Source organism: Dama dama, chromosome 22 (genome assembly GCF_033118175.1).
Source record: "Dama dama isolate Ldn47 chromosome 22, ASM3311817v1, whole genome shotgun sequence".
Taxonomy (NCBI): domain Eukaryota; kingdom Metazoa; phylum Chordata; class Mammalia; order Artiodactyla; family Cervidae; genus Dama; species Dama dama.
Genome location: NC_083702.1, coordinates 41,120,087 through 41,696,802, shown reverse-complemented (window position 1 = coordinate 41,696,802; position 576,716 = coordinate 41,120,087). Strand labels below are relative to the sequence as shown.

The 576,716-nt window shown below is 38.6% G+C and overlaps 3 protein-coding genes, 1 non-coding gene and 1 pseudogene across 18 annotated transcripts in view; 2 read left to right on the top strand and 3 right to left on the bottom strand.

Annotated features, from left to right (window-relative positions):
• The window catches only part of FGD4 (FYVE, RhoGEF and PH domain containing 4), a 226,209-nt gene extending 9,649 nt beyond the window's left edge, over window positions 1-216,560 (bottom strand). The window contains exons 1-15 of one of the 7 annotated variants that reach the window (XM_061125259.1): window positions 216,426-216,560; window positions 65,904-66,056; window positions 58,471-58,651; window positions 51,814-52,321; window positions 35,033-35,122; window positions 32,345-32,490; window positions 31,755-31,911; window positions 23,345-23,483; window positions 20,696-20,754; window positions 20,224-20,370; window positions 9,569-9,741; window positions 5,995-6,025; window positions 5,580-5,672; window positions 5,142-5,267; window positions 1,184-1,324 (exon numbers count right to left, since the gene is read on the bottom strand). In XM_061125259.1, coding sequence (XP_060981242.1) covers window positions 1,184-1,324; window positions 5,142-5,267; window positions 5,580-5,672; window positions 5,995-6,025; window positions 9,569-9,741; window positions 20,224-20,370; window positions 20,696-20,754; window positions 23,345-23,483; window positions 31,755-31,911; window positions 32,345-32,490; window positions 35,033-35,122; window positions 51,814-52,321; window positions 58,471-58,559 — 1,899 coding nt within the window. In that variant the 5' untranslated portion in view covers window positions 58,560-58,651; window positions 65,904-66,056; window positions 216,426-216,560. Of the gene's footprint in view, window positions 1-1,183; window positions 1,325-5,141; window positions 5,268-5,579; window positions 5,673-5,994; window positions 6,026-9,568; window positions 9,742-20,223; window positions 20,371-20,695; window positions 20,755-23,344; window positions 23,484-31,754; window positions 31,912-32,344; window positions 32,491-35,032; window positions 35,123-51,813; window positions 52,322-58,470; window positions 58,652-65,903; window positions 66,057-70,870; window positions 71,129-95,588; window positions 95,766-120,212; window positions 120,230-133,517; window positions 133,688-146,615; window positions 146,668-215,716; window positions 216,325-216,425 lie in introns of those variants that run through there. The other 6 variants (XM_061125254.1, XM_061125258.1, XM_061125257.1 and 3 more) reach the window with 6 other exon arrangements.
• On the top strand, window positions 66,624-66,929 carry LOC133043322 (large ribosomal subunit protein eL33-like). Its single transcript, XM_061124144.1, has one exon. The coding sequence runs from the start codon at window positions 66,639-66,641 to the stop codon at window positions 66,912-66,914; it is 276 nt and encodes a 91-aa protein (XP_060980127.1). The 5' UTR covers window positions 66,624-66,638; the 3' UTR covers window positions 66,915-66,929.
• Window positions 216,561-244,130: 27,570 nt separating the features above from the next.
• Window positions 244,131-246,377, top strand: LOC133043321 (nucleolin-like; annotated as a pseudogene).
• Window positions 246,378-248,664: 2,287 nt separating this feature from the next.
• On the bottom strand, window positions 248,665-500,013 carry BICD1 (BICD cargo adaptor 1). Of its 9 annotated transcripts, none has more exons than XM_061125244.1 (10): window positions 499,415-499,985; window positions 387,820-388,032; window positions 325,287-325,439; window positions 308,049-308,474; window positions 297,556-298,647; window positions 293,638-293,789; window positions 290,315-290,632; window positions 289,163-289,356; window positions 258,213-258,288; window positions 248,665-254,645 (listed from the first exon to the last, which is right to left on the bottom strand). In XM_061125244.1, exons 1-10 carry the CDS (start codon window positions 499,625-499,627, stop codon window positions 254,558-254,560), a joined length of 2,925 nt encoding a protein of 974 aa, XP_060981227.1. In that variant the 5' UTR covers window positions 499,628-499,985; the 3' UTR covers window positions 248,665-254,557. The 9 variants fall into 9 exon arrangements, with proteins under 9 accessions (XP_060981227.1, XP_060981230.1, XP_060981231.1 ...); XM_061125253.1 differs by lacking the exons at window positions 248,665-254,645; window positions 258,213-258,288 and adding exons at window positions 270,832-271,107; window positions 275,492-275,499; XM_061125247.1 differs by lacking the exon at window positions 289,163-289,356 and having other exon boundaries at window positions 258,213-258,298; window positions 290,425-290,632; window positions 499,415-499,790.
• On the bottom strand, window positions 389,231-389,337 carry LOC133044123 (U6 spliceosomal RNA). The gene has a single exon (XR_009689866.1). It is a non-coding gene; the product is annotated as a U6 spliceosomal RNA (small nuclear RNA).
• Window positions 500,014-576,716: the final 76,703 nt, after the last annotated feature.

Below are 576,716 nucleotides of genomic sequence, written 5' to 3'. Positions count from 1 at the left end.
TATTGCAAAATTTTTATACTAAATTATGACTTTTGTTTCTAGGAGCTACTGAAGCATGTCTTTGCACCATCCCCTGCCAGAGAAAGTCCACTCTGGTTTGCCATACAAGCAACATCCATCCTAGAAGAATACAGTTATAGCTTGTGGGACCATACTTTAACCTCAAGTGGACTTTAAAGTTTATGATCCTTCTTCAGTTAACAGAAATGATTTTTGTATGTTTATACAGCATAGATGTTTAATAAATACTAAGTGATTCTTAGAATCAATGAATTGTAGAAATTCTAGATTAACCAAGTATTTCTATAACTTTAGATACATAAGAATTTTGATCACAGATTTCCAGGCTATCTTGAACTTTCTCTCACCAAGAGCCTTATTATGTAATTTATTACTTATGTTGTTAATATATTTGGGTATAAAACTCATTTCAGATAATTAGCTGCATTATAGTTCCTAGGTTTGGGAGGTCTGAATTTATGTAAAACAGTAAATAAAACTCAGTTGTAAGACATTTCATATTTCAGTGTAGTTCTCAGATTACTGTCACTGGCCATTAAACAATGCTTTTAACGCAATAAGCTGAAAGAGTTTTTCAGGTAATAAGACTTTAATCTAAATTTTTATATCATACAATAGTTTTCAAAGTCAATAAGATGAAATTGAGAGAGACAGTTTCCTCTTAAAAATAGATATATTGTAATAAATTGAGCATTAAAAGAGATACAATTAATACTCTAATATTTGACTACACCTTCACAGAGTCAATACACAATCAGCCCTCTATATCTGTGGATACAGACCCTAAGGATATAAAGGGCTGGCTGTACCACACCACTGAATGGATATAAGAGATTTGAGCATCCATGGATTTTGGTATCTGTGGAGGGGCCTGGAACCAATCCCCCAGATACCAAGGAAGGACTAGATTTACTCTCAAATGCATTTTGGTTAATCAAGCACTGCCCCTCTTCTTTCTATACAACTGAGCACGATCCCAAGAGTCAGCAACAGAACAAAAGTATAAATCTTGCTCGTCATGGTCCAAATTGTTATACTAAGAGAAATAAAAAAATATATTATTTGTATTTTTCAGAGTTAAAAGGAAATTCTATTTCTAGTATAAAAAATAAAAGAAAAAAAGAAAAAATCTGAAAGATATCCAATATTTAATATTTCATACCTCTAAAATTCCTTTCCTTTTCTTTTCTTCACTGTCTGTGAATCCACTTATTATTTGATAACAGTCTTTACAGACTTTGCTCAATTTACCACCATCATACTCAAGTTGAGCTTTATAATCAGAACACTTCCAACAAACCACCTTAAATTAAGAAAAAATAAGAGTGAATAACCATATTTATAAAATAAGATTTAAGCAGTAATGTTATGGGTAATAAAAAATGAGAAAAAGCTAAATGCAAATTTTTACTAGACTAATAATATTCCCATGAACACTTGGAATATTTGTCATCTTATTATAATGTTATTTGTGATGGGCTCTGCTTGCTCATCCTTCTCTTTCTGGCCCCTAAAGGTAGGTGATCTTCAAAGGCTTGGTACAGATTTTCATACTTCATGTGCATTCATGTATACTCAGTCATGTCTGACTCTTTGTGCCCTATGGACTACAGCCCACCAGGCTCCTCTTGCCATGGGATTTTCCAGGCAAGAATACTGGAGTGGGTTGCCATTTCCTCCTCCAGAGGATCTTCCTGGGGAGCATACTTCTGGATATTTAATCAATATCCTCCCCAAAGGAATTTATAGTCTTCCTTGCCCTCAGCTTTCTCCCTATTACACTTGCCCACCCCCCCAACATGTTCCCCTCTTAACAGTACTCTCTATTGCTCTAAATAACAGTCTTCTAACCAGACATGGCAAGTCAGAAACCTAGGAGTCATCCTGACCCCTCTCTTCACCTCACCCCATAGATTCACCTTATTATAAAGCCCTGCTGATTTTACCTCCCAGACAATTTTTCAATCTGTCATATCTTCCTTGCAATCACCTGAGTCCAAGCTATCAGTGTCCTGGTTTGGACCATTATAGCCTCATGGCTGGTCCTTGTAGCATATTTACTGGAGTGCAGGTGCTGCTCTAAGAGCCCCTTCAAGCTATTTTCCAAATGGAATGAGATACTTCCTTTAAAATGCTAATCTGTTTCTCTTCTATTTAAATTCCTTTAACATCTTCCCTTTACTCTTGGATAATGAGCAAATTTTTAACCATGGCCTATAAAGTCTTGCGTGATCTATCCCTTTTATTCTGTCTTCAGTGACACTGACTTCTTATAGTTCCTACAGTGCTATGCTTCCTTCCCTCTCTCATCTATGCTTCAGTGAGTTAATTCTTGCTCATTCTTCAGATATTTTACTCAAAGTTCACTTCCTCAAGGAAGACTCCTCCAGCTTCCAGAATATAGCCCATCTCACCACTGTGTTACTAAAGTTTCATGCACTTTTTTCATTTACTGATCACAATTTTTAATCATATACCTGTGTGATTATTTGATTAATGTCTGTCAACCTCACTAGGCTCTAAGCTCTATGAGGAATCATCCTTGTATATTTTGCTCCCTATTTATATAATAAATATTTATAGAATGCCAATGACATTTATAGAATACCAAGGACATTTATAGAATGAATGACTACAATGCAAATGCAAGCTACTTCTTAGTGAAAAGAAAACCTTGTGGTTTAAAAAATTATCTCCTTGATTTCTTAAAAAACTGGAATTAGAACTACCATATGACCCAGCAATCCCACTCTGGGCATACACACTGAGGAAACCAGATCTGAAAGAGACACGTGCACCCCAATGTTCATCACAGCACTGTTTATAACAGCCAGGACATGGAAGCAACCTAGATGCCCATCAGCAGACGAATGGATAAGGAAGCTGTGGTACATATACACCATGGAATATTACTCAGCCATTAAAAAGAATTCATTTGAATCAGTTCTAATGAGATGGATGAAACTGGAGCCCATTATACAGAGTGAAGTAAGCCAGAAAGATAAAGATCAATACAGTATACTAACACATATATATGGAATTTAGAAAGATGGTAACGATAACCCAATATGCAAAAGAGAAAAAGAGACACAGATGTACAGAACAGAATTTTGGACTCTGTGGGAGAAGGCGAGGGTGGGATGTTTCAAGAGAATGGCATCGAAACATGTATATTATCTAGGGTGAAACAGATCACCAGCCCAGGCTGGATGCATGAGACAAGTGCTCGGGCCTGGTGCACTGGGAAGACCCAGAGGAATCGGTTGGAGAGGGAGGTGGGAGGGCGGATCGGGGTGGGGAATACATGTAAATCCATGGCTGATTCATATCAATGTATGACAATAACCACTACAATATTGTAAAGTAATTAGCCTCTGACTAATAAAAATAAATGAAAAAAATTAAAAAATTAAAAATTATCTCCTTGCTTCTAGAAGCAATTTTCCATTTATAGTAGAAAAACTATATTTGAGAAATATAAATATTAGCAAAACCTTTGTGGTAGATTCACAGCATATAAAATTCATGATAAAAATTATCCATTGTTTTCTCATGATTACAATGAAATTACTCTAGGATTTAAAATTAGACATGTCTGTATCTGCAAATTCATATCAACTAATATTTATTCTTCAAATTAGGCCACAGAATATTAAAATGTATTTTTGTTTATTTAAAATAGTATGTCAATATCTGATATCATTTCAAGTAAACTCAGTGATAGATTAAAGAGTCTTACCCTGAGGGGGTGTGGGGGGAGATATTTGCTATCAATTTGGTTTTGCTTATAAAACTTTCATTTGAGTCAAATCTTGGGAAAAAAGGAAGAATAAATCTGCAGAGTAATTGAGAATAATCTATAAGTACTATCAATAAAAACTGTTGCACAAAAGCATACTAATAATACATTCAATCATGACACTACAATGCCTACCCTTCTGTCTTTGTGTTGCTTTTTTAGAAGAAAGTACTAATCTTCAACTTGGCTTACAAGGCCCTCCAAAACCTGCTACTTCTCTCCAGCTTCAGTTCATGCTTTGTCTCTTCTCACTCTTTCCATATGAAACAATTCAATTGTTGTAAACCTGTCAGCTGCCTTTTCTGATTTGCGCTGCTGAATCTTGTTAGAGAAATATCACTGTATTAAATGGACTAGTGTGTCCTTTTAAATTTATAACCATATACCTCTAAAAGGTAGCCAGAAGGCCATCACTATTTCTTTGGTAGGCTCTTTTCCTTGCCCAGAGACAACTCTCTTTTTCAAATCGCCTGCCCTCATCTTCCTTCCCCTTTTACTTTTTGATGATGACTCTTCCTCATATTTCAATGAAAATGTAGATATTATCAGACCTAAATCCCCTCATTTCCCACCAGAAAATCAAAAACACATCCACAAAAAATAAATAGCATTAAAAAAAAAAACAAAAAACAACACCACATCTACATTAGCACTCACCTTTCCCTTCATCCTCTGTTATAATGGAGAGAAGTTCCCTTCTCCCTATCAAAAGCCTGAACTTCTACTTAAGCTATAGATTTCATCTCTTATTTTCTCAAAGCTCTTGACTCCTTTGGTTCTTATTTATCTATTTCTTAGATCGCTCATTATGCTTCAGCTGCGTGACCTTTTGATAGTCTCAAGAATAGATCAAGTTTTTTCCTACCAAAGGGCTTTTGATATACAACTCTTACTGCCTGAATGTACTTCCTGCCTTTCTTTTTTATGGTTAGCTCACGTTTTAGGCATCAGCTTAAATATCAACCCCTCAGATATGTCTTCATTTTTCTAAGTAAAATTGCTTCCAAATCTTGTTTCATTACTATTATTCTCCATTTTAACTTCTTGATTTCTTATTGCATTTATAGTCAGTTGAAATTCTTGTCTGTTTACTTGACTGATCTATTTTCCCCATTAAAATGTAAGCTCTGTGAAACTGGCTATCACTTTGCTTACCAGTTTTCCTCCTGGACCCAACACAATCTTTTGCATAAAGTTATCACCAAAATAAGTTTACCAACTAAGTGATTTACTGAATTATTTCTTTTTATTTTCCAAGATAATGATTTTATAACCCTTAAATACTGATTAGCAACCTCAATGACGAAGAAATCTCACGTACATGTCCACATGCTCGACAATGATGCCTTCTTCTTGTCAGGGCATTAAAAGACTCCTTGCATTTCATACACATTGTAACTTCATTATCTCGGATCCATTTTGGAGCTCTTTTCCCTAGCTCAGCAGTCTAAAAAGGAAAGAGATTCAATTTTAATGGCAAAAACTGTCATTTCCATCCATCCATTCATTTATTTTAAGAAACATTTTAATAACATTGTTCATACCATGTCCTGAAACTCAGGATGCAAAAGAAAACAAAGGTTCAAAGAAGTTTAAGCAGCATGAAAAGGCACTCTATTTTAGTCAAATAAGAAATGAGATTCTGTTCAAACAGCCAGTTTTGGTGTCGGAAAGGGGAAAAAAGTGGATAACAAAATGACTAGACAGATCTTCTGCAACTGCAGAAAGAAAAGAACTCAAAAGAATTAATTCAACTTACAGAAACCTCTGAGTGAATCTCATTATCCTTGGCAATTGCATTTCTGAAAGTTTCATGCCTCTGATGGAAAGCATCAATAGTCTCTTGAAGTGCCTAAAATACATATGAAAGTGTCACATGCAAATTAATTAAATAAATAAATACTTTATTAAACAAATACCTAAGATATAAATCACCTTAAAAATTAAATGACCTTATTCTGATGACTACAATATGTGCATAATACAACAATATATGCACATCTGGGTATGCATACAGTTGTTGTTTACTTGCTAAGCCATGTCTGATTCTTTCTATGACCTGATGGACTATAGACTGCCAGGCTCCTCTGTCTGTGGGATTCTCAGGCAAGAATACTGCAGCAGACATACAGAGGTTACCACAAAACAAAAATGAAAACAGAAATCAGGTTTACCTTGATCCATTCTTCTTTGTCTTGCTCAGAACTAAAACATGAACAACAAAAAATTAAAGTGAAAAAAAGAGAATATTAATGAGTTATACCTGGTGCATAAAACTATGTTTTTATGTTATTCCAACTTTATGAAAAATTTGGGGATGTCCAAGAAGGAGTTATAATAAAAATAAAACAGAATCTCTGGCAACTGAACAAATGAACTTATAAACATAGTTTTAAACTATCCATTTATTTCGGTATATACAATTTTTGACAGAGAGAGTTAAGCTGGGCTTCTACTGGTTTAACAACCATCAACTAGCTGTATATATTAGGTATCTGTAGACCTAGCATTATACTAGATATAGGCTTAGTCTTCCAATTCACTTTTATGAAAACACATGAGGCTTTGAAAGGCTACTAGTCACAATCCATCTTAGGAAAGATTGTAATTATCCTTGAGAACATAAATTGTCTTTGTAAGGGGGAGCTATTTAACATTTCCTTTGATAAGCAATTTAATTTTATGTTGCTAGGAGGCTTCAGGCAACACCATGCTTAATTCATTATAGATAAAGTACAACAAAAATTTAAATGCCTATGGGAAGGAGATTTCACAGATTAATGAACCCCAGTGTTTAATAATTTTCTGGTGGGAAAATAATTTCCCATTTAGTAGACTTTATCTCCAAATCGAGGGATTGTGAAGAATGGGCTCTATTTGTGTGTATTTGCTAGGCTAGGGCTAAGTTTGAGTCCCAGTCTCAGTCCGAATGTCACATGCCTCAGTCCCACAGGTATCACATATGTGAGAGTCTGGCAGGAGGCTTGCTCCTATAACACCATCCATCTTTCTCACAAATTTATTACTGAGTATCTATCATGATATGCCAGGAATGCTGCTGGAATCTGTGCCTGTCAAATGTTAAAGACTCTGCTTATTTTTCACATGGGGATCCTTGAACCAAGAACCTTGGTTGGTGCAGGGGCTTCAATCTTAACCCTCAAAAAAGATTTCCCCTAATGCTATGCCCACTCCCACAAAATCAGCTCTGTTGCTCTGGAAGCATAGTTATCTGCTAGCTGCTTTTAACTTTTTAAATGCAAAGTAACTTGACAAGTCTTCAATGTTTTTTGTTTTACTTTCTCAATCATGACAGATTTTTTTTACTCCTTTGTTTATTCATTACTCTATTTTTATAACCATTTGGCAATAGAAAACCACTGATAAAAACTATATAAAATAATTTTGATTCAAAAGCTTATATTCTTTTGAATGTGGAAGGGGAAGCAGAGTGTAAGAGGTCAGTCTTGAGGCTGACTTATTTAGTTAGAAAAGCAGTACATTTTTCCCCGTATTTGCTTCAGAAGTGAATTCTCTTTAAATACCATCAAATATATACCCAAACTGAGGTTCCATTTAATCCCTCTGACTTTCTGAGAATTTCAATGTGCGTCTATACTCTTGAGAGAGTCATTATGGACCAGAAGATAAATAATCACATTTCATTCAGACCTTCAAGTCACCATATAATGATAAATACAACTAATGCAATGAGATTAGGCTGCTGCTGCTAAGTCGCTTCAGTTGTGTCCGACTCTGAAACCCCAGAGATGGCAGCCCACCAGGCTCTGCCATCCCTGGGATTCTCCAGGCAAGAACACTGGAGTGGGTTGTCATTTCCTTCTTCAACGCGTGAAAGTGCAAAGTGAAAGTGAAGTCGATCAGTCGTGTCCGACTCTTTGTGACCCCACGGACTGCAGCCTACCAGGCTCCTCCATCCATGGGATTTTCTAGGCAAGAGTACTGGAGTGGGTTGCCATTGCCTTCTCTGAATGAGATTATGGAAATAAGAAATTTAAGGAAAAATAAATGTGTTTTCAATACTAATTGTAATGTATCCTGTAGTACATGATGCAACTCTGCAAAATAATAAACTGCCTCTACTTAAGAAAAAATTTCATGGATCAGCCCCATCCTGAAGGGAAAAATAGCCCAACCTGCTAATGGAGGGGCTGGAGTTCCTCACTACTCAGGAAAGCCAAGAAACCCTGACAATCTCTTGTCTGCTGTTCAGACACATCTCTTAGGTTTGCAGATTTGAAACTGTGCTCATATTCAGAGCCAGCAACACCTTCATTCATCAGTAATGAAGACTTCTATGATGATCTGAAATATTGATGAGTCTTCCCTCTCACCAGGGTCACTCAGTAAGTCGACCACTGAATAAGGATTTCAGTCAAGAGCTTCCACGCACAGTAACATACATTGTTCTCTTAGGTTTGACAGCGGGGTCCAAATCTCACCATGATAAAGTAGGAAAACTGTAACATTTAAGGCCAAGTACTTCACCACTCTAACTCATGCTTGAAATTCCACCTTCTAATCCTCAGAGAACCCTCCTGGAAGCTCCCTAAGCAAAACAGGTTCATTAAATATTTTCTGTGGAAAATCAAAGAACTGGCAAGGTATTTCTTCAAACTTTCCTAGTCTGCCACACATTCCATATCGGTATTCACCATTCCCTTGCTCCCTGGGCACAAATTCATACTAAAATAATTTATTCTCTTTTGAAAATATGAAGTTTAAGCTCGTACAGAATTGTGTGTGCTAAGTCGCTTCAGCTGTATCTGACTCTTTGCAACCCTATCGACTGTAGCCTGGCAGGCGCCTTACTAATAAGCACAAATATCCTGGATGAGCTCACGTGGGCAGCCAGAACCACATAGAAAGGAACACAAGGGCTCTCTGATTCTCCACAGGCTCTAAGGTATCAGAACTATTAGACCTGGGATTAGTAGTTAATCTTCTGATCTGTACAGAACTTCTGGCAAATCTCAATTTTCACCATGCTTGGTCTTTATAGGATAAAAGGATGATAGTTTCTGACAGCATTCTGTTTTCTAGAGTTTCACACATGAGGTGGCTGTGATCTCCTACAGGTGGTTCTCAGGTTTTTTTTTCTTTCCAAACATGGTTATGCTAGAGGGATGGATGCTAGACCTCTAGCTCTTTTCTCCTACTCAATAAAGCATATAAGAAGAGCCACCCCTTCCAGAAGTCCTGGTTGCTAGAGGCTACTAGAGCCCCAGATGACCCCCTTCATGTATCCTCAATTGTGGCAGGAGAGTTATCTTTTCCAAAATGCCTCCTCCAGTCATTCCCTAGACCAAAGTGTCATTAAGTCCTACATACGCAGAGTCTCTGAAGGACAGATTGCTACAGTTTCAATGTTTATCATGAAATAATAAACATCAGTTAACATTTGTGAACCAAAAGAAAAGATGGAAGGGAAAATGGTTAGGAGAGAAATTTTTCCTCCAAGACTTGAAACTTCAGCTTGAATGCAACAACTTCATTCTCTGCACCTTGTAAATCTAAACAGCCAAATTAATTTATTGAATGTTTACTGTCTGAAAAACCACTATTCTAGGCACCAGGAATCAAAAAGGAAGACAATTTCTGACTTTCAAGAGCTTATATCTTTCCATTTATGTTCAACTAAGCTTGGGAAAAGGCCTCAGAATTGTTGTATCCTATGATTTAACCTGATGCTTTTGGAAAGTTGTGAGAGAGGAATGGTTCTCTTACCTGGCTTGCAGTTCCAGTGTTCTCTCTTTCCCAGATACCTGGAAAGTGTGTGGATATTCTTCATTGTGAGTCTCTACAATTTTCATTCCATCGATGCCTACCCTGGTCCGAACAGTGAACTTAGAGCCCACCAAGCTGAATTTTGGCACACAGTATAACAACATGTTGTTGAACTGCAAGAAAGAGGAATACACGTTAAAAAAACAGGAAAGCAAGGCAGAGGAAAGTGACCAACATTGAAAGTAGCCCAAGACAAAAATTCCAGGGAATATCATGCTTTCTCTGTGAAAAAATTATTTCTGTACTATACAGCTTTTATGCCTATATCAAATGATTATATTATAAAAAAATTTGTAGCATGTATTTTCCTTTGTTGGTTCATAAATATTTTGCTAATATTTAAGTAAAGAAATCATTTTATACTAGTAAGAAAATCAGTTAAAGAAATTAGGTTCGGGCGAAGGTGGGATGTTTTGAGAGAACAGCATGTATATTATCTATAGTGAAACAGATCACCAGCCCAGGTGGGATGCATGAGACAAGTGCTCGGGCCTGGTGCACTGGGAAGACCCAGGGGAATCGGGTGGAGAGGGAGGTGGGAGGGGGGATCGGGATGGGGAATACATGTAACTCCATGGCTGATTCATGTCAATGTATGACAAAACCCACTGCAATGTTGTGAAGTAATTAGCCGCCAACTAATAAAAATAAATGAAAAAAAATAAATAAATAAAATAAAAAAAAAAAAAAAGAAAGAAAGAAATTAGGTTCAGTAACAATTTATTAAGGATATACCAGAAACTGAAGTTCTCAACCATATAAGTTGAAGCCCTTAGACAATAAAATTTCTAATTGTTGTATCTCAGGCAACAAGTCTACAATAGCTGTTAAAGGAAAAGAGCAATATTTAGCAATTATTTTTACCAATGTGCTTAATGTTAAGTTTATTGTACAGAGTGAAGTAAGCCAGAAAGAGAAAGATAAATATTATTATTCTAACACATATATACGGAATCTAGAAAAATGATACTGAAGAATTTATTTACAGGGCAGCAATGGAGAAACAGACATAGAGAATAGACTTACGGACATGGGGAGAGGGAAGAGGGTGAGATGTACAGAAAGAGTAACATGGAAACTTACATTGCCATATGTAAAACAGACAGCCAACAGGAATTTGCTGTGTGGCTCAGAAAACTCAAAAAGGGGCTCTGTATCAACCTAGAGGGGTGGGATGGGGAGGGAGATGGGAGGGAGGTTCAGAAGGGAGGGGATATGTGTATACCTATGGCTGATTCATGTTGAGGTTTGGCAGAAAACAACAAAAGTCTGTAAAGCAATTATCCCTCAATTAAAACAGAAAAGTCATCTATTTTAGTAAAAAGTCTTTATTTAAAATGAAGAATTTATTTTGAAACTGAATCAAATTACTACCTCATTTCTAGTCAACAATGAACAGCCCCTGCTAATCACTACCAAGCAATGATTTGGGGAGGGCATTTAATTAACTTTTAAATATATTAAATCATGTAAAAGGATGAAAGTCTAAGTATCTTGATTAACTTGTAGGCAGATTACTAAAGAAGGTCCATAATTTTCTTCCTACTTCATATTTATTCTTTCTAACATTGTTTCTAGGATTAAATATATTTTTTATAAGACAAAAGCAATTGAGAACTTAACCTCTTATGTAACCTCTCATTCCTCAGGATCATTATCTGTAAAAATCACAGGTTGCTGAGAGGATTAAATGAGTAATAATGTCCTGTTCTGCCAGGTCTTCTGTTTAGCTCCAAACATCAAAGAAATGTTGATGGATATTTAAAACATTTCAACATGTTTATGTGACAATGTCCACTGTACTCATTCTGAAAGCAAATTTTTTTTACCAGTTGTTCCTCATACATTATTTTTAACTTCCTATGACCAGTGTCATAAATTTCATTTCCATACTGGATAATGCAGAAATAAAAGGTCACTGAATACATTTTTATCAGATATACCTAAGTACAACACTTCAAATTCACATTTCTAGAAGGGAATATAATCCATCATTATCATTAATTGCCCACTATATTCTAAGTATGGCAATCACAGCCTCCTTGTAGTACACAGAATCTGGAGACCTGAAACTACTCTTTTTTTTTTTTTCTGAAACTACTCTTAAAGGTTATCATCATCAATGCAGCTTGATTAAGTCAACACCTTGCTTGCTAACTGTTCGTGTTAGTATTTCTTTCTCTCTCCTATCAAGGCCTTCTCAGAAGGGGGTTTCGCTACATCTGAACAGTGCAGCGGGGCTACAAAGCAGCCACCAAGATGGAGAGGACTCACACTTTCAAGACAGCAACAACAATCAAATTTTTCTGTAAACTGAGTGACAAATGTAATGTTATGGAATGAAATTTCTGAGTTATGAGATACACATACTCAAATTTGCTGTATAAAGTTCGACAAAGTCTTATCATCTTATAGAAACACAAGCCCATGAATGTGGAAGTTCTGAGCATTTGGCTTTTGGCAGTTATGCTCACAAAAGATGACAGACTGTCTTACAATGATGTGCTTCTCTTTCCCTTTCATGCTTTCAGGATTACATTTTCCCTATTCTTCCTAAGTGGGACTTCACATTCTAAATTGTCAATACTATATATTAACCTTATATAAACTCAGGTTACAACATACCTAATAAATACCCTTCTTCTTCTACGTAGAGGTGCAGGTGATATTGCTTATAAAGAAGTCTATGTCATATACACAGAGGAATTAAATAGCTAGTCCTGTTCCCTCTGAAATCTTGCTCCTATGGCAAAAGCCACCATCACCTTCTCTGGGTTTTTGCTAGGACTAAAAGAGGAAGTTATAACAACTGTAGGACCAAGCAGACTGACTTTCCCTTTCAGTGAAAGAGATTCTTTTTATTCCATGCCCATAGCTCAGAAGTAGTTACTGACAAAGCACTCTCTGGCTGGCAAGCTCTAGAAGAGCTGCTGCTGCTGCTGCTAAGTCGCTTCAGTCGTGTCCAACTCTGTGTGACCCCATAGACGGCAGCCCGCCAGGCTCCCCAGTCCCTGGGATTCTCTGGGCAAGAATACTGGAGTGGGTTGCCATTTCCTTCTCCAATCTAGAAGAGCTAGACTGTGCCAAAACCTAGAAGAAAATCCCAACTTTATTAAAAGAGTAGGGCGGTTTCACCTACTTAATCTCCAGTGTTCCTTGATTCTTTCAATTCTCTTAAAATATATTATCTGACTGAAACAATTCAATTTTATGTCCCACTCATGACACTTCACTAAAGTTTGCTTTAGAAGGTAAAATATACTGTTGGAGAAAATTTCCAGTGCCTGGTCTATATTCAAAGTTTTAAGTTAGTCAAGAGAAAAAAATATATATGTACATATATACATATATGTATGTATGTGTGTGTGTATATATATATATATATATAATACATTTTATATATATATATATATAATAACTCGGTCAAAAGCTACAAGGAAATAAGGACTAGAACTCCAAAGAGCCAAGAATAAGTAAAATCTCTTATTCTATGGGAGAATTTAGTGGTTTTTTTTTTAACTTTCAGATGTCAGATGTGATTGTATACTTACTCAACAGAGTGCCGTTTTCATTAACATGAAAAACATAATGTGGAGGCAACAAAACAATGCAAACACATGATGATCATTTGAAAGCCGAAATCAAATTTTAAATATAAATTTGGCTTTTCAGATTTATGAATATAACATCTTCAGAGTAAGAAATAGAAAACTAGCCCTCATTTTACGTCTAGAGAGAAAGGAAAGTAAAAAAGTACTTCTGAAGTTTCTGCATATAAGAGAAGTAAGATACTCCATGGGAATAAATGTGTGCTGCAGAGAAGAGAGGTTCTATGATAAGTGCAGTACTAGAGGGGGAGGACTGAAAGAATGAACATCATAGGAAATGCTTCTAAGATGGTCTTTAAAAGATGGATAAGGCTTTCCTAAAATTTCTACTGTAGGACTTCATTCTCCTGGAAGGAGAATGATATGTTTAATAACTTATAATAACTGGAACAAGATAGGTACTTCCAGGTACTTTCCTCAAAGTCACTACTGCTGTATCCCCTCAAGGCCCTTTGCAACCTGTTCTCCGAATAGCTTCTCACACTGGCTCTGTATTAAGGTATTCAATCCAAAACTATTTCTCAATAATTCTCAAATGTGAAAATTAAACGAAGACCACTGGGAGATACAGAGCTTAAAGTTTAACTACAGAAACTGTAATACTAATGTTGAAGAGGGGGAAGGAAATTTACCTAAGCACCTAAAGGTAGAGTAAAGGCAAACAGAAGACACTGACTACCAGGCATTATGCCCAGAATAGATATTAAGCATGTCTTTTTAATCTGGATTTCTGATGCTCTGACATTTCAGGGCCCTGCTGACATTGGAGGACTGCCCCCTTTAAGTCAGTCAGTTCAGCAGCTCAGTCGTGTCCGACTCTTTGCGACCCCATGAACCGCAGCACCCCAGGCCTCCCTGTCCATCACCAACTCCTGGAGTCCACCCAAACCCACGTCCATTGTGTCGGTGATGCCATCCAACCATCTCATCCTCTGTCGTCCCCTTCTCCTCCTGCCCTCAATCTTTCCCAGCATCAGGGTCTTTTCAAATGAGTCAGCTCTTTACATCAGGTGGTCAAAATATTGGAGTTTCAGCTTCAGCATCAGTCCTTCCAATGAACACCCAGGACTGACTGCCTTTAGGATGGACTGGTTGGATCTCTTGCAGTCCAAGGGACTCTCAAGAGTCTTCTCCAACACCACAGTTCAAAAGCATCAATTCTTCTGCGCTCAGCTTTCTTCACAGTCCAACTCTCACATCTATACATGACCACTGGAAAAACCATAGCCTTGACTAGATGGACCTTTGTTCGCAAAGTAATGTCTCTGCTTCTTAATATGCTGTCTAGGTTGGTCATAACTTTCCCTCCAAGGAGTAAGTGTCTTTTAATTTAATGGCTGCAATCACCATGTGCAGTGATTTTGGAGCCCCCCAAAATAAAGTCAGCCACTGTTTTCACTGTTTCCCCATCTATTTGCCATGAAGTGATGCCCCCTCTCAGGACTACTCAGTTCTGAGACAGTGAGGGACTCACGTGCAAGTATAACTCTAACAGGCGCAGAGCCCACACCCCAGCCACCTTCCCCACTGAGTTTTCATACTCTGGGCCCGTGTTCCCCTTCTCTAAGAACCCTAAGGCTAGGTACCAGGCGATGGTCCCTGTGCCTCACAGCCTAATGAAATTTAAACCAGTAAATTCTAAGCATGTTTTCCCTGTCTTGCCTATTCCTTCTTGCAGAAACCAAACTAAAAGTTCTTGCCCACATGTTCTGCTTGTTCCCTCTGCCTTCTGGCCAACGCTGGTGCTTTTTCACGAAGCCCTTGGTGTGGCATTCCCCCGCCTTTTGGGATCTGTGATTATAACTATCTTTTCAATGGCAATCGTCTCCTGATGTGTTGGCTTCACCATATCTGAGTAACAAAACCTGTATTTCTAAGTAAATAGCTCTCTGAACCCTAATAAAACATTACAAGTCCCTGATTTACATTTAGGTCTCTATAAAACCTCTGAAAGGTGAAGTTCTTCTTTTGAGCCCAAATGAAGATTTTTTTATAGGTAATTTGGAAACTATCTATAAAAATTAGGTTATGAGATATAATTCAAAAAACCCTTTTAAAATGTATAATTCATGGATTTTATATAGTTGTTAATTGTGCAACCATCATTACTAATTTCAGAACACTTCATAACTCTAAACAGAAATCCTGTGCCTATTTCCTCTCCCCACCAGCCCAAGGCTACCACTACTCACTTCCTATAAGTAGTAAGTAATATTCTAGACATTTTATTTAAATGAAATAATATCATACAGTGTGGCCTTTTTGTAAGTGGCTTTGTTCACTTACACGATGTTTCAAAGTTTATCCACGTAGCATACATTAGTATTTTACTCCTTTTTACTGCCATATAATATTCCAGTGAATAGGTATACCAAATTGTTTATCTATTCATCAATTGATGAACATTTAGGTTGTTTCCACTTTGGGGCTATAATAAATAATTTTGCTACAAACATTCACGTACAAATTTTGTGTGGACATGTTTTCAATTTTCTTGAGTTTTATAAACTTGAACTAGAAATGTTTGATCACCTGGTGACCAAATGTTCTTTTTTAAAAATGAGAGATATCATGAACACCCTCTGCATGACAGTTAGTTCCTATAAATTTGTCTTTCAAGGGAAGCTTCAATCAGACAACAGAATCCTCTAGTCCCCAACAACTCATACTAAGGCTGGTGATATGACTGCCATGCAGCAGAAAAGTCAGACATGAATAACAAACATCCTGAGAATGTGTCATGTGACAGTCACAGGGCAGCCTCTTTATCAATGTCACTCTGTTTCTTTGCCTATAATAACAATCATAGAAATAGCTAAAATTTACTGAGCTATTATTCAATTATTCAAGGTTAGCTTATTATTAACATTGTTAGCTGTTATGATTATTATTGATCATTAGATATAGAAAGGGACTGGAAATAAGAGAGACTAAAAATAAAGACCTGGATGCCCCAAGAAGAGCTCTTATTTTCAGTAAGTCCTAGTTCAGTTCAAAACAGTTGCTCAGTTGTGTCTGACTCACTGCAAACCCATGGACTACTGCATGCCAGACCTTCCTATCCATCACCAACTACCAGAGCTTGCTGAAACTCATGTACATCAAGTCAGTGATGCCATCCAACCATCTCATCTTCTGTCGTCCCCTTCTCCTTTTGCCTTCAATCTTTCCCAGCATCAGGGTTTTTCCAATGAGTCAGTTCTTCCAATGAGATGGCCAAAGAATTGGAGCTTCAGCTTTAGCATCGTCCTTCCAATGATATTCAGGAATGATTTCCTGTAGAAGTGACTGGTTTGATCACCTTGAAGTCCAAGGGACTCTCAAGAGTCTTCTCCAACACCACATTTCAAAAGCATCAATTCTTCAACGTTCAGCTTTCTTTATGGTCCAACTCTCACATCCATACATGACTACTGGAAAAACCATAGCTTTGACTAGATGGATCTTTGCTGACAAAGTAATGTCTCAGTTTTTTAATACGCTGTCTAGGTTGGTCACAGCTTTTCTTCCAAAGGGCAAGCGCCTTTTCATTTCATGGCTGTAGTCACCATCTGCAGAGATTTTGGAGCCCAGAAAAATGAAGTCTGTCACTGTTTCCTCACTTTCTTGCCATGAAGTAATGGGACTGGATGCCATGATCTTCATTTTTTGAATGCTGAGTTTTAAGCCAGCTTTTTCACTTTCTTCTTTCACTTTCATCAAGAGCTTTTTTAGTTCCTCTTTGCTTTCTGCCATAAACATGGTGTCATCTGCATATCTGAGATGACAGATATTTCTCCTAGCAATCTCAATTCCAGCTTGTGTTGCATCCAGCCCAGCATTTTGCATGATGCACTATCCATGTAAGTTAAATAAGCAGGGTGGCAATATACAGCCTTCATGTACTCCTTTCCAAACTTGGAACCAGTTTGCTTTCCACGCCAGGTTCTAACTGTTGCTTCTTGACCTATACACAGATTTCTCAGGAGGGAGGTAAGGTGGTCTGGTATTCCCATCTCTTGAAGAGTTTTCCAAAGTTCATTGTGATCCACAGAGTCAAAGGCTTTAGCTTAGTCAATGAAGCAGAAGTAGATGTTTTTCTGGGATTTTCTTGCTTTTTCTATGATCCAACAGATGTTGGCAATTTGATCTCAGGTTCCTCTGCCTTTTCTAAATCCAGCTTGAACATCTACAAGTTCTTGGTTCATGTACTGTTGAAGCCTAGCTTGGAGAATTTTGAGCATTACATTGCTAGCATGTGAGATAAGTGCAACTGTGCGATAGTTTGAATATTCTTTGACATTTCCTTTCTTTGGGATTGGAATGAAAACTTTCCTTTTCTAGTCCTGTGCCACTGCTGAGTTTTCCAAATTCGGTGGCATATGGAGGACAGCACTTTCACAGCATCATCTTTTAGGATATGAAATAGCTCAGCTGGAATTCCATCACCTCCACTAGCTTTGTTCATAGTGATGCTTTCTAAGGCCCACTTGACCTCACACTCCAAGATGTCTGGCTCTAGGTGAGTGATCACACAATCATGGTTATCTGGGTCACTAAGAACCTTTTCCTATAGTTCTGTGTATTCTTATCACCCCTTCTTAATATCTTATATTTCTGTTAGGCCCATACCATTTCTGTCTTTTATTGTGCCCATCTCTGCATGAAGATGCTTCCCTAATAGTTCAGTTGGTAAAGAATCCACCTGCAATGCAGGAGACTCCAGTTCAATTCCTAGGTGGGGAAGACCCGCTGGAGAAGGGATAGGCTACCCACTCTATTATTCTGGCCTGGAGAATTCCATGGACTGTATAGTCCACAGGGTTGCAAAGAGTCGGACACAACAGAGCGATTTTCACTTTCACTTTGCGTGAAATGTTCCCCTGTTAACTCTAATATTCTTGAGTCAAATATTCTAAGTCAGAGTTGTATCACTCATCTCCACTAGCTCTATTTGCAGTGATGCTTTTTAAGGCTCAGTGGACTTCCCAGTCCAGGATGTCTGACTCTAGGTGAGTGATCACACCATCGTGGTTATCTGGGTCATGAAGATCTTTTTTTGTATAGTTCTCCTGTGTATTCTTGACATCTCTTCTTAATATCTTCTGCTTCTGTTAGATCCATACCATTTCTGTCCTTGATTGTGCCCATCATTGCATGAAATGGTCCCTTAGTATCTCTAATTTACTTGAAGAGATCTCTAGTCTTTCCCATTCTATTGTTTTCCTTTATTTCTTTGCATTGATCACTGAGGAAGGCTTTCTTATCTCTTCTGGCTTTTCTTTGAAATTCTGCATTCAAATGGGTGTATCTTTCCTTTTCTCCTTTGCCTTTACCTTCTCTTCTTTTCTCAGCTATTTGTAAGGCCTCCTCAAACATTTTGCTTTTTTGCAAAACCAGTGATGGTTTTAATCACTGCCTCCTACACAGTGTTGTGAACCTCTGTCCATCATTCTTCAGGCACTCTGTCTATCACATCTAATTCCTTGAAACTATTTGTCACTTCCACTGTATAATCATAAGGAATTTGATTTAGTTCATACCTAAATGGTCGAGTGGCTTTCCCTACTTTCTTCAGTTTCAGTCTGAATTTTGCAATAAAGAGTTCATGATCTCAGCCACAGACAGCTCCTGGTCCTGTGTTTGCTGACTGTATAGAGTTTCTCCATATTCGGCTGCAAAGAATATAATCAATCTGATTTCGGTGTTGGCCATCTGGTGATGTCCATGTGTAGAGTCTTCTCTTGTGTTGTTGGAAGAGGGTGTTTTGTATGACCAGTGTGTTCTCTTGACCAAACTGTTAGCCTTTGCCCTACTGCATTTTGTACTCCAAGGCCAAACTTGCCTGTTACTCCGGATATCTAACTACCTGCTTTTGCATTCCAGTCCCCTATAATGAAAAGGACTTCTTTTTTTGATACTAGTTCTAGAAGGTATTGAAGGTCTTCACAGAACTGTTCAACTTCAACTTCTTTGGCATTAGTGGTTGAGGCATAGACTTGGATTACTGTGATACTGAATGGTTTGCCTTGGAAATGAACAGAAATCATCCTGTCATTTTTGAGACTGCATCCAAGTACTGTATTTCAGACTCTTTGGCTGACTATGAGGGCTACTCCATTTCTTCCCCCCAGTGACAGATATAATGGTCACCTGAACTAAATTCACCCATCTGGTCCATTTTAATTCTCTGATTCCTAAAATGTCTTGCCTTGTCCTGTTTGACCACTTCCAATTTACCTTGATTCATGGACCTAACATTCCAGGTTCCTATGCAATATTGACCTTTATAGCATCGAACTTTATTTCCATCACCAGTCACATCCACAGCTGGGTGTTGTTTTTGCTTTGACTCCATCTCTTCATTCTTTCTGTAGTTATTTCTCCACTGTTCTCCAGTAGCATATTGGGCACTTACTGACCTGGGGAGTTCATCTTTCAGTGTCCTATCTTTTTGCCTTTTCATACTGTTCATGAGGTTCTTTAGGTAGGAATACTGAATGGTTTGCCATTCCCTTCTCCAGGTAGTTCTAGACTAACTGTCATTTCCAGGAAGTTAAGAGAGGGGCAGAGAGTGACTACAGTGAAAAAGAACTATGTGGCAAACTCATGCACTTTTACACAGACATTTGATGCACAAGTTTTGCAAATTTGTCTATATATTTCTTTAAACAAGAATAATTAAAATAGTGATCCCCATGTATACACTGATGCCTATGATCTTCAAGGAAAGGTTAAATTTATCTTTACTATGTGTTACTGAAATAAATTACTCATGATAAGGACACAGAAAAATTACAGAAAAATACTTGAAAAACAGATTTATGTCCTTCAAAGAATAAGTTTTAGTTACTATGGACCTTCCCTGATGTGGAATTCAGACAGTATTGACTAAATCAGATAAGAAATAATTGCTTGGGTGAGCAAGCAAGCACCCTACTTTTCCAAGATACATAAAACAGTGTTATGAGGTATTCTTATGTGACTTCCTCATACTACAAAACTCACTAGGAAAAGGTAGCGCTCTTGTGCTGATGTGTTCCGAGCAGCTAGTTTGAGGATCTGTCCGTCTTTTATTAATTCATTTGAAGGATTTACAATGTCTTCTTCTTCTCCCAACATTTCATAAATCTCTAACAGTTTCTTTAGGTTTTCCTAGGAAATTAAAACAAACACAGAAAGATCAAATATAAGGAGGTTTCACCTTAATGCCTTTAATCAATGACTGCAGCTAAAATATACACAATTCAGAAAGGATTGGAACTAAGCATAAACTTAAGTATAAAGATCAGTTAAGAGCAAATTAAAACCTGGGAGAAGAGGGAAGAGCATAATCACAGATAGTCCTAAACATTTTATAAACAATATTTTTTGTTCACTTGTCTCAATTCATTTTGGTCCAAAACTGTAGATAATATTAGACTACATTATTAACAATTATCTAACTACAATATTCCCATTTCCTCTGAAAACTACTTACCATTTTTCTTATTGCACTATTAGAATGGCTTGCTGCTGTAGATATAATTTCAAGTGATTCTAAACAGGAAAAAAGAAAAGTAAATATATTCTGTCCTTACTATATTACTAGATAGCTGAGTAATATATAGTTTAATAAAGAATCTGAGAGCAAAGACACACAGTAAAAGCAAGGGCAATTTCCATTTACAATCTGGATACTTCCAAAGTTCATTTTTAAGCAGATGATTTGGAATTTGAAAGGTACTTATTCATAAAAAGTCATATATAGTGACTAGGGAGAAGGTAAAGGCAACCCACTCCAGTATTCTTGCCTGGAAAATCCCATGGACAGAGGGGCCTGGTAGGCTGCAGTCCATGGGGTTGCTAAAAGTCAGACACCACGGACAGACTTCACTTTCACTTTTCCCTTTCATGCACTGGAGAAGGAAATGGCAACCCACTCCAGTGTTCTTGCCTGGGGAATCCCAGGGACAGGGGAGCCTGGTGGGCTGCCGTCTATGGGGTCGCACAGAGTCAGACACGACTGAAGCGACTTAGCAGCAGCAGCAGCTTAGTGACTAGACTCACAGGTACATTTAATTCATTAGGAATCTTCAAAATAGTAAACATCGTGACAATAGCTTGTTACAAGGCACTTTGTCAGGGGTGTTCACATATATTATGTCAATTCATTTTTATGCAACCCTGAATGGAAAATACATTAGCTTAATTTGGCAGGTGAAAGAAGTAGAGAGTGATGTTACTTGGGTAGGGTCACAAATTATGATACTGAAGGGCTACATTTGAACCTAAGTCTTCTGACTCAAAAGTTCTACATTTCAGCAGTAGTAAGTATTTAACTAGTTTTACAAGTAAATTAACCAAGAAACATAATCAGTTTTCTCTGGGAAAACACATTCACAGTTCTAATCTAGGTGAGAGAGAATTTTCTGATGCCAATGTCGATGGAAGGTTTTGTTGCTAAGGCAGGTGGTAGTGAGAGATGGGAATGGGGAAGGTAGGATCTTTGAATTGGTCAAGGTAGGAGCTTCAGGACTACTGGTGAAGAGAGGCTGAAGGTGGAAGCTGAGGCTTCCTGCTGGGTTAACCTGAGGGAATGTTCTCAATCCTCCATCATGTCCTGCTCTTCTTTCTTTTCTATCTTATGAATACGGGTTGGGTTAATTCTGGTATCACAACAACCTCATCATTCTGAACCAACTTTTCTGTCTTCTTTGTTCTACTGCTGAAAAAAATGCACTTTTGCTGCTTTCCCCTCTACTTTTGGTTTCTAAAAGTATTTTTGTGTTTCCTTAGAATGTTAGTATAAGCAGTAATGGGAAATCAAAGAGTAATAAAATACCCTATTATGTTGCTGACTTTCTCATTTTGGAAAGGGGGGAGGTGGAATGGGGACCACCAGCCCCTACCCTTCTCACCACAAAGTTTTTTTTCCTATTTTAAAATTTTATTTATTTAATTATTTTTTGGCTGCCCTGGGTCTTTGTTTTTGTGTGTAGGCTTTCTCTAGTGCAGTAATCAGGGGCTACTCTTTGTTGTGATGTATGGGTTTCTCACTTCTGTGGAGTCTCTTGTTGTGGAACATGAGCTCTATGGTGCACAGGCTTTAAGTAGTTGTGGCTCACAGGCTCCACAGTTGTGGCGCATAGCCTTAGTTGCTCTGCAGCATGTGGAATCCTCCCAGAAGAGAGATCAAAACTGTATCCCCTGCATTGGCAGTGAATTCTTAACTACTGGACCATCAGATAATTCCGACTTTTTCACTTTTGACATAAGTACCTCAGCAGAAGTCAAAGTCTTTGAATACAGATGAAAAGGAATTTTTATTTATATTTTAGAGAACTATCCTGATTTGGGCAACTCAGTACATTCCATATAGGATCCAAGGTAGAGGGAGACAAGTTGAGATGGGCTGGGGCTACTGCCCAAGAGACTAGTCTGAGAAGTAGCAATAGTAATCCAACTTCCAATCCTACCACTAGTTCTGCTGGTTTTAGTAGCAGTTGTAGTACATGTTGATTACCAACCCAAGTTAAACTTTCATTCTATACAGTTAATTGATTTTTTCAAAAGTACACAAGAAAACAAATATCTTATTGAAACACTTAGGTCCTAAAAAGTCTTTCATTATGACCTAATTAAAAAAAAAAAGATAATGAGTAGAACAGGAATTAAGTTTTCTTAGGGAAAATGCTAACTGACACTAAACAGCATTATTTTCTCTTCTATCTTAGTAAAAGGTGGAGAGAAATCACTTTGCTTAGGCTATTTTTAAATAGTAAATGTCATCTTAGTTTTCTTGGTATATATCTACCCCCCTAATTAACCAGCAGCACTAGTAATTCCGAATGGTTTTATTCTTCCTGTGAGAAGGTAATTGTGTATTGCTATTCCAGATGTCTCTAAGACTACAGTTTTATATTTCAGAGTTAATCACTAATGTGAAACCAGCATGAGAAATGTGATTTGCATTGCTCTAAGCCTATGATTTGGGCTAAAAAGTGCTTGCCTAATTGAGGTGTTGATAACAATTTCCAGAGAGGTTATTTTCTGGCACCAATATTTTACTAAAGTGGCTTCTACTTCACTTTGAAATCACAAGGGTACTTGGCCACTAAATTATCCCATAATGGAAGGGGGGATTTACTTTTAGCATCATTCCAGTCCGGAGAATCAGGGGGCAATTTCCTTAGGTAGTCCTTAAGGAGCATCTCATACCGGGGAATGCGCTGAACAGGTTCTAGCATGTGATGCTGCAAAGTCAAGCTCCCACAGATCTTCTGTTTCTGTAATGAGAAAGGTTTTTAAAGAAAGATTTAAAAATTAGGTTAGCCAGTCTAAAAACTCAAGGTAATACAGAACTTTCACTAAGGGCAGCATTTCTCTACAAAGTGTGGCCTGCCCAACACCTGCCTTAGATACATTCTTGGGATGCTATTAAAAATGGAAATCCTAAACCCCACTCCAAACTATGAAACCACAGTTTTGAGGCCACAGCCTGAGCATATGTATTTAAGAACATCCCCAATTTTTTCCATTAAAGTCTGAGGACCACCAATCTACTCAGAAAAAAAAAAAAAAATCAAGCAGAATTTTAAGCAAGAAAATTCCAGATTGACAGCATCTACTTTCACTGGTCATTACAAGAAACCCTTGTTTCACTTGTCAGGTCACACTATCAAATCATAACTCCAGAGATTTTCAAAAGAAGCATCTATTTAAAGAGGTTCACTAAGTAACTATATTAAATGGCTATGGATTCAGCAGAAACTATCCCATAATAAGGCTACTATAAATGTCATTTCCTTTGAACTGAAAAGACTCCACATGGAGAAGGGTGACAAGATAATAAAATTTTAATTTTTCATTATGTCATGGCATTCTTTTCCATTAGAAACCAAACTCTGAATAGATTTCCTTTGCTCTGGCAAAATTGAGTCTATAGAACATGCTTTCAGTAAGCAATTAATGTGGAAGGGGAGAAAAAAGATTACTTGAAAAATAAGATGTGTTCCTCTTCCTATTAAACAAAGCAGAAACCCCTTAATATATTTACTGATGACCATGACCAGGGCACTGCAGGGTAAAAACTGTGTCAATATTAAGATAAGACATGATATTTGCATTCAAAGCAAACAAGAAACTAAAATGTAATCTGGTGTAATAATGTCAAGCTGGGTTTAGATTTACTTTATCTAATGCAGGTTTTCAGGCAGGGGAATGATATCATTAGATATGACATCTATTAAGATTAATCTACTGCAAGGTGGCTTTGGGAACATGTAGGGAAACTAGTTTGAAAGTTATTGTAAACCAGGAAAAAAGTAAAAACAGCCTGAAATTAGCATGGAAGCTGAGAGTGAATGGCTCTCCTTAATAACCTGTAAGATACAATTATTATAAGTTTAGTTATCCCATTTGACTTTCTCCAGCAAGCCTAGGGGACACACACACACATACGCGTACACACATATATCTTCAGGAAAATATTACTGATCCCCAAATTTTATGTAAGGAAACTGGTCCAGAAAAGTTAGGGGAGTTTTCTAAGGTCAAGTGACTATAAGTGGCAGATTAGAATCCTAACTAGCTTAGCTGATTCTCAGTCTACCACTCCTTTCACAACTCCATCCTTTCCTTATAATGAGGAGAAGACAGATATTGTTGATTCAGAGTTTTAATACTTGATGAAACAATAATAATAATCATTATCACCATCACCATATTGAGCACTTACTTACATGCAACAAGCTCCATGTTAAGTCCCTTGAATATATTGTTTAATGAACACATACAGAGAATGAGGAAAAATAATAAATCAAAGATAAAGTCCCGTGATCAAATTCTGGTGAAGAAAAGAATATTGGTGCTGTGTAATAAATTAAATCACATAATCACAAAGGTCACGAAGTATAAATGTTATGTGGAAAAAATGTTTGAAAGCTAAAGACGGGAATTGAACATGTTGACTTTGTATTGATGACAAGATGCTCATACAGAATTGTGAAGCCAGCACTCAGAATTTTTTAACTAGAGTATAGGCATGAAGGACTAAATTAGAAATCATGACCTTTTAAGCAGATAGTGACTTATATGCAGAGTACATTATGCAAAATGCTGGGCTGGATGAAGCACAAATTGGAATCAAGATTTCCGGGAGAAACATCAATCACCTCAGATATGCAGATGACATCACCTTTATGGCAGAAAACAAGGAGGAACTAAAGAGACTCTCGATTAAAGTGAAAGAAGACAGTGAAAAGGCTGGCTTAAAATTCAAAACTCAAAAAATTAAGATCATGGCATCTGGTCCCATCACTTCATGGCAAATAGATGAGGAAACAGCGGAAACAGTGACAGACTTAATCTTCTTTGGGCTCCAAAATCTCTGCAGATGGTGACTGCAGCCTTGAAATTAAAAGACGTTTGCTCCTTAGAAGAAAAGCTATGACCAACCTACACAGCATATTAAAAAGCTGAGACATTACTTTGCTGACAAAGGTCCATCCATCTACTCAAACCTACGGTTTTTCCAGTAGTCATGTATGGATGTGAGAGTTGGACCATAAGGAAAGCTGAGCACGAAAGAATTGATGCTTTTGACCTGTGGTGTTGGAGAAGAGTCTTGAGAGTCCCTTGGACTGCAAGAAGATCCAACCAGTCAATCCTAAAGGAACTCAACCCGGAATATTCATTGGAAGGACTGATGCTGAAGCTGAACCTCCAATACTTTGGCCACCTGATGGGAAGAACTGACTAAATGGAAAAGACCCTGATGCTGGGGAAAATTAAAGGCAGGAGGAAAAGGGGATGACAGAGGATGAGATGGTTGGATGGCATCACTTGGACATGAATTTGAGCAAGCTCCGGGAGTTGGTGATGGACAGGGAAGCCTGGCATGCTGCAGTCCATGGTGTTGCAAAGAGTCAGACACAACTGAGAGACTGAACTGAACTGACCCTATAAGCATCTGTATGACATTATGGTTAAAGGCTTGAGAAGCTATGACGTCACTGAGAGAGTGGAAAGAAAGATTATGCAGGGCAAAAAACCTCATATTCTGCCCACATTTCAATATTAGCAAAAGGAGCTAGTGAAAGGATCAAAGAAAGACCCAGTGTTCAGAGAGATAGGTGACTGCTTAATCATGAGAGAAAAGAGACATTAAAGAAAAGGGCAGGACTTTTGGCTATGACTGAGTATAAGAATGCTGGCAAAATCACCCCTTTAAAAAGCAACTTTAAAGCTGGATAAAACTTAACAACAATAATCATTTCGGTACTTTGGAAATTGACCAAAAGCATGTAACGATCTGAAAATTTTATTTTGTTTTTTAAACTGCTGAACTTTGGGTAAGAACAGTAAAAATCTGTGGTCTTCTGGCCTGCGTGTGTTAGTCGCTCAGTCATGTCCAACTGGTTGCAACCTCATGGACTGTAGACCTTCAGGCTCTTTCATCCATGAAATTTTTCCAGGCAAGAATACTAGAGTGGGTTGCCATTTCTTTCTCCAGGAGATCTTACCAACCCAGGAATCAAAACAGGGTCTCCCACACTGCAGGCAGACACTTCTGTCTGAGCCACCAGGGAAGCTCTGACCTGAGGCTTCTGGCCTGAGGCTGCACCTATTCTATCAGCTCAGTCAGTGAAGATTTTCCCAGGGTGGGACAGGCTGTGAGGACCGGCAGTTTCTCTGCTGAAACTGAAGAGGGCTCATTTGATTTAGAGTGATAAACACAGCACACACCCAGCAATACTGTCAGTGAACAGGATGAAAAGGCAAAAAGATAGGACACTGAAAGATGAACTCCCCAGGTCGGTAGGTGCCCAAAACGCAACTGGAGATCAGTGGAGAAATAACTCCAGAAAGAATTAAGAGATGGAGCCAAAGCAAAAACAAGACCCAGCTGTGGATGTGACTGGTGAAAGACGCAAAGGCTGATGCTATAAAGAGCAATACTGCATAGGAACCTGGAATATTAGGTCCATGAATCAAGGTAAATTGGAAGTGGTCAAGCAGGAGATGACAAGAGTGAACATCAACATCTTAGGAATCAGCAAGATGGCAAGAGTGAACATCGACACTTTAGGAATCAGCAAACTAAAATGGACTGGAATGGGTGAATTTAACTCAGATGACCATTACATCTACTACTGTGGGCAAGAATCCCTTAGAAGAAATGGAGTAGCCCTCATAATCAACAAGAGAGTCTGAAATGCAGTACTTGGATGCAATCTCAAAAATGACAGAATGATCTCTGTTCGTTTCCAAGGCAAACCATTCAATATCACAGTAATACAAGTCTATGCCCCGACCACTAACGCTGAAGAAGCTGAAGTTGAACAGTTCTATGAAGACCTATACGACCTTCTAGAACTAACACCCAAAAAAGATGTCCTTTTCATTATAGGGGACTGGAATGCAAAAGTAGGGAATTGAGAGATACCTGGAGTAACAGGCAAATTTGGTCTTGGAGTACAGAATGAAGCAGGGCAAAGACTCATAGAGTTCTGCCAAGAGAACGCACTAGCCATAGCAAACACCCTCTTCCAACAACACAAGAGATGATTCTACACATGGACATCACCAAATGGCCAACACCAAAATCAAACTGATTATATTCCTTTCAGCCAAAGATGGAGAAGCTCTATACAGTCAGCAAAAACAAGACTGGGAGCTGACTGTGGCTCAGATCATGAACTCCTTATTGCCAAATTCAAACTTAAATTGAAGAAAGTAGAGAAAACCACTAGACCATTCAGGGATAACCTAAATCAAATCCCTTACAATTATACAGTGGAAGTGAGAAATAGATTCAAGGGATTAGATCTGATAGACAGTGCCTGGAGAACTATGGACGGAGTTTCGGGACATTGTACAGGAGACAGGAATCGAGACCATCCCCAAGAAGAAGAAATGCAAAAAAGCAAAATGTTGTCTGAGGAGGCCTTACAATTGGCTATGAAAAGAAGAGAAGGGAAAAGCAAAGGAGAAAAGGAAAGATATACCCATTTGAATGCAGAGTTCCAAAGAATAGCAAGGAGAGATAAGAAAGCCTTCCTCAGTGATCAATGCAAAGAAACAGAGGAAAACAATAGAATGGGAAAGACTAGCGATCTCTTCAAGAAAACTAGAGATATCAAAGGAACATTTCATACAAAGATGGGCACAATAAAGGAGAGAAATGGTACAGACCTAAGACAAGCAGAAAATATTAAGAAGAGGTGGCAAGAATACACAGAAGAACTGTACAAAAAGATCTTCATGACCCAGATAATCATGATGGTATGTTCACTCACCTACAGCCAGGCAACCTGGAATGCGAAGTCAAATGGGCCTTAGGAAGCATCACTACGAACAAAGCTAGCGGAGGTGATGGAATTCCAGTTGAGCTATTTCAAATCCTAAAAGATGCTGCTCTGAAAGTGCTGCACTCAATATGCCAGTAAATTTGGAAAACTCAGCAGTGGCCACAGGACTGGAAAAGGTCAGTTTTCATTCCAATCCCAAAGAAAGGAAATGTCAAAGAATGCTCAAACTACCACATAATTGCACTCATCTCACACGCTAGCCAAGTAATGCTCAAAATTCTCCAAGCCAGGCTTCAACAGTACATGAACAATGAACTTCCAGATGTTCAAACTGGATTTAGAAAAGGCAGAGGAACCAGAGATCAGATTGCCAACATCCGCTGGATCATCAAAAAAGCAAGAGAGTTCCAGAAAAACATCTATTTTTGCTTTATTTCCTATGTCAAAGCCTTTGACTGTGTGGATCACAATAAAATGTGGAAAATTCTGAAAGAGATGGGAATATCAGACCACCTGACCTGCCTCTTGAGAAATCTGTATGCAGGTCAGGAAACAACAGTTAGAACTGGACATGGAACAACAGATTGGTCCCAAGTTTGGAAAGGAGTATGTCAAGGCTGTATATTGTCACCAGCTTATTTATCTTATATGCAGAGAACATCATGAGAAATGTTAGGCTGGAAGAAGCACAAGCTAGAATCAAGATTGCCAGGAGAAAAATCAGTCACCTCAGATATGCAGATGACACTACCCTTATGGCCGAAAGTGAAGAAGACCTAAAGAGCCTCTTGATGAAATTGAAACAGGACAGTGAAAAAGTTGGCTTAAAACTCAACATTCAGAAAACTAAGATCATGGCATCTGGTCCCATCGCTTCAGGGCAAATAGATGGTTAAACAGTGACAGACTTTATTTATTTGGGCCGCTCCAAAATCACTGCAGATGATGACTACAGCCATGGAATTAAAAGCTGCTTATTCCTTGGGAGAAAAGCTATGACCAACCTAGACAGCATATTAAAAAGCAGAGACATTACTTTGCCAACAAAGTCTGTCTAGTCAACACTATGGTTTTTCCAGTAGTCATGTATGGATTGTAAGAGTTGGACTATAAAGAAAGCTGAGTGCTGAAGAATTGATGCTTTTGAACTGTGGTGTTGGAGAAGACTCTTTAGAGTCCCTTGGACTGCAAGGAGATCCAACCAGTCCATCTTAAAGGAGATCAGTCCTGAATTTTCATTGGAAGGACTTATGCTGAAGCTGAAACTGCAATACTCTGGCTACCTGATGGGAAGAACTGACTCACTGGAAAAGACCATGATGCTGGGAAAGATTGAGGGCAGGAGGAGAAGGCGACGACAGAGGATAAGATGGTTGGATGCATCACCAACTCAATGGACATGAGTTTGGGTAAACTCTGGGAGTTGGTGATGGACAGGGAAGCCAGGTGTGCTGTAGTCCACGCAGTTGCAAAGAGGCAGACATGACTGAACTGAACTGAACTAATTCTGATATTTCATTGTCAGTGTAAAGAAGTGGAACAGATTTTTGCATGTTAATCTTGTATCTTGCTGTGTTGCTGAATTTGTTTATCAGTCCTAGTAGTTTCTGTGTGTAGTCTTTAGAGTTTTCTATATATAGTATCATGTCATATGCTTACAATGACAACTTTACTTCTTCTTCCAATTTGGATAACTTTTCTTTTTCTTCTCTGATTGCTGTGGCTAAGGCTTCCATTATTATGTTGAAGAGAAGTGCTGAGAGTGGGCATCACTGTCTTGTTCCAGATTTTAGCAGGAAGGTTTTCAAGCTTTTCCCTGTTAAGTATTATGCTGGTTGAGGTCTGTCATAACTTTTATGTTGAGATATGTTCCCTCAAAGGGCTTCCCTGATAGCTCAGTTGGTAAAGAATCTGCCTACAATGCAGGAGACACTGGTTTGATTCCTGGACTGGGAAGATTTGCTGGAGAAGGGATAGGCTACCCACTCTAGTATTCCTGGCCTTCCCTTATGGCTCAGCTGGTAAAGAATTCACCTGCAATGAGGGAGACCTGGGTTCGATCCCTGGGTTAGCAAGATCTCCCGGAGAAGGGAAAGGCTACGCATTCCAGTATATTGGCCTGGAGAATCCCATGGACTATATAGCTCATGGGGTCGCAAAGAGTCGGACATCCCTGGGCAACTTTCACTTTCACTTCATGTTCCCTCAATACCCATTTTGGTAAGAATTTGTATCATCAATGGATGTTGCATTTTATCAAATGCTTTTTCTGCATCTATTGAGATTATCATGTGGTTTCTGTTTTTCCTTTTCTTAATATTGTATATCACATTGATTTGTATATAGATACTTTTAATATTCTAACTTCTTTAAGATGTAAAATTATACAAAACAGTAATCATATCACTGTATTAATGGGTTTTAAACACAGGTAAAATATATCCATGTAAGACAAAAGAAGGCAGTCAAGAATACACACCCAAATAATCTTAGGTGATCTAAGAAATCCTTTTCAATATTTAAACTTGAGCAAAGAAGTTATCAACAGTCTTGACTAAAGAATCAAATAGAAAATACTATGGTATTATTAAAATGTATTATTCAGGTTTGATGAAATTTTAAGCCACATATATGAGATGACCAATTCCCCCCACCCCCAAGGAACAAAACAGAATATAGTTGATCCTCGAATATGGGTTTGTACTGTGCAGGTCCACTTATACACACATTGTTGTTTTTGTCCCCCCCAGTAAATATGTACTACAGTACTACATAATCCATGGTTGGTTGAATCCATGGATGCATAACAATGGATATGAAGGGCTGGCCATAAAACTATACTGGGATTTTCAAACAGTGGGGGATCAGTGATCCTAACCCCTGTGTTGTCCAAGGGTTAGCTGTAATTATGTTTCCAAAATGTCATGGTTCATAGCATTCTTTATATTCATTCCAACATCTCAACCTCTGAAAGCAAGACTCACACAGAGCTGGATGGAAACTTACTTTGTAAATTTATGTGGACCCTGATAAAATCAGAGTCTCCTTGCCTTAAAAATAAATGGAGAATTTACTGTTCAGTATATAGCATGAGCCCAATAAATATTTTAACTTTGCAGAGATAATTTTTGCATAATTTAGAATAGAATTTGGCTAGGAGTCTCAATCTAAAATTTAGATCTAGAAAACCTTAGAATTTGTACAGAAAAATTAATTTATAACCTTGAACAAAAGAGTTCTATTTACCTGAATTTCTTCAACTACTGATTTGAACTGGGGAATACGCTCTGTCATGTTTTTAACCAATTCCATCGCATTATCAAATCCCTTCACATATTCTCCATACATCTTAAGGAATGGTGCCAATTTCTGAAGGATGTCACCAATTCTAGGGGTAGTTTCCCTGTATAAAACATAAAAGCAAGTTATTAAGATTTCTTATAGAATGAGTGAATTAAGAGGACTCCAAATGAAGTAATCACTTTTTTTTTCATTTCTCTTTATTAGTTGGAGGCTAATTGAAGTAATCACTTTTTATACACACATCCTGTGCTTTTATCAGATCCACGTTGCTGTGAAACTGACAGAATGCAACAAGCACTTTTTAAAAAAGAGTTAGGAATGACACAGTAAAGAGAGATGTTATGGAATTCTTGATGTTCCAGATAATCCCTAATACCTTGTTTCCACTAATCAAACTATAGCTTGGAAAGAAGAGCTAAAATGTTTTCAACTAAAGCCAAAAAATGTACTACAAGGTCTTTCAGCGATCTTTAAGATAAAAATTTTGCATAAATGTTGCCTTAGATATATTATTTGTTATCTACTCCTCTTACCATTCTTGCATTCTTTTCTCCAGCTCTGGCAATAGGAATTTACTATGGAAGGCATTTATTGATGAAATATTAGAAAAGATTTTATTCACCAGCTCTCCTGAAAATGAACCTCGATTTGCTTCTTCCAATAGTTTGCAATAAAATACCTGAATAAGAGAATAAAGCAAATATTACTTCAAATTTATTGGTTAACCATCTAGCATTGTGCTAAGGCACACAGTGGGCTCTTAATAACTTTTTGTTGAATAAATGTAAAAGTTCATGATTCAAGAAATCAATCACTTTTGAAATGTAGAAATGAGCATATGCTTTGATAGAGAAAGACCAGAAATTAGAATTAGGAAACTAATTCTAACCTAGGCTGTGCCTCTATCTACTAATCTCTTCTGTTCCAGAGAAATTTCCAATCGAGGTTAATGGTGAAACAGGAAGAAAGGGGCCGGGAACAACTTCAGAAAGAATGACATAGCCCAAGAACACAACATAAACCAATTAGAATCAAACAGGTCCAAGATGACAGACAAGCCAACTTCAACTAGGCTTTGATCTTCAATCAGCAAGCTAAATGACACCCTCAGAGGCACCACGACAGTCCCAAGGCACTCTCAAAAGACCAAAAAGTGGGTGGTGGCCCAATTCCTAGAAATTTCCACCCCTTCCCCAAAATAGTTGGAATAATCTTTCCACTCATTAGCCTATGAAGTTACCCAGCTCATAAAAACTGATTATGCCGCATTTTGGGGCCACAACACTTGCCTTCTGTGATGGCCCACACTCTGTCTGTGGAGTGTGTTTCTCTCTGAATAAATCCACTTTTTATCTATCACTTTGTCTCTCACTGAATTCTTTCTGTGATGAGACATCGAGAACCTGAGCTTCATTACTGTAGGTTTTAGGTGAATGTCAAGTCCCAGCCATGTGTGTTAGAGTCCTAAGCAGAGTTTTGGCCAGGCTTGAGTCCTGGAACATGGGTTGAAGTTCAAATCTGAGAAAAATGGTTTCAATAGGATTTACCCTTCCTATCCATAGGCAGAGTTAAGAGATGTGGAAAATGATATATATGCACAATAATTGTATTTTCCACTCCTCTTTATATTTTGAATGACTTTTATGTATTACATGTTGCCCTTTATTATAATTTATTGGCATAAATCTCATCTTCCCTATTTAAACTGTACACTCTTTGGGGACAGAGAACACTGTGAATTAGTTCTCATAGCATGACAGGCACTTAATAAAAAGGCAGTCAACATATGAACAAAAGAGTATTTTGGTTCTCAGATGTTTTCCTGCTTTACAAAGTAATAATGTATGGTAACTTAAAACTCAGAAATGAGCATAAAAAAATCTTTTCTTATACATAATAACAGGTATTTTAAAGACAGTAAAAATAGTTTTGCAGTCTTAGCTCTACTCCAGTAGGGCTACTATACCTCTTAATTGCCATTCTGTTAAATGTAGGCAGAAGGAAGTCTGTTCTTTCATAATGTCCAGATGGTTGTTTATTTTCTAAATTCACCTCTATTGCATTTTCTTGGGAGGCAAAAAGAATACAAAATTATGTCCTTAGAGACTCCAATAGGATATTTTACCAATTAAGACTCTAAATTCTAAAAGGTCAGCCAATGTCACTAACAAGATACTATGGCTGGAAAAAAGAAAGAAAAAAAAGTGCAACCTGATAAGAGGAAAAAGCACATTTCCACTAGAAGAATATCTAAAAGTTTCAGGTTTGTAATCTCCATTAGAAGGGACATTATTTCAAAGGTAGAAATCAACATAAATTGATTGATTTATGGTGAAATTCCTTGGAAAGTGAGTATTTGAGTCACAAACTCATTACTTTGGAGAACACAAGTCTTAATCAGGCCCCTTCAGGCTCACCCTAACAGGCAACATAGCTTAGTCCAGGGACTCCTGATGAGGAGGCATGCCCAGGATGACCTGTTTCCACAAAGTTCCATTTTCCAATTGCTACAGTGGGACAAGCCTTCTTGAAAGTAACACTCAAACATAATACTCATTTTCTCTTCTAATAAGAGGAGTCTATATCTGCAATCTACCAATTATCTTGATCTTTTATCAATGTAACAGGATTAAGGGGCCATTGTGTTGAACAGTTATTCTTAATGATGCATTTTAAAACTTTTTTTGCGAATGTATACTTGAGATGATTCACGAGCCTCTACCATGATAAAAGTACAAAATGTTATTCACATATTCAACAACTGTTAACACCAGGCACTGTTTTTAACTTTTCATGCAAGGCTGAACAAGTGAAATCTCAAATTTCCATCTGGTCCTATGACTGTAGGCAATTCCAATCACTCTCAATGGCTGAACAGCAAGTGAGACAAGAATCAGTGATGTATTCATGCCAGTACCAGAATCTCCTATTTAGTAACATGGTCTTCAGGATCACAATAAAGGGTCAAGAAACAGAGTAGGGTTTAGGGTTGAAAGACACAGATAAAGACCCATAAGAGAGTCTTTCAATCTGTTTTCTATGAATTATGAAACCTTTATACCTAATTAATTCACTGACAAAGTTGAAAATGTTAGCAGTTTCCTTGAGGAAACAGCCAGAAATAGGCAAGTCCTTCTTGCAGTTTCTAAAACACTTTAATTACTAAGTTAAAGTGATGTATAATGACAAAAATAAAGTAATTCTGAAAGAGAAAATATTACCTGATCTAAGAGATCAAGTCGGCTGACATAAGCTCTTTCCGTAAGCAAAAGTTCATTGGCTATTTTGTGAAGTTTTTGCTCATCAGTCTCCTAAAAACAGACGAGAAATTCACATATTAGTAAAGAAAGCTTGGATGGTATTTCTAAAGTAATAAACATTATCAAATGGTTTCATCAAAAGTTTTCTTAAGCTTCTCACATACCCAATTTCCTTAAGTCATCGAGGAACATCTAACCAGAAATGAACAAAACTAGACATCAGCAATCTGCTAGATTTAACCTATGACAACTTCTTTAGGTTATAACTTCTCTGATCTCTGTATCAATTAACAGTATCATCCATCTTTTCCCTGAAACATCTTTTATTTTTTTTATTTCCCAGGTACTACACTTTCCTCATTTCCCCTCTACCTCTTTCAGGCTACTCTTTGCACATGCTTGAATCACTTTATTAGCTCTATGCACAGAACTTTTTAGCTTAAAATTTCTTTTTAATTATAGAAAATTTCAATCTTATATAGAACTAGAGAAAACAGTAAAGCAAATTCCCATGTGTCCATCACCAAGATCCAACATCAACTCATTGTTAATGGTCTTTCATCTATGCTGCTACCCATCTCCCCTCTACCTACGTTATTTTTAATTAAATCCATACTTTATTATTTCCTCAGTTTACATCTATTTAACTCTTAAATATCTTTGTATAACCTTACTAGTGCCATGAGGATAGGAACATTTTCCCCTTGTTAACTGATCCATCTCTTGTGTCTACTACAGTGTTTCAATAAACTGGCATTCAATAAAATATCACTGAATGAATGATGAACAGCAGTCACACATGCCTAAATATTGCTGGACATTTATTATTGCTTTGACATGTTGTAAATCTAAGACCTCATTACCTTTTCTGTAAAATCTCCATCCTACCACCATCCTTGGACCTTACCAACCCAGCAGTGGTTCTATCCCTTTCTAGTCAGCTGACTTAAATTACTTCAAGCTTAGTTCCCTATCACAAAATCCAGTCAGCCACCAACTCCTATTCATAATATTCTGTCTTTAGCATCATCTTTTAAGTTCTCATCACTAGTACCCTGTTTGCTCATACCGTATCTCAAGCCCAGGCCAATCAACAGTTGTCTAATTATTTGATTCCATTATTTTGGTGGCTCTAACCCACCTTGAGGGCTTCCCTGGTGGCTCAGAGGTTAAAGCATCTGTCTGCAATGCAGGAGACCTGGGTTCAATCCCCCTGGGTCGGGAAGATCCCCTGGAGAAGGAAATGGCAATCCACTCCAGTATTCTTGCCTGGTGAATCCCATGGACGGAGAAGCCTGGTAGGCTACAGTCGACGGGGTCGCAAAGAGTCAGACACGACTGAGCGACTTCACTTTCACTTAACCCACCTTGAATACTATTGTATAAGGAATCCTTCTAAAACTCTGCTCTGCTCACCTAATTCTAATTCTAATAGGAAAGGGAAAAAAAGTCTCCAACAGTCCTCTTCTCACTAACAGGATAAAATCTAGGCTCTATGTACCATTCAGAGTTGTTTCTACCTACTTACTTTTCTGAAATACTCTTTTCATTCTCGGAGAGTATGAATATAATGAGTTTAGTAAAAACTTTAGTACCAAAGCAGACCAAAGTATACTTTAAGCCAGTGTCTAATGTGTATAAAGGCTACATTTTGAACTCTGTATAAAATGCTATGAAGTTGTGTAAATATTTCATGGTATTAAACATATACGACATCTACTTTATGCTTTATATGCAATGTATATTCTAATGTGAAAAGTTACCATGTTGCTTCTTACATTACCACTGAATTGAGATATTTTTATGTGAGTCTTTAGGATAAAGTGACATAATGCTGTTTAAATAATTTGTGGTCTCAGAAACACTGAAATAGGAACTACATAGCAATCAAATTCCACAATTTGTCAAGATTTTGGTTTAACTTAATAAATTCAGAGTAAAGTACTAGCATTGTTGCTTGCCTGCCCGGCATCCCTCCCTTCCCCTTATCTCTTAATGGTATCCAGATTTGGTTGGTGTGTCTATCCCAGTACTGTAATCTTTCCGTTGCGGAAACTGACCTTATCCACAGATGAAAAGGGAGCCCTGAATGGTGTCGCTATCAACGGTATACAGCAATTGGTTTAGGAGCCAATGTGACATGAGACAATATGCAATGGCAGCTTTGGAAAAGAAGGCTCCCTACCCTTAACGAAGAAACAAAGAAAAAGAGATCTGTTTGCTGCTCCATGTAGATGAGGGCATGTGCAGGCCTAAGTGCTAAAAGGCAGTCATCTCATAACCACAGAAATGAAGCCAATAAACCTCCTTATTATTTAAGGAGGCTGAGAAAAACATCTACTTCTGCCTTATTCACTACGCCAAAACCTTTGACTGTGTGGATCACAACAAACTGTGGAAAATTCTTAAAAAGATGGGAATATCAGACCACCTGACCTGCCTCCTGAGAAATCTGTATGCAGGTCAAGAAAAGCAACAGTTAGAACTGGACATGGAACAACGGACTGGTTTCAAACTGGGAAAGGAGTATGTCAAATCTGTATACTGTCACCCTGCTTATTTAAGTTATATGCAGAGTACATCATGAGAAATGCCAGGGTGGATGAAGCACAAGCTGGAATCACAATTGCCAGGGAAATACCAATAACTTCAGATATGCAGATGATACCACCCTTATGGCAGAAAGAGAAGAGGAACTAAAGAGTCTCTTGATGAAAGTGAAACAGGAGAGTGAAAAAGCTGGCTTAGAACTCAACATTCATTGCTTCTTGGCCTTTTGGCTAAGATCAAGTGTAGAACTCAACATTATAAAAACTAAGATCATGGCATCCGGTCCCATCAATTCATGGCAAAGAGATGGGGAAACAATGGAAACAGTGACAGACTTTATTTTCTTGGACTCCAAAATCACTGAAAATTGTGACTGCAACCATTAAATTAAAGACACTTGCTCCTTGGAAGAAAAGCTATGACAAAATAAAAATCAGACATTACTTTGCCAACAAAGGTCCACCTAGTCAAAGCTATGGTTTTTCCAGTAGTCGTGCAGGATGTGACTGCTGCACTATAAAGAAAGCTGAAGAATTGATGCTTTTGAACTGTGGTGTTGGAGAAGACTTTTGAGATTCCCTTGGACTGCAAGGAGATCCAACCAGTTCATCCTAAGGGAGATCAGTCCTGAATATTCATTGGAAGGACTGATGCTGAAACTGAAGCTCTAATACTTTGGCCACCTGATGAGAAGAACTGACTCACTGGAAAAGACCCTGATGCTGGGAAAGATTGAAGGCATGAGGAGAAGGGGACGACAGAGGATGAGATGGTTAGATGGCATCACTGACTCAATGGACATGAATTTGAGCAAGCTCTGGGAGTTGGTGATGGACAGGGAAGCCTGGCATGCTGCAGTCCATGAGGTCACAAAGAGTTGGACACAACTGAGTGACTGAACCGACTGACTGATGAGTAGTCCTGCTGTTACCGGTAGCATCCTGATCAATATAAAAAACTTAAAATACTAAAAAACATATGCAGTATATTCCATGAAACAAACTTTCAAGGAACTTTTAGATGATCATTATTTATAGAGAAGAAAATAAAATACCTAATGAACTAAAAATGTTACTTACAAAGCTATAAGTATAATAAGTAAATACATAAGAAAAGATGCTCAACATCACTCATTATTAGAGAAATGCAAATCAAAACCGCAATGAGGTATCATTACACGCCAGTCAGGTTGGCTGCTATCCAAAAGTCTACAAGCAATAAATGCTGGAGAGGGTGTGGAGAAAAGGGAACCCTCTTACACTGTTGGTGGGAATGCAAACTAGTACAGCCGCTATGGAAAACAGTGTGGAGATTTCTTAAAAAACTGGAAATAGAACTGCCATATGACCCAGCAATCCCACTTCTGGGCATACACACTGAGGAAACCAGATCTGAAAGAGACACGTGCACCCCAATGTTCATCGCAGCACTGTTTATAATAGCCAGGACATGGAAGCAACCTAGATGCCCATCAGCAGATGAATGGATAAGGAAGCTGTGGTACATATTCACCATGGAATATTACTCAGCCATTAAAAAGAATTCATTTGAACCAGTCCTAATGAGATGGATGAAGCTGGAGCCCATTATACAGAGTGAAGTAAGCCAGAAAGATAAAGAACATTACAGCATACTAACACATATATATGGAATTTAGAAAGGTGATAACGATAACCCTATATGCAAAACAGAAAAAGAGACACAGAAATACAGAACAGACTTTTGAACTTTGTGGGAGAATGTGAGGGTGGGATATTTCAAAAGAACAGCATGTATACTATCTATGGTGAAGCAGATCACCGGCCCAGGTGGGATGCATGAAACAGGTGCTCCGGCCTGGTGCACTGGGAGGACCCGGGGGAGTCGGGTGGAGGGGGAGGTGGGAGGGGGGATCGGGATTGGGAATACATGTAAATCCATGGCTGATTCATATCAATGTATGACAAAACCCACTGGAAAAAAAAAAAGAAATCTACTGATTCAGAATAAGTTATATCTTGTTTCACATACAGGAAATACTGACCTGCATGAACACTACAGCTATTTGTTTCAGGTTTTAAGCCAGATTTACTGGGATAAAATTACAAATAAGTGAATAGTTCTAGGAGTTTTGACAAAGGCTTACAATCATGTTACTACCACCACAATCAAGACAGGTAACATTTCTATCGAAACTCTTCTTAGGTATCTGTAGTCAATCACATTCCTCTTCTACCACTAACTCCTAGTAATGCTGATCTGGTTTGTTCCAGAAAGACATGTAAATGGAATCACAAAGTATGTATGTGTCTTTTGCGTCTTGCTTCTTTCACTTATCAAAAAGCATTTGAGATACATCCAAGTTGTTATTAGTATTAGCACTCCATCCTTTTCCAGCCCTTCATTTTATTCTTATAGTGGTGATATCTCTTTGACCCACCATGTTCTTTTCTATCTTCTAATGCTAGGATTTCTAACAGAAATCTTTAAAGAAAACAACCCAGCAGAATTTGTGCTATGATAAAATAATACATTTTATGAGTCAGAGAATTCACTAAACAACAGATTATACTGTCTACTACTGCTATGCGATGAGGTCACCCCTGAGGAAGAAGAGGAAGTGGAATAGGAAGCTTATAAGAAAAAGTCTTTTGTTGACTGCAAATTATACTTTAGCTGATTGTGGCAAATTGTGGGCATTCTGGTCATATTTTGCAAAATCCAAGGGAATGCCAGCAGTTATTTATAAAAACTATACTCCTTCCACACAGATGGTCTTCTATCATTAGGTCCCTGACCTTGCCAAAGCCAACACAAAGATAAGCAAAAGTAAACTTGCTAACAAATGGTTTAATCACTCATATATAAGGTTTGTGAAAAGTTACAAGGGACTTTATGGTGAAAGTGAGGACATCACAGAGTTATGAAGAATTTTTTAGGTTAATCACAACAATAATGTTGATAATATCACCATAATAAGAATAGCTAACAATTATTCACTTATTGATTGTTATGTGTGGGATCCCCTGGTAGATGGTCAAGAATCTGCCTGCAATGTGGGAGACCCAGGTTTGATCCCTGGGTTGGGAAGATCCCCTGGAATAGGAAATGGAGCAGACTGTTACAAGCATTTTACACAGACTGACTGGTCCTTACAACAAGTCTATAAAATGGGCACCAATATTATCCCTATGTTATATGTAGTATACATATACAACAAAATTCCAGAGCGTAAAAAAAAAAACAAGACTCAAAAGAGGCCAGGAAACTCGCCCAAGGTTACACAGGTCTAAATCAGATTTTATTTATATAGCAGAGTATGTGATTTTGAGTAACTATTAGTAAATGGTTGGCTTTCACTCTAATCTTCTTTGCAACAAAAACTGAGACTATTACTTGCCTACAAGTGAACAGACTAATAAAATACTAACTATCCATTTAAAAATGGGAATGAGCATTTTAATTTATATACTAGTTATTTTTCCAACATAAATTTTACTTAAAGCAGACTTCTAAGCATTTTAGTAATAATTATCAGGTATAATAATTTCAGTCACATTTGATGTAATAATATGATGGCTTCCAAATTTTAAAAAATTGGTTTAGTTCCTGAAACTTGCTTACATTTCAGAAACATATATATTTCAGTACATTTAGGGAGAAGTATATGATCTCTCTGTATCCACAGGACTCTATTACTCTATCAGACTTACGCTTAAATAATAAACCAAGGAGTTTTAGAACTGTTGGTACATTGGGGCTGTAGCCTGATATTTTTTTAAATAGCCCTTTACTAAGAAGTCATTTGTTTTTGTAATTCTTGGGAAAACAATAATGGTTACACAATACTGACTGGATGAGTAATCTCATTTGGTTCTTTTGGAACTGAATACACAGGCCTGACTTTACAAAATAAGTATAAATATGCTATTTGAAAAGTATCTTACATTTGATATACCTCTATAAAGGGATTATTTTTTAATTCCATTTTTACTTATAAATATATACTGTATTAAAAGCTGATTTTCAGAGTATTTCCTCGAACAAAAATACACCAGAGTATAATTAAACTATCAGAACTGAAAAAGTAAGATACACTTCCCTTATAATAAAAGACTATACAATTTATTTTGCCCTACTTCTCTCTGCTTAATACATTCCTAGGCTATTATTGTGTACCTTTAAACCTCCAATAATCTTTTCACAGAGACCTGCTCCTTTTCACTAGGGTCAGGGTCAGCCCAGTTATTAGTCAATGTACCCGCTGGCACATTGCAGTGTCAATTCTATCTCCTTTGCAGATGTCACCAACTCCTGCAGCTCTTTTCAGACCTTTTGGCATGACTCTTCCATATGGCAGGAACTGGGACAAAGAGCAGCTCACAGAGTTCATTCACTGGATAGGCTGAAAATGCTTGTGTGGAGCCAGCAATTCACTCTTCTGAATATTAGTGCCATACTCCCTGTCACTTGCTTCAAAACTACCAAGAAAGGGAGTAGATATTTTGAAAAGAATTTTGGAAATGCCAATGAGCAACTGTTTCCTGAAAGATTCCTTAAGGGTAGAATCTTAACTTATTTAAAAATGAATCAGATATTGACATTATGCTTTATAATTCTTCAATAAATGTTCTCATGTCACTTTATTTTAAGCAGCTTTTTTCCTAAAAACACTGAATCAAAGCTACTAAAAGTTCTTATAGCCTTCTTCATATATATATTTATAACATACTAAATATGTTATATATAAAACTATATATATATAAAATAAATTATCAGGTTTTATAGAATGGATGTTTCTTGCTCGTGGGGAATTTCTATCCAAATCTGTCATCAGTTAACTATACTCTTCAGTTTAGCAATAAGGAGTTTATGATCTGAGCTAGTAACTGACTGAAGTGAAGTGGAAGTCGCTCAGTTGTGTCCTGCTCTTTGCGAACCCAGTTCTCCTGCATTGCAGGAAGATTCTTTACCAGCTGAGCCACAAGGGAAGCCTTGTAAGTGACTGAGTTAAATTCAATTCAGGTTTGTGAAAACAAAGTTCTTATTCTGCTGCCACCTTATAAATAAGAGAACTTCCCCTGGATCTAGGGAAGAAGAAAATGAGAAGGTATGGGAATAAAACACAGATTTTGTATTTTAATAAGATCATATAATAATGCCATAAGTAAGGTCACATGGTCTCAGGGTCAGGAAGAAATGTATTACTACGTACACATTATAAGAAAAAGAGAACAACCACTATAACATGTAGGCATTATACCTTTCCCTGCCTCATAATATAGTCTCACAAGCATAAATAGTCTGTTACTTTAACATGATCCTTCAGGAAGTTTTGGGAGCAAAAGCCAAGCCTAATTGAGACCAGCACCAATACTTTCCCAGTCTACATCCTCAACACTGTTTATCAAATTCGAAAGTAAGAGCTTTAAACCTGAAGGTTTAAATTACGTCTTTTTGATAGAGGTTGCAGAGGAGAGAGGAACAGAGCCTGAACCGAGGAGGACAATTTGGTTACCTGCACAAGATCAGACAGAAAATGACAACGAGAGGGAAACTTTGCTCTTATACACAATTTCATATACATTATTAGACTAAGGTGTCCTTTGGGTTTAGCAGAAATTTAAGACCAAACATCAAGAAAATATAATATATACTCAGAATCAATAACTGAATTAACCTATCCCAAGCCAAGGCAGAATATCACAGTAACTAGGTCACATGATATTTCTGATGACAGTACAGCCTTGTACAGATTAGTGTTTTACATGGTAATAATCTATGATGTTCAGGCAGGACAAACAAACAAAACATAAAAAACCTAAGTTAATGGGCAAGAGGCATGCAAACTTATCTGTGTATCCTGTAAGGAGTACCTCAGTTTAAAGAAGAACTAAGAGTGAGGTGCTGGGATCTTCAGCAGGCACAATATGCTGAATGTCTATCAAGGGACATCTCAGATCATGAGTCTATTCATTTAGATTTACAAATAAGGAAACGGGATTTTTATTTTTTGTTTTATTTAACAAACATACAGCTCACATTGTGTCAAGGCACTGTTCTCTATACTTTACAACTATTAAAAGATCTACACCTTGTAAAAATGTTAAGAAGTAGGTAATATTACCTCCATTTTATAGATCAGGCAACCTGAGGTACACAGAGGTTTAAGGTGACCTGCTCAAGGTCACATAGCTGGTAAGTAGCTGAGCTGGAATTCAACCTGAGAAAGTCTGGTTCTTGAGCCTGTCTTCCTGTTGCTCTGTTTTGCTTTTGTTTTTTTAAGCCACATACAACAACCGCTGTTTTTCCAAGTTCTGATCTTTCTATTTCTTACAACCACACTAAACTGAATCTTTGTGCACACTGTGGCCTCCAAGCACCTGACTTTCCCAAATCTCCTGGTTCACATTAACATTCTGTTAAACCCAATCCCTGATTCTGTTGTCCCGCTGCTCTTCGCTCTGCTGCAAGGCCAATCCCACTTCAAGTTAGCTTTCTCTTTCTTGAGTTCCAGGCCACTCAGCAAGCTGGAGAGACTGCTGACTGGTCCCACCATCTTGGACCTGAGTCCTCAGAGTCTTGGTCACAAGGCACCACAAAAGCTGATCTCTCCACTGTCTTCAAACTCAAAGTCCCATTCTTTGAAGATATTCCACTGGCCTTTACGGCAGGGGGTACCAACCGCCGGTCTACAGACTGCTACTGGTCCATGGCCTGTTAGGAACCAGGCTGCACAGCAGGAGATGAGCGCCAGGTGAAATCTAAACCACCTAACCCTACCCCCGCCCATGGAAAAATTGTCTTCCATGAAATCGGTCCCTGGTACCAAAAAGGTTGGGGTTCAAACTGACACACCCAGCACCAAGCCTCTACGGGCTGTGTCTCAGAACCTCACTCACTTACTCGGTGAGCTCCAGACTGCCTGACTTATCCATTTCTGCTAACAACAGGTAATTCATCCTCTCAGCCATGCTCCAAACCTTGGCTTTATCTTTGAGCTCTCCTTTGCCTCACGGTACCTTAAATAATGGTCATTTATCTTGATCAGCTCAACTGTTAGTTTGAATTTACTGCAGTGCCTTGCACATGGGTTATGTGCAATATAGATTCACTGTATTTAATCTGAATACCCAGATTTACTGAGCTACTTAGCTATAATGTCCCAGTAAAGGCCTAGGTCTCCAGGTTAACTCCTAATTCCACATTTTAAATGACGACAGTCCTTGCAAGTTCACCAGTTCCAGCCCCTCATCCTCTGCCCTTTGAAGCCCAGTGATTCTCATAATAGAATCCTTCTTTCTCTTCTTGGAAAAATCACTATGTCCCCCTTTTGATTATGCTGGTACTCTTCAGGGCTCAGTGCCTGGCCTTCTTCTGGTTCCTACACATTCTATTTTGGCAATATTAATCACTTGCTTGCAAACATCCTCTTACATTACTACCCTCTTTCCTGAGCTCCAGATCTTTATTTCACTTGCCTAATATCTTCCAATAGATGTCTTGTAGGTGCCACAAGTTGAGTAGTACAAAAGAAGTCTAATTAACAGTTCTACTCCCTCCCCTCATTCCAAACACAATCACTTTCCTTCTTGTCTGTCATCTCAACCAGGTTAGGAAACCAGGACCTGTAGAATTTAGTACTAACATGCCCTAAGGTTACACAGCTGGGAAGTAATGGGGCTGGGATCTGAACTCATCTCTTTTAATTCTAAAGCTTTAGAATCCTAAAGCTTTAATTCTACAGCTTTCATCCCTAACCAATAATCCATAATGTCTCCAGAATATTCCATTTTTGTTTTAGATATCTTTACCTGGACTTTGCAATGTGTTGTGTTAGTTGCTCAGTGGTGTCCAACTCTTTGGGACCCAGGGACTGTAGCCCAGCATGTTCCTCTATCCACGGGACTCACCATGCAAGAATACTGGAGTAGGCTGCCATTTCCTTCTCCAGGACATTGCAAAAGTCCTTTAAATTCATTATGTCTATAAAGCCAATTAATTTTCTTGCCCCCAAATATGTTGTTCTTTCTATTCCTTTATAGTTCAGTAAATGGTACACCATCTCATCTGCCACTTCATTGGATGAAGCTACAGGGAATGAACATGACTCATTCCCTATATCCAGTCATGCAGTTCTCAAAAATCTCTCTTCCTTGTCCCTGACCCTCTGCTTCATCCAGGACCTTTTCCTTTCACACCTGGAATACAACAGTTGCTTACTAACTATGTAGCCTGCTCCATCTGTTTTTCCTTTCATCTGAGTCATTTTTCTAAAATTCACAGATGTACAATCATGTCACTTCCACGCTTTAATTAAATGCCTCTTAGACCAGCTAGTATTAGGTTTATGGAAAGCTTGAAATAACATGGGAAAATACCTATCCTACAAAACAGGATGCAGGATGACCATATATTATGCTATTGGAATTTTTTTTTTCAAATCAGCTGAGAAAAATACACTAGATATCAAAACACCTCAATAAATGCAAATAAGTTAGATATCAAAACACATTTCTCTAGGTGGTAGAACTATGAGTGATTTTGTATTCCTCTCTCTTCTTTTTTTTCCTTTAGCCATGGACTTTATTGTTTGAATATTAACAACTATTATTCTATACGCACATTTTAATTTCTTACAAAACTCTACATTCCACATTGCTAGATCTCTTCATTCTCCATTTTATGCCACATTTTCATGAAAAGGTATTTCCCTGAATCATAATCTGCCTGATTGTGGGTTTGTTGTTATGGTTGTTGTGGTGTAGTCGCTAAGTTGTAACCCCATGGATCATAGATCCCCAGGCCCTTTTGTCCATGGGGTTCTCTAGGCAAGAATACTGGAGTGGGTTGCCATTTCCTTCTCCAGGGGATTTTGTATTCTCAATGCTTTACTGCATTTTCTTGATTTTCTATGAGGATTATTAATTTTTATTCAGACGTTAAAAAAATCTTCAAAAAAAAAAAAATCTCCAGTGCTTTCAAGGGGAAAAAATACAACGTAGGCACACAAACCCACTGCAATTTATCCTTAGCTTATATTTTCTTGTTAAGTCTATCCTTCTACCCCAACACTCGTTTCACTAGCCCTTCTGGCCTCTATTAGGAGGCCAGAAAAATCCCTAGACACGGCAACTACCCTCCTGTTTCTACTCTCAGCCCAGTGCTCAGCCTAGATGCACTCCTCTTCCCTACCCCCCTGTTCCCTTCTGTTTTGGACCACCAGCACCTCCCACTGCTCCTTCAAGTCCAATCATGCTCGCAGCCTTCCCATCACCAGCTATCCTCCAGGCATGGCTGTTTTCTCATAGTGTTTCCTAAGCCCTTATTGTACCACATCGTGGTGATTTACTCATGTCTCTCTCCCCTCAGCAGACTGAGACTTTGTGGAAGGGGCCTGCCTTATTCACTTCTGTCTCCAGGACCTAGAAAAGTAAGTCCTGATACTGAATATTTAAAGTGAACAGTAGTAGACATATGTTTTTTTCCAGGTATAGGCTCTCTGAAGTTCACTTTTTCTCATTTCTTTCTTAGAACTTTCCAACATACTGTTTAGTCACCACAATGTAAACAAGTTTCTGAGATTCCCATCAGTTCTAAATGAATAATGAAAATCTATCCACAAGACTTTTATGAACTGTCCACATCGTTAGTGGGGAAACTTGTCCATTATCCTATGTGCCATTTTTAAATGCCTACGACTTTAGTTGGAACCTTCATTATAATACTAGCAACAATGAAATATTGATTAGTAAAGCTGGATAATTTGTTTGTGCTGCCTTTCACTTTCTTGGAATTAAAAGCTGATTGGGCAAGAGAAGAAATATAGGAATAATGTTCTACTTGTCTTCAAATCTAACAAGACCACAAAAGCTGTCTCTTCATATTTCAAGATGTGAACCAAAAGAAATTTAAAGTTTTATTGGGGAATGGGGATAAATTGGGAGACTGGGGTTGACATATATACACTACTATATATAAAATAGATAACTAATATAAACCTACAGTATGGCATAGGGAACTCTACTCAATACTTTGTAATGACCTAAATATGGGAACAGAACCTAAAGAAGAATAGATATATAGATATGTATAATTGATTCACTTTGGGGTACAGCAGAAACCAACACGACACTGTAAATCAATTATACTCTAATAAAAATTAATTTAAAATAAAAATAAAGCTTGATTATAAAAGAACTTGTTGTCCATAAGAAATGGATAACCTATGTAAGCATTATGTTTTAACTCTCAGAAAACTCTGATAACTCATATTACACTCTATAAATTAATCAACAATTTTAAGAATTACAATTAAACTTAGAAGAAACTGAAGGAAAAATAGGAAAAGGGAATTAACTTGGATTACACCACTGGTTTTCTGTTTGCAATTTACTTCTGAATATGATTCTCTATCATATTTCCTCCCCCAGGAGATAATTATCTTAATTTTTTAGTATGTTCAAAAGTTATAAATCCTCAAGGTTTATTAAAAAAGTAGTAAAATGGCAATTAAAAAACAGGAAATAAGCAGGAAATAAATATGTAAGTTTAAAAAAAATTCGTAAATCTCCACATTCTGGATACCATCTTCATCTACTCATCCACTTCATTACATGATTTCTTTCATCTTTGGTGGAAGAAGAGACTAATATTAGATCTATTATTTATATGAACGTTAATCTTAAAAAGTACACATCTTTACACTTATATTTGGCTTGCTGTATGAAATACTGTCACCCTGCTTATTTCACTTACATGCAGAGTACATCACGCAAAATGCTGGGCTTCAGGAAGTATAAGTTGGAATCAAGATTGCTGGGAGAAACATCAATCACGTCAGATATGCAGATGACACCACCCTTATGGCAGAAAGTGAAGAACTAAAGATCCTCTTGATGAAAGTGAAAGAGGAGAGTGAAAAAAGCTGGCTTCAAACTCAGTATTCAAAAAAGAAAGATCATGGCATCTGGTCCCATCAATTCATGGCAAACAGATGGGGAAACAATGGAAACAGTGACAGACTTTATTTTCTTGGGCTCCAAAATCACTGCAGGTGGTGACTGCAGCCATAAAATTAAAAGACGCTTGCTCCTTGGAAGAAACACTATGACTAACCTAGACAGCATTTTGAAAAGCAGAGACATTACTTTACCAACAAAGGTCCATCTAATCAAAGGTATGGTTTTTCCATAGCTTTGTTATGTATGGATGTGAGAGCTAGACTGTAAAGAAAGGTGAGCACAGAAGAATTGACGCTTTTGAACTGTGGTGCTGGAGAAGACTCTTGAGAGTCCTTTGGACAACAAGGAGATCCACCCAGGCCATCCTAAAAGAAATCAGTCCTGAATACTCATTGGAAGAACTGATGCTGAAGCTGAAACTCCAATACTTTGGCCATCTGATGTGAAGAACTGACTCACTGGAAAAGACCCTGATGCTGGGAAAGGTTGAAGGCAGGAGAAGGAGACGACAGAGGATGAGATGATTGGATGGCATCACTGACTCGATGGACATGAGTTTGAGCAAGCTCCGGGAGTTGGTGATAGACAGGGAAGCCTGGTGTGCTGCAGTCCATGGGGTTGTAGAGTCAGATATGACTGAAACAACTTATTAGCATTAGGAACGAACACAACCTTGTAAAGCAACTATGTGCTTAGTTGCTCAGTCATGTCTGACTCTTTATGACCCCCATGGGCTGTAGCCTGACAGTCTCCTCTGTCCATGGGGATTCTCCAGGCAAGAATACTGGAGTGGCTTGCCATGCCCTTCTCCAGGAAAGCAACAATACTTCAATAAAAAAAAAAAAAACATTTCCTGGTTCCAATTGTTTGGTCCACAATATACTACTAACCAAAAAATTTTTTAATTTATTTTTAAAATTGTAGTAAAATATGAGAGCCCCTTGGACTGCAAGGAGATCCAACCAGTCCATCCTAAAGGCGATCAGTCCTGGGTGTTCAATGGAAGGACTGATGCTGAAGCTGAAACTCCAATACTTTGGCCACCTGGTGTGAAGAGCTGACTCATTGGAAAAGACCTTGATGCTGGGAGGGACTGGGGGCAGGAGGAGAAGGGGACGACAGAAGATGAGATGGCTGGATGGCATCACCGACTTGATGGACATGAGTTTGAGTAAACTCCGGGAGTTGGTGATGGACAGGGAGGCCTGGCGTGCTGCGATTCATGGGGTCGCAAAGAGTCGGACATGACTGAGCAACTGAACTGAACTGAACTGAACACTTAACATAAAATGTATCCTCCTAACACTGCTAACATTTATCTTTGCATTTTGGAACAAGGAAAGGCAATGTAACAAGCATTAGAGCAACAAAGGAGAGCACATCATCACCATGTAGAAATTAAATCCTAATAGTCCTTTTTAGATGGGGGACTCATGTAGTGTTTGAATCAATAGCTCTGAAGAGAAAATTTAATTTTTCTTCCTTCATATAGCATGTGCCAACTATTGCTTAAATGCCCATTAGGAGAAAGACCAGATGTACATGTTTCACTAATGTAATAGGAAGCCCAATTAAGTCTCTCCCAAACCATGCAAGACACATCTATGAAAATGTATACATAATAACACACGACAGGGGGAAAAAAGTAGTACCCAGCAACCACAGACATCATCACCAATTAAAATATTTCCTTTAATAAAAACAGTTCTTGCTGTTTTACTGATACTTGCTGGTGGCATCATCCCAACTGTAAAATGACAGATAGGAGTCTTGAGTTCTTTGGTTCTAAAATTCTCTTCTGTTCAAAGTAATTTAAGCACAGAGACACTAAAATCTACTACTATACTGAGACGTAAAGAGATTCACTTTGTATGGTCCTGTTTATTTAATGTTTCAGATACTGTTGCCAAGGATGACTCACTTTCTCCCACCCACTTCCTTATTTAAACTTTCTTTGCTTCAGAGTCAGCATTTAAAATTAAACCTCTGGCACTTTGCCCATATGGGATATTTTTCAGGGTCACTGTAAATTGAACTATAAGACAGATTTCACTTTAAAGTTCTGAACATATCAATCAATCATTTTTACTCTAATATTTTAGTATCAGTCTTTTTGAATTTTTGCCTATGGTAGTGCCACTTAAGACACAGTGTCATAAAAAAAAATTCTAAACAGATTTAGGACTTGGATTTGTTATTTACAAATTTTCCTATAATTGTCCAATTTTCAATTCTCAACTCTCCTACCTGGATTATTATTTATAATCAAAGAGAGAGACTAAACAATGGAAACCTTTTTTCCTTGTCTTCAGAATTATAAACAACTCACCACTCCAGGGAACTCTATAATAATGCTTATATTGCATCTCTGATCCAAGAAATTCCAAATGGAATTGGAATTTCAAATTCTAAGTTTTCAATGTGTAAAAGCCATATTTATTGATCTTCCCAAAGCACTAAATTGGCACAAATAAAGAATATAAATGCAGCAGTCTTGTTACTGAAGTGGTATAAAAGTTTCTGCTGTAGTACAGGTAGGTTATGAATATTATTTCATCAGCAAATCAGCCCTTTATTAGCTTAGAAATGCCATTCAGGTGGCTTATCAAACTGCTGCTCTGTTCAGAAAGGAAATGAACTTCTAGTTTGCCACAGTCTCACCTCTCCTTAGCCCATCACTCATGGCTGCTGCATTCCCTGACATGTACTGCAATTAGGCATTTATGCTTGGGACTTCTTGAGTCAGGACACAATATTAGCCTGAGTGTCAAAGCACAAGGTGTCTGGGCTTTTACTGTGAGTCTGGAACATCATTTAAGCTTCCTGGGACTATTTTTTCTTCTATAAATGAACTACTGAACTAAGATGATTTTCAGGATTAAATAATTTCCTGTTACTCAGACCATAAATATTAGGGATGCAGCCCTATGTTTATTATTAGGGATGCCCATATGTTGATGGGGAGCAATTTTTGATGTAAATATAAACACTATGTTTGTGATTTTCCTATATCAAAGTCTTTACACTGTTCTGAATCTTGAAATCATAATAGAGAGATCAACAGAAATTATATAGAAGAAAAAGTGAAGTGTCTCCTCACAGAGTAGGGAAAACATGCATCAGCAGCTAGAACTCGAAAACTGCTGAACTGGTGGTGAGGGTGATCAGACTTCTTCAACACATAAGTGCTATAAAATAGAGTTCCAAGCGTAGTGGAATAGTTAGTGCTTCCTCCTACTTATGCTTTACCTTCATCTCATGGTGCTGGTCCAGCTGTTCCAGTTCTAGGGGGCTTTCTTCACTTTCCCTCTCTTGTACCTTGGCTTCTGTATCTGTCCTTTCTTCTTCCAGGAGGAGCACAGGGCTGGCATGTAAAGTCCTGCAGCTACTGTCAGAAGGATCTTCATGACAGTTATTTGTTGTGGGTGATGCCGGGCCTGTGGCTGTTTCTTGTTTTTCTCCATTCATTAAGTTTGTATCAGGCAAGGGTTCAGAAGTTTGAATAGGAGTATCTGGGCTAAGAGTGGCCGCTCTGTCCTCCTCACATTCCGCCTGGTTTTGTGCTGCTACCATACCATTTGCCACACAAGTCTGTTCACCCTGAGATTGATCTGTACCATTTCCCTGCTTCTGTGGTGAGTGCTGGGAGAGGAGTTTCTGCTGAGGTGTGGCTGTCAATCCATGCCTTCCTGGGGTTCTAGGAGCATTTAGGTTCACAGCAGAATCTTTTTTCAAATCGCTGTAATTTGATAAAGCACTAAAAGATAAAACACAAAGGAAGTATGAAAATGCTGGCATGGACAAGTTCTAGAATAAAAACAAATTTATTCCATTTGTTTAGGGATATTTAGTGAAGATATCCATCCCCCTTGGTTTTAGAAACTTAGATAAAAACTGGTAGAGTAGCTCTCAGTTGTTCAGTATGTTATCTACACTCAAACATTTAAATAAAGACGATAAGTCTGAGCTTTACCTATAGGTTTGGAAACATTTCCTTGGGTTGTTTATTAACATAGTTAATTAGTAAAGGCTTAGATGTGAGGAATATATTTAATAAGGCCACCTTATCCCAAGATTTTTACTTTCTTAACATTTTATAGACAAGTATAGTCAGCTCTCAATTTATGAACAGGTTAGAAACCAAAGATTATCTGTCTCTGGAAAGCAGACACATTTCTCAAAAACCTTACTGCATGTGTTGCCACAGCATCCTAACTGGTCTTTCTGCTTCCACAGAGATCCCCTCCAGCCCCAGGTAGGCCACAGAGCTCAAACTCTGGGTGAGGGCTTCCCCGAACACTTGAAGGTAAATCTCGCATCTTACTCATGACCTACAAGATTCTCTATACTCTAGCCCCTACTAGCTCTGGCCTCATTAAATTCTGTTCTCGCCTCACTCACTGTGTTCTTGTCATATTAGTCACTTTGCTGTTCCCATACCCAATAAGCAAACGTGCATATCTAAGCTGGAATTCTCTCTGCCCAGGACAGTCTTCCCCAAGTCAGTAGTGTGGCTTACTTCTTCCCATCATTCATGTTTCTGCTCAGATGTCACCTCAAAGAGGCTTAAGTTTAACTGCCAGTATACAGAAATGCTTCTGTGGAAATACTAATATAGTACTTTTTTTTTAAAGGTTATTAAAGTACTCTTTAATACATATCTGACAACATATCTTTGTGAGGGTGGATTTTTCTTCCTATACGTCAATGAAAACAAATATTCCAATAGACTGAATACAGAAGCAGATATGAGAATCTACCTGTCTTCCCTTAAGCCATGCATTGAAGAGATTTACAATAAACAATATGACAATGCCAATAATCATTTTTGTTTTGGAAAATGTAATTATTTCATTAAGATCGCTATTTTAAGTCAGGGGCAAATTGCTACAACACTGTTAACACTAACCTCCAAATACAAATTGGATACACAATAAGCAATCTCTAACACTTGCTCTATACCATGTCTTCCTTCAAAAGTTACACTCAGGATTTTTGATATGTTGCTTGATTCTGGACAAGATGCCTAGGTTTGTCTGAATTTGGTAGTTTCCAGCTGCTTTTTCAAATCGGTAAGAATATGTCATTGGTCATTATCATCAAGTGGAAAGAGACCTCTCTCCAATGTGGCTATGTTAGGCAGAATAATGGCCCACTTAACATGTCCATGTCCTAATCCAAGAACCTGTGAACTTGACATGGCAAAGGGGATTTGGAAAAGTAATTCAGGTTACAGATCTTGAAATGGGGAGATTATTCAGGGTTATTTGGGTGGCCCCAATCAAACCACGTGCGTTCCTAAGAGCTGAGGATTTTCCTTGCTATGGCTAGAGAGATACAATGACAGAATAAAGGTTTTAGAGATATGGTTTAAAGAAAGACCTGACTTGCCATGGTTGGCACTGAAGATGGAGGGAAGAGACCATGCTGTAAAAGGCAGGTTCTAGAAGCTAGAAAAGGCAAGAAAGTGGATTCTTCCCTAGAACCTGCAGAAACAACTAGAGTCCTGCTAACACCTTGATTTTAGTCCAGTGAGACACTTGTGTCAGACTTCTGACAAACAGAAGAAAAAGATAATAAATTTGTCTTGTTCTAAGCTTATTTAATGTATGGTAATGTGTTACAGGAGCAACAGAAAACTAATACAGTGGTAATGCCATTTCTCATCCACAATTGGTTAAGAGAGATTTAGCATAAAGTTAATAGAAAGTTTCAGCTTCAAGTACTTTTGCCTGCATAAGACATTAAACCTAATTTTATATTGGTAATTTGTTCTTTCTGCTGCTGCTGCTGCTGCTGCTAAGTCACTTCAGTCGTGTCCGACCCTGTGCGATCCCATAGACAGCAGCCCACCAGGCTCCCCCGTCCCTGGGATTCTCCAGGCAAGAACACTGGAGTGGGCTGCCATTTCCTTCTCCAATGCATGAAAGTGAAAAGTGAAAGTGAAGTCGCTTTGTCGTGTCCGACTCTTAGCGACCCCATGGACTGCAGCCTACCAGGCTCCTCCATCCATGGGAGTTTCCAGGCAAGAGTACTGGAGTGGGGTGCCATTGCCTTCTCCTAATATAGTACTTTAATCTAGGATTCCAGGAAGGAAAAATATAAAACTCTGGACTTCAGTCTTGAAGAGATTCTTATGACCTAATGAGAAAAAATTAAAACAGACCAAAACTCTGTGACGGGACAAAATGTACCCATCTTGTTCTCTGCTTTAGCACAGCACTTGGTATGTGACAGTGCTCAATAAAAAGTGGAGGAACAATAGAATAACTAATTGTGATGATGATCGTAACAGCAATTCAATAATACCAACTAACATTTATTAAGTGCCAGAAACTACATTAAGCCCTTTACATAGATTATCTTGTTCTATATCATAAATAATTCCAAAGAAGGGACCCCACAATACAGGCTTAAGAAACCTAGATAACATGGCCAATGTAATGTGGCTAATAAATGGTAAGAAAGCAGTCAGAGAAGACAAAAAACACAGTGAAGTTTATTATCACAAGAAGGGAAGGAAAAATTTGGTAGGGGAAAATGTCTTATAAAAGTCAGAGGTTGTCCACAGACTTAGAAAACAAACCTATGGTTGCTGGGGGGAAGGAATAGTTAGGGACTTTGGGAAGGTCATGTACACACTGCTATATTTAAAATGGATAACCAACAAAGATGTATAGTACAGCACATGAAACTCTGCTCAATGTTATGTACCAGCCTAGATGGGAGTAGGGTTTGGGGGAGAGTGGATACATGTATATATATGGCTGAGGTACTTTGCTGTTCATGTGAAACTATCACAACATTGCTCATCGGCTATACCACAACATGAAATATTTTTGGTGTTTAAAAAAAAAAAAATTGGAGGTTGCTAGTGTAAGTAATGTGACACCCTCCACCACTGATGTCTGCCTTCTAGGAGTGTATTCCTTAGGCCTAACTGAAAATGCTGGTTTAAAACTAAACATTCAAAAACCTGATATCACGTGATCCGGTCCCATCACTTCATGGCAAATAGATGGGGAAACAATGGAAACTGAGAGACTTTATTTTCTTGGGCTCCAAAATCACTGCAAATGGTGACTGCAGCCATGAAATCAAAAGATGCTTGCTCCTTGGAAGAAAAGCTATGACAAACCTAGACAGCGTGTTAAAAAGCAGAGACATTACTTTGTCAACAAAGGTCTCTATAGTCGAAGCTATGATTTTTCCAATAGTCATGTACAGATATGAGAGTTGGACCATAAAAAAGGCTGAGTGCAAAACGATTGATGCTTTTGAACTGTGGTGTTGGAGAAGACTCTTGAGAGTCCCTTGGACTGCAAGGAGATCAAACCAGCCAACCCTAAAGGAAATCAGTCCTGAATATTTGTTGGAAGGACTGATGCTGAAGCTACAATACTTTGGTCACCTGATGCGAAGAGCCGACTCATTAGAATAGGCCCTGACACTGGGAAGGATTGAAGGCAGGAGGAGAAGGGGACGACAGAGGACGAGATGGTGGGATGGCATCACCAACTCAATGGACATGAGTTTGAACAAGCTCTGGGAGCTGGTGACAGACAGGGAAGCCTGGCGTGCTGCAGTCCATGGGGTCACAAAGAGTCAGAGACACAACTGATCAACAACAAATTTCTCCAAAAGCCCTTCAAGATATGAATCAAACTGTCCTTTACCTGGACACATTAGTGTCCAGCTACACAGTGGAAAGATCCTCAGAAGATCCTCTGAACCAAACTCTGGACTTAACTTAGGATTTTTGGAAAGGACTGTTGTGAACAAGAAGCAAGAACCTCCTGTAATAAGTGACATCCAGTGGGTATGCATGGGAGAATCAGGTAGGATAAGGTGGGGAGGGAAGCCACACTACAAGTACATGAACCTCACTCAACAAGAAATAAAAACTTCCCGTTCAAGTCCTATAGACACAACGCAACAGAAATCCATTCAGATACTTTCCAGGGCCTGTTCCTATGGGTAATACTTCATTAAAAACATATAATTTTTTTTGTACTGGCAGTGGATTTCTGCCACAAGTACATCCCTTTACCAGATTGGCCCAAATGCTCACATTACAGCCTACCTGCTCTTAGAACAATTTTGCTTAAAATGTCATACATTATAGCACATCTTTCCTTAGAGCCAACCTACAAGCTTTTCATCAAAAAAAAAAGGCTTTGAATCTATTAACTGTAAAAGAAAACTGACTTGGAAGAATATATTGAAAAAATAACTGATATGGAAAAACTGTACTTTTTGTGTATGGAGAGAAATAACACTGGGTTACCAAAATAGTGAGGAGTATTGACCCATTTGGGGCTTCCCAAAGTTATACCCAAATCTGAGGATACAGGCTCTGGCATGTAATATGAATTGGGGTCAGGGCCCATCCCCTCTCCTTTTATTATTAAATCACTGGACATGGACCTGGGAATCCGCAAACATGAGGCACATCACTTTGTGCTATAGAATCAACTTGCCACAGAAAACAATCTTTTCTAGTAAAGATTACTATAATTTAAGATAGCAAAGGTATTACAAATCCTACTTCAGAGAGTGAAATGTTGAAATTTAAATATTATGACAAGTTTCCATAATTGATCAAGAGTGAAAAAATGAAGACAGGCTTCTGAACTACTTTTCTCCAGAATTTGTTATTAAATATAGTCTCACAAATGAGGGACATTACAGTTTTGCATTTGGTCACAATTTCTAGAAGATGTTGAAAGTATTTCCAAGCTATGATTCACTGCATAAATAAAAATATGTCCTGCAAATAAAAAATGAAATCTAATGGATAACCGTTCCCAAATATTACACTAGAATAAATGGAAATATTTGGCTTCATGAATGAAAGTGAAGTTAAATATATTGTTTAATTATATATAGAGTTTTGGTGACATACAATAAAATCCTTCTGATAAATTTTAAAAAAATTCTATTTAAGTCAGTGATGGGAATTCTAAGAAAAAAACAACTGAGGATCATATAAGTAGAAAAGTAACTTATGTGAGTTTGTTTTTATCTTTTCAATATATACATTTCAGCTACTTTTTTTAAACAGAGCTAAAGAATAAAAAATTATATCTAATAAATAGAAACAGAGATTTAACATAAATTTTGCTACTGCCAGTATGTCTTCACAAACCTAGAACAGTATAGGTGTATGGGGCGAGGGAAAACAGACTGAATGGATACAGATCTATACGAAATAAAATGGAAAGAAAAGATGGAACAGGCCCACAGAAGTTCATTCAAGCATATGAAATGAGAGACAGATATAACTTCCTGCCCTTCCAACCCAGGTAGCCAGTGACCAACGGAATGACCGCCCACAAGAAGCAACAATGCATGGAGTGACGCACACAGACAGAGGAAGCAAGGTGTGCGCAGTGCTGAGTGATGAGAAGGCTGGGGCAGAGGGCCCTGCACGCAAAAAAACATGATAAGTGACAATTCACATAGAGAAGACTGTTGTTCAGTCGTTAAGTTGCGTTCGACTCTTTGCTAACACATGGATCACAGCATGCCAGGCTCCTCTGTCCCCTTCATGGATCACAGCTTTGTTATGGCTAAGGGGCTTGTGTGACTCAATGAAGCCATGAGCCATGCCATACAGGGCGACCCAAGACAGACAGGTCATAGTGAAGAATTCTGACAATTTACATTGGAGAAGGAAATGGCAAACCACTTCAGTATTATTGTCTGGAAAACCCCATGGACAGTATGAAAAGACAAAAAGGGCAAGATCAGCATTTTAAAAATCCACTCTTTCTAAAGGCCTACCACACCTAATGGAACAAAAAACTATTTTTTATTTTTAAATCTATATCTCTAGCATACATTTTTTTCAAAAATCAGCTTTAGTCTCCCCTCAGCCTTCTCCCATTTTAAGTTAGCTCTTACCTGCCTCCTTCAAAGCGACTGATGAGATCTGATACCTTACTGGGCTTTTCCTTTGAGACACAAGCAGAGGCAGGTTTAACTTCCTCCATCCTTGGTTTTGCACTAGATAAAGCTTTATGCCTAGGAGTTTGGTGAATATTGGTTGAAGGTAAATTCTGCAGGTGTAGTGGCTTTGGAGGCACTGTAGAAAAAGAATTCATAGAATTCAGTATTTCACTGATATTTGTTCCTAAGCAAAAATTCCTAGTGTTCTTGCTGAAAAAATCTTTACCATTACCAAATTTTTGTTAAGAGATCCGTCAAATTTGGGCTGAACCTTAACCAAGAGACCTTTATCTATCTTGGACACTTGTTCTGTGTCCTGTAGAAGTCCAATATCCAAGATTCAAGAGGTTCTTTTAATTTTAAGTGATTTTAAAATATGGCTTTAGTAAACATCTATGGATCTACATATGACTAAGGCATTCCAAACTCTACTAGAGATGACATAGAAATTTTTTATCTAAACAGAGAAAGGAAAGTACTAAATTTGAAACTAATTCCTAGAGATACATCGCTTGCTATAAAAGAGATTTTCTAATAATGAGTGATAAAAGATATACTAAAATCCAGAGGTAGTAGGTGAGACATAAAGCCAACAAAAAAGCCAACAAATGACATTAATATAATGTTGCATTACTTAAGCATCTTCTCAGTTAACAAACGCACTGTATCTCATTTGATCTTAGATAAATTTTTTTCTTTACAGACCTCTGAGATAGATCATTATTTGCCTCCTATGTCTATGAAGACTTACAGAGCTTAAGCGATTACTGGCCTGGGGTAACAAGGCTGATCAGATTTTATAACTGGTACCCAGACTCTAGCTTTTTCCATTATTAGCACTGCTTCTCATCATAAATCTGCAAAAGGTGGTTACAGAACTAGACTGCTACATTAATAGTTGTCTAGCATTAATATACCACATATAATCTGCTTACTAATAAGTCTTCCACTCAATTAACAGAATATGAACAGATCATTTCCAAAATACTAAAATCTACAGGTTTTCTCTAATAGGTCAAAAATTCTGTATCTGAGAAAACATAATATGCCATAAATGCTTAATTATTACAAGAATTACTTCAATTTTGAAAACCAGTACAGTATCCTTTTTCTCTTCAATTAACATTTTGGGTAAAATAATATACAATTATACATGTTTCAATAAATCAAACAGAATCATCTCCATTTTTTTTTTTTTTAATCCTTTTCCAAACTTCCTGAAAACGGGTGGAGAATCATGTCTTCTTCTAACTATATGACCCTTTTCCTGGAGCTGGTTACCCTGGTTTTCAGTAATCTTATCTCTTTTATAAACTCAGCAAGCTGACAGTTGTCTGATGCTTACTGGCCTAGATTTCATCATTTCTGTTTCAGTAATCAATTCTTACAGAGAGGAGGGAAAACATATATATAACACAATGTGCTATAGGTATAACAATCTACCTCTTTCTCCATCAACACAAACTAGAAAAAAATTCCAATGAAAAAAATGACATGCTTCTTTTTATGAAAATGATACCATTTTCTAAGATATAATAATATTTGGGGGTGGAAAGAATAGTATAGTAACCATTGAGAAGGAAGGGGCTTAAACAAGTGTGATATTTGTTATTTAAAGGAAAGTTTTTCTGTGTAGAACAAATATATACCAAAATAGTAAACCAGGACAATATTCCACCTCCCCACCAAACAGTTTTAACATTAGTAATAATTTCAGTATTCCTAAATAGAATATGCAAAGGAGGAAGTGAATGTGTTCTTTATCATTCTGTGTCTAAAGAATTATAAAATAACTCTTTCATCTATGGTTTACTCGGTGAACATACCTTCTTTGATACTTGCTGTTCAGTTGCTAACTCGTGTCTGACTCTTTGTTATCCCATGAACGGCAGTATGCCAGGCTTCCCTGTCTTTCACTATCTCCCAGAGCAAGCTCAAACTCATGTCCATTGAGTCGGTGATGACATCCAATCATCTCAACCTCTGCCGCCTACTACTTCTCTTGTCCTCAATCTTTCCCAGCATCAGGGTGTCTTCCAATGAATGAGTCAGCTCTTCACATCAGGTGGCCAAAATATTAGAGCTTCAGCATCAGTCTTTTCAATGAATATTCAAGGTTGAATTACTTTAGGGTTGACTGGTTTGATCTCCTTTCTCTCCAAGGGACTCTCAAGAGTCTTCTCCAGCACCACAATTCGAATGCATCAATTTTTCAGGGCTCAGCCTTCTTCATGGTCCAATTCTCATATTCATAAGTGACTACTAGAAAAACCATAGCTTTGACTGTAGAGCGATGTCTCTGCTTTTCAACACACTGTCTAGGTTTGTCATAGCTTTTCTTCCGAGGAGCAAGCATCTTTTATTTTTGTGGCTGCAGTCACCATCTGCAGTGATTTTGGAGCCCAAGAAAAGAAAATCTGTCACTGTTTCCATTTTCCCCCCATCTATTTGTCATGAAGTGATGGAATCAGATGCAATGATCTTCATTTTTTGAATGTTTAGTTTTAAGCCAGCTTTTCACTTTCCTCTTTCAACTTCATCAAGAGGCTGGTTAGTTCATCTTTACTTTCTGCCATCAGAGTGGTATCATCTTCATATCTGAGGTTATTGATATTTCTCTGGGAATCATGATCCCAGCTTGTAAGTCTTCCGGCCCGGCTTTTTGGATGATGTACCCTGCATTTAAGTTAAATAAGCAGGGTAACAATACATAGCCTTGTCCTATTGTATATTTCCTGATTTTGAACCAGTCCATTTTTCCATGTCTGGTTCTAACTATTCCTTCTTGTCCTATATACAGGTTTCTCAGGAGACAGCTAAGGTAGTCTGATATTCCTACCTCTTAAGGATTTTCCACAGTTCATTATGATCTACACAGTCAAAAGCTTTAAGCAGTCAATAACATAGTAGTAGATATTTTTTGGAATTCCTTTGCTTTTTCTATGAACCAACAGACATTGGCAATTTGATCTCCGGTTCCTCTGCCTTTTCTAAATCTAGCTTGTAAATCTGGATGTTGTTGGTTCATGTACTATTGAAGCCTAGCTTGAAGGATTTTGAGCATTATTTTGCTAGCATGTGAAATGAGCTCAATTGTATGCAAGTTTTATATAACTAACAACTCACATAACAGGTTAAGCAATGTTTGGAGAGATCAGTAGTCTAGTCAAGGACATGGCAATGACATGTTAACTTTGAGGTCTCTCACTGATGATAAGCAAAATGGGCTCCACTAGAGTTAATTGTACAGATACTAAATAGAACAAAAAAATTTTAATTATTAAAAATTTCTAAATATGCAAAATAATTAGAGAATGAAAAAGTATTTGCCACTCTCAACTGAAAGAAAAATATGCAACAGAAAAGTTGTGAGTTAAGTTTTATTCAGGGACCTTACTGAGGACTATAGCAAGGAGACAGCCTCTCAGATAGATCTGAAGAACTGCTCCAAAGAGTTAAGGAAGGGGCCAAGATAAATATGAGCATTTTTTTGCTGGGAAAAACATGTAGTCAAGCACAAAAAGATTACTACTAATCGCAAAGAGTTGGACACAACTGAGTGACTGAACTGAACTGAACTGAATCACAAAGAATGAAAGATATCTTAAGCTAATGACTTTAATGCTTTTCTTTGTAGGGAAGATTCAAGGATCTGGAGTCACTGAAATTTTTCCTTAGATAGGTATCTTACTATCTAGGGGATGGCATATCCAAAGCAAAGAATGCTCCCTGTTTTTCTCTATCACAAATTTTCCTCCGGGAACACATTTAGTGGGATATTAGCTTGATCCCTGTAGAACTGGAATGGAAGGTAACATTTTTTTTTTCCTTTACACCAGTTTAAATTTGCAGATTACCAGTAGGTTTCTATTACTCTTATTTTACTTACTATGAAAAACAGCTGGCTATATATTAATGCATTATAAATTTGTAACATATGTTAAGAATGAAGCATTATACATAGAATGCTTTATTTTAGAAGCAGATGAAATGAATCACTCAATTGAGTAAATCAAATTATTTACTTAAATTATTGAAACAATAATGTGACTTTAAAAGATGAAAAATTTTTAAACATTAAGGTTTAATGTTTGAGAAGGGACAGTATGTGGGCTTTATCAAAATAATTAACTATGGAGAATGCTGTGGATCAAAGTTCCTAAGGGAAAAAGTATGACTATCTTTAATTGCTACGGAAATTCTTTTGAGTTATGTCTAGTATAGCAGAAAATAGGCCAATATTAGAAGTGGTGAACTTTTAATTGGGGTAATTGGGGTTGCTCAGTAATTTGATTTACTAGTAGAACTGGTATGAAGAGAATAAACCATTGTTTCCCAAGGCCTTAGGGTATTTTCTGAGGCAAAACAACCTCTAACTATATTACAATATAATCACTACTAATAAAAGCTGTAAATATTCTCTCCTTTTAAAAACCACCATAATAAATTGCAGCCATGGTATTATCAGCACTTCACATGACAAACAAATACGATTTAATTGGTGTGTGTGTGCACTCAGATGCGCCCAACTCATTGCTACCCTATAGACTGTAGCCTGCCAGGCTCCTCTGTCCATGGGATTTTCAGGCAAGAATACTGGAGTGGGTTGCCATTTCCTCCTCCAGGGGATTTCCAACCCAGGGATCGAATCTGTATCTCCTGCATCGGCAGGCAGATTCTTTACCACTGAGCCACCTGGGAAGTCCAAGATTTAATTATGAGCTATTTTTAGGATCTAGATCACAGTTTCTCACACTAATGCTATTTCAGGTCAGATCATTCTTTGTTAGTGGGGGGGTGGAAAAGGCTGACCTGTGCATTGTAGAATGTTGAGCAGCATCCCTAGCCTCTACGTACTAGATGCTAGTAGCAAATCCCAAATGTGGCAAGCAAAACAAAACGTCTCCAGATAATACCAGTGAGCGCTAGGGTGGGTGCCACAGGCCTGCAGAATTATCTCCAGTTGAGAATTACTGATCTAGAATAAGAGTCTTCAACTGAAGTAAAATTATATAATGGCTCTTGAAGCCTTAGCAGCAGCATCATGCATAATTTATAAAGAATTTGCCAGGAAGTGGGCATAAGGGTATCAGTGTGATAATCCCTAGCCTGAGCGGGAAGTCCCCACTGGTATCACCTTCATTTCTCAACCAACGTCAGTCACCCAAATGTTCTTAAGGATTTGGAGAAACTAAAAGTGGCTTCTCTCTGCTAAAGGGTGGGAAATACTATCAATCAGTCAAGTCAATAAGTAGTGATCTATTTGGCAGCTGATCTGACAATATCAAGATATAGCCTCATTTCAGGACACTGGTCTCCATATACGGGCTTCCTAGGTGGCCCAGTGGTAAAAACTCTGCCACCAGTGCAGGTGACTCGGGAGACGCTGGGTCAGTCTCTGGGTAGGGAAGACCCCCTGAAGGAGGAAATGGTAAACGACTCCGGTATTCTTGCCTGGAAAATCCCATGGACAGAGAAGCCTGGTGGTTGCAGTCCATCGAGTCATAAAGAGTTGGTTCGGACATGACTGAGTGACATAGCACAACAGTCTCTACATGGAACACATTCTAAGTTTTAAACAGAGAACAGCAGAAACAAAGTAACATGGTGATAGAGCAAGATTCACTCAGTGAGGATTACTGAAGGCCTGTGACACTGTGTGTGAGATACAGGGAATACAGTAGTATACAAAGCAGAAAAAAAAAACAAACATGGACAAGCTAAAAAGTAGACCAGTCTCTAATGAATGAGAAAAACCAAAGAAGAGATGATTAAATATGAGATTTAAGGGGTGATAGAGGAGCTAAAAGTTTAGCTGGGGCAGGGAGGGGGTCAGGAAAGGGCCAAACAACGAGACTATTTTGGAAAAAAGTATACTCTATGTTGTTTATTTTATATCTGGAAATACTCCGTTGTTATGCAAAAAAAAAACACATATATATATATATAAATTCATATTCAAGATAGAAAGTAATCACATATATTTAACTAGCAACACACAGACTTCAACAGAACTACAAGCAGCAAGTTGGTGCTTTCTCCCTAAAGAGCAGGGTTATTTTGGCACACAGCAGCTCAGAAAGAACACGGCTATAATTTATCTCAATGAACTAAAAACAATGAAGTGATGCAATACATCTTTCCAAAACATTCTTAATCAATAATGAAATTCTTGCTTTTCATCTGGGCAATTACATAAAATTGAATTGCATTTATTTCTTATATTTTTTACTTTGAGGTCACCTTACAACTAATGAGCAAGGTGGAATTTTGTATTGTGCAAACAAAATGGCTTTAATCATGATCAGAAAAATTTCTATTTTCATATTCAAAATGTTATAGAGGAATATGGTCAAGATTGAGATTATAAACTCATCAATGAGTTACTCACTTGAATTTCCAATTATCTGACCTTGTTTGACAGCCATCATACCATCTCATACCATCACCAATATAACTAGTAGTAAGAACAATAAGAAAAATAGCCTGTGATTGGGAAGACTCCATTCTAACCTCCCTTTAAAGATCTCTTTCAGAAAAATTTAAAACATAAGAACAAGAAAAGAGACCAAAGAAAATACAAATAATCCAAACAGAAATTGATTTTTTCAAAGTATAGTGATTCTGAAAATGCCTAGTGTTGTTTCCTGATTGAATGTTCAGCATTTGATATAAATGAAAATATGTTTGAAACAAACTACACGTTAAGCCAGTGTAGCATAGTTTTGTGTTATACTTCAAAAGACCTTGCTCTCAATCATCAAATCAAAATTATAATTTTGGGCTTTTTAAAGTTAATTACCATTTACTAAAAATTTACTTATAAAATAAATGGTTACTGAGCAAAGCATTTAGAGATTTTCATGACTAAAAATTTTCCCCTTCGCTCAATTCCTGGATGAAGGGACTCAATTTTTGTGGATGACTTTACCAAGAAGCCTGAAAAGCCCCACTTCCTTCATATTATAAAATCACATTCTAGCTAAGTATATTAAAGCACTGTTTTAGAATGATCTGTTTCACAGACCCTCTCACATTTATAAAGTCATGACAACTTTGACAGTACTTCTAAGTACATATTAATTTGTTACATATTTATTATGCAAATAGTAAGTTAGACTCTGTAGTATGTCAAGCATAGTACATGAAGAGGTCACATTTCCATTAAGGGGACATATAAACAATTTATGAAAAAGCCATAATAGGGAAATATAGACGGTATTTTCAGAGTAGAAACTCTGCCTGACTTTTCTCCTGAAAAAACAAATGCACCCAATTCCTCAATTTATAGCTTAAAACTCTTTCTGAGTGATCATCATTCCTTTGTGTCACTTTCTTCAATGAACAAAGCACCTAACTTGATAAAAAAAAAAACCCCAACAGCATACCTTGTGGCTTTGGACTTGCAGCTAAGTATTTTGCTGGCGTTTTCCCATTTATTCCCTGAGCCTCTTCATCAGATGCATTCTGATCAATCAGTGCGGTTGTGCTGCTTTTCAAGCAGAGTGGAACTACGGTGATCTTTGGACAGATACTGCTGCCTGGGAGAGTTCAAGAAGAAAAGACAGGTAAATAATGATGTGGAGCATAACTACGTCTTGTGATTTAATTTCTTCTGACCCCATAAAATAAAAACAGTCACAGTTACAAGACTATGCACTAAGCACTGAAATACTTTCCCCATGTGTGCTGGCCCTGACAGTTTTCCTGAGAAAGATCTCTTTCCATGTGCTTGAGAAACCTTATAACATATGCTGACAAGAGATTGCTGACTTCTACTACTACTACAACACACACACACACACACACACACACACACACTCTCTCTCTCTCTCTCTCTCACACTCACTCTTTCTCTCTCTCATCCCTTTCCTTGCAGGGGCACAGACAGAACAGAACATAGCTGCTATGATGCAGGCGAAGGAGGGGACCAAAGGGCCCAGCAAGAATCTGCTAAGAGTTCCTTTCCAAGATCCCTTCAGTTGCCAGTCATCAAGTGGCTCAAAAGAACAAAGCAGGAAACCACGAACATGACAGTTGACCTGAAGACTCTAGAAGAATGGTTTGAGCTCTTTCAGCCATCTTGGACCCTGTGGAGGCCTGCTGGGAACAGGACTTCCAAAATGACAAATATGTCTGGAAGGCTGTGGTCCAAGGCCATTCTTGCTGGCTATAAACGGGGTCTACGGAACCAAAGGGAACACACTGCTCTCCTGAAAATTGAAGGTATATATGCTCGAGATGAAACTGAATTCTATCTAGGCAAGAGATGTGCTTATGTGTACAAAGCAAAGAACAACACAGTAACTCCTGGTGGAAAACCTAACAAAACCAGAGTAATCTGGGGAAAGATAACTCGAGCTCATGGAAACAGCGGCATGGCTCGTGCCAAATTCTGAAGCAACCTTCCTAAGGCCATTGGACACAGAATCCGTGTGATGCTGTACCCTTTGAGGATTTAAACTTCTTGAAAATAAATAAAAGTGTGGATTTGTCCTGTTGTGCTTTTGTTTAAAAAAAGAAAAAAGAATGGCTTGATTACAAATGAAGAAATACATACACACACACCACGTCCCTCGTCTAACATACTCAGGATTCAAATCAATGTTACCAATACCTATGTTTTCAAAAAATGATGAGATTATGTAGGTAACACTCATATTTAGTTACAACTCAAAATCTTTAACACACTGCAATGCTTTAAATACTGGAATACATCATGAGACACAGAGAACAGATCAATTCTCAGTTCAATTTCTGATAAAGTTAAATACTGAATTTCAGAGACTTTTAAAGAAATCATATGCCAGTGTTTTTATACACATATTAAGTTTTCCCTCCTTCCAGCTGGCACAGTGGTATTAACAACAGACTGAACCTGTTTAGGAGAAAATAAAAATATGTATGCCATTTAAGAAACTATAATCTAAGAAAGTGTAATTTCATAGACTCCAAATATCTAAAATGAGATCTATTAAAGATAAAAGGCCTTAATTATTACTCAAAACAAGAAAAACTAATAAAACCTAACAACTTTCTACTGAGTAAAAAAATTCCCTTTTACTTCAACTGATTATTGAGTAATACTGACTAAAACCTATAATACTGCTTTATTTTCTGGGTACATCTTAAAATGTATCTAGGTAAAACAAGTTTTATAAGATTTAATAGTTACAAGTATTGTCTGAGAAGTTAATAGACAGCAAATGCTAAAACACATTAAACGAGTTTCATCAGGCACCCTTCTGCTAAAATGGACTGCCATCTAAATAAAGCATTGTTTAGCCAAACATAACAAAGGCCATGAATGCAAGGTTTAAGGAACATTATGTAACAGCATATTGGTAAAATTATAAACAAAGAAATAAAAGCTAAGTTTTCAAATATATGACCTTATCTACCTTCTTAGAAAAACCAATTTAGTAGTCAAAGTATATCTGGAAAAACCCACAGTGTACCATCCAGCCACTTAGTCTTTTAGGGGCATTAGAATTTTTGTTCCACAAATATCCCAAGAATGGCTTAGTATCTGAAAGACTACCTGCTGGGGTCTAGTGAAGGATGGCCTTGGGGCAGAAACAGTGAAAATCCACAACCCAACTACAAATCAGAGGCAGAAACTGTAACCTAACAGTAAAATGAGACACTGTGAAAGCAAGAATACAACTTTAGAGATGATTTGTGGCAACAAAACAATAAAAGGGGGCCAGCTGGAGGGGGTAAATGAGAAAATAAATTAAATTGAATCTTGAAAAAATAGACCACCACTGCTACATATTGAAAGATGAAGCTACTTTAATAACTAACCTATTTAGAAACAAAACATGTCTTGAATAAATAATTTTTAACTGAAAACTAGGCACTTAATTTCTGGATAGCAAACTTGTTATGATCTGATGGGTTTACAAGATCCCATTTATTCATCTCAGATGAATGCAGTAAGAGATCAACTACACACCTATTTTCTTTTAAATCCATTCAAGTCATGATTACAAATCTTTTGCCAGTGATAGTAAATCTATAGCCAGAAACTTCATTATAGATCATTATTTAAAGCCCATCTCAGACTTCAACCATTATCACAAGGTATGAAAATATAGTGAAAGATGCAGAAAACACATACTTAAAAGGTTGTTTTTTTTTTTTAAACAAAGACAAATATGCAACAGAGACCATGCAAAGTTCAAAATCTTTACTATTATTTATTATCTGGTCCTTTACAGGAAAAGTTTGTTGACCATGGTCTAGGTCAAACACATCATGGTAAAGGAAGTGTGACTAAAATTAAGCAGCACCATTTCATTAAACACTTCATCTTCTAACATTTGGATATTAGCAGCATGAGGAATATTTCTTTTTGCTTGTTTATGACTGACTCAGCCTACTCACATTTGGAGACAGTCCTTATTTGGGTACCAGTTGCATAACAGGGACTTGAAACCAAAATTGTAACCAGATGATGGTCTACCCATTCAAGAACTTTTATTATTAACAATAGAGACTTTCAGATTCCAATTAACAAAGAACCAGGAGAGGTGATTAAACAGGTGTCTTGGGCACAGATACAACATTATGTTAGCATGGGGAGTGGGGTCCTAACCATTTTTGCATTCCTCTGTCTCATGCTTACTGGGTCATATCTCCTGTAAGAAATGTCTAGACATATGTAACTGCAAGGTATCATCAGATACACAGTTAATCCAGCCTCATCTGTGACTGCATAAACCTCCCTGTTCTAACTGGAAAGGTTCCCACTGTGGCTTAATTTTCATTTATTGTCTTCTGCATGATACTTGTGAGTGGCAGATAATCTCTCTGACTGGTTAGGGTGACTTTGTCTCCTATTTGCAAAACTTTGTGCTGGGTTGTTATATTTTATCAACTTACTGTTGAATGGATCTTCCACAAATTAAGGTTGGATTTACTTCAAAGCAAAGTCCACTCACTTCCTGATTCTTCAGGCATAATCTCTTGTCATTGGATCCATGACATCAGATCACTATGGCTTTATTATAGCCTTGTCTATACTGCCTCACACAACCAAAACATCTCTTCCAACTGGGCCAATTCTCTAGCCTAGAAGATCTTCATGGACTGACCACCTCTCAGGACAAGAGGATCTCTTAACTTACAAGCACAGAGTAGTTTTCTAAGGAAGACAATCTTCCTAGGATTATATTGCCCAGAAGGGAAGAGATACTTAAAAAAGAAAAACAAAAACAAACAAAAAAAAAAACAGAAATAAAAAACCCTTTATTCTGAAATAGCCTTAGATTTACAGAAGAGTTGCACTCAGGCTCTTAGGTTAGCATCTTATATAACTATGGGATGTTAAACAACTAAGAATTTAATATTGGTACAATACTAAACCACAGATTTCATTCAGACTTCACCATTTTTCCACTAACAGTTTTTTTCTGTCACAGCATCCAAACCAAGATATCATGTTACATTTAGTTCTCCAATCTGTGAGAGTTACTCAGTCTTTGCTTGTTTTTCATTTCCTTGGCACTTTTGAAGAGTGCTGGTAGGTATTTTGTAGAGTGGCCCTCAAATTCTTTTCTCATGATTAGGTGGGGTTTACAGGTTTGGGGAGAGAACATTCTAGAGGTGATTTACCCATCTCACTATATCACTGCATGATATTAACATGATTAGCACATGTGGTGCTAAATTTGGTCACTGAGTAAGGCAGTTCAAGGTAGGAGATAGATGGGCTCCAGGTTGGACATTTACAATCAGTCAGCCTCTCTTTGCCTTTCCTGAGATAAGAGATAGGTGGGCTGCAGTTGAGGTATTACAACCAGCCCCCCTTTTGCTCTAGGAAATGGAAGTAACAACAGAAACCAGGTAAATAGCTAGTCTTATCTCTTGTTAACACCTTAAGGCAATAATCATTGCAAGGACAAAGAGAGGCAAAGATTCTTCTGAGTAAAAGTTAAGATAGACACTATACATGTTCAGAAAGGCTCCTTGAAGTCAAAAGTCAAAGGATGATTCCAGGCTATAATGAGTCTTGCTCCTCCCAGAAGCCTTCACTTCAAGATCCATCTTGACTGTGTGCGCATCCCAGGGCAGGGTCCCAGGTAGGTCAGGTGTGGAAATAGAAATCAGATAACTGGTTTGAAGGAAGACTAAGGTCAGTTAGTCTTAAGACAGACCCAGAAGAACTGCCTTTATATAAATGACTTAACACCACTCTTTATAATGTTCCTCCCTGCTAGAGGGGAGGATGCCCACATCCTTTTTCTCCAGTAGGAAATTTCTGCCTTGCTTCTATCTCAACTAAACAAATATTTCTCTATGTGCTCTCCCACTTGTTGTTCTGCTATGTCTTTAATAATAAACTTTGTACCTGGTATTTACAGTTTCTGCCTCTGTGATAAACGCATTTTTCACTGGAGGTAAAGATCCAGGAAAAATTATCTTCCAGCCCTTGCTGATTTGGTGGCTAGGACTCCAAGTTTTCATCCAGGGTACCCAGGTTCAGTTCCTGGGCAGGAAATTAAGATTTGACTTCATGCCACCGAATGCTGCTGCCTTGCTGAGATCAGTATCTGCCAAGTTTATCCACAGGAAAATGTTCTAATTATTACAAGACATTTTTCAACAGTCTTCTCCTATCATCCCTTCAAGACTCTCCATTTGTCTCACACATTCTGGATATGGGTCATATCTCCCATGTACTGTTTAAAATGCCTAAACTAAGACATCAATTGCACTTAAAAAAAAAAACAAACAGTAATTAAGGTTATAAAACTCATGGCTTACAACTCATTTGCCAAGGGTTAACAAATCTATAGCAAGTAAATTTATTTCAGAAAACTACTTTAGTTTCCCAAACTTGAAGAACTCAATAACAAAATCCATACCCACACCCACCCTGCCTTGCCAAGTAATTATTAAATCACAAAAGAGAAGAATTTTCTTCCTGTTGGAGAAGAAAATATATGGACAGTTTCAAGATATTTCCTTAGATCTAGAAAATCAAAACCTAGGAATCCAATCTATAGAAAAAAATTTTTGTGTGTAAAAGCATATATACATGGATAATCAATGCAACATTATGCAACATACACAGCTGTAAAGAACAAAATTAAAACTGGGAAAATCTTCAAGGTGTTATTAAATAAAAGAAAAAAAACTAGAAAAGTATGTATAATATAATCCAATTTTAAAAAAAGATACATACAAATATGTATAAATGTACTGAAAGGAATGGAAGGTAATATGACAAAGGGGTGGGGTGAGAGAACAAACGAGAACTTGTATGTTTTGCTATCCATAGAGCAATATCATTAAAATCATTTATGACAAAAATATACTTCTATAAAAAAGAAAATCTATGAAAGTTGCCAAGTAAATGTACTACAAATTATTTTGAAAAGAATACCCTTTATATGTTATAGCTCAGTTGGAGAAGAATCCTCCTGCAGTGCAGGAGACTCCAGTTCGATTCCTGGTTCGGGAAGAACCACTGGAAAAGGGATAGGCTACCCACTTCAGTATTCTTGGGCCTTCCTTGCGGCTCAGCTGGTAAAGAATCCGCTTGCAATGTCTGAGACCTGGGTTCGATCCCTGGGTTGGGAAGATCCCCTGGAGAAGGGAAAGGCTACCCACTCTAGCATTCTGGCCTGGAGAGTTCCATGGACTTTTTTTTAGTCCATGGGGTCACAAAGAGTCTGACATGACTGAGTGACTTTCACTTCACTACACTCATGGGTGCACATATATGTTCATAGCAGCATTATTAATAATAGCTAAGCTGTGGAGGCAAACCAAGTATCTGTTGACAGATGAATGGATAAATAAAAAATGTGGAATATATATACAATCGAATATTATTCAGCCTGAAAATGAAGGAAATTTTGATACATGCTACAGAATGGGTGGCCTTGAAGCCATTATGCTAAGTGAAACATGTCAGCTGAAAAACACAAATACCTTATGATTCCATTTATATGAGTTACAAAGAGTAGACAAAACTGGGGACAGCAATTAGAGTAGTGTTGCCAGGGACTAGAGGGATGGAAGAACAAAGTTACTATTTTACAAAATTTACAAAATATTTACAAAATATTACTCAGCCATTAAAAAGAATTCATTTGAATCAGTTCTAATGAGATGGATGAAACTGGAGCCCATTATACAGAGTGTGAAGTAAGCCAGAAAGATAAAGACCAATACAGTAGACTAATGCATATATATGGAATTTAGAAAGATGGTAACGATAACCCTATATGCAAAACAGAAAAAGAGACACAGATGTACAGAACAAACTTTTGGACCCTGTGGGAGAAGGTGAGGGTGGGATGTTTAGAGAGAACAGCATCGAAACATGCATATTATCAAGGGTGAAACAGATCACCAGCCCAGGTTGGATGCATGAGACAAGTGCTCCGGGCTAGTGCACTGGGAAGACCCAGAGGGATCGGGCAGAGAGGGTGGGTGTGGGGATCGGGATGCGGAATACATGTAAATCCATGGCTGATTCATATCAATGTATGGCAAAAACCACTATTGTATTGTAAAGTAATTAGCCTCCAACTAATAAAAATAAATGGAAAAAAAAAGAAAAAAAAGTTAAGTTTTATAAAATCAAAAAGAGTTCTGTGGATGGATGGTTGTCACAGCACTACAACAATGGAATGTAGGCCTGTTAGCCTACAGTCCAGGGGGGTCACAGAAGAGTTGGATATGACTTAGTAAATTACAACAATGCCAATGAACTATACACTTAAAATAGGTAAGATATTAAATTTTTAATTATGCATTTAAATAAAAAACCAAAAGAGCATATTTCTTGCTTAATGAAGAAAAAATAAAGAAATATTAATACATTCAACTGCCTACTTAGCATCTCCACTAGTATGTCTAAGAACTAATTAACACTTGACACATCCAAATCTGACTCTGTTATCTCCCAACTCTCATTCAAAATAAACTGCCTTTACCATCTTCTCCATCTCAGTAAATGGCAACCTCATCTGTGCTTAGGGCTAAAAGCTTGGAAATATTCTAAAGTCCTCTTGTTTCCTCTCGCGCTCTATATCCCTAGTGAAAGTCGCTCAGTCGTGGCTGACTCTTTGTGACCCCATGAACTATATAGTCCATGGAGTTCTCCAGGCCAGAACACTGGAGTGGGTAGCCTTTTCCTTCTCCAGGGAATCTTCCTAACCCAGGGATCGGACCCAGGTCTCCCGCATTGCAGGCGGATTCTTTACCAGCTTAGCCACAAGGGAAGCCCAACAATACTGGAGAGGGTAGCCTATCCCTTCTCCAGTGGATCTTCCCGACCCAGGAACCAAACCAGGGTCTCTTGCATTGGCAGGCGGATTCCTTAGCAACTGGGCTATCAGGGAAGCCCAAAAGGGGATGTAACCACCAGGAAATTCTGTTGACTCTACCATCTACCGTTACCACCTGTGCAGCTACTATTCTGGCCTAAATCACCACAGTCTTTGAGTGGATTACAAGACCCTCCATCTGGTCTCCCTGCACCCACCCTGTTCTCAGTGTGTGTGTCCTTAGTCGCTCAGTCGTGTCTAACTCTTTGTGACTCCATGGACTATAGCTGGCCTGGCTCCTCTGTCCACTGCATTTTTCAGGCAAGAATACTGGAGTGGGTTGCCATTTCCTCCACCAGGGGATCTTCCCAACCTAGGGATTGAACCTGCGTCTCCTGTAGCTCTTGTATTGCAGGCAGATTCTGTACCTCTGAGCCATTGGGAAAAGTACTGTACTCAGTACATGCTTTCAAAAATGCCAGACAGTCCCTTTTAAAGCCCAACGCAGATCACGTCATTCCTGTGCTTAAAATTCTTCAACAGCTCCACATTTCACTCACAGTTTAACAACTGAACTGTTGATTGCAGCTGACAGGCTTTACATGATCTAGTCTTTAGTCCCCTTAAAAATGACCTCATTGCCTAACACTGCCCCCTTGCTCACTACACTATAGTCATACTGGTGCCCTGCTGTTCCTCCAACAGGAAAAGCATGCTTTACAGGCATTGGTCTAGCTGTTTTCTGCTGCAATGCTCTTCTCCCAGATGACTGCTTTCTCTTCATATCTTGGCTCAAATTACATCTTGTCAACATGGGCTACCCTGACCACTCTTATCTAGTATACCTGCTACTCAAAGTTATAGCAGTTATACTTAACTGTTATAATATATAGTTATCAGTTTAGTTCAGTTGCTGAGTTGTGTACAACTCTTTGCAACCCCATGGACTGCAGCACGACAGGCTTCCCTGTCTATCACCAACTCCCGGAGCTTGCTCAAACTCATGTCCATTGAGTCGGTGATACCATCCAACCATCTCATATTCTGTCATCCCCTTCTCCTCCTGCATTCAATCTTTCCCAGCATCAGGGTTTTTTTTTTCCAAGGAGTCAGTTCTTTGCATAAGGTGGCCAAAGTATTGGAGTTTCAGCTTCAGCATCAGTCCTTCCAAAGAATATTCAGGACTGATTCCTTTAAAATGGACTGGTTAGATCTCCATGCAGGCCAAGGGACTCTCAAGAGTTTTCTCCAACACCACAGTTCAAAAGCATCAATTCTTTGGTGCTCAGTTTTCTTTATACTCCAACTCTCACATCTGTACATGACCACTGGAAAACCCATAGCTTTGACTAGAAGGACTTTGTTGGCAAAGTAATGTTTCTGCTTTTTAATATGCTGTCTAGGTTGGTCATAGCTTTTCTTCCAAGGAGCAAGCATCTTTTAATTTCATGGCTGCAGTCACCATCTGCAGTGATTTTGGAGCCCAAAAAATAGTTTGTCACTGTTTCCATTATTTCCCCACCTATTTGCCGTGAAGTGATGGGACCAGATGCCATGATCTTAGTTTTGTGAATGTTGAGTTTTAAGCCAGCTTTTTCACTCTCCTCTTTCACTTTCACCAAGAGGCTCTTAAGTTCTTCACTTTCTGCATAAGGGTGGTATTATCTGCATATCTGAGGTGATTGATATTTCTCCGGGCAATCTTGATTCCAGTTTGTGCTTCATCCAGGCCAGCATTTTGCATGATATTCTCTGCATATAAGTTTAATAAGCAGGGTGACAATATAGAGTCTTGATGTACTCCTTTCCCTATTTGGAACCAGTCTGTTGTTCCATGTCTAGTTCTAACTGTTGCTTCTTGACCTGCATACAGATTTCTCAGGAGGGTATTCCCATCTCTTGAAGAATTTTCTGGGGTTTGTTGTGATCTACGTAGTCAAAGCCTTTGGTGTAGTCAATAACGCAGAAGTAGATGTTTTTATGAAATTCTCTTGCTTTTTCTATGATCTAAAGTATGTTGACAATTTGATCTCTGGTTCCTCTGCCCTTTCTAAATCTAACTTGAACATCTGGAAGGTCTCTGTTCATGTACTGTAGAAGCCTCATTTGGAGAATTTTGAGCATTACTTTGCTAGCATGTCAGATGAATGAAATTGTATAGTAGTAGTTTGACCATTCTTTGGCACTTCGTTTCTTTGGGACTGGAATGAATACTGACCTTTTCCAGTCCTGTGGTCTCTGCTGAGTTTTCCAATTTTGCTGGCATATTGAGTGCAGCACTTTCACAGCATCATCTCATTGTTTTACTCTTTCTCTTTGCTATGATCACTGAGGAAGGCTTTCTTATCTCTCTGTGCTATTTTTTGGAAATCTGCGTTCAAATAGGTATATCTTTCCTTTTCTCCTTTGCCTTTTGCTTCTCTTCTTTTCTCAGCTATTTGTAAGGCCTCCTCAGACAACCATTTTGCCTTGTTGCATTTCTTTTCCTTAGGGATGGTCTTGATCACTGCCTCCTGTACAGTGTCATGAACCTCCATCCATAGCTCTTCAGGCACTCTGTCTACCAGATCTAATCCCTTGAATCTGTTTGTCACTTCCACTGTATAATTGTAAGGGATTTGATTTAGGTCATACCTGAATGGTCTAGTGGTTTTGCTTACTTTCTTCAATTTAAGTCTGAATTTGGCAATAGGCAGTTTCTGATCTGAGCCACAGTCAGCTCCTGGTCTTGTTTTTGCTTACTATATAGAGCTTCTCCATCTTTGGCTGCAAAGAATATAATCAATCTGATTTCAGTATTGATGACCATGTGCAGAGTGTTCTCTTGTGTTGTTAGAGGGTGTTTGCTATAACTAGTGCGACCTCTTGAGAAAACTCTGTTAGACTTTGCTCTGCTTCATTTTGTGCTCCAAGGCCAAATTTGCCAGTTACACCAGGTATCTCTTGACTTCCTACTTTTGCATTCCAGTCCCCTATAATGAAAAAGACATCTTTTTTGGTGTTAGTTCTAGAACGTCTTGTAGGTCTTCATAGAACTGCTCAACTTTAGCTTCTTCGGCATTAGTGGTTGGGGCATAGACTTGAATTACTGTGATAATGAATGGTTTGCCATTCAATATATAGTTAGAGTTAACTATAATAAATATATTATGTAATATATTTTATATAATATATTATTATATAATAATAAGTATATTATATATATAGTGAGCTGCTATATATAATATATATAGTTAACTGCTATAAGATATAGTTAACTGTTATAACTGCTTTACACATTTTACCCCCTCCCATAGTACTCATCACCTTCTAACAAACTGCATTATTTATTTTGTTGTCTCTCTCCCCTGGTTAGAATGTAAGCCCTGGGAACATCTCATGAACATCACCTGCCAAATTAAGTAGATGCTCAGTAACTAATTGTTGAAGGAATAAATTCTAGACACTTTAGGCAAGTTTCTCTTCATCTGCTTTCATTTTCATTTTCTATTTCATGAAAAGTGTTTTCTAAATTTCAACAATAAGGAAAGAGAGCTGCTTGAGAATTCAATCTACACAAAATTTCAAACATTTCCCTTCTGAGGTGAAATTTAAACATTCCAAGTTATTTATATACAAATTCTAAATATCTAGGGGGAAAAAAGGAGAAGGCAATGGCACCCCACTCCAGTACTCTTGCCGGGAAAATCCTGTGGATGGAGGAGCCTGGTAGGCTGCAGTCCATGGGGTCGCTAAGAGTCAGACATGACGAAGCAACTTATTTCACTTTTCACTTTGACTCATTGGAGAAGGAAATGGCAGCCCACTCCAGTGTTCTTGCCTGGAGAATGCCAGGGACGGGGGAGCCTGGTGGGCTGATGTCTATGGGGTTGCACAGAGTCGGACAATGACTGAAGTGACATAGCAGCAGTAGCAGGGGGAAAAAAAAACTTTAGCCAATTCATCTTCCTCAACCCAGGAGATTTCTAAACATCTGGAATTGTGGAACTATCTAGATGTTTGATTAAAAAAAAAAAATGTAGCAGCAAAAAGTCCCAGCAATGTACTGAAATATTTTCTGTAGTTTTATTTACATTTATTAGACCAACTAAAATGCACTACAGCTACCAGTGCTTCTGACTCAGCATCTGATACTACCTAAAATTATAGAACAGTACAGAGTTAAACTGTTAGGAAAAGTAGATTGCTTCAGATCTTTGAAGTTCAAAAGTAATATGAACTTAAAATAAGCCTTGAAGGTAGGTAACTGTAGATATTTCTTATTTTTAAAGGTTCCACTGTGTGGGGAAATTAACAAGATGGCACCAGTCAAGCTCTCTCACCCCATGCTCTCAAGCCCCTCTCACCCCATGTTCTGTAAACAATGACGTTACACGGTTATGTATGGCTGAGATCACTTATAGAACTGTGCATGCGTGTCATGAGGTACTCGCTTGGTTACAGGCTACGTTTTGCAGTACACCTGTAAGAACATCACCCTCGAAGCCCTGGCTGCTACTGCATCAGTCTACACTGGAGTGACATCATGGTTACGTCATATGAGGTTATGTTATGGCTACTTATGTTGTGGCTGCTGCTACAGATGCTGCATCAGCCAGAAGAGAGGCTGTGTTATGGCTGCCATGCCAGCCGGGAGAGAATATTCATGTCTGTAGTTCCTATGGCCCCTCAAGTCTCCTTCCAGCCTCTTACCTCGAGCCTTGCCTACCCTGGATTCAGCAAATAGTGTGGACAGTGTGAACAGCAAGACATCTGGTGTAACAAATAGGATCACCAACACACACTGCTTTATGCTACAAATAAAACATATATAAAGTAACTGTTACTACTGTATCTAAGGCAAATCCAACAACATGTGTAATGAGATAAAATAAATGCAGCCTCTGAAAACACAAAAATAATTTGTTTTCAAAACTAGTAACAGTTTATTTTCCTGAAACATGTTTCATAATTTTATTAAAATTTTTGCTACTCAAAAGTAATGGAAAGGTTAATAAAATTTCTAAAGACTGCTATAGAGACTAATCCTTCCAAAGTTAATATTTTATTAGATGAACTGAAACACAACTCACTAAGACTGAGCTCCAGTTCTGATGGAAGTTTTGAGCTTATAGATGAGGCCCACAATCATAGTACCTGTTATGTATATGTACATATGCTGTGGCTACTGTTCAGTCACTCAGTCACATCCAACTCTGCAATTCCATGGACTGTAGCCTGCCAGGTTTCTCTGGCCACGGCACTTCCCAGGCAAGAATACTGGAGTGGCTTGCCATTTCCTTTTCCAGGGGATCTTCCCGAACCAGGGATCCAACTCGCATCTCCTGCATTGCCAAGTGAATTCCTTACTACTGAGCCACCTGGAAAGCCCAATACAGCAGACTGCATATAATACTATAATTCAATCATGAGTTCTAGGGGTCTGAATCCCTGATCCCCACTTTCAGAGTGATCAATTTGTTAGGTTCCATGAATCCCCACACAGAAAGTGCTGAAAATCACATTCCACCATGCCTTCTGGGTTGGTGCTGGGACTGCTTGATCAGTGTGTTCTGTTGTGCCTTGGTATAGTGTGATTTTGGGTAGAGACCAAACTTCCTCTGCATCATCCTGAGTGGGGAAGGGAGCTGGAGGCAGTTCTTCCACCCCCAACCATACACTGATGGAGGTTCTCCTTTTGGCCATAGTTAACAAAGAATGTTGGTCAAGATTACAGAAAAACTCTTGCTATTTAAAGCACAAAAAAATTACTCTGTGTCTACAGCCATGACCAAAGCGGAAGGTGAGAGTAAAGACAAACCACAATCAATAACATGTTGTTCTTTTTGCCTACTTGCAAAGGGCAGTTCTAGTTGACACCATCTGAGCTGGAGGAGGTTCATAGCCTGCTGTGCTTTATCAGATAAACTGCTGCCAATTTATTTGTTGTTCAGTGGCTAGGTTATGTTTTACTCTTTGGGACCCCATGGACTGCAGCATGCCAGGCTGCACTGTCCTTCACTATCTCCCAGAGTTTGCTCAAATTCATGTTCATTGATTCCATGATGTTATCCAATTTATAACACCACCCATTTTTTGGTTCCTTCTTCCTTATAACCAAGTGGAAGAAAATGAGCCCTAGATTTATCAAAACATCCTGTATTACTACTGTACTGACAATGAGAAATATCCCCTGAGAAGCTGTCCAACCTCATCAAATAAGTGCTGAGTTTTGAAGTCATCACACTTTTGCCAGAGTCTAAGGTTTATAACAGTTTTAAGTTTTGAAACTGATGAACAAACCATGAAAGACCTCTAAGTATATTAATGTGCAGATGGGCCTGCTAACTGGTGTTAGATTTCCCCATAGGATCATCTGTATAAGCTCAGATCTGCACACATGTGCACCCAGGCAGCTTTCCTTGATCCCCAGAAGCATAACACATGGCTGTTTCTGGGCCAGTTGTACTAGTTCTACAGCTAGTTTACTAAACACCCCCTTGGGCTTTCTAGGTGCCTCTAATGGTAAAGAACCTACCTGCCAACTCAGGAGACATGAGATGGGTGTTCAATCCCTGGATCAGGAAGATCCTTTGAAGGAGGGCATGATAACCCACTCTAGTATTCATGGCTGGAGAATCCCATGGACAGAGGAGCCTAGAAGACTAGAGTCCATTGGGTTGCAAAGAGTCAGACACAACTGAAGCAACTTAGCACACATGCAAACACACCTTTCCAGCAATTTAAACATTCTTCAGGGTACCTCTGTCATACAACTCTCATTTGCCTAGGTTCAGATCCTGGCTTTACCATTTAATAGTTGGGTGACTGAGTTACTTAAATTTCCTGATCTGTAAATGAGAATTCATAGGATTTACAGCAGTATCCCTCTTATAAGGTTGCTGTGAAAATTATGATTTAATTCTAGTGAAAGTACTAGAGCAGTAGCTAGCACATGATAATTGCTATATAACTATTTGTTATTAGTCTTATAACCCATATAATACTCAGTGCTGTGTAACTGTCAGGGTGGTGGATCAGGGGACCAGATCTTTACTCTCTTCTCGCTCTAATCTCTTAAGGCCCTTCCCTTTTGCCTCCTCCTATGCCTGCCATTCTCCTTATATTTACCCTTACCAAGGCCTGAATTTTGATTTACCAGCACGTGCTCATGCTTGCTTACTGGCAGCTGCCATTTGCTTCAGTGTCTCTGCTACTTTCAGGGATTCCCTATAGGCCATTTTGGATTCTGACCAGTTAATGACCCTTTTGTAAATTAATACAATAATGAATTATTTACAAATAAGTGGCCTGGCACATTAAACATGATAACAGTATTAGTAAGGACAATGTGATATCTGACTTTTTTTTTGGCTGCCCCATGAGGCTTGTGAATTCTTAGTTTCCTGACCAGGGATTGAACCTCGGCAGTCAAAGTGCAGAGTCTTAACCACTGGACTGCAGGGAATTCCTTGAGCCTGACATTTGATGCAGAGTAGAACTTGCTGTGAAGGAAGGAAAGTGAAGTCACTCAGTCATGTCCAACTCTTTGTGACCCCTGGACTGTAGCCTACCAAGCTCCTCCATCCAAGGAATTTTCCAAGCAAGAGTACTGGAGTGGGTTGCCATTTCCTTCTCCAGAGGATCTTCCCAACCCAAGGATCGAACCCAGGTCTCCTGCATAGCAGGCAGATGCTTTACCGTCTGAGCCACCAGGGAAGCCTGAATTTGCTGTAGATCGTTTTAATCCCAATTTAATGATTATTCTTCACCTTTTACCATGATTATAAATACATATCCTGGATTCCATAACTTTTTTCATTTTTCCTCCATTTTACATTATTCACATTCACTAGTTTTTAACAATCATTTTCTGAAAAGCACCTTTAACTGCCCATAATCCCTTAAATTCAGTATTTAATAGCTCTCATCTTTATGCCTTCAAAGTACAAACTACTTTTATAAGCTCTGAGAATATCCAATGGTCAACTGCAAAATAAGTAACAAAACCTTCTACTTTATTCTTTTTTCCTTTGGTTCCTAAGTGATAACTCCCTAATTAAAAGTGTCAGGTACTCTGCTAATTACTGGGGACAGGAGGACAAGTAAGACATAATATTACCCTTGGCTAATTCTGAAAGAGATATGTGCAGTCCCATAGGTGTCAGTCCCCTTGCCCCCATTCCTTTGCTAACTGCCATCAGGAGGCAACTGGATCATTTACCCTATCAGCAATGGCAGAGGATGAAAAGGAGAGAATTAGTAAGGGACTGACTTAAGAAGGGAGGGACAGAGAGGAGGAAAGGATAACATTTACTTAGGCTCCTGACTAACTGTCAGGGAAACAGTGTCTTTCTTAAGAGTGCAAGAAGACTAGAGTTCTGCGTGCAATATTATAGGAGTCTGTGAGACTGTGCAGGAAGAACAGTCTGCCCTGTTCACTCATTAGGTTTGGTCAATCTTAACACTCTACCTGCCTCATTTTCCAATCTCCTTGTTAAACTTTTCAGATATATCCTCTCTGAAATTTTCTTTAAAATATCATTTCAATGCTTGTTAAGGTAAGGGGGAAAAGTCTATTTGCCCCATGGAAGGTCAGTTAAAAGAGACTCTGACCCGTTTTTTTTTTTTTTTTGGTCCTAGTAATTATGGGTCAATCCCTTGTCTTTCTTCAGAAGGGCTGATTTCCTTAATTTTATCAATAACAATAACAAATATCAGTCAAGGGATTAGGCTGGAGGGAGAGAAAAATGCACTTGAGAGCAGGGCCAAGTTTCTGGGTGCTTGTGGGTTCCTTCAGGACTCCACAGGGCTCACAGAAGTCCATTCAAGAGCCCAGGTGAAAAGTAACAGCAGTCTTCACAGGAGGTGTCACATGTCCTAGGACAACTTTCATCAAAGTGTGTCCTGGGAACAAGATCTCTCAATTCCCCCCTCTACCACTCCACCATAACCAACCAACTAATCATGATTCTACGAGAAATATCTGTGACTTGCCAAATTTGACAGTTTTATCTTGCAGACTCATGATACCAATAGGCATAGTGAGGCATCAAGAGCCCTACAGTAAAAAACAAAAACAAAAACCTGTTTAACTTTGAACCCAGTATATGTCCAGGAAACATTTTTACCATTTATTGCAAGTTAAAATCCCATGGTGCTTAGAACACATTTTGGGACAAGTTTCCCCAGGAACTCCTCCCATTCTAACAACTATTGCTCAGGCTACTTCCCATACTTTCCTAACTCCACTGCTTCTGACTTCCTGATAATCCTTTTGGCTGCCCACATGACCATAACTCTCAAATTATGAACTGAAACTCCAGCCTGGCCTTGGCTTTTAGACATGACCCTACTGTCCCCAGCTTCAATGCTGCACAATCCCACAATGTGCTGACCACAAAAGCAGCACTAGGGGCAGATCCAGGATGCTTGAGTCCTGCACATGGAGTCTAAAACTGGAGAAGCCGTCAGCTTTAAACAAAATGAGATTAAATGACACTGTGTAATTCTGCCAGTCTGCTTCTACTTCCTTGCCATTCTCTCCATCTCTCTTCCTCTCACCTGCGAAATCCCACAGCCTAGCAGACAAATGCATACAGTTTAGTAGACACTTAGTTCAATCCCTGGGTTGGGAAGATCCCCTGAAGAAGGAAATGGCAAGCCACTCCAGTAGTTTTGCCTGGGAAATCCCATGGACAGAGGAGCCTGGAGGGCTACAGTTCCATGGATTGGCAAAAGAGTTGGATACAACTTAGCAACTAAACAACAACAAGGCATTTTAGTGTCCATGACAAAGATGAGTCAACTGAGGTGGTGTTAAGTGACTAGGTTGGTGAGAGATGTCATATCTACCTATAGTTTGTAAGTACCTTCTGGGCAGGGAGTCTAGCTGATAATCCTTTGGTTTTCACTCAGCAAGTAACAAAGTGATTACATCTGTTATAGTATAGCTATTTGCCATGACTCTGTGTCTCTATTTTAGCGACTACTGTGCAGCCAGGAGCTTCCAAATACCCAAGACATTAAAAAAAAAAAAAATACTAGTATGCAAGAGTGAGAATCTTATTTGGAGTCACTAAACGGAGACAGACTCCCAGATTTCCCTTTTCCCAGCTTTGAACCACCTCCTTACTTGTTCTTCAGTCTTTCGATTTCTGTTATCTTTGCTCTAGGATAAGTCTCTTTAGGAGACTCTTGGATAGTCCCTCTGGAAACCAACAGAGTCCCTTAGGCTCACTCCATGCCAGTCTAGCCTTCCTTAGCTTTCGGCTACACAGCTGTCGCTTCTGCTAAACCTGACCCAGGCCTCTTCAACGAGGCACTTCCACATATGTCATACCATGTGAAAAGTAACAGCAGTCTTCGCCTTCAGCATCCATAAAACGTATGTAGGACAGATATCTGCATATTATGGTTGAAGAAAGTAAGGTTGGTAAATAGTGGTAAATCCAAGAGTCACACCAGGGTTTTTGATTCCAAGGTCAGTCCACTACAACTGATGGCCCTGTTGTCAGGCTTGTTTGCATTTTGCACTGGAAATAAGTTCATGATCTGGAGCTGTATTTCCAGTATTTCTGGGGCTATGAGGACTCATTAGTGTTCCCTCTGCTTAGCAAAAGATTCCATTAACCACATAGAAGCACTACAGTGATCTTAAATCCAAATGAAGTGAAATATTGATCTGAGAAACTAAACATACCCTTTAAATTGTTAATGACCCCCTATTTGTCACAAGACCAAGTTTAAGAAATATTTTGAGTTTTTAAACAAAGTCTTGGTATCTACTATAAGAAATTAAGATCATAATAAATGACCTCAGGGAATCAGGTCTCTATTCCATTCAAAAATTCTACTAAATCCAGCAATCACAACCTGCTACAGACTTCAAAGGACTAAAGTGTATTTCTTCTTCATAACTGGAATACAGGCCAACATTTTTCCCTACCTGAAGACTGATTATAACTGTGGGTTGGAAGTAAAAGATAAAAAGTTAAGAGTTAATACAGTTTTACTGGAATACAGTCACACTCCTTCTTGTGTATACCGTCTATGATGCTTTTTGCTAGGTTGACAGTTAAGTATCTATAACAGAAACCATATGGCCTGCAAAGCCTAAAATATTTATGATCTGGCCCTTTACAGAAAAGGTTTGCAGACCTTGACCTAAATAATCAAGGCAACAAACCACAAATTAGTATTATAAATGTTTTGATATTATATGATATTATAACACTATTATTGATATTATAACACTACTCTTATGATACTATAACACTATTATTATTATAGCACTATGTTATAATACATTCGTACTATAATTTTCAGAATTAATCTTGGTTCCGTCCCCAGCTAGCAATGGGATCCCAGGCAAGGAAAAACCACTAGGTTTCAGGGAACTCACTGGTAGCACAATTGATCTAGCACATTTGGGGTTACAGATGACCCTGGGATATATTTGGTAAATTAACAATGTTACAAGGTATAATCTTTGGTTTGTTATTGGTTTAAATCCCACATGCCCAGCATCCTTGTAATTCAGTTGCAGGTGCCTTCCCATTTTTCACAAAAACTATCTTCCCCAGGAATCTACTGCATGTGAATTAATAAGCCAACAGGTCATGCTTTTTGGTCAGTGCTGCTCAACCATGAATCACCATGGAGCTTTAGAAAAGAAAACTATAATACCTTGGCTGAATCCCAAGCCAATGAAATCACGAACTCTAGGGGTTGGGACCCAGGAATAAGTATGTTTTAAAGATTCCGAGGTGATTCCTATGTATAGCCAAGTTTGAGAACCACCATTCCTGTTGTCCTGGTAACAGGCTTGGATCAAATTAGTATATTCAGTGGAAGTTGTATGAAATAAATTTCATAATTTTAAGCTGTTGAGCTGAAGTTCCACCAAAGTTATATCACAAAATGTGGATTCCATGAAGACTGCGAAATTTTAATAGAACTGGTTTAGGCTTGCAGCGTCAACTGACTCTTGTGTAAGTCATAGCCAATGCTTCTGTGTTGAGCGTGAGGCCCTCTTCAACATCTGGTTGATAAAGATTATCTGATTTTCGAACCCAGTACTGAAGAAAAAAAAAAAAGACACTTGCTGCATTTACATGAAAAGCTACCTTGAGAATCCAGAAGAAGATTATTTCTGGCTGATGGAAAGTATGGCAAACTTTGCTATGGAAGAAGAGACTTCTAAAAATAATAAAATTAAAAATTTTTTTGACTTCATAAACTCTGAAGAAATAAAAACAGATGTAAGAAATGAACCTGAAGGGCAAAAGATGGCTTTTCTCCTAAGAGCTATAGCCAACTCATTTATTCAAAATGTCTGGTTTATAAGTTAACCAGAATCTTGGCTTTTCCTCTTCCTTTTTACCTACTGCCAAACTATTTTCCATTTATTCACAATAAATTTATCTGCAGGTCCAGAGAGAAGACAAAAATCAAACTGGCCAAAATGTTTCATAAGGTTTGACAAGGATGTTGCTAAAACCAAACAGAATTGTTTTTCACCATGTCAATTACAGCAACCAAGACTGGACTACTATTTCTCTACACAAAGGGAAAAAAATACATCCTTTTCATAAGCAAATCCTTCCTGACCTAGTTTGATTTTCATTCACTTTGTATCTGCTTTTCTGGTTTATTCTTCTGAACTTGATTTCTCTAAACCTGGTTTCCAGCACCCAAAACATTCTAGCCTAATGCTCTCTGAAAACTAAGCTCAGAAATTTTTACTGCTCTAGTGCTTATTGCTCAGGCACAGATCACAGGTAGATGCAGACTTTGATTATTAATAGTTTTTCTAAAAAATCCGACAAGATAGGTGGTTTTCCAAAAAGGGCATAGTGACAATCTGTGATCTATCTCAACTTTTTTTTTATCTTGATACCTTTTTAAGACAAATATTAACATAAATATCATTTGACTAGAATGTTAATGCTTCACAGCTTATGTAGATATTTGCTTTCCTTACTCCTGGCTGTGTAATCAGACCAGCAGGCCTCATATTTTTCCCCTGGCTACATTTCCAGACCAGGAGCACAACAGTATTGTGTGTTTAGCTTCTAACACTGTGGGGGATTGTTCCAAGTCATGCAAAACTTAAAGAGCAAATACTGATATGGCTTATCTTTTATTTCTTATATGTATTTTTTGGTTGATAGAGGAAGGAAGTAGGGAAGAAACATACTCCAATTTATCAAATATAACCATTTCCCTAATTCTGAATTTTAAAACTGCACTAGAAAAGTCATATTTAGTTATGTCTAACACGATTGCTCCTACAAAGAAAAAGTTTATTCACTCAATGATGAAACCAATCTTATTATGCTCTTGTTTAAAATTCTATAATAGTACTGAAAGATCTGTAGGAAAAACTCCATTGTTTCCAAAAAGGACCCTTTATCATCAGACATAAGCCTGTAAAAGGCTTCATAACTGCCTACTCACAGTCATGCACCCCTAATGTTCTAACCACATTCTGATCTTCTCCATTCCTATAACACACTATACTTCTTTTCAAGTCTGTATGATTTTGCATATTGGTTCCCTTAGCTCAACAGTCTATCTTTAAACACATTAATCTAGTTTCAATGTCACCATTTTTGAGGAAATTTCCTTGAGTCAGAAAAACAGTCAGTTGCCCCTCCTTTTCTATTCTCCACACACACTTTTTTTACCTGTACTATGACACCTGTCATGCACAATCACTGCTTTTACTGGTTTTCTACCCTTTCAAGTAGTTTAACAACAACTGTTGAAGAGGAAGCATTTCTAGATTGCTACATTTTATTCTATCTCCTTTCTTTTCCTATCATTTTCCTAACAGGAGAATTTCAAAGAGCTAAATGTCTTAAACAGAGGACAGGAAAAAAAGAAAAACAAAAAAGGGAAGGGAGCACACCCTTGGAACTTAACAAAATACCTTAAATAGTTTCTCTTCATCTTGCCACAATTTTCTTCATGCAAACTATTCTCTGAATTTCTTAGTCTCAAGAAAAGAGAGATGGAGTGCTTTCCATTTTTAAAGGAGTACTCAGGCTGCTGGGCAGAGAACAGAGTTCAAGAGGTTAATAATCCAAGGAAAAGTTGAGCAAGACTTGAACCAGAGGAGTAGCAATGAAGGCATTAACACATGGTCAGTTTGATATCTTTCAAAGCAGGACTGATTGACAGATTGGATTGACAGACTGGGGAGAGGAAAAAAAGATTCAAGAAGACTAGTTTTAGGCCTGAGCATAGGAAGTAATGGTTACTACATAATGACATGGAGATGACCAGGCTACAAAGGTTTAGGGGTTTTTTTATGAGAAGAAAGAGAGTCTTTCCCCAGGCTAAGTTTTAATAACCACCATGCAGAATGACCAACTTCGATGACTAACATTATTTTTCTTCTCAGAGGCACTTTTCTGTGGCCTGCTTCAAGATATGACTTAAAAACTACAGATCTTGGGTCAATTAGCAGAGGAAAAACCCTTAGAAGGGTCTGATCTGAATAGGGTTTAACAGGGACTGCGGGAAGGAATAAATTAGAGAATGTATTTAAATCAGAGTGAAGACCTTCAAAAATATATTTCAGGCCAATAAAAATTAGCTTTGTGGGGCTTCCCTGGTGGTCCAGTGGCGAAGACTCTCTGCTCCCCATGCAGGGGGTCCAGGTTCAATCCCTGATCAGGGAACTAGATCCTGCATGTCACAAGTAAGACCCAGCACAGAAAACCAAAAATAAATGTTTTTTTTTTTAAAAATTAGCTTCCTGGACTTCCCTGCTGGCTCAGTGGTAAAGTGTCCACCTGCCAATGCGGAAGACACGGGTGCCACCCCTGATCCAGGAAGAACCCACATGCCACGGAGCAACTAAGTCCATGCACCGCAACTACTGAGTCTGTGTTCTTAGAGCCCAGGAGCCACAACTACCGAGCCTGTATGCTGCAACCGAAGCCTGCACACCCGAGAGCCATTGCTCCACAAGAGAAGCCACCACAGTGAGAAACCTGCACACGGCAACTAAAGAGTAGCCCCTGCTCTCCACAACCAGAGAAAAGCCCATGGAGCAACAAAGACCCAGAAGAGTCAAAGTAAAATTAAAAAAAAAAAAAAATTTTTTTTAATTAGCTTTGATTTTATATATATATCAAATAGCACAGAGTAAAAAAAGACTAACAGAGTGATAAGCACCTAGGAAAAATACTTTTTATTTTATGAGTGAGTGGTATTCCAGTGTCTAAGGAAAACTGTTCAGGTTTAAATCTTGCCTTTCTTAATTTTAAACAAATTTTTATATTTATTATGTTACAATTATACATCTTTGAATCCATGTAAACACACAATACTGTCATTCCATGAGTCCCCACTTTATGTTAAGTGATCTTTATATTAAGCAGAAATAGGACATGATATTGGAAACTTCACCATCTGCACCTTCTTCAGCCAGCTTTCCTCCTCACAGTCTAAAACGTGGCCATACCAAACTACTTATGGGTCACATAACATGAGAGACCTTGTGGTTTCTCATTCCGGCAATTTTGCACATTTTGCCTTTCCCTTCTCCGGGGGATCTTCCAACTCAGGGATTGAACCCACGTCTCCTGCATTGGAGGCGGATTCTTTACCAGCTGAGCCACAAGGGAAGCCCTCCTGCCTAGAATCCTCTAAATATGCCTTCCCCCATATTTCCCCATTTCATGAAGTTGACTTCTTAATTCCCTAAATCTCAGCATTACTGATACATCCCTAAATCACAAAACTGCATTCTCGTGTGCTCCCACAGCCCATTATGCACACAGTCCTATTTTCCCATCTTGTATTTTTTTGTGTGTATGTTTGGTGGTCCATTTGCTCCAAGAGAGCACAGATCATCACTTGTTTGCTTCCTTATGTATCCCCACTGCTTACCAATGAGCCCAGCACATTGAATACCTATTAATATGAAAGTACTTTGGGGATTTTTGTATTGACTACGCCAAAGCCTTTGACTGTGTGGATCACAAAAAACTATGGAAAATTCTTAAAGAGATGGGAATACCAGACCACCTTATCTGCCTCCTGAGAAATCTGTATGCAGGTCAAGAAGCAACAGTTAGAACTGGACATGGAACAACAGACTGGTTCCAAACTGGGAAAGGAGTACATCAAGGCTGTATATTGTCACCCTGCTTATTTAACTTATATGCAGAGTACATCATGTGAAATGCCAGGCTGGATGAAACAAAAGCTGGAATCAAGACTGCCAGGAGAAACATCAATAACCTCAGATATGCAGATGACACCACCCTTATGCAGAAAGCAAAGAGGAACTAAAGAGCCTAGTGATGAAAGTGAAAGAGAGTGAAAAAGCTGGCTTCAAATTCAACATTAAAAAAACGAAGATCATGGCATCTGGTCCCATCACTTGATGGAAAACAGTTGGGGAAACAATGGAAACAGTGACTGACTTTATTTTCTTGGGCTCCAAAATCTCTGCAGATAGTGACTGCAGCCATGAAATTAGAAGGCACTTGACTTGCTCCTTGGAAGAAACACTATGACCAACCTAGACAGCATATTAAAAAGCAGAGACATTACTTTGCCGACAAAGGGCCATCTAGTCAAAGCTATGGTTTTTCCAGTAGTCATTTGTGGATGTGAAAGTTTGACTATAAAGAAAGTTGAGTGCTGAAGAACTGATGCTTTTAAACTGTGGTATTGGAGAAGATTCTTGAGAGTCCTTTGGATTGCAAGGAGATCAAATCAGTCAATTCTAAAGGAAATCAGTTCTCAATATTCATTGGAAGGAATGATGCTGAAGCTGAAACTCCAATACTTTGGCCACCTGATGCGAAGAACTGACTCACTGGAAAAGACCCTGATGCTGGGAAAGATTGAGGGCAGGAGGAGAAGAGGACGACAGAGGATGAGATGGTTGGATGGTATCACTGACTTGATGGATATGAGTTTGAGCAAGCTTCAGGAGATGGTGATGGACAGGCACGCCTGTCGTGCTGCAGGCCCGTGGGGTCACAAAGAGTCAGACACGACTGAGTGATTGAACCGAACTGAATTTTGGGGATGGTAGGACAATAGATGATTTTGTCTCTCAACTTTCCAAACTTTCTGCACACTTGTTATACAATCTTCATAATAAAAAGACTTTAAATCCCTTTCTTAAAAATGACCCCACCAATTGAAATTACCACCAATTTCAGATCACAGTGACTTGAACCTGGTTGAATTTGATAATTGGAATAACTAATACAGTCCTTTAATTCAGTGCTTGAACTAACATAGTCTTTTCTGAAACAGCTAAAAGCAAAACAAATGAAAATCTCCCTCAAGAAGAGGTAGATACTCAGACAAACTGAGAAACAGAGTGAAAGTACAGTCAGCTGTTCGTATCCTAGAACACAGAACCTCTGGATCCTGGGTGCTGATTATACTATGCCATTTGATATAAGGGACTTGTGTATCCCTGGATTTTGGTATTTGCAGGAAGTCCCTTGCAGATACCTAGGGACTACTGTACCTCACTAAATCTATGCCAGCCTATCTGTAGACTGGATTTTAGGGAGTTCTAAGTGGGGTAGAGAATTTATTTTTAATCCTAACCTTTTCTGAGCTGGTTATATTAATATTACTCCAGGAAATGTTGGAATTATAACATAATTATATATTCTGTACATTAATATTCTGCATATAATTATATATATTCTATATATATAGTAACATAATTACATATAGAAATGTAATTATAATTTCATATTCTGGGATTATAATACCCAGAATATGAGAAATATCTGCTACAACTAAATACATCAGAAAATTGTATATTTGATTGTTAAAAATGTTTTACATTAGTTAAGTCCATTTGCTCTATTAGCAGTAAGCATCAAACTCAAAACATTCTCCCTCTCCCCCGAAACTCTCCTCACAAGTATATGTTGAATAAAAGATGAATATAGGTTCCATGTGGCTTGCCTGGTGGCTCAGATGATAAAGAATCCATCTGCAATGCAGGAGATCCAGATTTGATCCCTGGGTTGGCAGGATCCCTCAGAGAAGGGCATGACCGCCCACTCTAGCATTCCTGCCTGGAGAATTCCAAGAACAGAAGAGCCCAGCAAGGCAACATCCATGAGGTCACAAACAGTCAGACACTGAGCAACCAACACTTTTACTTTCATACATTCCATAAGAAAATTGAAGGTATTTTTCTGATGCCTGTCTTAAACTCAAATGTGTCCAAGTTCCTAGCTCTTGAAGAGCCCAACACTCCTCTTTAACACATAAGTTCTCATTCTGCATAAAAGCAAAAAGTTCACTTTCTCCCTACGTTTTGCAGTCTTCCTGGGGAAACTTCCTCAAACCCTCCCTAGTTGTTGCTTGTTGCTTCAAACTCCTGACCCAGTAGCATAAGGGCTAAGAGGATGGGCTGTAGCATGAAATTCTGATTTGCCTCCTGGTTCCATCACATGTTAGCCATAACTAACATTTCTCAACCTGCCTAAGCATCACTTTCCTTGTTTATAAAACAGATTTAATCACAATGCCAGTCTCATATAGTGCTGCTATGGGGATTAAAGAAATGGGAAGTACACTGCTAGACATATGACAAGCAACACCTACACAGAATGTCTATTATGCTTTGTTAATTGCTTCTTAACATTGTAAACTACTTCTCAAAAGGTCTCTTGCTGTCCCCATATTAATTTTCTAAAAAGCATGGATACAGCCACCTCCTCTAATTCTCCCAGTTTCTGCTGAAGACTAGGAAATAACAAAGAGAAATTACAATTAAAAAACGAGCAAACAAAAAAGGATGAGGAGGACATAAGATAAAATATTAGCTGGCTTCTTTTCGCTTACTGATTAAGCCATCTTGCTCCTTAGCCCTGGCAGGCTGCCAAGCTTGTAGAACTCATCTTAGTAGCATATTTGGGGAAACAGAGGGAGGAGCAAGGAAAGCTCATGCTTTCCCAGTACTTACTGCCCCAAACTGCTGCTTTTTGTGAATTAAAATTTGTTAACAGAGAGGAAGTAGTTTGAAAGTGAGAGACAGACCATTAAATGGTAGAAATATCAGTTACTGAGACATAGAGAGAAGACAACAAATTGTGTTATTTAGTAAGTGCTTTTTCTCCCTAATGTTAGATCTTGGCTATGTTTCTGAGCCAACTCCCTTCCCACTCCCCTCAAACCGTTTCCCTACTACCGCCACCTCAGAATTGTAGCTTTACACTTACAAAACAAAAAAGCCTGTCACAACATTAAGCGGTTCTGTTCAAACTGTTTGGGTCCCCACATAGAGCTGCCACTGCCAGAAGTCCCAGTTCTATATCCCCCAACCTACACACCAAATCTGACCCTTATTAAGAGTCTCAGACTTTGACTCCAATCTCCATTTCTTTAAAAATTTATTTAATTGGAGGATAACTGCTTTACAATATTGTGTTTGTTTCTGCCATATATTAACATGAATATAATAGCCATAGGTATATGTATGTTCCCTCCCTCTTGAACTTCCCTCCCACCTTCTACCCCATCCAACCCTTCTGGATTGTCACAGAGCACCAGCTCTGAGCTCCCTGTATATTACAGCAAACTTCCATTGGCTATCTAATTTTACATATGGTAATGTATATGTTCCAATGCTACTCTCTCAATTCATCCCACCCTGTCCCCAACTCTTTCTCTATGTCTGCATCTCCACTGCTGCCCTTCAGATGAGTTCATCAGTACCATCTTTCTAGATTTCATACATATGCATTAATATATGATATTTGTCTTTTTCTTTTAACAGACTTCACTCTGTATAATAGGCTCTTAGGTTTATCCGCCTCATTACAACTTTCTGACTTCACTCTGTATAATACACTCTAAGGTCATCTACCTCATTAGTTCCTTTTAATGGCTGACTAATATTCCAAACCTCTTTATCTATTCATCTGTCCGTTTACATCTAGGTTGCTTCCATGTCCTGGCTATTATAAATAGTGCTGGAATGAACACTGGGGTACAAGTTTAAATCTTAATCTTGAATTACAATTTAATTTACATATAGTTTGAATGAAAACCACGTTATCATCCCTGCAAAGACTGACAAATACTCCCCATTGAGTCACTCTTCACGTTCCATTTTTCTCTTCAGTTTTCACGTGAGTTTGTCTATAAGCAAAAGTTTTTAAAAAGGAAAGTAAAATATGGGACATTTTTTTTACAGTTGTACTGCTTACTGTTAACTTGATTAAAGTTATTTGATTAAAAAAAAAATAAAAAAATAAAAAGGAAAGTTTCTTCAAGTCATTAAAAAAAGATAAAACTTTTAGAAATAATATGTACACTAAATGCACATATTCAAATTTTTTCTTGAACAACTTAATAGCAATAAAATAACCAGTGGTGTTGGCAGGAAGTGCTACATTACTGTCCTTTCAGTTTACAAACCATAAAAGGAACTTCTAAAACCCACACTATAGTGGCCCCTCACTATAAGGAGTTGTCCATTAGAGCAGAAAATTCGAGTAGCACTTCTCTCCAATGATCCTTAGCTATTTGAAGGTGTAATGAGAAGAAACAGATGTTGCATCAGAGAAAGAGAGAATTCACTAACCGAGAAAGGAAATACTTCCCCTTTGCTGCTTTTTAAACAAATTTCATGTTTAGAGTGTAATGGTAAACCATGTGGGGATCACAAAAACTTTAAACTTTATGCAAGAAGAGTAGAACGCCTGCAACGGAACTGAGGCTTCTTCCTGGATAATGGAGGGAGCCAAGGCAGACGTGAAGTGGGTTACTCAATCTCTAGCAACTACTAGAACCCAGGAAAAGAGCCAGCCAAGACTGTGCAGCTGCAGGAGGGAGCCTCAGCTTCCTGGCTGCAGAACTGTGACCAGCCCCACCCTTGGACTTCCATACTCAGGGCAACTCCCACCCCTCTCCCCCGCCACCCCCCAAAGCCTAAAGAAGGAAAGAGTGACACTGCGAGGAAAAGAATCCTGATAAACTATGAAGACTACCTGTTTTAAGGTTCAGTTCATTTTATTTAACAGTGTAGACAGCAGTGTAGACATTCCTCAGGAAGGTTAACAGATGCACGCAGAGAGTGGGAAAATAGCATCACAGAATTAAACCCATCTCAGTTTTAAAAAATATTTTTAGCAGAAATTTCCTGTCACATGATTACATTTCTACCATAGAGAGTTTCATTCCTCTTTGAAAGAATCAATTTTTCATTAATACACTCCAGAATATTGGAAGAGAAAAACGATGGCTTAATACCACTAACAACAACAACAATGCATCCATGCCTGTCTCTATTTGCTATCTCATATTGAAAAGCAGGTAATATTCACTCTTCTGAACTTTGCTAAAACAAGAAGACTGGGATGGTGGATGATTTGTTTGCTTGAACAGAACAGTATTCTGTGCAGTAGTACTTGAAAATGTTTAGTAGCAAATATTTCTTAGCTTTGTTCACACCAGAAATGAAAGAAAAAAAGAGAAAACTGGTTTTCTTTCTCTGCATTCTCCCGTCAGTGACTAAATTTTCAGATTTCTAATGTTAGTAAGAATGAGTCAGAGAAACAGAACTATTAAACTTGTATTTTGCTAACCCAGAAACAGCCTCCTGGAAGAAGCAGAAACCATAAATAGAGTACATATTTGAATGTTAAAGTTGAAAAATAATGTGAACCTTATTCTTAACTTAAACCAAACTGCAACTTTCATGCCCTTTAAGCATGCTATTGTAAAATGACCCACATAAATTGGGGGGAGAAAAAAAAAGAGAGAAAAGATACACTAGAAAATGAAACTACTTACCGTCATCAGTGGACATCATTTCATATATACTGAAAATTAGTCTACTCTGGTTTGATAAGAAAATATTTGGCTTTACTCTTTTAAAGTTCATGTGATAAAATCTCACTCCTGGCTCTAAAGCCTCTCGCAGCCACAGGTCAGCTGGGAGCTCTGATGATGCACTCTTAACTTCAGGACCTTCTCAGACCTCACTGCTCACAGACAACCTCATGCATAATATGCCACTCCTCCCCAGAGGAGGGTTGCTATAGTGTTTTTCAAGAGACCAAGTATATGAGGATGGAGAGATGTCTGTTTATTACAGTAAACAACAATGAAAGCTCATGGAAGCATCAAATGTACTAGAAATACACTTGGGAATAGGACAGTTTATAAACTGACTAATTCCTTAACTATTAGTAATGCTCTAAAAAAGCCAACATGAAAACAGTTTGTTTCCACTTGAACTGGGTCCATACTCTGGACCAAAGAGGTTTACAGATTCAGGATTCACAGGCTTAAGATGTTAAAATGTCATTTTGAAAGATCTCAAATGCTATTTTGCCACTGAAGACTTTCTATTTTAGCACAGTTCACGACCTTGATGCAGGGTGAGTAACTACTACTCATAAATTTCCTAAGGAAACCAAGTTTTATGTGATTTCAGAGCACTGTTTACTTATTTTTATATATCTTTATAAGTTTTTATCATTTATCAGTACTTTCAAAATTTCTCATAGCCCTGAAAAATCAGAAAGTGTCAATTAAAATATGTATAAAATCACAATGAAGTAACAGGCTATAGACCTCACTCTCACAGTTGAAAGCAGCGTTTCCAAACCCCTCCTTAGTGTGTCCAGATGCGGTGGTTCTCACACACCAGATCATCTGGATGGAATTTTAAAACACACACTGTCTGATTCTATCTCAGGAGTTGAATTCAACCCCATAATCTGCACTTCTAACAAGCTCCCAGGTGATGCTGACACTGTTGGTCTGGGACTACGCTACAGGAATCACATTGGAGAACCACTGGGGCAGAGACTTGATACTCAATGGCAGCCTAAAGCTCTGACTCAATTGCACCTGCTTAGGAAATGCTTAACATCAGGGCAGGTAGGAAACACTCAAGGTGTGGTATGAGGGAACTATGTATTACACACTCAGATAAGGCTCATCAGGAAGTAGACTTATCAACTTAGTTTTTAACAAAAGAAATCTGCATGTTAGGCATGAATAGACAATTACAACATGGAGAAAAGGAGTCAAAAGAGAAAAACCTGAATTGCCTTTTAGGTCCTTCACAAACTTCACCTGTCTGTTTAAAATTCAGTGTGTCAGGAAAACTTTATTTTTTGACTCCAAAGACCACTTAGCCTTGGCAAATTTCAGTAATGCAAAAAGCAGAATGTTTCCCTGTCATAAAATGCACCAATTTTGTGCTTGCTGAATTTTGATAGCCACATTTAAATTATAATCTTAGGTTTGGTTTTCAAACAAACACCTTTTCGGTTTTTATAGCTAACATTTACTTTGTGCCTGGTGCTCTGGTAAGCACCAGCATTTCATTAAATCCTCACTGTGAGGTAATAATAATTTGTCAATATTTTACAAAAGAGAATGCTCTTCTGCAAAAGGGATAAATAATATAGGTAAGGTATGGAGTAAAAATTACCATTCTGCAGAAGAGAAACCTAGGTTTAACAGGTTAAAAATCTTGGCCAGTAACACTAGTAAAATAATAACCTCTAAGAAATGCAATTCTCTTTTGCACAATAAAGATATAATAAAATTCATGTTTGAATCTATACCGTAAAAACCACAATATGATTTGCAGCTAGGAAGTGATAATTACAGTTTTAAACAAAATATCATTGACTCTTATTGTTCACAATGGATAATCTGAAATTATATTCGGCATCTACCACAAACTAGCGACTAAATTTAAGCTACTCACTAGTAGCCATGGCAGTTTCTTATAAAGTTAAACCAGCACTTCCATATGACCCAGCAATGACACTCCTAGGTACTTACCCAAGTGAAACGAATACTTACATTCACAGAAACTTGCAAATGAAAATTTTTAATTTATTTATTTTAATTGGAGGATAATTACTTTACAATATTGTGATGGTTTTTCCCCATATATCAATGTGAATAGGAAACACGTATGTACATGAATGTTTACAGAGGCTTTATTCATAACCACCAAAAGCTGGAAAATACACAATTGACCTTCAATCAGTGAAGAGATAAGCAAACTGTGGTAAATCTGTCTTTATAACACTCAATAAATGAACTTGCATGTGTGTTAGAAGGAAGCCAACTTAAAACACTAGAGGACTTCCCCGCTGGCACTGTGAATAAGAATCCCTTGCCAATACAGAAGACATGGGTTCAATCCCTGGTCCACAAGATTTCACAAGCCACAGAGCAACTAAACCCGTGGGTCACAACTACTGAGCCCGTAGTCTAGAACCCAAGAGCCACAACTACCAAGCCCATGTGCTGCAACTACTGAAGCCCAGGTGCCTTGAGTCTATGTTCCACAACAAGAGAAGCCTCCACAATGAGAAGCCCACACACCACAACTTAGAGTAGGCCCTGCTCACCCACAACTAGAGAAAGACCATAGGCAGCAACAGAGACCCAGTGAAGCCAAAAATAATAAATAAATGCCACACATTTAAGATTCCATATGACATTCTGGAAAAGGCAAGCACAGTTCAGTTCGGTCACTCAGTCGTGTCCGACTCTTTGCGACCCCATGGACTGCAGCATGCTAGGCCTCCCTGTCCATCACCAACTCCTGGACATTACCCAAACTCATGTCCATTGAGTCGGTGATGCCATCCAACCATCTTGTCCTCTGCCATCCCCTTCTCCTCCCGCCCTCAATCTTTCCCAGCATCAGGGTCTTTTCCAATGAGTCAGTTCTTCCCATCAGGTGGCCAAAGTACTGAAGCACACAGAGACAAAAACTAGATCCAAGGTTGCAGGAGGGTGGAGGAACTGATTGAGTACAAAAGGGTACAACAGAATCGTCAAAGGTGATGGGAATGTTTCATATCTACACTGCTGTGCTGGTTAAATGACTGTATGCATTGTCAAAACTTAGAACTGTACCCTGAAGAGGGTAATTTTACTGTATATAAATTATCCAATAATTTAAAAAAATAAAGATTTTTGGTATTATCTATTGCCTTTCTTGTCATCAATAGTAGAGATAGTTACTGGTTCATTGTATTTGCTTCCTGTGATTTTTTAAAAAAATATTGAAAAATTGAAAAGTGACCTAATTAGCTCCGCACACAATGTCCATTTGTGAACATGAAGTTTATAACAATATATTTAAAAGGATCTTTCAAATTACTGCTTGTTAGTTAATTAGTAAGATTATTTGTCATTGACATCAGTCTTGAAAAATATCTGAAGTCCATGCTAACCAACTCAGTTATTCACTTTAGTTATGTATTAAAGACTCTGAAGCAACAAAGACTTAGTGGGCTGTCACCCTGCTATCAGGCTTCTCCTCCTTGTAGAGTGGTTATTTCTTCACAGATTCTGTTGAGTAAGGAAGTCAGAAAGTCCTCCCAGTCACAAGGTATTTCATAACCACTTGCTTTATCACTATATTAAACTTAGTTTACCTTTTATTAAAGCCTGCTAGTATTTTCAAGAGCTTACCATTTCTAATGTAAATGACCTAAAACAAAAATTTTACCATGTAACCTGTGCTTCCTGAATTGAAATTTACTAATTTATAATGTCTAAAAGAAATTCTAGACATGGACGGTGGTAAAACACTGTGAATGTACTGATGCTAGAGAACTGTACACTTAAAAATGGTTAAAATGGTAAACTGTATGTTGTGTATATTTTATGTACACACATATGCTGTTCCTCAGTCTACTTTTTCATGTTCTCTACTGCCTGTACTGCTTCTCTGAATTCTTTCCTTTCTTCAGTGTCTACCTTGGACAACCTATTCACTCAAGGGCTCCAACTCCTCCACTAAAACATCTAATTCCAGTACCAACCTTTCTTAAACATTCTCCTTCACTGGAGAAGGGAAGCTTAAACTTTATCTTGAGGGATGAAGATTTCATTATGCAGCAAAGAGAGGGAAAGGATCTTATTTCAGGTTCTAAAGCGAGGAAACACGTAGCAGATTCACAAATTTCACTGTGGCTTGCAGAAGTATTTCTCACTTGTCAGCTGATATCCTCAATGGCTGCTTACTGCATTGAGAATGAAATCCTAACTCCTTATAAGGCCTCAAGGCACTGGCCCTTGCTTACCTTTCTAGTCTCATCTCTTGCCACTCTGTTTTCAAAGTATGCTCCCAAACCATGTTCCATCAATCATGGGTTTTGAGAAGGAAGTTAAGAAAAATGTTTTCTCTTCATAAATTTCCACAGAAACCTACTTTTTTTTCCCCAACTTTGAAATAGCCATGCAGTTTCCAGAAAAGGCTCCTCTGAGGCTTTAAGAAAATAAAACTTGGGCTTTGCCCTGACCAGGTCAGATAAAGGGTAAATAAAATACAGCCAGTTACTTGCTACTAATGTGGGATAAAGAGAGAGAGCTTTCATTTCTCTTTTTTTTTTAATTTATTTTTTAATTGAAGGATAATTGCTTTACAGAATTTCGTTGTTTTCTGTCAAACCTCAACATGAATCAGCCATAGGTATACATATATCCCCTCCCTTTTGACCCTCCCTCTCATCTCCCTTCCCATCCCACCCCTCTAGGTTGATACAGTTTCCTGAGCCATACAGCATACTCTCTTTTTGACCAAGATTTAAGTACTGTCTTCCTTTCCCGAAGACTCTAATGCATTACTTACTGGGGTAACAGCTGTTGCTTAGGCCTTTGGTGTTGGCCCAAATATTCCTAAAGGACAAACTCAGTGTAAAGAAAAAATAAATATAACCCTAAATATAACCAGTATCTTATCTTCCACTCCACTTATTATTCCTTCCCTTTTACCCCACGATAATATGGCACGATTAAAACATGCAGTTTAATTTCTGATGCAATCTCAGAAGTGTACAGTAAGTCCTCTACATACAACGAGTTCCATTCCGGGAGCACATTGTTAAGTCCAAGATTTGTTCATTAAGTCCAACAAAATTAGCTCAGGTACCCAAATAACACAATTGGCTACATACTACTGTACTGTACTAGGTTTATAGTAGTTTTCACACAAATAATATATTAGAAAACAAATACATAAAAATAAAGAAAACATAAAACATTTTTAATCTTACCATACAGTACCTTGAAAAGTACAGTAGTACCAGCTACATCACCATTGCTTTTATGCTTGCTTCCAGACATCCTGGGCCTCAAATAAAGACACTTCACTACTGTTCTCTATATAAGCACTGTAAAGTCCACAGAAGCACGACCACTTGCCGAGGGTTCATGCAGGAGATGATGTGCGCCAGACACATGAACTAACAAGGCATTAAACAGGCCAGCGCATGTCTGCATCTTTGAAAGTTTGCAACTTGAAAGTTTGTATGTAAGGGACCTTCTGTATTACAGGAATAAAGAAAACTCCAAAGAAAGAAAGAAAAATTTACATTTAGATTTCAATAAGCTTTTCAATAACTTTTCTAAGTTATTGTCTTGGTGGCAGAAAAGAAGACCAAGGAGAAAAAGGCAACTTATCATTTTAATTAAAAAAAATTTTTAAGGTCCATTTCCATCATATGGGCCTTAACTGATGAATTGGTACTTGATAAACTACAAATGTACTTGTTGAAATTTTTAAATTATTATTCTAGCAATCTATATATTGTGAACTTTACAAATAATGCTCAAACAGATTTTAAGTATTATACTAAGAACTAAAAAATATCCATATAGTCTTTTAGGCACAATAGTCTGAACATTAATGACTAGTAGAACTCAAGATAAATTACTTTATAATGGTCAACAAGTCACTATTAAGGGAGTATGGAGTATTTTTATCTTTGACATAAGGTAACAGGGACAAATGTATTCAGCATCCATGCAGATAATGAAAATGGGTAAGCATACAGGTTTAAAACAGTATGAATTAGTTGTATGGCAAATTAGAGAATAATTTTTTAAATTTAAATTTTAAAATTCAAAAAACCATTGTGTGAGTCAAAGAAAACTTGGAGCCATCGATTTGAGGTCCCTTTTAAAATTGTTTAACCCATTTATTAATAATTACAAAGAAATACTGAGTCCTTACATGGGATTCAATACAGTTCATTGCTAAGAACTCAGGAATCTTTTTTAGAAAGTGCTGATCATCACTTTTCTGGAATCTCATTTTTCTTTAGCCACACTACCCTTTTCAATTCCTCTGACCTTAAGGTTTTCACATATGACTAATCTCACTATCTTCTGGATTTCCTTTGAGCATTTATAACTTCTCAGCATTTGTCATCCCTACTACTGCCAAAGCTTCTGGAAAGCAAGGACCATAAGTGTCTCATTCACTATTATGGGTCCCATGGATGTTGCATCAAACATAATAAAACTTCACTAAATGGTCTCTTCTAAGAAGTCAAAGAGAGAGCAGACAAACAAAATGGTGACTGACAAGTTTGGCCAGGGCCCTGTTACTGTTACTGGTACACAGAGGAGGCTTAGGGGAGACCTTCCAGAACAGTGGTCTCCAAACTTTTTGATGGCACATCCTCTCAGTATAAAATGTGGGCACTGCACTCTCAAATATGTATGTATGCACAGACACATGTAGGAATGTATATAAGTTAAATACAAGTATTACAGTGCAAAAATGAATACTATAAAACAAAAACAACTTAAAATAGGATGAGGTAAAGATAAAATGGCTTCCCAGGTGGCTCAATGGTAAAGAATCCACCTGCCAATGCAGGAGATGTGAGTTCAATCCCTGGGCCAGGAAGATCCCCTGGAGAAGTAAAAGGCACCCCACCCCGCTCTTCTTGCCCAGAAAGATCCCATGGACAGAGGAGCATGGTGGGCTACAATCCATGAGGTCGAAAAAGAGTCAGAAACGACTTAGCAACCAAACAACAACAAAGATAGAATACCGTTTTAAAAAAACAATGTGATTCAATCTGCTTTGTTTTTTAGAAATATCTTGGTTAAATATTTCATGATACAAACATTTGAAAGAGTGGAACTAAGTCAACTTACTTCTGTACATGGTTTTAATGATTGCCACAGCTGAGATTTGCTGTTCTACAGGGAAGAAGTATATCTCTGGCTACACTTACAAAATCATGATATATATTTCTCAATCTTATCTACCAATTATGGAAAGGATTTCCTTGAAATTCTTCTAGTAAACGTCCATCTTCCTAGATGTCTTGAAAGCTGTTGCATTTTTTCTTTAATTTGGTCTAATATCTTAAAACTACTTACAAAAAATTTAAAGATTTTTAAAAAGACCTGAATTTACTACATACTACTATATATGATATAGATATTAAGAACCTACTGTATAGCATAAGGAACTCTACTCAATACTCTGGAATGGCCTATATGGGAAAAGGATACACAAAAAAAAAGGAAAAAAAGAGAGAGTAGATAGATGTATATGAGTCACTGATTCACTTTGCTGTATACCTGAAACAAAGACAACATTGTAAATCAAGTATGCTCCAAAAAAACTGAAAACCATACTTAAGTTTGGGTGTAAGAGGGTGTTGTATTTTCTTAACACTTAAAAGGAAAAGATATATGTCATTTTTGGTGGTAAAATGACAGTAATGGAAACATTTCCAATCATCTGAAAAACTTTCTGTCCATAGAGCACTTTTTCTCTGCTGACTGCAGTTACTTTCTCACTGATTCAAAAATCACCTTTACCTGAAAAAGACACGTATTTATTTCTTCAAATATACCTACTAGATAAGAACCTGCAAAATACACGCTGTGTCTACTTTTCTCCTTTTAAAAATAACTTTATTTCTAGCGGGCTGCGTCTTTGCTGCTCTGCAGGCTTCCCTCTAGCTGAGACAAGCGGGAGCTGCTCCAGTTGTGCTGTGCGGGCTTCTCATTGAAAAGGCTTCTCTTGTTGCAGAGCACGGGCTCTAGGAATGCAGGCTTCAGTAGTTGCGGTACATGGGCTCAGTAGCTGCATCTTCACAGCTCTAGAACACTTCAAGAGTTGTGGCATATGGGCTTAGCTGCTCCCTTGCATGTGGGATCTTCCTGGATCAGGGATCGAACCCGTTTCTCCTGCATTGGCAAGGGGATTCCTTATCACTAAGCCACAAGGGAAGTCCCCTTGGCTACCGCTCTTTACATGAAGGGCTAGTAAATAGGGAACATTTGTGTTTTTTGTTAAAAGAAAAAGACACACTGTCTTTGGTTTGAAAACTCATTTAAGTACTATGCCATGCATAAAACTTAACATTGAAAAAAACTAAGTTCATGGCATCTGATACCATCACTTAATGGCAAATAGATGGGAAAACAATGGAAACAGTGAAAGACTTTATTTTATTGGGCTCCAAAATCACTGCAGATGGTGACTGCAGTCATGAAATTAAAAGATGTTTGCTCCTTGGAAGAAAAGTTAAGACTAACCCAGACAGCATGTTAAAAAGTGAGACATTACTTTGCTGACAAAGGTCCATATAGTCAAAGCTATCGTTTTGCCAGTAGTCATGTACAGATATGAGAGTTGGACCATAAAAAAGGCTGAGTGCTAAAGAATTGATGCTTCTGAACTGTGGTGTTGGGAAGGACTTTTGAGAGTCCCTTGGACTGCAAGGAGATCCAGCCAGTCAATCCTAAAGGAAATCAACCCTGAATATTCATCGGAAGGACTGATGCTAAAGCTGAAGCTCCAATACTTTGGCCACTTTATGTGAAGAGTCGACTCATTAGAAAAGACCCAGATGCTGGAAAAGACTGAAGGCAGGAGGAGAAGGGGATGAAAGAGGACGAGATAGTTGGATGGCATCACCAACTCAGTGAACATGAGTTTAAGCAAGCTGCAGGAGATGGTAAAGGACAGGGAAGCCTGGCATGCTGCGGTCCATAGGGTCACAAAGAAATCAGACACGACTGAGTGACTGAACAACAACATACAACTTACAAATCTCTGGGTGGTACAAAAGATGTTTGTACCTAACATGTCAGGGCAGAAAGCAGGCAAGTAAACTTGCCACTGCCTACCTCCCACTTCTCCCTCAGAATTCCTCACCTGTACCTGAAATACTAGGTGTATTCAACACATAAACTGAATGAAAGTGCATGAGTAAGTCTAGCATCACTGACTTAATGGACATGAATCTGAGCAAACTCCAGGAGACAGTGAAGGACAGAGGAGCTTGGTGTGCTATAGTTCATGGGGTCACAAAGAGTCAGACACAACTTGGTGAGCAACCAATAAAAAGTGCTTTTTTGTCCAACCCCTTAGGCAAAATGTTCCAAGTTCTAGGATCTGCTTCCTACACTACAATGATTCATTTTTTGTACCCTCAGGGCACAAAATGGTTTCATAGATAATTGCTTTTGAGAAGAAAATTTCTAGAAGACAGGAAGTTTTTCACAGGGATGTTAAATACATTTCATCTAATAACTCTTCAATCTTCAGGTTATTCCTGAAATTAAGTCATAATGTTGACATAAATGTACTGTATCAATGTTAAAATAACGACTTCCCTGGTGGGCCAGTGGTTAAGAATTTACCTGCAAATAATAGGTTGGATGCCTGCTCCAGGAAGATCCTACATGCCACGGAGCAACTAAGCTGCACCGCAACTGCTGAGCTCACATTCTATAAACTGAGAGCTGCAACTCCTGAAGCCCATATGCTCCAGAGCTCTGCAATATGAGAAGCCATCGCAATGAGATGCTCGCTCACCACAAAGAAGAGTAGGCCCTGCTTGCTACAACTAGAGAACCCGCACACAGCAACGAAGACCCAGTACAGCCAAAAATAAATTTTAAAAAAGAGAGCAAAAGAGCTTTCAGAGGTCAAACAGCTGTATTAAGAAAAAAAAAAGGAAATACACTAATTTGGAAAATAAAAATCTCCAGAACAATTTTAACCTGAATTTTTCCAAAATTTTAATCACATTCTCTACATCAGTCTAAATATGAAGACTACCCCACTTATAGTTTGATTCTAAGGATAACAATTATGATAATGAAAAATTAAGAAAATTCCATGATTCCATTTTCATCTAAAGGTAACTGTGGATAATATTGGTAAAGAGATATTTGAAACAGAATGTCATCATAATAATAGATAAAAATTTAAATAATACAATTTTTTTACCCTGAGTTAAATGCTTTTAAATTATAAGACCCATCCTAAAGAAATTGTTATCTCAAGTACTGGAGCGGCAAACGGCCGAGAGGAGATATCCCACGTCCAAGGTCAGGAGCAGAGGCCATGAGGAGATACCCCATGTCCAAGGTAAGGAGCAGTGGCTGCCCTATTCTGGAGAAGCTGTGAAGAGATACCCCACGTGCAAGGTAAGAGAAACCCCAGTAAGACCGTAGGCACTCAGAGAGGGCATCAGAGGGCAGACACACCGAAACCACGATCACAGAAAACTAGCCAATCTGATCACAAGGACCACAGCCTTATCTAACTCAATGAAACGAAGCCATGCTGTGTAGAGCCACCCAAGATGGCTAGGTCTTGGTGGAGAGTTCTGACAAAATGTGGTCCACTAGAAAAGGGAATGGCAAGCCACTTCAGTATTCTTGCCTTGAGAACCCCATGAGCAGTATGAAAAGGCAAAAGGACAGGACACTGAAAGATGAACTCCCCAGGTTAGTAGGTGTCCAATACGCTACTGGAGATCAGTGGAGAAATAACTCCAGAAAGGATGAAAGGACAGAGGCAAAGCAAAAACAACACCCAGTTGTGGATATGACTGGTGATAGAAGCAAGGTCTGATGTTGCAAAGAGCAATATTGCATAGGAACCTGGAAGCTAGGTCCATGAATCAAGGTAAATTGGAAGTGGTCAAACAGGAGATGGCAAGAGTGAACGTTGACATTTTAGAAATCAGTGAACTAAAATGGACTGGAATGGGTGAATTTAACTAATATATCCATTGTATCTACTACTGTGGGCAAGAATCCCTTAGAAGAAATGGGGTAGCCATCATAGTCAACCAAAGAGTCCAAAATGCAGTACTTGGATGCAACCTCAAAAACCAGAGAATGGTCTCTGTTCATTTCCAAGTCAAACCATTCAATATCACGGTAATCCAAGTCTATGTCTTGAACAGAAATGCTGAATAAGCTGAAGTTGAACGGTTCTATGAAGACCTACAAGACCTCTTAGAACTAACACCCAAAAAAGATGTCATTTTCATTATACGGAACTGGAATGCAAAAGTAGGAAGTCAGGAAATACCTGGAATTAACAGGCAAATTTGGCTTTGGAATACAGAATGAAGCAAGACAAAGGCTAATAGAGTTTTGCCAAGAAAACGCACTGGTCATAGCAAACATCATCTTCCAACAACACAAGAGAAGACTCTACACATGGACAGCACCAGATGGCCATCACCGAAATCATATTGATTATATTCTTTTCAGTCAAAGATGGAGAAGCTCTATACAGTCAGCAAAAACAAGACAAGGAGCTGACTGTGGCTCAGATCATGAATTCCTTATTGCCAAATTGAGACCGAAATTGAAGAAAGTGGGGAAAACCATTAGACCATTCAGGTATGACCTAAATCAAATCCCGTATGATTATACAGTGGAAGTAAGATAGAGTGCATGATGAACTATGGATGGAGGTTCGTGACATTGTTCACGAGGTTCGTGACAACCCTGAAGAAAAAAAGATGGAAAAAAGCAAAATGGCTATCTGAGGAGGCCTTATAAATAGCTGTGAAAAGAAGAGAAGCAAAAGGCAAAGAAGAAAAGGCAAGATATACCCATGTGAACGCAGAGTTCCAAAGAATAGCAAGGAGAGATAAGAAACCCTTCCTCAATGACCCGTGCAAAGAAATAGAGGAACACAGTAGAATGGGAAAGACTACAGATCTCTTCAAGAAAATTAGAGATACCAAGGGAACATTTCATGCAAAGATGGGCTCAATAAAGGACAGAAATGGTATGGACCTAACAGAAGCAGAAGATATTAAGAAGAGGTGGCATGAATACACAGAAGAATTGTACAAAGATCTTCACAACCCAGATAATCACGATGGTGTGATCACTCACCTAGAGCCAGACATCCTAGAATGTGAATTCAAGTGGGCCCTAAGAAGCATCACTACAAACAAAGCTAGTGGAGGTGATGGAATTCCAGTTGAGCTATTTCAAATCCTAAAAGATGATGCTGTGAAAGTGCTGTACTCAATATGCCAGAAAATTTAGAAAATTCAGCAGTGGCCACAGGACTGGAAAAGGTCAGTTTTCATTCCAATCCCAAAGAAAGGCAATGCCAAAGAATGCTCAAACTATTGCACAATTGCACTCATCTCACACGCTAGCCAAGTAATACTCAAAATTCTCCAAGCCAGGCTTCAGCAATATGTAAACTGTGAACTTTCAGATGTTTGAGCAGGTTTTACAAAAGGCAGAGGAACTAGAGATCAAATTGAGAACATCCGCTGGATCATCGAAAAAGTAAGAGAGTTTCAGAAAAACATCTATTTCTGCTTTATTGACTATGCCAAAGCCTTTGACTGTGTGGATCACAATAAACTGTGGAAAATTCTTCAAGAGATGGGAATACCAGGTGGTCACCTGACCTGCCTCTTGAGAAACCTGTATGCAGGTCAGGAAGCAACAGTTAGAACTGGACATGGAACAGACTGGTTCCAAATAGGAAAAGGAGTACGTCAAGGCTGTATATTGCAACTTATATGTGGAGTACATCATGAGAAATGTTGGGCTGGATGAAGCACAAGCTGGAATCAAGATTGCTGGGAGAAATATCAATAACCTCAGATATCTAGATGACACCACCCTTATAACAGAAAGTGAAGAAATACTAAAGAGCCTCTTGAGGAAAGTGAAAGAGGAGAGTGAAAAAGTTGGTTTAGAGCTCAACATTCAGAGAACTAAGATTATGGCATCTGGTCCCATCACTTCATGGCAAATAGATGGGGAAACAGTGGAAACAGTGGCAGACTTTATTTTTTTAGGCTCCAAAATCACTGCAGATGGTGATTGCAGCCATGAAATTTTTTTTTCTTTTTTTTCCATTTATTTTTATTAGTTGGAGGCTAATTACTTTACAGTATTGTAGTGGTTTTTGTCATACATTGACATGAATCAGCCATGGATTTACATGTATTCCCCATCCCGATCCCCCCTCCCAGCTCCCTCTCTACCCGATCCCTCTGGGTCTTCCCAGTGCACCAGGCTCGAGCACTTGTCTCATGCATCCAACCTGGGCTGGTGATCTGTTTCACCCTTGATAGTATACTTGTTTCAGTGCTGTTCTCTCTGAACATCCCACCCTCGCCTTCTCCCACAGAGTCCAAAAGTCTGTTCTGTACATCTGTGTCTCTTTTTCTATTTTGCATATAGGGTTATCGTTACCATCTTTTTAAATTCCTGAAATAGGCGTTAGTATACTATATTGGTCTTTATCTTTCTGGCTTACTTCACTCTGTATAATGGGCACCAGTTTCATCCATCTCATTAGAACTGATTCAAATGAAATCTTTTTTAATGGCCGAGTAATATTCCATAGTGTATATGTACCACAGCTTCCTTATTCATTTGTCTGCTGATGGGCATCTAGATTGCTTCCATGTCCTGGCTATTATAAACAGTGCTGCGATGAACACTGGGGTACATGTGTCTCTTTCAGATCTGGTTTCCTCGGTGTGTATGCCCAGGAGTGGGAGCCATGAAATTAAAAGACGCTTACTCCTTGGAGGGAAAGTTATGACCAACCTAGACAGCACATTCAAAAGCAGAGACATTACTTTGCCAACAAAGGTCCATCTAGTCAAGGCTGTGGTTTTTCTAGTAGTCACGTATGGATGTGAGAGGTGGACTGGAAAGAAAGCCCAGCACCAAAAAAAAAAAAAAAAGAAAGAAAGAAAAAAAAGAAAGCCGAGCACCGAAGAATTGATGCTTTTGAACTGTGGTGTTTAATAAGACTCTGGAGGGTCCCTAGGACAGCAAGGAGATCCAACCAGTCCACCTTAAAGAAGATCAGTCCTGGGTGTTCATTGGAAGGACTGATGTTGAAGCTGAAACTCCAATACTTTGGCCACCTGATGCGAAGAGCTGACTCATTGGAAAAGACCCTGATGCTAGGAATGATTGAGGGCACAGGAAAAGGGGACGACAGAGGATGAGATGGTTGGATGGCATCACCAAATCAATGGACATGAGTTTGGGTAAACTCTGGGAGTTGGTGATGGACCGGCAGGCCTGGCGTGTTGCAGTCCATGGGGTCACAAAGAGTCGGACACGACTGAGTGACTGAACTGAACTGAAAGCGAAACAGGCATTGAGAAGGCAAAATAGTAATGCATATCAAATACCAGAAAACTTCACATTATCTACCTTTCCCATTTGGGGTGAGTATCCTAAACAAAGTATACACATAAAAATGACTGTATAATGTTATTTGGAAAAGGAGGAAATTAGAAAAAACCTAATAGCTTTATAATTATTTTTATAAATATAGTCCTTCCCCCAAGATAAGGTCAACTCAGAGTACTTTGGGGCCACACAATATGTGTTTATTTGAATGAATTAATAAAAAAGCTTTATTAAGCATTTAAGTAATTTTTGGGCTACTCACTAAAAAATACTGACTTGAACTTGTCCAATATAAATCAGGGTAATTTCCAGGCCCCTCATAGTATTATATAATAAAGGTCCCAATACTTTGTCACAGATCTGTATTCATTAGATAAATTATCATCTCAAATTAAAGTGATAAGTTTCCTATTATTTTTTTCATTTAAATAATGGATTAAAGTTTTGGTATACCTAAAACTTTCTACTAGAATTGTCTAACAACTCTCCTGGAATTTCAAATGAAATTTTTTTTCTATTAAGATAAACATTATTATATTTTAAATGTAAGAGTTCATACTAAAATATCACTTTATAATTTACATAATTTGTAGTTATGTATCAATGTAAGCAAGCATATATGCTTACAATAGATTACCTTTATTAACCAGGATGGCATCTAAAAAATCTTGCAATATTATGTGCAAGGTAATGGTAAAAATCCTTCAAGCTAGGCTTCAACAGTATGTGAACTGAGAATTTCCAGATGTACAAGCTGGATTTATAAAAGGCAGAGGAACCAGAGATCAAATTGCCAATGTCCACTGGATCATAGAAAAAGCAAGAAAATTCCAGAAAAATCATCTACTGCTTCACTGACTACAGTAAAGCCTTTGACTGTGTGGATCACAATGAACTATGGAAAATGCTTAAAGGGATGGGAATACCAAACCACCGTACCTGCCTCCTGAGAAACCTGCATGCAGGTCAAGAAGCAACAGTCAGAACCAGACATAGAACAATGGACTGGTTCCAAACCAGGAAAGGAGTACGTCAAGGCTGTATATTGTCACCCTGTTTACTTAACTTATGCAGACTGCATGAGTGCTCAGTCGCTTTAGTCTTGTCCAACTCTTTGTGACCCTATGGGCTGTAGCCTTTCAAGCACCTCTGTCCATGGGAGTCTCCAGGCAAGGATACTGGAGGGGGTTGCCATGCCCTCATCAAGGGGATCTTTCCCACCCAGGAATCGAACCTGCATCTCTTCATTGCAGGCAGATTCTTTATGGCTGAGCCACTGAGGAAGCCCTATATGCACAGTACCCAATGTGAAATGTCAGGCTGGATGACAAACTGGAATTAAGATTGCTGGGAGAAATATCATCAACCTTGGATATGCAGATACCATTCTAATGGCAGAAAGTGAAGAGGAATTAAAGAGTCATTTCCTCTTCCAGGGAATCTTCCCAAACCAGTGATCAAACGCACATCTCCTGTGTCTCCTGCATTGCAGGTGGATTCTTCACCCACTGGGTCACCTGGGATGTATCTATACAAAACTTTTTTTCTTCAGGTATTAGGCATTTGTATTTCTTCCTTTATTAAATATCTGTTCATGTTCCTAGATAACTATTTAAGATCTTCTTAAACACAGGAGTCATTTATTCTCTCCCTTTATCTCTTTGGAATCTTGTTTCTATATCACTGCTATCATAACATCTGTTATATTTTTCTGTCTAGGTTAATGCAATGGCTTTCTAATTGAAACTGAGCATAATAGCTAAGATTGTAGGAGTGAAGTAGAACATATCAAGGTTTTAATCCCAGTTCATCATTTAATTATTAGTGAACTTGAAAATAGTATGTATCTAACAGGAATATTTATCCTTATTCAATAAGGATAAATTCCAGTTATTTCAAATGTGTAATAAAGGTTAAATGAGATGATAAATGTATTCTGCATGGTCAGACACATAGAAAACACAAGAAATTGGTACTGCAGTTACAGCAGTTGTATCGTAAGTGCATTTAAACTGGCTTGAACTGAACTATATACGTTTTGCAAATATAAAACACCTCTATCGGAAAGCACACAAACACAGGCGCAATAGTTAAAGGCAACAATGCTCATGGTCTCTGTTGCGGGAGTCAGACTGAGAGATCATGAGCCTGCTGCTCCTCTTACTGCATACAGCATGACCCCTAAGTACAAAAGGAATTATTTCATCTGGTGCCCAAGCAAAACAGCAGCAATCTATTCCAACCCTAGGGGGAAAAAAAAACACATGCTGGACTGGACTTAACAAGAGAGTTGATCTCCAAAGTTATGCCCTCCTAAAGGAATTCTCAAGGACTTTTTGGACTCTATGTGAGTTTTACTTAATGTGCTGACTTTAAAATCTAAATATGAAGAATAAATATGACAATTATGTTGTGGTGGTAATGACAGCATAAGAAAAATCCTGCCTAGTATGGATGAAGATGAAGATGAGAAAAGGAAGAACTCAGCCTGCCTTGGAAGTAGTTCACTCCAATGTTTTCATCATTTTAACTATCAGTTATCTTTTTAGATGACAAAACTGAAGATTTATTCCTCAGATGTTTAAAACTATTCAAAGGTTCCTCATTCTTTATAGGATACAGTAAAAACTTCTATGCAAACCAAGGTTTCCATTCTCAAATCCTGTCCTACCTTACTTAGCTCAAATTCTACACTCAGCTACCAGCACACCTCCCTGCATTTGCTGCCGCAGACTAGGATTCCAAGCCCATGCTACCTGTACAGTCGACCACCTGTTCCTCTGTCTCCCACACCGGTCCTGCACTGTGTCACCAATCATATTGAATGCAACTGACTGGTTAACAGATTGTTAGTCGAGTACCAGGTGAGCACAGACCTGTGAGAACATGTCTATTCATGTTCTTTATGCAGAATCTAGCAAGGGCAGGTGGATGTGCAAAAAGTCTTCTTTTGGAAGTGATGAATACATTTATGGCATAGATTGCAGTGATGGTTTCACACGTGTACACGTGCACAGGTGCTAAGTCACTTCAGTTGTGTTTGACTCTTTGCGACCCAATGGCTGCAGCCTGCCAGGCTCCTCTGTCCATGGGACTCTCCAGGCAAGGGTACTGGAGTGGGTTGTCTTTCCCTTCTCCAGGAGATCTTCCCAACCCAGGGGTCGAACCAATGTCTCTTACATCGCCTGCACTCAGGTGGGTTCTTTGTCTCTAGTGCCACCTGGGAAGCCCCTTATAAGTGTATGCTTATCTTCAAAGCTCTTGAAGTTACACACATTAAGTATGTACAGCTTTTTGTATGTCAATCATGCCTCAATAAAGTGGGTTTTTTAAAGCATTTGTTAAAATAAATGAATGTGAGGGATGAGAGAGGGAGTGGAAGAGATCAAAGAAAAATTATCCTATAGAGAGAAGGCTAATAGTACTCCCAGGTTCTCACTGCCAACCATAGAAAATTATTTTAATATTCATGGGATTATTACTGAAGCCCCTCAGAGAATTGAATGGTTTTTTAATATTAACTCTTTTAATATCCACAATAACTCCAGAAGTTCTAAAAAATGGGGAGACTGGTTTAAGTAACTTGCCTAGAGACCTCCAGAGTAGACAGTATGTGAGATGGGGCTAATCTAGGTCTGCTTGTGCTCTTAGCCCTGAAGTAGACACTACTTCCCATGCTATCCCATTAAATTCTGACTTTGGAAAAGAGCATATAGTCAACATTAAGTCCTGAAAGAAAAGACAAGTGGTATGGTTTTGCAGCACCAGGTGAACAAGGAATGGTCCTTATGACAGGCTTTCCTCAATTTCCACGGGAATAAAGTGGGGATAACAACACATTCCTAGCTTTCCTGGATCAACCTGGTGGCTTATCATTTGTGACTCGGCTTATATGAGATCTCCCCTAATTTCTTGATAACTCAACATAAAATTTGTTGCCCTAAAATCCCCTAACACATTACATCTTGTCTTCACATACTCGTCACTATTCAAAATTACACTGTTCATTTATTTTTTTAACTGTGTATTATCTGTCTCCCTATTACATAAGTTCACCAACGAACCTGACCATGCCCTGTCCTCCACACCTGCAACATTGCCCAGCACAGAGTAAAGGTTCAATAAATATGTGATAAATGAATGATAACAGTAACACAGCCAAAGAAGCAATATCTCAGTGGACAGTAGGGGTGTCCTGAACAAAGTGAAGCAGGTGGGTGGGGTAAGCACAACAGAGCAAAAGGAGGCCAGATAAGCAAACAGGTTTTATGTCTCCACCAATGTCCACAGAAGAAAGTGCATTAACTCGGAACAGAAATATATTAACCAGGTGACAACTGTGCCTTAGAATGGAATGGTATTTGTCCTTCAGGCTGTCCTTCCTCAGTGCTCCACCCCCACCCACTCTGGGCTCCAAAATCACCAAGCAACATCCTGATCATGATTTTATGACTATAAACACAGATACAAGGGCAAGAATCTGCAAACTAAGAAATACAAACATCTAGTTGACCTGGCAGTTACTTTTTTTTTTTTAACGTTTAGGCATTTATGAAAATATATATTTCTTATGACCTTGATTATTAAGGGAATTATCTTTCAAAGTTACCCCTCTTTGGGCACATTGAAAATTGTATCTGTGAGACTTTAGGGTGATACCCCAATGTTCTGTTCCTCATGAAGGTAACAATGTAGGAAGTAAGTTGGCTTTGCCCGTATCTTTGTACTCAATACACGATAGTCAACATTAGCTATTTTTGCAACTCAAGTTCTGTGACCCTGGACAGGCTGCTTAATTCTTACGGGCCTCAGATTCTTCTGACTGATCCAGTCTTTAAATTATGTGAAAATAAACATCTAGCAATGTACAACAGGGATCTAAAAATTCTAAAAGATTTCATCTGCTTGCCTTATGGAAATACATCTTGCCTCGTAATTCATGAATCTGGGGTCAGGGCCAGGAAATTGGCAAAAATTTAAAAACAACACAGGAATTAAGCAGACAGGGAAGAAGGAAAGAACTACTTACAGGGGAAGTCGGTAACTCAACACCTTTATTACAAAAGAATAATGCAGCCCCCGCAGATTAGGGTTATCTGTAAAACCATGGAAGTTTCTTCAGATAAGGTGTCCCTAGATACTCCCGCACAACTCCATCAAGTCATCACTGGGCTTTAAGTGGCGACAACTGTACAAGAAAGGCATGAGTACATTACACAGAGCTGTTCCAAGGATCTGCTTCTGCCTACAGAGACCCATGCACTGCCAATGTAGAGAAAGTTCGCCTTTTTATTTTACAGAAGCATAGAAGCAGTTATAAAAACAGAAGAAATATCTCAGAAGAAACTGATGATAATCAAATATATGGCACACTCACAGGAAGAAAAATCCTGCCAAACACAACCACCTTTGAGCCATAGCTTTTGGGTGAGTTTACATCTCACCCAAAATGTGCACATTTTATGGGCATCACACCCTGTAGCTCTATATCTAACACAGCAATGCAAAACTGTACTGAGCACAATGTTAACAACTCATTCTAAGCACTTCTTGAAACCATGGCAATATGGAATTGTGGGAGAGGGCAAAAGAAGGCAATTTTCAGTACATCTATTTTAAAAAGTCACATTTTTATGCAAATGGCTTCAATATAACCAGGAACATGACAACAAAGCAGCACCAGCGATGACAGCATAAGGAGGTTCTTCTTCCCTTCAAATCCCTAGGGCTCCATTGTCTGTCCAAGGGCCAAATGGACCATCATGGCCAAGACCAGTTAACAGCAAAAATGGATTATACATCAGTATCTCAAAAGCAAAAGACAGAGTCAATTTAGAAGTGAGACTGAATGTGGTAATAAGAAAAATGTAAGAATTTAACTGATGTTTATGAGCTCTTTGGTCTACTTGTTGAAATAGTTGTAAGGCAGCCTCCCAGCATAAAGTGTCAAAGCAGAAAGACTTGACTGTTTGTACTGCACTAGTGGTGGACTGAGATGCTGTCTACTCAGGTTGCTATGGATCTGAATCACTCCAGGTACTTTATTCAGTTTCCAATGTTTTATCTATATAATAATACCTTTATAAGAAATAACTCTGAATAAGGGTTGTTTTACATATTTACAGGACATTTATATTTCATATTTATACATTTATAATACATATTTACATTTATATTTACAGGATAAAGGACAGAAATGGTATGGACCTAACAGAAGCAGAAGATATTAAGAAGAGGTGGCAAGAATACACAGAAGAACTGTACAAAAAAGATCTTCACGACCCAGATAATCACGATGGTATGATCACTCACCTAGAGACAGACATCCTAGAATGTGAAGTCAAGTGGGCCTTAGAAAGCATCACTACCAACAAACATAGTGGAGGTGATGGAATTCCAGTTGAATGATTTGAAATCCTGAAAGATGATGCTGTGAAAGAACTGCACTCAATATGCCAGCAAATTTGGAAAACTCAGCAGTGGCCACAGGACTGGAAAAGGTCAGTTTTCATTCCAATCCCTAAGAAAGGCAATGCCAAAGAATGCTCAAACTACTGCACAACTGCACTCATCTCACATGCTAGTAAAGTAATGCTCAAAATTCTCCAAGTCAGGCTTCAGCAATACGTGAACCATGAACTTCCAGATGTTCAAACTGGTTTCAGAAAAGGCAGAGGAACCAGAGATCAAATTGCCAACATCTACTGGATCATCGAAAAAGCAAGAGAGTTCCAGAAAAACATCTATTTCTGCTTTATTGACTATGCCAAAGCCTTTGACTGTGTGGATCACAATAAAACTGTGGAAAATTCTGAAAGAGATGGGCATACCAGACCACCTGCCTCTTGAGAAACCTGTATGCAGGTCAGGAAGCAGCAGTTGGAACTGGACATGGAACAACAGACTGGTTCCAAATAGGAAAAGGAGTACACCAAGGCTGTATATTGTCACCCTGCTTATTTAACTTATATGCAGAGTACATAATGAGAAATGTTGGGCTGGATGAAGCACAAGCTGGAATCAAGATTGCTGGGAGAAATATCAATAACCTCAGAAATGGAGATGACACCACCCTTATGGGAGAAAGTGAAAAGGAACTAAAAAGCCTCTTGATAAAAGTGAAAGAGGAGAGTGAAAAAGTTGGCTTACAGCTCAACATTCAGAAAACTAAGATCATGGCATCTGGTCCCATCACTTCATGGCAGATAGATGGGGAAACAGTGGAAACAATGTCAGACTATTTTTGGGGGCTCCCAAATCACTGCAGATGGTGATTGCAGCCATGAAATTAAGACGCTTACTCCTTGGAAGGAAAGTTATGACCAACTGAGACAGCATATTAAAAAGCAGACATTACTTTCCCAACAATGATCCATCTAGTCAAGGCTATGGTTTTTCCAGTGGTCATGTATGGATGTGAGAGTTGGACTGTGAAGAAAAATGAGCACTGAAAAATTGAGGCTTTTGAATTGTGGTGTTGGAGAAGACTCGTGAGGGTCCCTCGGACTGCAAGAAGATCCAATCAGTCCATTCTAAAGTAGATCAGTCCTGGGTATTCATTGGAAGGACTGATGTTGAAGCTGAAACTCCAATACTTTGGCCACCTGACGCAGAGCTGACTCATTGGAAAAGACCCTGATGCTGGGAAGGATTGGGGGCAGAAGGAGAAGGGGACGACAGAGGATGAGATGGCTGGATGGCATCACTGACTCAATGGACATGAGTTTGGGTAAACTCCGGGAGTTGGTGACGGAAAGGGAGGCCTGGCATGCTGCAATTCATGGGGTCGCAAAGAGTCGGACACAACTGAGCGACTGAACTGAACTGAACTGAACTGAATGTTAAATTTTCCATTTAGTAAAATCTTAAGTTGTATTGAAGGAGACTGAAACGCCTCATGCCATTGAGAAGTTGGAAGAAAGGTCAGAAAGCACTGAATCTAGCACCTCCCTCCACCTTCAGAGACAAGGAGAGTGAGAACCAGGAAGCAATGTTTCACAGCTGACCTGAATTTTTCAACTTGTTTCCACAAGACTGTGGACATGATGGTAGGTGTCACCACTGACAATGTTTGTGAATGGAAGTGAACATCTCACCACGAGCAATACCAGATCCAAATGCCACATTCCCTTAAGGGAACTACACATCATGGGACTGTGCACTCCTGTCCCCCCAGGCACCCTACTAGGAATCACAAGTGTCAGGGACTATCCCACTGCCCACTCCTCTTCACCAATTTTAGAAAGTATAACCCTGGGCTTCTTGTCAGTGGCTGATGGACCAAAGTTTTTCAACAGTTTTTGAATACCTTGTGGCTTTATTGTTTATTACTCAGAAAAATTTAGCCAAGAAACATATTAATAAACATGTTTACAAGTGAAAACAAATAAATGCCTGCCAATACCTATAAATGCTGGGATACATTCTGCATAAATACCCACTTAAAAAAAAACACAATCTTACAACTTTAACTCAGTAACAATCATAATAGTAAGGAAATTCAAGAATACTTAGGGAACTTGAAAGGTGTACTGATTTGTCCAATTCACTTCAACTGCTTGAACAATCACATCCCAGGCATGCAGAATACTCTAGTACTTCATACCCATTCACTCACAGGCCTTTTCAGGTTTCTAAGATACAAGGTAATTAAGGTAACACAAACAGCCTAAATGCACATGCTTTTAAATTATCTCATTTCCTCTCAAAACTTATATTGCTTATGAACAACTATTTTCATGAGTGAAAATTTCATCCAAATAATACAACAGTCACTTAGAATTTTTTACAGACGCTGCTAAGGAAATTTTCAGGCAGATACATGTCTATTGTTAGTGAAAAAGATGCTTTTTAGAGGTAGTATGTACCTGATCTGATTTTGCATATTAAAAAACTCGAGAATAATAATAATAATACAATGTAAATAGCCCAGTAAGCACAAAAGAAGGTAAGAATTTTAACTACAATAAGTCAACAACAATAAATACCAAGAACACATAATTAGCAGTCAGGCTTGAAAACCTGAAGTAAGAACATGAGTCCTTGACCAGTACAAGGTTATCTAATTTTATTCTACAATCAGAAAAAGAATATCAAAGTAAGGCCTGTTAACAATGACCTGTTCTAGCTCTGGGCAGCCACTGACCCACTGACATGAACGTCCAAGATGACAGCAGAACAGCACAATTACAGGAACTAAAGCTGCATTAGCAAATCCTCTCTTTGCAACCCCTTCCCATATCAAATAAAAATGGCAGACCCAGCTAGACGCACATATCCCTGGCACTATGGTTTAAATGACAGGAAAACTTACACAAAAGAAGTATCCAGAGTATAGACAGCACTCTTTTTGTTTTTCACTTTTATGTTTTAGGGCACAGTTTTGGGGAAGGGTATATACAATGCAGCCTTACAAAGGATATAGAAGTCCCTTGTTTGAGCTACCAACCTCTTAGCCACACAGAAAAATGTCAGTCATCCATTTGTTAGCACCAAAATCTCCTTCTACTGCTTACAATATGCACCACACATTTTAAGGGGCTGTTCAAACAGAAAAACAAAGGAAGCCCTTGAAATAGAAGCGGATCTTCCAAGCTTTGCCCTTTCTTTTATCACTATGCCTATATGCCTGCTGGTAAAGCACTGTCACATTGTTTCCACATGCTCAAGCCCTTGAAACTTGTGCAAAAGCATTGCAAAATTAACTGCATAAACATCACATTACAAAACATGAGCTAGTAATGTTAAGCCAGTCACGTGGGCCAGAATAATGATGAATAAAATCATAACCTACAAATGTCCCTGACCTGAGACATTTTCGTATTTGAAGAAGACATTGAACACGTTGTGGCCATGGGTGTATTTCAAGAAGAGTATCGGTACAATTCGCTCTGAGAAAACATTTAAAATTACTGTCTTTTTGCCACTTTCAGAAGTCATAATACAATTTTGACTAAATTTTTAAAGATTAAAAAATAATTATTTCATTGTTTTCAACATCAACATGTAACTGTACAGGTATAACTGAGCTGCTTAAAATCAATACAACAGAAGTGTGTAATGCTGGAGGCTCCTTCCAGAAGAGCTTACAGCTCCCTTTCCTGGAACCACATGGAGATAGTGCCCCACACCAAACGTAGTACAAACGGGATACATAGTACTAGAACTACTTACCTTATAAAAGCAGAATTTATTCCTCTTGGTTAGTAGTCACAAATGGTTAAGAAGTAAAACTCCCTTCATCTGTTCTTCTAGTGAGCCAAATCTAGCTCCCGTTAACCCAGTCCATTGCAGATAATTCCACACTGCACACGCTCCCAGTTCCCACCCCAGCAAGGATAATCACATTCCGACGGGGAGTGAACAGATGGTGGATTCCATGGTAACCAGCCCTCCTAAGGCGATTGGTAGAATTGTGTGACTACTGCTTATTGGGTAACAATCGCTGTCTTTGTGCTCCAGCCTTGCAAATCCTAACGGAAGGAACATATAGCCACTCACATGTGCAGGGGCTTGCCTAGCAGGTGTTTGGCTATTTAAACAAGGCAATGCAGGCCAATTAAAAGCTGTCCTGCAAATCTACCCTTGGAGGTACAAAGCGCTAACACGCCAGACAGTGTCCACTGCTCATTCACAGAAAAAGGTCACATGAGGCTTAACTTGACAAACAGAAAATAAAACTTGAAAGTAAACTTGAAAATTCAAGATAACGCATTCCAGAAATCTAAGCTGTATCAGCAAGTCCTTTCTGTTGATTTACAATCCACATTAGAAGTGAAATTGGTTTTGTATTTAGACTTTTTAAAATAAAATTTTCAAATTTGTAAAACTTAGCTTGAAAATAAGTTTTCAAAATCAACTGTCCTATAAATATACACATATTAATTTTTTAAACTTATATGAATTCATTTTTACTGTTTTTGTTTTCTGGGGGGAGAGGGAGAGGCTACTGAACTTAACATTCTCATTAGGACCTTATCCAGTTGTATGACTGAAATCTCTTGGTTATGTACTCTCTATGGGCTTTAATTTGTTTCTGCATCCATGAAAGTTCAATGCCAATTCAGCAGGAAAAGAGCTTCCCCTGAATTCATGGTATTCAAGGAATCAGAGAATATGTCCTTGGAAGAGCAAAATGACTGAAAACCAAATATATATCACATTAAGACCAACTACTGGAGATAATGTATAAATGTAAAACAGACAAATTCTGGGCACTCAAAATAAATCCAACAGAAATAAATTTTTCAAAGGCAAGGAAAAGAAATAATTAGAATAGGCCTAAAACAAAAACTAAACAACAACTGTAAGCTGTGACTAGACTTTTACATCTTAATTACCTCCTTACTTTACAGTTAGCCACTATCTTAAATTCAGGACTTCTTTTCTTGGAATGAACAGAAGTGAGACACAAATGTTGAAGGGAAAAAGACAAAATTATTATTTGCAGATTGTATTGCTGGGGGAAAAATAAAAGAGATTATTTATATCACCCGAAATTTAATGATGTGGCTAAATATATTAAAGTAATTCCTTTATAAGGCAGAAACATCAGAACATCAATAAACTGAAATTTACTAACAATATCAACAAATAGTGTATTGGGTTGGCCAACAAGTTTATTCTGGTTTTTCTGTGACATCTTACAATACTTTGGAATAATACTATCAAGAACTGTGTATCAACTATTTGGGGGACAAAGAATGAACTATCAGAAGAAATATTAATAAAAGAAAACTAAATGGAGAAAAATAATGCATTGCTGAATACAAAGATCCATTTTAAAGATGCCAATTCTTTTCAAATTACCAGTCTTTTAGTAAATTTATATATAAATATATATGTAATACATATACATATTCTTCTAATAAAATGTCCAGCATACTTTACAAAATAAATTTAACAAAGTGACCCTAAAGTTTATTTGGATTTTTAGAAAATGAAAACACCAATGAAATTCTATGACAGGAGTAGGAATGGGTAAAATAACTGTACCAAGTTTTTAAAATACAATAAATATATAGCTATCTCCCAAATTTATAATTCCAGGATAAACCTCTTTTTCCAAGAATTGCAGACTTCTACATCTAACTATCTGTTGAACATCTCTGCCTGAATGTTTAATAAAAATCTCGAACATAACATCCCAAAACTTAACTCCTGATTTCTCCCCCAAATCGGCTCCTCCTGCATCCTTTCTTGTTTCTAGAAACAGCAACTCCACTCTTCCAGTCACTAAAGCTGAATGCCTGAGAACCCATCTTTGACTTTTCTCTTTCTTTGACATCTTCACATCCAACCTGACAGCTCATGATGTGGACTATTTCTTCCAATATGGCCACTTCTTACCACCTCCACTACTTCCACCTCGTCGAAGCCATACCATCTCTCACCTAGATTCCTTAATAATTTCCTAATTAAACTCTCTACTTCCACTTTGACTTGTACAGGCTATAAAACCTAAGCAGATAATGCAAATTCTCTTCTCAAAACTGACTTTCCCTTGCACTGAGGATAAATGTTGCATTCTGTATAAAGATTTAAAAGCCCTTAATAACCTGCACCTCACGCCATCACCATCACTTGATTCCTCTCCCACAACCCTCTCTTGTCTTCCATGAGGCTCTCTAAACAGAATCTCACATTCTTTCCTCTTCTCAGCACTTTTTCAGTAACTTGGACAGTGACAATGTTTACCACAGGCCAGAGTTCTCTTCACGTATCTCCACTTACAAACCGAGAGCCCCTCAAAGCTAGGGACTTTTCCACTCTGAGTTCTGTGCTCCTGCCGCCAAGCAGAGGTCCTTATACATAGTATTTATTGAATCTGCTGAATGAATAACAGCTTGCTGAAAAATTTTTTATTCTACAGCAAATTTAGAGGAAATAAGAATCTAATAATAGATGAATGGTTACACAAATTGGAATATATTCACCTAGATAGAATATCATGCAGTTATTAAAAATATGGTCACAAGGACTATGGGGCATAAGGGAAATGTCAACTGGTATACTAATAATGATATTCTATTTGCTGAGTCCCTAGTCTGTGCTAGGAACTATAATTAGCATTTATAAATATTTTATTTGAATCTCACAGGGATTATGAAGTAGGTATTACTATCATCATTTTTTAGTTATGGAAACTGAGACTCAGAAACTAAGCTCTTTGCTCTATATCTCATTGCTGAGACTAGAACCTCAAGTGAGACCAAAGCTTGGGTTTGATCATTATACCACACTACCTCCTGGAAGTACAGGGGAGAAAAATACATAACTGAGTATTTGCCATGAACAATGGCAATAAAAAATGAAAGATTCTTAGAAACCAAAGCCTAAGCCTACCTATCTCAAAATTATAAGAGCAGTTGTGAAGAAGAGATTTTACTGATGTTTTCCTTTCTCTATTTTCCAAAAATCTTAATGTCATAAATGATAATTTTCTAAAAGTAATATTTATTCTTCCTACACATATTTTTCAAAGTCTACCCCACTATACTCTTGGGTGGATTTACTATTAAGACAATAGGAAAAAAAAACTGAAAATGAATCTGGCTCACCACTTCTAGGAAACTGATTCTGAGGGAATCACTCAGAAAGAAAGAAAGAAAGAAAAAAAAAAAAGAGAGAGAGATCTAAGAAAAGCAAGTAAGCAGTAGTGTCCTTTTCAGCTCCAAGTTCACCTCTGGCTGTCCTGACATTGTCTCCACAATAGCACCTTAAGCCACACTGCTCAGAGTCTAATAATAGGGTCCCCATACTTAAGCTGTAGGGCACGTGACAGAGAGTCAATAATCCCCATAAAGGTTCTCAAGATATAAAGTTGTTGGGAGCAGAGAAGCCTGATATCTTCTTCAAATACTGGGCAGTTGGCAATGTTGCCTACAAGCTGTTACAGTAGTTACTGTGTCAGCTAAGCAGTGATCAAATAACCCTGGGAGTACTATTCTATCTCCCTTCACTACTGAATCTGCACACAGACACATATTTTTGTAAGGAAGTTTTCAAGTCCTTAGCTTTTGTAAAGCTCAATAATAGAACCGCTGTTTAGAAATTAAGAAACCTGGACGCTAGTTCCTGCTTAGCCACTGGTATGACATAGCAAGCCACTGCCCTCTCTGGCCCTGGGTATTCCAATTGCAGAATGAGAGAGCTGAGTTAGATCATCTTCAAAGAGACCATTCTAAAATAATGAGAATGAATGTTGGAAGGAGGGTTCCTCCTCATTCTTACTAATTTCAGCGGAAAAGGAGAAAAAAGCACTAAAAGGGCAAGAACAAATGCTTATTTTCCAGAATGAAATGGCATAGTAAAAGTTTCTGGGTTCAACCCTTGGGTGTGGTAAGACTGAAAGTTCTGAGCAGCGGGTATGACCAAAGCACCAGGTGAGATGGCAACTGTACCCGTACAAAGATGCCCCTTGTAGGTACCCTGCCACCAGTTCTGCTCTCGCCACACTTCCTTCTCCTTGCTGAAACTGCTTTTTGACAAGTAGCTTATATTATATGGTGACTGGATATTGTTAGGGTTTTGTCTGTGAATATTAAACAGACTCAAATGATTCCCAGTGTGTTCACAAGTTAGTTTCATTGTGTTACAAACTCAAATTATTGTCTAAAAATATAGAATTTTGTATTTTTGCTTAACATTCTATGTAAAATTTTATTTGACTGTTTTTTTCTTTTGCAACAAGTTCTTTAAAGATTTAGAGCAAAAATACACATTTGTAAGGTACAAAGCACCTCACAAGCAAAAAAAAAGAACACTGAAATAAAAGGAACTTCTCTGTCCAGTTTGTAAGGTCTAATAACAATGATGGAGTAAGGAATTCTCTGGTGGTTCAATGGTTAGGACTCAACACTTTCACTGCTATAGTCCAGGTTCATTCCCTGGTGGGGAACTAATGTCTATAAGCTGCACTGCATGGCCAAAACCAAAACAAAACAGGACTCCCCTGGTGGTCCAGTAGCTAAGAATCCACCTACCAATGCTGGGGACATGGGTTCAATCCCTGCTCCAGGAAGATTCCATGTGCCTTGGGGGGACTAAGCCTGTGTGCCACAACTACTGAGCCCATGCACCCTAGAGCCTGTGCTCTGCAATAAGAAGCCACTGCAAAGAGAAGCCCAGGCACTGCAGCTAGAGAGTAGTCCCCATTCGCCACAAGAGAAAGTCTGCACGCAGCAACGAAGACCCAGCACAGTCAGAAACAAATAAACACAAACTTTTTTAAAGCAAGATTGTCTTTAAAAACAACAACAAAGGAAAAACAATGATGGAGAAATAATCTAGCCTGATTTGATGAAAGCATTTTAATTGCCCATCATTCCTCTGATATGGTTAGCATAGCAGCAGTACTGTACTTTCTAGGACCTGTCCAGCTACCATACTGCAAAGAACAAAGTGTTGAGGGTAAGTCTACATTAGGGACTTTCAGAGTGCCAGCCCTTTTTTCATCAAACTCCAACCATCAGGACTCTAATCCAATTCTACCAATGCCCCAGGGATATTTTTTATTAAAATTAAAAGGATATTATATCTCAGCCAAATGAGAATAATGGGATCCAATTCTTCACATCATTAGATTACTGCTATATTCTTTAGGGTAAAATTCCCTGTCTTTTCATATATTTAATATTGATTCTAAAACAGAGGTGGGAGGAAAGTATACAAATATCTGGGTCCTAGTTTGCTACCTTCCACATTCATCCTTACCCACATTCTTTCAGTAAGTGATGCATCTAAACTGGAATCTAGGAGTTTTAATTATTTTATCTTTCTTTGTCTAAGAAACTTTCTGAAATATATGCAATGGAAGACTCTCTATGCTGAGTATATATATATAAAATATGTTTAGTCACTGAATCATGTCCAACCCTTTTGCAACCTTATGGATCGTAGCCCACCAGGCTCCTCCATCCATGGGATTTTCCAGATGTGAATACCGGAATGGTTTGCCATTTCCTTCTCCGGGAACATAATATATATGCTAAATATTAATATTAATTATATTAGGGACTATATTTTTTCAAATATGTGTGACAAGTGGGAAAAGGATTAAGAACAAGGAATATTCTATAAACAAGACTTATTGAGCATCTACAATTTACAAAAGTTCTAACCTAAACTCTGAACACACAAAAAAAAGGAGACACTGATTTCCTTCTCTTGATGAGTTTTTAATATGTTCAAAAAACAAAGACTTTCACCTCTCGGGAGATGAAGGTTAGAAAGGCACTTACAACTGGGATAGATGTCTAGCACTTGTTGTTCAGTCACTCCATTGACTGTCACTCTTTCCACTGTTTCCCCATCTGTTTGCCATAAAGTGATGGAATTGGATGCCATGATCTTCGTTTTTTGAATGTTGAGTTTTTAGTCAGCTTTTTCACTCTCCTCCTTAACTTTCATCAGGAGGCTCTTTAGTTCCTCTTTGCTTTCTGCCATAAGGGTGGTATCACCTACATATCTGAGGTTACTGATATTTCTCCCGGCAATCTTGATTCCAGCTTGTGCTTCATCCAGCCTTGCATTTTGCATGATGTACTCTGCATATAAGTTAAATAAACAGGGTGACAATATACAGCCTTGACATACTCCTTTGCAAATTTTGAACCAGTCCGTTGTTCCATGTCTGGTTCTAACTATTGCTTCTACACCTGCATACAGATTTTTCAGGAGGCAGGTAAGGTGGTCTGGTATTCCCATCTCTTTAAGAGTTTTCTACAGCTTGTTGTGATCCACACAGTCAAAGATTTTAGCATAGTCAATGAAGCAAAAGTAGATGTTTTTCTGGAATTCTCTTGCTTTTTCTATGATCCAACAGATGTTGACAATTTGATCTGTGGTTCCTCTGCCTTTTCTAAATCCAGCTTGACCATGTGGGAGTTCTTGGTTCACGTGCTGCTGAAGCCTAGCTTGGAGAATCTTGAGCATCACCTTGCTAGCATATGAAATGAGCACAATTGTGCAGTAGTTTGAGCATTCTTTGGCACTGCCCTTCTTTGGGATTGGAATGAAAACTGACCTTTTCAGTCCTGTGGCCACGGCTGAGTTTTCCAAATTTGCTGGCATATTGAGTGTAGCACTTTAACACTAGGACTAGGTTAAGTGAAAAAAATATATCACACAATCATCATTCTGTAAAAACGATCAAAATATCAACATTAGAAATGTTCTTTTTCATACTTTAGGGGCTGAGATCAGGCTACAATGAAAACTGTATCAATCCCAGTTTTGTGTGCATAAAAATCCAAGGCTGAACAGTTAATCCTCGAAACTTAAAAAATATCCTGAAGGACCAAAGCATACAACTATTGCTCTAGATCAAATTTATGCAAAAACTGTTTAGTATTCTACAGGGTTTCGTTTGAGGAATGAAAGCAAATTCTGTGAAAACTGAATGATCAACTGAACCCTTATTGTTGAAGCCTAGGGATTTACAGACTTCCCTCTGAGATATTACAGTTTTGGTTCCAGACCATAGCAATAAAGCAAGTCATACGAATTTTTTGATATCCCAATGCATATAAAAGTTATGGTTCCACTATAGTATAGTCTATTGCAATAACAATGTACATACTTGAATTTAAAAATACTTTATTGTTAAAAACTGCTGCCCATCAGCTGATGATGCAGGGTTACCACAAACCTTCAGTCTGTTAAAAAAAAAAAAATAAATAAGGCAGTATCTGCAAAGTGCAATAAAGTAAAGCACAAGAAAACAAGGTATGATTGTATTTACAGCCTCTAATCTGAGCTCATAAAATCAATTCTTTCTAACCTAGCTACTTTTTTTTACCCTAAATCCAAACCGCAGAAAGAGAAAAGTAGCCTACTTTTGTGGGCAAGGACTAAAGTGTATCCAATTGTGAACATCTGCAGGCTGTGTGGGTGGCAGAGGTATTGTATGTGGGATGAGTGGTGTGTGTGTGTGATATAGGAGTGTGCACAGATGGGTAAGAAAGGTGTGTGGGCAGGGGGGAAGTAAAGGGGTATTTGGGAAAGCTTCTTAATCTGATTTATAAATTATACCTAAAAACTTGGATTTGTTTCTGGGGTAACCAGAGGATAACCACTTGAATAAGGGGCAAATCAAGGTTAGTTAATGCTGTAAACACAGATTCCCAATCTGAGCAAGGCAGGGTGTACTTACAAATATTCTTGCCCTACAAGTTATCAGTGGAATGACTTCTCAGCTACAACCTCTGAGCTTTGAGGCTTTCATCTAAGAAACAGCCATAATATTTGGTACCCCCCTCTCAAGAAGATCAATGAGATCACAAAGGTGAACCCTCTTGGAATACACAGAAAATTATATAATTGTAAGAAGTTTTAAACATGTTTAAAAGGGCAGGGAGGGAGGGAGACACAACTGTCTGCTCTGAGCCAAGAATAGCAAAGGATGACTTCCTGTCATGAGAAGAAAAAAAAAAAAAACCAAACACTGAAGTCTCTTCCAAAAAACGAAAACCCTCAAAACCCAAAATAAAACAAAAAGCTCTTGGTTCCATCCATATTCTTCTCAAGCTGTCTAATCTCATCCTTTTTCTTATTTACACTTCTCAAAAATTGGGAAGCCCAGGTCACTGCCTCCATTTCCTCACCTCCCCTTTAGCCCACCTGTCTGACTAACACAGACCTGATCCTGCTTCCACAAAGGCCAGTGGGCCACTACAATCAGCAGCCCACCCCTCCTACCCCATACTTCTCTGGGAGCATCTGACAGTGGTGACCACATTTTCAATTTTTACATTCTTTCCTCCTGGACACCTTCACAACTAACTCTCCTGTTTCTTTAGGACTCTCTCCAGTAAACGCCTTTCTTCTTTGCTTTAATCAGCAACTCTTCTCCCTCCTCTATCACATCCAATCAATCAGGGCTGTCCAATAAATACTTACTGAATAAACATTCATAAAACACATCACCAGTAAATATGTTTAGATATTATACAGCAATTAGTTGGCAAAACATGAAGTTGCTAGTTCAAACACGGAACCCCAGGGAATGAATAGAAGGCTTTTGATCTTTATAAAAAGAAAACAAGCCAAATAATACCTTACTGAGCATACAGTTGGAAGAGAGTAAAAGTAAAGGCCTTGTTACCTTCCCTCATAAGCTGAAAGTTGTATAGGAATTTAAATACTTTCATGCCAAGTTCTTCAAGTCCCTTGCACTTGCAGTTCCCTCTGCTTCGTATGTTTTATCCAGATTTTCCTCGTGCTTCCACAACACACTTCATGCATATCTGCACTTTGATGCCACCTTCTCAGGTGGGCCTTTCTTTCCTCACAATCCCATTTTTGTCGCTTTCTATTAGTCCTAGCACCTTGGTCTTTGGTATTTAATAGCACTTATCACTGTGCAACATTATATTAAACATTTCTTTTTCACTCTTTTTATTTTTGGCTCTTAACCTATTTTTTAATGGACAAAAGTCTCAATTGGGAACTTCACGAAAGGTCACCAATAAGCATATAAAAATTATTAATCAGAGACATGCAAATTAAAATCACAAAATAATACCACTAGATACCTGCCACATGGCTAAAATTGTTTTAGATAAAGTACTGGCTAGGAAGGGGAACTAGAATATTCACACACTAAAACCACTATGAAAAACCTTTAGGCAACATCTCCTAAAGCTGAACATACGCACTTGCAACAATTCCACTAAATGATGTACAATGATGTGCATAGAAACTTTCATCATAGTAGTTGATGTCCATTAACAGCAAAATGGAAATAAAATATTATTCACAATAAAAAAAAACCTATTGCTACAATATGCAATGGATAGGTCACAAGCTTTGGAAGCATAATTTTGGATTTGAATTCCAGGTAATACTATAATGCTGCTGTAACACTGAATATGTTGATAAGGGTTATAACCTTACTGAGTCTGCTTTCTCCACTGGAAAATTAAGGTCATATCACCATTCTTACAAGCTTATTCTGAGGATTAGAAATAATGTGCATACAATACAAAGTACTGTGTCTAATAGGTATTCAATAAACAGTAAGTCTAGGATTCAGGAGATACAATTATACCACTCAGGATCAATTACCAATCCTTCTTATACATAAACTTTCTCCCAGTAAAATAAAGATGATGTTTCCCCTGACCTGCCAAACAAATCTGTAGCACTGCTGTTACCAACTCAGTCATCATGAAAACTATACAAGGATCAGATTATAGCATTTTATTATTCAGCTACTTTATGGACCAATTGCAGCTGTTGGCCCTAATGCCACAGGATCAAATGAGTTGGGAAGATGAAAACAAATGGGTAGGAGAAGTGCCAAGAAGTATATAAACAGCTGGACAGGAGTCCAGTTGGTTCAGTAACAAAGCTGATTTTGAGGATGCTGTGAACGCTGTATGCACACTCTGAAGAAGCATATGCAGGTTGGGATGGCTAAAAAAAAAAAAAAATGCAGGCAAAAAAAAAAAAAAACCCCTTGAACTACTGTGGCTTTCCGCCTAGTTCTGAGTCTCCTTTGGTCTTCTAGATAAATCTATTCATACTTTCCATTAGAGAATAAAAACTACAAGTCTGAAAATAAATCCTATTTTGACTTCTTTTTAATATAAAATATATGTATCTATACTTGCCTGGTGGCTCAGAGGGTAAAGCATCTTCACATATATATGTATCTATATATATAAAACCTGGTATTTAATAGCAAAAAAATCCTAAATTTTAAAGTTACAATAAAAATTAGGAGAAATGACTATTTCTAAGTGTAATAGATGTTCACTAAAATTTTACTCATTTATGAAGAAAAGTCGGGTATTTTATGCATGTTAAGTAGCCTTCAGTCATGTCCGACTCTGTGAGATCCTACGGACTGCAGCCTGCCAGGCTCCTCTGTCCATGGGATTCTCGGGGTAAGAATACTGGAGTGGATTGCTATGCCCTCCTCCAGGGGATCTTTCTGACCCAGGGATTGAACCCACATCTCTTACTCTCCTGCACTGCCAGGCAGGTTCTTTACCACTAGTGTCACCTGGGAAGCCCTGTGTTAACTTATATTACCATCTAAACTAGCGAGATGGATGCAGAAGCAGTATAAAGAAAAAATAAACCCCCTATAATCTTGAAATCAAATATTCCAATCCAAAACAATTACTTGAAGAAAAACACTTCAAACTTTCATATTTTGATTGTATATTCATATTACTCTTGCTATTTGTATTCTATTAAAATTTACCATCACGCCTATAAAGTTTTAAGTAGAAGACACATTAAAGAACATTATGTTACTCTGTTACTTTAAGTTACTCTAAATTCAGTTCTATTCATTCCACAAGGTAGGTCAGTACTCCATGCTGGTGCAAGTCTGTGACATAGGGGCCTCTACACAATGGGAATGAAAAACAACAAGCTTTTTCTTTCTCTGTGGCTGAATTATTGGGAGAAGCTCAGGCCAGGCCATTTCTAAGCTAGTGAAACAAGGAAAAACCAAAGGCTTTGGCTGAAGTCTTGTAAATCCGTGTTTTTCCTGGCACTAGTATTTTCATAGCCCAAGTGTTCTATGCATAGATTTAGTTTTCCATTCACATGAAGCTTGTGGCATAAAAGAACCTGCTTTGGTTAAGGAAGTTCTCTTTCAGTGTTCACCAATGATCATCTATTTGCAAATATTCTATAAATCCCAGTCCACGAAGAAAGCAATGTCATCCACATTTGAAAAATAGCTAGCACACAGGCTGCCTGACGCACAGAAGTAAAAGTTTTTTAAATGTGTGATTCATAAGTTTAAACAAACATGGACTCCAACACATTTGCTTAAAATCCTAATTCAATGCTTGTCCTTAAGTTCTAAGTGGTCTAAGGACCACTGGTGGTCCAGTGGTTAAGAATCTGTCTGCCAATGCAGAGCACTCAGGTTTGAACCCTCATCTGGGAAGATCCCACATGCAGCAGGGCAACTAAGCCCAAGCACCACAACTACTGAAGCCCATGTACCTAGAGCCTGTGCTCTGCAACAATTGAAACCACCGTAACAAGAAGCCTGTTTAACACAACTAAGGAGTAGACTCCACTCACCACAACTAGAGAAAGTCCATGACATGCACAGCAACAAAGATCTAGCACAGCCAAAAATAATACATTAAAAAACCAAATAAATTAATTAAAAAACAACTCTAAGGTACAGCTATTATTAATGTCTTAAATCAGGAATACAAATACAATGGGAGGGGACTTCCTCAGTGGTCCAACGATAAAGAATTCACCTTCCAATGCAAGGCACACAGCTTTGATCCCAATGGGGAAACTAAGATCCCACATGCCCGGGGAAAACTATGCCCACGAACCGCTACTAGAGAAGCCTGAACACCACAACGAAGACCCAAGACAGAGATAAATAAATAAATAAAATTAAGAAAAAACAAATACAATGGGATTTTTCCCCCAAGTCATCTTGCAAAGATAGTCTTTAAAAAATGGTAATGTTCTCTGATTTATAGTCCAAAATCTCTAAAGATGTTAAATATCCAACAATAGAGTACATGCTAACTAAAGTACTACTTTTTAACAGAATATCATACAGCTGTTGAATTTTTACTAAGAAGTTTTGTAATGTGAAATATTTAATGTTACTTGGAAAGGGGAAAGAATGATTTTTAAAAATCCATGTAAATTATGACCTCAGTTTTACCAAACAACAGATACAAAAGGGAAGAACACATCAAAATGTTATCAGTAGTCACACCCAAATGTTTATTTTCCTTCTCCTTATTACAAATAAAAAATATGTTTTAAAATTTTTTTTTCTGAATAAAACAGTCACTTAACGTGGTTTTTCAGTTAAACAGAAAAGACCCTGAGAACATTAAAGCCACAATGCTAGGAGGATCTAGGCAAGTCAACTAGACTTTGGAGACCAATAAATCATAAGTAATTTAAAGAAATCCTTAACCTTGATGCATTACCAATGCACCTTGCTGATGTTTTAGAAGTAGAGAGAATTTTATCCTCAAATAATTGATGACTGAGAGCATATTAAATGCATAAATAAATTCTAAGAAACCTGCTGAAGGGTAGCTTTTACATATTAGAAATGGAAGGAGTAGAAATAGAAAATAGAAATAGGAGGAATGAGGCTACAATAAAGACTCAGCTAAGACAGGGCAACACTGATCGCACTTAGCACAGTTCACTTTCACTGCTCTCAGAGAACACTGCTGTGCTGCAAATCCACAGGAAGAAGTGTCATTACCTCAAGTAACTGTTCTTGGGCCATGAAAATAAGAAAAACTGTACCTCTGGGTTAAAATCACAGCATGAAGCCATTCTAAACAAGAGGCAGGATAATTTTTCAATAATGATACAAATTACTTATAATTTGGTAGTAAAGAAAGAGATAAATACCAATTACTTTATCTACTCATATACTTTGCATACTCAAAAAGTTCAAATGTTTTTAAACTAAAATATTTTAAAAATAGAAACTGTAAAAACAATACTCACAGCCCCCCATAAAGAATTCCCTTCAAATAACATCCAGCAGTGCCTTTTTTTCTTCTGATTAATCATTCTTAATTCCTGCTTGTGGAGGGACTATCGGGATCTACAGTTTGTGGGTAAAATCTATAGGTATTCTGCATTTAGACACCAGTCACGCACACATCTTCTGCTCGACAGGGTAACAAACTAACTAAGGGGAAGTGCAGAGCTATGTTTCATAACTCCTTCCACCACCGATGCAGCCTCAAAGAACTACGCAAGTAATGAATTTCAAAATTCCACAAGGTATTTCAAAATGTAGTGAGAGAACTCTAGAACGCTGTGGCAAAATGGGAAGGATGGGGCCAACTACATGTGATTTAATTGCAGTTATAGTCTTTAAATTTACAAACTATCCTTGAGAACTAGGTCTTAAAGAATTTCAGAATTTTTTTTCATGGTCATAAGAAAAAAAGGATCATAAGAAATGCTGAATAGCAAAACCATGTCCATCTCCCCCAGAACAAGTCTTTTATCTCTTCCTAGGTTACTAGCAATCCCAAATTACTTCATTGAAAAAAAAAAATTAGAATTTTAAACAAGAGGCACCAATGAGCAAATTTCCCATCCTTGTCATGCTTCTAAGATAAAACTACTAATCAAAGTTAATGTTTTAGGTAATGTATAACACAGACTTCTCAAAACATCTAACATTTATCATCACATGTATTTAACACTTACATAGTGACATTAATTTCCCTTTCATGTGATATTTAGATGGTATAGTCAGAATCAAACTACAATAATCTAGACTCAGAACAATTTTATAACATCACTTCTTCAAATTATTGTGTTTCTGAAAGAATTGAAAATCATGTACTACCTTAAAGTACTTGACAGTATTTGAGGAAATTTTGATAGGTAGAATAAAACAAAACATGGAGAAAACTACTTGGAGAAACACACACTAAAATTACAAACCCTTAGAAATTTAGAAATCCTACCTTTGTATGGATAAGAAAACTGAGATCAAAAGTGTTAAGGCCAGATATAGACATATTGATAGTAAAGAGACAAGATATATACATTTCAGACATTCTGAAAGGCTTTTTTCAGTTCAATTTCCATGGCATTTTATTTCTAAATTAGGTCTTTCTTAAACATGCTTTCGCGGGGTGGTAGTTTTGAGAGTTAATAACTGGCCTGCAACAATCCCTTACTGTCAATGAATGTTGTTATTGCAAGCTTTCATTGCAAGCTCTGAAAGCTTATTTCTATGAAATGAAAGGTATAATAATGAGACATGGCACATTCATATGGTGTGAAGAAATATCCAATGGCTAACACTTTCCAAATTTCACCAACCTGTGCCAGCACCCCCACCCAGGTCAGTTGAGGGCTGAGAGTGTCCTCTGCAGAGTCAGGGCAGATTTTGCACAGGAAGTGTTGGTGTATGTGCTCAGGCATAAGTGATGAAGTCAAATAAGGATGTCAGCATTTTTGGTTCCTTCTCTCTAGCTCAGAAGAGCACAGCAGGAAACTTCAAACTGACCACATGCCAGTGAACTACTGGCTGAAACTGGACCTGTTCTGCCCTGCTACAGTGTACCAGGGCTGGAAGTATCCAAATAAGTATGCTGGCTCTGATTCTTGATGTCTTCTTTTTCAACATTTTAGCAGTTTGGCAGGCAAAGAAAAAGAAAATTCATATGGAATATTTTCTGATTATTTGACATTGTACATTGTAGATTTTTAATATCTTTATAATTAGCTAAACTTTTTCATTGTTTATTCAGATATTATGTGAATATAGCTCTAGAAATCTGTTACAGGGATTGTACTGAAATAAAATTTCATACATATGTGCTTTCATTCCCCTTAGTTTTCTGTTTATACTTTGGTCTGCCAGTTTTTATAAAAACAGATTTATACCTCTTGACTTTAAATCAAATGATTTTAATTAATTCATTCATATAATAAATTGAGAACAGCTTTAAGAATCATAGTATCAACCAATTTGTTATAAAGCTAAAATTAGTAACCCCCTCAAAAGAGGAAAAAACCATTATTATGTGGCTAAAAATAAGTCTTCATAAAAAAAAAGGGCAAAGCTATTTATCTGCTCTTAACACCACAATCATTCCATTCCATGTCTTGGTAAAATTAATATTATCATTAGTAATTACACCTGTGTATTATTTTGCATCCTTCTCATAACAACCCTAACAAAAAGGCATTAATTAACCCCACTGTATAGGTGATGAAATTATATGGCAGAGCTGAAATTCAAACCTTGGACTTTTTAACTTCAAAACCTGAATTTGATTCCTGGGTCAGAAAGATCCCCTGGAAAAGGGATTGGCAACCCACTCCATTTATTCTCGCCTGGAAAATCCCATGGACAGAGGAGCCTGGTGGGCTACAGTCCATGGGGTCACACAGAGTTGGATACAACTGAAGCAACTTAGCATTCAAGAGGCTCTTTAGTTCCTCTTCGCTTTCTGCCATTAGAGTGGTATCATCTGCATATCTGAGGTTGTTGATATTTCTCCCAGTAATCCTGATGTCAGTTCATGATTCACCCAGCATGGCATGCACCCCAATGTTCATTGCAGCACTCTTTGCAACAGCTAAGACATGGAAGCAACCTAAATGTCCATCAACAGAGGAATGGATAAAGAAGATGTGGCACACATATACAATGGAATATTACTCATCCATTTAAAAGAATGAAATAATATCACTTGCAGCAACACTGATGGACCTAGAGACTGTCATGAGTGAAATAAGTTGACAGAGAAGCAAAAATATCGTATGATATCCCTTATAAGTGCAATCTAAAAAGAAATGATACAAATGAACTTATCTACAAAACAGAAATAGACTCACAAACTTAGAGAATGAACTTATGGTTCCTAGGGAGAAGGATGAGAGGAAGAGTTATTAGAGTTTTGGATCGGCATGAGACGATGCTGTATTTTAAGCAAAAAACCAATAAGGATTATCTGTATAGCATATATTTTAATAAACATGCCATATTTTAAATAAATAACCAACAAGAACTTTTCGTATAGTGTAGGGAACCCTGCTCAAAGTTATGTGGCAGCCTGGATGGGAGGAAAGTTTAGGGGAGAATGGTACATGTATATGTATGGCGATGTCCCTTTGCTGTCCACCTGAAACTATCACAACGTTGTTAATTGGCTAAACTCTAATACAAAATAAAAAGTTGAAAAAAAAAATCTGATCTCTAAAGTGCACATTGCCTGCCATTTTCCCAAAGTTTCCCCCAAATTTCTAACTTCAGAAAGAATAAGAAAAACTTTTACCCCTATGTCCCTCAAACTCAAAGCTTAAAAATGTTCATGTCTGGTAAAGTAAACTTCCTCTTTTTACTTCATGTAACTCTTCCCATTACTAAACTCCTCAAAACTTTCTATATAATCTACTTATAAAGTGAAGCATTTTATACCTAGTTTAAAACATGAGAATCATTCTAGAATAACTTATCCTATAGTCCACCAGAGCAACAGTCAGTTTTCATTTTGCTCATTAGTTATGAGAAAGAGAAGAGTCACTTCCTCAAGGTCACTTTGAGCCAGAAATAGAATTCTGGTTTAAGGTCTGGTCACTAAATCACGCTTCCTCTGCAACAGTGAGCCACCATTGGTAAACTGGTCACCAAGTGACAGAAAATAACAAAAGATATGGGATACTTAAAATACTTTTTCTGTTGATGCTTATTTCTCCTACCTGTGCAGCCCTTCTATTTTGGCCATTGCCAATATATTCTATATTGTAGTATGAAAAGAAACCACAACTGCCTTGGCAGATAAAGGAAAACAATCTATTCCTATTTCAAACATGAAGCAAATGTTTCATTTCCCTTTCTTATTAAAGTACGGGATATAACCTCAAAAACTGATAGCTTTTAAAAGTGTCATATTAAATCTACTTTTTTCTTTTTAAATTTTACTGGTACATACTATTTTTTTTTACTTATAAACTTAAGATAGTTTACTAAGAAATGTGTAGATGTTCACATGTATGGCAACTGGCATCACTGTTTTGTCTAAAGCAGTAGTACCAACTGAACTTTCTGTTATTGATGGAAATGTTTTATATTTGTGTTATAGTATAAAGTAGCTATATGAGATTTGAAACATGACTTGTATGATCAAGTAATGTGTGATCAAGGAACTAAAATCTTATTTTAACTAATTTTAGTTTTAAAAGCAATCTGCGGCTAGTGGACACACAGTTCTAAAGCTTGGGTGTATGTGTGTGCATTTTTTTTAACAAAATATATAAAGCTTATAACTTTTATTTTGAAGTAATTATTGACTCAGGAAGTTACAAAAATAGTACAAAGAGACCTAATTTCCCCTAATCATTATGTCATACAATATACCTATAGTACAATATCAAAACCAGGAAACTGACATTTGTACAATGTGTATGTTCAGTTCTATGCCATTTTATCACTTGTATAGACTTGTGTAACCTCTACTACAATGAAGATACTGAACAATTTCCATCATTATGAAGAGCTCCCTCATGCCACCCCTTTATAGGGTGAACATAAGGAGAACACCCTTCTCCCTACCTTCTCTAACCCCTGGTAGCCACTAATCTATTCTACATAACATGCTGTCGTTTACAGAATGCACTGTTAAGTGGAATCGCACAGTATGTGACTTTTTGAGACTGGCTTTTTTTCACTTAGCATAATACCCTTGAGCTCCATTCAACTTCTTATATGCATCAAGAGAATGTTCCTTTTTACTTCTTTGTTGAATTCCATAGTGTGGATATTCCATAGTTAACTTAGCCATTCATGTTAATGAACATGAGGATATTCACAGTTTGGACTATTACAATAAATAAAACTATGAACATTTTGCACAGGTTTCAGTGTAGATCTAAGTCCTCATTTCTCTGCAATAAATGTTCCAAAGTGCAGATGCTAGATTATATGATGAGTGTCCACATGTGCTTATTTTCACTTGTCATCTGTGGATTTTTTTTTTAATGTTGTTTGCCCATTTTCTAATTAGATTGTTTGGGTTGTTTTACTGTTGAGTTTTGAGAGTTCTTTACGTATTTTAGAGAGGATCCTGTGTCAAATATAGGGCTTCAAAATAGTTTTCCAGTCTACAGCTTCTCTCATCACCCTTTTAACAGACAAAAGTTTTAAATTTTGATGAAATTTCATCAATCCTTTGTTTTACTAGTCATGCTTTTGGGTCACGTGACTAATAACTTAAAAAAAAATTCTTTATTGAAGTACAGTTGATTTATAATGTGTTAGTTTCAGGTATACAGCAAAGTAATCAGTTATATATATATATATATATATCCACCCTTTTCTAGACTGTTTTCCCATACAGGCCATTACAGAGTATTGAGTAGAGTTCCCTGTGCTATACAATAGGTTCTTACAAGTTATCAATCTTATATACAGTAGTGTATATATGTCGATCCCAATCTCCCAATTTATCCCTCCCCGTCCATCCCTTGATAACTGTAAGCTTGTTTTCTACATCTGGGACTCTAATACTGTTTTGTAAATAAGTTCATTTATACCTTTTTTAAGAATCCACATATAAGCACGATCATATATGTTTGTCTTTCTGTGTCTTACTTCACTCAGTATGACAATCTCTAGTATCATTCATGTTGCTTCAAATAGCATTATCTTGATTTTTTTTTATGGCTGAGTAATATTCCATTGCATATATGTACCAAATCTTCTTTATCCATTTCTTTGTTGATGAACATTTAGGCTGTCCTAAATGTCCTGGCTATTGTAAACAGTGCTGCAATAAACATTGGGGTGCATTTATCTTTTTGAATTATGGTTTTCTCTGGGTATATACTGCTAATAACTTTTTACCAAACCCAGGTCCTGAAGATTTTCTCCTATGTTGTCTTTTAAAATTTTTACAGTTTTTTATGTTTTACATTTAAATTGATTATCTATTTTGAATTAATTTAGAGTCATATTATAAGGTTTAGTTTTTTTGTTTGTTTTTGTCTATACCTATCCAACTACTCAAGCATCATTTGCTGAAAAGACAAACTATATTACTTTTGAAACTTTGTCAAAAATCAGCTGGCTGTACCTGTATGGGGCTATTTCTAAGTTCTCTATTCTGTTCCATTAATCTATTTGTCCCTCTGGCAACCACAGAGTTGATTACTATAGCCACATAATGTTTTAAAATTAGATCAAGTAATTTTCTCAACATTACTCTTCTTTATCTAAACTGTTTTGGGTATTCTGGTCACTTTGTCTTCCCGTGTAAATTTCAGAATAACCTTATTCATACCTACACAAATTCTCTGAGAGTCTTGGGAAGAATTGTTAAACCTGTATATTAATTTAGGAGATCATCATCTTTACGATACTGAGAGTCTTCCAGACCATGAACACAGTATATGTCTCTCCATTTATATAGACCATTGATTTCATCATCAGCAATTTATAGATTTCCTGGGTATCTTTTAAAAGCAAGTCAAATGTTGAACTAGAAACAGTTTGTAAATGCTACCAAAATAAAAAGTGGTAGTCCAAGTAAATTTTAGGAGTCAAAATAATCTTGGCTAACAGAGTTAAAAATCAAACAAATATAACAAATAAATCCACTGCGGGAATAAGTATATTGGGCTGAAAGACTGGCTTTATATAATTTACAAAGAAATGAAAGGGCACAACATGGTATTTTGCAATTAAAACAATAAAAAGAGTAGACTAGAGGCATAAAACAGATATAAAATATCCTCCAATAACATGCAGCACTGTCTTCCCTTTTTTGGATTATTATATTTATTCTATGAATCATCATACCTGTGTATTATGTATGCAAAAACTGTATAAGATGAAGGCTCTAAATTATATAATTTCAAAGTCTCTTCCAAGTCCTACATTAAATTATTTTATTTTTTTGAAGAGTTCGTAGTTGAAAAGGCTTTATGAATTTTGCTATATAGGTATCTCTGGAGTGCAGGTCAAGTGGAAAAAATAATTCTATTGAATATAAGTGTATGTAACCATTTGGAAAATTTACTAAAGCTATGGGGGAAAGAGATACAAGAAATCTGAAGGCGATTAAAATTATCTAGCCCAGAAATGAGTATTCTGTGAAAATACCTGGAAGGTAATCAGGAACTTATGTACCTATCCAAAGGAAATAGAGAACAATTTTTAAATACATACAAAAATACATTAACAATTGAGTTAAAAAATAGTGAGACTACCGTAGGTGTATAAACCCTGAAATAAATAAGGTCTTATTTAATGATGAATAAACTATAGTTGTGAAGGTGGAAGAGTACAAAAATAACTCAGCGACCTTCCTACCTACCTCCCATCAACATTCTACCAGTGTCTAACCCAAGCCTTTGGAAATCGACATCCAGCTTTCAAAGTTGACTGAGAAGGAAGAATTTGAAGACTTGAGACTAAGGAACAAATGACCATGAGCACTTCCTATTCACCTGTAAGTCCCTAGAATGTTTTATTGGTTCACAGACACACTAACTGCTTGGTGAATTGATAGGTACTAAGGTACTAGGATAACACAAAACAAATGGTAAATTACTTTGTAGAGAAACAGAAGATGATACTTCCTAAAATCGAAGAACATAGGTAACATTTTCTAAACTGCTGGTAATGGTATCATCCCAAAGAAGTTTGACACTGCATGAAGAGTATCAAGAAGAAGCTAGAAGGATTCCTCATACAGAACCATAAATACATGTATAATAATCATCTCATCCACAATACACATTCACTCCTAAATATGTCATTCTACCAGACTTTGTAGGGTATGAGGAGAATAAAGAAGAAAAACATCAACAGATGAACCAGGAAGAGAGAGGAAAAAAAGGAAGCAAATTGCTAGTCACACTTGATAACTACTGGGGAAGAGTAAAACTAAAAGCAAGTTAGGGAAACCAGTGCTGCCTCAAACATTTTTATATACAATTAAAGAAAACATGCTCAAATTATTTCAGTATTTAACAACTTCTCAGTGTTATCAAGATAACATATAACCTAACTCAAAAGTATGAAATCAAAGCTAAGAATAGGAATTAAAGCTCAAAGATTTAATTTACCAGTTAGAATCTATGAGGGAAAAAGTTGGCTTAAAACTCAACACTCAGAAAACTAAGATCATGGCATCCGGTCCCATCACTTCATGGCAAATAGATGAGGAAACAATGAAAACAGTGACAGGCTTTATTTTCTTGGACTCCAAAATCACTGAAGATGGTGACTGCAGCCATGAAATGAAAAGACACTTGCTCCTTGGAAGAAAAGCTATGACCAACTTAGACAGCATATTAAAAAACAGAAACATTACTTTGCCTACAAAGGTCCATCTAGTCAAAGCTATAGTTTTTCCAGTAGTCATGTATGGATGTGAGAGATGGACCATAAAGAAGGCTGAGTGCTGAAGAATTGATGCTTTTGAATTGTGGCGTTGGAGAAGACTCTTGAGAGTCCCTTGGACTGCAAGGAGATCAAACCAGTTAATCCTAAAGGAAATCAGTTTGAATATTCTTTGGAAGGACTAATGCTGAAGCTGAAGCTTCAATACTTCAGTCACCTGATGCGAAGAACTGACTCATTGGAAAAGACCCTGATGCTGGGAAAGATTGAGGGCAGGAGGAGAAGGGGGCAACAGAGTATGAGATGATTGGATAGTATCACTGACATGTATTTGAGCAAACTCCAGGAGATAGTGAAGGACAGGGAAGCCTGGCACGCTTCAGTCCATGGTGCTGCAAAGGTCAAACACAACTGAGCAACTAAACAACAACAAAAGCGTATGAATTTTAAAGCTATAATTAAACTCTTTAAAATCACTATTATAATAGAACATTAATTTAGATTTTTTTTATAGCCCAAAATTGGATTGTATGCATGTGCTCAGTCATTCAGCTGTGTCTGACTCTTTGCAACCCCGTGGACTGTAGCCTGCCAGGCTCCTCTGTCCATGGAATTTTCCAGGCAAGAATACTGGAGTGGGTTGCCATTTCCTATTCCAGGGTTGTCATTTCCTACTCTTTCCGACCTAAGGAGTGAATGCCTGTCTCTTGCGTCTCCTGCATTGGCAGGCAGATTCTTTACCACTGTGCCACCTAGGGGAAAATTTACTAATGTAAGTCTTTAACAACTTCAGTAAGTGATTTTACTAGTCTGCATTAGCTAACCTAAAGGATGATTTGGGTGAGTAAGCAAAGCTAGTGCAGCTTCTGCTACCATCATCTGTTTTGTCTTCTCTTGCCAATATGGAAAGAGCTGCACACAAAAGTTCCAAACGAAAGAACCTTGGGATCCTTTCACTCTATTACTTACCCTCTGCTTTACCACAATTACTTTAACAAAGCATCCAGAGTCCACCTTTCACTGTACACAATCTTAAACAGCACCTACTCCCTATTTTAAGAAGAGGAATCTTTGGAATGAGACTATTTCTCTCCATCTGGTAACATATAGGACAACCTTTACTAAAAATAAACAGACCAGTGTTAAAACCAAATAAGATACATAAGTGCATTCAGACATCCTTGTCACATACAAATCCTTGTCGCATACCAGGAGTGCTTGCAAATATTATCCTGTTGATGAGAAATTTAAAAATTAATTTTACCCCCAAGATGACTTTTGTCCACCGAATTATAACATTTAAAATTGACAGATATCAAAATGCTTTTTATATATAAAAGTTTTCTTTTAACCTTCTTCCAGAGCTTACAATCTTACTTCAAAGAACAAACAATTACTTTTTACTATCTCATAACTCGAGCCAAGAGTGCCTTTTCAGTACTATTAAAAAAAAAAAAAACCAACAGTAGAGTCATGATAGCTAAAATTCTGTCACTACTCCCACCAACAATCCACCAATAGGTGGAGTCTATTTTGCCACCTCCTTGCTTCTGGGTTGGGCCTATGACTGTCCAAAGGAAAAAGGCAGAAATGATATTGTACTAATTCTGGACTAAATCTTAAGAGGCCTGGCAACTTCTCCTTCCTTCCTTTTAGAGTCCAGCTGCCATGCTATGAGCAGGTCCATACAGCAACAGGAATGAGAAAGGCCCACAGAGAAAAGAAGAAAGGCCCAGATAACGGGACCTACTTGCCACTTGAAAGTGAGCTATCCTGAAAGTAACTCCTAAAAGCTCTAATCAAGCTGCCTCTGCTGACAGCATACGATCTTGAGATAAGGTAAGCTGTCCTTATGAAAACCCTGCCAAATCCCAAACTTGTGAGTAGAAAAGCCATTACTGTCTTAAGCCACTAAATTTGGAGGTTGATCTGTTATATATCAATAGATAGATAACTGAAAGAAAATTTGGTGCCAGAAGTGGGGTTCTACTGCAACAAAAACCTAAAATGTGTACCAGCTTTGGATCCAAGTGATGGGCAGAAGCTGGAAGAGTTTTGAGGAGACTGCTAATAAAGATTTGAAAAAGTGAAGAAATGTTACTGATGCCTAAAGAAAAGGGACCCAAGTTATGTACTGTGAAAACAATCAGCAAATCAATGCAAGCAGTGATGTGGAAGGTGGAAATGGTACCTAATGAACTCATGATCTGCCTAAGTAAAATTCAAGGAAGAATGTTGAAAGTATCAACTGGCTCATTTTAACTGCTTCTGTAGTGAGAAGAACTAAAAAAGGAACTGTCTGGTTCCTTTTCAAACAGAATTTAGAGGAAATATAAAGGCGTCGCATTTGGCGGGTTCAAAAACAAAACCATTGCTCATTTCAGCATCTTAGCAAAAACTAAGCTCAAAGTAAGAAATGGTTCAGGGCAAAGATCAAATCCTGCACTGCCAGTACAATGTGGCCTTGAGGATGTGACTGTATGATCCTTTGTTGATCCCTCATAAAGATTTTAGGTTCCTCATAGACTTTTTCCTTTAAACCAGTGATTCTAATATTCCATGTACACACTTCTAGGTACTCATGTCCTTGTAGAGACTCTTCCCACATTGACTCTGGACAGAGCCTATTACTGCTTTAGACCACTTAGAATAGGGCAGAAATCATGCAGTGCCAATTGTGGGCCCAGATCTTTTTTGGTTCGGCAACACCTATTTCTTCCATTTTGGAACCCAGACACCACAGGTGACCTAAGCAGCCATGGGTCCCAGCTGAGCTCCTACCCAAACCTCAGAGGACTATAGCCATTCCAGCATCCAGCTGACAGGACATGAAAACAAAATTGCCTGGTCAACCCACTGAATCACAAGATAACAAACTGCTGCTTTAAGTTACTGAGTTTTGGAGTGGTTTATTACACTTCAATAATAACCAAAACACGGGTTTCTTTCAGTGGTATATTAAATGTCACTTCTCTCTAATCATAAAAGGCTAGATAATTATGAAGAAATGCAGTGAAAACTTTTTGTTCTAAAAATTTAATGTCCAACATGGACAGACCTAGAGGTTTTCATGCTAAGTGAAACAAGCCAAAGACAAATATCATATGATATCTCATATGTAGAATCTAACAACAACAACAACAAAAAGATACAAATGAACTTATATACAAAACAGAAATATACACACCGACGTGGAAAACAAACTTATGGTTAGCAAAGGGGAAAGAAGGGGAGGATAAATTAGGAACTTGGGATTAACGTATACCACTACTATATATAAAATAGATAACCAACAAGGACCTACCACATAGCACAGGAAACTATACTCAATATTTTGCAATAACCTATGAGGGAAACAAATCTGAAAAAGAATATTATTGTGTTGGCCAAAAAGTTCATTTGGGTTTTTCCAATAAGATGTTACGAAAACCCTGAAAGAACTTTTGGCCAACCCAATATACATATAATGTGTAACACAACATTTTAAATAAACAATACTTCAATTAAAAAAAGTATATATTATACCTAGGGTCAATTTAACAGTTATTTAAACAAATAAAACATACCTTCTAAGTCTAAGGAAAATTTTTTTAGAGTCTATTTACAGACAGATCTTAGAGTCTGTCACTAATAAGGACAAAAACTTTAGCGTTTCCATTCAGTAGAAAACAATAAGCACCTATACATTAGGGAGGACTAGAGAGGGAAGGAGATCTTAGCAAGGCATACAAGGGGTACACACAAAACTGAGGAAAGGCCCTGCTTATCAGGTAAATTCCAATAGGAATTTGGAAATCAGCAGGGGAAAATACACAGACACCAAACAATCTGTGGTAACAGCCAAGGAATTCTCAAGGCACAGTCACAAGAGTGAAGGTGGCAGGTCTTCCAAAGCCTGTTGTGATAGCAGACAGCAAGATTTTTACCATCAGTATCTCCAATGAGAAACTACAAGCTCTGCTTTCTCCTGTGCTGATGCCACGGCTGCCCTCTGCTTAGCTCCTTTGGACTTAAAGGGCCCTCAAACATCTGAGCCATCACCCTGATTCCAGTCCATCCTGTGGATGACTGTGATGGCATACAGGGAGGCTGGAGACTTTCTGCATCTTGAGAATAGGAACAATAAAGGTAAATTCTTCAAAAGATGGTAGTATTATTATTTTAAGTTTCATAGAACAGTGCTTAGAAGACTTCTAGTCACATAGTAAACTCTCAACATCCAACACTATCAACAAATTACATTTGGTAAATTTGTTCAATTATGAGTGCACCTACCCTAAAAACAATAACTTTGAAGGAAAAAAAAAAATTAAAAGAATATCAACTCAGAAGCCTATTAATAGGGAACTCATTTAACAAATTGTAGTACAGCTATAAAGCTATAAATACTATGCTGCCTTAAATGAGATAATAAAAAATAAAGGAAGAGGATTTTAAAAGATTTGATGTGGAAAAATTCTAATATAAGTGAAAAATCAAGTTGAAAAAAACATATAACTTCACTTTAAAAATAAGTATATATTGTTATATATGCATAGAAAAGAATTTCTTAGAGTCACCAGACTAAACAGCACAATTTGGGTTGGGATTTCACTTTCAGTCACTGCTATAACATCTGAGATTTTTAAAATTTATTTTAACACCAAGCACAAATGACTCTCACAATCAGAAAAACATTAAAATAAAGACACACAGATTCTTCTGAAAACAAAGCATGCTTTTACCTGAATTAGTTCACGAGTTTTCAGTGCTTATTCTTCTTTGCACACAAGCAGCTCAGGTCTGTTTTTAGAACAGTGTCAGGAGCTGCTTGCTATATGAGCTGTTTCCTGTATCAGGCAGCTATTTTTAATTAATGAATATTTTGTTGTAAGAGTTCATGGGAAGATAACAACACTACCATTGCTGCAAGCAAGTGAAACTAAAGAAAGGCTTATTCTGCAAACTAAAATGAAATTTAAGTCATAAAAAAGTACTCCAGGTTAAAAAGTATTAAGGTACACAGCAGTTAATGTTAAGCACTTTATTCCCACTGTGATATTGAGATAAACTGGATCATTTAAAAATTCCTGAAGGAGTAGACAGCATATCAAAAAGCAGGAACATTACTTTGCCAACAAACGTCCATCTAGTCAAAGCTATGGCTTTTCCAGTAGTCATGTACAGATGTGACAGCTGGACCATAAAGAGAGCTAAGCGCCGAAGAACTGATGCTTCAGAACTGTTGTGTTGGAGAAGACTCTTGAGAGTCCCTAGGAATGCAAAGAGATCCAACCAGTCAATCCTAAAGGAAATCAACCCTGAATATTCATTGGAAGGACTGATGCTAGAGCTGAAGCTCCAATACTTTGGCCACCTGATGCAAAGAATTGACTCAAAGGAAAAGACCCTGATGCTGGGAAAGACTGAAGGCAGGAGAAGGGGACAACAGAGGATTAGATGTTGGATGGCATCACCAACTCGACTGACATGAGTTTGAGCAAGCTCCAGGAGTTGGTGATGGACAGGGAAGACTGATGTGTTGTAGTCCATGGCGTCGCAAAGAGTCAGACACGACTGAGAGACTGAACTGAACTGAACTGAAAGAGTAGATATAATTCTATTTATTTAACTTCTCCTAAAAAATGATAAGAGCTGGTTAGAGCTTCCCTGGTAGCTCAGTTGGGAAAGAATCCGCCTGCAATGCAGGAAACCCCAGTTCGATTCCTGGATCAGGAAGATCCCTTGGAGAAGGGATAGGTTACCCACGGGGATTCAAATGTGAGCTGTGGAAAAATCAGACATTAAGAGAAAAGAGAATGAACACAGAAATAGAATAAGATTTCTTCAAAACAAAATATTTATTAAGCAACTATGTACAAAATGCTGTCCCAAACTGACTAGAGAATTAAAACTGTGGTTACTCTGTCAGAATGAACAGCAACATAATCACTGCATCCACTTTATTTTCTTCCAAGATTTATGAGATAAAATGGCTCAAAAGGTAGCTGCTATGTAAAGAAATTATATTTTTCATTTGTCCAATCCCATGCTCGAACAGCATCACAAGGAGTCCTCTGGAGGGTCAGTAGCAGTTGAGAGTAGGTGGGAATGCAACGGCTGATTAACAGAGCTAGAATTCCCAGGTCCCTCCCTAGATGCTCTCCCACAGAATGAAGATGGGATTTTCCTGTAGACCTAAGAGAAGGTTCTAAGAAGGTCTCACTGCACTGGGGATGATTATGTGCAGTCCAGTCACAAAAAGAAAGGTTTATTGTTCTCTTGCCAACCTATAACCCTCACAACAGGTGGCAATCCACCCAATTATGCTAACCTCTACCTACACCCTCTACACTCACCACTTCCCTAAATTCCTTGCATTTGTAAACTGCTTCACAATTTTTAAGTGTTCTCTTATCCATTAATTTGATTCAAACAGGTTATAAGATATCTACCTAATGTGTTTAGTTAAAACTGAATTTGAAAGGAGTTCTAAGGATGGAACAGGGCTCTCAGCATCCTCTAAGGAGGCCTTGCTTTAGCACATCCCATGGCAGGGGTGAGGGAGTTAATTCTATGCATCAACATGGAGGGTGTTTTGGAAAAGATAAACATTTAAATCAGTGAACTCCATGTAAGCAGACTGCCTTCCATAACGACGGTGGGCCTCATCCATTCAGTTGACAGTCTGCATAGAGTGAAAAGACTGGCCTCCCTGAGCAAAAAAGAATTCTTCAGCAGCCTGTCTATGGATTTCATCTGAACCACTGACTTTCCTGGGTCTCTGCCTGCTGACCTTTGGACTGAAGCTGCACCACCAGCTCTTCTGGGTCTCAAGTCTGCCGGGTCTCAAGTGTGCCAACCCATGCTGTGGACTTGGCCTTGCCAGCCTTCATAAACACGTGAGCCAATTTCTTACAATATATATATATATATATATATATATGTACACATACAATCTATTGGTTCTGTTTCTCTGGAGATTCCTAACTAATACAGGGAGTCCCACAGTTTAATAACTACACAGGAAGAATCACTCAGTGAGGGACAAGTGGCCTCTCCTAACTGGGGGATGCCTGACCTCTCTCCCTACCATGGTGCTCTCCAGCAAACAAAACTGTTTGAGGATGCATGAATATGCCTGGAATAGATACACACCTTGTTACTGCTTACTTTTTAGATACCTAGGAAGAGAAATGAGTCCTGAAAATGGTCCACACTCTGCTCAAAGTTTAAAATCACAATATAAAAATCACAAAATTAGCTAGATAAGCCTCAACAATGCCTGCTGAGGTCACTGTGGAAAGGAGAGTAGAAGAAAAAAAGTAAAGCTGACAGTATTGGAAGCACAATGACCTTTGATTCAGGGCATCACACACATTATTCTCTATTACAGATAACTGAATTATTCATGTCCGCCTCATAATATCTCAGTTGTAATAATATCATATCTCAAATACCTCCCTTGATATGGAAATTTTCTGCCCAGTTCTTTTAAAATCTTCATCAACATTTAGCATGGGTCATCTGCTTAACTAGACAAAGGCACCACCTTGTGGTTATGCTTCATCCTAAACTCCCCATCCTCCAGAGGCTGTCTAATCTGGACATCCCCCCCATCCCACGTGCAGCAGCACCACAAAGGAGCCCTTTACCTCACTCCTCTCATCTACAACAGAGCTACTTGTACTTCTTGAGTGACACTTCTGGCCCCTCCCACTCACCTTCCCATTAAGGTAGTGCCTACACTGACAATTTTAATATTTGTACTCACTTTTCCTTCATCAAATGAATGGTTTGAAGTATTTTTGCACATAAACTTTTACAAAATATACTCTCTTCCACTTTCTATTGTCTTTACCCCCTTGTCTTTGCCTCCGCTATACAATTTATCCTTCACCATGGCCAATACATCTCTCCAGCTTTAAAAGCCTACACAAAATAGAGTTGTAGATAGAATAGATATTATCACACAATTTAGAGATGAGAAAAGGGGCAAAAAGAGATGAAATAGCTTTTGCAAGTTCAAATTTTAAATTAATGGTAATCAGGACCCATTTTCTATGACCTGTTAGTTGAATGTCTATTAAATAGAATGGTAATATAACAGTTATTATATAGCTCCTAAGATGGCAGAGAAGGACATGCACTCATCTTCTCCTGCAAGAACATCAAAACAGCAACTAGCCGCTGATTAACTATCAACAGGAAAATAGTGGATCCCACCAAAAAAAGATATCCCACGTCCAACAGCAAAGGAGAAGTCCCAACAAGATGGTAGGAGAGGAAAAATCGAATTTAGAATCAAACCTCATACTCACTAGAGACGTGCAAATAAAACTTTGTGCACAACAGGTCCTACAAAAAGGTGCAGTGAGCCCCACAAGACACTGAGCCAAACTTGCCTCTGAGTGTGTGAGTATCTCCTGCAGCAGCGCGGGTCAGCAGGGGCCTACTACAGGGCAAGGGGCACTGAAGACAACAGTCCTGGAACGCAGGCATACTGCCGTGAGTCCTTTTGAAGGACATCGCCATTACCACCATTACCGAGGCCAGACTACAAGGAGGGCATACATGTCCAACCATCACCAGAAAATCGGATTAAGAATTTACTGAGCTTGGTATTTTCTAGGCCCCCTACAGTATTATATATCAACAGTCCCAATATTATGTCATAAATCTATATTCATTAGATAAATCATCACCTCTTGGAAGTCAAGAGATACCTGTAGTAACAGGCAAATTTGTCCTTGGAGTACAAAATGAAGCAGGGCACAGGCTAACAGAGGTTTGCCAAGAGAATGCCCTGGTCATAGCACACACCCTCTTCCAACAACACAAGAGATGACTTTACACATGGACATTATCCGATGGCCAATACCTAAATTGGACTGATTATATTCTTTGTAGTCAGAGATGGAGAGAAGTTTTCAGTTCAGTTCAGTTCAGTCACTCAGTTGTGTCCAACTCTTTGCGACCCCATGAACATCAATACACCAGGATTCCCTGGCCATCACCAACTGCCAAAGCTTACTCAAACTCATATCCCTAGAATCAATGATGCCATCCAACCATCTGGTCCTCTATCACATCCTTCTCCTCCTGACTTCAATCTTTCCCAGTATCAGGGTCTTTTCCAATGAGTCAGTTTTTTCCATCAGGTGGCCAAAGTATTGGAGTTTCAGGTTCAGCATCAGTCCTTCCAATGAATAATCAGGACTGATTTCCTTTAGGAATGATTGGTTGGATCTCCTTCCTGTCCAAGTTCTCTCAAAAGAATTCTCCAACACCACTATTCAAAACCATCAATTCTTTGGTGCTCAGCTTTCTTTACAGTCCAACTCTCATATCCATACAGGACTACTGGAAAAATCGTAGCTTTGACTAGATGGTCCTTTGTCAGCAAAGCAATCTCTCTGCTTTTTAATACGCTGTCTAGGTGGTCATAGCTTTTCTTCCAAGGAGCAAGCATCTTTTAATTTCATGGCTGCAATTACCATCTGCAGTGATTTTGGAGCTGCCCAAAATAGTCGGTCACAGTTTCCATTGTTTCCCCATCTATTTGCCATGAAGTGATGGGACCAGATGCCATAATCTTAGTTTTCTGAATGTCGAGTTTTAAGACAACTTTTTCACTCTCCTCTTTCACTTTCAAGAGCTGTTTAGTTCTTCTTTGCTTTCTTCCCTAAGGGTGGTATCATCTGCACATCTGATGTTATTGATATTTCTCGCGGCAATCTTGATTTCAGCTTGTGCTTCATCTACCCGGCATTTCGCATGACCGTACTCTGCATATAAGTTAAGCAGGGTGACAATACAAGCCGCGACATACTCCTTTCCTGATGTGGAACCAGTCTGTTGTTCCATGTTCGGTTCTAATTGTTGCTTCTTGACCTGCATACAAATTTCTCAGGAGGTAGGTAAAGTGGTCTGGTATTCCCATCTCTTGAAGAATTTTCCAGTTTGTTGTGATCCACACAGTCAAAGGCTTTAGCGTACTCAATAAAGCAGAAGTAGAAGTTTTCCTGGAACTCTCTTGCTTTTTCGATGATCCAACGGATGTAGGTAATTTGATCTCTGGTTCCTCTGCCTTTTCTAAATCCAGCTTGAACATCTGGAAGTTCACGGTTCAGGTACTGTTGAAGCCTGGCTTGAAGAATTTTGAGCATTATTTGGCTAGCATGTGAGATCAGTGCAATTGTGCGGTAGTTTCAGCATTTTTTGGTATTGCCTTTCTTTGGGATTGGAATGAAAACTGACCTTTTCCAGCCCTGTGTCCACTTCTGAGTTTTCCAAATTTGCTGGCATATTGACTGCAGCACTTTCACAGCATCATATTTTACGATCTGAAATAGCTCAACTGGAATTCCATCACCTCCACTTACTTTGTTCCTATTGATGCTTCCTAAGGCCCACTTGACTTCATACTCTAGGATGTCTGGCTCCACATGAGTGATCACACCATCGTAGTTATCTGGGTTATGAAGATCTTTTTTGAATAGTTCTGTGTATTCATGTGGTCTCTTATTATCTTCTGTTTCTGTTAGGTCCATACCATTTCTGTCCTTTACTGTGCCCATCATTGCATGAAATGTTCCCTTGGTATCTCTAATTTTCTTGAAGAGATCTCTGGTCTTTCCCATTCTGTGTTTTCCTCTATTTCTTTGCACTGATCACTGAAGAAGGCTTTCTTATCTCTACTTGCTATTCTTTGGAACTCTGCATTCAAATGGGTATATCTTTCCTTTTCTCCTTTACCTTTCGCGTCTTTTCTTTTCTCAGCTATCTGTAAGGCCTCCTCAGACAACCATTTTGCCTTTTTGCATTGGCAGCTCGGAATCTCAACCACTGAACCACCAGGGAAGTCCCCATTTTGCCTTTTTGCATTTCTTTTTCTCGGGGATGGTCTTGATCACCACCTCCTGTACAGTGTTACCAACCTACATCCGTAGTTCTCCAGGCACTCTGTCTATCAGATCTAATCCCTTGAATCTATTTGTCACTTCCACTGTATAATCGCAATGGATTTGATTTTGGTCATATCTGCATGGTCGGGTTTTCCCTACTTTCTTCAATTTAAGTCTGAATTTGGCAATAAGGATTTCATGATCTGAGCGATAGTCAGCTCCTGGTCTTGTGTTTGCTGACTGTATAGAGCTTCTCCATCTTTGGCTGCAAAGGATATAATCAATCTGATTTTGGTGTTGACCATCTGCTGATGTCCATGTGTACAGACCTCTCTTATGTTGCTGAAGAGGGTGTTTGCTATGACCAGTGTGTTCTCTTGGCAAAACTGTTATCCTTTACTCTGCTTCATTCTGTACTCCAAGGCTAAATTTGCCTGTTATTCCAGGTATCTCTTGACTCCCTACTTTTGCATTCTAGTCCCCTATAATGAAAATGACATCTTTTTGGGGTGTTAGTTCTAGAAGGTCTTGTAGGTCTTCATAGAACCATTCAACTTCAGCTTCTTCAGCATTACTGGTTGGGGTCTAGACTTGGATTACTGTGATACTGAATGGTTTGCCTTGGAAATGAACAGAAATCATTCTATCATTTTTGAGACTGCATCCAAGTACTGCATTTTGGACTCTTTTGTTGACTATGATGGCTACTCCATTTCTTCTAAGGGATTCTTGCCCACAGTAGTTGATGTAATGCTGAGTTAAATTCACCCATTCCAGTCCATATAAGTTCACTGATTCCTAAGATGTCGATGTTCACTCTTGCCCTCTCCTGTTTGATCATTTCCAATTTGCCTTGATTCATGGACCTAACATTCCAGGTTTTTATGCAATATTGCTCTTTACAGCATCAGACTTTATTTCCCTCACCAGTCACATCCATAACTGGGTGTTGTTTTTGCTTTTGGTCCCTCTCTTCATTCTTTCTGGAGTTATTTCTCCACTGATCTCCATTGGCATATTGGGCACCTACCGACTTGGGGAGTTCATCTTTCAGTGTCCTTTTTGTCTTTTCATACTGTTCATGTGGTTCTGAAGGCAAGAATACTGAAGTGGTTTGCCATTCCCTTCTCCAGTGGACCCTGTTTTGTTAGAACTATCCACCATGACCTGTCCATCTTGGGTAGCGCTACATGGCATAGTTCATAGTTTCATTGTGTTAGACAAGTCTGTGGTCCATAGAAAAACTCTATACATCAGCATAAACAAGACCAGGAGCTGACTGTGGCTCAGATTATGAATTTTTTATGGCAAAATTCAGACTTAAATTGAAGAAAATAGGGAAAACCACTCGACCATGCAGGTATGACCTAAATCAAATCCATTACAATTATATAGTGGAAGTGACAAACAAATTCAAGGGATTAGATCTGATAGACAGAGTGCCTGAAGAACTATGGATGGAGGTTGGTAACACTGTACAGGAGGTGGTGATCAAGACCATCCCCAAGAAAAAGAAATGCAAAAAGGCAAAATGGTTGTATGAGGAGGCCTTACAGATAGCTGAGAAAAGAAAAAAGCCGTGAAAGGTAAAGGAGAAAAGGAAAGATATGCCCATCGGAAAGCAGAGTTCCAAAGAATAGCAAGGAGAGATAAGAAAGCCTTCCTCATTGATCAATGCAAAGAAATAGAGGAAAACAATAGAATGGGAAAGACTAGAGATCTCTTCAAGAAAATTAGAGATATCAAGGGAACATTTCATGCAATGATGGGCACAATCAAGGACAGAAACGGTATGGATCTAACAGATCCAGAAGATATTAAAAAGAGATGGCAAGAATACACAGGAGAACTATACAAAAAAGATCTTCATGACCCAGATAACCATGATGGTGTGATCACTCACCTAGAGTCAGATATCCTGGACTGGGAAGTCCATTGAGCCTTAAAAAGCATCACTACAAATAGAGCTAGTGGAGGTGAGTGAAGGAACTCTGGCTTAGCTATTTCAAATCCTAAAAGATGACACTGTCAAAGCGCTGCATTCAATATGCCAGCAAATTTGGAAAACTCAGCATTGGCCACAGGACTGGAAAAGGTCAGTTTTCATTCCAATCACAAAGAAAGCCAATGCCAAAGAATGTTCAAACTACCGCACAATTGTACTCATTTCACACATTTGCAAGGTAATGCTCAAGATCTCCAAGCTAGGATTCAACAGTACATGAAGCAGAACTTCTAAATGTTCAAGCAGAATTTAGAAAAGGCAGAGAAACCACAGATCAAATTGCCAACATCTGTTGTATTACAGAAAAAGCAAGAGAATTCTAGAACATCTACCTCTACGTTACTGACTATGCTAAAGCGTTTGACTGTGTGGATCACTACCAACTATGGAAATTTCTTAAAGAGATGGGAATACCAAACCTCCTTACCTGCCTCCTAAGAAATCTGTATGCACATCAAGAAGCAACAGTTAGAACTGGACATGGAACAATGGGCTGGTTCAAAAGTGGGAAAGGAGTACATCAAGGCTGTATACTGTCACCGTGCTTATTTAACTTTTATGCAGAATACATCATGTGAAAAGCCAGGCTGGATGAAGCACAAGCTGGAATCAAGACTGCAGGGAGAAATACCAATAACCTCATATATGCAGATGATACCACCCTTATGGCAAAAAGCAAAGAGGAACTGAAGAGTCTCTTGATGAAGATGAAAGAAGAGAGTGAAAAAGCTGGCTTAAAACTCAACATTCAAAAAATTAAGATCAGGGCATCCTGCCCCATAACTTCATGGCAAATAGATGAGGAAACAATGAACACAGTGACAGACTTTATTTTCTTGGGCTCCAATATCTCTGCACATAGTGACTACAGCCATGAAATTTAAAAACACTTGCTCCTTAGAAGAAAAGCAATAACCAACCTAGACAGCATATTAAAAAGCAGAAACATTACTTTGCCTACAAAGGTCCATCTAGTCAAAGCTATGGTTTTTCCAGTAGTCGTGTATGGATGTGAGAATTGGACTGTAAAGAAGCCTGAGCACTGAAGAATTGATGCTTTTGAACTGTGGTGTTGGAGAAGACTCTTGAGAGTCCCTTGGACTGCAAGGAGTTCCAACCAATCCATCCTAAAGGAAATCAGTCCTGAATATTCTTTGGGAAGGAATGATGCTGAAGTTGACACTCCAATACTTTGGCCACCTGATGTAAGGAGCTGACTCATTAGAAAAGACCCTGATGCTGGGAAAGATTGAAAGCAGCAGGAGAAAGTTACTACAGTGGATGAGATCGTTGGATGGCACCACCAAGTCAATGGAGGTGAGTTTAAAGAAGCTCTGGGAGATGATGAAGGACTAGAAAAGACTGACATGCAACAGTCCTTTAGTGCTGCAGTCAAAGAGTCGGGCAGGACTAAGCAAGTGAATGGTAACAATAAGAGTTATAAAAGGCACAGGCTCTCAAGTCAGATTATACTTGCTCTGTGTGCTGTGTGCTTAGTTGCTCAGTCGTGTCCAACACTTTGGAACCCCATCGATTGTAGCCCACCAGGCTCCTCTGTCCATCAGGATTCTGCAGGCAAGAATACTGGAGTGGGTTGCCATGCGCTCCTCCAGGGGATCTTCCCAACCAAGGGATTGAAACTAGGTCTCCCGCATTGCAGGCAGATTCTTTACCATCTCAGCCACCTGCTTGATCAATTACAAATCAATATTAAGCTAAACTATTAGTGGTTTGGTTTCTTTACCTATAAAATTTGAAACAATGGTATTACCCTCACATGGGTTTTAAAATTTCATGAGATAAAATGGTTAATAAAACACTTTGAACACTGCATAGCACACTGGGTACTCTCAATACACTTTACCCACCTTATTACTATTTATGAGCTTTCCAATGGGTATAAAATATTAATGCCCTCCTCACCTTGTCCGTTATTTTTTCTGTAAGTTTTTATTATCATATTTTTTAACTGAAGGGTAATTGCTTTACAGAATTTTGTTGTTTTCTGTCAAACCTCAACATGAATCAGCCATAAGCATACATATATATCCTCCCTCTTGAACTTCCCACCTCCCTCCCCATCCCAGTGTCCTTTTTCTTTAATCTTTTGTAGAATCATGAATTTCAGCTGGATGAGACCAAACATATAAAAACCAAGGTTAATTCATTGTTTATTGACATAACATGTTTCACTGGGTCAAAATTTAAGTGCTATAAAAGAAACGGGGCAGAAAAGAAAATCATATTAAAGAATATTTCTACCTGTTACTGGCTATATGAAATAGCTGGTAAGTGCAGAACTTTACTTAACCTTTCCCTCCCTCATGGATTACTCTGTTGCCTCACGTGATTACGCTGTTGAAAATGACAAAATAGTCTTAACAAGGCTATACTCTAAACCCAAGCAAAAGATACATTGTGAATTATGAGGTCTTCTTCCTCTACCATTTTCAACCTTGGGCCTTTACTCAAAACACTCAGTTACTCTGTCCAAATAGATGAATGCATCTGCAAAGAAGTCAGCTGGTTGTCAGAAGATCCGAGCTCTTATTTAAACTCTCACACCCGCTTTTCACATTTTAGTGTTGCCAACAATATTTCCACCACATGCCCCCTCTACTTCAGAGGTTTTCAGAAAAAAACAGGAAAGATGACAAACCAAAAAACATGGGTATTTACCATAGGCTTCCAGCTTTGTTTACAAAGAGGAAAAAAATGTATTTGTGGGGACTGCATCAACATTCCTCCAAATTAAAGGCATCTTAAATATCTGAAGTACAAAGTTGAGAAGAATGGTTATTTACCGTTAAACAATGATAGCTGAATGATACTTTCTTATGCTTTATACTCTTTTTAAGACTTCCCCCCCACACACACACACAATGTGGATCATTTTTAAAGTTTTCTTTGTATTTGTTACAATATTGCTTCTGCTTTATGTTTTGGTTTTGGGGCTGCAAGGCATGTAAGATCTTATTAGCTCTTCAACCAAAGATTGAACCCACACCCACTGCATTGGATGTCAAAGTCTTAACCACTGGACCACCAAGGAAGCCCCTCTTGTGCTATATTCTTTGAACTAATTTGTCTCCCAAAGAATTAGTATTTTAAGTAGTATTTAATCCACAAGAAAAGTACTCTCAGTATCAACATTTTAAATTATGAAGGGTTTTGGGATCAAGATTTTTAGTAATAAGACAGGCCTGGGTTGAAGCTCTCCTCTCTCCCGTGGCTATGTGATTTGAACAAGCTAGCTAAGCTCTTGAATCCTCGGATTTTATTTTCTTGCTTGTTTTTCACTGGTGATGATGGCTTTGAATAAACATGATAATTTCATCTCTTCTCTCACAGGGTTAAGGGGATCAAATGAGATCACACACCACAAGTTATAAACAAGAAAACACCAGTCAACACTACTGGCCTATTCTATCTATTGCTGAGGCAGCAATCTGCTCCATTCAACAGTTCACACCTTACAGCACAATAAACTATGTTCAATATCCTGGGATAAACCATAATGGCAAAGAATATTAACAAAATCTATAGATAACTGGGTCACTTTGCGATACAGCAGAAATTAACACAATATTATAAATCAACTATATTTCAAAGAAAACAAAAACAAAACAGTTGACACCTGAATTTCCAAAGCTACCTCAAGTGGGTCTGTTAGATGATGTGAGTTAACATAAGCCCACTGATCCAAGAGCTGCAAGAAATGAGGTTACAACTGACCCACAAAAGAAATATAGGGTGAGTAAAAGTTTTAGCAAAAACGTTAGCTGTGTCTCATGGTACCTACACTGCATTTTCTTTCTGTTCTCACTGCCTTTAATCAGAGGTAGGGAACAGTTAACTGTGAGGTGAGCTGATAGAAAAATGTCAATACTCCTCAGGTACTACTGGAAGCACTTACATGTTCTAAGAGGTATAACCTTCTCATCTTATTTTGAATTTGACCCTGGATTTGCCAACCTGGAAGGACTTTAGTTAAGATGGAAGAAAAAAAAGAAGCCCAAAATGAATGTTTTCTTATCTTTCTCTACAGCCTAAGATTTTTCAAACTATGCTCGCATCTTATTAGTGGACCTGATAGAAAATAGTAGAGTATATAAACACACAGAAAGGATTAACTTTTATTTCAGACACAAACACAGATGTATAAGCACACACAGAGTACTGGGTTATGGTTAAAAAGTTTGAAAGCCGCTATTCAGAAGCATAGTGATGGACTGTTCTCCTTCTGAAAATAAGTGGGAAAGTATTATGTATTCAATTTCCACAGTAACACTACTTTGAAAAATCAAAGTTCACTGCTGTCACAAAGAAAAGGAAGACAATTTCTTCTAGAGAAGAAAGTTTTCTTTCCCATTTCAGTATGTTGGTGCCAACCAATCATTAATATGCCCAGATAACTAACATATTTTCAAAACAAAGAAACAAATATGAGGGGCAGCTTCAGAGGGAAAAACATTTTATTTTATTAATTTCAGGTTATATGCCAGGCACACATATAGGCTTCCTCTTTTAATTTTCACAATTTTGTAACTCTCACAATGTGGTAACTGCTAGGACTTTATAGTTCTGCATTTTAAGTGACCGTCTAATGAAGGTTGTTTCCTTACTGTCACGGGACTGGCAAGTTAGTCATTACCACTTGTGACCAGCCTGCTTTGCGCTGCATAGGGCCCTATACTCAGGACTATGGAAAGCTAGAAAGTAGAATCCAAAACATCTTCTATTCTCTATTTTTCCTCATAAATAGGCTTCACTTAAAGTAATAGCTTAATTGGCACAAAACTGTAATTCAAAGAGCAAGACCAACCAGTGACTTGCTGTGAAATCTTGGGAAAACCAACTTCTGTGGACATCTATTTGTGTATCTACAAAACAGGAATAACAATAACAATGCCTTAGCAGCGTGGCGGTCGAGCTCTGCAAAGTTTCTAAAAGCTAAGCTTTTATGGTTCACGCTTTTAAGACCATACATGCTAAATACCAGCTTCCATCACCAGAAACTTCACTACCAGGGGCAGAATTAAAATCAGTAGTAGAGAGATAAACTCCATGTCTCAAGTTCTTTCCAACTGTGGCACCCCAACTGACCACGCCATATCTCCCACCAGTGAAGTATGGCTGCGCAGGCTCCCTAACCTTACACATCTGCCTAGAATTTTTGCTTCTGTCTTGCCACCTAGTGGCAGCAGGATTCACATGACTATAGCAAATGCAGACTCCTGGTGTTCAAGAGAAAGAAACTGAAAGTCGATCAGTCGTGTCTGACTCTTTGCAACCCCGTGGACTATACGGCCCATGGAAATCTCCAGGCCAGAGTACTGGAGTGGGTAGCCTTTCCCTTCTCCAGGGCATCTTCCCAACCCAGGGACTGAACCCAAGTCTCTCACATTGCAGGCAGATTCTTTACCAGCTGAGCCACAAGGGAAGCCCAGAGAAAAACAGGTAAGGGCCGTTTCCTGAGCCAACAAACTTTTTCCTCAGTCACCAGGCAGGAGACGCAAACCTGGGAGCTCTCTCTGCTCTCCTCACTGGAATCTGGCCTTCAGATGCCTCCATCTTCCAAAACTTGTCTTCTTTAAGAGAAACTTCATGAGATGAAGTTTTATCAAGAGAAACTTCAAAAGATGAAGTTTTATGAAGAAAAACATCAACCTGAGAAGCCATCAAGCATTTGCAAGCATTTTTTTTTTAATGGTAAAATATATAGATGGGATCCTAAAGAGACTAAAAGACCCATAAAAATAGAAAATGAACTCTTAGAATTTATCCATCTATTAGACTCAAGGCCACAGCTCTGGGGTGTGATGGGGCATTCACAACTTAGCATATAAGAACGGCACCCCAACAACCATTTACATAGGCTCAAGGGCCTTGATGAGACTTGCTACTACTTAATAAATACATCTCTGCATTTACTGTGCAAAACTTGTCAGAACTTCCCCTTACAGCTTTATTTGTATCCAGGGCCTCCTTGCCTTATGCAAAGCTAAGCTCTAGAAATGCTTACTTATTAAAAAAAAAAAAAAGGAAAAAAAATCTTCAAACTTTTAACAGAACCCTTTGAATCAGTTCTAGCTTTCTATAGGTCTCAGTTGACTCCCAGTTACCTTCAAAAGAGAAAAGCATGGTTAGCTTTCTCATGTAAGGCATTTCATTTCCTCAAGTTGTTCCTTCTCCCAAAGAAAGGAAACACAGCAACTATCCCCTTTGCTTCTTTTTAATTAATTGCTTCACTGATAGCTACAAAAGTTTAGAAAAAGAGAGAAGGGAATCTACTCTTAATAAGAATCTACTCAACTATATTTCAACTAAATAAGCCAACTACATTTAGAAAAGAAGAAGAATTGAATATGTGACAGACCCCAAATTAAGCCTTTTGTATATACAGGTTATACTTTTCAAGAAAAAGCAGTGCAACAGTTCAAAAATCAAAGATCAATTCCCTCTGTGTCAGTTACTAGAGGTTTACAACCTTGAAATGTTTGTTATTTATATTCTCTGGAGACTATTTCCGCCTGTGTAAAACGGGGATTACTACATTCTATTTTTACTAAACTTTAAAGCACTGTGCCAGTGAAGTGCTGACTGCATTCTCTCCCTTACTATTCCCAGCTTCTGCTTTCTTAAAGCAATGGGGAAGAGGGTGGGGGTTGTAGAGTCCCATGCATCTTAGCACTTATAAACTGCCTCCAGTCTTTGTTTATTTTTAGAAATATTTGGAATTAAGTTTCATTTAAAATAAAGGTACAGAGCAGCTTCCTCAAACATCAAAAAGAAGGCAAATTTTAGTGCATGGAAGGAGTTCAATAGTATATCCCTGGGGCTCAAATGGTAAAGAATTTGCCTGCCATGCAGGAGACCTGGGTTCAATCCCTGGGTTGGAAAGATCCCCTGGAGAAGGAAATGGCAACCCACTCCAGTATTCTTGCCTGGAAAATTCCATGGACAGAGGAATCTGGCAGGCTACAGTCCATGAGACTGCAGAGAGTCAGACACGATTGAGCAACTAACTTCAACTTTTTTCAGAAGTTCAATGGCATTCATTTTAAAAAGCAAGCAAACCCTGGAAAGAATGTATAAGCAAATAGCGAAAATTAATGACCTTGAATCAGAAAAAGGGAGCGAGTCAAATACAGGAGAAAACAATATAATAACAGCAATTAATTACTGAGCACTTAAAAGTTTTGCATGCACACTGTATTTGACACTCACCAGAAAAGGCCAACTAAGGACCAAGGTGTGACGACTTTTAAGGCTGCCACATTGGAAAGAGAGAAGTAAATTCTATACCAATTTTCCTATGACATATGTAGTGCTTATTTTTATTAACCACCTACCACTAATATAATGCAGAAACCAAGTCAAATCCATAACTAAAAAAATTTAAAAAGAAAAAAGAAAAAGTCACAGCCCAAAGGAAAGGACAATAGTCACAGGGCAAAGGGCAAAAACCAAACAAAAGAAGCAGTTACTTCCATATTAAAAATACCCAACATTCCTGAAATTACCCCACAAAGGTTTCTCCTCCCTTTAGAGCATCTTTCAGTGACCTGTGCAAATAGTTGGATTCAGATTCCACTCTGCTAGTTATATAAATTTACAGCAGATAAATTACCTCACCAAAAAAAAAAAAAAATCAGAAGAACAAGATGGCAGAGGAGTAAGTGGACAAAGAGTACATCTCTCTCCACAGATACATCAGGAATACATCTTCAGACACAGAAGTACATGCAGAAGACCAGTTGAGAGCAGACAGGAGTACCTGACCAGTAGAAAAGAATACATAGAATATAGAACCATGCAAAACTCGGTAGGACAAAGGAACTAGGGGGAAAAACAGGAGTGTTAGTAGGACTGGACCTGCCCTCAGCCAGTGGGGAAACTGAAGCAGGGTCTGATCCCCACATCAGGGCAATTGTCTAAGTCAGAGGAGAAACATTTAAGGCTGAGAGTGAAACAGGTGATCTGTGGCGGCCTAAATGGAATGAGAATCAGACAGTCATTGCTGCAGCCATACATATCCCAGACAGGGACCTAGGTCCCCTGGAAGGTGCAGCAGCTGGGAGTTGGAGTTTAGGGATTGTGGAGCAATCCCAGGGTGAGGGCTGCTGTGGACTGCAGATATACAGACGGAGGGAAACTGAGGGAGGAGACTGTGGTGGAAAGTTCGGCAGCCATGCATAGTGGGTGGAGCCATCACCATAGCTTCTCTCTCCCCACATGCCAGCATCGGCAACTGAACAATAGAGAGGCTGGCCCAACAAACATCTGACGCACTGAACTACAGAGGAGGACCCTGCCCAGGGTGCTCCTTTAAGTGACTGATGTGCCAAACTAAAGAGTATGACCATACCCAGGCGAGCCCCTCTATGTACGTGACACGTCAAACAACAGAGAAGGACCCCAGGCAAGGGAGCCCTCTAAGTGCCTGAATGGGCTGAACTGCAGAGAAAGACTGGCCAAAGAGGCCTTCTGATTGCCAGCTACAAGAGGCTCGAAAAAAAGACTCTGATAGGGCCATAACTCCTGCGGTGGAGACAGTCCATGTCCCTGCATACTTGGCACTGCCAGGGTTCCTGCAAGTCAAGCAGCTGTGCCACCTTCAGTTCAACTCTCACTGGGGCAGAGATGCCACAGGCAAAAAAGTTTTACGTCTATGTGCATATCCGACTCTTTGCAACCCTGTAGACTGTGGCCTGCCAGGCCTCTCTGTCGGGGAGGGGATTCTCCAGGCAAGAATACTGGAGCATATTGGCCAATGTAGGTTGCCATACCCTTCTAGAGCACTATAGCTCCTGCTGCCATAGCCGTCAACTCCCCTGAGTACCTGGTGCTGCCAGAACCCCTGCGACCCAAGCAGCTGCACCACCTCCACACCTGGCCCTCACAGGGGCACACCCAAGTCCTCCAGGGATGCCTCAGGAGGAAACCCCAGTGGACGACCCACATGCAGAGGTGGGAATAAAACTACAATTGAAACCCAGGGGCAGTGTGGCTAAGGAAGAAGACCCAAAGCCATCACACTAGCTGTACAAGTTGCAGATTAAATCCACACAATCAACTAGGCAGACTCTGTGTCTACGGAATATATAAAGGTCATTGAGAGCACTCAGAAAAGAAAATGCACAGAAGAGTTCTGATAGCTGTGGACACTGGAGGCAAGAACACACAGGAGTAGGGCCAGGTTAGAATCTGAGCCGCCCCCACAGCAGGTCCAGAGATCAGCACAGTGTTGGGGGGCCTCCTAGGGAGGTGAGGTGGACTGTGATTCCCAGTGAGAGAAAGGACTCTGACAGCAGTGACTCAGGAAAAATATTTATTATTCTTAAGTTTTGACTTGTTCTATAGATTCTTTTGGATTTTCTTGCTATTTTTCTCCCCTCTGTTGTAGTTGTTGATTTTACTGGCAGTATGAAATCTAATTAGCCTTTTGAGCTTTTCTTCTTCTCAGTCACATTTTTTATTGTTGTTATAGACCTCTGCCTCTATGTCAGGCTTTTGCAGTTCTCTGGAGTTTTCCTTTTCTTTTTTTCTTTAATTTTAATTTTTTAAACCTATTATTATTTCTACATTTGTTTGTTTGCTTTTTCTACTGTTCTTTTCCCCTTGCAGTTAATCTTTAATGTATACACATCTTCTTTATCTACCTTTATTTAATGCTGCATATCTATTCTTTGTTTTCTTTCTTTCCTTTCCTCTCAACATATATGTTACTTTTATTTTCATTGCTTTATTCCTCAATTGGTACCTTGCTTTAGTTTTGTTTTCCACTTTGTGCTTCAGTTACTTTTGTTCTGATAGATCTAATTTTTGGTTTCCTTTGTTCACCGGGTCAGTCTATTGTACTTTATTTTTATTGGAATGTTTTGATTTTGCTTATGGATGTATATATATGTGTGTATATTCAGTCACATTTTTATTGTTGTTATAAACCTCTATATGTGGTCTTTTGCAGTTCTGTGGGGAGTTTATCTTGTTTCCTTTTTTCTTTCTTCTTTCATTTTTTTCTCTACTTCATAATTTTAATTTTTTAAAAACCTATTATATTTTTCTACATTTATTCTTTTGTTTGCCTGTACTACTGTTCTTTTCCCCTTGCAGTTAATCTTTAATGTATATAAATCTTCATCTATCTCTCTTTAACTCTGCATATCTATACTTTCTTTCCTTTCCTCTCAACATATTTGTTAGATTTGTTTTCATTGCTTTATTTCCCACTTGACACCTTGATTTAGTTTTGTTTTCCAGTTTGTGCTTTAGTTAGTTTTGCTCTTAACTGGTAAATATAATATTTGATTTCCTTTGTTTACTGGGTCAATCTACTGTACTTTATTTTTGTTGGACTATTTTTGACTGTGCTCATGGATGTATATGTATATGTGTATATCCATTATTTAAATTATTAGTTGTATGATTTTGTAACTGCCATTTGTCGGAGGTTCATCTTTGGTTTCTCGTTTTTGGATATTTGTTTTAATCTCACTTAATGCCATAACAAACCACTTTTGGAATCTTTGTTCCTGACCAGACATCAAGCCCTGAGCCTTGAAGTGAGAGCACTGACTCTCTTAGACTATCAGAGAACTAACTGTAGGGAGCATTAAACAGTGAGAACTCACACAAAGGAAACCACCCGAATACAAGACCTGGCATCATCCAACCGCCAGTAGCACCCTGTGCAGGACACCTCATTTAAACAACAAACAACAAAAATACAAATCCAATCATCAGCAGACAGGATTACCACTTCATTCAGCCTTGCCCATCAGAGGAAAATCAAACAAACAAAACCTCAGCACAAATCTCACCCTACAGGAAGCTTACACAAAGCACTGGACCAACCTTAGGAGGGCAGAAACCACAAGGAAGAAAGAATTCAACTTTGAAGCCTGGAAAAAGGAGACCTCAAACACATTAAGTTAAAAAAAATAATAATGAAAGGGCAGAGAAATACTGCAGTAATGAAGGAACAAACTAGAAACACATAAGTCTGAATAAATGAAAAGGAAACAGGCAAACTACCAGAAAAAGAATTCAGAAAAGTGATAGTAAAGATGATCAAAAACCTTGAAAACAAAATGGAGAAAATGCAAGAATCAATTAACAAAGACCTAGAAGAATTAAAGAATAAATATACAAACAACACAATTACTGAAATTAAAAATACTCTAGAAGGAATCAATAGCAGAATATCTGAAGCAGAATGAATCAGTGAACTGGAAGATAAAATGGTAGAAATAACTTCTGAAGAGCAGAATAAAGTAAAAAGAATGAAAAGAACTGAGGATAACCTCAGAGACCTCTGGGACAATATCAAATGCACCAACATTTGAATTAAAGGGATCCCAGAAGAAGAAGAGAAAAAAAAAAAGGTATGAGAAAAAATTTTAAGAGATTATAGTTGAAAATTTCCCCAACATAGAAAAAGAAAGAAGTCAATCAAGTCCAAGAGGCACAAAGAGTCCCATAAAAGCAGCAAGGGACAAGCCACAAGTAACATACAATGGAAACCGCATACGCTTAACAGCTGATCATTCAGCAGAAACTCCGCAGGCCAGAAAGGGAATGGAAGGATATATTTAAAGTACTGAAAGGTAAAAATCTACAACCAAGATTACTGTACCCAGCAAGGATCTCATTCAAACTTGATGGAGAAATCAAAAGCTTTTCAGACAAGCAAAAGTTAAAGAGAATTCAGTACCACCAAACCAGCTTTACAACAAATGTTAAAGGGATTTATATAGTCAAGAAATAGAAGAGAAGAAAGATCTACAAAATCAACTGAAAAAAATTAAGAAAATGGGAACAGGTACATATATATCAATAATTACTTTAAAAGTTAATGGATTAACTGCTCCAACCAAAAGACACAGACTGGCTGAATGGATACAAAAACAAGACCAATATATATGCTGTCTGTAAGAAACCCACTTCAGACCTAAAGACACATATAGACTGAAAGTGAGAGCATGGAAAATATATTCCATGCAAATGGGAAGCAAAAGAAAGCTGGAGTAGCAACCCTCCTATCAGACAAAATAGACCTTAAAATAAAGAAGATTACAAGGGATAAGGAAGGACACAACATAATGATCAAGGGATCAATCCAAGAGGAAGACAAAACAATTGTAAATATCTCTGCACCCAACATAGAAGCACCTCAATACGTAAGACAACCACTAACAGACATAAAAGAAGAAATTGACAGTAACACAATCATAGTAGGAGACCTTAACACCCCACTCACACCAATGAACAGATCATCAAAACAGAAAATTAAGAAGGAAAAACAAGTCTTAACAGATACATTAGATGAGATGGATCTCATTGATATCTTCAGGACATTCCACCCAAATGCAGAAGAATCACCTACTTCTCAAGAACACATGGACAGTCTCTAGGACAGACCACATTTTGGGTCACAAATCAAACCTCAGTAAATTTAAGAAAACTGAAATCATATCATCATCTTCCCCAACCACAATGCTATGAGACTAGATATCAATTACAAGAAAAAAACTGTAAAAACCACAAACACTTGGAGATTAAACAACATGTTTCTAAATAACCAACAGGTGACTGAAGAAAGCAAAGGGAAATTTAAAAATTTCTAGAAACAAATGACAATGAAAACACGACAACTCAAAACCTATGGGATGCAGAAAAAGCAGCTCTAAGAGGTACATTTATAGCAATACAATCCTACCTCAAGAAATAAGAAAAACATGGACTAGACAACCTAACTTTACACCTAAAACAACTGGAAAAAGAACAAAAAAAATTAGTAGAAGGAAATAAATCATAAAGATCCCAGCAGAAATAAATCAAATGAAAGAAACAATAGTAAAGATTAATAAAACTAAAAGCTGGTTCTAAACAAAATTGACAAACTTTTTCCAGACTCATCAAGAAAAAAAGGGAGAAGAATCAAAACAACAAAATTAGAAATGAAAAAGGAGAAGCTACAACAGACAATACAGAAATACAAAGGATTATAAGACTATTATGAACAACTAAATGGCAATAAAATGGATAACCTGGAAGAAATGGACCGATTCCTAGAAAAGTTCAATCTTCCAAGACTGAACCATGAAGGAACAGAAATTATGAACAACCCAATTACAAGCAGTGATATTGAACCTGTGATCAAAAATCTCCCAAAAAACAAAATCCCAGCACCAGATGACTTCACAGGAGAATTCTATTAAACATTTAGAGAAGAGTTAATGCCTATCATTCTAAAACTCTTTCAAAAAATTGGAGATGAAGGAACACTTCCAAATTCATTCTACAAGGCCACCATCACCCTGATACCAAAACCAGACAAAGACAACATAAAACATGAAAACCACAGGCCAATATCACTGATGAACATAGATGCAAAAATCCGCAACAAAATTTTAGCAAACGGAATTCAGCAACACATCAAAAAGCTCATACACCACGATCAAGCTGCGTTTATTCCTGGAATGCAAGGAGTCTTCAATATATGCAAATCAATCAATGTGATATATAATATTAACAAATTGAAATATAAAAACCATATGATAATCTCAATAGCTGCAGAAAAAGCCTTTGACAAAATTCAGCACTCAATTTAATTCAGTTCACTTCAGTTTGGTCGCTCAGTCATCTCCAACTCTTTGCGACCCCATGAACCGCAGCACGCCAGGCCTCCCTGTCCATCACCAACTCCTGGAGTCCACCCAAACCCATGTCCATCAAGTCAGTGATGTCATCCAACCATCTCATCCTCTGTTGTCCCCTTCTCCTCCTGCCCTCAATCTTTCCCAGCATCAGGGTCTTTTCAAATGAGTCAGCTCTTCACATCAGGTGGCCAAAGTATTGGAGTTTCAGCTTCAACATCAGTCCTTCCAATGAACACCCAGGACTGATCTCCTTTAGGATGGACCCAGGAATAAAACCACCATATGACCCAGCTATCCCACTCCTGGGCATATATACCCTGAGGAAACCAGGGTTGAAAAAGACACATGTATCCCATTGTTCATTGCAGCATTATTTACAATAGCTATAATACGGAAGCAACCAAGATATCCATCAACAGATGAATGGATAAAGCAGTTGTAGTACATATACACAATGGAATATTACTCAGACATAAAAAGGAATGCATTTGAGTCAGTCCTGATGAGGTGGATGAACCTAGAATCTATTATACGGAGCGAAGTGAGTCAGAAAGAGAAAGATAAATATCGTATTCTAACGCACATATGTGGAATCTAGAAAAATGGTACTGAAGAATTTATTTACAGGGCAGCAATGGAGAAACAGACATAGAGAATAGACTTATGGACATGGGGAGAGGGAAGGAGAGGTTGAGATGTATGGAAAGAGTAACATCAAAACCTTCATTACCACATGTAAAATAAGATAGCCAATGGGAATTTGCTGTATGGCTCAGGAAACTCAAACAGGAGCTCTGTATCAACCTAGAGGGGTGGGATGGGGAGGGAAATGGGAGGGAGGTTCAAAAGCGAGGGGATATATGTATACCTATAACTGATTCATGTCAGAAAACAACAGAATTCTGTAATGCAATTATCTTTCAATAAAAAAAAAAAATTTAAAGGAAAAAAAAAAAATCAAAAGAGGGCTTCCTTGGTAGTATAGTGGTTGAGAATCTGCCTGCCAAAGCAGGCGACACAGGTTTGATCCCTGATCTGAGAAGATCCCATATACCACAGAGCAGCTAAGCCCGCGTGCTGTAGAGCCTCTGCTCTGCAAGAAAGGGAAGTCACTGTGATGAGAAGCCCTAGAAATCACAACTACAGAGAAGACCCTGATCACCACAACTAGAGAAAGGCTATGCACAGCAATGAAGACCCAGTGCAGTTAAATATAAATAAATAAATATTTTTTAAAAATCAAAAGAATCAGAGAAACATAAACAGATGGAAATATTACTATTGTGAAGGAAGTCTTTGTGTGTATGGAACTGTTTTGTATCTCCTAGGGTTTTCTAGGTTTTTTTGTTTTTGTTTTTTTGTTTGTTGTGTTTAGTTGGTTGGTTGGTTGGTTCGGTTTTTTTGGCTGCACCATGGATTGTGGGATCATAGTTTCCCCACCAAACTCAGGTCCACAGCAATGAAAGCCCAAGTCTTAACCGCTGGGCCATCCGGGGAATCTCTGGAATTATGATTAAACTCATCAAGTAAAAAGCCTCTTAAACATTGTGGCATTTTTCTTCATTGTGTTAGCTTCTATGATTGAAGAAATTTTTTGCAAGCTTTTGTTACAATCCTGAAAATACATGAATCATAAGTGACCATGAAAATCTTTATCTGAAAAGGGCAAAAAAAAAAAAAAGTCAGTAAATGTGTATTTATACCATTTAATTGTATTTAATTGCCTAAAACAGTTTTTCCCACATGATCCTGATTCAAAATATGATAATTTCTCAAGGGTAAAATATTTTTTCCTAAATGAATATTCTATTGTCAAACATAAACTTTGAAGAATCAATATCAACTTTGAACATGATAAATATGATATGGATCCCCAGAGACAGAAATTAATAATACACATCATATATGGATTACGTCTTACCTAATAGCTAGGGTAATAGGATAGGTAGGGTTACTATACATATAACTTCATTGAGAATTCACGAGTAATCCACTGGATAAAATTACTTACTTATATTCTTTAATCTCAGCTAACTGAATTTTCAAATGCCCAGTTATTCAAAAGAAACAATAGGTAGAAAGAATGTGGGTCTTAAAGAGACCTAGGCTGAAATACTGAACACCATAATTGTGTCCTTAGGCAAGGTATTGAACTTCTTTGAGCCTCAGTTTTGCCATCTATAAAATGGCAGTATCTACTTCATAGGATTACCATTATCATTATATCACATACAATATGCAAAAGAAACCACATAATCTATAATATGTAGTAGAATTTTAATAGATCCTTCCATGACCTCTTTCCCTTAAGTTTTTCAGCATCTTTCTCTCAACCAGTCATCTCAAATTTTTTTTATCATACAACCAATTAAAACTTTTGACTCCGCACCTGAGGAATGTATATTTATGTTATATTACAAAATATACAAAAATAGAAATTTTAATAAGATGCTAAAGATGACACAAAAAGCAGTTTTAAATACTGGCCTCACAGTATTAGTTAATACTATCTCAAGACATGATAAAACTTAACATACTTAACAAGAGTAGGACTTTCCTACTTGTCCAGTGGTAAAGATCCCCTGTCAATGCAGGGGACATGGGTTCAATCCCTGGTTCAGGAAGATTTCACATGCTGCAGGGCAACTAAACCCAAGCACTTCAACTACTAAGACCCCGCTCTGCAGCAAAAGAAAGCCCATGAACAGCAACGAAGATCCAGTTCAGCCAAAAATAAATAATAAATTTAAAAATGTTTAAAAAGCGAGAGCAGATGTAAATTCAGACTTCAAATAATGTTCATGGTAATTTTGCTTGTTTGCTTGCTTTTTGTTCACCTTCTTGTCCTAAATGGTTAGACAGTCTGATTGTTTTTAACATCATAATATGACTCAGAGTTACTAGAAGAATAAACTGTACTGTTTACGTAATGTTCATGTGTCTTGTATTCTTAGGCTTATCTTCAAATTGTGGTTTCTTTAAGACAGTATTTGAATTTGATATCACGTATCATTTTATGAGAGTTTAGTTAAAGCTAAACAATATACCCTGTAAGTTCACTAAACCAAATACTTAAAGATTATACTGTTTAGCAAAAAGCAAAAGGAAAGGGCAAAATGGCCTGCCATCTCTCTGAGTCATAGAATTTCCATTTTCCTTTTAGGAAGCCTTCTCTACCACATGGGATATGCCATGTGACAGTGTGACATTCAGATCAGGAAGTAACCATAAACACATAAAACGATTTTTCAACATATATAATAGAAGTTAGTAAGGCTTATTTTTTAAACAATAAGCAGAAGTTCTAATATTTTCTCCCAATACCTGGATTGCCTTACAAACCCCCAGTGTATACACAGCTTATACCCACTTGACCTTCAAATCTTAAAACAGCCTCATGACCAATGTCAGCCTCTCCCCTCCTTCAGTCTATCTTCTACACTGCTTACAACTGTTTCTTTTTAAATTATAAAGCATATTGTTACCCACTCCCTCTCAGGAACCTCAATGGCACTACAACTCCTTACAGAGAAAATCCAAACTCTTTAGCATGGCATAAAAAGCCTGTAGCATAAAAAGTCTAGCTCCAAACTCATGTACATCCAGCTTCATCTCTTAGCAATGCTCACACTATGCCTTATTCTGGAGCCCCACCCAAACGTCAGATGTTTCCCATACATGGTCTCATATACCTCCCTTCACTCAGCAAGCAATCATTGCCTACCTGCCATATATGAAGCACTGGGGATGATAAGACCAGTCGCTGCCCTTGAAGGCACCAGTCTCCCAGCATGACAATCAAGTAAATAAAATTACAGCATAAAGTGAAAAGTACTCTGATGGAGATATACAAAGTATGTATTGTGAAAGTCTGGGGTCAGAAACACTTCCCTTCGTGTTGCCAGAGCTACACAGATCTTTACTCAAAATCTGCCAACCCCCACCTTTAGCAGGAGTTAACCTAAATCTTTAAAGCAAAGGAGCCAGAGATTTCTTTCTTAAAAGGAAGCTACAAACAATAACAACAAAAAAAAGCAAAAATGGCTAGAACCAAGAATGTGAGTAATCTGACTTCCAACAGACTCTGAGTCTCATTATTTGATTTTACTACCAACAGCCATGACAGTCCATTACAGACCAAGAAAGGTAACGGGTTAGCACTGTACTCCCTCAAAAAGCCCTGACCCTTTCCTGTTAGACTAAAGCATAACGCCTTCCAATCATTAACCTCACTCCACTTCCCTTGTTCTTTACTCTTTAAAATTAAATCCCTCTTCCCTTATTCCTTGTATGATAACTTCTTAATAACCCTTCAAAATGTCAATTTTTACTTCATAAACTGCCCTGGAAAGATGTAGTCTCTTCTTCCCAGAAGCTCCTGTAGCACTTTGTCATGCTGTTATAATACTCACTGCTATTTCATACTGACAACTTTAAAACAAAAGGATCTTCAAGTGTTGGAAAGACTTGGGGAAAAATCTGTAAAATAATAACTTAATGACAATTTAAAAAATAAAATAAGATTAACTATTCAAGAAATATAATTGCTCTTTGGGGGGATTTCCACTTCCAATCTTCAATGGAAGTATAACATACACAGACAAAGGTGCTCATATGCTCAATGGATTTTCACACACTGAACACACTCCAGAAACTTTGCACCCATCCTTAGGTCTTTATGAATCTCAGCAACTATCTGATCATCCATATTTAGACATTATGAGATTGATAATCTAGATTTTAAACATTGAAGCTTCTTTAAAAAATGAGAATGCTTTCTTTTAAATATTAAATTGAAAATTCAAAGGACAGAAAAATTATAGAAGGAAAATATTTTGTAAATAAACATGACAGTTTTAGTCAGTTACATAATTAATACTTTGATTTCTCATACTGATCTAAGATATTTCTAAATAAATATCTTTTTTCTTAATGCATATGTTTCCTTTTACAAAACTTTATAAGTGTCTTTAAGTGCCTTAAAAATATTTTCTGTGATCCTTATAATAGAAGTATTCAAATATTCTAAAATAACCACAATATATCAACCAAAATGATACTCTCTTTCAAATATCCATCTGCAGGCCAAATTCTTCCTGATGTCTAAATTCTTGAAATTTTGTAATTCTAATGAGTCAATGACTCAAGAGATTTCTGAAAGTACCATCACTCTTGTTTATAATTTCTAACCAACTTCATGAAGTATCAGCAATTTCAGTATATGACCCGACTTCGTCTTCAACCAGCAGAGAAACTTAAGCAAACTTAAACAAATCCCTTAAATAGTATAAACCTGTTTCATCTGTAAAAATGAAAATTACATAAGTGAACAATAAGCAAGTCCTTCTCAAACAAAAAAGCTGACTTCAAATTCTGCTATACTACCTGTGAACTATTGCTATTAAATCTAGAACAATGAATATAAAGTTAGAAGCCGTATAATAGAGCCCTTGAGCTCACCAGGACCTAGAGACCCCACAGAGATTGAGCCAGAACTGTGTTTAGGGACGGGTCGAAAGCGGCCTGTCGCAGGGGCAGGGGCTCTAGATGCAGTAGACCTGGGTGTGGCATAAGTCCTCTTTGAAGAAGTCGCCATTAACCCCAACGTAGAGCCACCAGAACTTACAGAGCACTGGGGAAACAGACTCTTGGGGGCACAAACAAAAGCTTGTGTGCAACGGGACCCAGGAGAAAGGAGCAGTGACCCCACAAGAGACTGACCCAGCTTCCAGGGAGTGTCCAGGAGTCTCTGGCGGAGGTGTGGGTCGGTGGTGGCCTGCTGCAGGGTCGAGATAATTGGGTGCAGCAGTGTGGGCATGGAACCCAGCATGGGACATTTCGAAGGAGGTCACTGTTATTTTCATTACCTCCACCATACTGTGGCCTCAGATCAAACAACAGTGAGGGAACAAAATCCCACCCAACAACAGAAATTGGATTAAAGCTTTACTGAGCATGGCCCCAAACATCAGGACAAGACCCAGCTTCACCCTTAGTCAGTCTCTCCCATCAGGAAGCTTCCATAAGTCTCTTATCCTTATCCATCAGAGGACAGGCAGAATGCAAATCACAATCACTGACTGTGATTGTGACCAAACTGATCACATAGACCACAGCCTTGTCTAACTCAGTGAAACTATGACCCAAGCAGTGAGCGGCCACCCAAGATGGACTCACGTGGAGACTTCTGACAAAATGTGCTCCATTGGAAAAGGCAATGGCAGATCACTTCAGGATTCTTGCCTTGAGAACCCCATGAACAGTATGAAAAGGCAAAAAGATATGACATTGAAAGATGAACTGCCCAGGTAGGAAGGTGTCAAATATGCCACTGGAGATCAGTGAAGAAATAACTCTAGAAAGAAAGAAGAGAGGGAGCGAAAGCAAAAACAACATCCAGTTGTGGATCTACCTGGTGATGGAAGTAAAGTCCCATGCTGTAAAGAGCAATACTGCAGAGGCCCTGGATTGTTAGGTCCGTGAATTAAGGCAAATTGGAAGTGGTCAAACAGGAGATGGCAAGAGTGAAGATGGACACTTTAGGAATCAATTAACTAAAATGGACTGGAACGGGTGAATTTAACTCAGATGCTCTATATCTACTACTGTGGGCAAGAATCCCTTAGAAGAAATGGAGTAACCATCATAGTCAACAAGAAAGTCCAAAATGCAGTACTTGGGTGCAATCTCAAAAATGACAAAATGATCTCTGTACATTTCCAAGGCAAACCTTTCAATATCACATTAATCCAAGTCTATGCCCTGACCAATAATGCCGAAAAACCTGAAGTTGAAAAGTTCAATGAAGACCTAAAAGACCTTCTAGAACTAACACCCTAAAGGGATGTCCTTTTCATCAGAGGGGACTGGAATGCACTCTTGGAAGTCAAGAGATACCTGGAGTAACAGACAAATTTGGCCTTGGAGTACAGAATAAAGGACGGCAAAGGCCAGCAGAGTTTTGCCAAGAGAACACACTGGTCATAGCAAACACCCTCTTCCAACAACACAAGAGAAGACTCTACACATGGACATCATCAGATGGTCAATACCAAAATCAGATTAATTATATTCTTTACAGCCAAAGATGGAGAAGCTCTATACAGTCAGCAAAAACAAGACTAGGAGTTGACTGTGGCTCAGATCATGAACTCCTTATTGCCAAATTCAGACTTTACTTGAAGAAACTGGGGAAAACCACTAGACCATTCAGGTATGACCTAAATCAAATCCCTTACAGTTATACAGTGGAAGTGACAAACAGATTCAAGGGATTAGATCTGATAGAGTTCATGAAGAACCATGGACAGAGGTTCGTGACATTGTACAGGAGATGGTGATCAAGACCATTCCCAGGACAAAGAAACGCAACAAGGCAAAATGGTTGTCTGAGAAGGCCTTACAAATAGCTGAGAAAAGAGAAGTGAAAGGCAAAGGAGAAAAGGAAAGATATACCCATGTGAATGCAGAGTTCGAAAGAATAGCAAGGAGAGATAAGAAAGCCTTCCTCAGAGCTCAAAGCAAAGAAATAGAGGAAAACAGTAGAATGGGAAAGACTAGAGATCTCAAAAAAATAGAGATACCTAGGGAACATTTCATGCAAAGATGGGCACAACAGACAGAAATGGTATCGACCTAACAGAAGCAGAAGATATTAAGAAGAGATGGCAAGAATACACAAAACAACCATACAAAAAAGATCTTCATGACCCAGATAACCAGGATGGTGTGATCACTCACCTAGAGCCAGATATTCTGGAATGTGAAGTCAAGTGGGCCTTGGGAAGCATTACTACGAACAAAGCTAGTGCAGGTGATGGAATTCCAGTTGAGTTATATCAAATCTTAAAAGATGATGCTATGAAAGTGCTGCACTCAATATGTCAGCAAATTTGGAAAACTCAGCAGTGGCCACAGGACTGGAAAAGGTCAGTTTTCATTCCAATCCCAGAGAAAGACAATGCCAAAGAATGTTCAAACTACCGCACAATTGGACTCATCTCCCACGCTAGCAAAGCAATGGTCAAAACTTCTCCAGGTCAGGCTTCAACAGTACATGAACCATGAACTTCCAGATGTTCAAACTGGATTTAGAAAAGGCAGAGGAACCAGAGATCAAATTGTCAACATACACTGGATTATCAAAAAAGCAAGAGAGTTCCAGAAATACATCTACTTCTGCTTTATTGACTATGTCAAAGCCTCTGACAGTGTGGATCACAACAAACCTGAAAAATTCTTATGGTGATGAGACTACCAGACCGCCTTACTTGCCTACTGAGAAATCTGTATGCAGGTCAAGAAGGAACAGTTAGAACTGGACAGGGAATAACAGACTAGTTCCAAATCATGAAAGGAGTACATCAAGGCTGTATACTGTCACCCTGCTTATTTAACTTATATGCAGAGTACATCATGCAAAATGCCAAACTAGTTGAAGCACAAGCTGGAATCAAGATTGCCAGGAGAAATATCAATAACCTCAGATATGCAGATAACACCACCCTTATGGTAGAGAGCGAAGAAGAACTAAAAAGCCTCTTGATGGAAGACAATAGTAAAAAAGTTGGCTTAAAACTCAGCATTCAGAAAACTAAGATCATGATTCCAGTTCCATCACTTCATGACAAATAGATGAGGAAACAGTGGGAAAAGTGGCGGGCTTTTATTTTTTGGGCTCCAAAATCGCTGCAGATGGTGACTGCTGCCATGAAATTTTAGACACTTGCTTCTTGGAAGAAAAGCTTTGACCAACCTAGAAAGTATATTAAAAAGCAGAGACATTGCTTTGCCAACAAAGTTCTGTCTAGTCAAAGCTATGGTTTTTCCAATAATCATGTATGGATGTGAGAGTTGGACAATAAAGAAAGCTGAGCACCAAAGATTTGATGCTTTTGAACAGTGCTGATGGAGAAGACTCTTGAGAGTCCTTTGGACAGGAAGGAGACCAAATCAGTCAATCCTAAAGGCAATCAGCTTGAATATTCATTGGAAAGACTGATCTGAAGCTGAAGCTCCAATATTTTGGCCACCTAACTCAAAGAACAGACTCACTGGAAAAGACTCTGATGTTGGGAAAGATTGAAGGCAGGAGGAGAAGGGGACCACAGAGGATGATATGATTGAAAGGCATCACCGACTCAATGGACACAAGTTTGAGTAAGCTCCGGGAGTTGGTGACGGACAGGGAAGCCTGGAGTGCTGCAATCCACGGAGCCACAAAGCTCGGACAGGACTGAGCAACTGAACTGAACTGAAAAGAGCCGTAACCCTACTGTTGATTTTTTGGGTCACCTTAATTGAGTCATAAAATTTCTCTGGGCCTCACTGACAAGTCAGAACACTGGACCATACCTCTAGTTGTATTAACTACTGGCTGATGGGAGTACTTGAAATTCATGATGATCTTTTCAGAACATGTTCCTGTGGGATAAAGTATTGATTTACCACAAAAAAACAAGCTGCCTGAATTTTTCTATTAATTTACATTAATTGTACTAGCACAAATTTCACTTTGAATTCAGTTAGTGTTACCAAGCAAACAAATGATAAAATTTTTTTTAATTAAGCAAAAAAATTTAAATGAAGAAATTCAATTAATTACCTAATAGAAAGGAAAGCAATCTTGTCATTATAAAAGTTAATTATTAATCACTTATTTAATTGCAATAGCAGAATTCCTCACTCCAGAACCTAGAAACAGAGCTAGAGTATGGAAGAATAAGACACTCTCCAAGATTCCTTTCAGCCCTAGGATTCTTGTTTCCACGGAAATTTGTATTCTATCTGTAAATGCTACAAGCTGCTCTGGGCACAAAAAATATATATAATGTTTTTAATAGAGCCTAATAAGTTGACTACTTTTAATGAAATAGCCCATCACACTCATACATAAACAGATACCCACAAAACTCAACCCTTCAGTTTTAGGTCCACAGAAGACATCTTGAAGCTCCCTGAATGCTGTAACAGTGCATATTATTTCACATTAATTTGACAGATGAAACAAAACCATCTTTTTTTGCAAAAGAATCTAGCAATTAGAAGTTAGAAATTTCCTTTAACAATCTGTACACACTTATGGTGTATTGTGATGTATGCTTGTGGCACTGATTAGACAAATTCCAAAATGAGGACAGTTTTAAGTGGTAAGAAAAGTAATCTAGTTATTGCATTTCCCTATCTTAAAAGGATCATGACACCTTTAGGTGTTATTATTTTGGCTGTAGAGTCATGAATTAAGTTAATGGACAAAAATAACCCTAGGTGCACTTCAGCTATAATATAAATATTTCATAATAATTCTCCTCCATGTAACTCTGATTTCTAGTTAAAACGAAACTTACAGTTACCAAAGGGCAATAGTAGGATAAGAGAGACAAATTAAAAGCATGATATTGACAGATACAAATTCAGTTCCATTCAGTCGCTCAGTCCAATTCTTTGTGACCCCATGGACTGCAACATGCCAGGCTTTCCTGTCTGTCACCAACTCTCGGAGCTTGCTCAAATTCATGTCCATTGAGTCAGTGATGCCATCCAACCATCTCATCCTCTGTGGTCCTTTTATCCTCTTGCCTTCAATCTTTCCCAGCATTAGAGTTTCCAGCATCTTTTTCAATGACTCAGACTTTGCATCAGGTTGCCAAAGTATTGTACAGTCCTTTATTGTATTGTATTGGAAGTCCAGAGTATAGTCCTTCCTATGAAATATTCAGGACTGATTACCTTTAGGAATTGACTGGTTTGATCACCTTGCAGTCCAAGGGACTCTCCAGAGTCTTCTCCAACACCACAGTTCAAAAGCGTCAATTCTTCAGCACTCAGCCTTCTTTATTATGGTCCAACTCTCACACCCATACATGATTACTGGAAAAACCATAGCCTTGACTATATGGACCTTTGTTGGCAAAAGAATGTCTCTGCTTTTTAACACGCTATGTTGGTAATAGCATTTCTTCTAAGGAGCAAGTGTCTTTTCATTTCATGGCTGCGGTCACCATCAGTAGTGAATTTGGAGCCCAAGAAAATAAAAGTCCGTCACTGTTTTCATCGTATCCCCATCTATTTGCCACGAAGTGATGAGACTGGATGCCATGAGATCATCACGGAATAGCTATTCTGGGGAGTTTGATCACTGCGCCATCAAGAGGGAGTAGAGTTAAGGCTCTGCTGTTGATCAGGAACATCTTGTTTTGTTTCCATGGGGAGAGACGCAGGGGCAAGCAGTGAAGTGGAGCAAAGAGCACGTCTTGCCCCAAGAATGTCTGTCCGACATGCTTACTAGGACAATCGAGAGGGCACAGTTTGCAGCACCCTTGAGTCGTGGGGCAGGTTCTGGTCTCTGCTCCACCAGCTTGCAACACCTGCCTTTGCTAAACCCTGCTTGAACATCTAGAAGTTCTTGGTTCATGTATTGTTGAAGCCTAACTTGGAGAATTTTGAGCACTACTTTGCTAGTGCGTGAGATGAGTGCAACAGTGTGGTAGTTTAAACATTCTTTGGCATTGCCTTTCTTTGGGATTGGAATGAAAAGTGACCTTTCCCAGTCAAGCCGCCACTGCTGAGTTTTCCAAATGTGCTGGCCTATTGAGTGCAGTGCTTTCACAGCATCATCTTTTAGGATTTGAAATAGCTCAGCTGGAGTTCCATCACCTCCACTAGCTTTATTCATAGGGACACTTCTAAGGCCCACTTGACTTCATACTCCAGGAGGTCTGGCTCTAGATGTGTGATCACACCACAGTGATTATCTGGGTCATTAAGACCTTTTTTGTATAGTTGTTCTGTGTATTCTTGCCATCTCTTCTTAATATCTTCTGCTTCTGTTAGATCCATACCGTTTCTGTCCTTTGTTGTGCCCATCTTTGCATGAAATGTTCCCTAGGTATTTCTAATTTTCTTGAAGAGATCTCTAGTCTTTCCCACTCTACTGTTTCCTCTATTTCTTCGCATTGATCACTTAGGAAGGCTTTCTTATCTCTCCTTGCTATTCTTTGGAACTCTGGATTCGGATGGATATATCTTTCCTTTTCTCCTTTGCCTTTTACTTCTCTTCTTTTCTCAGCTATTTGTAAGGCCTCCTCAGACAACCATTTTGCCTTGTTGCGTTTCTTCTTCTTGGGGATGGTTTTGATCACCATCTCCTGTACAATGTTACGAACCTCCGTCTATAATTCTTCAGACACTCTATTAGATCTAATCCCTTGACCACTATTTGTCACTTCCACTGTATAACTGTAAGGGATTTGATTTAGGTCATACCTGAATGGTCTAGTGGTTTTCCCTACTTTCTTCAATTTAAGTCTGATTTTGGCAATAAGGAGTTCATGATCTGAGCCACAATCAGCTCCTGGTCTTATTTTTGCTGATTATATATAGTTTCTCCATCTTCGCTGAAAAGAATATAATCAATCTGATTTCGGTATTGGTCATTGACATCATTAATGTCCATGTGTAGAGTCGTCTCTTGTATTGTTTATATAAGCAACAAGGATTTACTGTATAGTTATTTTCACTATCTTGCAATAACCTATAATGGAACATAATCTGAAAAAATAATTAAATCACTGTATTGCACCCTTGAAATTACATTACTAATCAACTACACTTTGATTTTAAAAAATCTAAAAAAAAAAAAAAAAATCAACAATATTGGAATGGAATACTTATTAAAATGACACTATTCGAATTTCCCTGGTGGTCCAGTGGCTAAGTCTCCACATTCCCAATGCAGGGGGCCTGAGTTCAATCCCTGGTCTTGGAACTAGATGGAAGATCCTGAGTGCTGCAATTAAGACCAGGCGCAGTTGCCTGGAGAATCCCCATGGACAGAGGAGTCTGGCAGGCTACAATCCATGGGGTCACAAAGAGCCGGACATGACTGAGCAACTAAGCACAGCACAGCAGTCAAAATAAATAATTCAAAAAGCATAAAATGACACTGCTTTTCTTGATAAAAATTATGGTTTACCTGAAAGTTACTTTCTAAAGACAACAGAGAGTACATGGAAAGTAGAGAACAGAAGCCCTGTTTTGCTTTTTAAAATCTAAAGGTTTCCAAATTAATTCCTTCATCGAGTACATGCCTGCTTATTACATAATTCATAACCTAAACCAGTATAGTTCATGTTCTCCCATTTCCATTTTTTTCCCAAATATTACCCAGGCAACACAGAAACAATGAACATTTATTTATTTATTTATTTATTTTAAGGCAAAAGTAGCCCAGTTCATTAGGTGACGGAAGAGCTTTGTGTCTTAAACACAAAAGGGAGGCAAAAATCTCAGATCATTCAAACAAGAAAATGTCAGATTACTTGTTCACAGAAACTTCCATCTTAAACGACCCCATCCCTCTTTGGGAAAAGTAGTGAACTTCTTTAGAACATACAGCACTCTATTTTTCTTAACATTTATCAATTTTTTTAGTATAAGTTTTTATTACCTTGGTTAATTCTTTCTGGATTAAGCACATTTGAACATAAAAGAGCATACTGAACTTTACAGGTTTTGGTTGAAACAGATCCAAGTTTAAGTTAATGATAATAACAATATCAATCTCATTAATACGGTTATAAATAAATCCTACCAATGAGTTCCTTTGCCTTCTGAATACCTTTGAGTTTTGAGCAGAACAAATTCTCCTAAAAGTGGTAATTCCAGGAGAACCAAGGAACATTATCCTTTTACTACAATACTCTCAGCCAAGTCACTAAATAGCCTTTATTCAGGTGCCATGAAAACAGGAAAAGCAAGGAAAATAGACGAAAGGATTACTGTTCTTACATTGTCCTCATACAACACATTCACATTCTCTTTTCTCCTGAAGCCAGCAAGTCACATGTCATGAGTACATTTTGATCCCATGCAAAAGTATCTAACTACAATGAGGAAACTGATAAAATGTATCTCCTGAATTTCAACCAATGTTAGACAGCTCTTAATAACAGCTGTAAGAGAACTATATTTGCTAATGTAGGAGAGCTATGATATTTGCTATTTTAAATATAATTAATCAAACGGTATTAAAATCAACACTTAACATAGTACTTTGATGACAGTGATCTGCAAATGGAAAAGTACCTATCCATTAAATTATTAATTCCTTTATTTTCTCAATCACTAGGCTACTGTTCTGGCAGTCACAGTAACTCCTTTTCAGGTAATCACAAAGAGAATGACAAAATCACCAAATCTCTTTCTCCAGGACTCTATCAGCCGTCATCTTATTCATTCCCAGTGTAACTTTACAATTCAGAGGGCAAAAAAATGTCATGCAGGAAAATTCTTAAAATGGCATAGACCGTTGCCTTATTCAGGATCCAGAAACTTTACACTAGATCATGATGCCTCCTAGAGGTCAAGGTACATAAAAACACTTCTACATTCATCATACTGTAACAAACATCACATATCTTAAAATTCAAATCTTGATAATGACCAAATGGAACATAACCTAGCTATTTTATTTTTTAAGTGATTCTTCTTCTAATCTCTGTATCTCCTTGCATTTAAAAACCTGAAACAGTTAGGGAAAAAATCTACTGCAAGTGATCCAACCCTAAAGAAGGCAATGACATATTCTGTCAATCAAAAAATCAAATACTGGGACTTCCCTAGTGGTTCAGTGGCTAAGACTGCACTCTCAATGCAGAGGCCTGAGTTCTATCCCCAGTCCAGGAATTAGATACCACATGCCGCAACTAAAGATTAAAGATGAGGCAATGAAAAGATTCACCTGCCACAACTAAGACCCGGTATCACCAAATAAATATTCTTTAAATCAATAATAATAAGTACAAACATTAAAAATGTATACTATATGCAGTTTCAATCATAGGCTATATGTTAAATATAATTATCTTCATAGTTCATCTTTAAATATGTAAGGGACTACAATGCTATATTCTTAAAAATGGCAATTTTAGGCATAAAGTCATATGCCTAAAAAAGTTCTCAGCAAACTTTTCTCTGTATGTATCAATATGATGCCCTATTAAACAAATGCATAAAGCTATTTCTATGAAATTCTTGTTCAAAATATTATTGTAGTAGAGTCTGTAGAACTATGAATAAAACTTAATTCAAGGAAGTCAAGCACAATGTAAACTTCCTCACTTCTTTTTGGCTGCATGCAGCTTCATTGTGTTTGTGTAATAAAAGACTTTGTGGAAGTTTCAAGGCATTCACCCAGGACAATTCTGTAGCAGAAATAACCCTGGGGATAAATATGCTCTCCAGCACAAAGAACCATTCTAAGTAGGTCAAAGCACGGGCAAAGAGTATTTACATCACCAGAACCTTCATGAAAGACTTTAATACTCTGTTACTTCACCAAGAAAGGAAGAAAACTACAAAGAATCACAAGATACATTGTTAAAAACAAGAACGTGGAGGGATTTTTTTTTAAGGCAACTATTAAAAGAATTTTTTGAGATTTTAAATTGGAGTCTAGTCAATTTAAGAAATTTATCAGCAAAATATCTGGTCAAAAGCATGATTATAACCTTGTAGAATTAAATAATTTTTTTTTAAAAACTGCTAGGTTAGAGATACAGACCAATAACAATCAAAACTTGTATAAAACAATCATTTGGTATGAATTCAGAGGCTGGAATCTATCACATTGCACTACTTTTAAAACATCAGTGATTTTAAAAGGATTAAAAGGGCTTACAAAAGACTAATGATTAATGAAAGGACAAAATCAAAGATATTATCTATTTAATAATAAAACAGGGTATTTTGTAGAGAAAACTAGAAAAGCAAATTATGCATATATGAAACTCTTAATTTTTCCTGTACTCTCATACCAACATTGAGGCACCTGCCACTGTTTCCCTGTTTCTTCAACAATTTCTGGCTTCCTGGGCACTCTAGATAGTAAGAGGAACCAACTTTAAAAACATTTTTTTCCTCCAAGACTTAACAGAAATGCAAGGCCTTAAAGCTCTCTGAGAAAACATGCTGAATATCTCAACAATGATGGACCCAACATTTCTCATGATGTACTCCGCATATAAGCTGCAATATACAGCCTTGATGTACTCCTTTTCCTGTTTGGAACCAGTCTGTTGTTCCATGTCCAGTTCCAACTATTGCTTCCTGACCTGCATATAGGTTTCTCAAGAGGCAGGTCAGGTGGTCTGGTATTCCCATCTCTTTCAGAATTTTCCACAGTTTATTGTGATCCACAGAATCAAAGGCTTTGGCACAGCCAAAAAAGCAGAAATAGATATTTTTCTGGAACTCTCTTGCTTCTTCGATGATCCAGCGGATGTTGGCAATTTGATCTCTGGTTCCTCTGCCTTTTCTAAAACCAGCTTGAACATCTGGAAGTTCATGGTTCACGTATTGGTGAAGCCTGGCTTGGAGAATTTTGAGCATTACTTTACTAGCGTGTGAGATGAGTGCAATCATGGGCGCAGGAAAGACTAAAACAGAGAACTGGAACACATCCAAAAGCCAGCCTCACCTCTGTATCTCATTTCATGGACTAGTCTTTCTCCGCTCACAACCATCTGTTATTCAGTCCCCATGGTTTACCACACAGAGGTCCAAGTTTCACATATTAATATGATTTTCTCAGTCCAAGTTTCCTATTCCTAGTGTCGACTAAAAAAGATGCACATGAAAGTTGTGAGTGAAGTTTTGTTTGGGGCAACATGAGGACTGCAGCCCAAGAGACAGCACCTCAGATAGCTGAGAAACTGCTCTAAAGAGGTAGTGAGGAAAGGTCAATATATAAGATTTTGATGAAGGGGAAGTTCAATGCAATCAAGTGCTCATTTTACAAAAGGATTTTTGCTAGTCACAAGGAGCTGATGTCACCATGAAGGGATTTAGTGCTTTTCGAGATATGAGGTGATGCAAGGATTGGGATCACAAAATCAGTTCCTGAAAAATACCTATCTAAAGACCTGTTCTACCAGTTTCCCTGCAGCACAGAGTGCCTCACTCTCCACCCTGAACTCCCTTCAGGCATGCTGAAGGTCAACAGCTGCAGCAGCCCAGGGTTCAATCTCCACAGAGGCAGGTGGCAAATGCTCTTGGCAAGCACCAAGTACTTGTAGTTGACACTAGAAAGACATTCTGACTGACCAAGCTAACGTCTGCCTATTTATGGTCAAATCATCTTTGCCCAATCAAGCAGTGTACCTGAAAGTCCATCTATTTGATGATGACTTCCTCTGGCTTTTATATGTCTGAATATGTTTATTTTTTTAATTTTTAAAAAATATTCATTTGTTACTGGACTGCACCAGGCCTTAGCTCTGCACATAGAACCTTCACTCTTCACTGTGGCACGCAGGATTTTTTAGTTGCAGCCACATGGGGTCTTTTGGTTGTAGCATGCAAACTCTCAGTTGTGACATGTAGGATCTAGTTCCTGGACCAGGGATTGAACAAGGGCCCCCTGCATTGGAAGCATGGAGTCTTAGCCACTGGACCACCAGGGAAGTCCTAGAAAATGTTCAAAATGTCCTTATTTCACTTTTATTTTTGAAAGATATTTTCAATGGGTACAGAAAAATAAGTTAAAAAAACTCTTTCTTTGAGTACTTTAAAGGTGCTGCTCCTTCGTTTTCTTGCTTACATTACTTCAGAGGAGAAATCTGCCACCAAGATCCTTATGTATATTACTCTACATGTAATAAATCTTTTAACTCTGACTTCTACTTATTGTAAAAACCCTCAACAAAGTGGACATCAAGGGAATATACTGCAACATAATAAAAGCTATATATGTCAGGCACTTGGCTAACATCACACTCAGCCATGAAAAGCTGAAAGCATTACCTCTAAGATCAGGAACAAGACAAGGATGCCCATTCTCACCATGTTCATTTAACATAGTATTAGAAGTACTAGCCATACTGACAAGAAAAAAAATAAATAAAAGGAATCCAAATTGGAAAGGAAAAAGTGAAACTGTAACTGTTTGTTGATTACATGATGTTATACCTACAAAATCCTAAAGACATCATCAAAAAAATACTAGGATACATTAATAAAATTGGTTAAGTTACAGGACACAAAATTAATATACAGAAATCCATCAAATTTCTATACACTAACAACAAACTATCAGAAAGAGAAATTAAGAAAACAATCCCACTTACAATCACATGAAAAAGAATAAAATACCTAGAAATGAATCTAAGGAAGTAAAAGACCTGTACACTGATGAAAGAAAACGGAAGACAACACAAACAGATGGAAAGATACACTCTCTTCTTAGATTGGGAAAATTATTGTTGAAATGACCATAGTGCCCAAAGCGATCTACAGATCTATGCAATCTTTATCAAAATATCATTTTTAGAAAATACTCTTATCAAAATAGCATTTTTCACAGAACCCACAATGGCAGAAACCAAAGAGGAACTAAAGAGCCTCCTGATGAGGTGAAAGAGGAGAGTGAAAAAGCTGGCTTAAGATTACGGCATCTGGGGGCTTCCCTGGTGGTCCAGTGGTTGGAAGTCCACCTTCCAATGAAAGGGACACCAGTTCAACCCCTGGCCTGGAAAGAGCCCATATGCCCCAGAGCAGCTGAGCCCATGCACCACAACTACTGAGCCCACACGCCCTAGAGCCCGCACTCTGTAACGGGAAGTCCATGCACCGCAGCCTCTGCTCAGCTCGCCTAGAGAAAGTCTGCACAGTGATGAAGACCCAGAGCACCCCATAAATAAATAAATATTTAAAAAAAAAAAAGGTCATGGCATCTGGTCCCATCACTTCATGACAAACAGATGGGGAAAAATGGAAACAGTGACCGACTTTATTTTCTTGGGCTCCAAAATCACTGTGGATGGTGACTGCAGCCACAAAATTAAAAGACACTTGTCCTTAAAAGACACTTGCACTATGACAAACCTAGATAGTGTATTAAAAATCAGAGACATCACTTTGCTGACAAAGGTCCATATAGTCAAAGTTATGGTTTTTCCACTAGTCATGTATGGATATGAGAATTGGACCATAAAAAAGGCTGAGTGCTGAAGAATTCATGCTTTCAAAATGTGGTGCTGGAGAAGACTTCTTGCAAGACCCTTGGACAGCAAGGAGATCAAGCCAGTCAACCCTAAAGGAAATCAACCCTCAATATTCACTGTAAGGAATGATGCTGAAGCTGAAGCTCCAATATTGTGGTCACCTGGTGTGAAGAGCCAACTCATTGGAAAAGAGCCCAACTCTTTCCCTGATGCTGGGGAAGACTGAAGGCAGAAGAAGGGATGACAGAGGATGAGATGGTTGGATGACATCATTGACATGGACATGACACCATCAGTGTCAACATGGACACTGACATCATCAATGGACATGAGTCTGAGCAAACTCCAGGAGATGAGAAGAACAGGATGGACAGGGAAGTCTGGTGTGCTGCAGTCCATGGGGTTGCAAAAAGTCACACATAACTTAGTGACTGAACAACACAAAGAAAAAATACTTATAAAATTTGTATGGAAACACAAAAGATATCAAATAACCAAAACAATCTTAAGAAAGAGAAACAAAGCTAGAGGTATCGTGCTCCCTGATTTCAAACTATACTACAAAGCTACAGTCATCAAAACAGTATGGTAGTGGCACAAGAATAGACATAGAGGTCAATGGAACAGAATAGTAAGCCCAGAAATAAACCCACAGTTATATGGTCAGTCGATCTATGATAAAGGAGGCCAGAATATACAATGGGAAAATTTTAGTATCTTCAATAAATGGTTTTCAAATTGGACAGCGACATGCAAAAGAATCAAACCAGACTACTCTCTCACACAATGCACAAAAATAAATTCAAAATGAATTAAAGACTTCCATGTAAGACCTGAAATCATAAAATTTCTAGAAGAAATCAGAGGCAGTTCACTCTTTAACATCAGTCTTAACAGTATTTTTTTGGATATCTCTCCTCAGGTAATGGAAACAAAAGCAAAGTATGACTGTATCAAATTAAAAAGTTTTTGCATAGAGAAGAAAACTATCGACAAAATGAAAAAGCTGTATATGGAATGGGAAAGGATATTTGCAAATGATATAGCCAACAGTATTATGAGTATTTAAAAGAAAGGCAATGCCACAGAATGCTCAAACTACCACACAGTTGCACTCACCTCACACGCTAGTCAAGTGATGCTTAAAATTCTCCAAGCCAGGCTTAACCAATACGTGAACCATGAACTTGCAGATGTTCAAGGTGTTTTTAGAAAAGTCAGAGGAACCAGAGATCAAAGTGCCAACATCCGCTGGATCATTGAAAAAGCACAAAAGAGTTCCAGAAAAACATCTATTTCTGCTTTATTGACTATGCCAAAGCCTTTGACTGTGTGGATACCAAGAAACTGGAAAATTCTGAAAGAGATGGGCATACCAGACCACCTGACCTACCTCTTGAGAAACCTATATGCAGGTCAGGAAGCAACAGTTGGAACTGGACATGGAACAACAGACTGGTTCCAAATAAGAAAAGGAGTATACCAAGGCTGTATATTTAACTTATATGCAGGGTACATTATGAGAAAAGCTGGGCTGGAGGAAGCACGAGCTGGAATCAAGATTGCCAGGAGAAACATCAATAACCTCAGATATGCAGATGACACCACCTTTATGGCAAAAATTCAAGGAGAACTAAAGAGCCTCTTGATGAAAGTGAAAAAGCAAAGTGAAAAAGTTGGCTTAAAGCTCAACATTCAGAAAACTAAGATCATGGCATCTGGTCCCATCACTTCATGGCAGATAGATGGGCAAACAGTGGAAACAGTGGCTGACTTTATTTTTCTGGGCTTCAAAATCACTGCAGATGGTGATTGCAGCCATGAAATTAAAAGACGCTTACTCCTTGGAAGGAAAGTTATGACCAACCTAGACAGCATGTTAAAAAGCAGAAACATTACTTTGTCAACAAAGGTCCGTCTAGTCAAAGCTATGGTTTTTCCAGTAGTCATGTATGGATGTGAGACATTACTTTGCCAACAAAGGTCCATCTAGTCAAAGCTATGGTTTTTCCAGTAGTCATGTATGGATGTGAAGAAAGCGGAGTGTCGAAGAATTGACGCTTTTGAACTGTAGTGTTGGAGAAGACTCTTGAGAGTTCCTTGTACAGCAAGGAGACCCAACCAGTCCATCCTAAAGGAGATCAGTCCTGGGTGTTCATTGGAAGGACTGATGTTGAAGCTGAAGCTCCAATACTTTGGCCACCTGATGTGAAGAGCTGCCTCACTGGAAAAGATCCTGATGCTGGGAAAGATTGAGGGCAGGAGGAGAAGAGGACGACAGAGGATGAGATGGTTGGATGGCATCATTGACTCAATGAACATGGGTTTGGGAGGACTCTGGGAGTTGGTGATGGACAGGGAGGCCTGGCGTGCTTCGGTTCATGGGATCGCAAAGAGTCGGACACAACTGAGCGACTGAACTAAACTGAAAAGATTTAGTATACTTTTAGGAAAAAAAATATAACATTAAAATATATTAATTTATAATCCTGCTTTAAAAATATTCTGTCTTAGGAGATGTCTTATGGTTTCAGGTTTTCCCCAGTTTTTCCCTGCCTCCCTCTTGCACGTCCTCTCCTATAATTCAGCCTACAGGAAGTGATCAGTCTGCTCCTATGTTCCCCATGACCTACTGTTCTCTTCCTTTCAATATTTTTCCCTTCCCCTTGCTGAATACACATTAATATTTCAAGACCAAGCTCAAAACACCCCCTTTCCCCTATGAGCCCATCTGACTCTGTTCCATGTGCTCAGACAGAAATGATGCCTCTCTTATATTCCCACTATACCTTCTACATAAATTCATCACAGTACTTCTAATACCATATAGCACTGTGATCTGCTTCTATTCACTGCTCTAGTAATATCATGGCAGGAGCCCAAGTTCATCATGCTTAAACCTGGTAGGAGCCCAATAAGTGAATTCTAACTGAATGAATTGACCAAAGTGAATGAGCAAGTGAGGGAAAAGTAGAAGGTATCGATCTGAGAAACCTGAAGATTTGAGGACAGATCAGGCAAGCAGGCAGGCATTCACTTCTCATTTCTGCCAAACAGATTTTGTCTCATATCTGTGTTCTTCCCCTCTTCTAACACCATGGGGGCGGGGGGCAGCACAGAGGTCCTCTTCTACACCGATTTTAACCAATGTAGAAGGGAAATTCCCTCCCTCTGTGGTGTTAGAAGAATTAAAAAAAAAAAAAATGCTGTCCCTTCCCCCATGCCTTTTATGTGTGAAGATTCCATGGTGAACATATTAAGAGTGTCATGGGGGAAGAGACAGAATTTCTGTTTGTATTACAGGGTATTACAAACCCTGCCCTATTAAGTATTCAGCCAGACTACACTTTATTTAACAGGTGAAACAAACAATGCAAGTCACTCAAGGTAAGTGATTTACCCTGTAACTGAGTAAGTTAATGGATGACCCAAGACTAGAATGTTAACCTTTCACTGTACACTCAACTCTTAGTTGTGTCCGATCAGCTCATACTTCAAATGGCAGTCTCATTTAATACAGCACAACTGTGTTCATATAATGGTGTCACTTTAAATCAGCAATCTAATGCTTAAAGGGAAGGACAATAAACTTTAACTCTGAAAAGGTGAAAGAATAACTTTAATAGCCTTTATTTGAGTCATCCAACCACACCCCAGAAACTACTCCTTGAGAAATATAAAGGTAATTCTAAAACATGAAAGTATGGTGAAGGAAAAACAAAATTTAAGAGACCAAAGACATAAATTCTCCCAGTACTGAGCCAAAATTTTCTTTACTTACAGATGTGTGAAGGTTTTATTTTCAGTCCATTGACTCGTCAGATGAAAAATGGGTGATTACTTAAAGAACAGAAGACCAAGCAGCAGCTCCCCAATAGAAAAGTACATGATGCACTTGAGGAGGTTTTCTGTTTGTTGTTTTCATTTTTTGTTTGTTTGGAGGAGTTTGTTGTGGGTTTTGTTTACTTTTTTGTGGGAAGTGGCTTACCCAGATTTTGAGAAGGGCTTTACTTGGAATATCTCAGCCTGTGGCTGGTGGCTAAATTAACTGCACTCACAATAACTAGCCTGTGATTTCCTATTCCCAGGTGGTGCCAGTGGTAAAGAAACCACCTGCCAATGCAGGAGACACAGGTTTGATCCCTGGGTGGGAAAGATCCCCCGGAGAAGCACATGGCAACCCACTCCAGTATTCTTGCCTGGAGAATCCCCATGGACAGAGGAGCCTGGAGGGTTACAGTCCATGGGGTCACAAAGTCAGACACAACTGAAGGGACTTAGCACACACGCATGCACACTTTCCCAATCTAGGCAAGGCAAACACTCCTGATTGACCCAAGGCCAAATCAGGGCCTGGACTGGTGCCCCCTCCTCCTCTCTGGACTGTTCCTTATGGCTCCTGCTGTCGATTCTTGGCACCTCTATGTGCTTTAGGAGTGATCACATAGGTACTGATCGTGTACTATTGATGCTCTCTCCAATGAGGGCAGAATCACATCCCACTCTGCCTAGGCCAGGTACTGCACATGAACAAAACCAAGCAACATTTTTAAAATTAGCTGCAATCACTGAGAAATTTTACATAGCCTTTAGGCTTCTCTACAAAAACTGGAAGTTCGACAAGCAGGAAGTCCTTACATGAGCTGTTTTGAATCTGTGCTTAACAGATAAATTTTAGACTCCTAGAAATAATATGTATCTTATTCACAACTTAGAGTTTACCTAACTCCCAGTCTCAAATTATGCCTCATTCTCCAAATGATTATTTATATAAAATGTGTAAGTTTGGTTCCAAAATAACCAATGCATAAAGACCTACTGACAGAATGCAATAAATATGCTTCCTGACTGCCATTTTCAGCACTAACAGAAACAACAGATTTTATTCAGTATCCTAGCATGAGATGTTTCCTTCAGTTCTTACCCATATAAAAAGCCATTGTACTATAGGCAACCCCCAATCTGCAATCTAATCATTCCTAAGCAATGGTCAAAGGGTAAGAATTACATAAGTCAAAGTCAAATTTCCTAAATAATTATTTTATATCACAGAAACAGCAAGAAAAAAGAAAATTTCAACATAGGCTTTTACAAATACTAAGTATATAAAAAGTTATCTTTAAAGAGTCATATTATGAATATTGTATATCTTTTTAAAGGATTTTTTTTCTTGTAACAACTAGACAAGACTGTTTCACTAAAAACTTCATTAGCAACACCTTCTTTTTCTAACAAATCTTATTATACCAAGTACAGGCTTTCCTATCTCTTAAAAGAAATTTGAATCTTTACACTTCATTCACCTCACAATCTTTCATGGTCAATTATGAACACACCCAAAGTCTTCAACTGGTAAATGTTAGAGGAAGGTACATATTTGCATGGGAACTTATTCATCAATGACCCTTGCTCTTCTATGCCACTCTGCTAAAAGCTTCTGTGCAAGATACCATGAGTAAGTCAACTGTATCTATTTATATTATCAATCACCATTTCAATGTTACACAATTTGGTTACAAACTGAGGCAGAGTATCTTCATAAAGGCTGCCAAACCTTTCTGAATTCTGAAGAAATATCACCCATTCTTTGTTTGATCTTTGCCTCAGTTCTTAACTTGCCACAATTAAGCATTGAGGAAGAGAAGAAATTCCTCTGTCAAAAATCACTGCCTAATTCAGAGTTCTATGGGATAGTATCGAATCAATTCAAAGTTTCTCCATCTCAGAAGTCAGTCTATCCCTTTCAAATGAGTAAACTGTACGGCATCTGAACTCTACCTCAAAAAAACTTTTTTAAAAGCCAGCCTGACAACTTTTTTTTTTATCACAATGTATTACCTTAGTTTGGTTTTAGGCCCTTTCAAATACTATTGCTTCTTCAAAATTGTCATCACAGTCAAACGCAAAAAAAAAAAAAATGAAGTTGAAAGCTTTATCATTCATTTTCACCTGGCCTTTTGATCAGTATCAGTACCATGCTCTTCTAGAATGAAAGATTTTCTTGACATGTGTCTCTCACAAACTCTTTTCTTAGAAAGAAAAGCAAAAACTTTTAAGGAATATGACAATACACAACAAGAACTTTAAGGATAAAACTTTTTTTAGGAACAGCTGGGGACAGGAATTGAGATAAGAGACAGAAGGACCCCAGGCTGGGCAGCTGGGCAGATACCCCAAAACAGCAGGAGCAAAAGAAGAGCTGAGCCCTGCCCAGATAAATGATAGAGACCATGTATTTCTCATTCTTGAGCTTAAGGAGACCTTTTCAACTATACATGTGCAAAAAGACTCCTCAGAAGTCAAAAGGGAGGGGGGTGTCACCTCATAGTAAGCAATCTCAACCTACCCATAGGCTTCTTTGCTAGAATCCACTTTGGCTAAGAGAAGCGCACAGACACATGGGAGTGTACTGCTATATACTAAATATAGACTCAGAAGCAGGCAAAGCAAGATGACTGGCCAAAGGAAACCCAAAAGAAATGCCCCATATAAGTAATTCAAACTACCATGAAAGCATGACTCTCTGAGCCCACCCATGTGTATATCCACATGTACTTTTTTTTTCCCTAAATGAACACTTTACTGGTTTCACTACTTACTGTGCCTTTGAGGAAATTCATTTCTGCAAAATCAAAGGGCCAGGGCCGTGTCACTGGCCACTGGTCTAGTGGCTAGGATTCAGCACTCTCACTGCCATGGCCTGACTTCAGTCTCTGGCCGGTAACTACAACCCTGCTTCAAGCCACTACAAACCAAGGCCATTTGAGATTAGAATGAGCCTGAGTCACTATGATCAAATCCCAGAGCTGATAGTTCAGTGAACTTTCAGTAACTAGGAGGGTCACAGGAGTTGATGTATCATAATAAAACCAGAGGGCTACTAGGCTACTGCTTCATAAAATGTGATCACCTGAAGTAATTCGCTAAGAAAAGAACAATGTAGAGGTTTTTATTTAAGCAGACGGTAGTGGGCAAGAACACTGTCTGAGATATATCCAGATGATTTATAGATTTATCTTACCATAAATTAACACTTACTGTGCATGTAATCTGCTTTACAGCATTAAAAAATATCTATCCAAAAAATGAAAAAAAAGAAATCTACCTAAATATCCACCTATATTAACAACCTACCAACCCAAACGCGGAAGACACATGTACACACATGAGGAGAAAAGGAACGAGTGTTATTCTGCTAGAAGACACAGGCTCTCACAGGGCCAGAGAGTGCTATATTTCTCCTCTTCTCAGTGGTCTGACCTATCAGTAAGCAAAGGATGTCACAGACAACAGCTACTGCCAATAGTGAGCTGGTGAGCCCTGAGTGAAGGGAAGAATATCTGCCACCTAGCAGGCATCAGACTGCAATCACTCCCCACAGGGAAAACACAGGCTACCAGCCCCAGATAACTGACATTCATATCAAAGGAATGATTTCACTGAGTCCAGACTCTGGCATCTTCCCACTCACAGAAAAGTGCCAAATTTCGGAAACTTTCAATTTCTAGTTTTCTTTAATTAACAGTAATCTCATCTTCCTACTACCTTCCCTTTGTTGCAAAAGTCCCATATATCACAGCTCCTCCCTTCGCCTGCTCAGAGCAGTTGCTCAAGGTTACTTGAGATGCTGCCTCCTAGGCTTGTCATCCTAAAAATTCCCACTGAATACACCATAACTCTTAACTTCCAGGTTGTGAATATTTTTTAAGTCGACATGTCTGAAGAACTTTAGTTTCTCCTTATTTAATTAGAATAAAAGATAAGATTCTACTATTTGTGTCTCTAAAGCTTCCAAACTAGAAATGTAATTTCTAGCAGCATATTACAGAGAAGGCAGTGGCACCCCACTCCAGTACTCTTGCCTGGAAAATCCCATGGACGGAGGAGCCTGGTAGGCTGCAGTCCATGGGGTCACTAAGAGTCGGACACGACTGAGAGATTTTACTTTCACTTTTCACTTTCATGCATTGGAGAAGGAAATGGAAACCCAATCCAGTATTCTTGCCTGGAGAATCCCAGGGATGGGGGAGCCTGGTGGGCTGCTGTCTATGGGGTTGCACAGAGTCGGACACGACTGAACCAACTTAGCAGCAGCAGCAGCAGCAGCATATTAACTGAATAATGCTGTGGTTACTACTGCAGGCTTCAGAACTGGACCGGGCTGGACGTGTCCTGGTTCTACCATTTAGCAGCCTTTGGGCAAGTCAGTCACGGTTCTAAGGCCTTGGCCTCCTCATCTGTGAAATAAGTGTAACAGCACATGCCTCAGCAAGTTGGTGAGAAGATTAACTGAAGCTGTGTATATCAAGTTCTTTGCTTAGCACCTGGCATGTACAAGACTCAAATATGAATATGAATAAAATGTCTACTCTATAGAAATATCTCTTCAAATCCCCTCTGACTGCCCAAGCACTCCTCACATTCTGCCACTATTCCTGGGCCTATTTAAAACTCCCTCACAGCATCCCCATAGCCTCAGCCTTCTTAGTGCTTCTGCCTATCCCTGGTTCGTGCTACTGCAAAACCAATATGAAAATGCTAAAACTCTTGCAGGAATGAGAAGAGAAGAAAATGAAAAAGCAAGGCCAACAGCACCCCCTCTGGCCAGGAAGATAAAGGCTGGCAACGTTCATCTCCCTCGATTATCTGGTGTTCCCTCCCATGGTGTTCAGCGCACCCAGAGATTTAATTCAAGAGAACCAGCTAATTTAGGGCACCAGGTACAAATCAGGTAAGTTGCAAGTGCTCTTCCCTTCAACCAGCACTTGGCATTCTACTAGAATCATATGGCCTGCCAAAAACTCTAGAAGCTTCTACAATGTGAAGCTATTAGTAAAACAATGTATTAGTAAAACAACTCACAAAACACTTCCTTGTGAGTCACAGAAATCTTTTACAGAACTTTAAAGAGGCAATATGGACAATGTGGAAAAAGTAGAAAACACAGGCAGTTCTCTTCTCTACTCAACAACAAAAAAGTGAGACCAGAAGGTATCCAAAATAACCAACCAGAAATGATGGTAACTGGATGCTCTGCATCAGTTCAGTTCAGTTCAGTCACGCAGTCCTGTCTGACCCTCTGTGACTGCATGGACTGCAGCATGCCAGGCCACCCTGTCCATCATCAACTCCCAGAGTTTACTCAAACTCACATCCATTCAGTCATGAAGCCATTCAACCATCTCATCTTCTGTTGTCCCCTTCTCCTTCCACCTTCAATCTTTCCCAGCATCAGGGTCTTTTCCAGTGAGTTAGTTCTTCCCATCAGGTGGCCAAAGTAATGGAGTTCAGCTTCAGCATCTGTCCTGAATATTCTTTGGAAGGACTGATTCATTGGAAGGACTTCCAAATAATATTCAGGACTGATTTCCTTCAGGATGGACTGGTTGGATCTCCTTGCAGTCCAAAGGACTCTCAAGAGTCTTCTCCAACACCACAGTTCAAAAATCATCAATTCTTCAGCGCTCAGCATTCTTTATAGTCCAACTCTCACATCTATACATGACTACTGGAAAAACCATAGCTTTGACTAGACGGACCTTTGTTGGCAAAGCAATGTCTCTGCTTTTTAATACACTGTCTAGGCTGGTCATAACTTTCCTTCCAAGGAGTAAGCGTCTTTTAATTTCATGGCTGCAGTCATCATCTGCAGTGATTTTGGAGCCCCTTTACAAAATAAAGTCTGTCACTGTTTCCCCTGTTTCCCCATGTATTTGCCATGAAGTGATGGGACCAGATGCCATGATCTTAGTTTTCTGAATGTTGAGTTTTAAGCCAGCTTTTTCACTCTCCTCTTTCACTTTCATTAAGAGGTTCTTTTTCTTCTTTGCTTTCTGCCGCAAGGGTGGTATCATCTGTTTATCTGAGGTTATTGATAATTCTCCCAGTAATCTTGATTCCAGCTTGTGCTTCATCTAGCCCAGTGTTTCTCATGATGTTCTGCATATAAGTTAAATAAGCAGGGTGACAATATACAGCCTGACGTCCTCCTTTCCCTATTTGGAACCAGTCTATTGTTCCATGTCCAGTTCTAACTGTTGCTTCCTGACCTGCATACAGGTTTCTCAAGACGCAGGTCAGGTGATCTGGTATTCCCATCTCTTGAAGAATTTTCCACAGCTTGTTGTGATCCACACAGTCAAAGGCTTTGGCATAGTCAATAAAGCAGAAATAGATATTTTTCTAGAACTCTCTTGCTTTTTCGATGATTCAACGGATGTTGGCAATTTGATCTCTGGTTCCTCTGTGTTTTCTAAATCCAGCTTGAACATACGGAAGTTCACGGTTCATGTACTGTTGAAGCCTACTTTGGAGACTGCTCTGCATAGCTAAAATAACTAACAATGCATTTGGTTCATACTTAAAGTTCCCACCTAACTTAAATGCCTTTACACTAAACCAGTGGTTCTCAAACTGGGGCAATTTTGGCTCTCAAGGGATGTTTGGCTATGTCTAACTACTGGTTGGAGAAGGAAATGGCCACCCACTCCAGTGTTTTTGCCTGGAGAATCCCAGGGACGAGGGAGCCTGGTGGGCTGCCGTCTATGGGGTCGCACAGAGTCAGACATGACTGAAGCAACTTAGTAGCAGCAGCAGCAGCAGAGCTACTAGTGTCTAGTTAATAGAGGGTAGGATGCTGCTAAACATCCCACAACACACAGGACAGACCCCACAACAAAGAATTATCGAGCCCAGAACATTAATAGTGCTGACTTGAGAAATCCAGCACTAACCAAATACCTTATTGATGGCCATCTTAAACATCATCATCATTATCAATAAAGAAAATTCTGTTAACTACATTCATTCGCTAAATAAAATTTTAAGACCCTTTAATTAAACAGTTTCTTTAGATCTCACAAAGACCTAAGAAGTACAGCCAATGGAAACCAAAGAAGAAAAGAGATGCCTGGCTGTGATATTAATATAATGGTCGGAACACTATTTCTAATTATTTTACATTATATCTGTATATGAACTACACTATATGCATATATGTATACTATACTGGTATATGAAACTATAGCTGAAAAATATTTCAGTTGAAATTTCTAGGAAATTAAATACTAACTCGTTTTCTACAATGCTGAATACTGTTCAACATTTTTTATGAAAAGGATATATTTAATGACTATCCATTACTGAAATTACGGGTGGTATTGAAAGCTATTTCTACTCTTAATACCAGAATGTAAGACAATTTCCACTGTCATATCTAAAACCACATTCCTGTAGCCACTTCCCATCACATCAACTGTCATCCCTTTTCTCTTTTGTGGCATTTTATTTGCCATGCATAAACAGTGAAAAAATTAAAACCAAGTTCATTAAAGAATTTGCTGAGTGAAAGCTAACATGAATAAAGCACAGAGCTTTCCACATTATTTTAACAGCTGATACTCTCCCAACTTTTTCAAGTTGGGCTGATGTCCTAGAGATTAATAATGTTATGTCAGGAATGACCTATGAAAGCACAGTTTTAAAAGATACTCTATTTCCAAACCATTTCTATGAAGCAAGTAAGAATTTAATGTTTTCTAAGATGTGAAGAAATGGTTCAAGAACACATTCCTACCTGCCATAACAGAGAGCAGTAAAATTGTGAAAAATAATCTTCACAGTAACAAAAGGTATATACCTGCTATATATATATATACACACACACATATATATATATATGGTATCTAGGATAACAGAGTGAAATAATGTGTGATAGCAGGATTGTGCACCTAGAAAAGATATTTCACTTTAGCTGAAAATGAAAAGGCACTGGTCAGATAGAAAATATCCAAAAGGGTAATGGGGAATTCATAAGACATGTTAATGTAATTTCTCTTTGAAAGATGTTAGAAGCAAATAGAGGCATCTGCTGGGCTTCCCTGGTGGCTCAGTGGTAAAGAATCTACGTGCCAATGCAGGAGACATGGGTTCAATCCCTGGTACTTCTTAACCCAATCAACAGCTTATTCCCTGGAGAAGGAAATCACAACCCACTCCAATATTCTTATCTGGGAAATCCGTGGACAGAGGAGCCTGGAAGACTACAGACCATGTGGACACAAAAGACTCATACAAAACATAGCAACTTAACAACAACAACAACAACAAAGGCATATGTGAATATGAAACCTGTTGACTCTACGCCACATTGCCTCCACAGGTGAAAAGTGATCAATGCAAAAACAATGCCCAGTTGTAGCTGTGACTGGTGATGGAAGTAAAGTCCAATGCTGTAAAGAACAATATTGCATAGGAACCTGGAATGCTAGGGCCATGAATCAAGGTAAATTGGAACTGGTCAAACAGGAGATGACAAGAGTGAATATCGACATTTTAGCAATCAGTGAACTAAAATGGACCAGAATGGGCAAATATAATTCAGATGACCATTTTATCTACTACTGTGGACAAGAATCCCTTAAAAGAAATGGAGTAGTCCTTATAGTCAACCAAAGAGTATGAAATGCAGTACTTGACTGCAATAGCAAAAACGACAGAGTGATCTCTATTCGTTTCCAACACAAACCATTCAACATCACAGCAATCCAAGTCTATGTATGCCCTAACCACTAATGCCGAAGAACCTAAAGTTGAACAGTTCTATGATGACCTACAAGACTTTCTAGAACTAACACCAAAAAAGATGTCCTTTTCATCAGAAGGGACTGGAATGTAAAAGTAGGAAGTCAAGAGATACTTGGACTAACAGGCAAGTTTGACCTTGGCGTACAAAATGAAACAGAGCAGAGGCTAATAGAATTTTTCCAAAAAAACACACTGGTCATAGCAAACATCCTCTTCCAACAACACAAGAGACAACTCTACACATGGACATCACCAGATGGTCAATATGGAAACCAAACTGATTATATTTTTGCAGCCAAAGATGGAGAAGCACTATACAGTGAGCAAAAACAAGACCGGGAGCTGATTGTGGCTCAGATCATGAATTCCTTATTGCAAAATTCAGACTTAAATTGAACAAAGTAGGGAAAACCAGGAGACAATTCAAGTATGACCTAAATCAAATCCCTTACGATTATACAGTGGAAAGGACAAATAGATTCAAGGGATTAGATCTGATGATAGAGTGCCTGAAGAACTATGGACAGATGTTCCTACACTGTACAGGAGGCAGTGATCAAAACCATCCCTAAGAAAAAGAAATGCAAAAAGGCAAAATGGTTGTCTGAGAAGGCCTTACAAATAGCCAAGAAAAGAAAAGAAAAGTGAAAGGCAAGGAGAAAAGGAAAGATATACCCATCTGAGGGTAGAGTTCCAAAGAATAGCAAGGAGAGATAAGAAAGCCTTCCTCAGAGCTCAATGCAAAGAAATAAAGAAAAACAATAGAATGGAAAAGACTAGAGATCTCTTCAAGAAAATCAGAGATACCAACGGAACATTTCATGCAAAATGGGCACAATAAAGGACAGAAACAGTATGGATATAAGAAGCAAAAGATATTAAGAAGAGGTGGCAAGAATACACAGAACAACTATACAAAAAAGATAAATGACCTAGATAACCACGATGGTGTGATCATGCACCTAGAGCCAGACATCCTGGAATGCGAAGTCAAGTGTGCCTTGGGAAGCATCACTACAAACAAAGCTAGTGGAGGTGATGGAAATCCAGTTGAGCTATATGAAATCCTAAAAGATGATGCTATGAAAGTGCTGCACTCAATATGCCAGCAAATTTGGAAAACTCAGCAGTGGCCACAGAACTGGAACAGGTCAGTTTTCATTCCAATCCCAAAGAAAGGGATTGGAATGCTAAAGAATGTTCAAACTACCACACTACTACACTCATCTCACATGCTAGCAAAGTAATGCTCAAAATTCTCCAAGCTAGGCTTTAACAGTATGTGAACTGAGAACCTCCAGATGTTCAAGCTGGATTCAGAAAAGGCAGAGAAACCAGAGATCAAATTGCCAATATCCACTAGCTCATAAAAAAAGCAAGAGAATTCCAGAAGAACATCTACTTCTGCTTCACTGACTACACCAAAGTCTTTGACTGTGTGGATCACAACAAACTGAAAAATTCTTAAAGAAATTGGAATACCAGACTGCTTTATCTGCCTTCTGAAAATCTGTATGCAGGTCAATAAGTAACAGAACCAGACATGGAACAATGGACTGGTTCCAAATTGGGAAAGAGCACATCAAAGCTGTATATTGTCACACTGCATAGTTAACTTATATCCAGAGTATATCATGTGAAATGCCGGACTGGATGAACAGAAGCTGGAATCAAGATTGCTGGGAAAAATATCAAAAACCTCAGATATGCAGATGACACCACCCTTATGACAGAATGTGAAGAGGAAATAAGAGCCTCTTTTTGAAAGTGATGGTGGAGAGTGAAAAAGCTGGCTTAAAACTCAACATTGAAAAAACGAAGATCATGGCATCTGGTCCCATCACTTCCTGGCAAATAGATGGGGAAACAATGGAAACAGTGACAGACTTTATTTTGGGGGGCTCCAAAATCACTGCAGATGGTGACTGCAGCCATGAAACTAAAAGATGCTTGCTCCTTGGAAGAAAGGCTATGACCAACCTAGACAGCATATTAAAAAGCAGAGACATTACTTTTCCAACAAATGTCCATCTAGTCAAAGCTTGGTTTTTCCAGTAGTCATGTATGGATGTGAGAACTGGACCATAAAGAAAGCTGAGCACCAAAGAATTGATGCTTTTGTACTGTGGTATTGGAGTAGACTCTTGAAATTCCCTTGGACAGCAAGGAGATCAAACCAATCAATCGTAAAGGAACTCAGTCCTGAATATTCATGGGAAGGACTGATGCTGAAACTGAAGCTCCAATATTGTGGCCACCTGATGTTAAAAACTGACTCACTGGAAAAGACCCTGATGCTGGGAAAGACTATGGACAGAAGGAGAAGGGTACAACATAGGATGAGATGGTTGGATGGCATCACCGACTCGATAGGCATGAGTTTGAGTAAACTCTGGGAGTTGATGATGGACAGGGAAGCCTGGCATGCTGCATGCAGTCCATGGGCTCACAGAGTCAGACAAAACTGAGCAACTGAACTGAACTGATTCTACTCATTTAAATACCATGGCTATTTGACCCAGAGGGATGGGATGGGGAGGGAGGTGGGAGGGGGGTTCAGGATGGGGAACACATGTAAATCCATGGCTGATTCACGTCAATGTATGGCAAAAACCACTACAATATTGTAAAGTAATTAGCCTCCAACTAATAAAAATAAATGAAAAAAATTAAAAATAAATAAATAAATACATACATACATACCATGGGTATCTGTCTAGAAATTTTGCTACATTAGTTTTATCAGACATCTTCAAAAGGACTGGGCCAATTCCAATACACACCCCACACACATACATACAAAATACATACACATAATTGATTGCTACCATTTACTGCATAGTGACTATGGAAAAGTACCAAACTTCATAAGCATCACTTCATTTAATCTTTCACAGCCACATGAAATAAATATTCTTTCATTATCCCAATTTTATAAAGGAATGGCCTGAGGGAGGTTACACAACCCACTGAAAGCTGTAAGAGGCAGAGGCAGTATTTAACCTAAGGCCCAGTCTGATTCTCTGGTGGCTCACTGGTATAGAACTGCCTCTCAATTCAGAAACTGGGTTTGATCCCTGGGTCAGGAAGATACCCTAGAGAAGGAAATGGCAACCCACTCCAGTATTCTTGCCCAGGAAATTCCATACAGAGGAGCCTGGCAGGTTAAAGTCCATGGGGTCACAAAAGGCTGAGACATGACTTAAAGACTAAATGCCATATGCCAGTCTGATTACTGAACCAGATGTTTCAACCATTTTACACCAGTTTCAAGAAAGTCAGAACAGAAATTTCCATCAGTCACCATAATATTTGATTTTTTTAATCTTGTCCATATTCCATGATTTATACATGTGTGCATGAAATTCAGTCAAAACACCATATCTTGCGTCATCATATTGTGCATATTTTTGCATTAGAATAAAGTTGAACTTTGTTCACAAGTTTATAATTTTAAATGTTAACATCTATTGATACAAATGTTTAAAGTAGTTTCCATCTTCCTGGCATAAAGAATTGAGAAGGTAATTAAGTTAATTATACCCATGAAAAAAACCAGAGTGGGCTCAGAAGGAAAAATAAACTACTTTACAGGAAGGAAGTGACCTTCCTAAAGAAGACAGTATGATTAAAGCTTTCTTTTTGAAAAGGTCAGACTATTTCAAAGGAGCTAAGAAATTTACTTAGCCTACAAATTTAAAATTATTTTCATGTGCATGAGTTTCTCCATAGAGAGAGGGAATGAAACTATTTAAATATTCCAGTTGTAAAGAGTTATTTATATTCAAACTGTTACTGTTCACCTGAGCCGAATTTTTTAGTTATAGGACAACCAACTTTTCTGCGGCTAAGGAACATCTAATGCAAACTAATAGCACAAAATATATTACTGTGGTTTAAGGTTCTCTTCATCTTACAAGTATAGACAGAAAGTCAGAGAACATAGCATTAACTGAAAGAGATGAAAAGGAACAGAATGTGTGCAGAACATTACAAAACCAAGGGAAAAGGCTTAGCTTGTTATATAGTTGAGGTTAAATTACAATAAGAAAGTCAATTCCTTTGCTTTGCCAAAGAATTTTTTCATTGCACCCCACCCTCAACCCATGATAGAGATTTCCAAAGATGTAACCTGTCTCAAAGAAACAATTAATAGTACTGTAACTTCAACAGCTATAATTAGAAAATACTTTGTTACATAAAACAGATAGTTCTGAAAGTTATATAGTTAGGCACTTTTAAATTGAATCATCTCTCAAAATTATCAAGGAAACTTACTTAAAGGAATGCTATGTTGGAAAAATAAAGAAACTGAGTTAAAAAATCGAGATAAGATAGTGATAAATCTTGTATTAACTAGATATTTACATACTGGCCATAAAATATGCACTTTGAATTTTTTTTAATTCAGTAACTCTACTTTTTAAATTCAATAACTCTACTTTTAGAGAAACCTCCATACTCTTTTCCATTAGTGGCTATACCAATTTACACTCCCACCAACAGTGTAGGAGGGTTCCTTTTCTCCACACCCTTTCCAGCATAAAACATGTACTTTGAAATGTAGCACTCAACATGGATTTCATTCACTTACTCAGTTAGAATTTCACAAACACCTAACATGAAACAGACTTCTACTGAGTGTTGGGTAAACAGCAGGGAACAAGACAAGTATGGCTACTGCTCTCATCATGCTAATGCAGTTTCATCTTCATGTCAAAATAATTCAACAAATTACAAGACATGATGAAAAGTTTCTCTGTATACACAGCTCAACTTGACGAATTGAAGGCCTCATGCCAACTCCTGTCTCTCCCTTACTCTTAACTCAGTTTAATCCCATGCCTGACTCCACCTGTTCCCATTAAAGCATCAGTCCATGCTGTCTCCGGAGAAGGCAATGGCAACCCACTCCAGTACTCTTGCCTGGAAAATCCCATGGATGGAGGAGCCTGGGGGGCTGCAGTCCATGGGGTTGCGAAGAGTCAGACACAACTGAGCAACTGAACTGAACTGAAAGGAGTAGAGGAGTGGGCCTTCCACTTTTAAATATAGTGACCAGGGAATGGCCTCAATGAGAAGGTGTATTTAAGTAAAAATGTGAAGTAGATGAATTCAATACATTTTAAACACTGAAAGTAAGATTTCAACTGACTGAAATTTCCTGTTAGTGAAGACTTTCAGGTCTACGATAAAAAGTTGTTTTATTTAACATAAGAACAAAGGGAAAATATTAAAAGAAAAAATTAATAAAGGAAAATTATTCTTTTTTAACCTATTTTGAGAGTGGCAGTTTCTGAATAAAGGAAAATAAGCAGACATAAACTACTAAACTATTCTCAATGTCCAAATGTATATTTTCTGAATGAAACACTATAGCATTTGAAGGAACTAACTGTAAGGAACTAGCTTTGAGACACAAACTAAGGAGTGAGAATAAAAATCCCTTTTCCAGATGAAAAAATATAAACTGTACTGACCCAGGAATTTATGCCAGAAATGAACAATTAACAAAGACATGCGGGAATGACTGTTCTGAAATATGGCATTTAGTGCATCAGTTATAGATGGAAGTTTATAGAAATGAACCACCATCAAGACCATGAGGAAGAGAAGCACTGGCCCCATCCCTGCCAGGTGGCTCATCAGAGCCTTCAGACATTGTTTGATGACAGCTGCCACTGAAGGTGGCGGTTATGTGAATATCTTTTAATTTTCTATTTCTTTTTTCTACCTCCCCAATGCCCACAATGTGGTTAAGGCAAATCCCCCAGGTTAACAAAAATATACAAGTCAGTCATTCAGTTCCAAAACTCAGCAATGGGCATTAATTCTCCATGAAAATGAGCTTATACTGGGCACCACGCTGACTTCAGAAGAATGACTGCCATCATTGGCAGTTTCCTCCCTGCTTCCTCCTGAATCCTTCTCTTCCCTTCTTTTCACAGTTTTCATAACCAGTGGCCTGAGTTTACTGCTTTCTGTAAAAGGACAATAAGGGCCTCTAATTAGCACCCTAGTCAGTTCCCTAGTTCTTCTATGGGAGACAGCCTCTCTCAGTATAACTACTCACATCCAAGTTTTTATTATACCAAGATATTTAAAGAGTGAAAAGAGCTATGTGTAATTTTCTTAATTAAAAAAACTAAAGTGGTTTGCCAACACATACCAACAGGATCATGGTACTGATATATTAATACTACATACATACACCTGTATATGTATATTGTATTGATATGTTAAGATATACACTCTATATTATTCTATACATTCTATTATACAGCCACTCATTATAGCCTTTTTAAATGGGGTAAAAGAGGAGAAATGCAGTTTTGCCTCTTTTTTGCAGAACACCTCAAATTTAACAGAATTCTTGAAAATTAACACTATTTACATAATTTCAAAATTCAGTATGTAACCATCACCTTGCTAATGAGATGTAAGGAAAAGCAGCAGAGGCCTGAATTAGGTAAGTATTCCCAAGAGGTCTGGTTGTACAGCAAAGACCAGAAGCTATGGTTTGTTTCCATCTTCAGAATTGTTTCTCCTTTTCCTTGATACGCCTTTTTTTCCTCTTCCTCATTCACTATAGTTGACCAGAGTCGCCCTTTTTAAGACTCCGGATAAACTGGATAAAAATATCAGAAACAGTGTCTTTCCCATTACTAAAGATCAATAATTAGTATTCTCATATTTAGAGATATTAAAAATCTGGCAATAAGAAATTTATGGAGGTAGGAAAATACAGTGGTTAAGAGCTGGAGTTTAAATCTTGGCTCCCTAATAGTGAGAAATAACAAGCAAAGACAAAAAAGGCTGCTCAAGGAGAGGACACCGGGAACTGGAAATGACAGATGTAATGAAACTATTGACAACGTAACAAAGCATTCTGAGGCCTTGTAGTGGAGGAGCAACCCAGGGCCTACAAACTCCAGTACAAACTCTTGCGCCAAGACATATCACAGTATCAGAAAGGATGCCAGGAATAACCAGAACTGTTACACTAAAAGGGACATCTAGTCCATGAAACCTCAAAGAGAACAAAGTATACTATTCCCATGCCTTTCCTAATGATACACTCCTGCACAAAATCAGTACATATTCTTGATAAAAGAGTACATGAATGGTGTAGATACAGAAGGACAGCTAAGATCACTGACAGAATATTTTAGTGTGTAAGCTGGGATTACTAGTCAGAAAAGGTTACATCTGACATTCTGTCTATGCTACAGGCACCAAGGCATCCTGTCTCTCTTTGAATATTTTCATAGGGAATTCACAACCATCAAAGGAAATCAATTTCGTATTCTGTCAGCATTGTCAGAAAATTCATATGTTGAAGCAAGATATGACGTGCTGCTTTGGGGTTCTTCTGTTGACCCAATATTTACTGAGCCCTTGAGTGGACTTTGAGGAGCAATGGTAATGAATGACTCAATTCAGGGACTGGTGGGGCAGGCACAGGAAATACAAGGAGAAATTTAGTCAAGAAGTTGAGGTGGCTGGCAGGAATGAATTCAGAAGGATTTTTTTTCTAGGAGGGCAGAAGAAAAATACCCAGGAAAAGGGGAAATCTGGGTCTTAATCTGATGGGCTCTTTGCCACCCCATGGTGTGTACCCTGCCAGGTTCCTCCGTCCATGGGATTTTCCAGGCAAGAATACTGGAGTGGGTTCCATTTCCTTCTCCAGATCTTCCCAACCCAGGGATCCAACCCAGGTCTCCCTCCTTGCAGGCAGACTCTTTACTGTCTGAGCCACCAGGGAAGCCCTGGGGCCAAGTTCAATAAATCTTTAATCCAGTCTTCTGTTGATGGGTGGGACTGTGTTCCCTCTCTGCAGTTTGGCCTCAGTATGACAGAGGTAATGGCAACCTCCTTCAGAAGGACTTATGCCGGGGCTGTTGTATTCAGTGCCCTTGAACCCACGGCAGGCCAATGTCGACCCATGCCTACACTGGAGACTCCTGGACACTCACAGGCAAGTCTGGCTTAGTCTCTTGTGGGGTTACTGCTCCTTTCTTCTGGGTCCTGATGCACACAAGGTTTTGTTTCTGATCTCCAAGAGTCTGTTTCCCCAGTCCTGTGGAAGTTCTGTAATCAAATCCCACTGGCCCTCAAAGTCAAATTCTCCAGAGGTTCTCAGTCCCTTTGCCAGATCACCAGATTGGGAAATCTCTTGTGGGCCCTAGAAGTTTCGCAACAGTGCAAGAACTTCTTTGGTATAACTGTTTGCCAGTTTGTGGGTAGTCTGCTCAGTGGCTCTATGCTGGGGCTCACACGCCGTGCCTCCCAGGTCTGTTGTAGTGAGAGCCCCATCCCTGTCACAGGCCACTGCTGACCTGTACCTCAGCAGGAGACACTCAAACACTCAAAGGCAGGTCTGGCTCAGTCTCTTGTGGGGCCCCCGGGTCCTAGTGTGCACAAGGTTTTGTTTGAGCCCTCACAGCATCTCTGGCGGGCATGGGGTTTGGTTCCAAACGTGATTTCGGCCCTCCTACTGTCTTGTTGGGGCTTCCCCTTTGTCCTTGGATGTGGGGTATCTTTTTTTTTGGTGGGATCCAACATTCTCCTGTCAATGGTTATTCAATGGTTAGCTGCAATTTTGGAGTTGCCATAGGAGAAGAGGAGTGCACGTCCTTCTACCCTGCCACTTGGAAAACTCAGCAGTGGCCACAGGACTGGAAAAGGTCAGTTTTCATTCCAATCCCAAAGAAAGGCAATGCCAAAGAATGTTCAAACTACCACACAACTGCACTCATCTCACACGCTAGCAAAATAATGCTCAAAATTCTCCAAGATAGGCTTCAACAGTATGTGAACCAAGAAACTCTAGATGTTCAACCTGGATTTAGAAAAGCTTTAAAAAAAGCAGATATCAAATTGCCAATATCCACTGGATCACAGAAAAAGCAAGAGAGCTACAGAAAAACATTTACTTCTGCTTCATTGACTACGCTAAAGCCTTTGACTGTGTGAATCACAACAAGCTGTGGAAAATTCTTCAAGAGATGGGAATACCAGATCACCTTACCTGCCTCCTGAGAAATCTGTATGCAGGTCAAGAAGCAACAGTTAGAACTGGACATGGAACAATGGACTGGTTCCAAATACTGAAAGAACATCAAGGCTGTATATTGTCACCCTGCTTGTTTAACTTATATGCAGAGTACATCATGCGAAATGCTGGCTGGATGAAGCACAAGCTGGAATCAAGATTGCCAGGAGAAATATCAATAACCTCAGATATGCATATGACACCACCTTTATGGCAGAAAGCGAAGAGGAATTAAAGAACTTTTTGATGAAAGTGAAAGAGGAGAGTGAAAAGGCTGGTTTAAAACTCAACGTTTAAAAAACGAAGATCATGGCATTCAGCATCATGTCACTTCATGACAAATAGAAGGGAAAAAGTAGAAACAGTGAGAGACTTTATTTTTGGGGGCTCCAAAATCACTGCAGATGGTGATTGCAGCTATGAAATTAAGATGCTTGCTCCCTAGAAGAAAAGTCATGACAAACCTAGATACCATATTAAAAAACAGAGACATCACTTCACTGACAAAGGTCCATACAGTCAAAGCTATGGTTTTTCCAGTAGTCATGTACGGATGTGAGAGATGGACAATAAAGAAGGCTGAGCACCAAAGAATTGATGCTTTCAAACTGTGGTGCTGGAGAAGACTCTTGAGAGTCCCTTGGACAGCAAGGAGATCAAACCAGTCAATCCTAAAGGAATTCAACGTTGAACATTCACTGGAAGGACTGATGCTGAAGCTGAAGCACCAATACTTTGGCCACCTAATACGAAGAGCTGACTCACTGGAAAAGACCTTGATGCTGGAAAGATTGAGGGTAAGAAGAGAAGAGGTGGCAGAGGATGAGATGGTTGGATAGCATCATGGACTTAATGGACAAGAGTTTGAGCAAACTTCGGGAGACAGTGAAGGAAAGGGAAGCCTGGCGTGTTGCACTTCATCGGGTCGCAAAGAGGTGGACCGGACTTAGCAACCGAATAAGAACAAAGGGGAGCAGAGGGCTAAGCAGGAAGTGGATAAAAAGGGTGGGAAGATATGTGCCTAGAAGAGCTTACATTTTGGGCAAGCAGCATTTCTGCAAGCAGAAAGGTAACTATGGATTAAAACTCTCTCAACATTCCCAGGTTCACAAGTTAATGTGGCTACTCACTGAAAGACGACTGACTACTCTTTAAACTGCTCTTGGCCTTCCAAGAAATAAGAAAACTATTCCTGGTTTCTGCTCCTCTGAAGGACTTTTCTTATTTCAAAGTCAATCTTAAGCAGCTTTTAAGAATAACTGATAAGATCACCATTACCACTTTATTATAAATCTTTACATAGTTTGCTTAGATCACTGTTTCAAATATAATATGCATTCATTAAACAAACAACATTAACCCTAACGTATGTGAAACAGTACTTGCACTGCACTTTGCCTCCAAAGCCCTAAGAAATCTTAAGAACTAGTATTATAAGCATGTGAGTACTGGAATCAGAGAGACCTGGTTCAAATTCTCTCTCAGAAGGTTAGACTGGTTGTAGAGCACTGAAACTTGATTTTCCCTTTCCCTTAAAATGATAATACCATCTATCTTGCAGTGCTGTCATAAGAATAAGTAAAACACAAACAGTCCTGGTTCACAACCAGCATTCAATAAAAACAAGTACTCTTACAGTTTTGTTTAGTCCCTAAGTCATGTTCAACTCTTTTGCGATGCCATGGACTGTAGCCTGCCAGGCTCTTCTGTCCATGGGATTTTTCTAGGCAAGAATACTGGAGTGGGTTGCCATTTCCTTCTTCAGGGGACCTGTCTGACCCAGGGATGGAACCTGTGTCTCCTGCATTGACGGCAGATTCTTTACTGCTGAGCCACCAGAGAAGCCTACAATTACTCTTACTGCTATAACCTGAATCTTCATCCCTCCTTCTCCAACAAAGGTAAAAGTCAGTCCTCAAAAAGTGCACAGGATATTGGAGTATGTGTTGAAAAAACACCCCTGGGTTGGGAAGATGCCCTGGAGAAGGAAACAGGTTACCCACTCCAGTATTCTGGCCTGGAGAACTCCATGGACTCTATAGTCCATGGGGTTGCAAACAGTCGGACACAACTGAGCCACTTTCACTTTCAGGAAAAATCTGCCTTCCATCCTAACAAAGGTGAGAACTGGGAAAAGGAAATATACTTATAGGAAGTCTGCACATCAAATTGTATGGAAAGCCCTTGACCACAAAGGACCCAGATGTTGAATAAATTACAACAGATATATTTTTAAATGCATTGCTGAAATCATAAGAAAACAAAGGAGATTCCTAAGGACAACAGTAAAAAAGAAGAAAAAAAACAATAAACCTAAACCTAGGTGGTAGAAACTAGAGCCCAGGAACTTCCGCTCTGGTAGGATAGGACATGGGTCTTGAGCTTGTAAAACTCAAAAGGGACTGAACCTGGAACCCACAACGAAGAAGTTACTGTAACAACCTTGGAAAAAGAATGGCCTAGGGCTTCCCTGATAGCTCAGCTGGTAAAGAATCCGCCTGCAATGCAGGAGACCCCGGTTCGATTCTGGAGTTGGGAAGATCCCTTGGAGAAGAGATAGGCTACCCACTCCAGTATTCTTGGGCTTCCCTGGTGGCTCAGCTGGTAAAGAATCCGCCCACAATGCAGGAGACCTGGCGTTGATCCCTGGGTTGGGAAGATTCCCTGGAGAAGGGAACAGGCTACACACTCCATTATTCTGGCCACGATAGTCCATGTGGTTGCAAAGAGTCAGACAAGACTGAGCCACTTTCACTTTCAGGAAAAATCTGCCTTCCATGCAAGAGAAGTCTGTAAACCTACACCAAACCTAAGTGGAAAAATTAATGACAACAATGCTGATCTTCCCTCAGCAAACCTGAGCTAAATTTACACATTCTTCAAGTCTGAGAAATGCTTGGCTAATCAAAGTGGCCACGGTTGGACGCAGAAGCAAATATATTTTCTACAGAAAATCATCTTCAATAAAGATTCTTCAAGATTCTCATAAAACTAAGGAATAACTGAGGAGATAAGCTACCTTCAATGATATTCAATAGATAAACTCTCCCTCAACCCCAAGGGCTTTGGATATTCAGACTATGGGAAAGAAAAAAGGGAAAACAGAAAAAAAGCTGGACCAAAAACAAAAAAAAACATGCACACACATAAAATAAGAAAATTTTCATTCTACTGTGTGCATAAAATATACCTTTAAATATATGTTTTTAACATAATGGAATTACATGCTTTATGTGAAGTGTGGTAAGAGCACTGCCTTTAATGCCAGGCACACATGCATTTGAAACTAGCTAAACAAGTACTAGTTTAAGATTCCAAGCAAGATTACTAAAACTTTCTGGGTTTTAATTTCTTTAGCTGGAAAATGAGCATAATACTCCCTATCTACTAAAATTGTTGTGAAATAAATTCACACACATACATACTTATATGTGTATCACAAACCACAGTTCTTAGTACAGAAAATGCACTCAATAAATAGCATGAACATCACAGGAGAAGGATTTTCATTCATCTGAAGTAGTTACAGTGTCTCTTATGTGCCAGTCCCAGCGCCAGACTTTGGGAAACAGATGGATAATGACTCCTTTTTATGTGCTGTATTGCTTGTTTTGTGTCAGACATTCATCAGTATAAGCTTACTTTATCCTTCCCACAATCTTATAAAGTTCTGTTATCTCCACTGTCCAGATGAAGAAACTGAGAAATTAAGAAACTTGATTCAGTTCATACAACTGGCAGTGTAAGGACTTGAAATCAGGCGCTATATGACCCCAAAGCCTATATCTTAATTTAATTACCTCACCTGGATGAGGACATTCCCATTCAGATATAAATGGAAGATGCAGTCGGTAGACTGTCTTCTGTCTTTTTCTTTTTTAGGAAAAAGCAGAGAACTCTAAAAATAATGGCTTTCACAATCATAGAATATAACACAAGATCATTAAACTGAATTCTCTACATTCTTGACCTTTCAGTTTTTGTTCCTTCTTCAACAGAGAAAGTAACATTTCAATTATGAGTAACATCTACTACATATGCAATGGGTCTAAATGTTGTAGTTTTCATTTATAAATACTTTTCTAGGTACTACAGAGTAAATTGGCATTTCTTGGAAATTTAAACATGGTTCACTTTTTGATGAGGGGAGGATCTTACTTATATAATGATAACAGATAAAACTTAATAGGGAGGAAGATAAGACTCAAAAAAGGAAGCAATTTCTAAAATGTTTTCATCTCACCAAGCCGAATAGTTTCAGACTACTTTGCAAAACATTAGATCACTCTCCAACAGATACTACAGATTACACTATGGTAAAGACAAACAATTATTCCATATGGTAATTAATTTTCAACCTTGAAAATAACAGCAACAAAAACTTTTGAGTTCTTTAAACAACACTGAGACAACCTAACAGACCTACAAAAGTTATTGCAGGTTCTCCACCTCAATTTTTTTAAAAAAGTGTTCTGGATTTTCTTCTTAGGAAAAAAGAGAATAGAAAAGAAGAAAGGACTCTTCTAAAGGCACAGCTGCCTTGTAGAAATGGTTTACAGACTGCTCACTCCTACTTCTAGGAGAGAAATTCAACTTCTGTTCACCGACTCAGTTTGAAACTAAGCATGTGATTTTAAGTAACAGTAATTTTAAGTACTAAAAAGCAGAGGCATTACTTTGCCAACAAACGTCTGTCTAGTCAAGGCTATAGTTTTTCCAGTGGTCATGTATGGTCATGTTTTTCCAGTGGTCAGAGAGTTGGACTGTGAAGAAAGCTGAGCACCGAAAAATTGATGCTTTTGAACTGTGGTGTTGGAGAACTCTTTAGAGTCCCTTAGACTGCAGGGAGATCCAACCAGTCCATCCTAAAGGAGATCAGTCCTCGGTGTTCATTGGAAGGATTGATGCTGAAGCTAAAACTCCAGTACTTTGGCCACCTCATGCGAAAAGTTGACTCATTGGAAAAGACCCTGATGCCGGGAGGAATTGGGCACAGGAGGATAAGGGGACGACAGAAGATGAGATGGCTGGATGGCATTACCGACTCGATGGACATGAATTTGAGTAAACTCGGAGTTGGTGATGGACAGGGAGGCCTGGCGTGCTGCCTGATTCATGGGGTCGCAAGGAGTCGGACATGACTGAGCGACTGAACTGAACTGATTTTTAAGTAATAATGATGTAAAGAAACTGGATCCCTTTACCCTCAAACTGAAAACTGCTGATGATTAAGAAATCAAGTAACTCAAACAATTTAAAAATTGATAAATAGTAACTCCAAAACACAGTAATGAATTTTCACTGAAAATGGAAGAAAATCCTCTTCTATTCATTTTAGAGTGACTCACACCTAAATCTGGAAGAGATTTTAGAGATTATTTCACCAGTCTTCACTTTGAAGATAAGGAAATTCACAGCTAAAGCACTGTGATTCAATTACCAATCCCCTGGAGAAGGGAAAGGCTACCCACTCCAGTATCGTGGCCTGGAGAATTCCAGGGACAGCATATGTATAGTCCATGGGGTCGCAGAGTTGGACACGACTGAGCGATTTTCACTTATATATTTTCTCACATCATTATTTCTTCCCTTATCTAATGTAGCTATAAATTTGTAAGTCATCATCCATCATGTTTTTCTGCCCTGTGAATACTACAGCTTCAGGACAAGGACAGAGAAACATTTTCAAGTTCCAATACTTCACATTTAAACCATCATAACAGCTTTGCTTAATAAGAATAAAGTGAGTGTAAGTGAATAAAAGAATTGTTATTTCCACTACTCAAATAAGGTTTCTGCCTCATAACTGGTCTACATACAAGCCATCTTTGGTTTTTCACAGTAGGAGCGCAAAACGGGGGGCAGGGATTTTAAAGAAAAGTTCCGCAATTCAAGAGAAAAATCCCTGGCGTGTCCTACATAGCTTCAACCTGCCTATGGCGAACAGAATGCCTTTAAAGAAAGGAGAAAAATTGTGGGCTGGAATAGGTCAGTCTGAGGATTTCTTCCAAGACTAAGAGTCAATGAGAATTCAGAATTCAAATACCACATTACTGATCATCTTAATTTAACAACACAAAAACACAAGAAAATTCAATTTCTTGATAGTAAGAATATGTTTCCTTCTGAGACACCTGCAGTTTTTCAGACTCAAGCGTCTTTTTCAAAAGGGAAAACTAAAGCACTCAGCATTGCTGGTCCAAAGTCACTCAAACCCGTCTGCCGGACCAGGGTGGATCTAGCCTGCCGCATTCATTGTATTAATCCTTCACAACGTCTGCCCGAAGCAATTTAGCGAAAAAACTTAAACCTCAGTATGTAGAAAACAGGTCTTATTAATTCCTAACCAAATGGTTTTGTTTGTTTTTTAAAGTTATCCTTTACTTCCGGAATTCCCTGGTGAGTGACCTCCAGGACAGGTAGTTCGGCGCCAGGCGCGCCCCCACCTAGGCCCTTTGGGGGAAGGGACACAATTAGCTAAGTGGCTGGGCGGACCGGCGCGGGCCCCCGGGAAGGTCTCGGCGCCGGCTCCCAAGGCTGCTGCGGACCCGACGCACCTGCCGAGCAAAGGCGGTCCCTCACCTGCGACAACGCCCCCGCCCACCCTTACCTCCCGAGACGCTTACCTGGGGCGTCTGCCGAGGCCTGGCCCCTGGACGTGGCCGACTCGGCCCAAGCCAGGTGCGACGACGGCCGACTCCAGGGTCGGGGGGTCCCGAGCGGCAGGTAGGAGGGGTTGGACTTCCGCCGAATCGCCACCCGCCTGAAGTTATAGTTGCCCTCGCCGCTCATCTGACCGCTTTCGTTCGCGGCTCGGCGCCCGCTCCCGCCCTCATCCGGCCGCGAGCGCGCGCTCGGCGGGCACCTGAGGGGCGACCTGACCCAGGGGGGCGTCGCTTGCATGACACGCTCGGTGCGACTCGACAGGGACAACTTCTGCGTCGAGTCGTCTGCAAGTGTCTCCGCGTCCCTTCCTCCCAGGACGCGCAAGGCCGCGCCGAGAGTTTGGCTCCGACTCCCTGTGCGGCAGCCGCCACGCCCGAGTCTCTGCGGCTAGCGCTCTCACCTGACGCCGCCGCTAGAGCGGCGGGTTCTGGCTACCGCCACCCCCTCCTCTCTGGACCAATCACCGGCAGATCCCCCAGAGCGCCGAGAGCTCGGCCTGTGGGCGCCACTGCTGCTGCCGCCTCCTCGCCTCTCCCGGGCAGCAGCCCAGGACGCGCGGTGCCGCCGGGAGCGTCCCGGGCAGCTCCGCCCCTCCCTCTCCCCCTCCCCCCTCCCTCTTCCTTCTCCCCTCCCCCGCCACCGGCCGACTGGAGCCCACGGGGCGCTCACCTGCAGACGCAGACCTGGAGGGCTCCGAAGGTCAGCCGCACTCACCGGTGGGGCACACGCACTGGGCTCCGGAGGAAAGAACAGATAGTAACAGCTACTCTGAACTCTGTACAGGGCCTGCCATCCTCGCAGACGCGTAACACAAGGGTCACACGTGTGTCTCAAGACGCTACTGAGCCCTTGATATGATCTTACTTATGTTGTAGAGCTACCCAGTGAGGTAAGTATTTCAGATAAGGAACCCGAGATGCGGAACTTATGCTGGGTCACTTGGTACTGCAGAGCTAGAATGGTTACCTGAGGCTCTGCCGCAAAGTCTGGCCTTATCTCACTCAACCAAAAAATCTTGCCGGGAGCATCGAGACAGAGAAAGGTGAAAAGGTGCGTGAATGTAAAAGAAAAGGTAGCGCTGACGATCCACAGGTTTCCTGAAGAGCATCAGCCCCTCCATCACCACAAACACTTTTGGGGCTTCGTTAGTAATGCTCTTCAGAATCCTTTAATTTGTCAAGTCATTTTTTAGAAGCTTCAGCTAAATAGTAAATTGAAAACTTTTTTCATTCGTTTGCTTGCCTGCAGTTTAGAATTCATTAATAATGAAGAGGCTGAGTTACAAAACCACAGAGATAGAGGGTGAAAGAGCAGCGTTCCAAGTATCCCAGCTGAAGCAGAAAGAATTCCCCAGACATCACTCCACCTTGGAAGTCACCCCACATTTTTTTCAGATGGGCCTTCACCCAGGTAACATCTCTTCCATCTCCCCGATGTATGTCCAATAACCCAGTCCTCCTCAAGAAGCCTTTCAGGAAGCAGTTCAACTGTCTTAGTCTCCTTGGCCATTACTCCAATAAATGTACCTTTTAGAAGAAACTACATGCATAGTTTTTAATGCATCCATTCAGACCTTGTTAAAAGGAGCTTTTGCTCCCTTTGGATTTATTATCCCTGTATCACTGTATTGTAACTAACTGTTGTTACTCCTCTGTAATTGTGTTATCTACTACACTATATGATATCAGAAATGATTTAAACAAATGCTTTCAAATATAAATAATGAAAGAGTTTTTACCTCCATATGCATAAGTTAACTGTAACTTAAATGCAGGTTTTTTTAACATAATTTATTTGGTTCAATAAAAAGGCAATGTGGAATGGGAGCAAAAAAAAAGAAGGTGGTGTTGCAATCAATAATACCATACTAGCAACCTACTTCAGAGCGACCTATTTTTAAGTGAGCAGATGATGGCAATCTTCTCTTTTAGAGAACTGGCTACTGATGAAAAGTACCCCCCAACTGCCTCCCTGCTACTATTCAGTATCGGTGCTTGCTCTTTCTGTGGAGAACTGCAGTAAACATACCGATATGGGGCAAAAAGATCTTATCAGAGGTATGTAAGGCAGCAGTTTAATGCTTCCTCATTTGGATATTTTGACTTGTTTATATTATACATATTTCTATTTCTTGGCTCACGTTGTTCACATTACTTAAGATAATATTAGTTCACAACAGTGGATGTCATATTTTCAGGCATTCATACATCATCTGACATTTCCTCTAGATGTTATGATGCTTATTATTTTCTGATAGAAACCATTTCTAAAGGACTTTGCATTTGATGACTACATTTTTGCAACATTAAAGAAATAGGTCAACATAACTTTACTTGATCTCAAGTTATTATAGGCTAGAATAGAACAAAATTTTTGAAAATAATTATAAATGATGATATAGTCCCAATGTACTATTTTATTTGCTTATATAGCCAACAGAAAGTTCGATAGCAATTCATTACCACATATTGAATGAGAACTGTGCTGGGTCCTGAAATACAGAGATGCATGCAATACATAGCAGCTTATACGCCATGTCTCCGTGACTGAGACACTGCTGAATGCTGACTAAATCATGTATCTTTTTCCTTAGGCACACTAAGAGACTGATTTGAATCTTCTCTTACAGTTAGGTGGAGCCACCTAACTAAATTCTTCAAAAAATTTTGTGGGCCCAGCAATCCCACTTCTGGGCATACACACTGAGGAAACCAGATCTGAAAGAGACACGTGCACCCCAATGTTCATCGCAGCACTGTTTATAATAGCCAGGACATGGAAGCAACCTAGATGCCCATCAGCAGATGAATGGATAAGGAAGCTGTGGTACATATACACCATGGAATATTACTCAGCCATTAAAAAGAATTCATTTGAACCAGTTCTAATGAGATGGATGAAGCTGGAGCCCATTATACAGAGTGAAGTAAGCCAGAAAGATAAAGAACATTACAGCATACTGACACATGTATATGGAATTTAGAAAGGTGATAACGATAACCCTATATGCAGAACAGAAAAAGAGACACAGAAACACAGAACAGACTTTTGAACTTTGTGGGAGAATGTGAGGGTGGGATATTTGAAAAGAACAGCATGTATACTATCTATGGTGAAACAGATCACCAGCCCAGGTGGGATGCACGAGACAAGTGCTCGGGCCTGGTGCACTGGGAAGACCCAGAGGAATCGGGTGGAGAGGGAGGTGGGAGGGGGGATTGGGATTGGGAATACATGTAAATCCATGGCTGATTCATATCAATGTATGACAAAACCCACTGGGAAAAAAAAATAATAATAATAAAAATTAAAAAAGAAAAAAAAAAAAATTTTGTGGGCAAAAGTAATGTGTGTCACCTTCAGGCCTGACTTTAGCACACTGGATATCTTCTCCAACTGCCCCCTAGAATGCAAAGGGGCCAGTGGGAGAACCTGAGCCCTCAACCATGATGGAGCCACTGTTTGGAGAGGAGCTGGCAGCCCAGAATCACCCCTTTGCTGCGAATTAACACAAAATCAGACTAGCAGAATGCATAAGAAGACTATGAACTAATTCATGTTCCTTAAATATTATCTTTATATGTTCTAGTGTAGCAAAAATTATGTATATATTATGTCTCTTAATTCTAATTTAATTTTAACATAACCAGTCTCAGATTGGTCTGCTGCTGCTGCTGCTAAGTCGCTTCAGTCATGGTCTAGTCCCTAATAAATAAGATAAAACCAAAAAGGAACACTCGAGAAAAAATATGAATCAATAAGCAATTTCAGCTGTTGGCAGAACATCACTTCCAAAACTAGAATTTAAGAGAAATCAACACTTTATAGCAGATTCACTCATTTTAATCTCACTAGAGAAAGAAAAATATTTCTCTTGCTTTAATAATAAATTGTGTTATTTCCTCAGTAAATAAAATTTATTAGTTATTTGATGCTGTCACTGAGTAGGAATTTATGTAAATATCATTAAAGGTCACTATAATAAAGGTCACTAAAAGGCATGAATTATACTGACTTTATGTAGTAGTATTAGGGGCTGAAAAATTGTTGACTTAAAGAAAAACCCACGGTATGAAACACTGGGAAAGACTGAAGGCAGAAGGAGAAGAGGGTGTCAGAGGATGAGATGGCTGGATGGAATCATCAATGCAATAGACATGAACTTGGGCAAACTTTGGGAGATGGTGAGGGACAGGGAGGCCTGGCATGCTGCAGTACATGGGGTTGCAAAGAGTCGGGCACGACCGGGCAACTGAACAACAGCAATGAATTTTAAAAGTTTCAAGTTTTATTCAGAGTCTTACTGAAGACTATAGCCCAGGAGACAGTCTGTCAATAACTGAGTAAACTTCTCTGAAGAGGTCAGGAAGGAGCCAGTTTATATTTATGAATTTTTTGCCTAGGATATACATGTAGTCGTGTGTGTGTGTGTGTGTGTGTGTGTGTGTGTGTGTGTGTGTGTGACTTGCACAGTCGTGTCTGATTCTTTGCGACCCCATGGACTGTAGCCCACCAGGCTCTTCTCTCCATGGAATTCTCTACGTAAAAATACTGGAGAGGATTGCCATTCTCTTCTCCCAGGGGATCTTCCTGATCCAACCCTGTCCCCTGCATTGCAGGCAGATTCTTTACAGTCTGAGCCACAGGGAAGCCCATAGTCATGCATACATCTTGGTAAAAGATTACAGTAGTCACCAAGAAGAGCTATCTTAAGGTAATGATTTTAGGGCTTTTCTGTGTATGGAAAGATGCAAGAATCCGGTAATTTAAATTCTTTCTGAGATATACATCTAACTATTTAAAGGCCTGTTATCCTCTGCACAGAGTGCTCATCCTGTTTTTTCATCCTGATTTCATCTCAGGGAATAGGGTTGGTAGCCAACTGCAGTGAGTTGTGACTTAACCCTTTTATATCTGGTTGATGAATGATGCTCCTTGTTTTTTGTTTTTGTTGTTCACAATACAGAAGATAATTTCAAGAAGACCTAATTGAAGATGATATATTTATTTTAATAGAAACTTAGTAAACAATATGATATTTTGAGTTGGTGCAAGTTGAGATTTCAATTGTTTGTGTATATGCATAATTTATAATATATTAATTTAATCTCTGGGCTTCCCTTGTGGCTCAGCTGATAAAGAATCCGCCTGCAATGTGAGAGACCTAGGTTCGATCCCTGGGTTGGGAAAATCTCCAGGAGAAAGAAAAGGCTACCCACTCCAGTATTCTGGCCTGGAGAATTCCTTGAACTGTATAGTCCATGGGGTCGCAAAGAGTCGGACACAACTGAGCGACTTTCACTTCACAATTTAATCTCTATGTCTGTATCTTGACCAGGTATTGCATATATTAATAGCCTTTGTAAGAAAATGCATGTGTGCTAAGTCACTTCAGTTGTGTCTAGCTCTTTGTGACCCTATGAACTGTGGCCTGCCAGGCTCCTCCCTCCATGGGATTCTCCAGGCAAGACTACTAGAGTGGATTGCCATGCCTCCCTCCAGAGGATCCTCCCAAGCCAGGGATTGAACCCACATCTCCTGCATTGCAGGTAGGTTCTTTACCACTAGTGATATCTGGGAAGCCCTAAAATAAAGTATATACATATATATGTATATACACTTCTTAGAACATTTGCACAAATCTGTGGTGTCAACTGAAACTGTCAAGGTACATGTTTGGCTTGTACTTATATTGATAACTGTTGTTCCTTAAAGGGAAGTGATCAGTCAATATCTTTTTTAAAATTGTTTAGAAACTGGAAAGAAAGCAGTTACTTTCTAAAGAACATGGTTCATGGCATCATGGAGCCTGTAGTTCCATGAGATTAGAGGAGGGTCACCCAATTTGAAACCTCAAGTTTCAAGTTCCTAGAGTATGTCAAAATTAAAGGAGACCTCAAAGTGAAAAGTTGGCCTGGTGGAGGAGATAAATAGTTACCCTAGTGTAAGGAGCAGGACACAGAAGGGAGAGAAAGGCAGAAGAGGAAGGGGATGGGAGAGAGACAAAGTTGCACTTACAGGGCATGGGAAGAGAGAGGTGAAGCTGGAGAAAAAGTAAAATCAGATCAAGAACTTTGTATGTCATGGTAAAGAGTTAGAACTTTAAAGGAAATAATGCCATTTGCAGCAACATGGATGGAACTAGAGATTATCAGACTAAGTGAAATCAGAAAGAGTAAGACAAATGCCATATGATATCACTTGTGTATGGGAATCTAAAATATGACGCAAATGAGCCTATCTACAAAGCAGAAACAGTCTCACAGCATAAACTACTTGTGATTGCCAAAGGGCAGGGGGTAGAAAGGGTGGACTGGGAGTTTGGGGTTAGCAGAAGCAAACTGTTAACATATAGAATGGATGGACATCCTGCATGGGAAAACCATCTAAGGGTTGGAATCTGTAATATCTGCTCATGTTTACCGATCCTGGACTTCATCACTGACTCCCTCAGGCTTCTCTCAAGTCGGAGATTCTGTCAGCAACCAAGGCCTTCTGTTCAATGATGGGTTTTACTTACAATTCCAGGGCTTTTGTCTATGAAATCTGCAGTGTTCAATACGTTGCTCCATTAAAAGCTCTGCCTACTGTAATTTTATTTCAACAATCATTTATTAAAAGCTCTGCCTATTATAATTTCAATAATCATAACATTGGTTTTAAATGTTAATAAAACAGTATACCTATTAAAAAAAAAAAAAAAAAAGAATGGATGGACAGCAAGGTCCCACTGTATAGCACGGGGAGCTATATTCAGTGTCGGGATAAGCCATAATGAAAAAGAATATGAAAAATGTAACTGAGTCACTTTGCTGTATAGCAGAAATTAACACAACCTTGTAAATCAACTATACTTCAATTTTAAAAAGAAGACTTTATTCTGATGCAGGAGGTTTTTAAGTTTTAAGCCAGAAGTGATGTTATCAGATTTGCATTTTAGCAATCACTGTAGCTGTCCACATCCCTTATTTTTATCCCATTAGATAAAAAAATACTGATCAAGGGACTTCCTTGGTGGTCCAGTGGCTAAGACTCTGCATTCCCAGTGCAGGGGACTCGGGTTCAATCCCTGGTCAGTGAACTAGATAGATACCACATGCCACAACTAAAGATCCTGTGCGTTACAACTAAAACCTGATGCAGCCAAATAAATAAACATTTTTGAAAATGTTGGTCAATACCAACATATTTAATTTCAAAAGATATACCACCTCCAAGACTGACTGACTGAATGAATGAATGAAATATTTGGGAAATTTACATATATCTGGCACATATAGGAAGTTTTAAAAAAAACTTTCTTTATCCCTGTGACAGATCCTCATGTCTTTCTGCTACCTACATTATGGGTATTTTGTTTTTTAATTTAGTTTTTGTTGTAGTGGTTTGTTTGTGATTTGTTAAACTTCTCTTATATAAATGTTGCTTAACTATCTTATTGGTTGCCAGGACAATTACAGCATGGATTAATGGAATGCAATTCTATACTATTACACTCTTCTGACCAGGAAATACAACTCAAAGATACTGAATACTCAAGCTTTCCATGTGTTATTAACTATTTTGCTTGCTTAATTAGCAGTAAGTATTGATGTACATGCTTTCCATAGACCAGTTTAGTTCTGTGAAACAGTAGCCTATGAAGTAGGCAGGAACAGAATGTAAAGATTAGTTTATTAATTCCAGGGGCTACATCCCCTAAAATGCTTGGGTTTTTGTTTGTTTTTGGGTAGGAAATATGGAGATACATCTCTGACAAGTATTTGCTAATATCATGTTTGCACCCATTACTAATGTTATTAATACCACATTTTTACCTGTTGCTCTATTTCTGTATCTTTCTAAATATATTCTAAGATCTTTGTTTTAATTCCAAATTATAGAGAAATCTCTTTGGAGACATTTTAAATGCATTTAAACCCAGCATGCAGATCTACAATGCATAAACTCACTGATTATGAGGTATTTAAAGAAGTCAAACTCTTAGAAAATAGGATGGTAGTTGCTGTGGGTTGGAAGAGGGAGGAAAGGGGAGCAGTTGTTCAGTGGGTGTAGAGCTTTGGTTTTGCAAGAGGGAAAAGCTTGAGAGTTTGTTGTCCAATAATGTGCAGATAGTTAACACTACTGTATTATACACTTAAGATGGTAAATTTCATGCTATGTATTTTTACCATTATTACCAAAAAAAAAAAAAAAAAAAACCCTCAATGACCAAGTTTACAACATATAGACAACGATATATTTTATCAAGAGCTATTCGGTTTTTAGCAATTATATGATGCTGTTGCAGGAAGGGGGACCCCCTTCAAGAGCCCGAAACTGGGCTCTTGTCTCACACTCAGAAATGAATTGTCCAAGGAGACACATGTGCTGACAAAAAAAAAAAAGAGATTTTTTTGGGAAAGGGCACCCGGGTGGAGAGCAGGAGGGTAAGGGAACCCAGGAGAACTGCTCTGTCACATGGCTTGCAGTCTTGGGTTTTATGGTGATGGGATTAGTCTCCGAGTTGTCCTTAGCCAATCATTCTGACTCAGAGTCCTTCCCAGTGGTGCATGCCTTGTTCAGCCAAGATGGATGCCAGAGAGAAGGATTCTGGCAGGTGGTCGGACAGATGGTGTCTCCTTTTGACCTTTCCTGAACTCCTTTTGACCTTTCCTGAACTCTTCCTCTTCTGGTGGAGGCTTATTAGTTCCCTGTTCCTTACGAGGACCTGCTGTCATAAAACAACTCATGCAAATAGTTACTATGGTGCCTGGCCAGGGTGGGTGGTTTCAATCAGCGTGCTTCCCCTTGGGAGACTTGGGAGACTCCCCCTTGGGAGACTTCATACATAAGATACTTCTTGGGAATTGGGGCTAAGGTCTGTTTCTTCTGTAACTTCTTCCTGCTGTGCGTGGGCGTAGGCCTGCCTAGCAGAGCAGAAGTCTCTCTCTACCTGATCTAAGTCAAACTATTTTTTTTGCCTGAAACCAGCATTCACCCTTGTAATAACAGCAATTTAGTTTGAAACTGTTGGCTCCTCTCAGAGATGAAATAGAAAGGGGCCAAATAGGAGACCTAACAGGATGGTCATCACTGGTCCCCAGACACAGGAGGCAACATTTGGGGTAAGGGCTGCAGGGTTTGTGACTTTTTTTTTTTTTTTTTGATTGGTTGGTGGTGAAGCAACAGAGCTGTGCTCCAGGAATCTTGTCTTTAGTCTGAAGTTACCATCTTCCGCCTGGGTGGGGGCTCCAGTTCTGTGAAAGTGAAAGTGAAGTTGCTCAGTCATGTCCGACTGTTTGTGGCCCCATGAACTGGGGCCTACCAGGATCCTCTGTCCATGGGATTTTCCAGGCAAGAGTATTGGAGTGGGTTGCCATTTCCTTCTCCAGGGGATCTTCCCAACCCTGGGATCAAACGCATTGTAGGCAGATGCTTTACTATCTGAGCCACCAACTCAAAGGCATTGTTATGCATATTTCTTTGAGTAGGAACCAGGACCCTGTCTCAAGGCTGTACCACATTTGATTGTTTCTCCTTTGTTTCTGTATCCCCTCCCTTCCCTGATTAGCAATTGTTCAAATCCACCCTTTGGAACTCAGGGAAGGTCAAGGAAGCTGAATGAAGCCTGTATCATAAAGATAAAATGGAGAACACACAGCAGATCTGTACCCCAGAGCCCCACAGAGTCCTACTCAGTTTTAATTTAGGGAACAGGGCAACTATGACTGTAATAACTTCCTGTCAAAATGGGGCATAGGACTGCCTCAGCTTGGAGAATAGACACTGAATTGGAAGTATTCCTGAGTTCCAAGTCCTAGATCTGAGCCTTGTATGATTAAAATCTCAATCCTTTGGTCTGCCATTTTGTTGTAACAGACATAATTAGTAGCTGGAGGAGGGATAACTGGAATTTTAATAGACAAAATAAATCTCATTTCTTTTCAGAAGAATAGGCCTGAAACCCAGTCTGGACCTGGCACTTCAGGGAGACTTGTAGCCAGGTAGCCAGTTGCCTAGTTTTATAAAAAGTAAGGTTGCAGTTACTAGCTTCCAGCAGACATTGTTTTGAGAATGGTGGCATCTAAGCCTGACATGACTCAGAAAACTCAAGTGTTTAGCAATACAACATCTAATCTGAAATTACACCCATAGTATCACCTAGTTATTTCCCAGGATGTCTGAACCATAGCTACTCTATTTTGACTTTTAATTGTAAAATTTTTCTTAATAGCCAAAGCGATGTCACCATTAATGATGCCAGTGTTTTTCTAGGTATGAGAAGATGCAAGAATTGGAACTCAGAAAATCTTCTCCTGAAAAGATCTAACTATCTGAAGGCCTGTTCTGCCAGTTTCTCCCAGAGCACAGAGTGTCTCATTCCTGATTTTCACCCTGAACTCCTTTCAGGGCCATTGAAAGTCAGCAGTTGCAGTGGCCATGATTTAATCTCTATAGATGTAGATGGCAAGTGTCAGTCTTCAGTTGGCAGAGCCCCTTTTTGCTCATAAACTTGACCATGATTTTGAGGGGGGCATTTCATGACCATTTTATCCCATGGTGCTGAGAATGTCCATTCTCAGGTTTGGCAAAGATTTTGTTGATAGGCCACTCAATGTGCTGTTACTGGACTAGGCCATAAAACAGTATCCAAAATTTTCTGGACCACCTGTCTTACTAGCCTCTTGGTCCAGGAAAATACTCCCTCTTGTTGCTTCTTCCCATATCTACAGTTACACTCTTACCATCCTTGATCTCTATTAGAGGCCTCAGGCACACATTTGGCAGTGTTAGAAACAACAATTTTGTAAAACAGGTGAAATACAAATAATATAGCCAGCAGTATTAGTAAAGTTGCAAATAAGATTTAATTTAAGAGCTTCCATTAGATGTAGCCCAGTATATCTCAGGTCATCTGACTTAGCCTACTCTGGAGAATCTTTATCTTCCAGGGAAATTATATATTGGCACCACCGTCTATACATAGCCCAGTTTTCTAGTGTTACTAGACTGATTATCCTTAGTATGATTTGTTTCCAACACAGAGGAGACTTTAAACCTAAATTACCATAGCCTGGTGTTATCTATATAAATCCATCCCATAATTGTGGGAGATTTTTTTCTCCTTTGCTGAAACTTTTCTTGTTGCTTTGATTGAGCTTGAGTAATAGCAAAAGGCTCAAATTTACGGCCAGAGTCAGAGCAGGCTTTATTAATTGGCCCAGTGAGGGGATCCCACCTAGTAATATCACAGTGACCTGAATATGACTATAATATTTTTTTAAGTAAATTTTCTCAGAGCCAACCAGTTAAAGTCTTGTAGTAGAGAAATTTACCAAGGTAACCCAGAACTAGACACAGGTAATTGGCCACAAACCCAACAATTGGATTGCTTTCTAAAACTAGCATAGGATCAGGCCTGTGATAGAAAAGCATTTGATTTATATGCAAAGGTCTAAGAAGTCAAGAAAACATTATAAATGATCATGCGAATCAGGTCCAGCATCTTGGGCAAGCTGTCTATGTCTGATGTCGTCGTCTTCTCATCCTGGTGTAGCATAGTTTCACCTGTTTGAGCATCATTTTAAGGTGAGATCAGGTCAATTGTCTTCTCTATAGACCAATCCAGTGTAGGGGCCTTTGGAAGTGGGAATTAATCTAAGAGTTAATTTCCCTTCAGTTTCATTGTGCATGAGCTAGTTAAGAGTACCTGATAAAAATGTCCTTCCATCCAGGTTAGAGACAGTCCCTTAAATTATGTCTTTTTCCAGTCCTGGTTGCAGGTCATGAGGCATCTGATCTTCATCCAAAGATAGATTACTGAGATAAGCTTCAGAAACAAACTCAGGGTGTTCCTTAAGAATTCAATTAAATTTTACATTAATATCACATAACAGCAAAGAACCATCCAAGAAATAAGTCATTACCCCCATTGGTAGACCTCCATGAACAAAATGGGATTTAACATTTATTGAAACATCTTTTTCTCCCTAAAATTACCCTCATTTTTATCAAATATAAGGTATTTGATATATTTGGTATGTTTATCAAATATACCAAATTAAGGCTAGCTTGTTTGCAAAATAGGTCTGTTCTCACTAATTTTGGTCTGATGACTTATATAACCATAATTGATCATAGATTTTTTATTTTGCTGAAACATTTATAGAATCTCAGACTGAACTTTTAAAATAAAACAGAGCTGGGAAACTCACACCAAAGGCTTATCACAGATTTTGCCTAAAAAATCTAGGTGAATTCTTCCCTTTTTAAGGTCTTAAAAATTCCTTGAGATTTTTGTATCTGTTAGTGAGGTAACCTTCCTAACTCATTTGATAAACTTATTGGAAACCTAAGAGTTTCAAATTTCTGGAGGTGTCAGAGAGAAAATATAATTGTTTTGTTTATAATGTATAATTTTACCAAATTATTTTCATAATTAGTTTGAGAGGAAGGTTTTCCTTACTCCCGGAAAACACAAGATTCAAACCTGTAATTTTTCAAATAGAAACCATAAAAGTTATAAGCATATTCACTGGTTCATTCAGTCCCTTGTTAACTTTTGTGAAGTCATCAGGTTTTTCATTAGAATACCAGGACATATCAAAATGTTAAGAACTCCATATAATTTTTAGGATATCTGTGTTAGTAATTTTATCATACATTATAACATGAGTGGATTTATTACTCATTTGATAATCTTTTTCATGTAATTTAACCAACCAAATAAACACTTTAATATCTCTCTTTGGGATGTTTCAGGGGTCCTCTGAAGCACCCCAAAGTTAGCTAGAGGTCAAAGGAATTTCAAAAGAATTTGATTTAGGAAGTTTTATTGAAAAGATCAATTAAAAGCATTTAGAACATTTGGTCATTTAGTCAATGTTGGGTGTATCATTTAGCTTGTTGATATGTCACAATGGGTGTAAATACAAAGGCTCAAGGTCTAGTGAAAGTCAGCTCCGCCATCTTGGACCTAGTTGGCTCTAACCAGTTTTCTTATGGCTGTGTCATTCTTAACAAAATCCATTTATCTAACTAATTGTAATCCAATTTTAGAAAATCCTATCATGCATAACTTTTTAAAAGTATTTTTTCATACCTTTTTTTTTTTTTAACTGAAAACACACTTCTTACTTTCCTTTAGCAACCAAGAACTATTATATTAGCATTTTATAGATTGGTGAGCATAAATACCAGTGATAATTTCTAAAACCCTTGCTTTCTTAGAACATTTTAGGATGGCACCAAACATTATTCATTTATAGTCCCAAATCTCTTTAGTTTCTCTGTAAAAGGAAGTTAGTGTTTAGTAGTAAATGTTTCAAAATCTTATTTTATTTGGAAATGACCTATTCAATAGACTTCCAACACTTAACACAACCCTTAGAAATTCAAGTTGTGCTAATCTGGAGAGACTGTTTTAGACAGATACTCCTAAAGAATAATTATTCTTAATAGAGTTTATATAAAAGCTCATATCTCATTTACATTTTTTTAAAAGTTTCTTCACTCGAGGTAATTTCCTTGTTGACAAACTTGTAACAGATATAATATTTAACTTATATTAAACCTAGGTACAATGAAAATATTCTACTTAAAGTTAATTACTCTAAGACATGTCTATATTAGATAGGTCAACAAACAAACATTAATATCAGGTGTTTAATACTGAATATTTCCCAGTTCACCTGAACTTGGAATTTATTGTTTAATTTAGAATTATTTGATTTATAAGTGCTTATCTTTCTTTAAGCCAGTTAAGTAGAGCTCATTTACAAATTAACCTCAAAAATATTACCCAGAGACAAAGACATACCAAGACATATTTAGACAGACAGAGTGCAAGATCTAGCTTCATTTTCTAAGTTTAGTCATGAATTAGATATTACAATATAAAATTTACTAGTTTATAAAAAAAAGTTGAAATAAATAAAAATTTTAAAGGCTTTTTCCCCTTTCCCCTCAGTCTCAGGAGTTAGAGATGGTCTAGATAAGTGTTCCTGAGAGCCCTGGTCTCAAGGCACAGGGAAAGAAGATCAAGTTCTAACAAAATGGTGGCAGGCCTAAATCAAATGGTGGCCAAAGCAAAATGGCCATCAAAAATCACAACACAGAACACAGAGTTAAAACACACACATATAAACCTGGCAGTCCTCATCAGACACTCCCTTAAATACTTCAAAGACTTCAAAGGGAGGAAACGAAGCCAGGTTGAAAGAAGAAGGGGGAGGAAGTAGGAGAGGGGGGCAAAATGGGTGGCCTTACAGACGTCTCCTGCCGCCTGCAGACACCCAGGCATTATGGGACTTTACCCTGGGCCTCCAGAGAAGGGAGGACTGGAACTCAGCCCTACCAGAAATAATTCGAGGTGATCAGTCTCCAATACTCAGCTCAGGCTGAGGCCCTTCGACCAGATTCCTGCATCCAGGACTGGGGGACTAGAAAAGCGGGGAAGGATAGGAAGGGCTAAGGAGAGGAAAGAGTGAGGGAAGGGGAGAGAGGTCAATAAAGTCTCTTGTTCCTTAACAGTCGGGACACTCTGGTCAGTTGTCCGCGTCAGGAGGAGACCAGGGACAAAAGTGTCCCAGTTGCAGCTGCTGGGTCTGGTCCATTGGCAGGCAAGCTGGCCCCTGAGTACCCTCAGGATGTCAGTCTCAGTGAAGAAGAGTCCCACCTTTTGTTGCAGGAAGGGGGACCCCTTCCAGGGCCTGAAACTGGGCTCTGGTCTAACACTCAGAAATGAATTGTCTGAGGAGACATGTGTGCTGACAAAGCAAGAGATTTTATTGGGAAAGGGCACCCGGGTGGAGAGCAGGAGGGTGAGGGAACCCAGGAGAACAGCTCTGTCACATGGTTTGCAGTCTTGGGTTTTATGGTGATGGGATTAGTCTCCGAGTTGTCCTTAGCCAATCATTCTGACTCAGAGTCCTTCCCGGGTGGTGCATGCCTTATTCAGCCAACATGGATGCCAGAGAGAAGGATTCTGGGAGGTGGTCGGACAGATGGTGTCTCCTTTTGACCTTTCCTGAACTCTTCTGGTTGGTGGAGGCTTATTAGTTCCCTGTTCCTTACGAGGACCTGCTGTCATAAAACAACTCATGCAAATAGTTACTATGGTGCCTGGCCAGGGTGGGCGGTTTCAATAAGCATGCTTCCCCTAACAATGCCATTGATTTAAAGATGAAACACAATTTCAGAGATGTGAGAAAGTAAAAAAAGAAAAAGTGTGTCTTAAGATGTATGAAATGTGGTATACATATATTTGTGTATAAATATTAATACCACTTTGTACTTTTATGAATTAAAATAAAGTTCTGGTAGAATTTGTCTAAATGTTCCTATATTGCCTGATTTAAATAAATTTCCTTAATTGAATGCTTGTTTATTTTTATTTACTTATTGCCAGAAGAGGTGAAACAGTCTAGGATTTAAAAGAGCAAATTTAATGGTGGAGTATATAAGGAAGTCAAAGCAAAAGCAACACCCAGTTCTGAATGTGACTGGTGATGGAAGTAAAGTCCGATGCTGTAAGAACAATATTGCATAGGAACCTGGAATGTTAGGTCCATGAATCAAGGTAAATTGGAAGTGGTCAAACAGGAGATGGCAAAAATGAACATCGACATTTTAGGAATCAGTGAACTAAAATGGACTGAAATGGGTGAATTTAACTCAGATGACCATTGTGTCTACTACTCCATTTCTTCTACTATCCCTTAGAATAAGTAAGGGATACTCCTTACTATCCTTCTAAGGGATAGCAGAAGAAATGGAGTAGCCCTCATGGTCAACAAAAGAGTCTGAAATGCAGTGAGTGAGTCAAAGTCGCTCAGTTGTGTCGGACTCTTTGTGACCCCATGGACTATACAATCCATAGAATTCTCTAGGCTAGATACAAGAGTGGGTAGCCTTTCCCTTCTCCAGGGGATTGTCCCAACCCAGGGATCAAACCCAGGTCTCCCGTATTGAAGGCAGATTCTTTACCAACTAAGCCACAAGGGAAGCCCAAAATGCAGTACTTGGATGCAGTCTCAAAAATGACAGAATTATCTCCATTTGTTTCCAAGGCAAACCATTCAATATCACAGTAATCCAAGTCTATGCCCCAATCAGTAATGCTGAATAAGCTGAAGTTGAGTGGTTCTATGAGGACCTACAAAAAGATGTCATTTTCATTATAAGGGACTGGAATGCAGAAGTAGGAAGTCAAGAGATACCTGGAGTAACAGACAAGTTTGGCCTTGGAGTACAAAATAAAGCAGGGCAAAGGCTAACATAGTTTTGCCAAGAAAACACACTGGTCATAGCAAATACCCTCTTCCAACAACGCAAGAGAAGACTCTACACATGGACATCAGCAGATGGTCAATACTGAAATCAGATTGATTATATTCTTTGCAGCCAAAGATGGAGAAGTTCTATACAGGCAGCAAAAACAAGACCAGGAGCTGACTGTGGCTCAGATCATGAACTCCTTATTGCCAAATTCAGACTTAAATTGAAGAAAGTAGGGAAAACCACTAGACCATTCAGGTGTGACCTAAATCAAATACCTTATGATTGATTATACAGTGGAAGTGACAAATAGATCCAAGGGATTCAATCTGATAGACAGAGTGCCTGAAGAGCTATGGACTGAGGTTTGTGACACTCTACAGGAGGCAGTGATCAAGACCATCCCCAAGCAAAAGAAATACAAAAAGGCAAAATGACTGTCTGAGGAGGCCTTACAAATAGCTGTGAAAAGAGAAGTGAAAGGCAAAGGAGAAAAGGAAAGATATACCCATTTGAATGCAGAGTTCCAAAGAATAGCAAGGAGAGATAAGAAAGCCTTCCTCAGTGATCAGTGCAAAGAGATACAGGAAAACAATAGAATGGAAGTTGGTGATGGACAGGGAAGCCTGGCATCCTGCAGTCCATGGGGTTGCAAAGAGTCAGACACGACTGAGTGACTGAACTGAGTTGATAGGATGAGAAAGACTAGAGATCTCCTCTAGAAAATTAGAGATACCAAGGGAACATTTCATGCAAGGATGGGCACAATAAAGGACAGAAATGGTACGGACCTAAGTGAAGTAGAAGATATTAAGAAGAGGTGGCAACAATACACAGAACAACTATACAAAAAAGATCTTCATACCCATACAACCACGATGTTGTGCTCACTCACCTAGAGCCAGATATCCTGGAGTGAGAAATCAATTGAGCCTTAGGAATCATCACTACAAACAAAGCTAGTGGAGGTGATGGAATTCCAGTTGAGCTATTTCAAATCCTAAAAGATGATGCTGTGAAAGTGCTGCACTCAATATGCCAGCAAATTTGGAATACAGCAGTGGCCACAGGGCTGGAAAAGGTCAGTTTTCATTCCAATTCCAAAGAAACAAAATGCCAAAAATGTTCAAACTACCACACAATTTCACTCATCTCTCACGCTAGCAAAGTAATACTCAAAATTCTCCAAGCCAGGCTTCAATGGTATGTGAACTGTGAAATTTCAGATGTTCGAGCTAGATTTAGAAAAGGCAGAGGAATCAGAGATCAATTTGCCAATATTGTTGGATCATCGAAAAAGCAAACGTCCAGAAAACCATCTGCTTTATTGACTACGCCAAAGTCTCTGACTGTGTAGATCACAACAAACTGTGGAAATTTCTTCAAGAGATGGGAATACCAGACCACCCTACCTGACTCCTGAGAAATCTGTATGCAGGTCAAGAAGCAACAATTAAAACTGGACGTGGAACAACAGACTGGTTCCAAATCAGGAAAGGAGTATGTCAAGGCTGTATATTGTCACCCTGCTTTTTTTTTTTTTTTTTAATAGTTGGAGGCTAATTACTTTACAATATTGTAGTGGATTTTGCCATACATTGGCATGAATCAGCCATGGATTTACATGTGTTCCCCATCCTTAACCCCCCTCCCACCTCCCTCCCCAGCACATCCTTCTGGGTCATCCCAGCACCCTGCTTATTTAACTTATGTGCAGAGTACATCAGTGAAATGCCGGGCTGAAGGAAGCACAAGCTGGAATCAAGATTTCTTGGAGAAATATCAATAACCTCAGATATGTAGATGACACCACCCTTATGGCAAAAAGCGAAGAAGAACTAAAAAGCCTCTTGATGAAAATTAAAGAGGAGAGTGAAAAAGTTGTCTTAAGGCTCAACATTCAGAAAACTAAGATCATGGCATCCAGTCCCATCACTTCATGGCAAATAGACGGGGAAACGATGGAAACAGTGACAGACTTTATTTTTTTGAGCTCCAAAATCACTGCAGATGGTGACTGCAGCCATGAAATTAAAAGACGTTTGCTCCTTGGAAGAAAAACTGTGACCAACCTAGACAGTATATTAAAAATCAGAGACATTACTTTGCTGACAAAGGTCCGTCTAGTCAAAGCTATGGTTTTTCCAGTAGTCATGTACGGATGCAAGAGTTGGACTATAAAGAAATCTAAGTGTCAAAGAATTGATGCTTTTGAACTGTGGTGTTGGAGAAGACTCTTGAGACTCCCTTGGACTGCAAGGAGATCCAACCAGTCAGTCCTACAGGAGATCAATCCCGAGTAGTCATTGGAAAGACTGATGTTGAAACTGAAACTCCAATACTTTGGCCACCTGATGTGAAGAACTGACTCATTGAAAAAGACCCTGATGCTGGGAAAAATTGTGGGCAGGAGGAGAAGGGGACGACAGAGGATGAGATGGTTGGATGGCATCACCGACTCAATGGACATGAATTTTTGCAAGCTCCATCTGTTGGTGATGGACAGGGAAGCATGGCAAGCTGCAGTCCATGGGATTGCGAAGAGTTGGACACAACTGAGCAACTGAACTGAACTCAACTGATATAAAGAAGTTAGAAAATTTATTACAGTGTCATAAAAGCCGTATGTCTCATTTGATAATGTGTGTTCTTTTTTTCTATTTCGTTTTACACACCTTAAATACATCACTTCAAAAATTAATTACAAATTAAAAGAATCGGCAAATACTCTTTGTTGTTTACTCAACTGCCATTCCCACTTTTCCTTGTTAACCAAACCCAGTTTCATTCAAATGTTGATATCAATATGGTCTGACTTGTTGTGCTTCTTCATATAAAACTGGATGGGGTCAGGCAATTTTCTTTGCCAAGTGTTGAGTTAGGAGGAGCATATGATATGGTTCTGAGTCTAGAGTGGAAATAGGCTGTGGATTTCTGGAAGGGATTTTCTTCCTCAATAAGAGAACTTATTAAAAGGGACCCACTCCATATCTACCTTCTCCCTACTCCTCTTGATTTTAGATGTGGTTTTGTAGAGCTACAGAGTGAGTCCTGAACTGCTGTAGCCATGTGGTGACCCAGAGGGAAGATGATACCAATCTGTTGAGGGTGGCAGATCAGGATGATGGAAAGAATCCTGGGCATTGCTAAGTTTAATATGCTACTGAATCACCCCTGGAACTTCCTACCTCTTGAATCCTTAATAAGTGACAGGATAAACTGTCTTAGTTGTTAAGCCACTATCAGTCAGGTTTTTTGGTTACTTGTAGCCAAAAGCATATATACAAAATTCAGCTTTTGAACTTTCAAAGATGCAAGTGTGCATTTGCATGTCCAGTCGCAATTATTTGTCTGGTGTACATTGTCACGTGCATGCGTTCTCTACAAGTAGTTGTGCTTTTGTGTACTTTACTGCATAGTACAGTATGGAATACAGTAGTACTTTATTTCAAGTCCAGAATGTCTGGAAGAAAGTGTAAAAGCAGTGGTGATGTAGTTGGTATTGATAAGCACCAAGCAATAACAATGGAGACAAAAGTGAAAATAATTGAAGGGAGCAAGGTGAAAAGATGGTAGAGGCTGCTCATTCTTACAACATGAATCATTCAACCATCGGCACAATTCTAAAGAACAAGGACAAAAGCATGGAACGTGTGAAGTCAACAGTGCCAATGATGTCAACAATAATAATGTCAAAGAAGCATGGAACAATGATGGAGGAAATGGAGTAACTTCTCAGAGTATGGATGTAGGATCAGCATCGGTGTCAAGTCCCACTCAGTTTATTCTTGATTCAAGAGAAAGCTAAAAACCTTTATGAAGACTTGAAGAAACACAGCAAAGAATCAGAAGGCACAAATTTTAATGCTAGCCATGACTAGTTTCATAATCCCTGAGTCAGAAGATCCCCTGGAGGAGGATCCCATAGGCAGAGGAGCCTGGTGGGCTACAGTCCATAGGGTCGAAAAGAGTCGGACACGTCTGAAACTATTTAGCATGAGGGCATGCATGACTGGTTTATAGGTTCGAGGCTAGAGCCAACCTTCACAACATAAAAGTAAGTGGTGAGGCAGCAAGTGCAGATATGGGAGGTGCCCGGGAATTTCAAGAAACTCTTTAGGAAATTATTAATGAAGACATGTACCATAGAAGACCTGATGGAATTGGAGGCCCAGAGAAAGGATAAAGAGAGACAACAGGAAGAAGAATTAACTGAAGAACCTAAGAGATTCATGAGAAAATGGTAAGGGGATTTTCTTTATTTGAGTAGGCACTGTTAGTTATTGAGGCACAAGACTGGAATGTAGAGTGGTACACAAAGGCTGTGGCAGTTGTTCAAATGCAGTTCCACGCTACCACATCATCTGTGATGAGAAACAAAAAGAACTACTACCCAGACATCACTGGATCATTTTTATAAGAGGGCAGACAGAACTGAATCCAGCAAGGAACCAGAGCCTGTGCCATCAACATTAGGCATGAGAGAAACTGCAACCTGCCCTCCATTTCCTATTGCTGATGAAAAATTCTTCAGCTCTACCTTCTCCCACCCCCTCTTCCTCCTCCAGTCAGTAACTCTTCTTGCCTGTTCACTTGATGCCAGCCCTTGTATGCCAGCTGCTGTACTCTACTACTGTACTTTTCAAGGTACTATACTGTAAGATTTTATATGTTAATTTTTTGTGTTTATTTTTTATGTATTATTTGTGTGAAAAGTATTATAAACCTAGTACAGTACAGTACTACATAACCGATTGTATCAGTTGAGTACCTAGGATAAATTTGTTGTTAACTAAGCCCAGTTAAACAAACTGGACTTAGGAACGTGTTCTGGGAAAGGAACACATTCATATGTAAAGGACTTTCTGTACTGATACAGGAAAAATAGTTTATCCAAATTTTAAGAAAAGCACTTGAAGGACTTCCCAGTGGTCTTGTGGTTAAGACTTCACACTTTCAGTGTGGGGGATCATGAGTTTGGTCCCTGTCTGGGAACTAAGAGCCCGCATGCCTCACAGTGCATCCAAAAAAGAAAGAAAGAAAAGCGCTTGAAGTTATAACATTGCAAAGCCTTACACTTAATGATTTTATTATTTTTTACTTGAAAAGGTTTTATTTTAGGGTTTATACATATCCCTTCGTTGTTTTTGAGTAAGATTTTCTAGATAAGAGGTCAGCAAACTGACCTGTAGACCAAACCTAGCCTACAGTTTTTCCTATGGCCCTAACAATGGTTTTTTTGCCTTGTTTTCCTTTTGTTTTGACCCCACTGCCCAGCATGCAGGATCTTAGTTCCCCCACCAGGAATTGAACCTAAACCCCATATTGTGGAAGCACAAAGTCTTAACTACTGGACCGCCAGGGAAATTCTCTAACAATTGTTTTTATTTTTTAAATAGAGAAAAATCAGAGGAAGAATATTCCATAATATATATGAATTATGTAAAATACTAATTTCTTAAATAAAGCTTCATTGAAACCCAATCAAGAGTTTATACCCGCTTTTACACCACAGCAATGGCATTGTATAGTTTGGACAGAGACCAGATAAACAGCAAAGTTGAAAATATTTACTACCTGGTCCTTTATAGAGGAAGTTTGTTGACTTTTGATGTAGATGGACATAAGAAACTTACATAAAAGTTTCATTTGATTTTGAAAAATGATCAAACTATTATCAAAAACTATAATCTCTGCCTTTGTACATCCCATAACGATGTCAACAGAAAGTGACAAACATGTAAGACTGTGATGCCAATCTACAATTATAAATTTACATCTTTCTCCAATGTCACCATTGCTTTATTACAAGGCTGACACCTCTGTAAGCATTTGCAGTAGCCCACATAGCTCTGAATCGTTAGAATACAAAATAACCGTATTCAAGACATCCTAAAATTTCCCATGAAAACAAGATACAGTATAAATTTGAAATCATTGATATTATTTATGCAGTACTTCCAAAAGAGGGCTAAAGTAAACACAAATAGATATATGATAAACATTTTAATGAGAATAGTAGCAATCTGAAAAAATTTTTTAAAAAGGAATAAACATTTTCATGTGAATGATTTTCAATTTGTCATGTGAAAACAGACTCCTAGTTTTTGAGTCTCCAAAGCACAAAGCAAAACCTTTATTCATGGAATGTATCACCTGCCACCATATATTATTCTTATGTATGTGTGCGTGCTAAGTCTCTTGAGTTGTGTCCAACTCTCTGCGACCCTATGAACTGTAGCCCACCAGGCTCCTCCGTCTAGGGATTCTCCAGGCAAGAATACTGGAGTGGGTGGCCATGCTCTCCTCCAGGTGATCTTCCCCACCCAGGGATCAAGCCTGCGTCTCTTATGTTTCCTGCATTGGTAGGTGGCGGGTTCTTTACCACCTAGGATACCTTCGTCTGATTTTGCTTTCTAGATTGTAAGCTCCTTTATGGCAGTTCATCTAATTCATATCCTCTGTAGCATCTTGTACAGTGACTTCCACATAGGAAAATAGTGAAATTTACTGAAGAAAAATGCATGAAAGGAAAAAATTCATGACCATTAACAGTATTCCTCCTAAAGAAATGGTCTGTAAGTAGTCAGAAATTTAGATGACAATTTCTGTAGAAAGATTTTAATGGTGTAATTATTTGAAGTAGTAGAAGTCTAGAAGTAACTTAAATATCCAGTAATAGGAGATACTTCTGTTTTAAAAAGAATATAAAAAGCCATTTATATCTGTATTTTATAAAATATTTTAAAATAATATAAATATAAAAAGATTAATAGATGCTGTTTCTTAAAAAAAGAAAGAAAAGCATGGCTTATCCATCCCATAGAATATTATGCCAGTCTTAAAAATAATGTAGTTGTGGACTTCCCTGGCAGTTCAGTGGTTAAGACTATGTGCTTCTACTGTAGGGGCATAGGTTTAATCCCTGGTCAGAGAATTATCCCACATGCATCACAGTATGGCCAAAATAAATAAAAATTTAAAAAATAATAATGTAGTTGAAAACTTTTGATAAACTAGGGGGAAGATCACCATAAAAATGTTACGAGAAAATTTCAGGATTCAGAATTATGTATTCAGTATGATTTCACGGAAAGGCACCAAAATGTTAACAGCAGTTTCCACTGAGAAAAGATTATGGGTGAACTTAATTGGTGTCTCTCTACTTTTCCACATTTTCCATATTTGCTATAATAAGCATGCTTTTATTACTGGGAAAATAGAAATAAACATTTGGGAAATAAATGAATAGGGTTGGCAGAAACTCATCAATGACCATTCTGAAGGAAAATAACCTGATTTAAGTGAAATGAGTATTTTTATCCTGAACACAGCAGGTTTTCCCAAACTTCCTGGCTGTGAAAGAGAGATGAAACTCCCATCCAGACAAAGAGAAGCTCTACCAGGGACAAATATGAATGAACAACCCTGGGCTATGGATAAATGACCTTCAACTTAAAAAGTTGACACTGCCTCCACAGCCTCAGCCTCACTGGTATGATCATCACTTACCCAGACAATTATCACCCTGTGTCTTTGCTAATTATAGAATATTTAAGCACACAATCAGTTCTTGAATAATTCGTTCTGTATCTTAGAATGTTCAGATGGAAGGTTTTTCCATCTGAAAATAGATGCAGTCATGGACTTTCTGTGCTTATTTTCAAACTTTATCAGATGTATTCTGGTACATATTATAAGGATATTCTGATTCTGTCATATGTCCTAAATAATAGGACTGCTCTAGAAGCATCAGTATTGTTCAGTGTAAGGTTTCAAATGATAGAAGAAAGCAGTTATTTCAGCACATATTCTGGTTTTTCATGTTTGGTAGTTGTTATAATTTTGCTCATTCTTTTTTTTTTTTTTGAAGAGGTAAGATAATTTATTTATTTATTTATTTTGTTTTCTTCTATTTTATTTATTTATTTATTTTTTCAGTGGGTTTTGTCATACATTGATATGAATCAGCCATAGATTTGCACGTATTCCCCATCCTGATCCCTCCTCCCACCTCCCTCTCCACCCGATTCCTCTGGGTCTTCCCAGTGCACGAGGCCCGAGCACTTGTCTCATGCATCCCACCTGGGCTGGTCTTTGAGAGTCTATCTACTGATGCCTGTAGTATGCAGTCAATAAATGTTTATCTACTAACTGCCATCAATTTTTAGTAGTAACTAAATTGTTTATAAGAGAAAACTGCAGTTTTACTGTTCCTAAAAAGTTATTATCGAGAGAATATAGAAGAATCTATATCACTGGAACTCATTTAGTTATAATTTCAAAAATAGAAGAAACATTAAGTTATGCCATTTTCCTGACCTGATCTCACCTTCAAAGTTCTAATGAAGTTCATTGAACAAGAAAATATTGTTTTAAGTTGTCAACAAACACCTTTAAATATAAGGTGTATACCTTTTAAAATATATAGAAATTATGTAGGAATGTGCACAATATATGCAAATATGGAATTTGGAGCATTCAACATCCAATAAGAATGTTTCTAAGGAATATTTCAGAAAAATCTTGCTTTTGCCGTCAATCATTAGATGTGGAAGTCAAATGATATTACAAATAATGGTAGACTGCGATCGTCCAGTCCAAAGAATAACTATTTTCCAGATAAAGCACACTTTAAAAAAAGCATTTATTTTTGGCTGTCCTGGATCTTTGTTGCTGAACACAGACTTTCTCCAGTTGTGGCAAGCGGAAGCTACTCTCCTGTTGCATGGCACAGGCTCTAGGGCTTGTGGGCTTCAGTAGCTGCGGCACTCCGGCTCAGCAGTTGTAGCTCGCAGGCTCTAGAGTGTGGGCTCTGGAGTTGTGGCACGCCAGCCTGGTTGCCCTGCAGCATCTGGGACCTTCTTGGACCAGGGACTGAAGTGGTGTCTGCTACATTGGCAGGCAGATTCTTAACCACTAGACCACCAGGGACTTTGAGGCACACTTTAAAAAGACAACCTTTCACTGGTTTGATGTAAGTAATTAAAATCACATTATCATAATTATACCTGTATACAGGTCTGCTTTCCTTTTGCATCTGCTGGCAAGAAGTGACATTAAAGAATGTTTCACATGAGGTAATGAACACTTTTAATAAGTAATTATTTTCATCAGTTGGATTTTATTTTCATCTTTGATATTTGTTAAGTATGCATACTTATCTAGGCATGTAATTTGATAAGGCCCTTTCCATATTACATAAATATATTTAGTAATGTGGCCTTTATTTTCTAATAAAATAACCCAGAATTAGGACAACTATTCATGACAGAAGGCTGAGTTTTAAAGACGTATTACTTTCTGTCAATTCTACTAAAATAGCCATGCTTGAATTCTGGATCTATCCAAATCTAAGTAAAATGGTAACACTCAGCAAAAGGCAAATGCAACTCTAAGTAAGACAATATTATCTCTCTTATCTTTGTACTAGGAAGAAAGTTTGAGAGAATATATTTTACAAGATGCCCTTGATTTTACAGAAAATTTGGATGAAAGTGTCATGCAAGGAGAGAGTTGGGATTAAGGACTAGAAGAAAGAATAGCTACAACTTTATGAGTTATTTTAAAGCCTATGTAATTTAATAATTTTTAAAACTGAAGCAATCAGGGTATAAACAGGATGATTTTTATCTTATTTACTCTTCTTTTTAATAAGGTCCAACCTGACCACACCATTTAATATTCTAATCTATTTGACTTTTTTTCCCACTCCAAACCAGCACAATCTCTTTTCCCTGTTCTACTTTATTTTTCCATACCTGTCTCACTAACACACTTTGGTATTTCCATACTTACTAATATTATGTTTGCTGGGATTTGTTTATCTCCCTCATCAATGCCACATGAATGATACAAACTTCAAAAAGGCATGAACCTTCTTTGTTTTTTTCTCTGCTGTATCTGAAGCTCCTGGAGCAGTATCTGATATGATAGGCTCTCAACAGATATTTGCTGAATTAACGTATGTATAAGTGAATGAATGGATTTCATCCATATGGGACTCCAGTAGCCTAGGCACTGTTCTGTTGGAAATAATATTATTATTTCCAATAAAACCAAAGGCTAGATACTGTTTGGAAGATGTCATGTGTGTTGTCTGACTTAATCTTTGCAATAACCTTACCAGGTAGACAGTTTTATACTCTTTAAAAATGAGACAGTAGAGCCTTGTAGATGTGAAGTAACTCTGTAAAGTCTCAGATTTGGTAAATGCATGGCAGAGTGAAAATTTGCACAAAAACTCATGCATTAAAAATATTTCTAAGGGGATCAAGGCCAGGGCCCAAGGATGAGAGCAGGGACCACTCCAGTTCAGGGAGGTCAGAGGTCAAGATCCCAGGGTGAGAGTAGGGACCACCCCCTTTCCCTCAGTTTGCCCCCATATCCCACCTCACCCCCAAGCCCTCATGCGGCCAGCAGGGGTCCCTAGAGCCCCAGCAGGGTCTGAGAAGGCAGGTGCCTGGCAACCGTGGGCTGAACCAGGGTGGGGAGGGACACTATGCAATTCCTGGCGCGCCAGCCAGGATCGAAGCCATGCCCTGGGCCAGGGCTGGGGTGGTGGTCAGGTGGGCCTGGGCCCAGCCCCGTGCTTGGCACCACCTGACCTGCAGGAGAAGCAGAGTCCCAGAGTTCCCTGGGCCGTGTCCAGGCGCAATCAGGGTGGGCCCCAGCCCCACAGCCCTCCCGCCGAGCCAGCGTTCTCCCTGTCTGCTCAGCCCTGAGCTCTGTCTGCCTGGGGATGACTAAGGCCGCTTCCTGGGTGCCTGGCCTTGCTGCCCGGCAGCCTTCTGGCAGCGAGCGGCCCTGCCCATGGTCCCTCGCTTTCCATGGGGCTGTGGGGTTGGGGGGGCAGTTTCACAGCTGGAGAAGCACTAGACCCCTGGCCCCCTTTGTACTCCTCCTGTTACTCTGAGTGGGGGGGTTCACACCTGGAGAAGCACTAGACCCCCCCCCCCCCCCCCCGCCCCCTTTGTACTCCTCTTACTCTGAGCTGTGAGTATTTTTAACCTTGTACATACGGCAGCTCTTCTGATGCAGAGACTATTTTATCAACGTCAGCGCCATCCCCGTAGGATGACCCCATGGGTGTTTCCAGACTCAGGCTCCGACGGACCAAATAAAGATGTTTTGTTTTGTAAAAAAAAAAAAGAAAAAAAAAAAATTTCTACTGACAGAGCCTGCTTTAGAACAACTATTTCTCTAGAATTCATGTTAATTTTAATTTCTGACTTCATTGTGACAAGTTTGAGCTATTTTCTTTATTTTTTCATTTTTGGGTAGATGCTATATTTCCATGGTTGAAATAGGAACACAAAATAAAAAGGTATTCACTTACTGAGGAATCTGGCTCCCCACTGGTTCCCCTCCACTAACCCTTTGCTCTTTCACAGATAACCATTTCTATAGGTTTCCACTGTTACTTTATCAGAAACAGGAAAAATTATTATATATTGTTATTTTCTCCTTTTCTTACATATAGGATAGCTTACTATAACAAAAGCCCATATTTCCAGTGTCATTAGATTTCATGAGGTAAATAATTTTTCCCCTTTGATTATTTAGAAGAAAAGTTGATATAAATCCCTTATTAATCTTGGGCTAATAGATCTTATAAATGAGGTGAATCTTACTGTGACATTTGACTGACATTATTAATAATTTATAACTTCAAAGGAAGTCAAATTACGAAGGCATCAGGATTCTTAGTTTTATTTTAACATACACTAATTAAAATGTCTACTGCTGACATTTTGAAAATTTCAATTATTTTTATAGTCTCCGTACAACTTGGTACACATGTGAGAGTTCAGAAGCTTTGAATTGAGAAGCATGACTACGTTGGGATATAGGAGTATTGCAAGATTCAGTGTTATAACTCTTTGAAGTAATAGCATTAAAATTTTTCTCCAGAACAAAAAACATATTAGTTTTTCTTCCAAGCCCACAAATTGGAAAATCCATTCTGTTAAAAATAAAGCCCAGAGTCTCGAGCGCTAGCTGGCAGCCAAGCGTGCGCGCTCAGGGATTAGCGGCCGCCATCGACGGTGCTTAGGTTCCTCTGGGCTCGTCTGCGCCGCTCGCTCGCCACACACTCCGCCGTCATAAGCCGCCATCATGGTAAAGCTCGCAAAGGCCGGTAAAAATCAAGGTGACTCGAAGAAAATGGCTCCTCCCCCAAAGGAGGTAGAAGAAGATAGTGAAGATGAGGAAATGTCAGAAGAGGAAGACGATGAGAGCGGTTGAGAAGAGGTTGTTATCCCTCAGAAAAAAGGCAAGAAGGCTACCACGACTCCAGCAAAGAAGATGATGGTTTCCCCAACAAAAAAGGTTGCAATTGCCACACCGGCAAAGAAAGCAGTTGTCACCCCTGGCAAAAAGGCAGCAGCTATGCCAGCCAAGAAGACAGTTACACCTGCCAAAGCTGTGGTAACACCTGGCAAAAGGGGAGCCACCCCAGGCAAAGCATTGGTAGCAACCTCTGGTAAGAAGGGAGCAGCTGCCTCAGGCAAGGGAGCAAAGAACGGCAAGAATGCCAAGAAGGAAGACAGTGATGAAGAAGAGGAAGATGACAGTGCAGAGGAAGACGACGAAGATGAAGAGGAGGATGAACCAGCAGTGAGGAAGGCAGCTGCTGCTTTTGGTGGTGCTCCTGCCACAGATGATGAGGATGACGAGGATGAGGATGATGATGAGGAGGAGGAGGAGGAGGAGGAAGAGGAGGACGAAGATGACTCTGAAGAAGAACCTATGGAGATTGTACCAGCCAAAGGAAAGAAAGCTCCAGTAAAAGCTGTTCCTGTGAAGGCCAAGAGCTCTGCTGAAGATGAAGATGAAGAGGATGATGATGATGAAGAGGAGGAGGAAGAGGATGACGATGATGAAGAGGAGGACGACGATGAGGAGGAAGAAGAGGATGAGGAGAAGGAAGAAGAGGAGGAAGAGGAAGAAGAGCCTGTCAAAGAAGCACCTGGAAAACGAAAGAAGGAAATGGCCAAACAAAAAGCAGCTCCTGAAGCCAAGAAACAAAAAGTGGAAGGCACAGAACCAACTACATCTTTCAATCTCTTTGTTGGAAACCTGAACTTCAATAAATCTGCTCCTGAATTGAAAACGGGTATCAGTGATCTTTTTGCTAAAAATGATCTTGCTGTTGTCGATGACAGAACTGGTGTGTCTGGGAAGTTTGGCTATGTGGATTTTGAATCTGCCGAAGACCTGGAAAAAGCCTTGGAACGCACTGGTTTAAAAGTTTAATGAAATTAAACTAGAAAAACCAAAGGGAAAAGACAGTAAGAAAGATCGAGATGCAAGAACACTTTTGGCTAAAAATCTGCCTTACAAAGTTACTCAGGATGAATTAAAAGAAGTGTTTAAAGATGCTGTGGAGATCAGATTAGTCAGCAAGGATGGAAAGAGTAAAGGGATTGCTTATATTGAATTTAAGACAGAAGCTGATGCAGAAAAAACCTTGAAAGAAAAGCAGGGAACAGAGATAGATGGGCGATCCATTTTTCTGTACTACACCAGAGAGAAAGGTCAAAGTCAAGACCATAGAGGGGGAAAGAATAGCACTTGGAGTGGTGAATCAAAAACCGTGGTTTTAAGCAACCTCTCCTATAGTGCAACGGAAGAAACTCTTCAGGAAGTTTTTGAGAAGGCAACTCATATCAAGGTGCCCCAGAACCAAAATGGCAAATCTAAAGGGTATGCATTTATAGAATTTGCTTCATTTGAAGATGCTAAAGAAGCTTTAAATTCATGTAATAAAAGGGAATTTGAGGGCAGAGCCATCAGACTGGAGTTGCAAGGACCCAGGGGATCACCTAATGCAAGAAGCCAGCCATCCAAAACTCTGTTTAACAGTCAAAGGTCTCTCTGAGGATACCACAGAAGAGACTCTGTGGCTCTATTCGAGCAAGGATAGTCACTGACTGGGAGACTGGATCCTCCAAAGGGTTTGGTTTTGTAGACTTCAATAGTGAGGAAGATGCCAAAGCTGCCAAGGAGGCCATGGAAATGGTGAAATCGATGGAAACAAAGTCACTTTAGACTGGGCCAAACCTAAGGGTGAAGGTGGCTTTGGTGGTCGAGGAGGAGGCAGAGGTGGCTTTGGAGGCCGAGGTGGTGGCAGAGGTGGCCGAGGTGGATTTGGTGGCAGAGGCCAGGGAGGCTTTGGAGGGCGAGGAGGCTTCTGAGGAGGCAGAGGAGGAGGAGGAGACCACAAGCCGCAAGGAAAGAAGACGAAGTTTGAATAGTTTCTTCTATCCCTGTCTCTCCCTCTTCCATTTGAAAGAAAGGACTCTGGGGTTTTTACTCTGTTACCTGATCAATGACAGAGCCTTCTGAGGACATTCCAAGACAGAATACAGCCCTGTACAGAATACAGTCTACTTGGAAATCTGTATAGATAACATTTCAAGGGAGATAACCCTGTTGGTGTTGACTGGATATTCGTATAAACTTTTTAAAGAGATGAGTGATAGAGCTAACCCTTATCTGTAAGTTTTGAATTTATATTGTTTCTTCCCATGTAAAAAACCATTTTTTTTCCTACGGAGTTTTTTTTTTTTTTTTGCGTTGGGGGGTGTAAAGGAAAGCAGAATGTTTTATCATGATTTTTGCTTCAGCAATTTTGGGACAAATTAAAAGTCCTAGAACTCTAAATAAATAAATAAATAAAGCCCAGGTCATTTTCTGGGTAGCTGCATTGTGTTGAGTTTCTAAATCATTATTTCAGCATATTTTGAGGACAGGCTGGCTTCTTGGGCATGTGGACTTCTACAGTCGCACAGGGCCCTGTGCCTAGAACTCCCTGTTAATGTAGTGTCTGCTGTTACTGCCTTGAAAATCTTAATAATTTTTGAACAGAGAGATCTGCGTGTTAATTTTACAGTGGGTCTCACAAATTATGTAGACAGTTATAACATTTCTTTACTACTTAACAGGATGTCACTATATTTAGTTACGATTTGTTTATATTGTTTTTTACATTTGAATTATATTATAAATTATGTTTACCTTTGACATTGACAATATTTTTTCCCAGTGAAGTTTATCTTCATTGAGAGTTATGGTGTGGATGAATTATTCTGAGTTTCTTCTTAAGGTATTTAAACGATAGTTGATTCATAAAATGTTTAAGAAGGGACTCAGATTGTTTCATTATTCACCTTAAGTTTCTTTCAAATACAACCTTAGAGATATAGTTTTTAGATTGACAGGAGAAAATGATAGGAATAACAATTCACTTAATTTAAAGACCATTTCCCCCCATTAGTTGGCATTTAGTGCCTGTTCATTTTATAGTAGGTGACAGTTTCTATAAACTCATTTCCACATGTGTTATCAGAAAAGTAGATGGCAAGGAGTCAAGGACTTCCATTGAGTTCTTACAGTGTGACAGTCAATGTGTAACCCAAAACTAAGAAAATCCCTCCTAGGAGATGTCATCAATTCTGGCCCCTTTCTTATCCTCAGTGGGGTTGCAGAACCATCCACACTGCCCTCAGTCCAAGTTGCCTACAAAATGTAGGATGAGAAGAGACCTTGATACTCCTGGAGAGTGATCCAGTTGTTTTTGCTTTTGAATGTAGCAGACTATCAGCTTTATTGTATATGAGAAAATCAAGGATCAAATATACTTATAATCTCAAAGAAAAACAATAGCTTTCAGAAGACACAAAAAAGATTTTTAGGGAACTTTATACTATTCTTTCTAGCGTTATATTTATTCAACTGGTAAGCAGGTTACTTCAGCTGGGACTGTTGCAGTGTCCATGGTGGGTTAATTTGATTCATTATAACAAGGCTTGCATTAGAGGCTTCAACTCATTAGAACCTCACATAAGTCAATATTCTGGTTCTCCTCTGCCTCTAGAAATAAAACCAAGTCAAAGCAGATGACTCCCAAAGCAGCCGATTTGCCACAACACATATCTGGAGGAAGAGTTAGTCACTCATTTGTGTCCGACTCTTTGCGACCCCATGGTCTATGTAGCCTGCCAGGCTCCTCTGTCCTTGGAATTCTCCAGGCAAGAATGCTGGAGTGGGTAGCCATTTCCTTCTCCAGGGGATCTTTTCAACCCAGGGATCGAACCCAGGTCTCCTGCATTGCAGGCAGATTCTTTACTGTCTGAGTCACCAGGGAAGCCCCAAATATCTGGAGAAGGAGTTAGTAAATTAACCTTCCTTAAAGTTTTGGGATTTGCTGTTTCTTCATATGGAAGAGAACAAAGCATTGTCTCCCAAAATAAAGTATACAAATTTCATTCTTCTTTCATTAAAATGATATTTCCTTTTAGGAATAGGCATTTCCTTAATGTTGGTATGTTTCTAATCTAATTCAGCTAAGCGTGTCCTCCTGTCAAAATAACTTTAGAAAAGATTACAAGTAGGAGTGATGATATTAAGAAAAAGAGAAAATGGACAAAGTTGATACATATTTCTTAATAAGAATGTGTAGAAATGTCAAAGCAAAACATTCAGTTTTTAGTTTGAGTAAGTGCTCACTTTGAGTAAATATATAAATCATAGAAATTCATAATTTTTTTCTTTTTTTCTAAGTACAAATCAATATAAAATACAGAAAAACTGCTCAGACTGATAAAAATGTAGCATAGATGAAATGAATGAAAGATAACCAGTTTATTTACTAGAAAGAGTTATACATTAAACCATATTCAGTTGGCAACATAAACCAAGATAAAAGAATTGATATATTGATGTATTGGCCTCAGTTATTTTCTTAGCACTGTAGTGCCTTTTCCAACTATCGAGTGCATGATCAAATACAAATACAAGCACATATTGTATGGATTCTCCCATGAGACATTCACTTAGGATTGTCAACAACAAAAAAGTTTAAAAGGACAAGCAAAAATGAATTCATAAAATAATTTTTTGGATTTAAAATAAACACATTTGTCTTCAAGAACAAATTTCCTTTGAAATTCAAATTTTAAAAAATAATTAGCAACTAAAGACTTTCTTAGGTCAGATTTTTAGTCATGTTTTCATATGGTATCATTATTCGGTGGAAACACTTTACATCATTTAACACTGAAAGGAATAATAACAAAATTGCAATTAAATGCAGGATCATTACAACAATAATCATACAGTATACAAATCAGGGTCGGCCACACATTACACAAGTGTTAATACTGGAAAGAAATACAATGCCAGAATTATGTATGGTTCATCACATATGCATGTTCGTGCAAATAAAAACACTGTGTAGAGTACCAAGATGTCATAAAATATTTTCAAAGAATTGTTTAATCAACTCTAACAGTCAAACCATTGAGATAAAAACTGTGACAATAATATTAAAATCATTTACTTCCTCTAAGATTTGGTGCACAACCATATCTCTGAGGTCAAACAACAAAACAATTCATTCTGTGTCTCCATTATCATCAAATAATGATTTGTCAACAAAATGATGACATTTCTCTTTATAGTTCTCTGATCTTTGTTTTAAAATGACTTTTTAAAGAGAAAAACAGTCACACTAGAAAGCATCAGATTTATTTCTCAGTGTTTTCATTAGAGAACCATAACAATAATTCTGACAGAAAAAAAAGTTTAAAATGTGTTCTCAACCGAAGTTCTATAGCAATTAAACTTCGATCACGGAAATAATCTGGCTTGGCAGTTTATCCAGGCTTCAGTTTAAATAGGGCAAATTTTAAATAACTCCAGAGGAAAGGGATAAAAATACACTGAGGAATAGAGCCATGCATTTCAATATGGGAAGGAGACCAGATACAGGTAATGATCTCCTTACATACCTAATGAGAGGTCACAAGAGAAATAAGACTTTCTATAGTGTTTGTATTATGAATATGGGAAAGCTTACATGATGTGAAATATCTCATGCAACATTTTACACAGCAGACTCTTATGCACTCACACCCTTACACTAAAGGCAGTTAATTGCTGCTCTTCTTTGTAAGCAGAATATTATTTCTGGAAAATTCTTGATTGGGGAATATATCTTAATACTGAATTTTTTTAGTTATTCTTTGAGTAAGAAGGACAAAAGAGATGTTTAGATGACATCTTTCAGATGTAAACATGAAAGAATCAGGATACATATACCACATACTGTGGTAGTTAACTTGGCATTTAAATAAAGATGAATTAAATTACAGATACAACTCATGTGGGGGCATTATTACAGACAATGGAAAAGATCACTCGGGAGTTAGATTGGTCTTGTATGTCCACAGAAATTGATTTTAAAGTAAAAACTTGTCAATCAGTATCAGCATTGATCATGCTTTCTATCACATCTCCAATTTAATAGCTTTTTGAAGAATTATATTCTCTTTACTGAAAACATGTTGTAAATTTTTTGCAATCTTAAATATAAGGACTACTTAAAATCACTCTGGTTTATAAATAAACAAAAAACATGGAGGGCAAATTTTTAAAATTTATCCTAAGAGTTCCTTTTGAGTCTAGTTCTTCTTTATATCTATGATATTAATGCAGTGGCCTCCATGGGTTGAACCAGCACAGTTCCTTGGTGAAAATCCATCAGTTTCCCATGGTGTGTCTTTCTGAGATACAGATTATGTTTTTTGGCTGGTTGATTATAATTTGTCATTCTTAACCCAGTATAAAATATATTTCATTTCTTCCTTTTCATATTTTGTAATTTCCAATTGAGAATTATAAGGACTTTATTTAAAGCAGAATATCAGAAAATGTCCACATTTGTAGTTGATTTATTTGAGTGATGTTTCATGCTTGTTTGAAACAGAAAGACTATCAATACAGGAAAATTTTCCAAAGCATGGAAAAAGCAAATACTTTAAATTGAAGATTCTTTTAAGAAAAGATAAAATTTGAGAGGCATTTGTTCCCCTGAGGGATTGCATACCTATTTCTGAAATATTCCTGAGGACATTTGTCTTTTTAGACTCTGACAATTGAGGCTTTTTTATAGTAAAGTTACTACATTCTTTAAAGATATTATGAAATATAGCTGGAAGGAAAAATAATACCAACAACCCTGTTTTGTTTTTCACCAAATGTTTTGGAAAAATTAAGATTGCTATCCTATTTTCAAGGGACAAAATAGTTCATGTCTAACCAGTATAACTTTAATGTATTTTTTAAGTTTTAAATAAAAGAAGCAAAAAATTGTGGAATCGCAGAATTATCACACATTATCACATCTTGCCACACAACTTAATCCTTACTAGAAAATCAATAATATTTAATTCTCAACCAATAATATTTAATCCTTAAAAAACAAATCTTCCTTATGATTATCAATTTCACTGATCAATTTCCCACTGTTAAAAATCTCTTTCCCGGAGTGAATATAAATGCTTCACAGTGATGATTGTTTTTCTTATTCTAGACTTCGTTAATGGTAGCCATAGTGGGTACCTATCCTTTATTAACTTTTCTTTTCTTGAAGATCACTACTGTACCTCTTCTTCTTTAAGCTAATGTATAATCTCTATAAATAGGTCTTTTCTTAATTATTTAATAACTTTCCATTTTCTCCAAGTCCTCCAAATTCTTCTTATTGAAACAGAATGGATATGAAAAAAGGATCTGATGAATCATGAGTTGATTGGAAAGATCAATTCTAGGGTCCTGTATACCCCTGTGCACCCAGACCAAAGGCAATCTATTGCTCCTTTTTATTTTATTTTTTTCACCTAAGAAAAATTCTCAATAGGAAAGCATTTCTGAATTCTATTCTTTCCAGTATGGTAATTGTGCTTACTTTTTAAAGTCTTGCTAGCTATTTTTAATCTTTGCCCACTGTATTTGTAATAATTAGCCAGTATTTTCATTATAGTTCTATAGTTGATTTTTCTTCCCCAAGTCCATCTTCAACTAGCCTTACTGAGGTTCATTCTTTTTTATTTTCACTAGTTCTTCGGTTTTCCAATTTCCTTTTAAATCCTGATGTTTACAGGTACTGATTTTTATCAATGCTACACATATTTGGCCATTTTAAATGCCTATAAACAAATATAGATATGGCTCAGTTTAAACTATACTAAGTGATGCCACAATTTAAATACATGGAATTCTCTTTTACTGCTTAAGGACTATTATCTATTTTTGTGCTGAAAATGAGAAATTTATTTCCAAATTTCTATATCTTTTTGGCAAAATTTGCTAAAATTAATATTTTTATAGAATTGCTATTTCAAAACAAGCATTTCCCACTCTATTAATATAATGAACTGAAACAAAACTAGTACATAATAGACTTAATGATAAACTTTTATTGGAAGAAATAAATGTTTTGTCTATGGCCCAGCTTTTCAGCTGGTCACAATACAGAGTGGGGAAGCACGAATGTCCTATAGTTACACACAGACGATACTTACTGCTGAATTCCCTGTACCACCAATGAAACTGAGGAGGCAAAATAGGAAAATGTTCTGAGGTACTTTTTAAAAAGGCATATTTTCCCTCAGGCACAGTTTTTATTAAAAATCAACTTAGCAGCTATGCCACTCTTCAGGTCCCAACACATGATACTTGAAAAAGCAGGGGTAGGGGTGGGGGAGCTTCCTTTAATTGAAACTCTAATAACATCCATGCTGTCTCACTAAGACTAGTACCAGGCAGATACAACACCAACAAAATAAAGAAAATGTTTAGGAACAGCAAGGCAGTGCAGGTGGAAAGAGCAGAAGGTTAGATTGCCATGATCAGGGCTTTATGAAGATTTGTTTCTTTATCCATATTTCAACCTGAATCTCTATTTGGATAAAGATTTTCAGCTACTGCAAGTTGCATAATAAATGACACCATTGAAAATAGCACACATGTAAGGAACTCAAAATCTCCTGGTTGCTTTGGTAACAGTGACCACTACTTAAAAGGTGTATGACTGATAGAGCCCCTGCTCTGTGCTTTAAGACTTGCCGACTGGCTGCCACCTTTGATGGGTCACCCTACTCCGCTACTTCACTCAGTCAGCTGAGTGACTCCTACTGGGTCGTCACTGGAGCCCTGCATTGTTAACTACCTTTTGTTAACAGTGAGGATTGCTTTTGTTTTAAAGAGAAGTTACAGATATCATTACAGGAAAAGGTCAAACCGTTATGGATTTAAACAAGTTAAGGCTACCTGACTAGACAAGGAATCAGGGCTAGGAGCAGGTGTGTGGGCAGCACTTGATATAAGGAGCCCAAGAGTAATAGACCTTTCAGCTCAATTAGCTGTTTTCCTTGTTTGTCAGATTATGTGCAAAATAAATTTTGCTGTGAAAATCCACTGCCTTAAATTAAGTCATAAAAGTTACCCAGCAGAATCTGTAAATTAACTAGGAACATGAATTATCTCAATATAATATGATTGTAGGCACCTGAGTATTTGTCAAAAGTAGACAATGAGCTAAGGTTTATTACCTCTTGTTTTTTTTTTGGCAAGGAAGATTCATTATGAGAAAAACGAACAACAACAAAACATACAGTTTTAATCAAAATTTGAACACTTTCTGGGTATGGTAATTACCCAAAGGCTAACTTATATCTGTATATGTATATATTTCCCATTTATACTTGGTATCTTATAGCAGGAAAGACTCCTAATAGGACCCTGAATTTGGGAGAAGTAAAAAAAATTCTGGTCATTAAATAAACACACCATTTTTGCCCATCATGTTATTTAGCCTTCTTTAACATTATTACATACACTCATACACACACAAAGGAGCAGCACCAGTGCGTCTACTTATCTGCAATTAAAAAAAATTAAAGATGCCGTCAAAAGTTGAATGAGTCAATGAACCATAACAGTCTCTTTTTCAGATTTACTTAATAACGTCCAATGAAGAATTCTAGTTAAAAAAGAAAACAAAAACAACCCAGCGGTCAATGAGCTACTGATTAGAAAGTAAGTGCATAAACAATATCAGTGTAGCAGCAAAATACAGTTATTGTTAACATTCCGATGCACCTCGTTTATCATTTTGTGCAAGAAAAACGACCAGTCCGGCCAATTCCAGATTTCAAACTAAATGAAAACTCATACTTAATTGAGCATATTATGCATATCTTAAAAATAAATGAAGTTCACCTCTCACAGAAATGATTTTTACAGACATATATATGTGGCAAGTAAAGTACAAAATAAATATCAATGACCAAAAAATTAGATTTAACTTCTATAGCTGAAATTGAAGTATAAGGAAAGATGATTTTACAATACATGTATTTTACATTGTCTTAGGTCTCTCTTATGCTATCGAGGTAAAGCCAGCCATCTGAGATACATATTTCCTGTTTCGCTTTATTTTGATTTGATTTAACTTAACTGTAGCCATTTGATTACAGAAGTTTGTGATTTAGAGAAACCATAAAGTATTTTGCTACACCAGAGTCTGTGCTTTGTGTTATTCTTCCCAGCTTCCTCTTATCTTCCGAAATGATGGCCATTAATGCAATCAAACATCTAACCAACGAGAAGAAACCAGCTGCTGGATCTTGGGCAGTATCCTGTGTATGGCTACAAAACGTTCACCACAAGTGTTTGTCCGCAGGAGATGAAGACTAGGGGTAAGGAGGCTTGGAGAGACAGTGGAGAGGGGCGCACTGCGAGCTGGAATGTGGCTGCTCATCAGGCAGAGCTACGTCAGGACTGCAAATGAGAAACAAGCATGTCAGCAAGAGGCAAATTAGCAAGGGGCTCTGCACAGTGGTAAGGGTTCGACAGACATTCTTTTCACAGGAATTTTGCATCGAAAATGGCCTAAATCTAAAGCATGCCAAGACAACTGTAGATTAAAAAAAAAATGTCCCCCAGAAGAAAAATGAAACGTGTTAGGGAAACAACATATGAACTCCTTCCCGGCAGTCACTGTTTTCAATTTCTGCACACAGTCATTCCCCTAGGTCTCTGGGTTAGTTGCAAGATTAGTTCTTTTCAAAATTTAATGATTATGTAGCAATTACCTGTGAGTGATTCTGATACAATAGGTCTGAGGTGAGACCTGAGAATCTGCATTTCTAACAAGGTCCTGGGGACATGGACCTACTGAACCAAGGCTTCTGCGGATTCCACAGTTCTCTGGTAGATCCAGATTCAGTAGAACTAATTTGCCTGTGGAAATCTAATTTGCTCTAATGGTTCCCTCTATCTGTTTTAGCTTGGTAGTGTAAAGATGACAGAAGAGTAACTATATGATACATGTGGTTGTTCCCACATGACCACTTCTGAGAGCCTCCAGTTTAAATGAACACAGAAATGCTCAGGCTCATCAATGGCTTGATGAATAATATTGCAGAATAAGGATGCAAAATCATTGAATTTTCTAAGGTAATATTACAAATACATTTGGGTTCAGACCTTTTAAAATGTGACTATAAGGGGGAAAATCACATTATGGGGAATTTTTTCAATTGGAAAAGATTGGCATTTTTCTAAAACTCTGCTTTTTTCCTTTATACTTTGGAATTCAGTACCACAGAATAATTTCTGCCAGGAGTGTTATTTGAGAGAGCTATTCAAGGTTTATTATTGTTATTTATTAATTTAATCATAATTTTAAAAAGCAAATATAATCATTCAAGTCATTAAAAATGAGCATTAAACAGTTTTTTTTTTCATTAAACAGTTTTTATCTTTGCTTTTTCATGTATACCTCTTGAGTTTTAATACAAAATCATAATTATGTACAATACTACTCTACTTGGGGTCTCTCTTCCCAAGATCTTTGAACTGTTTTAAATGTAGTTTAGATGGAGATATGCTCTTCTGCACTAGTTAGGACAACCAGTGATAAAAATGATTTTTCTTATCTATTTTTAAATGTGGTAAGTAAACATGGGAGAGTTGGAGGTTCAACACAAGGACTAAGAAAATACTACATGGCAGGATTTTTCCTCCATCCTCAGATGACCTGGAAATAAGAGAGGCAGACTTTCCCATGGACCTGAGTTTCTTTCTGTTAAGTTTGCATGATTTAAAACAAGTTTCTTTTTAGGGAAGGAAACATATGATTCAGCATAAGTTATGGCAAGTAGCATAAGGTGGTCACATCATACAAGAGGGATAAGTGTTTGAAGACCCATGGAGTTCAATAATCTTCTGTATAAAGGAAGGCGAGCATTTCCGTTTGACCCGGTGAAGTGTATAGCGACAGCTTACACACAGGTTACAGTTCACTTAGCCCAACACATTATGTCGTTCATGATAATTAAAATTCTTTTTCATTATTTCTGATTTCTTAAAGTGACAGGTTACAAATATTTCATATTATACTATTACTATTTTTAATTTGCACAAAATATAATTGTACTGTGTATTTTATGTGACAGAGGCATATCTTTGGCTTACAGATTAAGGAATCATTTCTTGAATATAAATACTGTATTTGATAAATTCTAATCAAATAATTTAATCATAATAATCATAATCAGTTAATCATAATAAGTTCTAATCATTTAGTCAAACTGGTTCTCAAAAAAAAAAAAAAGCAAGGTGAAATAAAATTAAACTTAGAAAGATTCCTCATTAGGCCTTCCATTTCTTATCTAACTGAAACACTTAAAACAGTAGCTTTCTCCACTCTTTGCCCAAGCAAATTAGAGAGGTTATGAGAGATTGCAGATTTCTGTTTGAGGAATGGTTAGGTACTAAGAGTGGTTAGTAGTAATTAAAGATATTGAGAACACACTGTAGGCCAGGCCTGTGCCTCCCTGAATCCTCCCAATATTCATTCTCTTTCTCACTTTACAAATAAAGAAATGGAATCTTAGCCAGCAAAAGCAACTTCCAAGATTACACAGCTAGCAGGTATTAGAAGTGGGAACCAAACCCAGATAATGTGACTCCAGAATTCGTTCACTCACTGAACTTCTGTCGTGTGCCTGGCACTACCCCAGCCTTGGGTGGGGTGAAGGTGCTTTTCAGAGAACGACTAAGTTAAGAGCCCATGTTCTTCTGCATTACAAACAGAGAATCCCACTGAGATGGATTTGAACATTTATAATTATATTCAGTTACTTAGTAATTGAAATTGCTCTACAGTTGGTTGCTGTTATTACATAGCATTTGTATGTTAGTGAAGAACTTTCCTGAAGTAAAAACCTTGTTGCTAGAAGTGGTGGGAACAGCAGGCTGAGACAACTGTCAGAAGACACTGGCTTGGGGCCTATTTAATCACATACTTTCTCCTGCTAACTTGATGTTCCACTTAAATAGCTGGCTGCCCAGCTGCCTCAGAGACCAAGTCACAGTGGGGCTTTGGCGGCTGCTGCTTGCAGAAAGCATCTGCAGCTCTCAGCTCTAACCCGTGACCAACATGCAGCCTGTTACTGATGTCTACTCCTCAGACACATGGAAGTACGTCTCGGCCTGCCCTTACTCAAAAGAAGCCTTGCCCTGGGAGAAGAGCAACAGTCATATAAAAATAAGGAGAGAACAACAAGCAGGCTATAAAAGCCACAGCCAGATTATAAAAACTAGACATCATCAGAGGCCAAATAACTGGAGATGAAGGATTTCAAGAAAATGTTTAGGTCCTGATGGGGTGCTCTGATGCTTGCGTCGAAGTTTGCCCATGAAATTTACCATAAAAGTAAATTCATGATGTATTTTCAATGCTTTCATTGGAATAGAAATTGTTTAGCTAACTCTCCAGGTTACCATCCAGGGAATCTGTAGACCTGCCTTAAAATTGTTTAGTGAATCTTACATAAAGGCACTATCACTGAAAATATTCTTTTTTGCGTGCCAATTACAAGGTTCTCTCCATCTTTCGATTTCAGTTTCACTGAGGGTACCGAGTGGACAAAAAAAGGAAACACTTCCATAAAGTTGTCTTGGAACAGACATTAGATAAGCTTTATACTTTCCTAATTGTTTGCCTGAGTAATATATTCTAAAGCAAAAGACAATTCCAGGTTTTATGTTTTGAAAGGTAATGAAAACCTGGACTAATCCAAGGATTTACTCACAAAAGGGAGCTGAAGGCAGCCTGTAGTCTACCTGCTAGTGGCCAGTAAAATAAATTCTATCTCTCTTGTATTTTCAGTGGGCACATGTGAACTTCAGGAATCCAATGTGTGTTTGTATAGCCCATGTTTGAAATAAAATGTGGCAAGTATAATTATATATAAGAAGTCATCATGTGGGAAAGGAGAGCTTGGGGTCTGTGGAACTGACATGTGGCTGGGTGGGAAGAGGAAGGACGTCTGAATTTACCTGACAGTTGGGCAGTCTTGCCTCCTGGCTAGTTGTGAGCACTGTGGCGGTACGGAGGCAGCAGGCTGCTGACAATCTATAAGAAACTGATAAATTAGACATGTATACAAAGAGATGACAGAGCAACGTGTTAGTAACAGTAACTTAGGCAGTTGCCTGAGAGATTTAGTGAGGAATGTGTAGTCACACAGAAACATCTGAATTAACCTTTTTTTCCCTGAATGATGCCAATAGAGAAGACAAGGCTTTTTCCTTAATTAAACACAGTATTTAAAAATTAGTGAAACAAAATTAGTAGTGAAATTTCTCAAGTACATTAGGACATACATAGCCATTCATATTTGATGCTTGGTTGCATCCAAAAATAAAAGATGTATTAACATAATGAAAGATCCTCAAGTTTTAAACTTGAACGTGGTGGTAGTTACTTGCTCAGCACTTAGATTTGCTATTCCAAAATGTTTTATATTCAGATAGCTGACTTTATATTTGGACACACAGGTATATTGTTAATCCCACAGGTATATTGAGAAAAGCATGCAATACACACTTTTCCATGATTAATAGAAGGATATCTGAGAAGAACATTATCTTCACAGTTTTCTGAAAATAGATTTTATTTATCAAAAGTAAGAATTGTTAGAAGTCTTAGAATGTTTATTTTATTATAGTAAATTATTAGTAACTTGGATTGATGGAGAAAGCTAACCTGAATGAGAAGTCTTTTATTTTTGTCTTCTGAAAATCACATAACTCACATTAGGTTGACAAATCTCTAGCTGTTAAAAGTTCATTCTTTAGTTGATCAGTTATGTTACTCATCTACTCCAAGAAAGACTGTTCTGAGATAATCAAAGAGCAGTCTGTTTGCTGATGTACTACAATCACCTGCTAAGCTAGTTAGAAATGCATACATTGTATTTCTGCAAAAAGATTTTGCAGAAAAAGTTCAAATTAGAACAAAAAAATTCAATTATTTCTAATTGCAGAATTTCTTCTTACTAATTGCTTAGACTATGTATCTTTCCCTATATGTTTATATAGGTAATAGTTAAGCCAAATTAATTCAAATTCCAGATTTAAAGTCTTGAATTAATGAACTTATACTGAAATTTACATTCAAAGGCTTGAATCCAAGCACTACTTGTTCCAAAGTCAATATATTCTCTGTTACAACAAAACTTGCTTGTATAACTCCAAAATATAAAAATTCATGATGCTTTTATAGAAGACATTGCAAATACACTAAAGTTGTCTGTGATGGAAAGTAGAATATAAGATAGGCTTGATTTAAATTCACTCAAGAGAACATCACTGAGGAGAGAGAACCTTTTCATAAGGTGGTCTTGGTTCCAGAGCCACTTATTAATTATTGTTCTTTAATAGGGACAATATCTGATTAGCTGAGTAGCTGTTGTTCAGATTATCATACTCAGTAAAAGTCTTTCAAATATAACAAATATTTCCATTTTCTTAGCTTTGGCAAATTCTTTTCATTTTTTCTTTAAGTCTTTGTTTCTCCATTTTGCAGCTTGATTAGCTCAATGATTCCCTTTTGTAGAAACTCAGGAGTCTTAAAGGATGAATTCCTTTATGCGCTTTTCATTTTTTTCAATAGCCATGATAAAGGATAACTTTAGACAAAGTTGTACAAATTTAGACAACTATTTTGAGCTCGCCAGCAGACCTAAGTTAAACAGATGTATGCTGCCCTCTTATGTTTCATTTGAGTAAATGCAATAAATACAAATACGAACACTTGGGAGTCTAGCTTGCTTTTCCTATTGCCAGCTTCTCATCTGCGAAATGGCAAGCCTCAGAATTAGAGTTTTTAAATGGTTTAAATTCTTTTCTATCTCTTATTTCTGTAAGATTTTTCTTTTTTTGGTTAATACAGTCACAGATTTTTGTTCATTGAAATATACTTTGTGATGAAATTCAGAAAACAGGCAAGCAGGACCACAATGCACCCTCTTAATGAGCTGTTTGATATGTGGTGGATATTTCTTACATTTGTAGTAAATATAGTTTTCCCCTCTTTAGAAATTATAATGCCTCCAGTTAATTATTTTTATTATTTTGCATTTATTATTTACAAGAACTTAGCTAAGTGTTATACTTAAAGAATTAAAAACAAATTCCATAGATAAGGTAGTAAAAGATTTTAAAAAGAAATCTGAAAAGTAATTTCTTTGACTCAATTGTCTTCTGAATTCCTCTTCTGTGGTCAACAGTCCTCCACTGGTGAACTTGTCTAACCCAGTTGAACAGCAATGTGTATTTAGCATGTACTTTGAAAATGAAAGGGGAGGTTGGGAGGTTGAGAAAAAAACCTTCCAGCTATGAGATGCTGTGGGCTTTACATGACCTCATGTATTCTTTGTAGGTTCTACTCTGGTAGACTTATTCACGAAGGAACTAGGCCTCATCTCATTGCTTTTGAGGGCATAGAAGATTAGAATTATGTGACTTGAGGAGGCGTCTCAGAACATCGGAAGTCACTACTGTCATCTGGGGCCACCAGAATTTGTTTCACCCATTCAGCGATTTAGTTACTAAAATCCCATTGTGTGTCTGAAACTGTTAGGTGGTAGAGATAAAAGGAAAACAGAAAATATGGTCCCTGGTCAATTGAGAAAGACAAGCATATTCAACAAACAAAATAAAGTGTCATGACGATGATGATGATGATGATGAGATGTGGTGGTGGTGGTAACACCTAGTAGTACTCATTCATTGCTTACCATGTACCAGGCACTGTGTAGGCATTTAATATGTGTGCTCTCCTTTAACCGTGTTTTATTAACCCCAATTTGTGGATTACAAAAGGGGGAGAAATAGGTTAAATAACTTGCCAAAGTTCACTAAGAGGTGGAGCTGGAATTTGAATCCAGGATTGTATGATCCAAGGGCTGAGTTATATTTTGAGACATTTCATTGCACTGTTTCCCATGATAGGGAAAAGTTGGGCTCTCAGAGCAGAAACAATTCACTAATCTAAGTGGTCAGGAAATGCTTCTTGGAGGTTGTGATATCTAGGTTGTATACCTAGAAAAGAAATTAGTTAAAGAATTTAGTAACTATAAGCTGTTTATGGCCTCTACTAATAGTAATACATTTTACAAAATTAAAGTGTTTACTTGAAATGCTCAGAATTTGATAACACTGAACATTTATATTATAAGGCTATAGGCCTGAGAAATGTCACAAAACTGAAGAGATTGTTAGTGCCTCAAGGGCAGAGATGACTAGGGGATATTATTGTTTAACACGTCTATATGTCCTGATATACATATGAACTTATTTGACATTCCTCCATAAACAAAGCCTTCAGTAGAAAGGAAGATAGAAAAGGGGAGAAGGAAGGAAGGAAATTATTTCATGAATCAACATGATGTTACTTTTCCTAGGAACTGTATATAAATTTTACATCTTAGCAACACTCTGCAGTTGTTATTTTCATTATTCCTATCATAAGGAAAGTAAGTATTTTTGATCTATGAGACTATATTGAAATCTCTTATCTACTGAGACTATTTTTTCTTTACGTTTTTCATGATCTCTCCCACCAAAAACAAATACAGAACTTAGCATCATGGTAGGTTCTCCACAAACATTCATTGATTTAGTTAATACATGACCACCTGCTAGGAAGCGGCTGAGCAAAGATACAGACTTTTCTGATGTTAAGGCTTGTTTTCTACTCACTACTCTGGTGGTCTCTCTGATTGATGCCAGCTACCTCTATACTCACTACTCTGGTTGTCTCTCTGATTGATGCCAGCTACCTCTAGAAATATCTGTAGATATCTCTGGCATCACCGATTCAATGGACATGAACTTGGGCAAACTCTGGGAGAGGGTGAGGGAAAGGGAAGCCTGGCATGCTGCAGTCCATGGGGCCGAGAAGAGTCGGACACGACTTGGCAACTGAACAACACCAACCTCTAGAAAATATCAGACCCATATTGCCAAAGAAACATAAGAACTTCATTAGACAGTTGACAGTAATTTGAAGGCAACTAGTGACCTCAAGAACACAAAGAAAGATAAAAGGTACAAGAATGAGGATAATATCCAGTTTCTATAAAGAGGTGGCTGAAAGTGACGAATTTCATTGGCAGGAAGGAAAGTCTTGTCATATGGTTTTCCTTCAGGTATCTACCATTTTTAAACTTTTCCATGCAGTTTAGAACACCAACCAATTTTCTAAAAGTCAATACCTTTGGGAGTCCATGAGCCCACTGGTGACGGAGAGCCTCTTGAGGAAGGAAGCTAGGAACACCTCTATGTTTTTGGCCCCATGTGTGTCTCAGATGGCAGTGAGAGGAGTTGGCAAGGACAGTGTGCAGCTTCAGGGGTGGCTTCCTACAGCCAGGCGACACCTGGATATTCTGATGGAGGCAGAGCAGCAGCTCCTTGTGACTAACAGTTTCCTACAGAATGGCCTGTGCTCCAGTGCCTGGTTTTCCTGACTTGAGAATTAATGCATCCTTACTATTTCATGAGGTATTTTCTATACCACATCTCCTTCCCTCATGACCATACACTGTGTCAGATGCTTCATACTTTCCCCTGGAAATGATTTCTACCTCCTGAGTTTTCCTCAGGCTAAATAATCCAAGTTCTTTCTCATAGGACATAATCTCAACTTCCTATACCCGCCTCTTTGCTCTCTGACCATGCTCCAGTTTGTGTACCATCTTCTAAAATTGAGGTGCTCAGAGAAGAAACCATGCATAATGAGATGTAACAGCTTGACTGGGGTGGCAGCATCCTGCCTTACCTGAGACATCTTGATTCTATTAAAAAAAAACAAAAAAAACCCAGAAGCCTGCATGGCATTTTTTGGGCAGCAACATCAGACTGCCAACTTCACATGAGCTTACTTTGTTTGAAGATGGTGCTGTCAAATCATATCTCCTCCATCCTGTACTTACAGTGTCAGAAATTCCAATGCAATATTTTATATACTTTTAACTTTATGTTAATCTCTAATAAGTTTCACCTCTTCCTACCTGGTCTATCTCTTAGGTCCTATTCTGTCATCTACCATATCAATTTCCTCTTCCTTTTATTTTTTCTCTCAAGTTAGAAAATGTGACAGTCATGAGCTTGATTCTTCTCAACTCTAAACAGGTGAAGGGTTGAAATAAATATTTTTTAATTCAAGGAAACTCACAGAAAAGATATACACAAGCACAAATTCTAAATGAAAATCCATACTCCAATTTCAGCTGACTTTCTTTTTTAGCAAAGATCAAAGTAGAGTGAAGTTAAAGTGATCAAAGCAGTCTTGGTGAAAACAAAATTGATGATAGAATGTGAAATCTGAGTTGGTAGAAAATACAAATTTGTATGCACTGTGTACCAACGTAGAGACATAAAACTTGCATATCGTATGTTTTTAGTCTCCTAACTCAGGAACTCTGAATATTTGTGGATAATAGCACAAAGGTGTTCTTCACAATTAATTACTGATATGCACACACTCAGCTCTTAAATGAGGGTTTTATACAGTAATCCATGGGACTGGATAATAGGTACATCACAATTTCCTTCCGTTGCCCAACGATGCTTCTGCAGCAATTGTTTTTTAATGGCCTCTTTGCCTTCCTCTTTATTCTTTCTCTTCTGTGCTCTTCAACTTTCCTCCATATCAGCATAAGATGTAGGTCCACTAGAGAGATCTTAATGTTTAGATTCCCTGCTCCACAAACCAGTAGGTGAGGGACATTGAAGAAGTGAATTCAGTCCTAGCCTCAGCTTTTCTTTTAAGTGAGGACATTGAATATCAATCTTGCAGATCAGGTGAGAGGATGTTTGTGAAAGCATGAAGCCCAGGGCCCATGGATGAGAACTGGTCATCAAATAACATACGAGGAGCCAAAGGGAGAAGTCAAGATGACCTTGAGATTTTCAGTTTCAAGAAACAAAGTCACTGTCATCAAAACAGAAATGAAAAGGCCAAAATAGACCATATGATAAAATCATTTCAGCAAGTCTTTGCTCCTTTTATTACATTCATCTAAAATGCTCTTTTCTTCTCTTGGACTGTTCAGAACTAACCAGTTTCAGTTTTTACTCCTGACCACCCCAGAAGGAAGTGTCTGCTTCCTCTAAACTCTGTTAGCACTTATCTCATCGCCTTCAGCTTTTGAACACTGTTTTCCTTGCAGTGTATCTAAATTCTTCAGTCACGCTATGCAGTTGACAGAGAAGACCCTGCCTTATAATTCTTTGTTTTCCCACAGTCCTTTACTTTGAGAATTTGTATGTGATGCAGAATACCTGCTAATATACTGACTTTGCCTTCCCTTAAGGATCACTAGATTTGTTTATTAGTTACATTATCAATGTCATTGTGTGATGGGTCGACTTGAGAAAGAAAGAGTACAATTTAGACATTCCTGTCATCATAACAACATCCTCCTAACAAAAGGAATAGGAAGGAGAAAATACTCTCCGATAAAGATTTTAATGCTAGTTGAGTGATATCAGGTGATTAATGATTCTTTAATAAATTTTAAGACTTTGATGTATAAATCTTGAAAATAATTATAATTGCTATTATTTAAAATAGGTCAAATAACATCAATACCAAATTATTCCTCACTAAATCTATAAAATGAGTAATAGTGTGTTAGTGAATAAACAGAAAAGTAAATGGAAAGAAGCATCAAAATACATTCTTCTTGTAGTAATAACTTGAACACTTAAGTAGTCCTATGGATGCCTATACACATAAACTGAAAAAACAGACATATACAGTAGAGAATTTAAGAAAAATTTAAGATAGAAACATAATATAAAGAAAAATAATGAGAGCATGAGATAGAAACATTTACATGAATATAAACAGTAGATAGGAAAAGTTGAAATATTTTTAAAAATCTAACGATGAACTTAATGGTACATCAGCACTAGTAAAAATGGATAGCTGTGAACAGCTTTCAACATTTCATAATCAAACACATAGAGTTGGCTATCTCATCCCTTTTTGCCAAACATATCACATGAATTTCTCTGGAAGTACCCACAAATAAAATTTACATAATTTCCGGCTACTCAGGAGTGTAGTCTACAATTTATGTCACCAGTCACTTCAGCCTTAACTTTACATCAGTGTTTAACACAGCAAATCCCCTTATTTGTTTATACCCTTATTATAGTCAGAGACAATCATTATTCATTAAAAATTTCCAGGGAAAAAAGCAGAATTGTTGAAACACGTAAAAATATTTCAGTATGGACAATGAAAAAATATGATCTTTAAAAACATATGGCTCTTTAAAACATCTGGCTCTGCCTTCATATAGATGACAACTGTGCATAGGTTATCATGCTTAGGGGACAAGCATTAAAATTGTCTTCAACAATACAGAATCGGAGCATGACTTGCTAAAGAGAGGGAATATTTATAGACTTTTCAGTGATTATACAAAAACTTTCACACAGCTTTCCATTTGCTGTCCTGAGGAATATCACATGACTAGCTGATAAAACAAAGCAATATTAATAAATCTATATTTATTTCAAACCTTGAAAAAGAGAAATATAAAAATGCCCTGCAGAATTGTCAACTTTCTGCTTCTGAACAACTTACAAGTAGACCATGAGCATGTGTGTAATTAACAGCCTATGTAGGAAGACATGAAAGATAAAGGGAAAGAGGGTAATTAAATACAGTGGCACCAAGAGGTAAAAGTACATTTTGCTTCCAGATTCTTACATCAATTAAGTACCTTTTAGAAAATAACTTTTTGTTCAGAAATGACCTTCTCAAGAACAGTGTCAGCTGGTACAAAGTTAACTCAGGATGGTGTGATGGTCTGTTCTCATTAAACAATATCAATAATAGCATGTATCAGATGAAGACCATCTATTCCTTTGAAATGTCAGAATTCATCATCAAAAAGAAATAAGAGAGAAATGAGTTAAACTACAAACAAGAGCCCACTAAAAAATCAAGTGAAAATATATCCCAAACAAGAAAAATATATGAGACACCACTCAGTGAAATGTGTTTGATTTTCTTATTTTATAGTCATTCTTATTATATAGTCATTTCAAAAAAATAGGGGCTCTGTATCAACCTAGAGGGGTGGGATGGGGCGGGAGATGGGAGGGAGGTTCAAAAGGGAGGGGGTATATGTATACCTATGGCTGATTCATGTTGAGGTTTGACAGAAAACAGCAAGATTCTGTAAAGCAATTATCCTTCAATAAAAAATAAATTAATAAAAAAAATAACACACACACTAAAAAAAAAAAATCACCACTAGAAAATATTCTGAGAGGTTCAGGGTATCCTATTCTGTAAAGCAATGGATCAGAAAATTATAGACTTTCACCAATATTAGTTGTTCCTTGGCTTTTTAAAGTAAAGAACTACTTATAACATGTAATCTTCCATATTTGAGGAGGGGGACAACTCAGAAAACCCAAAACTAAACCAAAGTTCCTCACAAGAAAATTAAACTATATGTATAACTTGGTTAAAGGAAAAGCAGTATGTTTAAATATTAAATATTTTTAAAATCCAAGTTTACAGAAGGTGCTTATTCAGCTTTCAAAGAAAAGATTAAAGATCTACAATAACAAGCTTTCTAATGTAAAAGTACTTGATTTATAGAAAGGTGAAGCAAAGCTCTTTTTTTAAAAAAATTTTTATTAGTTGGAGGCTAATTACTTTACAATATTGTAGTGGTTTTGTCATACATTGACATGAATCAGCCATGGATTTACATGTATTCCCCATCCCGATCCCCCCCTCCCACCTCCCTCTCTACCCGATTCCTCTGGGTCTTCCCAGTGCACCAGGCCCGAGCACTTGTCTCATGCATCCAACCACTTGTCTCATGCATCCAACCTGGGCTAGTGATCTGTTTCACCCTAGATAATATACATGTTTCGATGCTGTTCTCTCGAAACATCCCACCCTCGCCTTCTCCCACAGAATCCAAAAGTCTGTTCTGTACATCTGTGTCTCTTTTTCTGTTTTGCATATAGGGTTACCGTTACCATCTTTCTAAATTCCATATATATGTGTTAGTATACTGTATTGGTCTTTATCTTTCTGGCTTACTTCACTCTGTATATTGGGCTCCAGTTTCATCCATCTCATTAGAACTGATTCAAATGAATGCAAAGCTCTTTCAGAAGTAAATCTATTAAAGAAAATAAGGTTCACTCAGGTTTATAGCCAACTTACCTCTTTTTGCTTTTGATGTCAAGTAGTGCATAAAAAGAGAAAAAAGTTTATGTTTAACTGATTCTCCGATCATAATGGCTTATTCCATAAACACCTAATCAGAATAAATGACTATACTATACTTTTTGTTTGTTTGTTTGTTTTACAAAATCCTACCAATAGTGGTGGAGCTGGGACTTCCTGGAAAGTCAGAATAGGTATTTAAGATGAATTAAACAACATCCACATTGGGTATCTCTTTCTACTGTAAATTTCTAATTTCAGTTCTTATGACCCAGACTGATCATAGGCTGATTTTTCATTGTTAATAAGAGAAAATCTCAAGTGGAATGAAGGACTGGGAGGTGAAACTCAGTTTAGAGCAAAAATGGACTAGATGAACAGCATCAGAGCAGCAAAAAAGTCCTTAACATGAGGGAAGTATATCTCCTTAAACTAAAAAAGGTACCAATTATATATCCACCAAAAGCAGGTTTAATTAAAACAACTGTCCTGCTCTAAACCATTATCCTGCAAAGTAAATGTATATCATTTCATATAAAATTTTAAATCATATAAATGCAAATATTTGAAGTTATCAAAGTTTCTTTTAAATAATTATTTTAAGAGTAATGATCTAACCTAGCCCACCTTTCAAGAACATTCACTGACAATGGAGGTTACATGAGAGGCTCAGCTCAGGAAGCAGTCCCCCTAAGGGACACTTGATTTGTGAATTGGACACAGTGAAGTGACATAAAAATAATGTATACACCAAAAAAAAAGAAAGAAAAGAGGACATCTACAGTGTCCACTCTAGTAAAGAGCATAGCCAAAACAAATTCGGCTCTTACATGTACAGTTTACAAACACTTTCAATTTCTGATATGGAGAGTATACCAATGACTTCCTTTTTGGCTGAGAGGTGACTATGAAATTAATGGTTATATGATATCTTTATAACTTTACATTTACTTTTTTAGTAAACAATAGAAAGCAATAAAGTCAACCATTTGGAGTTGTGTTCTTTTTTTTTTTTTTTTTTTGTCCTCTTATACCTTTTCTGCACAATACACTGGGAAACAGCCAAGAAAACCAAACAAGCATCAGCAGATGGCTAAAGAGAAGGATGTGTGGAAGAAGGAACATACAGCTATGCAAGAGCAAAACAAGAGGGTGGCAGGGTGTTTCACTGTTGTGCAACGAATACAGTGCACTGTGAATCTTTCTGGTTGATTAGCTCTATGAGTTCAATGCCTAAGTCCCTTTAAGTAGTCTAAATTTAGTAAGTGTAAGGAACTATACTACATAATCTAAAACAAGGGAATAGGAAGTAGCAAGTGTAGGCTTTTTGTGAGCATCAGGACTACTTATCGTTTGCACCATGCTCTCAGCCAGAATTAAGCTGCTCCTTCAGACCCTGCCCAACTTGCTCATAGTGGCTCTCAGGGAGCCACTGGGACCAGGTTTAGTGTGTACAAAGGCCACTCCCCGAACTGTTAATGTGCCTCAGAAAGGTCTGATCGGCTGCCATGTTGATGGGTACGCATTTCTTAGTTAAATCAGTGGCCCCTGTAGCCAGTGTAACAATATAGATATACTTTTAGAAACTGAATCTCACATGTTTTGGGAAAGAAAGCAAAATGTCAGCACACTTCAAGAATTCAGCATTAATTCTGAATTTTGTGCCTTGTAGAGTCAGATTATAACACTTGGACACTTTAAATTGTACCAAAAAAGTTTGCATTGTTTATTAGATAATGGGAATTTTACTTTTTCTTGATGAAAACTATACTATACTGTGCTGAGATATTTTAATATATTAAAAACATGGATGGTACACAATAAGTCCCAGTCCCAGTCATGGAGAGAAGAATTTGTATTCATTGAATCAGAGAGGCTCAGAGTTGAGAGAGCTCCTTCACTATTCCTTCACTGTAGCTGTTCACGTATCCTCATAAATGTAAAGGAGAGCCTGCAGTTGTTAATTTAAAGATTAGCTTTCCTGGGTATCCACTGTGTCTTTTTAAATTATGTTTTCCTTAGTATTCCTTGTAGGTAAAAGACGTCCCTTTGAAAACTGCAGTTTGAATATAACATCCCAGGGAATGCTCATAATCAGGGCATTTTTATAATAGAGTAGTTACATGTAGTTATAGTGAGGACATGTAATCATGTAGTTACAGTGAGGACAAATAGTAGAATTCAATAGTCTGATGCCAGCAAGTTGGATTAAATAGTGTGAGGAGCATAGCATAGCTGATGGCCATTTTCCTGGGAATACAATGAGGGAGAGGCCCTACTGGCCATCACAATGGAGTATTATACATTTTCTTTGCACGTGGAGGGCTTTGTGATCTGAAGGCAGGGCCGTGCCAATGGCAGATGGTTATACACCTGACTCCCTGGTGCAAAGGATACCAAAGAAACCAAGGGTTAAGTGCTGTAGGTAAGTAATTGATTGTAGTCTGGTAGAATAAAAGCTGTTCTCTGACTTACAGGTGGGGAGCATGCATAGTAGAAGGTGGTGAGATAATGTGCAGTTTTAATATTCAGTATCTGGACAAGTGTGTCCTTTGGTGGCAGAGGTTGGTCACTTCTGTGAGTCTGCTTGCAGACCTAGGTGCTTATCTCTTTGGAGTTTTCTACCTGCCCGTAGATACTTTGTAGTGAGCCAGAAGTATCATCTGGGGCAAGGAGATCCAACCAGTCCATCCTAACGGAGATCAGTCCTGGGTGTTCACTGGAAGGACTGATGCTGAAGCTGAAACTCCAATACTTTGGCCACCTCATGTGAAGAGTTGACTCATTGGAAAAGACCCTGATGCTGGGAGGGATTGGGGGCAGGAGAAGGGGACGACAGAGTATGAGATGGCTGGATGGCATCACCGACTCGATGGGCATGAGTTTGAGTAAACTCTGGGAGTTGGTGATGGACTGGGAGGCCTGGCGTGCTGCGATTCATGGGGTCACAAATAGTCAGACATGACTGAGCGACTGAACTGAACTGAAGGAGGGGTAATCACCTACAATGTCCTGGGCCTTCCATGTGTCTCAGCCCACCTGTGCCTCCCATTATTCCTCCAGACTCAGCCCCCTTCTGGAGGCTTCTCTCTTCCCACCACATGGGTGAATTCTGGTGGACACAAGCATGATGTGATCACTTTTGCCCTAAATATGTAATAATTAGAAATGTCAAATAAGTGTATGTCTTTTCACTTAATAGATATATTAGAGAAAGAGTGTAGCTATTTTCCCTTGAGGATTTTAATTAAAATTTTTAAATTTCCATGGGTTTATTAAAATATTAATAAAACTTAGAAGACTTTAAAGCATAGTTATACTAAAAGATTTATATGACAGTTATATTAAAAGAGTCAAAATGGATTGAAAGTATGATCTAATTTAATAGGTACATTCCTATTACCGTGTTGGTTTTCATGTTGATCCTCAGTAATTAAGTAATTCCATCATTTTATCATAGCTTATTTTGCTTACAATGCTTAGGTTTTGGATATGAAATCCTTTAAGAAAACTCAAGTTCTGGATAGTGTACCTGACAGAGAAGGTAGTAGAAGGCAAAAACCAAAAATAAAACAAAGATGCTGATAGAACTGTGGTCATCAAATTCCTCATTGCATTATTTATTGAGTGGCTCCAATTTGTACCATGGAATGGTTTACTTAGTATTGTCTTTATCTTCTCTTTTATCCTGGAAATAGGAAAACACATGGAATACACCTTGGAAAAGTCTGATGTGTTTTCAGTCTAAATATGAAGTAATTAAACGCTGCCATTTAAAATTGGCAGGGAATATTTTCCAGGCACTCCTTGCTTTGAATAAATAACATAGACTTTTTACAAGCTTGATTACATACACACACACACACACACACACACAAATTAAGCTGTTTTTACTATTTCAAGAATATTTAAAAGTAGGGTTTCCTAGGATATCTAAACAATAGGAATTAAATTCTTAATGACAAGGACACCTAATAAACAAAGGAGATGTACAGAAAGTGTACACAAACATTTAATATGTATCTATTTGAAAGAATATTAGTACCAGAGACAAATAAAGCAGAATCAATTAGTAACAACAAACATTTGGCCCAATATTTCATTTTAAAAGAAAACCGAAATGTGTTACCTTAAATCTTATTTTAAAATTAGATGCTAGTGATTAGATTTCAGTGTAGAAATTACATCTAGTTGGAGCCATTGGTAAGTAAGAAGGTCTATAACTTCATTGTCTAATACAGTAGCTACAAGCCAAATCTGGCTATTGGGCACTTGAAATATGGCTAGTTCAGATTGAGATGTGCTGTCGGTGCAAAATACACACTGAATTTCAAAGACTGAGTAAGAAGAACAGATGCAAAATCTCATTAATTGCTTCTACTTATTCCATGTTACAATCACGGTATTATGGACATATTGTGTTAAATAAAATATATCATTAAAATTAAGTTTATCTGTTTCTTTTTACTTTTTCTCATATGGCTACCACATTATTAAAACTGAATAGCTTTGGTCTAGAAGGTGAAACATTCTTGTAGCTGTCATTTTATTGTTTGGCAAGATATATTTCAATTCTACACATAAAGACATTTCAAGCTTTCTTAAAGGGTTCAAGTATATCTTCCTTCTCCTCCAGATGTCTAGTTAAAAATAAAAAAAAGATGAATAGTGATATGAAAGGAGAAAAAAGCCAAGATAGTTAAGTGAAAAACAATAGCATTCATAATGATGTTTGTGGTTGTGCCAATGTTATTGTAATGCATATATAAAATACATATGTGATTATATATGCATATATTTACATATATTTGCTTGTATATGTACAGAATGTTTCTGAAAGGATACCCAAGTTTGGCTGGGCACAGTTGTGGCAGAACTACTTTCTATTTGTATACCCTTTTGAAATTATACCTTTTCAATTTTGAATAACTATTATCTATTGAAAAATATACTTGAAAAATATAAAACATATAAAATGGAATAAGAGAAAGTAATAAGTAAGGAAAGCCTATATATTTATATACAGCCTTTTGGTGTGTATTACATGGGTTCATACATTTTTGCTCTGTAAAGTGAATATTTTCAGGGGAATTCCTTGACAGTCCAGTGGTTAGGACACTGTGTTTCCACTGCAGGGGGCATGGGTTCAATCCCTGGTCAGGGAACTAAGATCCCACATGCTGTGGGGCATGGCCAAGAAAAGTAAGTATTTTCTTATAACTGCCTTGATTTTTAGGCATAATATATTAAAACAACCAAATCAAGAACCTTTAAATGATACATATGCTGTCTCAATTAAACAGTAAGAGAAATGAATAACTCATTTGAAAATTTTCCTAATGCAACTGTTATATAGATCTTTATTACATCACCTACTTTAAACCACATCTGAAATGTGTTATATTTTTGTACATGAAGAATTACACGTAGAGATGATAAACCACAATAAAGCTGTATATTTTGAGATATTATAGAAAATTTGTATTAATTACCAATTATCCAACAAATTGAAGGGCCTACTATGTGCCAGGTATAGTGGAAGATTCTGGGGATTAAAAGAGACAAGGTTTCTGCCCAAAAACTTACAGACTTATAGAGGAATTCATTTTTAATACAAACTTTGTGCTATCTGTAGTGAGGCATAGAGGGCTAAGTGGCTAATTTGACCCAGTGGAGGCAAGGGATCAGAAAACTTATAAATTTTGTGCATTTATGCACACAATTTCAAAACTGGTATAAAAGATACATCTAGCTTAAACTCTTTGCAAGAAAAAGTAGAGAAGTGAAAAAAAAATCCTAAAATTCCAAAATATACTTATATGAAACTAATTATCTGGATGAAAATCAAAACATTCAGCTAAACTGGAGGATATTTGAGATTTACCTAAACAAAGCAAATACAGAGCTATTTGAGAAAGATGAAATAATTTCTTATATTTTTCAGTTTTCCATTAGGTATCTGTCATTATGGGCTTCCCTGGTGGCTCAGTGGTAAAGAATCTGCCTGCCAATGCAGGAGACATAGATTTGATCCCTGGGTCAGGAAGATTCCCTGGAGAAGGAAATGGCAACCCACTCCAGTACTCTTGCCTGGGAGAGTCCCATGGACAGAGGAGTCTGGCAGGCTACAGGCCATGGGGCTGCAAAAGAGTTGAACACAATTTAGCAACTAAAAACAACAACATCTGTCATCATATAGATGGACAGAATATAAAGATGAGATATGTTTCTCCAATGACATTCTTTGCACATTCCAACCCAAGATCATTCTATACTGAAAGATTTCTTGCAAAAATGGAATTGCTACTTGAAGAAATAGTGAAAGAATTGAAATTTGATGGTGTGCACATTTCCACTGTGCAATGAATCAGAGTTAACCCAGAAGAGGAGAGAAAATACTCTTGTAGCATACATGATTCCTTGGTGAAGGAGGCAAGTGAAAAAGCTGGCTTAAAACTCAATATTAAAAAACTATGATCATGGCATCTGGTCCCATCACTTCATGGAAAATAGAACAGGGAAAAGTGAGAGCAGTGACAGATTTTCTCTTCTTGGGCTCCAAAACCACTGCAGATGGTGACCACAGCCATGAAATTAGAAGATGCTTGCTTCTTAGAAGGAAGGCTGTGAAAAACCTAGATAGTGTATTAAAAAGCAAAGACAGCACTAGTCAGGTATGGATGTGACAGTTGGACCATAAAGAAGGCAGAGTGCCGAAGAATTGATGCTTTTGAATTGTGGTTCTGGAGAAGACTCTTGAGAGTCCCTTGGACAGCCAGGAGATCAAACTAGTCAATTGTAAGGGAAATCAATCCTGAATACTCATTGGAAGTAGTAATACTGAGGCTCCACTACTTGGGAGCTTCATCCACCACCTGATGCAAACAGCTGACTCATTGGAAAAGACACTAAAGCTGGGAAAGATTGAAGGCAAAAGGAGAAGAAGGCGGCAGAGGATGAGATGGTTGGATAGCATCATTCAATGTCCATTCAATGGACATGAACTTGGGTGAATTCTGGGAGATGGTGAGGGACAGGGAGTCCTGGCATGCTGCAGTCCATGGGGTCGCAGAGTTGGACACGAGCTAGGGACTGAACACCACCACCAAGCATACAAGATTCACTAAAATTTGGAAATCTGAACAAGTTTTTGATTGCATATTACATTGGAGCAAGATACAAAAATGTGTTTTTAAACATATGGTTGATAATTTTGTGAATTAGCATTTTTAAATTAATTTTTCTTTCAGCAGATTCCAAACTAAGGACAACATGCTCTAGCATGAGAAAATGCCCAAGCTTTCCTCTAGAGGGAAAACTCTACAGAAGCTGTGTTAAAAGCAAATACAACCCTAAAAGGTTACAGGTTTCAACAGAATGCTGTTCACTCCCACTATTTCAAGAAATGAATCCTGTGGACAAAGAAAGTATATGCGGAAGTGGAACACACAGAAGTGGAGAAACCTCTATAGGGAATAAACACACATTAGGCAAAAAACCAGTGAGGCTGTTAGTTCAGGAAGTCAGTTCAATAAGCATTAGCCAAGATCCTTCCACAGACAAACCACGAGAGGATGAAGGAGCAGTTAGAGTAGGTTGCATGGACACAGGACACTCTGGCTTTAGCAGGGTTGAACCTCTGATTTCAGACACTTGCAAACATTCATATTCCTCACAGCTTCCATTCTGAGTCTCTGCCACCTCTCATCTCACATTTCATTAGACTCTGTAGTTGCTTCTTTATCTCAGGTATTGCTGTAAGCAGTCAGGGCAGGAGGGTTGAAGAGAAAGAGAACCAAGACAGCTTTCTTGACTGAAGAGAAACCATTTTTGCCCTAAGCCATTTTGTGATCTGAGCCAGGGCTTGAAGAGTCTCAGTAATTAACATCTTAAGGGAACTAAAGAATGCAGAAACATTGCCTGTTATCAAGCAAGAGAAGTAAGGACACTCCCAGTTCTGTATCAGTGGTAAAGATCAGCCTGGGGCACTCAACCACCAGATCAACTGGAACCTAAGGAATGACGTGAACTGAAGGAATGAAGATGTTGACCTTTTTCTGACCCTCCTGACTTCAACCAGCTAAAGCTTGGACTCAATCAAACCCCTTCATGAGTATACTTATACTTAAAACTTTCTCAATTTTACTGTTTGGGGAAACACTGCTTTGGGCAAGATCCCTAGTATTCTTACTTGCTGCAAGTAATAAATCTTTCCTTCCCCCAATCTTTGATTTGGTTGTAAAACAGGAGGGAAGGGGACAGGGTACAACCTTTAAAAGAAATATAGCCATAGGACATGACAAAAACTGGTTAGAACCAACAAGGTCCAAGGTGGCAGAAGATTCGACTTCCAGTGGACCTTGAGCCACATTTTATGCTCATTGTAACACATTAGCCCTCTGATGGATACGAATAAGAGACTTACAGAAGATTCCTGATGGGAGAGACTGACTGTGGGAGAAACTGGGTCTTGTTCTGATGGGCTCATGCTCAGTAAATCTTTAATCCAATTTTCTGGTGATGGGCAGGGCTGTGTTCCCTCTCAGTTGTTTGGCCTCAGGCCAAACTATGGAAGGGATCATGAAGGTAATGGCAACTCCTTCAAAAGGATTTGTATATGCACTGTTGTATTCAGTGCCCCTGATCCTACAGCAGGCCACTATTGACCCACACCTCTGCTGGAGACTCCTGGACACTCACAGCCTTGTCTAACTCAATGAAACTATGAGCCATGCCATGGAGGGCCACCCAAAATGAACGGGTCATGGTGGGGAGTTACGACAAAACGTGGTGCACTGGAGAAGGAAAAGGTAAACCACTTCAGTATTTGCGCCGTGAGAACCCCATGTGAAAGGTCGGGGCATGCCCCGGGAAAGTGCTGCAAGGCAAATTCCGGAGGCTGGCTGAACTTCCAGGGGCTGGCCCCCTGCAGCCTTGTCCAATTAGGTACCAACATAAAGCCCTCGGACACTGACCACCGCTGTAGCCCGCGCTTTCTTCCTTATATGAAAAGACCTGGCCTGGATGCCTGCCCGGACTATAAAACCCCTCCCCACCCCTCATACTTTGCAGACTCCCTTTGTCTCCTCACTCACCAGCCCCCGGGAGTTCTGCCCGAGAGCGACGCTTAATAAAAGGCCTTTACCACCGGTCCTTAGAGGCGGCTTTTTTCCTCCCGCGGCGTTTTTCCTAACATCTGGCGCCCCAACGTGAGGCCCGAGGTAAGGGCCCCCGGCACTCGCCGTTGAGGCCCCCTCGAGCTCCACCGCCGCGGAAGCCTCGGACCCAGGCGGCTGACCAACCCCCCGGACGGCAGGATACGGAGTAAGTCCCTTCGGCTTTGGGGCCTGCCCTCCCTGGCGATCACCTCCTAGGGCTCCGTAACCAGTGCGCACTTACTGGGCCCTCCCGGTCACCAGCTGGTGGGGAGACGTCCCCAGCGGCTGAGTAGACCTCCGGCTTCGGCCTCCGGCTTCGGCCTTTCCGGGTCCCTGCGGTCGTGAGGAAGACGTTCCCCGCGACTACACGGACCTCCGGCTCCCCTTGACTCGTCCGAAGACGTTCGGACAGCGGGGGTTGCCTCCACGCCCCGTGGTCGCCATGGGATCGACAGCCTCCAAACCCGATCCCCAATACTCCACAACCTTAGAGTGCCTGCTGGCTAACCTGCAGACTCTAGGGCTAAAGAGAGATATCCGCCCCCAGCAGCTCACTTTTCTGTGCTCACAGGCCTGGCCTCAGTATTCCCTAGATAATGGGTCACAATGGCCAGCCACAGGGACACTAGACTTTGACGTCCTCCGTGATTTGGATAATTACTGCCGGAGAACGGGAAAATGGTCTGAGGTCCCCTATGCTCAGGCCTTTTGGGCGTTGCGCTCTCGCCCCTCCCCCTCCTCTCCGGCCCCTCCTAACCTCTCCCCCTCTCACCCTACTCCGGCCTCTTTTGTTCCTGTTCCCGCCCCTGAGGCTTCACCGCCGGCCCCAGATCCTCCGGCCATTAACCCTATCTTGTATCCTCCCCTTCCCCCCGTCACTCCCTTCTCGTCTCCGGTTAGCTCCCACACTCGCTCCCACAGCAACCCTCCAGGGGCCTCCCCTCCCCCTCCCCCAGCCCCGCTAATCCCTCTGCGACAAGTGGCCGGAGCCGAGGGCCTGGCCCAGGTCCACGTCCCCTTCTCTCTCCAGGACTTAGCACAGATTGAGGCCAAGCTGGGATCCTTTTCCTCCAACCCCACTCAGTACATTAAGCAGTTTACTGGTCTGACCCGCGCCTATGCCTTAACATGGCAGGACATATATGTCATCCTGGGATCTACCACCACCCCTGAAGAGAGGCAGGCCATCTGGACGGCAGCCAGGGCTCAGGCCGACCAGCGGCACTGTGCCAACCCCTCCCCCGAGCGCCCCCCGGGAGCTCAGGCAGTTCCTGACACCGACCCTGATTGGAACTACCAGGAAGGGGGTGGCGGTCAGCTGCGGGTACGCTATATGATAGAGTGTCTCCTCGATGGGATGGAAACGTCCTCTCATAAGGTTGTAAACCTCCTCAGACTAGATGAGGTGACTCAGGGGCCCGATGAAAACCCAGCCATGTTTCTTAATCGGCTGACTGAGGCCCTTGTTCAATACACCAGACTGTCCCCTGAGTCCCCCATTGGGGCAGCTACCTTGGCCAATCATTTTATCTCCCAATCCGCACCTGACATCCGAAAAAAGCTGGCCAAGGCCGAGGACAGCCCTCAGACCCCTATTCGAGACCTGGTAAAAATGGCCTTTAAAGTTTATAACGCCCGTGAAGAAACTGCTGAGGCCAGCCGAAAGGCAAGGCTCAAGCAAGAGGCCGAATTTCAGGCAAGCCTCCTAAACCAACAAACCCAGGCCTTAATAGCGGCCCTGCGGCTGGCGGCGGGCTCGGGGTCCCAAGACCCCCCTCCGGGGGCCTGCTTCAAATGCGGCCAAGAAGGACACTGGGCCAAGATGTGCCCCAATCCGTGGCCTCCTTCCAAGCCGTGCCCGTTGTGCAGACAGCGAGGACACTGGGCTAGTGACTGTCCCCAGGCCTCTCGGGCCCCGACCTCTAGGGGCTGGAGACCAGAGCGCCCCAGGGAGACCTCCTGCCCTCCTCCGGCCTTCGAGCTGCTGAGCTTCGACGATAGCTGACGCCGCCCAGACTCGGGAACCCCGATAACCCAAGCCAAGCCCAGGGTAACGCTCCAGGTAACGGGTAAAGTCTGGTTAATGCGGGGGCTACCTATTCGGTCCTTCCCTCTTTCAGGGACACTTTACGTCCTTCCCAGGTTTCGGTTATGGGCATTGACGGCCAAACCTCATGTCCACTCCAAACCCAACCAACACCCTGTCAATTATATTCCTGCCTATTTACCCACTCCTTTCTGGTCATCCCCTCCTGCCCTACTCCTCTCTTAAAAAAAAAAAAAAAAAAAAAAAATATATATATATATATATATATATACTCTCACAGATCTCCCAGCAGGTGGCTACGGCCCTGGACATCGACTGGCATCTCCACATCCCCTATTGGCCCCAACCGCCAGGCCTGGAACAAAGGCGCAGACAGCTCCAAGAAAGCCCCCTCTGGACCGGACTCAATGGTTTACTCCCATACCTCTTGCCCTTTCTAGGCCCTATACTCCTGCTGGTTCTGGGCCTCACCACAGGCCCCTGCCTTGTCCAACTTATTCTTCGCTGGGTCCAAGAAATAGCGCAGGCTGCTACCGGACGGGCCATGCTCCTAACAGCTTACACTCGACTCAATCAAAAAGACACAGACCCACCTCACAATCCTGCATAAGCTGACCTTTCGTCCCGGCTGGCCCCTACCCCTCGTCGCCCCCGTTCAGCAGGAAATAGCCAGAGAGAACCGGCGCCCCTTGTCCTATAACAAAAAGGCCGGGATGAAAGGTCGGGGCATGCCCCGGGAAAGTGCTGCAAGGCAAATTCCGGAGGCTGGCTGAACTTCCAGGGGCTGGCCCCCTGCAGCCTTGTCCAATTAGGTACCAACATAAAGCCCTCGGATACTGACCACCGCTGTAGCCCGCGCTTTCTTCCTTATATGAAAAGACCTGGCCTGGATGCCTGCCCGGACTATAAAACCCCTCCCCACCCCTCATACTTTGCAGACTCCCTTTGTCTCCTCACTCACCAGCCCCCCGGGAGTTCTGCCCGAGAGCGACGCTTAATAAAAGGCCTTTACCACCGGTCCTTAGAGGCGGCTTTTTTTCCTCCCGCGGCGTTTTTCCTAACACCATGAACAGTATGAAAAGGCAGAAAGATATGACACTGAAAGATGATCTCCCCAGGTCAGTAGGTGCCCAATATGCTACTAGAGAAGAGTGGAGAAATAACTCCAGAAAGAATGAAGGTATGGAACCAAAGCAAAAACAACACCCAGGTGTGGATGTGACTGGTGATGGAAGTAAAGTCCAATGCTGTAAAGAGCAATATTGTATAAGAAACTGGAATGTTAGGGCCATGAATCAAGGTAAGTTGGAAGTCGTCAAACAGGAGATGGCAAAAGTGAACATTGACATGTTAGGAATCAGTGAACTAAACTGGACCAGAATGGGTGAATTTAATTCAGATGACCATTATATCTACTACCATGGGCAAGAATCCCTTAGAAGAAATGGAGTAGCCTTCATAGTCAACAAGAGTCTGAAATGCAGTACTTGGGTGCAAGCTCAAAAACAACAGAGTGATCTCTGTTTGTTTCCAAGGCAAACCATTCAATAACACAGTAATCCAAGTCTATGCCCCAACCACTAATCCTGAAGAAGCTGAAGTTGCACAGTTCTATGAAGACCTACAAGACCTTCTAGAACTAACACCCAAAAAAGATGTCCTTTTCATCAGAGGGGACTGGAATCCAAAAGTAGGAAGTCAAGAGATAACTTGGAGTAACAGGCAGGTTTGGCCTCGGAGTACAAAATGAAGTAAGGGCAAAGGCTAATAGAGTTTGCCAAGAGACCACACTGGTCATAGCAAACACCCTCTTCCAACAGCACAAGAGAAGACTCTACACATGGATATCAGCAGATGGTCAATACTGAAATCAGATTGATTATATTCTTTGCAGCCAAAGATGGAGAAGTTCTATACAGTCAGCAAAAACAAGACTGGGAGCTGACTGTGGCTCAGATCATGAACTCCTTATTGCCAAATTCAGACTTAAATTGAAGAAAGTAGGGAAAACCACTAGACCATACAGGTATGACCTATATCAAATCCCTTACGACTGATTATACAGTGGAAGTGACAAACAGATCCAAGGGATTCGATCTGATAGACAGAGTGCCTGAAGAACTATGGACAGAGGTTTGTGACACTGTACAGGAGGCAGTGATCAAGACCATTCCCAAGGAAAAGAAATGCAAAAAGGCAAAATGGTTGTCTGAGAAGGCATTACAAATAGCTGAGAAAAGAAAAGATGTGAAAGGCAAAGGGGAAAAGGAAAGATATACCTGTTTGAAAGCAGAGTTCCAAAGAATAGCAAGGAGAGATAAGAAAGCCTTCTTCAGTGATCAATGCAAAGAAATAGAGGAAAACACTAGAATGGGAAAGACTAGAGATCTCTTCAAGAAAATTAGAGATATCAAGGGAACATTTCATGCAAAGAATGGTACAATAAAGGACAGAAATCATATGGACCTAACAGAAGCAGAAAATATTAAGAAGAGGTGGCAAGAATACTCAGAAGAACTATACAAAAAGATCATCATGATCCAGATAACCATGATGGTGTGATCACTCACCTAGAACCAGACATCCTGGAAGGTGAAGTCAAGGGGGCCTTAGGAATCACCACTATGAACAAAGCTAGTGGAGGTGACAGAATTCCAGCTGAGCTATTTCAAATCCTAAAAGATGATGCTGTGAAAGTGCTGCCAGGAAATTTGGAAAACTCAGCCGTGGCCATAGGACTGCAAAATGTCCGTTTTTATTCCAATCGCAAAGAAAGGCTATGCCAAAGAATGTTCAAACTATTGCACAATTGCACTCATTTCACATGTTAGCAAAGTAATGCTCAAAATTCTCCAAGCTAGGCTTCAATAGTATGTGAACTGAGAACTTCCAGATGTACAAGCCGGATTTAGAAAAGGCAGAGGAACCATAGATCAAACTGCCAACATCTGCTGGATCATTGAAAAAGCAAGAGAGTTCCAGAAAAACATCTATTTCTGCTTTATTGACTATGCCAAAGCTTTTCACTGTGTGGATCACTACAAAATGTGGAAGAGATGGGAATACTCTCACTTCAAGAGATGGGAATACTAGATCACCTTACCTGCCTCCTGAGAAATCTGTATGCAGGTCAAGAAGTAACAGTTAGAACTGGACATGGAACAATGGACTGGTTCCAAATTGGGAGAGGAGTACATCAAGACGACATTTTGTCACCCTGCTTATTTAACTTAGGCAGAGTACATCATGTGAAATGCCGAGCTGGATGAAGCACAAGCTGGAATCAAGATTGCAGGGAGGAATATCAATAACCTCAGATATGAAGATGACACCAACCTTATGGCAGAAAGCGAAGAGGAACTAAAAACTCTCTTGATGAAAGTGAAAGTAGAGAGTGAAGAAGCTGGCTTAAATCTCAAAATTCAAAAAATGAAGATCATTTCATCCAGTCCCCTCACTTCATGGCAAGTAGATGGGAGACAATGGAAACAGTGACAGACTTTATTTTGTTGGGCTCCAGAATCACTGCTATGGTGACTGCAGCCATGAAATTAAAAGTTGCTTGCTCCTTGGAAGTAAAGCTATGACCAATCTAGACAGCATACTGAAAAGCAGAGACATTACTTTGCTGACAAAGGTCCGTCTAGTCAAAGCTATGGTTTTTCCAGTAGTCATGTATGGATGTGAGAGTGGGACCATGACGAAAGCTGAGCATGGAAGAATTGATGCTTTTGACTATGGTGTTGGAGAAGACTCTTGAGAGTCCCTTGGATTGCAAGGATATCAAACCAGGCACTCATAAAGGAAATCAGTCCTGAATATTCATTGGAAGGACTGATGCTGAAGCTGAAGCTCCAATAATTTGTCTACCTGATGTGAAGAACTAACTCACTGGAAAAGACCCTGATGCTGGGAAAGACTGAAGGCAGGAGAAGGGGACAACAGAGGATTAAATGGTTGGATGACATCACTGACTCAATGGACATGAGTCTGAGCAAGCTCCAGGAGCTGGTGATGGACAGGGACGCCTGGGGTCTGCAGTCCATGGGGTCACAAAGAGTCAGACAGGACTGAGCAAGTACTGAGCAAGTACTGAACTGAACTGAGTACACTAGCATATGCTAAATGACACACCCACCAGCGCCATCACAGTTCTGAGGCTGATCATCAAAGGCAAAACAGTAGACAGTGACCCAACTCCTAGAAAAACCTGCCCCTTCCCCAAAATAGTTGGAATAATCCTTCCAGTCATTAGCCTATGAAATTACCCAGCCCATAAAAACACTAACCACGCCATACTCAGGGGCTGCTCTCGCCTTCTGAGATGGCCCACACTCTGTGGAGTGTATTTCTCTCTAAATAAATCTATTTCTTACCTATCACTTTGTCTCTCCCTGAATTCTTTCTGTGATGGGACATCAAGAAACTGAGTTTCATTAAGTCCTGAGATTAGGTGTGATATCAGTTAAAAGACTGTGGGTTCAAATCCCAATCTGAGTTACATGGTTTCAGTTGTGTCTTTTGGCTTGACACCCATCAAGAGGAGAACCCAGTGTTTGGGTAATATTCAGTCAGTCAGTCAATCAGTTCAATCACTTAGTCGTGTCCAACTCTTTGCAACTCCATGGACTTCAATATGCCAGGCTTCCCTGACCATCACCAACTCCTGGGGCCTACTCAAACTCATGTCTATCACATCAGTGATGCCATCCAACCATGTCATCCTCTGTTGTCCCCTTCTCCTCCTGCCTTCAATCTTTCCTAGCATTGGTTAACATTACCTACATCTAATCCATTCTCCACCTCACTGCCAGGTGGGACTAAATACACTATTTAGACTTATAAACTAAAAATCCTCCTCTTCTGAAAACTTATCTGTGCCCTTGGAATAAAGTCTATTCTCACTAACCTGGCCCTCTATTTTCAAGTCCCTGTCTGCCTTTCTAGAGTCATTCCCATCACTCCCAAGTCCTGATCCAGTTTCTAGCCCCTAATTCATCAGCCTTTGTGCAAGCTGATCTCCTACAAGGCTTTTCTCTTTACCCATACCTGCACCTTTGCCTTCTACCTATTAAGGTCTACAGTTACCTCTCATGACAAGTACTTGCATTTCTTTGGGCAGGATTTCCTCGTCACCCCAATCCTTCTATTTACCAGAAACATTTACTAATATCATTACTTATTTGCCTATCTACCTCCCCTTAAAAGGGGAGAACAGAGGTGATGTTTTACTTGAATATCATTGGGTTGGGAAGACCCCCTGGAGAAGGAAATTGCAACCCAGTATTCTTGCCTGGAGAATCCCATGGAGTGAGGAGCTGGACAGGATACTGTCCATGGGGTTGCAAAGAGTAGACATGACTGAGTAACTAACACTTTCACATTATAAGTAAGTCAGTCAGTGAAAATCACTCAGTCATGTCCAACTCTTTGCAATCCCATGGATTATAACAAAAGCAAAAAAAAGTGCCTGACACATACTAGGTGCACAATATACTTTGCTAAAATTTGACAAACAAGTGAATGAGAAAATGAGTCAATGAAAGAAATGTGATTTGGGTACATATTTAAGAACATAGGCTTTGTAATACAACAAACACATATACATATTTACTATTTGAATGTAGGGAAATGTAAAGGCAATTTTCACTAATGAACATGTTTAGTAACATGTTTGTTACTAAAGGAGTGAGTACATACTACGGTTAATATATTTCTATGAGCTTCTTTAAAAATTGGTAAGATTTGAAATACCATAGAAAAATTTCAGATTTCAAAACCATTCTTTCACAATAGTTCAGTAATGGTTTCAGAGCAAGAGAGAGGATGAAGGAAAAGAGTGAAGCAGGGAGGAATGGAGGAACTGAAATCACACAGGGAAGCAGAACATTCAAGAGAAAAAGCTTCTACAGGGAAAACACAGGTTCATGAAGAGCAGACTGCTCAGGCTATTACTTCAAGAAGAAAGTTCAAGCTTGCTTTTTCAAGTTTCAGATTTCTTATTTATCCTGTTGCGATACTGTGATTTATAAGGAATGTATATTTGGTCTTCGTCCAGGATTCCTGGCTCTTAGCTCCCCAAACGTTGGAATTTCTTAAGTGCTAAGAATGACAAAAGTGTCTCTTGCTGTGTTAATGAGATGACTTTAGGACCCCACCTAAGGGTGGAGGCTGGTTGCCAGGGGAACCAACCACAGAGAGTTGGAACTTTCAGTTTCAACCCCTGAAGGTTGAATCAATCATTAAATGGCCAATGATTTAATCAAACTCATGCTTCTCTAATGAAGCCGCTATAGAAATCTTAAAGGACAGGGTTCACAGAGTTTCTGGGTTGGTGAACACGTGGAGATTACAGTGTCATGCTAGAAGAGTAGGCAAACTCTGGCACATTTCCCTGTTTCTTGACCTACAAATTTCTCTGTCTGGCTGTTCCTGAGTTACTTTTTAAAAAAAATAATAAACCAGTGATTGAGGAAGTAGCAGATTAATTGAACCTGAAGAGGGGTCTTGGGAACCTTTGGTTTATAGTCAGTCGTTCAGAAGTAAGGAAACAACCTGGACTTTGGACTGGTATCTGGAGTCTAAAGAGGGGTCATGGGAACTCCAATCTATAGCGGTGGGTCAGAGACACAGGTAATAGCCCAGGCTTTTGATTGGCTTAAGAAGTGGGGATGCGGGTGTGGGGCAATCTTGTCAGATTGAGTCCTCAGTGTGTGGAATCTGATGCCATCTCCAGGCAGATGGTATCAGAGTTGAGTTGGATCCTATGGCAACCAGCTGGTATCAAAGAACTGCTTGGTGTGCTGAAGGACTGCCTTCTCCCCCTCCTCACGCTGCAGTTGGGTCCGGGAACCTAATTCACTTGTGCAAATGATGCAGTTAGGTCTTTACCACAGAAATAACACCTCTGGCCTATGATCTGAATAGATTCCTTTCATATACTCTGGTAGATTGATTTTAATTATTGATTAAATTATAAGTTTCTATTAATTATGTAAACCTAGGTAGTTAAGGCACTGAGATGAAATATTGGTTACAAAATAACCACTAATATTATGAAGATATACTATCTGCTTTTTGATTGCAAACTTGTTGATATCAGAAGGGAACCCTTTGATTCAAGTTCTTCAAAGCTACATGAGGGGAGGATGCTGAAATTTGTATGCTGGATAAGGATAAGTCAGGAGAAAAAAAGTAAGTCACAGCCAGAAACTCTGGAATTTCTAGAGCTGAGGTAGCAGAGACTGAGCCATAGCCAGAATTTTCCTCCACAAAGTTTTACTAATATTAGAAATCAATCAGAACAATGTACTAATAAATTAGCACAAAACAGTCTACTAATTTTGAAAATTAATGCCCTATTCTAGAACTGATTTTCCAAAAATTGAGAAATTGTGCCTTGAAGAAGATGGGGTTTTATGCTAACCATCTCACAGAAGTGAAATCTATTTCTAAATATTCCTTATATATGGTAAATAATATTCTATGTTCTGTTTTAAAATTTTATATTAGATTTATATATCTTGCAATTCCTCAACCAAAGAATTGAAAACAAATTAAACTAACATCATTTACATTGACTTAATTTCTTCAATGATCCCAATAGAAACAATCTGTATATTGACTTAATAGAATAATTAAAATCACCTAAAAAATAAACTAAAAACTATATTGTAGAAAACATTAAAAATACATTTTAGAAAACAATGCCTATAAAAAAATTCTGATAAATTAACAGAAAATCATTGTTTTAAAATGATGTATATAAAAAAAAAGATGTATATAAATTGTTACCAGCAAGTAAATCTATAATAATCAATAACTTATATTAAACCCAAGAATAAAAAGTACTCATAAAACCTATTACTTAAAAAAAACAAAAAACAAAAAACCTATTACTTGCCATGGGTTTAAGATATTCTTGCATAGAACATATGATTGGATATAAATGGCATACTTTCCCTCCCTCAGCTTAATGAAACATTTTATATAGTGAAAGCATTGTAAATAATGTTTAATATGCCTTATCCAATATAGTTTAGTCTAGGAAAAATATATATTGTCAATAATGCAAATATTTTTAGAAGCTACAGTTTGGTGTAGATGGCTAATCAGTTTCTATTCATTTAAACAGAACCTTTTAGAAAATGTTGTTGGGTTGATCTAAGAATTTATTAAGGACTAATCTGGTTGGTTCCATGATATAATATTGAAAATTCTTCAGGCTATAATAACAGATTTACTTCCTTCATACTTTTATTATTTTAACTTCAAATAAATGGTTAAAATATAAGGTTTATCAATATGCTAAGTTGTAATTAAAATGCTTTTCTGGCCTACTGATGATTCTGAATTCCACATTATTTATATCTCATCTTGCATATAGCAATCATTTCTAAGCTCTATGGCATTTTCTCATTATTCAAAACTAAAGAATTTCAGGCCACATAATAGTATTCTCATTCATGTATTCTGACTAGCAGTAGCAGAAAGATTCAGAATGTGTGAAAATGGGGAAAATGTAAGACTTTCAGTACATTGATATGCCCTTTTGGACATCACATCAGAACATCAAAATAGAGCAAAAAACATAAAGATGTTCATATTTTTAACCCAGTGATCTCACTCTTGAGAAAAGAATGGAATAGATGAGAAGTTGAATGCATGATATTTCTAACAGCATCTTATAATAAATAATGGAAAACCATCTCAGTGGTTAACAAGAGAGGAAGTGGTGATTAATGCAATGATAATATCTGAAGTAAAATTTATGATACAACCTTTAAAAATAAAAATAAGACTAGATAGTAACAGAAAAATTTAAGATATCTGTTAGTGGTTTCTGCAATGTAATGACTATGATGTAAAAAGATATTAATGTAAACAAGGATCAAATAGTCATATACAAAATGAAAATAGCTGTTATTAATATTTATTATTAATTTTAATATTATTGATATGTCACTTTTAAAATTAAAATACAATAGATTTACTTATTAATCACAGAATTTCTTTTCTAAGTTCTAGAAGATAATGCTACTAGGTCCAGTTGGAACACAATAAGATCTTTGGGTTTTATTTAACTTAGGTGTTCTGATGAATCAGGACCACTTTGGTGACTCACAGATACTTCAAGGTAGCTTCCAAAGGGGTCTAAAACAAGAGCAAAAGAGTCATGAAAGGAGGAACCTCCAGGAAAATCTGACTTTTTATTTTAGGTGAACATTTGGCTGTTAATCTCCTCCAACTCCTTATCACACTACCTATGTGTCCTCAAACATTCTTAGAATGTCTAACTTGTACTATAAATTTTCACACCATATCTTTTAATCCCAACCAGTAGGCTGATTCATGAATCAGATAAGGGAAGTACAGTATTAGAGATCCAAAGGCTGAGGTTTCCAAAAAGGAATTAAGGTAAAATTGAAGTAACTAAAAAAAAATTTTTTTTTTTGTGGCAAAGGTGACAAACTCAAAGGTTACATTAGGAGCCAAATGACAACAGAAACAAGTACAGCAGGCTGGGTATATGTAATTGGCAGTGAGGGGACCAGTGGTAAACTGCAGTTTGCCCTGTTTAAAACCAGCAGCCATTACATAGCTCCAGCAGGTTGCTGACATGCATGAATGCAGACTTGAGGCTGCCAGGATCATTCAAGGGAGGCCAGAAATACAGCTGTCCCAGTGAACTCTCTTGAATTTCTAACTGTTGACAACTAACTGGAATTAGTTTTTAATTTTTCATTCCTTATGATAGCCTAATAACAGCTGCCTTTGGGCTTATTTTGTTTCACAGAATTCAAGTGCACCACCTCTGACCTATAGTTAACATGTAGGGATTTCCCAAAAGAATGATGTTTATCTGCCAGAAGTCATATTTTCAAATGAGGTCCTCCAGAGAAAAAACAAAAAATACTAGAAAAATGCAAAACAGTGAAGCTAAAGTAAGTTGTGAGCATGCTGATAAGCACGAATAAATAAGGGCTTACAAACTATAAGAACATTATATTAAGACCTAAATGTTCCTGAGGGGCAAAACCTAAGAGGATTTTACTTTTATATTTTCTATAATTGAGAAGACATTCTGAGTCACTGCAAAAGGAGATCAGCCCAAAGAGCTTTTTATAGAGATGGTTCCCTTGACTGAAATTATGTTAAAAATGATCAGAAGAAAATGACAAAATTTGACCAAGACAGAGTTGCTAGGAGCTACCAAACTGCAAATAGGACTGTGTGTCTTGCCCTGTGCCTGTCACTAGTTTCCCTTCACCTATCCCATTCCTTCCAACTCTCAGTTTTCATCCTTGGCTGCTAAAAAGGGAAGTCCCTGGAGACGCCTAAGAAATGACAGTCTGGCTGAGTAAAGGAGGAAACAGGAAGCATAGTATAAAGGGTGTAACAGTAGAAATTTATCATCATCAAAGTTAGACTCTGTGGATGGGTGGGTGTGAGTAGCTGGAAGGAAGGGGAGAGTTGGTCTATTCAACTCATCATTTGCATCACATGCACCCAAGGAAAAAATGTTTACCTGGTGGAGCCACGGTTAACCTTTTTTCCTTGCTGAGCCGGTGCCCTTGGATGAATTCACTCATGGAAGGGGGGCCCTTCAGAAGAAATGACTCTGTGGAGGTGGGATCAGGGGGAACTCTTAATAAATTCTGTAGGTAGGAAGCCCCTGAAGTCCTGGGACGGCTCTGATCACAAAGGGAAGGTGAAAATTGTCTTGCAGGAGATCCAAGAAAATACATATAGGAAACAAAAAAGTTTTACTTTAATTACCTTTCAAAGCCTCACCAGTGACAACATTATTTATATTGGCATTTAATTTTTTAACAAGTAAATCAAGACTTTCACTAAATGTTTAGTTTCCATACCAGGATACAACCCTATTTGGAAATTGTACTGGATACTGGAAAAGAGATTTATTATAGTTAGTCAGTTTGAACCACAAACAGAAAATATTTATATTGTTTGATTCTTAATTGAAAGCTCCTAAAATAAAATCTCACTATTAACTGAAATTATACAGGGTAAGTAATTCAACATCCAGGACTCTGGAGAAAGGTAATAAAATCAAGCCATTAATAACCTTATGAATGATTTTTAAAAACAATATTCACATACTAAAAGAAAAAGCACAAAAACCTTCTTTTAAGAAAAACACTATATATATTCCATTCTATCTGACTGAAATAGAGACATCTCCTTTCAGTCAGTCATCAGTTTTCGGCATATGAACAAAAGTTCCCCTAAGAGAACACATTCATATTCTTGCCTCATTAGAGAGAAGCTGGTAAATAGCAGCATTACCATTCAAATTATCACCCATGTAAAACATAGCTTCATTCTTAATATCCACTTTTCATCTACCAATTTTTAGGTTGGAGGTAAGGGAGAGGCATATTTATGCATACAAGGAACAGCAAAAATGTTAACAGACACTTGAAAAGTATATTATGGTTAACCAAGAGATGGGGTGTGGGGGACAGAAACAAATAAACACAATGATCAAAAGGTTTTAATTTGGAAAAACCAACATTGGCAAGGCCCATTTATATACCCACTCCCAGTTTTTCTCTTCCTTCCCTTCCTCCATCCTCCACAATAAGAGCACATTAATTTTTGCAGTTAACTAAAATCTGGCCACTGCACCATACTATGAAGATCGCTGCATGCATACCTTTTCCTCTGAGTGCCACTGCTGACCCGAATGTTGGGTGTCTGTGGGCCCTGACTATGCAGGAGGTAAGTGTCTATGGTGGGCACGGTGACTGATGCCTCCCCACTTACTTTAGGGCTGCCGATCTTGCTCTTTCCAAGTTTGCCTTTGCTGCGACGGGACTGCTCATGGTCAAACTCTAAGTCCTCCAGCCGCTGGGTCAGGGCGAGTTTTTGCTGGATAGCCATTCGTAACAAAGTGTTCAGAGTCTTCTTTTCATCCTCTGCGGCTGCTAACTGTCTCTGCATCTCATCCAACTGGGTGACATATTCATCACATCTAGAACCACAACAGAAAAGTGGTCAGGAGAAAATCTTTGTGCAATTACATTTGGAGCTTCAGTTGAAAGTAATGAATTTTTACTAGGATTTGGAAGTAGTGGAAGTAATTCCATTACAATGGAAGTAATGGAATAGAAGTAATCTATTACAGTAGAAAGTTGGAAAAAGAGCAGGTTCAATAACTGATAGTTCATCTATACAGTGAAGTACATATGGGGGCCTTCTTTTTGTTTTCTTTTGGCCTTGCTGTGAAGCATGCAGGATCTTAGGTCCCTGACCAGGGAACCAGGGATTGAACCCACACCACCTGCAGTGGAAGCACAGAGTGTTAACCATTGGGATACCAGGGAAGGCCTAGGGACATTCTTAATAGGCAGTATCTTGAACTCCAGAGACAGAATTATTGTGAGGGCTGCTCCATGATGCAGAAAAACCAACAGTAAAGTCTCAGGTAATGTACACAGCATCGTAGATGTGTTATAATAATTTTATAGTCTATGCCTTTAGCATACAAAAGAATAATAATATTTGTAAAGAAAACATGTATTTTATTTATATTTTTGAGTTCAGATTATAGTTGCTACTGATTTCAACATGGCAGATTTGCCTGAACTAAAAACCTGAGTATTTTCAATGATTTCCCAACCAAATGCTAAAGCAGTAGGTGTCAAAGGAGATCAAGATTTGCAGAGGGTTTGATACAGATATAGTTGACTTTGTTCAGGTTTGATACTGCTGTACCAGGAGGATAAGCTCAGTGGTCTTTTTTCCACCAAAAGTGACACCTGAGCACATGTACATTTGGAACGAAGAATTATTCACACAATTATTCAGAGCTTTTTCTGAGTTTATTTACTCATTAAGAATTCTCTTCTCAAATCAGAAGATAGTTAATGACTTTCCAGAGTTACTAAATGTTTTGTATAAACTTTGAAATAAGCATAAGACTTATGGCATTAAAAAAAAATAGACTTTGTAGTGAAAGAACTTGAGCTCCAGGTGGGTCTCATTATTTTTTAACACTGAATGTCAAGAAGCACAGTAGGACTATTATAAGAAAAATCAGGGCTTAGTAAAATAACGTGTGGATTTCGGGACCCTGGATTTATTTTACTTGGTTAGATAACAATATTTAAAAAAATACAACGGAGTAGGCAGTTAATAACCTGAAAAAACAAATTTCTGTTACAATACATTATTTTGGGGTAATAATTCTTATATAAGACAGATCGAGACATTAAATGTCCCTTTAAAATTTTTTTGATTTCCTTTTCAAAGAGGGAGGCATTATGCATGAAACCCATTCTCCTGTCCCTACCTCCCCGTAGAGGCCAGAGGTATGCTAACTCTTCTGTGCTCAGACCAAGAAGTCAGTTCCCTTCAGTTCTCCTATACCCTGTGGTCTCTTAGGCACTTAGCCTCCTCATTGCCATTTCCAAGAGTCAATCAAAAAGTATGAACTTGAGCCTTTTCTCTCCTGACACAAAAAGGCAGCTGGACAGATTCCTAGGGCCCAGGATTTATTTTTACATTTATATTAGCTACATGCAAATAATTTATCGAATCTGCAAATAAAGCATAACCGTAGTTATGCTTTGTGAGTTTTATACCATTTGCATCATATCAAATATAGAATTATTTTTGTTTTGGCACTGAATTGTGACAGCAAAAAGGAAATTGCAGCACTATATTGAACATCTCAAGATTTTGAAACCACCGAATCAATACTTTTTTTTTTTTTTGAATCAGTACTTTTTGAACAATCATTTCAAGTCTAAAAATAAAATACAGTGGTGCTTCATGACAAAACTGGTGGGGGGAGGCAGTAACTAACATTTGTCTAAATAATTAGTTGGGTAGTGTGAAAAAATTTGGTAATATATATAATAACATCATAGAAATCATAATTTAATTCACAGTATATTAAGTCTAGGCTTCCCTGGTGGCTCAGTGGTAAAGAACCTGTCTGCTAATGCAGAGACATGGGTTCAGTCCCTCAGATGGGAAGATTCCCTGGAGAAGGAAATGGCAACCCACTCCAGTATTCTTGCCTGGGAAATCCCACAGACAGAGAAGTCTGACAGGCTACAGTCCATGGGGTCACAAAAGACTTGGACACAACTTAGCAACTAAACAAGAACAACATATTAAGTCTAAGTAATTAGCTGATATGATGAATATTAATCTTCATTATGAAGATATCTTTTCATACAAATACTTGCTAATGATAAACTTTTATATACACAAAAATAAATGTCAATGGTGATAATATAATATTTAGCTATTTCAGGAAGTGGGTTTTTCCCCCTTATTGGAGGTTTTGTTTTCTTTGGTCTAATTCTTTTGGGTATAAAAGGCGCTAGAAAAAATATCTATTGTATTAATGTAAAAACATTTGTATAGGGAATTCCCTGGAGAGCCAGTGGTTAAGACTCTGTGCTTCCACTAACGGGGGCCCGGGTGTGACCCTGGGTTGGGGAACTAAGATCTTGCAAGCTGTGTGGCGTGGCCAAACAATAATAAAATAAAATAAAAACACTTTCATGTAAAAGAATTGCTTGATCCAGGGTGTCCAGTAGAGGGCTTTGGAAAATAGCTCAAAAGGTTTTATTTTAGATTTGTCAGAGAGGAATCTCATCTATTTTCTTTACACTTTACCCTTTTAGATGACACATTAAATAACACTCATGATGCAGGAAGATGAACGTACACATTTTAAAGTTTTATCCTCACAAAGGAAAGTGAAGTTGCTCAGTTGTGTCCAACTCTTTGTGACCCCATGGACTGTAGTATACAAGGCTCCTTCATCCATGGGATTTTCCAGGCAAGAGTACTGAAGCAGGTTGCCATTTCCTTCCCCAGAGGATCTTCCCGACCCAGGGATCGAACCCAGGTCTCCCTGGGTTTGCAGGCGGACGCTTTACCATTTGAGCCACGAGGGAAGCCAGGTACCACACCTTATCCCCATGTACTGCACCTAACCTTGCAAGAGAAAACTGTTACCTTGTTGCAAACATTGCTCTCAGGGATGAGAAGGTTGCTGCATCTTCTTTCAAAGCCTTCAGTTCATTTCTAAGTTTTGTCATAGTTTCAGTCACCATTGCTTTTTCATTTTCGTATTTGTTCTTGAGATTAGCTAATGCCACCTCAGCTGTCTAAAGCAGAAAAATGACAGAGCTTACAATTTTCACATCAGGAAAATCTACAATACACATTTCTTCATGCTGGGTCTATTTCTTTCATAAATAAAAAATAAAATTGTCTAGGTTGAATTTCATATAAACATATATGTATACTTTGGATATAGGGCAATTTTTTATGTCAAAACATAAATATCAGTCTATAATATGGATAAATTGCCCTAGAAGCCAGCTGTGAACCAGAGTCATTATCAGTGACTAAGGGAAAGATATATAATAGTTTAATAAATATTTAATTCAGATTGTTGAGAATATGGGATTTTCAGATATGAAGGAATAAAAATGAAACTCTATATAAGAAGGATTTTATCAAGAAGTTAGGGAAGAAGCACAGCTTCCAAATGAAATACAATAGAACTCAAATATTCTTGTGTCATCTGTGTGCAGTGGATCTGAAACAGAATAAAAGGCACAGGTCATTGCGACTTATAACATGAGTATGACAAACTATAAATCTGTATTATATATTTAAGGAAAAGAATTAACAAAGAATCAATTCTTTCCTACGTGTTAGTATATAACTTCTTTAATAAATTACAGTTAAATTCTTTTCCACAATCTTCATAAAAGCAGATATATATGTATATATATATATATGCATGTGCAAGCTCAGTTTCCCTGTCATGTCCAACTCTTTGTGATCTCATGAGCTGTAGCCCTCCAGGCTCCTCTGTCCACGGAATTCTCTAGGCAAGAGTGGGTTGCCACTTCCTACTCCAGCTATATATATATATATATGTAAAATTGGATGTGCTACCCAAGCAAGCACCACAATATTGAATGAATTTAAACATTTGTTTGAATTTGGGCATGTTTAAAGTTCTTGGAATTAAGAGGGTTTCTAAGTGAGAACTAGCCTGACACAGAGTAGGAAATAAAAACAAACAAACAAAAAATGCTGGCTAAATCAATGCATGAAATCAATGTACATTTAGGGACTGCCTGTTTGAAGCATAGCCTCCATGGTATTCATATTGAAGCAAACTAGAAACACACCATTTTTACAAACTGCTAACTACAGCTTTTCAGAGTGTGTAAAATATTCAATGCTAATGAAAAAAGCCCATTACTAATGAAAAAACCCACTAGTAACAGGATTTCCCAGAAAGACTACCATGGTTTTTTGGCATTTCTTTTCATGCTTCAAGTGGACAGCTTCAACTTTCTTATACAAACTGCCAATCCATCTATAGAGATAAATGGATTCTTTTTAAAATTAAAACAATGTTGGGATAGCAATGTAGTTTGTTAATGTTTTTATTCCAAAGTCACAACTTAATTGTTTTTAAAATTTTTATTGTTAACATAACAATAATTTTGATTGAATTTAACTTTAGATTAAAAGAAGTTACTCATAAAATACTTCAGTATGTTCTGTAGTGCTATAACTCAGTGGAATCTTTAGAAATATTATAGATTCAGAAAGTTATCCATAATGCAGAAATCAACCTGGGGAAAATGGGAGCTGTTTAAATTTTTTTTAAATTTAGACACAAAATCATTAAGAACAGATAGTGAAGTTGTGAAAATGTAGATGTAATGAGTTTGTAAGCATGTGGAACTACATGGTCAGTTAACTGAGAAGAGAAGAAAGTGATGGTAGAGCAAGATCTGAAATAGAAGTACAAAGTCATTTATTATTTGTGAAAAATGCCCCCAAAGGACTCAGCATTGTTTATAGATTTTTGTCCACAAGACTGCACAAAGCTTTTTCGGAATTAAGGAAGTCTAAGACCCATTAGCAGACTTGCTGACATCTGCATTTACCACATTCTCCTGAAGTTTATTTTTTAAATTAAAAAAAATCTTGTTTCTAGCCACAGAGATCTAGATCTAGGATTCATTAGTTACTTTCTCTGCAGTGTTCCTATAAATTGGATTACAGTACATCTAATATCAAACTGTAATTATCCGTTCTACTCTGACATCCCCATAAGTCTGTGAATCCTTTTCTGGAAGGCAGGGACCATGTATTGGCCTTCTTTGAATCTTTGGCATCCATCATAGCATAGTAGTATACAGAAGATCCTTTCTAAACATTTACTTATTTCATCAGAAGACACTGTGCTTACAAAAAACCCTAAGATATATGAAAAGAGTTATAAAGAATGCAGAACACCTATTTTAATAAAAACAGGATTCTCTTTTTTCCTCTTTGACAGAATTCTTAGCTTAGCCTTAACGATAAACATTCTATAATGTCTATATATAGTGGATGTCCTCTGTAGATACCTGAGCCATTCATGGCACACAGCATCACAGCAATAGCCCTAACATCATTAAAATGTAAACTAAACGCATGGCTAGAAATGTGTTTACATTTAATTTACTGAGACCATATGGGATCTGACACTAATGTAATGCAGACAGTACCACAAACCACTGTGAAAATTAAAATTCACCCAGAAATGCTTTGTCCTGCTCTTAATTCCTACAGCACTGTTTACACCACTCTAAAGTGCTTGATAATTGGTCCTATCTTGTAAACAGTTACAGGCATATATTGAAATTCTACTAGATTACTAGTCACTTATTTTTTCATCCCTATGTACTAACTGCCATGAAATATGCAATTAGTGAATGCTTATTGACAAAATTCTCTTAGTTGATCGACCATGCTTACCTATACATCTATGTCAGTTAAAACATTTCAACACTTGTATTATAGAACTCTGAGTTATACCAGCAGGTTTATAGTAACTGAAGACAAAGAGGGTAGAAAGCTGCACTGTAGATACCCATTTAAATGTAAAAGGAAAAGGACGTCTGAATCTGAAATTAACTTTCACTTTCCAACACTAGTATTGCTTACATTTGCAAGAAGGTATTGGATGCTTTGTTGCTTCTCTTTATTGATATTCTTTATTCACCATCCTTTTCAAAGGTGTCTGTCAAGTCTCACTTTCCAGAGAAACTAGACAGAGGTTAAAAATATCTTCCCACCTGTATTTCACAGCACTGTCACTCAGGTAAAGTTTGAGGGTAAAACACAAATACAGACATCAAAGAGATCTAGGAGTTGGTAGAATCATGTGCTAACATTCCTACTTATGCCCTAAGGACAAGATCTATGGTTAGGAAATTTTTTCTACTGTTTAAGCCGTGACTCAGGTGAATTAACATCCTAAGTGGACCTAAATTTCAGATAAGTGGTCACCGACAGAGTTAGTGCATAATTTATTTTCTCTCTTTCTCTGCCTCTCTCTCTGCTCCAACTGCCTACCAGGGTGCCTTGCCAGCCTATTCTGCATCCCTCCATCTCCCTTTTCTACATTCAGTGATTGCTGAGCTCCAGGTAAGTACCACCTGGACTGCCTTTCTACATATGCAATTGGATTTTCTCTGTTGCTGTTTTAAATTCCTCAGTTCTACCTTAGTAAGGCATAGCTACTCTCCTGTCTCATCCATTCACACACTTCAAGGAAACTGTTATGTTCAGATCTGGCTCTGGTCACAGTTCATTTTATTTCTCTGCGGACCAGGAATCTGAACTCTCATCCTGATGGTAGTAGTAGTAGTGTTAGTCACTTAGTCATGTCCGACTCTTTGTGACCCCATGGACTGTAGCCCTCCAGGCCCTTCTGTCCATGGAATTCTCCAGGCAAGAATACTGGAGTGGGTTGCCATTTCCTTCTCCCATCCTGATGGTAGTGGACACTAAAAACATTTAGGCATAAACTAAAGTGTTGGCTAGCGTAGCTCATCAGTAGAATGAGATCACCTGTTTGTTTGCTTTCAGCACCGCCCTCAATGTGGCGATCTGCTCCCGTTTGGTGCTCAGTAGGGACTTGAGCTTGAGGATTTCTTCCATTAGGCCTTCCTTGTCTTTATCGATCATGGGGGCCAGCTCCCGTGCTGCAGCTCTTTGACGAGACAGTTGCAAGGACCGGTCCACAGCTTTCTGCAGATGTTTGATTTGGTCCCGGATTATGGCATTAAGGTTGTAGATATTCATTGGCTCTTTGCGAATGTCACTTGTATCTAATACTGGAGATGATGGTGGGGCAGTAATAACAGGAGAGATGGTGGGGGTCTTAGTAGGACTTGTTTCTTTGCTGGCCTCTGTGTTTTCTTTTGAAACTGGTTCAGCTGAGGTCCTTGTTTCTACCGGGGATGACACACCCCGCCTGACCAACCGTGGAGACAAAAGTCCCCTGGGATCATCGGGGCCTTTCAGGCTGCCGCTACGGGTGACTCTACTTTGCCTGTAGTAGTCCAGCATAACCCTGTTAGGGGTTTCATTATTACACAGACATACATGATGGTAAAGCTGAGCAAGCTCCTCACTAAATGTCACCAATTCATCCTGGGCTGTATTAAGGGTGTTGTGATTTTCATTGGCTATGCTGGTCATCTTTTGCAACTCGTTCTCCATGTGCGCCATCTTCTCTCCACTCTCCTTGGTGGTCTTCTCAAGGCTTGTAACCTGCTCGTCATACATTTGGATCTTACTCTCATACTTGGCCTTCTCTTCAGTATAGTTTTCTATAGATTTATTATATTTCTCCTTTAAGGCCTTAATTTCAGCTTTCAAATCGATCACCTCAGTTACTGCCACCCTGTATTTGCATTCAAGGATCTCTAAGCCATTGATGTCCACCTCATAGTCATGGGCCTCCTCCCCGGCGTCCCGGCCCTTTTCCCCATCTAGCTCCTGGAGCTCCTTGCTGGTCTGTAGGCCCCTCATGGCGTTAACGTGCTCCGTGAGCCGGTGCACCCGTTCGTGCTGCTCCGTCAGTGCTCCCTTGGTGTGCTCCAGCTGTGTCTGTGACTCCTGGAGATTGGCCAGAAGAATGGCCTTTTCCCGTTCTACCTGCAAGGGTAAAAGAAAGTCTTTGAATGACTTCAAGGCAATGCCAGTGACAAACTTGACCCATTCACATTTGGACATATATACATTTTGAAAAATGCAGAAGAGATAATATTCCCATTACTACAAATTGAATTGGCGTGTGTTTTCTTATTTCAGTTCTGGTAGGTCAATCAATCAAAAGGTACATCATTCCAAAAGAATTATGCTCTGTATATTTACCTATCCAAATTCTTATGCCTTACACACAAGTAAATCTGGATAAGCTTCAGTTTAATAATCTATAAAATGAGCATAACAACCCTTGTCTCCTAGGGACATGTGGGTGATTCAGTAAGACAGTGAGCTTAAAGATCAAGGTATTATAATGCTGGGCTTCCCTGATGACTCAGTGGTAAAGAATCCACCTGCCAATGCAGGAGATACAGATTCTATTCCTGGGTCAGGAAGATCCCCTGGAGAAGGAAATGGCAATCCATTCCAGTATTCTTGTCTGGGAAATCCCATGGACAGATGAGCCTGGTGGGCCACAGTCCATGGTGTCACAAAGAATTGGACACCACTTGGTGACTAAAAAACCACAACAATAACATTAGATCTTGTTAACATTTGGGTAATTGTAGTCCAGTTCCCATACCTAAATGGTGCTACATGACAACACATTTAGTCTACAAATTTGTATTTGTATATGCAAAAATAACTCATCTCAGAGTTAGGATATATTTGAATACAAATCCTCTTAGCTGGGTTTCATTAGATACAACAGATTGTATTTGTATATAGCTGAAGATGAACTGATTTTGTCAGGCTACTAAGCAATAATTTCAAGTGAAAATCCATATGGTATTTGATGAAAAGTCAAGACATTTGAATTTTTCATGATAAAAGAGACAGAAAATCTCCTAACTAGTCTATGTTGGTATTGTACACAATCTCAATGAAATGGATTGTTTCAGGAGGGTTTTTTTTTCTTTCTTTCTCTTGAAAACTTAGTGAATTTTTCCTGAACGGTCTAAGTCATTATCTGATTAGTATACAAGAATGCAATATGAAAAGCTGATTTCAGAAAGCTCTTTAATAAGAAAAGCTTTTGGATAAACTAACAACTGGACCAAAACAAAATGTACTGAACATGTCTCAGGTTTGTTTTAGAGGCAGAAGTATTATGATGATTGAGATAATGCCTTTAGGAGAGTTTCCAACCCGGGACTTTGCTAATTTTCATTTAATGTAAATATTTTCTAAGTCTCAAGTATAAATCTATCAGTTTCTTCATAATAGCACCTCCAGAAAACATCTAACAGAACACTGTCTCTGTCATATATATATGCTCCACATACAGTACTAATTTCCACACTCAGTATATTTCTGGTGGAATCTTTTGAATAGGGAATGATATACAAATTTTATATACACATACACACACATATATATGTGTGTGTGTATATTTTTTCTGGACAATTAATGTTGCTCTGCCCTCCTCCAAAAAAAAGATAACTAAATTGTGGATAATTTTGTATAACTCTGGCATTACATTTTCACTCAGCTATTGAGGCTTGAAGTACTATTGAGGCTTGATGTACTAAATTGTATTTGAACTTCAGAGAGCAGAGTTTAAACTATTTAAAATACATTGTGTTTCGAATTATTAAATGCAAAGCACTTTAAAGTTTAAAATTAATATTCATTTTAACTGTATATTTTAATCTCCATTTGTGAAGAACTTATTCAAGAGAGACTTGCTGAGTTAATTATAGTCTTCTATGATTATATATAAATAAAATATAATCTACAGTGACTAAGAACATTTGCTTTATTTCTCTTTCTACAATCTCTATTGTAGAGAGATTCTATCTGAAACTGAAGATTTTATTTTGTGTAGTAGGGCTAATTGTTTTTCCAGAAAACCTGAATGAGTAATTTGTTGGCCACACGGCATGCAGGACCTTAGTTCCCTGACCAGGGACTGAACCTGTGTACCCTGCAGTGGAAGCACAGAGCCCTAACCACTGGACCACCAGGGAAGTACCATCCCATAGAAATTATTTTTAATTTCACTGAGTGTTTACTTTTAAATAAACACATTAACATGTATCAAGTACTGATAAATTCTTTTGTGAAGGAACAAAAGAACAGATAGCCGAATTTGCTCATTAATATTAGGACTTTCACAGGAAAAGAAATAAAAGCTGTTCTATGAGTTATTAATTTCCATAAAGTCTTTATCCTGGCCATCTGACTCTCAATTTGACACCTGAATGACTGGTGTGATTTTTGTAATGGGATACACAGTAAGGGCTTCCCAGGTGGTGTCAGTGGTAAAGAACCTGCCTGTCAATGCAGAAGACATAAGAGACTTGGGTTCGATCCCTGGATTGGGACGATCCCCTGGAGGAGGTCATAGCAACGCATTCCAGTATTCTTGCCTGGAGAATCCCATTCCTGAGAAGCCTGGCGGGCTACGGTCCATAGGGTTACAAAGAGTTGGACATGACTGAAGTGACTTAGCAGATAAATAGTATGAGTATGCAAAACAGAACTCAGAAATAAATAATTTATTCTTCTATGCATGAAGTGAAGCAACCCTGGCAAATCTGTGCCCTAAGAAACAAGAACATGAGAGCTATGAAAAAAGATCAGCCTAGAACCAAGAAACATGAGGACAGGGAATCTAGTAGTTGGGAAAGAAGGCAATATCTTTTGGACAGTGTGATAAGACGGAATCTCTTCCTATCTCTTTCTGTCTCTCTCTCTCACACACACATGTATGCAAGTTAGAAAGCTGGACAAAGACTCAAAAAAAAAAGGGCTAGGGGGAGGGACTGTTTCAAGTCATTCTAAGAGCCAATATTACTCTGATACCGAAACCAGACAAAGAAAAGAAAACCTCAGGCCAGTGTCTCTTATGAATACAGACACAAAAATCTTGAACAAAATACTTGCAAACTGAAGCCACCAACATATAAAAAAGGGCTAAAAAACATGACCAAGTGGGGTTCTTTTTGGTGTAATGAAATGACTGTGGTGATGACTGCACAACTGTGTGATTTACTAAAAAACATTGAATTATACTCTTTAAATGGATGGATTGTGTGAATAATCACCATAAAGCAGTTTTTTAAAAAAACTATATAGACTCATCCCTTGTTATTCGATCATGGATGCTTTTATTATGCTTACTGGTGGATGGTTTAAAAAAAAGTAAGACTTCTGAGAAATATGTTTGCCTAAAGCTTATTAAAGGTAATCTTTAACTGTAAAGTTTATAATAGTTTGACAACTGAAGCTGTCAACTTTGTCCTAGGAAACTGTATTTGTCACATTATGTTTTAAAAACCAGGAACTGCCCAATCTTGTCTTAATTAATTTCATCTCATAAATATTATGTGAGTCTTTGTTAAACACAGATATTTCATTGGTTTGACTCTCTTTCTGTGTAGCAACTCCACTTCTAAGGCTTTTGACTTTGAGCAAATGACATAACATATTTGTGCCTCAGTTTCCCTGTCTGTAAAATGGGGATAACACCACATTACCTCTTAGTTGTTATAAACACCCACCAATAAAGCAAACATACATAAATTGCTTTGAACTCTTTGGAGACATACATAAAATTTCCATCACTATAGGAAAAATTAAAATTGCCTTTAACAAACTGTATCTGAACACAATATGAATCATCATTTCTTTCACATCCATAAGGAAACAACAAATCTTATTAATTTCAGTTTTACAGAAATATTACTGTTTTCTCATATCACATGTGAAATTACATAGCTAGAATGATATTGAAGAAAACAATCCAGAGAGTTTCTCCTGTTTAGTCTGACTCTGTATGATATGAAGTTGAGTTGAGTTCAGTTCAGTTGCTCAGTCGTGTCCGACTCTTTGCGACCCCATGGACTGCAGCACGCCAGGCTGCATGAACAGAAGTTCACAGTGAACAGAGGTTATTTATCAAAGGTAGAAATTTCAGCACAAGCATAGAGACTCCTTTAATAGATTATATTATTTAGTGTTCCCAGGCAGGATCTACTTATTTTCATTCTAATAAAATGAGTTAAGCAACTTGTCACTGGGAATTATTATTATACTCTATTTGAAATAATTGAGTTTTGATGGTGATCCAGCTCTGGGAGTCACTATTTAAATCGTAGTCAGTATGGGTTTTTGTATTTATTATTACCGTTTCCCAGCAGATGGCAGTATGATACCTTGAAAAAAAAAAAAAAAGGTCCACTTCCTCAAGACAATACTGCCATCTCCATCTGCTGGGAAACGGTAATTATAAATATAAAGGGGATCTCCCCCCCCCCCCCCGCCACCCCCCGCCATTTCCAAGCAAGGTATCATAGAGACTAATGGTGGGGGCTAGTTTATTACCTTCCCCTTTGTAAACGCACCTCAGAGAAGTGAAGCAGTTCACCCAACATTTCTGATAGCCATGGCTGAAACATAGGTTTGTTTTATTTTTCTTTTCAGAAAGAAGTTAAGTAAATACTCTTAGATGGGAAAACAATATATATGCACAGATGGAATCTTATAAGTTAAGAAAAAGATGATAGGCTTTGACTCAGGCCTGCTGTTTTCAAAAGGTTTCTTTAACCCTAAGAAAATCTTAAAAGCTGCATATTCCCTGGTAGAGCGTGTTACATCCCTGTCTCTGCCCTTCTACAAATGAAATTAAATTTGTTTTTCACTTGTGAATCTGTCTTCACTTTAATTATTAGACCAGCCAAAGAACCTAGAAGGGTAGAGGGGAAAATTTTTTCCATCCCTACACTTTCTATAGTCAGAATATTTAATTTCAAAACACATCTGGCCCCAAGTGTTTCAGATGGCCACAGTGAAAGTGCATTTTATTGCCTCCTCTGTAGGTCCAAAACAGTGATACTGACACAGTATGTGTTATAAGGGGCTGAGAAATGGAATATTTCCTGCCATATCAGGAAACAAAAGATGTCACAGCCATCAGCAATTGCACCCACAACTGCAGATGAACTGGTGAGCCCTGAAGGAACTCAGGAAGGAAAGAATACCTGCTATCTAGCAGCCATCAGACTGCAGCCACTTCCAACAGTGAACCCTGAGAAAAGTCAGGATGTGAAAACAGAGGATACTGGCCCCAGACAGCTGAGGTGCATATCAAAGGAATGATTTCAGTGAGCCCAGACTCTTGCATCTTTCCTTACGTGGAAAAGTGCTAAATTCCTTGAGATATCTGGTTTTCCTTTAATCAACAATAATCTTTTGACATTCAGACCATTTGCCCTTTGTTCCAAAACTTCTGTATAACCTGGCTCCTCCCCTTGCCTCCTCAGAGCAGTTCTTTCAGGGTTACCTTTAATGATGCCTCCCAGGCTTGAAGTCCTAAAAATTGCCACTGTATAAAACATAACTCAACTTTTGAGGGGCTCACTTGGTAAAGAATCCACCTGTAATGAGGGAGACCTGGGTTTGATTCTTGGATTGGGAAGATCCCCTGGAGAAGGGAAAGGATACCCACTCCAGTATTCTGGCCTGGAGAATTTCATGGACTGTATAGTCCCTAGGGTCGCAGAGTCAGACATGACTGAGCGAATTTTACTTCCCGTCACTTCTCAACTTGTACATTATGAATATTTTTAAAGTCAACAGCATCTATGTGGTGTTTCTTATAATTACCATTTTATTTTCATGCACATCAGAGCCAACTGTAATAACTTCTAGGCAATGTCTACTGTAATGTTTATATAATTTACAGGAATTAAATACAAAGAGACACACAGCTAAGGAAAATCTCAGATTATAAAGAAATTATGCACGAGAGGATACGTTCCGCTATACTTGTGTTCAACAGTTCAAATGAGATAGGTTCTTACAAAAAATGTTGATTACAAGAAAAATAGGTGTTCACTTTACTTACAACAAAATTAGAAGTTACTGTTCCTAGTGTGAGACTGGAAGCTTCAAATTCATTCCTGTGTTAAGCCTGGTTTTTGTAACTAAATTAGAAGCATACTTTGGGAATAAAAGGCCTCTACAGCTTAACAAATTGTCACATCAATTAAGTGCTCATGAAAGTGCTCATGAAAGATTCAAAGGTACAAAGTTTTCTCATATATTAAAGAATAGTTTACCCAGTTAAGTTTTTCTCACTCTAAATTTTTGCTGAAAGAATATCATTTTGCAGACTGTCTCATACTTTGAGTTTTAACTGTCACCTTTCTGTATTCCTACCAGCGACCACATTACTCCCATGTGAGATTACAATCCTTGAGCTAATCACCCAATAATAACAGTTAATAATATTAATAATAGTTAAATAAATGGAGTGCCTAACAAATTAAAGACACTGTGGAGTTGAAACAGTGATAATAGTTCATAATTATTGAGCATTTATCATGTGTTTGGCCTTGTACTAAGCACTCTATGTATGTTAATTTGTAAGTTCATGACACTTTGAGGAAAGTAAAACGTGTCCCAATTTTATGGGAGAAAATGCTGTTCTTCTAAGAATGACTCTCAACTAGAGGATGACCCTTGGGACATCTGAAATGTGTGGGACTTTTTGGTCAGCACATCTATGAGGGGAGGTAACTAGCATTTAATGGGTTGGGAGCAGAGATGCTAAACCTCCTGTAAATCATCAGCCAGGCTCAGACAATGAGGAACTACCCCATCACAAATTCTGCAAGTTGGTTCCCATTGAGAACCACTCTCTTGCTGAGAACTTGTTTTCCATCATTCTTTTTATTAAACTACTCTTCTCTTTTGGACTTTTGTATTCCCCAGCTCAGATGATATCTAGTATTATATAAAACTGAGAACAGCTCTGAGCTTTCAACCAAATAGGTGATCTGGTTGAAAACTGTCAAGCTCTTTTATACACAAAACCCCTACTTCCTCATAAATTTTACACACTGTCACCAAAATAAAAAGAAGCAAAAGCTTCCACTCAGTAACTTTTCATCCTAAAGCAACAAACATGATAGTTTCAGAAAAATTTTACACTAATTCTATTCAGTTTGAAGGCGTACATTCTTATAAATACATATCACATAAAAAATTTTTTTACAAGGAAATGTTTTCTATTCACTTGCATATATTAGTGTAAACTAATAGAAAAATATTAACTACACAGAACTGGACTTTGCAGCCAACTAAATCTATAAGAAATTAATTTTCTTCCAGTGTCCATATTTTCTTATCTTGATTGAAATTGAACACTGAGAAAACAAATTCTCACTAATTATCTTTCAGCAGCTAAAAGCACTGGGCAGGTAAAGTTAAAAGTAAAAGGATATGTTAACTCCTGATATAGTATTAAAAATAAGTCTATTATATTAATTTCATTGGTTCTCTAGTCTCATTTATTTCTGCTAACTACATTTTCAGTAATCATTTCTGTAGATGCAGAAAATTATAAGCCCTGTTTGCTATAAAAATAAGTGATTGCCAGAGTCTTCAGGCCGCTAAATATCAGCTTTATGTGAAGAACCTTGGCAGGAAAACAGACTGAAGAATAACCTGATCATCCAAAAAGCAAGAGAGTTCCACAAAAACATCTATTTCTGCTTTATTGACTATGCCAAAGCCTTTGACTGTGTAGATCACAATAAACTGTGGAAAATTCTGAAAGAGATGGGAATACCAGACCACCTGACTTGCCTCTTGAGAAACCTGTATGCAGGTCAGGAAGCAACAGTTAGAACTGGACATGGAACAATAGACTGGTTCCAAATAGGAAAAGGAGTACGTCAAGGCTGTATATTTTCACCCTGCTTATTTAACTTACATGCAGAGTACAGCATGAGAAACGCTGGGCTGAATGAAGCACAAGCTGGAATCAAGATTGCCAGGAGAAATATCAATAACCTCAGATATGCAGATGATACTACACTTATGGCAGAAAGTGAAGAAGAACTAAAGAGCCTCTTGATGAAAGTAGAAGAGGAAAGTGAAAAAGTCGGCTTAAAGCTCAACATTCAGAAAACTAAGATCATGGCATCTGGTCCCATCACTTCATGGCAAATAGATGGGGAAACAGTGGCAGACTTTATTTTTTTGGGCTCCAAAATCACTGCAGATGGTGACTGCAGCCATGAAATTAAAAGATGCTTACTCCTTGGAAGGAAAGTTATGACCAACCTAGACAGCATATTAAAAAGCAGAGACATTACTTTGCCAACAAAGGTCCATCTAGTCAAGGCTATGGTTTTTCCAGTAGTCATGTATGGATGTGAGAGTTGGACTATAAAGAATGCTGAGTGCCAAAGAATTGATGCTTTTGAACTGTGGTGTTAGAGAAGACTCTTGAGAGTCTCTTGGACTGCAAGGAGATCCAACCAGTCCATCCTAAAAGAAATCAATTCCGAATATTCACTGGAAAGACTGATGCTGAAGCTAGCACTCCAATACTTTGGCCACCTGATGTGAAGAGCTGAGTCATTTGAAAAGACCCTGATGCTGGGAAATATCGAAGGCGGGAGGAGAAGGGGACGACAGAGGATGAGATGGTGGGATCGCATCACCGACTCAATGGACATGAGTTTGAGTAAACTCCGGGAGTTGGTGATGGACAGGGATGCCTGGCGTGCTGCGGTCTATGGGGTCACAAAGAGTCAGACATGACTGAGTGACTGAACTGAACTGAACTGAATCACCTGACAAGCTTGTTGAATTAGATTCCTGGCTCAATAGACCTGTGAAGAGCCCAACAATTGTCTCCTCAGAAGCCCTCACGTGATGGTGGCTGTTGGTGATGCTGTTCCTCAGACAGCATTTCCATTATCACAGGATTAAGGTATGGTCGGGAGGCAAGACTCTACACTATTAACAGAAAGCCATTTCATAGTGACATAAGCTTAAAGACTGGGACTGTCCCCAAGTCGTTTGATTTGAAGATGTTACAATTTTAAGGCTTAGCTCATATACAAGTAAGAATGCTTTGGTTTCAGATTTATACCTCTTCCGTATTTTTAATCATACAATATCCTAGCTAGTTTGTATAAAGAAAATCCTTCTTGCCTTTTAGAGCTTAAAATACTGTTGTGAAGTATAACCATTAATCTTGAATATATACATAGAGTTGCTTGTGATGGGAAACTTCATTTCCTACCATTTCTCCTGTATAAAGCTTTTGAATTTTTGTGTGTGAGAAATGCATCAAGATGCCATCATTCTCCCTTCACACTCAATTGCCATCTAATTTATCTAAGAGATAAATTTCATAAAACAATGTAAATGAGAGATTCTCTTAACACCACTTTTGTATCTTTCTAAAATATTGTACTTTCAAAGTGGCTAATTAAAGAATATTTTAAAAAGTAATCTGGAAGTGAAACATGACAATAAGAAATCCAACACCATGCTACACATAACTTACAGAAAAGTCACTAAACAAGCCTAAACAAAGTTCTTACCTGCATAAGTTGCTGCTTCAATTTCTGTATTTCTGAAATGTTCAGCTCACTGAACAAGTCAGAAACAGGGTGGAGAGACTCTCCTTTCCTTAAAGTGGGAGTCCGATAGTCTCCATTCAGTTTCACAAGGGGCCCGTGGATATGTCCGTTCATTTTGTCATCATTGTTGGGTTCACTCCCATCCTCAGCAAACTTGAGCCCATCCACTGAGATGCTGATATGGTTATCATTGAGGGTGATATATTGGGAGAGCTCCTTCCGCAGGCTGTTCTTTTGCTCCCTTTCATTTTTTAAGGTCTCAAGGGCTTCTTCCAGTTGGTGCTCAGCAATCTCTTTCAACCGGATGGCATCTTCCAGTTGGCTGTTCAGCAGCACCGTCTCCTCCTCAAATCGCTTAATCTCATGCTTTAAGCCTTCATATTCAACCTGAATCAGATAGGATAAAGAAGATTCATAAAACTAAAATTTGGGTCTTACAAAACTGCCATTAAACACTCTAGTGGACCTAACATTTAAAAAATTAAAAGTCTACAAAATAAATCTAAAAAGCATATGATATATACACATATAAGGTAACACAGAATGGTTTCTTTAGATTTCCATATATATAAATTCAGTTGCTAGCAGAAATGAAAAAGGTACTTCTCTTAGAATTTCTTTTATAGGTTCCAATGATCAAAAGGGGACACTATTTGCCTAATAAATCAATAACATGTTTTGTAGTAGTATATCAGAATACTCACAATCCAAGAAAAGACTTTTATCATCACTATTACTTTGTTTTAAATTATTAATAATAAGGACATTTTTATACTCAGGGCTAAGTTAAAAGATCACAGTATGAATATAATCTCGATAAAATATGTATGAGAGTAAGATGAGAAAGCAAGAAGTACTTCACATGTTTAAGGAAAGAATCTGGAATAACAGTGCCAATTACTCCAAAACAAAAGTGGAAGTGGATCAAGATAGTAGAGCAGGAGGACATGGATCTCACCTCCTCCCCAAAACACATCAAAAATACATCTGCATGTGGAACAATTCTCACAGAAAACCAACTGGAGACTGGCAGAAGATCTCTCACACAAGCAAAGCTGCAAGAAAGATCCCCCCATAACTAGGTGATTGTGTACCAGCCCTGGCAGCTCTGCTTCAGGATGCCAGCTGGACAGACTTGGCGTCAGGCTTCAGACTGTGTTCAAGTCTGCTGTACATGTCTTGTTTTAGGACCAGACTTGCAGGGTCACGCTTCCTAGGGCATGGTTTTCTCATTGTGATACAGGAAAATAAGGGGATAAGTCAAACCGAGGTAGGATGTCTGAAATCTGTGTTCCATTATGTCTGCTGATATTCCAATGTCAATGGAGCCGACGAATTTACTCTGCTACTTTTAAGGCACTGCAAGCTTATGGCAGTGGGAGAGAGTAAAGAATTGAGAACAATCTAAATCTACCACACACTTTTATAATCACATGATGAGACTTTTTAAAAAAACTTTTTATTGTGGGTAATGTAAAAATACTCAAGTAGTGAGAAGAGTTCAATGACTCCCAGGAAACCCACCACTCAGTTTCAACAATCATCAACTCCTGGCTATTTCTTTCATCTACATTTCCATTCACTCTCCTAGTTGGATTTATTAACTCCAAGATATCAAATACTTAAGGATCTATCTCTAAAAGATGACTTTTTTAAAAAAAGCATAGCCATAATTCCTTAAATAATTTCTTAAGAACAAGATATAATCTTAGTTATCAAAAATGATGTCAACAATAAGTTTGGGGGACGGAGGTTCAGGATGGGAAACACATGTACACCCGTGGCTGATTCATGGCAATGTATGGCAAGACCACTACAATATTGTAAAGTAATTAGCCTCCAATTAAAATGAATAAATTTATTTAAAAAAAACATGAAATGCTTAAAAAAATATTAGATGTAGAACTTCCTACAAAAAAAAGTTTGTATTGATATAGGAAATAAATAAAACTCAGTGAAAAAGGATAATATATTATTACAACCATGCAATACATGAGATCAAATGGAAATTTAAGAAAATGTTTTCTTTTTTTTTTTTAATGGTCATTTCAGGGAAGGGCAGAGAAAGAGAAACGTGAGAAGAATGATAGGGAGTGGCTGAAATAAATTTTTTATTTAAAAATTAAAAAAAAAATTTAAGGTGTGGCAGAGATAGATAGGTATCAAGAAAGCCAAGAGAAGAAAGAAAGCCAAAAGAAGAGAATGGGAAGTAGTGTCAAATGCAGCTGAAAGGTCGTGATGGATGGATCAAGTGTCTCCTGAATTTGACAAAATATTCTCTGGTCACGTTAGGGAGAGCAGTTTCAGTGAAATAGTGGGATGAAAATCAAATAGAACTGGGTAGTGAGTAGGAAGAAAGTGAAGACATTTTCCTGAAGTTTAGTTGAGAAGAGCAGGTGAACAAGTATGGTATATGAGGTGTTTGATTCAGGAAATTAAGGGAGAACTAACTGTATTTTGAAGATGAGAGATGTTCCTATGTGTGCTTAAATGTTGATAGAAAGAAGGCTGTAGATAGGGAGAGGCTGAAAATACAAAAGACAGGATAACTGAGTGAAGTATTCGTTATGCCCGATGTCCGAATCCCCAAGTGGGAAGAGAGACGGCTTCCAAGACAATGCAACTCGCAAAAAAGGGAAGTTTATTGCTGACTCGAGTCAGGGCTTACTGCCGCAACCAACGCAGTGGTGCAGGGTCAGAAAGCCGGAAATTTAAGAAAATGTTAACAGTTGATCTTTAATGGTGGGAATAAAGGTGATTTCTAAGAAAAAAAATACATATATATTGTTATCAATATAATATTCTTTAGAATTACAACCAAATAAGAGCCTGTTCAAACACCTCCTTGGTTTTGAAGGTCCACAAATGAAAGAGATATCCCACTCTGAACACAACTGCCTTCTTTGGGGCCTTTTCCATGGCTCTTGCCACAGGCCATCTTTTAATAAGTGTTTTTATCTCCACAACTACTAAGAGGAAATATTTTTTATGCACCTAGGTGTCCCTCAGAGTGCTTTAATATCCCTTCTTGCATCTCAATAAAATTCTGCCCTTGATAAATATTTGCTGAATAAACTATTGTGAATGAAAAAATAAAATAGAAAAAATATGACAATGTCAGTTATGATTTTAGATAGTAATACAAACTGTGTTTACCTTTAAATATATTTTAATATTTATACTACTTTAAACTTTTGTAAAGGATTTTAAAAACTTAAGGACAAGGCTTCCCTGGTGGTCTAGTGGTTGAGAATCTGCTTGCCAATGCAGGGGTCACAGGTTTGATCCCTGGTCTGTGAAGATTCCTGCAGGTCCCAGAGCATCTAAGCTCATGTGTCACAACTACTGAGCCCATGTGCTGCCATTACTGAAGCCACATGCCTAGAGCCAGTGCTCTGCAACAAGAGAAACCGTGGCAATGAGAAGCTTGGGAACTGCAACAAAGAGTAGTACCCCTTCGTCAGAACCAGAGAAAACCTGTGCACAGCAACGATGACCCAGCAGAAACAAAATAAATAAATAAATCTTAAAACAAATAAACAAACAAAAAACCACTAAAGGATAGAGATCATAGATAATGGTCATTTTCATATATTTGTATTTCTTCCCACGCCCCTACCCCTTCTTCACATAATCTCAATTCAGTGGCTTGTCTTGCAAACTTTAGGATAAGAGTCTTGACACAGATTTAATTAGGGTGTAGATTTGGCTGATGTAAGAGAGAACTAAATAAGAGTGACTTATTTGAGATAGAAATTTGTTTCTCTCATGTGTAATAGTATGGAGGTAAACAGTCAAGATTCAACATTCAAAAAACTAAGATCATGGCATCTGGTTCTATTACTTCATGGCAAATAAAAGGGGAAAAAATAGAAACAGTGACAGATTTTATTTTCTTGGGCTCCAAAATCACTGAGGACAGTGACCGAAGCCGTGAAATTAAAAAGACGCTGCTCCTTTGAAGAAAAGCTATGACAAACTTGGACAGTGTATTAAAAACAGAGACATTATATTGCTGACAGAGGTCCAACAAAAGTATAGTCAAAGCTATGGTTTCTCCAGTAGTCATGTACGGATGTGAGAGCTGGATTATAAAGAAGGCTGAGCACAGAAGAACTGATGTTTTTGAACTGTGGTGCTAGAGAAGACTCCTGAGAGTCCCTTGGACTGCAAAGAGATCAAACCAGTCAATCTTAAAGAAATCAACCTTGAATATTCATTGGAAGGACTGATGCTGAAGCTCCAATACTTTGGCCACCTGATGTGAAGAGCCGACTCACTGGAAAAGACTCTGATGCTAGGAAACATTGAGGCCAAGAGGAGAATGGGGCAACAGAGGATGAGATGGTTGGATGGCATCACCAACTCAATGAATATGAGTTTGAGGAAACTCTGGGAGATAGTGATGGACAGGGAAGCCTGGTGCACTACAGTCCATAGAGGTGCAAAGAGTCAGACACGACTTAGTGAGTGAACAGCATTGAACAGTCAAGGGTCAGTATAAAATCTTTGTTTAATGAGGTCATCCAAGAATCAGACTCCTCCCATCTTATTGCACTGCCTCCTACACTAGTCTACAAGATCTAAGGTTGCTTGACTTCTTGATCATGTTCCAAGCAGTGGGACAAAATAAGGGTACACCCTCCTGTCTCTTTAAAGACCTGTCTCAGAGTCTTGGCCATATCATTTCTCTTCACATCCCATTGGCTAGTACCAGTTGCAAAGAAGGTGAAGAATGTAGTCTTCACTCTCAGTAGGCTTGTGCCCAGTTAAAAATTGGGTAATATATTGGAAGAAGGAAACAATGGATATTGATGGATAGTCAGCACTCACCACCATTCACTTAGACAGTGGTGTCCCGTGGAAATTCACAGGTCCGTGATAGAATCATTTAAAAGAGTCAAATCATAAAATTTTCTTAGTATAACAGAGTCTGTTTCCTTGTATCATGGTTTCTTCCAGGCCTTATGTACTGTAAAGTCATCTTCCTCCTGACCTTTACCTTTTCTATCCCTGGACAAATTAGGACACTGGCTTGCCAGACTTTCCCAGTATTTCCAGCAATCTTTTGACTGGCCTCAGATTATGTGATAGCTTACATTTGCAGATATTAATTTAGTTGGCAATGCAGAAATTTTATCCTGTAATCCTTGGTAGACTGATGTCTTAGACCAGGCATTTTCAAATATTACTGTGTCCTCTGGACTAAATCTAGCTCACAGCCTATTTTTGTAAGCAAAGTTTTATTGGAATATAGTCACACTATTTTGTTTTTATATTGTCTATGGCTGCTTTTCACACCAGAACAGCAGAGTAGGGTAGTTGCAAGAAAGAATATATGGCTTGCAAAAACTAACATGTTTGCTACCTAATCCTTCTTAGAAAAATTTTGCTGACTCCTGGTCTACAGGAAGAAGGAAGAAAGACATTAATTAATGAAGTAAGACATTAATTTAGTTTGTAATGTAGATTTTTTTATTCTGTAATTTTTACATAATTGATAGCAGAATTTCCTTATGACTTGATCTCTTTCTATCTGGTCAGCTTCACTCACACTCACTCACATGTGGCTTGTCCTTCTATTTACCCAGCTGTTTCATGTTTCTCTGCCAGGCAAAGACAGTCTTTTGGAAAACTCTTATTCATTCTTCAAGACCCAAATCAAGACTCTGACACTAACTGAAGTCTTTGTTGACCCACTCAGGCAAACAAATCACTCTATTCTTGTACCGTTACAGCAAGGCTGCATCATAGGATTAGAATCACAGCAAAGTGGAAGCACCAGAAATAGAATGGGAAGGCACTTAAAAATTGGTAATTGACATTTTGAAGACAGCATCAAAGTAGTCACCATTATAAAAATCAATATTTTGCTGCATTTGCTTACAACAACTTCATAGTTTAGTAATTCTATTTTTAACTACTTGAGGGTTGGAGACAGCATTTAACACTGCAATCTTTTCAGAGTTTCAGAACTCTAAAGATCTTTTGTTTTCTTTTTGGGTTTTATTTGGGAACTGTGAAGATCTTAATTTCAACCTGTATGGCTAAACCTAACAGATAGCTTTACTCTTCAATTACATGAGACCCTAAGTAGATCAGTCCTGGGTGTTCTTTGGAAGGACTGATGTTGAAGCTGAAACTCCAATACTTTGGCCACCTCATGTGAAGAGTTGTCTCATTGGAAAAGACCCTGATGCTGGGAGGGGCTGGGGGCAGGAGGAGAAGGGGACGACAGGGGATGAGATGGCTGGATGGCATCACCGACTCGATGGACATGAGTTTGAGTAAACTCTGGGAGTTGGTGATGGACAGGGAGGCCTGGCGTGCTGCGATTCATGGGGTAGCAAAGAGTCGGACACGACTGAGCGACTGAACTGAACTGAACTGAACTAAGCTCTTTGAGCCAGTAACAGTGTTTTTTGTTCTCAAAAAAGTACATGACCTCTGTTCGACAAACCCACAGCAAACATTCTCAGTGGTGAAAAACTGAAAGCATTTCCTCTAAGATCAGGAATAAGACAAGGGTGCCCATCCTTGCAACTATTATACAACATAGCTTTGGAAGTCCTAGCCATGGCAATCAGAGAAGAAAAAGAAATGAAAAGAATCTAGATTGGAAAAGAAGACGTAAAACTCTGTTTGTAGATAACATGATACCATATGTAAGAAAACCTTAAAGATATCACTAGAAAATCATTCAGTTCAGTTCACTTTAGTTGCTCAGTCATGTCTGACTCTTTGTGACCCCATGGACTACAGCACGCCAGGCCTCCCTGTCCATCACCAACTCCCGGAATTTACTCAAATTCATGTCCATTGAGTCGGCGATGCCATTCAACCATCTCATCCTCTGTCGTCCCCTTCTCCTCCTGCCTTCAATCTTTCCCAGCATCAGGGTCTTTTCCAATGAGTCAGTTCTTTGCATGAGGTGGCCAAAGTATTGGAGTGTTAGCTTCAGCATCAGTCTTTTCAATGCATATTCAGGACTGATTTTCTTTAGGATGGACTGGTTGGATCTCTTTGTTGTCCAAGGGACTCTCAAGAGTCTTCTCCAGCACTACAGTTCAAAAGCATCAATTCTTCAGAGCTCAGCTTTCTTTATTGTCCAACTCTCATATCCATACACTACTACTGGAAAAACCATAGCTTTGACTAGATGGACCTTTGCTGGCAGAGTAATGTCTCTGTTTTTTAACATGCTGTCTAAGTTGGTCATAACTTTCCTTCCAAGTAGCAAGCATCTGTTAATTTCATGGCTGCAGTCACCATCTGTAGTGATTTTGGAGCCCCCCAAAATAAAGTCTGTCACTGTTTCCATTGTTTCCCCATCTGTTTGCCATGAATTGATGTGATCAGATGCCATGATCTTAGAGCTAATCAATGAATTTAGGAAAGCTGCAGGATACAAAATTAATACAGAAATTCTTTGAATTACTATGCACTAACAATGAAAAATCAGAAAGAGAAATGAAAGAAACTACACCATTCACCATTTCAACAAAAGAAGAAAATAAAATACCTAGGAATAAATCTACCTAATGAGCAAAAGACCTACATGCAGAAAACTATAAGACTATGATGAAAGAAATAAAGATGGCACAGATAGATATATCATGCTCTTGGATTGGAAGAATCAATATTGTGAAAATAACTATACTACCCAAAGCCTTCTACAGATTCAGTGCAATCCCTATCAAATTACTAATAGCATTCTTAGCAGAACTAGAATAAAAAAATTTACAGTTTGTTTGGAAACACACAAGACCCTGAATAGCCAAAGCAATCTTGAGAAAGAAAAATGCAGCTGGAGGAATCTACCTTCCTGACTTTAGTCTATACTATAAAGCTACCATCATCAAGACAGTATGGCACTAGCACAAAAACAAAATATAGATCAATGGAACAAGATTAAGAGCCCATAGATAAGCTGACACACTTATGGGCAGCTTATCATTGACAACAGAGGCAAGAATATACAATGGAGAAAAGACAGCCCCTCTTTAATAAGTGGTGCTGGAAAAACTGGACAGCAAAGTGTAAAAGAATGAAATTAGAACACTTTCTAACACTATGCACAAAAATAAACTCAAAATGAATTAAAGACCTAAATGTAAGGCCAGAAACTAAAAACTCTTAGAGAAAAAAGGCAAAACACTCTTTGACATAAATCACAGCAAGATCCTGTTTGACTCATCTCCAGATTAATGAAAATAAAAACAAAAATAAACAAATGGGGCCTAATTAAATGTAAAATCTTTTGCATAGCAAAGGAAACTATAAACAAGATGAAAAGACAACTCTCAGAATGGGAGAATATAATTGCAAAGGAAGCAACTGACAAAGGATTAATCTCCAAAATATATAAGCAATTCACGAAGTTCAACATCAGAAAAACAACCAACCCAAACAAACAAACAAACAAAAAGGGGCCAAAGTCCAAAAGCGAGGGTGGGAGCAGTCAGCACCAGGACCCCGCACTTGCTGGGTACCCTCCAAGATTCATGGTGAGGAGGATATTCTCCCTGTAAACCTCTCTTCTGAACTCGGATGCCCTGGGGGAGAAGTTTGTGCTTTTCAGTTCAGATGGTGGAGCAGAGGGAAGTGTGTTCATCTTCTCCCATGAGAACACCAAAATTGCAACTAGCTGCTGAACAACCATCAACAGGAGGATGTTGACACCCACCAAGGAGATACTCTACATTCAAGGACAAAGGAAAAGCTGCAATGAGACGGTAGAAGGGGTGCAATCATGTTAAAATCAAAACCCATACCTGCCAGAGACTCTTATAGGGTACAAACAAAACCTTGTGCACACCAGGATCCAAGGAAAAGGAACAGTGATCCCCACAAGAGACTAAGTCAGACCTGTTTGTGAATGTCTGAGGGTCTCCCGTGGAGGCGTGGGTCAGCAGTGGCCTGCTGCAGGAACAGAGGCACTGGTAGCAGCAGTCCTAGTAGGCATGGCATGTGGCCTAAGTCTTCTTGGAGGAGGTTGCCATTAGCCCTACCATAGAGCTTGCAGCCCTAACATAAAGCTTCTGGCTGGGCAACCCACAAACTGGAGAATAATTATATCAAAGAAGTTTCTTGCACTGTTGCAAAGATTCTAGGCCTCACATCAGACTTCCCAACCTGGGGATCTGGCAAAAGGACTGGTAATCCCCAGGGAATCTGACTTTGAAGGTCAGAGGGATTTGATTACAGAATTTCCACAGGACTATGGAAATGGAGATTCTTGGAGGGCACAAACAAAACCTTGTGTGCACCAGGACCCAAGGGAAAGGAGCAGTGATCCCACAAGGGACTGAGTCAGACCTGTCTGTGAGTGTTTGGGGGTCTTCTGTGGAGGTATAGGTCAACAGTGGCCTGCCGTGGGGTCAGGGGCAGTGGCAGCAGCAGTCCAGGGAGACACATCTTGGCATATCTTGGAGGAGGTCACCATTAGCCCTACCATAGAGTCTGCAGACTCCAGGACTGGGCTGCCTCGGGATAAACAACTAACAAGGAGGGAGCACAGTCCCACTCATCAACAGAAAATTGGATTAAAGATTTGCTGAGCATGGCCCGGCCCACCACAGCAAGACCCCAGTTTTCCCTATGGAACACAGCCAGTCCCTCCCATCAGGAAGCTTGCACAAGCCTCTTATCCTCATCCATCAGAGGGCAGACAGAAGAAGCAAGAACTACAGTCTCATGACCTACAGAAAGAAAACCACCATCACAGAAAACTAACCAAAATGATCACATGGATCACAGCCTTGTGTAACTCAATGAAGCTATGAGCCATGTAGTATAGAGCAGCCCAAGGGGGACAGGTCTGGTGGAGAGTCTGAGATGGGTCATGGTCTGACAAAATGTGGTCCACTGAAGAAGGGAATGGCAAACCACTTCAGTATTCTTGCCTTAAGAACCCCATGAACAGTATGAAAGGCAAAAAGATATGACACTGAAAGATAAACCCCCCTCAAGTCGGTAGGTGTCCAATATGCTACTAGGGAAGAGCAGAGAAATAACTCCAGAAAGAATGAAGAGGCTGAGCCAAAGTGGAAACAACACTGAGTTGTGGATGTGTCTGGTGGTGAAAGTAAAGCCAGTGCTGTAAGAACATAACTGCACAGGAACCTGGAATGTTAGGTCCATGAATCAAGGTAAACTGGATGTGGTCAAACAGGAGATGGCAAGAGTGAACATCGACATTATATGAATAAATCAGTGAACTAAAATGGAATGGAATGGATGAATTTAATTCAGATAACCATTATATCTACTACTGTGGGCAAGAATCCCTTAGAAGAAATGGAGTAGCCCTCACAGTCAACAAAAGAGTCTGAAATGCAGTAACTGGGTGTAGTCTCAACAATGACAGAATGATCTCGACTTACTTCCAAGGCAAACCATTCAACATCACAGTAATCCAAGCCTATGCCCCCACCACTAATGCCAAAGAAGCTGAAGTTAAAAGAGTCTACAAAGACCTACAAGACCTAGAACTAACACACACACAAACAAAAACAAAAATGTCCTTTTCATCAGGGAATTGGAATGCAAAAGTAGGAAGCCAAGAGATACCTGGACTAACAGGCAAGTTTGGTCTTGGAGTAAAAAATGTAGCAGGGCAAAGGCTAACAGATCTTTGCCAGGAGAACACACTGGTCACAGCAAACACCCTCTTCCAGCAACACAAGAGACAACTCTACACATGGACATCACCAGATGGTCAATATTGAAATCAGATGGATTATATACTTTGTAACTGAAGATGGAAAAGCTCTATACAGCTAGCAAAAACAAGACCTGGAGCTGACTATGGCTCAGTTCATTTGATCTCCTCATTGCAAACTACAGACTTAAATTGAAGAAAGTAGGGAAAACCACTAGGCCATTCAAGCATGACCTAAATCAAATCCCGTATGATTATACAGTGGAAGTGAGAAATAGACTCAAGGAATTAGATCTGATAGAGAGAGTGCCTGAAGAACTATGGACTGAGGTTAGTAACATTGTACAGGAGGCAGTCATCAAAACCATCCCCAAGAAAAAGAAATGCAACAAGGCAAGATGGTTGTCTGAGAAGGCCTTACAAATAGCTGAGAAAAGAAGAGAAATGAAAAGTAAGGGAGAAAGGGAAGGATATACCCAACTAAATGCAGAGTTCCAGAGAATAGCAAGGAGAGATAAGAAAGTCTCCTTAAATGAACAATGCAAAGAACTAGAGGAAAACAATAGAATGGGAAAGACTAGCAATCACTTAAAGAAAATTAGAGATTCAAGGGAACATTTCATTCAAAGATAGGCATAATAAAGGACAGAAACAGTAAGGACCTAACAGAAAGCAGATGAAATTAAGAAGAGGTGGCAAGAATACACAGAAGAATTGTACAAAAATGGTCTTAATGAACTGGATAACCATGATGGTGTGGTCACTCACCTAGGAGACGTCCTGGAGTGTGAAGTCAAGTGGGCATTAGGAAGCATTACTACAAATAAAGCTAGTGGAGGTGATGGAATTCCATGATCTATTTCAAATCCTAAAGGATAATGCTGTTAAAGGGCTGCACTCAATATGCCAGCACATTTGGAAAACTCAGCAATGGCCACAGTATTGGAAAAGGTCAGTTTTCATTCTAATCCCAAAGAAAGGCAATGCCAAACAATATTCAAACTAGATACAATTGTGCTTATTTCACATGCTAGCAAGGTAATGCTCAATATTCTTCTGGCAAGGCTTCAAAAGTATGTGAACCAAGAACTTCCAGATGTACAAGTTGGATTTAGAAAAGGTAGCAGAACCGGAGATCAAATTGCCAACATCCATTGGATGATATAAAAAGCAAGAGAATTAAAAAAAAAACACACTAATTCTGCTTCATTGACTAAGCCTTTGACTGTGTGGATCACCGCAAACTGTGGAAAATTCTTAAAGGGACAGGAATACCAGACCACCTTACCTGTCTCATGAGAAACCCATATGCAGGTCAAGAGGCAACAGCTAGAGCTGGACAGGGAACAGCGTACTGGTTCCAAATTGGGAAAGCAGTATGACAAGGCTGTATATTGTCACCCTGCTTATTTAACATTTATGCAGATTACATCATGTGAAATGCCAGCTGGATGAATCACAAGCTGGATACAAGATTGCCAGAAGCATTAACAACCTCAGATATGCAGATGATGCTACTTCAATTGCAGAAAGTGAAGAGGAATTACAGAGCCTCTTGATGAGGGTAAAAGGGAGAGTGAAAAAGCTGGCTTAATCTCTATATTAAAAAAACGAAGATCATGGCATCTGGTTCCATCACTTCATGGCAAATAGAAGTGGAAAAAGTGGAAGCAGTGGCAGATTTTATTTTCTTAGACTCCAAAATCACTGAGGATGGTGACTGTAGCCAAGAAATTTAAAGACGTTTGTTCTTCGGAATAAAACTTATGACAAACCCAGACAGCGTATTAAAAAGCGAAGACATCACTTTGCTGACACAGATCCATATAGTCAAAGCTATGGTGTTCCTAGTAGTCATGTATGGATGTGAGAGTTGGACCATAAAGAGAAGGCTGAAGTATTGATGATTTTGAATTGTGGTACTGGAGAAGACTCTTGATAGTCTGTTGCACTGCAAGGAGCTCAAACCAGTAAAGGAAATCAACCCTAACTATTCATAGAAAGGACTGATGCTAAAGCTGAAGTTCCAATACTCTGGCCACCTGATGGGAAGAGGAGACTCATTTGAAAAGACCCTGATGGTGGGAGAGATTGAAGGCAAAAGGAGAAGAGGGTGACAGAGGATGAGATAGTTAAATAGTATCACTGACTCTATGGACATGAATTAGAGCAAACTCTGGGGGATGGTGACGAACAGGAAGCCTCTTATGCTGCAGTTCATAGGGTTGCAAAGAGTTGGACACAACTTAGTGACTGAACAACAACAACCATATGGAATCTAGAAAAATGGTACTGATGAAACTATTTGCAGGGCAGGAATAGAGACACAGATGTAGAAAATGGACTTGTGGACACAGTGGGGGAAGAAGAGGGTGGGAGGGATTGAGAGCATAACACTGAACTATATATATTGCCATGTGTAAAAGAGATAGCCAGTGGGAAGTTGCTATATAACACAGGGAGCTCAGCCTTGCTCTGTGATGACCTAAGGGAGTGGGATGGGGGTAGAGCGAGAGGGAGGCTCAGGATGGAGGGGATGTATGTATACTTGTGGCTGACTCACATTGTTGTATGGCTGAATCCAACACAACATTGTAAAGCAATTATCCTCTAATTAAAGATAAATGAAAATAAATTTAAAAATATGGCTTCATAGAAAGCTACATCTGAAATATTGGTTAAATGAAATCAAACTGAATTGATTCCAGGGTCTCTTATGACATAATTACTTGATATAGAAATATATCCCTAGAGGAAATATTCTTCATAATGAAAATATAATTGAATTGTTAATTGAAAACCATAGTTTTCAGTGCTCAGACAATAAATATTGAGTGCCTTAGTTCAGTATGTGAGACATGAGGGACATGGAATTTATCATTTCTCTCTCCTACCATCACATCTCTAAAAATTGAATATGATTCCCTGTCCTATGTTAGTCCTTCCTCTATGTTAACCAATACTGGAACTAGGCATAAAAAACTAGCTACTTGAGCGAAAAACAAGCTCCTGGAAGATAACACTCAACTAAAACAGCTTCCTCAAGACTCCAATCAAGACCCTCACTTTGTTGTACCTCCCTACTCAAAGCTGTTATGTCATAAACTCTGTCTATCCCAACCACTTTCCCACCATGCAAGAGCCACCAGTTCAGATCCTCAAATCACATGAACATCCTTCCCCTGGACACCCCATTTTGAGATTCTGCTAAATCTCTATTGAGGTGATATCTTACTGCAAGAGGTCTAATTATCAGCTTTTTTTTTATCAATGAATTTTTCTGATGGTTTGTTGGGGAAATGACAATTGATACCTTCATATGACTTCTGCTTATTGCACTTTCAGATATTTGGGTTTGAGAAGTATAAAGGTATAAAGCATATTTAATATAAGGTAAGGTCTGGTTTTATTTTAGACAAAGTGAAGTGTAAGTTGCTCAGTTGTGTCCAACTCTTTGCGACCCCATGGACTGTCCAAGGAATTCTCCAGGCAACAATACTGGACTGGGTAGCCTTTCTCTTCTCCAGGGGATCTTCCCAACCTAGGGATTGAACCTAGGTATCCTGCATTGCAGATGGATTCTTTACCAGCTGAGCCACAAGGGAAGCCCAAGAATACTGGAGTGGGTAACCTATCCCTTTTCCAGCGGATCTTTCTGATCCAGGAATCGAACCAGGTCTCCTGCATTGCAGGCGGATTCTTTACCAACTGAGCTACTTGGGACGTAGACCCAAATGTGAGGAATGTGGCTAAAGTTTTCAGAGTCAACTCTTTGGTGTTCCTATACCTCATAATTAGGATCACAAATAAAAACTGACATGGTTAATAGTAACAATGTTAAATTTTAGTTTCCTCTCTAAGCTGACTTGTGGATGTAAGATAAAGAAAAAAAATTTACTTATTCTTTCAACAATTATTTAATGCCTATTATGGACCAGGCCCTGTTTTAGGTGTTATGTTGTAATGAAGAGAGATAGAAACAGATTATAAAATATAGAAGCTACATAGGGAGTAAGAAGTGCTATTTAAACAATTATTTAGAAAATAATCTATTGATTGTTTAGTTTTTAGAACTAAACACTTTACAATCCTAGCAGCTTTGCTATTTAGGGAAACCTCAAACCAGCCTGGAGGAGTATATTTTGTATAGGGAGTTTCAGTACAAAGCAACATTCAGACCAATTCTGAAAGTGAAAGCCAACCATTGTTATGTATTTGAATGCTAAATTCTGTAAATAAAGGCCAAAAGGAAGAAAAAACCAAAATCAGTGTTTCGTTAATTAGGAGAAACATGTGGCACTCCAGTGCACCCACTTGTTAAATAAGCCAGAATGACCCTTTGTATGGAAAGTGATTTTAAATCAACTAATTAGACACTTAATTGGGAAAATTACAATATTACATCTAGAAAATAAAATTTAAAAGATGTATATATTTTCCTGGTTTTTTCCCTAACTTCTGAGTTAAGCATTTGATTTCCATGTTTCAATTACTCATGGGAGGGCATGAGTTAACAGTAAACAGTAATCAGCCAGACTCGTAGCACAAATTCCCATAGAAATGGCATCTGGGCTAATGAATTCCCACAGGATACCTTGGCAGTCTTTCAAGAATACCTAATACTGGCCTAAATTAACCTCCTGATGACATCAGTCTACCTCGCGCAGTGATGGGGTACCCTACAGTGCCGATGGGTGTTATCATACTCCCGCCTGTGCAGAGAGCTGTGAGGGCTTTGGGGATCAGGAGAAATGACCACTTTATTTGCACTTCAAGTCCTCTACATTCTTCATCAATAACAAAAAAACAAAACAACAAAAAAATACCCTTCTTATTTTTTTTTTTTCCTTCTTATTTTAAGACACTTCTGAGAAACATATTTTTTTTAAAAATTTTCTAATTTTCTCCACTGTGAGCTCACTGACCTCAGCCAAATCAAGACCTGGGATCTCACATACTGCCAGCCTTAGCACACACAATGATTCATGGCTTAAAGGGAAAGGAATGAGGTAAAAACACATGGAATATATAGGTAACTCTTTTTTTTTTAATGGTCTAGAACCACCCCCTGCACTCCTTAGTAGACATCTTGCTCCCCAACACTGAGGGGAAGTGGCAATGATCAGAAATCAGATTTCAATTGTGTCAATACACGGAATTTTTTTTCCTTTTGGATTTTACCATTCCCCTCTTCATCTTTATATCTATCAAAACCACACCACTGTGCTTCAGTATCCATGGGGTATTGGTTCCAGGAGCCCCACAGACACCAAACTCTGTGGATGCTCAAATCCCTTAGATAAAGCAGTCATAGTATACACATATGACCTATGCACATTGGCACATCTTTAAATCAATTCTAGATTATTTAAAAATACCTAATACAATATAAATGCTATGTACCTGTCAGTGTGAGGCAAATTCAAGTTTTGTTTTTTGGAATTTTCTGGAATTTTCTTTTTTTTTTTTAAAGAAAATTTTCAATCTGTGGTTGGTTGAAACTGCAAACATAGAACCCATGGATCAGTTCTAGAAGGAGATACTAACTTGGGAAGGGACAGAAGTGGAAGCATACATCTGGACTGACCCCCAAATTGACAGAGGACGAGAATCCTAACTTTTGGATTCTGAATTCAGCCTAGCACAGTGCCTGGTGCAGTTTGTTGACCTGATCTGAGAGCTTATGACAACATTTAGACCAGAATAGGGTTGTGGTGGAAAAACCACCTTTGAAAACGCCTTGAAATCCAGCTTACCTTTGCTTAACTACCTATAAATTTTACTCATAAATAAATTCTACTAAAAGTACAGATTCAACAAAGCTATTACTAATAGCTATAACAAACCACAAAGCAAACTGATCAGGAAAATTAAACGATTAAGTTTTCTAAGCCTCATTACTCACAAAATTATTCAAATGTACACATGCAATCTTTTTTGTTAGGTTACAGCAGAACAAAGAAATTAGGCATCTTCTTTATCTTATAATGTTGTTCTTACTGATTTACATTTCATAATACCCTTCCTTGCATAATTTGAAAACAATTTACAAGAGAGAGAGTCAAAGGGATGGACAGAGAGATTGCAGGGAAACTTGAAGCTTGTATTACAAGATTAATAAGTCGTCAAGGTTAGATTTTAATAAGTCTTTTAATAAGTCATCAGGTTAGATTAATTACAACACATTTAGCTTACTCCAGAAATAAATTAACATATAACTAAAGAATAAAGTAAGTTTTTCCCATCCAATAAAGTTTTTTTGGTAATTATAGTACTTCTAGGTTTGCCTTTTAAATTTTAGCTGAAATAGGAGGGTTGGGAAATTTCAGCACATAATTAATGTTGGGAGATTGAGGCAAATTTCAACAGTTAATTTTCTGATAAAGTCTCCTATATTCCTATATGATTTCCTTTATAGATCAGAATTTTAGTATAGATTTAAGAAGGTTTAAGATTTAAGATTAAGAAGGAAGAATATTTAAGATTTCAGAAGGTATCAATCCATTTGGAGTGCAACCAAAAATCTTAAACCTCACCTGGTTCTGTTTTAATGTGGACACCAGTTTCTGCAGCGTGATGTTTTCCTCCTCTAGTTCAGTGTAGTCCTGAAGGAGACGGGCCTCTCGGAATTTATATTCTCGGATTTCATCCTTCATCCGTATTCTTTGTAGCTCCCCCATCTCATTGTTCTGAAACAAGAGAATAAACAGTAAATACAAAAGTTTCTTACTATAGATTTTAATAAGTATAGATAAAGTCTTGGTGGTTTGGTTCAGTCACCAAGTCGTGTCCGACTCTTGTGACCCCATGGACTGCAGCCTGCGAGGCTCCTCTGTCCATGGGATTCTCCAGGCAAGAATACCGGAGTGGAAAGTCTTGGTAGTTAATAACAATAAAAATATCTCATGGAGTGTAAATTGGTACCGGTACCATCTTTTTTTGAGTAACAATTTAAAATCTGTCAAACTTTACAAGCACATACATATAACCCAGCAATTCTAAAATCATTCTTAAGCATACTTTCTTAGAAGTAAACAAAAAGAAAAATACAGTCCTGCATATTTACACAAAGAATAGGAAAAGTCTAAATGTTTGCTAATAATAGGAAACAATGAAATGATCGTGCATCCTTTAGTGGAACAATATAAAATTACTTAAAATGATGAGAAAAAAGGAATGAGTAGTAGTTTTATGCACTAAAATGGAAATATAGCCACAATATATTTAGAAAATTATAGATTAGTATGCTTCCCAAGGGGCTTCCCTCATAGCTCAGTTGGTAAATTATCTGCCTGCAATGCAGTTGACCCGGCTTCAATTCCTGGGTTAGGGAGATCCCCTGGAGAAGGGAATGGCAACCCACTCCAGTATTCTTGCCTAGAGAATCCCATGGACAGAGGAGCCTGACAGGGATTGCAAGAGTCGGACACAACTTAGTGACTAAACCACCAACTGGCACAGTGGTAAAGAATCCACCTGTCAATGCAGGGATATGGTTTGATCCTTGGGTCGGGAAGATCCCCAGGAATGGGAAATGGCAACCCACTCCAGTATTCTTGAAAGGAGCCTGGCAGTCTACAGTCCACTGGGTTGCAAAGAGTCAGACACGACTGAGCATGCACACATGTGTGTATGCGCACACACAAAACATACACACACACACACATGCATAAAGCACCAATTTTCCAAACTCTGATGGGGGAGTCCTTCTACAAGTTTCAAAATCTTCCAACTAAAGCCACATGGCCCAATTCTACCTTGCTCCAGCTACCCTGGCTTCAGCCACAGAAACTTCTTTCTGCTTCCACAAGATGTTGAACTGTGCAGCTCATTCCTACCTTCAGACTTTTGCATTCCTCCTCCCAGACTCCCTGCCTCCAGATCAAGGGTTCTTAGCCTCACTGGTGCCATGAGCTTCCTTGACAACGTGGTGAAGCTAATCGACCACTTCTCAGAATATTTTAAAGGGCACTGAAAGAGTTCAGAGCCTCCAACGCCAAAATATGGCACTTTGGTATATTGATTATTTTAAGCTGAAGGCATTTGACAGACAGCAGATTCAGGAAGGGCTCTCTGTCCTCCCCCTTTCTACATAAAAGCTGGACATGAAATTTCCCTTGGAAAGGTGCCCTCTTTGTACTGGAAGAGAACATTCTTATCACCAGAGACTGGGAGTCAGTGCCAAAATGGACCTGTGCAAACAGACCTACTAAAATGATCTTCCATTAGTTCCCTCATTTAGTTCCTAGTCACTGTCCCATGATATACTATACCCAGTCCAACCTCCTTTGTCTTCTCATATCCCCATAATTTATCATTCTTTGTGCAAAAAGGGTATATAAGTTTTTGGGCCTAATGATTTCTGGTCTTCATTTTCCTTTTGAAGACTCCCATGTACTTGTAAAAAAAATTGAATAAATTTATATGCTTTTTTTCTTGTTAATTGGTTTTATGTCAGTTTAATTCTTCATCCTAGTCATAGAACCTAAGAGAGTAGAAGGAAACTTTCTTCCCTTACAGCATAAAAGACAAGATTATAAAGGATACTGATTATGTTAAAATTAACTTAATATAATATTTTATAAAATTATGATACAGTAATCAGGTAGATTATTTATGGTAAAAAGAAAGTGTTAGTTGCTCAGTCATGTCTGACTCTTTGCAATCCTATGGACTGTAGCCCACCAAGCTACAGTTAAGAATTAGGCCATGTGGCTTTAGTTGGAAGATTTTGAAACTTGTAGAAGGACTCCCCCATCAGAGTTTGGAAAATTGGTGCTTTATGCATGTGTGTGTGTGTATGTTTTGTGTGTGCGCATACACACATGTGTGCATGCTCAGTCGTGTCTGACTCTTTGCAACCCAGTGGACTGTAGACTGCCAGGCTCCTTTCAAGAATACTGGAGTGGGTTGCCATTTCCCATTCCTGGGGATCTTCCCGACCCAAGGATCAAACCATATCCCTGCATTGACAGGTGGATTCTTTACCACTGTGCCAGTTGGTGGTTTAGTCACTAAGTTGTGTCCGACTCTTGCAATCCCTGTCAGGCTCCTCTGTCCATGGAATTCTCCAGACAAGAATATGAAGTGGGTAGCCATTCCCTTCTCCAGGGGATCTTCCTGACCCAGGGGATGGAACCTGGGTCTCCTGCATTACAGTCAGATTCATTACCATCTGAGCCACCAGGGAAGCCCCAGATTATTTATGGTAGTGGCCCTCAATTAATCATACATTCCTGTGGTCACACGTAGTAGAGTTTCCTTTCAAGTCAACCCTGAACTGGCCTACAGAATGCAGTGGAAGCCTTAGCTTTAAGAGGGCTTGAAGCTATTGTGCTTCCTCTCTTGGAACTCCACCACCACGTGAAGAAGCCCAGGCTAGCCTGCTGGAGCATGTGGCCCAGCAAACAGCCAGCACGAGCTGCCAGGCATGGGAGTGAGACACTTTGAGTTCTTCGGCTCAGATGGCTGCCAGATGATGGCTGCCACATGAGTGACCCCAGGCTAGTTGGTAAGAACTGCCCAGCTGAGTACAGCTTGAATATCTGATCTACAGAATCATGGGGTATTATTTAGAGCCCTTAAGTTTGGGGTGATTTGCTACACAGTAACACATAACTGACACACTAATACATGTGACTCTTTACTAATGGAATGTATAATCAGATCTCGTGGTAGATTAAGAAATGCTATATTTTCAAAGCAATGATGATATTTAAAGATCTTACAACATGACGTGATATGAAAATACACAAAGTAACGGTGTTGCTAATGCTACTGAAGTTTGTTGCCTGTATTCAAACAGACAAAAATGTTAAATTTTAGTCTGAGTTTAGAGAAAAAGGAGATGCAATAATTTTTTCCTCCAAGTTTAAAGGTCTCCTGCATTTGATCCAGATTCCCAGGATCCAAGTTAGGAAACTTTTTCTGCTTCTATTTGTCATTGAGGTCTCAGTTCAAATGTTATTTCCTCAGAGAGGCCTTCCCTGAACAACTCGCCCACCCCTGCCCTTCAGTCTCCCATATTCCTATATGATTTTCTTTATAGATCAGAATTGTAGTATAGAGTAGATACTGAGAAAATAACTGTTGAAAGAATAGCACTAAACATTTCTTGAAATTAGTAATTTACATACCTTTTATATTTTTAACATCTGAATATAATAAATCTTTTCTGTAGTGTTGCTCATGTGTCCCTAATACCTGACATATTTTAGGTCTTTATAACCATGAAATGAATAAACAGGTATACAAATAGCTGAAAACAAGATCTAAAAAATATTATTGTAGGGATTATGGTTTTTTTCTGGGTTCTTAGAGCAGGGAACAAAGCAAGAAAACACATGTTCAAATAAACATACCTAAATGTTTGAAATGCCTTGACTTGTTACAATTCTTCAATATACTGTCCAGCTGTTTGGAGGCAGAAACATTACTTTATTCCCTCCTCCTTGGAAAATACTTTAAGCATATATGTTCAATAAGTATAGAATGAAAAACAGAGTTTGGCAGTAAAGCCAAATTACAATATTTTATTAAATTCTTTTATTTTGTAGAAGTAGGAAGTCTTATCTTTAAAGGTCTACCATTAACTGAATGATTTATAGTTATTTAGTTTTCCTCATTTATATGCATGAACATATGAGGAAGCTAACAAACTGGATGCCAATCATTTACATAAAATTATAAACAAAAATGTTATAAGAGCTTCTGTAAAATGTGACTGTATACAATGTAAATATAATGCCCAGGAAATCTAGCTCATATACACTCAGAATTAACCATAAAAGCTTATATAGTAAGACAGTAAATGTAAGGACACATTTAAGACCATGGCAAAGCTAATGAGGGTCACCAACAAATAACTCGTAAAACAGGTAATGAACACTTCTGATGTTAATTAAGGAAAAGGAAGAGCTTGGTGTGGAGACTCATTAAGTTGAAAGATTTTCTAACAATAAAACAGACATAAGACCCAGAGGAAGAAAACTGATCTCATTTATTTTGCTAGAAACTCATGTTTTTTTGGCTTGCCAAAGGTTAAATTTTCAGGCAATGCTTCCAACAGCAAATTCAAAAATTTGCTATGTTTGTTTTTTGCATACTCATCATCCACTCATCACTGACAATTTTTTTTTCTTTCTGGGATAAGAGGATGCTGAGCTCTACTAAAGACCCTTATCAAGAATAATTAGAGTGAGGAAAATAAAGCATGAGAGAAAGCAGAGAAAATGGCATAACCAGGAAATACTCTAGGCTTTCACCTCCAAAGACCTGAGTCCCAGCCTCTTCTCAGAGGACAGGGGAGTCCCAGAAATGTTTGGGGTAGACGATTCTCATAGTTTGCATTGCACTTGAGTGTAGCAGCATTCTGAGGGTTTTATTTTAATTAACATTAAGAGGATTTCTTTTTATGGGGATAATAAATTCCCTCTACTATTGGCCAGAGATATGAAAATATAAGCACTTATTACTACACGAAGGCTAAAGTATAAAAAATAATAGTGCCTTCCAGGTCTATAGCTCTTAGCTTTTCATAACTTAATTATATTCATTGTCATATTAGATCTTAATAATAGCTTGTGTGAGTTGGGTGACAAGTTCTTGCCCATAGCTTACTCATCTGTAAAGTGGGGATACTAATACTTAACATTATATGGTAGCTATGAGAATTTAATGATATTATATGGAGAAATGAGCAGAGATGCCAGGCACACAGAAAATTTCCCTAACAGTGGAATATGTGCTTCTACAGAAAGACATTCACATCTAAAGGCTGAAAGCAATTATTATTATTTCTAATTACTCCTGGATGAGTCAGCGGTAGCTTTATAATGGACATAATATTTGACTAGAACCTTGAAGGACAAGTAGAGTTGACTAAATGGGTAAAGAGGTGGATGAACCTTCCAGTTGGAAGTAAACTTTTGGCCAAAAGGAGAGTACTATTTGTGTTGAGGACAACACTAAAATAGCCAATAGCCAGACTGAGCATTTCTTTAGGGTACCAGTGAAGCTAGAGTACTGACAGAGAGAAAGAAGAGAGAAATTCAGGAAAATCTAAAAAAGCTAATTATTTTCAGCTTATGTCTACATTTGGTGTTATTTCATAAAATAAAAAGTTAAATTACCATCTAGTGTGGTTAACCTATGAGGTAGTAGGAGGAACCAAAATATTTTCATTACTTGGAATCTTTCAAGTTCTTTCCTAGGCTGTGGTTTAGGAAATAGGGCAGTTTGGTGTGGTTGGTGCAAAGTAACGAGATAGATTTTGCAGGAAAATCTATATTAAACAAAGGAATTTGGAGAATCATCAAAGTCTTTTAAACAAAGCAGTCACGTAGACATGAGACCCATGTTTTGAAAAGTCACTCTTGAGAGGTGGGAGGGTGGACAGGAGAATAAGCTAAGTCATCCCCTAAAAGTCAGCATGAGGAAGAGGATAAGGAATATTGAGGAACATCTCAGCATGAACAGGACCTAGTCACTGACTGATGTAATAATAAATGACAGAGGGAGAAGAGTAGAGTAAAAAAAACAATGGCCTAATAAGGATAACAGAACTGTAAGGAAGGAAGAAATTTTACAACAAAGTGAACATCAGAGTTAAAGACGTGTCTTCTTAATAATTACATGTACTATTAATTTGGGTAGTCAAACCAGGAATTTCTGGATCTGTGAGTGGAGTGAGGGTAGACAACTAGAGAGGGGAAAGAATGGGATATGCATTGCTGACTTTCTTACTTCTCTCCCATAGAGTTGCTGCTGGGAGTTCTGGCACTTCAAGACCTTAATATTTATTTTCCTTCTTTTGGCCAAAAACTAACTCTTCTCTTGCTGGTGAGAGGAGTGGATGACAGTTCTTCTTGCCTGACCTCTCATGTCCTCAGTGTCCTCAGCTCAGGTGATTTGTTCTCTGTCCCACATAACAAATAACTTACTTCCTATTTTTCTAAATCATCTCCAGTTGTCCCTAGAGGAAAGACATTCTTCCATCAAAGTTTGTTATGCTTAGATCTCCAATGTTCTCATTATCTGCAACCTTGTGTCTTTACTTCCTTCTTTACCCAGGTTTGATTACACTGTCATCACATACTGTCTTGCAAACATATTTTACTCCCTTGCATTTCTCTCTCTTGATCACAGAACTCAACTTTCTGCCTTGTTATGCCCGAAGGAGAACAGAACTGGACAAAATACAAATCCATGCCATGTGGTTTCAATTACAGCTCATGAAGAGGTAGTGGGATGTGGTGGTGAAGAGCCCTGACTCTGAACCAAACTTCCCTGGGTTCAAACCCCTGCTTCAACACAGTAACTTTGGTCAAGGTTACTAATTCTCTGTGCCTGTTTCTTTTCCTGTCAAGGGAACAACCTCCATCTGTTAGGTGGATCAGAATGGTGCCTAAAGTATCCAATAGCTGCCCAGTCACACTCACATAACCCTGTTTTAATGGTCTGAAAAGTGTTTATCACTATTTATTTGTTTTCTGTGTATTGGTTATTTTTCCTTCACTAGATGTCAGAAGGACCAGATGTCCTTCACTAGTTTTCAATAATTGGTCCCCATGTACCCCAGAACCCAGGGAAGCACATCACTTATGGTAATCATATCCTACAGCTCAGACTCATCACTTCCAGCCTGGGGTGGATTGGTGGTAATTGTGAGTAAAGTTGGGAAGTCTTTGAATGGATGAACTTAGCTGGGTATAGCCCAAAAAGTACAGGTATATTTGTACATTTCATATATGTGAGTTTATAGATTGGAAAAAAAGTGCACATCTACAAAGCAAGCCACAGGTAAAATTATCCAGTGTTTAAAAACCCTTTTAATGATATCCAATCCATGTGTATTCATACTTTATTCCATCTCTGTAGAAATTTGTAACAAGAAAAGGGTTTGATAAACATCTATAGATGTAGATGTATAGGACTGACACAACTTATTATGTAATCTCTCTTAAGAATGGGTATAATCAATGAGGGACAGTGACACTGTGATGTCTTTGTGAGATCAGCCAATAACAAGCTGATAGACAAAGAGATCTTTTTCCAAAATCACAACAAAGAAAGACCAGTTGCTCTATCAGGCAGTTATGTGGGCTTCACAATCTTTAGGAGAGCTATCAATGAAGAAAACGAGAAACCAGAGCACCATACAGACAGCATCTCCAAGTGCAATCCAGACTAAACAAGTGGGAAACAGCTAGGAAAAACAAACAAGGTGAGTTTGAAATATGGCTTGAAACAAACAAGTTCAGTGAAGAAAAAAAGCATGTAAAGAGTTTTGCCATGGCTGGGAAAGAGAAATAAAGGAGGAGAGGATTACCACTTTAGGACAGCATTGCCCATTAGTGAGCTCCACATGAGGCCAGTTCTGCGCAGGGTTACTGGAATATTAAAGTTACACACATCTTTTTTCTGCTAGACTTCTCAGAGCCCTTAATATGCTAGCATGCACTGAGACTTTATAAGAGTAAGATGGGGTATGTAGCATTTGCTAGATTTTTTTGACCACAAGATCTTTGCCTTTTTTTTTTTTTTTTTTTAGATCTTTGCCTTTTAAAAGGAGCATTTTGATCAATCCAACAGACCAAATCATTGAAAAATGTTACACTAAGACAGTAGAAAATGATAGTACCTATACAGTTGAGTCGGGTAAACCACCAAGCTCTTTACAGCACAACTCCAGATTCCTTCCAATTGCCAAGCATTGAATGGATCATCAGATTTAAATAATGGAATAAGATTAAAAGGAGAGGAGTGAATAGGTATGAAAAGAGGTGAGGCAAGATGATCAGGTATACAAGAGTAATATAGCTATAAAAAAGCAGGAGTCTGTAATCCTCACTTTGAAAGTACCTGCAAATCTGGTTCTGAGGAAAGTGGCATCATGAAGAGTTATCTATCCTAGATTGAATTTGAAGCAATATCAGCATCTTCCCCATGGGATATCAGCCTCCATTAGAAGTCAAGGACCAGCCATCTCAGAAGCAGTTCACATTTCAATGCCTCATTTCAAACATTCTTCCTAAGCAAAATCTTGATAGCAACATAAAATCCACCTTTTTAGTGTAAACATTTGAGATGGCACAAAATAAATAAGAGATGACTGATTTTATTTTACCCTAATTTACCATTTTCCCCTTCTTTTACTTGTATAAAAGGACATTAAAATAATAAAGATATTATTCTAATAGCTTAATAAACATTTACATTGCATCTTAATTGGGTGGAAGATATGTTTTACAGGAGAAATTTTTGTGTAAAAAATTTTTTGGTATCAACTTTATTAAGATGTAATTCACATACCTAAAATGCACTCATTCAAAGCATACAATTCAACAGTTTTAATAAAGCTGCAGAGTTGTGACCATAACCACACTCAATTTCAGAACATATTCATCACTGCAAAAAACAAATTCTAGGGACTTCCCTGGCAGTTCCAGTGCTGAGGACTCTGCGCTTTCACTGCTGAGGGCACGGGTTCAATCCTCAGTCAAGGAACTCAGATCACAAAAAGCTGTACAGTGAGGTAAAAAAGAAAAAAAACTTCCATGTATTTTAGCTATCGCCACTCCCATCCCCTTTAGCCCAAGGCAACCACTAATCTGTTTTCTATTTGTTTATAGTCTTTTGAGAGACTATAAAAATTTTAACTGCTGATAAAATATCTTAGATTTTGCAAAGCTGATATGAAACAGAGCAGTCCTTACCCCTCCCTCCCCATGTCCTTTGCTTGCCTTTTGTCTGTAGAAAACTTTTAGTCATAGAATAAGTTTAATCAGAGAAATGAAAAATACAGAAACAAAGGAAAAGGAGACCAAATAATAATGTAGTCACTAAGCATAGTCAAAGATCTTTAGTTCTTTCTCAAGGGTTATAGATAATATTCTGAGCCATATCCTGTGAGCTGCCTTATAAATACTAAAACACCAGGGGGAAGAAGTTAACCATATAATAACCAGACTATACCCACAACATAAGCTGCCACAATTCCGAGAACTGACCTCAGCGAAAGGGAAACAAATGGACCTGAAACTGAAGATTAACTGTACCTAAAACAACCAAGATCATGCTGGTCAAGCCACAGATGATCAATTTGAAGATGATTGTCAGAACTGACTGTACTGTTTCTGCATCTGTCCCCTCCTTCTGTCCATAAAAGCTCTTGCCCCAGTGGCTGCCACTGGGGGAAAATCAGCCTTTGCACTGATGTCCTCCCTCTTCCTTACCCCACCTGTAGGCATCTGAAATAAAGCAAACTTTCCTTTCCACCAACTTGGACTGTTTATTGGCTTTTGAGAGGTAAGCAGCCAGACCCTCCACATTCTTTCAGTAACAGAGTTTTCCTGCAGCATGAATACTTCACATGTTATCAGCAAATTGTGCTGGCAGTGTCCAGTACATATCAGATCCAGTACCGAGATACTATGTTTCACAAAGTAGTGTGCTCATTTAAAGTTCACTCAAGGAACTGTAAGTTACTTTTTAATCAGTGAAAGTGTGGCTTTGAGAGTTGGGTATTGTAACCAGGACATACTGATTTATTTTGGAATGAGCTTTTGCAGATATTAAGATACTGGAATATTTTCTTCTTTCCATAATCAAACTTGAAGTCAGGAAACCATGATCATTTCCCAAAATAGTCTAGTTACCTCTTACTTACTTCTTTGGTTTTTCTTTTTAAAATTTCTCTTTTTTTAAAATTTAATGATGCAAAACGTCATAATGAATGACGGTATGACAGTTTTCTTTTCTGATAGTATCTCCTTATAATTATGAAAATCCATTCTGCCCTGATTACACAATTACTGTAATAATTTATTAAATGGAAAAAGGAAATTTAGGAAAAGGGAAATTTACACTAAATAGATTTGAAATTTAGATTGTGCAATAAACATCAAGGCTCAACTGACATATATTCCAGAGATAGTTCGATCTCTAGCACCTCACATATTTCACCTCAGCTTCACAGACTTTCTTGTGACCTTGCTATAAAGAATAGCATCAACAGTTTCAAAATCATTGATTATAATAATTAATTTTAGTTTCCATTTCCAAGGGAACACCCTATATAAAGATTTTTAATGAGAAGAAAGACCATGAAAAGGAAAGAAGTGAACACAAGTGGAAGTAATGGTATGTATTTAAAACAATTTTTAAAAATAGCAGTGAACACTGAAATAAAGAAAAAATTAGAGGAATGAAAAAGAAGAAGGGATTGAAAAATGACAAAATGTGAGATAAGTATCAGGGGGATAAAACCCTGAACAGAAAGGGAGGTATTGATAAAATTTATAACTTGATTGAAAGATACAAGTTAACCCCTCAGGGTGCTGAAGGTTATTAGAGACACTATTTTTATTTATTCCTTAGGTATGTGCATATAGTAGAGGCTGATTGATTCATCCAGATAGTTCTGAAACTTTTACAGGGTATCTGACTGGTCTGATTTACTTGCTTATTTTTGTTAATATGTGTGTGTGAGCATGTGCACACACATGTGCTTGGTTATTCTGTCGTGTTCGACAATTTGCGACTCTATGGACTGTAGGCCACCAGGCTCCTCTGTTCATGGGATTCTCCAGCAAGAATACTGGAGTGGGTTGCCAATTCCCTCTCCAGGGGATCTTCCCAACACAGGGATCAAAACTGGGTCTCTTGCATTGCAGGCAATTCTTTACTGTCTGAGCCATTATAAAGCATTTTTATCACCCAGGAAACAAATAACCCAAACATTGGTAATAAAGAAGAAAGTTTAAACTAACAGTGAATATAGTTACTCAAATGAAGTTTTCAACATATAGAATAGTATGAAAAATAACACCTTCAGAAAAACAACTATTTTACAAAGAAGTGGGTGGTAGAGTAAAAATAGCTCTGGACCTGGATTTGAATGCTAGCTTACACCAAAAAATTTCCAGGACTTTCAATTTTCTTACCTCTAAAATAATAAAAATAGCTTTCTACTCCACTCCAGAGTAGTCAGAAATAATGAGAAAATATTTCTAAAAGCACTTTGTAAATTGTAATAAGCCATCTTACATCCTTATTAAGAGGTAGTTTTTTTAAAAGGTCAGTTAAACGCTTTTATAGAACAGTGGTGGAAATTCTTCAGAATGTTCTTTATCAATAACCATTTGAAGATTCTTCAAAAAAAACCCCATCAACATGTAGATATGCTTCTAGCTCATCATATGGATAATTTAAAGTGAGGAGATACTGATTTTGGACCCAGAAATTATAAAAATATATGCAATGAATAAAAATCTCATTCTCAACTTTTTCCATCCCTCCAACCCGCTGTTTTTAGTATCTTATGTATATTTGCAGAGTTTCTTTACATTTTGCTTATTTCAAACTGTACCTACAAGGCCAACTTGTTCCCAAATGAGAATGAACATGGTTAATATAATTATATAATGTACTAATCATGATGTGATTATTTATATATATGTATATGTAGTACATATATACATATATATCACATACACATCTAGTGATATACATACATATCACTAGAATCTGTATCTCATATAGCATTCTTCAGTTACAAGCTAGAATTTATTTATTTAATAAGTACTTACATAATGTTTACAATGTGCCAATACCATTTTAAGCACTTCAGAAATATAAAACTCTTTTAACTTTTAGTCTCTATAACAACTCTATGAAGTAGAGCCCATTATAATCCCATTTTACAGCTAGGCTAATGGAGGCATGGATATGTTTTAATGATTTCCTCCAAGTTCAAGAATAAGTGCAGAGTCAGGAGTTCAATCTAGCTCTAGAACGTGTGCTCTGAACCATTAAACTCTGCTTTCTTCTTCTTTTTAAAAATGATGTTTTTTTATTTGGCTGCGCTGGGGTCTTAGTTGCATGCAGTAACTTTATTTGCGACATGAGAACTCCTAGTTGTGGCATGTGGAATCAAGTTCTCTGACCAGGGACTGAACCTGGGGCCCCTGCACTGAGGGCACGAAGTCCCAGTTACTGGACCACCAGGGAAGTTCCAAGCCTAAAAATGGCTTATTAAGTGAATTGTTGCTTGAATGGCTTATGATGGCTATTATGAACCAGATTATTGTAAACCCTCTAGGTTTTAGTTTCCTTCTCTCTATGAAATAAGGAATGAATAGAAATACAAATGCCTCAGTAAATTTGCTCCATTTTATAATAAGTTAGTGGATACTATTTCTGAAAAATAAATTATTTTATTATTTTCAATACATAACTTCTTGCAAAGAACTGATTCTGGAGATAATGATGTAATAGTAGCGAGAGGTGCCCAAGTTTTGAACATTCATTATCTATGAAGTTTCAGAGTAAAATCTCTGACTGCTAAAGCAAAGCCATAACTTTGACCCCAACTGTTACAGTGTCTCCAGAATCTTTCCCTTCTGAAGGTTTTCAATATTCTGGGCATGTGAGTACTATAGGCTAACTAACACTACAGGAATTCAGTTGTATATGTGCTTATTAAAATGTAAGTTCCAAACCCTGAAGTATCTTAAGATGCCTGGCATTCTGCTTTTCAACATTTATATTAAAAGTCTAAAGATTTCGAGATATATATTTTTAAGGTAATTATTAAAGGTGATCAATTTGCTACCATTACAATCTACATTAACCTTTCAAAAAGATGTCCCCTTACCAATATCTTCCTGGTACTGGCTTTTCCTTTTGTTTTGAAATAAGTGGACACTGAACTTTAGAAAAACCTAGAGAAAGGAGTTTTGCTATGGCAGGAGTGATAACTTGAGAGACAGGTGAAGACCTAGGTAGTGAAATTTAAAACTGATAAGGACAGGGTGAGAGGGAAGCAATACCGGCAAAGAAAATGGACTATTGTGTAATGTTGGGGTTAACCAGTAGTTAAAGGTCACTCTTTGCTCATCTTCAGAAACCCTAGACATCTGTGACTGACCCTGGCCCCTATTAATGACTTACCAGTGACTTATAATGTGCTGCTTAAACCTGAAACTCCCTTGACACACACTATACTAGTTTGTCTCCATTACTTATGGAAAATTTATAGGCTGATGATTGGTACTTGGCTCCATAGGTTATATTGTCTAATTTTAGCTATCTATGAGCAGCTGGGTTTAAGACTCTTCTGTAAAATTATATGAAAACAGGTATCTTGTGTGTATCTTAGTGGTTCACAACCTGAACACAAAACACATCCAGTGGTATTAAGAAAGGGCCCTGGAGCTGTGTCCGGAATTCTCAGACCTCTGTCTGCCTGTTTCCTCTCTCCTGCTGTACCAGTTCTTGAGTTGATCAAAGCTGAAGGAGAGTGGAATAAGTCATCCTAGTATATGCCACCTTGGAACGTGGATTATTTTGAGCTGAAAACAATTGGAATCCAGCAGACTTAGGAAGAGCTTTTAATCTCCCTCTTACCTGTTTAAAAGAATTTAGAAAGAGGGTTTAAACCAGGAAGACAGCTATTATAAGATATAACTTTTTGTATCAGAATGACTTGTCTGCATGGTGCAGCAAACATTTGTTCATCAAACATTTGCTCTTCTAATCTTCTGTGAATTGTCTTCCTCCCCTTTGAAGTTCCAGACACCTAATTCTTCCTTCCAAGCTCAGGATGGTACATAAGCTTTGATTATCTGGCTTCTGGGGAGTCTTATATTTTATGGGGACACCTTATGGTTTTTTTTCCCTTGGGGATGGTCTTGATCACTGTCTCCTGTACAATGTCATGAACCTCTGTCCATAGCTCTTCAGGCACCCTGTCTATCAGACCTAATCCCTTGAATCTATTTGTCACTACCACTGTACAATCATGGGGGATTTGATTTAGGTCATACCTGAATGGTCTCGTGGTTTTCCCTACTTTTCTTAAATTTAAGTCTGAATTTGGCCATAAGGAGTTCATGATCTGAGGCCACAGTCAGCTCCCAGTCTTGCTTTTGCTGACTGTATACAGCTTCTCCATCTTTGGCTGCAAAGAATATAATCAATCTGATTTCAGTATTGACCATCTGGTGATGTCCATGTGTAGAGTCTTCTCTTGTGCTGTTGGAAGAATGTGTTTGCTATGACCAGTGTGTTCTCTTGGCAAAACTCTGTTAGCCTTTGCTCTGCTTCATTTTGTACTCCAAGGCCAAACTTGCCTGTTACTCCAAGTATCTCTTGACTTCCTACTTTTGGATTCCAGTCCCCTCTGATGAAAAGGACATCTTTTTTGGATGTTAGTTCTAGAACGTCTTGTATGTCTTCATAGACATTAGTAGTTGGGGCATAGACTTGGATTACTATGATATTGAATGGTTTGCCTTGGAAATGCACAGAGATCATTCTGTCGTGTTTGAGATTGCATCCAAGTACTGCATTTCAGACTCTTTGTTGACTATCAGGGCTACTCCATTTTTTTCTAAGGGATTCTTGCCCACAGGAGTAGATATAATGGTTATCTGAATTAAATTCACCCATTATAGTCCATTTTAGTTCACTGATTCCTAAATCGTCACCATTCACCCTTACCATCTCCTGTTTGACCACTTCCAATTTACCTTGATTCCTGGACCTAACGTCCCAGGTACCTATGCAAAATTGTCCTTCACAGCATCGGACTTTACTTCCATCACCAGTCATATCCATAACTAGGCATTGTTTTCCCTTTGGCTCCATCTCTTCATTCTTTCTGGAGTTATTTCTCCTCTCTTCTCCAGTAGCTTATTGGGCACCTACTGACCTGGGGAGTTCATCTTTCAGTGTCATGTCTTTTTGCCTTTTTATACTGTTTATGGGGTTCTCAAGGCAAGAATTACATGCCAGCAAATTTGGAAAAATCAGCAGTGGCCACAGGACTGGAAATGTTAATTTTTCATTCCAATTCCAAAGAAAGACAATGCCAAAGAATGTTCAAACTACTGCAAAATTGCACTCATCTCACATGCTAGCAAAGTAATGCTCAAAATTCTCCAAGCCAGGCTTCAACAGTTCATGAACCAAGAATTCCATATGTTGAAACTTGATTTAGAAAAGGCAAAGGAACCAGAGATCAAATTGCCAACATTCGTTGGATCATCGAAAAAGCAAGAGAGTTCCAGAAAAACATCTACTTCTGATTTGTTGACTATGCCAAAGTCTTTGACTGTGTGGGTCACAAAAAACTATGGAAAATTCTTAGAGATGGGAATACCAGACTACATTACCTGTCTCCTGAGAAATTTATATGCAGGTCAAGAAGCAACAGTTAGAACTGGATATGGAACAATGGATTGGTTCCAAATTGGGAAAGGAGTATGTCAAGGCCGCATATTGTCACCCTACTTATTTAACTTATATGCAGAGTATATCATGAGAAATGCCAGGCTGAATGAAGCACAAGATGGAATCAAGATTGCAGGGAGAAATACCAATAACCTCAGATATGCAGATGACACCACCCTTATGGCAGAAAGTGAAGAGGAACTAAAAAGCCTCTTGATGAAAGTGAAAGAGGAGATTGAAAAGGTTGGCTTAAAGCTTAACATTCAGAAAACTAAGATTATGGCATCTGGTCCCATCACCTCATGGGCAATAGATGGGGAGACAGTGGAAACAGTGTCATACTTAATTTTTTTGGGCTCCAAAATCACTGCAGATGGTGACTGCAGCCATGAAATTAAAAGATGCTTACTCCTTGGAAGGAAAGTTATGACCAACCTAGATAGCATATTAGAAAGCAGAGACATTACTTTGCCAACAAAGGCTATGGTTTTTCCAGTGGTCATGTATGGATGTGAGAGTTGGACTGTGAAGAAAACTGAGCACTGAAAAATTGATGCTTTTGAACTATGGTATTGGAGAAGACTCTTGAGAGTCCCTTGGACTGCAAGGAGATCCAACCAGTCCATCCTAAAGGAGATCAGTCCTGGGTGTTCATTGGAAGGACTGATGCTGAAGCTGAAACTCCAATACTTTTGCCACCACATGTGAAGAGTTGACTCACTGGAAAATACCCTGGTGCTGGGAGGGATTGGGGGCAGGAGGAGAAGGGGATGACAGAGGATGAGATGGCTGGAAGGCATCACCAACTCGATGGGCATGAGTTTGAGTAAACTCCAGGAGTTTGTGATGGACAGGGAGGCCTGGTGTGCTGCGATTCATGGGGTCGCAAAGAGTCAGACATGACTGAGCGACTGAACTGAAATGACTGAAATGCCCACCACACCAAACAAAAGAGGAAGAGGTAGGGAATCTACCTGATAAGGAAACCAAATAATGATAGTGAAAATGATCCAAAATCTTGAAAACAAATTGGAGTTACAGACAAATAGCCTGGGGACAAGGATCGAGAAGATGCAAGAAAGTTTTAACAAGGACCTAGAAGAAATAAAAAAGAGTCAATATATAATGAATAATGCAATAAATGAAATAAAAAACACTCTGGAGAGAACCATCAGTAGAATAATGGAGGCAGAAGATAGGATAAGTGAGGTAGAAGATAGAATGGTAGAAATAAATGAAACAGAGAGCAAAAAAGAAAAAAGAATTATAAGAAATGAGGACAACCTTAGAGACCTCTGGGACAATTTTAAACAGCCAACATTCAAATCATAGGAGGCCCAGAAGAAGAAGACAAAAAGAAAAGGCCATGAGAAAATACTTGAGGAGATAATAGTTGAAAACTTCCCTAAAATGGGGAAGGAAATAATCACCCAAGTCCAAGAAACCCAGAGAGTCTCAAACAGGATAAATCCTAGGCAAAACACCCCCAAGACACATATTAATCCAATTAACAAAGATCAAACACAAAGAACAAATATTAAAAGCAGCAAGGGAAAAACAACAAATAACACACAAGGGGATTCCCATAAGGATAACAGTTGATCTTTTAATAGAAACTCTTCAGGCCAGAAGGGAATGGCAGGACATACTTCAAGTAATGAAAGAAAATAACCTGCAGCTCAGATTACTGTACTCAGCAAGGATCTCATTCAGAATGACGGAGAAATCAAAAGCTTTACAGACAAGCAAAAGCTAAGAGAATTCAGCACCACCAAACCATCTCTCCAACAAATGCTAAAGAATCTTCTCTAGATAGGAAACACAGAAAGGGTGTGTAAACACGAACCTAAAATAATAAAGTAAATGGCAACGGGATCATACTTATCAGTAATTACCTTAAATATAAATGGGTTGAATGCCCCAACCAAAAGACAAAGACTGGCTGAATGGATACAAAAACAAGACCCCTATATATGTCATCTACAAGAGACCCACCTTGAAACAAGGGACGCATACAGACTGAAAGTGAAGGGCTGGAAAAAGATATTACATGGAAATAGAGACCAAAGAAAGCAGGAGTAGCAATACTCATATCAGATAAAATAGACTTTAAAACAAAGGCTGTGAAAAGAGACAAAGATGGATACTACATAATGATCAAAGGATCAATCCAACAAGATGATATAACAATCATAAATATATATGTACCCAACATAGGAGCACCACAATATGTAAGACAAATGCTGACAAGTATGAAAGGGGAAATTAACAATAACACAATAATAGTAAGAGACTTTAATACCCCACTCACAACTATGGATAGATAACTAAACAGAAAATTAACAGGGAAACACAAACTTTAAATGATACAATAACCTAAAGAAACAAAAGACCTATATATAGAAAACACTGATGAAAGAAATCAAAGAGGACACAAATAGATGGAGAAATATACCGTGTTCATGGATTGGAAGAATCAATATTGTGAAAATGAATATACCACCAAAAGCAATCTATAGATTCAATGCAATCCCTATCAAGCTACCAACAGTATTCTTCACAGAACTAGAACAAATAATTTCACAATTTGTATGGAAACACAAAAAACCTCCAATAGCCAAAGCAATCTTGAGAAAGAAGAATGGAACTGGAGGAATCAACCTGCCTGACTTCAGACTCTACTACAAAGCCACAGTCATCAAGACAGTATGGTACTGGCACAAAGACAGAAATATAGATCAATGGAACAAAATAGAAAGTCCAGAGATAAATCCACACACCTATGGACACCTTATCTTTGACAAAGGAGGCAAGAATATACAATGGAGAAAAGACAATCTCTTTAACAAGTGGTGCTGGGAAAACTGGTCAACCACTTGTAAAAGAATGAAACTAGAACACTTTCTAACACCATACACAAAAATAAACTCAAAATGGACTAAAGATCTAAATGTAAGACCAGAAACTATAAAACTCCTAGAGAAGAACATAGGCAAAACACTCTCCGAGATAAATCACAGCAAGATCCTCTATGACCCACCTCCCAGAATATTGGAAATAAAAGCAAAACTAAACAAATGGGACCTAATGAAACTTAAAAGCTTTTGTGCAACATAGGAAACTATAAGCAAGGTGAAAAGACAGCCTTCAGAATGGGAGAAAATAATAGCAAACGAAGCAACAAAGAATTAATCTCAAAAATATACAAGCAGCTCCTGCAGCTCAATTCCAGAATAATAAATGACCCAATCAAAAAGTGGGCCAAAGAATTAAACAGACATTTCTCTAAAGAAGACATACAGATGACTAACAAACACATGAAAAGATGCTCAACATCACTCATTATTAGAGAAATGCAAATCAAAACCACAATGAGGTACCATTACATGCCAGTCAGGATGGCTGCTATCGAAAAGTCTACAAGCAGTGAATGCTGGAGAGGGTGTGGAGAAAAGGGAACTCTCTTACACTGTTGGTGGGAATGCAAACTAGTTCAGCCACTATGGAGAACAGTGTGGAGATTCCTTAAAAAACTGGAAATAGAACTGCCATATGACCCAGCAATCCCACTGCTGGGCATATACACTGAGGAGACCAGAATTGAAAGAGACACATGTACCCCAATGTTCATCGCAGCACTGTTTACAATAGCCAGGACATGGAAGCAACCTAGATGTCCATCAGCAGATGAATGGATAAGAAAGCTGTGGTACATATACACAACGGAATATTACTCAGCCATTAAAAAGAATACATTTGAGTCAGTTCTAATGAGGTGGATGAAACTGGAGCCCATTATACAGAGTGAAGTAAGCTAGAAAGAAAAGCACCAATACAGTGTACTAATGCATATATATGGAATTTAGAAAGATGGTACCAATAACCCTGTATGCAAGACAGCAAAAGAGACACAGATGTATTGAACAGTCTTTTGGACTCTGTGGGAGAGGACGAGGGCAGGGTGATATGGGAGAATGGCATTGAAACATGTAAATTATCATATGTGAAACAAATCGCCAGTCCAGGTTCAATGCATGACAGGGTGTTCATGGCTGGTGCACTGGGATGACCCAGAGGGATGGGATGGGGAGGGTTGTGGGAGGGGGTTCAGGATGGGGAACACATGAACACCCATGGAGGACTCAAGTCAATGTATGGCAAAACCAATACAATATTGTAAAGTAAAATAAATTAAAAAAAAAAAAAAGAAAGTAATATGCCCCCCCCCCCCAAAAAAAAAGAATATTCCATAGTTTGTTTGGATCCACACAGTCAAAGGCTTTGGTGTAGTTAATAAAGCAGAAGTAGATGTTTTTCTGGGATTCTGTTGCTTTTTCTATGGTTCAATGGATGTTGGTAATTTGATCTCTGGTTCCTCTGCCTTTTCTAAATCCAGTTTGTACATCTGGAAGTTCTCGGTTCATGTACTGTTGAAGCCTAGCTTGGAGGATTTTGAGCATTACTTTGCTAGCCTCTGAGATGAGTGCAATTGTGTGGAAGTTTGAACATTCTTTGGCATTGCCTTTGGGATTGGAATGAAAACTGACCATTTCCAGTCCTGTGGCCACTGCTGAGTTTCATTTGCTGGTGTATTGAATGCAGCACTTTCACAGCAACATCTTCTAGGATTTGAAATAGCTCAACTGGAATCCATCTACCTGCACTAGCTTTGTTTGTAGTGATGCTTCCTAAAGCCCACTTGAATTCAGACTCCAGGATGTCTGGCTCTAGGTGAGTGATCACACCATCGTGGTTATCTGGGTCATGAAGATATTTTTTATATTAGGAAATGATAGCTCTAGGCTTTGACCCAAGTACTCTGCACCCTAATTCTTCTGTGTATTTTTGCCATCTTTTCTTAATATCTTCTGCTTCAGTTAGGTCCATACTGTTTCTGTCCTTTATTGTGCTCATCTTTGCATGAAATGTTCCCTTGATTTCTCTAATTTTCTTGAATAGATCTGTAGTCTTTCCCATTCTTTTGTTTTCCTCTATTTCTTTGCATTGATCAGTGAGGAAGGCTTTCTTATCTCTCCTTGCTATTCTTTGGAACTCTGCATTCAGAAGGGTATGTTTTTCCTTTTCTCCTTTGCCTTTAGCTTCTCTTCTTTTCTCAGATATTCGTTTTTTAAAAAGTTGTTTTAATCACTTACAAATTACTTATCAGACATAGGATAGAAATTTCTTGGGCATAAAAGAAAGACAGCAAAAGAATGCTATGATTCAAACATATACAACTAATATGTAATATTAATCGTTGGTAATTAAATACGGTACAAATAGATAAATAAAAAGAACTTGTAGTATATATTTTACTACAATATACACCAGTAGTAAATCTCTTTGGGATTAGGGAAGGAGATTAAGGAAACTGAAGTAGGTCATAGAAGTAGGAAATGATAGCTCTAGGCTTTGACCCAAGTACTCTGCACCCTAATTCTGAGCTGTTTTCATTAAGACACGTTGACTTTGCTTCCTAGGTTCAAAAGCCAAAGAAAACAGACTGAAACAAAAAGAATAAAATATGCAAAGGGAAACTAAGAATTCTCTCCAAATGAAAATGAATTTCTCATTTTCCAGGCCTCCAAACTCAGGAGAAGGCTGGGAGCACTATGAAATAGAGAACAAAGGGGCCATAGCATTAAGTCCTGAGTGCTATCTAGTTTGGCTCAAAGTTTCAAAGGACATTAACTCAGGGACAAAATAGTGTTTGGGGGATGAAAACATGTTTTCCTTCCTTGGAAATTCAAAGTTCTGTACAGAGGCTCAAAAGATGGCTCCCATCCCCCAGCCCTGGGAAAGAATTTTAGAAAGATGAGTGGGCGTCTCCTTTTGGCACCTGATGGTCAGGGGCTGCCTGCTGAGCTGTGTGCATGAGGGCTTCTGGCTGGTGAGTGACTGGTGTCTACATTGTTCTTGAAGACATGACTGGACACACTTCACACATACGGTCCCTCTCAGTTTGCAGAGAAGAGAAGATTTTACACTGAACAAAATCTAATAAGAACGCCTTTCATAGACACACAAAAACCAGTGATGTAGTTTTCCCTGCCCTGAATTTCAATTAGCATCCTAAGCAGCAAATCTGAAAATGACTGAGAAATGCCTGCATTTAGTCTGTGGGTCCAAGCCAAAGACATAAAATATATATTAAGAATCATGATTAGCCAAATGAATTCTCAGACTGTACATGAGAAGAATATTGCCTAAGAGTATTCTGTTGGAGTTTCATATTTTTTTAATCTTACCTAAAAACTCCCGATAATGACCTTCTTTGTTTTACCTATTTAACATTTTACTGAGTTACATAGTGGGATAAAATATGTTTCCACTCACCATTTGTTTAATTAAAGCATGTGTGAGATATCTTTGATTCTTTGGTGGCACCTCAGTTATTTAATTCTACTCATTAATTTTGTATACTTTCAGTAAAGCTCACATCCTCCAGAAACATTTTACTGATAGACTTTTAAAATAAAAAGTTTTCATTAAGTCAGAGTTGCTTTTTGTAAAGAATCAGCCGTAACACAAATATGTTGTCAGTTATATTCACATTTTGAAGATATATTGTATTATTTTATTACTATCCATATATTTATTCATCATTATTTTAACATCTTTCATTACTGAATTGAGGATATAAGTCTAAATGACAATATCTTGAAGCAATCACAATGGTAAATTAATATACTCCTGGGGCCCAAGATATGATTGGTTTAAAACAAGTCAGTTTTAAGGGAACATAAAATTAAATAGCATTTAAAAAAATCAAAGCAAATAATTTTAGCATGTATTCCTAATGAGTTACCAACCAGTGCCTCAGCCATCAGATTTATGGTGACACTCAGAAGTCACTTTTAAAGTGTTATAAACCCAGAGAATTTAATATTTATCCATAAAACTGCATCATAAATACTAAAATGATGCACTATTTACCTATCTCTGCTGATAAGTTTTCTGTGTAATTTTTTTCTTTTGGATAAGATCAAATTAGAAAGCTGTAAGGACTAGTAAAAATGATTTTTTGCATATAGAGAATATCCTATTAAATTACTCAACTTATATTTAGCTCCTATAATTAAGTCTGAAGAGAAATATGCTCTACATTTCAGTCTAAGAAGATAGTTTGCAGTCAAAAAACCAACAACTCCTACTATAAAAATCTGGGAGGACAGTATTCATATTTAAATTCCTTTTAAAAAAATCATGGCAACATTTACTTGAAGTCCAAAATATTATGTATTCATGTGTTTATTTTCAATATTATGTTTAAAAAAAATCTGCCTTTCTAATATAATATTCCATATTAATAAATACACTACTATTTAAATCTAGTGACATATTTAAAATTCTAGGAGAAAAGAAGTAAATAATGACTACTTGAAATCATATTATTTGGTAAGACCTTAGTTGCCTGACCAGGGACTGAATCTGGGCCACAGCAGTGAAAGTGCCAAATTCTAACCACCAGACCACCAGGGAACTCCCAGTGATCTGTGTTTTAATAAGCAATTGTGAGGCATCTTAAGTTTGACAACCACTAGTCCAGATAAAAAAGATCAACTCACAACAGCTGAAGTTCATTCAGAAAACAAATGCTCATAGCAGGTTGGTCTATCATCTACTCAATGACATAAACAGGATAGACAAACAAACAATGGAGCAAAACAGAGAGCCTAGAAACAGACTACATTTATATTGAAACTTAATATACAACAGAAATGTCACTGCAGATCAGTGGGGGAATGATAGGCTACAAGAAAATTCAGAGGAACATATTTATGACTTGCAGCACAGAATTTCTTCAATAAGAAACAAAGATGGCTTACTTGTAGAAGAAAAGACTGATATACTTAACTGTAATAAAATTTAATATTTCTGTTCTTCTGAGTATAACTTACAATAAAGTTAATGATAAGACAAGAGTCTAACTAGGAATATATTTCCCATACATATTGGCAAAGACTTGTATTTAGTATTTATTCATTCAACAACTACTCATAGAATGCTTATTATGTACAAAACACTAGTACAAGTGCTAGGGATGAGATAGTCTGGGACCTGGGACCCTTTGCTGCAGTGCTGCAATGCTCCTACCTGGACACACCTCTCCTCTAGCACAAAATACAAAGAAACTATATGGGACTAAAAATAACTGCATGCATGTGCAGTTAGATCAAATTTTGGACAAAAGATACGAAGAGACCAAAAAACCCAACTGTCACTTCTGAAGAGCCTGGAACAAAAGCAGAGGGTTGAGAGCAAAAGCGGGAGACTGCACATGTCCCCTGAACATGACACCACCTAAGGGGTAAGCAAATTACCTAAGCCACCCTCTAACCTGACCCCTGGACACACACACCTACCCAGGAGCAGGCAAACAAGAGAACCTATTATTTGTTCTTACTCCTTCCTGCTATAGCAGGGGGCCCAATAAAGCCTTGCTTGAATTTCCTGTCTGACTTTTGATCAATTTCTATTGATTAAGGAGGCCAAGAACCCTGGTTGGTAACAGGGATACAGTAAACAACAAAAAACTATGGCAATCTGTGCTCTTAAACTTATATGCCTTGCTTACAACAGACATAAGTAAGTTATGTAGTTTATCTACTTAAATTATATGTATATATTACACACACACACACACACACACACACACACACACATGTATACAGGGACCCAGAAGAAAGTTTAGATTGGGGAGGTCTGGACAAGAGGTGTATGGATGGATGGATATGTGGTAGTGCTCACACAGTATGGAGACCTTTGTACTGCATATTAACACTTAGAGAACATCTACCCTGGAAGAGACTATAAACAACCCAGCAGACAGAATGCCTTATACAGTTGACATCTGCCAGTCTCTGTCACCAGCAACTCTCATGCTGACAAATGGAACCATGAAGGTACTGGGATACAGGGATGTTCTATCTGTAGATAACAGACTTCAAGCCTCAGGGCCAGAGTTCTCCAGCCAGGGCTTAATTCCCCTGAAATGACTGAGGTACTATTCATTAACTTCTTGTTCATTCTATCCCAGCTATCATTATGTTGGATTTTGGACCATAGGTGGCTCCCAAATTTCTTAATTGATGGGGATCAATCGCTGTTCTGGCAGCTCACATAAAGGAGCTTTTTAAGAGTCAGATCAAAATTAACAAGAAAATGAATATTCAGAATGTGGCCTGATTGCTATCACAATAGATAATAATTATGCTGAAAAGAAAATCATCTTTTATAAAATTGAAAATTTTAATAAAATTTGAAATCTTGGGAAAACATAATTTCAGAAGTGTTCTCAGACAAGAAAATCCTTCAGTAGATATAATGCACTTCTTTGATGAAATGACTCCCCCAACAATCTATTAAAATAGATGGCTTATGTATGACACGGCTATAGGGCTATGACCTTGAAGGGGAAATGACTGACTGCACAGAAATAACATAAATAGAAATGGCCTCTGTGCTCAGCTGAGGAAATCTGTATCTATCATTGTTCAAAGTTGAAACCAATTTGTGAAAAGCAATAGAGGATCCTAATAGAATATGACTATATGAAAATGAATGCACAAGTAAATGGGAGAGAGATAACATTCCTACCACTGTGCCTAACAAGTTATGAGATGTGTGCTTTGGTACAGGCAACAATATACAATCTTTATTTATACATTAGAGTTCTCTTCTCCACTCTTATTTCTTTAAACCAGAAGTAAAGATGGAAGGGTGTATCCCTGAAGCAAACTGCTGATGTAGCCTGAAAACTTGCCTAGCAGAACCTCTTCAAAACTAAGGAAGGGCCCTGTAGTTCTTCATCAACAAAAGAACCAATGAAACAAAGGTAGAAGTCTTAGCTTATAGTTACTCTTTTTTTTCTCTTTTAACCAAGACACCTGCTTGGTTAAAAGCAACAAAGACTTCACTCTCATTGTGAACAATTAGAAAACTAAACAAAACACATGAAACAGCTGTTTTCAGACACTGAACAAGAGGCCTGTAAGACTGACCTCCGGAAGAAGGGAAACAGAGGAGATGAGTGCTATAAACATCCTGGAGGCAATTCATGGACTGCAGATGTAGGGAGGGGGACCCTAGAGAACCTAGAGGCCCCGCTGAGGTGAGGAGTTCAGAGCTCAGGAAGCTGAGGTGGAAGGAAGCTACAGGGTATAATTCCGGAAAGGACTGACAAAGAGCAAGACCTCCAGAAATCTGTGTGTTTCCTGTGTTCTTCCTGGGTTGGAAGCAAAACATGATGCACAATTCTAGAATTACAAGGAAACATAGGAGAAGTTGCCAGCATCCAGGGGCTAAAATATGGTGAACAATTTCACATTGGTAGTAATTTTTTCTTTTCTTTTCTTAATTATATTTGTAGTTCTTTGACAATCATTTAACCATTTAATTTCTTAATACATTTTTATTGCGACATGTCAACAAATGTTTATTGATTCTGTATGATTTGGGGGCAAGAAAGTATTATAAACAGGTAACCATTCACTCATTCTTTCCTTCTATTAGTTCAACAAATACTTATTAAACAAATATACTATGCAAAAAATTGTGTAGGTTCTGAGATTATAAAAAACACTGGGCATTTCTCTATCTCCAAGAGCTTATAATTTAGTTGGGAAATGTGTTTAGCGCCAATAGTAGTTAACATTTATTGGATCCTGGTATGCAAGTACTAGTCTTAATTTTAAGTACTTTATATGTAATACAGAGTAGGAAATGGCAACCCACTCCAATACTCTTGCCTGAAAAATTCCATGGACAGAGAAGCCTGGCAGGCTACAGTCCAGGGGGTCGCAAAGAGTTGGACACAGCTGAGCATGCACTATATATGTAATAATTTACTAACTCCTCACAACATTATGTGGTAGGCGTTATTATTATTATTCCAATTTGATAAACAAATAAATTGAGGCACAGAGAGTTTACATAATTTGCTTAATGACTTACATTATGGAGGTGGCAGGGCCAGGATTTTTAGATTTCAGAACAGATGCTATTAAACACTACTGTATGATGTTTAAAAATGAACTGTTCAAAGAGAGTTCATTGGTACTGGAGGTATCTATCATATGCAAATCAGTCTGTGAGGTAGTGAACTTATATTTGTATAGCATAATCCCGAGTTTTAGGAAATCTATAGTCCACATGTGACTACCATTAAAACAATTATTATGAGTTAATATCTGGAAAATAACCATAATATATCATATGACTCCTGTAGGAAAAGATGTATTATGAGTCTCAAACAATTTGTTTATGTCTTAACTTTCAGTTCAGTTCAGTTCAGTCACTCAGTTGTGTCCAACTCTTTACGACCCCATGAACCGCAGCATACCAGGCCTCCCCGTCCATCACCAACTCCTGCAGTTCACCCAAACGCATGTCCATTGAGTCGGTGATGCCATCCAACCATTTTATCTTCTGTTGTCCCCTTCTTCTCCTGCCCTCAATCTTTCCCAGCATGAGGGTCTTTTCAAATGAGTCAGCTCTTTGTATCAGGTGGCCAAAATACTGGAGTTTCAGCTTCAACATCAGTCCTTCCAATGAACACCCAGGACTGTTAACTTTAGGAGCACTTTATTGTCAGATGAGAACTGTCTCTATAATTGTGTTAAAAATAATTATTTAGCAAATGTTAAAAATATTTAGCAAAGTCTTTTAATTATTAATGATTGAAAATATTTACATATTCTTTTCTAGAATAATATTTTTCATTATTTTAAAATATTCACTAACTGTGAAATAAATGTTTCTTTGGTGCTGTTTGGTGTTTCACTGTCCAAGTTTCCCAGGCCTGCCATAACTAACTGCAGTAAGTTTGCTAGCTTAAACAATAGAATTTATTGTCTCACAGTTCTAGATCCAGAAGTCTGAAATTGAGGGGTGGGGAGGGCCGCACTCCTTCTGCAGGTACTAGAGGAGAATCCTTCCTTGAGTTTTCCATCATCTTGTGGCCCCTGGCATTCTTTGTCTCGGTCAGCAGAACTGTGATTTCTGCCTCTGTCTTCACATGGCTTCTTCCCTGGGTCTCTGTCTTCTTATCTGTCTCTTATAAGACACTTGTCATTGGATATAAGGCACACTTTAATGCAGGATGATCTCATGTCAAGATCTTTATAGTAACTGCATTTGCAAAGACACTTATTACAAATAAAGTCATGGTCTGAGGTACTAGAGGTTAACATGTATTGAGCTATATGACATGTATTTAGGAGCCATAATTCTGTCAACTATATCCACCGTAGCTATTATTTTTTGCTGTTTTGCTAACTGAGGATAGTAAGAAGATAAAGAGGGTATGGCCAGGACACCAGGGAGGGACTTGCTAGTAACAAGAATAGAGGCGAGGGAGATGAATGAGTAGAAAAAACAGATACAAATAGAAGACACAAGTAACAGTGCAGCAAGGAGTTCATGACTCTCCTCTCCTCAGGCTTGGATATAGACACAAGAGATCAAGGATAGCGTGGGCAGAAAAGGAGACAAGTTTAAGAGAAAGACAAAAAAAAAATGTCAAGGCAATGGGAAAGCTCTGGGGACAGTGTTCAAAGATTTTTGGTAATGAGCTGCATTCATGCTTCTATAAAAGGACATTTTTAGGTAAAGCACATACATAGAGAAGGAGAAATAATCTTGCTGTCTAAATCCATGACATAGTCTGTATAATAGTCTGTATATTACTGGTTCTCGCCTCTATCAGCTACTGCAATATCTCTAAATATGAACTCATCTCATCCCTATAATTACTTCTGGGAGTCTCCTCTAGCTGTCCTCCTGGAATCAGAAACATGTTAGCCATTTCCTTCCTCTCCTGTTCTGGCCCTGTCCAGCAATGTCCACTGTGGGGCTTCCACTGCCTCCAGCTGGCAGGAAGGGGCATTACTACTGCTTTGAACGATCCTGGTAAGCCCCTCTTGCCATGTTCCACCAGGCCTTGCTGCCGGATTATGTTGGGTAAACCTGCCACCAACACTGCTTAGGTGGTTGAATTGCTTCCAGAGACCAACACCATGGAGAAGGTGGAATCCCCTCGGTATCACAAGTGCATGGCTCCTCAAAATGCAAAGCTTCACCAAACCCTATGAAAACATGAAGATACTTCTTTCCCCCTAGTACAACCCTTTTCACTTGGTTTTTATAGCAATACTGCTTGTGTCATAGTGGCCAAGAGACGTTTACTTGGAGTCTCGTCATCCCCATATCCTCTACCTACAGCATCACACATAAACCCATCACTTACACATACAGACAGACAGCAGTTAGAATCAACAAACATCTGAGCAGGAGGACACATCTGAGTCACAAACCCTTAACTAGAATTGCCCTCTGACAATGGATGAATTTCTGGGTCAAGGGAAGAAAACAGCAAACAATAAGGCAATAAAACACAGAAATAAATGATTACTATCTACACTACTTGCATCTTTATCTTTGTACAAAGTTTGGATGAGTTCCCTAGTACAGGGAACACAGGCGAACAATAAATATTTGTTAAGTGAATCCATGATACAGAGGAATCGATCTGTGGAAAACATGTACTTGGGTCTCCCGAGGTAATAAAGTCATCATTCACAGTGCTTAGCCTTTGAGAACACTCCTTCCTGCACCCACAGTAAGACTGACTTGTTCTGCTCAGTTGCTCAGTCGTGTCCAACTCTGTGTGACCCTATGGCCTGTAGCCCACCAGGCTCCTCTGTCCATGGGATTCTCCAGGCAAGACTACTGGAGTGGGCAATCATTTCCTCCTCCAGGGAATCTTCCAGACCCAGGGATCAAACTGGCGTCTGTCTCCTGCATTGTCAGGCGGGTTCTTTACCACTAACGCCACCTGGGAAGCCCAAGACTCACTTACATTTCATCCTGTGTTCCCTATCCCAGCCAGGAAGTTGTGATATTTTGAATTGGAGATTTTTTGCCTAAAAAGCTATTTTGATTGAAATAGAAAGTCAAATAAGGGAAGGGTAATTATAGCAACTTGCAAGTATTCAAGCAGTATAAATTTTATTTAAGACCTTTGGGCTAAGCCAGTAAATGCACAGGCTTAAATCACTGAGGGAAAGCAGCTGCTGCTCACCCACACAACAAGCTGTCCTGGGAATCTGGAACTGTTTACACAGAAATTCAATCTAGAAAAGTAAGCAGTGGCATTCAGAGGAACAGCAGACAAGTAATATGATCGAGAGCAGTGTTTTCAACTTGTGGCCTGTGACCTAGCAATGGTTGCTGAAATCAATTTAGAGGTTGATTTCACATTTTAAAGAAAGGAAAGAATAAGGTAAAGTAGGATAGGATAGAAGAGATGATATCAGTATGCATTGTAGAAAACAGTAAGCATTATTTCATGGATTTGCTTTGGAAATATGTAAGTATATGCACGTGTATACCTGTACATGAACGTGTACCCCTGCATATGTATGCATGTGAGGAGTAATGCAAAATGCATTGTTTACTGTGGGTTATGTAAGAAATGTTTGCAAGGCACCAGTGCAGTGTACATCCCATCTAGAATGGTGATGCCACTCAGATCCAAATGGTTCTTCCTGTAACTTAGATTTCCAAGAAAAGCCAGAAATCTGCATCTATGTGAAATGCCATGATTTTTAAATGATGACAACTAATCAACAAAACAGAGGTGCAGCACAAGTATGTGTGTTGAAGACAGCCCACCCACAGACAGACAGTTTGAGTGTTCCATCCTAGACTATCTGTTATAAACTTCTTCTGCAGAAAGAGATGCTATGAGTCACTCTCTTGTTTACAAACATTTAATGACCTTTCCTCTGAGCCTCTTCTTTGTGGAAGATCACACAATGCTCTCACTGATGTTAATAACGGACACACGATTTGCTTGGGCAGTGGAATGTGAGGAAGTGAAGTACTTGCAGAATCTCTAAGAGGAAGCTTTAGGAGCTTGTGTGTGATCCACTGCATTGCCACCTCTTTTTTTACTCTGTCTAGAGACCAGCAATGACACAACTAGGAGCTGTCCCTTCCCAAGCTGCCATAATGGTTGGCATGTGGAGCAGAGCCACCAACCACCAGAAAAAGACATGTGGCAAGAGCAAGAATTAAATCTTGCTGTTTCAAGCCCCTGAGATTCTCAAGCTTTATGTCAATGTAGGATGCTGCTGCTGCTAAGTTGCATCAGTCATGTCCGACTCTGTGCAACCCCACAGACAGCAGCCCACCAGGCTCCTCCGTCCCTGGGATTCTCCAGGCAAGAATAGTGGAGTGGGTTGCCATTTCCTTCTCCACATTGTAGGATAATTCAGCCTTAATTCACTGATACAATGATTTATATAGATATTTCATAATCAACTTTATTAAATAGTGCTTCTAAAGATCTTTTATTAATAATATCTTACTTTAAAAATAATAGCATACCAAATGACCAACAGACATACTAAAAGAACTGCGGTTTTATTAGTCATCAGGAAATTGCACATTAAATCATGGTACACTACCACTGTACACTCACCATGACTAAAGTGAAAAAGAAAGAAAATACCCAGCACTGGAGAAGATATGATATAACCAAGCTCTCACTTCCTAGGCGTGTACAACCACTCTGGAAAATTGTTTGGCAATCTCTACTAAAGCTGAACAGGCATACCCTGCTGGATTATTACTACCAGGCACATAACTGACAGAAATGTACATATACATGTTCCGAAATACACAAACAAGATGTTCATGGCAGCCTTATTCCTAATCGCATGCTTGTGTTCTCAGTCGTGTCTGACTCTTTGTGACACCATGGACTCTAGCCCGCCAGGTGCCTCTGTTCATGGGATTCTCCAGGCAAGAATACTGGAACAGGTTGCCATTTCCTATTCCAGGGGAATCTTCCTGACCCAGGGATCTAACTCACATCTTTTGAGTCTCCTGTGTTGCCAGGCAGGTTCTTTCCCAGATGAACCACCACCGAAGCCATCTCTAATTGCCAAATATCTCAACTCAAATGTCAATTGACAATGGAAAAATAAATTGATATATTCATACAATGAGATATATGCATACATACATACATATATGTATAATTGATACACAATGTATGTCATATACAAAGTTGCTGTGAACTTTGTTGTGTACCTCTCCTGACTCAAAAGTGCAGTTTTCTAGGGTATAGACCTAGGATTGGAATTGCTAGATCTTAGGATCTATACAGCTTTAGTTTTACTAGATAAGACCCACCAGTTTTTCAAGGTTGTTGTACTAAATTGCATACCCACCCTTAATGTTCCTGTGGGTCCCAACTCACTTACATTTGGTGTTATCCATACCTTTTTTATTCCCTGGTGCAGATTTGAAGAGATAGAGAGGCTCAGCCAAATGCTACACAAATGTGTATGATCATTGGATCCACACTAATACAAGTAATATATTTCATATTCCAGAATAAATAAAATAACTTTATATAATTGCATACATTTCTACTTCTCTAACACAACACCTGATCTTTTCTCCATAGCTTAGACATTTCCAGAAAATTTGCATTTCTAATTTTAGTGATGCTTATATATAAAGCCAGAAAAGGTTTATATCATTAAAAAGAAATTATTGAATGCATATTTGTGCTTGGGGGTGAACTGCACAAAATAATTAGGTACTTGAATTTTGTTAATATCCAAGAAATCAAATTAACATTGAATGAATTTGTTAGTTCCTTTTTTTTTTTTTTTAACATTTTTATTGGCGTATAGCTGATTTAATATGCTGTGTTAGTGTATGCGGTACACAAAGTGAATCAGCTATACATATACATATATCCAGTCTTTTTTAAGATTCTTTTCCCATACAGGTCATTACAGAGTATTAAGAGGTCCCTTGCTACACATTAGGTCCTTATTAGTTCTCTATTTCATATATAGTAGTGTGTATATGTCAATCCTAATCTAATTTATCCTTCCTCCCTTTCCCCAACGATAACTGTAAGTTTGTTTTTTACATATGTGGCTTTTTTTCTCTTTTGGAAACAAGTTTATTTATACCTTTCTTTAAGAATCTACATATAAGTGATATCATGTGATATTTGTCTTTCTCTGACTTGCTTCACTGAGTAAGACAGTCTCTAGATGCATTCATTTTGCTGCAATGACATTATTTTGTTCTTTTTTAAGAAAGCCAATGTTTCACTTAAGTCGCTCAGTCATATCCAACTCTTTGCAACCCCATGGATAGTCCATGGAATTCTCCAGACCAGAATGGTGGGTAGACTTTCCCTTCTTCAGGGGATCTTCCCAATCCAGAGATAGAACCCAGGTCTCCCACATTGCAAGAGGATTCTTTACCAGTTGAGCCACCAGGGAAGCCTAAGAATACTGGAGTGGGTAACCTATCCCTTCTCCAGTGGATCTTCCTGACCCAGGGATCGAACCAGGATCTCCTGCATTGCAGGTGGCTTCTTTACCAGCTGAGCTACCAGGAAAGCTCTCTTTTTCATGAAAGCCAATGTTTCTTATCTGATGCAATCTCATAATTTCCTTTTGACAGATAAGAAACAGATGATAAGAGAAGTGACAGAGACAGTTGGTGGCCCGGTCAGAATTCAAAGTCATGTCTGTCTGATTACAAAATACCTTTATCTTCATGAATCATGACTGCCTCTTCATAATTTTCTTTCTGAGCTATTATTTTCCCAGTCTTTCAAAACAAAGATTCGTTGTAGTTTTTATTTTTGTTCATCATTTGGCAAAAGAGAATCCTGTTGAGCTTAAAATTTGAAGCCCGAGGAAACTGAATAAATCCCTGCTCTATTACTTTCTTGTGAATGGCCTTTGGCAAGTGAGTGAATCTCCTTAAACTGCAGCTTACTGATGTGATGCAACATGAGGATAACAACCATATGTACATCAGAGGATTAAATCAGAGAAATAATCATAAAACTTTGGCATAGTACTTCATACATAGTAGGTGTTCAACATATGCTAGCTATTATTAATAACACTACACACATGCCAACATTTACTAAGGGTAATGCTATAAAGATAGGGAAGCCTGGCGTGCTGCAGTCTATGGGGTCACAAAAAATCAGACACGACTTTGCAACTGAACAACAATAACAACACTATAAGAAGCCTGGCTTTTTACTACTGATCTTTGTCTTCTTTTATATCCAGCAAAGTATCTGGCACAGAGCAGCAAGCCTGGGAAACTGTGATTGGGTGTCAGGGATGTGCTATGCAGGATGACATTTAGCTGAAGTTAGAAACAGACAGCTTTATTAACATCTCCATTTTAGCCCAGGGAGATAAATTTCAGACTTCTGAACTACAGATCTATATGATAAAGAATGTATTTTTTAATCCATAAAGTTTATGGTAATTTGTCACAACAAACTAATAGAAGTGGTTACTTCTGTAGAGTGGGCCTGGAGGTTGGGCAGTGTGAAGAAAGATTTCATGTTTATGTCATTCCACTTTAAGTATTTGACATGTATATATAACTTTAAAAATATATAACAACAATGAAGGGTTGAGTTAACTGGCACTTTGAGAACTGTATTTCCCTTTGTAGTGGCAATAACTTTAAAGAAAATTTTCTACTATAGCCAGAAATAATGAGGTAAACATAAGAAAAAATTTAAAGAGGGGAAATTTTGTACAGATGCTAATAAACTCAAAAGGATTAGAAACTGAGTTTGCAATTTCACCCTTACAAATTATACAAGGTGACCTAAATATACTTAGAGTATGTCTGTGTGTAATAAAGATTAAAATAACACAATTTTAAAAAGTAGGCAGAATACCTAGTGAAAGGCAAAAACAAAAGATAAAACTCGAGTTTCCTTTCTCATTCCTGAGTATTCAATAAGTTTGCATCATTGCCCTATAGTTTCACTACCTCTTAAAATTAACTAAGTGATAAATATGCACTGCTAGGTGCACAATGTTTTCTAGATAGTCATCTTGTGGGGTGTGTGTGTGTGTGTGTGTGTGTACATGTATGTGCTCTCAGTCATGTCTGACTCTTTGCAAACTCATGGATTCCTCATGAGTCCATGGACTCCTCCTTCTCCCATCAGGCTCCTCTGTCCATGGAATTTCCCAGGCAAGAATACTGCAGTGGGTTGCCGCTTCCTACTCCAAAGGATCTTCCTAACCCAGGGATCAAACTCATGTCTCCTGCACTGGTAAGTGGATTCTTTACCACTGAGCCACCTGGGAAGCCAGACAGTCATCTTATTATATCACAATGCAATAATAAAAAAATTTAACCCATGCCACTGATATTGTTCTTTTTAATATATATTGCATTTTATCTTCATAATACCCTACTAAGGTAGGCATTATTATCATTCCTATTTCTTTGAGGCACAAAGAAGTTACCTGCCCCAAATCCACATAGCTAATAAGTGAGGACACCCAGATTTGAATAGTAAGAGGAATATTGTAGAGTGTACAGTATTACCTGCATGTAATACAGTCAGGAAAGTCTGACTCAATGTGTACTTTGTGATTAATATAGTGTAGGAAAAGCTTTAGTTTTAGTGGTACTTAAAGCCTCACAGATCTAAGGCTGTGGAATTAACATAATGATATGCTTTTTAGTATTTTTCATTAAAATAGTTTAGCATCTCTTTCATACAGGTTCTCCCAACAATCCTTCTTGTGTCTCCTATTTCAAGGGGTGGATCAGTAACTAAAATGGACTGGTACACCAACATTTATTATTAAATCCTGTTTTTGTCTTTTTCAAGTCTCTATTGTAAGACCCATGCTTCAATATTCCTGGAACCCAACCTAGGGCTGCAACAGAATCACTTGCAAATGACTGGTATTATCAACTCATATAGGAAGATAATTGTGCATAAAAATAAACAGAATAAAATAATGGAAAAATTTCAATTCAATGCTGCCAATTAAACAAATAAAATTTAAAATATGAGAAAGCAAACAAACTCATACTCAGGTCCCTGTACCCCTTAGTGATCCCTAAGAAAAGAGTCCCAAACACATAGCATTTTAACTTAGACTCCATTTGAATATTGTCAGGGACAACTTTATTCCCTCCCTCTCCAGCCATAATGATCTGTATCATCTTCTTCTGTGAAAATCAAACCAAAAAGTCTCTTCTCTCTTGTTTTAACTCTAGATGAGAGAGGACGAGAGAAAAGGAAAGACATGCTCACAGACAAATCAATAAACAACTTTAAAGTAGATTTATATATTGTTAACCACAATACAGGATCAATTACACCATTTCAAAGAATACGCACAAGAATATATTTTGTTTTAAAGAGACTCTTGTACACCTCAGGCTTCCTGTCAGACCCACTTTTTCATCCCAGATCACCAGGAAGTTTGCTTGTTCGAATCTTTTTTTTATTGGCCAGCTGTTACCATACTTTTTGGGCTTCCCTCGTGGCTCAACTGGTAAAGAATCTGCCTGCAATGCAAGAGACCTGGGTTCAATCCATCAGCTGGGAAGATCCCCTGGAAAAGGGAATGGCAACCCACTCCAGTATTCTTGCCTGGAGAACTCCATGGACAGAGGAGCCTGGCGGGCTACAGTCCATGGGGTCACAAAGAGTCAGACATGACTGAGTGACCCTACCTATGTGGGGTTCTTTTTACTAGAAAATAGTACTGAGTAACATACTGGCTCCTCAGCTTCCCAGTTCTCCCTTTCCCCTACCCACACCATCTTCACCCTATCCTGACTTCGAGTTCTTGAAATCTGTACAAGAATCTTTTGTTTTCATTTTAAGATTTGCATTTTCATGCATATCAAGAAAGCAGATTTCAACTGCTCAAGGACTTCACTTTTGCAATGACCCCTCCTACCTCTCTTCTCCAATTTATCCTTCTTTAAGGTTTTTCGGTTAACAAACAGATATCTCCCATTAAAATAAACCACCATCATAGAAAGAAATAGTAACCAAGAAAGCAAAAACAATAACATCCCCATCCCTCTGCTGCCTTTCATGGCAAAATCCTCAACTAAATTTGCTTACACCTGATATCGCCATTTCTTTGCATTCTCTCTATGGCCCACTCTAATTAGGCCTTGACTCCCTCTACTCCAGGGAAATCTCTTGCCAAGGTCATTGGCCACCTCCACCTTCCCAATCTAATGATTAATTCTTAGTTTCATCTTACTTGCACAGTTCTTTATTTTCTCCTTTTGGAAGCACATTTATCTCTAGGATTTAGTCTCCTTTAACGACTCCTTGTTTTCTTCACTGACTTCCGTATACTGGAGTGTCTGAGGTTTGATCATCGGATGTCTTCTCTTGTCACTTCACAGGTGATCACATCTGGGCCCATGGCTTGGATTGTCTGCTCCACTTAGATATCTAATAGGCATCTCAAAACCTAACATGATCAAAACAGGACTCCTGATGTCACCACACCCCAACATACCAACCCAGTCCCTCCATGAAGATTTCTCATTTTATAATGTGACATTATATTTCCTGTCCATCTCACTCACACAAATTTCATGAGAACAAGGATGTTGTCTTGTTTCTTGCTGTGTCTTCAGGGCCTAGACCAGTATCTGGCAACTAAAAGGTGTTCAATAAATATTTGATGAATGCAGTATAGTGGGAGTAAGAAAGTAAAAACAATAAGTACTTGAAAAATTGGAAGTATCAGTTCAATTCAATTGTGTCCAACTTTTTGTAGCCCCATGGACTGCAGCATGCCAGGCTTCCCTGTCCTGCATCAAGTCCCGGAGCTTGCTCAAACTCATGTCCATTTATTTAGTCAGTGATGCCATCCAACTATTTCAACCTCTGTCGTCCCCTTCTCTTCCTGCCTTCAATCTTTCCCAGCATCAGGGTCTTTTCCAATGAGTCAGTTCTTCACATCAGGTGACCAAAGTATTGGAACTTCAGCTTCAGCATTAGTTCTTCCAATGAATATTCAGGACTGATTTCCTTAAGACTGACTGGTTTAATCTCCTTCCAGTCCAAGGACTCTCAAAAGTCTTCTCCAACACCACAGTTCAAAATTATCAATTCTTTGGCACTCAGCTTTCTTTATGGCCCAACTCTCGCATCCATACATGACAACTGGAAAAATCATAGCTTTGACTAGACGACCTTTGTCAGCAAAGTAATGGCTCTGCTTTTTAATATGCTATTTAATATTTATTTAATATACAAATATCAAATAAATATAAAAATGTTTTCCTAGTAGTTCTTCCTAATCAGTAGAAAAGTGCATTTTAAAAAAGGGTTTGGTAGAAATCTGCCATATAAGTATAGTGGTATTTCTGAAGGTAGAGATAATAAATTTTCCTCTTTAGAGACTAATCTCTCCCATCCTTCTCCTAGTTATCTTGAGAAGGAGAAGAAATAACTGAACTGAAAGGCCATTCAAGTGTCCCTAGACTCAAAGGTATTATTTGCTGTATTTACCAGTGGGCAGTTGCTTTTCAATCTAAATGTTCTTTCTACACTAAAATGGAAAAGTCAAGTTAGGCAGCAGTTCATAAATTTTTCATTTAGTAGAGAAAGAAATGGAAGCAATTTTGGTTGCTCCTTGGATATCTGGATATCTTGATTTTAAGACTAAAGTGATTAACAGGTCCATTTCCAGCTCTGGAATTTGGAGTTAGACTATCTCAGAAAATTTAACCAAAATCAGGGCTTTGTAATATTCTTTAAATAATCCTTAAACTTAGCAGGACCAGGTTAAAGTTAAGCACGTTTTTCTCTACTGTAGTTCATGTTTCTTGATTTAAAAATGCCAAGGGACAATTTTTCTCTCCAAATCTCAATTTTGCTTCAATATTCAATCTTTAAAATGCCAAGTTGTGATTTCATCGTTTTTTCTTAAGCTACTGTTTATTGGGAACTTAACTACTACTCCAAACATTTTGCTCTATCTTATTTAATCCTCAAAGTAACCCTATTTAGCAATATTATGCTCATCTAACAAATTAAGAAATTGAGACAGCAAGAAGTAAATAACTTGCTCAGGGCCATGATTAAAACCCATGTCTGACCAAGATCCCATACTTTAACCATTATAGCATACAGCCTCTTTTGCTTTCTTTGCACCTGCTGATGGTTTGGATACTATCACTTTTATTTTATTATTATTATTACTGTTTATAACTTCTGCTTTAAACGTTTTGAGGCCATTACAGTAAAATATGTGTACATAGCAAGTCAGTTAAAATAGGAAATTTGGGGAGAAAAAAAGCAGCAGCAAATATCCTTGAGAAGAATGACCAGTCTATGGCCATCCCCATGAATGCACCCAATCTCGTCTGTCTCAGAAGCTAAGCAGTCAGGCCAGGTTAGCACTTGGATGGGAGAAGCATGACTATAAACACTGACATGATGGAGCTATTGGGACTGAGAACTGAAACCCCTGTGTCAATATGGCTTAGTTGTTTGTTCCAGGGAAACTCCTCAGGGCAGATAAGACCATGGAAAATCCATTGATCTTAGACAAAAGACTGCTCACCTTACCAAATAGTGATATCTTGACCAGATCTCAAATACTCATTTTAATTGCACTTTCAACTGAGTGAGTTCTCTGTTTCCCAGCCAACAAGCAAAAATGCAAATACAGAAGAGTCATAACAATTCTAGTTATCTGGTTTAACAAAATACTATTGGTTTATCGAGAGAAATATATTTCTTCACCATTATTTTTTGACCCTATTGTAAAGATAAAGAAATAAAGTTTAGAAAGATTATGAGATTTAGATAAGATTCCACTAAAAGTGGTGGGGTCTCATTCTGACCTCAACTCTTATCTGACTTCTGAGTCTCTATTTTTAAACATTACATCATACTGCTGATAAGTGTTTACAGCTTTCTAATACTTTATATCAAGAGGAGGCTAAAATTTAAGACAAAAATGTGGGAATTGGCAGGTTGCATGTCACTTGGGCTATGACCTTTGAATATCTGTCAGCTGAATTTCTGATGGGAATAGAATAACAATTAGGCCACTGACGATAACTCTCTCTGATGACAGCCTCTGTTGACTATTTTATGTTGCAGACTGAAGGGGGATAAAAGCAGGTGGCAAAGCTGACATTCCATTAAAAATGATGATTAAAGCTTGTTATGATGATTTGACTAGATGTAAGAGTCATCTTATTTGCATAAGGGGGAAGGGTGAAGAGAGTCACAAGGTGAAATGGTCCTTAAGACTTCTATCAGAATGAGTATCCATTAGCAGAAAAAGAGATGAGATTGGAAAGTTCTATGAGTAGATATTACTAGCTTTCTATTTCAAATATGAAAGAATCTTAGCATTGATTTGTGCAACTTCTGGTTGTGAATATGATTTTGTGTCCATATTTCATTTTAGAGAATATATATGAAATCAATAATTTTAATTTTGCAACAGTTGATTAAGGATAATTCTTCTTACCTGGAGACAATTGAACAAATGATTTTTAAAGTCACTCCTAGAAAAAAAAATTAAATCAGCACAGGAAAAACAAAAAGCAGGGGAGCCTAACCTTGTCTTACAAATCAAGCATACAGGTATACTGATAATCTAAAAACTGAACCTGACCACTTAACATGAAATAAAAATAAAAGGGCCACCAAAATAACTGAAATATTAAAAAGAAAGGGAGAGAGAAATAGTACCAGTAATCTTTAACATATTGTTACATGGCAGTCATTACAAAGTGAACCTCTGGCATAAGAGTAGGTACAAAAAATAACAGAATATGATAGAAATAAGACAAAATAGGCCAGAAATAGGATAGATAGGTAGACAGGATATAAGAACACAATACAGTGAAGATAGAGTACTGTAGGAGTTCTTTTAGAAAATAAAAGTGTCTTTTGAAACAGGAATCAATTTTAATTAAAGGGAAATCATGAAGAAACTCATTCAGGCCAAAAAGAATGCTTTATTTATTCAGAAACCTGATAAGAAACCCTTAGGCTAGTGAATATTTAGGTCACAGGAAGCCAATCAAGCCATCCTACTACTGATGAATCAGGCTGGGGAAAATAAGATGAAATTTGATTACTGATTATACTCTTGTATTTTCTGAGATTGAAACTTATCAGAAATGGAAACCCTTAACCTCAGACCTTAGCACATTCTTTGGTACTACCCTTCCTGGGGATTGGGATGAGGACCTTTTCCAGTCTTGTGGTCACTGCTGAGTCTTCCAGATTTGCTGACATAATGAATGAAAAACCTTGATGGCATCATCCTTTAGGGATTTGAACAGTTCTGCTGGAATTTCATCACATCCACTAGCTTTATTAACAACAGTGCTTCTTAAGGTCCACTTGACTTTGCATTCCAGAATGTCTGGCTCTGTGACTAACCACACCATCACAGTAATCTGAATCATTAAGAACTTTTTAATACAGTTCTTCTAAACCTGGTCCAAGCTGGGTTTAGAAAAGTTAGAGAAACTAGAGATCAAATTGCCAACATTCAGTGGATTATAGAGAAAGCAAGGGAATTTCAGAAAAACATCTGTCTCTCTTTCACTTACTATACTAAAGCCTTTGACTGTGTGGATCATGACAAACTGTGGAAAGCTCTTAGAGAGATGGGAATACCAGAACATCTTACTTGTCTCCTGAGAAACCTGTATGCGGGTCAAGAAGCAATAGTAGAACCCTGTATGGAACAACTGATTGGTTTAAGATTGAAAGAGGAGTGACAGGACTGTCTGCTGTCACACTGTTTGTTTAACCTATATGCTGAGCACATCATGAGAAATGCCGGGCTGGATGAGTTACAAGCTGGAATCAAGGTAGGAAGGAGAAACATCAACAACCTCAGATATGCGGATGATACGACTCTAATGGCAGAAAGCAAAGAGGAACTAAAGAGCCTCTTGATGAGGGTGAAGGAGAAGAGTGAAAGAGCCAGCTTAAGACTAAATATTAAAAAAACTGAAGATCATGCAATCTAGTCGTAAGGCATGTAGAAGGGGAAAAGGTGGACATAGTGACAGATTTCCTCTTCTTGGGCTCCAAAATCACTGTGAATGGTGACTGCAGCCATGAAATCAGAAGACATTTGCTTCTTGGCAGAAAAGCTATGACAAACCTAGACAGTGTGTTGAAAAGCAGAGACATTATTCTGCTGGCAAAGATCCATATAGTCAAGGCTATGGTCTTCCCAGTGGTCACATACAGTTGTGAGAACTGAGCCATTAAGAAGGCAGAATGCCAAAGAATTGATACATTAGAACTGTGGTGCTAGAGAAGACTCCTGAAAGTCCCTTGGAGAACAAGGAGATCAAACAAGTCAATAATAAGGGAGATCAATCCTGAATATTCACTGGAAGGACTGATGCTAAAGCTGAAGTGCCAGTATTTTGGTCATCCGATGCGAATATATGACTCATTAGAAAAGTCCCAATGATGCTGGGAAAGACTGAGGGCAGGAGAAGAGGGGGGTCAGAGAATGAGATGGCTGGATGGCATCACTGATGCAATGAACATGAAGTTGGGCAAACTCCGGGAAATGGTGAGGGACAGGGAGGCCTGGCATGCTGTAGTCCATGGGGTCACAAAGAGTCAGAAATGACTGGGCAACTGAATAACAACAATCACCCCAGGACTTATGCTACTTCCAAAAGTTTATAAATCATGTCTTAAAGATCTATGTCAAATCACAAAAGTTGTATATATAGGAAATAGTAATAATATATCAAATATGCTTATTTTTCATTTCAAATTGAAAATAACTTTAATAATAATTCATTCTTCTCATTTATCTTGCTCTGTAAAATAAAAATATTCTATTTTTTTCAGACTATAGTCTATTCCAATTCTCTCACTGTTTATGATAAGTTTAAATACAAAGTATAGATAAGAATTTAACACTTTTATTAGAAGAGAAGCCTCAAGGTGTAAATGATGTTGGGCCATTTAGCCAATTAGGGGAACATTTTTATTTTTATTATTTATCTATTTATATTTTTTTGCCTTGCTGCAGCATGTGAGATCTTAGTTCCTTGACCAGGGATAAAACCCATGTTCCCTGCATTGGAAACCTGGAGTCTTAACCACTATACAGCTAGGAAAGTTCCCAGTTCAGTTCAGTTCAGTCGCTCAGTTGTGTCTGACTCTTTGCGACCCCATGAATCTCAGCATGCCCGGCCTCCCTGTTCATCACAAACTCCCGGAGTTTACTCAAACTCATGTCCATCGAGTCGGTGATGCCATCCAGCCATCTCATCCTCTGTCATCCCCTTCTCTTCCTGCCCTCAATCCCTCCCAGCATCAGGGTCTTTTCCAGTGAGTCAACTCTTCACATGACGTGGCCAAAGTATTGGAGTTTCAGCTTCAGCATCAGTCCTTCCAATGAACACCCAGGACTGATCTCCTTTAGGATGGACTGGTTGGATCTCCTTGCAGTCCAAGGGACTCTCAAGAGTCTTCTCCAACCCCACAGTTCAAGGAAAGTCCTAGGGGAACATTTTAAATTTAAACTCTGACACTGTTCCAAACATTAAACTGAATCTCACATAGACTAAAACATTAAAAGTAAAAATTAAACCATAAAAACTGATATAAGTGAACTGATATAAGTGAACATTACAGTTTTATAGTTTTGAGAAGATTGAAGGGGAGAAGAAGGAAGAATAGCATCCTATTCTTTTTTTTTAATTGAAGGATAATTGCTTTACAGAATTTTGTTGTTTTCTGTCAAACCTCAACATGAATCAGCCACAGGTATACATATATCCTCTCCCTTTTGAACCTCCCTTCCATCTCCCTGCCCATCTCAACCCTCTAGGTTGATACAGAGCCCCTGTTTGAGTTTCTTGAGCCATACAGCAAATTCCCATTGGCTGATACTTTACATATGGTAATGTAAGTTTCCATGTTACTCTTTCCATACATCTCACCCTCTCCTCCCCTCTACCCATGCCCATAAGTCTATTCTCTATGTCTGTTTCTCTGCTGGTGTCTGTAAATAAATTCTTCAGTACCATTCTTCTATATTCTGCATATGTGCATTCAAATATGATATTTATCTTTCTCTTTCTGACTCACTTCACTTCACATAATAGGTTCTAGGTTCATCCACCTCATCAGAACTGACTCAAATGTATTCATTTTAATGGCTGAATAATATTCCATTGTGTGTGTGTACCTCAACTTCTTTATCCATTCATCTATTGATGGACATCTAGGTTGCTTCCATGTTCTAGCTATTGTCAATAGTACTGCAATGAACAGTGGGATACATGTGTCATTTTCAATTTTGGTTTCCTCAGGGTATATGCCTGGGAGTGGGATTGGGTCATATGGTGGTTTTATTCCTAGTTTTTTAAGGAATCTCCATACTGACTTCCATAGTGGTTGTATCAGTTCACATTCCCACCTACAGTGCAAGAGTGTTCCCTTTTCTCCACACCCTCTCCAGCATTTATTGTTTGTAGACTTTTTGATGATGGCCACTCTGACCAATGTGAGGTGATATCTCATTGTGGTTTTGATTTGCATTTCTCTAATAATGAGTGATGTTGAGCATCTTTTCATGTGTTTGTTAACCATCTGTACGTCTTCTTTGGAGCAATGTCTGTTTACATCTTTTTCCCACTTTTTGATTGGGTTGTTTATTTTTCTAGCATTGAGTTATATGAGCTGCTTATATATTTTGGAAATTAATCCCCTGTCAGTTGTTTCATTTGCTATTATTTTTTCCCATTCCAAGGATTGTCTTTTCACCTTGCTTATAATTTCCTTTGCTGTGCAAAAGCTTTTAAGTTTAATCAGGTCCAACTTGTTTACTTTTGCTTTTATTTCCATTACTCTAGGAAGTGGGTCATGGAGGATCTTGCTTTGATTTATGTCATTGAGTGTTCTGCCTATGTTTTGCTCTAAGAATTTTATAGTTTCTGGTCTTACATTTAGGTCTTTAATCCATTTAGAGTTTATCTTTCTGTATGGTATTAGGAAGTGTTTTAATTTAATTCTTTTACATGTAGCTCTCCAGTTTTCCCAGCACCATTGACTGAAGAGTCTGTATTTGCCCCATTGTATATTCTTGCCTCCTTTGTCAAAAATAAGGTACCCATAGGTGCATGGGTTTATTTCTGGGCTTATAATCTTGTTTCATTGGTCTATATTTCTGTTTTTGTGTCAGTACCATACTGTCTTGATGGCTGTAGCTTTATAGTATAACCTGAAGTCAGGAAGGTTGACTCCTCCAGCTCCATTCTTCTTTCTCAAGACTGTTTTGGATACTTGGGGTCTTTTGTGTTTCCATATGAATTGTGAAATGCTTTGTTCTAGTTCGGTGAAAAATGCCGTTGGTAATTTGGTAGTGATCACATTGAATCTGTAGATTGCATTTGGCAGTATAGTCATTTTCACAATATTGATTTTTCCTACCCAGGAACATGGAATATCTCTCCATCTGTTTATGTCATCTTTGATTTCGTTCATCAGTGTTTTATAATTTTCTGTGTACAGTTCTTTTGTATCCTTAGGTAAGTTTATTCCTAGATATTTCTTTTTGTTGCAATGGAAGCATCCTATTCTTAAAACCACTGAAAGGAATCCCAAAGGAAACAAGCAGTAGATGTAAAAACAGAGCAAAATTTCAATGTGTCAAAAGTAAAATAAAGTCCAAAGGTAAATAAACTGGGGTTAATACTCATAGCAAATGATTAAGAAAAACAATAATTTCTTGAAGCACACATAAATAATAGAAAAGTTAAAACCTAATAAATGTGCAAAAAATTGTTACAGAAATTACCCCTTAATTAATGTATTTATTCATGTATTATTCCAAAAAATTAATGAAAGTGGCAAATTTCTTATTCACTCATTTGTTCTTTTTTTTTTTTTTTTTTTAATGGGTGTCCAGTATATACCAAGTTCTGTACTAGGATATAGTGATGAACAAGATAGACCATGTCCCTACCATCAATGACCTTACAAATTAATACTGAAATGCCACTATTCAGCTATCAAATAAGCACCTGAAAGAATTATGAAGCTTAATGCTTCCTAGGGCTTAATGCTTCCTGGTGTAATGGGAGTTCTCTTCTATTACTAATGAAAGCAGAAATTATTTTAATCCTCTAGAAAAGCAATATAACTACATGTGTAACCTTAAAAAAAACCTTTTACCATTTGATCCAGTAATTCTACTTCTAGAATGCTATTCTGAAGAAATAATCCTAAAAACATTTCCAAAATATATGCAAACAGCAGTGAAATAATGCAAAACCCAACTCTGACTCACTGCCTGCTGAGTGTCAAGTGCATCACATGTAAGGATTCACAACAGCCCTGTGGCAGTAGGTGTTACTTTTATTCCCATTTACAAGATAGCAATATTGAGATCCAGAAAGTATAATCATTTGTGTAAGTTTATTCAGCTAATATGTGCATGTTGCTGCTGCTGCTTAGTCATCTCATCTGTGTCCAACTCTGTGCGACCCTATGGACTGCAGCCCGCCAGGCTCCTCTGTCCACGGACTTCTCTAGGCAAGAATACTGGAGTGTGTTGCCATGCCCTCCTCCAGGGGATCTTCCCTGCCCAGGGATTAAACGTCGGTCTCCTGCCTTATAGGCAGATTCTTTACCACTGAGCCACCAGGGAAGTCCTAATATGTGCATAACACAGTGTTAAACCTTGGCAAATGTGAAGCTAAATACACCTGAAAAATCTGCACTTAACTCTAAAACAAAATGCAAAGCTTTTAACTTCAATGAATCACAGCCTTGTCATAGTGAAGGTATTTGCATAACTCAATGAAGCTATGAGTCAAACCGTGCAGGGCCACCAAAGACAGATGGGTCACAGTGGAGAGTTCTGACAAAACATGGTCCACTGGAGAAGGGAATGGCAAACCACTCCAGTATTCTTGCCATGAGAACCCCAAGAACAGTATGAAAAGGCAAAAAGATATGACACTGGAAGATGAGCACTGCAGGTCACAAAGTGTCCAAAATGCTGCTGGGGAAGAGTGGAAGGGAATTATTAATAACTCCAGAAAGAACAAAGTGAGTGGGCCAAAGTGGAAATGACACTCAGTTGTGGATGTGTCTGGTGGTGAAACTAAAGTCCGATGCAGTAAATACAATATTGCATAGAAACCTGGAATGATAGGTGCATGAATCAAGGTAAATTGGACATGGTCAATGAGGAGATGTCAAGAGTGAACATTGACATCTTAGGAATTAGTGAACTAAAATGGATGGAAATGGGTGAATTTCATTCAGATGACTGTATTTCATTCATAATTCATCTGAATTTCATTCAAATGACCACTGTGGGCAAGAATTCCTTAGAAGAAATGGACTAACCCTCAGGTTCAACAAAGAATCTGAAATGCAGTACTTTGAGTGCAATCTCAAAAATGACAGAATGATCTTGTTTTTGCTTCCAAGGTAACCATTCTTTATCACAATAATCCAAGTCTATACCCCAAACACTAATGCCAAAGAAGCTGAAGTTGATCGGGTCTATGAAGACTTACAAGACCTTATAGACCTAACATCAAAAAAAGATGTCCTTTTCATCAGAGGGGACTGGAGTGCAAAAGTAGGAGGTCAAGAGATACCTGGAGTAACAGGCAATGTTGGCCTTGGAGTACAAAATGAAGCAGGGTAAAGGCTAACAGCGTTTTGCCAAGAGAACACATTAGTGATAGCAAATACCTTTTACCAACAGCACAAGAGACAACTCTACACAGGGACATCACCAAATGGTCAATACCAAAATCAGATTTATTACATTCTTTGCAGCCAAAGATGGAGAAGCTCTATACAGTCAGTAAAAACAAAACCTGGAGCTGACTGTGGCTCAGATCACGTGTTTCTCATTGCAAAATTCAGACAAATTGAAAGAAGTAGGGAAAACCACTAGGCCATTCAGGTATGACCTAAATCAAATTCCTTAGGATTATACAGTGGAAGTGATGAATAGATTCAAGGGATTAGATCTGGAAGACTGAGTACCTGAAGAATTATGGACAGAGATTTGTAAATTGTACAAGAGGCAGTGACCAAAACCAATCCCAAGAAAAAGAAATGTAAGAAAGGAAAATTGGTTGTCTGAGGAGGCTTTATAAACAGCTGAGGAAAGAAGAGAAATGAAAGGTAAAGGAGAAAGGGAAGGATATACCCAACTGAATACACAGTTCCAGACAATAACAAGGAGAGATAAGAAATCCTCCTTAAATGAACAATGCAAAGAAACAGAAGAAAACAATAGAAGGGGAAGGCTAGAAATCTCTTCAAGAAAATTGGAGATATTAAGAGAACATTTCATGCAAGGATGGACATGACAAAGGACAGAAATGGTAAGGATCTAACAGAAGCAGAAGAGATGGCAAGAATACTTTGAAGAACTATACAAAAAAGGTCTTAATGACCTGGATATCCACAATGGTATGTTCACTCGCCTAGAGCCAGATATCCTGGAGTGTGAAGTCAAGGGGGCATCAGGAAGCATTATTATGAACAAAGCTAGTGGAGGTGATGGGATTCCAGCTGAGCTATTTCAAATCCTAAAAGATGATGCTGTGAAAGCATTGTATTCAATATGAACAAATTTGGACAACTCAGCAGTGGCCACAGGACTGGAAAAGGTCAGTGTTTATTCCAATCCCAGAGAAGGGCAATGCCAAAGAATGTTCAGACTATGGTACAATTGTGCTCATTTTACATGCTAGTAAGGTTATGCTTCAAGGTAGGCTTAAGCACTATGTAAACTGAGAACTTTCAGATGTACAAGCTGGGTTAAAAAAGGCAGAGGAGCCAGAGATCAAATTGGCAGTATTTGTTGGATCATAAAGAAAGCAAGGGAATTCCAGAAAAACACCTACTTCTGCACCACTGACTATACTAAAGCCTTTGACTGTTTGGATCACAACAAACTGTGGAAAATTCTTAAACTGATGGGAATACTAGAGCACTTTACCTGTCTCCTGAAAAACCTATATGCAGGTCAAGTAGGAAAGTTAAAAGTGGACATGAACAACTGGTTCAAAATTGAGAAAGGAGTAAGACAAAGGCTTGCTTATTTAACTTCTATGTAGAGTACATCACGTGAAATGCCAGGCTGGATGAATCACAACCAGGAATCAAGATTGCCAGAAGAAATATCAACAACCTGAGATGGGCAGATGATACCACTCTAACAGCAGAAAGTGAAGAGGAATTAAAGAGCCTCTTGATCAAGGTAAAAGAGGAGAGTGAAAAGCTGGTTTAAAACTCAATATTCAAAAAACTAAGATCATGCATCCAGTCCCATAAGTTCATGGCAAACTGAAGGGGAAAAAGTAGAAGCAGTGACAGACTTTCTGCAGCCATGAAATTAAAAGACGCTTGTTCCTTGGAAGAAAAACTATGACTAACCTAGACAGGGTTTTAAAAGCAAGGACATTACTTTGCCAACAAAGGTCCAGACAGTCAAAGCTATGGTTTTCCAGAAGCCATGTATGGGTGTGAGATTTGGACTATAAAGAGGCTGAGTGCTGCAAAATTGATGTTTTCAAACTATGATGCTGGAGAAGACTCTTGAGAGTCCCTTGGAAAGCAAGGAGATCAAACCCGTCAGTCCTAAAGGAAATCAACCCTGAATATTCATTGGAAGGACTGATGCTGAAGCTCCAATACTTTGGCCACCTGATGAAAAGAGCCAACTAACTGGAATAGACCCTGATGCTGGAAAAGACTGAAGGCAAAAGAAGAAGGTGGAGGCAGAGGATGAGATGGTTAGACAGCATCACTGACTCAACTGACATGAATTTGAGCAAATTCCAAGAGAGAGTGAAGGACAGAGGAGACTTGTGTGCTGTAGTCCACGGGGTCATGAAGAGTGGGACATGAGTTAGTGACTAGACAACAACAACAAGGAATTTTACTGAATACAACTATTTTTGTGTATCTGCTCCATCCAACATGAAATATTATATTATTAGGCTTCAGTAGATTCTCTGGCAATCTTGTTTTTTTAAATATTTATTTATTTATTTGGGTCACACTGGGTCTTAGTTGTGGCATGTGACTTGTGGGATCTTTAGTTGTGGCTTGTGGGAGCTAGTTTACTAACCAGGGATTGAACCCGGCTCTCCTGCATTAAGAGCATGGAGTCTGTATCAGGGAAACTCTATCTCCAAAAGCAGCTGGAGCTGAGCACTAAGAAATCAGTTGACTTCAAAAGTATTCTTGTTGAATTCAACCTTATTTTTATATTAAATCTATTATTCAATCTCCATGATAACCTCTACGCATTTCAAATGAGAGCAAAAAACACATGGATTCTTAAAAGAGAAGTGATCAATTAGCACCATCTAAGATCACCATTACAATAAACAAAGAAGACCTTGTCATAGAGTCTTTAATTAATAATACTTAGGCTGGAGAGCCAAGTGGTATCCACTGGATGTTTCCCAGAGGGCTCTAATCAGGCTGTGTGCTTAGAGGATGTCAGATAGGTGTTTTCTGTTTTACTTCGGGCAGCTTTCTTCAAAGAAGCAGCCCAGGGGAAGAGACATGCCTTCCAGTACTAGAATTAATTATGTATTCACTTTATTCCTCAACATTCTTATAGAGGTTGATTTGCAGAGTGGTGCTCAATAGAATGGTTGTTCTTGAAGGAGAAATTTTGCAGCAAATTAAAATACAGCACAGAATTTTCATTTCTCTTTGCCAGAGAGTCTGAAAAATTGTGGTTACACATGATGATCTACACATACACATTGAAAACATTTGCCAACTCAGTAGAATTTCTCTCAATCTGAAGCTTAATGGTGGATTTGCCCATTATAATTAGAATTAAGTAGTAACACTGTCTGACCTTGGAGTGTCATTGCCCTTCTCTGCTGACTGACTCCAGCAGAAACAGTGATGCAAAGTAAATGGATGGGTTAGTACATCATAATAAGATGGGCATCACCAACTCTTTGGCTTCTGAATCTTACTAATGTTAATCATATATTCTGTTCCAATGGCAAATGCCCCAAGAAGATTATGATATAGTAAAAAATTGATCACCAGCAAAAGTTACAGGGCTTCCCTGGTGGCTCAGTGGTAAAAAATCCACCTGCCAATGCAGGAGACACAGGTCTGGTCCCTGATCTGAGAAGATCCCATATGCTGTGGCTCAACTAAGACCATGTGCCACAATGACTGAGCCTGAGCACCCTGGAGCCTGCGCTCTGCAACAAGAGAAACCACATGAGGAGCCCATGTACTGTAACTAGAGAGTAAGCCCTTGCTCTTCACATCTAGAGAAAAGCCCACACAGCAAAGACCCAACACAGCCAAAATAAATAAAATTAAAAAAAATATATTTTAAAAGCTACATATTTATTACCTTTTTTCTTCTTTCTTTCTTTTCTTTTTTTAATGGTGTAGAATATGTATTTCCAGTAGGGATTGGTATTACCTCTGTGGTAACCTGAATAAAGGCCTCCAAAAATATCTAGGTCTTAATTCCTAGAGTCTGTGGATGTGGTAGCCTATGTGGTAAGAGACATTGCAGATGTGATTAAGTTAAGATTTTTGAGTGAGAGAAATTATCCTGGATTCTGGGTAAATCAGTGTGGTTCAGACGGTAAAGAATTTGCCTGCAGTGTAGGAGGCCCTGGTTTGATCCCAGCATTGGGGAGATCCCTGGAGAAGGGAATGGAAACCCACTCCAGTATTCTTGCCTGGAGAATTCCATGGACAGAAGAGCCTGGTGGGCTACAGTCCATGGAGTCACAAAGAGTTGGACACAACTGAGGGAGTTAACACTTACACTTATCAGAGGGAAGCAGAGGAAGATCTGACACAGAAGAGGAAGGTGATATGACACTGAAATAAGATGCTATAATGCTGGCTTTGAAATGTGGAGAAAGGGGCCATGAGTCAATAAATGCAAGGGGGTGCAGTCCTAGAAGCTGGACGAGGAGAAAGACATTCTTCTAGCACCACCAGAGGAAGTACAGCCCTGCCAACAACTTAGCCCAGTAAACTGCAGACTTCTGTCCTGCAGAAGTGTAACACAATAAGTCTGTATTTTCATTAAGCCACCAAATATCAAGTATTTTGTTACAGCATCTCTCAAGAATTAATACAGCTCCCAAAGGGGTAAAAATTAATTTGGGGGGAAGCAAAAAAAAGTCATATATTACAACAGCTTCTGATCCTCTCAATCTCAACACTACCCTACAAAATCCTATTCCTCAGTATTTTGTTTAGAGGCAATTAGGGAAAAAAATATCTGAACTGCTCTTTTTTTGTTTCTGTGCTGGGTTTTCTCTGCTGCACACAGGCTTTCTCTAGTTACAGAGAGTGGGGGCTACTCTCTAGTTTCAGTTTGCAAGCTTCTTATTCTTGTGGCTTCTCTTGTTGTGGCTCAAGGACTCTAGAGCTCAGGCTCAATAGTTGTGGAACTTGGTCTTGCCCCTTGACATGTGGGATCTTCCCAGACCAGGGATCGAACAGGTATCCCCTGCACTGCAGGGTAGACTGTTAACCAAAGAAGAGTCTATCACCAAGGAAGCCCCCAAACTGCTCTTTAAGGAGTTGAGAATGAAAAATAGGTTGGGAAACAATAGTTCATTGGCAAGCACTGTCGATGACAGTTTGATTCAAATATTGACGCAAGACTTTTATTACTCTCAAGGCCCATTTCATCACCATTAGCAGTTAGATAATGCTATTAGACAAAAAAAGCACTGCTACCTTGACGCCATTAAACAAAATAGATATTACCATCTTGACAGGTTCTTCTGTACTTTCATCCTAACAACAGAATTTACCATCCAGAAAAGGCTTGCTGACCACTTCTTTGTGCAAGTAGCCAAATCTCTACCTCATTTTTAGACAGGCATTCTCTCCTATACTCCACAACAAGACAGGAATAATTTGGCCCATAAATAGTGTCAATCTATTAATGTGTGTGTTTGAAATTGTGTGCCAAAGTCCATTACAAAGTACATTTTAATATTCCAGATTTAAAAAATGTAACACAGGAAGGTTTATGACTATTGTGACAGTCTTGGAAGAGATTGTTTAATCATAATTCTACCTTTGGAATAACTGTTTTAGTGAAACCAAAACTCTATCAGAAACCTATTTATAATGTACTTTTGGCATTACTGAACAAATGATGATGAAAAAGCTATATAAGTAGTTAACCAGTGGATAGCCTTTCTTATGGGATGCATTCTGCTTTCACATAAATTGAAAGTTAAAAATCTGGGTATATTAATGTATCTAGTATGATTCAGTCTACAGAATTTTAAAAAATATCTTTGTTGATTAAGCATTAAAAAGTATAAGTCAAGATACATATTAACATTCATTATATCACTAAGCTCCCTCATTAATTTGCTCTTTCTGCCTCACTCAAGTAAAAGTTTCCTTTAACCTTCAAGAAATTAAGTTCTGAGTAGATTCAGGTATTGTTGACTGTTAGATTAAGCTAAAAATTCCCTTAGGAGCATTAAATGCCTGAATAGAATCTTAATCAGGCTAGATCTGCCAACCAGGGTCTTCTTTGGAAAGAGGTCAAGATGTAAGAAAAAAAGACTAAAATTGTCCTCTAAGCATTCTAGCAGACATGCTGATTGTGCATTACTATACCTTCTGCCCAGTCCACACAGGGAGCAAAATCTGAGCCTGGGGTGGAAGAAAAATTTTGAAACAGAATCAAGCTATTTATAGTCCAAGAATCAGTGTGTACAAAATGAATTGTGCACAGATCTTTATTCTTATGTTCCAAGAGGTAGAAGTCTGGTGTTCGACCATAATTCACAAGACAGGAAAGAGAAGGGAGGGAGGGTAGGTAGGAGGAGGAAAGAAGGAAGGAAAGGAAAGGAAAGATATCTATATATATGTTATATATATAATTCATATATATAACATACATACATACATACATACATATATATATATATATATATATATATGATATATACATCAAGTATATACCATACCAGTTCTACATTTTAAAAAAGTAGACTGGCTTTTGCTGCTTATTTTTTTAAAATGCTGAATGATAACTGATAAAACCCGATTACCTTAGAAACTATAAAGAAACTACACATGAATATTTTTTAACTCCATGGCTGATTCATGTCAATGTATGACAAAACCCACTGCAATGTTGTGAAGTAATTAGCCTCCAACTAATAAAAATAAATGAAAAAAAAAAAAACAAGAGATTTTATTTTTTAACCTATGCCAGCTCCAGAGTTGCCATTTCTGCATCCTGCCCCAAGGGTTTTCCAGGTGGCTCAGTGGTAAAGAAACCACATGCCAAGCAGGAGATGTGGGTTTGATCCCTGAGTTGGGAAGACCCACCATTAGGGAAGGAAATGGCAATGCACACCAGTATTCTTGCCTGAAAATCCCATGGACAGGGGAGCCTGGTGGGCTACAGTCCATGGGGTCGCAAAGAGTTGGAAGTGACTTGGCGACTAAACAACAACATCCTGCCCCAAGCAAAGCTTCCTTGCCATTTCTAACATTAGCTTGACCGCTTGAAGTTTCCCATTTAATTTTATATTTGGCACTAGTTTAATGACTGGCTGTTACACAGGAAGTTGATCCAATTGTCATTATCAGGCCAGAAGTTGATGCCTCTTCTTATTGTCTAATGCAGAAAGAAATGATTCACAAATGAAAATGGTAGTATTTTGAACCTGTGTCCTAATGCTGTCCAACATCTGGATGCTGGATGCAACATTTACACATGCCTTCAATTTTGAATTTTTCCCTAGAATGTTTGGGATTATGGAGATGCTGGTCCTTATTATCTCCCCAAAATAACGACAAAAAAGACTAAAATTATTTTTGACTAAAGATCAACTGACGTTGTTTTGAGAGCTATTTAAAAGTTGTTCTGTTATTTCTCATAGACAAATACAACAACTTAACTTTCCAAATCATAGGAAAAAGGTATCTTCAGCTGTTAAAAAGAGAAATTATCTGCCGATGACCAGAATCTACTTGCTGCCTACAAGGACAACCCAGTAGGAATGTGGCAAGTGACCATCAGTACCTGCTGGAAACAAACATGGCAGAGCTTTCAAAATTAAAACAAACAAACAAACAAACAAACAAAAAACTGGTTTTCTGACTTTAAAAATAAAGAGCAATTAAATGTATATGCTCCTTACAACAGCATGCATTTTAATCAGTATTCACTGACTCCATGAGCATATGCGATTACAGCAGACATGATGATTTTAGTGATGTGAATAGCACCCTCCTCAATTAATGGAAACCTGATTCTCCCTTGGGGACATTGTTTCCCCTGCAACTCTCTCAAGCATGGACCTGGAGGTGAGATGCCTCTTATGGCTGTTTCATTCATTCTCCTTCTTCTTCACCCCTAAAACTACCTGCTTTAAATCTCATGTCATCATGAGATTTTTTTTAAGTTAGTAAATGTACCTTTTTTTTTAAATGTACATTTTAAAAAACCAAATTAACACCAGCTTCCTCAAGGAACAGGGTAACAGCAGTAGGAGAGGCTCAGACACTGCATACTATCCACTGCTCAGCACCGTTCTTGTCCCTTATCAAACACCAACTCATTCCCCCTCGTTTTTCTAAGACTTTAGCTCCTGGTTCACTGCCAATGTTTCCTGAACTCCTGGTCTTAATTCCTAGTATTCTCAATATGCATAAAGATGATCTCAATTCCTGGAATTCCTCCTCTTGGGGGATCCTCTCCTGTCAACCACGCATTTCCGAGATCATACCTCAGTGACTCATGCTTTTCTAAGTGATTATGTCACCACTTCTCTATCCTCAAATACCCCACACCCCATCTTCCCTCTCAGCTGCTGACCTTGCTTCCTTCAGTGAGAAAATTGAAGCAACCGGAAAAGAACCTGCAAAGACTCTCTTCAATCAAACCTGCCAGGATACCAGCGATGCATCCACAAACTCCTCTTTTCCTGGCTATCTACTGTAGAAAAATGAAAACTTATGTTCACATTAAAATATAAGTGTACATGAATGTACATAGCAGCTCTATTTGTAATTGCCAAAATCTGAAAAATGTTCAATAGGTGAACTGATTAGAAAGTAAAACAAAACTGTGGTATATGCATATGGTAGTATTTGACAATAAAAAGGAAGGAACACAACGGACAGGCAACAACTAGATGAATCTCAGAGGCGTTATGCTGAGGGAAAGAACCCACTCTCAAAGGTTATGTACCATACAGTTCCATTTACATGACATGCCTGAAAAGACACAACTACAGTGATAGGAATCAGAAGACTATCAGAGATTGAAGAGGGGAGGGTATGACTACAAAGGAGTAGAAGAGGAGATGGGAGATTTTGAGGGTGAGAAAACTTCTGCATCCTAAGTGTGGTTACATAAATCTATATTTGTTAAAATTCACAGAACTACCCACACATACATTTTAAAAATTCTGTGAACCTGTAATTTTAAATTAATCCTATAAAAAAACTCATTAATGTAAATTATTATTCCCAAAGGCACAATGAAATCACAATAATTCAAAAGCGAATTGTTTGAATATTGCTGAACTTTGCTTTCAAATTCTCGATGATGGTAATATGATGGTAATAGGGATGTTGTGTTTATTGCAGCTCAGCAAGTGTGGGAAAGAAGCAAGGACTCTTAACCATGCCTGGTTTAGGACAACAGTCTGACTACTTGGTGGACAAATTGTTAGCCTCTTTGTCTCACCCATAAAGGGGGGAATAGAAACAGTACATGCCTCATAAGTTTAAGAGAATTAGGTGAGATAATTGAAGGAATGTAAAATGCTGAGTATCATGCTTGGTACATGATAAGCTCTCATAAATGTTAGGTATCATATTATTTAAACCAATTAAAAAGAGTGATCATTCTTTTTAAATTAAATTTAAAAAATCACTTTTTGACACTTTGCAACATTCCAGGGAGGTGTGAGGTCCATTCCCAACAAGTACAAAGAGCAGGACAGAAACTGGAACATTTCAGGGAAATAACTTTTCAGCTATAGCCAAGCTATGCCTTTACAGAATGGAAAATCATCATTCACTGGAAGTCTCAATCATATGCAGCTGTGTGTAAATCCAGCTCTCACTGACCAATCATTTAACCAGATCTCAGAGACTATAAGAAAAGCTTTGTTATTATTGGATGCCTTAATTTAAATAGTTCAACTTCTCCCAACCAGTAAGCACATTCAATGTCGTACTGAGAAATAATGCAGTGACTCTTTTGAGAACCAGCCAGGTACAACAGGCTATTTACACTGATAGTATTTAAAAACACCTAGAAGTAATTAGCCTCCAACTAATAAAAATAAACGGAAAAAAACAAAACACCTAGAAGACTCTCTTGCAACCTATGGGCTTTTAAACATGTGATGTTTCTTATTTTGGTGTCAGGATGTCAGCCATTACTTCTTGCTGTCAGAAGGTGCTGGGGCCTTCTGACAGAAGACCCCAATACATCTTTCTACATTTATTGTTTCTGTCTTGCTGTGTGTAAATAAGTCTGATTACCAAACTTTGAAACAGTAAATAACACTAACATAGTCCTCTACTTCTTGTGAAGCACTTTCATGAAAAATATTTTATCCTCATAAACATCATGAGACATAGGAGAGGTGTTATTATTATGTTTATGTGGAAAAATGAGAAGTTTAACCACACATCTGATCAACTGTTTAGATGTTTCTTGCTTAGTCACAGCAGGTACCACCGATCTGTGTTGTTTTTTTTTTCCGATCCGTGGTTTTAATGAGACTAAGATGAGGGTAATTTACTGTACAATTGTAAACTGTACAAAATGTTATATTTTTTTTGTCCATGTGAGCTGCTCTAACAATAACACAATAGGCTAGGTGGCTTAAACAGACATTTATTTCTCATAGCTCTGGAGACTAGGACGTCTAAAATTGAGGCACCAGCAGATTCAATGTCAGGTGAAGGCCCACTTCTGGTTCAGAGACGGCCATCTTCTTGCTGTGTCTTCACATGGTAGAAGGGGTAAGGGAGCTTCTCTGCTGTGTTTATACAGTCTCATTCATGAGGGCTCCACTCTCATGACCTAATCATCCCCAAAGGCCCTACCTCCAAACACCATCATATCGGGGATTAGGTTTCAACATATTAATGCTGGGGGGGGGGGGTGGGCGGGGCAGGACACAAACATTCCATCTATATTACATGTTGTCTAAAACACAGCTCACTATCTCCGGAGATACTAAGGTATTGAAAGAAAGAGTTTCTGAACACACTGAGTTGCCTTAGCATTGAAAACAACCACTCATTGTTGAATTTTTGTTCACTGATGCTTTCAGGTACCCAAGCATCTGACTCATAGCAAGCACTGAAGAGACCTCTGTTGAATAAATTCATGTATGATTTCAAAATAGAAAATTTAAAAAGATGAAAACCCTAAGATAAGGAACTCAAACCCTACATCCAGCAGTTCACATTTTCAAAAATTTCCAGTCGGGTAAAGATAGTCAATAGTATGTGGTTAAAGAGCGAACACACATTTTTAAGAGACACTGGAGGTCAGTCTAAGAAGGTAATAACCAGGATGCTGAGGCATCCTGAAACCATGTCACATGAGGAAGTGCTAGTGTATCTAGATACGTTTAGTTTGAAAAAGAGAAAATAAGACTGCTCTTTCCAAATATTTTAAGTTATTGGGCATGGGCTAAAATTTTCAAGTGGAATAGAATACTTAAAAAAAAAAAAAGTATTCTCTGTAGATCCACTGGCTAGGAATATGACCAGTTAGTGAAAATTACAGAGAATCAATTTTTCACTGAACAAAAAAGGGCAGTTTAACAATTGGAGCTGTCAAGCAGCAGGATGGGCAGCCTTGGGAGGTAGCTGGAAGATAGGAATGAACAGTAATTTAACATCTCGTATGTGTACGGCATTGGACATAGGACCTGTATAATGTATAGGACCTTACATTAATATTACCATCTCTAGGTCAGAAGTGAGGAAAGTGATGCTTACAGAACAAAAGTGACTTGTCCAATATCACACAGTTGCTAAGTGGCACATCTGGAATTCAAACCAGAAGTAGTTAACTCCTAACATAAGTTATTTCTGTTCAGTTCAACTCAACAAACATTCTTTTTCAAATGTCTGCTTTTGACCAGGAACTATACTGAGTCCTGGGAAATACCAAGATAAATGACAGACAAAAGACAGTCTCTTCCTTGAAAAGATTCAGAGTTTACCGTCTCCACAGTGCTAGAAGTGTCTGAATAAAGGCTATATGACCATTCCAGGTTATTGGAGAAAGAATTATTGATCTGGCAGTAGTCTTTATCAAATAATCACTTAAGGTGCCTGCATGTCCAAATTCATAGATGTGGCTATAATAGATTTCTGAAAATTGAGCTGGTATATTATAAAATCTGGTTGTGTATTCCACTGAGGGGAAAATGGAGCTTCAGACATTATGAAAATCATATGAATTAAGCAACTTTTAAAATATAAAATGACCATATCCTAATGTTACCAATAGGTTAACATTTTGTTACTGGACCTGAAGGATTAACACTTAATTTGATTGACTCCCATTTGGTCCTTTGATTGGGTGACATTTTTCCTTTATACTCTCTGTCCTTAAAAATCTTATTTAAAGCAGTTTACTCTTTAAAAACACATACAATAACGCTATTTAAAATGTCTAAAAATGAGAATTATATGAAAAATCTCTTAGATTTTACAGTCACACATAGTGCTGGAGCTTTTCAATAACTAAAGCAATAATAAAAATATATTGTAATTCCTACCATCTGATTCATATCTCAACAGAAAGAATTTTCAAGGCAATAAATTCAGAGAGGTATTTACCTAATGTTTCTTTAACCTAAGAATATGGACCTACATAATAAATGATATCTTCAATAATATTTTTATGGAGGATTCAGAAAGTTATTAATGATAACAGTTTATGTTTATTACATATTCACTATATAATAAAATAATCTTTAACAAATTCTAGCTGAGACTAGAATATTGATTTTCTAACACCTAATTCAGAAATGCTTCCATTTTTTTCACTATACTATCCTATACATACCATATATAGAAAAGAATTTGACCGTGGAACTACAGATACACACACACACGTGCATGCATGCACGCATGCAAATGTGAGTGTAAAATGCCCATAACACACACAGCACACATATAAACACAGGTACCTTTACCAGTATTGATGATTCTACTGAAATTAGAGATTAGTCCTTTTAGTAAATAAAAATAACTCCATTAATGAACTTATCAAAGTCACACAGCACCTGTCAAGCTGATGATTTACTATGTTTTGCACTGGTTATCTTTGTCTACTTTTCATGGTCCTATCACGTCTCTCTTTCAGTCACTATGTACCCTCCATACCCAGAATACAAAAAGACAAATAAAACTGAGACTACAATAAAAACAAATCTGGGATTTCAGTTTAACACCAGTCATCAAAAGTCTATATCAATATACCAAGAAACTGAATTTATTCCTTTTCTCCTTTTCCAAATGTACTCAACCCTGCATGCTAATAATAATTTTATTAGTGACATTAAAACCTAAGGTCTGTAGGAAAAACAGCAGGGCTCTGGGGTGTAGCAATACCACTCACTAGCTTTCAGCCCATCAGAAAGAATATTAACAGATACACTGTTGGTACACTTAGAAAACCAGGAAACTGACCACCTATTTTTTTCTTTTAGTTATCGACAAACCCAAATAGCTATAGTGCCTTGAGCTGTTTTAGATTGAAACAATACATAAATTTGGATGTAATAAGTTATTCTCTTACTGCAAATCAACTATCGAAACTGCATAGAAATCAAAGGATTATAACCAAGAAATTATTCAGCAATTCCCCAAATTGTGAGCCTTATGATACTCTAATACCCAGCCAAAAAAAAGTCTAAATTAATGTTTCTTTTTTTTTTAATTAATGTTTCTTAAAGTGTGGTCTCTATGTGCTGTAAATTAGTTAGAAATGCAAATTCTTGAATTCCACCTAGAATCAGAATTTTAGGGGGTGGAGCACAAGACTAGGTTTTGATGAGTTGTTTAGGTTATTCTGGTGCTCACTAAAATTTGAGAAATGATCTGAATGAAGGGTTTCTCAACATTTTGTTTCCTTTATGGCCTCAGTTCATTTCTACTTTGCATGCTCATTCATAACCAACTCCTGTTGCTTATCATAAGCCTACTCCTTGGAAACTGCAATCAAGCACGGTATAAGTGAGGATCCTCTGTCAATCCCCATTGTCTTGCATCAACAGAAAAACATCTATGGACACCCTTTCCTCAACCTTTGCTATTCTTGCCTCAGCTGCAACTGCCACGCACAAGATAGGGTGTGCAGCTTTCAGAAGATCCATCCAATTGGCAACCAAAACTGTCCAACTCACTGGTTTCAGTCCTTCCATACAAACCACCTGCACATGGGTACCCAAGGCACAGGTTGCCCATATCACAGTCCCTCTGCCAACCTACTATGTGAGCCTACTGTTCATGGTGGTGAGGGTGCCTGTGGATGTTTTGGGCTTTGCTTAATCCAGGAAAGTAGCCTATGGCACCTTGAGTCCACTTGGAGGAGGAGGTCTGGTACTCCAAAGGACAATCAAGTGATGATGAAAACCCAGCACATACAGATGTGACAAATGAAGAACTGGAGATGGGCTTTGTTTTTTAACAATCATTTAGGAAAATGAGGCAGAGTGTCCTGAAAACTCTCATGTTCTTCTCGGTACCCAACACTAAATTCCCCTTGGTTGGCTCCTTTCTTTGTCTCCAGAGTCATACTGCTATATTCGGGGCATGCCCAAAGGCAACAAACTAGGTAAAGCAGATACTTTATTGTCAGTATTCACTGACTTCATTGTAATATGGTCACAGGCTAATGTAAATTATTGATTAAATTTAAGTAAATTTTGGACAACTTATCTCTCATAATAATGAAACTTTACTTGTAATACGCCACTAATTTCAAGAGAAGGGTATCAGTGGGTTGCTTTGGTTGCATTTCACAATATCAAACAATTTTTTCATCCAATGTCTTTCTATTATTATGCTCAGTTAATGAGCCTACTTGGTAGTGTACCCGGAATTTGTTCATTAACCTCCACTGCAGTGGTGTAGGAATTAGAGGATACTTGCACGTCTTCTACAGCTTTCTTAATCAAAAAATGGAATGAACGATTTAATATGAAGTTTTCAAAGCTACTCCTAAAAGGGTAGTGGATGAATCTGCTTCTGGCTATTTCTGTCCCCAGGATCACCTCCTCCCCGCAGGGCAGAATGACTCTGCCACTCTGAAACCATCTGGCATGTGATGCTGCTAAGTACAAATCTGAAGGGAAAGAGTGAATTCAGGGGAGGCCCTGGGAATGAAGAAGGCTCCTAATCTGATTCATACCAGCTATAATTTGCTGCTTGTCTAAGACCAGCAAAACAGTTTATGGTTCTCTAACGCCAGACTCTCAGACTCCCTCAAAACACTCCTCCGCCAGTCTCTCTCCCTCAGCAAGGAGAGTCCTGTGCTAACACCACCGTCATTTTGAATTAGTTCTGACACTGAGCATAGAGCCAACCATTCCTCTCCACATTGTACTGAAACAGGTAAAGGGAAGGAAATGTTAAGGTCACTATATTTTTTAAACACCTCTGCAGAAATAGCAAGACCAGGTCCCAAGTACTCAATAAATAAAGGCTTTAATTCTCAACAAATGATAAGAGAGAGAAAAGCTCACCTCAGAACAAGCTTTCATTTCACTAAAAAAGCAGAAAAAATTTGCTGGCACTGACATTATGTGCTTCTTGTTTAATATAGCTCCTCTGATTAGTGAAAAAGTTTTACTCCTCTTTCCTAGCAAGAATTTTATCTTCTCTCTCCCACAGCTCTCTCCCAGGGAATATGTTTGCTATTTGTTTACCTCCTTCAGATCCTGCACGACGGCTGTGAGCCTCTCATTTTCTGCCTGGACATTAGTGACCACAGCCCGGCTCTGTTTCAGTTCGTTCTGCATGTCCAAGATCTTCCCCAGATAGTAAGCTTCCTTCGATGCTGACTCCTGCAGAAGCGTCTCCTCCCGAGTCTCCCCATCCTCAGCAACCTTACGGTGGATGGAGAAGGACTGCCCAAACGCCTGCAGAGGATTTGAAAAGAGAAAGAGCACAAAATGAAACGCACCGCTGCACTACTCAACAGAATTGGGAACATGATTCATTTTGCTTTGTGTACAAGAAAAGCTCTTCAGCAAGACTTTCAGAAGCAAAAACTACACAGTTCATGTAACAGGCTAGCAGCTCTCACTGACACTTGAAATAATTCAATTTAATAAGGAGAAAGAAAAATTTTAAATATTTTGCTAAAATATATATATAACATGTTAAAACTGGAAAAACATTACTGTTTGTTTTATGTTACCATTTTTTAGATAAATCCTATCAAGGAATAGACAGCTAAGCACTAATGAGACCATGAAAATTCATATTCTAATTTTTAGTCTAGAAAAAAAAATCCCCAAAATAATTTTCGAGAAAGAAAATGATAGTTTCATTAGCTTTCTAATACATTAGTGGTAAGAATATATCAATTATAAATAATACCTTTAAGAGAGAAAACTACCAAACAGCATTCAAACTTCTGGTACCACAAAAAGACATTAAAATGTGATCAATATATAAGAAAACATATCTGTGTGCAAAGAAAAAAAAACAAAAATTAATGAAATTGATAAGCTACAGTTGGTGAGTGGGAATGGGGTAGAAAGAATGAGGGTACGAAATGCTATACAACAGATCACATTTCATAGGAGTGAAACTTTTTGAGATTGTCTTATCATATCATTCAGACTCTTAGAACTACAGTAATGTTTCACATTTTATTGCTCAGTTGTGTCCGACTCTTTGTGACCCCATGGACTGCAGCATGCCAGGCTTCCCTGTCCTTCACCATCTCCCAGAGTTTGCTCAAACTCAAGTCCATTGAGTCGGTGATACCATCCAACCATCTCGTCCTGTCATCCCCTTCTCATCCTGCCTTCTTTCCCAGCATCAGGGTCTCTTCCCATGAGTCAGCTCTTTGCATCAGGTGGCCAAAGAATTGGAGCTTCAGCTTCGGCATCAGTCCTTCCAATGAATACTCAAATTGATTTCCTTTAGGATGGACTAGTTGGATCTCCTTGCAGTCCAAGGGACTCTCAAGAGTCTTCTCCAAACCACAGTTTGAAAGCATCAGTTCTTTGGCACTCAGCCTTCTTTTTTTTTTTTTTTTCATTTATTTTTATTAGTTGGAGGCTAATTACTTTACAATATTGTAGTGAGTTTTGTCATACATTGACAAAAAATATGGAACACTTTACGAATTTGCGTGTCATCCTTGCGCAGGGGCCATGCTAATCTTCTCTGTATCGTTCCAATTTTAGTATATGTGCTGCCGAAGCGAGCACGCACTCAGCCTTCTTTATGGTACAACTCTCACATCCATACTTGACTACTGGAAAAATGATAGCTTTAACTATATGGACCTTTGTTAGCAAAGTAATGCCTCTATTCTTTATAATGTTTCATGTACCTCCCAAATAAACAACAATTAAAATCAGCCTCTATGTGTCCAGGGACCCAATGGAACACAAATAGCAACAAATGAACCCAGCTGTACTACAAATGAACAACATGACTACATTGAAAGGAGTCAAGAAAAAGAGATCTAACCTGAGTAATTTTGGAAATTGGTATTTTTGCTATACACTGTAAAGCTAAAGACAAAACGAATTGTACCCAAACACTACAGTCTAGTTAGTAAATTTGTTTCTCATAGGGATTATAGAGGCACAATTCTAAAACTTCTTTACATGTATACTAGGTTTAAGGAAATAAGTAAACATATTATGGATAATGAAAGCCAAATTTCTCCCTGCTGGAGAAAGGCATTACAAATAAACAAAGGGAGAAGGAAATTAGTGCTATTGGGTTGTAATTAGAAGTATCAGGATAGTCTTTAATAGGGAAGTAGTTCAATAGACGGAGAGACAAAGGTGCTTATGTGTGGTTGTGTACACAGATTTTCTAGCTCTGTCAGCAAGCCTTGCAGCCAAATTTTGTTTCTAAATATCAATCACCAATTGAAAGAACTAGGGCTCTTTTAAGAAAGGACTGAGTTCCTGGCTGGAGCAAAATGAACTTGCTGCAAGCTGTGGTGCCAAAGAGTAACAAAATGCTTTTAAAAAATGACGTGGATATGTCAAAGGACACAAGAGCCTACCAAAAGAGGCTCCCAAATGGCCAAATCTGGGATAATTGGGGGGAACAAAATAGTTACAGTAGTGAATTATAATCCATAGAACAAAATCAATATTCATGAGTCCACACTGACGTAATAAACTGAATAAATAAGGGAAGAAGGAACAGCTTTTCTTTACAGAAGTCTAATAATTTAATTCTAATAGAAATAAAATACATCAGAATTACTTGGCAGATACCAAGTAATAATTATTGCAGGTAAAGATTATCAATGAAATATATGGAATATAAAATAATAGGCAAAAAATATTATGAGAAACAGCATATTTGCATAGTCTTAAAGCATTTTCTCCCAAGATATTTATTAATTCCAATGGGAAAAACAGTAACTTTGCAATGGAGTAACCCAGTAGACCTTAACTAAGTGACCAAAACTTAGCTCAGCAGCAACAAGACATCCTGACATTGTGTACCCTCTGATCAACACATGAGGCAGGCACAGGGTCATTGCTGTGATATTCTTGCCAAAAATACATAAGCCAGTTTTTACTACAAGAAAGCCTGAAGCAAATCGAAATGGAAACATTCTACAAAATAATTGGCCAGGACCCTTCAAAAGTATTAAGGTTAGGGAAAAGAGAGGAAAGACTTCTCCAGACAAGATGAGACTAAGGAACCATAACAGTTAAATGCAGTACAGGAATCTGGATGGGAGCCTGACCTGAAAAAAAGATATTAGTAGGACATTTGGCAAAATCAGAATACACTCTTAATATTGGCTAATAATATTGTAGCAATGCCAATTTCTGGTCTCCATAGTTGTACTCTGGTTACGTTAGGGTAGCTCACACGGTAAAATATCTGCCTGCAGGTTCAGTTCCTGGGTTGGGAAGATCCCCTAAAGAAGGGAATGGCTACCCACAGCAGTATTATTGCCTGGAGGATTCCATAGACAGAGAAGCCTGGTGAGTTGCAGTCCACGGGGTTGCAAAGAGCCAGGCATGACTGAAGCGACTCAGCCCCCACACACACATACATATATTTTAAAATTTCAAATATTATTAAATGATGCTTCTGGACTGTGTACAGATCATGAAGAAATAAGGCTGGAGTTAACAGAGAAGGGTACTCTTGGTGTTTGGCTTCTTCAGTCTCAGGACAGAGAGACATACTTTATTGGAGTAGCCAAGATTCTACATGTGATAATAAGCGTATAGACTTATGAACAGACGAAAAACTACCTTTGGAGGTGCCATTGACCTTGCTTTTCCATTGGTAATGATCAGATTCTGTGAGAGCAATTCTGAATTCATTGCTCATTAAAAAGCCTTTGGAAAGATGTCTGGCAGCACATCTCTCCATGGTGACCTGGTGACCTACTGAAGAGTAGACCCTCACCCTGGCAAAGGAAGCTTTACTATATCCTCTTCTTGGGTTAGTCACTAAGTCATGCCCAACTCTTTTGCTACTCCCATGGACTATACCCCACCAGGCTCCTCAGTCCCATGGGATTTTCCAGGCAAGAGTACTGGAGTGGGTTGCCATTTCCTTCTCCATCCAAAAGTTAGTCATTATTGTTATGAGGAATGTGCTCTTTCACTAGGCCTGATTTAAAACCAGTGTAAGTATGGAAGGTTATCCAAGAACATTTATTATGGTGTAAATTTTTTTTTAACTTGAAATATAAAAATAACACCAATCCAGCACAGGCTACAGATGTTCCATGATCTACATTTGCAAATTCTTTAAGAACTAACATGACTCAGAAAAATCTGCATTTAGGGAGAGTGAAGGAGAAAACACTCCTATTTTACCCAACTTCTAACTGTTGGTAACCAGAACTGGCCATGACAGCCAGCTGACAACTATCATACGGCTAATTGTTGAAGCTGATGTACCAGGCCTGTGTGGCTCTGCCAGGTACCTCCCTCCTACACCACCATTCCAAGTATCTCCTGACAAAGTTGGACCCAAGAGAAGAGAAGCAATCTCTTATAAGGCTATTGAAGCTGCATGCTTGGCAGAAATCACAAAACTAGCTTTGCTATTTATAGGCAAACCTAGGGCAGTCGTGCTGCTAGTTATATTTTGTTCAGATAGCAAATTCTTTTTAGGCACTGCAGTCATTTCATGGGCTATCTGTATTTGAAATTAATTGGAGATAAACTGACATTGCTATACAATTTTAGAATGTACTAGGATTTCTCATTATATGTGTAGCTACAATTCCACAATTATGACCTTTAATAGAGTGCATCACAGTGGATCAGTTGCTTTCTGAACTGCAGGGCAGTTTAAGTTCATTTAGCTATATAATAAGTATACCTTGCTTTCTTATTCTACTCACATGACCTCTTAATGCAAAGAAAACTGGTATTTTTTACCTTCATATACAAGACAATATGTTAACCATTAAGCAGAATTTTCATACTTTTTGTCCTTCATAATATGAAAGACAAAAGTTCAGCTAGTATATTTAATAATATCACATTATCTTTCAAATACGACCCTTGATTACAGAACTTTCATTCTTTCATCTTAAAAATTGTGACAAAACAGTACACTAGGTTACTCAAGGACATTAAACAAAACATTTTTACTTGAAATGTTAAAATTTTTTCATACATTTGTTTGTTCACTAAATAAGCATTTACAGATAACTATAAACAGGCAGTGCTTGAGGCACTGAGGATTCAGCAATATTTTAGAAAAAAATCTCTGCTACTGGGAGAATTCTAGTGGAACACAAATAAATCAATAAGTATGTGGTATAATGTTAGAAAATTTTAAGAAGAAAATGAAATCCAGGGTAAGAGCATAAAACAGCACAGCCAAATAGAACTTCCATCAATGATATAGACATCTGTGTTGTCCAATATGGTAACCACTGTCCACATGTGCCAAAAGAGCTCTTGAAATGTGGCAATATGACCGAAGAAATAAGTTTTGAATTTTATGTACTCTAACCCATGTTGGAGAAGGAAACAGCAACACACTCTGGTATTCTTACCTGGAGAATCCCATGGATGGGTCACAAAGTCAGTCACGACTGAGTGACTTCACTCACTCAACCCAAGTTCAGTTCAGTTCAGTCTCTCAGTCGTGTCTGACTCTTTGCGACCCCATGAATCCCAGCAAGCCAGGCCTCCCTGTCCATCCCCAACTCCCGGAGTCTACCCAAACCCATGCCCATCGAGTCGGTGATGCCATCCAGCCATCTCATCTTCTGTCGTCCCCTTCTCCTCCTGCCCCCAAGCCCTCCCAGCATCAGGGTCTTTTCCAATGAGTCAACTCTTCATATGAGGTGGCCAAAGTACTGGAGTTTCAGCTTCAGCATCAGTCCTTCTGATGAACACCCAGGACTGATTTCCTTTAGGATAGAATGGTTGGATCTCCTTGCAGTCCAAGGGACTCTCAAGAGTCTTCTTCAACACCACAGTTCAAAAGCATTAATTTTTTGCCACTCATATTTCTTCACAGTCCAACTCTCACATCCATACATGGCCACTGGAAAAACCATACCCTTGATCAGATGGACCATTGTTGGCAAAGTAATGTCTCTGCTTTTTAATATGCTATCTAGGTTGGTCATAACTTTCCTTCCAAGGAGTAAGCATCTTTTAATTTCATGGCTGCAATCACCATCTGCAGTGATTTTGGAGTCCCAAAAAATAAAGTCTGCCACTGTTTCCACTGTCTCCCCATCTATTGCCCATGAGGTGATGGGACCAGATGCCATGATCTTAGTTTTCTGAATGTTAAGCTTTAAGCCAACTTTTTCACTCTCCTCTTTCACTTTCATCAAGAGGCTTTTTAGTTCCTCTTCACTTTCTGCCATAAGGCTGGTATCATCTGCATATCTGAGGTTATTGATATTTCTCCCGGCAATCTTGATTCCAGCTTGTGCTTCATCCAGCCCAGGGTTTCTCATGATGTACTCTGCATATAAGTTAAATAAGCAGGGTGACAATATACAGCCTTGATGTACTCCTTTTCCTATTTGGAACCAATCTGTTGTTCATGTCCAGTTCTAACTGTTGCTTCCTGACCTGCATACAGGTTTCTCAAGAGGCAAGTCAGGTGGTCTGGTATTCCCATCTCTTTCAGAATTTTCCACAGTTTATTGTGACCCACACAGTCAAAGGCTTTGGCGTAGTCAATAAAGCAGAAATAGATGTTCTTCTGGAACTCTCTTGCTTTTTCGATGATCCAGCAGATATTGGCAATTTGATCTCTGGTTCCTCTGCCTTTTCTAAAACCAGCTTGAACATCTGGAAGTTCACGGTTCACATATTGCTGGAGCCTGGCTTGGAGAATTTTGAGCATTACTTTACTGGCATGTGAGATGAGTGCAATTGTGCGGTAGTTTGAGCATTCTTTGGGATTGCCTTTCTTAGGGATTGGATGAAAACGGACCTTTTCCAGTCCTGTGGCCACTGCTGAGTTTTCCAAATTTGCTGGCATATTGAGTGCAGCACTTTCACAGCATCATCTTTCAGGGTTTGAAATAGCTCAACTGGAATTCCATCACATCCACTAGCTTTGTTCATAGTAATGCTTGCTTTCTTTCTTCTTTTTTTTTTTCCATTTATTTTTATTAGTTGGAGGCTAATTACTTTACAATATTGTAGTGGTTTTTGTCATACATTGAAATGAATCAACCATGGATTTACATGTATTCCCCATCCCGATCCCCTCTCCCACCTCCCTCTCTACCCGATTCCTCTGGGTCTTCCCAGTGCACCAGGCCCGAGCACTTGTCTCATGCATCCAGCTTGGGCTGGTGATCTGTTTCACCCTAGATAATATACATGTTTTGATGCTGTTCTCTCTAAACATCCCACCCTCGCCTTCTCCCACAGAGTCCAAAAGTCTGTTCTGCACATTTGTGTCCCTTTTTCTGTTTTGCATATGGGGTTATCGTTACCATCTTTCTAAATTCCATATATATGCGTTAGTATGCTGTATTGGTCTTTATCTTTCTGGCTTACTTCACTCTGTATGATGGGCTCCAGTTTCATCCATCTCATTAGAACTGATTCAAATGAATTCTTTTTAATGGCTGAGTAATATTCCATGGTGTATATGTACCACAGTTTCCTCATCAATTCATCTGGTGATGGGCATCTAGGTTGCTTTCATGTCCTGGCTATTATAAACAGTGCTGTGATGAACACTGGGGTGCACGTGTCTCTTTCAGATCTGGTTTCCTCGGTGTGTATGCCCAGAAGTGGGATAATGCTTTCTAAGGCCCACTTGACTTCACAGTCCAGGAAGAAACACCTGAAGTAACAGGCAAATTTGGCCTTGGAGTACAGAATGAAGCAGGGCAAAGGCTAATAGAGTTAGCCAAGAGAACGCACTGGTCATAGCAAACACCCTCTTCTAACAACATAAGAAAAGACTCTACACATGGACATCACCAGATGGTCAACACCAAAATCAGTTTGATTATCTTCTTTGCAGCCAAAGATGGAGAAGCTCTATACAGTCAGCAAAAAACAAGACCGGGAGCTGACTGTGGCTCAGATCATGAACTCCTTATTGCCAAATTCAGACTTAAACTGAAGAAAGTAGGGAAAACCACTAGATAATTCAGGAATGGCCTAAATCAAATCCCTTATGACTATACAGTGGAAGTGAGAAATAGATTTAAGGGACTAGATCTGATAGACAGAGAGTCTGATGAACTATGGACAGAGGTTCGTGACATTGTACAGGAGACAGGGATCTAGACCATCCCCATGGAAAAGAAATGCAAAAAGGCAAAATGGTTGTCTGAGGAGGCCTTACAAATAGCTGTGAAAAGAAGAGAAGTGAAAAGCAAAGGAGAAAAGGAAAGATATTCCCATTTGAATGCAAAGTTCCAAAGAATAGCCAGAAGAGACAAGAAAGCCTTCCTCGTCGATCCATGCAAAGAAATAGAGGAAAACAACAGAATGGGAAAGACTAGAGATCTCTTCAAGAAAATTAGAGATACCAAGGGAACATTTTACGCAAAGATGTGTTCGATAAAGGACAGAAATGGTATGGACCTAACAGAAGCAGAAGATATTAAGAAGAGGTGGCAAGAATACACAGAAGAACTGTTCAAAAAAGATCTTCATGACCCAGATAATCACAATGGTGTGATCACTCACCTAGAGCCAGACATCCTGGAATGTGAAGTCAACCCATGTTAGATCACAGTAATCCAAGTCTATGCCCCAAGCAGTAATTCTGAAGCTCAAGTTGAATCATTCTATGAAGACCTACAAGACCTTATAGAACCAGCACCCAAAAAAGATACCGTATTCATCATAGGGAACTCTAATGAAAAAGTAGGAAGTCAAGAGATACCTGGAATGACAGGCGAATTTGGCCTTGGAGTACAAAATGAAGCAGGGCAAGGATAACAGAATGTTGTAAAGAGAATGCACTGGTGATAGCAAACACCCTCTTCCAACAACACAAGAGATGACTCTACACATTGACATGATTAGATGATCAATACTGAAATCAGATTGATTATATTCTTTGTAGGCAAAGATGGAGAAGCTCTATACAGTCAACAAAAGAAAAGACCCAGAGCTGACTGTGGTCATAACTCAGATCATGAATTCCTTATTGCCAAATTCAGACTTAAGTTGGAAAAAGTAGGGAAAACCACTAGACCATTCAGTTCAGTTCAGTTCAGTTCAGTCACTCAGTCATGTTCCTACTCTTTGTGACTCCATGGACTGCAGCACTCCAGGCCTCCCTGTCCATCACCAATGCCTGGAGTTTACTCAGACTCATGTCCATTGAGTTGGTGATGCCATCCAACCATCTCATCCTCTGTCATCCCCTTCTCCACCTGCCTTCAATCTTTCCCAGCATCAGGGCTTTTCAAATAAGTCAGTTCTTCGCATCAGGTGGCCAAAGTATTGGAGTTTCAGCTTCAGCATCAGTCCTTCCAATGAATATTCAAGACTGATCTCCTTTAGGATGAATTAGGTGGATCTCCTTGCAGTCCAAGGGACTCTCAAGAGTCGTCTCCAACACCACAGTTCAAAAGCATCAGTTCTTTGGCACTCAGCTTTCTTCACCGTCCAACTCTCACATCCATACATGACTACTGGAAAAACCATAGCCTTGACTAGATGGACCTTTGTCAGCAAAGTTATTTCTATGCTTTTTAACATGCTGTCTAGGTTGGTCATAACTTTTCTTCCAAGGAGTAAGCATCTTTTAATTTCACTCAGGTATGACCTAAATCAAATCCCTTACGATTATACAGTGGAACTTATGAATAGACTTCAGGGATTAGGTCTGGTAGACAGTGCCTGAAGAACTATGGACAGAGGTTCTTGACATTGTACAGCAGGCAAGGAACAAGACCATCCCCAAGAAAAAGAAATGCAAAAAGGCAAAATGGTTGTCTGAGGAGGACTTTCAAGAGCTGAGAAAAGAAGAGAAGCTAAAGGCAAAGAAGAAAAGGGAAGATATATCCACCTGAATGCAGAGTTCCAAAGAATAGCAAAGAGAGATAAGAAAGCCTTCCTCAGTGATCAATGCAAAGAAATAGAGGAAAACAACAGAATGGGAAAGACTAGAGATCTCTTCAAGACAATTAGATATAACAGGGGAACATTTCATGCAAAGATGGGCACCATAAAGGACAGAAATGGTATGGACCCAACAGAATATATTAATAAGAGGTGGCAAGAATACACAAAAGAACTGTACAAAAAAGATTTTCATGACTCAGATAACCACCAGGGTGTGGTCACTCACCAAGAGCCAGACATCCTGAAATGCAAAGTCAAGTGGGTCTTAGAAAGCATCACTATGAACAAAGCTAGTGGAGGTGATGGAATTCAAGTTGAGCTATTTCAAACCCTAAAAGATGGTGCTGTGAAAGTGCTGCACTCAATATGCCAGCAAATTTGGAAAACTCAGCAGTGGTCACAGGACTGGAAATGGTCAGTTTTTATTCCAATCCCAAAGAAAGGCAATGCCAGGATATTCAAACTACTGCATAGTTGCACTCATCTTACATACTAGCAATAAGTGAAGTTGCTCAGTCATGTCCAGCTCTTTGCCACCCCATGGACTGTAGCCTACCAGGCTCCTCTGTCCATGGAATATTCCAGGCAAGAATACTGGAGTGGGTTGCCATTTCCTTCTCCAGGAGATCTTCCCAACCCAGGGACTGAACCTGGGTCTCCCACATTATAGGCAGAGGCTTTACCATCTGAGCCACCAGGGAAGTACTAGCAAAGTAATGCTCAAAATTCTCCAAGCCAGGCTTCAACAGTACGTGAACCATGAGCTTCTGGATGATCAAGCTGGTTTTAGAAAAGGTGAAGGAACCAGAGATCAAATTGCCAACATCCTTTGGATCATCGAAAAAGCAAGAGAGTTCCAGAAAAACATCTACCTCTGCTTTCTTAACTACACCAAAGCATTTGACTATGTGGATCACAGAAAATACATTATGGCACATTAGCTTCAAAAGCTTCTGTATACCTTTCCTTGATCCTATCTCCCCTGCTGTACCCCAACCTCTCTTCAGGGGAGCAATACCCTAAATTTTGTATTTACCATTTTCTTGCTTTTCTTTATAGTTTACTATATATCTATGTACTTGGAAGCAACAAACAATTTAATATTGTTGTTGTTGCTCAGTCACTCAATCATATCCAACTTTTTGAGGCCCCGTGGACTGCAGCACACCAGGCTTCCCTGTCCTTCACCATCTCCCAAAGCTTGCTCAATCTAGTGTCCATGATGTTGGTGATGCCATCCAACCATCTTAGTCTCTGTCATCCCCTTCTCCTCCTGCCTTCAATCTTTTCCAGCATCAGGGTCTTTTCCAGTCAGTCAGTTCTTCACATTAGGTGGCCAAAATATTGGAGTTTCAGCTTCAGCATCAGTCCTTCCAGTGAATACTCAGAACTGATTCCCATTAGATTGACTGGTTTGATCTCCTTTCTGTCCAAGGGACTCTCAAGAGTCTTCTCCAACACCCTACTTCAAAAGCATCAATTCTTTGACATTTAGCCTTCGGTATGACACAACTCTCACATCCATACATGACTACTGGAAAATCCATTGCTGTGACTATATGGACATTTATTTGCAAAGTAATGTCTCTGCTTTTTAAAGCAGAGGTCTAGGTCTAGGTTTGTCATAGTTTTGCTTCCAAGGAGCAAGTGTCTTTTAATTTCATGGCTGCAATCACCATCTGCAGTGATTTTGGAGTCCCCCAAAATAAAGTCTCTCACTGTTTCCATTGTTTCCCCATCTATTTGCCATGAAGTGATGGGACTGGATCCCATGATCTTAGCTTTTTGAATGCTGAGTTTTAAGCCAGCTTTTTCACTCTCCTCTTTCACTTTCATCAAGAGGCTCTTTAGTTCCTCTTCACTTTCTGCCATAAGGCTGGTGTCATCTGCACATCTGAGGTTATTGATATTTCTCCCAGCAATCTTGATTCCAGCTTGTGCTTCATCCAGCCAGCATTTCACATGATGTACTCTGCATATAAGTTAAATAAGCAGGGTGACGTACTCCCTTCCCAATTTCGACCCAGTCCATTTTTCCATGTCCAGTTCTAACTGCTGCTTCTTGACCTGCATACAGATTTCTCTGGAGGCAGGTAAAGTGGGCTGGTATTTCCATCTCTTTAAAAATTTTCCACAGTTTGTTGTGATCCACACAGTCAAAGGCTTTGGCATAGTCAATGAAGCAGAATTAGATGTTTTTCTGGAATTCTCTTGCTTTTTCTATAATACAGTGGATGTTGGCAATTTGACCTCTGTTTCCTCTGACGTTTCTAAATCCAGTTTGAACATCTGGAAGTTCTCAGCTCATGTACTATTGAAGCCTAACTTGAAGAATTTTGAGCATTACTTTGCTAGCGTGTGAGATAAGTACAATTGTGTAGTAGTTTGAACATTCTTTTGCACTGCCTTTCTTTGGGATTGGAAAAAAAACTGACCTTTTCTAGTCCTGTGACGACTGTTAAGTTTTCCAAATTTGCTGGCATATTGAGTGCAGCACTTTTACAGCATCATCTTTCAGGATTTGAAATAGCTCAACTGGAATTCCATCACCTCTACTAGCTTTGTTTGTAGTGATGCTTCCTAAGGCCCACTTGACTTCACACTCCAAGAAGTCTAACCCTAGGTAAGTGATCACACCATCTTGCTTATCTGGGTCATTGAGATCTTTTTTGTATAGTTCTTCTTTGTATTCTTGCCACATCTTCTTAATATTTAATATTGCTTTCTTTTAAAATTTGCATAATGGAATCATTCCATAGGCATTCTTTTGCAATTTGCTTTTTTTTTTTTTTTCTTCTTCTTTTTTTTTTTAAGTAGTTGGAGGCCAATCACTTCACAACATTTCAGTGGGTTTTGTCATACATTGATATGAATCAGCCATAGATTTACACGTATTCCCCATCCCGGTCCCCTCTCCCACCTCCCTCTCCACCCGATTCCTCTGGGTCTTCCCAGTGCACCAGGCCCGAGCACTTCTCTCATACATCCAGCCTGGGCTGGTGATCTGTTTCACCATAGATAGTATACATGCTGTTCTTTTGAAACGTCCCACCCTCACCTTCTCCCACAGACTTCAAAAGTCTGTTCTGTATTTCTGTGTCTCTTTTTCTGTTTTGCATATAGCGTTATCGTTACCATCTTTCTAAATTCCATATATATGTGTTAGTATGCTGTAATGTTCTTTGTCTTTCTGGCTTACTTCACTCTGTATAAAGGACTCCAGTTTCATCCATCTCATTAGGACTGATTCAAATGAATCCTTTTTAATGGCTGAGTAATATTCCATGGTGTATATGTACCACAGCTTCCTTATCCATTCATCTGCTGATGGGCATCTAGGTTGCTTCCATGTCCTGGCTATTATAAACAGTGCTGCGATGAACATTGGGGTGCACGTGTCTCTTTCATATGACATGACTCCTCTACATAGAAAACCCTAAAGACTCTACCAGAAAATTACTAGAGCTAATCAATGAATATAGTAAAGTTGCAGGATATAAAATTAACACACAGAAATCCCTTGCATTCCTATATACTAACAATGAAAAAACAGAAAGAGAAATTAAGGAAACAATACCATTCACCATTGCAACAAAAAGAATAAAATACTTAGGAGTATATCTACCTAAAGAAACAAAAGACCTATGCACAGAAAACTATGAAACACTAATGAAAGAAATCAAAGAGGACACAAACAGATGGAGAAACATACCGTGTTCATGGATTGGAAGAATCAATATTGTCAAAATGGCTATTCTACCCAAAGCAATCTATAGATTCAATGCAATCCCTATCAAGCTACCAACGGTATTTTTCACAGAACTAGACCAAAGAATTTCACAATTTGTATGGAAATACAAAAAACCTCGAATAGCCAAAGTAACCTTGAGAAAGAAGAATGGAACTGGAGGAATCAACCTGCCTGACTTCAGACTCTACTACAAAGCCACAGTCATCAAGACAGTATGGTACTGGCACAAAGACAGAAATATAGATCAATGGAACAGAATAGAAAGCCCAGAGATAAATCCACGAACCTATGGACACCTTATCTTTGACAAAGGAGGCAAGGATATACAATGGAAAAAAGACAACCTCTTTAACAAGTGATGCTGGGAAAACTGGTCAACCACTTGTAAAAGAATGAAACTAGAACACTTTCTAACACCATACACAAAAATAAACTCAAAATGGATTAAAGATCTAAATGTAAGACCAGAAACTATAAAACTCCTAGAGGAGAACATAGGCAAAACACTCTCCGACATAAATCACAGCAAGATCCTCTATGACCCACCTCCCAGAATATTGGAAATAAAAGCAAAACTAAACAAATGGGACCTAATGAAACTTAAAAGCTTTTGCACTACAAAGGAAACTATAAGTAAGGTGAAAAGACAGCCCTCAGATTGGGAGAAAATAATAGCAAATGAAGAAACAGACAAGTGATTAATCTCAAAAATATACAAGCAACTCCTGCAGCTCAATTCCAGAAAAATAAATGACCCAATCAAAAAATGGGCCAAAGAACTAAACAGACATTTCTCCAAAGAAGACATATAGATGGCTAACAAACACATGAAAAGATGCTCAACATCACTCATTATTAGAGAAATGCAAATCAAAACCACAATGAGGTACCATTACACGCCAGTCAGGGTGGCTGCTATCCAAAAGTCTACAAGCAATAAATGCTGGAGAGGGTGTGGAGAAAAGGGAACCCTCTTACACTGTTGGTGGGAATGCAAACTAGTACAGCCGCTATGGAAAACAGTGTGGAGATTTCTTAAAAAACTGGAAATAGAACTGCCATATGACCCAGCAATCCCACTTCTGGGCATACACACTGAGGAAACCAGATCTGCAATTTGCTTTTAAACTCAACTTTCAATTCCTAATATTTAATCATTTTGATAAATGTAGCTATCATTCATCTATTTTCATTGTTATATTATTCTGAATAAGTATATACCTCATTTTAATATTCCAGTCTCCTAATCCTAACAATGGATGATTTGATCCATTGCATCCAGTTATTTTGCTATCATAACCGTGTGCATATCTCCCTGGTTAGTACTTATCGAAATACATTTTGGGAAGGAACTGTTTTATTTCCAATCACTGGTGGACTAACACTTTTGCAAAATACAATAAAAATGTACTACTGTAACCATGTATCTATGACATGACCAGACATGTCCATATAGATTTGTACACAAATGGGCACACCTTATATGTAATAGACAAAAACTGAAATGTCCATCAACAGATGAATGAAAAAAAAAATTGCAGTATATCCATAAAATACAATATTACTCAGAAGTTAAAATGAATGAACTATTGATACATACAACATGGTTGAATTATAAAATAATTATGCTGAGCAAAATAGGTCAGACAAATCTTATCTACAGTGACAGAAAGCAGATGAATCGGGGGGAGGAGCCAAGATGGCGGAGGAGTAGGACGGGGAGACCACTTTCTCTCCTACAAATTCATCAAAAGAATAACTGAACGCAGAGCAAACTTCGCAAAACAACTTCTGATCGCTAGCTGAGGTCATCAGGCGCCCGGAAAAGCAGCCCATTGTCTTCGAAAGGAGGTAGGACAAAATATAAAAGATAAAAAGTGAGACAAAAGAGCTAAGGACGGAGATCCATCCCGGGAAGTCTTAGGCGGCATTGCTTGGGGTAGGGTCCGGGCCTCAGTGCCCTGAGGACAATCGGAGGGAGCTTCTGTGAGTTGCCAACTTGAACTGTGGGAGACCAAAAGAGAGAGAGAAAATTAACCAGCCCGAACACACTGCCGGCCGTTCGCAGAACAAAGAGACCGAGAAAATCCAGAGAAGAGCTCGCAGGCTGCGGACCGGCCCAGCCCCGCCGGAGGCTGCGGCGAGACACAGGGCGCAGGCACCCGACCAGCGCGGGCGGGGACTGGGGCTGGAGACGCGGAGGGCAGAAGGCGCAGGCACCCAACTGGCGCCAGCGGAAACTGAGACTCGGTCCGTGGAAGGGGGTGGGCGCGCCACACCTGGGGAGAGTGCGCCCACCAAGCCCCTGGCTGCCTGGACCGCTCTGACGGGGAAGGCACTGAGAGCAGGCGCAGCTTTTCGTTCCGCGCTTTTGTGGAACACCCGAGGGCTGGAAGCTCGCGCAGCGTGGGGCGTGCTCCATATAGAACAGCCGGGAGCCTGAGCAGTGCAGACGGAGAAAGCAGCGGCAGCCCCTTCCCGCAGCGCCAGGCCCTCCCCGCAGAGCGACGGAACTAGCTACCTGAATAAGGGTCCACCTCCGCCCGCCTGTGTCAGGGCGGAAATGAGGCTCTGAAGAGACCGGCAAACAGAAGCCAAATAAACCAAGGGAACCGCTTAAGAAGGGACTGGTGCAACAGATTAAAATCCCTCTAGAAAACACCGACTACACTGGAAGGGGCCTGTAGATATCGAGAAGTGTAAGCTGGAACGAGGAGCTATCTGAAACTGAGCCGAACCCACACTGACCGCAACAGCTCCAGAGAAACTCCTAGATATAATTTTACTTTTTTCTCTTTTTCTTTTTTATTTTTTCTCTTTTATTTTCCTTTAAAATCCCCTATTACTCCCCCATTACTCCTTAACTTTCATTTCCATAGATTTTTACGATTTTTTTAATTAGGGAAAAAAAAATTTTTTTTCTTTCTTTTTTTTTTCTTTTTTCTTCTTTTTTTTCTTTCCTTTTTCTTTTCTATTTTCTATTTTTCTTTTTCTCTTGTTTCTTTTAAAGTCCTCTAGTACTCCTCTACTACTCCTTAATTTTCATTTTCAATACACTATAACCTTACAAAAAAATAAAAAAAGAAGAGAAGCCCTATTTTTAAACCGAAGATTATTCTCTCCCAATCTTGACTCTCTGTTTTCTACCTCAGAACACCTCTTATTTCCTCCTTTACCCTTCTCTTCCCAATCCAATTCTGTGAATCTTTGTAGGTGACTGGGCTACGGAGAACACTCTGGGAACAGACAGCTGCGTAGATCTGTCTCTCTCCTCTTGAGTCCCCCTTTTTCTCCTCCTGCTCATCTCTATCTCCCTCCTCCCTCTCCTCTTCTTCATGTAACTCTGTGAACCTCTCTGGGTGTCCCTAATGGGGGAGAATCTTTTAGCCATTAACCTAGAAGTTTTCTATAGTTGGAGAAGTCCTGAGACTACAGGAAGAATAAAACTGAAATCCAGAGGCAGGAGACTTAAGCCCAAAACCTGAGAACACCAGAAAACTCCTGACTACATGGAACTTTAAGTAATAAGAGACTGTCCAAAAGCCTTCATACCTACACTGAAACCAACCACCACCCAAGAGCCAATAAGTTTTAGAGCAAGACATACCATGAAAATTCTCCAGCAACGCAGGAACATAGCCCTGAACATCAACATACAGGCTGCCCAAGGTCACACCTAATACATAGACCCATCTCAAAACTCATTACTGGGCACTCCATTGCTCTCCAAAGAGAAGAAATCAAGTTCCACGCACCAGAACACTGACGCAAGCTTCCCTAACCAGGAAACCTTGACAAGCCAATTGTCTAACCCCACCCACTGGGTTAATCCTCCACAATAAAAAGGAACCACAGATCTCCAGAATACAGGAAGCCCACTCCAGATACAGCAATCTAAACAACATGAAAAGGCAAAGAAATACTCAACAGGTAAAGGAACATGAAAAATGCCCACCAAGTCAAACGAAAGAGGAGGAGATAGGGAATCTACCTGAAAAAGAATTTAGAATAATGATAATAAAAATGATCCAAAATCTTGAAAACAAAATGGAGTTACAGATAAATAGCCTGGAAACAAAGATTGAAAAGATACAAGAAATGTTTAATAAAGACCTAGAAGAAATAAAAAAGAGTCAATTACAAATGAATAATGCAATGAATGAGATCAAAAACACTTTGGAGGGAACCAAGAGTAGAATAACGGAGGCAGAAGATAGGATAAGTGAGGTAGAAGATAAAATGGTGGAAATAAATGAAGCAGAGAGGAAAAAAGAAAAAAGGATCAAAAGAAATGAGGACAACCTCAGGGACCTCTGGAACACTGTGAAACGCCCCAACATTCGAATCATAGGAGTTCCAGAAGAAGAAGACAAAAAGAAAGGCCATGAGAAAATACTCGAGGAGATAATAGCTGAAAACTTCCCTAAAATGGGGAAGGAAATAGCCACCCAAGTCCAAGAAACCCAGAGAGTCCCAAACAGGATAAACCCAAGGCGAAACACCCCAAGACACATATTAATCAAATTAACAAAGATCAAACACAAAGAACAAATATTAAAAGCAGCAAGGGAAAAACAACAAATAACACACAAAGGGATTCCCATAAGGATAACAGCTGATCTATCAATAGAAACCCTCCAGGCCAGAAGGGAATGGCAGGACGTACTGAAAGTAATGAAAGAGAATAACCTACAACCTAGATTACTGTATCCAGCAAGGATCGCATTCAGATATAAAGGAGAATTCAAAAACTTTACAGATAAGCAAAAGCTGAGAAAATTCAGCACCACCAAACCAGCTCTTCAACAAATGCTAAAGGATCTTCTCTAGACAGGAAATGCAGAAAGGTTGTATAAACGTGAACCCAAAACAACAAAGTAAATGGCAACGGGACCACACCTATCAATAATTACCCTAAATGTAAATGGGTTGAATGCCCCAACCAAAAGACAAAGATTGGCTGAATGGATACAAAAACAAGATCCCTATATATGCTGTCTACAAGAGACCCACCTCAAAACAAGAGACACAAACAGACTAAAAGTGAAGGGCTGTAAAAAAATATTTCATGCAAACGGAGACCAAAAGAAAGCAGGAGTCACAATACTCATATCAGATAAAATAGATTTTCAAATAAAGGATGTGAAAAGAGACAAAGAAGGACACTACATAATGATCAAAGGATCAATCAAAGAAGAAGATATAACAATTATAAATATATATGCACCCAACATAGGAGCACCTCAATATGTGCGGCAAACACTACTGAGTATGAAAGAGGAAATTAATAATAACACAATAATAGTGGGAGACTTTAATACCCCACTCACAACTATGGATAGATCAACTAAACAGAAAATTAACAAGGAAACACAAACCTTAAATGACACAATGGACCAGTTAGACCTAATTGATATCTATAGGACATTTCACCCCAGAACAATCACTTCATCTTTTTCTCAAGTGCACACGGAACCTTCTCCAGAATAGATCACATCCTGGGCCATGAATCTGGTCTGGGAAAATTCAAAAAAATTGAAATCATTCCAGTCATCTTTTCTGACCACAGTGCAGTAAGATTAGATCTCAATTACAGGAAAAAAATTGTTAAAACTTCAAACATATGGAGGCTAAATAACACGCTTCTGAATAACCAACAAATCATAGAAGAAATCAAAAAAGAAATCAAAATATGTATAGAAATGAATGAAAATGAAAACACAACAACCCAAAACCTATGGGACACTGTAAAAGCAGTGCTAAGGGGAATGTTCATAGCATTACAGGCTTACATCAAGAAACAAGAAAAAAACCAAGTAAATAACCTAACTCTACACCTAAAGCAATTAGAGAAGGAAGAAATGAAGAACCCCAGGGTTAGCAGAAGGAAAGAAATCTTAAAAATCAGGGCAGAAATAAATGCAAAAGAAACTAAAGAGCCATAGCAAAAATCAACAAAGCTAAAAGCTGGTTTTTTGAAAAATAAACAAAATTGACAAACCATTAGCAAGACTCATTAAGAAACAAAGAGAGAAGAACCAAATTAACAAAATTAGAAATGAAAATTGAGAGATCACAACAGACAACACTGAAATACAAACGATCATAAAAGACTACTACCAGCAGCTCTATGCCAATAAAATGGACAACTTGGATGAAATGGACAAATTCTTAGAAAAGTATAACTTTCCAAAACTAAACCAGGAAGAAATAGAAGATCTTAACAGACCCATCACAAGCAAGGAAATCGAAACTGTAATCAAAAATCTTCCAGCAAACAAAAGCCCAGGACCAGATGGCTTCACAGCTGAATTCTACCAAAAATTTAGAGAAGAGCTAACACCTATCTTACTCAAACTCTTCCAGAAAATTGCAGAAGAAGGTAAGCTTCCAAACTCATTCTATGAGGCCACCATCACCCTAATTCCAAAACCAGACAAAGATGCCACACAAAAAGAAAACTACAGGCCAATATCACTGATGAACATAGATGCAAAAATCCTTAACAAAATTCTAGCAAACAGAATCCAACAACATATTAAAAAATCATACACCATGACCAAGTGGGCTTTATCCCAGGAATGCAAGGATTCTTTAATATCCACAAATCAATCAATGTAATACACCACATTAACAAATTGAAAGATAAAAACCATATGATTATCTCAATAGATGCAGAGAAAGCCTTTGACAAAATTCAACACTCATTTATGATTAACACTCTCCAAAAAGCAGGTATAGAAGGAACATGCCTCAACATAATAAAAGCTATATATGACAAACCCACAGCAAGCATCACCCTCAATGGTGAAAAATTGAAAGCATTTCCCCTGAAATCAGGAACAAGACAAGGGTGCCCACTCTCACCACTACTATTCAACATAGTTTTGGAAGTGTTGGCCACAGCAATCAGAGCAGAAAAAGAAGTAAAAGGAATCCAGATAGGAAAAGAAGAAGTGAAACTCTCACTGTTTGCAGATGACATGGTCCTCTACATAGAAAACCCTAAAGACTCTACCAGAAAATTACTAGAGCTAATCAATGAATATAGTAAAGTTGCAGGATATAAAATTAACACACAGAAATCCCTTGCATTCCTATATACTAACAATGAAAAAACAGAAAGAGAAACTAAGGAAACAATACCATTCACCATTGCAACAAAAAGAATAAAATACTTAGGAGTATATCTACCTAAAGAAACAAAAGACCTATACACAGAAAACTATAAAACACTAATGAAAGAAATCAAAGAGGACACAAACAGATGGAGAAACATACCGTGTTCATGGATTGGAAGAATCAATATTGTCAAAATGGCTATTCTACCCAAAGCAATCTATAGATTCAATGCAATCCCCATCAAGCTACCAACGGTATTTTTCACAGAACTAGACCAAAGAATTTCACAATTTGTATGGAAATACAAAAAACCTCGAATAGCCAAAGTAACCTTGAGAAAGAAGAATGGAACTGGAGGAATCAACCTGCCTGACTTCAGACTCTACTACAAAGCCACAGTCATCAAGACAGTATGGTACTGGCACAAAGACAGAAATATAGATCACTGGAACAGAATAGAAAGCCCAGAGATAAATCCACGAACCTATGGACACCTTATCTTTGACAAAGGAGGCAAGGATATACAATGGAAAAAAGACAACCTCTTTAACAAGTGGTGCTGGGAAAACTGGTCAACCACTTGTAAAAGAATGAAACTAGAACACTTTCTAACACCATACACAAAAATAAACTCAAAATGGATTAAAGATCTAAATGTAAGACCAGAAACTATAAAACTCCTAGAGGAGAACATAGGCAAAACACTCTCCGACATAAATCACAGCAAGATCCTCTATGACCCACCTCCCAGAATATTGGAAATAAAAGCAAAACTAAACAAATGGGACCTAATGAAACTTAAAAGCTTTTGCACTACAAAGGAAACTATAAGTAAGGTGAAAAGACAGCCCTCAGATTGGGAGAAAATAATAGCAAATGAAGAAACAGACAAGTGATTAATCTCAAAAATATACAAGCAACTCCTGCAGCTCAATTCCAGAAAAATAAATGACCCAATCAAAAAATGGGCCAAAGAACTAAACAGACATTTCTCCAAAGAAGACATATAGATGGCTAACAAACACATGAAAAGATGCTCAACATCACTCATTATTAGAGAAATGCAAATCAAAACCACAATGAGGTACCATTACACGCCAGTCAGGGTGGCTGCTATCCAAAAGTCTACAAGCAATAAATGCTGGAGAGGGTGTGGAGAAAAGGGAACCCTCTTACACTGTTGGTGGGAATGCAAACTAGTACAGCCGCTATGGAAAACAGTGTGGAGATTTCTTAAAAAACTGGAAATAGAACTGCCATATGACCTAGCAATCCCACTTCTGGGCATACACACTGAGGAAGCCAGATCTGAAAGAGACACGTGCACCCCAATGTTCATCACAGCACTGTTTATAATAGCCAGGACATGGAAGCAACCTAGATGCCCATCAGCAGATGAATGGATAAGGAAGCTGTGGTACATATACACCATGGAATATTACTCAGCCATTAAAAAGAATTCATTTGAACCAGTCCTAATGAGATGGATGAAGCTGGAGCCCCTTATACAGAGTGAAGTAAGCCAGAAAGATAAAGAACATTACAGCAGACTAACACATATATATGGAATTTAGAAAGATGGTAACGATAACCCTATATGCAAAACAGAAAAAGAGACACAGAAATACAGAACAGACTTTTGAAGTCTGTGGGAGAATGTGAGGGTGGGATATTTCAAAAGAACAGCATGTATACTATCTATGGTGAAACAGATCACCAGCCCAGGTGGGATGCATGAGACAAGTGCTCCGGCCTGGTGCACTGGGAAGACCCAGAGGAATCGGGTGGAGAGGGAGGTGGGAGGGGGGATCGGGATGGGGAATACGTGTAAATCCATGGCTGATTCATATCAATGTATGACAAAACCCACTGAAATGTTGTGAAGTGATTGGCCTCCAACTAATAAAAAAAATAAATAAATAAAATAAAACCATCCCCCTTCCAGACCAAAAAAAAAAAAAAAAAAGAAAGCAGATGAATGGTTTCCCTGGAGAGGTGTGTGGTTGGATGGCATTACTGACTCAATGGACATGAGTTTGAGCAAGCTCTGAAGAGATGGTGAAGGCCTGGCATGTTGCAGTACATGGGGTCGCAAAGAGCTGGACATGACTAGCGACTGAAAAACAGCATTTTTAGATTCTAACATAAGGGTTGAGAATCACTATTCTAGAGTGTGGGCCAGGAGCTAAATGACCAGCCTATAGATCACACACAGCTTCAACTCTTCCTAACAAGACTGCAGGGTTCTCCAAAGTGGCTGCCCTGATTCACACTACCACTAGTGTCTAACAGTTCCTATTGTTCCATGTTCTTACTGTTGACTTCTCAACTTTAAAGTTTTTGCCACTCTGGGGAGTGTCACACATAGTGTGACATCTGGCGGTTTTAATTCTCACTTTCCTAATTACTAATGAAACTAAAGTACTTAGTATTTAGTATAAAGTATATACTTTATTTAGTATAAAGTATTTCATATTTTATTGACCATTCACATTTCCACTTCTGTGTAATTTCTATTCAAGGCTTTTTTCAATTTTCAACAGAGTGCTTTTTACCATCTTTAATGATTTGTCAGCCATATGCAAAACAAATTTCTCTCTCCAGAATTTATGGCTTGATTTTTTACCCATATCGCAGCATCTTTTGGTGAAATCATTTTCTGAAGGACAGTTTCCTGTATCTTTATAATTTTTTCGTTACATGGGTGTCAAATACTTTCTGACAGTTCATGGTTTCCACCTCTCACAGCTCTTTTAGTGATGTCTTTTAATGAAGTAATATACTTGATTTTAAAGTAGTCCAATGACCAATCTTGCTTTCTGGTTAGCAATTTTTCCACCTCATTTAATAACTTTCCATCTTCTAAAGTCAAAGAGCTAGTCTATATTTCTGCTTATAAAACTTCTATGCAGAGTACATTATGCAAAATGCCGGGCTGGATGAATCACAAGCTAGAAGCAAGATTGCCGGAAGAAATATCAACAATCTCAGATATGCAGATGATACCTCTGTAATGGAAGAAAAGTGAAGAGGAACTAAAGAGCCTCTTGATGAAGGAGAAAGAGGAGAGTGAAAAAGCTGGCTTCAAACTCAACATTCAAAAAACTAAGATCATGGCATCCTGTCCCATTATTTCATGGCAAACAGATGGGGAAAGAATGGAAAGAGTGACAGACTTTATTTTCTTGGGCTCCAAAATCACTTTGGACAATGACTGCAGCCACGAAATTAAAAGATGCTTGCTCCTTGGAAGGAAAGCTATGACAAACCCAGACAGCATATTCAAAAGCAGAGATATCACTTTGCCAACAAAGGTCCATATAGCAAATCTATGGTTTTTCCAGTAGTCGTGTATGGATGTGAGAGTTGGACCATAAAGAAGGCTGCTGCTGAAGAACTGATGCTTTCGAACTGTGGTGCAGGAGAAGACTCTTGAGGGTCCCTTGGACAGAAAAGAGATCAAACCAGTCAATCTTAAAGGAAATAAATCCTAAATATTCATTGGAAGGACTGATGCTGAAGCTGAAGCTCCAATACTCTGTCCACCTGACGTGAAGAATGACTCACTGGAAAAGACCCTGATGCTGGGAAAGATTGAGTGCAAGAGAAGAAGGGGATGACAGAGGATGAGATGGTTGAATGGCATCACTGACCCAATGGACATGAGTTTGAGCAAAATCTGGGATAGTGAAGGACAGGGGAGCCTGGTGTGCTGCAGTTCATGGGGTAGCAGAGTTGGATATGACTTAGTGACTGAACAACAACAATTAGGAAACCATTTCATCCCAATGAGCATGACTTTAAAATATGCAAATTAAGAGAAATCATCTCTACTTACTAAATGAGAGTTCGTGAGGCCCCCCCAAAAATTAAAGTGACTTGAAATGTTACATGTTTATATATCATGGCAAGAGCACTGGAAAAGAAATTAGATTTGATTACTGACTTTAGGGTTTATATGGTATCTCCGTATTCTGATCTGCAATATTGCAATATCCCATTTACTTTAGGAAAGAGCTTTTGAAAAGTACGATACTGTTTCCTAAGGAAAGGCTCATCAACTTTTTTCCTTGCCAGCATTTCAGTACAGAATACTTCGAACATACAGACAAGTAGAAAGAATTGTGGCATAAACACCACTCTGTATATCACATGTAATTTCTATCATTTCCATCACATTCTTCATACTTTAAACCATCTTACTTTTTGACGCATCTGTTGCAGACTTCAATATTCTTTATCTTCAAACATTTTAGCATGCACATCCATTAACTAGAGTTCAAAATTTATTCATTGTTCTTCTACTGAGGTGACATTTATATTTAATGAATACACAAATCTTAAACAGGACAATTCTGAGTTTTGACAACTGTATACACCTACATAATTTGAACCCCTATTGAGAGGTTACCATAACCCCAGAAAAAATTCTCTCCTATTCCTTCCTAGTCATGCACCATCCACACTTCAGAATTTTTCACTCCAGTCTTACCTGTCCTAGAATTCCATCTAAATAAAATCATACTGTGTGTCCTGCATATGTATGTGAAAGACTTCTTTCGCCTCAAATATAGTTTAGACTGATTCATATGTTCATGTAAATAAGTAGGTTGTTACCTTTTACCACTGAATAGTATTCCATTTGGACATACTATTCTGTTGAACACTTGTTTCAGTGTTGGCTTTATAGATAAAGACGCAATGAATGTTGCTTTTGTTGTTCTGTCGTTCAATCATGTCTGACTCTTTGCAACCCCAAGTAGTTCAGCAGGCTAGGCTTCCCTGTTCTTCACCATCTGCCAGAGCTTGCTCAAACTCACGTCCGTTGAGTTGGTGATGCCATCCAACCATCTCACCCTCTGTTGTCCCATTCTCTTCCTGCCTTCTATCTTTCCCAGCATCAGGGTCTTTTCTAATGAGTCAGCTCTTCACATCAGGTGGCCAACATATTGGAGATTTAGCATCAGTACTTCCAATGAATATTCAGGGTTGATTTACTTTAGGATCAATTGATTTGATCTCCTTGCAATCCAAGGGACTCTTAAGAGGCTTCTCCAACACCCCACTTCAAAAGCATCAATTCTTGGGTGCTCAGCCTTCTTCATGGTACAACTCTCACACCCATAAATGACTTCTGGAGAAACATAGCTTTAACTACCCGGACCTTTGTTGGAAAAGTAATGTCTCTGGCTTTTAATTTGTTGTCTAGGCTTCCCCCCCCCCCCAATTATTTTTATTAGTTGGAGGCTAATTACTTTACAATATTGTAGCGTTTTTTGCCATACATTGACATGAATCAGCCATGGATTTACATGTGTTCCCCATCCTGAACCCCCCCTCCCACCTCCCTCCCCATCCCATCCCTCTGGGTCCTCCCAGTGCACCAGCTCTGAGCACTTGTCTCATGCGTCCAACCTGGACTGGCGATCTGTTTCACACTTGATAATATACATGTTTCAATGCTGTTCTCTCAGATCATCCCACCCTTGCCTTCTCCCATAGAGTCCAAAAGTCTGTTCTATACATCTGTGTCTCTTTTTCTGTCTTGCATATAGGGTTATTGTTACCATCTTTCTAAATTCCATATATATGCATTAGTATACTGTATTGGTGTAATATGTTTCTAGGTTTGTCATAGTTTTTCTTCCAAGGAACAAGTGCCTTTTAATTTCATGGCTGCAGTCACCACCTGTAGTGATTTTGGAGCCCAAGAAAATAAAGTCCGTCACTGTGTCCATTGTTTCCCCATCTATTTGCCATGATGGGTGCTATGAACATATGTGTTCAAAAAAAGAGGGGGTAGCTTGCACCAACTAAACTTTACACATTAAGTTATTTAAACCTTGAAATATCTCCATCAAACTGGATGTCTCGTCTAAAGTACAGTAATGGCAATGAAAACAACATGTTTCCTAGAAAAGGAGTGTATCCACATTGACTCCACTGACACATTCAAATTTAGTCAGTTAATACATAAAACCTAGGGTTTTTCCCTTTATATAAGTGATATAATGATCACTTCCTATATGGTCAATGCAAAGACATAGAGGAAAGCAATTGAATGGGAAAGATCAGAGATCTCTTCAAGAAAATTAGAGATACCAAGAGAACATTTCATGCAAAGATGGGCACAATGAAGGACAGAAATGGTATGGACCTAACAGAAGCAGATTATTAAGAAGAGGTGGAAAGAATACAGAGAACTATACAAAAGAGATCTTAATGACACAGATAACCATGGCGGTGTGATCTCACACCTAGAACCAGACATCCTGGAGTGCAAAGTCAAGTGGGCCTTAGGAAGCATCACTATGAACAAAACTAGTGGAGGTGATGGAATTCCAGTCAAGCTATTTCAAATCCTAAAAGATGATGCTGTGAAAGCGCGGCACTCAATATGCCAGCAAATTTGGAAAACTCAGCAGTGGTCACAGGACTGGAAAAGGTCAGTTTTCATTCCAATCCCTAAGAAGCACAGTGTCAAAGAATGGTCAAACTACCGCAAATTGTATTCATCTCACACACTAGCAAATTAATGCTCAAAATTCTCCAAGCTAAGCTTCAACAGTACATGAACCAAGAACTTCCAGATATACAAACTGGATTTAGAAAAGGCAGTGGAGCCAGAGATCAAATTGCCAACATCCATTGGATCGTAGAAAAAACAAGAGAATTCCAGAAAAACATCTAATTCTGCTTCATTGACTATGCCAAAGCCTTTGACTGTGTGGATCACTACAAACTGAAAAATTCTGAAAGAGATGGGAATACCAGACCACCTTACTTGCCCCCTCAGAAACCTGTATGCAGTTCAAGAAGTAACAGTTAGAACCAGACAAGGAACAAAGGACTGGGTCAAACTGGGAAAGAAGTACATCAAGGCTGTATTTTGTCACCCTGCTTATTTTACTTATATGTAGATTACATCATGTGAAATACCAGGCTAGATGAAGCACAAGCTGGAATCAAGACTGCCAGGAGAAATATCAATAGCTTCAGATATGCAGATGACACCACCCTTATAGCAGAAAGTGAAGAGGGACTGAAAAGACTCTTAAAGAAGGTGAAAGAGAGAAAGAAACTGGCTTAAAACTCAACATTCAAAAAATTAAGATCATGGCATCCAGTCTTATCACTTCATGGCAAATAGATGGGGAAACAGAGAAAGACTTCATTTTCTTGGGCTCCAAAATTACTGCAGATGGTGACTGCAGCCATGAAATTAAAAGACACTTGCTCCTTGGAAGAAAAGCTATGACAAACCTACACAGCGTGTTAAAAGCAGAGACATCATTTTGCCAACAAAGGTTCGGATAAGCAAAGCTATGGTTTTTCTAGGAGTCATGTATAGATGCAAGAATGGTACCATAAAGAAGGCTGAGTGTAAAAGAATTGGTGCTTTTGAACTGTGCTGTTGGAGAAGATTCTTGAGAGTCCCTTGGACTGCAGGGAGATCAAACCAATCAATCCTAAAGGAAATCAATCCTGAATATTCATTGGAAGTACTGATGCTGAAGCTCCAATAGTTTGGCCACCTGATACAAACAGCCAACTCATTAGAAAAGACCTTAATGCTGGAAGATTAAAGGCAGGAGGAGAAGGGATAACAGAGGACAAGATGGTTGGATGGCATCACTGACTCAATGGACATGAGTTTGAGGAAGCTCTGGGAGATGGTGAAGGATAGGGAAATCTGGTGTGCTTCAGCCCAAGGGGTCGCAGAGTCAGACACGACTGAGCAACTGAACAACAATGAAGTGATATATGTAAGTATTAAAATATAGTTGGGGAAGGCAATGGTGACCCACTCTAGTACTCCTGCCTGGAAAATCCCAAGGATGGAGGAGCCTGGTAGGCTGCGGTCCATGGGGTCGCAAAGAGTCAGACATGACTGAGCGACTTCACTTTCACTTTTCACTTTCATGCTTTGGAGAAGGAAATGGCAGCCCACACCAGTGTTCTTGCCTGGAGAGTCCCAGGGACGGGGGAGCCTGGTGGGCTGCTGTCTATGGGGTCGCACAGAGTCGGACACAACTGATGCGACTTAGCAGCAGCAGCAAAATATAGTTAATACAAAAACCATAAATAGAAAATTTACCCCTTGTATCCCCATCCCTACAATACAGGCAAATTGAGGACCTCCATATCTTAGACAAGCATTGCCTACCAGGCCCCTGGATATCCTGAACACTTGTTCTGACTTATTGGGGTTTGGGCCTCAGACTAGGATCCAGTCTTCTACCCTCGAGTACTTGGCTCTATCAAAAAGACTATATTTGCCCAAGCTGGCAGTCCCCAGTGTTCCCACTCCCTTAGCCCTCCTGAGGCTTCTACTTTTTCTTTTTTTTGCTAGAATGAGATAAACTATATGAAATCTTGGGATCAAAAGTATGGGAAAACCACTGTATCCTAACTGTTGTTTCTGATCAATGTTATTTCTGATAGTTCATTCCACTGCCTTTGGATAGGTTAGAAGCGAGTCTCTTGCTACAACAGCTACTACTCAGAGACATTAATTATCAGCATAAGGAAAAATATATGTGCTCAGCAAGCAATGTCAAAAGAGATTGCTAAGCAGAATATGTCTGCCCAGAAGCAAGTCTCAAATGCTTACATTTTATGACAAAAATAATCCAGAAAGAAATTCTTCAATTTTTCTTATAGATTCTGTTTTTTGAACAAAAAAAATAGGTAAATTGTTTTTCTGAGTCTTTGCATTTAAACATAGATAAAAGGCAATTACTTCCTAAGTCATCATAAATTATATTCTGGGTTCATAAGTATAACAATAATAAATTTCATATTCCTTTTCCCAATTAAAAAATCAAATATATCTCCAGTGAAAAATAATTTTTTCTGCTAACTTTTCCTCCATTCTCTTTCTTCCTTCCCACCATCCTTCCTTCCAGCAAACATTTTTTGAGTGCCTACGCTATTTACGCACAAATCATCTGAAATGTCAAGACCTCATTACACTATATGAAGAAATCTGGTGGTTTTATTTATATGCAAGTTTATCCCTTTAAAAGATACCATGTGAAGCTGTTCATAGAATTCAGCTCAAGAAAATGAACTGAAATCAGCTCAAGCAGTGACCTCACTACAATCCCTCTAAATAAGAGGGATTCCCCAAGGAAATTATTTCAGTTCAGGGCTCAGAAAAGGAAAGCTTTGTTTCAGGAGAAAGAACTATAGAAGGAAGGTGTTCATTCAGGAAAAGGGTTATTTGACTCTATTCCAGGAGAATAAATACAGTAGGCTTTTTTGAAACCTAAAGTAGAATGAGGGAACATTTTTGATCTTGCAAAAAGCAGTATTGACCTTGAGTTATCAATATGAACTGAATTTTCTTATAATTTAGTTGTGACTAGGAATGTAAAAGAATAGATCAAGTGACCTTTATTTCTAATCTCAACCTGCAACCAAGACTGGAAAAATACATAATTTAAGGAACTGTCTCCAACCTGGATGGAAGGACCTTTTTATCAGGTGGCACTAGTGGTAAAGAACCCACCTGTGCCAGAGATGCAGGTTTGATCCCTGGATTGGGAAGATTCTCTGGAGGAGGAAATGGCAACCCACTGCTGTATTCTTGCCTGGAGAATCCACTGGACAATGGAGCCTGGCAGGCTATCGTCCAAAGGGTTGCAAAGAGTTGGACACGACTGAAGCAACTTACCAACAGCAAGAAAAGAAAAACGTTTCTCAGACATGTTTCCTTTGCTCTGTACATGGGCACTTAGGTCTTATTGGTTACCAAAGTGAATGAAACATGTGCTTTGAGTGTATCTTCTTCCCGCAAGAAGCAATGTGATCTTTCACTTGAAAGTTTTAAAATTGCCTCAGTTTATTAAAGACTTTAAATATAAGACATGATACCACAAAACTATGAGAAGAGAACATGCAGGCAAAACATTCTCTAATGTAAATCAGATCAATGTTTTCTTAGGTCAGTCACCTAAGGCAGTAGGAACAAAAAGGAAAAATAACAAGTAATCTCAAAAGAGACTGCTAAGCAGAAAATATCTGTCCAGAAGCAAAACTCAAATGCACACATTTTAGGAGTATAAAAACCATAAATTATTCAACTTTTCTTATAAATTCTGTTTTTTGAACAAAACACATATAAAATATAGGTAAATCTGTTTTTCTGGACCAAATAAAACATATAAGCTTTTGCACAGCAAAGGAAACCATAAAAAAACTGAAAAGTCAACCTACAGACTGGGAGAAAATATTTGCAAATAATGAGACTGACAAGGACTGAATTTCCAAATATACAAACGCTCATACAACTCGATAACAAAAAATATCAACCCAATTAAAAAATAGGCAGAAGGTCTACACAGACATTTCTCCAAAGTAAACATACAGATGGCCAACAAGCACATGAAAAGATGCTTAACATCACTAATTATTAGAGAAATGCAAATCAACACTGCAGGGAGGTACCATCAAACTCTGGTCAGAATGGCCATTGTTAAAAAGTCTATGAATAACAAATGCTGGAGAGGGTGTGGAGAAAAGGGAACCCTTCTATACTCTTGGTGAAAATATAAGTTGGAACAGCCATCCAATTTATCCGACAGCCACTAAATTGGAAATCAGTAGAGAGGTTCTTCAAAAAACTAAAAACAGTTACTGTACGATCTAGCAATCCCACTCCTTGGCATATGTCCAGACAAAACTATAATTCAAAAAGATACATGCACTTCAGGGTTCATAGCAGCACTATTTACAATAGTCAGGACATGGAAACAACCCAAATGTCCATCAACAGATGAATGGATAAAGAAGATGTGGTATATATATACGTGTGTGTGTGTATACACACATACACAATGGAATACTACTTAACAATAACAAGAAGAAAATAATGTCATTTGCAGCAACATGGATGGACCTAGAGATTATCATATTAAGTAATAAAGTCAGAAAGAGAAAGACAAATACAATATGATATCACTATATGTGGAATATAAAATATGACACCAATGGACGTTTTTACAAAACAGAAACAGACTCCCAATGGACATTTTTTACAAAACAGAAACAGACTCACAGGCATAGAGAACAGATTTGTGGTTGCCAAGGTGAGGGGTAGAGATAGATTATGAATTTGGGGTTAGCAGATGCAAACTATTGTATATAGGATGGATAAACAACAAGATTGTACTATATAGCACATAGAACTATATTCAATATCCTACAATAAACCATATAATAGAAAAGAATATGAAAAAGAATGTATATATATGTATAACTGAATCACTATGGTACAGCAGAAACTAACACAACATTGCAAGTCAACTATACTTCAATAAAAAAATCAATTAAAAATTGATTCAGCCTAAAAAGTATTATTTATGATAACAAATAAGATTATTTCCTATTTTGCATCTAACTTGCCAAAGTCACAACCTGGTAAGTGGCACATCCAGGATTCAAAGTCCAGTGAATTGTCCCAACCCAGAGCCAGTGCATCAACTGTCCCATACTGTGTATAGCAGAACTGCAGCAAGAGATTAGACTTAAGGAATATAATAAGAAGCATTAGTAAAATAACATGAAACTTTTGCTATGAACTTATAGGAAGTTAAGAAGTACTGAAGTAGCTTAAGCAGAGAAAGATATGAGCTTGTTTAGGCTAAACTAGAGCAAAATCATCATTAAATTATCTCTGCCCTAGTCTGCAATTGTGGAAGGGCCTGTGAGCTGCCTATACAAAATGCACTCTTCCCTCTTCCATAGTAAGAAATGCTGATGCTATTTGGAGTGGCAATGTGCCCAGCTACAAGACTACTTTTCTTAATCTCCTTGGCTTCTAGGGATATTCAAGGAAATGTAAACAGAAGTCAAATCGGTAGAAACCAGGAAATCTCTTTCAAAGGGGACTGTATCAGTTGAGGGATATGCACTTTTGCCATTCCATTTTCTTTCAGCTTGGAATGTGGACATGATGTCTGGAGCACTAGGAGCATCTTGTGACCATGAGGAGACTTTTGGCAAGTAAACTGGCACTAAGGATTGTAGAAAAGAAGATAAAAAGGAGCCTGGGTCCCTTGTGACTACGGATTTGCCATATTAAGTCTTAACTACTTATGCTCCTGTTTTGAGTTTTTTTCCCATGAAACACTGCTGAATCCTAGGTGATTACATAATGTAATCATATTACAATCAGATTACATGTATATCTTACATAATTTTAAAACTTTTAACTATCCTCAACACTTTCTTGCCAGAAATGTATAAGAACGCTTAATAAATTTTATTCTAATTCACAATAACTTCCTTTTTTTCTTTCATTTATTTCTCTCTACAATCATCCCTACTAGCAACAAATTCATTTCTTCTTAAAGATGTGAATTTCTCTCAGTCCTACTCAGGAGCATAGTAACACTGACCTTTCATAGGGTTCATAGTATATACTGTTAATAGGAAAAAACTGAAATATCAGTAAAGGCAGCAATGAAAAGTAGATGCAGAAGTCAACTGCTTGACTCTTGATGTCAAAGGGAAAAAAGATCAAGGGAAATTAAAGTTAAGAATCTTGTCCAGAAACACAGGTTCAGGAATTGATGAACCAGGGCTGAAACATAAAGACTCCTTTACGATGTTGGTCTTAAAGGATACCACTGACTGAACCAGCAAGAAGGAAGTGGAAAGAAGTTGAGGGTGACAGGTTTAGCAAAGGCCTTGGAGGGAGGGGAAGAGGGTAAAGAGTCTTTGCTACAGACCACCAGAAGCCATGAGAGTGGGGGCTAATTTAAGAAAAGCAGAGCCTGGTGAAGTACAAGGAACTAAAGGGGTAGTGTGAGATAATAAAGTAAGTAGGTTTAGAGGAACCTAAACACGGGAAGGATGTGGGTGGCAAAACAGAATAACAAGCGGGAGCACCCAGCTACAAAGCAGGGTATTAAGACAGTCCTGTCAAAAATGCACAATTGCTGTTTTTTGTTGTCCCCCCCCCCCCCCAAATAATGCAACATTCATCTCTAACCCTGTTCTGAGTATGGAGGACTTTCAGCCTCCTCATGATTTTTTTTTTTTCTTCAGTACTTTTGGAGCAGTTTTCAAAATGTGTTACTCTTATAACCATTCCTCTCCCAAAATGCATTTAAAAGTCTGTGAGAATTTCAAGGACATTTTGGTCCTTTCCCCCAAATCATCATAAAGGATTTTTAAAAAGATGATTCACATTAGTTATTCAGAGATTTGTTTTACAGTGAGATGATACAGGTGGAGGCTAGTCAGACTACTTATTTAGGATAGGAAGTTCCTAAGACTGTAAATCTTAACTCATGCTAATGAAGGCTCTTTCTTTCCTATGGCTGATCTTTATCTTGTGATCACAAAACGTGTCTTAACTAGTTTGTAGTAAGTTACTTTGAGATATCTAGACTTCGTAAGGTTAATCCTATTTCTTGGGAAATATAGTCATTAGTTTTGAAAGTATACATAACCAATTGACTGTCAAGAAAGCTGTCTTCAGGTCTCTATATGTTCCCCCCTTGGTAAGTGCTGAAAATCCCTTTGTCAATAAGAAAACATTAAAAGCTTTTTCTCATGGGCCTGACTGCAGTAATTTGATAACCATAAGCAGATTCTTTTCTTTGAACAAATACTAACATGAGGACTTCCCTTCTGGTACGCTGGGTAAGAATCTACCCGCCAATGTGGGGCAGGAGTTCAATCTCTGGTCCAAGAAGATTCCACATGCTACAGAGCAACTAAGCCCAAGTGCCACAACTACTGAATCGTGCTCTAGAGCCTGCAAGGTGCAATTAGAGAGCCCACAAGATGGAACTACAGAGCCCACATGCTACAATTATTGAAGCTCACACACCTAGGGACTGTGCTCCATGACAACAGAAGCCACCACAATGAAGCCTGCATACAGCAACAAAGAGTAGCCTTCACTTGTTGCAACTAGAGAAAACATGCACACAGCAACAAAGACCCAGTGCAATAAAAAAAATACTAATATGAACTTTTCTTGCACAGGCCCAAATGTTTTCAACCCACCCCTATTACCATCAATGACTTTAACTTTTGGCGAGAAAAGAGAGAAGTGGAATTTGAGGTAAGGACATTAATGATATAAATAAATATATAGGAGATATACACTGGATAGGAGAAGATGCTTTGCTTTGAGTGATTGACAGCTTTGCCTGAGATGGTGGCTGGTAAACTGACAGCTGGTAAATTTCTAATGTTGATCATATGTGGTTGGCCTGCCAGATGTTAGTTAACTGTTAACCCATCTCACACTTCCTTTTGATTTTAAGTCACCACATCTCTAATCCACCACAGTATCAAAATGGACAGGGCAGGGCAGGAAGTAGGGGAACCAGGGGGAGGAAGAGAAAGCAAATACAACAGGCTGGTCAACAGTGAGGGGGGGAGGCTTGGAAAGTGAGGGTGTACACTTTGTACATTTCTTTTAACTGAAAATCAGTGTTTTCCAGTCTATATCAAATGCTTCCACATCAAAATGGCCACATCAAAGCAATAGATGTGAATGCCACGGAACTCTTTCTCAGGGCACATTCCAAGTTCTAACTTCATATCCTCAACAAGCCACTCTCAGATCTGTGATTAAACTTCCTGAGGAAAAGGTGTGAACCTAAAGACAAAGCTTTTCTTATTGAGCTTCATGAAGAAATAAAAATCAGAAACTTGAGAACAGTTTAATTCAGCCTTAGTTAAAATTAATGAGAACTCATGAGTGATAAAGGTATTTAGTGAGAAACTTCAAGAAAAATAACTCAGGTTATTTAAAAATTCAGAGTACTTTCTTAAGAGTGTGTTGAACAAGGAACACTTAAGCAACAGGCACAAATTTCTGCTCTAAGTTTAAATTTGCACCTGCTCTGTCTCTTGTCGAAAAAGTAGCTCTTAATGTTGGGGAAGTAATGTCAGGGAATCTCTGGGGTCTGTAATTTCAAATACAACGTCTTTAAACTTTAACTTTACTCTCCTCAATGTTATGTGACAGCCTGGATCAGAGGAGTGTTTGGGGAAGAATGGATACATGTATATAAACAGCTGAGTCCCTTCACCGTTCACCTGAAACTACCACAACGTTGTTAACTGGCTGTGTGCGTGTGAAGTCGCTTCAGTCCTGTCTCTTTGTGACCCTGTGGACTGTAGGCCATCAGGCTCCTCTGTCCATGGGATTCTCCAAGCAAGGATAATGGAGGGGTTGCCATGCCCTCCTCTTGGGGATCTTCCCAACCCAGGGATTGAACCCGTGGCTCCTGCCCTCACAGGCAGGTTTTTACCACTAGTGCCATCCACACAAAATAAAAAGCTTAGTTTGGTGACAAAAAAAAAAAAAAGAGTATGTATGTCTGTCACAGAAAACTGAATTTCTTAGAATGTATACTATAGACGAGTGATTGTTTATGTAAGGTTATAAACTACGTTTGACAAGGAAACTGATTTTGCTCACCTACCTTGTTATAATTAACTCAATGGCTAAGACTTCACTCATCTTGTTATAATTAACCTCATCCATATACAAACTATGTAGAGTCTCATGCCAGACATGAAATACATGCTAGACCCACATACTAAGATGTTTTCCTCCCAGTTAGATAATAAAATAAGATAGTATCTATAGTAGACTCACTCTCAAGACCACGATGCATATCATTCTTCCATGTACTTGTCAAGTTGTTTACCCAGGTGAATGATATATTATTCTAATAAGAGAGCTGTTTGCCCAGACGAGCAAACTGTTTGTCTTAATAAATTGATTTGCAAGATTTTCGTAAAGCAAACAGTGGAGTTATTTATTAATTTACTGTCTCATCTCTCTGGGCAAGAATTTCCTGGAGTAAAGAGTCAAGTCATGTTGATATGGGTGGTCTCATTCTAATACCTCCCTTTCCACATGTGAAAATAAATGGTTAAGGAGGGAAAAGGGGACTGAAACAGAGAGATGTTCAACCCTATAGTTTTAGACGTTGGTGAGTAGCCTAGAAAGAATGAAGAGACAGAGCCAAAGCAAAAACAACATCCAGTGTGGATGTGACTGGTGATGGAAGTAAAGTCCAAGACTGTAAAGAGAAATATTGCATAGGAAACCTGGAATGTTAAGTCCATGAATCAAGGCAAATTGGAAGTGGTCAAACAGGAGATGGTAAGAATGAACATCAACATTTTAGGAATCAGCAAACTAAAATGGACTGGAATGGGTAAATTTAACTCAAATGGCCATTATATCTACTACTGTGACTAAGAATCCCTTAGAAGAAATGGAGTAGCCATCATAGTCTACAAAAGAGTCCGAAATGCAGTACTTGGATTCAATCTCAAAACGACAGAATGATCTCTGTTCATTTTCAAGGTAAACCATCAATATCACAGTAATTCAAGTCTAGGCCCCGACCAGTAATGCTGAAGAAGCTGAACAGTTTTACGAAGACCTACAAGACCTTCTAGAACTAACACCCAAAAAAGATGTCCTTTTCATTACAGGCGACTGGATTGCTAAAGTAGGAAATCAAGAGATACCTAGAGTAACAGGCAAATTTGGCCTTGGAGTACAGAAGGTAGCAGGGAAAAGGCTAACAGGGTTTTGCCAAGAAAATGCACTGGTCATAGCAAACACCCTTTTCCAACAACACAAGAGAAGACTCTACACATGGACATCACCAGATGGTCAATACTGAAATCAGATTGACTATATTCTTTGCAGCTGAAGATGGAGAAGCTCTATACAGACAGCAAAAGAAGACTGGGAGCTGACACTGGCTCAGATCATGAACTTTCTATTGCCAAATTCAGACTTAAATTTAAGAAAGTGGGGAAAACCACTAGATCATTCAGGTATAACCTGAATGATCAAATCTCTCATGATTATACAGTGGAAGTGACAAATAGATTCAAGGGATTAGATCTGATAGACAGAGTGCCTGAAGAACTATGGATGGAGGTTCATGATATTGTACAGGAGGCAGTGATCAAGACCATTCCTGAGAAAAAGAAATGCAAAAAGGCAAAATGGTTGTCTGAGAAGGCCTTACAAATAGCTGTGAAAAGAAGAGAAGTAAAAGGCAAAGGAGAAAAGGAAAGATATACCCATTTGAAAGCAGAGTTCCAAAGAATAGCAAGGAGAGATAAGAAAGCCTTCCTCAGTGATCAACGCAAAGAAACAGAGGAAAACAATACAATGGGAATGTCTAGAGATCTCTTCAAGATAATTAGAGAACTAAGGGAACATTTCATGCAAAGATGGGCACAATAAAGGACAGAAATGGTATGGAGCTAACAGAAGCAGAAGATATTAAGAAGAGGTGATGAGAATACACAGAAGAACTATACAAAAAAGATCTCAATGACCCAGTTAAGCACGACGGTGTGATCACTCATCTAGAGCCAGACATCCAGAATGCGAAGTCAAGTGGGTGTTAGGAAGCATCACTATGAACAAAGCTAGTGGAGGTGATGGAATTCCAGTTGAGCTATTTTAAATCCCTGAAAGATGATGCTGTGAAAGTGCTGCACTCAATATGCCAGCAAATTTGGAAAACTCAGCAGTGGACACAGGACAGGAAAAGATCATTTTTCACTCTAATCCCAAAGAAAGGCAATGCCAAAAAATGGTCAAACTATTGCACATAATTGCACTCATCTCACACGCTAGCAAAGTAGTGCTCAAAATTCTCCAAGCCAGGCTTCAACAGTTTGTGAACCATGAACTTCCAGATGTTCAAGCTGAGGTTAGAAAAGGGAGAGGAACCAGAGGTCAAATTGCCAACATCTGTTGGATCATCGAAAAAGTGAGAGAGTTCCAGAAAAACATCTACTTCTGTTTTATTGACTATGTCAAAGCCTTTGACTATGTGGATCTCAACAAACTGTGGAAAATTCTTAAAAGGATGGGAATGGCAGACCACCTGACCTGCCTCCTGAGAAATCTGTGTGCAGGTCAAGAAGCAACAGTTAGAACTGGACATGGAACAACAGACTGGTTCCAAATCAGGAAAGGAGTACATCAAGGCTGTATATTGTCACCCTGCTTATTTAACTTATGTGCAGAGTACATCATGCAAAATGCTGGGCTAGATGAAGCACACACTGGAATCAAGATTGCCAGGAGAAATATCAATAACCTCAGATATGCAAATGACACCCCACTTAATGGCAGAAAGCGAAGAAGAACTAAAGAGCCTCTTGATGAAAGTGAAAGAGGGGAGTGAAAAAGCTGGCTTCAAACTCAACATTCAGAAAACTAAGATCATGGCATCCAGTTCCATCACTTCATGGCAAATAGATGGGGAAACAATGGAAACAGTGACAGACTTTATTTTGGGGGGCTCCAAAATCATTGCAGATGGTGATTGCAGTCATGAAACTAAAAGATGCTTGCTCCTTGGAAGAAAAGCTATGACAAATTTAGACAGCATATTAAAAAGCAGAGACATTACTTTGCCAACAAAGGACCATCTAATCAAAGTTTTGGTTTTTCCAGTAGTCATGTATGGATGTAAGAGTTGGACTATAAAGAAAGCCGAGCACCAAAGAACTGGTGCTTTTGAACTGTGGTGTTGGAAAAGACTCTTGAGAGTCTCTTGGACAGCAAGGAGAGCCAACCAGTCCATCCTAAAGGAAATCAGTCCTGAAAATTCTTTGGAAGGACTGATGCTGAAGCTGACACTCCAATACTTTGGCCACCTTTTTCAAAGAACTGACTCATTTGAAAAGACCCTGATGCTGGGAATGATTGAAGGCAGGAGGAGAGGGGAACGACAGAGGATGAAATGGTTGGATGGTATCACCAGCTCCATGGACATGAGTTTTAGTAAGCTCTGGGAATTGGTGATGGACAGGGAACTGACATGCTGTACTCCATGGGGTCACAAAGAGTCGGACATGGTTGAGCGACTAAACAGAACTGAGTAGTTCAAGCTCCTAAGTTCGCTGTGGAAGAAACTGAGACCCAAAGAGTTTAAAGAACCCACCCAAATTCATACAGATGTATAGAGAGAGTGGACAACACAAATATCTAAATATTTTGCTCTGAATCCAAATTTCTTTCATTGCATGACTCAGCTCCTTGAAATAGTCATTTAAAGTAGAAAAACCTAGTCTTTTATAATACTTGTAAAAAGTTCCCAGCATTGCAAGCACCTCTATAAATGTAATATAAAAATTCAAGCAAAGTTATCAACTCTTAACACCTCACATACTTCACAATGCAAAACTCAGAAATGAATGTGAAGTCTCAATCATTTTACATTTATTTTATGTCACTAAAGACCACATTTATCCTTTTGGGAAAAAAGGTCCATTTCACCATTTGCTCTTCTGTACTTTACATTTGGAAGCTAATTAACATATACCCTCCATCTCAATTTGTGTTAGAAAAGAACTTTGACTAGTACTCCAATGTCACAACCATCACCAATGAAACATACAAAGACATAGTTATTTTTGATGCTCACTTTTATGACTCTCAGTCATCCAGAAAATGTCTAATTTAGACAATGTGTTGGTTTTATGTTTGGATTGCTGAGATAGTGGTAAGATTTATAATACATCACATAGCCAAAAAATCTTTCTCCTCTCAAGGCTATGTGGTCCAATAAGGTAGCTATTCACCACCACGTGTGGCCATTTAAATTTAAACTAATTAAAATTAAAGAAAAAAATGTAAATCAATTCTTTGTTCACATATTTATATTTCTACAGTAGAATTGTTCATGTACATTAGCCATTTGGGGGGGTATGTTGTATTTGGACACTTTGCTACAAAATGTACATCACTCCAGTAAATGTGTATCATTAAATAAACCCAGAAAGCAAGGTTATATTGATAAGGATAGGGTAACACAGAACTATGGAACCACAAAATCTCAGTGTCTTACTTAACACAACAAAGGTTCACTTGTTCTAACCTATAGTTCAAAGTAGATGTTTCTGGACAGATGGTTCTCCTGGATACTGCCTCTGAGCAGTCATTTGAAGAGACAGACTCCTCTGTATTCACCTAGTCAATATTGAGAGAGAGAGAGGAAATGGATTTTGTCAGATGTATGGGAGCTAGGTCCAAACATGCCACACGCCACTTCTTCCCATAATCGACTGGGATAAAGTCTCCTGGCCCCACACATATGTAAAGGGGTTGGGAAAGGTTATCTTCCAATAGACCGAGGAAGAAAATAAAATGAGGTGGTGAGTACACAGGGCTATCTCTGCCATAGAAGTCAGCAACATTGTGTGATCATATCACACAAACAGATGAGAACTTATTTACAGCAAGTTTCAAGATTTCATAACTGTAATAGACTATGTCCTTATCCAAAAGTATTCGTTGCCCCTCACCATGGAATAATTATACATCCCTGACCCACTGACACTAAGCCTCACTGTTCCTCTCTGTAGGACCTCACATCCCCAGAGTGGCCATCTGACTGGGTTTGGAAATGTGTGAGGTATGAAATGCGTCCCTTTCAAGCAGAAGCGTTAAGATGTGTCGTCTCCACCTTTTTTCTCCCTCAGAGAGGGACTGCTCCTGCAGCTCATGTCTCAGAATGACATTGACATATTAATAGAGTTCAATTTCCTGCAATGGAGGTACAGCATGAGAGTTAAACCTTTGTTGTTTCAAGTCTCTAAAACGCTGAAGTTTGAAGAAAATTTAATGGGTTCATAAACTTTTCACACAACAATGAAAATCAAGAAATCAAGAGGATTTAGCTATATAATTTAGCTATTTCCAAAGTTTCAGACAAAAGGAGTCTTACAGCAAAAGGCTTTTTATCATTCACATTTTGCTTTTCTAAAGTCTAAGTCTCTTTGCTGTTATTTTAAGCAAATTCTCCTTAGGTATTCACCTAGGATGGAAAACAATCATATTTCATATAATACTTTAGTTACAGTCAATTACTGATTATTCAAAGCCACAGAGTAGCAAGAGATCAGTGTATAGTGTACCATGAAATCAAATCAATAAATATGTTTTCTCCACGCAAGGCACTGCACTAGATACCATCAGAGTGGCTCAGATGGTAAAGCGTCAGCCAGCAGTGTGGCAGACCCGGGTTCAATCCCTGGGTCAGGAAGATCTGCTAGAGAAGGAAATGGCAACCCACTCCAGTATTCTTGCCTGGAAAATCCCATGGATAGAGGAGCCTGGTAGGCTATAGTCCATGAGGTTGCAAAGAGTAGGACATGACTGAGTGACTTCCCTTTACAAGAACCTAAAATGTCAGCTTTCTTTACAACTAATAGCAAAATGGCCTCAAAGCCTGTAGAAAGACAGAAAATAAGAAAATCAACACAGATTTTTTTCAAATCCATTGAACAAATAAAGCTCTGTGGATGATAGCCACCAAATTTCATGATAAATTATAATAATACTTTTAATTCTCTTTCATTTCCAACCTTTTGGTTTTCTCAAAATAATTCTAAAACTTCTCATGAATGGAAATACTACAAATCTCATGTATTTTCTATGCAAAGTGCCAGAGAGTGGGGACTGCAAAGATCCTTTTCTTTGGGAATGAATCATCTGCTTAGGACAGAAATTTACATAAATAAAAACTGGAAAACTACAATACAGAATGTAATTGTCTGTACCTTAGGAAATTGAGTTTTTCTCCTTCCCATAAAATCATAAGGGTATATTCAGATATTTACCACCAACCTCTTTGAACCTGGGTTTCCCTGGTGGCTCGGCTGGTAAAGAATCCACCTGCAATGCGTGAGACCTGGGTTTGATCCCTGGGTTGGGAAGATCCCCTGGAGAAGGAAATGGCTATCCACTCCAGTATTCTGGCCTGGAGAATTCCCTGGACTATAGTCAATAGGGTTGCAAAGAGGTGGACACGACTGAGAGACTTTCATTTTCAATAACTTTCTTTGAACCTGATTGTTAATGTACAGTTTCCTTTTGTACGCTGATATTTTTAAATTCTCCTTTATTTGGAATGGAATAAGTTTAAGTAGATCTAACAAGCATACACTGGCAATTTTCCATTTGCAGCAGCTAATTAAAAACAGCTGCAACATTAGTCTTTGTAAACAGAATGCATCTTAGAGCAATTACTATCATAATTCCACCAGACTCCGGGGTCTTACAGTACAGAAACATCAGCAAATACCTCTTCCCCTGCAATCTGCTGCAGGGACTTCTAGCTTTACTTTTGTTTTGGCTAAATTGATGAAGTACAAAAAAATGTAAAGAGACAAATTTAATGACACTAAGTCTGACTCTTTGTGACCCCAAGGACTGTAACCCTCAAGGCTCCTCTGTCCATGGAATTCTCCAGGCAAGAATACTAGAGTGGGTTGCCATTCCCTTCTCCAGGGAATCTTCCCGACCCAGGGATCAAACCTGGGTCTCCCAAATTACAGGCAGATTCTTAACCATCTGAGCCACCAGGAAGGCCCAAAATTACATTGGTCAGTGTCTTCTTCTCTGTTAGAATTATAACAAGTACATCCCAAATCCCAATAATAAGCAAAATTTGCTAAGAAAATTTAATTATGTTCCAAAAGCCAGTAAGTAAAAAATATTCTCTTTATAATTAGCTTAGCTGACTTTGAAAATGTGCTAAAGCATAATCCTTCCTATAGTGCATAAGATAACCAGCTGTCGTGTTGCATTTATATGCATAAAATGAAGGGCTCCTAATAGTAACTTCAAATGATTTCAAAAGTTAATTAGAAAAAAAAATCAAGTCTAAAAATAATTCTTTTCATTTTATAGCCAGAATGACTATACACCATGGCAGAGGATGAGATGGTTAGATAGCATCACCGACTCAACGGACATGAATTTGAGTAAACTCTGGGAGAGATGTGCTGCAGTACCCTGGATTGCAAAGTCAGACACAATTTAGTGACTGAACACATACACACAGCATTCAATTTGACAAATGAATAAAAAGTGGAATCTTTCATAAACAGCTCTTTAGTTCTTTTATACATCTGTTCAAATGCCAAAAATATTTCTAAATTCACTTCTGATTCTACTGTGAAAGATAATATTTCAACTTCTGGGTAAAGATGGATTAAAAACATTTTTTTCTACCTCCTGAAACTCCTCTAAAGCTACAGTAGAAAAAATTTTTAAATGTGTATGTATATATAGATACATATATACACACACAAATATGAAATGTGATAGGAAACAACAGCAACAATCTGTTAAAAGCTGGGATACACAGGAATGAGGAGTCACTGACATCCCAGACTGAGAAAGCAAATATCTCTTAATAACATTATGGTAAGGATTACATGAGATAATGGAGGTTAAAAAAATGTGTTCAATAAATGCAGTTCTATTATTAATGAAATGTTTATAAGCGGTGACCTTTTGGAAGATGGCATGATACTTGATTTAGCAGGACACTTAGGAGGAAAATGTAACTTCTTGATACCGGTTGTGAATTACTGAAGGAAAGGGTCTATTATAGACTCCTCTAGGGGACTGTGTACCTGCGGCAGGATGAGGGTAACCTTGAGTAGGAAACCCTTTGCAGAAGGGAATAAAGAGCCCCAAGGGAAAAGTATCTTTGGAAATCTGATAAAGTTCAGAAACAAAAAATATGACCACAGGAATGATCAAGAGAAGGGCCTCACTACAGAATTATAAGTAGATGTATACCAGGTACCTATTTTAAGGCATCTGAGTCCCTTTTTAGATGGACAGCTGAGTGCAGCTGGCGGTTTTCCAGAAGACATCAGAGAAGTACACCCACACATCCACAAGGAAGGTGGGAAAGCAGACCTGGAAAACAAATCTCAGTGGGTGACCTCAAGGTCCAGACAGAAATCCTCAGGGTTCTCAGCTATCAGGCCAAACTGATGGCTCTGACACGGCTGAAGCCCACATCTGGACATCACCAGCTGTGCTCTGAATAAGGGAAAGGATGAATTTGGAAAGATATCCTGGTTTGGGCTCAGTGAATATACAGGGCTTTGCTTCTTTGCCTGGTAGAGGGGAATCCTCCACTTTAGGTTCCCCTTTACTCCTACTACAAAAATATGGATTGCTTTAGCCTAATACACAAACTGCATATATACATATATTTTAAAAAATCAATATTATAGCTATTAAAATATTTTATTTATTTTCCTAGTTTTAGTATCAAGAAAATGGAAATTTAAATTCCTTTACTATTTAACCTACTGTTGGGATTCAGTACATGCTATCTGAAAAATGGTACCTTGGTATATAAAATATTTTAGGATAAAGGAGTTTGAGAAAATGACAGAGGCAAGGAAGGTCATAAAACCTTCATGTGAGACACACCCTTCTTACATGGGTAGAAAGGCACATCCTTCATTCTGGACACATCCTTCCTCTGGACAGAGGACCCAGAAGAATCCAAAGAAACAGTCCTTGCTAAGTTTCCCCCAGCTTACTTCAGTAATCTCATACTCTGACCCACCATATTTCTCCACAAATGTTTACACATCATCAGACTTACTCAAAATACTGAGTATTATAAAAAATACTCAGGTATAATAGTTTCTTTGGGTCTTCACTTCCTGATAAACATATCACATAAAATATATGTTAAATAAATTTGTATTCTTTTCTCCTGTTAACCTGTCTTTGTTAGTTTAATTTTCAGACCCTGTCAGGGACCCTAAGAGAGTCGAGGAGAGCTTCTTTTACTCCTATACTATCCTATCATTAGATTTTAAGCACTGGCACAAATAGAAAGAAAAATAATTTACTTCAAAATATGTTTTACCTATGTTAAGAAGGGGTCAATATTTTCTGTTAGCTTTAACTTTAAATATGGATTGATAAATACACCAATAACACAAAGTTTCTATCTTGCAATGCACACATCATCTAGAAATTGCTTTAATCATTTATTTAAAACGTAAGTATTTTCTTGGAATTGTTTCTGGTGGAAATGGCATCTGGAATCTTGTGTAAATGGGTTTCTCTGCAGAATTGCTTTATCACTTGAGGTGTGGCCTGCAGTTTCTATAAAGGCATAAACAGATTACACAGAAAAACGCAAAGCACAGTCCGTTAGCTTGTGGAGTAATCCCTCTTAAAGAATTATTTACTTTTCAGTGGGCTTAAAATAACTATGAAGTACTTTGCATTCTACTGGTTAATATTTTACACTCTCCAAAGCTTATTCCTGTCATATACGGAAAGAAGTGGCTGCTCTCTGTTACAAATGGTGTGCTGCTTTATCTAAGCAACAACGATTTTAGTGGAAATGAAGCCCCTTACACACAATGGAAGACAAAGCCTCACTCATCCCAGGGGAAAGGTGTTGAATTGAGTGACCCCCAGATGCCAGCCTGCAGTGCTCCAGGACAGTCACCACAGTAATAGAGCAACTCCTCACATCAGCAGTGGGGAGGGCTACCTGCTTTTTACCAACCTGGCCAGTTCCCAGGCTCCTGCACGGATGTGGAGACTACTGAGGACCAATCAGGGCTTCCCCAGGGGAGCAAGTGGTAAAGAACCCACCTGCCAATGCAGAAGGTATAAGAGACACAAATTCGATCCCTGGGTCAGGAAGATTCCCCTGGAGAAGGGCACGTAAACCCATTCCACTATTCTTGTCTGGAGAATCCCTTGGACAGAGAAGCCTGAGGGCCCTGGTCCACAGACTCGCAAAGTGTTGGACAAGATTGAATCAATTTAGCACGCATGCACGAGAACCAAACCTGCCTGACTTCTTAATATTTCGAAGTCATAAGATTTGTGCTTTTGTGGTCTGTCTACTAGAGAGTATATCCTGGAGTATCTTCAGCTTGACTCAAACTGAAGTTAACCAAATTTAAATAAAATCCAATCTTAAATTTCTACAAATCAGGGGTTGATTTGCTGACCTGGCAAACAGATTAGTTCCATTTAACCCTGGTCCTGCCCTATGTCACCTTTCTGTCCTTTTCCCAGGAACTGAACCGTAAGTCCCAGTGAGAACTGCAGTCAAGACTTATAGTCACAACAGGCAGACAGCCAGCACTGCAGTCTGATAATACTTTTACCATGACCTGCTCTTTTTAAAGCTCCTGCTTTGATCTCTTTGATGCTGAGCCCATTCTCTCATTTAGGCTGTGTGCAACGGTGATCTCTTGATACTATGAATCAGAATTGCTCTGAGCTCTGATAGTGACACACAGAAGTTATTCTTCCCCTCAATCAGCCTTCTAGACAAATTAAAGATATGACTAAATCTAAATGACTAAATGAAATTACAGCTATACCAGGAAGAGTATAATTCAGGTAATACAGACTACAAGTGGTTTAGTAGTTCATATCCCTAGAAATAATTTTTGTGCATTTTCTGTATAAAATTAAACAAACAAACCCCAAAATGCCCACCATCACAAACCACATTAGCATATATATATATGTCTACTTTGTAGACTGGGTCATCATATGTATACACTTCTGCAGTCTGAATTTTCATTTGATACACATTCTAAATACATCTATATCATTATTTATAACAGCTGCAAATAACTTCACTAATCATTAACGCTATTTCCAAATTTTAACATTATATGAAGTTATTTTATATAAATATTTAGACTCTCTTAAAATCACTTTTTTTTCCAGTATATTTTCACTCGTTTCCCTTAAATAAAAACTCAACTCCTTCCCTCTTCTCCTTAGCCATCCTCACTCCTCCAGCCAGAAAACCAGGGTTAGCATCCCAATGGACAGGTTTGAATCTTTTCCCTTGCTTGTAAGACTGTAAACACTCACCTACAAATTGGCACTTGCCATCTACCTCCACAAGGATCCAATTAAGAGCCACTGTAACTGCTGACCTTCAACACCCCCTGAAAGGAGTTCAGGGTGGAGATCAGGAATGAGGCACTCTGTGCTCTGGGAAATACTGGCAGAAATACTGGAAATACTGGCAGGTCTTCAGATAGTTAGATATTTTCAGAAGACTACTTTATAAGCCCAATTCTTAACATCTCATAGTATCTAGAAAAGCACTAAAATCCTTCAGTGGCGTCTGCTCCTCATGACTAGCATTAACTTTCACAAGACTAGCAGAAACCTTCTGCAAAAAGATGTGTGCCTGACTGCATGCACTCCCCCTTTACCAAAATTACATATACACTGACCTTCCCTCCTATCTCTTTGGAGCAGTTTCTCAGAGCTACCTGAAATGCTGTCTCCTTGGCTACAATCCTCAGCTCCGTTCAGTCACTCAGTTGTGTCCGACTCTGCAATCTCATGCACTGCAGCACGCCAGGCTTCCCTGTCCATCAACAACTCCTGAAGGTCGCTCAAACTCATGTCCATCAAGTCGGTGATGCCATCCAACCATCTCATCCTCTGTTGTCCCCTTCTCCTCCTACCTTCAATCATTCCCAGAATCAGGGTCTTTTCAAATGAGTCAGTTCTTTGTATCAGGTGGCCAAAGTACCTGAGCTTCAGTTTCAGCATCAGTATTTCCAATGAATATTCAGGATTGATTTCCTTGAGGATTGACTGGTTTGATTTCCATGCAGTCCAAGGGACTCTCAAGAGTCTTCTCCAACACCACAGTTCAAAAGTATCAATTCTTTGGCACTCAACTTTCTTTATAGTCCAACTTTCACATCCATATATGACTACTGGAAAAACCATAGTTGTGACTAGATGGACCTTTGTTGGCATAGTAATGTCTCTGCTTTTTAATATGCTTGCTGGCTAGGTTTATCATAGCTTTTCTTCCAAGGAGCAAGTGTCTTTTAATTTCATGGCTGCAGTCACCATCTGCAGTGGTTTTGGAGCCCCCCAAAATAAAGCCTGTCACTGTTTCCATTGTTTCCCCATCTACTTGCCATGAAGTGATGGGACCAGATGCCATGGTCTTAGTTTTCTGAATGTTGAGTTTGAAGCCAGCTTTTTCGCTCTCCTCCTTCACTTTCATCAAGAGACTCTTCAATTCCTCACTTTCTGCCATAAGGGTGGTGTCATCTGCATATCTGAGGTTATTGATATTTCTCCCAGCAGTCTTGACTCCAGCTGGTCCTTATTCTGCCCCAAATAAGACTTAGCTCACTTAAACGCACTCTCACGTGTGTTTTTTCACTCAACAAAACAAATGCATATTAATGCTTGTCTTATAAAATTTGTTTTATATTATGTACATTTTTCAAAAATGTACATAGCATATTTACTCAGCAACTTGCTTATTTCACTAAAAAATAAATCCTAAGGGGCTTCCCTGGTGACTCAGTGGTAAAGATCCACCTGCCAATGCAGGAGACATGAGTCTGATCCCTGCTCCAGGAAGATCCCACATGTCAAGAAGCAACTAGGCCCATGCACCACAACTATTGAGGCTGTGCTGTAGACCTGTGAGCCACAACTATTGCGCCTTTGTGCTGTAATTACTGAAGCCCTCAAGCCCTGAGCACATGCTCAGCAACAAGAGAAGCCACTGCAGTGAGAAGCTTGTGTACCTCAGCTAGAGAGAGGCCTCTGCTCTTCACAACTGTAGAAATCCTATGCAGCACAAAGACCCAGTACAGCCAAAGATAAAATAAATAAACTTAAAAAATACTCAGAAACTATTTCTAATCAATGGATAAAGATCTGGCTCATTCTTTTTATTACCTGTATAAATTCCATGGTATGGATTTTATTCAACCATTCTCTTACTGATGGGCTTTAGATATTTTTTAATCCTTGACATTAGGAAAAATAACATAAAATTGACTTTGCATACATACACTTGAATCCTGGCACTTTTATTTCTTTAGGATAGATTCTTTTTTTAATTTTTTTAAATTTATATATATTTTTTCATTTATTTTTATTAGTTGGAGGCTAATTACTTCACAACATTGCAGTGGGTTTTGTCATACATTGACATGAATCAGCCATGGAGTTACATGTATTCCCCATCCCGATCCCCCCTCCCACCTCCCTCTCCACCCGATTCCAGATTCTTTTTTTTTAAACTGCAAGAAGTTTTATTTTATTGGAATAATGTGAACAGAAAAAACTACCCATAAAATTAATATTGAAGAATATAAAATTTAGCTGGAGTTTTATTTTATTTTATTTTATTTTATTTTTATTTTTTTATTTTTTATTATTATTATTTTTTTTTCCAGTGGGTTTTGTCATACATTGATATGAATCAGCCATGGATTTACATGTATTCCCAATCCCGATCCCCCCTCCCACCTCCCTCTCCACCCGATTCCTCTGGGTCTTCCCAGTGCACCAGGCCGGAGCACTTGTCTCGTGCATCCCACCTGGGCTGGTGATCTGTTTCACCATAGATAGTATACATGCTGTTCTTTTGAAATATCCCACCCTCACATTCTCCCACAAAGTTCAAAAGTCTGTTCTGTATTTCTGTGTCTCTTTTTCTGTTCTGCATATAGGGTTATCGTTATCACCTTTCTAAATTCCATATACATGTGTCAGTATGCTGTAATGTTCTTTATCTTTCTGGCTTACTTCACTCTGTATAAGGGGCTCCAGCTTCATCCATCTCATTAGGACTGGTTCAAATGAATTCTTTTTAATGGCTGAGTAATATTCCATGGTGTATATGTACCACAGCTTCCTTATCCATTCATCTGCTGATGGGCATCTAGGTTGCTTCCATGTCCTGGCTATTATAAACAGTGCTGTGATGAACATTGGGGTGCACGTGTCTCTTTCAGATCTGGTTTCCTCAGTGTGTATGCCCAGAAGTGGGATTGCTGGGTCATATGGCAGTTCTATGTCCAGTTTTTTAAGAAATCTCCACACTGTTTTCCATAGCGGCTGTACTAGTTTGCATTCCCACCAACAGTGTAAGAGGGTTCCCTTTTCTCCACACCCTCTCCATTAGCTGGAGTTTTAATCCAAACATCACTATTTCTACTATTACGGAATATATTAAATCTAAATAAATAGAAATCTAATATGTTAAAGGGGAGAAAATGCACAGTTTAAGAAAAATATACAATGTTAAAGAAAGAGAATTGTAGAAAATAAAGAACATATGCCATCTTTAAATTACTCTTACTTAAAAAGTATGAAAAATAAAGCATTTTTTCTTTTGTATTGTAAAACATTTTTATTAGAAGCCAGGAGCATGCAATACAAGAAACTTTTATGTACATGTAGGAAACTTTAAACTTATAAACATTAATGACTTCTTTACAAAACAAATATCTCATTAACTCTTGGACTTATCTATTTTGGAAGACCATTATCATTTCTATTATAAATTTCTTAAAGGATGCCACTCTTTAATACTTACTTCACTCATTCTCCTTATTCTGTTTATTGCTATACAAAACCCTAGTGTTTATTACACTATAAAAATAGTGACCTGATAATTAGAATTTTAGTATAATGTTATTTCAAAACAATCAAAAGCCTGGATATGTACTGTCACTTTATATGGTAATCAGAGGTAGCATTAATTATTCAAGAACTAAATGTTCTGATTTTAAGACTGTCTCACTCACTCCTAACATCAAATTCAACTCTTACATGGCATACAATTCATGAACAATATAAAGCTACTCCAACATAAACAAAAACTATGATTGTTAGATCACAGATCTTAGACATATGATCTAATAATTGTATATATTATTAGTTTTTAACTATTTCCCAGATAGCTTTCCCAAAAGGCTGTAGTAATTCACATTACCTCCAGTAAATATGAGTGTGTTCTCTTCTTAAATTCTCACCAGCACCAGGTATCATCACTCTCTTTGCTAATCTGACAGATAAACAATAGTATTTCAACATTACTTTAATACACATTTTTCTTACTGAAACTAAGGCTGAGCCTCTTTTCATGTTTGTTGGTCATTTAGATTTCCTCTTCTGTAGAATCCTATTCCTATTTTTTGTCTGCTGTAAGATTTATTTCAGGAACACTAATATAGTTCATTTTCAGGAAATCTACTAACATAATGTACTATATCAACAAAAAGAGAGGAGACACAAAGGAAGACACTGAGAGATTCCCACAATATTTTCATAAAACTCAGCAGTTAGGAAAAATAGGGAAAGCTTAAAATGTTAAATATGATAAAGACAATTTACCAAACGCAAACATCATACCAAATGACACATCAAAACCATATCCACTAAAATCAGCAACAAAACAAGAATGACAAATATTGTCATTATGACTGAATTTTTAAGAGGTTCTATATAAGAAAATAAATACTCAGTTGTTGTTTTTCAGTCATTCAGTCGTGTCCAACTCTTTGCTACCCCATGGACTGCAACACACCGGGCTTCCCTGTCCTTTACCATCTCCAGTTTACTCAAACTCAAGTCCAGTGAGTCAGTGATGCCATCCAACCATCTCATCCTCTGTTGTCCACTTCTCCTCTTGCTCTCAATCTTTTGTAGCATCAGAGTCTTTTCCAATGAGTCAGCTCTTTGCATCAGGTGACCAAAGTATTGAAGCTTCAGCTTCAGCACCAGTCCTTCCAATGAATATTCAGGGTTGATTTCCTTTTGGATTGACTGGTTTGATCTTGCTGCCCAAGGGACTCTCAAGAGATCTCCAGCACCACAACTGGAAGGCATCAATTCTTCGGCACTCAGTCTTTTTCACTGTCCAGCTCTCACATCCAAACGGGCTTCCCTGTTGGCTCAGATGGTAAAGAATCTGCCGGCAATGTGGGAAACCCAGGTTCAATCGCTGGGTCAGGAAGATCTGGAGAAGGGAATGGCTTCTCACTCCAGTATTCTTTCCTGGAGAATTCCATGGACAGAGGAGTCTGGCAGGCTACAGTCCATGGGGTTGCAAAGAGTCAGACACGACTGAACAACTAACACTTTCATTTTCACATCCATACATGACTACTGGACAAACCATAGCTTTGACTATATGGACCTTTGTAGGTAAATATTCAGTAAAATATCATAAAAGATAAAATTATACATCAGGAAACTGTACAATTATTTAGAAAACCAAAGACATGATGTTTCAAAAACTGTGATCCTTTTTTTAAATTAATTTTCATTGGAAGATAATTACTTTACAATATTGTGATGGTTTTTGCCATACATCAACATGAATTGGCCACAGGTATACATGCGTCTCCCCCATCCCAAACTCCCCTCCACCACCACCCTCTCTACCCTATCCATCTGGGTTGTACCAGAGCACCAGCTTTGGGTACTCTGCTTCATGCATTGAATTTTCAATGGTCTTCTAGTTTACATATGGTAAAGTACATGTTTTAATGTTACTCTCTCAAATCATCCCACCCTTGTCTTCTCCTACTGAGTCCAAAAGTCTCTTATTTACATCTGTGTCTCCTTTGCTGCCCTGCATGTAGGATTGTCAGTACCGCCCTTCTAAATTCCATATATATGCATTAATATACAGTATTTGTCTTTCTCTTTCTGACTTACTTCACTCAGTAAAATAGGGTCTAGGTTCATCCACCTCATTAGAACTGAATCAAATGCATTCCTTTTTACAATTGAGAATCCCAACCACAACTTCCTTATCCATTCATCTTCTGATGACATCTAGGTGGTTTCCATGTCCTAGTTATTGTAAAGAGTGTTGGAATGAACATTGGGATACATGTGTCTCTTTCAATTCTGGTTTCCTCAGGGTGTATGCGCAGCAGTGGGATTGCTGGGTTGTATGGCAAAAAACTGTGATTCTTGTAGAATTTTGTAAAGTGACTTAATGTCACATACATATCAGTAGATACCATACAACTGTCTAATGACCTAGAAGTTACACTCTTGCTTATTTACAAAAGAAAAATAAAATCATGACCATCAAAAGACTTATACAAGAATGCTTCATAGTATCTTTGTTCCTAATAACTATAAACTAAGGTCCATCGATAGGTAGACTGATAAACAAAATGTGATGCATTCGTAAACAGAAATACTCTCAGCAGTAAAAAGAAGAACTACTGAGATAAACACAGTAATACTGATGAACCTCAAAAACCTTATGTTAAGTTAAAGAAGTCAACACAAAAGAGCAGATCTCTATGAGCTGGTTTATACGATATTCTAGAGTAGATAATACCAATCTATAATGACAGGAATAGAAACAGTAATTACATCTGAGGGGCAAGAGACAAGGGGACTTTCTAGATGATGGGCATGTTCCATATCTTGAGTGACATAGTGGTCACTGAATTGTACACTTAAGATCTGAGTACTGTGGCATGTAAACTATACCTCGATGCAAATAATATCTCAATCATACATTAATAAAATTGGGAGGAAAAAGTTAAAGGAGAAACTGAAAAACTTTGGTATTCCATATAAAATAGTATAGTCACTTTGGAAAACAGTTTGGTAGTTTCCCAAAAACCAGAATATGAACCAGCAATTCTATTCCAAGGTACCTATCCAAGAAAAAGGAAAACATGTCTACAAAAAGACTTGCATGTGATGTTCATATCAGCATTGTTCTCAATAACCAGAAAGTGGAAACAATCCAACAATCCAACAACTAATGAACGAATAGGCAAAATGTGTTATATCCTTTCAATAGAATATTTTTAGCAACAAAGGAAGAAAGTACTGCTACAACACATGCCACAACATGGATGAACCTTAGTTAACATTATGCTAAGTGAAAGAAGCCAGTCACAAATATCACATATTATATGATCCCATTTATATGAAATGCCCAGAAAAGGCAAACCCAAGGAAACCAACCCCCATGGCTTGGCGGTAAAGAATCTGCCTGTAATGCAGTAGCTGCAGGACATGCGGGTTTGATCCCTGGGTATTAAAGATCCCCTGGAGGAGGAAATGGCAACCTATTCCAGTATTTCTGCTGGAAAAATCCCATGGACAGAGGAGCCTGGTGGGCTACAGTCCATGCAGTGGCAGAGTCAGACACTACTGAGAACAGAAGGCAAAAGATATATAAATATCCAATAGAGAAACAGTATACTAGGAAAAACTGTTTTTGAGACAAAGTTATAATATTCATAATTGACAAAGAACATCTATGAATTATGGGGGAAAACAATGAAATACCCAAAGGAAAAATGTGATGATGCCTTTTTATGTCCACCATAAATAAGATCAAAATATGTTCAAGATTATTATGCACAAACTGTTTTAAAACTCCGTGGGAAGAAGCAGACAGTTTCTCTGTATTTTGTTTTTTGATTTAATACAAAAATAGTTTTTGAAAGTCTTGGCGAGGGATAATTTGTGGAATAAGTGACTCTTAAAGACTTTACATTCCTTTATACAATATTTGTTGAATCCCAAATATGTGCAAGTTTCTTAAGAAATGTTTGATGGCAGCTGTATTTAAATAATTTTTCAGAGGAAAACTAAAATGAAAAAAGTGGCTAATAATTTCTAAAGAGTTGATAAGAATTGCATATGGAATGAGAGATTACTTTAGGGTATTTGATCTAGTTCTGAGCTACTGCATTTGTAAGAAAAGAGGCAACACTCTAAAGTTAAAATTAGGTGAGCATGACTCCCTAGCTGTTTTCTGTTTTCTTTCTCTCTCTCCCTCCCTTCCTTTCTCTTCTTTTCTTTTTACTTTCCATCTTCCTCCATCCTTTCGCCCCTCCTCCCTTCCTTAAGAAAGCATTTATAAAAATGATCTTGTAAGCTAAAGTTCTCATTGATAGCTGAGAAATAAGTCAACACTAAGTGTATCTCAACAGCAGTTAGTGTTGAGATAGCCAATCAGGTAAGCAGGATAGAGCTTTAAGGAATTTAAGGGGAAATTAGTATCTAGGAGTTAGACAGCTGATGGTAATTAGAGCTCTGCCCTAAATGGAGTAGGAGCCCTGGCCAGAGAGTTGAGAGCAGAGGAAGATAGTAAATTCATGCATTTTACGTTGCTGGTATTAGCTGGGTTTTGCTGTCATAACCATATAGGCATAACCATACCTGGTGGTGCTGGCTGAAAAAATAAACAATGTATAATCAAAGACAATAATCACAACGGACAATGACTTGGCTTAGGGCACAGAATAGAGATTAATATAATTAATGTCTAGAACATAACCACCTTGAGGGCAAAGACAAGGCCTGTCTTATTTAGCAGTGTATCCCCAATTTTGGTGCCGGCAAAGCACATGAAGGAATGAATAGATATTCTGTCCTACCCACCAACCATTCACAAAAGCATAAGAGCGTTAAACACTTCAGACTTCTCTACACAGGAAAGAGGTAAGAAGGCCTGAGCCTCGGGACTTCTCTACCCCTTCAAAAGATGTGAAATGGTGGGTAGGACTAATAGTGGGCAGGAGGTGAGTGAGAAGAAGGTGAATGGAGCCAGACCTACTCTAAGAAAGGTCTGGACTCTGACTCTCCTACTGCCTTTTCTCCGGGAGGGCTTTTTCTTCCACAGCAAAGTGCTATGATCCGAGATTCAAGTGTGAGTTTAGGGATAAAGAGGCAAAGTAGCTTGCTGGCAAGTCTATTTCCCGTAAAAAAAGGACTCTAAGGCTTTTGGGTAAAGAAACCTTGTCTTTTCCTCTATCACCAGTACCTAATATAATCCCTCCCACTCACAAAGATCCCAGCAGCAGTGGTGAGCCCAGCTAACAATAATCCACCAGCCACTGACTCTGTCCTCATAGGATAACTGGTTGTTCTACACTTACCACATGGAGACAGATAAAAGCCAGCCAGTAAGGAATACATTAGCACTCAGTCCTAAGTAGAAACAAATATTAAAATAAGGAAGGGAGGAAGGCAGGGAAAACTGATGCAAAGAAGGAAGAAAGGAAAGAAAAACCTATCTTAAAGACTAGTGCTCAGTTCCAGCAGTTTTAGTATTTTAAAAATACAAATACATAAATAACAAAAAAAGAAAAGCATTTACATTGCTAGCTCAGCCATAACATACTGTGATGTAATCCTTACTGTTTATTCCAGATGGGGAAGAACAAAGGGTACCCTGAGTGAGGAACCGTAGCAAAAGAAAAAAGTACTGACTGCTGTGTGTAGATCTTAAGTTATAAAGGAAAGCATCAAAATCTTGTTCTATGTGGGAATACTATACATCACACTTGCTAGGGACCTAATTTATGATGTGATTACATTTTAAAAATGACAGTAAAGTCTTAATTTCTAGTTCTCACCACATCCCCATCCCCTGCTCTGAGAGCAGGCTAACAGACCTGCCCTGCCTGGAGCACTGCCAACCATGCTGGCAGAGGGAGAAGAAATATGGCATGTTGTTCAAGCTCCCAAGGCTCCCACTGGAAAGGGATGTCTGTCTCACATTTCACAGGTCCAAACGCGTCAAGGTGCCATGTTTGAGTTCACCAGGGCAGGAATGTACAATGTTCCTACACAGAGGCACCCACAGAAAGGGTGTTCTTCCATAGTGAACACCTTTGTTTTGATCTCAGTCTCAAAAAGGAATTTCTTATCATTTTACTATTTTAAGAATGAATCTGGGTGATTATTTGAAATCTTATATTTGAAGGACAAGTCACTTAACCTCTGTGGGCCTCAATTTGCCTGAAATACTGTGATTGGACTAAATCAGGGTTTCCAACCTCAGCAGTATTGACATTTGGGTGTGAGAGCTTCCCTGCATATCGTGGGTGTTTAGCAGCATTCCTGGCCTTCACTTCGGGATGCCAAAGCTCCCAACCCAGAAGTGACAACCAAAATGTCTCCAGACATTGAGAGCTAGATGCTCTCTTTGTCACTTCAAATTCTCAAATTCAATGCTCCACTAACCTATGTTTAAACCAATAAGACTCTTTGCCAAATTTTGGACATACAAAATATGCCAGTCCAGGAAAGTAGTAACTACAATCTGTAAAGTAACATTTTGAAAGTGAGGCTTCACTTTCTATAGACACAAAATATAGATCCAAGAGCCTTCTATTATGCTAACTAAAGTTCTATAACCTTTAAAAAATAAAGTACACTACAGGGAAATGAGCAAACAATATTTCTGCAGAAGGCGGGGAACCAGATCCTTTTATGTGAGTAATGCTTAGGCTCTGTCCCAAAAAGGTTTCAAACGTTTAAGTGGTTTAGACATATTTTATTTATTGAATTTATATCCTGCCTTAATTCCAAAAAGCATCTGTGGCAGGTTGCAAAGAAGCATAGATAACAAAAATGGAAATAATATAATAAAGATAGGGGGAAATATGAACAAGAATGAACAAGAAGAAACAAATATTCTAGTCCTAAAAGTCAGCATCATTTCTGCAATTGTGCATAAAATGTAGCTCAGAATTTCGGGATGTCTAAGTAAAAGTCAGAAATAAAATAATTATATAATTTGCATTATTGGTTGGTAAAGAATCCACCTGCAAAGCAGGAGACCCAGGTTCAATCCCTGGGCCAGGAAGATCCCCTGGAGAAGGAAATGGCAACACACTCCAGTATTCTTGCCTGGAGAATTCCATGGACCAAGGAGCCTGGTGGGCTATAGTCCATGAGGTTGCAAACAGTTGGACATGGCTTAGTGAGTAAGCACACACAAGCACACATTTGCATTGTCAGAGAAGAAAAATTATTCTCTAGAGAAACAAGGTTTAATTTAGGAGTAGATATGTTTCATGTGAGAAAGACTCATATTCTATGGTTTCACAGGAAAAGATGCTTCTTGTATAATAGTTGAATATAATTTAAAACAACTTTTAAATACAATTTGTTTCTTTGGGAGGTGTTTCTTTGGGAAGCTAAAGCAACATGAAGAACTTTCCATAAAAGCTTCCAGTAACCTAGGTGATCTAAGGATGAGATGTCATTTGCCTACAAAAGCGGTTTTCAAAGTGCGATTGGTGGAGAAAACTTCAGAGAGAACCTTCTAGAGAAGTCAGACTGAGGTAAAACTGCACTTCCCCCCCCCATCACTAACTGTCCTCCTCGGAAGGCTCCTGTGACAAAATTCAAAAGGCACCAACCTAGAGAACAAAACGTTAAATGCCTAGAATGTATTCAACAATTCAACAAATATGTTATGTTCCTGCTAAGTATCAGAGTAAACATTATTGTATATATTATTATCCTTAAAATATTTTTTTCAGTTACACTTTTAATGAGAAAAGTGACAGTTCCCAGTACAATTCCAACAGAGCCTGAAGTGCTAATTAAGCCAGATCCTTAGACTTAAGAGAGTTTATCACTGCTCCCACTTGTATCACAGAAATGAAAGCTCCTGACCAGGATTCACTCCCGGGGCAGGAAGTCCCATTTCCTTAGAACAGACAGGGCACAGAGTCAGGATTCTTCTCATGAATTGATTTTGGATCCACTCAGGACCTAACCTAATGATTGTTTCACATAAAAATCGCTACAATGCTGAGAGTTGCTGAGGCAATCTGAGCCTAAAAATTTTTCTACATTAATGTTACCAGTGACCATCTACTGCTTTGACTTTCTGGCTTCTGTCAGCCAAATGCCACGTAACTGTTCTCACCTCAGCCTCAAGGACTGCCTTCCCTGACCCCTCTCCCTCAAGACCAGGCTAGAACCACCCTGAGCAGCTGGCTTTCATTCCCTGCCCTGAGTCCCTCACCAGGCCTTGTTCCTCTGTCCTGAACGGGGTCTTTTAAGCAGAAGGCTCATCCGGGCTAAGTCTTAACAGGTAAGTAGAAAGCAAGGGGCTTGCATAGAAAGCAATGGGGCTTTCCTGGTGGCTCAGACAGTAAAGAATCTGCCTGCAATGTGGGAGACCAGGGTTTGATCCCTGGGTTGGGACCATCCCCTGGAGAAAGGAATGACAACCTACTCCAGTATTCTGACCTGGAAAATTCCATGGACAGAGGAGACTAGTGAGCTACAGGGTATGGGGTTGCAAAGTGTCCAACGCAACTGAGCAACTAACGTGCATGCGCGCGCACACACACACACACACACAAAACAAGGAACAAAAAACTGCACCAGGGAACCGTAACTTTGAAACCTTCACTCTCCCTCCCACCGAGAATACAAAAGTATGCATTCTCAGGTTTATTTTATGATTCAAATGTCAATTGGAGGTCCTCTTTGAGAAAAGTGGGAGGTGAGAAAGGTGTTTGACCAAGAACGATAACTTGGCAAAGCTTAGTCATGTGTTAGTAGCTAGTTCTAAATAACATTAGGTAATCTGACGTAACTGACAGCATGAATAAGCTACAGAATGCAATCCTGTAACTGAACTAAATAACACAGAGCAGTCTGATAACTTCTCATTTACACATTGAAAAGAGTCTATGAAAATTATCTTTGCTTTATCAAAGTTAGTATTGAGAACTTGTAAATAGGTTAAATACATAGACATTAAAAAATATATCCGGGGACTTCCCTGGCAGTCCAGTGGTTAAGACTCTGTACTCTCAATGCAGGAGGCAAGGGTTCCAACCCTGGTCAGGGAACTAAGATCCCACATGCCTCTCTTTGTGGCAGAAAAAAAAAATTTTTTTAATAAAAAATAAAACCCAACTTTAAATAACAATAGCAAACACTTACATAGGCCCTACTATAAGCCAGGCATTATTTAGAGGGAAGAAAATACATTTATTTACATAAATATAAATACATGCCATCTCCTTTAACCTTAACATTATTGAGTACATTATTATTTCCTTTTTAAAGGTGAGGAAACTAACCCACAAAGAAATTAAGTTACTTCTCCAAGATCAAAAAACTTATGAGTGGTAGGGCTGGGATTGGTTTGCAGACATTTGGTTCTGTTCAAAACGTCCCTATGTCATTTGGTCCACACCAAAAGGTCCTTGATATTTGGTCCTGCTCAAACCTCTTGGCAAAGACCAAATATGCTCATGAACATTTGGACCAAATTTCAAGCACTTTTTTGGCATGGACCAAATGGCTCGCAGATGTTCTGGACAGAACCAAATATCCTGCAAGGCTGGGATTTGATGCAAGGAAGCTGGGCTGCAGAATCTGTGCTTTTAACCACTATGAAAGACCCTCTCTGGGTTTCACATGTGACGTAACATTGGGAAGATCCCTGTCAAATAAGAATGACTCTCAGCTACTTCCCTATAACTGCTATGTGCCCATAAAAGGAGAAATATTTTTAAATTCTAAGCAAAACATGAATACATATGAATAACTTCAACAAAGCCAGGTCCTGTAATCTATTCTCCAGTCTGTCATAAATGCATCTTTGCTTTTCTATTTCAGAATATTGGCAAACATTTTACTTCTCATTTTCATTTCATTCCAATAACACAGCTTTCATACACTTATGAATTAGGTAGTAGCTGAAAATATATGATTATTTTGTGATCTACATAACCTAGACTTGATTCTGGAAAAGAGAAAAGAATATCTAGAATTTAAGAAATGGAATCTGAAGCATTCTTTTGAACTGATTTAAAACAAGTTATTTTCTTCTTATAAAAATAATGCATGTTATGGTAGAAATTTAAAAAATACAATCTAAGAAAAACAAAGTTAAAACTTATGGCCCAGTGATAACCAATGCAAACACTGTCAATTTTATTTCTATGCTGAAACCAGCTACCACTTACTTGGAATTTAAAGATTTGTAAGGCATCATGCCAAGCTCTTATGTTTTCTTGTTAAATCTTCATAAAAAGCTACATGGAAAATATTATTATTCCCATTTTGGGGGGTAACTGAGGCTTCGAGAAGTCTAGAAACCTCAGTCAGGTGTTCCAACCTAGGACTAGAAAACTGCTAATACGATGAGTCCAATGAGGCAGGCACCCCATCTACAACCCCATTTTAGGTACTGTGTTGGATAGAGGTTTAACAAATGTGGTTAGCTTTCATTCTCCCCCAGTTTTATCCCTTTTTTCATTTAAACACAGGTTTACTTTAACTTGGGATTTCTCAACTTGGGCAGTAATGACACTGTTGGCTGAATGACTCTTTGTTGTGGGCCCTGTCCTATGCAATGTAGGACTTTGGATGTTTAGCAGCATCCCTGGACTCTAGCCACTAGATACCAGTAGTGTTGCTCCCCTAGTTGTGAAAACCAAGAATGTCACCAGACACTGTGAAAGGGGGAGGGTGGACAAAACAGCCCCCAACTGTGGTAGCCTGATTTTAAGATAGTCTGTTAACTGAAATAACTATTCTCATAAAACTAATTCAATAAAAATTACCTACAAATCTCCTTTTATAAAGGCACCCTTCAGAATTCTTAAAGGGGTCCCCATGTACTTCTCTCTAGTTTCTAGGTATTCTGCATCATTTTACAGTTTAGTTTTTGAATAGTTGAATGCTTACAAGTCTTCAAATCAGTCAAATTATAAATCAGCTTAAGGCTAACTGCCAAATCTTGAAAAATGAACTTTAGCCAACTATCTTCTCAAATACTTTTATAGAAATCTGAACAGTCAATTCCTGCAGTCTCTTTTCAAAGAGACTTCTAGTTATTCCACACTAGTAATTTGTTCTCATAATATTCTATCAGTATATATACTCTCTATACATTCTATATCACGAGTTTATATACTCACAAACCCCATTCATCTTCACTGCAGTTCTTGAGTCTGAAATGAAATACAAGCTCCCAAGGAATGCTTTGTCTAAACTATCATGGTCCCCCCTTTGGGTCCTTCTTAGGGAAGATCTCCCTCTGGTTCAGCAAAAGCAGGGTAGTGTCATCTAATTATGCCCTGATGATCCTAGGCTTGCCATTTCCCCTACAGTGTTAGGATGTACAGCTATCAGGGAGCTCATTAAAAATAATTTTGATGAAGAGCAGAAACACTGACAATTAGCTCCAGTGACCTTCTAAAATTCATTTTACTGCTTGATTTTTTTCCCCAGCGCAGCAGTCAGATTGTTTTCTAGACTGTTAATGGATTCACTTTTGTCCTTTGAGGCCCTTGAAGAACAATCTTTTTCTCCTTAACTATCAATGTGCTATTGAATGGGATTTCTGAATCCATACAGCAATGTCCCCCCTTTGACCCTCAGAACTAAGGAATAGAGATAAAGACAGGTTATATTTGGCTTTCTCTAAGTACCCTAATTGCCTCTATAACAAATACCATAAAGTTTCATTTAACAAGTTTTTTCCCAGTCCATTCACTTTCCTCCATGCAGGGAACATCTGTAGTCTAAAATACTGATTGCTTTGATGTCAATAAAACAGAGAAAAAAGATAAACATAAATTATGTGGATTCCAGTTTGTGCTTCTTCCAGCTCAGCATTTCTCATGATGTACTCTGTATATAAGTTAAATAAGCAGGGTGACAATATACAGCCTTGAGGTACTCCTTTTCCTATTTGGAACCAGTCTGTTCCATGTCCAGTTCTAACTGTTGCTTCCTGACCTGCATATAGGTTTCTCAAGAGGCAGGTCAGGTGGTCTTGTATTCCCATCTCTTTCAGAATTTTCCACAGTTTATTGTGATCCACACAGTCAAAGGCTTTGGCATAGTCAATAATGCAGAAATAGACGTTTTTCTGAAACTCTCTTGCTTTTTCAATGGTCCAGCAGATGTTGACAATTTGATCTCTAGTTCCTCTGCCTTTTTCAAAACCAGCTTGAACATCTGGAAGTTCACAGTTCACATATTGCTGAAGACTGGCTTGGAGAATTTTGAGCATTACTTTACTAGCGTGTGAGATGAGTGCAATTGTGTGGTAGTTTGAACATTCTTTGGCATTGCCTTGCTTTGGGATTGGAATGAAAACTGACCTTTTCCAGTCCTGTGACCACTGCTGAGTTTTCCAAATTTCCTGGCATATTGAGTGCAGCACTTTCACAGCATCATCTTTCAGGATTTGAAATAGCTCAACTGGAATTCTGTCACCTCCACTAGCTTTGTTTGTAGTGATGCTTTCTAAGGCACACTTGACTTCACATTCCGGGATGTCTGGCTCTAGGTGAGTGATCACACCATTGTGATTATCTGGGTCATGAAGATCTTTTTTGTATAGTTCTTCTGTGTATTCTCACCACCTCTTCTTAATATCTTCTGCTTCTGTTAGGTCCATACCATTTCTGTCCTTTATCGAGCCCATCTTTTCATGAAATGTTCCCTTGGTATATCTAATTTTCTTGAAGAGAACTCTAGTCTTTCCCATTCTGTTGGTTTCCTCTCTTTCTTTGCATTGATCGCTGAGGAAGGCTTTCTTTTCTCTCCTTGCTATTCTTTGGAACTCTGCATTCAAATGGGAATATCTTTCCTTTTCTCCTTTGCTTTTTGCTTCTTTTCTTTTCACAGCTATTTGGAAGGCCTCCTCAGACAGCCATTTTGCCTTTTTGCATTTCTTTTCCATGGGGATAGTCTTGATCCCTGTCTCCTGTACAATGTCACGAACCTCCGTCCATAGTTCATCAGATACTCTGTCTATCAGATCTAGTCCCTTAAATCTATTTCTCACTTCCACTGTATAATCATAAGGGATCAAGATTGCTGGGAGAAATATCAATAACCTCAGATATGCAGATGACACCACCCTTATGGCAGAAAGTGAAGAGGAACTAAAAAGCCTCTTGATGAAAGTGAAAGAGCAGAGTGAAAAAGTTGGCTCAGAGCTCAACATTCAGAAAACTAAGATCTGGTCCCATCACTTCATGGGAAATAGATGGGGAGACAGTGGAAACAGTGGCAGACTTTATTTTTGGGGGGCTCCAAAATCACTGCAGATGGTGACTGCAGCCATGAAATTAAAAGACGCTTACTCCTTGGAAGGAAAGTTATGACCAACCTAGATAGCATATTAAAAAGCAGAGACATTACTTTGCCAACAAAGGTCCATGTAGTCAAGGTTTTTCCAGTGGTCATGTAGGTATGTGAGAGTTGGACTGTGAAGAAAGCTGAGCAGCGAAAAATTGATGCTTTTGAACTGTGGTGTTGGAGAAGACTCTTGAGAGTCCTTTGGAATGCAAGGAGATCCAACCAGTCCATCCTAAAGGAGATCAGTCCTGGGTGTTCATTGGAAGGACTGATGCTGAAGCTGAAACTCCAATACTTTGGCCACCTGATGAAAAGAGTTGACTCATTGGAAAAGACCCTGATGCTGGGAGGGACTGGGGGCAGGAGGAGAAGGGGCCAACAGAGGATGAGATAGCTGGATGGCATCACCGACTTGATGGACATGAGTTTGAGTAAACTCTGGGAGTTGGTGACGGACAGGGAGGCCTGGCGTGCTGCAATTCATGGGGTCGCAAAGAATCAGGCACGACTGAGTGACTGAACTGAACTGAACTGAAACTTTCTTTAGTCTCTCACTTTTGAACCACCTGTTCTGGTTTATCTTCAGTTTACACAGTGGAAAGAACTGACTGTTAAGTGAACTCCTGTGAATTGGTGCGTAATAGCCTGGTCATTAAAGCCACCAAAAGAAAAAAAAAAAAAAACCTGTAATAGTAAATCAGTATCATTGATAAAACAAGACAAAGTCTGTAGATTATCAGGTTAATCAACAGAAGCTGCTATAATAGACAACCCTATAAATTTCAATGGTTTAACTCAACAAGTGTCTATTTTTCACTCAGGTAAAGTCTAAAGTAGATTGGACGGCCCTCCTCCAGCTATGCCTCTCCAAGTTTATTTCAGCAGGGGAAGAAAGGGACAAAGGAAACACACTGTCTCCCAACACCTTGGCCTGTAAGTGACACCAGTGAATTCTGTTCACAGGTCATAGTCTAAAACTAGCCTCAGGACCCTAACTCAACTAAAAGGGAAATGGGCCAGGTACAGGCACATGAGTATTTGGTGAGCACTAGAATGTATGTTCAAAACATGTTACTATAATATTGAAAAACTGAAAATATAAACTTTTCTATTCCACTTAAATATTATTTTCAAACCATTAAAATGTTTTCCAAGCTCCTAATATAACCTTGAGTAAATAAGCAGGATACAATCTGAATATATATTATCTTTCAAAGAAAAAAAAAACTATAGGAAAACAATTTTGTTGTTACCAACAGTTATCTCTGTATAGTATGATTCCAAATATTTAATGTTATTCTTTATATACATCCTTAATGTGAAATTATCCACAATGAGCATGAATTAAGAATTTATATCAATCAAATAAAATTAGAGTATCAACCCACTTCAGTACACTGTGCATAGTAAACCCTCTATTACTGTATGAATGAAAAGGAAACAGAAAGAATTAAATGAGATTTGTTACATTCTTACATAAAAATCTATTACAATAGAATTCAAATTCTATTTTTTAATCAAAGAATTTCTATTTCCTATTAGAAAACAAAGCTTTGATGAATATGGTTAGAATTACAACAGGTAACATTATTGGCAAGTTACCACTAGCCAGGTATGTGCTAAGCATGTAACAGTCCTTATCTCATTTATTCCTCAAACTTATATTTGGAAATAAGATTATACCCAGTTACAGATTTGGAAGTTGGGGCACACAGAAGGGAAAGAGGATTTGACTTCAGATAGCAGGACTTTGGAGCCCACCCTCCTAACAACTACCCTATACATATTAGTTATTTTTTGACACTGAAAAATCATAATGTACATTGCATTCTTCCAGAGATTGCTAAATGACTGTAAACTTTCAAGGAGGCAAAATGGATACTGTACATTGGTGCTTAACATTCATTCTAACTTCTTTCTAATGAGCCTTCTTTCCAAGTAGAAGCTGGAATATTAAAACTACATTTTTTAGGACTGCCTTGCAGGTAGGTTTTTGAGTGTGATTTAGAGTCACTGTAGACACACCGTTGTGGGATTTAACTGGAGGAAGTAAGGCTGAGGTTAACGCTGGTTCTGCTATCCAGCATGGTCATGGTGGAATTTTCCTTCTCAGTTACAATCCTACCAGAGACTGCAGCGCCAAGTCTCTTGCTTCACGGATGATGAAGGGGGTGATGAGGGACATCCTTTTACTGGGCATATGACAGCAGGCAGGGCATGATTCTGCAATGAGCAACAGTGTCTGCAGTTTCCTGATCATGTTGGCTTCTTTACTACTGTCATGGTGGTATAACTCTGAAGCTGACAGCTTCCCAATATCAGAAAATTGAACAAAAATCCATGAAGGGTCACAGACGCATTAAAAAATATTCATCAGAGCATTCTGTTTTGCTAGACACTATTCCGTAGTACGTGGTAGGAATACAATCACAAGTAAAATATACATGTTCCCGTACTTAGGGAGCTTTCAGCCTAGTTGGGGTGGGGGAGCAGAAATTAACAAATTAATTATACAAATAAATGTTTATTTACAATTATGGTACTAATACTCTTAAAGTTCGGCCTTTCATCTTACTCCCTGGAAAGTGAATACCATCAAGAATTTCTAGAATTCACTTCAACTTACTGAATATTTAGTCCAGTTTATTGATCAAAAATTTCAAATTAAGGTAAGTTATAATCAGGAGTTTAGATATCAAATAAAGACAAATTCAAGCCAGTAATGATGACAATGCAAAACTTCCAAGATCTTCTGGCAAATGGCTACAGTTCAACAGTTACCGTAAGCAAAAGTATTCTCTCCTAAAGACAAAGAAGAAAAATATAATCATGATGTCAGTGCTGTGGAAAGTTGGTCATATTGACATGCCTTTAATGGAGTCTATGTCTCTGGTTGAATGACATTGATCTCACTAATGTTCTTTCTAATGTCAGCTCCCTTTCATTTGTTATACTGCATGCCATTTTTCAGCTTGGAAGGATTACTACTCAGCATTAGGATAAGTAATGATTTGGCAAGGTTATCTTCAGGCTCAAATTTTTGACAACGTTGGGGGGCGGGCTCAGCAAGTCATGTAAAAGACTGGATTTAGGTGAGTCTCAAGAAATATTGTCATCCAAATCTTCTTCTTTCTGTATATGAATAGATTATGGGCAATATCAGGTAATATTGTACATTAAGACTTCCAGACAAAAAATAAATATATTGCTTATAGAGTTGTAGAGTTAACCTATCCCACTGAAATAGTTGTTTAAAAAATAAATGATGTTAGATATTTATAAGGTTATATCATGTATAGTTTTGTTGCAAATAAAGCAAATTTGGGTAGAGCTTAAGTACAAGTGAAACATTATCTAACTTCATTTGTTTTAACTTAATTATATAATAAGGAAAATGGAAAATTAGTACAGGTATGTATATGTGTGTGTGTGTGTGTGTGTGTGTGTGCGTGAAAGAGAGAGAGGGAGAGATCTGAAACTTAATTATATAAAAATAGGTTTCACCATTAACAGGAGAATCTACTCAACTCAGTATCTTATACATAATATACTCTAAATTGTTGCATGAATGAATGAATATGAAAGACAAAAACAATTTTAAGTGGCACCACTGTACTTCAAAATAATTCATATTTTCATACCAGATTATAAGGATTAAAATTGATTTCAATAAACTAGCTCTTCTTACCCAGATTTAATATTGAAAAACTCATGCTTCCTGACTGTCCAAAATCTGTACTGAGGCACAAAAAAAAATTTTTTTAAGTGAGGCACTTCCATCTTCAAGGTAAATGAACAAAATCTCAACAAGAGTGGTTACTTTGAACCATATTTTTGGAATTATTACTAAAAGATATGATAGATTTTTAAAGATACCTTAGATTGAAATAGTTTAGCTTTGTGTTAGAGGTGTCAGATGCCAAACACACATGTCATTGTCACAACTGGGCAATATCCTCCCAATTTTGCAAGTGAGAAATCCGAGGCTTGGAGAGATCAATACTCCCCAAGAGTGACAAATGGGCATGGTGGGGCCTGGATTTGAACTTCAGCCTGTTAGGCCCAACCCATGCTACACAAAGAAAGCTGTGCTCCAAGTGGGCAGCCATGTGACTCCTGCTGAAAGGGAACCCCAACTATAGGTAGGAATTAACTGCCCTACTTCCCCCCGGGCACAGAGATGGCAAGGCAATTGGGGAAGAATGTCAATGCACCAGGGAAGCAGAGTTCAAGCCAGAGTCCCAGTAAGATGGTTAACATGGCGACTTTTGCTGGGGGACATATATAACCAGCAATCATGGTGACATATCAAACACTGGGTCTTTGGATGCAAGACAATTTCAGAATCCCATCTGCTGGTGAACTGATCCACTCTGAACACTTTGCCAGGATGGGCTTTTGGAACAAAGATGTTGGGGCAGCATGGACAGTAAAGGCTGTCAGTAAAGGCAGTAGCTTTTAACAGTAAAGCTGTTAAAAGTAAAGGCTGAAGCTAACAGGATTGGGAGGACACACAGGCTTTGGTTACTGTACCATGATGTTACAGCAATGCCCAACAGGGCCACAGGTATGTGTAGCATTACTGAGGCTACAATGAATAGCCCCAGACCACTACATGTCTTGTAGTTTTTCTCTCTTCCTTCCCTGGCAGCCTACTGGGAGTCACTTTTTGCTGTCAGTATGCATGATGAGCAACTTCTCTCTCCCCTACTCTATCAGCATCTCCAAAAACAAACATCTTACTAATATAGCTAAATCTATATTCTACAAAACTTGTAAACCAAACTTGTTTGATGGTATACAAATTATACTCATATCACTGGTCCCATTCTTTCATTCATTCATGCAACGGGCATTTCTTAAGCATCTTTAATCAAAAGTGGCAGGCATTGTGCAAGGCCCTAGGAAAAGAACACCAAAGACCAAGTTCCTGCATTTGAAGAGCTCATAAACCAGCAGGAACAGAGAGGAGGGACTATAAAATGACACTTTGGGACCTCACAGGGGCTGTAACAGAGTTCTGTACAAGTGTGAAAGTTGCATAGAGTTGGAAGCAAAGCTCTCATGAGACTCATGGAGGGTTGTTGGCAAATAAATTACATGAACGTCTCTGCATCCTGGACAGGGGCCAAATCCACCACCATAAGAATTTAAAGATGAATAGCTAACATTTGTTGAATGCTTACTCTGTGTCAAAGGTATTCTTTTCACATATTAACTCATTTAGTTCTTATGACAACCTTAATGTGTTGCTATTATTTTTATTTTCCTTTTACATCTGGAAAATGAGCCACAGAGAAGTTAAATAACATGCCCAAGCTCATACCACTAGAGGTGCCATGATCTAAAACCAGGTAGCCTAATTCCAAAGCCCATACCTTAACTATTTAACTATATCACTGCCTCAATCCTCAGCACACAGTAGGTACCCAATAATTAATGGTCATATTTAAATTAAATAAACTTTGTGACATCTGTTGGCTAAGGGTCCTTTAGGTACTAAAAGTATAACCGTAGAGGAGGCCAGCCTCATTACCAACCTTCATGTATATTTTCATTTGGCACCAAAACCCTTTGGGGATTATGATCCCCATTTTGCAGATGCAGAGACTGACACAAAGGGAAGTTAAACTTGCCCCAAATCACACAGCCGCTCCAAGGCAGACAGTGGATTTGGTCCAGGCAGGCAGTCTTCAGAACCCACACTCTTAATCATGACAGCAAAGTGAAAAAAATGTAAACAGGTTAAAAAGTAAATTTCCAAGGTAAAATTCATTAGGCTACACCCAATGAAGACAGGAATAAAAGGAGAGAGAGAGACTGAAAGAATACCTAGGAAATAAACTATCATGCTAAGAAGACAAAGAAATGGTGGTAAGAAGATTTAGGACGGGATGCCTCCTAGTACCTCCCGGTAGTACCCTTGAGCCCCCAGAATCTTGTTTCCTTCCAGAATGAGCAGAAAATGTGGGGGCACACCCTTGATTTATCACTTTTAATATTTGGACATAGACTGTGCAGGCTTCTGTTTATCCTCTTGTCCTAGGCTCCCAAAGTGCTTAGGGGTGGCTCTGAAAATCTATTAATGTAAACTAGCCAAAATAATAACACAGCATCTGCATTTTGCTCCTAGACAAAGAGGTTTGCCCTACTGACATTTCATACATTCTACAGAAGTTAGATTCCTCAGCATCCATAAGAGTGAATCTGAGTTCTTCATTACCATTTGTATCTGTACATAAAGGATACTACAAAAAGGAATAAGCAATAAAAAATGAAATTCAAATGGACACACAGAGGCAGGGATCAAGTACTTATCTCTGAAAATAAGGCTCTAGACTCAAAATAATTATAATAGTACAGAAGTGTGATTTCTAAAGAACTTCATCTGTTGAATTAACATCTAATATTTTAAAACATATGCCAATCCCACCCACATTTGTTAAATCTGTAAAAACCAGACCTTTCATTTAGAAAAATAATAATTATAACTAATACACACATACCAGTAATTATATTTCAGGCAACAGTTTAAAATATTTTATATTTACTAACTCATTTAGTCTATGTATGTGTGTATCTGTCTGTCTATATATGTATATACATGATACACACTCACACAAATATATTCAGATTGACAACAGCTAATTTATACTAACCCAGAGATAGTCACCTTAGCGATATTGACATTTTTGGTCAGATCATTCTTTGTTTTGGAGGGATGTCCAATGTGTTGTAAGACATTTAGCAGCCAGCAGCAACCTCCAATTGCAATGGCCAAAAATGTCTCCAGACACTGCCAAATGTCTCCCAAGGTGGAGGATGGAGATGAAGAGGGCAAATTACTCCCAGTTAAGAACCACAAATACATACTAATTCATTCTGTATACGTATACAGGGGTGGAGATGTGCATATATATCTATATTATACATCTATAGAGAGCAAGGAAAAATGATGTATAAATATGTATGTGTGTGTGTGTGTGCTAAGTGACTTCAGCCGTGTCCGACTCTTTGTGACACCATGGACTGCAGCCTGCTAGGCTCGTCTGTCCACGGGATTCTCCAGGCAAGAATACTGGAGTGGGATGCCATGCCCTCCTCCAGGGATCTTCCCTGGCGCAGGGATCGAATCTGCGTCTCTTCCATCTCCTGCATTGGCAGGTGGGTTCTTTACTACCAGTGCCACCTGGGAAGCCCTATGTATAAATAGATAAACGGTGGTGGTGATTTGGTGGTGGTTTAGTCACTAAGCCGTATCTGACTCTTGCGACCCCAGGGACTGTAACCTGCCAGGCTCTTCTGTCCACAGGATTCTCCAGGCAAGAATACTGGAGTGGGTTGCCATTTCCTCCTCCAATAAATAGATAAATATGTATAGATAAACAAATATGGAAACCCCACAAGGTAATACATACATTTTACAAATAAGAAGACTGAGGCACAGGGATGTTAAGTAACATCCCACAGTTTAGCAAGTAACAAACCTAGAATTAAACCCACACAGTTTTGAAGTCATGCTCCCAAACACTGACCTACACTGTATAATATAAACAATTTAATAAATAAATAAAAGTCTAAACTACAGTCTACAACTCCTTCTTGGAAGACAACATGGTACAAAAGATCACAGTATTTGATGTCTGGAAAATCTAGTTTTGGCTCCTGTCTCTTCTGGTTATGTATCCTCAGGCAAATTTTTACCATGTTATAGCTCAGTTGGTAAAGAATCCACCTGCAATGCAAGAGACCCCGGTTCGATTCCCGGGTCAGGAAGATCCGCTGGAGGGGATAGGCTACCCACTCCAGTATTGTTGGGCTTCCCTTGTGGCTAAGCTGGTAAAGAATCCGCCTGCAATGTGGGAGACCTGGGTTTGATCCCTGGGTTGGGAAGATCCACTGGAGAAGATAAGGCTGCCCACTCCAGTATTCAAAGCTATCCACTCCAGTATTCTGGCCCAGAGAATTCCATGGACTGTATAGTCCATGGGGTCGCAAAGAGTTGGACACAACTGAGCGACTCTCACTTTCACTTCAAACACAAAAATAACAATTACACTATAAAATAATTCTGAGTATTAAATGATTGTAAAAAGTAATCTACAAGTCAGAGAATTAGCTTGACTATGAAAATACTATTTGATTTGCAAATGTCAAGTTAAAAGTTATTATTTTTAAAATAGGCCAAAAAAATAAAATAAAATAGGCCAGTAGCATTTATACAGTCAGCAAAAAGCTCTATACAGTCAGCAAAACATGACCAGGAGCTGATTGTGGCTCAGATCATGAACTCCTTATTGTCAAACTCAGACTTAAACTGAAGAAAGTAGGGAAAACCACTAGACCATTCAGGTATAACCTAAATCAAATCCCTTATAATTACACAGTGGAAGTGACAAATAGATTCAAGGGATTAGATCTGATAGAGTGCCTGAAGAACTATGGACAGAGGTTCGTGACATTGTACAGGAGGCAGTTATCAAGATCATGCCCAAGAAAAAAAAATGCAAAAGGGCAAAATGGTTGTCTGAGGAGGATTTACAGATAGCTGAGAAAAGAAGAGAAGTGAAAGGTAAAGGAGAAAAGGAAAGATATACCCATCTGAATGCAGAGTTCCAAAGAATAGCAAGGAGAGATAAGAAAGCCTTCCTCAGTGATCAATGCAAAGAAATAGAGGAAAACAAGAGAATGGGAAACACTAGAGATCTCTTCAGGAAATTTAGAGATAATGAGTTGGTGATGACAGGGAAGCCTGGCGTGCTGCAGTCCATGGGGTTGCAAAGAATTGGACATGACTGAGTGACTGAACTGAACCGAACTGAAGGGAACATTTCATGCAAAGAAGGGCACAATAAAGGACAGAAATAGTATGGACCTAACAGAAGCAGAAGATATTAAGAAGACTTGGCAAGAATACACAGAAGAACTATACAAAAAAGGTCTTCATGACTGATCACTAACCTACAGCCAGACATCCTGGAATGTGAAGTCAAGCGGGCCTTAGAAAGCATCATTACGAACAAAGCTAGTGGAGGTGATGGAATTCCAGTTGAGCTATTTCAAATCCTGAAAGATGAAAGTGCTGCACTCAATATGCCAGCAAACCTGGAAAACTCAGCAGTGGCCACAGGACTAGAAAAGGTCAGTTTTCATTTCAATCCCAAAGAAGGGCAGTGCCAAAGAATGCACAAACTACCGCCCAATTGCACTCATCTCACACACTAGCAAAGTAATGCTCAAAATTCTCCAACCCAGGCTTCAACAGTATGTGAACCGTGAACTTCCAGATGTTCAAGCTGGATTCAGAAAAGGCAGAGGAACCAGAGATCAAATTGCTAATACACATTGGACCACAAAAAAAGCAACAGAATTTCAGAAAAACATCTAATTCTGCTTTATTGACTATGCCAAAGCCTTTGACTGTGTAGATCACAACAAACTGTGGAAAATTCAAGAGATGGGAATACCAGACCACCTTACCTCCCTCCTGAGAAATCTGTATGCAGGTCAGGAAGCAACAGTTAGAACTGGACATGGAACAACAGACTGGTTCCAAATTGGGAAAGGAGTACATCAAGGCTGTATATTGTTACCCTGCTTATTTAACTTATATGCAGAGTGCATCATGTGAAAATGCTGGGCTGGATGAAGCACAAGCTGGAATCAAGATTGCTGGGAGAAATATCAATAACCTCAGATATGCAGATGACACTACCCTTATGTCAGAAAGTGAAGAGGTAAAGAGCCTCTTGATGAAAGTGAAAGAGGAGAGTGAAAAAGCTGCTTAAAACTCAACATTCAAAAAACGAAGATCATGGCATCTGGTCTCATCACTTCATGGCAAATAGATGGGGAAACAATGGAAACAGTGAGAGACTTTATTTTCTTGGGCTCCAAAATCACTGCAGGTGATGACGGCAGCCATAAAACTAAAAGACGCTTCCTCCTTGGAAGAAAAGCTATGACCAACCTAGACAGCATATAGAAAAGTAGAGACATTACTTTGCCAACAAAGGTCCATCCTGTCAAAGCTATGGTTTTTCCAAAAGTCGTGTATGGATATGAGAACTGGACTATAAAGAAAGTTGAGTGCCAAAGAACTGATGCTTTTGAACTGTGATGTTGGAGAAGACTCTTGAGAGTGCCTTGGACTGCAAGGAGATCCAACCAGTCAATCCTAAAAGAAATGAGTCCTGAATATTCATTGGAAGGACTGATGCTGAAGCTGATACTCCAATACTTTGGCCACCTGATACAAAGAACTGTCAAACTGGAAAAGACCCTGATTCTGGGAAAGATTGAAGGAAGGAGGAGAAGGGGCCGACAGAGAATGAGATGGTTGGATGGTATCACCGACTGGATAGACATGAATTTAAGCAAGCTCCAGGAGTGGGTGATGGACAGGGAAGCCTGGCATGCTGCAGTCCATGGGGTTGCAAAGAGTCGGACATGACTGAGTGACTAAACTGACTGAGTAGCATTTACAGGCTGTGCTTCCCTGGTGCCTCAGGGTTAAACAATCTGCCTACCAATGCAGCAGATGTGGGTTTATTCCTGGGTCAGGAAGATCCCCTGGAGAGGGAAACGGCAACCCACTCTAGCATTCTTGCCTGGGAAATGCCATGGACAGGGGAGCCTGGTGGACTCCAGTCCATGGGTCATTAAGAGTCAAATACAACTTAGCAACTAACCACCACCACCAGTAAAGCATTTATCCAGTATAAAACAGTACCATAATTTTTGAGAAATTGTTTTGAGAGCTAAAACATAAGGATTTCCTGAGATTTATTCTTAGACCACAATATTATTGTGTCAATACTGTCAAATGGGCAGTAATCTTAAGATACAGATTCAAAAATACATTAGTAAACAGTGCATCACACACACATCACAAAACAGTATCACACTGCATGACACGAAGCAAAATCTCTTATATGCATATATTTAAATTTATATGTGTGTTGGTATTTACATTTATATATGTACATGTTTATGTAAGAATTTTTTGCTTTGCAGAAGAGAATTCAAATAGTTGGAGTTTTTCCTGAAAACAAGTAATTTCAAATGATTTGTTAAGAATACAAAAGGTAGCTTCAATGGCTGTGTCACAGCAGCTCTTCTGGTTGATTTAAACATATGTGTCCTGAAATACATACATGTCTTGCCTGTGGTAACACCAAGACGAGCTTAGAGATGTCATCACAGTATAATCTCAAAGTGTAAACTGACAGGCAGCTCATAGCTCTTTCAAAAAGAATAATACCAAAACACCAAAAAATATTTGAAATTTTAGGGGAAAGAGTCTAAGCTTCCAGTACCAAATAACTGCCACAAGGCTGTTCACACAGTGATCTCCCAGAGTGCCCCATCTGGAGCCAATACGATCCTGCTGGGCTTTGCTTCAGAATTCTAAGCGCATCCCTAGACTTCGGCAGCATGATAGCTGGGAACCCGAGCCAGGGCTAAAGCCGCCCTCAGCTCCATCCCATTACTAATTCATCCCTGGGGCTGGGCCTGAGCTGTGCTGAGGAGCAGAGATGATGGCCTTGCATCCTTGTGGGTATAGGCAGGCACTCTGTACACACGGATATTCAATGAGAGCCATTTGCCTGCTGCCTGGACTGCAGTGAGTCCTAATAGCGCACACAAAAACCCTGGAGGAGCAACCATTTTTAAGTGCAGTTTTACTGCAGAAAGCCCTGAGTCTGCTGTTGTCTCTTTACAAATGTCTGATAATCCACTCCTGTCACAGACTGACAGGAGCTGCTATTTTCCTTCCAGCCGTTGGGACAGACCTCAGGAGAGTAGTTATCTCTCAGTGGGCAGCAACAGCAATGGCTATTTCAAGACCACACTGCAATTTGAAAATGTTATTCTCCACAGAGTTAAAAAAAATCACCACGGAACTACTTCTCTGAACTATACTGGTCAGTAGGATTCCTGGATAATTCCCAATAGGCTGGTGTCACTGGAAGGGAGATGTTAGTGCCTCTAGCCAGACAGTTCAATTTGAGACCCTTTCAGGGTTACATGTTGGAATAAAGGGGCAGAAATTTTTCAACAATTTCAAGTCATTTTTATAAAACCCAATTTAATATAAGCAAATATACCCTACTATCTAAACACATACTGCTCCCAACGGTTTCTTTTATTTTTAATGCAGTTAAAACAATAAAAGTAAAGCATTTTTTTTTCCTCTTAGGATTTTGGAGTGCAAGCAGATGTATGAAAGAAATGCACTGCTATTGTGATATTTTAGAACACCAGCAGCAATCTTGCTTTTTACAATAACTTACCTTTCTTTGTATGGTTTGAATTTTTTTTACCATAAACATTTATTAAAGGAGATACTTTCATTTTGAGATGTTCTTAGTGGAGAAGGGGGCTGTATTATTCTTTTTGAGAATCTTAAAACAATGGGCCCTTGAAATAGATATTACAACAAAAAAAAATTCAGCTGAAATAGCCTACTAAAGGTTGAATTTTAATTTCCATAGCTGGACAGCTGAAACCCTCCTTTTTGCATATCAATTAGATGGAGCTGCTCATCATTCTACCTTATGGTGTTACAATTCACAGATGGTTACTCCGGGGATGGATGCATTTCAGTAACAGTTTGAAATGCCCCTGGGTAATAAACAGTGTAAATGATTGCTATGTCTTTGAAATAATGTGGACTGTTAGTGGCTGATAGGGTACAGCTGTGGACAAAGTTCACATTTGCTTTTAGGCCCTGTCTGCATTGTGAATTAAATAAATTAAAAAATATGTTGATTAATTGGAAAAAAATAATAAATGGTATTCAAAATATTTGATTTTAAGAAAACTACAACTTTTTTTTTTCATTGCATTTCAAGTAAGAAAAGCAAAAAGGTTAATTTTGCAGATGATCATTTCTCTGCCTAATTGCAGAAACAACACGGGGTAAAATGCTTGAATTAGGTGAAAGCCTTAAATGGGTTCATTTTAACTGGATGCAGAATAAACCAAGAGGTTTATCCACAGTACAGATATTATTTAGTGTGTGATTAAGTTGATTTATAGTACCAGGCTATGCTGAACTATATACAGGATATCAAATACTTTCCTTCTCTTAAGAAACTGAAAATCCCCTTTGATAGAAAAGTGTCATGCATACAAGACAATACACAATAAAGTATTGGGTTACAAGCAGTACAGGCCATAAGACACCAGGAATTTGAGGAGAGGAAAGGAGGATATGAGTGAGCTTATGGAAAAGCTTCGAGGAGAAGGTGGGTCTTGAGGGAAGTTAAAAAAGACCTATTTTTTTGAGACCAGTAAGGTCACGGAGTGAACACAAATGTGACAGACAGAGGAAACCCTAGCTACTCAGAGTTCAGGGCTCACCTGCGGGAATAGTGAGCAGCACTGAACATCAGATTAAGAAACTTGACCTTGAGCTGACAGACCTGAGGAGGCTGTTCACAAAGGAAGGATTTAAGTGGTATTTAAACACCAAATCTAACAGTGGTGAGTAAGATAAACTGGAGTGGAGACCAGAGCAGTAATTCTTAACCAAGGGTACACATCAGAAACACCTAGGAACATTTCTACCCTAAATCTTGCCTTTATTTTTCAAGATCATTCCAGACATTGTGATTGTAATGGAGCTCAGAGTAATTCTTCAAGTAATTCTGGTATGATTTCTGTCTGAGCTACTTACTAAACCAGAAGTTTTTAAAAAATAAAACAAATGCCACAAAAAAAAAAAAAAAAAAAAAAAACCAAACAGCAAAGAACCCAACAACAACAAAACCCTCTTGGGAGAACACTGAAGACATTTCAATGAGAATATGTAACCATGGCAACAGGAATGGAGAAGAAGGAATTATTCCTACAATCACTACATAGAAAAACTCAACTGGACTTGGTAATGGGACTCAATGAAGGAAAAGTTGCCAAAGATGAATGAGTTCATGGTATTAAGCATAGGTAACTGGGAGAATTTCACTGGCATTGATAAAAGTATGGGAATGTTAGTAATTGTACGACATGAAGCCACAGAGTTGTCACTCAGCTGGCATCTGTGTCTAACAAAAAATGGTTAAATGAGAGGTCAAGCCTAGAAACGTGCCTCCTTAATACCAAGATGTTGGAAAAACTCATGAAAAAGAGTGAAAAAAGAAGAGCAGAGGCCAAGGACTATCCTGGGTCCTTATTCACAGAGGGGAGAGATAAAGAGCATTTGGGGAAATTTGGAGGAAGAGACTTAAAATGAGAATGAGGGGAAAGAATGTTATCAAAGCTCAGAGAAGAAGGAAACAATTTAAAAGTGTTATGTCCAGGACACTCAACACTGAAAAAACAATATCTGACTTTGAGATAAGGTCCATGATGAACTTGGAGACTTTGCCAAAAAATCTTAGAGTAGGTTGAGTTTTGAATCATGTCTCTGATTTTAAGCACCAGGAATCTGCTAAGTCTTAACTGATTTAAGGTTTTGAATTGCCTCTCCTGTCAGGTGGGCCTTGTGGACTGACTTCTTAAGAGCAGTTTTACTATGAAGCTTCTGGAATGAACTGAAGAATCTGCTCTCAGACCCAGGTGTCAGATGAGCAATCAAATCTAACCCAATATAGCTGTGCATTTCTTTGATGATATTATTACCATATGAAGTAGGTTTGATTTCTTTAAAAGAAAAAATAAAAGATTAGGATATATGCTTGCTTATATCCTTAAATGGGAGAAATAACTCCTTAAACAGGAAACTTATTCTCACTTTGCTCATACTTCTGTTTTCTCAAGACTGGGCCCTAGAAGCCATGTTTGCACACACAAATCTCCCTGCTGCTGCTGCTGCTGCTAATCGCTTCAGTTGTGTCCGACTCTGTGCGACCCCATAGATGGCAGCCCACCAGGCTCCCCTGTCCCTGGGATTCTCTAGGCAAGAACACTGGAGTGGGTAGCCAGTTCCTTCTCCAATGCGTGAAAATGAAAAGTGAAAGTGAAGTCACTCAGTCGTGTCTGACTCCTAGCGACCCCATGGACTGCAGCCTACCAGACTCCTCCATCCATGGGATTTCCCAGGCAAGAGTACTAGAGTGGGGTGCCATAGCCTTCTCCAACACATCTCCCTGGTTATAGCTAAATGGACCAACTGCTTATCCCAGGTAGGCCAACCCATTTCTCTCTCACTGGCAGGTGCAACTGGGATTTGCACCAGCCTCTGCCAATTGCTTAAACTAAAGACATCTAGTCTCAGGAACTGTGGAGCCTCCACTTTCCACCATAGAAAGTGAAAGTGAAAGTTAGTCACTCAGTCGTGTCCGACTCTTTGCGACCCCATGGACTGTAGCCCACCAGGCTCCTCTGTCCATGGAATTCTCCAGGCAAGAATTCTGGAGTGGGTTGCCATTTCCTTCTCCAGGGGATCTTCCCAACCCAGGGATCAAACCCAGGTCACCACATTGCAAAAGACTATTTAGCAACCGAGCCACCAGGGAAGCCTTGGAGAAGCCTTCCACCATGAAGAAAATGGCAAACCCGAGGCAGGAAAGAGAGGCAGAGTTGGGGACACCCCTCAGCGTGAGTCCACTCAGATATTCATTGTGACTCAGCTGCTCTCAGCCTCTGCTTCCATAGCTGGCAGTTCTGTTCCTCCCTGTCTCACAAACGCCTAGGAAGAGAATCTGCTAAAGCTTGGTTAGTCATCACCCAACACATAGTAACCACAATGTACAGCTAAAAGCCTAAGGATGCCTGGAAATATGACCATCACAAAGCTATGACAAACCTAGAGAGTGTATTAGAAATCAGAGACATCATGTTGCTGACCAAGGCCTGCATAGTCAAAGTTATGATTTTTCTAGTTTTCATGTATGGATGTGATAGTTGGACCATAATGAAGGCTGAGTGCCAAAGAATTGATGCTTTTGAACTGTTGTGCTTTAGAGTCCCTTGAACTGCAAGGAGATCAAAGCAGTCAATCCTAAAGGAAATCAACCCTGGATATTCATTGGGACTGTTGACCTGATGCTAAGAGCCGACTCATTAGAAAAGACCTTGATGCTGGGAAATACTGAAGTCAGGAGGAGATGGGGACAACAGAAGATGAAATGGTTGGATGGCATCATCAATTCAACAAACGTGAGTTTGAGCAAGCTCCGGGAGATAGTAGACAGAGGATCCTAGCATGCTGCAGTCCATGGGGTCGCAAAGAGTTGGATATGACTTAGCAACTGAACAACAACAACACACTATTACATGCTTTGAGCAGAAATTCCCAGTCACATAAATCTCAGTATTCTTTTACATCAAGGAAATTTTATATCTTTAAGCAACTGTGTCTGCTCCATTTTTCTGACAATGCCACCACCATCTGTTCCAATGCCTTACAGGAAACACATAAGCCAGTGGACCCTACATTTTTGGGGAATATTGGCTGAAGTACAAAGATTTATCATAATTGCTGAGAAGCACAGTGCAGTTTATATGAAGATTACAAGTAAGAGCTATAATGAAAATGACAGGGAAATGCTCAGAAAGAAGAGTCACAGAATTTATTGTGAGTCTTGTCTGCCTCCTTCTCTAAGAAAACGGCTCTCCTCTTTAGACTACTGTCTCTGAACAACAGCAAGCATAGCCTTATCTATTTCATAAGACACGAGAAAACCTCTTCTCTAGTGGGATATCAGATTATCCCCGGTATCTCAGCACCCATCATGGACCCAACCAAAGCTTCTATGTCAGGCTGTGCAGACTTGCATTGCATAACATCTGGGGTAGCATTTCTGTCACTACTCAACACAGTAGCCCTGAAATTACATGTCTATAGCATGGGAAAGCAAAAACAGGAATTCAGAGATGTTAACAAGCACTACATGGGTACAGCTAAAGACAAGCATCTTCCTGGGTATCCTTTCTGATCATCATTCTCTCTGTTCAGCCCCAAAGCCCAGTTCTTCTAATCCCTATCTTCATCCACATGCCTTTCTAAAACTGACTGGGCAACTCCTAGGATCGTCCTGTTTGTACACAGCAAACCAAGCTAAATTCTCCAGGTCAAGAAGAAAATACGTGCATTTTCTCTTATTTCTTTTGACAAAACTTTCAGACAGACCAAAATACTAGGACTACTGCAGAATCTCAAACTGGTTACTCACACGTCTTAAGATCACAAGACCAGAATTCTTCCAAGTCAGGCAGGGTCAATGTTTTGCATCTTTTTAATTCTGACATTAGTTTTTTTCTTGGTTCACCTAAATCATCTAAAGCCCCAACTTTATTGTTCTACATTTCAGATGATTTTCTGGCAGTACTTCTCTGACAAAGCACACAAATTTAGCAACATAAAACAATATGTATTTCTTGACTTCAGAAAAAAATGGTCTGTCGTGTAACACATATAGAAACATATAAAAGGCAGACTCGATTATTAAGTAATGCAACTTATTACAAAGCTACATGCATTATTAAATAATGGCAATATACAAGAACATATATCTGTAAAAATGCTGTCATTCATAAGAAACCAGCCCATCACCACAGAGAAAATCTTACCAACACTGACTCCAATACTACCCACCATCTATGCTTAATGCGTGTTTAGGAGCATCATTCAGAGGATGATTCAGAAGATCTATTCAGAGAACCATGCTATAGAAATGGCCTGGCTCATGCAATTGAGCACAAGGAGACACAATGCAATATGGGAACAAGTATGACATTTACAACTGATCAGTCATTCAGGTAATATCTGTTTCACATTTTTACTTTTACAGAATTAAGTCTTACTATATTAAATTTTATCATTTTTAGAAAAGTAACTAACATGTAACTGCCCAGTGGAAGGCCTTATGGTGAGATGGAGGAGTCTTTCCAGGGAATTACCTACCTGCCTGCAGGCCGAGAGATCTTAACAAGGAGCATAACTTGATTAATCTGATGATTTAGGTTATGAGTCATGGACGAGGAAACTATTCCTTTCCAGACTCATTCAGGCTTGTGATGCTCTGGCACATGAATTAAACCCACAGGAGACTGATGCACAAAATCAGAACTGACAATTTTTTTTTGGCCTTGTGGCATGTGGGATCTTAGTACCCCAACCAGGGATCGGGCACAATACCCCCTGCACTGGAAGCCTGAAGGCTTAACACTGGACCACCAGGGAAGTTCTTAGACATTTATTTTACAGTAAAACTTAGAGAACTGCCAAGAGGCCAGAGAAAGACATCAGTAGAAAAATCACATTCTCTCTTCAAAGGCAAGCTCTCCAGAAACTAATTAACCAAGTATGCAGGCTGGGAGATCATGGATGAAGAGTCAACATGAGATCTGCCTGCTTTAAATGTAATTGCATCAGACCCTAACAACCCAGTACCCCTGTCTCCACAGCACAGGTCTGTTAGAACTGACCACTACAGGGTCTAGGCAAGGTACCCACCCCTGCTCAGATCTTGGATAGACATGGCAAACAACTGCTTCCAGATCCTCTTGGTTCTTTGCTTCTTTTTTTAAAACAAAGCTACCTTGGATTGCTGCAGTCTTAATACAGATATTACTTTTTCTTAAGATTGTAGTCAAAGCTTGCTGGCCATGCTGTCTCTCTCAGATTTCTCCTTCTCTCCTCTGGCCCTTTAAGTGGTTTTTGCTTTTTTTTTAAATTTGCACAATCATTAACAGTTGCTGTCAAAAAAAAATTGCTTTTTTTTTTTTTCAATTTGCACATTGTATCCTTTATTTACATATAAAAATTAGTAAAACTTAAAACCAAATGTGACTCGTATAGAAATCTTTTAATTTGATTTATTTTTACACATTAAATAGTGAAACTATACAAATGGTTTTTCACAGCAGATTACACATGGGTCCATTTAGACTTGCTCTCAAAGTGCTGCCGATACTTAAGTGCTGCCTGAGATAGCAGCTGTTAATCATAGAGCCAGTTACTAACTGCCCACATTCACTAAGCCATTGTGCATTTATGTTTCAAGAAAACTTGAAAAAGCTTTAAAAATTATCACCATGGAAACTATAAAGATAGTAGCCTTGAAGCAGACGTTAAAAAGCAAAACAAAATAAAAAAAGAAGCCGGGTGAGCAGTGAACAATGAACTTGAATGATTTTAATCACAAATCATTTAACTTTAAATAGCACAGAAATTCTCCTTGGTAAATCTTAACTACCAAGAAATAGGAAGTTTAGCTGTCTAATAGGTAATCAAATATCCAAAATGGTGGCCAAGGAAATAAAAAATCATCACTCAATTGCGCTTTTAGTAAAATGAGCGCTGGGTTTCAGAATTCAGAATTCTGCTCATGTTCCTGTGAACCTCCAATCCAGCTGCTTTCTAGCTCTGATATTTCCTGGCCTCTTTCAGCTTTGGCTTTTCTTATGAAACATTTGAAGTGTTTTCTCTTGAAACACTTCCCATGTTGGTTTCCATTCACCACTCCCGCCTGGTCCTTCTCACAGCTCTCCTTTCCCTGCACCCTTTTCCTCCACCAGCTCTGAGGGCGGTGACCCCCAAGACTCCATCCACAGCTCTTCCCTTTTTCCTCTACTTTCATCTCATTCACTCCATGACTTCAAGAATGACTTATATGCAATAACTTGACATCATATATTGCACAATCAGAGCAAGACACATGTTAATGGTTCCTTATTGTTAATTTTCTTGCTTTTTCATTTGATGAGATTCAGAAGTGTACTTGCACTAGCCTGTTCAGTACTATTCAGTACCTTCACTCGAATGTCTTATAGTTCCCTTAAACTCCATGTATTCAAAACAGTTTTTTCTTAGTCTCAAATCTTTCCTCCTATATTTTCTACTTCAGTTGATGATCTCTTCGTCTATCTGCTTTCCCAAGTTGAAAATCTGGAAGCCAACGTGGCTGTGATGCACTACTGGCCAATATGTAAGGGTGACTAAAAAACAGCAATTGTTAGTGAAAATGTGCAAAGTGGTTGATAAATAAGCCTGACATATAACTGTTAACTTATACATATGGTATAATTAGGAAGAAGACTGAAAGAGAAGAATGAATGGGTTATGAGAGAGCCTTTACTTATATGTGTATGTCATTTGTAATTATAAACATGGAAAGCTGATTAATTCCCTTTTTCCTACTCTAAGTGCTAGGAAGACAGAACTCACGTCTGTTTTTCTCATCTTTGTGTGGCTAGCACCTATACAGTGTTTCACATGTAGTAGGTACTTAGTAAACTCCTGCTGGGATACATAATTGCTAACACAATTAGGTGAAAACACAATTGATCTCTACTTTCACTTGTCAAATTAGATGAAAGTAGGCTTACAGAATGCCACTATCAGTCTAATACCACCACAAAAAGGAAAGATGTCTAGTGGGACAAATAAAATTGTCTCAGCACATCTGCTGAGTCTTCAATTCATCATTTGACCAGAAATTTCTCTATTTCACTAGCTCAAAGACTCAAATTGTGACAGTGATCTTCACCTCAGCAAAACTGAACTGGCTTTGAGGGTCATTTCAAAGATTAAACAGGTCTAAATGTCTCTGTTATCAGATTTCCTGGACATCAATAGATCAGGAAGGTATGATACAAGCAAAATATCTAATCAAAATCTTTGAACTTGTGGAAAAATAAAAAGAACCAAGAGAAAGAAGCTTCTTTGAAAGCATTCTACCCAAATACCCACTGGAGGAGGAACTGGCTCCCTGTTCTCTATGTCCACAGCTGACAACTCAGACTGGGGGAAGGTAAATATTACATGAATAATTTATGTACAAGGATGAGCATGTCTGTAAGTAAATTCTCATAATGTATAAATATACAGAAAACAGAAATCTGCTGTCTTCTAGCACTTTCGTCACTCAGAAATAATATTTGTCTAGCCTTAAAACAACCAAATGAAAAAACTCCCTCTCCGTAACACATCAAATCCAACTGAACATTAAAGTTTATCAAGATGGCCCTTCAAGATCAGCTCAAAAACTGTTTTCTCTGTGTAAAATTATTGGTTCTTTGTGCTCCCAACACATTCTTCACATTATGGTGTATTATAAGAGTGTAATATAATTATTTTAGCATCTCCCTCCTCCTCTCCTCTTCTCAGATTAGGAGCTACTTAAAGATGTTCAGGATCTCCTATGTAATAACATGGTGTCTGGTAATTTAATTGGTAACCCCCAAATCATAGTCAAAAGAAGGAAAAAATGGGATTTAGGAACATAGATAAAAAATTTTATAAGGTCTGTATGGTCAAAGCTATTGTTTTTCCAGTAGTCATGTATGCATATGAGAGTTAGACCATAAAGAAGGCTGAGCCCCGAAGAATTGATGTTTTCAAATTGTCATGCTGGAGAAGATTCTTAAGAGGCCCTTGGACTACAAGGAGATCAAACTAGTCAATCCTAAAGGAAATCAACCCTGAATATTCTTTGGAAGGACTAATACTGAAGCTGAAGCTCCAATACTTTGGCCACCTGATATGAAGAGCTGACTCACTGGAAAAAACCCTGGATGCTGGGAAAAATTGAAGACAAAAGAAGGTGGCAGCAGAGGATGAGATGGTTAGATAGCATCAATGACTCAAAGACATGAATCTGAGCGAACTCTGGGAGATAGTGAGGGACAGTGGGGCCTATAGTGTGGAACAATGCTGCCGTCCTTGGAGTCGCAAAGAGTCGGACATGACTTAGTGAATGAACAACAACAAACAGATTTTGATAGCAAGGATGAATTCTTTCATTCCTCCTATTTCACCTCTCCATGACTTTTTTCTCTACCACTTCTTGTCATATCCATGATCGTTAACGTGTGTTAAGAGCATTCCTCATATTTCAATAATGTGTAGCTGAATAATGTGGGCACTGAATGGATGTACTTAGTATCAAGTCTTCTTTACTTTCTTGTTCCTCTTTTACTCAGCCCCTTAGCAAAAGCAAAGACCAAAATGTCCAAAACAAAGTGCTAAGATATGCAGAGATAATACATGCATGTGCTCAGTCACTCAGTCGTGTCCAACCCTTTGTGACCCTATGGACTCTAGCCTGGCAGGCTCCTCTGTCCACGGAATTCTCCAGGCAAGAATACCAGAGTGAGTTGCCATTTCCTTCTCCAAATACATGCATAGTGGTACTGATTAAAACACTGACAAGAATTAAGGAATACTGCTTTCAAAAACACTTAGATCTCCCTCAACATCTGTGTATCAACTCTTTTCCTGAAAAGAGACAATTTCATTTGCCCCCTCCCATTGCAATGCCATAAAAGTAAATGGGTGGTTGCTGTTGTTTAGTTGCTAAGTCATGTTCAATTCTTTTGCTTCTCCATGGATCACAGCCCATCAGGTTCCTCTGTCTACGGGATTTCTCAGGCATGAATACTGGAATGGGTTGCCATTTCCTTCTCCATGGATCTTCTTGACTCAGGGATTGAACCCAAGGCTCCTCATTGGCAGTGGAGTCTTTACCACTGAGTCATGAGGAAAGCCTAGGAGGACGGTATCTGAATACAAAAGAGGACTCTGAGCTCTGGGATGGCCGATAATGCAGCTTGGCCTCTCTTGCAGGAGAATGGGGAGGGGTGTCAGAAATGTGAGGGAGACAACATGATTCTGAGTAATTTGGATTAATATTTGAATCTTAATGAAGGAAATAAACACCTAAACTTGCTGTATAAAACGTTTCATTAGATGAGAGACTTTTTGACATTGTTATGCAAGTAGACAGTAAATTAACCTGCTTTGATTAATGAAAGCAATTACTAAATGCTGTTAGCCTAAATGGATTCATTTTACTATATAACATCTCCGGGTCATTTGTCAAGTGGCCCAGATATAGCTAGAGGCTATCTGACAAAATATTTCTTGTATCTAAGAAAGTATATTGTGCTGATTTAAACCATAATATTTTGCATTCACCCCAAAGACTAGGGAAGAAGGCAATGGCAACCCACTCCAGTACTCTTGCCTGGAGAATCCCATGGAGGTCGCGAAGTGTCGGACACAACTGAGCGACTTCACTTTCACTTTTCACTTTTATACATTGGAGAAGGAACTGGCAACCCACTCCAGTGTTCTTGCCTGGGGAATCCCAGGGATGGAGGAGCCTGGTGGGCTGCAGCCTATGGGGTCGCACAGAGTTGGACACGGCTGACATGATAGCAGCAGCAGCAGCAGCCAAGGACTAGGATTCAGAATATATATAAACAACTCCTATATACCTTTTTTTAAAAAAAGACAGATAACCTAATATTTCAAATGGCTAAAGAGTTAAATAGGCATATATTTCAAATGGCTAAAGAGTTAAATAGGCATTTCATAAAACAGGAAATTCAAAATTACGCATTACCTGGGGTGGAGGAATTGCAATGGAGTAGGGGCACAAAGGGAGATTCTGAGATACTCACATACTCTATTCCCTGTATTTTATTCAGTCACCTGGGTGGTGACTACATGAATAGTGGCTTTATATTATTTACTAGACTGTACACTTGTGTTTGTGTACTTTTCCTGTACATATAGCATATTTCACATTTCAAGATTTTTAAAAAGGCTATGCAGACATATACGACTAGTTCTGGAAACTAGATGGGAGGAGACAAATGACAAAAAATATAGTCACGAGATAATAACAGCCACAAAAAAACAGAAAGCAGGATAAGGGGAATGGGTAGAACTGAGAGAACCATTTATAGTCGGAGAATCAGCGTCTTCAGTGGTTTCATGGAGTGCTGCTGTGGACGTAGCAAAGGCGATCCAAACAGAATTCACTATAAAATTTCAAATTGTTCAGGATTTCATAAGGTTCACAAAAGATGCAGGATTTCATAAAACCCACAAAATATGGCTCCAGTAACACCCCAAGTCCCTGATAGATAAGAATTTTGCAGACTTAGACTGTTTATAATTGAAGAAAAGAAAATAAGAAAGCCTGTTTATATTTTGGATGCTTCATAAGAAAATAATTTTAATGATTTAAGTATTTTTTTAACCCCCTAGAAAGTTAATGAAGTCCTCAAATTTAGTTTGAGATCTATTTAAAGAAATGCTTGTAGAGTCATATGTGAAGTGAAGTCTGTTGCAATGTGCTTTTCTTGTAGAGGAAAAAATGCCATAGGTAACAATAAACCATTTTCAATTTGAAAATTGGTTTACTTTTATTTTTCCAACATATTTCCACATATATATGCATAGTTTCACATGTATATATATGTATATATATTTTTTACTAATTTTTTTCTTGACTATCCACTATGAAATGTTTGTCCTACTTTTTAAGTAAATTATTTTGCTTTGACTTTTTGCGCTTATCAGTTGTTCTCAGATAACAGAGATTCCCAAAATGGATTAAACTTTAAGCCCTCACATCCATGCCTTTTTGCTTATTATATTAGACTGAGCTATGTGGGATTACAATAGTCTATAATTTTGGATCTATAAAAATGGAAATTTCATACAATTCATCTCTCCTGCACAGGTCTTGCCCAGAGATGCCTGAAGAGTTGACATTATGCAGAGAAAAGGGAAGAGACTTTATGTTTTTTATTATGACTTTTCCTTCCTATTAGGGAGATAGGAATGATAGGAGAAAGGAATCTATTATCTCCTCTTTTGTTCAGCAAAATGGAAAACATTGATAAAAATTTATACCTTTTAAAAAATGAGACCATGATTTAGGTCTTCATTTAATAAACCTTAGTTGACCACCTTCTGCGCACTAGGCCCTGAGGAGATACACAATAAGTAAGGCAAGGCTGCTGACTCACGAAGTTCAGGAAGAATGGGGAATAAAAAAGGTAAGGAAACCAACATGGAGAGGATGGTGTGGTATGTGCTACACAAAAGTTTGTCCAAAGGAGGGGACTCCACATTGAATTTCTTACTGGGCATTAGAAATACAGGATACTGTTCTGAGATACCTTTTCAGACATGTTTAACCTAATAAAAACACAAGTTGGCCAAAAGGAGATAAAATAAAAGGGCAAAAAATAAATCAAAAATATAAATTCTGAATAAGTCACAAAGAAGATAGCAAGGTCTTGAATAATTCTATTGTCTCAAATTTTAAGTGGGTATCAGAAGACATGAGAATAAGATCTAAACGCTGTCCTGTTTGAACTGTAAATCTTCACTTTAAAACGGCAGATGGAGCGCCTTCTGTTCACAGAAGGAGAGCCAAGGGCTCAGAAAAAGTAACTTACGTGTCAGGGCAAAGAAACAAAACAGAGAACCCTAGTTCTGAACTTTCATCCCCTCAAAAGGTAACAGATTTTTACAGAATTATAAGGTAACTAGTGTTACCCAACATATTTTCCTTTCTAAGTCAAGGAAACAAGTATGTTCTAAGGAAGATTTCAACTACAATGAAAAATTAAGTTTCCAGTCATGGAATTTAAGTCACCACGCTGTTAATGCAATTATTAACGTCTTTTTTTTTTTTCAGTTCTGCTTTCTCAAATGACAAAACTGCTACTCTTAAATATATAACCCCATGAGAATGAGGATACACATGTAAAACTTTATTTTTCCAAACAAATTAAAACCCAACATTTTGCTTCTTATTTGAGGATCTAGTTCTTATAAACATTTAATCAAATAATCTGTCTGCTTAGAAAATAAAAGTCCTCTCAAACTATATGGCACTTCTTTCAGTGGAAGCCTTGACATGCAGTTTGATAAGACAAAGGACACACCCCCAAAACAATCTAACAGAAGACAAATTTAAAATGGTAAGCAACATGAAAAAAATTGTTCAACTTTATTAATACTGTAAAAATTCAAAATAGCATGACATTCTATGTTTCACCTATCCAATAAGTAAGGATTTTTGGCAAAGAAGGCAGCAGATTTCTATTTTTTATGTGACAGGTCAGTAACACTTGTAACCACAAATAAATTCCAGCATTTCTAATCATATTTTGTTCTAATCATATGTTTGTTCCTACTGATACATCCTCAGAGCAAAGCAGGCTTCCAAAGGCCAGGCCTGGGAAGACTTCCGGCAAGAAATGAAAGTGGCATAAAATGCTTCCTGAAAAATTGAAGTCCATTTTTGACTTGATTTACCAGACATTTTAAGATAAGATTATGCATCTTACCAGTGGACTAATACTGTTTCTACCTTCAACTTAAATATTCAAACTTTATATTATTATTGTTGGAGCTGCCTTGTACTCAGCCATGTAGTCAGAATTGTGTGCTTATGAATGCAGTTATAGGTTCTCATAAAGAGTAAAAGCATTATATCATAACGTGTTTGCTGAAGAATTCTCCCCGTGTCTCCCCATCTGAGCACTTGAGTCTATTCTTTCTCACTGAATGAATTCAGTCAAAAAAGACTAACGACAAGGATGCATAGCAAAAGTAGAGGCAGTGATAGAAGAATAATGGCCTGGAGATTGCAATGGGGGTTGAGGGGAGAATATGCCACTGGCTCTGGAGTCTTAGATTTGTAGGATATGGGAGAAAACGACTACTATCTTCTACAGGGCGCAGCAGGGACAGACAAGTAAACCCAGTTGAGGTGATGGAAAGAGTATTCTGAGAGGAGATTAAGACACAAGAAAGTTTTCTTACCATGGAGAAGGGTAGCAAACAGATAACTAGAAAGTTTGGCAGGAGATGGGTGAGAGGGTAAGAGAATGGATGAGAGGAGGGAGGCTTGCTTAGGGGAGAGAACACAAGGCTTTATGAAGGTAAGAATAAGGGAAAAGATGAACAAAGGGTATTCAAATCCAAGTATAACCATCTTATTTATAGCCTTTCTTTTATTAGCCCACAGTGAGAGGTTAATAAGGATATTATGTTCTTTACTTTTAGGCATTTTTTTTTAAAAATTACATTTTTATAAAATTTCTCTGCCATAAAAAAACCACTTTTGCCAAAACAGGAAGGAAGCCAGTGAACCAAGTTACTTGCTGGGAGCATAACTATAAACATTTAGGATTGTTTTGAACATGAGAAACAGAAAAGCTTTTATTTATTTTCAGAATCTCAAGAAAGAATTCACCCTCCATTTATTTTCAGGGAGATGTGGTGCTTCTTGGAAGAAGCCCTGAGGATCCTGCTGTTAAATCAAGACCTGTGTGGGGAAAAAAATTATCCACTCCACAATAACATGGCATGTAACACAAAGGCAGTGGCACTTTTCCAGCAGGGAGAGAACCCCTTCAATACCGGGACCCCACCGGCTGACTTAATTACAACGCAGCAAGGCAATCCACTACAAAGACAGTGCAACCCAAATGAGACCACTGAGATCCACCCGAGGTGCAGGGGCAGATGGTTCCTCTGCTTCTTGTTTAGTATGAGACCTTCTAGAAAAATCTGAAAATGGATACATGCCAACAAGCTTTCAACTACCAGTAATTTTTTTAAGCCTACCATATGCTACTATAAAAATAATCCATAACTTGAGAGTCAAACAGCAAGGATTTACTGAGCTGGGACTGTGTAGAAGGGATAAGAAAAGGCCAAAATCAGCTTACCATTGAGTTTAAGGACATGGATTAAACTCTGATTTAATTTAAGGGCTTTTGGTTTTTTTCATCATGCTGCACACACACACACACAAAATTATAGCAGAAGCCATAAAACAACTGCCTTAAAATTTTTTTAGATAATAACAAACACAAATTTACAGAAACAGAGTGGTTCCACATTGGAAAACATAGTTTTAAACAAGTGATGGTGCACTGAAACTTAATTCAGCAGTCAAGGTAACTGAATGTTATTAAAGCAGTCACCATAGCAACCACAGCGACTAGGGCACAAGACAGATAATTAGCCCCTCCAATTATGAAGTTATAATACAGTCACTAAATAATAGTCCTGAGTAAATTCTCTCTTGTAAAAAGTTTTAAGGAAAATGGAAATTTAACTACAAACTTACTAAAGAAGGACCACGCTATTACTGTCATACTTTCTAAATAAACTAATTACAAACGCAGCCTTTCTGCATGCAGCAAATTCTACCTTCCTGGTCACTTCAAACGATATGAATTAATCAAAATAATAAAATTCGTGGGTTTTTTTTTTTTTTTTTTTTGTAGTGGCTTACAGGATCTTAGTTCCCTCGCCATGACATTGAAAGTGCCAAGTCCTAACCACTGGACCACCAGGGAATTCTCAAAAATCATAAAATTCTTCATTCCTATGTGTGATTGTACAATAATGCCACCCAAGAAAGTGAGTTAACTTATAATTTATATAGTATACACAATTCATATTTAATACTTGTAACAAATCTAAGAACTAAGCACAGTTCAATACATTCGAATAAATTAAATGAATGTGTAACACCTGGAGAAATGTCTGTCACACAACCAACACTTTGTTAGTCTATTACTCCTACCATTACAATAATATTATTGCTGATATTACCATTATTGTTAATGCAAGTTTTGAAGTCACACTGCCTGACTCAAATTTTGGTTCCATCATTAACTGGACAAGGTACCTAATTGACCTGACTCAATAGTCTCATCTATATAATGGAAATAATAAAAAACATCTATTTCATAGACTATTGAGGGTGTTGATATCACACAGACTACATATTTAGCAGACTACCTGGTATGATAGGCAGTGAACACAGTTTAGCAGTTTTAACAGTTTAAATATTTGGTCTTGGTCTCCTAGCAAGTACACAGGGAACTGGAATTAAAACTCAGGTTTCCTGACAAAGTTTAGAGTAGTTTCTATAGCCACACTGCTGGGAAACACATAAAACAGTCCATTTAATCAAACAGCTACACCCAAATATTAATATAATACAGAAACAATAAGTAATATTGGTTGCATATGCTGACACTAGGTGTGGAAAGGCTTTATATGATGTAAGATAATCAAGCCAGATGCCCCAGCTGAAACATACACCACCACACATGCTACCCTGTTCTTTTTTCTACCATGATTTGTTTCCTTTTTGAAACACAGAGAAAAATTATATATCTGAGTAATAAATAACCACAGTAAAAAATCTGAGAGTATTTCAGGCCACAAAAGCAAAATAACTTGTTAATAAAACAACCACTTTAAAATACTAAGGATTCAGTGAAAACCAGAGTTGTGATAAACCAAAACAGTGCTATACACCCACTGTTAGTAACTGTTTCAGAAGTCTTAAGCAAACCTGGTAATAAAGCTCCTGATTGCTTAACAAAGAACCACCTTCGTAATTTCTTTAAGAATGTTCAACGTGGGCACACTGTGGTCCAGAGTACGGGTGGACATCCTTCTAGAGACTGGAATTCTGGGCAGGCCTAGGAGACTGAGGATCCAGGAAGGAGGGGAGGAACATCTGAGAAACAGGGAAGGAAGGAGATGCCCAGTCATATACTTTCTCGGTTCTCTCTTCCCTCACTCTCAAAATTAACTCCATTCATTCATCACAATGTCAAGTTCAGTGCTTGGTGATATAAAGTTGAATAAGACAGAAAGGGAAAACAGACATGAAAATCAAGAATCACTGAACAGGGGAACACTAGAGATGCCTTCAGTTATACAGAAGAGCATAGAGAGACATCAGCTAACCAGAACATGGACTTTGGGCAAAGTCACGTGCCAGGCACTCCTGCACTAACCATCTCATTCAAAAGTAAACATAGACCCGTTTACTGTCCTTATTTAGTAGATGAAGAAACGGAGGCTTTGAGATATGAGGAAGACTCAGAGTAAAATCTGAGTCCTTTTAACCCAAGTCCAGGGCTCTTGGTAACACACAATGATCTGACTCCAACTCCTCTGCTTTCTCATTCTTGACTTTGCTTTCTTCTTTCTTTCTCTGTTTTTCCATAGAGGGTCAAGAGTTTCAGCATCTAGATCAGAAGTCAAAACTCAAATGTCAGGGACTTCCCTGGTGGTTCAGTGGTTAGGACTCCAACTTTCACTGCAGGGAGCATAGTTTCTATCCCTGGCCTGGGAACTAAGATCCTGAGAGCTGCCTGGTCAAAACACAAAAACAAACAAACACACACACACACACAAAACAAAAAAACCAAAAAAAACCCATAACCTTCAAATGCCAACAAGGAAGTGACAGATAACACAAATGGGAGAGGCAGTCAGTAAGGTTTTATGGATGAGATGGAATGGTGGGGACTGTGATGAACTGGAGACTCATGCCCTTTCTGAAGAAAAGAGACTTGGCTCCAGCCCACTGCATTCATAAAGAAATGAGGGCCACGGGCTTTGTGAAACCTTCCAGTTTTTTGAAAGCGCTTGAAATCCAGATTTTTCACATGACTAAAGAGGCTCCCTACATCAAATGTTCCTAAGTCAATGGGCTGCCTTTCACCTATGAGAGTAGAGTGTGATCTCTGCTCTGGTGAGGTGTGGCCAATCTCATGGGCACTGTTCTCCACTGTTCTGTCACTCTGGTATCTCACCTACAGAGTTTAACAACCAAGCAGCCATTGCAGGACAGGACTGGTACAGCTGTGGTCATCAGGATTTTAATTCTGCAGTATCAGTGAGACAGGCACATTTAATGATAGAGTTACAATGCTGAAAACAATTCAGATGCCCTCTGTTCCAAAGTCCATCAGTGCCTGACTCACTTCCTTGACATTCCTACCAAACAGCTTTTTGGCTTCTGCTCAGACATCTCCATTAGCCAACAAGGAAGTCTCTCTCCTCTGAAAATCTGCTACTTTTCCCCTCTGCTCTTAGTCTTCCATAAAGGAAGGTCCTTCTTCACATTAAGTTGAGCTCTGTACTCTTGTTTCTGCTGTCCATTGTTTCTGCCTGGATCATGATACCTAGAACAAAATCCTCCTGGAGTGGATGGACAGACATTTACCATCACATTCTGGACAGCGTTTCTGTTCCTGCAGACTAGGGTCACATCAGCATGTTCACAGTCTGATACGCCTGCCTCCCTGGCCCTCAGGGACTATAATATGATCTAGCGCTGCAAGCAAGCCAACAGAGACCCACAGCAGAGGGGAAGGGAGGCTGTTACCTTGTACCCGTCACATTTTTAACTTTAATTCCAGTTTAAGGATATATCTATGCCCCACTCTCCTTGTTTCTAATCTAGAGTACACACATTGCTTCCTATAAATAACTAACTCTTTAGTTTAAAAAAAACTGATATCCATTTTAGTAACTGGATGGGGTTGCCGTCACAGAAAATCAGGAGAGTATATATGGCTAGCTTGTTTTATTTTATAGTAAGAAAAATGACAACATTTTAGCTTTGTAATAAAACAAAGAAATATGGCTACATAATGTGTATCGTGAAATGTAGCCAACTTAAGTCCAGTAAATTACATCATTGAGCATAATAATATAGGATGCTTGTTTTTCTGTCAAAGTCATGAATCCTTTCCAAATGTTAAATGCATTTGGCAGACACATTTTAAAATTCTTTTTTAAACAAAAGCATCAAAATTGGGATCCATAAGAATTTTCAAATTCAAATAAATATGGAATATTTCATTTCCTAAATTTAATTGTGAAATACTATTCCTTTACTTTTGTATCTCATCATATATATATTCCTTTATAATCTTCTTAGCTTGTTATAAAGAAACTTAGGGGCCATCCTGATTTCTCCCTTTCTTTTGCTCTCACAATCAATTAATCAGCAAATCTTTCAACATTCATTCTTAATTATTCTTTTCTCACCCCCAAGTAGATCTTCCCCCAGCCCAAGCCACCGTCGCCTGACACTGGAACTACTGTAACAGCTTCCTTACTTGGATCACTTGTTCGACAGTCTGCAAGGAAGAGACAGAGTAATCTTTCCTGAAATATTTATCAGATCACATCACTCCAGTGGCTGCCCGTTATGCTTAAAATAAAGTCCAGACTTCTTGCCAGGGCTCAAGGATTTGTTTGCTGTCCACTGCTCCATCCTCCTAACATCCATACTATCCCATCGCTACAGACTACAGGGGTTCTCTACTGAGGGTAGTATAGCCTCACCCTGGGGGGAAGGGAGGTGCTTGGAAAGTGTGAGGGTGGTTTTTTGTTTATTCTTTGTGTTTATTATTTTTTAAATTTTATTTCAGATATAATTGATATATAACATCATATCAGTTTTTAGGTATACAATGTGATTTGTTATATGGTACATTGCAAAAAGATCACCACAATAAGTCTAGTTAACTCCATCATCTCACATAGGTCTATTTTTTTTCTAGTGATCAGAACTAAGATCTACTCTCTTAGCAACTTTCTAATATATAAAACAGTAATGTTAACTAGCCACCATGCTGTGCAGCAAGAATATTTCTGTAATCACAATGGCCTGAGAGTGGGGACACCCTGGCATATTGTGGGTGAGGCCAGGGGTGCTAACACCCTCCAGGAGCCCCAAAGTCCCACAGTGCATAGCACAGTTCTACCCTACAAAGGACTGCTGTACCCAAAATGCCAGTAACATCACGCTCATTCACATCTCAAGGTCTTCACATTTGCTGTTACCTTCAGCCCAGGACATTGAAATCTTTTCCAGGCTTGCTGTTTCTCATCACCTGAGATGCAATCTCCTTTGAAAGGCCATGTCTGGCCCTCACCTCTGAAATAGCCTCCCCCACCAGTATACCTGGCATAATAATAGTCTTATTATTTCTCTACCCTGCTTTCTTCACTGTTTGGCACACATCATTATGCAAAATTATTTATTTCCTTACTCTTTTATGCTTTTCTCCCCCACTGGTATGTCAAGTCCCTCAGACAGGAACTTTGTACTCCACAGCACCTAACTGCAATGCCTAGGACATGGCAGGTGTTCACTTATCATCTGTGAAAAAAATAAATGTCCATAATAATTTTTCCTATTTAGGATTAGGAATGAAAAGAACTTCACTGTGACCTAGAGGCTCATCTAACCTTCATTTCTAGTTATCTTTTCATATGTTAAGTTTTCCTTTTTGTAATGGGTTCTCAGTCAAAAGTTGCTTTTACATGCTACAACCTTTATTATTACATAAATACAGAGAGGTAACAGGAAGCTTAAAATGTCTCAAACCAGCACTTAGCTCCTTCACAGAGTGTGAAAGAGAGTTTTCTTATAAATATGTTTGTAAATCTCAGAGTAAATGTGTTACTTCTTCAGTCAATAGGGTCAGGAGTCCAGTGGTAGGACCGCTTCTGAGGACAATAAGCAAGGTGGTGGTGGCTCCTTTGAGAGGAGCAACCCCTGAATCCACCAGAATAGAGAATAAGTATCATTTTTTGGCAAAAATGCTCACACACATATTTTCAAGACCAAGAAGAGTTGAAAAGTAATGCAAAATAAATGTTTTAAAAATCACACTTCAAGAGCACTAAGCCAAAAGTTTAAACCAGGTCTATGAAAAGGGCTAAGAGAGAAGTGATAAGTATGGAATTACATCTAGATTTTAAGATATGATTTTACTTAAACATACAGCAATCTGTTATGATAAATAAGAAGAAAGAGTATAATTTGATTTGTGTTCCACACATATATGATACATGTTTAGAGTTATGAGGGTCTAGTTAGGTACTAATGCTAACCAGTGCTTCACTTTGAAGCATGGTATTTGAGAACTGGTATACACTTACCTATGGTTTGTGAGAGACTGTTGGGCCCAAATACTACATGCATTTTATACCTTAATACAGACTGCTAAATCACGTTCTCAGAGCTCATAGCAATTCATACTCCCACAAACAATGTATAAGAATGCTCACATTTCTACACACTCTGCAATCTGTATGTTATCAATATTTAAAAATTTTGTAAGTTGATTAGTAAAAAGTGAAAACTCCCTATTATTTAATTTGCATTAACTGACTACTGACATAGAGCATCTTTTACACATTTATTATCTGCAAACCCTCTTCTGTTGGTCTAATTATAGTCTTCGCCCTTTTTCTATTATTGCTGTTTTCAATCAACTCAAGGGTACCTGGATATTAGGGGTAATAATCCTTTGTAAGTCAATCATATTGCATTTTTTTCTAGTCTGTTGTCTGTATTGCACTTCTGCTTATGATGCCTATCCACTTTCAAAAAAAATTTCTGTGTAACTGAGTATGTCAGTCTTGCCTTTTGAGTCTAAGTTCTATATCTTGCTTAGAAGATCTCTTCCACAGTGACATATAAAATTCTGGGAATGTTCTCCTAATTAGAGTTCATTCCTTTATATTCCATTAAATCCTTGATATTCTGGTGTGAAGTTAATGTAAAGTGAGGGGATAAAAGAAGATGAGAAAGAAAAGTATACAAGGAGCAAAAAGGGAATGGAAAAGTCTTGTTTTTTAACATTAAATAGGGAGTTTTAAATGTGATGCTGGATCGCTGAGTTTTTACTCTCCATATTATTAATATTAGATTATCAAAGGGGAAAACCTCAAATAGTTTTGACTTGAAAACATAACTAAGCTATAAACATAAGGGGGAAAGTGTTGATTTATAACTATCTGACACAAGTAACACTATGAAGGTTTTTTTAAAATAAAAAGAGAAACCATCATATTTTTCATACTGTGAAAAATAAGATGATAAAAATAAATTTCAGCTCAGGTAATAGCTCATCTGAGTCTTTTTCATAAAAGTTTTATATTTTACAGGAGTATGATATTATTTATTATTAAAGAGATCAGTTAGTTGAGAATTAGTGTAGAAATTTATTTTTCCAATGACTGAGATAAGAAAATAACTAAGGGCAGAATTTTTATACAGCTACAGGTAATAAATACCTTTTGCGACTCAAGGCAAAAGTGTTGATGCACTGCTTTCTTCTAAAGGTTCTTGCTTTAATTCCATTTAGCCTCTGAGCATTCTTACTAGGAAGTCAATTAATTCATGCATCTTATATTTTTATATATTGTATAAAACTATATATTATAGTATATATACATATATTATAGTTTTGTATTTTATCTAGCATTTTTAATTGTTCCCAGCAGAAGGGTTAGTCAGAGGTCCTAGACTACTGTACTGTCAGAATCAAAAGTAAAAATCACTGTTTTCAAACATAAAGTTAATGATATTACTGTTCTGCTTTGACACTATCAATGCTCTTCCCGTGGTAAATAGAGGAAGCTCCTTAGCACTCCCACAAGTGACCTGACTCCATTCTAAAGGCATAAAGGAGACCCCCAGAGCAGCAGCAAAATGGAGGATGAAGCTGAATCAATGGCAGCTGAGAGAAAAGACAAGAGAGGAGGAAAACAGCCATGAGTCCTAAGCAGCAAAGCCAAGGAGCCAAGTCTAGTATGAACAGAACTCAACATCTGGGGCTTGATCAACAGGTTAGAATCGAGGTCAAGACCACAGGGCATGAGACTCTCAGCGCCAAGAGAATCAGGAACTAGAGGGAGTGGGAGTGATGAGGGCCGTAAGCAACAGGAGCAGCCCAGCCTCAAGGAAGGCCAGCAGCACTGAGGACCCAGAAAGAAGCGGCAATTAGGCCATCTATTCACAATGGAGGTAAGACTGAGAAGCTGCCAGTCTCCAACTGACAAGAGGCCAGGAAGCTAAAACAAATGGGGCACAAGAGCAGCAGAGACTGGAAGATACCTTGTTAGTTGGAGGTACTTCTCACCCTATCACTAAGTCTGGCTCTCGGGGCAAAGCCTTCCCTGTGAGGTCACACAGTTAGCCACGCCAAGCCTTGTTACAAGGCCCTCTGTGGTCGGGCCCCAAACCACCTCCCCAGGCTCACCTCCCACCCCTCATCCCATTTCAAATACCACCTGCAACAACACAGATGCGGATGAGCAACAGTCTCTCCAATCCTCCCTTCTCTGCAGGCTATTTATTTTTCCTAAATGACTCTGACCCTCACCTGCCTGGAAAATCCCTCCTCACATGTTTTTTACACCTCCTCACATGTCCTCCTGACCAGAAAGTTTCCTGATTCCTTTGAGTTTACTGCCCTCCACTCTGGTGGCCTATCAAACACAGCCAAGAAATTATTATTTTTACTATTTTATCATGATGAATTATCATCACCACCTCCATCATTTATCAGGTGCTTACTATGTGTCAGGGATTGTATTAAATGCTTTACATGGACTTCTCTTTAACATCCATAGTTACTATCTTCCTCCACTTTACAGGAGGAAAGTGAGATTCATAGAGTTTTAAGTATTTGCCGAAGATCACAGAGCTACTAAACAGATTTTAATGCAGTTTGTTCTGACCCAAAAACCTGTGATCTTTCCAATAAAATACCTTAATCATATTTGCTCATGTCTTTCCTTCTCACAACAAATAACTAACTTAAAGACCATGTCTTCCTCATTTTTTGATTAATACGCTCAGCAGAAACTTGGCATATAACTGATGCTCTCTAAATATTAAATACATGAATGAATGAATGACCAAGCATTCATTCCAGTCCCTCAGGGACTAGAACATCATGGCACAGAACCAGTAATACAATGTAAAACTGTCCTTACAGCACGTTAGACTAGCGGCTACCAAGTGGCTCAGATGGTCCAGAAGAAGGAACAAAGCGTAGAAGAAAGTTAGGTAAAGATTCTGGTTCAAGGAACAAGGCAAGACAACACAGTATCTTTTTTTGGAAGCTGGTTTAATTCGTCAAACAAATGGTTATTTTTAAAACAAGGAGTCTAGTTCAACATCTTTTCAAAATAACTACCTTAATTGCTTCATCTCTTTTTTCACCCTAAATGAATGCAATACCATAAATATCTCTTAAACACTTGCTCTAGGTAAGGCAGAGAGGAGAATACAACAAATGTCATAAATTACCAGATTAATTTAAATTCCTGTCCCTGAAGGAGGTTCCAGTCTCCTTGAATGTACACACAGGTGGGGGGAGGGAAGAGTAGGCCATTGTGACTCTTGTGCTCAAAGCCTCCAGAAATTTCCCATATAACTCAGAACAAATGCCAAAGTCCTGGTAATAATTTAAAAACTGCTGCATCACTGATACCCATTCCCTCTCTGACCTCATCTACTGCTCACACCACTCCCCACCTCCCTCCAGCTATACACTCTCTTGGCCTTCCCTCTCCAGGCTCCCTCTGACCTGTCCCTACTTCTCATGCCATTTCCCCCTTCCCTGCTCTATTTTTCTCTATAGCATTTAGGACCATCTAACATTCTACTTTCTTGTCTCCCCTTCCATTCTCATGCAGAATGTAAACCTCACGAGCATGTATATTCCTGTTGGTCTTGTCTCTACTGCATTCTCAGCACCTAGATCTGTCCTTAACACATAGGAGGTATTAAATATACTGTTATTGTAGGAAAGAATGAATGAACCTCAGTCAGCTTTATGCAATGACCTACTTGTTCTTGGTATTTACTTTGGTGTCCATTGTCCATGTTTCTAAATCACATTTAGCATCACAAATTAAAATGCAACTTATAAAATTTTTCTTGGAATTGACCAATGATGATTCTTTTCATTGTCATTTCCTGAAATGTCTTACTGTAACCATTGTCTAAAAATGTAATTGTGGTTTGAGATCCTGGTCTCAATTTTAGCAAATAATAGCTCATATTATCCCAAATGCTTCAATGTGACTTGCAAAGATATATTATCTACTCGGCTAAAATGAAAAAAGCACATAAAACTTGATTGGAAATAACTGCAGTGATTAAGATAGAGAACCTAAGAATTCTTAAAAAATTCTAAAAAGATTCTAGTTCTAAATTATTTTAAAATATTAACAAAAGGGTTATTGCTGTTTAGATCATTAGAATGAAATCATTAAATCATAGTTAATTGTGAATTACCAACACTAAGAACCTTTGTCAACTTAAAATATAAATCAAAGGGCCAAAAATTCAAAAGTATTTATAATGTTTTCAAGTGTATTATATCCTTCTTTCTAATGGTTGCTTTGTCTCCTAATTGTATGTCCTTGAGGTTTTGAGCTTAAAGGCTCCATGCATATATCAGCATTAGCAGAAAGAATATCAGATTACGATTTAAAGGGTAGGAAAATGGCCATGCATGTCAAAAAGATAGTCTGTAAGATGACATTACTTTCAGCTCATCAAACGAAATCGTGTACAAGATTAAATTTATCCTGTCTCCATCTAGTTACCTCACATCGAGATCAACTTCAAAAAATCTTCTAATACTATCTAGAGAACGGCAATCAGTGAGGCTTATCAACAAGGCACAGTCATGTTATAATATAAACCTCTTTCAATTTCAAAAAATTGATGGCTAAGAGCTCTTTAGCAGTGGCATTTGATTCCACATTAGTCTGCAGTGTGCCAGAGAAAAACAAAGACCCATCATTCTGAGCCTTCTATTTATAGACTCAGGCCAAACTGCAAAAAACATTCTTAAGAAAATTGCTACTGTTATTATGTACTTCCCATGAATGTAAACAGGGCTCTTTATTTCAACTCTAAATAGAAAGATAGAAACACAGCAGTTAAATATTAGAGTTGTGCTATTTCTCCAAAAAATAGTGTTTGAAAACACTAAGCATAACTGAAATAACAGGTGAGAATAACCCCCGGCAGTTAAAGATCAACCCATCAAAGCAATTCTCTTTATGAATTTGCAAACTTTAAATTAATAAATATTTATGAATTTCCAAAGAAATAGAGGAAAACAACAGAATGGGGAAGACTAGAGATCTCTTCAAGAAAATTGGAGATACCAAGGGAATATTTCATGCAAAGATGGGCACAATCAAAGATAGAAATGGTAAGGACATAACCAAAGCAGAAGAGATTAAGAAGAGGTGGCAAGAATATTCAGAGGAGCTATACAAAAAGGTCTTAATGACCCACATAACCATAATGGTTTGGTCACTCACCTAGAGTCAGATATCCTGGACTGTGAAGTCAAGTTGGGCCTTAGGAAGCATTTCGACGAACAGAGCTAGTGGAGGTGATGGAATTCCAGCTGAGCTGTTTCAAATCCTAAAAGATGATGCTGTGAAAGTGCTGCACTCAATATATCAGCAAATGTGAAAAACTCAGCAGCGGCCACAGCACTGGAAAAGGTCTGTTTTCATTCCAATTGCAAAGAAGGGCAATGCCAAAGAATGTTCAAACTATAGTACAACTGTACTCATTTCACATACTAGCAAGATAATAGTCAAAATCCTTCAAGCTAGGCTCCAACAGTACAAGAACCAAGAACTTCCAGTTGTACAAGGTGGATTTAGAAAAGGCAGAGGAACCAGAGATCAAATTGCCAACATCCACTGGATCATAGAGAAAGCAAGGGAATTCCCAAAACACATCTACTTCTGCTTCACTAACTACACTAAAGCCTTTGACTGTGTGGATTACAACAAACTGTGGAAAGTTCTTAAAGAGATGAGAGTAGCAGACCACCTTACCTGCCTCCTGAGAAACCTGTGTGCAGGCCAAGAAGCTACAGTTAGAGCCAGATATGGAACAATGGACTGGTTCAAAATTGGGAAAGGAGTATGTCAAGGCTATATATTTCACCCTGCTTATGTGACCCTTACATGCAGAGTACATCATGTGTAATGCTGGGCTGGATGAAGCACAAGCTGGAATCAAGATTTCTGGGAGATTCAAAAGGGAGGGGATGTATGTATACCTATGGCTGATTCTTGTTGAGGTTTGCAAGAAAACAACAAAATTCTGTAAAGCAATTATCCTTCAATTAAAAACAAAACGTTGCTGGAAGAAATATCAACAATCTCAGATATGCAGATGATACTACCCTAATGGCAGAAAGTGAATGGGAACTAAAGAGCCTCCTGATGAAGGTGAAAGAGGAGAGTGAAAAATCTGGCTTAAAACTCAACATTCAAAACATTAAGATCATGGCATCTGGTTCCACCACTTCATGGCAAATAGACGGGGAAACAATGGAAACAGTCACAGACTTTATTTTCTTGGGCTCCAAAATCACTGCAGATGGTGATTACAGCCATGAAATTAAAAGATGCTTGCTCCTTGGGAAAAAAGCTATGACAAATCTACACAGTGTATTAAAAAGCAGAGACATCACCCTGCCGACATGGTCTTTCCAGTAGTCATATATGGATGTGAGAGTTATACCATGAAGAAGGCTGAGCACCGAAGAATTGATGCTTTTGATTTGTGGTGTTGGAGAAGACTCTTTGAGAATCTCTTGAACTGCAAAATGATCAAACCAGTCAATCCTAAATGAAATCAATCCTGAATATTCATTGGAAGGACGAATGCTGAAGCTGAAGCTCTAATACTCTGGCCACTTGATGCGAAGAGCCAATTCATTAGAAAAGACCCTGATACTGGGCAAGATTGAGGGAAGGAAAAGGGGATGACAGAGGATGAGATGGTTGGATGGCATCACCAACTCAATGGACATGAATTTGAGCAAACTCCAGGGGACAGTGAACAACAGGGAAGCCTGGCATGCTGTAGTCTATGGAATCGCAAAGAGTCGGACACAACTTAGTGACTGAACAACAAAATTTGTAATAGAGCAAGAAAACAGACACAACAAAGGAGAAAAATAACTTTTAAAAGAAATTTCATACAAAAGGAGACAAATAACGTTTTAAAAAAACTTTAAAGAACCCTGAAAGATTAGAAGTTATACACTTTTAGCACATATCTTAACTGTCTAATGCAATTAAGTTTCTGATGATGTTTATTGGTTTCTCATGTCTTCACTTACAGAAAAAAAGGCTTTTCCGTGTCTTCATTTATAGAAATTAGAGAAGTAAAAACACTGTGTGACAGGTTTACATACTAGCTCATAACTGTCCAGTTTTTCTTACTAAACACTCACATTTCGACAGAGTCACTTACTGCTAGAGTTGGAAGTTTCCAGGAGAGAGGATGTCAGCTCTGGCTGCACCTATGAGGGGAGTGGGCTTAACATGCTGAAGCCCCGCTCTACCTCCAATGACTGAACTGTCTCAGATGGGGTCCAGGTAGCAGCAGCTTTACAAATCCCCCGCCAACTGATCCTAGTGAGTAGTCTGTCACCTCTTCAAAAAGAAGACGTCAGGGGGTATCTAGGCTCTGTACAAACACTTCCAATGTCAAGCTCCAAAATCTTATCTGAAGAATCTAAAGACAATATACTACTTTATGGATGGTCATTTTTCAAATGAATATGTTTCCAATTTTCCTTTTTTATTGAGGTATCACTGATTTATAATATTATATTAGTTCTCAGGTATATAAAATAATGAATCAAAATTTTTATATATTATACTCCATTTAAAGTTATTATAAAATATTGGCTATATTCCCTATGTTGTACAATATATTCTTGTAGCTTATTTATTTAATACATAATAGTTTGTATTTCTTAATCCCCTATCCTTGTCTTGCCCCTCTCCACTGGTAACCACTACTTTGTTTTCTATATCTGGGAGCTTGTTTCTGTTTTGATACATTCAGTCATTTTTTAGATCCCATATGTAAGTGATAATGGGCTTCCCAGGTAGCTTAGTGATCAAGAATCTGCCTGCAATGCAGGAGCTGCAGGAGATGCGGGTTTGATCCCTGGGTCGGGAAGCTCTCCTGGAGGAGGGCATGGCAACCCACTCCAGTATTCTTTCCTGCCCTAGAAATACTTCATTTTAAAAGGATATACTATTAAATTTAAATGTCAGTTTACAAAGTAATATGTACGGCATTATTCCATTTTTATAAAAACAAAAGAACAACAAAAAACTTGCATATGGATTCACATGTTTAAAGAGATTTAAAACAAGTATAAGAGAATACTCACCAAAGTGCTAACACAGAGACAGAACTGGTTGGGGGGGTGGGAACTACTTAATTGTCTACTCTTTTACTTGACTAGGATCATTGCCACAAATGGTCATAATTATACAACTATAATTTTTAAAGAGCAGTCAAACTCTTGTGGCCAAAAAAAGAAAAAGTAAAAGTGCTAATGCACTCAGTCAGTGAGGGGTGGGGTGCTGTTGCTCCTAGCACCCCTAACCCACGAGGTCTGCAAGGGCTGGTTTTCCTCACTGGGCCAGCCCAGCTTCTTGCCCACTGTTTATGAGTTGGCACATCTCCTAATTCAGAATGCAATCAGAGTAACTGGTGAAAACATTGTTAACTTATTTGTATATTCCATATTCTGGAAATTAGGACTGAATAAAATGACAACCAACTGCACATATTATTCATTTGCTTTATTAAACTAAGAGTTGAGTATTTTAATTTATCAAGCAACTTATGCCTCCCCTCAAGGAAAACATGAATTTTAAAAAATTCATATAACTCAGGCATCAACTTTGCACTCTAAAACTTTCCCCCTAGAACCTTCCTTTGTGAATGAAACCACCTTCTAATCCATCCTGGTATTCTCAAACCTACTCTGGTCTTCACTTTCCACAACCAGTCACATCCAACACCACCTTCCTTCCACCCTACACCCCCTTAACAACCTTCAGGTTTGTCCCCCCTCACACCACTACCCCTACCGCCTCTGCAGTTCCAATCCACCCTCTATGACCAACACCATGACCTTCTTAACCACATGCTGACTCAAGTGTTGGAGCCTCTCAGGTAATAAGTGCAAAGAAAGTGGGTTTCTTCCCGAACCAGATTTCACCACTTCACTTTGTGGCCTTGGAAAGGACCCGTAGCTTCCCTAAGACTAGGTTTTCTCTTTTTGTACGACGCAAGTCATATCTATCTTGTAAAAAGATTGCTGTAAGAATTACAGATAAGGCATGCAAAGTGCCTAGTCCTAAATGGGGCTGTATACATAGTTCAAGTCTTTAGTACTTTAATTATTTTCTTATCTGTAAAAAAAAAAGGCAATAAACCTCTGAGTTACTTTGAAGATTAAATAAGATATAAGGCACCAGTTACTGTTTCCTTTCATTTCCTTTTAATGGTTCCCCATCTCCAAGACAAAATACGGTCACTGATATTTTCCCAATTTCATTTTCTGCCACTTCTTCAGCATAATGAATTATTTAACAGTCAGACTCTGCACCTCTCTTTATACCCTCCTCTCCTTCAAAGCCATGTTTACAGGTAAAATCTTAGGTGTGAGAAAGTCCTTTACTATGTATTTCAACATGCAAGCTAATTATCGTATTTTCAGATTCGGAAAGCAATATCTATACAGTACAAGCATATTTAAGGGGAAGACAGGGGAGAATATTTTTAAGTATTAAAATTTGAAAACCATCTTCAAACCATGGCTGCTATACATGTTCATGCAAATACGATGAATGTGATGAGAGATGATAAAATTTTGCTAAGTGGTATCTGAGAAACAACTTCGCTAGAGATGAAATTTTGAGTTGAAATAAAAAGAAAAAAATGGTGCAAGTTAGAGAAAAAGTGAAAGTTGCTCAGCCGTGTCCGACTCTTTGCAACCCCATGGACTATACAGTCCATGGAATTCTCCAGGCCACAATACTGGAGTGGGCAGCCTTTCCCTTCTCCAGGGAATCTTCCCAATCCAGGGATAGAACCCAAATCCCTATATTACAGGAGGATTCTTTACCAGGGGAGCCACAAAAAAAGCCTGCAAGTTAGAGAAACTAGGTTAAAAAAAAAAGAAATATGATTGAAAGTGTGATTATGTTTGCTTGTTGAGGTTGCTTGTAAACACTTTCCAAAGTATAAGTCCATATACTTTAGATGTTTTCATTAACTTCATAATAAATGCAATAGTAAGTATAACATTTCTTCTTTAAAAACAATAAAACTACTAGCTTAGGTAAATTCAATGCTCTCTCTGTTTCTTCATAGATTGGAAAATAAATCTGGGTTTCTCCCCCATATGATTTTGTGATTTAGAATTTACAAAGGGAAGAGAAACTAACAATCTTTCTAAGCATAAGAGGGAAAAAAATGAGTTCTGTTTAAAGATGAACTCAGGTACTTAAATGGCTTTCATGAGGCCCCTAATATGACAATTTCTAAAAACACGTAAGTTCAGTGTTTATTTCTTGGACGATTTAATGAGAATCCTGAAAAAGCATCAAGTTGGCTATAAGAGGAAAAGCTGCTCTGTGTCCACAAAGTGCTCCCTCAGTACCTGGTGTCTATCCTTAGTGTCAGGCTGACAAAACGAGGAAATGAGGCAAAGATTCTTATTAGAGAGTGCACTGTAACCTAGCTGCAAAACTTTTATAAAGTTGTCACACGGACATGTTTTCTAAAATGCTACCAGGAATGCTGAATCATTTCTTTCAAAGAGGATCTTTTAAAACTTCTCCACATTTTAAACATTTTTAAAGCAAAAAAAACCAAAACTCTTAAAGTTAAATTTTAGGTTTTTTTTTTTTTTAATGAATGTTTAATTTTCAAATTATTTTAGAACCATGACTCTTCTTCAAATACTATTTTGGCCTGGGTGACAGGCACAGTGCTCATTTACACACATCCCAAAATTACAACCAGCCAGGCCCTCAGGCCACTGAAAAGCAAGCATTATCCGTGAAATCATAAAGCCGTGGTCAAGTATTTTAGTGGACATGTACTTTGTCCAGCTCTCCAAAGATAATGAAAAGGAGAGCAGTATGATGATGCCAGAAGTCATTCTTTTTTCATAGCATTGGTACTTTTTTCTTCAAGTATGTTCTTTTGTAATTACAACAGTCATGCAGGCACAGGGCAGAGCCCTAATGTTGTGAAGCCAAGACAAAGAGCATTCCAGGCTTAGGAAAGGAAATAACTAGATAAAAATTAATGAATTAATCATTTTGATTCTGCACATCTTCAGCAACACTGCCCACTTGCATTACAGTCACAGCTGAACACAGCCTGGGAAAGGGGGGGTGGCAGCATTGCTGGGTGCTGACTCTTGAAAACAACATGACCTGTAAAGATTGAGCCATGTCGCGACACTGCAAATTACTAATGTCCAACTTGAACTTAGCACAGTATTTTTCTGTTGACTGGTCCAATTACTTTTAAATAAATTATATCTGTTGAAACAGCTTGGAAATAAACCAAAGATTTTATACTTGGCTTTATAGTTTAGTGCAACAACATCATTTCCTATATATACCTTCTAACAAACAAAACTTCCTTTTGATAAATCAGAGCACTAACAAAATGTGTTTTTCAAAAATGGCTTCTATGTGATATCATCACTGCAATATTTTAGTTTCCACAATTATTTTATATTTACTTTTCATACAGGAAATATTATTGAGACTGACTTAGCTCATTTAAATACTCATACCTAAAGTATACATCATGTTTAAAGGGTCAAAATAACAGGTCTCACTATCAAATATAATGATTAATTTTATTACCCTAAAATATACTTTTATATAATTGTATAAGCCAGTTCACTGGGAACTTTAAATTATATTTATGCTAAATGCAAACTCAAAATACATATGTAAACAAGTATCATTTGCTGACAATAATTTTGATAAATTTTTGTTAATCTCTTGATATACAGAAAAAAATACACCTCAATTTTTGTAGGAAAAAATTGTAATTGGTATTTGCATTATTCTATATTAAGAAAAATGTCACACTATTCTTATAAAACATTTTTTCCCATTTTTCCTATGATGCTGATGAAAGTAATACAGGTAGCTTTTAACACTAGTCACTACCTATACGTCCTCATTTTCTTAGTCTTTCTCTGACACTAACCAATATGGACTGGTGAATGCTTGCTTGATAAAGTATATATTCTTCCAGTATAAATTTATTCTTTCATAAAATATTTACTGTATGCTCACTATGTGGTGGGCTTTGTGTTAAAGACTTTGGATGCAATATTAATTAAGATAGATTCCTTGCCTAGAGAATGCACAGTCTAGTAAAGGCAAAAGACAATTGCAATAAAGTTTACTATATACGGTGAATGCAATGAAAAACCCTAGTAGGGCTATTTGAATCAATCAGGAAAGCTAGTTAACAGTTACATTCCATTTCATTAAATTAAGTCTACCATCTTTATCAAGGAGGTGATGGCTTAACATTGCCTGGTTTGCACTTCCTTGTCTTGCTAAAACAGAGATGATAAGTGTAGACAACATCAAAACATCTCTGAAAATTACAATCACCATCCTGTTTCCTGATTTCACCAGGTTTAGCATTGTTGAATTTAAACATATCAGGTAAAGACCTAATCTAAGTTGGAAAATACCATTAAATCTAGTTGTAGTTAAGAACAGACATATACTTGGTAAAAACAAAAACAAAAGACAAAACCAAAAGAACATAAACTAGAAATTTACAGCCTAACACACAAAAAATCAGATTTCCAATTGGTGTTTTTACCATGTTTATTTTTTTGACATTTAGGCATAAGAATAAAAATAAGATATATCTGAAAGTATAAATGTTTACCGTATTATGTATTAAATTAGAAGGCAGGTTGATTAGATATGTCATAGATCATGCTTTTTAAATATAATAATACAAAACAAGACAGCCCTTGAGAAACTGTTTGAGTACATTAAAGTAAAACATGTATGATTAACATTATATACCAGATTAGAATTAACATTTTAAATGCCAACGGGCACATAAAAATAGACGTGTCACACAGAAAAGCAGTGTGTACATTTTCATTTATGCTACATATGGTACCTCAGGAATTGGGTAGAACAGACTGAATTTCTTCAACAATATGTATATTCCTCTAAGTCTTCTGATAGGAAATCAAAGTATATTCACTACTTATTTTTTTCCAAACATTAGCTAGTCTTTAAAAGAAGCCAATACCAAAAGATTAAAGAGGACAACTGTTATATATACATGGTCCATTTGTGACATTCTGGTTTTATATATACAGTCATTTAAAACAGAAGAGCCTTATTTGAAATGCACCGCTACTCATGCATTTGATATATGCCATTCTTTCAGACCATCTGTAGGCGAGTTAATTTTCCCTGGTCAGGGTGACCTTATAAGACTTTGGGCATGGCCCATCCTCACTCTGAGGGGAAATCGAGGCAGCAGCAATCCCCAGGAGTAGAGCTGTTTTTCTCCTGCAGCCAGACAAGAATAACTAAAGCCGAGGAGAAGGACAATTACTCACTCTTTTTCAAATAGGATTGGCGGGGAATTCTCTTAATAACAGTTTCCAGTCTCATCAAGGAGTGGTTACATTCAGCAGAAGGCTGAGGTTCTACATCCTTTGAAACTGTGGCTCCTCAACACAAACCTACTCAAAGCCTTTGTGGATTATGGGATTGTCACTGAAACCTGAGCTTGATATAACAGCAGTTTCGAGAAGTTTGATTTATGCATTCCGACCCGGCTGAATGTCGCCTCTGAGTGCTGAGACTTGGGACTCTTATGAATCTCCCTCCCCCACAGGCCAAACAGCCATCGCCTCCCAAATTCCAGATTATATATTCATTTCCTGGGCAATTTCCCTCTTGAGGGTAAAACAATGGACTCTTTCAATCTTCTCTTATCTACAAGGGTTCTAAGTGAAGAAAGAGTCCTTTCAATAGCAAGCTTCCCGACTACTTTATAAATGATGAGTGGGCGCCGAGGGTGGGGGGACCAGGCCGAGCGGGGAAGAGGTGACAGGCAACTCACCTCTTTCAGCTGCTCCAGCTCCTGTTTGAGGCTGTCGTATTCAGCCTCCAGCTCATCATACTGCTGTTTGAGGGTCAGCTTCTCTTCCAGTACCACCAGTCCGTATTCGGCCGCCTGGATCTTTTCGTGGGTGGTCTCCGTGAGCTCCTTGGTCAGCCTCTCTATCTCGGTCTTATAATGGTCCACAGACTGCAATACCTCTTCCGCGGCCATAGCCCCGGTGGATGGAGGTAGGAGGGGGTAACCGAGAGGAGGAGACAGATGCAAAGCAGGCGGGGGAAGGGAGAAGGAACTAAAGAGGGAAGGATGAAAATGGGAAAAGAATTGCCTCTCTGGCAGCCGCAGCTACACTGCCCGAGAACCTGGCGAGAAACGCAACATGGAGAATGCAGGGGAGAGGATCAACGGCGAGGGGGCAGCTGCTGCGGCATGTGTCCTCCGGGCCGGACCCTGCCTGCGGTCAGCAGCGGTGCGGCATGGCCCAGCTGCGGCGGCCGGGGGCGGCAAGGGGCTTCGTTTCTGCTTATTCAGAGGCGCGCGGCCGCCATGTCTCGGGGCAGCGTCACTGCAGTCTCCCCGGGTCCCGCGCTCCGGCTCGCCGCGCCCGCCCGCTCCACCTGCTCCCTCCGGCCGCGCTGCAGCCGGTGCGGAATGATGCAGCGTCGGCCCGCTCCCTCCCTGCGCGCTGGCCGGGGCTCCGGGCGGGAGGCGGGGAGGCGGACGGAGTCGGCGCGGGGGGAGGGGGAGGGAACAGACGGAAACCTCCGGAGGCGCCTCCCGCCGGTGCCCGGGGCTGAGGCTGAGACGGCTGTGGACGCGTGCGGGGTGGGACCCCAGCCCGGCCTGGCCCTGCCCGCCCGACTGGCCGCCGGATGGGTGTCTCGCTGAGACGTGAGCCCAAGCTCAGGAAGCTGCCCGGAACCGGTGCCTTCCTAGAAGAGAAGCAAACGGTAACTAGCGCGCTCGTGCCCGGGGTCCGAGCATCCTCCTTCAGATCCCCTGGTCTCGCAGCACCCTTCTTGGTCTTCTGCACCCAAACGCTGTGCTTCCAAAGCCTTCTAGGAGCACCCGCCCTCCCGCCCGCCGACACACACACACACACAAGGCTCCCGCTTCCGCCCCTTCCGCCTCCTTGTCTCCCCTTCTGTCCCCTCCTTCACCTCCTGCTCTCTCCAGATAACCTTACTGTCTCAGGACAGTCTTTGCCAAAGATTGCTTGCCCTCACCCAAGCTTTCTGTGTCCAGTTTATCACATCACTACTTAGAAAAAAGATCTATAATGTAGGCCTCTGGGTACTATTACTTCTTGCCCCAGTAGTTCCACTCCACGGATTCTTCAATAAAGGAAAACTGCATGAAATTCCCTCTATATAGTATCAACAGTACCCTACAATAAATAGTCTTAAAATGAGCGAATAGTTCTGGAGACCATGTGCCAAGCATTCTTCTAAGTATGGAACGTGCAATCTCTTCCATCCTAACAGCAACTCTGAGGTCTGGACCATTACAGTTCACAGGTGATGAAAGAAAGGCACAGGGAATTTGAGTGATTTGCCCAAAGTCAGGCAACTCTTAACTGATGAAGCCAAAATTTAATCATAACTCTAGAGCTGTAACCTGAATCATTATGTTTATTCACCTTCACTCATGACTAATGCAAAACCAACAACTATATATCACATGCTTGTAAAATAACCACTGTAATCAGTGTGAAGAGTGATAATGAAGAGTCACAAAAGGAAATGAAGGCAAGGTCAGAGTGAAAGAGAATAAAGAATGAAGAAGAAATGGGAGTTGAGAACAACCAAGAAGAAAGGCAGCAACAGGAGCATAAAATGAGCTATTTCTGTGTAACTAGTAGATTGTGGAGGCGCTTCCCAGGTGGAGCTAGTGGTAAAGAACCTGCCTGCCAGTGCAGGAGATGTGGCAATAAAAGACGTGGGTTTGATACCTGGGTCAGGAAGATTCCCTGGAGAATGAAATGGCAACCCAATCCAATATTCTTGCCTGGAAAATTCCATGGACAGAGGAGCCTGGCAGGCTACAGTCCTTATGATTGAAAAGAGTCATACACGATTGAAGTGACTTAGAGTGCAGTAGGCTGTGGAGTCAATAGATCAAGGACCTAACCACTTCCTTCCCTCTCTCCTGGTGGCTCATTGCAGAGTAGTTTCTAAGTGGCCAAGAGGTGTTCAAACACACACATACACACACATGCTCTCTCTTTAAGCAGGACTCTCCCATCATTGTGTACAAGGTGAAGGGAAAAAGAAGACAGTGGTTGGTGGTGTGGGAGGAAGAGCAAATGACAATGTCCTTACAAAGCCTTGACTAACAGGTTCTCTGGATGTGATTCCTCAAAAATAGACCAAAACAAGAGATTCCTTCCACATGCTCGCAGTTACAACAGGATATTCTCTTGTGATTATCTGATCAAGAAAGGAGAGAAGAGAAGGCAAGGGAAGGAGAGGGGAGAGGAGGAAAGGGAAGGGAAAGGAAAAAGAAAACACATGACATTTGTTTTGGGTTTGGATCACCACGAATTCTATTCCAGCTTTGCAGCCTTGATCTCACTGCAGTTAAGAAACCCATCCCCACCCATGTGCTCCTGTAGTGAGTGCCCAGTCTCCATGACAATGACAAATGACCATGAACTGCTGAAGAAAAGGAGAGGAAACCTGTGATTGCAGTTAGCTAAACTGCCTTCTTCCCAGGATGCCCTTACGCCACAAAGTATAAGCACAGCTCTTCAAAGGGATCACAACACTTGGGGTAGGTTGCTGTGTCTCTCTTTCCTCTGGAAAGAACAAAGAATGGAATTTTCTTCTGTAACTTTCCTAAGTTTCCATTGCCACCCATTGCCTATGCCCCATTTTCCTGATTGATACAATTTTGTTAATATATTCAGCTTGACTTCATTAAGACATGTACACTAGTTTAATAGTTTAAGATTTGATTACAACTTTGATCCTTTCTAAGTATTTCACTTGAAAAAAGTAAGCATTTCCTTATACATTATACTCTTCCAGTATTGCAGTTATATTTCTCTCTATATTCATATATGTGTCACACATATCATATATACATGCATACATACATATATGTATATAAATCTATGACAGATACCCAGAAAATAATTTCTTAAATCATTTGTAGAAGCACGGTTCCCTCATATTTCTTTATCTTAGCAGCCTCCAATCATTTATGATACTTTCTAACAAATATATAAAAAAAAGTTGTGTTTTTGTGGTCTAGTACCTCAAACCAGAGCGTCTCAGGTGTCTCAGTGGCAAAGAATCTGCCTGCCAAGCAGGAGACCTGGGTTTGATCCCTGGGTCGGGAGGATCCCCTGGAGAAGGAAATGGCAGCCGCTCCAGTGTTCTCGCTTGGGGAATCCCATGGACGGCGGAGCCTGGCATGACTTTGCAACTGAACTGCCACCACCACCACCTCAAACCAACCTTTCAGCAACTTTGTCAGCATGAATATTGCTTTCTCTTGCTCTCATTCTTTCATTCAGTGATTAAACCAATGTTTATTAAGTATTCATTGTGTCCGAGGTACAACAGTTAAGCCTTGTGAAATCAATGACCAGTAAGATGTCAATGCTCAAATATCCCTGACTCAATGGAGTTTATGTTCTGGGAGGGACAGAGAAAGAATAACGTATATAGAAAAACAGCAACAACAAAAAAGGAAATTAATACAATAATTCCAAATTTTGACATTGACAGGCTGCTGCTGCGGCTAAGTCACTTCAGTCGTGTCCGACTCTGTGCAACCCCATAGACGGCAGCCGACCAGGCTCCTCCGTCCCTGGGATTCTCCAGGCAAGAACACTGGAGTGGGTTGCCATTTCCTTCTCCAATGCATGAAAATGAAAAGTGAAAGTGAAGCCGCTCAGTTGTGTCCGACTCTTAGCAACCCCATGGACTGTAGCCCACCAGGCTCCTCCGTCCATGGGATTTTCCAGGCAAGAGTACTGGAGTTGGTTGCCATTGCCTTCTCCAATTGACAGGCAGAATACAGCCTAATGGTTAAGAGCACAACCTAGTTGGCTTGGGGCAAAACCCAAATTCGCCACTTACTAGTTATTGTGCCTCAGTTGCCTCATCCTTAAAGAGGGAATAAAAAAAAAAAAGGAATAATAACTTAATCAGCTAGTGAGATTGCTGTGAATAGAGTAGTTTTTGACACTTAATAAGCAGCATATGGGCTTCCCTGATGGCTCAGACAATAAAGAATTTGCCTGCAATGCCAGAGACCCAGATTCAATCCCTGGGTCAGGAAGATGCCCTGGAAAAGAGAATGGCAACCCATTCCAGTATTCTCACCTGGAGAATTCCATGGACAGAGGAGCCTGGTGGGTTATACAGTCCATTCTGACACAAAGAGTTGGACATGACTGAGCGACTAACACTTTCTGCTCTCAAGCAGCATATGTGTGCTTGTTTCTTTAAATTTTTGAAGAAAAATAAGGATAAAATTGGAGTTTCCCAGGTGGCACAGTGGTAAAGAATCCACCTGCCAATACAGGAGACAAGGGTTTGATCCCTGTGTCGGGGAGATCCCCTGAAGGAGGAAATGGCAATCTACTCACTCCTGTGTTCTTGCTTGAAAAATTACATGGACAAGAGGAACCTGGAGGGCTACAGTCCATGGGGTCGCAAAGAGTCAGACATGACTGAGTATACACATCAGGATAAAATTGAGATAGAAAAAATAAATAACAGGATAATCAATGGAGATCTCTCTGAAGAAGTGATTTTATCTTATTATCTAAGGGACATGAAGGAATTAGATATGGAAAATGCAGGGAAAGACCTTTCCAGGGAGTGGGAACAGCATGTGTAAAAACCTCAGGCACAAAAGAACTTGGTGAGTGCAAAGAATAAAAATCAGAGGCTGAAGCTGATTAAGCAAAGGGGAGATGGTTTAAGACTATGCTAGAGAGACAGGCAACACTGGAACATACTCGGAAATCATGCCTGCCTTGCAGGTTAGGATAGGGAGTTTGGCTGTTGCCCACCTGAAACTAATACAGTGTTCTATATCAATTATATCTCAATTAGAAAAACAGAGTCTGGTGTTTCAAAGTATAAATGTTCACAGAGTAAAACATTTTCCAAGAATGAGCTTCACATCACAGAAACGAGAAGAGACAAGATAGTTCTGTTTAGCTTCTCAACATGAACTAGAAAATTTGTTGAATAGCCCTACTAACTGAACCTGGGCTTCCCAGGTGGCACTAGTGGTAAGGAACCCATCTGCCAATGCAGGTAGACATAAGAGATGCGGGTGCAATCCCTGGGTTGAGAAGATCCCCTGGAGAAGAACACAGCAACCCACTCCAGTATTCTTGCCTGGAGAATCGCATGGACATAGGAGGTTGACAGGCTACAGTCCACAGAGTCACAAAGAGTCGGACATGACTGAAGTGACTTAGCACAACTGAATCAGCCTTAAAGTCAGAAGAGCTGATGGATTATGAGTTATGATTTTTGAGGCTCCCAGAAAGGACTTTTTAAACCCTCTGCCCTTCTTTCTAATCCCCCTCAATGACATCTGAAACTTCTTTGGTAATAAAAAAAAGAAGTCTATTATCTCATAATTAGAAGTACCTTTTTTAAAATGCAAAAAGTTACTAAACTTACAGTTATAATTGCTTTTTTCCCCCCTGATTCTGATAAAGTTACACCAAAGAAGGAACAAAATAGTTGAAAAGGAGGAGTCTAGGAACACTGAAGACAAATATCTGATTCACATTTGTGCCTAAGGCAACTCTTCAGGGCTTCCCTGGTAGCTCAGCTGGTAAAGAATCCACCTGCAATGCAGGAGACCCCAGTTCAATTCTTGGGTCAGGAAGATACGCTGGAGAAGGCATAGGCTACCCACTCCAGTACTCTTGGGCTTCCCTTGTGGCTCAGCTGGTAAAGAATCTGCCGATAATGCAGGAGACTGCAGTTCAATCCCTGGATTGGGAAGATGCCCTGGAGAAGGGAAAGGCTACCCATTCCAATATTCTGGCCTTGAGAATTCCATGGACTGTATAGTCCAAGGTGTTGAAAAGAGCTGGACACAACTAAGCAACTTTCGTTTCACAACTCTTCAAGATTTGAGTAGAATTCCTTAATTCCATCTTTTTTGTTAGCCTTTTCTCTTGGTTTTTGGTGGCCTCAGAATTTATATAGAGATCCCAAATCTGTTCAGGAGCTTTCATTTGCCTAATAGTCAAAAAAAAAAAAAAAAAAAAGAAAGAAAGAAATTTGGGTTTTAGTCTCAATGCAATGGGATATTATTGGTTATTTAGCCAGGAATGAAATTATTTGAATTGTATCTTAAGAATATCACTACTATGCACAAAAAAGTTTGGAGGTATCACAAGATAGAAGCAGGGTCACTAGTTAGGAAGCTGTTGCAATTGTCCCAGAGGGCAAAAAAAAAATGGTGGTCTGAATTAAGGTGGTGGCAGTAGAAAAAAGAAGTGGATGCACTCGGAATACACTGGGAGAGTGGATGGAAAAAGTCTCAAGACTTGGTTGGAGATTAGATATAGGATGGAGAAAGGAGAAAAAGGAACCTAATTCTAAATTCTAATTTCCTGACTTGGACAGTCAGGACAATGGTTTGCCACTAGTTAGATTGGAAGGCTGGGGCAGAGGAGTTGCTGGAGATTAAGAATTCTATTTTGGACATACTAAGTTCAAGACACTTTTGAGACATTTGAATAGAAATGTTTAGTAGATAATTAGATGTAAGACCAGATTTATGAAAGACTTCTTGGGAGATACAAAAAATTCTCCTCTGAAAAATCGCTAGTATTAGATGGTATTTAAAGCAAAGAAAATGAATGGGATTATCTAGTAAAAGAATGTAAATAGAGAAGAGAAGGGATCCAGGACCTATCCCTAAGGAACCCCAAGTAAATGTTGAGTTGGAAGAGGAAAAGCCTGCAGAGAGGGGACCACTCAGTGTGGTAGGAGGAAAATCAGGAGAGAAACATCTAAAGGGAACAAAAGAAGAGAAGGTTTGAAGTGTGAAAGAATAAGGACCAAGTCAATGCCATTGAGAGATCAAGGTCGAGTAAGATGTGGAGTCAAATAAGATGTGTACACAGAAATGTTACTGAATTTGGCAACACGAAGGTGAGTACTCTTTTTTTTCTTTAATTGCTTTCTCTTTTTTTGGTAGGAGGGAGTGTAATACACTTTATTTTTTTTTAATTTTTTAAAATTGAAGTATCAGTTCAGTTCAGTCGCTCAGTCGAGTCCGACTCTTTGCGACCCCATGAACCACAGCACACCAGGCCTCCCTGTCCATCACCAACTCCCAGAGCTTACCCAAACTCATGTTCATTGAGTCGGTGAGGCCATCTAACCATCTCATCCTCTGTCGTCCCCTTCTCCTCCTGCCTTCAATGTTTCCCAACATCAGGGTCTTTTCCAATGAGTCAGCTCTTCACATCAGGTGGCCAAAGTATTGGAGTTTCAGCTTCAGCATCAGTCCTTCCAATGAACACCCAGGGCCAATTTCCCTGAGGATGGACTAGTTTGATCTTGCAGTCTAAGGGACTCTCAAGAGTCTTCTCCAATACCACAGTTCAAAAGCATCAATTCTTCTGTGCTCAGCCCTCTTTATAGTCCAACTCTCACATCCACACATGACCACTGGAAAAACCATAGCCTTGACTAGACAGACCTTTGTTGACAAGTATAGTTGATTTAAAATATTGTGTTAGTTTCCGATATATACCAAATTGATTCAGTTATGTGTATATTTTTTCAGATTCTTTCCCATTATAGGTTATTATAAGATACTGAATATAGTTCCCTGTGCTATACAGTAAATTCTTATTTTTTATATGTAATAATGTGTATCTGTTAATCCCATATTCCTGATTGATCCATCCCCTCCGCTAACTTCCTCCTTTGGTAACCATAAGTTTGTTTTCTGTGCTTGACTCTGTTTCTATTCTGTATATAGGTTCATTTGTATTAGTTTTTAGATTCCACACGTAAATGATACCATATATTTGTCTTTCTCAATCTGACTGACTTCACCCAGTATGATAACCTTTAGGTACATCTATGTTGCAGATGGCATTATCTCATTTGTTTGTGCTAAGTTGCTCAGTCAAGACCAACTCTTTGTGACCCCATGGGCTGTAGTCTGCCAGGCTCCTCTGTCCATGGGATTATCCAGGCAAGAATACTGGAATGGGTTGCCATTTCCTCCTCCAGGGGATCTTCCTGACCTAGGGATCAAACTCTTGTCTCTTACGACTCTTGCATTGGCAGGTGGGTTCTTTACTGCTAGCGCCACCTGGGAAGCCAATATTCCATTGTATATGTATACATCTTCTTTATACATTCATCTCTTGATGGGCACTTAGATTGATTCTATGTCTTGGCTATTGTAAATAATACTATCATAAACATTGGGATGCATGTAGTCTTTCCTGGTTTATTTTATGGTTTCCTTTGCTGTGCAAAAGCTTTTAAGTTTGATTAGATTCCATTTGCTTATTTTTGCTTTTAGTTTTTTGGTCTTGGGAGATTGATTTAAGAAAATATTGCTACAGTTTATGTCAGAGAATGTTTTCCCTGTGTTCTCACCTAGGAGTTTTATAGTACATGGTCTTACATTTAGGTCTTTAAACAATTTTGAGTTTATTTTTGTATACTATGTGAAGAATTATTCTAACTTCATGGATTTATATGTAGCTGTCCAGCTTTCCCAGCACCACTTGCTGAAGACACTGTCTTTTCTTTATTGTATATTCTTGCCTCTTATGTTGAAGATTAATTGATCATAGGTGTATGGGTTTATTTGGGGGCTCTCTATTACCTTTATTACCATTGAGGTAAATGTCTATTTGTGCCAGTGCCATGTTGTTCTGATTACTGTAGCTTTATAATATTGTCTGAGGTCTGGGAAGGTTATACCTCCAGCTTCATTCTTTTTTCTTAGGATTGCTTTGGCAATTTTTGGTATTTTGTTGTTCCACATATATTTTAGGATTATGTGTTTTAGTTCTGTGAAAAGATATCATGGGTAACTTGATAGGGATCAAATTTATCTGTAGATTGCTTTGGGTATTATGGCCATTTTAACAATATTAGTTCTTCCAATCCAAGAGCATAGGATATCTTTCCGTTTCTTTGAATCATCTTCAATTTCCTTCATCAGTGTTTTATAGTTCTCAGATTATAGATCTTTTTAAAAAATTTCCCTATAAGTTTATTTTTTCTTCTAGTCTTATTGAGATATAATTGATATACAGCATGGTAAAAGTTTAAGAAGTACAGCATAATGGTTTGACTTATATACATCGTGAAGTGATTATCACAGCAAGTTTAGTGAACATCTACCATCTCATATAGATACAAAATTTAATAAATAGAAACAAAACATTTTTTATTGCGATGAGAATTCTTAGAATCTACTCTCTTAATGACTTTCATATATAATATACAGCAATGTTGATTATATTTATCATAGTGTATGTTACATCCCTCAGAGGTTCATATTCTTGACAAGAGTAGCTTGTGTGGAACATAGAAGGTAGAAACCAGACTGTTGCAGATTAAATCATGAAGAGAAGTTTAAGATGTGGAGACAGCCTGAGCAGGCAATTCCAGAACTGCAGAAACATGGAGGGGAAAACATACAATAAGAAGGTGCATCTGTGGTTCATTGGAATCCTTTGCTATGAACTGCTGGTAGGAAATCCACCCTTCGAAACAACCTCATGCACTGAGACCTCCAAATGAATCCTCAAGGTAGATGTGAGGTTCCCCAATCAATGCCTTCTGAAGTTGGGACTTGATTTTCAAGCTGCTCAAATACAAGCCCTCTGGGCAGTTGCCCTTGGCCCAGATCCTGGAGCACCCCTGGGTCCAGGGGCACTCCCAGAGGATGCTGGCTCCCTCTGCTCACATGACTTCCTGAGTCCTGTCTGCTCTATTTTGTGTGTTTATTCAGAGAGCCTTCCCAGTTCTACTACCTCATCTTTTGTCTCTTCTAAGATGCCTGATGCTAATTAATAAAAGCTGGATTATTTTGTGTTGGGGGCGGGGGGAGGGAGAAGCCACATGACTGTTTTCTCCCTGTTTTATATATTCAAAATTAGTGGTGATCAGAGTCTCTAGGTTTGTCTCTTAGCCACAGCCTGAATACTTAAGCATCTTCCCACTAGAACAGCACTGGTATTTTCAAAGCACTCAATTTAATTTTAGTTGGGATTGCATTTTTCCATCTTTTTTTTTTTCATTTAATTTCTAAATGATGTGTGTGTGTGTGTGTGTGTATGTTTTCAAAATTCTTGGTTTTTACCATTTTTGTTATCAGCATTTGCGTATTTGGGGGACAATCTCATTAGTTCTTTCTTCATTGTTAAGTCTATCCTTCATTTATTTCATCTGGAAAGAATAAGAATTTGTAGCACACTACAGCACACAAGCTAATATAACTACTCTTTCATTAATAGAAGACTAAAAAATCCTGAATACCAGGTCTTATTGTTATTGAGTCTGTGCTCACTCTGCTTGCCACATGACAGGCCAGTTAAATGAGAGATGAGGTGTGGAGGCAAGGAATACAACTTCATTCTGAAAGCCAGCTGACCAAGAAGATGGCATACTAATGTCTAAAAATAGCCATCTTATCAGGGTCTGGACACTAGGTTCTGTTATAGAAAAGAGATGGGGGGAGGTGAGGAAGTAAAGTAAAAATTTCATTAATCTTGCAGTTATCTCCTGGAATGGCTAGCCTCAGAAAGGGAATGTGTTAATTTCTTCCTTCCTGTAGCCATCTACAGGGACAGGGTTTTGAACAAAGGCATTTTGGTTTAAAGGCATTCAGGCAGAGAGGCAGCATTCCCCAAGGAGGCCGTTATGTATGAACAGTATCCTTTCAATGAACAAAAGCAACAGGAAGCAAAGATTAAAGTAAAAGAAACAGATCCAACATGGAGTCAGTTCTTCCCTGTAACATTATTTCTTTAGAATTTGTCCTCTGACCAGCCTTGATTTTCTTGATCTGAGACAATGTTCTGAGTCACCTGCTTTAAAATACCAATTCCTCTTTTTAATAAAGTTTATTTTGAGAACCACTTTAGTGTGCGGAACTATATGCTAGCAGTTCAAGTGATAAATCCATCTAAGGTTTTGCAAGGTGCAATGGATCAAATACAGAGTAGGAAATGGCAACCCATACCAGTATTCTTGCCTGGAGAATCCAATGGATAGAGGAATCTGGGGGTCTACAGTCCATCGGGTGGCAAAGAGTTGGACAGGACTGAAGCTACTTGGCATGCACGTGGATCAAAGAGTGGCTTCCCAGGTGGTGCTAATGGTTAAGAACCCAGCTGCCAATACAGGAGACATGGGTCCCATCCCTGGGTTGGGAAGATCCCCTGGAGGAGGGCTTGGCAACCACTCCAGGATTCTTGCCTGAAGAATCCCATAAACAGAGGAGCCTGGCAAGGTACAGTCCCTGGAGTTGCAGAGTAGAACACAACTGAAGCAACTTAGCACACATGCATGGATCAAAGAACTATAAATGTTGTTTTATAATAAGTTTTTGTCACCCAGTTGAGTCAAAAGTCCAGCTGAAGTTAAAAACCATGAATTTATAGAAGCGCTAAAAACCACATAGCTGTGTGGTTTTTTTCAGAGGACCGAGTTGTAACAGGAGAGATGATATTAATAGTAGTTGTATCAATGTAGGATTATAGTTTTGTCTGTGAGTGTGCAAGAGGACTAGGATACATGGAAACTGAGGATATTGATGAAAAGATAGCTGATGAGTTAAATCATGGCATATGGCCAACTGTTTCATGTCTTTCAACATCTGTTCCCTTCTTCTATAATGATTGCATCTCCAACATCTCACTGTGTGCATGGTCATGTAATAAATATGGCCATTTAAGTTAGGACATTAAGTCACTTGCTAGTGACTAAGACCCGGCTAACTGGGTTTAAAAAGTGTGTAGAACTGCTATCCTTCTCCCTTTCCTCTCCCCTTTCCTTTTAGTGTCATATGTAAGAATCCATTACCAAATCTGAAGTTTTGAAGATTTAAACCTATGTTTTATTCTAAGTATTTTAGTAGTTTTAGCCCTTACACTTAGGTCTCTGATCCACTTTGAATTTAATATTCATATACTGAGTGAGGTAAGGATATAACTTCCCTTACCTGGAAGGGAATGCGAAGGGAATGCATCCTGGAATGCGAAGTCAAGTAGGTCTTAGGAAGCATCACTCTGAACAAAGCTAATGGAAGTGAAGAAATTCCAGTTGAGCTATTTCAAATCCTAAAAGATGATGCTGTGAAAGTGCTGCACTCAATATGCCAGCAAATTTGGAAAACTCAGCAGTGGCTGCAGGACTGGAAAAGGTCAGTTTTTCATTCCAATCTCAAAGAAAGGCAATGCCAAAGAATGCTCAAACTACTGCACAATTGCACTCATCTTGCATGCTAGCAATGTAATGCTCAAAATTCTCCAAGCCAGCCTTCAACAGTATGTGAACTGTGAACTTCCAGCTGTTTAAACTGGATTTAGAAAAGGCAGAGGAGCCAGAGATAAAATTGCCAACATCTGTTGAATCATAGAAAAAGCAAGAGAGTTCCAGAAAAATATCTACTTCTACTTTATTGACTATGCTAAAGCCTTTGACTGTGTGGATTACAATAAACTGAAAAATTTATTCTAAAATTTTATAAAACTCTAAAAGAGATGGGAATACCAGACCACCTGACCTGACTCCTGAGAAATCTGTGTGCAGGTCAAGAAGCAATAGTTAGAACTGGACATGGAACGACAGACTGGTTCCAAATAGGGAAAGGAGTATGTCAAGACTATATTGTCACCCTGCTTATTTAACTTACATGCAGAGTACATCATGAGAAACACTGGACTGGATGAAGCACAAGCTGGAATCAAGATTGCTGGGAGAAATGTCAATAACCTCAGAAATGCAGATGACACCACACTTACGGCAGAAAGCGAAGAAGAACTAAAGAGCCTCTTGATGAAAGTGAAAGAGAAGAGTGAAAAAGCTGGCTTAAAACTCAATATTCAGAAAACTAAGATCATGGCATCTGGTGCCATCACTTCATGACAAATAGATGGTGAAACAATAGGAAGAGTGACAGATTTTATTTTCTTGGGCTCCAAAATCACTGTGGATGGTGACTGCAATCACAAAATTAAAAGATGCTTGCTCCTTGGAAGAAAAGCTATGACCAACCTAGACAGCATATTAAAAAGCAGAGACATCTCTATGGCTGATTCATATCAATGTATGACAAAACCCACTGAAATGTTGTGACGTAATTAGCCTCCAACTAATTAAAAAAAAAAATTTAAATTAAAAATTAAAAAAAAAAAAGCAGAGATATTGCCAACAAAGGTCCATCTAGTCAAAGCTATGGTTTTTCCAGTAGTCATGTATGGATGTGAGATTTGGACTATAAAGAAAGCTGAGTGCAAAGAATTTATGCTTTTGAACTGTGGTGTTGGAGAATACTCTTGAGAGTCCCTTGGACTGCAAGGAGATCTAACCAGTCAATCCTAAAGGAAATCAGTCCTGAATATTCTTTGGAAGGACTGATGCTAAAGCTGAAACTCCAATACTTTGGCCACCTGATGGGAAGAACTGACTCATTGGAAAAGACCCTGGTGCTAGGAAAGATTGAAGGTGGACAGAGAAGGGGACGACAGGGGATGAGATGGTTGGATGGTATCACGGACTCAACGGACATGAGTTTCAGTAAACTCCAGGAGTTGGTGATGGACAGGGAGGCCTGGCGTGCTGCAGTCCATGGGATCACAGAGTCGGACACAACTGAGCGACTGAACTGAACTGAACTGATAGCCGATTAACAAAAAACGTTGTGATAGTTGCTGGTGAACAGTGAAGGGACTCAGCCGTACATATACATGTATCCATTCTCCCTGAAACTCCCCTCTCATCCAGGCACCACATAACATTGAGCAGTGTTCCTTGTGCTATACAGTAGGTTCTTGTTGGTTATCCGTTTTATTTATTTATTTATTTTCCATTTATTTGTATTAGTTGGAGGTGGTTATCTGTTTTAAATACAGCATTGTGTACCTGTCCACCTCAAACTCCCTAACTATCCCATCCCCCATTCCTCCCCCCAGCAACCATGAATTTGTTTTCTAAGTCTGTGAGTCTCCTTCTGTTTTGTAAGTAAGTTCATTCGTATCATTTTCTTTTCCATTCCACATATAAGGGATGTTACACAACATTTCTCCTTCTCTGTCTGACTGACTTCACTCAATATGACAATTTCTAGGACCATCCATGTTGCTACAAATAGCATTTATTTCATTCTTTTTAATGGCTGAGTAATATTCCATTGTATGTATGTACCACATTTTCTTTATCCATTCCTCTGTCCATGGACATTTAGGTTGCTTCCATGTCTTGGCTATTATAAACAGTGCTTCAGTGAACACTGGGGTGCATGTATGCTTTGAGATCATGTTTTTCTCCCGATATATGCCCAGGAGTGGGATTGCAGGGTCATATGATAGCTCTATTTTTATTTTTTTAAGGAACCTCCATATTATTCTCCATAGTGGCTGAACCAATTTACATTCCCAATGACAGTGTAGGAATATTCCCTTCTCTCCACACCCTCTCCAGCATTTATTGTTTGTGAATTTTTTGATGATAGTCATTCTTGCTGGTGTGAGGTGATACCTCATTGTAGTTTTGATTTGCATTTATTTAATAACTAGCAATGTTGAACATCTTTTCATGTGTCTCTTGGTCATCTGTCTTCTTTAGAGAAATGTCTACTAAGGTCTTCTGCCCATTTTTGATTGGATTGTTTGTTTTGATGCTGTTAAGCATCATGAACTATTTGTAAGTTTTGGAGACCAATTCTTTGTCAGTCACATCATTTGCAAATATTTTTTCCCAATCTGTGGGCTGTCTTTTCACCTTATTTATTGTTTTGTTTGCTGGCATAGAGCTCTTTAAACCCTTGGAATTTCCTAAGTGATAAGAGCAGTGGGAGCATCTTTTGTTATAGTATTTGGTCTTTGGTACTGAATAGCTCCAGATCCATAAGGGTGAAGGTGTATATTGTTGTTCATAACAAGCCCCTCTCAACCACATCTGAGTTTATGTTAATGAGGTAGGTGACTGTTGAAGTGTTCCTAAGGAGAGGGGCTGGTTGCTAAGGGGATCAATCAAAATTAGAGGGTTGGAACTTTCAACCCCACCTCCAAGGAGGGGAGAAGGATTAGAAATTGAATCAATCACTGTTGGTCAGTTATTTAATTAATCAATCCTACATAATGAATCCTCCATAAGAACCCAAAAGGATGTGGTTTGGGGAGCTTCTGGGTTGGTGAACACATCCATGTACCAGTAAAGGTAGTATATACCCCACCTCCATGAAGAGAGAAGCTATGTTTGAGGCCCTTCCAAATCTTGCCCTATGTAGCTCTTCATCTATTTATCTATATTCATTATTATATCTTTTATAATAAATCAGTAATTGGGCTTTCCTGGTGACTCAGTGGTAAAGAATCTGCCAATGCAGGGGACATAAGTTCCATCCCTGGTCCAGGAAGATCCCACATGCCATGGGACAGCTAAGCCAGTGCACCACAACTACTGAGCCAGTGCTCTAAAGCCCATGGTCTGCAACAAAAGAAGCCACTGCAATGAGAATCCCATGCTCCACAACTAGACAGTAGCCCCTGCTTGCCGCAACTGGAGAAGGCCTGCATGCAGCAACAAAGACCCAGCACAGACATACATTAAATAAATAAATCTCTTTTTAAAAAGAGAGATAACACTTTATAAAATATGTTCAATGTTTTTAAAAATCAGTAATCTAGTAAGTAAACTATTTTCTTAAATTCTGGAGCAACAAACTAATTGAAGCCAAACACTAGGGTGTGGAAACCTCTGGTTTATAGCTGGTGGTGAAACCAAGCCAGACCATGTTCCCTATTTCTTGTTTATAGGGAAAAAAGCTTCAGCCTCCTAGACCTTCTGTGAGTTCCCAAGGAGATTCAAACAGATTGATAAAAACAGCCTTAGTTCCTCCTCAAGGGATATAAATACATAACAATCTGATGCATGTCTCTGAGTTCTTCTACAGGAACTAAGGCCTCCATTCAGGTGGAGGATGGTAACTTTAGGCTGAACTTAAGTACATGGACCCCAGACTGGTCAGAACCAGAAGACTGAGGACTGAGATTCTTGGAACAACATCCTGTTACCTCACTACCAATGAATCAAAAGAGGGTCACACAGCCTGCAGCCCTCACTCCAAATTTGCTTTTAAATACTCTTCCCTGAAACACATTGGAGAGTTCAGTCTTTTGAGCATGAGTGGCCCATTATCCTTGATTGGCTCTGGTAATAAATCTTTGTCTGCTCCAAACTGATGTTTCAGTTTGTTTGGCCTCACTGTGCATCAGGTACACAAACTTTGGTTCAACAACAGTGGGAAGCACAGGTAACAACCTAGACTTTCAATTGGTGTCTGAAGTGGGGGGCAGAGAGGACAATCTTATAGGACTGAGCCATTAACCCTGTGGAATCTGATACTATCTAAAGGTAGGTAGTGTCAGAATTAAGTTGTAAGACATCTAACTGGTGTTGCAGAATTGTTTGATGTATGGAAAACTGACACATCTTGTGTAATTGAGGGTAAAGCAGACACTCAAGCAGAGAAGTGTTTCTCTTTATAGCTGATTTCTTTTTGCCAGATAGCCTGAAGTCCCAGGTAGTATCAGAGGGTAGATGAAACTAGATGGTTACAACCTTTACTCAGTAGAGGTTAAAAGGTTATGATGACTTAGTCTCACATATAGCATGTCCTCAGAGAAGAATTAGTATTTCGTGGTTAGCATAGTATCCCAAATCCTGAGAACAAGGAATTTAATTTCATAACATGAAACCATCAACCTTCTTTCTTAGGTGGATAGATAGACCTGCCTTTAATCCTTGATCATCTTCCCTCCAAGCTCTTTGATCTTGCACAAGGTTCCAAGCCTCAATTTTCTCATCTACGGATAGGAATGAGTACACTTCCTTCACAGAGTGGTTAAGAGATTTATGAGACATCATTTCTCTTTCCTTCCCAAGACTATCCTTCTTACAGCAAAACAATATGCATCAAGAATTTAGACATTGAGGAACAAAAGCAAAGACGAAGATAAAAAGTTTATAGATGAGAAGCTAGTTGTGTTTCTTGTGTGGTAACTGTTATAGATGTCATTAAACTATAAGGAGGCTCATATTGGTGATTTCAGATTTAGTTTGCATCAGAATTTGTATAGAAGCTGAATGAGCCTAGGAAAAGTATCTAGAATGAAGAAGAGGGCTAAGAGTAGATCCTGGGGAACACTCATATTTAGAGGCAGAAAGGGAAGGCAGGTAGGCTCCTTGAGGTGTAGTTTTTCCCCAGTACTCTGTGTCCTGTGTGTATGTGTGTGTGCACACAGGTGCACAAGTACTGTTAAAATGACCTTAAGATTGTCTAACTCAACCTTTTCTCTCTAGATAGAGGAGTTTCCCTCCCCCCACTCCCACCTTCCCACTGCCCTCCTGTACTGGTGTCCTAAGGGCACATTTACAGAGGATGCTTATTCAAGGTAATGAATGAGGGAGCCAGCAAAGCCCTGTGATGAGGCAGTTATCCATTTAATGCAAATTCAGGAAGGAGCAATCTCTCTCTGTATCTAAGAAGAAACTGGTGTATACCCTGGGATGCTGATGAGCATGTTGTTGTTCAAGTGGTAGGTTTATCTGATTGGGTATCAGGACTCAGCAACTAACCTCTCCTGAGCACAGAAATCTCCTAGCCTTAAACCCTCACTTCATGGGCAACTTTCGGGACCAACTTCTAGGTTTCTGAAGGCCCGTCTGGAAATCTTGCTCATTGCTGCTCTGCTCCCCATTGTTTCCTCCACTTTGTTATTATGCCTCCCTGCATTTTCTTCTGCACCCCAAATAAATCAGATCAAATGAATATCCACTTTCTCCTTCTTTCCCTTTAGTTTGATGAAAATCAAACCAAGGGTCCAAGCAATTAGGAACCCAAACTAGTGCCTGTTTCTGAGATATTCCAATTCAGCTAGAAAGTATCTTCCATTCTTCTGTTACAATAAATAGAAGGAAAAAAGATTATGGGCTTCCCTGGTGGTCTGGTCTTTAAGAATCCACCTGCCAATGCAAGGGACACAGGTTCAATCTCTGGTCCAGGAAGACCCCATATGCCGGGGAAACAGCTAAACCTGTGAGCCACGACTACTGAGCCTGCATTCTAGAGCCTGGGAGTTGCAGCTACTGAAGCCTGTATGCCTAAAGCCTATGCTCTGGAACAAGCAAAGCCACTGCAATGAGAAGCCTGCACACCACAACAAAGAGTAGCCCCTGCTTGCTGCAACTGAAGCAAGCCCATGCAGCCAAAAATAAATCTTTTAAAAAAAAATCCATATTAAGAAAAACTGAAGATTCATATCTTGCTAACATATATTTTAAACACAGTTGAGATCATGCTATACATAGTTTTGTATCCTGCTTTATTTACTTAATATTATACTCTGAAAAAATTTTTCACATTATCAGAACTCTCCCTAAGTATCATCTTTAAAACCTGCATAACTGACCACTTTATATTATATTGTTTGAAATTATTCCTACCTCTAATCCAGTGGTCCTAATGCAAATAAAAACTGTATAGCAAAATAAGTACTGAATTCTAGGTACTTGTTGAAAGACATAGTCTCAATCTCAGGCCTTTGATCAAAGGAGAGTTGTTAAGACTGTCACTCCAGTCACTCTGAGGTACTCTATAATCTTTAGACCAGTGCAGAACAAGGTGGTTGGCCCACATCCAGCTGCCTGTTACCATGTTTTAATGTTGGGTCATGTGTCTTATGAGAAAAGCAGGGATATTCAACCCACCAAAAGTGGTCGTCTTGTCTTCACAAGGATGCCGTTGAGGTCATTAACCATGACCTTACATACTGTCTCTTTTTATGAGGACCTTCTGTGTTCTGTGGAATAAATCTGCATCTGTATTACCAAGAATAGTTGGTCTTTCCTGCAGCAATTGATCTGCTTTTACTTCATGAATACTGTGAACTGTATAACAGATCAGATGTTCCATTATTCAAAGGCTGATAGAAAACTTCCAGGCAAATTTGTGACGTTCTTTTAGCAAGTGTATAGGATGATTTCCTTTAGGATAGACTGGTTGGATCTCCTTGCAGTCCAAGGGAGTCTCAAGACTCTTCTCTAACACCACAGTTCCAAAGCATCAATTCTTCGGTGCTCAGCTTTCTTTATGGTCCAACTCTCACATCCATACATGGCTACTGGAAAAACCATAGCTTTGAATAGACGGACCTTTGATGGCAAAGTAATGTCTCTGCTTTTTAATATGCTGTCTAGGTTGGTCATAGCTTTTCTTCCAAGGAGCAAGCATCTTTTAATTTCATGGCGGCAGTCACCATCTGCAGTGATTTTGGAGCCCAAGAAAACAAAGTCTGTCACTGTTTCATTGTGTCCCCATCTATTTGCCATGAAGTGATGGGACCAGATGCCATGATCTTAGTTTTTTTAATGTTGAGTTTTAAGCCAGCTTTTCCACTCTCCTCTTTCACTTTCATCAAGAGGTTCTTCAGTTCCTCTTCACTTTCTGCCATAAGTAAGAAGAACTCACTCCAAGTGAAATTACTGGGTCAAAGAACATGCATGTTTTGAAGGCTGTGTGCTAAATTTCACATCAATTGAAGTAGAAGAAGCTTCCGGGTTTTTTTTTTTAATTAATTAATTTATTTTAATTGGAGGCTAATTACTTTACAATATTGTGGTGGTTTTTGCCATACATTCACATGAATCAGCCACGGGTGTACGTGTGTCCCACATCCCAACCTCCCCCCCCCCACCTTCCTCCCCACCCCATCCCTCAGCTTTGTCCCAGAGCACTGGTTTTGAGTGCCCTGTTTCATGCATTTAACTTGGACTAGTCATCTATTTCACATGTGGTAATATACACGTTTCAATGCTATTCTCTTAAATCATCCCACCCTCACCTTCTCCCACAGAGTCTAAAAGTCTGTTCTTTATATGTGTGTCTCTTTTGCTGTCTCATGTATACAGTCATTGTTACCATCTTTCTAAATTCCATATATGTGTGTTAATGTACTGTTTTGGTGTTTTTCTTTCTGACTTACTTCACTCTGTTTAATAGGCTCCAATTTCATTCACCTCATTAGAACTGATTCAAATGCATTCTTTTTAAATGCTGGGTAATATTCCATGGTGTATATGTACCACAACTTTCTTATCCATTCATCTGCTGATGGACATCTAGGTTGCTTCCATGTCCCAGCTATTGTAAACAGTTATGCGATGAATATTGGGGTACACGTGTCTCTTTCAATTCTGGTTTCCTCAGTGTGTATGCCCAGCAGTGGGATCGCTGGGTAGTATGGCAGTTCTATTTGCCATTTTTTAAGGAATGTACACACTGTTTTCCATAGTGGCTGTAGTAGTTTGCATTCCCACCAACAGTGTAAGAGGGTTCCCTTTTCTCCACACCCTCTCCAGCTTTTATTATTTATAGACATTTTGATAGCAGCCATTCTGACTGGTGTGAGATAGTACCTCATTCTGGTTTTGATTTGCATTTCTCTGATAATGAATGATGTTGAGCACATCATTGAGCACATGATGTTTCATGTGTTTGTTAGCCATCTGTATGTCTTTGGAGAAATGTCTGTTTAGTTCTTTGGCCCATTTTTTGATTTGGGTTGTTTATTTTTCTGGTCTTGAAATGCATGTGCTGCTTGTATATTTTTGAGATTAATTATTTGTCAGTTGCTTCATTTGCTATCATTTTCTTCCATTCTGAAGGCTGTCTTTTCACCTTGCTTATAGTTTCCTTCATGCAAAAGCTTTTAAGTTTTATTAGGTCCAATTTGTTTATTTTTGCTTTTATTTCCATTACTTTGGGAGGTGGGTCATAGAGGATCATGCTATGGTTTATGTCAGAGAGTGTTTTCCCTATGTTTTCATCTAGGAGTTTTATAGTTTCTGGCCTTACATTTAGATCTTTAATCCCATTTTGAGTTCATTTTTGTGTATGGTGTCAGAAAGTGTTCTAGTTTCATTCTTTTACAAGTGGTTGACCAGTTTTCCAAGCACCACTTGTTAAAGGAATTGTCTTTTCTCCATTGTATATTTTTGCCTCCTTTGTCAAAGATAAGATGTCCATAGGCATGTGGATTTATCTCTGGGCTTTCTATTTTGTTTCATTGATCTATATTTCTGTCTTTGTGCCAGTACCATACTGTCTTGATGACTGTAGCTTTGTAGTATAGTCTGAAGTCAGGCAGGTTGATTCCTCCAGTTCCATTCTTCTTTCTCGAGATTGCTTTGGTTATTCAAGATTTTTTGTATTTGAATACAAATTGTGAAGTTATTTCTTCTAGTTCTGTGTAAAATACCATTGGTAGCCTGACAGGGATTGTATTGAATCTGTGGATTGCTTTGGATAGTACACTCATTTGAAGACGTTTTAGTTTTATCATACTTTTATCTGTGAGTTCATGCATCTGCAGTCGCTAAGTCGTGTTTGACTTTTTGCGACCCCATGGACTATAGCCTACCAGGCTCATCTGTCCATGGGATTTTTCAGACAAGAATACTGCAGTGGGTAGCCAGTCCCTTCTCCAGGGGATCTTCATGACCCAGGGATAGAACCTGCATCTCCTGCTTTGGCAGGTGGATTCTTTACCACTGCACCACATTTTGTTGATAACTAATGAGAATGAGCCTTTTGACCAAAACTGCTATGTTTGTTTATTTATCATTTCTATTTCTTCTCTCTCTTTCCATCATTCACAGTTTTCTTACTGAGGTCTTTGTATTTGTCCTTTTATCTATTTAAATAAGTTGTTGTTGTTCCGTTGCTTCAGGCATGTCCAACTGTTCGTGACCCCATGGACTATAGCCCACCAGGCTCCTCTGTCCATGGGTTTCTCCAGGCAAGAATACTGGAGTGGGTAGCCATTTCCTTCTTCAGGGGATCTTCTTGACCCAGGGATTGAACTAGGTCAATCATTGCAGACAAATTCTTTATTGTCTGAGCCACGTAAGCCCTGTATTTAAAATATGACCAATTCCAGAAAAAAACTAGTTAAACGTTAAGCTTTAACATTCTTTGTTATTTCAAAGAAATAACATTCTTTGAATTACAATACAACTGTGAAATCATAATCAAAGACTTCTCTGTTGCAAAGACTGTTTGTAGGAGAGTAATTATTTTTCATAACCATGGAAACCCAACTGATGCCATGGCTACACAACCAGCTTGCACAGACAATTTTTAGTAACAAAGTCAAACAAATCACTATATCTACTAAAATCATTTCATTTTACTTTTTTGTTTTTGGCCTTACAACTTGCACGATCTTTGTTTCCCAAACAGAACAGTGAAAGCACAGAGTCCTAAGCACTGGACCACCAGGGGATTCCTCTAAAATCATTTCATTTTAGAAATGCTTTCTCTCATTGCCAGTGGAGGGAAGTTAAATGGCTTGGCATTGTGTTGCACACCTAACTCAATTTCTTAGTTTCTCTTCTGTGACATTTTAGCTTTTTGTCTTCTTTCTAAAAATTCTTAACAAGTACAAAGCACATGCTATAATAGCTCTCTCATCTGTTTTCTGATTTCTCCTAATAAGGTCCCTGTGTATAGCAGCAGCCTATTTTCGTGAGGCTACTTTGAGAAAAAGATGCTATGCCCAGCCCATAGCCACATACTAGACAGAACTTGACAAACCACTGGCAATTTGTTTCATGTATAAATACAGTCTTTGAGTACTTAAGGAAAACCCAGTTACAAGCTTTTGATATCCAATTTGGAAAACAGATATAAAGGTTGATTCCTTCCTAACTCATGGTTTTTTTCTTCAACTTTTTTTTTAAAGATAATTTGTCTTGAATACCACTCTATGCCAAGCCCTGTTCTAAGCGTTTTACATATATTAACTAAGGAGATTGAAAGTTATTATAATGATAGGGTAATATTCCAATTTTACAGAGGAAATGAAGGCACAGAGAGATTAGGTATCTTGCCAAAGATCTTGCAACTGGCAAATGATGTTTACTGGCTGTTAATACAAACTTCTCTCCTAAGCCATGTACTCCTCTCCTACTGAATTTTCTACCCCTTTCTCCTCTATCCCCAATGAATAACTAAAAATTACAGATCATGTTTGTTACCACAATGCTGTGGTGGACAAAACAGTAGACTAGTAGTCATCGGACTTGGATTCATGTGCCATGTGGCTTCAGTAAAGTCACTTAATCCTGTTGGGCTTTGGTCTTACCATCTGTCAGATGGGAATAATAATAATACTATATAACCTCCCATGGCAGCCATAGAAGTAAAATGAGATGATGGAGAGGAAAGGTCTTTGTCATCTTGAGCAACTCCAGTGACTTTTTATATCGGTGCTCTTGGGAATTGTCAAGGAGGCTTCACAGAAGAGGCAATGTTACAGCTAAGGTTTGAAAGATGTATGTGTGTCCTGATGTGATCACTGATAACATTTACTGAGCAATTACTATGTTCTAGGCTATGTGCAAAGAGTTTTACATGCATCATCTCATTTAACTCTTACAGCAACTCTATGAAGTCATTCAGTTAGTTCCTACCTTCCTTACTTATGTAAATACTGTTGGCATGATTCAAGAATGGATCTGCCATGCCATCCACCAGTCACAGCCCAAAGAAAGAAGTGCTGGTGGCTGAAACCACAAACTGCACAAGCCTTGAAGGTGGTGACTCTTGTCCCAACCATGGCCTGATGAGCTGAATAAAGACATGATGGGAACAATTCACTTTGGTTAGCAGACACATCCTGAGACACAACTGGCATTGGGAGACTTAAGAGGCTTTTCTTTACTAGTTTTGACAATCATTTTGGCTTAAGCTTTGCCTGCTCAGTCAGACCAAGGGCACAACAAGAGACCCCAGTGAAAGATCTAGAAACCTGAGTTGTCCAGAGAACACACTCCTAACTGATATAACCACAAATCTGGGGATGTATTTTAAGCAATGTGGAAAGAGTCAAGTGAAAAAACATCGATGATTTTTGTGCATCTTTCCAAACAACACTCCTGAAGCAGTTAATATGACTAAAAATTGAAATGGACCATTGAAGCAATTGCTGCACAGAAGAGAAGGCAGCAAGAACATGAGGGGCAGATTTTCCAGAATATGGAAACATATAATGAAGCTGAACATGTCCCAAGAAAGGACAACTAGATGAAGTATGTGAATCATATCACAACGCATCAAATTAATTTTTAAAAATCATTTTTTCACTTCAATACCAGAAATTCTGTCGCTTAGCCCCAAGACAAAATTAAAGAAATCCCAAACTCTTTTGATTTCTGTTTACCTGAATGTAACAGGTAGAATTCTCTTGAGATGAGTGAGTAAGGTTGGCTCTGTCTCAAATGTAGCTCAGGCAAGACTGATGCTTTCAGGACCCATCTTACCCTATGGAAAGCATTCTCCATAAATGCTTATTACACCTTTCAAAAGTGGCTGGGAAAAGACAGAGGCAGAGCAGCAGGCAAAATTTGTTCTTCTATCAGAATGAGGGTGTGAACTAAGAAGGACTCCTAGTGGAGAACATGGGAGGTGAGTAGAAGAAATTTCAGTCATCAGGAGAGTCCCTATAGCAGGCCACCTTTCACTTTCACTGAAAGTGAAAGGTGCTCAGTCGTGTCCGACTCTTTGTGATCCCATGGACTGTATAGTCCATAGAATTCTCCAGGGCAGAATACTGGAGTGAGTAGCCTTTCCCTTCTCCGGGGATCTTCCCAACCCAGGGATCGAACCCAGGTCTCCTGCATTGCAGGCAGATTCTTTCCCAGCTGAGCCACAAGGGAAGCCCAAGCTAACTTTGTCCTAAAAAGAATTCTCTTACCCAGGGAGATCTTGGAGATACAACCAATCCCTAAGGTGGTGCTAGTAGTAAAGAATCTGCTTGCCAGTGCAGGAGATGCAGTTGGATCCCTAGGTTGGGAAGATCCCCTGGAGCAGGAAATGGCAATTCGCTCTGGTATTCTTGCCTGGAAAACTCCAAGGACAGAGGAGGCTGATGGGCTACAGTCCATGGGGCCACAAAGAGTCAGACATGACGGACAACAAAGGGAATTATTTTAATTATGTCTTCATTGAGCTCACCGGTTCACAACTTGGGCAAAATAAATCATTCATTTTGAGGGATACAATTTGCCATCTTCAAAACCTGTGCAAGATGATGTTACCGCACAAGGGCACTGCAGTGTTTTTCATAATAAACTTGTGAACTAAGAGCTATAAAAAGAGAAAAAAAAAAAAAAACCCTGTGCAAAATGCTATAATTTTTGAAAAAAGATGAGACACGGAATAATTTGGGTTAGGGAAACCAATAAAATGGTATTTATGATAATAATGGTATTCAACCAAGCCTCCAATGAAGATTGAACTATGGTCACTAATTTGCCTGAGGAAAAATTAAAAATGTTAGGGGCAGGCAGCAGAAACTAAAAAATCCTAAATCATCCAATTTATAACATATAATAAGGACTATGTTCAAACATTGGAAAGGAAGGAAAAAAGGAATAACATAATTGGTGATCAAACAATAAATGGAAAAAATATAATTGCTTATAAATTTTATACTTCCTCTTTATTGGAGAATTCAAATATGTATGGAAATAGGAACCTTGTTATTGTGTTTTTCTTCTGTTTATAGGCAAATACAAGCTTACAAACCTTTGTAGGGGCAGAAAGACTTTACCCTTCTGGATATGATGTTGTTTAGTTGTTAAGTCGTGTCCAACTCTTTGCAACCCCATGGACTCTAGCCCACCAGGCTCCTCTGTCCATGGGATTTCCCCCAAAAGAATACTGGAGTGGGTTGTCATTTTCTTCTCCAGGGGATCTTCCCACCCCAGGGATCAAACATGCGTCTCCTGTGTCTCCTGCATTGGCAGGTGGATTCTTTACCACTTAGCCAGCAGGGAAGCCTCTAGGTATGATATCTGGGTCAATAAATAAACTGGCAACAGGCAAGTGAACATAGGGAACACAAATTTAGTAATTTTTAATATTACAGAGATGTGGCAAAAAAGAGACTATCCCCAAAAGATATGCAATCTGAGAGCTTATATACAGTCTTTATAAGGTAATGATAGATGTCAGCTACTTTGGAAACAGTAATTGATTTTTAGGAATGATAAATGGGCCTTAGAACAGATGGGAGAGATGATAGTTTGTGACAAATGTGTCAGGGTGTGGTGTCGACTTCAGGTCTCTTCTCCTGAGATGAGTCAGTCTTTCCTGGTTGATAAAACTAGCAAGATGGGAATCTAAGACAGTAGGATTCCTTTTGGAGGATCTGTCTTTAGGCAGATAAGGCGAGTTCAAAGAAAGCCTCTTCTAACATTTTCTGTTTTTCAAGAGCCTTCAGCTCAAAATAGTCAATAACCCAAGTCAGCATATTTTTGAAGTCCTTCGTTACAAAGACATTGAACCAGCCATTTGCAGAGGCTGTGTGCTCTACAGAACACAAGAGAGACAGACAGGTCAAATGCCCTTCTTTGAAACTTCCCCACCACCTCAGGGGGCCAGCCAGCATGCTAATCAGAAAGTGTACCATGCAAGTTCTTTATCTTTAATAAGCAGGAGACTTTGTTAATTAGCATCTTGATGTTAGAAGAGTTCTTAATGGCAAAGAATGTTCAAACTACTGTATAACTGCACTCATTTCACATGCTAGAAAGGTGATGCTCAAAACTCTCCAAGCTAGACTTCAACAATATGTGAACCGAGAACTTCCAGATATACAAGCTGGATTTAGAAAAGGTAGAGGAACTAGAGATCAAATTGCCAACATATGTTGAATCATAGAAAAAAGCAGGAGAATTCCAGAAAAACTTCTGCTTCATTGACTACACAAAATCCTTTGACTGTGTGGATCAAAACAAACTGTGGCAAATTCTTCAAGAGATGGGAATACCAGACCACCTTACCTGCCTCCTGAGAAACCTGTATACAGGTCAAGAAGCAACAGTTAGAACTGGACATGGAAAACAGACTGGTTCAAAATTGGGAAAGGAGTATCTAAGGCTGTATATTGTCATCTTGCTTATTTAACTTTTATATAGAATACATTATGTGAAATGCTGGGCTGGATGAAGCACAAGCTGGAATCAAGAGTGCTGGGAGAAATATCAACAACCTCAGATATAGAGATGACACCACCCTAATGGCAGAAAGTGAAGAACTAAAGAGCCCCTTCATGAAAGTGAAAGAGGAGAGTGGAAAAAAAAAAAAGCTGGCTTCAAACTCAACATTCAAAAAACTAAGGTCATGGCATCTGGTCCCATCACTTCATGGCAAATAGATGGGAAAAAATGGAAATAGTGACAAACCTACACAGCATGTTAAAAAGCAGAGACATCACTTTGCCAACAAAAACCCATCTAGTCTAAGCTATTGTTTTTCCAGTAGTCATGTACAAATATGATAGTTGGGCCATAAAGAAGGATGAGCACTGAAGAATTGATGCTTTCAAATTATGGTGCTGGAGAAGACTCTTGAGACTCCCTTGCAGAGCAAGGAGATCAAACCAGTCAATTCTAAAGGAAATCAGGCCTGAATATTCATTGGAAGGATTGATGCTGAAGCTGAAGCTCCAGTACTTTGGCCAGCTTTTGTGAAGAGTCGATTCATTGGAAAAGATCCTGATGCTGGGAAAGATTAAAGATAAAAGGAGAAGGGGGTGGCAGAGGTTGAGATGGTTGGATGGCATATTTATACTCATATCAATGGGTATGAGTTTGAGCAAACTCCAGGAGATGGGGAAGGACAGAGAAGCCAGGCATACTTCAGTCCCTGGGGTCGCAAAGAGTCAGACATGACTGAGTAACAGAACACAGCAACAACAGGATATGTGGAGAGGCTAAAGTGTTTTATTCACTCTTTGCTGGAACAGAGATTTTCTTGCTAATAGAGAAATGCAAATCAAAACTACAATGATCACCTCACAACAGAGAGAATGGCCATCATCAAGAAGTCTACAAATGATAAACACTGGAGAGGGTGTGGAGAAAAGGGAACCGTACTGATGGGAATGTAAATTGGGGCAGCCAGTATGCAAAATAGTATGGATGTTCCTTAAAAACTAAAACTAGAATTACCATATGATTCAGCAGTCCTACTCCTAGGCATATATCTGGAAAAGACAAAAACTCTTAATTCAAAAAGACATGTGAACCCCAGTGTTCATAGCAGCACTATTTATAATAGCCAAGACAATGAAACAACCTAAATACCCATCAACAGCTGATTGATTTAAGAAGATATGGTATATATATATATATATATATATATATATATATATATGAAATATTCAGTTCAGTCACTCAGTCATGTCTGACTCTTTGTGACCCCCATGGACTGCAGCATGCCAGGTTTCCCTGTTCATTACCAACTCCCAGAGCTTGCTCAAACTCAAGTCCATTGAGTTGGTGATGCCATCCAACCATCTCATCTTCTGTTGTCCCCTTCTCCTCTTGCCTTCAATCTTTCCCAGCATCAGGGTCTTTTCAAATGAGTTAGTTCTTCACATCGGGTGGCCAGAGTATTGGAGTTTCAGCTTCAGCATCAGTCCTTCCAATGGATATTCAGGACTGATTTCCTTTAAGGTTGACTGGTTGGATCTCCTTGCAGTCCAAGGGACTCTCAAGAGTCTTCTCCAACACCACAGTTCAAATGCATCAATTCTTCTGTGTTCAACTTTCTTTATGGTTCAACTCTCACATCCTTACATGACTACTGGAAAAACCATAGCTTTGACTAGATGGACCTTTGTTGGCAAAGTAATGTCTTTGCTTTTTAATATGCTGTTTAAGTTGTTCATAGCTTTCCTTCCAAGGAGCAAGTGTCTTTTAATTTTATGGCTACAGTCACCATCGGCAGTGATTTTGGAGCCCAAAAACCTAAAGTCTCTCACTGTTTCCCCATCTATTTACCATGAAGTGATGGGACCGGATGCCATGATCTTAGTTTTCTGAATGTTGAGTTTTAAGCCAGTTTTTTCACTCTCCTTTTTTACTTTCATCAAGAGGCTCATTAGTTCTTCTTCTCTTTTGGCCATAAGGCTGGTGTCATCTGCGTATCTGAAAGGTATTTCTCCTGTCAATCTTGATTCCAGCTTGTGCTTCATCCAGCCCAGCATTTTGCATGGTGTATTCTCCATATAAGTTAAATAAGCAGGGTGACAATATACAGCCTTGATGTACTCCTTTCCCAATTTGGAACCAGTCTGTTTTTCCATGTCCAGTTCTAACTGTTGCTTCTTGACCTACATACAGATTTCTCAGGAGGCAGATAAGGTGGTCTGGTATTCCCATATCTTGAAGAATTTTCTAGTTTGTTGTGATCCACACAGATATACCCATTTGAATGAAGAGTTCCAAAGAATAGCAAGGAGACATAAAACAGCCTTCCTCAGTGATCAATGCAAAGACATAGAGGAAAACAATAGAATGGGAAAGACTGGAGATCTCTTCAAGAAAATTAGAGATAACAAGGGAACATTTCATGCAAAGATGGCCACAATCAATGACAGAAATGATATGGACCTAACAGAAGCAGCAGATATTAAGAAGAGGTGGAAACAATACACAGAGGAACCATACAAAAAAGATCTTCATGACCCAGATAACCACAATGCTGTGATCACTCACCTAGAGCCAGACATCCTGGAATGTGAAGTCAAGTGGGCCTTAGGAAGCATCCCTATGAACAAAAGCTAGTGGAGATGATGGAATTTCAGTTGAGCTATTTCTAATCCTAAGAGATGATGCTGTGAAAGTGCTGCACTCAATACACCAGCAAATTGGAAAACTCAGCAGTGGTCACAGGACTGGAAAAGGTCAGTTTTCATTCCAATCCCAAAGAAGGGCAATGCCAAAGAATGTTCAAACTACTGCACAATTGTACTTATCTCACACGCTAGCAAAGTAATGCTCAAAATTTTCCAAGCTCGGCTTCAACAGTACATGAACCATGAACTTCCAGATGTTCAAGCTGGATTTAGAAAAGGCAGAGGAACCAGAGATCAAATTACCAACATCCATTGGAGCATCGAAATGAAACATTACTCCACCATAAAAGGGAACAAAATATTGCTGTTCGCAGCAATATGGAGAGACCTACAGAAAATCAGAAGTAAATCAAAGACAAACATTATATGATATCATTTATGTGTAGAATTTAAAAAATAATAATAAAAATGAATCTATACACAAAATAGAAACTGACTCACATACATAGTAAACACACTTATGGTAAAAAGGGGAAGGTAGGGGAGGGAAGGGGTAAATTAGGAGTATAGGACTAACAGATACAAAAGGAAAGGAAAGAAAGGAGAGTGAAGTCGTTCAGTTGTGTCCGACTCTTTGCGACCCCATGGACTGTAGCATACTGGGCTACTCCATCCATGGAGTTTTCTAGGCAAGGGTACTGGAGTGGGTTGCCATTTCCTTCTCCAAAGGATCTTCCCAACCCAGGGATCGAACCTAGGTCTCCCATATTGCAGGCAGATGCTTTACCGTCTGAGCCACCAGGGATACAAATACAAACTACTCTACAAAAACTAGATAAGCCACAAGATTTATTGTATAACACAGAGAACAATATTCAATATCTTATATTAATCTGTACTGGAAAGTAATCTGAAAAAAATGTATGTGTAACTGAATCACTTTGCTGTATACCTGAAACTAACAAAATATTGTAAACCAACTATATTTCAATAAAAAATCTTTAAAATTTTAAAAGTAAAATAATCTTTAAAATGGAAAAAGAATCTAGGAATTGTAATGCCTGTGCCTAAGGGATGGTGCCCAGTTTTGACCCTCAGTCTCCTATGTTCGGCCATTGATTCAGAGGATTCAGCTGCCTGAGGAACAGTAACAAAGTTACCCACATCCTGACTCCAAAATACTGACACCTATGCACAGAAGAACTGTACAAAAAAGATCTTCACGACCCAGATATTCACAATGGTGTGATCACTCACCTAGAGCCAGACATCCTGGAATGTGAAGTCAAGTGGGCCTTAGAAAGCATCACTATGAACAAAGCTAGTGGATGTGATGGAATTCCAGTTGAGCTATTTCAAATCCTGAAAGATGATGCTGTGAATGTGCTGCACTCAATATGCCAGCAAGTTTGGAAAACTCAGCAGTGGCCACAGGACTGGAAAAGGTCAGTTTTCATTTCAATCCCTAAGAAAGGCAATCCCAAAGAATGCTCAAACTGCTGCACAATTGCATTTATCTCACATGCTAGTAAAGTAATGCTCAAAATTCTCCAAGCCAGGCTTCAGCAATACAGGAACTGAGAACTTCCAGATGTTCAAGCTGGTTTTAGAAAAGGCAGAGGAACCAGAGATCACATTGCCAACATCTGCTGGATCATCGAAAAAGCAAGAGAGTTCCAGAAGAACATCTATTTCTGCTTTATTGACTATGCCAAAGCCTTCGACTGTGTGGATCACAATAAACCGTGGAAAATTCTGAAAGAGATGGGAACACCAGACCACCTGACCTGCCTCTTGAGAAACCTGTATGTAGCTCAGGAAGCAACAGTTAGAACTGGACATGGAACAATAGACTGGTTCCAAATAGGAAAAGGAATATTTCAAGGCTGTATATTGTCACCCTGCTTATTTAACTTAGATGCAGAGTACATCATGAGAAACGCTGGGCTGGAGGAAGCACAAGCTGGAATCAAGATTGCCGGGAGAAATGTCAATAACCTCAGATATGCAGATGACACCACCCTTATGGCAGAAAGTGAAGAGGAACTAAAAAGCCTCTTGATGAAAGTGAAAGAGGAGAGTGAAAAATCTGGCTTAAAGCTTAACATTCAGAAAACTAAGATCATGGCATCTGGTCCCATCACCTCATGGGAAATAGATGGGAAGACAGTGGAAACAGTGGCAGAATTTATTTTTGGGGGGCTCCAAAATCACTGCGGATGGTGATTGCAGCCATGAAATTAAAAGATGCTTACTCCTTGGAAGGTAAGTTATGACCAACCTAGATAGCATATTAAAAAGCAGAGACATTACTTTGCCAACAAAGGTCCATCTGGTCAAGGCTATGGTTTTTCCAGTGGTCATGTATGGATGTGAGAGTTGCACTGTGAAGAAAGCTGAGGGCCAAAAAATTGATGCTTTTGAACTGTGGTGTTGGAGAAGACTCTTGAGAGTCCCTTGGACTGCAAGGAGATCCAACCAGTCCATCCTGAAGGAGATCAGTCCTGGGTGTTCATTGGAAGGACTGATGCTGAAGCTGAAACTCCAGTACTTTGGCCACCTCATGAGAAGTGTTGACTCATTGGAAAAGACCCTGATGCTGGGAGGGCTTGGGGGCAGGAGGAGAAGGGGACGACAGAGGATGAGATGGCTGGATGGCATCACTGACTCAATGGGCATGAGTTTGAGAAAACTCCGGGAGTTGGTGATGGACAGGGAAGCCTGGCATACTGTGATTCATGGGTTCGCAAAGAGTCGGACATGACTGAGTGACTGAACTGAACTGAACTGAACTGATGCCTCACAATGAACCTTTTATGTGAGACGTGCTTCAGAACCTAAGGAGACAGACTGAGCCTCCATCTAACCAAATAGAACAGATTGTATGAACTTTGTGTGCCCACTTGCTGATAAGTTCATGTTCCATGACATCTGTATGGGTGGTCTAATTTTGTCTGAAACTTTCTTTCATTATAACCTGGTAGTGAGGGATGGGGAGTACTTAACCCTGACCCTTTCTAACTAAGGGCAGTGAACCAGTTGTTTATCAAGAAATAACTTTTGTATACCAGTTAACAACCTTGTCCAATATTCATTTTATTCCTCTTCATTTGTGTGAAAGTCACGACATTTTGAGGAGATTGATTATTCTAGGGGGTTGCTATTGATCAAATCTTTGAAGGGAACTCAAAAATAGGCCTAAATGGAGCAGGACCCTATGGTCCTTGCCCCTACTCCATGTCCTTTTGCCCGCCTTTTATCTGTGCAGAGCTTTAGTCAAAGAATAAGTTTAATCAGAGAAATGAGAACATATAAAAACAAAGGAAAACAGTAAAAGGAGACCAAACAATAATAATATAGTCATTAAGCATCGGAGAAGGCAATGGCACCCCACCTCAGTACTCTTGCCTGGAAAATCCCATGGATGGAGGAGCCTGGTGGGCTGTAGTCCATGGGTTCGCTAAGAGTCGGACACGACTGAGCGACTTCACTTTCACTTTTCACTTTCTTCCATTGGAGAAGGAAATGGCAACCCACTCCAGTGTTCTTGCCTGGAGAATCCCAGGGACGGTGGAGCCTGGTGGGCTGCCGTCTGTGGGGTCACACAGAGTCGGACACGGCTGAAGCGACTTAGCAGCAGCAGCAGCATTAAGCGTAGTCAAGGAAACTTAGTTCCTTCTTAAGGACAGTAGGTAATATTCTGAGCCATATCATTTATAGATACAGAAACCCCAGGTGTGAGAAATTAACTACATGATGACCAGACTGTACCCACGACATAAGCTGCCACAATTCTGAGAACTGGCCTTAAAGAAATGGGAACAAATGGACCCTGGAACTGCAGATTAACTGTACCTAAAACAATTAAGATGCTGCTGGTCAGACCATGATGACTGATTTGAAGATGGCTTTCAGAGCTGACTATGCTCTTTCTGCACGGAGCCCCCTCCTTTTGTCTGTAAAAGCTCTTGCCCCACTGGTTGCCAGTGTGGGGTAGTTGGCCTTTGGACAGATGTCAGCTACCCTCCCCCACCAAGGTTGCAGACGTCTGAAATCAAGTCAACTTTCCTTTCCACCAACCTGGCTTGTTTGTTGGCTTTTGAGCGCCAAGCAATGAGACCCCACACTCCTTCTGGTAACAGTCTTTCTCTTCCCACCTGTGTTCTGGACTAACTGAGAAATATTACAAAGGGATAGGAAACCCAAATATACTTTTAGTGCTGATTAAGTTTAATTTGGAAGATGGAGCTTTGTGCAGAGGACAAAATGATTTATTAACTCTTCATCCTCCAGTCTAGGCCTTAGAATAGCTCCCCTGAGGACAAGTTTGGCACAGTAGAGCAGACACATATACCTAGTGGCTCCCTTCATTGAGCTCCCAAAAGAGGGAGAGGGAATTAAACCAAAATTGCCATGCATAGGACCTTATATTATTTTTCCCAAAGTGGGAACAACCCAAATGTCCATCAACTGATAATTGGATAAATAAAATGTGGTATATCCATACAATGGACTATTATTCAGCAATAAAAGGAAATGTGTACTTATACATGCTACACATGGGTGAGTCTTGAAAACATGCTATGTGAAAGAAGTCAGTCACAAAGAATTACACATATTGCATGATTTATATGAAAGGATGCCCCTACAGTCCCATACCATGGATCTCGAAAAGCAGCACCCAGTTACCCATGACCAGCCCCATTAGCAACCCTGCCACCTCCAGGGTATTGCAGGGAGGAGATCTATGTTCCATGCCAGCTGTGAAGAAACTCTCATTCTCTGCTCCTTCCAAACTCAAAGGGCTCCCTCCTTCTGCTCTTGGCACTTCCTTTATGCAATCATGAACCTGGGATTAAGATTGTGAAATTAAATTCATTCCCACTTCATAAAGATGAAAAAGCAAAGCTCGTTCTAATTGCCAAAGCCTAGTTTTGACACTAGGACTGAATCTATTTAGCAAAAACTCTAAACATTATCCAAAACTTAATATTTGGAGAGCAAGTATAAAAATATACATATATATGTTGTTGTTGTTCAGTCACACATTCATGTCCAACTCTTTGTGACCTCATAGACTGTAGCATGCCAGGCCTCTCTGTCCCTCACCATCTCCTGAAGTTTGCCCAAGTTCATGTCCACTGCATTGGTGATGCCATCCAGTCATCTCATCTATATGCATACATATATATAAAAATCATGGTGAAAACTTTTGTTAGTATAAAAGAAAACTGTATTTTAAGTAAATTTCTTTCTCAAAAAAGGAACCAGATTTAAAATGTTATTTTATACACTGTTAGGTCATTAGATTATGATGTAAGTATGGTTCAGCTGTTGTCTATTTTAGCAAAATAGACTCAGAGTTCATGGAATGAACTAAGTCATCACTGTGGCTTCTATCCAGAATAAAAACAAAGCTGAGATATAACAATAATCATGGAAGCATTTTTAACAGCAAGAACTTTATTAAATACTTCTTTGCATAGCAAAAAATAGTAGCACTTAAAAAACAGCAAATTGCTTAAGGTTTACAGTATATCTTTAAGAGCATATGGTCACAACTATACTCCAATAAAAATTAATTTTTTAAAAGACAAGAATATGGTCAAAGAATTTCGGGGCATTTTGGTCAAAAAAATGTGTTGAAAGTGACCAGGATCTTGTTTTAGGGATATCCACAAAAAAAAAAAAAAGACATAGGATAGTGAGATTCATCATAAATGTAAATTTAGACATACATTGTTTACTTTTTAAAAAGAGCTAATGGACATGAAAACGAAGTTGATGGACTTCAGCAATGAAAAGTCATTAAAGGCACAAATTCCAAACATCAGCCACAATATTACTTTGCAGGCAGACCTTCTCAGACCTATGCTGAAATTGCCTTAGTGCAGTATTGAGAGAAATTTCACTGAAGCCAGAAATGCTGTTTTAATCAACCCACTGAGAGAGGAACCAAAGGAAAAACCTACTCCATGTAAGGAGTTCTTTATCTGCAGACCATCTCTACAAATTTAGGCAAACAACCACAAGCATGGAACACAGGGAAACAGAAAGGAAATTTGTATTTTTTTGCAAAGATAGTACATATCAGGCTGTACGTGTAAATTTTTTTGACTCCACAGTACACATCTGTGAAGTATTTTACTGCCTTATGGATGACAAAACTGATGTTCATTAAGTAGAAATATTTATCCAGTACAGCCAGAATCCAAACCCAGGTTTGTCTTCTATCAAGTTCTCTGCTCTTAGGGAATTCTGCTCAGTGTTATGTGGCAGCCTGGATGGAAAGGGAGTTGGGGAGAATGGATACATGTATATGTATGACTGAGTCCCTAGGCTGTTCACCTGAAACTATCACAACATTGTTAATCGACTATACTCTAATATAAAATAAAAAAAAAAAGTTCTCCTCTGCTCTTTCTGAACCTCATCCACTTCAGACTTAGGTATAAACCAAGACCCTCACTTTAACCAGACTGCCACCTCTGATCAGATTGGGACCTCCTGAGAAGTACTTAGAAAGGAGGAATATAGGGAAGGAAAAGCGAAGGGAGAGAGGTATCAACATTTAAATTCAGAAATCTAGTCCAGGTCAACAACCTTTTGCCATAATAGGCCAATTATAGAATATTTTAGGTTTTTCAGGCTACATGATCTCTGTCACTACGTCTCAAGTCAACTATTACAGTATGAAAACAGCCATAGACCATGTTTACACAAACACAGCAGCTATGTTCCAATAAAAGTTTATTTTTGGACCCTGGAATTTGAATTTTTTATAATTTTCACATGCTACAAAATAGACCTGTTTCTCCCAATCATTTAAAAATATAAAAACCATTCTTGATTCATGGGCTAAACAAAAACAGGCATTGGGCCAGATTTGGCCAAAGACCCCCAGTTTGCCAACTCCTGACCTGGGTTTAACCAGCCCTCAACTAGTAACAAGTTTTCAATTAAATATTCAGGCTTATTAAAAATAGCATGAAACTCTTAATAAAAGACCACAGAGCATTTTATCTATCTGATATACTGAAGATAGTGAGACCTGGTGTACAAACAGAAGCCTTTATCGAAATAAATCAAATAGATGAGCAGACAGTAAAACACAGACTCCTTTGAAACAAATGGCTAAAAACAATAGATCTGAGATTTTAAAAGGGTTACTTCTTGATGAAATAAAAATTCATATTTTAAGGCCAGACAAAAATTTAAACATAAATTTTTTTTTCTCTATTTCGGCCTCATCCCTCCCCTCTAGTATGAATTGTGCATCTGCATAGTGTGTTAATACGACCTTCCCAAAGGCAGAAATACCCACTCAAACATAAAGATCAATTTTTTTTTTCTGGCACCAACCATAAAGGATAATCCTTTCTCAATTCTTTAAGGAATCACAATGACTCACCACTTGCCTTGTACGTGTAGACATCTTTGGTGAACATCATGAAGCATGCCAATATATCATTTCTCTTAAAGATATTGGTTGGTGCAGAACAGACTGGTCAGACCTGGGGAGATATTATGGCCTGGGCAGATACTGGGCCACACCTAATGGAAGTTCTTAGCTTAAATACTTAATTGTGACCTTATAAATGTTACTAGCTATATTACTTATATTCTGCCTATTTTTACAAGATTATTATTTCTTGCTTTGCCAAGTGGGCAGCTGAGCCTCAAAATTGATGATGATTAGGTGACTTGAAATGATGGATCAAATATATAGTTCAATAAGATCAATGATTGCAATACTGCAATTCTAGATATAGGAAGAAGCAATGAAAGGGAACCATTCCCAGGATTATAACATCCTAATAAATCAGGTGGTCCAGAGACTTTTGGTTATTTTTAACAGGGCCTAGTCCAGCAATGTAGCTTCCCAGGTAGCTCAGTGGTAAAGAATTCACCTGCCAATACAGGAGACACAGGAGACGTGGGTTCAATCCCTGGGTAAGGAAGATGCTCTGGAAAAGAAAATGGCAACCCACTCTAGTAGACTTGCCTGGATAATCCCATGGACAGAGGAGCTTAGCTGGCTCCAGTCCATGGGGTTGCAAAGAATTGGCCATGACTGAGCACACATGCACGCAGTCTAGTAATAACACATCGAGTGGCCTATCAACAAAATCTTCCCTGACCTGGAAATGAGCATTCCTAGCATCATGGGCCAAATGGGTCATAAAATGCTTCCTGAATCTTGGTCAAAATTAAGAATGAAGGGAAATTGTAAAATAAAGAATGTTGGGGGAAGAAAAAGCATGTTGTCCACCATCCAGTTCTACAAGAATCAAGTCATTAGCTACTGCAATCATTGACCAACAAAAATATACCCTGAAAGGAACTCAGGGCAAAGATGAAGATGAGGTACTTTTGGCTCTTGGAAAACAGGAAAAACAGGCCCTTGGTAGTTAGAAATACTTCAGGAGAAATTTTTTTGTAAACTTGGACTCTTGCATCATCCCATACTTCGAACAGCGCTAAAACCATTAACTAAGATATCTGTTCCTCATGGCTAACAGCAACCTTGTGCTGAGAAGTGAGCTTGGTTGTATGTACCCCTTCCCCAAAATCACATGTACACTCTCCTCCTCACTTTGCTATCAGAACTTTCTGAGAAACTGTCTCCTATAATCCTCGGTTTGGCTGAAATAAAAAATTCCATTTCTTTCTTAGATTATTGATTAAATTTTTGTTGACATTTTTCAGTTCAGTTCAGTTGCTCAATCATGTCCAACTGTTTGTGACCCCATGGACTGCAGCACACTTCCCTGTCCATCACTAACTCCTGGAACTCACTCAAACTCAAGTCCATCTATTCAGTGATACCATCCAACCATTTCATCTTCTGTCATTCTCCTCTCCTGCCTTCAATCTTTCCCAGCATCAGGGTCTTTCCCAAGAGTCAGTTCTTCACATCAGGTGGCCAAAGTATTGGAGCTTCAGCTTTAGCATCAGTCCTTCCAATGAATATTCAGAACTGATATCCTTTAGGATTCATGGAATTGATCTCCTTGCTATCCAAGGGACTCTCAAGAGTCTTCTCCAGTACCACAGTTCAAAAGCATCAGTTCTTCGATGCTCAGCTTTCTTTATGGTCCAACACTCAGATCCATACAGAACTACTGGAAAATCATAGCCTTGACTAGATGGACCTTTGTTGGCAAAGTAATGTCTCTGCTTTTTAATATGCTATCTAGGTTGGTCATAACTTTCCTTCCAAGGAGTAAGCGTCTTTTAATTTCATGGCTGCAGTCACCATCTGCAGTGATTTTGGAGCCCCTCAAAATAAAGTCTGCCACTGTTTTCACTGTTTCTCCATCTATTTGCCATGAAGTGATGGGGCCGGATACCATGATCTTTGTTTTCTAAATGTTGAGCTTTAAGCCAACTTTTTCACTCTCCTCTTTCACTTTCATCAAGAGGCTCTTTAGTTCTTCCTCACTTTCTGCCATAAGGGTGGTGTTATCTTCATATCTGAGGTTATTGGTGTATCTTCTGGAAATCTTGATTCTAGCTTGTGCTTCTTCCAGTCCAGCATTTCTCATGATGTACTCTGCATATAAGTTAAATAAGCAGGGTGACAATATACAGCCTTGACATACTCCTTTCCCAATTTGGAACCAGTGTGTTGTTCCATGTCCAGTTCTAACTGTTGCTTCCTGATCGGCATACAGGTTTCTCAAGAGGTAGGTCAGGTGGTCTGGTATTCCCATCTCTTTCAGAATTTTCCACAGTTTATTGTGATCCACACAGTCAAAGGCTTTGGCGTAGTCAATAAAGCAGAAATAGATGTTTTTCTGGAACTCTCTTGCTTTTTCGATGATCCAGCTGATGTTGGCAATTTGATCTTTGGTTCCTCTGCCTTTTCTAAAACCAGCTCGAACATCTGAAAGTTTACAGTTCACGTATTGTTGAAGCCTGGCTTGGAGAACTTTGAGCATTACTTTACTAGTATGTGAGATGAATGCAATTGTGTAGTAGGTTGAGTGTTCTTTGGCATTGCCTTTCTTTCAGTTCAGTTCAGTCGCTCAGTCGTGTCCAACTCTTTGCGAACCCATGAATCGCAGCACGCCAGGACTGCCAGTCCATCACAAACTCCCAGAGTTTACTCAAACTTATGCCCATCGAGTCGGGGATGCCATCCAGCTATCTCATCCTCTGTCGTCCCCTTCTCCTCTGCCCCCCATTCCTCCCAGCATCATGGTCTTTTCCAATGAGTCAACTCTTCACATGAGGTGGCCAAAGTACTGGAGTTTCAGCTTCAGCATCAGTCCTTCCAATGAACACCCAGGACTGATCTCCTTCAGGATGGACTGGTTGGATCTCCTTGCAGTCCAAGGGACTCTCAAGAGTCTTCTCCAACACCACAGTTCAAAAGCATCAATTTTTTGGTGCTCAGCTTTCTTCACAGTCCAACTCTCACATCCATACATGACCACTGGAAAAACCATAGCCTTGACCAGATGGACCTTTGTTGACAAAGCAATGTCTCTGCTTTTTAATATGCTATCTAGGTTGGTCATAACTTTCCTTCCAAGGAGTAAGCGTCTTTTAATTTCATGGCTGCAGTCACCATCTGCAGCGATTTTGGAGCCCCCCAAAAATAAAGTCTGCCACTGTTTCCACTGTCTCCCCATCTATTTCCCATGAGGTGATGGGACCAGATGCCATGATCTTAGTTTTCTCAATGTTAAGCTTTAAGCCAACTTTTTCACTCTCCTCTTTCACTTTCATCAAGAGGCTTTTTAGTTCCTCTTCACTTTCTGCCATAAGGGTGGTGTCATCTGCATATCTGAGGTTATTGATGTTTCTCCTGGCAATCTTAATTCCAGCTTATGCTTCTTCCAGCCCAGCGTTTCTCATGATGTACCCTGCATATAAGTTAAATAAGCAGGGTGACAATATACAGCCTTGAGGTACTCCTTTTCCTATTTAGAACCAGTGTGTTGTTTCATGTCCAGTTCTAACTGTTGCTTCCTGACCTGCATACAGGTTTCTCAAAAGGAAGGTCAGGTGGTCTGGTATTCCCATCTCCTTCAGAATTTGCCACAGTTTTTTGTGGAAATATATTGGAAATATCACGTTAATCCAAGCCTATGCCCCAACCAGTAACGCTGAAGAAGCCAAAGTTGAACGGTTCTATGAAGACCTACAAGACCTTTTAGAACTAACACCCAAAAAAGATGTCCTTTTCATTATAGGAGACTGGAATGCGAAAGTAGGAAGTCAAGAAACATCTGAAGTAACAGGCAAATTTGGCCTTGGAGTACAGAATGAAGCAGGTCAATGGCTATAGAGTTTTGCCAAGAGAACACACTGATCATAGCAAACACCCTCTTCCAACAACACAGGAGAAGACTCTACACATGGACATCACCAAATGGTCAACACCGAAATCAGATTGATTATATTCTTTGCAGCCAAAGATGGAGAAGCCCTATATAGTCAGCAAAAACAAGGCCGGGAGCTGACTGTGGCTCAGATCATGAACTCCTTATTGCCAAATTCAGACCTAATCCGAAGAGAGTAGGGATAACCATGAGACCATTCAGGTATGACCTAAATTATATCCCTTATGGCTATACAGTGGAAGTGAGAAATAGATTTAAGGGACTAGATCTGATACACAGAGAGCCTGATGAACTATGGGCAGAGGTTCATGACATTGTACAGGAGACAGGGATCAAGACTATCCCCATGGAAAAGAAATGCAAAAAGGCAAAATGGTTGTCTGAGGAGGCCTTACAAATAGCTGTGAAATGAAGAGAAGCGAAAAGCAAAGGAGAAAAGGAAAGATATTCCCATTTGAATGCAGAGTTCCAAAGAATAGCAAGGAGAGATAAGAAAACCTTCCTCAGCGATCAATGCAAAGAAAGAGAGGAAACCAACAGAATGGGAAAGACTAGAGTTCTCTTCAAGAAAATTAGATATACCAAGGGAACATTTCATGAAAAGATGGGCTCGATAAAGGACAGAAATGGTATGGACCTAACAGAAGCAGAAGATATTAAGAAGAGGTGGCAAGAATACACAGAAGAACTGTACAAAAAAGATCTTCACGATCCAGATAATCACAATGCTGTGATCACTCACCTAGAGCCAGACATCCTGGAATGTGAAGTCAAGTGTGCCTTAGAAAGCATCACTACAAACAAAGCTAGTGGAGGTGACAGAATTCCAGTTGAGCTATTTCAAATCCTGAAAGATGATGCTGTGAAAGAACTGCACTCAATATGCCAGCAAATTTGGAAAACTCAGCAGTAGTCACAGGACTGGAAATGGTCAGTTTTCATTCCAATCCCTAAGAAAGGCAATCCCAAAGAATGCTCAAACTACTACACAATTGCACTCATCTCACATGCTAGTAAAGTAATGCTCAAAATTCTCCAAGCCAGGCTTCAGCAATACAGGAACTGAGAACTTCCAGATGTTCAAGCTGGTTTTAGAAAAGGCAGAGGAACCAGAGATCAAATTGCCAATATCCGCTGGATCATCGAAAAAGCAAGAGAGTTCCAGAAAAACATCTATTTCTGCTTTATTGCCTTTCTTTGGGATGGCATTATTAACTAGGCCTAATAACCAAGGTAGATTAACGTTCATACAGCATGATTTGTTTTCAACAAATGTTGAATCTTATATTTGTGCCATAGCAAATATATGTTATTAACATAAATAAATGTTATAATTGGTGTTCTTTTTTCTTTTAAGTGCTTCCCTGTTGGCTCAGGTGGTAAAGAATCTGCCTGTAACTCAGGAGCCTCAGGTTCAGTCCCTGGGTTGGGAAGATCCCCTGGAGAAGGAAATGGCAACCCATTCCAGTATTCTTACTTGGAGAATTCCATGGACAGAGAAGCCTAGTGGTCTACAGTCCACGGGTTGCAAAAAATCAGACACAATTGAGCAATTAACACTTTCACTTTTTCCTTTAAAAATCTATATCTTAATTTGCCATGTTCTGTTGAGTATTTCTGTTTATATGTTCAGACTAGTCTTTTTTTACACATGAAATTCTTCTTTCATAAGATGATGTTAATAAGAAAAGCATGATTCAGTTTCAAGTAACCTCATAGTAAATTCTATGAAAGCTATGCAATCCTGCAGAGACACATTGTATCTTCTGAGATATTCACTAAAGAAAATTTGATTAGAGAACCCTGGTAGAGCTACCATAATGGATACATCAAGAAGATGAACTAGAAGCTGCTAAGTTTGAGGATTTAAGACAGTAGACATGTTGCTGTACTTCAAAGTAGAAATAGACAGTTCATTTGTACACTTGTCACAGTTCTTTCTGAGAAATACTGTCAAAGTAAAAACAGGCTCTGAAAATGAATGAATAGGGGTGGTACTGAATGCAAATAAAAGCTTCACTCTGTGGTATCTGCTTTCTGGCAGCAGCAGGAAATGTTCAATCTGCCATTTGGAAGCTCCTCATCAGTGGACTAACATTCTCTGTCAGTACCCTGTTCTTGGGGGGTGAAGAGCCCCCAAGAATCCTTCAGAAAAAGCAATATCCTTGTCGGTTGTCAATGCCCTTGACAGGCTATAGGACAACCTGTCAGCTAGCTGGTGGTACTAAATTAATGAATAACGACCTTGAAAGAAAAAAAAAAACCCACGAAACTAACAATTTAGCATAGAATAATCAATGAAAAAACTTCCAGTTTTTTTTTGTTGTTGTTAAAATGTCCCCATTACTGAAGTGTTGAGTGTGGGAGCAGTTAGCAAGCATTCTTCTACATTTCAGCTCTACAAGACCTTTTATTTTGCATGTCTTAATCATAACAACACAAAATTCTTCCTTTGTAAGGAAGGAAGATCTCAGGATCACATCTCAAGATCACAGCAACACAAAAGGTATGTCCACATGTTGGATTTTTCATATACTCAAGGTAGGAGCAGAAGAAAGACTATTTGGCCATATTCCTTCAGAAATCAATTTAAAACAAGTTAAAACAAAATTTGTAAGCTTTTAATTTATTTGAAACAGATCATCTTTTTAAAAACACCATATAAATTATATGTATTTTATATATATATAATTATATTACAGTTATTTAGATGTTTATAAATATTGTAATTAATTTATATACTGAGCTACCTAAAGGAAATTTCTCGGGAATAACTCCTGGCCTATAGAAAGAATCCACATTTCCTCCTCCTCAGGTCATGGGAGGTATTATTCATTTGTCATGGCCAACATTATGAAATTCCATCTCAATTATTGTAACACAACTGGTTTTTCAGAGATACTGCTGAATTGCAATCCATTTGCTTTCTCTGTCTTGTGGCAGTCACTACATTTACAAAGTATCTCCTGTAAAAAATAATCTTTAATCTTTTTTTTAGGAAATCTTGTGGAAGAGCTTCCTATCAGCTCATTTAGTGATATTTCCAACCCCTTCTAGCTTTCCATCCTGCACTGTGTATGCTGGAAAACTAAGAACTCAGTTTTCTAGACTCCCTGTGGCCACAGTTACATATATGACCCAGGTTTTGCCAAGCGAGCCTGGGAAACTTGGAAAGTTGACAAAGGTCTGATGAAAAGGCTGCACAGTTGTTGCGGAGGTATTTGATTCTTCCAGGCAGAGGTTCTACTGACCAAGCCCTAGTATCATGGGCCCCCAGTACCTACATGCACGAGTAGCATTGGGGTTTCTGTGTTGGCAGCCTGTGGTGTTGTAGGGTATTTCTTTGAGCTGTGCATCATTCAAGCTCTTGGAAATTCTATAAGCTACCCTATATTCTGAAATAAAGAGGTAGAGTGCATTACTTTGTTTCAACTAAAACCCTGACAAATAGAAGCCTGGTCCCTAAATACAAGGGCATTTTGAGGACCCAGTATACCTGGATGTGAGAACTGGCTCTATAATCATTCGCTGAGATGTTTTGGGCAAGTTCCCCAAACTCTCTGTGCTTAAGTTCCACTGTTACAAAAGGAGGTTTTGGGGAAGCTAATACCTACCACATGGGTATGCTATGAAGAGACAGTGAGGTGATGTCTGTAACATAACTGGTGTAGGGATTGGGGTTGGGGAAGATAACTCAGTAATAATAGGTTCTTCCCACCTCATTGTGTCCTACATATTAAAAACATAATGTTTATGTTGGAGTAGACTACAAAACTGTTTAAAGACATCCATTGGTGGGCAGGGAAAAGTATGCAGTTCAAACTAGGACAAAACAAAAAATAAAATTCCAGGAAATGATTGGGCCAGGAATATGTGAATGTGAGGTCACAGCGTCAGATGAGATAATGCTTAGAAATAAGATGAGACTGATGTGCTAAAAACAGAAAGTTAACTACAGGTTAAGAATTCATGCTTTAACAAGTAAAAGAAAATTTAATTTCACTTTTAAACAAGTAACAGATAAATTTTCTCATAAAACATGGCCAGAGGTAGATTGTTGCTGCATCAGTTCCGCTGCAAAATGATGCCATGAGGGATTCAGCTCTTCTCTGGCTCTGCTGTGCTTATCATTGGCTTTTGTCCTCTACATGTAGCAGGAGGGATACTGTTCCAGGCAGTCCCCCAATTCAAGCCAATGAAAGAGGGAGGGGGCAAGAACATTTTCCTTTGGTGTGCTTGTTTTATTTTTCAGGAAAGGTATCCCTTCTAGGTCAGCTCTACTTCTATCTCATTTGCCAAAATTGGCTCATGTATCCACTTTAAATAAATTATTAGCTAAGGAAACAAAATCATAAGGAACTCTTTAATTTTTAAAAATATCATGTTAGCTCTTTGGTTTATAAAGGGAAAGCAAAACATTCCTATTTCAAAGAAGTGTACTAATAATGGTGAATTGAAACAATAAAGGCGGCTTTTTTTTTTTTTTTTTCCTTTTCTATTTATCCCTGAAAGTTCTTATGCAGTGCCAAGAAGAGAAGCGTTTCTTATAACCACATATAGCCCTGGTCTTGAGATCTGCTGGGAATCCAACATGAACTGGCAGAGAGATGGAGATAAACCCAAGAAATTAATGAATATGACTAGGAAGCATACTGGTAATAGAACCACACCCCAAACTATTGACAGTTCCTTAAACTTAGGAAGTCCAAAGTTCTGTGTGTGTGTGTGTGTGTTGTGGGGGTGGGGATTGATTCATGTCTGATCCAGGTCAAGTCAGTAGCTAAGGAATCCCTTCTGATAGACAGGGACTTTGGTGTAAGAGTCAATGCATATTTGCAAAAATTGATGTCAAAATTATAGCACTACTGTGGACTCAGGGATAGTCAAGAGACAGGAAAAAGCTGGAGTGTTTGGGAGCTGAGACCAATTCTACTAGGAAGAAAAAAGAAGGTTAACTAGAGCTATGCAAGGGATTTGGCCCATCACCAGATGGACTGGTTAATGGTAGGACTCAAATCCCGATAGGCACAGACTCCCATTCAATCAAATTAGACACACAAAATATGCAGTGAGGAAAGGAAAAGAGCTGTACATCTGAAATTTGCCCTGGGCTCTAAGTAAGCAAGTCAACTCCAGATCCTACCCATGTGAGATGCTGGAGGCCCTATTCCAGTCAGATTTGTTTTTCATTGACTTGGAGACTGTGCAGGTGTAAAGCAAGGCTGTGACACTCAGCTGTTGAAAGAGGGAAATTTGTTCCTTTAGCAAACTGATCACCCATTGAGCACCAAACGCTGTTCTAAGTGCTGGACATACAATAGAAGGCAAAGCATGTAATCCCTACCCTCGTGAAGTTCACTAGCTTCCCCTGAGCAGTAACTATGGTCCTAGGCCACAACTTACCAAGGCTTCAGCACCCTCTAATGTGAAAGGAATGAGTTTCATGTAGGGATCAAAGGTGTACAAGACAGGAGTCCTGTCTTCAAGGACCTGACCGTCTAAAGGGAAAGTTTCAGTCAGGAGACTATTTCGGGAGATTTCCAAAGGGACAAGACCACTCGCACTAAGACCATGACAGCTTCAGGAAACTAGTATCCCTGCTTCTCCGAAAGTGTTCCCACCCTTTCACAAAGGGCAAGGGTTACAACTAGAGCTACTCTTTCTCTAGTACAAGGAGAGTCAGCTGGAGCACCCTACACTTGTCACCCGTCTCCAACCTTTGCATCTTGCCAGTTAGGTTTTCAGAGTCCAATATTCCCCTGGTAAACGTGGGCATTACCAGTTTAACTGATAATCAGGATACATCGAGAACAAGAGAGTCTGTGACACATTAATAATAAACTGTCAGTGCAGGTGTCTACACTTCTAACAGTTGTGATTGGGGCTTCATTTTTCCTCCATGTTATCTGACATGGCCTGAAAACTCTGTCAGTGATGGTTTACTTTACTAACAAGATAACCTAAATTACAGTTATGAATAGAGCTGAAAAACAGTTCAGAAATGTAAACTCACTCATGCAAACCACCACTTTCTTATTCCATTCTCCAGAGAGTCTGTTAAAGCATATGTTATCAGGGCACATGTGTCTTTCAGACAACACTCAGCTTTCCAAGGTGGTAGAGAGTTAACATGCACTGTTAAAATAAAAAATCCAGGGGGAAGTTTACAGTTTAACTAACTGTAATGTCGAAGAATCAGCATACAGTGAAATTGATTAATTTAGTTAAGTTTCCATTATGTTTTTTACTGACTGCTAGTCAGCTAATGCGAAAAGCATTAATTATTGGTAAAATAATCATAGATCATATGACAGAAGAAGGAAGAAAGGAAATATGGATTTAGCTAATCCGTGAGGGTAGAGAGCTAGTCTCTGAATTTACATTAATTAATATATAATTAGCATATAATTGATTGTTGATCAAGAATTCAACACATAAGATAATTAATGTCAAATCCATGTAATAAAATCTATTTCTGTTTCCAAGGATCAGCAGTACCTATTAAAAGGCAAATTTTGTAGCATCAGCAATATTTTTAAAAAATCTTTGAAATATGGTATAAAATATAAATTAAGATCATATTGAAATGCTATTTCTCAATTTCTGGCAAAACCCCTGAATTTGACATTATACTGCTAGCAAGGTTGTGGGAAAACTAGGCTCCATCATACACTTCTGATGGAAATGAAAACTAGCTCAGGCTTTATAAAGGGGAATTTGTCAATATCTAATAAAATTACAGGTGTATTTATCTTTTGGTCCAACATACCCATTTTTACTAGTCTATCACAAAGATATAAGCATAAAGAAGCAAAAGATATTTGCTTATATTTGCAGAATCAACCAATTAAAAGTTAATGAAATGCTGATGAAAATAGTTACCCATGAAGAAATAGGATGGAAGGAGCAGTTATAGAAATGAGACTTATCTGAATGTATTTATTTAGTTTTAACTTTTTAGTAATAAAAATATTCACATAATAATAAATAAATTAAATTAAAAATCAAGGTACAGAAATTAAAAATAAATCAAAACAAATGAATTTAACTATATTCGCTATATGCACAGTATCTTTGAACATCCTCAATGAGACATACTCTAAAGATAAAAGAACTGTAAAAAAATCTTGAACTTCATTCAATACTGTTATTGTTAGTAATGAAATTAATATTGACACATTGGTACAAATATATTCATATTGCAAGCTAAAATAAGTAATTATGCTAATGTTATTTGGAACGAGAATTTCAACTTGATATACAACTCATTTAAATCAAAGATTTGAAGTAAAAACCTAGTAATCTGAGACTTGAATTGGAAATATCAGTGTATACTCACAATTTCTTCCTGTTGTTATCCAATGAAGAGCCCTAGAAACAAAGACAACCAAGTATTAATAGCAGTGAATATTCCCAAAATCTAGACTGCAGTCTTCAAATATCATTCTTCATCTGCAAAAAGTTATTAAAGCTAATAAATGAATTTGGCAAAGTTACAGGTTACAAGCCTTTATATATTAGCAATGAACAACTGGAAACTTAAATTTAAAATATCATTTATAGCAACATCCAAAACATAAACTATTTAGAAAAAATTTTAGGGACTTCCCTGGTGGTCCAGTGGTTAAGGCTCTGTGCTTCCCATGCAGGGGGCACAGGCTGAATCCCTGGTCTGGGAAGACCCTACATGCCACATGGGATGTGGCCAATTAAAAAAAAAGTTAACGAAATACTTATGAGACCTGTACACTAAAACTGTAAAACATTTCTGAGAGAAATTTAAAAAGGTCTAAATAAATGGAACATAGTGTATGTTCATAGATGGGAACAGCCAACGTTATTAAAACGCCAGCGCTCCACAAGTTGATCAATAGCCTCAATGCAATTCCAGTCAAAATTCTGAGTCTCTTTTGTAAATATTGACAAGCTACAATTAATATAAAAATTCAAAGAACCTAACAATTTTGAAAAAGAAAAACAAAGTTCAAAGACTTATACTACTTGATTTCAAGACTTACCATAAAACTAGAGTAATCAAGACAATTTTATATTAGCATAAGGGTAGATATATAGGGCAACAGGACAGAATAGAGACTCCAGAGAAAGACCCATACACATGTGGTGAACTGATTTTCGAAAATGATGGGAAGAAAAGTCTTTTCAACAAATGAGTGGAAAGCAGCATATCCATACAGTAAAAAATAAACATCAATCTTTACCCTCATACCATACACAAAAATTAACTCAAAATGGATCATAGAACTAAGATAATAGCTAAACTCATAATATTTCTAAAACACATAGGGAGAAAAATATTTATAATCTTATAGTAGGGAAAGATATCTTAGAACATAAAAAAGCAGAAACCATAATAGAAATAATTAATAAGTGGGACTTCATCAAAACTTAAAACATCTACTCTTTGAAAGATACAATTAAGGAAATTAAATGGCAAGCCACAGGCTGGGAGAAATACTCACAATACATGTTTTGTCAAAGGACTTGTATTCAGAATACACATTTTCAAAAAAAAGAAATCCTTGCAACTTAATAATAAAAATTCTACCCAGTTTTTAAAATGAGTGAATGATTTGAACACTTTCACCAAAGAAGATGTATGAATGGTCAATTAGCACACGAAAAGATGTTCAAAATCATTAGCTATCAGTGAAATGCAAATTAAATCCAAAATGAAATACCACTATATCACCAATTAGAATAGCTATAATTAAATATGATTTTCACTAAAAGGCCCAAGCTTAATTCATTTCTGGGACAGAAAATATACAAGATGAGCTTGGAACAGATTATTGTACCAGAAAGCAAAGAAGTTATCAAAGGCTAATAATGGAGACACATCCAAAAACAAAAACAAAAAACTCATGAATCAGATTGAAGAGGCTCCCATTGGTCAAAGATGATTTGATGATTCAAAAGCACTGTTATTCCAAGTGATTAAAATGAATGAAAAATATAAAAAGAAGAGAAAGGAAAATAATAAGCCTTCATGGCCATAATGAAAGGTTGTTGGGCACCCAACTCATTATTTTTGAAACTGCTAACTAAAGAGAAAGAACTGAGATTTTATATTGTTTTTGCAGTATGAATAGTATTTCCTGGAAATCTAATAGTTCTATTGGGTAAAAGTCATACTAAAATTAGAAAGTCAACATTTTGCAACTCCTAGTGAAATGACTCAAACTATGGTTATCAATAGATGATGAAATCATTAAGTAAAAGATAAATGGAAAGCTACAATAAAGGGATCAAGTTGCCAACACTTGAACTCATTGATCAGTCTTAGCATCCACTAGAAGTGAAACAACCAGGTATAACATGCTTTCGAATGCAATGCAATATGAAGTATACAGCATCACCCATGAAATAGTCTTAACAAAACGAAGTTAAACCCTTGGGCCTGAATCCAATCAAACCTAATATCTATAGGAAACATGGAGAATAGAGGAAAGAGTTAAGGATGAGTCTTGGGTTAAAACCAGAATTTAGGACGTCATACAGAACAACTGACCTGGCTTTGTAATCAAGTCAATAGCATTCTTTTTTAAGAGTGGTGGCTATGGGACATCCCTGGTGGTTCAGTGGTTAATAATCCACCTGCCAATGTAGGGGACACAGAACTGATCCCTGGCCTGGGCAGATTCCACATGTTGCAGAGTAGCCTTGCTCCCACCCCACCCCCCCAGCCACTAGAGAAAGCCCAAGCGCAGCAACAAAGACCCAGGACAGCCAAAAACAAACCAGCAAACAAAGAAGTGGTGGGTGGGCTATGATAGGTCAAAAGAGGCTGTGAGAAACTGAATGCAACCTAATTTTACTGAAAAATGTTCAGTAATGCGACTGGCCGTATATACTGTCAAGCAAATGCACTTTCAGGGGCAACTGCAGGGAGCAATGATAAAGAATTATGAAAACAGGACATCAAAGTAACGTCCAGTGTTACAGTGTTAATGCAACATTGCAAGCTGAGTTCACCAACAGTAGGATGGTGTATAACAACCGTAGCTTTAATTCTAGGTAACAGAGCTGAAAATCCACCAAGGTTTATAATCATGCATGGACTACCTGAGTGCATGAATTTTTTTTTTTTCTTTAGTGCAGTGGGTGGGGGGATGGTGGATAAACTAGAAGTATGGGATTGGACTTCCCTGGTGATCCAGTGGTTAAGAATCTGCCTGCTAATGCAGAGGACATGGATTTGATCCCTGGTCTAGGAAGATTCCACATGCAATGGGGCAACTACTGAAGCACTTATGTCTGTGCTCTGCAACAAGAGGAGCTACAGCAATGAAAAGCCCAAGTACCACAACTAGAGAGCAGCCCCTGCTCATTGTAACCAGAGAGCACAGCAACAAAGACCCAGCAACAAAGACCCAGCACAGCCAAAATTAAATAGATAAATAAACTTTATTTTTTTAGTGTGAGAAATGGTTACAAACTTCAGCACTGAAAAACTAAACAACAACAAAAAAGTACGGGACTAATAGATACAAACCACCATACATAAAATAGATAAGCAACAAGGATTTAATATATAACACAGGGACTACTTCAATATCTTCTAATAACCTATAAGGGAAAATAGTCTGAAAAGTATATAATACATGTAACTAAATCACTTTGCTGTACATCTGAAACTAACACAATATTATAAATCAACTATAATTTTTAAAAGTAAGAATTATCATACACAGAAAAGTGAGGTGACAGATATGTTGATTAATTTGATGGGGAAAATTCTTTTACAATGTATACATGCATCAAATTTTCACATTGTACATTTTATTTTTTTTTTTTTGGTTTATTTTTTAAAATTAATTAATTAATTAATTTTACTTTACAACATTGTATTGGTTTTGCCATACATTGGCTTGAATCCGCCATGGGTGTGCATGTGTTCCCCATCCTGAACCCCCCTCCCTCCTCCCTCCCCATCCCATCCCTCTGGGTCATTCTAGTGCACCAGCCCCGAGCATCCTGTATCATGCATTGAACCTGGACTGGTGATTCGTTTCACATATGATGATTTATATGTTTCAATGCCATTCTCCCATATCATCCCACCCTCGCCCTCTCCCACAGAGTCCAAACACTGTTCAAACATCTGTGTCTCTCTTGCTGTCTTGCATTCAGGGTTATCGTTACCATCTTTGTAAATTCCATATATATGCATTAGTATACTGTATTGGTGTTTTTCTTTCTGGCTTACTTCACTCTGTGTAATGGGCTCCAGTTTCATCCATCTCATTAGAACTGATTCAAATGTATTCTTTTTAATGGCTGAGTAATATTCCATTGTGTATATGTACCATAGCTTTCTTATCCATTCATCTGCTGATGGACATCTAGGCTGCTTCCATGTCCTGGCTATTATAAACAGTTCTGCGATGAACACTGGGGTACATGTGTCTCTTTCAATTCTGGTTTCCTCAGTGTATCACATTGTACATTTTAAATATCTTACAAATTTGTGAATTACACCTCAGTAAAGCAGCAGCAGCAGCAAAGCTAAAAAACTTTAAATCTTTTAATTTTTTAAAAATAATCAACTTAGCTAATTTTATGTTTATGAATTTGAGTCTTCCTTTGGGTCTAAATTTCTTGTTTCCCCAAGAAAGTTTCAAAACATTTTTAAGAGACAACAAATGTGATAGGTAGACTTTTTTGTTGGAGAAGGACATGGCAACCCACTCCAGTACTCTCACCTGGAAAATCCCATGGACGGAGGGGCCTGGTGGGCTACAGTCTATGAGGTCATGAAGAGTCGGACACAACTAAGTGACTTCACTTTCACTTTTCACTTTCATGCGTTGGAGGAGGAAACGGCACCCCACTTCAGTATTCTTGCCTGGGGAATCCCAGGGACAAAGGAGCCTGGTGGGCTGCCGTCTATGGGGTCGCACAGAGTCGGACATGACTGAAGCGACTTAGCAGCAGCAGCAGCAGACTTTTTTGTACCCTAATTCAAGAAAACCAATAATATAGATTTTTTAGACCCTTGAAAAAACTTGAATCAAGATTTACTAGTAGAAATTTGAATATGGGTATTGGGTGATATTGAAAGATTTTTGTTACTTTTAGCTCAAGGGTTCCTCAAAGGCTTGGCTGAATCATATTTATGCTGCAGACTGTGTAAGGTGCTTCCCCGGTCAGTTTTGCATCAGTCTGATGTTTCTGATCACTCTCTGTCTTCCTCAACTCTTTCCCTATTTCCTTTCACGCTAGCATCTTCTCTAATAAAATACTTCATATTTAAACTCATCTTGACGTTTGCATCTAAGAGGAGCCAGACTCATAGGCAATACTATATACTCACTTCTGTTTCAGATGCTTTTAGCACTTTCACATTTCTTTCCACTTGTGTCTCTGTAACATCCCCTAACTCCTTCCTGGGGAAGGTTGAATTTAAGGGGATTTAAGATATGAAACAGGAAGTAAATGTGCAAGCATCTCTCTTCCAACTGATGTATACATGAGACGCCCCAGCATCCATCGCCTTGGTTCTTTGATTATAAACAGAATAGATTTGGGTTGGAACAAATTTAAGCCATGGAGATTGGCTTATTCAAGGACTTTGCATGTGACAAAACCTTATGCCTGCTGTGTCTGTAACAGTCAGGTGTCAGGCAGCCAAGAACTTCATCCAGCTTGAGCCCTAGATCTTCATATTCAAATAATCCACTTAATTTGCATTCAAACAGCCCCTCTAGCATAGGCTGGCATTTAAGCCCATGCTATTCTTTTTCCACACCGATCACACAACTTTTAAGCACCACAGAGTATATAACAAGTACAAGAAGATTTTCTCTGAAGCACAACAAAATGCATGCATAGATAATCTTTCTGTCCCCGTGCTTCTGGCTCCTCTCACTATACGGCAGTCACCTCGCCACAGCCTATCTTTCACATACGATTTCTTTCCTCATACCAACCTGGTAAAAAAAAAAAAACAACCCAACACTGTTCTGTCATACCCTTTTCAGAGGTCATAGGGCTTGAAGTTATGGTCAATTTTCAGAAACACAATCTGGATTGAAATCCCAGTCCTGCGTCTTCACACTTTATAAGGCTTACTTTCCTGATCACTAGGTTCAGGTCTGTAAATTAGGTTCCTGCCTCATAATGTTGTGAAGATTAAATAAGGGAATGCTTTATACTGATTGGCCTATGCTCAGAGCACCATAAATGCTTACAAATATGATGTTTTTTCGATACTGTGGACCAGGTATCTCCACTCACTCTTTGCTGCCCTCTAGTGTTGACTTTGTTCTCAGAGACTTCCATGGGAGAACCATCTCCATTTTGGAGGTGACAGGAGACACAGCACACAGGAGATAGGATGAGCAGACACACCTCTGGCCGAACAAAGTGGGAAAGAGTGATTTTCTCAGCAAGTGGCTAGTAATGGCTCCAAAGGACATTGGAGTGAGTTTCTGCCTACCTGACATTCCACTTGCGAGCCAAGTGGATTTAAGCAGATAGAAAGTTTATTCAACAGATATCACTTTTCTCAGATAATTATTTGGAGGGCTAGCGGACCATGCTTAAATCTGAGCAGCCAGCAGATGCTATAGAGAAATTTCATCATATCTGTTTCTTCTACCACTGTCTAAAATTAAAACTCAAACAGGAACACTGCCAGATCTGCCAGTGACATGTCTGTGCACTTGAGTTAACATGGACTGAGAAAGTACTAGTATCTGGCCTGTTGCTATGGAAAGTAATCTCTGCCTCCAACTAAGATTCATTGGAGAATTTCTCCCAATTGTATCAGGGAGTTCCGTTGCTGGGTAGACCAAAAAAGTGGACATCCAGAGCCTCCTTGCAAACATTCACAAGAATAATTGAATGAGTGGTCATAGCTATGGATAGCTATGAATAGGAGCCTGGTTGCATGAAACATCTTCTTCAGGACCTTTATGCATTAATTGTTCCCCATTCATCTATATCCTTAACTTCTTTATATCTGTTGGTTCATCCTTTGTTAAAATTAAAAAATTTTAACTCTCTCCAATCATTAAAATACTCCTTTCCACCTAACATCCCTATCCGAGTCCAAGCCCATGTAACCTCTCACCTAGAAAATACCCCTAGTCTGATGACTGATGCTTCTCTTGTCTTCCCTAAACCCATCTGCCACATCTGTCAGACTGAACTACCCAAAGTGGACATTTTCACCGTATTACTTCTTTGCCTAAAACTCTTCAGAGTTTATTAATAAACTTTTAATTTATTTTTAATAAATACCTTTTAAATTACTTTAAAATCATCCTCTTCAGCAAGTCTGCAAAGCCTTCAATGAACTGTGCCCCCTAGGTCCCCAGTTTCATCTTCTTCTTCCTGTGATAAACTTTATTTTTTTTTTTTATTTTTATTTTTTTTTAATTTTTTATTATTATTATTATTATTTTTTTCCAGTGGGTTTTGTCATACATTGATATGAATCAGCCATGGATTTACATGTATTCCCAATCCCGATCCCCCCTCCCACCTCCCTCTCCACCCGATTCCTCTGGGTCTTCCCAGTGCACGAGGCCGGAGCACTTGTCTCGTTCATCCCTCCTGGGCTGGTGATCTGTTTCACCATAGATAGTATACATGCTGTTCTTTTGAAATATCCCACCCTCACATTCTCCCACAAAGTTCAAAAGTCTGTTCTGTATTTCTGTGTCTCTTTTTCTGTTCTGCATATAGGGTTATCGTTATCACCTTTCTAAATTCCATATACATGTGTCAGTATGCTGTAATGTTCTTTATCTTTCTGGCTTACTTCACTCTGTATAATGGGCTCCAGCTTCATCCATCTCATTAGGACTGGTTCAAATGAATTCTTTTTAATGGCTGAGTAATATTCCATGGTGTATATGTACCACAGCTTCCTTATCCATTCATCTGCTGATGGGCATCTAGGTTGCTTCCATGTCCTGGCTATTATAAACAGTGCTGCGATGAACATTGGGGTGCACGTGTCTCTTTCAGATCTGGTTTCCTCAGTGTGTATGCCCAGAAGTGGGATTGCTGGGTCATATGGCAGTTCTATTTCCAGTTTTTTAAGAAATCTCCACACTGTTTTCCATAGCGGCTGTACTAGTTTGCATTCCCACCAACAGTGTAAGAGGGTTCCCTTTTCTCCACACCCTCTCCAGCATTTATTGCTTGTAGACTTTTGGATAGCAGCCATCCTGGCTGGCGTGTAATGGTACCTCATTGTGGTTTTGATTTGCATTTCTCTGATAATGAGTGATGTTGAGCATCTTTTCATGTGTTTGTTAGCCATCTGTATGTCTTCTTTGGAGAAGTGTCTGTTTAGTTCTTTGGCCCATTTTTTGATTGGGTCATTTATTTTTCTGGAATTGAGCTGCAGGAGTTGCTTGTATATTTTTGAGATTAATCCTTTGTCTGTTTCTTCATTTGCTATTATTTTCTCCCAATCTGAGGGCTGTCTTTTCACCTTACTTATAGTTTCCTTTGTAGTGCAAAAGCTTTTAAGTTTCATTAGGTCCCATTTGTTTAGTTTTGCTTTTATTTCCAATATTCTGGGAGGTGGGTCATAGAGGATCTTGCTTTGATTTATGTCGGAGAGTGTTTTGCCTATGTTCTCCTCTAGGAGTTTTATAGTTTCTGGTCTTACATTTAGATCTTTAATCCATTTTGAGTTTATTTTTGTGTATGGTGTTAGAAAGTGTTCTAGTTTCATTCTTTTACAAGTGGTTGACCAGTTTTCCCAGCACCACTTGTTAAAGAGGTTGTCTTTTTTCCATTGTATATCCTTGCCTCCTTTGTCAAAGATAAGGTGTCCATAGGTTCGTGGATTTATCTCTGGGCTTTCTATTCTGTTCCATTGATCTATATTTCTGTCTTTGTGCCAGTACCATACTGTCTTGATGACTGTGGCTTTGTAGTAGAGTCTGAAGTCAGGAAGGTTGATTCCTCCAGTTCCATTCTTCTTTCTCAAGATTACTTTGGCTATTCGAGGTTTTTTGTATTTCCATACAAATTGTGAAATTCTTTGGTCTAGTTCTGTGAAAAATACCGTTGGTAGCTTGATAGGGATTGCATTGAATCTATAGACTGCTTTGGGTAGAATAGCCATTTTGACAATATTAATTCTTCCAATCCATGAACACGGTATGTTTCTCCATCTGTTTGTGTCCTCTTTGATTTCTTTCATCAGTGTTTTATAGTTTTCTATGTATAGGTCCTTTGTTTCTTTAGGTAGATATACTCCTAAGTATTTTATTCTTTTTGTTGCAATGGTGAATGGTATTGTTTCCTTAATTTCTCTGTCTGTTTTTTCATTGTTAGTATATAGGAATGCAAGGGATTTCTGTGTGTTAATTTTATATCCTGCAACTTTACTATATTCATTGATTAGCTCTAGTAATTTTCTGGTAGAATCTTTAGGGTTTTCTATGTAGAGGATCATGTCATCTGCAAACAGTGAGAGTTTTACTTCTTCTTTTCCTATCTGGATTCCTTTTACTTCTTTTTCTGCTCTGATTGCTGTGGCCAGCACTTCCAACACTATGTTGAATAGTAGTGGTGAGAGTGGGCACCCTTGTCTTGTTCCTGATTTCAGGGGAAATGCCTTCAATTTTTCACCATTGAGGGTGATGCTTGCTGTGGGTTTGTCATATATAGCTTTTATTATGTTGAGGTATGTTCCTTCTATTCCTGCTTTTTGGAGAGTTTTAATCATAAATGAGTGTTGAATTTTGTCAAAGGCTTTCTCTGCATCTATTGAGATAATCATATGGTTTTTATCTTTCAATTTGTTAATGTGGTGTATTACATTGATTGATTTGCGGATATTAAAGAATCCTTGCATTCCTGGGATAAAGCCCACTTGGTCATGGTGTATGATTTTTTTAATATGTTGTTGGATTCTGTTTGCTAGAATTTTGTTAAGGATTTTTGCATCTATGTTCATCAGTGATATTGGCCTGTAGTTTTCTTTTTTTGTGGCATCTTTGTCTGGTTTTGGAATTAGGGTGATGGTGGCCTCATAGAATGAGTTTGGAAGCTTACCTTCTTCTGCAATTTTCTGGAAGAGTTTGAGTAAGATAGGTGTTAGCTCTTCTCTAAATTTTTGGTAGAATTCAGCTGTGAAGCCATCTGGTCCTGGGCTTTTGTTTGCTGGAAGATTTTTGATGACAGTTTCGATTTCCTTGCTTGTGATGGGTCTGTTAAGATCTTCTATTTCTTCCTGGTTCAGTTTTGGAAGGTTATACTTTTCTAAGAATTTGTCCATTTCATCCAAGTTGTCCATTTTATTGGCATAGAGCTGCTGGTAGTAGTCTCTTATGATCCTTTGTATTTCAGTGTTGTCTGTTGTGATCTCTCCATGTTCATTTCTAATTTTGTTAATTTGGTTTTTCTCTCTTTGTTTCTTAATGAGTCTTGCTAATTGTTTGTCAATTTTGTTTATTTTTTCAAAAAACCAGCTTTTAGCTTTGTTGATTTTTGCTATGGTCTCTTTAGTTTCTTTTGCATTTATTTCTGCCCTGATTTTTAAGATTTCTTTCCTTCTGCTAACTCTGGGGTTCTTCATTTCTTCCTTCTCTAATTGCTTTAGGTGTAGAGTTAGGTTATTTAATTGGTTTTTTTCCTGTTTCTTGATGTAAGCCTGTAATGCTATGAACCTTCCCCTTAGCACTGCTTTTACAGTGTCCCATAGGTTTTGGGTTGTTGTGTTTTCATTTTCATTCATTTCTATACATATTTTGATTTCTTTTTTGATTTCTTCTATGATTTGTTGGTTATTCAGAAGCGTGTTATTTAGCCTCCATATGTTTGAAGTTTTAACAATTTTTTCCCTGTAATTGAGATCTAATCTTACTGCACTGTGGTCAGAAAAGATGACTGGAATGATTTCAATTTTTTTGAATTTTCCAAGACCAGATTTATGGCCCAGGATGTGATCTATTCTGGAGAATGTTCCGTGTGCACTTGAGAAAAAGGTGAAGTTGATTGTTTTGGGGTGAAATGTCCTATAGATATCAATTAGGTCTAGCTGGTCCATTGTGTCATTTAAGGTTTGTGTTTCCTTGTTAATTTTCTGTTTAGTTGATCTATCCATAGTTGTGAGTGGGGTATTAAAGTCTCCCACTATTATTGTGTTACTATTAATTTCCTCTTTCATACTTGTTAGCGTTTGCCGTACATATTGCGGTGCTCCTATGTTGGGTGCATATATATTTATAATTGTTATATCTTCTTTTTTGATTGATCCTTTGATCATTATGTAGTGTCCTTCTTTGTCTCTTTTCACTTCCTTTATTTGAAAGTCTATTTTATCTGATATGAGTATTGCGACTCCTGCTTTCTTTTGGTCTCCGTTTGCATGAAATATTTTTTTCCAGCCCTTCACTTTTAGTCTGTATGTGTCTCTTGTTTTGAGGTGGGTCTCTTGTAGACAGCATATATAGGGGTCTTGTTTTTGTATCCATTCAGCCAATCTTTGTCTTTTGGTTGGGGCATTCAACCCATTTACATTTAGGGTAATTATTGATAGGTGTGGTCCCGTTGCCATTTACTTTGTTGTTTTGGGTTCACATTTATAAAACCTTTCTGCATTTCCTGTCTAGAGAAGATCCTTTAGCATTTGTTGAAGAGCTGGTTTGGTGGTGCTGAATTCTCTCAGCTTTTGCTTATCTGTAAAGCTTTTGAATTCTCCTTCATATCTGAATGAGATCCTTGCTGGATACAGTAATCTAGGTTGTAGGTTATTCTCTTTCATTACTTTCAGTACGTCCTGCCATTCCCTTCTGGCCTGGAGGGTTTCTATTGATAGATCAGCTGTTATCCTTATGGGAATCCCTTTGTGTGTTATTTGTTGTTTTTCCCTTGCTGCTTTTAATATTTGTTCTTTGTGTTTGATCTTTGTTAATTTGATTAATATGTGTCTTGGGGTGTTTCGCCTTGGGTTTATCCTGTTTGGGACTCTCTGGGTTTCTTGGATTTGGGTGGCTATTTCCTTCCCCATTTTAGGGAAGTTTTCAGCTATTATCTCCTCGAGTATTTTCTCATGGCCCTTCTTTTTGTCTTCTTCTTCTGGAACTCCTATGATTCGAATGTTGGGGCGTTTCACAGTGTCCCAGAGGTCCCTGAGGTTGTCCTCATTTCTTTTGATCCTTTTTTCTTTTTTCCTCTCTGCTTCATTTATTTCCACCATTTTATCTTCTACCTCACTTATCCTATCTTCTGCCTCCGTTATTCTACTCTTGGTTCCCTCCAAAGTGTTTTTGATCTCATTCATTGCATTATTCATTTGTAATTGACTCTTTTTTATTTCTTCTAGGTCTTTATTAAACAGTTCTTGAATCTTTTCAATCTTTGTTTCCAGGCTATTTATCTGTAACTCCATTTTGTTTTCAAGATTTTGGATCATTTTTATTATCATTATTCTAAATTCTTTTTCAGGTAGATTCCCTATCTCCTCCTCTTCTGTTTGACTTGGTGGGCATTTTTCATGTTCCTTTACCTGTTGGGTATTTCTTTGCCTTTTCATCTTGTTTAGATTGCTGTATCTGGAGTGGGCTTTCTGTATTCTGGAGGTCTGTGGTTCCTTTTTGTTGTGGAGGATTAACCCAGTGGGTGGGGTTAGACGATTGGCTTGTCAAGGTTTCCTGGTTAGGGAAGCTTGCATCAGTGTTCTGGTGCGTGGAACTTGATTTCTACTCTTTGGAGAGCAATGGAGTGCCCAGTAATGAGTTTTGAGATGGGTCTATGTGTTAGGTGTGACCTTGGGCAGCCTGTATGTTGATGTTCAGGGCTATGTTCCTGCGTTGCTGGAGAATTTGCGTGGTATGTCTTGCTCTGAAACTTATTGGCTCTTGTGTGGTGGTTGGTTTCAGTGTAGGTATGGAGGCTTTTGGACAGTCACTTATTACTAAAGTTCCTTGTAGTCAGGAGTTTTCTGGTGTTCTCAGGTTTTGGGCTTAAGTCTCCTGCCTCTGGATTTCAGTTTTATTCTTCCTGTAGTCTCAGGACTTCTCCAACTATGCAGCCCTGATAAGAAAACTTCTAGGTTAATGGCTAAAAGATTCTCCCCCGTTAGGGACACCCAGAGAGGTTCACAGAGTCACATGAAGAAGAGGAGAGGGAGGAGGGAGATAGAGATGAACAGGAGGAGAAAAAGGGGGACTCAAGAGGAGAGAGACAGATCTACACAGCTGTCTGTTCCCAGAGTGTTCTCCGTAGCCCAGTCACCTACAAAGATTCACAGAATTGGATTGGGAAGAGAAGGGGAAAGGAGGAAATAGAGGTGTTCTGAGGTAGAAAACAGAGAGTCAAGATTGGGAGAGAATAATCTTCGGTTTAAAAATAGGGCTTCTCTTCTTTTTTTTTTTTTGTAAGGTTATAGTGTATTGAAAATGAAAATTAAGGAGTAGTAGAGGAGTACTAGAGGACTTTAAAAGAAATAAGATAAAAAGAAAAATCGAAAATAGAAGAGAGAAAGGAAAGAAAAAAAAGAAAGAAAAAGAAAAAAAAAGAAAAAAAAGAAAGAAAAAAAAAAAAAAAAGGAAAAAAAAATTTTTTTTTTTTCCCCCTAATTAAAAAATCGTAAAAGTCTATGGAAATGAAAGTTAAGGAGTAATGGGGGAGTAATAGGGGATTTTAAAGGAAAATAAAAAAGAAAAAAAGAAAAAAAATTAAAAAAAGAGAAAAAAGTAAAATTAAATCTAGGAGTTTCTCTGGAGCTGTTGCGGTCAGTGTGGGTTCGGCTCAGTTTCAGATAGCTCCTCGTTCCAGCTTACGCTTCTCGATATCTACAGGCTCCTCTGGTGTAGACAATGTTTCCTAGAGGGATTTTAATCTGTTGCACCAGTCCCTTCTGAAGCGGTTCCCTTTGTTTATTTGGCTTCTGTTTGCCGGTCTCTTCAGAGCCTCATTTCCGCCCTGACACAGGCGGGCGGAGGTGGACTCTTATTCAGGCAGCTAGTTCCGTCGCTCTGCGGGGAGGGGCTTGCGCCGCGGGGCTTGCGCCGCGGGGATGGGCTGGGGCTGCCAGGAGGGGCTGACGCTGCTCTCTCCTCTGCGCTGCTCAGGCTCCCGGCTGTTCTATATGGAGCGCGCCCCGCGCTGCGCGAGGTTCCAGCCCTCGGGTGTTCCACAAAAGCGCGGAGGGGAAAGCTGCGCCTGCTCTCTGTGCCTTCCCCGTCAGAGCGGTCCAGGCAGCCAGGGGCTCGGTGGGCGCACTCTCCCCAGGTGTGGCGCGCTCCCTCCCTTCCGCGGACCCAGTCTCAGTTTCCGCTGGCGCCAGTCGGGTGCCTGCGCCCTGTGTCTCGCCGCGACCTTCCCCTCCCCCCTGCCTCCTGCCTCCAGCGGGGCTGGGCCGGTCCGCAGCCTGCGAGCTCCTCTCTGGACCCTCTCGGTCTCTTTGTTCTGCGAATGGCCGGCAGTGTGCTCGGGCCGGCTAATTTACTCTCTCTCCTTTGGTCTCCCACAGTTCAAGTTGGCAACTCACAGAAGCTCCCTCCGATTGTCCTCAGGGCACTCAGGCCCGGACCCTACCCCAAGCAATGCCGCCTAAGACTCCCTTCCCGGGACGGATCTCCGTCCTTAGCTCTTTTGTTTCACTTTTTATCTTTTATATTTTGTCCTACCTCCTTTCGAAGACAATGGGCTGCTTTTCTGGGCGCCTGATGACCTCAGCTAGTGATCAGAAGTTGTTTTGCGAAGTTTGCTCTGCGTTCAGTTATTCTTTTGATGAATTTGTAGGAGAGAAAGTGGTCTCCCCGTCCTACTCCTCCGCCATCTTGGCTCCTCCCCCCTGTGATAAACTTTAGTCTCAATAATATTGCTACCTGCTCAGAGCTCCCTCTCTTCCAACATCTTGAGATTAATGGTATGGCTTGTGATTGTTCTCATCTTACAATGTCTTCCCAACTTTATTTACTAGCCAACTCTTGCTCTTCTAAACCCATCCCATTCATTGAACAGCAACTCAGGCCTCATCTACCCTAGAAAAACTTCCCTAATTTCCAAGACTGGATTTATTTCCCAAGACTGGATTTATTTCCCTTCACAATGCTATTAATGTACCGTGTACACACATTTACCTTAGCACTTACCTTACTTGTTGGAATTTCTATTCATGTCATTGCCCAAACCAGTACACTCTTCCAAGGCAGCACAGAGCACAAAACTTAGCATATACAGGTTTTTTTAAAATGTTGTCTGAACTGAAGTTATTATAGAAAATTCTATTGGAAGATATAAATATTAATCAGTTCCTGGTTGATTAATATATATTGATAGAGGCATTGTGAAATTATTAAGTGATCTGCTAGCAATATAAGCAATTGGGGAAATAGGGTGGTTTTTGGTAGCATGTTTTCTAGTCAGTTTAATTTTTCACTTAGCTAAGAATTGTAATTACAGTATTTTTTCTTCTAAAATGATTGATATATGTAGAAATCTTATATGATTTCAAGAACAGTTATTATAACATAACAAATGCAAATCATGGGGACTTCCCTGGTGGTCCAGTGTCGGGAATCTGCCTGCCAATGCAGGAGACACAGGTTCAATTTCTGATCTGGCAAGATCCCATCTACTGCAGAACAATAAAGCATGTGGGCCATAATTTCTGAGCCCACATGCCACAACTACAGAAGCCAGCACATCCTAGAACCCCTGCTCTGCAATAAGAGAAATCACCAAACTGAAAAGCCAGGACAATGCATGGGAGAGCATCCCCTGCTCATCACAACTAGAGAAAGTTGGTATGCAGCAATGAAGACCCAGTGCAGCCAAAAATTAAATAAATAAAAAAAATTTTAAATGCAAGTCATGACCTGTTAAGGATTGTTCTGCTAGCAATATTAAAATTAAGAGTGCCTAAAGATTCATATAAAATCTAAGATAGATACCGTAATGAACTAGGCAAACTAATATTCTCTTCTGGGCAACTGCTAGCAGAGCTTATTTAATTAAAGATTTTCCCCACTGCTGCCATCTTTTGGCCGAACAGCAGTAGAAAATATTAAACAGAAATTAAGGAAAGAAATTTAATTTTAGTCAACACATATTTTATGCTAGTCACTAGCTTAGGGAATTTCACATATTTCATTTTATACTCATAGCAACTTTCTGCAGGTGTTACCATCCTCCTTTTGATAAGGGAGAAAGCTGAGTAGAGCAGACACTATTGTCATCTTTCCTAAGCCTGATTTTGTTCATCATGTAGACAAATCCTTCATGAAAGTCTGAGCCCCTTGCTAGATAGGAGAGAAATCTCAATTGGCCTGAGCATTCATGGAGCTTGACAAAAGACTTGTGTGAACAAGGGTATGGAATGAAATTCTAGCCAGTGCAATCCACTACCAGGAGGGTGGGGAGAACAGGTGTGAGAGGGGACATTTAGAAAGGTTTTTCTGAGCTCTTAAAAAAGAGAGTCAAGTAGAGGTAAATAATTTTTTCTGCCTATGAACATTGGAACCATGAGGGGAGCCAGTCTAAGGAAACAAACCAATATGGCGCAATGGAAAGAAGGGTGAAACCTGGTTTCTTGATAGCATTACTGAGTAGCTTCTCTAATTCTAGAATTTTTAAAATATGATATATTAAGTGTAATTAAGTCATTTTTATTTTTCATTTTCTGTTACTTGCAACCAAAAGCATCTTAACAGATTTACTGAGGCTTAGTGAAATTAATTTGCAAATATAAAGATTTGAATCTAGTACATTAAGCTATGATCTACCTGTTTCTTTCTTTATACAGAAAAGAAGCAGAAACTTTGACTAAGGAAAGGATAAAGTTGTAAGCTCTTACCAAGCCAATGGAGGGTTTAAATTCCTAAAGAAGAAATGTGTAATGCTGGTTGGATCCTGAAGCAAAAAGAAACAAAAGAAAACCTATAAAGAAGATTATTAAAACTATTGGGGAAATTAGAATATGAATATGTATGTTAGATAATAGGCTGGCTTACTATATAAATTCTAAACTTTCTGAGTGAGATCACTGTGTTTGGATGTGTAGGAGAGTGCCCTTACATTTAGCATCTAATGTAAAATGTTTATTAAAAAAAAAAAAATAGAGAATGGATTCACAGCCTTTCTCACAGAAATGCTCTAAAGAAGGGAAATAGAAAAACAAACAAACCCAATCAAAAAGTGGGGAAAAGACCCAAACAGATATTTCTCCAAAGAAGACATACGGATGGCTAACAAACACATGAAAAACTGCTCAACATCACTCATTATTATAGAAATGTGAATCAAAACTGCACTGAGATATCACCTCACACCAGTCAGAATGGCCATCATCAAAAAGGCTACAAACAATAAATGCTGGAGATGGTGTGGGGGAAAAAGAGTGTGCAACACTCTTGCACTGTTAGTGAGAGTGTAAATTGATACAGCCACTATGGAAGACGGTATGGAGATTCCTTAAAAACCAGGAATAAAATCACCATATGACACAGCAATCCCACTCCTAGGCATATACCCCAAGGAAACCAAAATTGAAAAAGACACATGTATCCCATTGTTCATTGTAGCACTATTTACAATAGCTAGAACATGGAAGCAACCTAGATATCCATCAACAGATGAATGGATAAAGAAGTTGTGGTACATATACACAATGAAATATCACTCGGTCATAAAAAGGAATGTCTTTGAGTCAGTTCTAATGAGGTGGATGAACCTAGAACCTATTATACAGAGTGAAGTAAGTCAGAAAGAGGAAGATAAATATCATATTCTAATGTATATGTATGGAATCTAGAAAAATGGTACTGAAGAATTTATTTACAGGGCAGCAATGGAGAAACAGACATAGAGAATAGAGTTGTGGACATGGGGAGAGGGGAGGAGAGGGTGAGATATATGGAAAGAGTAACATGGAAACTTATATTGCCATATGTAAAATAGACAGCCAATGGGAATTTGCTGTCTGGCTCAGGAAACTCAAACAGGGGCTCTGTGTCAACCTAGAGGGGTGGGATGGGGAGGGAGATGGGAGGGAGGTTCAAAAGGGAGAGGATATATGTATACCCATAGCTGATTCATGTTGAGGTTTGATAGACACAACAAAATTCTGTAAAGCAATTATCCTTCCATTAAAAAAAATTAATTAAAAAAAAGAATGGAAATAGGGAAAAATTCTTTCTTTTCCTTCCTGGCCACTGGGGAAATTTATCTTTTAAATTATCTTTACTAATAGACTAATTATCTTTACTATAGACTAATAGATGAATGGAAAGAGAGAGAGAATTAGTTAGAGCAAATGTGGTAAAAATTTAATGATTGAATCTAAGTAAGTGGTATAAGAGTGCTCACTGTAGTATTCTTGCAACTTTTCTAAAGTTTTGGAATTTTTCAAGATAAGACATTGAGAAACATCAAAGTATAACTTTCAAATACTTACAAACATGAATTTCAGAAATATAAAGTGAGAAACTACCAAAGGTGAATCTAGGTTAAAAGTTTATTTAACTAATTAATGAAGGTGACCAACTGGATGGAAAAACTGGTTCGAAGGAGAATTTGATGAACTGTGTGTATATATGTATACACAAACACACACACAACCACTAAGGGGGAAAAATGTGAACATATGATTGCTAAATTAAATAGAAAACTGTTTAATTAAAATGAAAATTGTAACCTTTTGAGTTATCTTTTCTACCAGACAGAAATCATTTAAATCTGTACTAGAAAATACATTGGGGCTTCCCTGATAGCTCAGTTGGTACAGAATAGCTCAGTTGGTAAAAAACCCAAAAACTTTTCTTATGTTTCTTTACCAATTGAGCTTCCGTGATAGCTCAGTTGGTAAAGACAATATATTGGGGGCCACAGGGAAGCCCAGTAAGGAAAAAGAAGATATCACTTGGAAATTTTCCATTCACTTAACATTTAACTTCACAGAGTCTGAATCCTAGCTTTGTATTCCCCTACAGCAGGAGCTCCAAGTGTGGTCTTTGAGACCCTGTGATGGTAGGGGCCACAAAATCCTTTAAAGAGGCCTGTGGAGTCAAATTGTTTTTGTAATAGTACTAAGACATTATTTGCCTTTTTCTCCCTCTTTCATGAGTCTATGGCGTTTACATGCAATATTGCTGCAGATTGTATATAGAAGCAGATGTGAAAACCACCTGCCTTCTATTAAGGCAGATATCAATGATATTTGAAAACATGTAAAATGATACCATTCTACTCAGTAATTATTTTATTTGGGGGAAATATAAGTTATCTTTAAACAATATGTTATTTTTGCTGATCTGAAATGATTTTGTTATTGTTGTTTTTAAATAATACATTAAATATTGATTGACATAACCCATCTAAACAAAAGTTTTTGAGATTCTCAATAATTTTTAGAATTTATGAGAGATGTAAGGCCAACACATTTGAAAACCATTGTCCCAGAAAATTAGGCAATATTTGGCAGAACTTATTTTAGTATAACTTTGAAAGTATACAGTCATAATTTTGCTTTATCTTCAAGTTGTAGATAAGTTTTCTTAGAAAAAAGTTGATAAACAAAATAAAAGAAAAAGTTAAATTCATTTCTACTTTAAAAAATAAAAAATGATATCTGGACCTGTATGCATGCATGCTCAGTCACTCAGTCATGTCCAACTCTTTGTGACCCCATGGGTAGTAACCCACCAGGTTCCTCTGTCCATGGAATTTTCCAAGCAAGAATACTGGAGTGGGTTGCCATTTCCTATTCCAGGGAATCTCCCCAACCCAGGGATCAAACCCACATCTCCTGCATCTCCTACATTAGAAGGCAGATTCTTTACCAACTGTGCCACCCTTGAAATCTTGAAAAAGAAGACCAAAGCTAGAGGAATAACATTTCTTGATTTCTAACTGTATTACAAAGCTTTAGTAATCAAGACAATATGGTTTTGGAATAAAAATACATACTTAGATCAGTAGAACAGAATAGAGAGCCCAGAAATAAACCCACACATACATGGTGCCTTAATTTATGAGAACGGAGCCGAGAATACACAAGAGAGAAACTACAGTTTCTTCAGTAAATTGTATTGGGGAAAAGTAGACAGTCACTTTGCAGCCACTTACAAAGAAAACTGGACCACTAACTTACACCATACATAAAAATCAACTCAAAATGGATTAAAGACTTGAATGAAGAACCATAAAAGCTGAAAAACTCCTACAAACCATAAAAACTCCTAGAAGAAAACATGGAGGATAAGGTCTTTGACATCTTGGTAATGGTTTTTTGTGTGTTCCTTTTTTTTTTTTTTGGATTTGACACAAAAGGTAAAAATAGACAAATGGGTTACACCAAACTTAAAACCTTCTATATAGAAAAGGAAATGAAAAACTACTGAATGGAAGAAAATATTTATAAATTATCTATCTGATAAGGGGCTAATGTCTAAAATGCAAAAAGAACTCATACAACTCAATAGAAAAAAGTCTGACTAAAAAATGAGCAGAGACTGTGGAGAAATGTGTGGAGATTCCTTAAAAAACTAATAATAGAATTACCATATGACCCAGCAATCCCTATCCTGGGCATTTACCTGAAAAAAACCGAAATTCCAAAAGATGCATGTACCCCAGTGGTCACTGCAGCACTATTTACAATAAACAGGATAAGGAAGCAACCTAAATGTCCATCAACAGAGGAATGGATAGAGAAGATGTGGCACATATATGTAGTGTACTATTACTCAACAACAAAAAGGAATGAAATGATGCCATTTGCAGAGATGTGGATGGACCTAGAGACTGTCATACAGAGTGAAGTAAGTCAGAAAGAGAAAAACAAATATTGTGTATTAACACATATGTGTGGAATATGTAGTAATGGTACAGATGACCATATTTGCCAAGCAAAATAGAGACACAGATGTAGAGAACAAATGTATGGACACCAAAGTGGTGGGTAGGGGAGGTGGGATGAATTGGGATTTGGGATTGACATATATACACTGCTATGTATAAAATAGATAATTAATGAGAACCTACTGTATAGAACAGAGAAATCTACTCAATGCTCTGTGGTAACCTAAATGGGAAAAAATCCAAAAAGTATATTTATGGCTGATTTACTTTGTTGTACAGCAGAAACCAACACAGCATTGTAAAACAACTATACTCCAATAAAAATTTTTTTTGAAAAAGTGGGAAGAGAATCTGACTAGACATTTCACTAGACAAGACATACAAATGGCCAAAGGTTACATGAAAAAGTGCTCAACATCACTAATCTTCAGGGAAATGTAAATTAAAACCATAATGAGCTATTACCTCATACCTGTTAAGATGGCTTTAATCAAAAAGACAGTAGAAAATGACCTTGGCAAGGATGAGGAGAAAAGGGAAACTTGTAAATGTAAATTGGTGCAGCCTCTATGGAAGACAGTATGCAGATTGCTCAAAAAATTAAAAGTAGAGCTACATATACTCTGACAATTTTACTTCACAGTATTTATCTGATGGAAATGAAATCACTCTCTGGAAAAGATATCTGTACATCCGTGTTTATTGCAGCATTATTTACAATGGCTAAGACTTGGAAATAACCTAAGTGTTCATTGATGAATGAATGAATAAAGACTCTGATATATATATATATATATATATATGTTGTATATTGTCACCCTGCTTATTTAACTTATATGCACAGTACATCATGAGAAATGCTGGGATGGAGGAAGCACAAGCTGGAATCAAGATTGCCAGGAGAAATATCAATAACATCAGATACACAGATGACATCACCCTTATGACAGAAAGTGAAAAAGAACTAAGGAGCCTCTTGATGAAAGTGAAAGAGGAGAGTGAAAAAGTTGGCTTAAAGCTCAACATTCAGAAAACTAAGATCATGGCATCTGGTCCCATCACTTCATGGCAGATAGATGGGGAAACAGTGGAAACAGTGGCTGACTTTATTTTTCTGGGCTCCAAAATCACTGCAGATGGTGATTGCAGCCATGAAATTAAAAGACGCTTACTCCTTGGAAGGAAAGTTATGACCAACCTAGATAGCATATTAAAAAGCAGAGACATTACTTTGCCAACAAAGGTCTGTCTAGTCAAGGCTATGGTTTCTCCAGTGGTCATGTATGGATGTGAGAGTTGGACTATAAAGTAAACTGAGCACCGAAGAATTGATGCTTTTGAACTGTGGTGTTGGAGAAGACTCTTGAGGGTCCCTTGGACTGCAAGGAGATCCAACCAGTCCATCCTAAAGGATATCAGTCCTGGGTGTTCACTGGAAGGACTGCTGTTGAAGCTGAAACTCCAATACTTTGGCCACCTCATGCGAAGAGCTGACTCATTGGAAAAGACCCTGATACTGGGAAAGAAAGAGGGCAGGAGGAGAAGGAGACTACAGAGGATGAGATAGTTGGATGGCATCACCGACACAATGGACATGGGTGTGGGTGGACTCTGGGAGTTGGTGATGGACAGGGAGGCCTGGCATGTTGTGGTTCATGGGGTCGCAGAGAGTCAAACAAGACTGAGTGACTGAACTGAACTGAACTGATATATATATACACATACACATATAGAATGGAATACTATTCAGCCAATGAAGAGATGAGGTCATGCCATTTGCAACAACATAAATGGAAAATCATCAGGTAGGATAGATTCTGGAGACAAGTTGTTCAGATTCAACACTCAGCTCTACCACTTAATAATTTTATGAAATTGGATCTATCTAAGACCATAAGTGTAACTCATCTCATAGGCTTGTCATGAATATTAAATGAGTGAATACTTGTAAGGCACTAAAACAATACCTAGAACATAATTAGAGCTCTGTTTGCTTACAGTATTATTTCACAAGAAAACACATGCATTTGTATTTATCTCACTATCAATTTCTTCAAATACTGCTTTCTCTGAAAAAGTGTAGCAAAATAGTTCTCAACAAATTTCACATGAAAGTAGAGTTTCTTAGTCACATAAATTTGAGCAATACTGGAAAAAGAAAAAAAGTGAGAGAGACCAGATTAAAACTGAGACATCACAAATGGCTTTCTGTGGTTTATAGTCATGACTTACAGGGTCGTTCTATTGTAAACCTCCTAACATTTCCTGCAATTTTCAGATTACAGAATAACTAATCATAATATGTTACTACTAATGTGTTAACCACCAATATGTTAGTTTGTGTTGTTTCAATTCTATTTCTAAACATATCAAATTTATAGTTTTGTTGCTACTGAGAAAATTCTTCAAAGTCAGTGAATTGATATACATCACTTTTTAATTGCTATTGTGACACAGTCACACCTCATTTTATTGTGCTTTATTTTATTGCACTTTACAGATATTACATTTTGTTGAAATTGAAGGTTTGTGGCAACCCAGCAACCAGCAAATCTATTGGTGCCATTTTTCCAATAGTATTTGCTTGCTTTGTGTCTCTGTGTCACATTTTGGTAATTCTCACGATATTTAAAATTTTTCATTATTGGTTTTTTATGGTGATCAGTGATTTTTTTTTTTTTTTAGTGATCTTTAATGTTACTATTGTGATTATTTTGGAGGACTATGAACTTCATCCATGTAAGATGATGAATTTAATTGATAAATATGTATATTCTGACTGCTCCATGGACCAGCCATTCCCATCTCTCTCTGCCTTCTCAGACCTCCTGATTCCTTGAACCACAGCAATATTGAAATTAGACCAATTAATAACACTGCAATGACCTCTTAAGTGTTCAAGTTAAAGGAATGATTAAGCTCATTGAGGAAGGCATCTCAAAAACTGAGAAAGGCTGAAAGCCAGGGCTCTTTGCCAAACAATTAGCCAAGTTACGAATGCAAAGGAAAGGTTCTTGAAAGAAATTAAAAGTGCTACTTCAGTAAACACACCAATGATAAGAAAGCCAAACAACCTTCTTGCTGATATGGAGAAAGTTGTAACTGTCTGGATGGAAGATTAAATCAGCCACAACATTCCCTTAAGCCAAAGCCTGATTTAGAACAAGGCCCTAACTATTTTCAATTTTGCAAAGGCTAAGAGTGGTGAGGGAGCTACAGATGAAATGTTTGAAGCCAACAGAGACTGGTTCATGAGGCTTAGGCAGAGAAGCCATTTCTAAACATAAAAATACAAGGTGAAGCAGCAAGTGCACATGTAGCAGCTGCAGCAAGTTAGCCAGATGACATAGCTAACATCATTAGTAAAAGTGGCTACACTACACAACAGGTTTTCATTGTAGATGAAACAGCCTTCTATTGGGAGAAGATGCCATCTAAGACTGTCATGACTAGAGAGAAGTCAATGTCTGGCTTCAAGCTTCAAAAGACAGACTGACTGCCTTGTTAGGGGCTAATGCAGCTGGTGATTTTAAGTTGAAGCCAGTGCTCACTTACCATTCCAAAAATCCTATGGCCTTTAGAATTATGCTAAATCTACTCTGCATGTACTCTATAAAGGGAACAGTAAAGGCCTGAATGACAGCGCGTCTGTTTGCAACATGGTTCACTAAATATTTCCAGCTCACTGTTGAAAGCTACTGCTCAGAAAGAAAAAAAAAGACTCCTTTCAAAATATAACTGCTCAAGGACTTCCCTGGTGGTCCAGTGGTTAAGAATTTGCCTTCCAATGCAGGGGATTCAGGTTTGATCCCAGGTCAGGGAGTTAAGATCCCATATACCTTGCAGCCAAAACAGAAACATAAAACAGAAGCAATATTGGAACAAATTCAATAAAGACTCCGAAAACAGTCCACATTAAAAAATATTTAAAAAACATATATAACTACTCATTGACAGGCACCTGGACACACAAAAGCTCTGAGGGAGATGTACAACCAGATTAATGTTGTTTTCATGTCTGTTTATACAGCATCAATTATGTAGCCCATGGATCAAGAAGTAATTTCAAATTTCAAGTCTTAGTATTTAAGAAATATATTTTCAAAGACTGTAGCTGACTTAGTAATTCCTCTGATAGATTTGAGCAAGATAAATTAAAAAGTTGGAAAGGATTCACCATTCTAGATGTCATTAAGAACCTTTGTGAGGGCTTCCCTGGTGGCTAAGTGGTAAAGAACCTGACTGTCAATGAAGGAAAGGTTTGACCCTGATTCCAGACAATCCCACATGTCACAGAGCAACTAAGCCCATGTGCCTCAACTACTGAGCCTGTGATCTAGAGCCCACGAGTCACAACTAGTGAAACCCACACGCCCTAGAGCCCATGCTCTGCAACAAGAGAAACCACCTCAATGAGAAGCCTGTGCACCACAACTAGAGAGTAGCCCCTATTCTCCACAAGTAGAGAAAAGCCTGCACAGAAGACCCAGCACAGTCCACATAAAGAAATAAAATTACATATATATATGTATATAAAACGTTTGTGAATCATGGGAAGAGGTCAAAATAGCGTTAACAGGAGTTTGGAAGAAGTTGATTCAAACCTTCATGGATGACTTTGAAGAGTTCATGACTTCAGTGGAGGAAGTCACTGCAAATGTGGTGAAAATAGCAAGAGAACTGGAATTTAAAGTGGAACCTCAAGATATGGATGAATTGCTGCAATCTCATGACAAAACTCAGATGGATGAGGAGTTATTTCTTATGAATGAGCAAAAAAAAAAAAAAAAAAAGTGTCTTTTTTTTGAGATTGAATCTCTCCTGGTAAAGATTGTTGAAATGACAGCAAGGGATTTAGAAAATTATACAAACTGAGTTGATAAAGCGGTGGCAAGATTTGAGAGGATTGATTGAAATTTTGAAAGAAACTCTCCCATGAGTAAAATGCTATCTATTGACAACAGCATTGAATGCTGCAGAGAAATTGTTCATGAAAGGAAGAGTCAATTGATATGGCAAACTTCATTGTCTTATCTTAAGAAATTGCCACAGCCCACCCCAATCTTCATCATCCACCACCTGCTGATCAGTCAGCAGCCATAACTTACAAGCAAGACACTCCACAAACTAAAAGATTATAACTCACTGAAAGCTCAGGTGATGGGTAGTGTTTCTTAGCAAATAAAGTTTTTTTTTTGTTTTTGTTTTTTTAATGTAGCCAATGAACATTTAATTCTTTTTTTGGGGGGTGGGGGCACACCACATCTCAGTTCTCTGACCAAGGAGTAAACCCAGGCCATAGCAGTTTAAAGCACTCAATCCTAACCACTAGACCACCAGAGAATTCTCAGCAATGAAGTATTTTTAAATTAAGGTATTTACATTGGTTTTTTTAGATGTAGTGCTATTGTGCACTTAATAGACTACATTACAGTGTAAACATTATTTTTACACACACTGAGAAACCAAAAAATTCTTGTGACTTGCTTTATTGCATTATTTGCTTTATTACGGTGGTTGGAACAGTACTGAAACAGAGCATATGGTTCTTGCCCCCCAAGTCCTCAGCCTGCCTTTTGTCTGCAGAAAAATTTTAGCCAAAGAATAAGTTTAATCAGAGAAGTGAGAAAATGCAGAAAAGAAAACAAAGGAAATTCAACAATAATAGTTTAGTTATTAAGCAAAGTCCAGGACTTTTAGTTCTTCCTCAAGAGCCATAGATAATATTCTGAGCTATATCCTGTGAGCTCTCTTATAAATATGGAAACCCTCATCAGGTGGAAGAAATTAACTGATAATCAGACCGTAGCCATTACATAAGCTGCTACAATTTCAAAAACTGGCCTCAAAGAAATAGGAACAAAACAATCCTGGAACCAAAATTAATTGTATTTAAAACAATCAAGATGACACTGATCAGACCACTACATGACTGTCAGAGCTGACTGCTGTTTCTGCATGTAGCCCCCTCCCTCCATCTATGAAAGCTCTTGCCCATTGATTGTTGGTGGGGGTGAGAGGTGGGACCCCTCCCTTTAGTTTGCTCTCCCCAACCCCCAGGTGGCCCTCCTCCAAAATAAAGCATTTCCTTTCCACCAGCCTTGCTTCTTTAGTGACTTTTGAGCAGCAAGCAGCTGAACCCTGACTTTTGGTTACTATACTTAAAATATCTTCAAGGCATTCCTGAATTTCATTTTATTGATGTGCCATAGGTTTGCTTTTTCTTCTTAAAATCAACTCTCCTGTACACAGACATTTAGATTGCCTTCACTTTTTCCACAATACAATGACACAATCAACATGTATGAACGTATAGATACGATAAACATATATGTGTATCCCCACATATAGATACAGATGGAAATCTCTGCATTTATTCCATCATTTTTTGTAGGGAAAGGTTTTTGACCCTAGCTTTCTATGCCAGGCAGACTGATCAAGGAAAACTTAAAATGCAGGAGAAAGGTATCAAATGTTACCTTTGGCTTTCATTTCTGTGGAAGCACCAAAACTCCAGCCTTTCCTGGGGACTGTGTGTGTGTTATACATGTTAGTCACTCAGTCGTGTTCAACTCTTTGCGACCCCAAGGACTGTATCCCGCCAGGCTTCTCTGTCCATGGAATTCTCCAGGCAAAAATACTGGAGTGAATTGCCATTCCCTTCTCCAGAGGAACTTCCTGGGGGTGGGGGGCTAGGCAAAGAAAAAAAAATATACCTTTGATTCGGCCGCTCACCTTCACCTTAAGCCAGACTTCCATGCAGGAGTATAATGCTCCCTACCTAAACCCCGAGGGACTTCCCGGCGGTTCAGATGGTAACGAATCTGGCTGCAATGCAGGAAACCTGGTTTCGATCCCTGGGTCAGCAAGATTCCCTGGAGAAGGGAATGGCAACTCAGGGCGGTTTAGCCTGTAGTAGATCTTTTTGATTTCGGTGATGTTCCACAGGAACTGTACTGCCCTCTAGAGGGCCATGTGCAAATTTTAGGAAGTCTTTTGGATTGTCTCAATCCCTGAGGGCAATGCAGGAGACCCCCCCATTTGAACCCTGGGTCAGGAGGATCCGCTGGAGAAGGGATGGGCTACCCACTCCGGTATTCTTGGGCTTCCCTTGTGGCTCAGCTGGTAAAGAATCCGACTGCAACCCGGGAGACCTGGATTCGATCCCTGAGTTGGGAAGATAACCTGGAGAAAGGAAAGGCTACCCACTCCAGTATTCTTGCCTGGAGAACTCCATGGACTGTGTGATCCATGGGGTCACAAAGAGTTGGACACGACTGAGTGCCTTTCACTTTATTACCTTCAGTTCAGTTCAGTCACTCAGTCGTGTGCAACTCTTTCCAACCCCATGGACTGCAGCACGCCAGGCCTCCCTGTCCATCACCAACTCCCGGAGTTTACTCACTCATGTCTGTTGAGTCAGTGATGCCTTCCAACTATCTTATCCTCTGTCGTCCCCTTCTCTGCCCCCCTTCAATCTTTCCCAGCATCAGGGTCTTTGCAAATGAGTCAGCTCTTTGCATGAGGTGGCCTGGAGTTTCAGCTTCAACACCAGTCTTTCCAAAGAATATTCGGGACTGATTTCCTTTAGGATCAACTGGTCGGATCTCCGTGCAGTCCAAGGGGCTCTCAAGAGTCTTCTCCAACACCATGGTTTGAAAGCATCAATTCTTCAATGCTCAGCTTTCTTTACATTCCAACTCTCACATTCACACATGACTACTGGAAAAACTATAATCTTGACTAGATAGACCTTTGTTGGCAAAGTAATGTCTCTGCTTTTTAATATGCTGTCTACGTTGGTCATAACTTTCCTTCCAAGGAGTAAGTGTCTTTTAATTTCATGGCTGCAGTCACCATCTGCAGTGATTTTGGAGCCCCCAAAAATAAAGTCAGCATGAGTAGGTATGCAGTAAAGTGGGTTTCCAATGTATTTATTCCTGAAAGGAGACACATGAGAAGACATTTTACAGTCCTGAGAAAAACAGCCTAGCTTCGCATTGCTTGATGCATCTCCATTCCAAAATATCACTTTGATTTTACTTTTGGTCTTAATGACCCAGATAATCATGATGGTGTGGTCACTCACTTAGAGCTAGACATCCTGGAGTGTGAAGTCAAGTGGGCCTTAGAAAGCATTACTATGAACAAAGATAGTGTAGGTGATGGAATTTCTGAAGAGCTATTTAAAATCTTAGCAGATAATGCTGTTAAAGTGCTATATTCAATATTCCAGCAA

What these genes read in the sequence shown, in the direction of transcription:
- BICD1 (XM_061125253.1), bottom strand. Translation starts at nt 499,627, where the DNA reads ATGGCCGCGGAAGAGGTATTGCAGTCTGTGGACCATTATAAGACCGAG. An exon ending in TGAAGCAGCAACTTATGCAG is followed by an intron (nt 298,648 to 308,048) that starts GTAAGAACTTTG and finishes TTACCCTTGCAG; the next exon opens with GTAGAACGGGAAAAGGCCAT. An exon ending in AGAGCAATGTTTGCAACAAG is followed by an intron (nt 290,633 to 293,637) that starts GTAACAGTTTTC and finishes TTGTGGTTCTAG; the next exon opens with ATGTGATGAATATGTCACCC.
- LOC133043322 (XM_061124144.1), top strand. Translation starts at nt 66,639, where the DNA reads ATGACAAATATGTCTGGAAGGCTGTGGTCCAAGGCCATTCTTGCTGGC.